At 58.8% G+C, this 551,544-nt stretch overlaps 15 protein-coding genes and 2 long non-coding RNA genes across 37 annotated transcripts; 8 read left to right on the forward strand and 9 right to left on the reverse strand.

The window, feature by feature from the left end:
* The first annotated feature begins 61,750 nt into the window (after positions 1–61,750).
* On the forward strand, positions 61,751–271,065 carry CUX1 (cut like homeobox 1). 11 transcript variants are annotated; one of them, XM_055136481.1, is made up of 24 exons: positions 61,751–62,024; positions 116,067–116,177; positions 163,214–163,261; positions 178,279–178,357; positions 189,380–189,517; positions 191,750–191,873; positions 195,292–195,368; positions 196,845–196,911; positions 210,718–210,766; positions 213,753–213,857; positions 218,924–219,112; positions 223,124–223,182; positions 224,397–224,445; positions 225,115–225,211; positions 226,006–226,677; positions 227,789–227,854; positions 229,149–229,286; positions 230,370–231,199; positions 233,246–233,411; positions 233,701–233,757; positions 243,623–243,925; positions 244,456–244,644; positions 246,118–246,382; positions 250,968–259,254. In XM_055136481.1, the coding sequence occupies exons 1-24, from the start codon at positions 61,962–61,964 to the stop codon at positions 251,668–251,670; spliced, it is 4,644 nt and encodes a 1,547-aa protein (XP_054992456.1). In that variant the 5' UTR covers positions 61,751–61,961; the 3' UTR covers positions 251,671–259,254. The 11 variants fall into 11 exon arrangements, with proteins under 11 accessions (XP_054992456.1, XP_054992457.1, XP_054992460.1 ...); XM_055136482.1 differs by having other exon boundaries at positions 229,149–229,250; XM_055136475.1 differs by lacking the exon at positions 61,751–62,024 and adding an exon at positions 62,762–63,351.
* On the reverse strand, positions 64,083–65,484 carry LOC129404305 (uncharacterized). Its single transcript, XR_008629822.1, has 3 exons — positions 65,383–65,484; positions 64,872–65,211; positions 64,083–64,774 (listed from the first exon to the last, which is right to left on the reverse strand). It is a non-coding gene; the product is annotated as an uncharacterized LOC129404305 (long non-coding RNA).
* Positions 271,066–273,386: 2,321 nt separating the features above from the next.
* SH2B2 (SH2B adaptor protein 2) lies at positions 273,387–288,137 on the forward strand. Of its 3 annotated transcripts, none has more exons than XM_055136308.1 (9): positions 273,387–273,658; positions 281,192–281,883; positions 284,599–284,700; positions 284,950–285,041; positions 285,815–285,906; positions 285,987–286,157; positions 286,538–286,746; positions 287,461–287,632; positions 287,821–288,137. In XM_055136308.1, exons 2-9 carry the CDS (start codon positions 281,221–281,223, stop codon positions 288,078–288,080), a joined length of 1,761 nt encoding a protein of 586 aa, XP_054992283.1. In that variant the 5' UTR covers positions 273,387–273,658; positions 281,192–281,220; the 3' UTR covers positions 288,081–288,137. The 3 variants fall into 3 exon arrangements, with proteins under 3 accessions (XP_054992283.1, XP_054992281.1, XP_054992280.1); XM_055136306.1 differs by lacking the exon at positions 273,387–273,658 and adding an exon at positions 274,183–274,482; XM_055136305.1 differs by lacking the exon at positions 273,387–273,658 and having other exon boundaries at positions 285,990–286,157.
* Positions 288,138–314,376: 26,239 nt separating this feature from the next.
* PRKRIP1 (PRKR interacting protein 1) lies at positions 314,377–326,169 on the forward strand. Its single transcript, XM_004620893.2, has 6 exons — positions 314,377–314,536; positions 316,215–316,293; positions 317,061–317,161; positions 319,157–319,242; positions 319,832–319,899; positions 325,271–326,169. The coding sequence occupies exons 1-6, from the start codon at positions 314,411–314,413 to the stop codon at positions 325,372–325,374; spliced, it is 564 nt and encodes a 187-aa protein (XP_004620950.2). The 5' UTR covers positions 314,377–314,410; the 3' UTR covers positions 325,375–326,169.
* Positions 326,170–329,892: 3,723 nt separating this feature from the next.
* On the forward strand, positions 329,893–338,912 carry ORAI2 (ORAI calcium release-activated calcium modulator 2). Of its 3 annotated transcripts, none has more exons than XM_055134587.1 (3): positions 329,893–330,008; positions 332,909–333,146; positions 337,047–338,912. In XM_055134587.1, the coding sequence occupies exons 1-3, from the start codon at positions 329,929–329,931 to the stop codon at positions 337,584–337,586; spliced, it is 858 nt and encodes a 285-aa protein (XP_054990562.1). In that variant the 5' UTR covers positions 329,893–329,928; the 3' UTR covers positions 337,587–338,912. The 3 variants fall into 3 exon arrangements, with proteins under 3 accessions (XP_054990562.1, XP_054990564.1, XP_054990563.1); XM_055134589.1 differs by lacking the exon at positions 329,893–330,008 and adding an exon at positions 330,049–330,285; XM_055134588.1 differs by lacking the exon at positions 329,893–330,008 and adding an exon at positions 331,264–332,601.
* Positions 338,913–339,052: 140 nt separating this feature from the next.
* ALKBH4 (alkB homolog 4, lysine demethylase) lies at positions 339,053–343,688 on the reverse strand. Its single transcript, XM_004620856.2, has 3 exons — positions 343,529–343,688; positions 341,710–341,901; positions 339,053–339,852 (listed from the first exon to the last, which is right to left on the reverse strand). Exons 1-3 carry the CDS (start codon positions 343,649–343,651, stop codon positions 339,265–339,267), a joined length of 903 nt encoding a protein of 300 aa, XP_004620913.1. The 5' UTR covers positions 343,652–343,688; the 3' UTR covers positions 339,053–339,264.
* Positions 343,689–343,770: 82 nt separating this feature from the next.
* On the forward strand, positions 343,771–349,524 carry LRWD1 (leucine rich repeats and WD repeat domain containing 1). The gene is made up of 15 exons (XM_055134585.1): positions 343,771–343,983; positions 344,296–344,530; positions 345,514–345,630; positions 345,836–345,976; positions 346,100–346,180; positions 346,350–346,466; positions 346,555–346,669; positions 346,796–346,896; positions 347,014–347,221; positions 347,470–347,542; positions 347,617–347,757; positions 348,735–348,823; positions 348,914–349,069; positions 349,149–349,261; positions 349,334–349,524. The coding sequence occupies exons 1-15, from the start codon at positions 343,898–343,900 to the stop codon at positions 349,475–349,477; spliced, it is 1,917 nt and encodes a 638-aa protein (XP_054990560.1). The 5' UTR covers positions 343,771–343,897; the 3' UTR covers positions 349,478–349,524.
* Positions 349,506–353,334, reverse strand: POLR2J (RNA polymerase II subunit J). The gene is made up of 4 exons (XM_004620855.2): positions 353,202–353,334; positions 350,471–350,560; positions 349,722–349,896; positions 349,506–349,646 (listed from the first exon to the last, which is right to left on the reverse strand). Exons 1-4 carry the CDS (start codon positions 353,252–353,254, stop codon positions 349,611–349,613), a joined length of 354 nt encoding a protein of 117 aa, XP_004620912.1. The 5' UTR covers positions 353,255–353,334; the 3' UTR covers positions 349,506–349,610.
* Positions 353,335–357,316: 3,982 nt separating this feature from the next.
* Positions 357,317–379,255, reverse strand: RASA4B (RAS p21 protein activator 4B). 2 transcript variants are annotated; one of them, XM_055137074.1, is made up of 21 exons: positions 379,084–379,255; positions 374,735–374,791; positions 373,663–373,776; positions 373,251–373,312; positions 372,216–372,342; positions 370,128–370,209; positions 369,567–369,698; positions 369,391–369,482; positions 366,868–366,985; positions 366,472–366,622; positions 366,146–366,210; positions 365,647–365,759; positions 365,260–365,452; positions 365,016–365,153; positions 364,306–364,450; positions 363,778–363,947; positions 362,594–362,776; positions 360,411–360,546; positions 358,702–358,822; positions 357,736–357,788; positions 357,317–357,661 (listed from the first exon to the last, which is right to left on the reverse strand). In XM_055137074.1, the coding sequence occupies exons 1-21, from the start codon at positions 379,146–379,148 to the stop codon at positions 357,558–357,560; spliced, it is 2,421 nt and encodes an 806-aa protein (XP_054993049.1). In that variant the 5' UTR covers positions 379,149–379,255; the 3' UTR covers positions 357,317–357,557. The 2 variants fall into 2 exon arrangements, with proteins under 2 accessions (XP_054993049.1, XP_054993050.1); XM_055137075.1 differs by having other exon boundaries at positions 362,594–362,731; positions 379,084–379,253.
* Positions 379,256–389,054: 9,799 nt separating this feature from the next.
* LOC101555599 (uroplakin-3b-like protein 1) lies at positions 389,055–391,718 on the reverse strand. Its single transcript, XM_055136786.1, has 5 exons — positions 391,607–391,718; positions 390,082–390,234; positions 389,751–389,967; positions 389,357–389,433; positions 389,055–389,179 (listed from the first exon to the last, which is right to left on the reverse strand). Exons 1-5 carry the CDS (start codon positions 391,716–391,718, stop codon positions 389,055–389,057), a joined length of 684 nt encoding a protein of 227 aa, XP_054992761.1.
* A 9,081-nt stretch (positions 391,719–400,799) lies between these two features.
* UPK3B (uroplakin 3B) lies at positions 400,800–403,816 on the reverse strand. Its single transcript, XM_004620889.2, has 6 exons — positions 403,535–403,816; positions 403,266–403,415; positions 402,919–403,156; positions 402,339–402,418; positions 401,649–401,778; positions 400,800–401,315 (listed from the first exon to the last, which is right to left on the reverse strand). Exons 1-6 carry the CDS (start codon positions 403,614–403,616, stop codon positions 401,177–401,179), a joined length of 819 nt encoding a protein of 272 aa, XP_004620946.1. The 5' UTR covers positions 403,617–403,816; the 3' UTR covers positions 400,800–401,176.
* A 1,002-nt stretch (positions 403,817–404,818) lies between these two features.
* On the reverse strand, positions 404,819–435,858 carry DTX2 (deltex E3 ubiquitin ligase 2). Of its 5 annotated transcripts, none has more exons than XM_055136547.1 (11): positions 435,719–435,858; positions 434,621–434,759; positions 424,129–424,482; positions 421,483–422,119; positions 415,019–415,125; positions 411,383–411,523; positions 409,508–409,581; positions 408,132–408,290; positions 407,499–407,660; positions 406,132–406,221; positions 404,819–405,354 (listed from the first exon to the last, which is right to left on the reverse strand). In XM_055136547.1, the coding sequence occupies exons 3-11, from the start codon at positions 424,394–424,396 to the stop codon at positions 405,127–405,129; spliced, it is 1,866 nt and encodes a 621-aa protein (XP_054992522.1). In that variant the 5' UTR covers positions 424,397–424,482; positions 434,621–434,759; positions 435,719–435,858; the 3' UTR covers positions 404,819–405,126. The 5 variants fall into 5 exon arrangements, with proteins under 5 accessions (XP_054992522.1, XP_012791006.1, XP_054992525.1 ...); XM_012935552.2 differs by having other exon boundaries at positions 415,019–415,128; XM_055136550.1 differs by lacking the exon at positions 411,383–411,523.
* Positions 435,859–446,444: 10,586 nt separating this feature from the next.
* ZP3 (zona pellucida glycoprotein 3) lies at positions 446,445–451,709 on the reverse strand. The gene is made up of 8 exons (XM_004620887.3): positions 451,425–451,709; positions 450,304–450,422; positions 449,363–449,466; positions 449,103–449,280; positions 448,899–449,016; positions 447,488–447,579; positions 447,247–447,407; positions 446,445–446,681 (listed from the first exon to the last, which is right to left on the reverse strand). Exons 1-8 carry the CDS (start codon positions 451,707–451,709, stop codon positions 446,467–446,469), a joined length of 1,272 nt encoding a protein of 423 aa, XP_004620944.3. The 3' UTR covers positions 446,445–446,466.
* Positions 451,710–466,100: 14,391 nt separating this feature from the next.
* On the forward strand, positions 466,101–483,008 carry SSC4D (scavenger receptor cysteine rich family member with 4 domains). 2 transcript variants are annotated; one of them, XM_055136111.1, is made up of 12 exons: positions 466,101–466,219; positions 466,726–466,787; positions 470,688–470,886; positions 472,265–472,300; positions 472,422–472,841; positions 476,037–476,114; positions 476,859–477,173; positions 479,259–479,336; positions 479,856–479,930; positions 480,046–480,357; positions 481,178–481,255; positions 482,079–483,008. In XM_055136111.1, exons 3-12 carry the CDS (start codon positions 470,688–470,690, stop codon positions 482,393–482,395), a joined length of 1,908 nt encoding a protein of 635 aa, XP_054992086.1. In that variant the 5' UTR covers positions 466,101–466,219; positions 466,726–466,787; the 3' UTR covers positions 482,396–483,008. The 2 variants fall into 2 exon arrangements, with proteins under 2 accessions (XP_054992086.1, XP_054992087.1); XM_055136112.1 differs by lacking the exon at positions 466,726–466,787 and having other exon boundaries at positions 466,200–466,219.
* A 15,932-nt stretch (positions 483,009–498,940) lies between these two features.
* On the forward strand, positions 498,941–505,079 carry LOC129404297 (uncharacterized). The gene is made up of 3 exons (XR_008629818.1): positions 498,941–501,650; positions 502,194–502,332; positions 504,747–505,079. It is a non-coding gene; the product is annotated as an uncharacterized LOC129404297 (long non-coding RNA).
* Positions 505,080–505,688: 609 nt separating this feature from the next.
* On the forward strand, positions 505,689–531,393 carry YWHAG (tyrosine 3-monooxygenase/tryptophan 5-monooxygenase activation protein gamma). Its single transcript, XM_055135281.1, has 2 exons — positions 505,689–506,003; positions 528,356–531,393. The coding sequence occupies exons 1-2, from the start codon at positions 505,917–505,919 to the stop codon at positions 529,010–529,012; spliced, it is 744 nt and encodes a 247-aa protein (XP_054991256.1). The 5' UTR covers positions 505,689–505,916; the 3' UTR covers positions 529,013–531,393.
* A 13,703-nt stretch (positions 531,394–545,096) lies between these two features.
* Positions 545,097–546,694, reverse strand: HSPB1 (heat shock protein family B (small) member 1). Its single transcript, XM_004620853.2, has 3 exons — positions 546,200–546,694; positions 545,788–545,851; positions 545,097–545,428 (listed from the first exon to the last, which is right to left on the reverse strand). Exons 1-3 carry the CDS (start codon positions 546,579–546,581, stop codon positions 545,239–545,241), a joined length of 636 nt encoding a protein of 211 aa, XP_004620910.1. The 5' UTR covers positions 546,582–546,694; the 3' UTR covers positions 545,097–545,238.
* Positions 546,695–551,544: the final 4,850 nt, after the last annotated feature.

Raw genomic sequence — 551,544 nt, forward strand, 5'->3', positions numbered from 1 at the left:
CCCTCCAGCACAGCCTGGCCCCTCAACGCCAGGATCCTTCTCCTCCTCTTTCTTGGGGACCCACGTTGGGACCAGGCGGTGCTGGGGATCGAACCTGGGGCTTCTGTGGACGAAGCAGGCGCTCGGCTGGTTGAGCCTCTCCCGCCCGTGAGACCCTTCTGAGGACTGGGGCTGCTTCCCAGGGTGGGCAAACCACACGCAGAGCAAGGGGAGGGCTGGGGGAGGGGTGGGGGGCAGTGGGGGACAGCGGGGGACAGGAAAGCCCTGCTTCCCCAGACACCCACACGTGGAGGCCCCACTGTTTGCCCCTTGGGGGGGCCTCACAGCTGGAGCAGTGGCCCCCAACCCCGTGTGAATGAGGCTCACCGGGCAGACGTGGAGCTGGGGTGCCTGGGAGTCGGGGGGCATCTGCCCCATTTCTGGGTGCTGCTGTGGCCTGCAGCCCGGCCTCCCGCCTGGGCCCGCCCCCGCAGCCCCGCCGGCTGGTACCGCGTCCCGCTGCATCTGCTGCTTACATTCCCGGCCGCGCAGCTTTGTTTATGGAAAAGAGCTATTTTGGGTCCACGTTTCTCTCCCAACTCCTCCGGCTCGCAGGCGGAGACGCTGCTGCTCTCTTGGGGAGCTCGGCAGATCGATGGGGCTGTCCCTGCCTGCGGGGTGGCGGGGCGCCCCGGGGCTTGTGTGCCGGAGCCCCAGGACAGGGCCAGGGCCAGCCAGCCCGCCCAGCACGGCTTCCTCTGGGCACCGAAGGTCGTGGCCCCGGACCTCAGGGACCTGGACAGCCCCGGGGCCCCCCAGTTCTCCGGGCACGCCCTCTCTAGCCCTGCGCTCAGCCCCTCACACAGGAAGGCCCGGACGCCAAGGCAGGCCGCAGTAGTGCCTCCCGCCTGCTCCCCGGGACTCAGCCGGGGGATGGAGACGCGAACGCAGAAGTGGGGGACCTGGTCCTCTGTTCACCCGAACTCGGGAACCAACAGGAACCACCCAGCTGTGGCACATCTCCAGGGAGCTGCCATTCTGCAGCTGGGAACCCCAAAGCTGGGAAGGGGACCCGCCTTTGTTTCCTCCCAGAGAGGCCAACCCCCCTTCATCCCCACATTGCTGGGCTGGGGTGCCTGAAGGTGTAGGGCTCTCTCTGCCCTGGCCCTTCCTCCAAGGAGCTGGTGAGTTCCAGTATTTGCCAGATATTTCCGGTGAGTTCTGGTATTTTCCGGTGATTTCCAGTGATTTCCGGTGGGCTGGCATTTCCTGGACTGTCAGGACCAGCAACAGCTGTCACCGTGACAAAGGAAGAAAATCCAATCTGCAGCGGAGCAGCCCGAGAGACAGCAGGATCCGGGCGAACCCAAGATCTGCCCCAAAGTGGGGCGCACACATAAGGGCAGGGACAGGCCACCGGAACCCCATGCTAGGGACAGCGACACAGAGAAGCTTGAAAGCTCTCAGACAAGAAACTTCTAGCTCCGGGCCAGGCTCCCCCCATTCCCACAGGCCGAGACCCTGGGCTCTGGGACCCGTGGCTGGAGCAGTGCGGGGACCACAGCCACCGGCTCCAAATGAAGCTGCCATAGGCTAGAAGCCTCAGGGAGACACTTTCCCTCGGGGGTGACTGCTGTGGGTCCAACAGAGGCACCCACCTGTCCCCTCCTCTTCAATCCCGCTCACCCACTCTTGTCTTTGGCCAAGGAGGCCCCACTTTCCTCACTACCCCTCAGTGTTGAGCAGGACTAGTCCCTGCCCACCAGGACCTCATCAGAGTCTCAGTCTCAGGACATTCCTTCTAGTCGCAGGTGCCCCGTGTGTCCACCACACATCCGTCCCTCCCACCATCCATCCATCCACTCATCCACTTAAACACCCACCCAACTACCCATCCAATACCCATCCATCCATCCATCCACCCACCCACCCACCCACCCATCCATCCACCCACCCACCCATCCATCCATCCACCCACTCATCACCCCACCCCACCCTCCATATCCAGGTCTCCCCTGTATCCCAACCCCCAGTTTAGATTCTGCCCCCCACAAAGCCACACACAACCAAAGGGACCGTTCCCTTGTACACCGTGAGTCAGGGTCCCTCTCTGCCTCCTGGTCTTGCACCAGGCGGTGCTCCTGCTAGGGCTAGCCCAGCAAGGGGCGTGCCATAGAGGACAGCAGCGTCCAGAGCCTGCTGTGCAAAGCCCCCATTCCTTGCCTGCCCAGGGCCTCTGACTGCTCCTCCTTATTCTGGTGAAGTCCAAACCCCTCAGCCTGTTTATCTTCCTTCATGAATGAAGGTGAGGCAGCCCGCGCTTTGTCACGTGACTGCGCTCCACCAATCACTTCTTTCCAGCCCCGTTCTGCGGAGCCGAGGTCCTGGGGGGCTCCTGAGTCTTTTTTGAGGTTGTGCTGGGGCGCATGTGGGATCCGATGGGGGCGTGTGTGTTTCAGGGAGGTGGAGTAGCATAATGCACATCTGCACAGCTCCCTGCTGTGGGAGCAGGCGGGGCCAGACCGGGGCTGCCCCCGGCCCGTGCCATCATTGGAGGAGTCAGGCTCTCCTTTCTGAGCCTTTGCCCTGCTCATCTTCCCCCAACCTCACTGCTCATCGTCCTTTTAAAAATAAAATTAGGGACCTGAGAGATCGTACAGCAAGGAGGGTGCTTGCCTGGCACCCGGCTGACCCGGGGCTCCATTCCCTGCATCCCATATAGTTCCCTGACCCATCAGGAGTGATTTCTGAGTGGTTTTTGTGTGTGGGGGGGAGGGTCACACCCGGTGATGTTCAGGGGTTACTCCTGGTTCTGCACTCAGGAATCACTCCTGTCAATGCTCGGGGGACCATATGGGATGCCAGGAATCGAACCCCAGTGGGCCACGTACAAGGCAAGTGCCCTCCCTGCTGTACTATTGCTCTGGCCTCAATGTTCTGAATGTGGAGTCCTGACTCAGTAATCCCTGAGCACTGCTAGGTGTGACCAAACACCAAAAAAATGTATCTATTTATTTATTGGTGTTTGGGACACACCCAGAATCACTCCTGGCAGTGCTCTGAGACCATGTACGGTGCCTCACCACTGTCCTGTCTCTCTGGCCCCTCAACGTCCTTTAAATGCAGCATCTCTAGGGGCTAGAGAGAGAGAGCACAGCAGGTAGGGCGTTTGCCTTGCACACGGCCAACCCAGGTTCGATCCCCAGCATCCCATATGGTCCCAGCCCACCACCACCTTCCACCCCTCTGACTGGTGACCACACACTGTCACATTCCTTGGAGGCCAGCTGGATGATGGGGACAGGGTGACTGGCTCATACTGGTCCCCTGAGCAGGCTGGTAATCGGCTTGGGAGGAGAAGGAGAGGGGCCAGGGAGAGGGGGTGACTGAACATGTGTCCGTGCAAGAAGCAGGGAAGCTTGGGCTGTGCGAGAGGCATTGCCAGTTCCCGCAGAGCTGGGGCGCCTGACCCGTCCCCCAGCCAGCAACAGCCCACCCAGCTAGTGTGTGAGCTAAGTGCGCCCGAGGCTGGAGAAGCGTTTCCCAGGAGCTCCGGTACCCAGCACCTCTGCTCTGCATCTGCAGGACCCATGTCCAGCAGACGCCCAGAACAAGGTGGTGTCGGGACTGCAATGCGGAGGCGTCCAAGGGAAATCCGGGAGTCTTTCTCTCCCCCACCCCGGCCTCCCTCCGGAGTGCCAGGGTCCAAGGGGTTGGGGGCAGGGGCGTCTGCCAGCTCTCCGGGGGAGGATGAGAGCATGAGACCGGGGTCTCAGCTGTCAGCCCTGCTCGCGCTCCAGCCGCCCCGGGGCTCCCCGACGTGGCGTCCCTTCCGCCGCGCGCTCCCCGTGTGGGCGGGCTCTCTGGAGGCTGGAGAGGCAGCGGATCCGCTCAGCAATTACAGGGCCTATTAACGTCCTTCTCCTCCCTCCCTGCCGCAGCCCTCCCCCTTCTCCTTCCTCCTTCCGCCCCCCAAATCCTGGCTCCTGTCAAAGCGGAGCGGCCCCGCCCCCGCGGTCTCTGTTCCCTCCAGAGCGACGCATCGATTTCCCGGAACAAGGCGCCTGGGTGCACGCACTTTTGACTGATTTCGTTTTGCTTTTTTGGTTTTGAGGCCACACTGGCGGTGCTCAGGGCTGACTCCTGGCTCTGTGCTCGGGGGGGGGGTCACTCCTCACTCCTGGAGGGGCTCATGGAGCCCTCTGGGATGCTGGGGACTGAACCCAGGTCAGCTGCGTGCAAGGCAAGCGCCTCCCTGTGCCGCCTCCATCCCCGCCTTGATGCTTCTGGTTGCTGCTGCTGGTCAGTTGGTCAGTTGTTTTCTAGGTGATTCCATCTAACCGTGCTGTTTCCTCACCATTCAATTCAGAGCACATGGTTTTATTTTTTTTATTTAAAAAAATTTTTTTTTGCTTTTTGGGTCACACCTGGCGATGCACAGGGGTTACTCTTGGCTCTGCACTCAGGAATTATCCCTGGCGGTGCTCAGGGGACCATATGGGATGCTGGGAATCGAACCCGGGTCGGCTGCGTGCAAGGCAAACTGCCCTACCTGCTGTGCTATCGCTCCAGCCCCGAGCACATGGTTTTAGAGGGAGGACGTGCTTGTATATTCCTGGGGGATTGCACCAGAGGTGGGGGGGACTGACACTGCTATGGCTGGGGCCAGAGGGTCCCCCCCAAGCATCGGCCAATCGAATCAGCAGCTCAGTGCTAGGGTCCCCGAAGCTGCCCAGCCCTGTGCGTTTAGGAGATGCACCAGACTGACCACACACAGTGGTGCTCAGGGCACTCTGGGGATTGAACCCAGGTTGGCTGCCTGCTAGGCAAATGCCTGGCCCCTGTGCCATCTCTCTGGCCCCACCCTTGGTGATCTCTGCTCAGCTGTTCTGGGAAAAGAGGGGCTCTTTCTCCCCATGAGGGGGTCCTGTTACCTCCTCCTCATGCTCTGTCTGCCCATCCAGGCGAATCTTCCTTCTGGCTTGATGCTGCCTCATACTATGTCTTCCTGAGGCTCTTGACCTCAAGTGACCCCTCATCCTTCCTTCCCTTATGGGGGAACTCTTCATAGCCTGCCCAGGATACAGTGAACCCCATGTTTCTGGAATCTAGAAAGAGCACCTGCAGCTCAGGAATAATAAAAAGGGCACCCCAGATAAAAAGGGTCCGAGCAGATATTTCCCTGTTAGAAACTCTTACTCATGACCCAGCAGCACCTGAGAAGCAGCCGAAACATCGTGAGTCCTTGATGACCTGCTGTGGATTCAGGCCCACATGCACAACCGCTGTCCCCGTCAGTGAGAGTGTGGCATCCTGGGGTCCTCAGTGGCACTGGGGCGGGGCAGGGTGGGGGTGGGTGGGAGCATCGCCACTGTTCTGAGAGTGTGCAGCCTTCTCACAACTGCCCAGATGTCCGGTCACCGTCTGGCCTAACCCAGAGTGCCCCTGGACGCAGGCCCAGGAAACTAAAGGACATGGGTCTGCCCCAGAACACCCGACGCTCACGGCAGTTTTCTTCCTGCCGGTCAGTGGGTCTGGCCCTGGTCCGGCCTGTGACAATTGCACATGTGAGCGGTGATCTGTGCACACCATGGACAGCCACCCAGGGCAGGGACACACTGGCCATCTCGGAGGCTGCAGGTGGCACCTAGCCCTGCGGAAGATGCAGGACTGGCCACGTGCGGGTCTCCAGTCTACGGAACATCCAGGACATGGAGATGCCAGTTTGGAGAGCAGGTGACAGGGACAGGGCGAAGTGGAAGATGACTTCATGCTTAGGGGTGCAGGGGCAGGTTGTGATGAAAATGTCCTGAAGTTGGGATGAGACTCCAGACTCTGTGATTACCCTACATGTGGCTGAATTAGGTACCTTAAAGGGGGAACAGCTGGATATGTGAACTGGATCTTCACAAAGCTGCAATTTAGGGGCTGGAGCGATAGCACAGTGGGTAGGGAGTTTGCCTTGCACGCGGCCGACCCGGGTTCGATTCCCAGCATCCCATATGGTCCCCTGAGCACCGCCAGGGTTAATTCCTGAGTGCAGAGCCAGGAGTAACCCCTGTGCATCGCCGGGTATGACCCAAAAAGGGGAAAAAAAGCTGCAATTTAAAATATATACACATACACATATAAACATATAAACATACGTACGTGTGTGTATGTGTGTGTGTGTGTGTGTGTGTGTGAGAGAGAGAGAGAGAGAGAGAGAGAGAGAGAGAGAGAGAGAGAGAGAGAGAGAGAGAGAGAGAGAGATGATGCTCCCAGGGCCGCTGTGAACGGGTGGCATCCAAGCCGCTGCCCATCCCTGCCTCCTCTGGATCAGAGCTTCTGCACCCCGGGGCCTGGCTCGGAAAGGACACTGCCTCGGGCCGGGTGGACCCAGGCTGCGTGTTCCTCTTCTGAGTCAGGCCGTCCCCGAGCTGCCCTCTCCCCTCCCCAGTGAGAAGGCCTGAACCAACCTGTGCATTTTTTGATTTGTGTTTTGGGGGTCTCACCCAGCCGTGATCCTCGGCACCCCAGGCAGGACCCTTGGCACTCCTGGCTCTGTGCTCAGAGGTCACTCCTGATGGGGCCGAGGGGCCCTTCTGCAGGATCAAACCCAGGTCAGCCGTGTGTAAGGCAAGAGCCCTCAGACTCTGGTTTTGTGGCTTGAAGCCCGGGAGTGAAGGCGACAGCTGTGTAGAGGGAAAGAACACACGCCTTGACACCTTGACACCAAAAGGCCACTGCACCCTGGGGCCCCTTGGGATCACTGCCCACAGGGCCTGGCAGAGTGGACGCACCACCCCAGGCCATGGGTCATGCTGGGAGCCTGTGTTCTGTTCCTGGCTGGTCAGCCTGGGACTCCCGGCGGTTATTCCAGCTGACCCCCTCCCCTGCCCCTGCCCCAGGCTCCCAGGCTCCTCCTTTGCTTTTTCCTGGGGTTTTCTGCTCAAGGTGGCATCATGCTGTGAAGCACAGTTCCAGAGGGAGAGGGGAGTGGGCAAAACGGTAGAAGATTGAAAACTCCAAACTCCTTTGGGGCCAGAGCCATAGTACAGCAGAGAGGGTGTTTGCCTTGCATGCAGCAGACCAGATTCTATCCCCGGCACCCCATAGGGTCCTTCCTAACACCGCCAGGAGTGACCCCTGAGTGCAGAGCCAGGAATAAGCCCTGAGCACTGCCAGGTGTGCCCCAAACAAAAACAAAACAACAGACGACAGTTACAGTGGAGGACCGTGGCCGACCTTGGAGGGGGGTCCCTGTCAAAGGGCTGTGAAAGAAGGTCTGAAAAGCTTCTATCAGAAGACAGCAGGATGGTAAGGGTTATTGCTATGGCCATTTTGGTCACACATACACGCACCTACAACGAACAGGAGAGAGGGTACAGGGTTAAGGCACGTGCCTGCACGCAGCCCATCCCTGTTCAAATCCCCGGCACCGTAGAGGGTCCCGCCCAGCCTGCCAGGAGTGATCCCTGAGCACAAAGCCAGAAGTAGGCCCTAAGCACCACCAGCTGTGGCAGAAATGAACAGCACAAAACTAATCCAATGATAAGTCAATGATTTCTGGGGTGCTCTCCTTTTGGTTAAAGTCCTGGGATGCTTTCCTAGGATGAAGTCAAAACTCCTGAGCTTAGCTTGGGGTTGTTCCCTGAGTAGCCACCCTGGGTGTCATGTCTGTGGCTCATGGACACACGTGGTCCTTTCAGCCCCAAACACACTGGCTTTATTTCAACTCTTCCAAGTCCCCTGGCCCCTCTCACTGCCAGGCCTTTGGACAGCTTCCCTGTTTTCACTTTTCTTTTACTTGACTTTCTTTCATTTATTATTGTTGCTATTATTATTATTACCTGGTGGTGGAAAACGTCCAGAACCCAGCCACAGCCATGCTCAAGGCCACTCTCCACACGCTCGGACGAGCCTCATGCATGAAGGAAGCAGCAGAGGAACCCAGGTGTGCGGGACCCAGTGCCGAGATCTCCAAGACGGCTCAGATCAGGACTGGGCCTCCTCCACCCAGATCCCCCGTTTTCTAGTAGCTTGGCAGTCACACCCACAAACTCCCCCCCCCCCCCCCCCCCCGCTGCCATGTAGTCTCATCAACAGCCAAGATCCAGAAACTATAAAACAAAGCCCTAGAAGAGAGTGACACAGTATTTCCGTATTTCCTCTGTCCCTCTCAGAGAGTCCGGCAAGCTACCGAGAGTATCTCTCCCACACGGCAGAGCCTGGCAAGCTACTAGTGGCATACTCGATATGCCAAAAACAGTAACAACAATGGTCCTCATTCCCCTGGCCCTGAAAGAGTCCCCAATATGCCATCAGGTTACACTAACACAGACAGGGACGAATGGAGACATTACTGGCACCCACTCGAGCAAATCGATGAACAACGAAATGACAGTGATACAGTGATATAGTGATTACCTGGTGGTGCTCAATAGTCACTTCTGGCAGTGCTCAGGGGACGCTGTGGAGACAGGGTCCCAAGCCAGGGCCTGTTTTCCCAGGTAAAGACTCCAGAATGATTCCAGGCAAAGATCCTCCAGCACAGGGCTGGGACCCCCCATCATGATGGGGCCTCGAGGCTTCTGGACAGACAGCTAGAGCCCCCCCACCAAGAATATACCTTCGACTTCACAGGCCCTCTCCTAAGAACTCAGCTCTCCCAAATACCTTCCAGCTGTCTATGCCTCAGTGGCTGCCGCCCACATCACCCCCAGCCCTTCCCAGCCTTTGTGCAGGGGTCCCCACCCACCTGATGGAGGATGCGTCTGGCGCTGACCCTGAGGTATGGCCCTTCCTGAGCCCAGCTCTGCATCTGGGTCTCACGCTGATGCTCAGATTTCCCGCCTGCCTCTGCCCAAACTGCCCAGTGTTGTATGCGAACAGGCAGTTGGGGCAGTTGCAGAATCCCTGCAGGGATGGCGGGACAAGGCAACACACTCCAGCAGGAGAAATCAGAGAGGGAGGCCGGGTTGGCACAGAGGTGCTACAGGGACAAGGCCAGGCACTTCCCAAGGGGGCAGTGATTTGGACTCTGGATGCCTTTGACAGAAACGACTGGGACAAGCTCAGAATGGAGGAGCTGCTGACCTCAGTGACCCCAGTGTCAGCCGGGCAGGGCAGGTGCTGGCCCTGGGGTCCTGTGTGTCTCAGGTTCTGCCTGGCGTGGTCACCTCATTCCCTTGTCCCTCCTACTCCTCTCTCCAACAACTTTCTCCCCACGCTGGACAGATGGCCACTGCAGCTCAGACCCATCTAATAGATGACCACCAAAACGAGTTTGCTTGCCCTGCCCTCCAGATTTAAAACTCCCAGGGAAGGCCATGACTGGCCCGGAGTGAGTCATGTGACCACCCCACGGACCAATCACAAGTGGCTGGCAGAAATGCGCCTGTGAGAAGGAAACCATGGGCACAGGGCAGCCCGCGGCAGGACGCTTCTCCCGGGGATGTGGTTTGGTCTGTGCCTCAAGCATCTCGGCAAAGGACGCGTCTTGGTTCTTTCAGGCTGCTAGAGCGGACGCGAGAGACCCAGGGAGCCAGGACCAAGGGTGCACGTGGCCAGCCCGGCCCGGGGAGGCAGCTGGAAACCCTGGCTGCGTTTTTGGCCGAGAAACGGGGAACTTGAGAATTTTACCCCGCCCCATAGAGCCGTGCCAGCCTGCACCGCAGCCCCAGGCTGCACCTCACCCCAGGAGAGAGGGACAGCGGGTCACTGAGAGGCTCCAGGACACTCGGTGGGGCTGGAAACGGCACCTCCTCGCCTCACCTCTGCACACAGCCACGCGGGCGCAGGTGGCAGCACCCCACCCCCCGCCCCCGCCCACCACGGGGGTACCAGGAGGCTGCGAAGGGCCAGGAGTGTGGTGGACACAGCCAGGCCACGCTGAGCTCATCTGGGCAGCTCTCCCGCAGCTGGAGCTGCAGCCCATGGGATTGGTGGATGTGGGAGAAGGAAGTGACCAGGGCAGCTTGGCCCCTGGCCACGTGTCCTCACGGCTGCCCACCCACCGAGGCCCATTTCTGCAACTCTCTCAGAGGCCTGGCTGTGACCTTGAGAGTGGGGTTTATTGGCCTCTAGAAGCTTCCACAGCACGCACCGTGTAATTATCCTCCCACACTGGGGCGGGAGGTTAGGAATGTCATTGTTCCCAGTTTAGAGACCAGGACACTGAGGCCAGGTGACCTCAGCTGGCCTGGAGAGGCAGGGGCAGAGCAGGGCACAGTGGGGAGGCCGGTTCAGAATGACCTGTTCCTCCAGCGTCTCAGACACAAGGCGGGGGAGGGGGACTTTCTTCTTGGGGTACTTCTCTCTTTCTGGCATCTCCTCTCACAGGGCAGAGCCCAGAGAGGGCATCAGACACCACGACTGCCTTCTAGAAGCTTCTAGAAAGCAGGTTCATGCGCAGAGTTGTCATCCAAAGGAATGGGGTGGTTTGTTGTGTTCAGTCTGGGGTGAAAACCGGGGTTGGGGAGGTGGCTCAGAGCTGAGCGCAGGCTTTGCTTGAGGGAGCCCCGGGTTCAAGCCCCAGGACCTCACGGTCTCCTGAGCACCCCTTTGCTTGGGTGCAGCCCCCGAGCCAAGATTGGCGTAATCCCCCCAATAAACAAGCTGAGGCTGGCCAGACAGCACGTGTGGCAGAGCCGAGGCCCAGCCCCCGAGTCCCTCCCAGGCACGCTGCCCCCCCAACCCCTGCCGTTGGAATTTCTCATCACTCTGCTGCTGGGCGTGGTCACCGGAAGTCAAGTTAGGGAGGGAGGAGGGGGCGTCCAGAACACCCCCTTTCCTGGCTGGAGCACTGCAAGGTTGAGAAGACTTGCTGAGCAGAGAGAGACGGAGCCTGGGGGTGGGGCTGGACTCGGGGCTCAGCACTGGGGCACAGTCAGGGGCAGGGAGGTGCCAAGGAAGGGCCTGGGGCTCCTACTGGGGTCGCTCTTCCTCGGAGTGTGGGAGGGAGCAGCTCTGCTAGGGGCACCAGCCCCCCCCGCCCCCCCCCCCCCGCCAGGAACCCGGATGCTCCCCCACAGCCACTTCAAGCCCTCTTGAATCCTGGGGGTTTCTTATAATGGGGGAGGGGGGAACGAGGGGTGCGGGGATGGCCTGAAACCCCCTCCTCTGTCTGTTTGCACAGCTGCCGGGCCCAGCTGGACCCAGTGAGTCACTGCCTCGTAACTCACCTCCCCACCTCTAAGGGGTCTGGCTGGGGGCTCGGGGGACCTTCTCCAGCCCCCATCTCAGTCTGTGCTCCAGCACCTGTTTGCAGCCGCACCCCCACCTCTGCCGTCCCCTCAAACCCGGGCCCACTCACACTCGGAGCAGTCAGGGTTTGAGCTTCTCAAGCTATGGGTGAGCCTTGCTCCTTTCTCTCCCTCCTCTCTCCTCTCTCCCTCTTCTCTCCTCTCTCCTCTCTCTTCCCTCTCTCTCCTCTCTCCTCTCTCCTTTCTCTTCTCTCTCTCCTCTCTCCACTCTCCTCTCTCCCCTCTCTCCTCTCTCTCTCCTTTCTCTCTCCCCTCTCTCCCTTCTCTCTCCTCTCTCCCTCTCTTTCTTCTCTCTCCCCTCTCTCCTCTCTCTCCTCTCTCTCCCCTCTCCTCTCTCCTCTCTCTCCTCTCTCCTTTCTCCACTCTCTCTTCTCTCTTCTCTTTCTCTTTTACTCTTTCTTTCTGTGTCTTTCTCTTTCTCTCTGTCCATCTGTCTCACTCTCTGCTCAGGCTGGGGCCCAGTTCTAGAGAGTTCTAGGCGTTCCTACTCCCCAGGCCTACATGCTCTGACTTAGTTCCAGTCCCCCTCGCCCCCGTAAAGGACCCACTTTCCGGTCTGGCCCTGGGCAGGGGCCCTGCTGTGCCCTGTCCTGTATTCATGATCTCAGGGACTCCTTCTGTGACCCCCTTCTCGTGGGCACATTTTTTGTGGGGGGAGGCAGGTGGCACTAGGATAGACTCAGGACCGCAAACATGCCAGGCACATGCTCTGCCAGTGAACCCACGTGTGGCCACACGGATCCCTGGGCAGGGACAGGTGCCACTCGTGGAAAAGTTGGGAGGCTCAGGAAGATTGAAGGGGGCTCAGCAACGTCACAGGCGGGGGTGACCCGTCTGACCTCTGCATCTCTGCCCAGGTGCCTCCTGACTGCCCCTTCAAGGGCCCTGGGGTGGGGTGGGGCAGTCCCACCCAGGGGCCTCAGCATGACCCGGAGCCAGGACCATAGGACAGCGGAGAGGACACTCGCCTTGCACTTGAGTGAGCCAGGCTCAATCCCCAGTGCCCCATGTGGTCCCCAAGAGCCTGCCGGAGTGATCCCTGAGCACAGAGCCAGGAGTAACCCCTGAACACCACCGGGTGAGGCCCCCAAACCAAACCCGTACAAAAATAAAACCAAAAAGCCAATGCAGAGCCCAGAGCATCATGGAAGAAAATTACAGAGCTGGGGGACTGAGCCCAAGGAGGGCCCCCTCCCAGGTGCAGAGATGCCCCCCTCTGTGGCCATTCCCCCCGCCCCCAGCCTGGGAGCCAGAGACGGGGTCTGGGCGGCCGGGTGAGATGCATCCTCAGCCCCGAGCTCTGACGGTTTACCCGCCCGACTTCCTGTGGGGCTGTTTTCTTCCTTCCCCGCAGGGCTGCCTCTTATCTCCACCTCCTGTTCACCGTTTGGTGACAGTTGGTGTCAGAGCCAGGGAAGAGCCCGATGGAGGCAAGCAAGGTGGAGGGGCAGAGCATCCCGGGCCCACGAGGGGTGGGGCAAGGGCCAAAGCCGAGTTCAGGAGTCGGCAAGGACGGCCCCTTCCTCCGGCTGTGCCTCGGACCAGGGATGAGGCAGCACCCGCCTGCCTGCCCAGCCACCGGGTCTCGGCCCCCGATTGAGCTGGAACATGGGCAGCTGTAGAGGTCAGCCTGTCCTCCCAACACACACACACATGCACACACACATACACATACGCACACAGACACATGCATGCATGCACATACACTCACATCCACACAGACACACATGCATGCATGCACACACATACACACACTCACATATACACATGCACACAGACACACATGCATGCATGCACGCACACACACATACACACACTCACATACATACACACTCACACATACACACGCATACACACGCACACACATACACATGCGCACATGCACACATACACACACACTCCCAGTTCTCCCCATGCAGAGACCTAATGTCCGCGGGCGAGAGTCGAGGCTCTGTTTAATAAGGGTCCTGCCCCCCGCGGGGTCTCAGAGCCCAACTCTCCAGGGCCCCACTTTGCCCTGACACTTTCCCATGAGCACTGGCCCTGCCAGACCCAGAGCCCGGATCTCATACATGTGCCCCCCCATGTCGTTGGCCTGGTGGATGTCACCTCCTGAGCAAACATGGTCCTGCACGTCACCCTCCTCTCCGAGGGCCTGCCCCAGAAGGACGCCCACGAAGCCCCCTGAGCTCCTGGCTGGTGTCACCCCGGACTTAGGAGGAAAACGCTGCTGGGACCAACAGCTAAGCTGGCTTGAGCGGGCCAGGGAGAAATTCTCCGCTCAGGCACAGCCAGACCCGAGCAGAGTGACCAAGAGCACCGCACTTCCGCTCAGAAACACTGCCACGTGCAGTGGGGTGGGTGTGGGGAGCGGGGAACGGAAACCCCGGAGCCAGGAACCCACTGACCAGAGTGGAGGGCTCCGGAGCTGGAGAATAACAGGGGTCATTAATAATAATAAATAATAATAATAATAATAATAATAATAAGGGGTCAGGGAATAACCTCAGACCTTGGGCAGAGAGAAGGAAGGCTCAGAGAAAGCGCTTCTGACAGGTGGGGACCCCGGGGGCGCCCCCACTTCCGGCAGGCACCTGGGGAGGGCAGGCACCGCTGAAGAGGCAGTGTTGGGGTTCCCCGGCCAGCACCGGGCGGACACACATTAAGGCATCTGGGCCGGGAGGGTGGGAATGGGGGTGCGGAGGGAGAGGAAGGGCAGCCACTTATGAGAGACTCCAAAGTCACCGTGCGCGCCCTCTCCGCCTCCAGGGTGCAGACCCGGACCCCAAGGCCACACCCACCCGCCAGCTCCGAGTCCCCCTCCTTCGCAAATGGCGCGAAGGGACTCAATATCCCCACAGGCAGGTCCCTACCGCCAGGCGACCTCGGTAGTACATACTGGGAAACTGAGGCTCAGAGCGGCGGCCTCTCCTGGGACCCAGGCGGCCAGGAGGGGGCGCCCTACCTGGCGCCGGGACCGGGACCGTGGCCGTTCCGGCCGACAGGTCTGGGAGGCAAGTGCGCCTGCAGTTGGCTTGGGCAGGTACGGGGGTACGCGCACGCGGTGCGTCCCGATCGCCGACGCGGCCCCCGCGCCCGGTGCGCCCCGAAGCCGGATGCACCCCCGCCGCTCGGTGTCCTCCCCCCGCCCGGTGCGCCCCCGAAGCCGATGCCGCCCCCGCCCGGTGCGCCCTCGAAGCCAGATGCACCCCCGCCCGGTGCACCCCTAAAGCCGATGACCCCCGTCCGGTGTGCCCCCCATGCCCGGTGCGTCCCTGAAGCCGATGCCCCCCACCCGGTGCGCCCTCCGCCCAGTGCGTTTCCCCCGCCCGGTGCACGCTCCCCGCCCGGTGCGCCCCTCCGCCCGGTGCGCCCCTGAAGTCAATGTCCCCTGCCCGGTGCGTCTCCCCGCCTGGTGCGCCCCTGAAGCCGATGTCCTCCGCCCGGTGCGACCCCCGCCCGATGCGGTACCCCCGCCCGGTGCGGCACCCCCGCTCGGTGCACCCCCCCAACCCCCCCCGCCCGCGGGCTCCCAGGTGCGCGCAGAGGCGCGTCCTCCCGGGTAGGCAGCCGCGCGGCGCCTGGGAGCCGTCCCGGCGCGATCCAGGCCGCGTTTTCCGGCCCGCCCGCCAACTTTTCCAAGCTGTAGTTATTTGATAATGATTTTTTTTTTAACCTCTCCCAATAATTGTTATCCTCCCCGCCCGGTGCAGCTCAGGTGATGGCACAGCCGGCAGACGCCGCCGCCTCCTCCGGGCGCCCGGGGCTAAGAAGCCGCAGCCCAGGCGCCTACTGCAAAGTCAAGGTTGAGGGCTAGTGTCTGGCCCGGCCCCCTGGGGCAGGACGATCTCCCCCCGCGCCCCCCACACCCACGTCCACCCTCACCCACAGATACACGTCTGACCTCCCCCAGAGACCCCCCCCCTCCCGCGGCTGTCTGGAAGGTGATGGAACAGAGAGGGCAGGCAGCACAGAGTCCACGCTTCCAACATTTATGGCACCTGCTTGCTCCCCAGGTCCAGGAGCTCAGCGCAGATCTCTGGAAACTGGGGGCTCCCAGACCTGCACGAGCCACACTCTCCTTGTCTGCCAGGATGAGGGGTGCTTCCAAGATATACGGGGTGCTGGGCCCACCAGCATATCTAAACCACGCGTTACACTCCCCCTACACACCCAAAACTTTCCTCCCTTCCTCTGGGCCTGCCAAGGTTAGTCTGCTCCCCCCAGGATTCTGCCGGAAGCCCCAAGGCCACAGGTGGGGGTCCACTGAGGCAAGTCCTGCTCCCCACAGAAGGGCCCCTGTCTGTTTCCACTCAGGTTTGAGGAAGGGTCCTCCTGGGGTGACCACTACCCCGGTCACACCTATGTCAGTTTCCAGGGTTTTTGTTTGTTTGTTATTGTTTGGATTTGGGGCCATACCAGGAGGTTCTCAGGGCTGATTCCTGGCTCTGTGCTCAGGGATCACTCCTGGTGAGGTTCCAGGGAGCACATGGGACGCCAGGGATTGAACCTGGCTTGGACTCATGCGAGGTAGATGCCCCCCCCGCCCCCCACCCCCCACTACTATGGCTCTGGTCCCTTGTTTGGAACAGAGGTGGGGAGGGGAGGGAGGGGGCTGATGAGAGACCCAAGGGCCTGGGCGTGGCTTTGCAAGTGGGACCCTCAGGTCCCAGCCCCACAGGGTCCCCTGAGCACAGAGCTGGGAGTAGCCCCTGAATACTGCAGGTGTGGCTCCCAAACAAAAGACAATAAAAGGTGGTGAGGGGGTGTTCTAGGGGGAGGGGCGCAGCGTACTCGGCAAAGCCTGAGTCAGGAATCCTTCATCAGCGGCTGTTCTCTGGGTGCCCAGAATCGGAACAGGAGAGCACCCCCAAACTGTCTTCCAGAGCACCTTGTGGCCTGGTTCACCTCTTGTTCCCAGACTAAGAGAGCGAGCAAGCCAGACACAGACGCTTGATAAGCGATAGTAAAGCAATCTATTGATGACAGCAGAGGACTATTAATAGGACAATAGGTAAACAATTCATTGATTAGTATCGAAACTCCCCCAAACTAAGACACCAAGGGTAAGACAGCCGGACAACAGTAAAGCAAACATTAAAACAGTTAAACAGCTGATTGATTGATGCGGGGCTGAGAAATGAGCACGAGGCTCCCCTCTTCATTGATCCCCGAGTCGCGCGTCCCGTTTCCTGCCAAGCGAGCACACGGCCTGCCCGCTGCCAGCCGCACACACATCCGCTTCTCTGCCAAGTGCACTGGCACACACCTTGCGTCTCCGCCACGGGAGCAGCCTCCATCTTGTCTGTGAAAGGGGCTTCCCTCTGGGCACCGGGGCCCAAGGCAGTCTGCCCCTTTCTCAAGGGAGTGTGGTCGACGGGTCTCCCACGGGCCGGCGTCTGGGCCTGGGAGGGTGCTGGCGGGAGCAAAGCTGAGGCCCCCCACCCCACTGCTCTTCCACACCCCCAGGACAGTGGAGGCACTGCAACGCCCTGGGGCCAAGAAGGAGCTCCAGGGCGCCCCCACTTGCCAGGGGGCCTCATCTTCACCAGACCGCACAATCTCCCCCGTCCCCTGCCCCGTATGACCCCTGGGCCCCAGCTCCGTTGCCCTAGAACAGGGCCTAGCCTGGCAGTGCGTGTGACAAGCTCCCTGCCCACAGCCATTCTGTTCTGAGAAGACCACAGAAGGCCAAGCCAGCTACCACCAAGTGGTACCGGCCTGGCACACGCACACCCCCCCCCCAATTCCATCACCCTCACATGGAGCCGTCCAGCGCGGACAGCCCAGTACCAGCTCTCAACCTGCTGGGGAGCCATGTACACACACTGCACACACGTACACTCACACATGTGCTCACGCACTCTCCCACATCCCCACATACACATACCCACAAATGCTCACATACACACACACATACACTCATATGCACTCACACATGCTTACATACATTCTCCCGCACTCCCACATACACACTCACACATGCTCACATACACATACTCCCACATACACTCACATGCACTCACACGTGCTCACATACACTCTCCCACACTCCCACATACACTCACATGCACTCACACATGCTCACATACACTCTCCCACACTGTCACATACACTCACATGCACTCACACATGCTCACATACACTCTCTCACACTCACACTCACATGCACTCATACATGCAATCTCTCACACTCACTCATATATATTCATATACACACACTCTTACACATCTGTTCACACATACACACATGCTCACACATACACTCACACATATATACACTTTCCTCCACATACACTCACAAATGCACACACATTTATAATATATGACACATGCTTACACACTCCCACACATACACTCCTGCATATACACACACATATATACACACTCACATATTTTCATGCAAACCAGACTCACATGTAGACATGCTCACACAGCACACACACACTTACATTTACACATACACACAATCACAGAAATACATACACACAGACTCTCACACACGGTCACGCATATACACTTACACACAGTCACACATACACAGTTACACAGTCACACATACTTACACACAGTCACACATACACACAGTCACACATACACACAGTCAGTCTCTCTCTCTCTCTCTCACACACACACACACACACACACACACACACACTCACACTCACCTGTGGTATTAGCATGACAAACCCTCCCAGCCCCAGGACGAAGAGAGAGGGTTACTGACGGGAACTTAGTCACCAGAGACTCCGCAGGGCCTGAGCGTGTAGCCGGCGGCAGAGCACCAGCCTCTCGCCAGTGAAGTTGGCTTTCCTCCCTAGCATGAAGGAGGCTTTCTAAATGCAGAAAAATCTCTTTCTCGTCCAACCCTCTCTGGGCGGCCCGGCACACCCTCTACCCCACTGTGAGTCCTCATAACACCCAACTCAGGGCTGCCACCTCCAGGAAGCCTTCTGGGCTCTCCCCCACCCCTGGGAGCAGAAAGTAGGTCTCCCCTCCCTGTGGGACTGGGCCTGATCAATGCCCCCCACAAAGGCCCATCCTGCTCTGTGTGTACAGGGGAGTTTTGCTGGGCCAAGGGGATCCAGGGACTCTTCGAACCCAGCAGCACCAGCGGTGGGAGCCTTTTGGGACTTGGAGAGATTCCTCCAGTCTGTCTCCCCAGAGAGCCCCTTGCCCCCGCTGCCCGGAGGGGGTCAGCGGCGGGGCCGGGCCGAGAAGCCTGTCTGCACAGCGGCAGGATTTATCTCAGTTTGGGGAGGTCTGGGGGCCCCCGGCCCTACATCATCATTAGTCCCATCAAAGAGGCGGCTGGGATCTGAAGGGGCAAGATGCATGGGGTCCAAATTAGAAACAGTCGGAGCCCTGGGAGCCCACAGACCCGGCAGGAGGAGGGGGCCGGGAGGCGGAGGGAGAGAAAACATTCCAGCAGGTTCGGGAAGTGCGTCAGGGGGTGCGGGGGCTGGCCTGGAGTCAGCCCCCACCCTGGGGCTCCCCTGCCAAGGGGTCCCTGTGGCGCTGGCCTCACACACCCCTTTGCATAGCTCTGCCTCTGGCTTTGGTGGGCAACAGGAAGCGTTGCTTTACAGATGGGGAAACTGAGGCCCAGAGGGGAGAACTGATGCCCTTGGGATCACAGAGGCCCCTGGAGAGAGCTGGGGCTGGACCCAACTGCTCCTCCGGTCCCCTTCCGCCACTCCCCGCTAATGTCAAACAGCGCAGTGACCCCAGTTTATTGCACAGACTCTGTCTTGCTTTGTTTAGGGGGGCCGTCCCCAGCAGTGCTGGAGGCCACCAGGCCGTGCCTGTTAGTGCCTGAGAGACCCAGTGCCCTGCTGTACCAGGCAGGGGCTCCAGCCCTCCACGCCGGCCCTGCCCAGCCGCCCCATTTGATTTTATTATTTATTTAGTTATCTGGCATCTGGGTGCTAGGGGCAGGACAAGACCCTGCACCCATCACTGTGTGTACACAGTCGCATGCTGTGGTGGCTCCTTAACATTTTATATCAATTTAATAACACCTGCATGTCAGATTTGTTAGCTATGAAAAATGGACTTCAACCAAGAGTTGGAAAAAATAAACAACTTTCAGATTGGTTTTTCTATTGTGGGATTTTACATTTTCTCACTTCTTGCCAATTCTATGGGAGAAAGTCTAAGACATAGACATGCAGACACAGACATGCACACATAGACATGCACACACAGACATGCACATACAGACATGCAAACACAGACAGGCAGACACAGACATGCACAAAAAGTCACGCAGACACAGACAGGCAGACACAGACACACACACAGAGACATGCAGACACAGACAGGCAGGCAGACACATACATGCACACACAGACAGGCAGACAGACATGCAGACACAGACATGCAGACACAGACATGCACACACAGATGTGCAGACAAAGATAGGCAGACACAGACAAGAAGATACAGACATGCACACACAGATACGCACAAGCAGACATGCACACACAGACAGGCAGACACAGACAAGCAGACATAGACATGCACACACAGACAAGCACACACAGACATGCACAAGCAGACATGCACACACAGACATGCACACACAGACAGGCAGGCAGACACATACATACACACACAGACAGGCACACACAGACATGCACACACAGAAATGCACAAAAAGTCATGCAGACACAGACATGCAGACACAGACAAGCACACACAGACAAGCACACACAGATATGCAGACAGAGACATGCACACACATGCACACATAGAATATGCATACACATAGTTCTGCTGGGGTGGGGTAGGGGTTTTCCTGGGGTAGGGTGCGTGGACGGCGGGCCCGTGGGGGTGCAGGGCACTGGCATATCCTCCATGGTGGGGGGGCTCTGGAGAGGGACTGAGTGTCCCGCAGGCTGTCGGCTGCTTCCTTCCTCTTGGTGCTGTTGATGTGACCCCTGGCCGTGCTTCCTGAGCCTCAGTGTCACGCGACCTGTCTGAGACGGTCCTGGGGTGCGCCTGAGCTGGCTGTGGTGCTGGGTGTGGCTCTGTCCCTCCCTGGGCTGGGGCGGGCAGGTGGGGGGGGCAGAGACTGACTTAGTAAATTCCTCCAGTCCCCGAAGGGCCCCAGAGGCAGCCCGGAAGGCTCGGGTGCAGGTGACGGCAGCTCCTGAGTCATTTGTTTTCTCTGGAGGAGCAGCCATGGAGCTGCAGGAGCCTCTGCCACCCCCCATCCGCCTCCCTTCGTTCCGGGGTCCGACGCTCAGTTCCGGGGCTCACATATGCACATGCTCGGACGCTGTGGAGTCACCCACGCGATGCCAGGGAGCAAAGGGGCAGGTGGTGCCCCTGTCTCTGGCTAGCCCCGGACCCAGGGGTGAATCTGAGATATACCCAGAGTAGGAAGCCGATGGCAGCAGCAGGAGGACGCGCATGAACACAGAACAGAGAATGTTCCAGAAGTTGGACTTCCATGGACTGAAAGTGGGCAGCAACGGCAACTCCAGTCTGAAATGAGTAAACCCAGTGCTGGGGTCTCGTCCCGTCCGGGGTGCAGCCCACAGCGGTTGGGATCAGGGCGGGGGTCCTGACCTCTCACCCTGGGCCCAGGCTGTGCGTGATTACACAGAGATGGAAGGGAAACATAGAAAAAAGATCCCAATTTGATGAAGTATGGCGACGGCAGAGACGCCCTGAAGGGGCAGAACGGAGCCCAACAGCACAGCTTGAGGTGGAGAGGAGACGGAAATTTGTCTCTGTCCCCAGACGCGACACCGTCTCACAGGAGCTTTCAGCATCAGAGAACTCCCCTGCTGCAGGGTCCTGCCGCTATGTTTTATTAGACTGCCTCCATCCTCTGTCCACCCACACACCTCTTCTCTGGTTCCTTCCACACTTTGGGGGAGAGGAAGGAGCCTGGAGGCTCCCAGCATCTAGGCCCGGCTTGGCATGCAGGAAACGGGGCACGCGGGGGATGAGCCTGGATCTCCCACAGGCACAGCAGAAAGCCTCTGAGCCGCCTGCCTCCTCCTGCCCTTCCAGGACACTGCAGCCCCAAGTAGCCCCTCCCCTGACACTGCAACAGGGCAGGGCAGGGATCTGGATTAATTGTTCCTGGAGGCCCGAGGCTGGCCTGGCCTGGGAGAGCAGCCACTGTCCCTCCCTCCTGTCGTTCGCTCGGGGAGAGGGTGGTGCTCCTGAGTTCCATCTAGGTGACAGGGATAATGAGCTGTAAGTACTTCCATCTCCCAGCAGTGCCCGGGATCCGGGCTCGCCTGCTCTCACCTGGCCCAGGATTCAGGGACACGAGGCCACACAGGCTGCGTGGGGACTTCTGAAGACGCATGCTTATTTATTTTATTGTTTTATTGTTTAGGCCATGCCCGGTGATGCTCAGGGCTTACTCCTGACTCTGCACTCAGGGATCCCTCCTGGTGCTAACTTGGGGGAATCGAACCCAAGTTGGCTGCATGCAAGGCCAACGCCCTCCCCGCTGTCTGTCACTCCAGCCATAACCGCATTTTTAGTAAAACTCTGTCCTGGACAATACCTGGGGGGGGGGGGGCGGTGGAATTCAATCTGTGTCCAGCAACTTTATGCAGCATTGCGCTACGGAAGGAGGGAGGAAATGGGGGGCTCGTGGGGTGGCTGATGGAGACGTCCCACCCGCCAGGAGACAGGATGCAGGTTGGGGTGTCCAAGTCTCAGAGAAGCGGGGTGGGGTGGGGGCTTGTCACTTGTCCCACGTTCCTGCAGAGTCTCACCCATTCAGCCCTGCCAGGGCGGGAGCTGAGGCTCAGCAAGGACTGAGCTGGTTCTTGCGGGGGAGTGTGTGGGGGTCTCCCCTTCTTTGAGCTCTCACAGATGTCCAGCCCAGGAGGCCCCAGCAGCCTCCGGCGGGGCCCGGGCCTTGGGCTTTGGGATACGCCAGGGTGCGGGTGTCGGTGCGGCTGCGTCTAGGGGAGAAGCCTGAGGCAGCCACAGGCGGTGCAGAGCACAGGGCTCTCCCCAGGGTGGGGGGCATCGCGGGGGCCCCGAGGGCCCAGGCGGAACAGAGAGGAAGAAGCACCCGGCAGGTGCCCTCCCGCCCTGGCGCCGACAGCTGGCTCACGCGCACTCTTACTCTCGTCTCTCAGTCACCGACTGGGCCGGAGCCGGCTGGTCACTGGAGCGGTTCTTGACATTCCTCTTGCCCTGGATCCTCGCGGCCGGCGCTACTCCCCTGGACATGCCGTCCCTCCTGACCCCCCGTGTCTGTTGCCCCACTGCCCCGGGAGCTGCCCGGGACCCACATAGGGGACATTGTGTGGCTGCCCCCGGCACTGCGGGAGATGGCCCGGGCAGAGGGTGGCAGCCAGCTCAGGCACAGCTGACCCGGCTGAGGCGTGCGGGCCGGCGGGTGCTCCCGAGACTGCACCCGCCAAACCCTCTGGGCTTTAGGTCACCCAGCAGCGCTGCCCCACCCGCTGAGCTCTTCCTCCAGCCCCATCCTGACTCCACACCCCCGGCACACGGTGGGGGGGCACAGCCCGGGGCCGTGTAGCCCATGTAGTCTCCGCTGCCTGCCCCGTCGGCCCCCGTGCTCCCTGCCCTGTCTCCCGTAGTGCTCCCTGCCCCATCTCCCGTAGTGCTCCCTGCCCCGTCTCCTGCGGTGCTCTGGGCCTCGGCCTCCCCTGCCCCGTCTCCCTCAGTGCTCCTTATCTTGTCCCCCACAGTGCTCTGTGCCCCATCTCCCGCAGTGCTCCCTGCCCTGTCTCCTACAGTGCTCTATACCTCCTCTCCCACAGTGCTCCCTGCCCCATCTCCCACAGTGCTCCCTGCCTCTTCTCCCACAGTGTTCCCTCCCTGTCTCCCACAGTGCTCCATGCCCTGTCTCCCACAATGCTCCCTGACCTGTCTCCTGCAGTGCTCCCTGATCCATCTCCTATAGTGCTCCGGGTCCTGGCCTCCCCTGCCCCACCTCCCACAGTGCTCTGGTCTTCAGCTTCCCTATTCTACTCACTCACCTGCTCACCCAGTCACTCACTCACATACTCATTCATTCATTCACCCACTCACTCACTCATCCACTCACTCATTCATTTATTCATTCACTCATCTGCTCATTCATTCATTTATTCACTCCTTCGTTCACTCCCTTGTTCATTCACTCACTCATATACTCACTCCCTCATCCACTCATTGATTTGCTCACTCACTCATTCATTAACTCATTAATTCACTCATTCACTCATTTATTCACTTACTCATTCATTCACTCACTCACCTTTTATTCGTTCACTCACTAATTCATGCATTCACTTACTCATTCACTTACACACTCATTTATTCATTCCTTTACTAACTCATGGTTCATTCTTTCACCAATTGTTCATTTCACCCGTTCATTTATTCACTGTCCTCTTATTCATTTACTCACTTGCCACATCATTCACTCATCCCTTCACACGCTCATTTATTCATTCACTCATTCCCTTGCTTGCTTACTCATGCATGCACCCATTCACTCATCCCTGGTGTCAGTGGCGGGTGAGGGAAGCCCTTTCCTGTCCTCAGGACTGATGGCCTTTCCCCTCCCCCCCACCCCCAGCCTGGCAAGGGGCCGCCACAATGTCCCAGCTCATCCTTGGGCAAAGGCTTATTTACTTTTTAATAACCTGTGAACGTTTTCACAAATAACATGGTTATTTCTATTGTGTCATTCCCACACCACACCTCACTCGGCTGAAACTGGGGCAGCCAGTTTGGGGACCTGTAGTGAAGGCTGCAGGGTTTCTCCCCAGGCCAGCTTCTCAGAGGTGAGATGGAACTCGTAAAGCTCCGCACCTCCCGGACGGACGGACGGCGGCGACTCTCCGAGGCACCACCCAGGCCCGCCTGCTCCCTGTCTGGGACCTAGGGTCTGCTCAGCGCTTCCAGAGCTAGCGCCAGCCCCACCGTACTCCGCGCCCGCTGGGCTCACTGAGCCCCCTCTGGATAGCTCCGCCCCGCTGCAGTGGCTGGGCTCTGAGTCTCGAGACCCCCAACCCCAGGTTTCCTACATCAGACCTGCAAGTGTACCCCACCCACCCACCACTGCTCTCCACCCACCCGCCAACGCTCTTCAAAACACTGTTCTCGGGGGCTGAAGAGGCGGCTCCAAGGGCAAAGTGCCCATTTACAGGCGAGAGCCCCAGGTTCAGTTCCTGGGCACTTGATGGGAGTGACCGCTGAGCACCAAGTTGGGAGCATCCCCCGAGCATCACCAGGTGTGGCCCAAAATAACCCCCCAGATGGAGCAATTAAAATTCCAGGGGCCCGAGAGATAGTACAGCAGACAAAACACCCGCCTTGCACGCAGCTGATCTCAGCACCCACAGGTTTCCCGGAGCCAGCCAGAAGGGATCCCTGAGTGCAGAGCCAGGAGTAAGCCCTGAGCACCGCCCGGTGTGGCCCAACAACTAAAACCAAAAGAAGTACTAAAGGGCCATCTCTTTCGTCGTCAGCATAGCTGTGTCCGCAGAGCCCCTCACACCAACTGAGCGATTACAGACTCACCTTTGTGAATTCACAGGAGCCCGCCCCCTGCGCCGTCACGCCCGGGCACAGCCCACAGCCGGGACCCCCCTCCTCTGAAGGAGGGGGTCTTCCCATTTGGAGCTTTTGCCTTCTTTTTACTTCACCCCCCTGAGATGACTTTTTGGCGCTTCTCCCTCGCTCCCCGTGAGCCGGTCGGAACCCAAACTCCCTTAGCGGAGCCGGTACACTGAGGCACACGTGTGTTCCCCTCAGAGGCTGGAGGCCCACCATGGCCTGGAAGCAGCCTACGCTCCCCTGCGCCCGTGTCCGGAGCCCCGGGCCTGGGCGCCCCCAGTGTGTCTCCTCACCGCGGGTCGAGCGGTGCAGTTTGCAGGGTCTCTCTGTGGGGCTGAGGCCGTGCTCCAGGAACTGGTCCAGGCACTGTTCTAGCAGAGGGTCGGGCAGTATGGGAGGTAGCGCAGTTCCAGAGTCCTGGGCCCCTTTTGCACAAAGGCCACAGCCTCAGGAATTCCACGTGGCAGCACGATCCTCTGACCTCAGGCTCGAGGGTCTCCTCTGCATGCCACACTGTCAAACTCCCCTCCACTTTGTCACTCCCTCTGTTGGGGTCAGGTCCCAAGCTCCACTTTGGTTCACTTGGATTCCCAAGTGGTATTTAGGGGCCCCTGGGGCCACTCGGCAATCCTCAGCCAGCAGGGAGGGTGGCATGGTTCAATGTCCAGGTGCTGCTTTGCTCAGGGGGGTCCCTAGAGCTAAACCTGGTGTCACATGTGTCCTAACCACTGAGCCATCTCCATGGCACCTGTAAAGAGAGCTTTTTTTCTTTTCTTTTTTTCTTTTCGAGTGCGGGAGTGGTTTGGGCCATACCTGGTGGTGCTTAGGGACTATTCCTCTGGCTCTGTCCTCAGGGATCACGCCTGGCCTGTCATGATTGGAGGGCTATACGTGATGCAGGGGACGAACTGCGAGAAAGGCAAGCACCTTAACCTGCAAGGCCTCACCCACCTGTTGTTGAAATCAGTCTTTGTTTATTTTGTTCTGGGCTCACACCTGGCAGTGCTCAGTGCTTACCCCTGGTGGGGCTGGGGGGACCCTACGGGATGCAGGGGAGTGAACCGGGGTCGGCTGCATGCAAGGGAAGACTCTCCCCCCTCTGGATCGTTGGAGAGCTAGGTCTGCGGAGGCACACGGAGTTTCTCTGGACCCTCCTCCGAGACCGGCCGCCCTCCGGGTCCCCGTGAGCGGCCCTGGAAGGGAAGCCATCGTGAAGCTAAAGCGGTTCTCCCCCCGGCCACGCCTGGGCCCCGCGTTGAGCTGGGACCTCGCGCTGGCCTCGAGCTGGCCCTGCCCTCGCGGTTTGATCTGCCTGATGACTCCGGGTCGAGCTCGCAAACATCTGTGGCAGCCGCGGTTCCATACGCTGGAAACCTCCCTTCGTCTCTCCCCGCAACTCCCTTCAAATTGCTTTTATTCGCCGATGAAATGTACTTGTCATGACTTCTTCACGATGAACACTGCTCGCCGAGGCATCCGACTTGTTTAACCCTGAGTTTCAAGTCTGTTCGAGTTTCCTCAAGCTGCCATGAGTGAGCAGAGATGGTTTTGGTGGTGACAGTTTCCCCAGGGAATCTCTACCTGCTGCCCCAACCACAGAGATTTCAGATGCGTTTGAGACCCGTGGCTTTTTGGAGAGCTTCAGGGAATTTGTTTGGTGTTTTCTTTTTTCTTCTTTTTTCTTGTTTTTGCCTTTTGGGTCAGACCCACGACGCTCAGGGGTTACTCGTGGCTCTGCACTCAGGAATTACTCCTGTCGGTGCTCGGGGGACCCTATGGGGTGCTGGGAATCAAACCGGGATCGGCTGTGTGCAAGGCAAATGCCCTCCCCACTGTGCTATCGCTCCAGCCCCTGGTGTTTTCTTTTTGCCCCAGTGGAAATACCTCCTGCTTTGTGAAGGACTTTTCCCTGCATGTCTGTTTCATCGGCAATATCTCCGCCCGGCTGGTGAGGGCGGTGGGGGCTCAACCATGCCACTTCTCACACAAACAGTCCCAGATTTCAGGGCTGGAGTGCAGTGGGAAGGGCGCTTGCCTTGCATGCAGCCGGCCCGGGTTCGATCCCTGGAATCACGGGATTCCCACCAGGCACCAGCAAGAGCAATTGCTGAGGGCAGAGCCAAGAGTCAGCTGTGACCACAACCAGGTGTGACTCAAAAGCAAAATAAACAATTCCAGGTCTGGGCCAGAGGGAGAGAACACAGAGGCTCAGGCGCTTGCCTTGCATGTAGCTTAACATGTCTAAAACACGAGTGCTGGTCCTCCCTCGACCTGCAGGAAACAAGTGGCCTCAGTCCCCTGGGCGGGCGATGGCCCCAACGTGCTATTTGTTTTAGTGCTCGGGGTTCCTCCCAGCAGTGCTCAGGATCAGACTTGGGCCTCCTGTGAGCAACGTCTGTGCTGCCTCCGAGCTGCCTCCAGCCCCCAGGTCCCTGTACAAGTGCCTCAGTCTCCCCATCAAATCCTTAGATGACGTCTGTCTCCCCAGTGATGTCCAAACTCCTCCAGCCAGACACGGGAGCAGTTCCAGACTCCTCCAGGCCCTTCCAAGTCTTCAAGGACCCCAGGCCCCACATCCCTACTCACCCCTGCACACCGCACACTTCGATGGCACCAGAGTCAGCAGGACCGTGCCCGGAACCCACAAAGGCAGGTCACATCATTCAAGGCCAGTGGGTTCAGGGCACACGCAGATCTGAGCAAGGGGCTGAGTGAGCTGTCAGCCAGGGGCAAAGGTCAAGCTCTGGGAGTAGTTGGGAGTGAGGGCTGCAAGGGGGTGGCGTCTCCCCAGGTACCTCTCAATGAATCGCTCCCAGAGATTCCTCGATCACGTTGCCCCTCCCCTCTAAGCCCCTCGTGATTCTCTCTTTGGGAGCCCCCAAAACGAAACACCAAGTCCAATGGTAGAAGCCCCTCCCCCAAGCCCCCCGACTCCACTGGGGTCTCACTCGGTGGGCCACAGTCCTCCCTGCAGGGCCCCGCCGCCTCAGAAGCAGCCTGCTCTCAGGCCCCCAAGTTCACGTGTTCGCCTCCCCGGGACCTCCTCACCCGCCCGCATGGCCCACAGGGCTGGGGAGCTGGACGGAGGAGAAAAATTTCAGAAATGGTGATGGTCAGTGATTGTCTGTATCCTCCTGAGGATCAGTGCCAGGGGCCAGGAAAAACCTGCTTTCTAGTGAGGCAACATGTCTGTGTGTGTGTGTGTGTGTGTGTGTGTGTGTGTGTGTGTGTGTGTGTGTGCGCGCGCGTATGTACATGCGTGCATCTGCACACAAGTGTGTGGCTTGGGGGTCACACCCAGAGGGGCTCCAGGACCCAGTTCCAGGTATGGGGGTCACTCTCAGCTGTCCTCAGGGGACCATGAAGTGCTGGGGATCGAACCCAGGCCCCCTGCATGCAAAGCCTTCCCTGCCTGCTGAGTTATCTCAGATGATTGCCCAAAAATGGGCAATCATTTTTACAGCCCCAAAAGGTGGTGGAGGTTTCCAGAAAGAAGAAAGATTTGAGCAGCTGGATAAAAGGTAGAACTGCCTTTTATTAATATAATGCGTTTTGCTTAATTAGTCATGATGATCAGGTTTCTATGGGAACAGCTGGGTGCGCCCCCACGAGACACCATTGTCTTCCTCTGGCCCTCTCTGCAGCTCCGAGGGGCCGGCACCACCTGGGTGCCCTCCCCTGGGTGCTCTTGCCGTGACTGAGGGGGTGAGCAGCTCAGGTCCCACCTTCAGAGGCACCAATAGGCTGTGTCCACTCTAGCTCTGACGGGAAGATGCTAGGGGTCAAGGCCAGGGCACGCCTCCAGTCTGTTTGTACCCCAGAGTGCCAGACGTAGGAGGAGGGGAGAGGAGAGAAATAGGGAGCAAAGCGTGAAGACTGGCTTGGGGCAGAGGGAAACGGGCGGCAAAAGGGTCAAGGCCAGAGCAATAGTATAGTGGGCAGGGCATTTGCCTTGCACCGGGCCGAACTGGGTTCAATTCCCAGCATTCCATATGGTCCCCTGAGCACCGCCAGGAGTAATTCCTGAGTGCAGAGCCAGGAGTAACCCCTGAGCATTGCCAGGTCTGGCCCCCAAACAAACAAACGAACAAACAAACAAAACAAAATGAAAATGCCATAGGGTTATGGATAGTTCTAGAATTTAGTAAGGGAAAGCTTGTGGGGGTGGCGAGTCCGTGGGAACATACAGAACTGTCGAAATGCACTGACCCTGGGTCTATTTCACTGTAGGCCAATGGTACCCCAATCATACTGTGCTTTTCCCTTGAACCCGGCAGGCAGAGGACGGGGTGCTGCCAGTGCCGTGGGCGGGGCTCGGGGCTGGGCAGGGGTGAGTGTGCGTGGTGGAAGGTGCTGATCTGTCTTCCAGCAGCGGGTGGGGGGGGCGGTCCTGACAGAGGCATCCTGGGAGCGGCCGCTCAAGCTCGGCACGAGGGAGGCCCAGGTTCGAACCCCGGCCCCCCTTGGCCCCTCAGCACCTCCTGGAATGACGCTGGAGCCCCATGGCAACCTCTGAAAACGCCAGCCAGATGTCAGCCAGGAGAGGGTCTTGGACCCCAGGTCAAGGGTACCAGGAGACAAAGATTTTTCTTCTTTGTCTTGGCTCAACCATGAAGGGTTCGTCCACTCGGAGCCGACTTTGGGTTCTCATGTTGGTTTCTGCAGAGGCAGCACTAGCAGGAATCCTGCCGAGTCAGCCGCACCCGTATCCCCCATCCCCGCATCTGCGCAGCCTCCCTATCTGGCGGGACGCGCCCCCCGCCCCCCGCCGATGCTATCTCCCGCCTTCCCTCAGCAGGAATCCTGCTCGGGCAGTTCAGGCCCCAGTCCAGGGCAGCGCGACCAGCGTCTTGCCCCTAACCCCCGCCCCCCTGCCCCCTCCCCGCCAACCCCACTGCCAACTCTTGGCCCACAGACCCCCCCCTTCGCTGCTGTCTAAACTGAGTCCAGTCTCCTCCTGTGGGCCACCTTAGCGATGACAGTGACCCCTAGTCTAAGAGCCCTACAAATGACACCTCCCACCTGTCTTTGGAACAAGAAATTTTTTTTTAGGGGGGGCACACCCCGCAGTGCTCAGGGCTGACTCCTGGGCTCAGGGGATCCTGTAGGACGCTGGGGTGGAAACCGGGTCAGCCACGGTCAAAGCCAGCACCCTCCCCACTGTACTATCTCTTTGGCCCCAGTGAATGTTTTTTTTTTTTTTTTTTGCTTTTTGGATCATACCCGGCAATGCACAGGGGTTACTCCTGGCTCTGCACTCAGGAATTACTCCTGGAGGTGCTCAGGGGACCCTATGGGGTGCTGGGAATCGAACCCAGGTTGGCCGTGTGCAAGGCAAACGCCCTCCCCGCTGTGCTCTCGCTTCAGTCCCCGAATGTTTGTTTTTAAACTGAAGACATCTGACCTCAGAGACAAGGGTGGGATGGGGGTGTGGGGATTGAGGGTAGGGGATGGCCAGCTAGGAGCCTGCAGCCCCCTTCCCAAGACCTCCTGGACACAGCCAAGAGGTGTGGCTCCTGGTCTCCACTGCGTCCTGCAAGCCGGGCTCAGCCTGGTCCAGAGGGTCCCCCCAGAACAAGTCCCCACCTGCCCTGCGGCCTTCCTCTCGGCCAGCTGTTTCTGGGACCCCCAGCTCTGCTCCCCCCGCACCCCCCCCGGGCCCAGGGGGCTTGGCTTGAGGGCGGTCCCTTGCACAGGCCTGCCACTTAACACAGTTTCCAGCCGGCTGGTGAAATCTGCTCTTTTCGTTTATAAATTTGTAAATGTGTAAACTTTAGAGTTAAAGGCAAATCTGTGGGATCTTAGATAATATAACCACGGTTTTGGCCCAGGAGATGCTCCGTGGGCAAAGCTCACAGGCCCAGAGTCCACTCTCGGCCCCACACGGGCCCCAGGACAGGGCCAGGAGCAGCCCCTGAGCACCGCCAGGCGGGGTCCCGAGACCAAACGGAACCAAAACAAACGACGTTTTATTTTGTCTGCCTGAATAGCCCGTGGACTATTTCTCCTCTTGCCAGCGGCCTGCAGGTGCTAGAGGGCCGACAACCTCGGGTCTGTGTCACACTGGCTGGAGCAGGGCGTGTCGTCTGCACGTACAGGAGACAGGGGGACAGCTACGGGGGACGCTGGGGGGCTGGTTCACCCTCCCCCCACCCAATCCCGCCTCCCCGACCGACCCCACTGCTGTTCCCCAGGTCCCTCTCGGAGGCGGCCACCCTGGATCTTTGAGTGACAGACCAGCTCGGTCACTCGCGTGACGGTCTCAGCCCGCCCAGCCAGGGGACTCTGGGGGTGCTGGCCCCACTCGATGCTCAGAGGCCTCTCCGTGCTGTTCCCTCTGAGTGGACTCCTGCCTCCGCAGAGGGTCTCGTGTGCTGATGACGCCTCGGCAAGGCCTCCTCGCCCCGTGCCAGGCAGAGCAGCCGGGGCTTTTCTTTGCGAGTGGCCCTTCCCCATGAGTGGGCAGAGGGTCCAGCCGCAGCCAGGAGGGCGGAGGGCTCGGTCCCCCGCCCCGTCTGGCCCGCACCCTGCCAGCCCAGCCCAGTGCTGCCTCTCGCCCCCCTCCCCTGCACGGCGGGTCTCACTTGCCCGCTCCAGACCCTCCTAGACGCCTCTGCAGCTCCGGGGGGCATGCAGGCGGTTGGCGTTCTGTCTCCTGGCTTACTCGCCAGCACCCCCAGACACCAGTGCCGAGAGCATCCCTCCCAGAGAGGGGCCCGCGTCGGCCCCGGGGCTCCACTCAGAGCAGCGCCCTCCAGGTGAAGACCCCCATTTGGGGGCTGGCATCAGCCCCCCGCCCGTGCCAGCTCTGGCGCTGGCCTCGAGGGCACGGTGCCAACCCTGATTCCCCCCTGATACAGGCGACTGCTAAGCCCGGAGCTGGCACTCGGGAGGGCCAACTGAGAACCCAGACAGCCCTCTGCTCCGGAGTCTGTGCTCTCGGAATGCGGTCCGACAGGTCAGGCAACCCCCCTGGTCCCCGCTTTAGAAAACCCACCTGGAGCTTAGGCTGCCCGGGGAGGCCCTGCTGGCTCCAGCCAGGGCGCCGCACCAGGGGGAAACTGATCCCAGTTCTCAGGGGCAGAGCGGACGTGGTGGGTCTTCTCGGTGGGGAGGGGGGTGCCCCCCGAGACTGCGCCTTCTCTGGAAACGCCAAGTATTCTAGAGGGCTATCACCTCCCTGACATCACGCAGGAGGCCTCTAGGGATGGGGCCTCAGCTCACACTTGCTCCCTAGCAGCCCTGTCTTCACACGTGAGGCGGGTGGTCCACACGCTGGAAAATGGCAGGACTTGAGCCCGTCGGAGTGGTGGGCGGCTGGGCCCTGGGCAACAGGCAGGAAGCAGAGACGTGGGGAGAGGCCATGGCCACGGTGGGGGGAGGATGACCGTGGCGGGTGCTGGGGCGGGGCGAGCCTGGCTGAGTCCCCGGCTTCATGCTGGGGGAGCAGCATGTGGGGGTTGAACTCTGCGGATCCCAGGAACGGAGTGAAGGGTCTTTATTTGCCGGGGGTGGGGGTGACGGTGACATCAGGTGACGCTCAGGTGTTACTCCTGGCTCTGCACTCAGGTACTCAGGGACCATATCGGGTGCCGGGGATCGAACCCGGGTGGGCAAGGCCAATGCCCTCCCTGCTGTGCTATTACTCTGGCCCCCGAAGGTTCTTTGGCAAAGGCATGTGCAGGCCTTTAGTTAGAAAGTTTCTGGGACAGACCCAGGGGTGGGGATGAGAGGAAGGAGTTTGCACAGGGTTGCTCCCTCGGTCCACAGAGGGGCCCTGGGAGGAGTAGGCACCCCGGCTTCCCCCTCCACAGGTGAGAAAGTCAGGATCCTGGGTGGGGGAGAGGAAGGGGGGAGAGAAAGAAAGAGGGAAGGAGAGAGGGAGGAGAGAGAGGGGAAGGGAGAGAGAGAAGGAGAGAGGAAGAGAGAGGGAGAGAGAGATGGAGAGAAGGAGAGAGAGGGAGAAGAGAGAGGGGGAGAGAGAGATGGAGAGAGATGGAGGGAGAGGGGGGAGAGTGAGGGGGGAGAGCGAGGGAGGGAGAGAGGGAGAGAGAGGGAGGGAGGGAGGGGGAGAGGAAGGGAGGGAGAGAGGGAGAGAGAGGGAGGGAGGGAGAGAGGGGTGGGGGAGAGAGGGAGGGAGGGAGGGGGAGAGGGACTTACCCAGGGGGCAGAACAAGAAACAAGCCTTGACTGTATTTTATTTATGCGATTGTTCCATTTGAGCCTTGTGCGGTCCGGGCATCGTGGTCACAGTAGTGTCAAACTGCTCCGAGTGCTACACCCCGAAGTCCCCCAACTCCCGATGCTGTTCCTGCCATGCTGGATTTTTGCTTGTTTGTTTTTAGGTCACACCTGGCGGTGCTCCGGGCTCACTCCTGACCCGGCACTCAGGGATTACTCCTGGCGTTGCTCGGGGGAACATTATGGGGTGCTGGGGATCAAACCCGGGTCAGCCATGTGTAAGTTAGCGCCCTCTCTGCTGTCCTACCCCCGGCCCCTCACCCCGCGTCTCTGGAACTTTCAGCACGGATGTCTTTCCGTTCCATCCCTCCCGGTCCTCCGGTCCCAGCAGGCTCTCGAGGAGTCACTGTGGGCCTGGCCGGGGTCAGGGGCAATTCGAGGCATCAGGGGCGGGCGCGGTCCGGTGTCCAGGGCTGCTGAGAACCCCACTGAACCCAGCACCTCGGAACCACTGGGGCCTGACCAAGGGACATCTGCCTGCCCCTCCCCACAAAGCACACCCCCCTCCCCCTCCCCCTGAGAGGGTCACCCCAGGGCGTCAGCCCCCCTCCCTCTATACTGAGGTGCTCCGGTCCCCCGATCCCCGCCATGGCCCGCCGAGGCAAGGGGCTGGGTGGTTCAGTGGGCTGGTAACATCCCAACTTGGGGTGCTGGCTTTCTCATCCGTAAAATGGGGATGATGATACTTACCTACCTCATCGCCGAGTTATGAGAATTAATTAATGTTTATAAAGGGCCTGGAGATTCACAGATGAAAGCGGCGCAGAGCTCCAAGTATCATTACTGTAATTACATTACACTATTCTATCTCAGGCCAAGGGCTTTCTGCAGCTTGGCTCATTACTGAGGGTGGCCGATGGGGGCCAGATAAAGTCCAATCTCCCCCCACCATCGCTCCAAACCCAACCAAACTCCATCCAGATCTAAACACCCCGAGATTCCATCAGGCTTGGAAACTTGACGGGCGTCTCCAGCAGGGACTCCCCCGGAGGCAGAGAGAAGGGCAGAGAGTGTCTGTTCCAGAAAGTGAGAGTTCTGGGGGGTCCCTGGCGAGCGGGGGGGCCTGTCTGGACTCAGCGGGAGGTGAGCCCCCTCCCAGGCCAGCCGGGCACCTTGACAGCCCTTCTTGTGTGGGGTGAGGCGGCGGGTGGCCTTGGAGGGTCACAGTTTCCCCAGCCCCGTGTTGGACCCTCCTTCCAGACACAGAGAGGGCGGCGCGGCCCCGGCTCTGACTCCCTGCAGTTATTGAACCTCCAACGAGTCCTGCCCGCCCGTCATCGCCCGTTTCACAATACCCCGGCCTGGCCGGGTAGGCGAAAGCTAGATCAGAAAGAAGCATAATTACCTTTTTACGAGCTTATGACACGGTTGCACCCTTCACACCCGCCAGCTTGTCCAGCCACTCACAAATGATGATGTACATACTATAAACTATATCATTATTGACCTGTAATTACAGGCAGCATATGTGAACCCCCCTGAAGGAGACAGAGGCTCCCAGATTACGCGCCCGCGCCCCTCGGCCCTGGGAAAAGGCGCAGGGCTATTTCCAAATCGCTCCGACGCTGGCTTAAAACAACACAGACACCCCCTCCCAGCCCCGCACGCCCACACCCCCAGGCGCCCCCAACCTCCCTCCCCCCCACACACGCCGCACGGGGCCCAAAGTGTTGGCAGGAGCCAACCTGGGCATGTGAGGGCAAACCCCGGGGCTCGGGGGCACCCAGAGAGAGGAGCCCTCGCAGGGGGTGGCCTGGTGTCCAGCCTCAAGAGCGGAGCCCAGACGGACCCTCAAGGTCGCCCTCCCCCAAGGACCCTCAGTTCCAGGGCTGAGCGTGAGGCCCTGGAGCGTGTCTCACCACAGGCACTGCTCTGGCTACAGCACCCCCAGTCCCGGGTGTTCCTGGGGGGATTCAGGGTGACCAGGAGCTGTAACTGGCCGGTGGCAGGAAGTTCCATGTCCCCGATCCCAGATCAGCTGCCCGAGGGACCTGGGCAGCCGGGCACGGGGCGGAAGGGGTGGGCTCCCCGGGCAGTGCCCCCAGCTCCTTCCGGCTCCGGGCCAGACTCACGGACAGACAAGGCTGCAGCCTGTCAGAGGGACCCAGAGAGCCCAGCTCTGACCCAAGGTGACTCCAGGCTCAGGGCCGGGACAGCGGGGGACAGCCAGGAAAGCAATCACCAGGGGACTGCCGTGGGGAACCTTCCGAGTGGACGCTGGGCGGAAGGACAGACAGACAGAGCGCAGGCTCGAGACGAAGGGTGAGCACAGGACAGAGGCTATTCGGGCAGTGGAGGGAGGGGCCTGGGTTAGGGGTCAGGACCCCCGCTTGGCCTCTGGCCTGTCTCAGATAAGCCTCTACTCAGGGGACCCCGAGGTGTCCCCTCCCTCCCCTCACTGCCACCCTTTCTCCTGCCAGCCCAGACTCGCTGTTCCCCCATGCCCCTCCCTCCCCATGGCTCCTCGGGGTCTTCCTGTGCACGGGGGCCCTGCCGGGTCACTCTCGGCGCGTGAGGGCCTGGAGGTTCCCGCGCGGTCAGCGCCTGGATGCAGCCAGGGCCTGGCAGAGCCGGCTCCGCCCTCATCCCCAACTGGCTCCCAGTTCCCCCAGAGCCTCCTCCATCTGGCTGGCAGGCCACCCCAACGGAGGCTCGTCCTGGGCTCACATCTTGTAAGAAATCATTTGCACATTTGAATTCAAAGCCCCTCAAGCCCGTATAAACACCACCATTTCGAGTACCGTAAAAACCACGCTGAGCATTTATGGAAACTCAAACATGTGTATTAACATATGGCAAGAATTTCACTCACTGCGTCTTTTTAGCATTGGCTGGTGCACGAGGCGTCTGTGGCCACAGCCTCTGAATGGAAGCTCCAGAGAAGAGCACGGCGGGCGGGGGCGGGGGTGGCCGCTGGGCTGGTGGGAGCAGGGGTGCAGGGGAGCCCTGGCAAGCTGGGGGCTGTGGCAGAGACGCAGGGTTGGGCCCCCCCAAGGGTCAGAAATGGAGGCGTCACACTGGGTCTGCCACAGCCCCCCGAGACACACCCCACTCCTGCCACCCTCCCCCTTTCTCTTCCCTTGCTTTCTGCCCCTTTCACCTGAAGGAGCAGGAAGAGGTGTGGGGAGAGGGGGCGCAGGGCTGGGGGCTGGGGGTGTCTGTAGTTCCCCAGCCACAGCCTCTGGTCCAAGCCCCACACAGACCTGCACCCGCTCCTGGGGCCTCAGCACTGGACTTCACGTGTCTTCTCAGAAGGGTCTGCCTGGCGGAGCCCCCAAAGGTCAGCCTGCAGCAGTCACACCAGACGCCCCCACCCAGACCCCCGTGCCTGGTGCGGGCTTCGTCCCCCCTCCCCTGGGGCCTCTGGAGTGTTCTGAGGGGCGGAGGGTCCGTTCCACAGGCCTCGGGCAGCAGCGAGGCGTTCTCCGTACCACGGTGACCGGTCACCTGTCACCCCCACACCTCCTCATCGGCCACCAGAGGGGTCCTCAAGGTCGGGGAGGCCACGGCCCGTGGGCAGACTCTCTCTCAGGCGGGTCACCCACGGGAGACCAGGCCCTTCTCCCCGGTGACAGCGTCCTCCCGAGGCTGCTGGGGTCAGGGAGGGGCAGAGGGAGCTGCAGTGGCCTGGAGCCCCGGGCTCGGGGGCCCGATCACAAAGTGCTTTTCTCACTGCGCAGAAGGCCAGGCCGGCTCCTGCTCCAGGGCCTGAAACAAAGACTCTGAGCGGGCGCAAGCCGGCCTGGCGCCTTCTTGGTGGACGATTCTTGGTGGACGATTCTCAGAGCCACCAGCTTGAGTCCGGGTCCTGGCCTGTGTCCCTTCTTTCCCCCGTGACCCCCCCCCCTCACTCTGGCCAGGTGAGTCGGGTGCTTGCCTCGCTGTGGCCGGAAGGTGGCCACTGGGGTGGCCTGTGGCCTTAAACCACCAGAACCAGACACAGAAAATCTCTCCAGCGCTTCTTCCTGGCTCTTCAATGGCCTGCAAAGTCGCCAAGGCCACGTCTGTGGTCTCCAGCCCTTGCAGAGAGAGCAGCGTCCTGTCCTGGGGGTGGGCTGGGTCCTGGGTGAGGGGGGAGAGTGTGTGGGGGCTGCCTCTCCTGATCTCCCTCCCCTGCTCCTGGGTCAGAGAGCAGCGGGGTGGGGGGTGAGGCCCAGCCCCGCTGCAGAGATAAGACGTTCCGCTCCGGTCACCCTCCTGGTATGGTGACGTCTGGACATGGCTGCCCGGTGCTTGCCTTGGCAAAGCAGGGGGTGGTAATGGCGCTCCCTTGCGACACCTCCCAGAATGTGCCCCACCCTGCTTTAATTTCAGCCCGGAGGTGTGCAGAAGCTGGCTGGCTCTGGGGGAAAAAAAAGGAGAAAAACACACACTTCCGTTATCCGGCGTGCAAATGGCCACTGGCCTTTCCCATGGCACTACAGCCTCTGAGAGCGCGTCCTGGCCCCCGGGGGCAGTGCGGGGGCCCGGGCCTGCCAGCGGCTGCCCACCTCAGGGCCCTTCAAGGCCCTTCTGTCCTGAGAACACGTGGGGGCCTGTGGGTCGGGGGGAGGCAGCTGAGAATGGGGTGGGCGGGACTGCCTCCAACTTCCCTCTGTGCCCCCCTGGGCGGGAGGAAGAGGCACCCCCAAATGTCCAAGAGGAACATGGCTGGTCCCATCGGACGGGGTCCTGTGGTGTTGCTAAGAGAAGAGGATGAGGTGGGTGCTGGACGCGGTCAGAGCAGTGGAGAGGCCGGACACTGGGCCCTCGTGGCTCTCTCTCGTGCAGAGAACCTGCTTGAGGCTGGCTCTGTGACAAGAGGCGGTGCCCAGCTGGGGCCGGAGCAACAGAACAGCGAGTAAGGAGCTTCGTGCATGCAGGTGACTTGGGTCACCCCCGTCTCATAGGGTCCCCCTGAGCCACCAGGAGTGATCCCTGAGCACAGAGCCAGGAGTAACCCTTAGCACCGCTGGGTGTGTCCCCCAGAAACGCCCCCCCCCCAAAAAAAAAACAACAGTAACCAGAGCCTGAGAGATAGCACAGGGAGGTAAGGCGCCTGTCTTGTTTGCATGTGGCCCCTGGCTCGGTCCCCAGCTGTGCCAGGAGTGACCTAGCCAGGAGTCATCCCTGAATGGCACCCCAAAAAGAGATGAAAACTGGCTTCCAGAGTGCTCTGCAGGCCCCAGAGCGTGGTGGACAGGCAGGAGCGTCGCAGCCCTGGGAGCCTCTTCCCAGCCAGGGGCTGCAGGAGGCACAGATGCGGGTCTGGACTAGGTGACATTCCGGCAGTGGCCCCCGCAGCCACCGGCCTTGGCTTCCTCGGGGCAGCCGTGGGGAGAGGACAGGAGGGGAAATGAGGCGTTGCTGGCACCGGGCTGGCGCGCGGTCGCACGAGATTTCTGGGTCCTTCCCGAGCAGGCAATGACATCTGGTAACCCCACTGTCTGCTATCTGCAGGAAGAAGGTGTTAGACGCGAGGGCCAGATGGAGTTTGCCTAGCGTGTCTGTTCTCTTCGCGCTGCCTTTTCAACTCTTCTTGGGGAAGCGGCAAAATAGCAGCTGTTCATAATTTCATGAATAAAGAGCTATGTAAATCCCAGCCACGGAAACGTGTCGCCTCTCAGAGACTCCCGCGCCGCCTGGCTTCCACCTCCCGTGCCCCGTGGAGGTTGCTGGGCGCTCCTGCTCGGGGAAGCTGCTCGGTACTAGAATCCGTCTGGGCTGCTTGGCGACCACAGGTGTCTCGGCATCCCTGGCTGGAGCCCTCAGAGGCCTGGAGGCCAGGACTCCGGCTCCAGCCCAAGCCTCGGCCGCCTTGACGGGGCACTTCAGCCTCTGGGTTTCCTTTTATAGGTCTGTAAAATGGGTACACGGTTGTTCGTCCTTTCAGAGAGCGCTTGCCTATAATCGTAATGTCTTTGTGTGAATGAACTTCACAGCCTCGGGACGGGAGGCCAAGTGGGTGTCTGGTTTTCTTCCAAACACTCGCACGAGGCCAAATTTGCCTCTGTTGGCACCCGGCTCTAAGGGCACCTAAACAGACACTCAGGGCTCTGACTGCCTCCCGGGGGCTCCATGCATGGTGCTCCCTCAGTTTCCCGCACAGTGACAGGAGGGTCCCCACTGTTTGTCGAGTGTCCTGTGGGGCGAGGGCCCAGTCCCTGGACTGTCTCTCCAGTTCCACCATGGTCGTACCTTGAGGCCAGGGCCTGCACCCCCTTTGACACCCTCTCGATATCCGTGGGGTGGCTCCCTGTAGAGAGGAGGGTGACCCTGAGCCTGGCAGCCACCAGCCCTGCCCACGGAGAGGGACAGAGGGTACTGGAGGGAGGACTCAGGCTGCTCCTGAAGGCTGGCCTGACACCCCAGGCCCCTCCTGCGCGGCACAGAAGCCTCACCCCCAAGCATGACCCACTTTGACCTGCACACCTAGTGGCCGGGGAGGGCTGCACTAACTTTCAAAGCACGTGCGTTGTCACCGGGACTGTCTCTAAAACACCGGGCGTCAGGTATTAACACGAAGAACTGTTTGCCATGAATGCAGGGGGCCTGGCTCGACCCCAGCCACCTCACCTCCCAGGAAGTGACCTGAGTCCCTGAGCATCAATCACTGGGTGCAGCTAAACACCCCAAATGATGAAAAAAATAAATAAATAGTTGCACGATCGGGCTCCATCGTTCCCAGCCTAGAACGGTCTCCTATTCCTTTTTCTTTTTCGTTTTTTTCTTTTTTTCCAAGTGCAGCTAAAATCGATGTCATCTACAATTCTTTCCTTCTACTCCCTAATGATTTTTCTTCTCTCTTCTTCTCTTTGGGACTCCCCCTGAAGCAGCAGCAGCCTCGTGGGGCTCAGAAACACAGTCCCCGGGCAGACTCCACGGCCGGGCACTGGAGAGTTGGGGGGCGTCACAGTGGATGCAGAGAAGGGGGGCTCCTGGCAAGCCACCATCGCTCAGGAGTCCTGGAGGAGCCTCGAGACAGAAGAGGAGATGGTTCTTCCTTTGAACATCCTCCCAGCGGAAACGGGTGGGGGAGGGGAGGGCAGGGGATCCACTAGGCATGGCTGCAACTTTTTTTTTTTTTAATAATACATGATGTACTGTCCCACGAATGAAAGTAAATTGGATCATCAGATAGTTTGACTCACCTGGGAAGCCACAATTTAATGCCACCTTCCAATCCCCAGGCCCCTTATCTCCAAATCAAGTTTGGTAGGAAAACAAGTTAAAAAAAAAGTTCTTAAATAATTATGGAAGCAGGCAGATATATATATATATATGTATATATATGTATATATATAATTTTTTTTCTTGGTGATCAAAATGGTTGATAACGCTTGTATAAGGAGCGAAAAACATCTCGTATAAAAATTTAATCTGAGTGTTTTTGTTGTTAGAAATCTCCTGTGAATCATGAATTATGAAAAACATGACTGGGGGAAGCTGAGAACAAGTTGATTCAAGTATGTCAGGCATCTGGTGATCTCACGCTTGGGCCGGCTTGGCTTCTGCGACCGGCAGGATTTTATCAGGTTCAGAGCTCGCTGATGGCCTAACGCTGGCTCCAGACGCGCCCGGCTCCACGCACTCAGGCGCCAGATGTTGGGAAAGCGCCTGGCCCGCGCTCCGGGGACGGTGCTCTCGGCTGGTGTCGGTCCTCCTCGCCGCTCTGAAATGCCGAGAGGTCGCCTGAGCGTGAAGGGCGCGGCCAGGAGGATTCTCCAGCTTTGGCTCCTTCGGTTTTTCTTTTACTTATTTATTTTATTTGTTTATGGTTGGGGGCCACACCCAGCTATGCTCAGGAGCTACTCCTGGCTCTGCACAGGGGTTTTCCCCCTGGCAGTGCTCGGGGAGGCTGGGGATTATACCTGGTCTGTGGCGGGCGAGGTGAGCCTACTACAGGTGCTCCAGCTCCAGCTCCTCCTTTATTTTTATTTTTTTAAATTTTTTCTTGTTGGGTCACACCCAGTGATGCACAGGGGTTCCTCCTGGCTCTGCACTCAGGAATTACTCCTGGCAGTGCTCAGGGGACCACATGGGATGCTGGGGATCGAACCCTGGTCGACCACATGCAAGGGAAAATGCCCTACCCCCTGTGCTATCGCCCCAGCCCCCTCCTCCTTTGTTTTTCATAGGGGCCACCCCCAGCAGAAGGAGGCCGGGTGGGTGGAGAATCAAACCCGGGAACTTGCACAGAGCAGTCACGCGAGCCATAATCATCGAGACACTTTCTCCTCGCCTGATCTTTGAGTCATTGCGTTTCGTTTGGGGGAGAGGGGAGACTGAGGGATGCCTGGCTGTGTTTGGCATCTTGGTGGGGGCTTGTTCTTGCTGTCACTCAGTGAACCCTGCCCTTGGGGAGGGGCTTGTGAGCCTGGAGCATGAACGCGGCCCTTTGAGCTGTCTTTTCGGCCCCCTAAACTTTGAGTCATGGAGGAGTTACTGAAATTGGGGGCCAGACCCGGCGGGGCTCAGGGGCTACCCCTGGCTCTGGGCTCAGGGGGTGCTTGGGGGTACATTTGTGATTGATGCCAGGGACTCTGGGGGGGGGGCTGCGGGATGCAAGGCAAGTGCCTTCACCCCCATCCTCGCTCTTCGGCCCTGGACCTTTGAGTTGTACCTGAGAAGCAAACCTGGATCCTCCTTTTCTATTGGCCAACAAATGCTCATTAAACCCGCTCCATGCTGGGCCTGTGGAGGCGGGGAGGCAAAGAGAAATCAGACGAGGCCTTCGTGCGCTGGCCAGAACGGGAAGATCGCTAAGATGAGGTGAGACAGACAGACAGACAGCAGGCAAGAATCCATGGAGGGCAGAATCTGCATGATGTGCACTGGGTAGGGTGGGGGAACAGACAAAAGATGACCTTGATCCCCCACAGATGGTGGTGGGGGGGCACTACTCTGGCTGTCCAGAGTAGTAACCTGGGAACAGAGGGGCCGGCCTGCCCGGCCCCTGCATGGAGTGTGGTAAAAACTGGGCCAAAAACCAGTCAGGGACAAGTGCCGGCGCCCATACTAGGAAACAAGCAAGTGGCCAATCAGGCCGGGCAGGCCTGACCAATGAGAGTGGCTGACCAGGCCAGTTTGGTGTGTCAGGAACCAGGAACCAGGAAGTCTGGTGAGCAGGGGCGCAGCTGCGGGGCACAGAGATGGGGTGGGAATCAGAGAAGTCATCGGACATTCAGGAACAGCCAGGTGTGGCCGAGGGCCAGCCTGAGAGGCCTGATGAGAACATCTGGGGGTTCCCCCAGGTGACCTGTGGAGGGCGGGGTGCGTAATCTCGTCCCTGCCCTGTGTCCTCGGGGCCACCGACATCTGGTCAGCTGGTGTGCGCCTGCGCGGTGTGGTTTGGTCCATGAGCAGGAAGCTGACAGCAGGATTGTGATGGGGCAGACCTTTTTCTAGCACCTTCTTCCAACCCTCTTTTTCCCCCCGGCTCCACCCCCCACTTGGGCAGCCCAGCCCAGCAGCTTGGGCCCGAGGGCACACCCGGGCAAACTCATGCCATCGCGGCCTCATTCCAGGCTGGCGACCTGGCTGGGGAAGGACCAAGTGCAGTGTCCTTAGCGTTTTTCCCCGATCATTGCAGGACCCTGGGCACAGAGTATGTCCCCAGCAGTACAGGCATGGCCCCCGGACGTACAAAACAACAACAACAAAAACCCCAAAACTCTCAATTCAGGTGGGAAGAGAGAGCTGAAGGGCCGGAGGCCAGGATGGAAGTGGGGCCCCTGTGTTCAGTGCCCACCCTGCGGGGTCCCTGAGCATCAACAGGTGAGCCGTCAGCATTCCCTGAAGATGTAAGGCTCCAAGAGTTGGAGCTCTGCCGCTAACCAGAGGCTGTTCCCGCCACCTCTGTGTGTGTGTGTGTGTGTGTGTGTGTGTGTGTGTGTGTGTGTGTGTGTGTGTGTGTGTGTGTGTGTATGAGAGAGAGAGAGAGAGAGAGAGAGAGAGAGAGAGAGAGAGAGAGAGAGAGAGAGAGAGAGGAGGGAGGGAGAGAGTTTGGGTTTGGGGACTACACTGAGAAGTGCTGGGGGTTAGTCCCAGCTCTGCTCAGACGTCACCCTGGCAGTGCTTAGGGGACCATGAGGTGCTGGTGACCGAATCTGGGTCAACAGGCACCCTCCATCCATCTATCAAATTACAAGTCACAACCTATTCTGTAGTAAGGCCCCTCTCCCCTGCAAACAGGGACCAAGTAGTGACTAAAGCGCCCCCCCATGCCCGATCACATCTCAGGACCTCCTGTGCCCATGGGCAGTGCCCATCTGCCCGCTGCCAGCCAGCAGACTGCAGTCGAACCCTGACGGGGCACCTTTGGGTCATGTCCCAATCCTGGAGCCTTCATTCAGCTGGGGCTGAGGGGTCATGGGGTCACCCCACTTTGAGATGAGGAGATGCCAGTGTAGGGGTCAGCAACCGACCCATGGTGTCCCCTAGGCGTGAGCGCTCTCTGCTGCATGTTCTCCTCTGAAAGGGACTGGCCAAATTGGTTCCCAGCTGGGACAAGGCTGGAACCCTGGGCCAGCTGCACCATCTCGCCAGGCTGAGCACCGTCAGGATTGGCCCTCACACCTCCCACCACTGCTGGAGGAACCCCTGCCCCCACTCTAGGAAGAAAGGTGAGGGGGCCTGGAGAGATAGTACAGCGGGTAGGGCACTTGCCTTGCACACGGCCGACCTGGGTTTAATCCCATCTGCTCCCCTGAGCTTCGCCAGGAGTGATCCCTGAGTGCAGGGCCCAGAGTCAGCTGCTGGGTGTGGCCCAAAAGCCAAAAGAAAGAAAAAGAAAAGTCAGATGGGACCAAATGCCTTCCAGGACCCTGCCTTATCTTCAGGACAGCCTCGGACCCCCCCCCCACCCCCACAGGCTGAGCTCCAGCCCCCATACTCCTCCAGGGGCTACAGACCCGTCTCTGCTGCCCGGGAGGGGCTCCACTGCTGACTCTGCACCAGGGTTCTGCCCCCCCCTCCGAAAAAGCACTGAGACATAGAAGTTAAGCATTTCTGCAGGAGCCTCTGTGTCACGGAGAGGAGAGGCCCCCACCCAGCCACCGGCCCCTCCTGTCTTAAGCTGGTCGAGCAATCAAATTAACATCAGACAGATCAGTAGGAGGAAAGAGCACATTTAATTACATAGGTGTGGGCAATCCACACGGATTCACAGGCCGGTGGGCAGAGATGAGGCCGCATCTGGGCTCAGGGATGGGTAGGGGCCTGAGGTTTCAGGAAGCCAGGCCGGAGGCCCGAGGTGAGCCGGGGTGTTTGTCCTGACACACAGACCTCTTTTCTCCTGTAGAAAGGTTGTTTCTGGTAAAAAAAAAAAACAAAAAACAAAAAAAAAACCCTCCATTCTGGAGATTTTCTTTGTTTAGGTGGTTAAGAGAGGGCTCAGATGTGGCCAAACCCTGCACCAAGCTGTTTCACTCGGGGCACCCCAGAGGGGGGTGGGTTAGACCCCTCCCCGTCCCAAGGGACCCAGCCCTGGCAGCCGAAAACCTCCAGAACTCAACTGCCGCCACACTCACGGCCGCTCTCCACACGCTCGGGGCGAGCCTCACCCATGAGTGAACTTTTCCTGGACTGCGCAGCCGCATTCACGGCCGCGCATCACCTCACAGGACACACGCCACCCAGACTCCAAGATACCGCACCACACTTGAGGGGATTCAAAGCAGGAGGCAACCAGCCTTACAGGGAAATATTATATTATTTTGGTACTGCTGCAGGGGTTGGGGTTTGGGATGGGAACACCTGAAATATAGTGGTGGGAAGGTATCGTGGTGGTGGGATTGGGGTTTGAATATTAAATGTACTCAAATATTGTGAACTACTCTATAAAATTTTTTAAAAATTAAAAAAAAAAAGAAAAAAGAGAGCGAGCTCAAGGTTCCCTCACTGGAACCTGCAGGACCTCAGTGGCCTCAGCTGCAAGTGACCCGAGTGCTCTGGGGAGCCCCCATCCTGCTCCTCTCGGGGCCTCTGAGCAGGCTGGAGAGCCCTCAGCAAGAGCGGACAGCCCTTCACTGCCCTTTCCTCACTTGCGAGCCACCCTGTGCATGTGTGTGTGTGTGTGCGCGCGCGCCCATGTGTGTGTGCGTATGTGCGTGTGTGTGTGCATGTGTGTGCGTATGTGCGTGTGTGTGTGTGCGTATGTGTGTGCGTGCATGTGTGTCTGCGTATGTGTGTGCGCGCGTGCATGTGTGTGTGCGTGTGTGTGTGCGCGTGCATGTGTGTGTATGTGTGTATGCATATGTGTGTGTGTGCGTGCATGTGTGTGTGCGTGCATGTGTGTGTGCGTATGTGTGTGTGTGCATGTGTGTGTGTGTGTGTGTGTTGGGGGGGAGTATGGGGGGGTCCAGTTGCCCCAACCTGAGCGTGTGGCTTGAGCCGCTTCTCTTCTCCCTTCCTGTATGGAGCCCAGTGCCCACCACTCAGCACTGCCCAGAACCTGCACCCAGGCAAGAGAATGGACACTAGGCGGAACGGGACAGCCAGCCCTGCCCCCCCACCCCGCATCTTCATGGCCAGAGCGGAGGCCGGTCAGGGAAGCGGCAGGAGGACAGAGTTGGCCTTGGAGGGGAGCAGAGAGGAGACTCGAACCAGGGGCCGTGCCAAAGCTCTGTGTTCTGCCCACTCACAGCGGGGGTGGCTGTGTGGGTAGACGCACCCCCCCTGGAGCCCTCTCTGCTGTCACGGTCACTTGCATTCATGGACACAAACACGACATCTCTGCTTTAAAATCCCTGCTGTTCCCAGCAAGGGCCTGGGGCAGCCCGGATCCAATGGAGAGTTCTAGAGAAGTTCCCACAGGTCTGGAAGGAGGTGCGGGCTGACTGGAGGGGGTGGGTGCGAGGGGAGCCCCCGACATCAGCAACACAGCAACAGCCCCAGGCCCAAGGCCGTAAGAGAGTGTTTGTTGTCAGAGCCCAGCCTGTTGAGGGGTGCCCAGGACAGGGCTGGCCCTTTGCACCCCTAGGGAAGCCAGGGGAGAGTGAGGGGATTTCTTCTAGGGACAGAGCATCAGGGAGTAGGAGCGAACCCAGTCTCCCCCTCCCCCCACGGTCTTAAGCAGAGTGAGGGGGGCGACGAGGGTCACCAGGGGACACAGAGGATGCTAGACTGAAGTGTGTCCTGCTGTTCATGAAGACGGGACCGGAGACAGACTCAGTGCTCAGAGGCCAGATGACGGTTCCAGGGGCAGGGACACTTAAGGAGCCAGATGACACCATCCTCGGAAGAGAACGGTGCCGGAAGGCCAAGATGGGAGCCAAGGAAGAAGAGCCGAGTTAGGCTGGCGGGTGCCTCTGAGCAGCTGAGAGCCAGCCGCATAATTTAGCAGTCAAAAGGCAGGGACGGGAGGGGGGAGTGATGAGGCTGGCTAGTCCCCAACTTGTCTGTATTGATCAGCCGATCTGATAACCACCAGCTGTCCCCTCCCTTCGTGCTGTGAATTTGCCACCAGAATGTCTGTGCATCTGGGCCCGAGGAGGGAGCGAGCCGGGACGCCCAGTGATGTTTGGACAGAGGGGGAAGTAAGGGGAAAAAAAATAAATGATTGCCTTCAGCAGCCTGATCTTTAGCAATCAGCAGCTGGTGATAGAAGAACTTTCAATCTTGTATTTTGTCTCCGGCGGATCAACGAAGTCTGGTGTTTAGCTGCGTTTTGTATTGATTTTCAAAATGACAAGGAAAGTTTCCCAAGCTGTCAGACAAACACGAGGCGTTCGGGCACCGAAGCTGTGCTTCCTCGCGCGCCATGCTCTCCTCCTCATCTATTATGGATATTTCATGAGCGATTGACTCAGAAACTTTGGATACTCGCATTGGAACTTGTCATCGAAAGCTTTCCTATCAATTTCCTTGAACTGCCAGCAACAACATTCCTATAAATAAAGCAAAAGGGTGAGTTTGTGGGCAGGAAATGCAAGGCAGAAGGGAAAATAGTTTCTAAACATGTGCAATTATGAAGACGAGAATCACCAAGCAGGCAATGTTTCAAATTAAGTTCCTAAATGTACATTTCATTTTGGCTTAATAAAATTGCATTTATATTGCCGTCGTGCCATTTAATTATTAAAAATCCTATCCAACCAGATTCATAACTGTGTAAAAGATGCTGGTCTCGATTCTAAATTTCTCCTCCACTCGGCAGCCCCTCATTATGAAGACGATCCCTCATCTTTAGAAAGGATTTTCTTCTGTCCCTCAAAGACCCACTGCAAACTCATTTTTAACACTGTAAATTATTTACATCAGTCGCTGGGGAACGTAGCAAAGCAGGGGGAAAAAAAAGAGCCATGTCACTGAGGCCTGGCTTTCTGTTTATTCTTCACCCTCACTGTCTTTTCGGACTGAGGCTCATTTTCAAGAAGCATCATTCAGAAAGGACCACAGTGGCGTTAGCATCTGGGAATGTGGCCCACATGCCCGCAAATTCCTCTCTGCAAACAGCCTCCGGGGGCCTTTGGCCCCATTTCACAGATGAGAACTGAGGTTCGAGGGCTGGCCCCACTGGGTTCTGTTTCTCCATTTTGTGCCTTTTACACAAAATCACACCATTAAGGCCCCAGATGACGACCACAGTTGCTACCATCTCTGGTTCTCATCGAACTCCGTTGTCCTGCGCGAGTTGGCCTCTGATGGATCCAAACATCTGACCGTGGCTGAGTCCCCACTTCTTTTCCAAGGGGTGTGAAGGGACCAGAATGGATGGACGGGCCAGCCACTCAGCCCCGCAGGGTCACTGTGGGATTTGGCAACCACGTGACAAGTTGGAAATGTGTCTTGGGGGGCTGGAGAGATAGTACAGCGCGTGCCTTGCATGGGTCCAACCCAGGCCCGATCCCCAGCACTCCGTAGGGTCCCCGAGCCCACCAGGAGTGATTTCTGAGTGCAGAGCCGGGGGTAACCCCTGAGTGTCACTGGATATGGCTCAAAAGCCCCAAAAAGTGTTTTGAGGTGTCTGCTAAACTTTAGGGGGTATTTTCTTCTGGGTGGTTGTTGCTGTCTTGACCTGGGGACCCCCCAGAATCAGACCTTCATAGTTGGGTGGGGTTTGCACTGGGGTAGAGGGAAGGAGACTTTAGTTCCAGAGGACCCATAACTTTATTCAATGAGCCTTTGGGCTCAGCAAGAAGCTTCGAGATTCATTCCATACCTCATCCTAGCCAGCAACTGAGGACCGGGAGCCTGGGAGAGCACACGCAGGTGGTCTCTGCCGGTGCGAGGGGCTGGTGGGAACGACAGACCCTCCTGAGATGAGGTGGGGAGAGTGTTCGCAGCCTGCGTTAGCTGCTTCAGAACTAAGGAAGCCATTGAAGCCATCTTGGCCAAAGATCCCTGGCCTGGCCTGCGGTGGGCTCCTATCTCACCACCTCCACTACCAAGACAGCTTCCTGGGAGCCTTGATGGACAGATGGTCATCAGGTGGTCATCGTTCTTCTGAGGGGATGCCGCCACTTCCTGTGCTTTAGGAGGATGAATGGTTTCTCAAGCCCCCCCCTCTCTCTTTCTGTTTTTGGGCCACATCCCAGTGGTGCACAGGGCTGAATCCTGCCTCTGCATTCAGGCATCACTCTTGCTGGACTCAGGGAACCAGATGGGGTTCTGGGGATGGATCCTGGGTTAGCCGCGCACAAGGCAAAGACCCTCTCTGCTGTACTATCACTCTGTCCCCTCCATTTCTCCTTTACCCGGCGATGCACAGGGGTTACTCCTGGCTCTGCACTCGGGAATTACCCCTGGCACTTGGGGGACCATGTAGGATGCTGGGAATCGAAACAGGGTCGGCTGTGTGCAAGGCAAATGCCCTACCCACTGTGCTATTGCTCTAGCTCCTCCATTTCTCTTCTTGTTTTTTTCTTTTTTGGGTCAGACCCGGCATGCACAGGGGTTACTCCTGGCTCATGCACTCAGGAATTACTCCTGGCGGTGCTCGAGGGACCATATGGGATGCTGGGAATTGAACCCAGGTCAGCCGCATGCAAGGCAAACGCCCTACCCGCTGTGCTATGTCTCCAGCCCCTTCATTTCTCTTCTTGAGAAAAGATTATATAGCAGGTGAGTGGGGAGAGAAATAGTACAGTGGGTAGGACACTTACTTGACACCTGGCTGACCTGGATCCGATCCTGGCACCCCATAGGATCCCTTAATCGCCGCCAGGAGTGTTCCCAGGGTGCAGAGCCAGGAGTAAAACCCGGGCACTTCTGCGTGACTGTGGCTTCCAAGCCAAAACCAGACAACATCAATATGACAGTGGAGGGGGAGGGAGCGGAGTGCTCGCAGGGAGCGTCCCAAGCAGGGCAGAGGGCCTGAGTCCCAGGCTCCTCCGCTCCCCTGAGCACCAAACCAGGAGTGGCCAAACCTCCAGCACCACTGAGTGTGGCCCACAAAATCACAAAAAATAAATTTAAGATAAATCTACTTTTCCAGAACAGTGTGAGACAGACAGAAAAATCAACAGAGATGGCTCCTAAACCCCCCTCCCCGCCCTCCTACACCAGCAGCCTGCGCAGGCAGGCCACATTTATTGCGATTAATGACCCATATTGATAACTAATGATCAGCAGAGTTAATACCCTAACAGTTACTACTAATGAAAGACCAGAGCCTACATTAGGCTTCCCTGTGGGGTGCATAGGATGGGTTTGGGGGAGCACCTCCTCATCCCAAACCGGAAGATCCTTTTCCCACCAGCAGTTCCAGAAATTCAGCGAAAGCCACACTCCTGGGCAAGAAAGTCTGCGCAATCAGCACAGCCCTGACGGGCTGGCAGCATCCTGTGACGTGGCTCTGGGCTGGTCCACACACATAGAGAGAACTAAGAAAAGAGATGTCAAAAGCCATCCAGGGGGTGGCGGCCCCCAAAGAGCCCTGGTGGGGGTGGGGGCGGGGAGCCAGAAGGAGGAAGAAGCAGCAAATTCATCAAGACGGGTGGCCACGCCTCCGCTCTGTGTATCAACTCCTGCTAGGCGGCTGCGGCCATGGGGATTCGGTCCAGGTTCCAGAAAGAGAAGCGCAGGCTCAGAGTTGAGACTATCAAAGACAAGGACCCAGGGAAGGAATGGGCTGGCATTGGGAGTCGAACCCTGGCAGCCTGGCTCTGTGGAGTGGGCTCGCATCCCCCTGTCTTTCAGCTCATTCCCACCACTGCCAGCTGGGACCGGTCCTTTCTGGCGCTGATGAGCCTCAGGCAGACATGGGGGCTCAGAGAGGTTTAGGAACCAGCCCCGAGCCGCCCAGCAGAGCCCAGGAGGTTGCACACAAGGCTGTGACCTTCTCTGTAGGGGAGGGTGGGGAGCCATTCCCCCTTTCCTCTGTCTGAGGAAAGGCTGTTGTTCCAGGAGCATGAGCTGGTGGTTTTTAAGAGACTCAAGCGACAGGAAATTTGGTCTATTGTTTGAAACTAGAGGTGCAAACAAGTCCCTACTTTGAAGTGCTGAATAACAGATTCTGTCGGGAAGGGAAAGGCGAGAAGCTACAGATTCTTGAGCTGGTGTCGAATGCACCAGGCTGGCAGAGGCTGGGGGCCCAAGGCGGCCTGGGAGAAACTGGGACAGGATTTGTTTGGGGAGAATGTGTCTTAAATAGATCAGGTGACAGGACAGAGTGGGGACCAGCAGGAGGACTGACTCTCTCTCTCTCTCTCTCTCTCTCTCTCTCTTTCTCCCTCCATCCCTCCCTCTTCTTTCTTTCTTTCTTTCTTTCTTTCTTTCTTTCTTTCTTTCTTTCTTTCTTTCTTTCTTTCTTTCTTTCTTTCTTTCTTTCTTTCTTTCTTTCTTTCTTTCTTTCTTTCTTTCTTTCTTTTTTTCTCTCTCTCTTTCTCTCTCTCTTTCTTTCTTTCTTTTTTTCTTTCTCTCTCTCTTTCTCTCTCTCTTTCTTTCTTTCCTTTCTTCCTTCCTTCCTTCCTTCCTTCCTTTCTTTCTTTCTTTCTTTCTTTCTTTCTTTCTTTCTTTCTTTCTTTCTTTCTTTTTCTTTCTTTCTTTCTTTCTTTCTTTCTTTCTTTCTTTCTTTCTTTCTTTCTTTCTTTCTTTCTTTCTTTCTTTCTTTCTTTCTTTCTTTCCTTCCTTCCTTCCTTCCTTCCTTCCTTCCTTCCTTCCTTCCTTCCTTCCTTCCTTCCTTCCTTCTTTCTTTCTTTCTTTCTTTCTTTCTTTCTTTCTTTCTTTCTTTCTTTCTTTCTTTCTTTCTCTTTTTCTTTCTTTCCTTTCCCCTAAAGGAACCCGTTTGGGGGGAAGGGAAACTGAGCATTGCAAGGTGGGGGTGGGGGACCTGGGCTTGGCAGTTCCAAAAGGAAACCAAATCCAACGCCACCACCTGGGCTGGTAATAAAATGCTATCGGATAAACGGAGCTTGTGTAAACTAATCCTACCTCCCACTCAGTCTTAACTTCAGGAATGAGCGCGGGTAAGATCCCCAACTTGGAATCCCTTGCTTGTGCTTTGCCGAACTGCACGCCTTCCCCTCTGATAGGTATCCGTGACCCCACCCTCTGCTGCCTGGTAGCCAGAATGCGATTGTTAATCAGATACTTCCCCAGACAGTCCATTAGACCAGACGCCCCTCAAGTGAAGGAGGAAGAACCCGGGGCAATTAGCAAGTAGATTCCCAATGATGACACACTCTCCCGCGGCTTAACTCTCCCCAGTCCCGGCTCCGTGTACCGAAGGGGGCCTTCGGGCTCTCCCCACTGGCTCTCCTTGGTAATCGATGTCTCATTCCAGACCAAGGTCAGGTTATCAATCTTTATTATAGATGCCCTGGACCCGGGCGTCTGGAGCCTCCACTGCTGCAGAGAAATGTCTGGAGACAAAAGCTCCCCGGGGAAGGACGGCTGGCCAGGAGGCTGCTGCAAGGTAAGGCTCCCGGGGGCGCAGCACGGGCCTTCCAGAAGGGCTGGGGGAGAGGCTGGCTTTAGGCAGTCCTGGGTCGGGAGGGGCCCCCAGGTTAGAGCCCTGCTGGGACAGAGCAAAAGCAGGTAGTTCTGAGGCGCTGTGGGAAGCCACTTTGGAAAGTGCCCTGCCAGGTCCAGTCTCCCTGGCTTCCTGCCTGAAGCAGGCGCTGGGAATCAGGGCCAGGCTGCATGCGGGGTGGACACGCCATGGGTAATGACGGTTGTATCTGAAGCAACTTGACCAGCAACGTGGGGGGGGGGGTGCTTTCAGTCTGGCCTCTGTGGTTAGGACACCTGTAGATGAGGGGGTGTCCTCTCTGGGTCAGTCTTCCTTCTCCTTGCAAGAGTTTCCATAAATATCTTTGACTTGGGGGAAGCGTGGTCTCAGCAGAAGAGCCCCCTGCCCCCACCCCACCCCAAGAAGAGAAGCTAAGGAGGTGCAGGTTGAGCCAGGGTGGGCCAGAGTGCTCGGGACCCCAAGGTCTGCCAGGCAGAGCAATGGCCCTGTGGGGGGTTGGGGTTTTGTAGCACCTTGACCTCTGCGTCACATGTAATTTTCTTGGGCACATCAAATAACTGAGATGATGGGGCCCAGGATGTGTTCCAGTAACTTCTCTGCCAGATTTTCCCCTTTCTCCAGGGCAGGAGCTGACGCATCTTAGCTGACTTTGATATCTCCACCCCTTCCTTTCCCACTCATCCCCAGGGTATGCTACGCACAGGCACACATATACACAGGCCCACACGTACACACACATGCACACACATATGCACACGCACACCACTCAGGCACATACACATTCTCGATACAGGCTCTGGGAGCACTTGGAGCTTGAGTCCGCCTTGCTTCCTGAAACAAAGACCACCAAGTTTATTTCTTTGTTAGTGGTCTTGACCCTGATTTCTAGACTGAATGTCCAGGGTCTCTGGCCTTAACGTTGAACATGCATCTACCTCTTGCCAAGTTCACTCCCACACGTTCCTGGAATAAGTGCACAGAAAACAGGCTGAGGACTGCCAGACTTAGTGGCATGAGAAAGTATGCTAGGGACATGGCACGCATGTCAAGCCCAGTGACATGGACCAGGAGGAGCAAATCTGTGGGTTGATCTGTCACTTGGGGATTTCTTCCCACATTACTGGCTTCTCTGATGGGGCAGGAACAATCACCCCTAGGCATCGAGCCTGACACTCAGTAGGTCCTCAAGAAATGCTTGCTGGAGGAAAAGCAAATAAAGGCACCAATTGCTTCCGAAAGGCATTCTGGGAGCCAGCCACGGAGAGCGGGTTGTTCAGAAAGCCAAGCAAAAGTGTGGCTGAGTCACTCAATTTCCATCCTGAATTTTCTGGGGCTCAGAACCTTGGTTGGTGGGGCCGGAGTGATAGTTCAGCAGGGAGGGCATTTGCCTTGCATGCGGCCGACCAGGGTTCTATTCCCCCCATCCCATATGGTCCCCTAAGCACCACTAGAGTTTGTTCCTGAACACAGAAACAGGAGTAACCCTTGAGAATCACTGGGTGTAGCCCCAAAACCGAAAAGGAAAAAGAACCTTGGTTGTCTCCTCTGTAAAATGGCGTTGAGAAATCAGCTGGGGTGGCCAGAGGCCACATTAGGGTATGTGGGTGGAAGGCAGGTGACCAAGATGAAATAATAACAGGACTTTTATTGAGGTGCTTCCAGGGTGCAGGGTGAGCACTCCACATTTTCATGTGCATTTTCTCATGTGATCCCAACCGCGCACAAGGGGGTGTGTAGAAAGAGTCACAGACGGGGTCAGGCCCTCTTGCACCAGACTCTGAACCCACATCTGAGCTCGCGGTTTGGGCTTTAGGGCAAAGCCCCTCTCCTTGGCATTCTGGGTTAAGTGTTAATGGGACAGTCACCCGGCCCCTCGAGTGGGAAGGGTCACTTGTGGCAGCTACACAGAGCTCCAGTGACGGAGTCCGCATGTCCCTCTTCCCGGCAGATGCCCATCTGCTCCCCCCGTTTCCCCCCCCCTTCACCCCCGGGCTGCCAGCCAGCAAGCCCACTCACACTTTCCTTTCTTTGTGTGCCCTGCGGCCGGGCCTCACCGCGCATGCTTTCCCCTGACCCCAGATCCCCTCTGCCTTCCGTCCTGGCGGCACCAACGCCGTGAAATCATCCCTTGTGAAATGTCTCGCTCAGAGATGAAATCTCACTTCGTCGTTCAGATCGACGCTGATGCTGTGCGCCGAGCAGCCTTTGATCGCCGCCTTGCCCGGACAGGGGCTGCCCCGCGCTGGAGTCTGACACGGGACCATTTTCTTCTCCCACTGGTCACTGTCCTTTTCCCAGTGAGGTTGTGAGCTGTGAGGGCGGGGACCTTCCTGGTCGGGCCCCGACGTAGCACTCGGGGAGCGGGGAGCTGGTTCTAGCATTGTGGGTGACACCTTGGTCTGCCCCCCGTCCCCCAACCCGAGAAACCTCGTGAGCGCACAGAACCCTCCTCCACCTGGTCTCTGTCCCGCTCTCTCCCACGAGGTGGGCAGGTCTTCTGGTCCTCTCAGATGCTTTTGTATTTTATGTTTGCTTCAATTAGCGTTAATAAAACAACACTTTGTCCCTTTCCAGGAGCTTTCCTTGGAGAGCTCAAAAGTGTTTTACAAGAAAGTATTAATTATTCCCATTTTACAGGCAGGAAACCTGAGGCAAAGTCCAACAGTGAGTCAGTGCCGACCTTAGGACACACTTTCTCCCCCTCTCTTGTCAATGGTCTGTTATAATCACCGGATCTCACCACCCCTTCTCGGTCAGGGCGAACAGACACGGAAAGCAAGGCCATGGGACTTGATCCCCAGCCTTATTTGAAGGCATGTTCGTCTCTTCCTGCACTCGAGAGACAGCGTTGCACAGGCAGACGCGGCAGGCCAAAGCAGAGACGTCAGGGAGGAGGGGGCGTACCCAGGCATCTCCCGAGGAGACCACCCTGGGCTTCTTCCCTTTACACTTGACTTCACACCCGGCCTGTTTTCCTCGAGCAGATCCCACATTCCCCCGGGCCACTGTTCAGTTTCTGAAACGCAATTTTTCATGGTTGCACAATATTTCATCATTTGTATAATGATTCCTGCCTTGCTGCACCTTGAGGTTGCCTGAGTTTGTTCTTTTTGGGTCTGTTTTTCTGTTACCAGAAAGATCTCCATGGGGGGGCAGAGATTCACATTCCATTCTTTCCTCGGACATTTTTTGCTCCGTGGCATTGCACAAGTGCCTGAGTCTTTAGCGAGGAGTGGTTAGACGTGAGGCTCGCTAGGTCTGAACCTTCTGCTCATCGACGTGCTGTGAGGTTCTACTTGCTCCTGAGAACTTGGAAGCGATTTTAATAGAATCTCTCAAAAACAGATGCCAGGGCCAGAGCGATAGTACAGCGGGGAGGGCATTCGCCTTGCATGCGGCTGACGTGGGTTCAATCCCCAGCATCCCATAGGGTTCCCCGAGCACTGCCAGGGGTGATCCCTGAGTGCAGAGTCAGGAGTAACCCCTGAGCATTGCTGAGTCTAGCCCCAAACAAACAAATGAACAGAACACTAGATCCCACACTGAATGTGAATGGAATCAGAGGAATTGACAAAGACTTTCTGCTTCTTGCTGCAAATACCAACTTTCCTATTTTCCACAGGAATAAGCTCTTAAAATCGTACTAACCACACTTACTGCAGGCTGCGGTGGGATGGTGGAATATACCGTCTGCCAGTGCTGATGACAAAAGAAAATCTAACTACATTTTATGACAACAAATCTTCATTCAACTGCAACGGTACCCACTGCCCAGATGTGTCATAAAAGATTTTTGTGGAGGAACAAAAGCACTTCCTGTTGGGAAGACTAACACACACACACACACACACACACACACACACACACACACACCTTTTTTTTTTTTAAAAAAAAACAAAACCTTTAAATAAAACAACCTAGATCTCATTATATCTCCAGATCCCGCCTCTCCTATCCCAGGATGTCTGTTTAAAATAGCAGATGGCAAACTGATAATGCAGGAGTCAGAATGAAAGGTCCATATAAATAGAATGCATGGGACTCAGGACTCTTAGGAGGCAAGCAAAGGAATTAATATCAGACCTTAGCACAGAAGTTGAACTTTACATCCAGTGAGATAATAATAATATTTATATAGTGCTTTACATATTTCGAGCGCTTTCAAGATGCTGCGATGAACAGTATTAATTTCTAGTGATTCAGCATGACATCAGTGAGAGTCATCGAGAACAGCGTTTGTTTCAGGAGTGTCCAGGAAATGTGTAATCTGACAGCTACGTGGGCATCTGATGATGAAGAGAGAGATTCAAAGCGGGGAAGTGAGTTGGGATCAGGGAGAAAGATCCAAACTTTTGAGAGCACTTATAGGAGAAAATAGATTCAGTGAGAAGGAGTGGGGCCTTGGGGGGAGGGGCTGGAGAGGTGGGGTTGGGGTCTGGGGCACGATGAGAAGCTCCAGGTTCCTCTTTTTGAGGTCTGGAAATCCCAGAGCGTGCACTGCTGAGTCCATTAAGCCAGATGTAGCTGCTGCCTGCAAGCCCCTTCCATATGCGCCGGCCAGCTGCGAGCTCCTTCGTGCAAGGCAGACGAAGGAGAACAGAACGAACAGAACGTAATCATTAGAGGTGTAGACAGATACCTAGAGCTAGTGACAGAAACATGTGCAGCCCACAAGTGGAAGCCGAGTGAAATGGGGGCGGGGTGGGGGGGCAGCAATGAAGTCTTTGAAGATTCCAGAAAGGGTCTTGGAGCCTGAATGATGCTGTCACCAGGGAAAGGCTGAGGGTGGGGAATAGGAGTCTACTGTTTAGAAATCATTATAGTTTGTTCTTACAAGTTTGGCAGGTTCTTGGTACAATTATATAACTACACATACATTTGGCTGTATAGAGATGAATTATGTACTATGCATGTAATTACATGTAGCAAAATGTGTACTTTTATTTGGTGGGTATTTACATAGTGCAGTGAATAGTGTACTTAGAAATAATTAACATAAAGTATTATTTTAAAAACAAAACAATTAAAAGTAGTTTGGTTTACTTGAAGTCCAAAAGGAAAAAAAAATCTGGAATCTTCCTTTCATTTATTCCAGGAGACTATGCCAAATCGTTCTGGAAGGCAGTCACCACAGACACAAGGGGGAGAACGTGATTTTCCTCTGTTTCTCTTAATCTTTTGATTTTAGGAAAAGGCCCTTTCAATTTCAAAGTGTCTTAAAACTTCTGTCTGGCCTTGGATTTTCCCAAATTAAAAACATTGACAAATTCAGACAGCTGGAATGAGTACCTCGATATAATTTTCAACTTTGACATCTGTAAAATTGAGATTCCTGTCTGTACAAGGTTTACAAAGTGATTGTGTCTTTATTAGTGAATAAAGCGTGGTGGGATCACTTAGCATAAAGTTAAGTATTGGCACTGGTTAAGGGGCGGTGTTTCTTTTTTTTCCTTTTTTCTCTTTTCTTTGGCTTTTCATTCACACCTGACTGTGCACTCAGGGATCCCTGTCTGGTGGTACTGGGCATTGAACTTCATGTCTGCAGGGAGCAAAGCAAATGCCCTGCCCGCTGTACTATCCACTTTGGCCCCAAGGGGTGATAGTTCTTGTTGCAGGGTATTCAAACCCTGTTCTAATATGGATGCAAAGATATTCAGAAAATGCGTTTAGGTCTTAGACTCTCGAATTCTCCTTTGAAGCAAATTACACAGGACAGGAGAGTCCTGAGATTTTTTTTTTTTTTTATGATTCTTGGAATTGATTTGAAAAACTCTAGATTGCTCTCTAACTTTTTCTGGAGATAAAGTTTCTGGACAAAACTTAATTTTGTGTGTTCATTAGAAATGAGATGGCAGCGCATAAAGATCCTTTTGTAAGAATGAGGACGGCTTTTCTCTTAAATGTAGTACCCTCCATGGTGAGGCATTTTTCAGTTTGGAAGAAATTCGTGATGGTCCTTTAAGGAATAAGCACATCAGAACAATGAAGACTTTCGAATCTTTAAAAAACAACACAAAGTATTTTCATTTCTTGGGGCTACCAGTGGGGGGACGATTCACCGATAATCAGTCCCTCCTGTATTTTAGAGAATTTGCCCATTTCCTCCTTCATGGATGAACTGAGCATATGGGAATATCTTAAGAGAGGATTGTCTGAGGGTAGGCAAGTATGTTTGTGAAAGTGCTTTACTATTTTCTGGAACGTTCATTAGTATCCTCCCATTTCCAATAAGGCCCCTGAGTTTTTCTTAGGCAAAATAAAATGGTCAGAAGAGAAACCGAGGCCTTCCTGGCCCATATTAGTTATTTAATAGCCTTATCTTGTGCTAATCTATATTTCATTTAACCATCCCCATTCTTTGAACTAGTCTTCCCCAAATCTGGTTACTTGTGATTTGTGATTGGATTGTTGGAAGTTTGGTATGGCCAATTGCTCAGATCTGTAGGAACCAAGAACTTTCTTTCCCTAGAGGAGAGTCTGAAGGTCATAAAGTGAAAATAACGCTTTCCTGGTGTTTGTTTTTTTTTTTGAGTGGGTCATACCTTGCAGTGCTCAGGACTTATTCGACTTTGTGCTTAGGGATTGTTCCTGGTAGTGCTGAGGGACCACACAGAGTGCCAGGGATGGAATCTGACTGGGCCATCGACAAGCTGGCATCTTACCTCTGGTACTATCGCTCCGGTCCCTGCCTTGTTTTCCTTCTGCCTCTTTCTCAGTAATACCTATTACCAGTTCTGTGGGTTGAGTTGCTTTCTGGTCCTGAGTCCCATGTGACCTGCATTTTTCTCATATAGGTTCTAGGGGGTCAGAGTCACACTCCTTTGCCTGAGAGGTGCTACTGGCCACGCCATTCTGAAACCTTTCTGTTTCCTGGGAGCCTGAGGTAGAACAGAGGGCAAGGTGCTTGCCTCGCACTTGGCTCGCCACAGCATCTCAGATGGTCGTCTGAGCACCTCCGGGAGTGATTCCTGGGTGAAGAGCTGGGAGTGTCCCAAAACAAAACGAACTGTTTTCTGTTTCCTGAATACTTTCTACTTTTTTTTTCTTTTTTCTCTTTTCTTTGGTGTTTGGTTCACACCTGGCTGTGCACTCAGGGATCACGTTCTGGTGATGCTGGGCACCGAACTCCAGGTCTGCAGTGAGCAAAGCAAATGCTCCCATAAACACAATTTATGAGAGTCACTATATTCAGGGTGTCAAAATTCCTCCTGACCTACAGCACTGCGGCTGAAAGTCACTGGGGATGAGGGGAGAAAGAAATTTAAGAAGTTCTGGGGTCAGAACCATAGTACAGCAGGCAAGGCGTTTGCCATGCAGGATGTTGGCCAGTTTGGAGCCCTGGCACCCCTCCAGCCTGCCAAAGTGATCCCCGAGAGCAGAGCCAGGAGTAACCCCTGAGCATCACCAGAGGTGCTCCCAAAAGAAATGAAAATTTAACTTTGAGAAATCAATATAATTAATTTTTATTCTATGCCGCTCCTTAAGGAAAAGAAAATGTACTTTGAGGAGTCACAAGATGATTCAAAAAAACTCAGCGAGCTTTGCATGCTGGAGGCCCAGTTACAAGCTGGATGCAGGGAGTGATCGCCCACAGAGGTGGGAGAAGACCCCCCTCCCCTGTGGGTGTGACCCAAAGCAAACAGAAAAGAAAAGAAAATGTGCTTTTCAAAGTTTTTTAGGTCGCTGCTGCTGGTTTGCCTCAGCCAGCTTTTGATCTGTGGTTTATCTTGAATGCTTTTCGTTTAAGAAAAAAAAAGAACACATTTTTTTGGTAGCACTGACAAATTTATTCTCAACTTTTTCTTTCCCCTGAGAGAGCAACCTTGTACAATGCAAAACTTTAGTAGAAATCTAAATTTTATGTAACTAGAGCTTAACCTCTGGGTCAGTCTATGTGATGTTTCTCTTCGCAGTCAAGTTAGTATGTGAATATAACCAGGAATGTAACAAGGGGTACTTAATACTCATCAAATTCATTTCTAAAATACTGCCGTGGATTCAGAACCCTGAATTCCAACCAGATGTACTTCCGGAGTATTACACAGGTCATATATATTTCACTTTTCGGGTTCAGACCCAGGGGATAGACACGATAATTAGATTGAGAACATCTGCACCAAATCCAAACCATTTCCCTGATCCTTCCTCGAGGCTTCCCCACGGGAGGGATTTTTGCAAAGCCCCTGCACATTCTATTTGTCTAGCCACCTTGAGGGCAGTTCCGAGGTCTCGCCTGCCGCCGGCCACCGCGCAAACTGGAGGGGCGCGGGCAGAGGTCACCCCAGGGTGGGCTCGGAGAGGACCTAGACGTTGGCTGGGACTTATCCTCGCCACTGGAATGGCCCCCAGGGGCGACGTCGTTTCCCGCCAGCGGTCTGGCCTCGGGACAGGGCGTGGCCAGACGCGGGGGTCGGGGCGCGCGGGGGGCACGTACCCAGGGGCCCAGGACGCGAGTGTCGGGGCGCCGCTGCCCTCTACCGGGCAGCGCGGTCGGAGCTGCTGCGCGGCCGCCGGACAGACGCGCGCGCGGGCCCGGGCACCCCGCACCGAGGCCTGACTGGGCGGCCCGAGGTCGGCGAGCGGCCGGGGCGTCGGGGTGCTGCGCCCTCCGCCGCCCCCAGCCTCGGCGCCCCCGCTTTCCCACGCTTCCTTGGGCGCACCCCGCTGCCTGCGGTTCCTTTTTGCGAGTTAAGACGGCGATGGGGACTCCGGGGGAAATGCTTTCTAGACTCCGGCGCCGTCGTCACGTCCGAGGAGGCTCCTGATGGCCGCAGGGAGCCCCGGGGGGCGGGGGGGGGCACGCGCGTCCGCTCAGCTCCCGGACTTTCCTTTCCAGTCTCCGCTTCCCCCAACGCCCGATTCACCCCCGCGATCCGCGCGCAACCCTCGGAGGCAGTTGCAAAAGCATCACCATCCACTCGCACGTCTTATTTTGTATTCCATACAGATTTTATTTACATCTAATTGTCAAGATTAAGGAATTGGGGGATTTGTTTTCACTAATTACACGTTAAATGAAGTGCGGGAGAGTGCGCGGACAGTATTCCTACTGGAGCGGCAAACGCACACGCGGATCATCCATGAGATGATGGACCCGGGTCGGGCGCGTCTGCCGGGTTTCCGCGAAGACAGAAATCAAAAGAGAATTGACTTCTAGAGTCTTCTTCTTCTTCTTTTTTTTTTTCGGGGGGACGAGGTTGACAGCTGCGCCTGCCAACTAGGGTCTAAGTTTTCCGTTCGAGGAGCCCTCCACCTTCTCCCCTGCTTCCCAAGTTTCTGCACCCCGGGGGAGCGGATACCGAGTTTCTCGGGCCGTTGTGAACCCCCGCGGGCGCACGGGTGTCCCCCTCGTGGCCAGCATCGGGCCTCGTGGGGCTCCCTTTACTGGCGCGGGGACGGCGGGGCCCCGGCGTGGGGCCCTAACGGCGCGGCCCAGCTCCACGGTCCGCGACGCGAAACGGCGGGGCGGGCCAGCCCGGCTGGGTCCGGGGGGGCCCCCGCCGGGGAGGGGGGCGGCGGCGGCCCCGCTCGGGGGCCGGGCAGGTGGTCGAGGCAGCTCGGGGCGACAGCGCGGACTGGGGCCCCGGGTGGGCCGGGGCGGGCGCCCCAGGTGAGCGCGCGCGCGCGCGTGGCGGGCGTTGGGCCGGAGCCCCGCGAGCGCCCGGCGCCCTCCAGCGCCCCCTCGGGGCCGGGCCCCGCGGGCCGCCGCCGCCGCCACCGCCGCCGCCGCCGCCGCCGCCGCCGCCGCGGCGCGCTGGGTCGGGGGCCCGGGGCGGCCGGGGGTCGCGGGCGGCGCGCGGGCGGCGGCGGGGCGGGGCCGGGCGGCGGCGGGGCGGCGGCCGCCGCGCCCTCGGGCTCCCGCCGGGCTCGGGCTCGGCGCGGCGCGGCGGCGGCGCCGTGAGGCGGAGTCCGCGTCCTCGGTGGCGGCGGCGGCGGCCGGCTCCAGGCCGGGTTTTGGCGCCGCCCGCCTGCTGCCTCCTGGCGGCTCCTGAACTCCAGCCCCCTCTCTATCAGCCGCTCACTCCGTCTCAATATGTCTCAAGATGGCGGCCAATGTGGGATCGATGTTTCAATATTGGAAGCGCTTTGATTTACAGCAGCTGCAGGTCAGGCTTCTCCCCGCCCGGCCTCGCGCCGGGGCCGGGGGCTGCGGGCGGTCGCGGCCTCCCCCGGGGGCCCCGGGCTGCCCGGCCGCCGGGGGGCCGCGGCGGCGGGGAGGCGGGGGCGCCGGGGGACGCGGGGCCGAGTCGGGGCCGAGCGCCCCGCGCGCCCCGGCCCCCATCGATAAGTCGCCCGATCGGAAATTGATCCTCTTTGTTCAATTCATCGATCAGCCCAAGATGGCGCCGGGAGCCGCCGCCGCCACCGCTGCCCCCGGTCGCCGGCCCCCCGCGCCCGCGCCCCCCCGGCCCGCGCCCCGCCGCCCGCCGCCACCGCGGCCGCGGGACCCGGGAGGGGGCGGCGGCGGCGGCGCGGGGCCCGCGGGGCGCGCGCGCGGCGGGGCGCGGGCGGCGGGGCGCGGGCGGCGGCGGCGGCGGCGGCGACGGGCGCCGCGCCGCGAGGGGGCTGCGGCCCGGCGGTGGCGGCGGCGGCGGCCGCGCGCCCCGCCGCCTTCCCGGGGAAAGTTTGTGGGGAGTTGCTGCGGGGGGCGAGGCGCTGCCGCTCCCGAGGAGCCGCCGCCGCCACTGCCGCCGGCGCGGCGGAGCCGGGGCTGGTGGCGCTGTGGTGCCGCCGGCCCGGGGGAGGGTCAGAGCGGCCACCGGCGGCGGCGCGGCCCGGCTCCGGCTCCGGCTCCGGCCAGGCGGGCGGCCGCGCGCGCGGCCCGGCCGGCTGGGGGCCCGCGGCTGTCACGGGCCGGGGCCGCGCCCCCGCCCCGCCGCGGCCGGTGGGCGCCCCGCGCGCGGACCCTGGCGTTTGTTTACGTCCGGCCGGGCGCCCGGGGACCCCCCGCCGCCGCCGCCCGCCTCTTTTGTGTGGCGGGCCCCGCGGCGCGGACCGTCCCGTCCCCCCCGCACACTCCCTCGCCGCGGCCCGGCGGCGGCCTCGGAGCCGGCTCGGGACGCTCCGGGGGAAACTTGAGCCGCGCGGCGGGGGCGGCCCGCGCGCGCGGACGCCGAGGGTCGGGGCGGCCCGGAGCGCCCTGCGGCCGCCGCGGCAACTTTGCCCGGGCGCAGGCCCCGCGCGCGCCGGTGCGGGGGACGCGCCCGCGGCCGTCGGCGAGTCTCCCCCGGGGCCCGGCCCGCGGGCGCCATGGAGCCGGCGGCGGGGCCGCTCGGAAGTGCCCGCCCGGCGTGGCTTCTCGAAAGCAGAGCCCCGAGGGCGCCGCCGGGGCGTCGCGCCGGAGCCTTGGGGCCGGGGCCCGAACCCCGCGGCGCCCGCGCGCCCCGGGACCCCGCCAGGTGGATGGTGTGCGTGGCCGGAGCCAAGCTGAAGGTGAGCGGGCGCGGGCGCGGCGGGGGCTGTTCCCCGGGCGCCCCCCGGGCCCGGCGCCTGCCGCCGGCCCGAGAGTGTGCGGGAAGTAAACTCGGCTGAACTTTCCTCGCCGGGGGGACCGCCGGGAGGGACCTGCGGGGCTGGGATTCGGGGCGCCAGTGAGCTCCAGCTGCGGGCTCGCGGGGGCCGCGCGGGTCGGAGGCAGGCCCGGCGAAATGGAGCCCGACAACTCGAATTGCGCGTGTGTTGGTTTTCCGCCCGGGCCCACGGCAGCGCGAGCAAGCCGGCTCGCGGTCCTCAGGACGGTTCCGCGGATTTCGCGCTTAACTAGGAAGGAGACTATGTGAAATATGTCTTTCCGATAAGATTAAAACTTAAAGGAGTTTGAGCACTTATTGACGAAAATAGATTACTCCAAAGTGTCTATTGTGTAAATTAGATTCCTGGCTGTAATGAACGCAGGCGAATGGCATTTTTGATAAATGGGTCTACCCTGTTTTAGTAAAAATAGCTCCCTTTTACCATAATTTAATTCCTGTGCTTACTGTAAAACCCGTTGTGGAGTTTTAAGAGACAAACCCTAATCCCCCCCCCCCTCAGGTCTCCCCAAATGTGACATTGTAGCTTCATGACAAGAGGTTTCTCTTTGGATCTTCCTGGCAGAGGTGCCAGGGCTATGGATTTGATTTGTGACCTCGCTGACACCCCCCCCCCCCCCATAGCTGCTGGTTCCAGCACCAGGAAATGTGGGGCTCCAGGGCTGGCTTGCAATTTTCCCGGTCAGTTCCTGTGAGTGAACTTTCAAGATGTTGGTCTCGAATGAAAAATGGGAAAAATAGTTTTCATCCAGGTGTCCTTTGCCTTCCCCAGCCCCCTTGACTTTGGATGATAGGAAATGGGAGGATCCCCTGTTGCCCCCGCATGCTATTTTTTTGCTAACTTCAGTGGACCGTGGAATGCCAGAGTTCAAGTGTCAGGCCCATCTGGTTCTTTCTTGGGCCCCGGAGAGGCCTTTGGAGTCGATATCTGCTTTAGCGTCATCCATTCCCACAGACAGTTGTGAGCCAATGAGACAGCAGTTTGCAGGGGAACTCATTTGATTCATTCGATTCAGACCCTTCTCATCTTCTCAGAACCTCTCACTTGGGGTGATTGGGTTGCCTGTGGCCCACTAACCCTGGTGAGGCCGTGGGCAGGAAGGGCGCTGCTCACTCTGGCCCGGCACCTCTCCCGGCTGCAGTGAACCTGGGTCGCCCTCCTGCCCCTCTGGGCGTGGGGTCTGCCTGGTGCTGTCTGCGCCGGAGCGTGTCTGAATATCAGGCCATATTTCGTTTTCTTTTCAATTCCGAAGACTTGTGGTGTGGAGGTTTCACTGCTTTGACGTTGCTAGGACTAGTCGGACAAGTTTTTATCTTCTCTCAGTCTTGTAAAAAAAAAAACCATTAAAAAGAAAGGAAGCCCCCAAATTAAAAAAAAGTCACCAAAAAACCAGTAAGAAAAAAACCCTTGTCTAAACTTACCTTTGAAGTACGGGTTGCTATAAGAGGTCCCCTGAGCACAGCTTGGGGACCCTGCCTGCCGTGGCTGGCCACCCTCGAGGGCAGCATCTCCCCGAAGGAGCTTCCGCAGAAGTCCACTTTAAGCACTCTCCTCTTTTTCAGGTTAAGGGAACAGGTTCTGTTGGGCAGAAAATCCATCTTCTGGTTGCTTGCATTTTGTTTTCTCCCAGGACCGGAGCCACAATGTTACTGTGTGCAGGACCATTCCGTGCAAGTGTATCATTTCGATTTCAAATTTGTTTCCATTATGAAGTCCCACGTGGACAAATCTGGGGTGTCTTATTTTCATGCTGCTCTGTATCTATGAGATTGAGAGTTGGAGGAGGCGATTATCGCAGTTGGTTAAAGTGGTTTTTATTTTTCCCTGTGTGAAACTAGGTAGATCCTTTTTATAAGGTACTAGCCTGTGAAGGGACGGCATCCTCGAAAGAGCCCCGATCCCTTCAGATTCAGAGAGAACCCCTTTACCCACCTCCTCAATGTCAGATATCTCCCCCGGTGGTTTTGTGATCTGGAGCTTGCCTTCAACTTGCCGTGAGCTGACTGAGCGCCAGCCCTTCATGGCTGAGGGAAGCGTGGCTGCCTGGCGTGTCGGATTCAAACTCTCCTCCCTTCCTCTATATCCCCCCTTCTCTCTGGGGCCTGTGCGTCCCGCCGCCCCCATCCCCTCCGGCGCTCCCTGGAGCAGTCAGCAGTCGGAACTGTTCCCCCGGCGGTACCCACGTTCTACGTCTTCAGAAAGAAAACAAGGCTGGAAGTAGAAAGGGAAAAAAAAAAAACCTTTTTTTTTTTTTCCAGTTCATTTTAAAGCCAGAGTTAGCATCCACTGTAAAATGAAGGCAGGGCAGATTTGTTAGTAGGAAACGCGATTGTTCTTAAAAAGCGGGATTCCTGGTGTGAAGAAGCCCCCGCCCCGAGTTCGGCCGCATCCCCCTGCCTCCCCTCACATTTGGCCCCGGGTCCAATTCCTCGCCTCCCCAGGTGTACGCGATGGTGCGTCTGCAGTGAGCGCTGCTTGTGGCTTTGAAGGCGATTCGAATGGACAGGTTCAGTTCTTTAAATTTTGTACATCGAGGACCCTATTTAAAGTTATTTAATGTGTCACATAAGATAGATTATTGTTTTGCTAGAAAAGGTCCGATTTTTACAAGTAATTGTCACAGATAGGAATTTGATGGTCTCCGTCCTGTTGTTTTGTCTGAAGCTCTGCCGTTATGGCTGCCGAGAGATAGTTTTGGTTTCAGCTGAAATTCCCCTGCCTCTGATTGTTTAAACCAGACCCTTAATCTTATTTTAACATACTTAAAATGTTCAAAAAACCCGGAAGAATTGTTTTGTATAAGTAGCAAGTGAATGTAGTTTAAACACTCAAAGCAATTCTGGTATCTAATTGGAAACAGGTGGAATTCTTGGAATCCTGTGTTTGAATCTTATTATAGCGAAGCTCAGAGACTTTTTTCCCTTATGGCCATTGATTTTTGTTGAAGCGGTTTGAAGAGGGGGCCCCATGACCTCTTACCCCACTACTGTTTACCTGGACGCCTCCGGAGGGCGTGCCAGGAGGTTTCGGAACCGACTGTCTGCACATCTGGGCCCCAGGGAGGGCTCTCGGCGAGAGGGGCTCGTGAGCAAAAGGGAATTTTAATGGTGTAATTAGAGAAGTGATTTAATATCTGCATTATATAGCTTTCATAGCAAAGAAGTTGTGAATTCATTTGTGATTTCTGATTTAATAAACATTTATTGACAGGAGCATTTGGGTACGTTTTAATACACCCAGATAATGATTTAGAATTAAGAGAGAAATTACTTTCCCCCAAAGTTCTATGTCTAGAAATATAAGCTTAATTAGCAGCCTCCCTCGTCCAGAAATAAACAACACATACACACAACCACATGCAAACCCTACTGGGTTAGGGATCTCTTTGAATGAACTATTAATGGCGTGGCCTCCGAATGGTTTTTCGTTCTTAGTTTGAAACTTAAGAACACTTTGAGCCGGTGTTCCTCAAAGCCGTGGCTTTGCTGTGTGTTCAAAAACCACGTTTGGGTTGGTGTCGAGTTGTAGATTTTATTGAAGAAGACAGCTAAGATTTGTATTGAACTGTTGGTCCTGCCACACTTAGGGGTTTGTAATCAGCCCTGCTTCTCGGCTGGCTTCTGAGTAAGTTAGTGCAGGAGCAGTTATTGACAGGGAATGGGGACCACCTGTGATGACAGGCAGGTGAAATACCTGAAAGGGCTTGGCAGCACCTGGGCTGTGACTTATAAATTTTCCCAAGTGCCTGTGACGCATCCTCTGCCCCCTTCCCCCTATTGCTTAATGTGACACAGACATAACTAAGGGAAGAGTGACTCTTTGGGAAAGAATCTGATTTGTCGAAAAACCCACCGAGAACCTTTCCTTTGAAAAGGAAACAATTCTGTAAGAAAAATGATTCCGGTTCTTACTGTGAGCAGATCCTGATAGGGAATCCTGCAGCAAATAAACATCAGGTTCTTCATGTGTTCTGAAGGCAAGCACCTTACTGGCTGTGCCCAGGGCATTGCAGATTTCTGTGTTTATTACAGCCCTGGGCTCTCAGCAACCCCAGAAGTTCCTTAAAAGGGATTAAGGGTTGCACCCTGAAATGGTTCCTTGGAAACACCAGCAGACAGGTGACTGGAAAGGAATGAGGTTGGGAGGCCTCATTCCTCCGAGGAATTCACCTCGCACTGCAGAGCCTCTGGAAAGCAGCCTGCACGAGGCTTCGGCTCACGGCCTGGATTCTGCTCCCTTCCGGTGTGAGAGGAGTGGTCCTGCCTGCGGCCACCCCGAGGCCACGAGTGGGCAGGCAAGTGTGGAGGGTGGCTGGCCTCTGGCCTCCAGTGCTCGGACCAGCCTGGAGGCTCTCGCCCCCGCTTTTCTCCAGTGCTGCTTTTTGAAGGCAGCTCTCTGACCATACTTGTTCAGTCGGTAAAAGCAGTTGAATTTCTCTCAGCTAATGTGTTTTTTGGGTAAAGTTATATATGGTTGTTAGGTGTTCCAAGTTTGGTAAGGGAAAAACACATCGACAAATTAGCTCTTTCTTCAGCGAGCATTGCGACAGTGGAGGAATAGAATGCTGTTCTTACTGTCATTCAAATTTTATTTGGGTGTTGACAGCTTTCTGCTAAATGTAAGACATTCCGATCTTGTCCACCCAGCTGTTAAAAAAAAAAAAGCCAATTCAAGCATCTCAGTTTCCTCCTTAAAAACAAGACAGTTTTTCTCAGATTAGGTCTCTCTCCCTGAATCTTAAGAGCATTTTACTTTTTAACATTGTTTCCTGTGTTGAAGAGGCAGTGGGTCCACTCACGGCACCTGGCCTGTGACTGGGGGGTGTGGGGGGGCCTGGGAAGGTGAGGCTGAGTCCTGGCCGCGGGGACGCCAAGGGGCCCGTGGAGCCGCCTTCTGCCCTGGCAGGCACCGTCAGCCCCAGGCGCCTGCTGTCGCCACTACATGCCATTTCTGGCCCCTCTTCTGAGCGCCCGCCCCTGCCAAGCTTGTCCCCTCCTTTGTTGCGACAACTGGTCTTTTTTTTCCCCCAAAGTATTTGTGGCACTCCATTATTTTGAGATTCTTGGAAGAAAGATACTATGTAAATGAAAATCAAAAATAAGATTCTTGCTGGAGGGAATTGTATATTTAATTTTTTTTTTTTGGATTAGATTTGGAAAGGACTTTTTTTTTCTCCCCCCCTGAAAATAGGAACATTCTGTTGCCCCTATCACCGCTTTTGCATCGTTCTGAAAGGTGTGGTCGATCATGGTGGTGTCCCTTATTTTCTGTTTGTCACCACAGGAGTTGACCTAGAACTTGAACCCGTACGGTTCTGTGTACAGTGAATGATTTCTGTTTCACATTGTTCTGCTGTGTCCTCACCGTGTAGAGTGCACAGACCTTTCCAAGGGGAGAGGCTTTGAGTCAGCGTCCTGCAGGGATCCCAGCTAGGATGGGCTCGAGGCCGACAGCCTTCCCAGCCGCGCACAGGGATCGTCCTGGGCGTCTGGCTTTGACGCAGAACCAGGCTCTCAGGAGTGTCTCTGCCAGCCCTCGTGGAAACGTTCATTTCCCCGAGTTGCTTCATTTCAGCCGCACCTCAGCGCCCGGCTTACATAAGGCCCGAGCTGCCGCAGCCCGCGGCCAAGTAGGAGACAAGGTCAGGTGCAGACTCTCTGCGGCCGGGAGCGTGAGTGGGACCTGTGGCCCACACAGGAAGCTGGGTTGCCACAAGGCACCTTGTCCCAGTGGCTGTGTCTCCTGCCTTGTCGTGGGGTGTGCACAGATGACCGGTGAGGTGGCCTGGGAGCAGGGAGAGGGCCAGCAGTGGGCACAGAGAGCTGACCGTCCCAGGGGGAGTGCGGGGCTGCGTGCTTCGGCCCTGGACTCCAGCATGCGGGGGGAAGGAGGGCCAGGTGCTGCGGTGCCAGTTCCCCGGGTCTCTTGCTGTGCTGTCACTCCACTGTCGGTGTGTTCGTGGGCTGCCTGCCCATAGCCAAGTCTCTCTCTCTCTCTCTCTCTCTCTCTCTCTCTCTCTCTCTCTTACACACACACACACGCGCGTGCGCGCGCGAGTACGGGGAGCTTTTCTTGACTTACTTCAGACTTGCCCGCTGGAAGGAGGTCACCATCTATTGTGCAGAGGCAGCCAAATGGGCCGTCCCAAACCATCCATCACGTCCTTCCTGCCCTCAGACACCCGTGGAGCTCGCCTTGGCATGGACGGAGACTGTATTCCTGGGGTGGCAGGCGGGGCCGCTCCTGACCGTTGTCCCTGCCCCCTGCCCTGCTCACTCCTGCAGTCCTCCCCTGCACTCGCTCCCTCTGCGCCTGTGCCGTGGCTGGCGGTGTAAGCGCCTCGGAGAGGAGCGTGATGGGCGGCACTGGACGGACGGAGCAGTGGCTGGCATGGATGTCAGGGTGGGGCGAGCCCCCAAGAGGACGTGGTTGGGTGACCCGTGGTCTGGCTGTTCAGCTGTCCCACGCCTGCCTCCTATCACTGTCTTCTGCCCCGCGCTGTGGGGGCCCCAGCAAGCGTGGCTGGCCCCAAATATTGCATGCAGGGCCCCAGGAAGGCACACTTTGGCCCGCATGTCCTGGCCAGTGACTAGAGGGCTGCAGCCGTGCTCTGCACGCTGCCCAGAGTGCGGGGACGACTTCCCTTCCTCCCTTCTCTTGAATCCCCCTTGCAAAATGGCGTAACGCGTTGACCCCAGTGTGCAACACTGCATTTGCCGGACAGAAACATTGGGGAAAGCACACGGTCGAGAAAACAAAACTGGGCCGCCTGGATCTCTGACAGATGTGTGCTTTGCCCCTGCTACCGCCTGACGTTCCCCCCGTGACAGGACAAGTTTGGATTGTGAGGATCTGGACATGGAAGCACAGGACCCCGCGTCATTGTGTAGCCGCCGCCAGAGAAACGTCCCTCCTCAGGTGCGCCCAGGCCCACGGAGCCTCCGGGCTGAGGCAGCGCCTTCCTGGCCCGCTGCTCCGCTTCCTTTGCAGAGAGCCTACCTCGGGTATTTTTGTCCCGTGACATCACTGTCTGGCTGCATGGGCTTTTGCCTGGATTTGGGGAAGTGAGGGCGGCCAGGGCTTCACCCAGAGGGCCGGTGGGGGGTGGGGGGAGCCAGAGCAGCTGTGGGGGGTGGGGCCCGCACCGACAGGGACAGACACTCGAGGAGGAGGGAGAGAGAGTGGACTTTGGCCTGGGATATGCAGGATTTGGGGGACCAGGGGAAGGTGTGGAAGCCTGGACAGTGCACTGAGATTTGAAGCCAGACTGAGTTTGGGGTGGTATTTAAAGGGGGTGTATGTGTCAAAGGACTGAACTGGGGATATTTCCCTTCCCTCATGACCTGCTGTGTCTTTTTTCTGTTTGGGCTTTGGGCCACACCCCGTGGTGCTCAGTGTTGGGGGCCAGCCTGGGGCAGCCACGTCCAAGGCCAGGGTAGTGTACGCTCTGGTATGCACCGTGTCTCGGACCATAAACAGGTCTTAATGTCTCCAGCCATAGTTCCCTGACGCTGGCCGTGGACACCGCTGCCATGGGCTCTTGCCGTCCTTCCTGCCGTCTTCACCGGGGTCCCTCCCAGGGAAGGAGACAAACTCCCCGCTGGGTGTGGCTCCCCCGGCACCTGCCCTTCCTGCTGACCCTTAGGTAGTGGAGCGGTCGTGATGGGCCCAGAATCGGGGGCCCTGTCCTAGGACGTCTGAGATGAGCTTGGCGGGGCAGGGGGTGGGTGGGTGGGTGACTTGGTGCCAGCAGTTTCAGGCTGGAAGTAACCCTGGCAGGTGGGCACGGAGGTGGCTGGATTGGCCAGGTTGGCGCAAGCCTGAGCTGGACCTGAGCCTTCAGAGTCTGCCGACCACCAGGGAGCAGGCTTCGGTGATGCCCCTTTGGACAGTCCCCCTTGCTAGCCCCATGCTCATTTGGGATGCAGGCATGGCACGCGGCTCCGTCTCTCACACAGCACGGGGGCTGGAAGGGTTTGCGGCAGTGGTCTCGGAGGGAAGGGTCTGTTGGAGGTGCCGCTGCAGGCCTCAGCTGAGGCAGGGAGCTGGGCTGTTAGCGCCTTGCGTCCCTCAGTGGTTGGGGCACGTGCCCACGCCTCTGTCCTGAGACGGGCCCTGGCCCCTGGCATGCCCGTGAGCAGAGCGGATCTGTCTTGAGGGATTCTGCAGGCCGCAGCGCTTCTAGGCTCTCCGGCTTTCTGGTGCTGCTTCTGCCACAGTGTGGCTTATGTTGGGATGGAGACGTGAGAAAGACGCCACGAGAAGGTGGAAGGTGGCTGCCCGGCCATGCCGGGAGCGGCTGGCAGCACTACCACGGGCCCAGCGAGTTTGTCACGAACCTCAGAGCCATCACTCATTCCTCTGCGTCTGTGATTCCTGCCAGCGTCTGCGCTCCTGGTCATCCCCCTGCTGCAGGGGTGAGGGGTTGGGCTGGGCTGGGCCTGTGGGGAGGCCTCTGAGGTGTGTCTGCACCCTTGCCCTCGGGGAAGACTGGGAGTCACTCAGGTGCCAGGGCCCACCACCCGTTGCTGTGTCCTGCAGCCTCTTAAACTTTGGGGAGGACTTGGTGCTCAGATGGGTGCTGGGGCCACGGTCACCGTGGGTCAAGCTGGGAAGGTGCCCCGCTCTCAGCTGCTGCCCCTCTTCCTTGGGAGACCCCTGGAAGCAGGCGGGGTGGTGCCGGCCTGGCACCTGGGCTGGGGTGACTCAGCCACGCTGGAGGCAGCCTGGAGTGTCTCCGTCTCCAGTTGCTTCTGGTCCGAAAGCCTTTGTAATCCCCCAGTTTCATGATGTAATTTTAATGGAATTAACGTGAACACTCCGAAATTATGTAATTAGTTATGTTCGGCTTCAATTACAATGACTAATTGTAGTGTGCTACCTGGTGGCAAGTCAGGTACATCGGGGGCGGGGGCGGGGGGCTCCTGCCTGCTGGCAGTGCAGACCGCCACCTCCTGTCGGTGTCGCTCAGGCCCGGGTACAGGCCCGCTGGCTCTCGGGCTGTCCAGGTGCCTTCTCGAGCACCCCCAGCCCCAGCAGCTCCTGGGACACGTGGAGGTGTGAGACAGTGAGTGGGAAGTGCAGGGAGGGTGACAGGGTGTGGGAACGGGTGTTTTTAGGGTGCAAAGGCTTGCAGGCTGGAGAGGGAGTTGTGCTGGGAAAGCACATTTGGGGTGTCAGGCGGGAAGCTGAGGGTGTCGTTGCATGATTATTTTCTCAGGGATGCAGGAGCGGGAAGAGTCCGAGTTTGGCAAAGGGTTCTTGGCACAGGCATGATGGGGTGTGGTGGGGAAGGTGGGGGCCCGGGTCACAGGGCACTGGCCACTTCTCTGCCCCCAGGCCGTGTGTGTGGCCGCCTCCCCAGATCCTCTGCCTCTTCACTGTCTTCACTGCTGTGGGTGTCTTTGGGGCAGAGGGGAGTCAGTCCTACTGAGACGTCTTCACCTGCTGACGGTTGCCCTTGAGCTGGGCACGGCTGTCTCCTTTGGCGAGCCTGGGGCCCCGCCGCAGACACGCCTGTCCCCCTGGCCATCTCCTGGCTCTGCTTGGGGCCCTGGCGTGGCCTCAGTGTCCCCCTAGATGTTGGTGTGTTTGTCCTGGCCCGAGGCGTAGGGGCGCGGTTAGTGCTTGAGTCTGGCCTGGGGCTTTGGGGCCCTGTTTCCTGGCTCACCTGAGGTGGGCAGCAAGGGCCCGAGGGCCAAGGCCAGCGGGGTATCTATTTTCAGAGCCCCTGGAATGGGGCTTGGGACACTTGGGCCTCAGCTGGCTTGATGCATTCAGGCAGGGGGCACCGAGCTGCCAAGTCCTGGGAAAGAATTCTCCTCTGACCGCACCCCCACCAGCCCTGCCCACCTTCCTAAAGCATCCCTCGTCCCCCCTGCCCCAGTGTCAGCGGCACACCTGGTGGCCCGGCCCGGGCAGCAGAACAGCGCTGCTCTCCCTTCCCGGCTCCAGGACGGCACCCTTTCCACACCCTGCTCTGCTCTGCTCCTCCTCCTGGCCCCTGGGGCTCCTCGTGTGGTGGGGTCCCCCCTTGGCATCTCCGTTCCTGCCAGTGGGATCCTGGGGGGCTGCTGAGCCAGGCATCAGAGAGGCGGGCAGGACTCACCCCCATCTGTCCTTCTGTGGCCAGGTGAGGTGTCCCAGGAGGCGGAGCTGCATCTCTGACAAAGGGAGATGAGCAGGGCCAGCTGCTGTCCCTGCCCTGGACAGGCCTGTGCTATGGGCTGTCCCTGCTACCGTGGGCCGGCCGGGAGCCCTCACATGGCACAGAGGGGCGGGGGTGGGAGGACCCTGCTCCCACCCAGTGACTGGGTCTAGGTCCTGGATGGAGGTAGAACCGGGGCGGGAGCAAACTGGGGGCTCCAAGCTCTCCTTCCTGGTAGGGAGCGGGATTCCACTTGCCAGGCCGGCCTGCTCAGTGCTCTAGCTCTAGCCAATAAAGCGTTAAGCAATTAGGATGGTTAATATTCAGTTAAGTGTAATTAGAAGCCGATGTAAATTGTGAATGAAATTGACAGATTCTGTAAGTTTCAGCAAAATACCAAATTTTCCTGTGTGCTGTGCACATGTAGTAGGTCTGTCTCTCCAGGTATGTGTGTGGTGTTCATGTAGTCGGTCTGTCTTTCCAGGCATGTGTATCTGTTGTCTGTGTGTGTACATAGTAGGTCTGTCTCTCCAGGGGGTGTGTATGTACACAGTAAATTTCTCTCTCCAGGTGTGTGTGTCTGTGTGTGTACACAGTAGGTCTCTCTCCAGGTGTGTGTGTACATAGTAGGTCTGTCTCTTTAGGTGTGTGTGCACGTAGTAGGTCTGTCTCTTCAGGTGTGTGTGTGGGTAGTAGGTCTGTCTCCAGGTGTGGGTGTGTGTATGTCTTATTTCTTCTCTTCAGAGAACTCTGCTGCCTTACCTCCTGTTGGAACAGAAATGAGGACTGTCGGGGCCGGGGCCGGGACACAGTAGAGCCCCTGTCCCGTTTCCCCCGTGAAAATGGTGAGCACCTGGAGGAGCCTTGTTTGTGGTCATGTTCCACTGCCTTGCGTCGCCTTCAGTCCTGCCCACTGGATGCGTGTGCTGCCCCCGTGCCACAGGCCATTGGGCTTCGCCAGGCTCGTTTCTCTCCCTCCCGTCTCCCATGTCTCGCCCCCTGTCTTTGTCAGGACCCTTGTGAGGTGCTGGCTGCTTGTGTGTGGCGGCAGGTTCGGTTTCCCAGGCCAGCCCTGCGCGCTCGCCTGTCTTCCCTCCTCTCTCCTCACCGTTCAGCGCTGTGCCTGTCCCTCGCTGGCAGCACCGCGTGTCACTGAGGGGCCCGGGGTGGACCCCCGTGGAACAGCAGGCTGCAGCCTCTGGACGCGGGTGACAGAAGGTTGGAAACCACCGATGTTACCAAAGACCTGACTGGCTAGGGTCATCCCTCGCTTATCCAGGGGACGGCCAGGAAGCGTACCCGCTCGCGCACACCCCGGGTCCAGGGAAAACCAGCTTCCTCGAGGAAGAGGCCACGGGGTTGCCTGGGGCCCCCATCCCCGCCCACTGCTCCCCCAAACTCCTCCTGAAGACCCTCCCTCTCGATGGCACTGTGGGCTTCAGCATAGGAGTTTGGGGAATTCATACTTGGGTCAGCAGCAGCAGCCTCCGAGTATGCGTGTCCGTTTCTCTGGGCACGGGTCTGAGTCCCAGCTTAGTGGTACCAGGCACTGTGTGCAGTTCCCCTGCCCACCCCCCCCCCCCAAGACCCTCAGCTCATGGCAGAGAAGCCCTGCCAAGCTGATGGCTTTAAAGTGGCACTTAAGTGTCCATGCGTTTTCTCTGATCATCAGTGCGGTTCCTCCATTTCAGACCTCGTTTATACTTGTTAGATGGTCACTTTCCCCATTGGGAATGGTCACCATTTGCCCTCTTTGATTTTTTTCTTTTTTTAATAGGGCTTGCGGGAGTCTCACCTGCTGCTCCCTCTGCCCGCTAGGCCCTCGCTTGCTGATCTGTCCGTGGTGTCCTTTGGTCAGCGTCAGAATTTCCTTTTGAGGAAGTCAAGGCTATCAGTTTTATACCTTGTGTTCTGTGTCATTTCAACCTTGTATTTAAAAACGCTCCCCTCTTGGGTTAGCTGAGCCCCTCCCCTCTGGTTCTGGTGGACGCTCTCCAGCACTGCCCCTGCACGTGGTCCCCCCGCTCCCACCTTGTTGCCCAGGGCCTGGCATGTTGCTGGGTTCCCCCCCGGGACTCTCCTCCCTGTTCCTTCCCGTACCACACTCCGCTTTGGAACTGCTGCCCGTGAGTCCACAGCCCCCTCCCCCAAAGAAACAAACCAGCCGAGCTGCTTGGGGCCCTTTGCTCTGCCAGGTTTAACTGGACTCAGACTGGATATGCAGCTTGACCTGCGGGGGGCTGAGGACTCCTGGCTGTCCCCCTAGCAGGGCTGTAGGGGTGTTTCTCCATTTCCTTGGGGCTCCTCTCTCTCCTTACAAGCCTTAGACCTTTGCCGGATTTGGGATGTTTCGTGTTCCTGTGACACTGAGCACTGTGTCTCGCTGCTTCCACGTTCCCCTCTGGCGTGGTGGAGTAGAGAAAACCGCGCCTTTGCCTTGCTGACTGACCCTGGAGCTGTCGGGGCGTCCACCTCTGTGGCCAGAGCCTCAGAGACCCTGTCACTTGCAGTGGTGCTGGCTGGGGCACTTGCCTACTCAGCTGTAGCTGGGGGACAGGGGGAGCTTTGATTAGGTTCAGGAACAGCCTTAAATCCACTAGCTTCCCTCGCAGACGGGGACTGCCGACTTGGGTCTGGGCCCTGCCTTTTCCCCATCGTTCATTCCAGTGTCCCCAGAGTGGGAGGAGCGGCAGTGGTTCCCCGTGCAGTTGGCGGTGCTTTCTGTTGGTTTCCTTAGAGGAGGCAGGTTGAGGCCAGAGAGCTGGTACAGGGGTGTAACGCAGTCCTCATGCACGGCCAACCCTAGTCTGAACCCCGACACTACCTAGGTCCCTGGAGCACCCCTGGGAGTGAGCTCTGAGCACAGATCTGGGAGTAAACCCTTGTGCCCCCCACCCCCCAGAAAAGAAAAAGAAAAGGCGGGTTTCCAGTGGGTGTGTAGGTGGATCCCCCGCCCCAGAAGAGGCTTGATCAGACCATTCTGGACTCTCGGTCCTCTCCAGCCAGGCTGCTCGCCTCCGCCATGGAGCCACGCTGCGCTGTGGCGTTCCTGGGTCGACTCCAGCTCGTCTTGGGATCTTGAAGTATTGTTGGGTTCAGTGCAGTTTTCACAAGAGTGAGAAGACATGAAGTTGGCCTCTGAGTTCCTCTCACCTGGTTGGAGTGGAGGTTGTTCTAGTCTCCCGGCTCCAAGTTCTCTGTCTGCCGTGCGGGAGCAGGGGCGGGGGGCTCTCACCTTCGGCAGGACTCACCCACTGTCTGAGCCTGGGGCCCAATTGTTTTATTGTTTCCTGGAAATGTATCTCCATTCTTTCCTACCTAGGTTTTGAAATCAATTCTTGTGTAAGTGTTCCTACTCTTCCTACTCTTTAATTCTTCTTCTTTTTTTTTTTTAATCTGTTCTTATCTGTAGTTCTTTCTCTTTTTCTCTCTGCAGTCTAAATTTCTGAATTTGTCTAAAAACCTTTCTTTTTCACGGGACTGGAGCAATAGTACAGCGGGTAGGGCATTTGTCTTGCACGTGGCCGACCCGGGTTCAATTCCCAGCATCCCATATGGTCCCCTGAGCACCGCCAGGGGTAATTCCTGAGTGCAGAGCCAGGAGTAACCCCTGTGCATAGCTGGGAGTGACCCAAAAAGCAATAAAAAATAATAAAAAAAGAACACCTTTCTTTTTCAGCCTCAGAATTTCACTCAATCTTTAAAAACCAAAACAACGAAACAGAACAGTCCGAGGGCCAGGGAGATGGCTGAGAAGGCGGGGGTGCGTGGGTGCGTGTGTGCATGTTTTGCTACAGGGGCTTCTGGTTTGATCCCAGGAACCACATGGTCCCCCAAGCACTGAACCAGCAGCCTCAGTGCTCTGTTAGGTGTGGCCTCAAAACCAAAAAACAGAAACTAAAGACAACTCCCCCAATTTGCTTCCTGTTGTCTGCCCGCCCCGCCCCCTCCTTCGCTCTGTCTATTCCAGGTCACTCTTACTAATTTCTCTTTTCATGTGCTTCGTTTCTTAGTTTGATTTTTTCCCCCTCATTCTTTTGGTAGGTGTATTCAAACTCAATATTTCGTCTAAGAATTACCTTATCTGGCTTCCACAAATTTTGACATGCAGTGTTCAATTTTATACAGTTTGTAATTTCCCTTATAATTTCCTCTCTACCCCAAGGGCAAATAAAGTCTGTATTTTAAATCTTTGACATTTTTCTTTAATGACTTAAGTCTTCGACGTCTGCTTTCATGGTGGAGGATGGGAACTGAGTGAGCGCGAAAATGCCGATTCTCCAGCCTTTGAAACCTTCATGGTGTGTGGGGTGGATTTCAAGAATGCTCCATAAGTGCTTCTAAAGACTGTGCTTTGTTGGCCTATCTGTTGCTCTCTGTGTCATTTTGAACTTGTTCATGTTGCTTAATTCTTCTAGGTCTTTACTGTTGATGGGGCAGTTTTGGCAGGCATTCTGTTAGGTCAGGTGTACATAGAGATGGTTTTTATGTCTCCATGAATCGGTGTTGATGTAGACTCAATACTTTTTGAAGGTTTTGGAACACACCTGGTGCTCCTCAGGGCTGACTCCTGGTTCTGCACTTAGGAATCACTTCTGACTGTGCTTCGGGGACCATATGGGGTTCTGGGGATCGAACCCGGGCCAGCCGCTTGCAAGGCCAACACCCTACATGCTGTACCATTGCTCTGGCCCCCAATACTTTTTTGAGGCCGTGGGGAAGTACCCAGTGGTGCTGGGGTGTGGGGGTGCTTGCTCCGGGCTCTGTGCTGGGGGGTCGCGCCTGGTGGTGCGCGGTGCCAGGTGGTACTGGGGATTCGAACCTGGGCCTGTGCTCAGGGCTTGGACCATCCCTCAAGTTCTGGACTCAATTCTTTTTTTTTTTTTTTTTTTTGCTTTTTGGGTCACACCCGGCGATGCACAGGGGTTACTCCTGGCTCTGCACTCAGGAATCACCCCTGGCGGTGCTCAGGGGACCATATGGGATGCTGGGATTCGAACCCAGGTCGGTTGCGTGCAAGGCAAATGCCCTACCCGCTGTACTATCACTCCAGCCCCTGGACTCAGTTCTTTATGAGGTTTCCCACTTTAAATTCTGATTAGTTTGGACATGAAAATTTTGTTTTTTTTTAAATAGATTTTTGGTATTGCCAGTAATTTATTTATTTTGGGTTCATATTTGCTTTTCGAAAATCCTTTTCTTTGGTTTTCAGTATCTCCATATCCTGTGACGTTAATGTGTCAAAGAATTCAAGACAGTGGAGGAGCTTTTCAGCCAGGTGGAGAATCTGGCGAGTGACCGAGCTGCTCTCCGTGGACAGTGCTCGTGGCTGTATTAGGGCGGCAGCACTTGTATACCTATTTTACCATTTTTTTTTTCTTTTGGGGGGGAGGAATGCTTTTTTTTTTTCTTGAAATGTTTTCTTGGGTCAAATTTTTCTCTTCTGGATTTTATTTAAAACTCCATTTGTTTCATTCTGTAACTCGGAATCTGGGTTGTTCCTGAAGTGTGGCTCCATTCCCGTGCCTGCTTTCCTGTCGGCGATCCTGGGCCTGCCCACATCTCCGTCCTGTTCGCGCTCCCGCCGCGCTCCTCGCTCTGGGCTGGTTGGTGGCTCTCTCGGAGTCGGTTCCGTCTGGTTCATTAACTCTGCTTCTCCCTGCAGGTGGTTGGACTGGTTGGTTCCTTCCAGCCTGTGTGCTGCTCTTCCGGCCCCTTCCCCCTGACCTGTGCCCCCCTCACCCCCTCAGTCCCCAGGATCAGCTGATCTCCGGGGTGTGGGTTATCAGCCAGCTTATCAGTCATCTAGGAATTCCGTGGCAAGGGGCATGCTTCAGGCCAGAGAGCTGGGGCGGGGTGTAGAAAGTGTCCCCTCCCCCGTGCTGGTGCCCCTGCCCAGCCCCGTGTTCCTCGAGTGCTCCCTGCCCCCCTCTCTCGGGCTACGGGGGCGGGGGGCTCCCCTCCGCCAAGCACTGGTATGTTGGGGGGTCTGGTGCCAACTGGCCGTGAAATGTGCGTTGTGGCGGCCCTTTCCCCTCCCGACACCCTGAGGCTTCGTGTGGAGTGGGGCAAAGGTGGGAGGAGTGACCAGGCGTGGAAGGACTTAGGTTTGGCTGGTGCTTGCCTTTGGCGGCGTGTCTGCTGCGGCCTGCCGTTCCCCGAGCCTGCATTGTTGGCCTCATCTGAGAACCTGTTAGCAGCCCTGCAGGCCCCACCCCAGACCCACTGAGTCAGAGTCTCTTTGTCAGCGTGGGCCTGCGTTCTGGTCAGCCTCAGCACACCCTGCTGTGACTGTCCCTTGGGGAAGGTTGTGCATTCACCGAGGATGCAGGCAGACAGCAGGGCCAAGTCTGAAAGGAACTTTGGGGAGGTTTAGGGGGGCACCCCTCCCCGTGCCACTGCGGTCACCCGGAAGTGGTAGCTTCTGGTGGGCGAGTAAGTGGGCACTGCCATCTGGGTGTTGGCGCCTCCCTTTTTAGCTGTGTGCCTTGGGGGTTCCTTGGTGGCCGGGAGCCTCTGCAGAGGGGCAGCAGGTGGCTGGTGGATGGACGGCTGCGGTGTCTTCCCCTTGGCAGGGCTGAAATGCTGTCTCTCTGTCCCTCTGTCTCTGTCCCTCTGTCTCTCTGTCCCTCTGTCTCTGTCCCTCTGTCTCTTTGTCCCTCTTTCTGTCCCTCTGTCCCTCTTTCTGTCCCTCTGTCCCTCTGTCCTGGTACCTGGCGGGTGGGGCCCTGGCGCTGTCGGGCTCTTGTATTGTTCGCTGTGTTTCGAGGTCTTTTGTATGTTTTTGGGCCCCTCCCAACGGTATTCAAGCTCACTCCCCTGGGCACCCTGGGGAGTCATTTGTGGTGCCAGGGTCCCTGCCTCACCCTGTCCTGTCTCTCAGGCCCCAGTTTCTTTAACTTAAGCTTTTCCCTATTATATCGTGCACCGCCCGCCCCCCCTTGCTTAACCCCATCTGCTTAAACCCACCATGGTTTGAATAATGTATTTTTACGGTACTTGCCCCTGTTCGATCCCCTGCACCACACATGGTTCCCTAAGCTCCGCCACGAGTGAGCCCGGAGCACCAGTGGGCATGACCTGAAATCCTCCCCCCTGCGCCCAGGTTCTCGCGGGGTGGAGAGAAGTTTCAGTGGGCTGAGCACATGTTTCACATGCAGTGGACCAGGATAGTAGGCCTGCACCACGTGGCCTGTGGCCTCATGAACACGGTTTGGGAGCCTCCAACAAAATTTCTAGTAGCCTTTCAAATGTGTGGCAGAGAAGACGTGGCGGCCGCAGAGCGTTGCTGGGACGTCTCTGTGGTGACCATGTGGGCCACGGGAAGCGGCTCAGGCCTCTGTTGCTCTCCGGCCGCCTCGCACGGGCACTTTTCTTGCCAAGACCTCCAGGGCTCTCTTCCCGCTGGTGCTTCTTCCTTGGCCGCAGGTTCGACTCCTGGGGGGAGGTGGCTCTGACCTTTCTGAAGGTGAGTGGAGAGGGGCCAAGTGGCTGCTGGTGTCCCCTAGGGCCTGCCACTCACCGGTGTTCAGGGCTGACTCCTGACTCTGTGCTCAGGAATCACTCCTGGTGGGGCTCAAAGGATCCTTTGGGGTGCCGGTGACCGAACCCAGGCCGACGCCCTCCCCGCTGTCCTATCTCCTCAGCCCCCTCGAGCGGCTAAAGAGAGCTGAGAGTCTGGGTCAGCGAGGATGCTGAGGACACCGCCAGAGCAGTCTTGGCTTGGCCGTCCAAAGTGTTGGACAGAAAACGCCCTTCAGAGTAGGGGTGACTGGTGCCGGTCAGAACCCAGCTGGGTCTAGGCCCCAGGCCTCGCAGTTAGAAATGGGGTCGTGGGGGCTGGAGCGATAGCACAGTGGGTAGGGCGTTTGCCTTGCATGCGGCCGACCCGGGTTCTAATCCCAGCATCCCATATGGTCCCCTGAGCACCTCCAGGGTAATTCCTGAGTGAAGAACCAGGAGTAACCCCTGTGCATCACCAGGTGTGACCCAAAAACCAAAAAAAAAAAAAAAAGAAATGGGGTCGTGGGCTAGAGGCTGGGTGCCAGCTGCCAGCGCCACAGCCTGTGTCCCTCCCTGGGGGCCACCCTGGGAGCACCCTTCATGGTGGCTTCTCGGCTGGTGGTGTGCACGGAGCCTCGGGCGGGCTGGCCTCGGGGACCTGGGGAGCAGCCTGCAGTCCGGCTCTCTGGGCTTGCTGGGAGTGTGCCTGGCAGAGCTGGGGGTCCTGGGGGCCCCGGGCGCAGCCAGCCTCCTTTCTTCCATGGCTGTGCTTTCTGCCGCTGGAGACTTGAAGGAAGGAAGTGGGGATGAAGTGGCTGGGGGGACACCGTGCTCCCACTGTTGGGGACCCCCAGTGAACTTCACCGCACAGCCGGGCAATCTGCTTCCTGCAGGCTCAAGGGGACGCTTCCTCCTTGTGGTCAGTGACTTCAGAAACTGCCCGGAGGGCCCGTTCAGCTGCTGCTCTCTCCTCCGGCTCCCCGGCCCCTGCTCCCCTCTGGGCCTCCTTCTCCACTCACGCCCAGCTCGTGCCACATCGCCTCCTGTGTGTGTGCCTGTGCCCCCTGGCCCCTGCTGTGGCCTCCTGGACTCGCCCGTGTGTCTGCATCCCAAAGCCCTGGGGTGAGCGCTGGCTGGCCTGCTGCCCTCACCTCACTTCCCTTGGCGCCCCACCTCTGTCCTTCCGCTCCCGGTTCTGTTGGAATGCCCTCCCCGTGCGAACCACCCCCCCCAGCAGGTGGACGCGGCCGGGGGGCTATTTCGTCCCCTCTCCTGGGAGCAGCTTACCAGGCAGGGGCTGGTCTCCCTCAGTCTTGCACACAATAGGCGGAGCATTCAGGAAACGGCATATTTTTGAGGTATCTGTAGAAATTTAAAAAACAAAACAAAACCCTGCTCCCCCCCAGTCAAAATGCATGGCTTTCATCCACTTTCACCACATAAAAGATGTTTTCAGCACACAAGGGCCTTTCACCGCTCTTGCTTAATAGACGGCTTTGGGGCGATGTGGACCAGAATGAGAAATGAGCAGGCGCTTCTGGAGTCAGCTGTTTGGAATTAGAGCAGAGTGAGACTGGAAACAGGTGAAGTGAGAGGCAGGGGTTCAACCGACTGAGGACCAGTACTCTGGGTGCCTTCAGTTTGCAGGAACTGTCTCTCGGGGGGGGGCAGCTATGTCACCCCCAGTCCTGCCTGGCCAGGACTTAGTTCGGAGCCACTCGGCCCTCCTCTGCTTTTGCAATAATTACAAGATCACTAGATCACTGAAATTGTCATCCCGTTGTTCATTGATTTGCTCGAGCGGGTGCCAGTAACATCTCCATTCATCCTAGCCCTGAGATTTTAGCAACTCTGTTTACTCCAGAACCCAGCCACAGCCATGCTCAAGGCCACTCTCCATAATTACAAGATACGGTGTTTTTTTTCTTTTTTTCCCTCAGAGACCCCCCCCCCACCTTTAGGTGTTCTTGTTTGCCTTCCATCTGCTTCACCCATTTGACTTACTATTAGGGTGCCCTGGGGCTGGGGTGAGGGGGCGGAGTCTGTCCCCTGGCTGCTTCCTGACATGCCTTTGCGCCCTTCCTGACTTCACTGATGCCAGAGACTCCTAGAGCCTCCCTCTGGCGCTGTCTGACGGCGAGATGGCAGAGGGGCTGGGCTAGGCCAGCCCTCTCCAGCAAACCCCCAGGCCAGGGCCTTGCCTTGGGCCCGCGGTAGAATGAACCCAGCTGATCTGGGCCGGACGGAGCTGAACTGCCGAACCTGGGCTCCTTAGTGTTTTTCTTTTTTTTTTTTGCTTTTTGGGTCACACCTGGCGATGCACAAGGGTTACTCCTGGCTCTGCACTCAGGAATTACTCCTGGCGGTGCTCAGGGGACCATATGGGATGCTGGGAATCGAACCCGGGTTGGCCGCGTGCAAGGAAAATGCCTTACCCGCTGTGCTATCGCTCCAGCCCCTCCTTGGTGTTTTCTTGGGGCAGACCTGTCCCCTCTGGTGGCTGTTCTGCATGGTGCTGCCCACGGGCTGGAAAATGGGTCCGATGTGCCCCCCCAACCCTTCATGACCTTGAGCTAAAGGCTGAGAGCTGGCCGCCAGGGCTAGTGGGGAGTGGGCCGAGTTCTCCACGTGGGATCTAGTGTCCATAAAAGTTCTGACAAAGCGGGAGCGTCTGGAAAGCAGCGGGTGGACAGTAGCCGCGGGCCTGGCTTTGGCCTCCTTCAGGCTGCAGCCCCCACGGCCCTTCCCTGCGCCCCCGTGAGGGAACAAGCCCCCTCCGGCACCTTCTCTGCGCTGATGGCATCACGTGAGCCACTATTTTTAATAGCTGCCTGCCCTCCCCCTCATGGGCACTGTGGCCACTTAATGAAGGTCCTCTTGTCCCCTTGCCCGGGATGGCTGTTGAATCACAAGAACATCCTCCGATTTGCTCATGGACTCGGAGAACCAGCGTGCTGCTCTCTGGCGTGGAGGGATTCAGTCACGTTGGGCTTTCTGGATATAAAGTAGGTCAGATGGCTGGTGATGGGAGTGGGTGGGCGACACGCAGGGGGACGGACGGTGCGTCCTGTTTCTCTCCTGTCTGGGGTGGGCCGGGAGTGGGGGGCCTCCAGCAGAGCTGCAGAGATGGGGACCCCCGCCCCCCAAACTGGAGTGTGGGAGAGGTGCTTTATGATAAACCTGGACCCGTCTTAGGGCAGTTTCTGGGGGCTGAAAACATTAATTTAAAAAAAAAAAAAGATTTAAAATTACCAATTGACCATATCCGGGGCTGAACCTGCATGATTCAGCTCCTTTTAAAAATATCTTTTCTCAACAAATTGCTTCCTTAACATTTTAATTTGTTGATCATAAAGGAAGCTTGCCAAATATTAGCCGTTCTTTTCCATTTCCTACAGCTTCGAGCTTGCCTTATTTGGCATATTTCAGTGGAACTGGAAGGTCACTCCCTATTTTTCTTCCCAAATAACTCTATTTATTACTGTCAAGTATTGGCGGGTTTGATCCAGCTGTCATCAGAATGTTTGGAAATACTGTTTTTTGCCAGAATGCTGATTTAATGATCTAATACCGACACGGCTTGTTTTCTCTGCTGACTTGATAACTTGTTCAATAAACTCCCCTCACGCCAAGCCGGGCCCCCCTCCCCTCTGCCCTCTCCTGCCCCGCTTTGTGGAAAAGGCTGTGGTAGAACTTTCTTCCTCCTCCTCCCATTCCCTGTCTTCCCCCCCCCCTCCTTCCCGCCCTCCTCCCCTCCTCCTCCTCCTCCTCCTCCTCCTCCTCCTCCTCCTCCTCCTCCTCACTCCCCCGGACCTGGCGGTGCCGTGCAGAGCCGCAGCGGAGCACATTCCCTCCTGGGTGCAGCAGGCTGGGCCCAGGCTGGCCTCTGCCCGGAGCTCCTGAGGTCCCTTAAGGTCTCTGGAAGCATCTGCATCTCTGAAGGCCCCGAGAGGGGCGTGCGGGCGGTGGGACCCTGCTACTGGGCGGGTCCTTGGGTGTCCTCAGCTACAAAACGAGGAGTTGGCCGTGACTTCCTCTGGTCTTTGAATGTGAGAAGTGTGGACGGACTCTGGAAGTGGTCAGCCCTGCGGCCCCGCTGGCCATGTGCCTTCAGAGCTGGTCGGCCTCAGCCCCCTGGCCGCATCAGCCTGCTTCCTGCCAGGGACACCAGTGTGGGAGGTTTTCTCTGGTCCCCCACCCCATGGTGGGGGTACCTGCTCTGGGCCCCTGCTCTGCCCCTGCTCTGAGACACGCTTCTAGTGGGCCTGGGGGGTTGGGGGGAGTCCGTGTCCGTGACAGGTGTCAAGGCAACCCAGTTTCGGCCCAATCTTCGCTGAAATGTTTCTGTTGCTTGGACAGGCTGTCCCAGTGCCGAGAACTGGGAGGGGGAGGGGCAGAGGGAACAGGAGTGAGGAGGCTTGGTGCCAGAGGGGAGCATGAGTGGCCCCCACTTGGCCGGGCTGCCCGCTGCTGGGGCTCCAGTCCCCCCAGCCTGCACTTCACAGGAATTTTTCTCCGGGCTCCCTTTAGGCAGGTAGTGGCCACAGAGACTGGCCACAGCTGACCCTTGTCCTTGGTTCTGGGGACTGGGAAGCTCAGGAGGATTCTTGGCCTCAAGCCAGCCGAGACCCCAAAGGGTATCTCAGAGGAGCTGACCGCTGCCCCCGCTCGCACCAGGCTGTCCTGAGGAGTCCGGCCTGCCCTTGCCCTTGAGCTGACCGCAAGCAGCTGCCTGTGAAATGTGACCCCTGCCCCAGCGGCCCAGGGGCTGCGGAGGACTTTGTGCTGGAGCCTCCGCCAGGACCTGCCCCTGCCTTTGTCTTGCTGGGGGGCAGCGAGGGCTGCTTGGGCGGGTGGTCGCGCAGGTTCCAGGTGCTCAGTGTCTTCGGAGAGGGGAGGCCTGAGCTGAACACGCGGCGAGGATAAAGACGTTCCCTTGTGAAACATGTCTGGAAAATGGGGCTCCGATACAAAGGGCTGTCTCGGGAGCACGTGCTGGGCCCGGCTCTCCACTTTGGCAGCGGCTGGCCCAGTGCCAGCCTGGTTCTGGTTCCACATGCCCACTTGGTCTCTAGTCCAACTTCCTTTAGAAACAGATCCCAGCCGGCACCTTACCTATATTCATAAATAATAGGGGCTTAAAACACACACACACACACACACGTTATTGTACCCCCCCCAAATGACAGAAATTCATTAATATTGCCTTTCCAGTCAGTACTCACATTTCCACTTTCCCACAAATGTCGTAACTCAAAAGCTGTATTGGTTCTGAATCCGGGTGAGAGCCTTCCATTGTGATGGGACCGTTCTCCACTCAAGGGCTCATTTCTCTCTCCCCTTACACTGCAGAAATCAAGTTGCTTTTTCCTCAACCCCTTCCCAGAGATGGTCTGAGGAGGTGTGCTGGCTACGTGTGGCGGCAAGGGTTTTCTGCCTATACTTTTCTGATTGTCAAGTACATCTGAAATGTGCGAGCGTAACCCCTCCCTCCCTCCCTTCCTTGCATGCGGACAGGCAGGGCCTTGAACCTGGGGCCCTGTGCGCAGAGCATCATGCTAGCCCTCGAAGCCACCTCTGTGGCCTGGGCTTTACCACCCTTGAGTGTATTTTTCCTTGGTAGCGAGTGCCTTCGGGTTGCTGTGTGTATTTGCAGTCCTTATTTTGCTATCTCGCGGCTTCACATTCCCCTTGGCTGGGACTCTCACTCTTCGTCTCTGTGCACTCAGGTGCTCACGGGTCTCGTGGAGGTGGGACCGAGTTCGGACAGCTCTGTGCTGGGTTTGTCTTCCCGAGCGGAGCATCCCTCCAGACTCGTCCCTGTTGTGACGTGGGTCACGATCACAGTTGGCCCGGTCACTCATCCACGGAGGGAAACTTGGTGGCTTCTTTGTTCCTCGCGCCTCCAAAGCTTGTGACTTGAGCCTAGCAGTCAGCGACCTCCGCCGTCCGGCTGTCGTGGCATGCGACTGCTGGATTGGACCGCGGCCCTGTGGCGGGTTCGGCGCGGGCCGGTGCTGTTGTCTGCGGCGGCTTCGGCATTTTCCTTCCCGCTTCCGCACCGAGGGTTCTTCTTCTTCACATCCCGGCCAATGCTTGTGATTTTCTGTTTCTCGTTTCTTTTTCTTTTCTTTCGATAGAAAAGAAAATTCTAATGGGCGTGGACTAGTATTTCGTTCTAGTTTACATTTGTGTTTTCCTAATAAGAGCAGCTATTTTTTAATGATTTGTTTGAACTTTATATTTCCCTCAGCGGTGCTTCAAGATGGGAAATATATTTAGCGAGCCCCTTAATTTTTTCTAAAATGAAAGTAGAGGATACTGTTTCCCAGACGGCAGGCGCGATGTGTAGACCCTTTGTTCTGGACATTAAGATGAACCACCCTGATTGAACCAACCCCCTTTTCAGCTAATCACGAAGAACCCGGAACCCAGAGAGGTCTTGGTGACATCCCTGTGAGATGGGGACCGGGGGGCAGGGGGCCATCTACGTCCCCCCGGGCCTGGCTGCCTGACCTTGTCCCCCGCACACTGGCCCTGGGGTTCTTCATGGGGGGCCAGGTACACAAAGCCCCACTGTCTGCCCGCACATGCCCGGCAGTTGTTCTTATTATAGAGTGGTTATTCTTATTTGTCAAGAAACCCAGAACAACTGTTTTCATTCTTCACAGTCGGTGCTTATGCACACGGCCTTTGGAGAGCATATTTCTGGATGCAGCAGAGGCCCTGGTGTTCATGCCGCTAGCCAGATGAAATCTGTGTTTCTCTCAGCTGAAATCACTGCTCTGTCCCTTTAAGGGGGGGTCACTGGACAGTCTCTGTGCTCCTTTTGTTGTTAACTGTTTCCTAGTGATCCTCTCTGAGTTGAGTTGGTGTATTATTGTCAGATAACAGAGAGGGGTGGGGGCGGGGGGTGCTAGTGGCTGCTGTTGGTTAAACCTTACCTAACTCCTTGTCGTGGTCCCCAACACCGGGGGCTGCGGGTGTGGAATGGATGGGACGGAGGGTGGGGGTGGGGGCCCTGGCCGTCCCTGGGTCACAGGCATGTCCTGGCTGTGTGTTGTCTGCTCAGTGTCTGCACGTGTCCCCGAACCCGGAAGTATAGAGACGAGAGCCCCCCTGGTGACGAGAGGGCCGGGGGTCAAGGCTCAGCCAGCCCCACTGCCCCTGTCCTCTGGAGACGGACCTTCTCGTGGTGTCCAGGGAAAACCACACTTGTTTTTCAGAGCCCTTGGCCAAGCAGACGACCTTGAGATCTCCCTGGGGAGAATAGAGAGTTGGAATGCCTGTTTTACAGTCTCCAGACAAAGGAATCATATCAGACCCTTTATTGCAGACATGAACATTTGTTTTAAGGACTCAAATTAAACTAGAGTAGATAAATGAGCAGGCAGAGTTGTTTGCTGATCATTCATGGTTGATATAATGAACAACTCATTAAATTGTTGGTAACAAATGGAATAATGAGAATTTCAACCCTGAGATACTCAAAACAAAGCAACTCATGAAACAGTGAGTTTAAGGTGCTCCTGCTCTGTCCTCTCGGCATTTGGCTGTAGATCTCGCTGGATGGCGGGGCTCCCCTGAGGCTCTTGGCGGGTGAGTGGGGGGTCCCTGTTTGCTCACGGGAAGGTCCAGTGTGATTTGATTTTCCTTGTGCCCCGTGTCATCACACAGATTTTCTTTCTGTTTTCTCGTACAGTGCTTAGTTTTACCATGTGCAGACTCAGCCACCGTGGCTGGTGGAACTTTCTGGAGCCTGTGTAGTAGAGCCAGCTCAGAGGTGTTCTGGTGCTCTGGCCCGGCGGGAGGCCCGAGCACTGACGCTCCGGCCACGGGCTACCGCTAGAGGATCACCGCCCGGGGCCCCGGCCCAGCGTGGGGCAGCGGTCAGCTGTTCTGCACCCTTTGCCCGGGAGCCTGCAGAAGTCCTGCTCTCTCTTCCCTTCTCTCCCCCAGCTGCTTCTGTAGGATTCAGTTGTGACCCTGTCACCAAATGTCGAGGTGTCCCGTGAGCAGTCGTGCCAGTTGCTTGCCTTCAGTGGGACCGGATCACTCTGGAGCAGATTCTGGCCCCCGTGGCCTGCCAAACCCAGCCTTGGTGCTGCCGGCTGGCGGAGTCTTGGATTCTCGGAGTTGCCCTCAGGGTTATCATCATCCCTGCCCCGGGCTTCTCCTGTGCCCACACCAGGAAGGGCTGGAGTGGTGCTCGGTTGCAGGACGTGCTGGGGAGCCCGGTGCGTCAGAGCCTGGACGTAGGGCCTGCGGCCCGTGGTGGGTGTCCGCAGCCTGGACGAGCAGGAACACCAGTGGGCCCTGTTGTTGGAGGCTGTGGAGGGGGAGTCACGGTGCTGTCGGGATGTTGGCAAGGCGGGGAGCTCAGAGTTGGCCGTTTCTAGAGTCCGGCCCTTCTCTGGGCACAAATGGGCCCCGTGGGAGGGCCTTTCGTGGAAGAGGAGCATGCCAAGCTAGTGGGGGCACTGCAGTCAGGATGTGGGGTGTCAGTGGCCCGGATGGGCAGGGTCAAAGGTCAGATGCCACGGAGCTGCTCTGTGAGCCGAGGGGCTCGGGTGTGGCTTGGCAGGTCTCACGCGGGGCAGTGGGCACGGCCGCGCTGCTTCTCTCTCGTGCCCTGGCCGAGCACCTCAGAGCTTCACAGCTGGGGCAGCCCTCCCTTTGGCGTGTGCCCAGGAGCCGGGGCCCCAGCTCTGCTGGGCCGCCCTGCAGTCCCCCGACGCCCTCTCTGTTCTGGGATTTTGTTTCAGGGCCGGGATTGTGCTTGCCTGGTCTCTGGGGCGCCTTGCACTGCCCCTTACTGGCTGTGGGCGTCTCCCTGGGGGCTGGGGCTGGAAGTCCTTAGGTGTGGCTGTGACCCAGACAGGGGTGGCTGTGGTTCGCCCGCATGCCCTGTCCCTCCCCCCCAGCTCTGGTTCCAGAGGGGAGAGGCAGCACCCCCATCACCCACCTTGGGGCAGTGAGGTGAGGGCCGAGGAGGTGCTGGCTGCTCAGCGATGCTGCCCACCTGTCCACCTGTTGGGGTTTCTGGCCCGTGCGTGACTGTGCAGTGTCCCGTCCTGGAAGACACCGCCCTGTTTTCCAGACAGCACAGCGAAGAAGGTGGCAGCCGCCGCGAGCTTCTTTGTCCTGCCTCTGTGGGTTGAGTATCACAGTAGTGACCGTCAGTAACCAGGAAGTGTGGGTTTCGGGGGCGAGATCAGTGCCGGGCTCTGGGATGATTTTGGGGAAGGAGGGAGGAGGGGGAGGCTGGAGAGGCCTTGGGAAGTGGGGGCATGTGGAAGTGGGGGTGTGGGGGCTGGATGTGCTCAGGCCAAGAGCACGCCGGGCATACTGGGGTCGTGACCCCATACACCTCAGCCCTGGGGTCGAGCTCGGGCACCTCTGGGTGTGTCCCCCAGAGCATCCACCTATGAGCAGGGCCGTGGCTGCGAGAGCCTTCTGACTCAGTGGCACCATCACCGCATTCTGCAGCCGTGACCCCTTCAGCCAAGGTGGCATCGGTGCTTCCCAGGCTGGCCTGCCTGTGGGTGTTGACTGAAGACCACCGATCCGCTGTGTGCATAGCGGGCATTTCCCCAGGAGGGGTGTTGTGTGAGGGTCATGCATGCCATCTCTCCTTTTCCTCACTTAGTGCAGAAGTTATGCTGGCTTTTATTCTGCCTGTTGATGATCTCTCACATTTTTGTTTTAAATTTTGGAAGGTGGGTGAAGCATTGTGGGCGTGTGTGTGTGTGTGTGTGTGTGTGTGTGTGCGCGCGCGCGCGCGCGCGCCCTTGTGTGTTTTGTTTTGGGGCTACACCTGGTGGTGCTCAGGGCTTACTCTTTTTTTTTTTTTTTTGCTTTTTGGGTCACACCCAGCGATGCTCAGGGGTTACTCCTGGCTTTGCACTCAGGAATTACTCCTGGCGGTGCTTGGGGGACCATATGGGATGCCGGGGATCGAACCCGGGTCGGCCGCGTGCAAGGCAAACACCCTACCCGCTGTGCTATCACTCCGGCCCCCTCAGGGCTTACTCTTGGATCTGTGCTCAGGCGTCAATCTTGGCAGGGCTTGGGGGTTAGCCAGGCTTGGCCACACACAAGGCAAGTGCCCTACCCACTGCATTGTTGCTCCAGCCCAAGATTTTCTACATTTTTTTTCGGTGGGGGGTGGGAACCACAACTGGTGATGCTCACTCCTGGCAGTGTGCTCAGGAATCACTCCTGATGGTGTTCGGGGAACCATGTGGGGTGCTGAGGATCGAACCCTGGTTGGCTGCATGCAAGGCGAGTGCTCTTCCTTCCGTACCAGTGCTCTGCCTCTGGCTCCTCTGAATACAGTTTTAAGGTGTGCTTTCTCAGTTGGGTGACGGTCGCGCCTGTGTGTGCTAAGTAACTGAACTTTCTACCTGAAGACAGGACAGGAGAGCCGCCAAGGGGTGAAGCTCTAGGCCCGCCTTCCTGGCTTGCTGTCCGGCACATTCAGGAAGTCAAGTGGAAACTGGATTTAGTCTCACCCAAGCCCTGAGTCTGGGGTGGTTTCACATTGTCCCTGAAACAAGAGCCGCTTCTGCAGTGAGCTCTGTGCTTTAATTGAATTCGGATTATTGCAGTGGGCTGGGAGTGGGCCGGTGCATTCCTGTCGTGCCGGTGGGGGGGTGATGGCGAAGCAGGCCGCTGATAGAGTAATATCCTGTACTTACTCGGTGTCTCTCTCCGAGGAAATCAGAGCTTAATATGCCCTATTCAATTAATCCTGACAACATCCTTAAAGGTGACTGGAAGGCAGGTAGTATTAGCTCCATTTTACTTAAAAAGCAGCTGGAACACGGTGACTCCGGGCTCCCCGGGGGCCTCCGCCTTTCCTCTAAGTACCTGTCAGGCCAGCGCCGAGGAGGCAGGAAGGGTTGGCTTGGCACCCGCCATGCCCAACGTCATGGGCACTCTGGGTCTGCACCACGTAGGATCCCCAGGACAGTCCTGCGTGACGGGGGGGTCCCCGCAGAGAGCCTGGCTGGGCCCTGGGCCATCAGACTCGGGGTCCGCTGGGGCGGGAGTCCCGGGCCGAGGGAGCATATGCCCCAGAGCCGCTGTGCTGGTGCCTGGGGGCTAGGTGAACGCATCAAGGGGGCCCTGGCCCACCCCCGGGGGGGGGGTGCTGCATCGGTGATGCCGCCCCCTGGTGCCTGGGGATGGTCATTCCTGACAGTTCCCCAGAGGGCAGGCGTGTGGCCGCTGCGGGGGCCGCGTCCTCACCCCGGGCAGGGTTCCTGGGACCGTGAGGTGTCGTGCAGGTTTTAAAACATGCCGCGCGTCACTCACGAGCGGCGAGGATGCGGGCTAGGTTTCAGCTGCTGTGAGTTAGACAATGATTTCTCTCTTAAGCTGAGCTCTTTATTAACTGAAAACACTTGGCTGTTAGGCCTGGTGTTTAATTGCTGTTAGAATGTATTTTTGTCACACTGCCCTATAATAAGCCAAAGAACTGTTTGTGCCAAACATAGAAGGAATGAGAGGGGAGGACGAGAGCGTTCTGCCGCCGCAGCGCCGGCCGAGCCCGCAGTGCTGTTTGCTCTTTTCGTTCCAGTTTCTGTTGATCATTTCTGCCTCACACTGAACGCCGCAAAGACCCCGGGCTGCCGGGCCCGGGAATGGGGAGGGGGCCCCTGGGCGGGAGGGGCCGTGCAGCCAGACTGCCCTGCTCTCTCTTTCATTTGCTGAGAAAGGAGCCCCCTCCCCAGCCCACCGAGAACTAAAACGACCGATTTTTCGAAGTGCGTGTTAGAAATGAGGAAATTCTAAGACCGGAAACAGTACAGAGGGGAGGTGCTCACTTTGCACACAGATGACCAGGGTTCGATCCCTGGCACCACATAGGATGGATCAGTCCCCGAGCCCCAGCAGGAGTGATCCCAGAGCAGAGACACCCCCTCGCCCCTGCCCTCCGCCCATGATCAAACCCCAGAGGCTGGAGAGAGGGCAGAGGTTCAAGTGCTTGTCTTGCAGGCGACCTTGGTTTGATCCCTGGCACCACGTGGTTCCTTGAGCACAGAGCCAAAGATGGCCAGGTACGTCCCAACCCTCCCACCTTTCCCCAAGGAGGGAGAAACTGCAAAAGGTGTCAAATAAAAATCACCATTAATCCAATTACTCTCCACATCTGGGAATATAGCCTTCCATTCCAACGCCCTCATAGAACTAGGTGAGGGAAGTTACACGGTAGACTCCGGTGAAAGATTTTCCCTACTAGGGCCTGGGGTGCTGGTGGGAATATCTCAGGCTGGGTTGGAGAGATCGGATGGCAAGTCAGGCATTTACCCTGCATGTGACTGGCATGGGTTTAATCCCTGGCACCCCATGGACCCCTGAGCTCCACCAGGAGTGACTCCTAAGCACAGCCAGGTGCCACCCCCCCAACAACCCCAGCGAGCCCCAAGCCCTGGCATGTGCAGTGGGGCCTCACGGTGAATGCCGCTGTCCTTTTTCAGTGTTTGATTCCCTCAAACTCTGGGATGGGCGTCCCTGTGTGTCAGGGCACAGGTTTCATGGCCATTTGGAACGAGTGATTGCCACCGAGGCTGGGCCCTGGCGAGAAGGCACTGTGGTCTGGACGTGCCTGGGTCCAGTGTGCCTTCCCGGGAAGGATGGGCACAGCAGCCCGTTCTGAGCAGGCGACCCCGCAGGCCCACGGGCCGGCAGAGAGGAGTTTCCAGTCTCTGTTCTCTTTTCTCGGCTGTTCTCAGCCCGTCCCTGCCAGCTTCTTGGCGGCTCTCTGGAGGTCCTTTGCGCACGTGTACATGGAGGCAGATGTGTGTCCCTGTGTGTTGTCATGTCCCGTCCCCTGTTCCGCACCCCTCCCCCCTGGAATGTGCTTGTTCTGGAGTGCTCCGCCTCTGCTGCATCGTTCAGTGTCACGTGAGGCTCACTAGAACCCTCCCTGCCAGCCTCTCCTCCTTTCTGGGCCAGTCAGCCAGTGCTCTGTGACTCAGCTGGTCACTTTCTACTCCCCAGGGAGACAGGAAGCTGTCTCCAGTGGTGCCTCACGACCACACATCTGAAAGAGCACTGGGTGCACCTGGTGCCGCCGTCCCTCGTGGATCTGAGGTCCTGTCCCTGGAGGAGCACTGGGGGGCCCCATGTGCCCACCAACCCGGCCCCCGTGCCCCCAGCGCGCCTCCCCCAACACCCAAACCTGCCACCGACTCCACATTCATCTCTGTTCTCTTGTGATCGCGCAGATCATGCCAGCAGCAATGCTGCAGACCAAAGGCCAGGCAGCTACCCTGTGCCGTGGGCCAGTGTCTCAGCGCCCTGTGAAGCAGGAGGCCAGAAGAGAGGGCAGATGGGCAGTGAGACCTCCCCCGGGGCCCCTGAAATCATGCCACTTCCTTTCATGAACTGGGCAGTGGCTCTCGGTGTGTGCGACCAGAAAAGCAATGAGTCCCCGTGGCAGCTGGCCTCAGAGCTAGCTCAAGAACTTTTGACGATGAAAAGCGCCTGGAACCAATGAAATGCGTGTGGGGGGACCAAGGGGAGGAGCAGCGGGTCTCTCGGCCTGAGTCCCGAGTGAGGGCTGCCGAGCCGGCGGTGCGGCTCTCGCTCTGCCCCACCAGCCCACCCTCACGCATTCCATACCCTAGGAGCAAACTGATCCTGTGGGACACAGTTTGAAAAAAAAAAAATGCATGCTCGCTTTGGCATCACGTATACTAAAAAATTGGAAAAATAAAAAAAAGCTGTTGAAAGTCAAAAGATGAGCCTTCTACTTACAGGCTTGGGCTGGAGTGTGGCTGGGGGCGCTCGCGCCTCTGGCCTGTGATGCAGAATCACCAGCTCCTGACAGGAGCGGCTGCGGCTCGGGGGTCTGGGGCTTTTGACTGCGCAGTTGCTGGCTCCAGATGACTTTGGCACTCCTGCCCTCCCTCTGGGCCCCCTTTCAGATGGCGACAGAAAAGACAAGTCCCTGCCCTGAAGTCCACGGCCTTTACAGCACTTTGAAGTCAGAGTGGATTCACCCCCTTTCCTCCCCACTTCTTTCTCATTTCAAGCCCTGGCTTTCTGCTTTTTCATTCAAGATACAAGTATGTTCTTGGTGCTGGAGAGCTATTACAGTGGGCGAGATGCTTCCTTGCACACGGCCGACCCTGCTTCTGTAGAACCCCAGTACCCACATGGTCCCTGAGCACTGCTGGGTGAGGCTGCATTGGTGGGCACACGGAGCCCCCGGTTTCCTCCAGGGACAGGCCCTCAGAGCCGCATGGGCCAGTGGCATCGGATGTTCCCATGGCCTCAGATACGTGGTCATGAGGCCACCACTGGAATAGAAGCTTCTTGTCTCTCTGGGGAATAGAAGGTGACCAGTGACAGTTTCCTGGGGACTGTCACCTTGACCAGTCTGAGGCAGGTCTCGTGAGACTGATGTTGGTGTGACAGTGGCAGTTTTGAGCATTCTCTGACTTGCTGTTCTCAGGACCTCTCTCCTGAGGCACGTGACACCCCACCATGGTGTCCCCTGGTTGGGAGGTAAGTGTCTCCCAGGGTGCTTAGTGGTTGGCTTGTAGGGTCCCTGGTGGCTCCAGAGGGTGCACGGTGGCTCCTCTAGGCTCACCTCCTACCCGGAGTCCGCACTGTGGGCCCAGAAATGTGTTCACTTGGGTGAATCGTGGCCACTCCTGGTCTCTAGCCAGAGGCAGCTTGTTTCTGTGTGGGCGCATGTGTAGGTGATTCAGGGGCCTGCTCTCATCTTCCTGCACTTGGGGGTCCATGATGGCTGGTGGTGAGAAGCCAGAGTGACCAGGAGTCGGAGAGGCCAAGTGCCTCTGCAGGGGTGTCGGGGAGAGAAGGGTGTGTTTCGGGCTGCAGTGCAGTGTCCGAGTTGTATAAAAGCCTGCGGGAACAGGCTTGCTTCAGAGAACGCCACGGCAGGCAGGACTCGGAGCCCAAGAATAGCCAGGATGCGTTATGTAACATGCCGCACCGAGAGGCAGGAACATGTGGAGCGAGTGCAAGAAAAGGCGCTTTAAAAAAGGCTTTTGTAAAAATACCCCAGCACTGGGTCACAGGGTTTGGAGCCTTCCGATATTCCTGAGTGCCGATGGGCCTGGAAGCCCGGGGCATGTGCAGCAGTGTGGGTTCTCGGGAGGCGGCCTCGAGGGAGATGATGCACAGGGGGTCTGGAGGAGGCTGTGCCTGAGCGTGGGGCTGAGGGGGCCTCGCCTCCTTGTCACGCAGCCCCCAGACCCTCGTGGCGGCCTCTCGGAGAACAGATGGTACACCAGGAATAGCTCAGAAGTCATGCTGGCTCCTGGCTGCAGGGAGAGGGAGAGGGAGCACTGGGAACAGAAAGGCTTCAAGTGTCCTGGTCGAGGAGATGCCCCGAGTGTGAAACAGTCCCGCCCTGAGCCCGGGTTCTGGCATCAGGGCCTTTGGCCTTCCCCAGGGTTTAGAAGCCAAGAGAGAAAAATTGACCCTGAAAGCAAATCAGATCATTTGTTGTTTCCTGGGCCTGGAGGGGCGGTCACATGATGGTGGAGTGGGGGAGAGGCCTCGGAGCGGCCTGGGGCTTGAACTCCGGCCAGGCACTGTGGGAATGAGGAGCGCCTGGCAGGTGCCCCTGGACGGGAGCCCTGAGGTCCAATTCCAGAACGGCCTCCTTGGTTCGGAGCGTTTGGTGGAGCAGAGATTGCCTGTCGGGCCAGAGGCACGCTGCCTTCAGAGAGGTCTGTGATTGATCTGCCGGTGGCCCTGGCCCCCAGCAGTTGACGCTGTGTGTGGAGGTAGGGGAAGCCAGGACGGGTTACATGTATCTACCTGTAGGAATAAACAATTCTTTTGAGACATTGTTGGGGGTGGGGGGCGGCGGGGGTGGGGGGGTGCAGTGGAGGGGAAAGGCAGCTTAAGATTTATCTGAAAAGGAAGTGGAAAGTTGGACTTGCTGGAGATCTCATTACTGTCTGTCTCGCTAACCGTAATTAAAAAATGCCTGAATGATCTTAATAACACATGATTCAGCTGACAAGCACTAATTGCCCTGTATCAGGCCAAGAGAAGATGAATGTTGTCAAGAAAACCACAAGTCAGACAAGCTGCTGCTGCCTCGGTCTGACACCGTGTTCCCGTGTCCAGACCAGTTTGTACTGGAGACTTTCCAGCCCCAGGAGAAGCCTTGGCCTCCCGGTGGATCTCCGAGGCTGGCAGGCAGGCCCGGTGTGTGTGACGCGCTCGCCTGGGCTGCAGACAAAACGGGAAGATGTTTCTCGCTCTTATCTTGGTCCTTTTAAAGAAAAGAAATCCCTTCCCATTTACAGCTAATGCCCCGGTGGGCTTGTCAGTGAATTACATGGCATTTGGGAATTGATTTTCTGACGCCACCGATTTGTCAAGAATTTCTTCTGCCTTGGCCAGGATTTGACAGACCCGTTGGGCCATCGGCTCCTGTGATTGGGTCTCTTGACTGCGGGGGGAGCTTGCACGCCTGGAAGGGGGCGCATCTGGGGGTCCGGCTGCTCCCTGCACTGCTGCCAGAGACGGCTCCAGCCCGGTCTGGATCTCTGGCCACTGCCGCCTCCATCCCTACCTGCCTCGTCCGCGGTGCCAGGCCCTGGGCTGGGGCAGAGACAGAGACACCCCCCCCGCCACCCTCTGCAGGGCAGCTCTGGGGCAGCACCTGCTACATCCAGACCAGAGAGTCCTGTCCTGCCCCGGGGAGGACAGAGGCAGAGACAGAGCGGCTGCTCCTCAGGCACTGGTGTCGCCCCGTCTCAGCTTCCGCTGGGCACCTTTGAAAGTCCATTCCAGGGCCTGTGTCTCATCTGGGGGCAGCAGCACTGGCACCTCCCTGGCTGGCAGCGAGTCTGTACTTCCTCCAAGGGGGCTGGGGAAGTGGGTGCGGGGGCATGGCACTCACGAGGAGCACAGAGCCCTGCTGAACTTCTCGAGGAGAGCGGGAAGGGCCAGGGCACCCAGAAGCATGACACCGTGGTGTGAAGGTGACCAGCCATCAGGAACCCCCATGAGCCTGCTGCCGAGCAGGGCACCCCTTTCCAGAATCCCATTCCTCTGAAGTGAAAGGGCCGAGGTGGGCTGCAGAGCTTTCTGCCTTGCCTGTGTGAGACCCTCACTCGGTGCCTGGCACCAGGAAAGCAAACTGGAGTAAGGGCAGACTTGTGCGGGGTGGCCACTTGGTCTCAGATGCAGGAGAGAAATCACTCTGGGAGCCAGTGGGGAAAGAGGACGCGCGCCTCTTCCACTGTCCAGTGTCCCCTTGTGCCACACCCCAAACCTCCAGCGCCTGCCGTAGAGGTGCACAGATGGCCGGTGGGGCTGTGGCCCACCTGTGCGGGCTTCCTGGGCTGAGCAGCCGCTGGGGCATTTCCCACCTAGGTGGGTGGACCAAGTGCGGTGTGTGGACAAGCGACAAGGACACAAAAAAGCCACCTCCTCCACCCTCCATCCTGTGGCCAGCTTCTCTGTCCGTGGGGGCTGCCTCCGCGTCCACCGGGGACCAGAGGCTCCACCTTGAGACTGGCCCGAGTTCGGCTTTGCTGACTCATTTCTAAATTCTAGTCTAGGAGGGAGGGGGGGTGCCTGTTCACTTCATCTTCGTATTTCATCGATACTTCATATGTGGGAGTGGCGCTCATCACCCTGGTGTGTTTTTTTTTTAATCAAGTTATTTATACTTGTGGGGCGAGTCTGTCACTCGGGCTGAATACAGAATGTTGCCATCCTTAATCAGAACCCTGCCAGTAATTTCTGTTTACAATGAGCGATTGAGAATTATACGGGGATGAAATGAACATAATATAGAAATTGTTGGCTTGCGCCAGCTTTCTCTGTGTACATACAGACGAAGCTGGCGTTCGTTCAGAAGGCCACTTCTATTTATTGTTGTGCCTTCATTAGCTAATGTGACTGAGCCCCCACAGCGGGCCAGATGCACTTGGAGAAGGCTGGGTGGGGCGTTCCTAGCCGGGACCCCCGTCAGTTCTCACCTCGTCTGTAGCCAGAGACCTCTTGGCGGGCTCTCCGACACATCTGAGTCCAGAACTTGCTCTTCTCCCTAGGCCGGGAACCTGCTTTTCTCTCCGAGGGGAGGGGGGCGGGGGCGGGGTGGCGCACGCAGGGGGCCTGGCCCCAAGTTCTGGCACCTGTTGGGACAGATAATAGTTGAGGCACTCCTGGCCCCCCAGCCAGTGGAACTTTGAGACAAATGTACCTGCTTGGGCCACCCGTGGGCAGGGGTGAGTCTGTGTAGCGTGCTGGGCTTCGACATGTCCAGCATAAGACTGGACAGGGTGCGCTCGTGGGTGTTCGCGCGGCGCCCGGTGCCTGCTGGCTGCTCTGAGCAGCTCTTGAGCTGGTTGTTGTCCCCCGGCGGCTCCTGCCGCGTCACTGGGCTACGGGCTCTTTGAAGCACCGGCTTCCTCCCAGCCCCTCCCCTTGTCCTCTGCAGCGCCTGTGCCTGTGATTTGCATGGAGCGGAAATATTTGTTGAACTGAATTATTTTTACACATGAGCCTTTCATGTGGCCAGCATTTTGAGGTCTGTTTCCTTTGGCCAGAGGCGGGGAGAAGTCCTCTGGTTCTCTCGAGTGGTGGGAGCTGCAAGTGCAGGGGTGCCCGCCTTGGGACCTCTCCCCACTGCTGTATTCAGTGGCAGGAAGGTGCAGAGGCCTTTGGGCCAGTGCTGCTGGCCAGGTGTGCCCAGCCGCTGGGAGGCCAAGGAAGAGCCAGGAGCAGCCGCAGGGAGCAGCAGGAAACCCCAGCTTGAAGGCCTGCCCAGTGACGCAGCTGTGTGCCCAGGCTGTCGGTCCTGTTCGGGGACTGCCGTTCAGGCAGGACTGCGCCCCCTCCACCCCCCTCCCCCTTGACCCTTCTCATGCACTAATCACTCACTGCCCTCAGCAGGCCTGGCCTCAGGGTCCCCGCCTCTGTGGTGCTCCGAGCTGAGCTCACTGTCCACGCTGTACTGAGCCCATTGTGGATGGGCCCTCTGAGTGCCTGTCCCCACCCTCCGTGGACACTGGGAAGGGGCACACTCCCGAGACGGGGGTGGGGCCGGTGCTTCTGGTGTTCTCGCCTGGAACTCACAGTCCAGAGCCAGCAGGTCCTTTCCAGTTCCCAGTTCTCCACGTGTCCACTCCTGCCCCTCCCTGCTGGGCGTCGGCAGTGCAGAGAGGAGGTGTGCGGGCCTGTTGTGGAAGGGAGTCAGACGCACTGAAACCCCAGGCTGCCGTGGCCCTGTGAGCCCCTGCGTCCTCAAGGGCTCTTGTCCTTTTATACCTGCCAGGGACCCGTGGACACAAGGCGTCTGGTTGCTGGAAGCTGCAGGTCTCAGCGGCCTTTGGTCTGTGTGTAGCTCAGTGGCCACAGGCTCCACCGCTTCAGAACCCAGAGGCTGCCTGGTGGCTAAGCCCCCCCACACCCCCCACCTGGGGCTGCCAGTGCCACTGCTGAGTCCTGTGGTAGCGTCGTTACTGCTGCTCAAGAAATCGAAATGAAAATTCCTATTTGGGGCCAGAGTGGGGAGGGCATTTGCCTTGCACATGGCCGACCTGGCTTTGATCCCTGCCACGACTGATCCCTGAGTGCAGAGCTGGGAGTGAGTTCGGAGAACCGCCTGGTGTGACCTCAAAACCAAACCAAACCGAAACAGGTTCTTTGGGACCCAGCAATAGTACAGCCGGGAGGGAGCTTGCCCTGCGGCCCGCCTGGGTTTGATCCCCAGCATCCCGTATTCCCCTGAGCACCACCAGGAACAATTCCCGCGTGCAGAGCCAGGAGTAACCCTGGGCATTGCAGGGCGTGGCCCAGAAACCCAGCCCCCCAGCCCTCCCCCAGAGTTCCTGGTTGTTTCTAGACGGAGGTAAACAGCTTGTCTTCACACTTACTGATAAGTAACTTGGTATTTTTCACATGGGTTCATCTTTCTGTTTGTGCTGGTCACGTTGCTCCCTAAGCCGTGTGGGTGCATGCATGAATGAATCGAGTAGACGGGTGGGGATGTGCCCGGGCTCCTGGGCCAGGGACCCGGCTTTTCTGGCTATCATCTTGGCTGCAGCTTATTCATGAGACCCAGCGATGTGGCCTAGGAGTTGGTGACCGAGAGGGTGGTTTGGGAGGTGCCAGCCGCTCTTCCCGAAGCTGTGTCTCCAAGTCCACGGTGGCCAGGGCGTCCCCCTCCTTGGTCTAGTGAGTTTTCCGGGATTCATGCGACAGGCCAGAGAAGAGCAAATCCATCCTGTCCTTGTGCCCCGCGGTGGCAGTGCAGAGGGAAGGTGCGGCCAGAGGGACGGCGTGACCAGGGCGCCAGGGAGTCCTCAGATGTCCTGAAGCCCCGGACCGAGATCCACAAGGGGCTGGAGTGCCACAGTATCGGCCAGAGTCCCCTTCCCTCTCCTCTGTGTCTGGAGAGCCTGCCGTCTCTCTGTCCCCAGCATTCCCGGGTTCATGGGGTTGCAGCGAAATGCCCACTGGTTGGTGGGGGGTGGCGATGCTTGGAACCCAGCTCCCCACAACGCCTGAACCTTATTCTCACACTCTCTGCCTGCCGCATTGGGCCATCCAGCTTGGAGTGTTGTCCCGGCTCTACCTGGCCCCCAAGTCCCCGGTTACCCCGCATGAAGGAATGGGATCTTGGGGACTCAGGAGGGGAGTCGGACTTGGCTTACGCCTGTGTAGGGTTTTCCCTTCTGACTTGGTATGTGGTCACTGAGCAGGCTGCTCACAATTGAGACCCTCTGAGGGGACACGTGAGGAGGGAGAAGGTGCTGGCCAGGTGGGAGTGGGCAGGGATTCCAGGGTGTGTGTGTGTGTGTGTGTGTGTGTGTGTGTGTGTGTGTGTGTGTGTGTGTGTGTGTGTGTGTGTGTGTGTGTGTGTGTGTGTGTGTGTGTGTGTGTGTGTGTGTGTGTGTTTATCCTTTATATTTTTCCAACTTCAAAGACATGGGGAGCCACCGGCCTTTTGGGAGCTGTTGGGTGTGTTGAGGCTCCCAGCCCGCCCCCCTCCCGGCCCACCCAACCTCTCCTGCCATAGTGCGGGTTGCTGGGCCCCATTTTCAGTGCTCCTGGCTGCTACGCCTGCTTCCTGGCAGACCCGAAGCACCATGGATGGAGGTCCTGGTTCCCACTCTCCCTTTGTCCCACCAGTCAGCTCGGTGGAGGTGGGGCATGCGAGTACTGTGGGGGGCTCAGTGCCTGGAGCTGCTTCTTCCTGTGCCTGACGCAGGACCCCGACTCAACCCGAGCGCAGGAAAGACCTTCCTGTCTCATGTTTCCCGCCAGCGCTGGCCGGCGGTGCTGGGCCTTTAAGGCCAGCGATACTGTGGGGATTGAACCTGGGCCAGCGCCCTGCCCAGCCCGGCTCTGTTCCCTTAGGCCTACCGCTTGGTGGTGTGGTGCCGGGCTTGAGCACGTTTAAGTCCGATCGTACAAGCTGTTGTCGGCTGGCACCAAGTGTCCTTGTAATCTGGAGAGAAAATGACCCCGTTCTCACTTGTGAAGCAGCACCTCCAGCCGCCTGTCCCAGTGCCCTTGTACCTCCCCGGCCCCTGGTTGATCCCCGGCACCATTTAACGGTCCCCCAAGCACTGCTAGAAGTAAGCCCTAAGCACTGCTGGGTGTGACCCCCGAACCAGCCCAGCAGAAAGATTGGTGCCCCTTTACGGAAATACTTCTTACTTTGGTGCAGTTTTGAAGTGCATGATCTACTGTCTCTTCATTGGATCCTGCAAGACCGTGAAGGCGAGCTGTTGTTCAGTGTTTGAACCTGGCCTGCACGGGAGCCAGCGCCAAAGACTGCACTTGAGTGTTCGCTGTGTGGCTGAAGCGTGTAGGGAGGGAGGCCATTGAAGATGCCCTCCTCACTCTCCGCCTGTGGATGGCTGCTGGGATTGTTAATTGTTGGGCTGAGAACAGGCGTGTTTGCTCCCTCTCCGTGTTCTACAACTAGAAAAATAACTCCCCGCACGGGAAAGAGCAATTTGAGACTCCCTGTATGTGCAAGCTGGGCTGTAACTTTGGTAACTCACTAGTAAAATAAAATGATTATTGATGACACTGTCATATTCTCCCTCTGAGAGTACAACTGTGACTTCTGCTCCTCAAGATTCTTAGTGAATTTCAACCTCGAAGGCAGACACCAGAGAAGTTCAAACACCTGGGGCCTCGTGGGCCTGAGCTGGCCGGTGGGAGTGGTCGGGAGGCAGATGGGGACTGGCCTGGGGGTTCCCTCCACTGGGGGGGCGGTGCAGGGTATGGGTAAGTCTCGGGACCACAGGCAGCAGGTAGAGGAGGAGGAGGGAGGCAGGGGGATGTTAGGGACACCTGCCCTGGGCTGCGTGACTCTTCTGGTGGATCCCTACAGCGGATCAGCTCTTGTGATGGAGAAGATTGTCAGCACTATGCAAATGAGAAGTGAAAGTGCATCTCATGCAGATAATTTCTATGTAGATAATTTGCCATAAAAATTTATATTGCAGTCCTTAAAACCTTCGGAGATTTAGTCTGTCTAGGGAAAGGTGATTTATATGGTATTAAAACACTTTTTATGTTCCAGTCCTTTAGATTTAATGTTTATTGCCTATAAAAATGAAATCTTCTTGTGGATATTTAAAAGTTTTGGTACTGTGTGAAATATATATTCCAGTTAGGCTCCGCGCGGCTCTGGCGATGCTGTAAATAAGTTGGCAAGACTCTGCTCCTAGCCCCTTACTGGCCACCTCAGAGCTGTTGGGGGTGGGCAGGCGATGCTCGTGTGGGGGTGTGGGTTCCGGCGGGCACCCCCAGGCCCAGGAGCGCTGCCTCTGCGCGGGAAGCCGTGAGCCACGGCGCGAATGGCCTCCGGCCGCTGAGCCGCGGTGCTGCTGGGGCTCACGAGCGCTGGGGACGAGCGCTGCAGTCTCGGCTCCGCCGTCAGCCGTGGCTGCTTGGAACCCTTTGGTATGGTTGGCGGGTGTCTCCTGAAGGACCCCCGGGACACGGAGACCCTGCCTGGTGGGATAGTTGGACTGGAGCCGGGCTTCTGAAGCCTGTCCCGCCCTGGCCTGGCCACCCCGAGGGCTGGGCCGGGCTGCTGGGACCAGAAGGAGCCCAGGACGGCCTCCAGGCCCCGTGGTGCTGGGCGTTCCAGGAACGGTGTGGTGGGGTCTTAGTCTGGAGATGGGCCTGCGGGGATCGGGGGCCCTTGAGGACTGAGCCCACCCAGGTGCTGGCCACTCGAAGATGACCCGAGTGGCCAGGAGTCATGGTTTTAGAGGCATGGGGTTGACGACGCCAGGATGGGACACGCTCCCCTGGACAGGGCGCCTAAGCCCATGCAGGAGGTGTCGGGGCTTGCTGGGGGCTGACCCATCACGGGACGGGTGAGGCAGGCAGAACCTCGCGTCCTTGGAGAGTCTGGGGTAGGAGCTGACACGTAGACCCCTGGGGTGTGGGTGCCTCCGGTGGCCTCCTGCTGTGACGCGCGACTTGAAGTCTGGGCTCTCACAGAGGCCAACTTTTAAGGCTCAGTAGAGCAGTGGCCATGGTGGTCTCGATTTTGGTGAGAATGGGGACAGTGGAAGGGGCCGTGACGATGACCTCGGGGCCATCGAGAGAAAGCTAAGCGCAGAGCTGACCGGTGTTTGGCAGCCCCGACTCCCAGTTTGCAGTCGTGAATGCTGGGGAGGGCGCAGAGACCCTGGCACGGGGCCTCTCCCCACGCAGGGGCCGTGGGCAGGTGCTGGGGAGCCCCCCCGCCCCCCCCAGCCGCTCCTCGTGGGGAGCAGGCGGAGGCGCAGACTTCTCAATGACAGTGTGTGAAGGGAGGCCGGTCACACAACCACAGCCACTAATATTTTTGTATAAGGCAGTTGCTAAAATTAATTCCAGTCTGAAGCTTGATGAATTCTCAGTCATGGAATTAACAGGTTTCAAATGGGGGGGAAAAAAAGCTCAATTAAAAATAAATGTTTATGCTGGAAATCTGGAGCCTGTCCCTGCCGTTCCAAGCGCTTGGTTTGTGAGGGGACGGGGGAGAGGGTGCCCGACAGCCCTGCAGGGCTACTAGCCCCTGCACAGGCCATCAGGAGACCAGAGGGACGCGTGGTCACCTGCACAGCACCGCTGGCCAGGAAGGATACCCTCTTTCAGCAGCACCCAGAGTTCACGTCTGCCCCACGCCTGGGACAGCCAGGTGGGCTTCCTTGGTTGTCAGGAGGCTCTGAGGCCCCTCCACGTGCTCTGTCCCCAGCATACTCCAGCTTTGCTCGCCGGACAGCCAGGTCTGATGCCGGGACCGTGTGGCCCCTTGGGCTGTGTGTGGTTCACAGCGAGAGTGCATCGGAATCTCCACTCACGGTCTGGGGGGTCAGGGGCTGGAGAGAGTGTAGGGTTGTCGCCCTTGCCTTATGCAGGGCTGGTCTGGCTCGATCCCTGACACCCCGTATGGTCCCCCTGGCACTGCCAGGATGATCCCTGAGTGCAGAGCCAGGGGAAGCCCTGAGCACTGCCAGATGTGTCCCCTCAAAAAAAAATAATAATTTGTGGGACCAGTTGGGTTTTCTTGGGTTAGCTGATGGTCACACTGGGTCAGAGACCCGCTTCAGAGTGAGTGACACACAGGGTCGCACAGCGGCCCGCCAGAGCCCTGAGTGTGCGGAGGTTCGGCCCTAGTCATCCCCAATGGGGACCCGGATGGCTCGGCGGGGTGTGTGCTTCGGGGGACTCGTCCTACGCTCGCCTCAGTGGCCCGGCCTGTTCGTGGTGGTCTCTGTCGAGGGGAATGAAAGCCCTTCACCAGCTGTCACTGCAGGATTGAAGCTGTGAAAGCTCCGTGCGCCCCCGGCCCCCTCCCGCCCCGGCCCCCGAGCAGCTGGCCGAGTAGGGCCCCGGCGGCCGGGGCGGGGAGGGCGGCCGAGCCGACGGGAGGGAAGCCCGTCCCCGCCACCCCGTGATAACTAGCGGCGCTGGCAAGCGGGCTGATTGGAAACATGTGAGAGGTAACTGGATCTAAGCTGCAAGTAGTACATATTTGAAAAGTTTTCCCCAGTGTCAGAGTTGCTCTTTAAGAGCCTTAAACTAATAAAAACAAGGAAATTCCATGTTCCGGCTGCCACTCGCTCCCATGTTTATTCCCTCAGTCAGGCCTGACGGGCCCCGCTGGCGGGCCTGGGTACCCCGTGCGGGCAGAGCTGCGCCCGTTTCCCAGTCTGCTCCCGGCTCAGGGTTCCGTGGGGCCGTTCCTGCTGCCGCTCTCCTGCAGGCTGCGTGCTGGCCGCCGCCTCCAAGCCCTTCTCCCCACCCGGGGTGACTGCCAGGCCGGCTGTCTAAGGGAGCGCAGCCTAGAGAGCTGACCGCTGCCCAGTCAGGTCCGAACCTTCCCTTCCCATTGGAACCCCCCCCCCACACACACACCTGTTTTCCTGACCACACCATGCGTCCCCGCTAATGGAGCCCGGGGAAGTGTCTCTGCAGGCCGTGCCACGCCCCAGGGGACCTTGTCATGGAAGGGGCAAATCCTACGGCTGAAATCGTGGCCCCCGGGATTCACCCGGTCGGTCCCCCGTGGGATCTGTCCAGCAGGTCATCATCACTGGGGTCCTTTAGGGGCAGGGGTCCCGCTCATGCTTTCATGGACCCGAGGCTGGGTCTGCTCCCTTAGCCAGCGACAGGATTGTGCAGGGCGAGTCAGACCCACAGCCCACCCTCCCGCCACGTCTTGCTTTTCCTGGGGACCGTCTTCCCTGAGGACACAGAGTGTCCTCCGCGCCCGGCGGCTCTGGGCACTGGGAGCCTCTGCAGAGCGTCCTTGGGCGCAGACCCTGGTCCCGGTGTCCCCCAGCTGCCACGTGTGCAGAACCATTTCTCTCCGGACATGTGCCCGTTTCCTGAGTGGGATGCAGGGAGGGGGCAAGGCTGGGGACACCCTGGCTGGCCTTGGGGAGCTTCCGCCGGAGTCGCTGAAGCGAGCGCATGGCGTGCTTCCCACAGCTGGCGAGTGGGGTCGGGGCATGAACACGCTGGTGATGGCGGAGCTTGATGACCCGGCCGGGTCCGTGGCAGTCTCCCTCGGATCTTCTTGGCGTGGTTCTCTCTTCAGTGTTCTAGAAGGCGGCTCCTCTGTTCCACACCGTTGCCGCGGCTTCAGGCCTGGGGCAGATGATGTCGGCAGAGAGAGCCCAGGTGGGTGCCCCGACCTCTGGCCAGAGCTGCTTCCTAGGCTGCGGCCTGGGTTTAATCCCTGGCACCCAGTACAGCCCCCTGTGCACTGCTGGGTGTGGCCCCAGCACCCGCACTGGGGATAGCTTAGAGCAGGGCTGGGGCGTGCTGTCCATGTTGTTAATGTTCGGCCTCAAGAACGCCTCCTCCCACCCTCCCCTCTCCCCCACACTCTAGGAGCCCGGGGGACCATGGAATGGAAACTGGCCGAAGAGGGTGGGGGGCACTGTCATAGGGGTGCCCGTGTGGCATCGCCCTTGGTTGCTGTGTTTGCCAGCCCCGTCTCCTCCTGCTGACTCTCTGCTACTGTGTGGGTCTGGCTCCCTCGAGGGCTGGAATGCAGGGACGTCCCCAGCGCCATCTGGGTGCCCAGGGTGTGCCGGATTCTGGGTGGCTGTGGGGATCTCTCTGTGGGGCCTCCTGGCGAGCGGGGTGCTCAGCTAGTGGCCGGGGTGGGCACCTCGAGCCCCAAGTGAACAGGGACTCACAGCCCAGCTGGCGCAGGGGCCGAGGCCGTGGGCGTGACCTGGGTCGTTCTGAGGCGCCCGCACCACCTGCTTGAGAGGTGCCGGTTACTGGTTTGCTTTTCCCTGGGAACCTCAGGGCAGCTTTGAACTTTCACTTAGAAATTCAGACAAAAAACATGTGGAGAGCTTTTTGGAGTTTTTATGTGCTAATTAAAATGTGCGAAGAGAAGGCCGCTACAGCTCGATGTGGAGTGCGAGCACAGCTGTGACTTAAAAAATCCGAACCTGACAGTTTCCAAATGGAGTTATTAGCACTTCACCTGTGCCTGGGAGGGCTCTCGTTCCCTGACCGCCCCTCGCCCCCTCTCGCTCCCCGTGTGAGAGGGAGGGGGCGGAAGTTGGAGAGAACTTTCTCCTTGCAGAGACAACTTCCATTTCCCCGCGACTTTCCCCTCTGGGAAGACTCTTGTTTCTTCGGTCACGTATTTCCCTTCCCGGCCTGCAAACCTGTGCAGGTGGTAGATGTTACCGATGAGCAAACCCAGCCCCCACAGCCAGGAGGGGTCCACATTCCGGGGTGCCCTCCTGCTCCACGGCTGTCCCCGGTGCCCCCGAACAGAGGTGCTGCCCACTCTGGGGTCGGGTCAGCATCGATGTGGGCACTGAAGTCCAGTTGACTCTTGGTTCTTTGTGTTTTTAGGCCGGTCCTGGCGGTACTCGGGGCTGACTCTTGGCTCTGTGTGCAGGGATCACCCTGGCGGAGCCCTGGGGCCACATGGATGCCAGGGATGAACCCAGGTGGGCTGTGTGCAGAGCAGGCGTCCAGGCGTGTGCTCGGGGCGGCCAGGCTGCTTCCCAGCCCGCCTGTGCCAGCAGCCGTGTGTGGCGGGGGCCGTCCCCGAGCAGGCTCCGGGGATGTAGCGGTTTTGCCGCCAAGCGTTTTCCCAGAGAAGCGGAAGGAAAACTTTGCCAGCGAGGCTGGTGCCCTAGCAAATTGATTCCTGCCAAACAATAGAAATAAATATTTTCAACAGACAGCACGCTTGGCACCTAAAATAGTCAAATTAAAGGCTTATTTCTGAAACAAATACTTTGGGGGGGGGGCGGGAATGTTTGCCAGTGTAGATGAGATCAGAGTTATTTTGGCAGTGGCATGATTAATTTTGAGATTGAGATGCCTGCCCCCCGTCTGTGCGGTCTGTGGAGGCCATGTCTTAGCCCCCGAGTCAGGGCCAGGAGGAGGTGGCAGCAGGGTCGCAGCCAGGAGCGCCCCTTGTGCAGGACGACTTGCCCAGGCCAGGGTCTGAGCCGGCCCAGTCCCGTCCTGGCTGACTGGGGCAGAGAGGGGGCCCCTTCCTGCTCTGTCAAATGTGCACCGCACTGGCCATCAGCGTCTGCCACTCCGGATGGAGCGAGCCGCCACTGTGACCAAGAAATGGAATTTTTAAAAAAAAGGCTTTCTGAGAGCCGGGCCGGCCGTGCCCCTCCCCGCAGGGTGGCTGGTAGGTGTCAGCGCGACAGAGCAGCGCCCCGCCTCCGCGTGCTGGGCTCCCCCGCCTGCTCTCCCTGGCCCTGAGTGGAATTTCTCGTGTTGGTGGTTGGTTGGGTCCTGTGCAACTTCCCGAACCCCTGTGTGTGGGCTGGGGGCTACAGGTCGGTCCTTACAGCTTGGGTGGGTGGAGCCCTGGTTGTCCCCCAACATCGTTTCCCATCCTGAGGCCAGAGCTGCAAGGCCGTTCTTCGCAGCCGGGCAGGGCAATGTGTGTTTCAGCCCAAACGCCCAGGTCAGCCTTCAGGTGTGGGTTGAGATCTTAGAACCAAGGCGGAGAGATGCCCTAAGGGGCTGAGCACGTGCTCCGCACACAGGAGGGCTCCTGGTCAGTGTCCAGCCCTGCGTGGCCTTCAGGGTGCGGCCAGGAGTGACCCCTGAGCATGCTGCCTGGTGACCCCAAAACAAGTCCCCACTTGGTTTTAAAAATTGTGTCCTAGTGGATGTAGATGTAGAGAGAAGGGGAAAGGCCAGCAGTGGGGTATCCTGTCCCTGGGGTCACTCTGGGGCCTGCCCTGTCTCTCCCCGGCGCCCCCAGTCAGAGGTCAGGGGTCAGCCCCTCCTGCCTTGCAGTGCAGGTCCAGCCAGGGAAGGTGCAGGCGGTTTCCTCGGGGAACACGGAGTGGGAGAGAAGGGGCCCACCCAGCCAGGGCCCCTCTGCAGCTCAGGAATGAGGTGGGGGAGCCAGAGCACTCCCGCAAATGCATAAGCAGGTCACATGGCTGGGAGAATGCCTCTTGGGACGTCCAGGGGCCCTGGGGGCTCCGGGAGAAAGGGGCGTGAAGCCCTCCTCCAGGCGGTTGTTGTGCAGTGAGGCAGGAATCCTCGGGAGGAGCTGCCCAAGCCCGCGGCCTCACCGGGAACCACACAGCCAAGTAGCCGCCCGGTGCAGCGGAGCTGGGACCTGCCGCCCCGCCTGATCCCGGGCCGGCCCGGGCACACACCCCACTCTGAGTGCATTTGCTCGGGGCGTCTGATCCGCCTGTGTTTCATTATGCGCCCCAGACGCCGTCTCTCACGTCTTGCTGTTCAAACGAGAGTCTGGCAAGTATTATATGTAGCACGGCGCTTCTGGGGTGCAGCTGGCACTGTCTTTGCATGGTGGGTTTCCAACGGGTGAAAAACAACAAGAAGCAAAATCTCGAGTCTATTGAAATCTCTCAATTCCGAGGAATTCACAAAAGGGCTTGTCTGAAAACTTTGTACTCGGAGCTAAATGAGTCACAAAGGCCTGTGTTGTTTGTTTTCAGTTCCATCTCAGCTTCCAAACAGACCCCAATCTCGGGGAGCCCCGGGACCCCGACCCTTCTCCCCAGCACCTCCTGTCCGTCCCAGCGTCACCCTCTGAGGTGGCCCTAAGCGGGGCAGGTCCCGAGTATGTTCGGTCGAATTTCCGATACTAGGAATTAACATCAAGTCCCCACCCCGCCCTCCAATGAAAAGAAAAATCCCACGTACTGGTCAGCCCCAGGGCAAGGGCAGGAGGACTGGATGGGACCTTTAGGCGGCTGTGCGGGGTGTTTAGGGCCTGCGGTGGCCGAATTTTTGGTTGGCCAGTGGGAGGCCAAACGCAGATCTGACTCATCAGTACTGCCCGCAGTGCGGCACCCACTTCTGGCCCGGATCCAGGGCAAGAGCACCCACTTTCCGGGGCGCCAGGCTTTCAGCAGGTGCCTGAGCTGAGTGAACTGGCCAGGCGGGGGTGGCCCAGCAGCCCCGGGGACAGGGCTTTCTAGATGGCCGCGTTTGCCCCTGGCTTTGGAGAGCAGGAAACGGGAACTGTGCGGGACTCTGGCTTGGTCCCGGGGTTGGATGGTGGCGTGGAGGGAAGAAATGACCCAGAGTGCTCGCTTGTCCCCAGCCTAGCCAGTGCTGATGGACCCCGCCTACCTGCCCCCCGCCAGTGCCCTGCCTGCCCTGGAGTGTCCGTTCCTGGTTCCTGGAGTCGTAGACCCCTGCCGTGTGCACCCCCCCCCCCCGCCCCCCGAGTGCTGTGGGAGCCTGTCACAGATTTGCCTTTCTTTCTCTTTCCACACTTGTTCTCTCATTTCACAACGCGACGCAGATGTGTGTAGCGCTTTCTTCCTGCTCCCAGTTACGGGTCCCCTGGTAAGCAGTGCCCGGCGTGGCCGCACGTGCAGCCAGCATCCCTCCGTAGGGACTGGCTGCGGGTGAGGCACTCACTCGGCCTTTTTGGGCGGGCTGGCAGCATGTGGGGCTTGGGGAGTCGGGAAGAGAGAGAACAGTGCAGGGCCTGAGGGGTGAGGAGGGGACCCTGACTCTGGGCACACTCGGAAGTTGGTGTCCCGATGCTGGGTGATGGGTGGGCATGGGGGGGTCATTGCACCCTCTGGGACACCACTGAAGGCTTTGTCGTTGCTGTTGTTTTTGGGACACCAGGTGGTGCTTGGGGCTACTCCTGGCTCTCCCCTCAGGGATCACTCCTGGCAGGGCTGGGAGGGGCCCTGTGGGATGCCGGGGACCAACCCCAGGTTGGCCATGTGCAAGGCCAGCACCTTATCCACTGCACTACCGCTCTGGCCCACCTCCAGAGGCCTTTGGACAGGGTGCTACGCCGGACCGGGTCTCAGCCAGGGCTGTGTCCCCACCACCGTGGTGACATGCACATGGGGACCAGGCGCCTCCATGGGCGGGAAGCTGCACGCGCCCGCCCATGACCTGCGTGTCTCGCCCCAGCACCCGCCTCTGCTCTCCTAGCCACTGCCCCGGGGGCTCGTGGACTCGGCCAGGGGCAGGCAGGGTGACCTGCCTCCTCCTGGCCGCTGGGCCCCGGGGTCACCTGCTTAGCAGGTTGCTGTGGCAGATTCAGCGTCTCGTTTGACAGCTGTGGAGGTGACAGGGGCCCGGGCTCGGTCCTCTGCTCCAGCCCCACAGGCGTGTGGGAATGTTCTTTACGTGTGGAATTCGGTGGTTTCCTCCGGTGCACGCACCACAAGCAGGATCGTCCGTCCCTCCCGGGGGGCCCCCGGCTAGGGAACCTCCCTGGGGTGAGGCACCCGTGGGTCCTTGTCAGAGGAATGGAGAGGCGGGAAGAGAAATGTTTGCTTTTGGGGTGCAGCCGCTGCCCTGGCACGCTCAGAAGGCACCGAGGAGAAGTGTGCGCCCCACCCCACGCCTGCCCTCCCCTGGCCCCCTCCCTGCTCCCCCAGGACGGACCCACTTGGCTCTGGTGCACTGTGCAGAGTGGCCTCGTGTCCAGGGCACCCCTGGCACCGGGCGCCATGTCTTGGTCACTGCAGGCTGTGTCTGGGGAGTGAAGGAGCCCGCCCTCTGCTCTCCGCACCCCTGCCGTTGTGCCAGTGACAGCCAGCTGGCCTCAGCTCCCTCCCCAGGCCTGTGCTCCACACGCCTGGTTTCTCTGAGCCCGCCTGGGCCCTGGTGGGGCTGTGCTGCAGCCATGGGCCAGTCTGGCTGTAGACAGTGCTGGCCCGGCCCAGTGGGGGGCGCTTGCAGAAAGTCTTCCCTGTCTGGCCTAATGTCTGGGGTCAGTCTCTGTGACCCTGGGCCTCCCGGCCTGGCTGCCGTGCTGGTGGCACCTGTGGTGCCCAGTGTGGCTCTGGCTGATAGAGGCCTTGCCAGAGCCTTGGGCTGGCCCAGAGCCGATGAGTGGAGTCTGGGCCGCAGACCACACAGCCAAGCGCGTGGGTGGGGCCTGGACTCGGCGGGGGGCTGCTGGCGGCCTGGAATTTGGGGTCTGTGGGGATCTGGGGAGTCGGATAGAGACAGGAGCTGCGCTTCAGCCTGTCGCCGCTTCCTGGCCAGAGTGGCTTGGTTTCTGTCCAAGTGATGCTTCTGCTGGAAATGGTGCCGGCCTCCAGGGAGGGCACCGGGCCCTCTGCGCCTGCTCTCAGAGCCAGTCCGGAATCCCAGGCGCCGACCCCGGACTCTGTTAGCAGCGCTGATGCCGGGGGCGGGGGGGGGGGGTGTCGCCCAGCGGTTCCTGACACCCGCCAGCCAGTCCCCAGAGAGCCCAGCTCTCCCACGGGCCACGGACGCTGCCAGGGGACTGGGTGTATTTGGAGAATTCCCCCCACCAAGTTTCTTTCACATAGGCAGCTATGTGGCTGCTTTTTACTTTATATTTGTGTGTGTTTATAAATCTTTAGTACTTGGCTAGAAGACTGGTGTTCAACAGAGAAAAACTTGGTAGGAATCTTTGTCCGTGAGGCTGTCGGAGTGGAGAAAAAGCATCCCTCCTGGTGACAAGCCGGAGGGAGGGTGCAGCGCCCCGCCGTACCCCGTGGACCCCTGTGGTCCCCATTTGTACCCCATGGTCCCCTGCAGCCCCCCTGCTCCCCCAAGGCCCTCTTACTCCCCCACCATCCCCCCTGCTCCCCCACCGTCCCCCCACTCCCCTGCAGCGGCAGTAGCTATGACTGACAGAACAGGTGACCTTCATGCACAGACCCTGCGTTCCCAGGCCAGAGGTCACTGTCCTTGGCCCCCTGCTGACCTGGACCAACCCATGTTTTCTGTGAAAGGGAAACCCCTCTCTGACGCAGGCACCTGCCCCCCGAAGCCCCTTCCCCCAAGCCCCCGACTCTTCTGCCTTGTGGAGTGCCCCTGTCTTCTCCCCTCCAGGTCCCGGGGAGAACGACCCCAACTGTCCCCTGTGTGCCCACACCCCGGCTGGCCCGGCAGCGCCGTGTGCAGGAAACGGCTGTTCTGGCTGACACCTCGCTCACTTGCTTTGGGAGTCCCCAGGACGAGTGATGAGGTCAAGTGTCCTGTGCCAGGCCATTGCCCCAGGCCGGGAGGCGGGCTCCAGACCACTGTGCTCTCGAGCGCCTCGCAGAGCGTGTGTCCGGCCCTGACACGCGCCTCCCCTGCATTAGCGGGACCTGGAGCATGTCGTCTGGGGTGTCCTGTCCCCCGCCCTGGACACAGCTGTCCGGTCTGTGTGTCTGGAGAGACCATGCGGGCTCTGGCCCGTGCCTGCACACGCTGCCCTCCAGGGCCCGCAGCGTGACTGGGTGGGCCCGTGGGTCCCATCACTGCCTTTCCCACAGGGGGGCTCAGATGTGGGGAGTTCCCGACCACCCCCCCCCCGCCCCAAGTCCCCTCGTCGCTGTGTCCTGGTGTCCAGCCTGTGCCCGTTGCTGTTGAGTTCGTTTCTGTGGAGTCGCCTTCTCCCTGTCAGGTCCCGGTGGTCGTTTTGTTCCAGGGACTTGCTCAGAGGTTGTGGGCCTTGAGCCTGACCACCCACTTCCGGGCACTCAGCTCAGAGGCGTCAGGGCACGAGGGGCATGAAGGGAGCCGAGTGGGCAGAGGGCGACCCCCCACATTCTCTCACTGCCCTCAAGCTTCCCACGGGCTGGGGAGGTGGGGGTGTCCATCTGGGCTCTTGGGCAAAGGTCAGCAGAGGCTGCTGGCTGGGCGGCTCCTCCCCACCCCAGGCCCCCTGAAGTCGCACCTGCCCCACGTGATGGGAACGGAACGCCGGCCTCGCTTTTCTGTGTCATCTTTCACTATTGGATTTTTCCCCCTTCTCAAAGTCTCCTTTTATAACTTCTGCTCCTGCTGCTTAAATATAGACGCGCAGCCCTCCTCCCTCGCAGACTGTTTATAGTTTGCAGAGCCTTCTGCTTATCTGCTTGCCTCCTCTCGCCCCACGGCGCCACATGCGTTGCGGCTGCTCTTTTTCCCTCGCCGGCACCGACTGGGCCGCGTTTCAAATGTGGTCTGTCGGATCGAGCCGTGTTTCCCTCTTCATGGCAGCGCTTTGGCATCTGCTCTGGAATGCCAGCCCACGTTCTCCTGGACTGCTCTGCCCGAGATTCACTGCCGTGCCAGGAATACAAGAGGGGGAGCGGGCGGGGCTGTGCCACCTCCATCCCACCGTTCCCTCTTTCCCGTTTGAAACGGTCTCGGCGTCCAGGCTGACAGTGCCCGGCTGCCGGTTCCAGCACGCTGCCACCTCGCCTGACAGGGACACCCCGCAGAGCCCCCAGTGTGGCTCAGAGACACCCCCCACACACTGATACAGGAGAGCGGGTGGGCTCCCTGGGGTCTGCGCGGGGGCTCCAATTGTGGCGAGGCCCTTGTTGCCGAGGTTTTGCGTCCCCTCTGCTGTGGTCAGTGCCCCCAAGAAGCCATCAGCGGCAGGCCCCAGTGTGCGTCCTCGGGGCCGGCCTGGAGGCTCCTCGCGCCCGCAGCCGCAGGCTTATTTGAAACGGGGCTGGGCTGGCTGCGTGGATGCACTGCGCGGTCAGCCCAGGGGCCTCAGAGTGTCCGGAAAGGGAAACCGGTGGAGCAGAAAGCTGCTCCCAGGTTCCAAAGTTTACAAGATCCTGAGCCTGTGATTCTTGGAATTGCCTGTTAAAGCGCCCTCTGGAAGCGAGAGTGGCTGGTTAATGTTTATGGTCCTGATGGGCCGAGGTGAGGCAGGCGTTGCTTATCCTCTCCAAAGCCCACAATAAATATTTGTTGAATGTAAACAAGTCATTCCTTCCTGGAGAGGCCTCCGGGCCCCCCCCCCCAAGGGAGGAGAGCAAACAGCCCCGCCAGAAGGCTCCGGCAGCCGCGTGGGGCTCGGGGCCCCAGGCTGGGCCGACTGCGCGGCACCGGGTGGTCATGGGGAAGTGGGGAGATAGGTGTGAGCCCGGGGTGGTCTCGGGGAGGTGGGTGTGAGCCTGGGAGCTCAGCGTGGGGTGCGCATGGCCCCCGCCCCGTCCTCAGCCACCTGCCCCCGGGCAATTACAATCTCGTCTTTCCTCTCCGTGTCTCCATGCAGAGGGAACTCGATGCCACCGCAACAGTATTGGCAAACCGGCAGGATGAAAGCGAGCAGTCTCGGAAGCGGCTCATCGAGCAGAGCCGGGAGTTCAAGAAGAACACTCCAGAGGTAAGCGGGCTGCGCCCGACTGCCCGGGCAGAGAGAGGGCGGTGTGGCCCGCAGCCCCTGACGGAGCCCCAGGGCACACAGGGCCGGGTAGGCTACTGCCGCCGCCGAGCAGGCAGGCCCCTGGTTCTGCCCCTCGGCGCGTGGGTGCTTGAGCTGGGTCCCCTCACGCCCCCTCCTCATGGCTGTGCGAGGGAGGCCGGTACTGGGCAGCCAGGCCGCTTCCTCCTGGTCCGGCTTCTTGGCTCTCCTCCCTGCCCTCACAGAGTGTGCGTGACAGTCAAGGGAAAGGCAGGTCGGTGGCCAGCTGAGCAGACGGGGAATTCTTTCCAGAAGCTTCCTCCCCCTCAGCCCACGGCTGGTCCCGGGCCTGTCTGTGGGGCCGTGGATGGGGTGAGGGAGTCCTCGGCTGGTGCCCGTCGTTCCTGGGGACGGAGTCAGTGTCGCGGCGTTTAGCACAGTCTGGACCCCCGGCCTCTTGGGCCGAGAGTGGGCTCGGGTCAGTGATGGCCACAGGTGTGGCCACAGTCCCAGGGTCGCCACCAGGACGTCAGGCGCTGGACGGTGGCAGTCATCACGTGTCTCTAGCGCGCCCGTGAGACCCTGCCTCCAGCAGCCAGTCCTCAGGCCGTGCTGTCCTGAATGCCCCGGTCTCAGAGCCCCACACCGGCCTGGGGGTGCTGCCCTCTGTGTGCCCCTGCTCTGAGCCTGCCTTTGTTTCCCCAGCTGACCCCGTCACAGCACTGGGCCACGCCCGGCCCTGCTCCCGCCGCTGCCTGCCCGCCGCTTCACGCTGGTCTCACTCTCCTGCCCAGGGAAATATTTAACCAGAAGGAAGGAGAACGCCTTCTGTGGCTGGAACATTCTAGAAATGGCGTGTGTATAAGAGGAAGATTGCTTAGAACTGTGTTCTTGGGGAGAGGGGTTGTCAAAGGACACTCAGCAGGTGGGTGGGAAAGACATCTGTATAGGTGGAGACCAGGACCCTCAGACCCTGACCCCGTCAGAGCGGGCCCTGTGGTATAGACGCAGACCAGGACCCCGGGGCCCCGACCCCTGCAGGATCAGGCCTCACTCCAGATGGACCCGGGCAGGACACTGCCGCGTCCTGGGCAGTGACTCTTGGTATCACAGAGACAGGCTGGCAGGATCGGGCAGCATGGAGAGGCCGGGGGTGGGCCGTGAGGGGTGGGCCCAGAGACCAGCCCCCTGACAGGTGGCTCTGCCCCCAGGACAAGGCTGATGGCCAGGCCTTGTCACTTTTAACCTCAGTCACAGCTAATTTGAAGGAGATTGTGATTACTTGGGAATAAAATTTCATCCATTGTTTTCATTTAATTACCATCTTCATAGAAAAGCATTTTTAATTGCGTTTTATAACAACACCCATTCCTTGCTGTGCTTCACTGTCCGTGGTTGGGTACCAAAGACAGTGCGACTGTTGGTGGCATTGTTTGCCGTGTTCATTACCTCTGGCGATGTTGTGGCTGGTGCCGGGGTAAATTAACTACCCTCCAGAAGTCCAGATTCTTATCCATTAAAAGTCTAATGACAGGCTCTGATGCACAGAATTGCTTTGTCTTTGTATGGTTTGTAAGAGCTGTATTACAGCAGATACACAGTATATCCCGCCCCCCCCCATACACATATATACACACCTAACACATGTTGCATTCCCCCAGACCTGGCCTCTAGAACCCAGAACTTGTCTTTAATTTGGAACATGCTCTCTAGGACACACTAGATGCAGCTGGTGTGTTTCACTGAGAGGCGCTCCCCCTGCTCTCCCACCTGGCGAGGCTTCTTGTTGGCTTTTCAGATCAGTTTGTCCTAAGGATCTCCAGCTGCTTCTGGCTGAGCCGGAACCTGACCCCCCGCCACTCTGGTTCGATTCCGAACTGGCTTACAGACACAGGCCGAGTGTGCAGACCGCGCCAGACTCCCGGCCAGGGGGTGCGGGCTATTTATTTGCTTTGGTTCTCTCCGGCACTGAGCTGTAGCACAGCAGGTAGGGCGTTTGCCTTGCACACAGCCGACCTGGGTTCGATTCCTCTGTCCCTCTCGGAGAGCCTGGCAAGCTACCGAGAGTATCTCACCCTCACGGTAGAGCCTAGCAAGCTCCCCGTGGCGTATTCGATATGCCAAAAACAGTAACAACAAGTCTCAATGGAGACGTTACTGGTGCCCGCTTGAGCAAATCAATGAGCAACGGGAAGACAGTGCTACAGTGCTTTCTGGCAAGGGCAGACCTGCTTTCTCGGGGAGAGGAGAGGAGAACATGGCCTGTGATCAGCGATTCCCCATCAAGCCCCATGGGGTTCCCCTGACCCCATCCATCTGCCCTGAACACTCGTCCCTCTGTCCCATCTGCCCCAGACGATGCTTCCTAGGAAAAGAGGACCACATCTTCCCGTGCTTCAAACCGGGCGTCCCTTTGAACCTTGCCCCGTGTCATTTATTGGGCAGGGGAGGGCTCCTAAGCAGTGCTCAGCATCCTCCAGTGCTGGGTACACCAGCGCCACAGCGTGGTGGGGGTTAGCTGGCTCCCCGCCCCTCCCTCGTGCATGTCTTGTTCTCACGTCCGCCCTAGTGACCCCTGGTTGTCCTGTACACACTGGAGGCTTGGGTTTCCCACCGACTGCTCCTGTGTCACCGCCCCCTCTGCCCCCAGGGTTGGGCTGGGCTCTGCTGCTCCATCATCTTGCTCTGCCCGAGGGGACGGTGGCCCCCGCTGCCCGGCCCGCCTCCTGGTTCCCCTGGGGAAACTTCTCTGTGTGCGGGCCTGGACATCTCCCGCTGCCCTTGTTTCCTGCTGTGCTGGGGCGAGAGCCTCTTCCTGACCTTTACGTTCTTGGAAACAGCTGTCCAGGACAGGGGTGCCTGGAGGTACAGCTTGGGAGGAAGCGTAGAGCGCTGGGTGGAATGGGCTGGGCGGGGGGGTGTCTCCTGGCCGTGGGGCTGGGCGGGCGAGCGCTAGGCCAGTGCCCGGCCTTTGTCTCCCTACCCCCAGGCAGGACACGGCCAGTCCCCTGCCCCCCCTCCAGCGGACGTGCCCTGGGCCTGCTCCTGGACGGGGCAGGCCACAGGCGGGAGGAGGGGCTGTGTCGGTGTGGCCTGGCCCGCGTGCGTTGAGTCACTGCCTCAGCCTTTATATAGCACTGCAGGGAGTGACTCAGTCTGGAAAAAGAGAGTCACTGAAAATAAAGTTGCCGCTCAAGTGGACACGGTCTGCTCAGGCAGCCCCGACCGCGGGGCCTGGCTGCATGTGGAGCCTGGGCGTGGTGTGGCCCTGGGCGGCCCCGGGTGGCCAGGCCGGGTCCCGGGGGAGCTGGCTGACTGGCCAGCAGGATGGTCACCCGAGGGCTGCTGGGGTCAGGGCACTCATGGAGGCCTGCCGCCTCTCAGCGTGGGCAGTGTCCGTACGTTCTAGCTCTGACCGGCTGTGCTGTGTGTGTGGGGGGCAGCGGTGGCTTCTGGGGACCCCAGGCGCCTCAGGTCAACACGAGGCATTTCTTGTTGCTTCTGTCCGCATTAGACTCGAAGGTACACGCACTGAAGCCAGGGGCTTGGGATCTGCGGGCGCCAGGGGGAGTGTCACTGCGGCCGCAAGGAGGGCACACTTGGCGTCTCCGCAAGCCTGGGCCCCCGGGGAGGGCAGCCAGCATCGGGCTCGGGTGAGTGACGGGTGGGTGCAGGCTGAGCACCGGCGAGACAGAGGCCCCCCACCCCAGCCAAGTACACTGCTGAAGTAGCCCTGGGGTCACTGTCCCCGAGCCTACAGGTAGGAGTGCCGTGGCCTCCTGCAGCCTGTCTTCACCGACTCGGGAAGGGGATTAGTCAGGAGTCTGGACAGCGAATGTCCAGTTGATGCCTGGTGTCCCTCTGCTGGGAGAAGCCTCAAGGACAGTGTCCTTGTCACTTCCTCATGGGGCTGACCACAGTGCCCCCAGCCCCCACCAGCCTGTCTTCCTAGCCACGTGGACACACGTCCACACGGAAGCCTGTGTGGAGCGGCTGTCCGAGGAGGAGTGGACAGGCGCCCTGTGGCCTCTTGGCACAGTGGGGCCGTTTTGATGACGTGCCCAGAGTGGGCAAATCCTTGGAGACACAAAGTAGATTAGCAGTTGCCAGGGGAGAGGGGGGCGGGGTGCCTGGCGATGCTTTCGGGGCTTCTGTGGGGTGCTGGAATGTTCTGGAATTAGGTGGTGGTGGAGGTTGCACAACTCTGTGACTCTGCCAGCACCACGGAATAATGGCCTGTTTAGAGGAACTTCGTGGTGTGGCGCCGAGCACAGGCCTGCCGTTCAGGGAGCCTCCCTCGGGCGCCGAGAGCCCCTGCAGAAGGGACGCTCCAGTGCTCATTTTGGCGGTGGCGACTTGGTTTTAAAAGGGCCACCTCAGAATCTGGCAAGGTTGGAGAGCCCAGGTATGATCAACTTGGGAGTTTGATCATTCCAGAATCACCCGCTGTCCAGCTACGATAAGTCTTTAACTAGAGAAAGTTTAAAAATTAAATGAGAACTTTTAAATGTTACCAATTAAATTTTTCAGCCAGTGGATGAAGCCAGGGGTTACTTTCTTGTTCTTTTGGGTCCCCACAGAGACCCCCATGGGCGTGCTAGAGTGACAGTAGCCGCAGCCCCAGGCGCCTCCTTGTCCCACTCCCTTTCCACGGACACGCGGCAGACTGGCCGGGGCCTGCTCCGGACTGGGAGGGAGCCCGCCCCAGCGCCCACGGCACTGACCCCAGGGCTGTGTGCCGGCGCGAAGTCCTGCGGGATGTTCGGCCGAGACCAGTGAGGTGTGAAGGTGTAGTGGGGCGGCCAGGGGCGGCTGGCGAAGCTTCCAGGCAGGAGGCCGGCTCTGGGCCAGGCAGTCTCTGTGCACCCCCCCACCCGGGTGTAAGTCCCACCTGTGACCTGTCTCTTCCCTGCTGCGCCCTGGAGGGGCACCTTCAGCCTTTCCGCTCACTTTTGCCGGCGGGTCGATGCCTTTGGCGTGTTCACTTCTGTAGTGCTGCAGCTGGTTGGACCCAGGGCCATGTGGATGCTTCCACCTCACGGCACAGGTGGCCGGGCCTCAGGCTGCCTCAGCACTGTCCCGCCACGCCACGTGGTGTTGCCGGCCGCCCTGCCACTGCCCCTCCGGCCCACCGTGAGTGTGCCGCGCGTGCTGTGATGAGACCAGGGGCGTTTTCGTGGTGGGCTCTCATCCGTGCCATTGTCCTCATCCCGGGGGATGACTCTGGGGTGTGTGACTGTGTCCCCCCCCCCTGCCCTGCCAGGTGGGATACCACCCCTGCTCCTGCCCAGCAGTCTGTGTTATGGCCCTCAGATTGTCGCCCCGTTCACTCCCATCTAATGCTCCTCCCTCTGTCCCTTTCCCTGAGGACTGTGCTGGAAATTGGAGGAAATTGGGAGCTTCCAAGTCTGGGTCCTTTTGCCAAGGCCTGACTGCTCAGCAGCCCCTCTGACCCCAGTGCTCAGTGCTCGTGGGACCCTCGGTCCCTCAGGAGCATTTTGTTTTCGTGCAGGTGAATCTGACTCGGCCTTTCAGGTCACTGGCGTTTCCGTAGCTCCTTTCAGAAACTCTCTGCGCCGATGCCATGGAGACGGTCGCCGTGTATGTGTGGGTGTTGGCTTCATGGGGGCCTGTGTTGTGTCTTGTGGGGGAGGCACCCGTGTGTCCCTGTCACTCTAGACCTGATTTCCTGGCCGTCCCTCAGCAGGTCATTCTCATGCCCTTGCACGCCTCTGGGGGATGGTTCCGTGTTATTACCGTGATTGTTACACATGTGGATGCATGGCTGGGGACCCTGTCCTCACTGTGTCTCCACTTCTTTGCACTGTGCATCATGAGAGTCACGTCTAGGCTGCAGCGATAGCACAGGGTGGGATGCTGGCCTTGCGTGGGGCTGGCCTGGGTTCGGTCCCGACACCCCTATGGGCCCAGTGCCTTCCAGGAGTGATCCCTGAGCACCGCTGGTTGTGGCCCCCAGCCCCAAATCAATCATTTGTTCAGGTCCATCTTTAAAATCCTTTGAGTTTCATTGGAGTGTCATTGAGTTCGTACATTAATTTGGAGGGACCTGAGGAAGGGTTTAGTGTTTTTGATGGAATTGTTTTAGATCTACTCTTAGGTGAATTTCATCGTGTCTGACTGAGGACCCAGGAGAACGATACACTCAGCCCTGGTGCTGGTTCTTTCTTAAGGGTTCAGGACTGTACTAATCCTTGCAGTCCGGCGGGAGCGTACCCCCACTGTTATCATAGGTGGCTGTGATTAAGATCAGGCAAAAGGTCGGCCGCGGGCCTCCCCCTCCGCAGTCTCCTTCATAAGATTAAGTGCTTCTTCATTTTTGGCCCAGGTCATCAGTAGCTTAGAGCCATTACTGTCTATCGTCTGTTTGGTTTGTCTGAAATATGGGGCTTGGTCTCAGCCTCGTTCCCTGGGGTCAGGTGTGTTCACATACTCCAAGTGCCAGGAGCCCGTCTTGTGTGTTGGAGTGTGAGTGTGTGAGAGTGTATGTGAGTATGTGTGTGAATGTGTGAGAGTGTGTATGTGTGAGCATGTATGAGAGAATGTGTATGAGAGTGTGTGTGTTAGAGAGAGAGAGGGAGAGAGAGCCTCTGTGTGTGTGTGTGTGTGTGTGTGAGAGAGAGAGACAGAGAGAGAGAGAGAGAGAGAGAGAGAGAGAGCCTCTGTGTGTGTGTGAGACAGAGAGAGAGAGAGAGAGAGAGAGAGAGTGTTGTGTGTGTGCGCGCAAGAGTGTGCATGCGTACGAGCACTCGTGAATCAGCCTCGAACAGTCCAGGCCGGCCCGTGTGTTCTGAGCGAGCCATCCCGACCAGATGTGTTTGCCCGGCTCATTTTTGATGCTGGCTTTGCCGCACTTCCATGGGCTTTTGAAGCTGCCAGCCATTGGCCCCCTGGGAAAAAAATGAAGCTTCCTTTTCTGTTGGCATGTGTTCAGGGGGGTCTGTCCCCAGGGTCATTCCCATGACCTCTCCCAAGAGGGGTGGTAATTACTTGTCCTTTAGAAATTAAGGACAGGGATATTTGTACTTGTTTTTGGTAATAGGCAAACCACTCGTGAAAAGCATTTCTTATATATTCAATTACTATTTTGCCAGAATGAAAGGGGGGGGGGAATCCTACTACTTCCAACAGTGGTAGTGGAAAAAAAGTAAAATTGACTAAAAAAAAAAAGACTAAAGAAAAAGAAAACCAACGGGGGCTGGTTGGGCCAATCAAAACCAGAACTGGGGGCTTAACTCTTGTTGCCACTCTGAGATAAGAGAAATATTTCTATTCCTCCCCCCTCCCTGTTCTAATCCACTTGTACTTGGAATGATGAAATGTTTGGTTATATGAGTTTTCTTGATTGTGAGTGTGGGAAATGAGTCCCATCGTAACCCCTTTTTAAGTAAGTGAACTGATACGTTTGAACCAGAAGAGCTGGGAGTCATTCCTATTTAAAAATTCTTTTTGCATGAACACATCTGCAATGTTGAGGAATATATGGAACATTGACACGGTGCTTCTCTCCTGCCGTGTCTCCAGCACGTCAATAAATCACCTTTTTTTCCTTTTAAAACGTCTGGCCTTGTAATTTATGTTTGCGTAACCCATTACTAAATCCATAGTAGGTGTTTTAGTTGGCAGCCATTATTTCAGGGGTTCTGAGGGGCTTTAAAGAAAAAAACAGCCTTTGTTAGTATTTATGCTTTTGTGGACATTTTCCTTTAGAAAAAAATTGGATTTTAAAAGAGCAGTTGGAATTGTTCTTTTCGGATCATCAGCAAATAATATTAAATCCATATTCCCACATTATCATTGTCATGGGTTTTCGTGATAGTTTTTATTTCCTTAAAAATTTAAAACTGGTAGAATTACCCTGATAGTAAGACATTAATTTTGATACAATTTCTGTTAGTTTATTTTTTTGGTGTGATACAGAAATCATTGCTGTTTTCAGTATTTAAAAAAATTCCTCAATGCAGTCAAGTATTTTAGTTATAAAGTGAGGATGAATATCTTCATTTGTTGCCAATGCTGGTGTCTGAACAAAAATAGAAATGTTGAGGTTTAGTTTACATACTTGCAGCTTAATAACCGGAGTGATAGCACAGCGGGTAGGGCGTTTGCCTTGCACGCAGCCGACCCGGGTTCGATTCCTCTGTCCCTCTCGGAGAGCCCAGCAAGCTATCTGGAGTATCCCACCCGCACAGCAGAGCCCGGCAAGCTCCCCGTGGCATATTCGATATGCCAAAAACAGTAACAACAAGTCTCACAATGGAGATGTTCCTGGTGTCCACTTGAGCAAATCGATGAACAGCAGGACGACAGTGCTATGACAGTGCTACAGTGCTCCTTGCAGCTTACCTTTGAGCCTTTCAAATGTTCATTTATTTTCTTTAATATTTTTGGTTTGGGGGCCACATCCAGCAGTGCTCAGGGCTTCCTCCTGGCTCAGCTGCTCAGGGGTCACTCCTGGCAGGCTCTCAGATGGGTGTCTTGCCCCACTGTAATTCTCTCTCCAACCCTTTCTGATCTTTCACCAGAGATTGTAAAATACTCCTATGTGTCTTTTAGACCAAAGTCAGGAAAACTTTGGACCATTACTTTGAAAAGATTGTGGGGAGGGAGGGAAAGTTACTCCTGTTTCCCTGGTGTTTATTTTAAAGGCATAGCTAATCCTTACAGCGCCTTATTTTTATGATATTGCTATTTCTGGATCCGAGACCAAGAAATCTGCTCGTATTGCTCTGACAGCCCCTGTCAGAGACTCGTTTCGTTCTCTTGAAAGGTGCCTCTCCGGCGCGGCTCCCGCCTCTCCTGCTCCGGGAATGGTGTTCGAGAATCACCTTGGGTGCGTCGGGCGCCGCCTCCTGCTCCGGCCGCGCACGCTCGGTGGGCGTCTGTGCAAGGCCTGCGGTTGTGTCCCGGAAAATGTTTCCACCAGGGGAAGGTGCCAGAAGCTTGAAGAAAGGGAAAAGGAGGTGTTTATCGCCCCAAAGATGCTGTCCAACTTTTATTGTTAACTCCTTTCCAAAATAAACTTTTGGGTTTGTTTCTAGTCACTTCTGGCCAAAGTACAGCTGGGTTTGCCGGGTTTCTAGGAGCAGAGGCGAAACCCTGGTGCAGGGCTGGGGCGCTGTGGCCGGGCAGGCTGGCCCCTGGGAATCGGCCCTCAGCCAGCCCCTCCCCAAGTCACGGCCCTCGGGAGGGGCCCCCTTCCCAGGTCCTGGCCACACAGGAAATACGCTGTGGGCTTGGATGCAGAGCGAGGTCAGGGGCAGCAGCTGAGGCGAGCGGAGTGGGGGTGGGGTGGGCAGTGAGGGAAGGGGAGGGGGAGAGGCTGGGGATAGGGTGGGAAGGAGGGGAGGGGGCAGTGAGGAGGGGCCCGGGGTCTCGGAGGAAGTGACTGCGTAGGAAGGTGGGATTCAGGGAGCAGCGTCAGCTTTCCTGGGCAAATAGGATGAATTTGTCCCGGTGGGTGGGGCTGGAGGGAGGCTGTGGCCTTGCCGCCTGCTGGCCAGGGAGGCTTACTGTTGCCCTCACAGGCGCCCTACCTCCTGTGCCCGCCTTGGCGGGCGAGGCGCTGTGCTGCCTCTCCCCTCCTACCCCCCCTCGGCCCTGGGACTTGCTTTTAGAGGTGTGTCCCAAATGCCTCCTCGGAGGGGTGCATGGGGAGACCCAAGGCGGGTGGGCTGGGGCAGGGCGGACCACGGAGAGGCCGCTGGGCCCCAGGCCCCGAAGAACTATCTGCTCACACCATGTGGGCCGTGGGGGTGGGGGACAGGCGTAGAAAGGCCCCCAGAGAGAGCTGTGCGGGGAGGGCCCCGGGGGTGGCGGGAAGGTGCCCGTGTGGCCCGCCCAGGGCCCTTCCTCACATCGGGGCCAGATTGCCCGCCCAGTGCCGGCCAGACGAGGCTTATCCAGCTGTCTGCGCCCTGGGTGGTGGGGAGGGTGCCAGTGTGTCCTGGGGTGCCCTGGTGGGAGCGTGGGCCGTGGGCCCTGGGCGGCTGCCTGCCTGGAGGGGGAGGCGTTCGGGAGGCTGCTTGGGGCGGGGGTGCATGTGCCCAGCCGCTGCGTGAGCCGAGCTTTGGACACGGAGCACCTGCTGCTGGCCCTCCCAGTCTGACAGCAGAGGCCAGGCAGCTGCCACTCACCCGCGCGTGGAATCTCATGGACCCCGCAGACCCCGTGTCGACAAGGAGACCCTCCCCCCTCCAGCCGGAGCAGCAGGGAGAGAGAGGGGTGGATAATTGAGCCGGGCTCAGGAGCACCCTGTCCTGTGTGTCCCTGTCCTGTGGCTCAGTGAGGCCAGCTCCCTCGGGCCCACGTGGCCTTCTGAGAGCTCCGGGGTTGGTGGCTGTGTCAGTGAGCCCCGTGTCCTTCCTCTCTGCACCAGCCTTTCCCCCACCCACAGCCTCTGGGGGCTGCTGCTCTGTTTCTTGTCCAAAATCTTTGTTTTCCAGCACATTCTGTGAGTGGGTTTGGCCCCACTGCTGCTCCCATCAGCAGCCCCCCCAGCCTGGCCGGACATCAAGGTTCCTACTACTGTCCCCGAGTGTCCACGGGTCTGTACAGCCGGTCCCTGGGCCTTGGGGTGAGCCTGGAGGAGAGCACGAATGTCGGCAGGAGCGTCTCAGGCTCCCCAGCCTGGTGACTGACCCTCGGGCTGGGGTGGGAAATGTCCTGAAGCAGTGTAGCCAAGGCCTCCGCCCCTGCCACCCACAGGCCCACCTCCCCCAGAGCAGGAGGGGCAGCGCCGTCTCCTGCGAGGTGCTAGAGGTGGCCTGTCTGACTTGGGGCCCAGGGCCAGTTGCACCTTGTTTCCATGGCAGCAGCCGCAGGGCAGCGCCTGCCTGTTGTCTTGGCCCCTGACTGGCCCGGGGAGGGGCCCTGGGGCCTCAGACCCACACAGACTGGGCCGGGTGGGGGCGTGGCCGGGCTCAGCCCCGCCCCAGAGCTTTGTCACAACCCTGGGGTGCCTTCTTGGGGACCCTGCTTAGAGTCCAGGCACCTTTGTTAATCTTTCCTCCTATTCCTGGAGAATCTAAAAGACAGAAATAGAAGAATTATCCAGCATTTTGGTTTCTGTCCTGCAAGCAAATTCTTTTAGAAAGAAAAAAACAGAAGAAAAGAAAGTGAGTATCCCACTGGACTCTGAGTGCATTTGCTCAGGCAAATGCTCACCCGCGCGGGCAGTGGTGGGGAGGGCGGATGAGGCCCCTCGGCCTCGGCACTCTGAGCGCCGTCTGCTTCACGTCTCGGGGGGAGCGCAGCGGGCGGTGAAGCCTTCACGATGTCACTAGGCAGCAGATGACGCGGAAAGACCTGGGTTCTTTAATGACCTGGCCCGAGGCTTCGGGCACATTGGTGCTGAGGGCATTTCATGCTGCTGAGTTCCAGGCTTGATGGCAAACCTTGAAAGACCAGACAGTGTCGCGCGGCTTGTTAAACGCTGGGTGGGGAAGGCTTACCTGGGCCTCCCCGCCCACCTCTGAGCCCTGAGACTGCGCGGTGTCCCGACACGCCAGCCCTGCACCTTAGTCTGGGTCTGGACCTCCCCGGCTTTAGTTCCGGCTGGTGGAGCAGATGCAGGACGCCTAGAAGCACCGCTCGCCTACCGTCTTAGGGGATCGCAGGTTTAGCTGGAGGGCTGGAGGGCTTCCAGAAGAGTCTGACTCAGGGAGAGGAGGGCCACTCCCAGCTCAGCAGGGCGCAGCACCCAGCTTGCACCGCCGGAAAATTCCCAGCGGGGCCACGGCCCGTCTGGGAGGCAGACACATTGGGTCATAGATTTGCTTTCACAGAATAAGTGAAACGGAACCAGGGTGGCGTAAGTCCTCGCTGCAGAAGGCCCAGCCTCCTCAGGTGCGCCTCTCGCTCTCGGCCGCCTATTCAGTTCCCTTTGAAATGATTTTCCCTGTAGGCCGCATCTGCTCCCCGCCGGAGCTCGATGGCTGCCAACCCGAGACAGACTGTCGCCTCATCACTTTGCCAACCACTTGTCTCCAGGCAGAAAGTGAGCAGCGCCATTCCCGAAAGATCCCAGCCGCCTGTCTTCCTTCCCCTGCTGGTGCTTCTCCTTCGCCCATTAGCAGCCAACGAACCTGCCTCCCCCTCCCGCCCCCACCCCAGTTCCCCCAGCCCTCCGCCCTCCCGCCCTCGGAGGGCCGGTATGTGTGGCTTGTATGTCTTTGGGTACGAAATTGGGTGCGCTCCGTGCTCAGGGCTCCCTTCTGCTGGCTCAGGGCACCAAATGGAGTGTCAGGGAATCGAACCTGGGTCCACATGAGCAGGGCAGGCGCCCTACCCTCAGTCCTATCCCTCCAGCTCAAATGCATATGTGCCTGCCGGGAGCAGACAACAGACCTGGGTTCGAAGCTCACCGCCACCGACTACATGTGCCTTTCCGGCCTTTCCCACATGGCCCTGAGGCCGCCCCCTGCCTAATGCGCCCACTGTTCAGCCTCCAGCATTTTCCTGCCCCCGGCAGGTTAACTGTCTGCTGCCAAGGGGGCCAGGGATGCCACACACCCCGCACTTCCTGGGGCAAGTGGGGCTCTCAGAGCCGGGGCCAGGAGACAGGATCAGAGATGCGGGGAGCAGGGGGCGGGGTGGGGGCTGCAGCAGGAGAGACCCCCCCCTTAGTTGTACGGGTTTTGCTTGATAAGAGAGAAGCTTGTGGGCACCTTGGGGTGGTTCCGAATGGAGTTTCGGGCACTGCTTCCTCCACCCCAAGGCGTCCAGTGAGTTCCCTGGGCACCGTTGGTCATGTCGGTCGGCGCTGGGCTGGGCCAGGTCTAACCGCACTTTCTGTTGTTGATTTTATCTTGGTTGTTCTTAGATAGTCTCGTGGGTGAAATCTCTTATCCAGGGTAGCGTCATTAGCGCAGAAACCTTCTTCCTTTTCTAAAGTGGGGGAAAAGGTGTCTTCCCCCAGCTGCCTTGCCCGCAGTTACTGGCCGGTACGTGCTACGGGAGAAACGCCCATTGGTGCCGAAGCCCAGGGTTGCCCGCGGCTGCTCATGCTATTGGCTCCACACTGTGTGCCCTAGCCAGTGGGAGAACGCGCCCAGGGCCCAGCGCACACGGGCACACATGGGCTCCCCGCATACGGGGTGCTCTTTGGGGGTGCCCAGCATACACGCACACTCGCCCACCCGCTGCAGCCACCTGGTGCCTGTGCGACAGGCATTCCGGCTGCTCATTATCCCGGGGGCACCATGACGGCCTGAGCCTTGCATGGGGGTTGCCAAAGCTCTGTTAGTGCCTTGATGTGCCACCTGTGATCAGGTGATCGGCCTGTCCTCTGGGAGAGGGACTGTCCATGGCCTCCTCCCCGGGGGCTCCTTTCTGAAAGGGGGCCTGGGGGCTGAGGGCCCACATCTGCACCCCGCAGGTCTGCTGCAGCTTCGAGGATGCACGGGGACAGTGGGGCGTTCGTGGTCCCTGCTTGCTCTTACTTAGACCCCCTGCCAGGACCACGGGGGAGTCAGGGGGCGGGGTGGGGGCGGAGGGGAGTGACTGCCAGTGTCAGGCCGGCTGCTCCTTCCCTCCTTGACTGACCTGTGACCCCGGTGGGGGCTGCACGGCCTCTGCAGACCCCTTGGCTCTCCCTCGGGAAGGGGCCAGCCTGGCCACCACTGCAGACTGTCGAGCCCCCAGGCCGAGTGTCTGGTCACACTTGCCCAAGAGGGAACAGTTTGGAGGGTTGGAGCAAGGGGCCGTGCAAATGGGCCAAGGCCAGCTCTGTGGCTCTGATCCCTGAGTCCAGAGCGTGGGGCAGGCAGCCAGAGTGACCGCTGGCTCTCCGGGTGTGCCTCGGGGCTCCCCCAGACTCCGTGTGAAACTGAGAGTGGGGTGTGCACACCTAGTCTGCACCCAAGGCCTGGCGCGCCCCGGCCCGGCTGCGGCAGGATCTGTTTGCTTTCCGCCACTGTCGTTTCAGTAGAAAGCACGAGCACCGCCGAGGCCCTTGGCGGAATTCGGGACCCACTGCCGGGAAAATAGCATAGATCGCACCAGTCATTAATAATGTTATTCGAGTGTAAGAAAATTCCCTCTGTTGAATTTTTGTAAATTGTATCTAAGAATTAATCTGTTGCTCATTAAAGTTGCACAAGGGCTCAGGCAGGCCCAGTTTGTGTTGAGTTCTGGGCGGGGATGGGGGTCAGGCCGCAGACGCCGCTGTCTGTGGTCAGGCGTCTCGGAGGGCCGTGCTGGCCACTGTCCTCCTGCCCCCTTTGCCCGTGGGAAGCGTGTGGGCCCAGGACGTGGTTGGGCACTTCAGGGTAGAGGAGGGGGCACATCCGTGAGACTCCCGGCTCCACCCCAGCCCTTTTGTGTGTGCCCAGAAACAAAACAGGGGAGAGGGGGGAGACACCAGCGTCCCCAGAGCACGTCCCACTCCTGTCTGGTCTGGACAGACACTGTGGGTTCAGGGGAGGCTGTGGGAGTGCCCCGAGGGGCACCAGGGCCCGAGAGCAGCCCTGAAGTGGCCGGCGGGCAGCTCAGGGAGACGCCGGTGTCCGGAGGGTCCGGAGTTGTGTTGAGAGGCTGAGGGGACACCGAGGAGCAGGCCCCGTGCAGTGAGGAGGGGGCCTGTGAGAGGCAGCCCCCGGACTTTCGTTGTCCCTTCTTGGCGGTTGGCGGGTGGGGGTGCATGTGTGGGGAGCCACCGACGGCACAGTGGGGCGGCTGGTGACAGCCCTGGCCTGCAGAGTGAGGAGCAGGAGGAACGTTCGTTTCACTGGTTTGGTGACAGCCTTGAAACTTGGTGCCAGTGGGGCTGGAGCTGTGGCACAGTGGGGAGGGAGCTGGCTCTGCACGGCACCCCGGATGTCTCCTGAGCACTGCCAGGACTAACCCCTGAGATTGCTGGATGTGGCCCCAAAACAGACCAGAAACACCAAGCCCTGGCACCATGCCCGCAGCCAGCCCTGGTTTCATTCCTGGCACCAGGCACGACCATCTGAGCACTCAACAGGAGTCAGCCCTGAGCACCACTGGGTGTGGCCCAAACTGCGCCCCCCCCCCCTAAAAAAAATAATCCCTTTCCAAACCTCTCGTCCGTAATGGGACTGTCCCAGGGACACCCTGGTGGTGAACAGTGAGGGGCTACCCAGTGGGGTCAGGCTGGCCCAGCAGTAGGCGGAGCCGGGGGCATTTGCTCTCCGTGAGCAGGTTCAGCCTGTCTGCAGCTGGAAGGCGGCTGCGTCTTACAGCCGCACCGTGGAGCGCCCAACTTGGCGGATAGAGCTGGTTTAGGGAGAGAATTATGTATTTTGATTTTTGGCCTTTTTTTTTTTTAAGAAGAATTTCCCAAGCAGTAAATGAAGTATTTGGGCTGTAGGCTGAGGTCACTTGCTTTGCTGCAAATGTTGCTGGCGAGGAAAGTGTGAAGGCCAGTTTGGGATTAGCAAGGACACCTTTGCGAGGAGTGGATTGTTGATCCCCACCAAGAAACCACCCCTTCCTAGGACCACTGTCCTGGGAACAGAGACCAGCGTCTGCTATACAGGAGTCCCGGCCCAAACACGCACGTTGTAGCCTCATGTACAAGAGACCTGGGCTGAGTTTTTTATCCCTGCATCTTTTTTTTTTTTTTTTTTGCTCAGCGTTCCTGCTCTGTTACCAGAGCTATAATTAACTCACAGGACGCCAGGCAGCCCGATTCGGCCAGGCGCCAAGAAATCAGCCCCAATTACTATATTCACATTGTCAGTAATGCCCACTTCACAGCTTCTGCTAATTTGAAATGGCGAGTTCCAACTTTCCATAGTAAAATTACCATTTTTGTGCGCCTTCTATTACATGGTGATATTTGTCCATTATTTTGCCTCTGTAAACCGGGTATTATAATGACAGTCAGTTGTTGGGTTCTCTGAGATGAGTTGCAGGGGCATCTCTGGCGGGGCAGAGCTCGAGTCTGCCCCGCGGGTGAGCAGCGCCCCTCTGCCCCAGACTCGGCGAGACTGAAGCGCCTGCAGTTGTGTAATAATGGGGAGCGTTGCAGTTGCCACTTGTGTGGACTTTTACAGTTGGACTGTGATGACAGGGGTGGGGGGGGGGCGCTGGGGCTGGGCTCCAGGCAGGACCACTCATCTCCCCCGGGGGTCTGCCCCACCCCAGAGGAATGTGCCAGGGACGGATCGACTTGCACATTCCCTGGCCTGATAGACTTGCCACTGTGTGTTACCCTGGGCTCTGAGTGCGACGCTTCCGCCCGTGGTTGCTGGCCCGTGACTGGGGCATCTTGGGGCATGGTCCCGTACAGAGGTGGCAGTCTGCAGCTTCGGGAACACATGGTTGCGTGGTTGGCCCTGGGCATCCTCTTTAGCCCCCGTAGACAGGTCGCAGACCAGCCGGGGGAGATCATTGTCTTTTTCTGCAGGGCAGCCCTGGAATCTGGGGCTCTTGGAAGCAGAAGGAGGGGATCCCCCAAGAGAGGTGGGGGGCCCTTGATTGAGGCATGCAGGTCTAAGCACGTCTGCCAGGACGGGTCAGGGCCACCTCGTGCGGACGGGCCTCAGGCTCCTGTGTGCCCCTCTCCTGGTGCGGGGCGCTCACGTCCCGACTCTGCCCTGTGACGTGTGCCACGCTGAGCGGCTCCAGGTTCCTCGCTGGGTGCCTGACCCCCCACGCCCCCACACCAGCTCCTTCCATCTCTGCCGATCCCACCCCACGTGCAGAGAGGCCTTGCCGGGCCAGCACCCTGCTGGCTCCCCGCTGCTTTGATGCCCGTCCGTGCAGGTGCAGCCCGCGGCGGACCTGGGACGGGTCAGGCCCACAGTATCTGCATTGGCCCTTTCCAGAGGAAGTTGGTGACCCGCCTTCACCCGCTTCCCCACCTGTGGGTTTCCCAGAGTGGTTTGCTAGCATCCCCGAGCCTCCTGCCTTAGCCTGTCCTTTGTCAGAGGCTCTGAGAGGAAGAGAGGAAGAGAGCCGAGCACGGCTCCGCCAGCTTCTGCCCCTGCGAGGGCAGCGAAACTTGAATCCCGGCCTGGTTACCAGCGAACCCGACACCGGTGGCAGCCGGGCCACGACTGGCAGAGTCGGCCACCACACCTCTGTCCTGGGCCACTTCCACCCGCCCACTCACAGCCCCTTTCATCCAAAGACTGTTGCATAACTCGGGTTTATGTGTTGAGAAAATAGGCGTATGGTTTGAATAGTTACTGGTGGTAAGTCATTCACAAACTTCATCCTAAAACACTTTCTAAAACAATTTGTTGTTGTTCTTGGGCCATAGGCGATACTTGGCAGTGCGAACGGGTCACTCCTAATGAGCTCAGGGGACTATATGGGGTACCAGGGATTGAACCCAGATCAGCATGTGAAAGGCAAGCGCCCTACCTGCTGTGTTATCTCCCTGGCCCCTAAAACAAAGCCTTTTAGCTATGTGGGTCCCCTCAGCTACGGGTGGTCAAAATCCACAGCTTAAGAGGTGCAGATCCTGGGCCGGAGTGCGGCAGTACAGCAGGGAAGGCGTTTGCCTCGCACATGGCTGGCCCGAGTTCAACCCCCAGCATCCCATATGGCCCCTGAGCACCACTGGGTGTGACCCCAAACCGAACCGAACCAATAAAGCAGCTCCGCAGCGGAGGAGTCGCGGCCGGTGACAGATATACCCCAGCAGCGTCTCCATCTGGGAAATTTGCTCCAGCGGGACATGCTCTAGGCCCAGAACGTTCCGCCCATCTCCCCCCATCCTCAGGCTCCTCCTCTCCCGCACTGACGCTGCCGTTTCTCACCCCGCACACACGATTCCTGGCCACGGGGTTGGTTTGGAGTCTCTCAGGCCCATCTCTCCCTGCCTTGGGGGCTCCCCCTTGACATGCCTGCCGCGGGGAGCACATCCCCCAAGAGGGGGCCCTGCTTCCTGCTCACTAGCCGGTTCCCTTCCCACTCAGGCCGGCTTCTCGAGGGGGACCATTTCCCTGGCCTTCAAAACGAGCTCGAGAACCTGCCATCGGCGTCTGGGGCGAGGGGCCTGGCCAGGGGCCCCGGCCCCCCGGTGTCTCGAGACAGGGAGTCGAGTCGGCCCCCGGGGCCCCTGGCACGGGCGGAGGAAGGCTCCCCACTCATTTCCTCTTCGCCCCAAGTCTGACTCACTGATTGATTGATGTTTGGAAATTGTGACTCATCTCGTTTAGAGAAGGAAAAGGAAATTTTGTTCTCGGTCTCCCTCCCTCTCAAATAAGTAATAAATAAAGGCGCTGGCGTCCCCCCGCCCCCTACCCTGGGCGCCGCTGGGGAGGCAGGAGGCATCGCTGGGGCTCGGGCTGCTGCTCGCTCGAAGCTTCTCGGGGCACACGGCGCATGGCCTTCGGCGACGTCTCCGTTACTCAGAAGTGGGAGGTGTTGCCTCGCACCTTCCCGATTTCAAAATGAGCTTCCCGGGGCCAAGTGGCAGGGCTGTGTGTGGGCCAGTGCAGGTGGTCAGGGCTGCGGCGTTGGCCCTGGGAGCTGGGTGGGAGCGCCCGTCCACGGGCCCAGAGGCCAAGCGACATCTGCTCTGTGGACGAGACGACACTAGTGGCTCCACACCCCCGGCCTCTGGGAAAGCCACCCAGAAGAAAGCACTGGCCAGCTTATCACCGCGCTCTGCGCCGGCCTCTGATCTCTGCCTTCAGCTGTCCCGGCCCTCTGAGGCCCGGGGTCTGGAAAACTTGGCAGTGACGTCAGCAGCGTTTCAGCTGGTCAATAAGGGCTCAGTGAATTCGGCCCTTGTCAGTCTGTCTTAATCCAGTCCAGGCCAGCTGCCGTCACAGTGCCTGGCGTCTTTGGGGACCTCCTAGCACCACGGTGCCCCACGGGCAGGGCTGGCGCTTCCTCCCGGGAAGCTGGGTGTCACCGTGCGTGTTTCGGCTGGAGGCTCCTCGGTGCCGTGCCAGGAAGGGCTGCCTGCACTCCACACCCGGCTCTCCTGGGTCGGCTCGTGCCACCTGCCCTGGCGAGGGAGGTTGAGCTGCCCCCGTCTCACTGACGCGATTCCCACTGGCCTCATCTTCCCATTGCCACTCCTCCTTGGTGGTGGAGGGCACTGAGGAACTGCCCAGAACACTCAGCTCAGGGCAGCTGGCACCGCCTGCCCCGTCCTGGCTGGCCCTGGGCCGGCCCTTCCTGGGAGGGAGCAGACGTCCCCGCCCCGACCCCTGTGCGTGGCGGGGAGCAGGTGGTCTGGCCCTCTGCGGGGGCAGAGTAGGGACATGGGTCTGGTCTGGGGAGAGCTGCTGCCCTTCGGCCACACCGCCCACAGAACCACAAGCATGCCTGGAGCCCCTCGGGGCAGGGAAGCCGCGCAGGGCCCGGTCACTGCCTTCTCCGTGCGGGGCGGGGCCTCGCACACTCGGTTATATTTATCAGCAGCTAACTTCTGCAGATGACACCAGACATGCAAACTGGGGCTCTGACTCACCCGTGCAGGCAGTTCTGGACTCGCTGGTATAAACGATCCATTTTAAAGTCACGTGGGTCATGGAGCCAACTTCTCCCTCAGAAAACTTTGTGTCACGGCCTTCAGGAGGATCGCCACCAGGCCCGAGTGGTCCCCAAATCCGATTTTGTTGTTTTTGTTTTTGATCTCGGGTGGTGCTCGGGACCCACTGGGCCATGTGCAAGGCAAGTGTCTTACCCGCTGAACTATCTCTCTGGCCTAGCAATCCCATTTTAAAAGAATTCATCCTTAAGGAAAACAGTGAAAGTACGGACAAAACTTTAGTGTCTTAAAAATAAAAATTAAAAAAAAAAGTGGGGAAAAAACTTCGTATCCCTATGGGAAAGTATTTGCATGACAATTGGCTCCCCAGAGCCTCTGGCACGTTACCCGGGAGTAACAGGTAACGTGGGCGCATGGTCGTGCCACCACCTCAGGCGTGGATTGCAGGGGCCGTGGCCTGTGGGTTTGAAAGAGACAAGAAGCGTCACTGCGTGCAGGGAGACATGCATGCCCAGCGCCGTGCCGTCTGCCTCTCTGAGACAGGCACGCAGTGCGGGGAGAAGGGTGCTCGCTGCCTCCCTGTCCTGCGAGCAGAATCCAGGCCCTCACGTGCGCGAGGCAAGAGCCCCGCCACTGAGGCCCAGAGCCACGGGCAGCGGAGACACGTAGGCCTTTCATGCAGCCCACCTGGGCTCCGTGCCCGTTGTCCTGCAGGGTCCCTGAACTCTGCCCCTGAGCCAGGTCCCAGCTGGTTTCTCACTTCTCTGGAGTGAGAGTGGAGAATGGTGAGGACGAAAACGTTGTTCTGCCCTGTGAGGCAAGGAGCCTCTCGGTCTCCGAGCCGCTGACCCGCCCTCGGCCGGGGGGCTCAGGAGCAGCTCTCGGCGTGCCCCCCGAGAGTGCCGGGGAGTGACGTTCCTGCTCCTGTAGGAAGAGGCGGGGGGCGCGTGTACCCCAGAGTGCGCAGCGCTGTGTGAGCCAGGATGCTTGTGCCCAAGCCAGGGGGAGCCCAGGCAGGGGTGTCAGGGTGTCTGACGGACAAGGCAGCAGGACTGGGGAGTGTTTGGGAGACCGAATCGGGAGAGCTTGACTAAGTGGGCGGCTCCCACAGGCATCCCTGGGGACTTAACCAGGACAACACCTAGCTCCTGGTCTTGGACAGGGATGGGTTCCGTCTCCGACTCAGCTGCCCACATTAGCCCACCCCCCTGGCCTTCTTTGACGCACCCAGGACCGTGGGATATCCCCCTTCACCCTGGTAAGAACAGAGTTTTTTTTCCTGGGCGCCTCTCCCGGTGGTGACCTGGCAGAGCAGGGCTCCCTGGGTCTGCAGTGGGCACGGGTGGGCCCGGCCCCGTGGCTTGTGGCTCCTGTGTCCTGGACAGGAGGTCTCCCGTGCCACCGCCGAGAGAGCGCGCCTTCGAGGCCCTGCGGATCTGCCCTCACACGAAGTGACTTCTCCTTCCTGCTTGTTCCTGCCTGGTGGAGGTGGCTGCTGTTTTCCTCCCCCTAATTAATGGGGAGATGTTCTTGGAGGGTTTTACCACGCACACGTTCTCTGTTTGAACATGGTGTGACCTGTGGACCCTTTAAAACTCAGTTACAAGCTTCACTCTTTATAGGCGGTGACTGGATTAATTTTGCAACGCTCCTCTCTCCAGAATGCCATTGTTCTCTGCGGGAAGAATAGGTGCGCTGTTCGCCCAAGACTCGGTGCCAGTTGGCCCAGGTGCCTGCTAATAGTAGGATCCCGGCGAGTGGGTTTCTAGGGACGGTTCTAAGGAGTTGCCGTGGCACGTCCTTCGCCGTGGGTCGCCTCCCTCAGACCCAGTGTCCTGTCCATGTGCCGGCTTCCCTTCTCGCTGGCCCCGCCAGGCCGTCCTGGTGCCGCTTCACTGTCTTGGGGTTCACTAATGAGATGCGCTTTGTAGCGGAGAAGTGAGAATTAACGGGATGATTAATTGCAAGGCTCGTTCTTTGGGGCTGTGGAGGCTGTTTGCAGCAAGCCTCGGACTCGTCGTTCCCTTTGTCGTTTTCAGAAGCCTGGTCATGTCACGAGAGCCTGGGGGGCCGAACGGTTCGTCCCAACGTGTATTCCATGACGAGGCATCTGGGAAAGGGACAGTGAGTCCCCAGTCCTTGCCTTCCCAGGGCCAGTCCGTGTTCCCGGTGGCAGAAGGCGAGCGGGTCAGGTCTTTTCTATGGCGGGGACTGAGCCTGGAGGGCTCAGAGAGAGTGGGGACACGTGAGATGTCCAGTCTGGGCTTCTAGGGCTGGAGCTCTTAGGAGACTCGGGCCAGGGTGCGGTGGAGCAGTCGATGGGTGTTCAGGAAGCTCGAGATCGTCACAGATGTTGGAGGTGGAGATACTGGTGAGATACAGCTCCGAGTGCTGCCAGAGAGTTTTCATTGCCTGGCACATTAGCACAGGGACGTGCCCCCTGGGGAGGGGGGCTTTGGCATGGGAGCCAGTGTGGTCCCACCCCGGCCCCAGAGTCATTGCATGGGGAATCCTGTGACCCTCTCCCCCAGAGCTTGGTTTTCTGTCTGTAGAACAGGTATGTAAGGAACTCAGGTAAAGGAAGCTAGGAGGGTCGGGTGATCTTAATGCCTGTGGAACGCTTTGTAAACTCTGCGCTTGGCAGAAGTGTCAGTCATCGTTATTTTCACTCCTGGGTTCAAAGGTAATGTGCCCAGAGCATTTGGAGGGCACGGCCCACGGTGACTGGGTGGGGCTTTGCAGCATCGAGACCACTGACGGCTCTTTGGAAAAGCAGCCGGAAGCTGCGGCCTTGGACAAGTTCTTTCCGTGTTAAAGTCGTGTTTGCAGAGAGAGGTTGAAGTGGCTTAACAAGAGCATCTTAGGTAGTTTCCTTAGAGCATAGTCACAATTATTGAAAATGCACAGAAAAAATGCTGGAAGAATCTCTGCAAACATGTGCAGCGCCGGGGCGGGGCGTGGGGAGGAGGGCTCGGAGATGGTGTGTTGTACGCGGCGTATGTTACTTTTATAATCCGCAGCGGCCTCCCCCTCCTGAAAATACAGGTGGGACAGAGAGGCCGGAAGAACAGAAGGGACAGTGTGTTTTATTTAGTTCATCCTCTTGATCTTTCTCTGTCCTTGCCCTGGCCGGGACGCGATTTCCCCCGGCAGTGGGAGCGTGGGTGTGAAATCCTGCAGCCGGGTGCAGCCGGGGCCGCCCTGCCCTTCCGGAGCCTCTGCTCCCCTCGCTGGTGGGGAATGGCCTCTTGGTTTTGTCCAGGCCGGTGTGTGTCCACCTCTCTGTCCAGAGAGAGCAGTTCCCGGAGCCCCTTGGTGTCCCCACTCGTGCCAAGGGCTCTGGCCATGGCTCCGGGATCAGCATTTCGCAGGAGCCCTGGGTCAGGGTGTGACATGGGCTTCTGGGGCTGGGCTTGCTCATCTCGGGGTCCGGTGGGCTGAGGCACAGGTCTCTGCCCTGGTCCAGCTGCATCTGAGCTCCCTGCTGGTCACCCTCTCGGCTCCCGCCACCCACTGCCCTGCTCCTCCTTCTCCAGCTCCCTGGCTCGCCTCAGTGTCTGGGTGACAGACCAGAGGGTCGGTGCTTCCTGTGCCCGCACGGGGTCGGTGCCCTCCTGACTGCCCGCTCCCCCCATGTCCAGGGGTCACCATCTCAGTGCCCCGGGGGTGCCCGCAGGCTCCCCAAGCCCAGAGCTCCCCGGCTGTGCCTGGACAGAATGAACTTTAGCCTCTTAATCACGTTGTCAGCTGCTCGGGGCTTTGAAGTCAAGTCTCGAAAGAGCCTCTGAGCACTGCCGGCGGGGAAGGGCCGTGATAAGCCCGCGTCAGCCTCTTCCCAGAGCCGGCACCAGCCTTTCCCATGTGGCCTACTGGGGACTGGCTCCGGGGATGGGTGGGCACTGACCCGCACTCGTGGCCTCTCCCATCACCCCACTGTGTGAGACCAGCTCACCAGCCTGGGGGATGGGGCGGCCAGGACAGTGCTGGGAGCACATTGGGCAGAGCACGGCGGGAGCAGGCCCGGGCGCCCTGACTGCAGGTGGAAGCTGAGACCGTGTGGGCTCATGCCCGGGGGGGGGGGGCGTGGCCATGCCACACCCGGGCTCTGAAGACACGGGGCCTGAGCAGTTCCCCTCCAGGTGCACGTGTGGACTTGGGGTTCATCTCCATGGGCGCTCACAAGGCCTGAGAGTATTCGGGAAGCCCCGCCCATCTCCAGGCCAGCCTGGCAGACCTCCACACCCTGGCTGCCCTCCAGGCTCGCCCTGCCACCCCCCCCTCCCCTCCCACCCCTCCATGGGTGTCTAAGAGAAGTGGCCCCAGGCCAGCCTGGACCTGAAGAGCCTCCGGCATAGGGTGGGAGCTGGGGGCCCGGAGCTGGGTCCCTCCCCACCTCCCCATGCCCACTAGTGTGGCCAGTGCCCAAGAGTGGTCAGCCCTGCTGTACCTGCTGGACCCCCTAACTGGCCCTTGAGTCTGGCCCAGGATGCAGTGCCGGGAGAGGCTGCACAGCCGAGGTCAGGGTGCCTGGAAGTATGGGTGGCCAGAGCGCCTCCCCTTACCTCTTACCGGGCTGGCCTCGCTCAGGGCTGCGCCCACCCTCACCCGCCTCCAGCCGCCCAATGGTCTGGGTCGCAGCTGCTTCCAGGAAGGAGCTGTTTGGAACCTGCTTCCGTTTAGCACTTTTGCGACTTAGCTAAGTGTCTTTTCCAGAGACCAATAAAGCCCTAACAGCTTCTGAAACACCACGCTCGACCCGCCACAAGCCGACAATTTGGATTCAATGGGAAGATTCAAAACTGCAGCTTCGTGAAGTTGTTCAAAAAGCTGCTTGTTTTGTGTAATGATCATTGAACACAAATTCTCTTGCAAATAACGGCCAGCAAGTGCTTTAAAGAAGTAAAAGCACCACCAGCCTCGCTGGGGCCTGTCTCCGACGACAGGGAAACCGCAGACTCACATTCTCTTCGCTTGATTGTTTAATTAAACCACATCCTGGAGCTGATCCAGACCGTAGGAGGGACAATATGTGCGCCAGTGCCTCCTGGAAAGATAGGTAAGGGGTCCCCAGAAACAGATAATCAGAATTTATCCCAGACAAGTCATTTCCTCTCTCTGGACCTGTTTCCTCAGCTGTGAACGAGCAGGGGGGGCCGGGGGGCACCCAGAGCCCCCGCGGCTGAGGCGTCTGCAGGTTCTGTTGTTCGGAGTAACGGCGACGCTGTCTGCCCTCATTGGTCTCCTCACCCTCCATGGTCACATAAAAATGAAACAAATGGGGTGTGTGTCGAGGGCAGGGGGCCCCCGCTCGTGGAGCCCATAGCAGATGTGAGAGCATCGGGGGGTGATAGCCTGAGAAGGGACGCCTGTGGGCTGTTGGGAAGCTGGGTGCCCCCGGCTGGCACACCTTCCTCTGCCACCCAGAACTGTGCAGGGGGCGTTGGCAGAGACTCTCGTACGAATGAAACCACTTGTGATCTGTGGGTGGCACCCCCGCGCCCCTGGGCCCCAAAGAGAGAAACCTGGGGTTTCGGTTAGGAAGAACGAAATGATTCTAAGTGAAAGACACCAGATCAGACTTTTTTTTTTTTTTTTTTTGAGGCGGGAGGGAGGGGAGCTGGGATTTTGAGTTTTGGGGCCACACCTGGTGATGCTTCGGGGCTGCTCCTGGCTCTCTGCTCAGGGGTCAGTCCCAGCAGTGCTTGGGGGCGGACCATAGACAAGGCCGTGGGTGGGACTTGCCTTGAGCATGTGCAAGGCGGGCCCCTTAACCCTTTCCTCTTGCCCCGTCTTATTTTTTTGTGTGTTTCTTAAGCTCAAATTTTTACCAAAGAAATTCAGTCACTTCAGTTGGTTCTGAGTTTTTGCCACCCCCCCCACACCCCACGCTGGTTTTGAGAACCATATGCTCTCGGTGGCTGAAGGACTGGAGATGTATGTACCACTTATTTCAAAGTTGTGAAGTGGAGACTAAAATAGGCTGAGGCTGAATTTTAAGCCTCTTTTGGCCAGATCAAAGAAACCCAAACTTCTAAAAATACCCAATTAGCTGTTGGAGCGCCGTGGCTGTCTCGAGTAGTGCTGGCGTGCCGTGCCCGGCCGGGACCGTGCCCCTGAAGTGGCACCGGGCGTGCTCTTCTGCCACCCCCCCTCCCCTTGCCAGACTCATTGTGGAGACCGTGTCCCTGGGGCAGGCCCTCCTCCCGTCCCCCGCCCTCGGCACTGGGCAGCAAGGCCAGGGAAGCGTCCCGGGAGAGACGCGCAGAAACACCACTCCTTGGGCCCGCCAGCATCCAAGGCGGCGCGTCTGGGCACCGTGTGCTCTGCGATGTTTCTGCAGCCCCGCCGCGAAGGCGCCCTGCTCCCCCCTCCCTCTCCCGGCCCCATGGGTGGGCAGGCGGTGAGCATGGCGTGGAGGCGGGCACCCGGGCATGGGCATTGAGGGACAGCGAGGAGGTGCAGGGGCGTCAGCCGTGCACCGCGCTCCCCATCCACATGCTCCTGGTCGGTCTGGGCCCAGGGCCAGCGGTGCCCCGGCTGTCGGCAACTTTTGACTGCCAGCGAGAGGGGAGAGGGCAGCGTTCGGGCAGGAAAAGCAGGAGGGGCTTTTCCTGGAGCCCCACGTCCACCCAAGAGCCCTGTCACCTCTCTGGCCTCCCTGACCTGGGGCCAAGTGAGGCCTGAGAAGCTGTCCCAGCACTGGACACTGCGCTGGTGGGGCGGAAGGACCACGGGCTATAGGCTGTCCCCAGCTGGTGCCTCAGGCTGAGTGTGGCAGCTGGGGGCCGCGGGTCTTTCCTAGGCTGGTGCGGATTGGTGGTGGGGCTCGCATTGCTCTCAGATTCTGCTCCCTGTGTGGCTTTTGTCCCAGTGAGCTGCGGTGAAACTTGACAGTTTCAGGGGGAGCTGGGAAGAGGGGACCGCAGGGAGGGGACTTGCCTTCACGTGGCCGACCCAGGTTCATTCCCCATCTGGTCCCCTGAGTACTGCCAGGAGCAACTCCTGGGCATCGTCGGGCCCAAACAGAAACCGCCGGTTTCTGAAGTGGGCTGGGCTCCGGGTCCAGGGACCTGGCGGTCGGGCGTAGGCAGTCTCTAAGAATCTACTTGGCGGGGCCAGAGCCATATCACATTTGGGAGGGCATTTGCCATGCACACGCCTGACCTGGGTTTGATCCCTGGCATCCCATATGGTCCCCTGAGCACCGCCAGGAGTGATTCCTGAGTGCAGAGCCAGGAATAACCCCTGAGCATTTCCGGGTGTGACCCAGAAATCAAAAAAAGAGAAAAAAAAAATCTACTTGACTATAGGAACCAGCTGACGCCCGCTGGGTTCAGCAGCTCTATTGGAGGAAGGAGGCGTCTTGGGGTGGCCTGCGGGAGCAGGCAGAGAGTCAATGGATGTCCCTGTGCCGAGGCCCATGGGTGCTTGTCCTCAGTGCAGCCATGAGCGGCAGGAAGTCCCTCCCTCCTCGGTGCCACCAGGGCCATCTTGACCAGCACTCAGCAGCTCCCAGGGATCCCAGAGCCTCCCCTGGGTGTGAGACAGCCTGGGTGGTCTGCAAGGACTGGAGCCCTTCACGTGGTCCCGATTGCCCCACCAGGCCCCGCCGCCTCTTTTTTGCTGGGTCTTGGTAGTTGGAACATTCCGGAATGCTTCAGGAGAGAAGCTGCCACAGAGCCAACTGAGCCTGTGTCCGCTTCCTCCTGCCCCAGCCCTGGGCACAGTCCCTGGAGGCAGGGGTGCCCCTCTCTGCACCCCGGCCCACCACAATTGGGAGGCAGGAGAGGCTTGGTTGGTTGTCGTGTGTTCTGGCCATTTGAACCAAAGCTTGATGAGCTCAGGGTCCAGGTTCCTTTGCTGTCCTTCCACGCGTCCTTGGACAGGGGCTGGGAGCCAGGCCCCGGGCACGGAGACTTCACCGGAGCGGGGGCCCGGCCCCAGGTCGCCCCAAACCAGTTCCCCACTGCGCCGTGGCTGGGCTCCCCCCTCCCATAGACTGTTGGGAAATGAGGGACCCTGTTAATATTTTCAAAACCCCTTAAGAAATCTGAAGGGTTGTCTAATGATTAAGATAGAAACTAGCAAAGGACACTTTAATCTTAGCTCACAGGAAATTCTAACTAGTGGGAAATCTAATTCAGGCCGTCCTGGGGAACATCACACGCTCAGAGCTGAAAGTCAGCTAAACTGGGATCTAATGCTCTCATCTAAATATAGATGTAGATTTATTACAGGTTGGCCTCTTGGGTTCAGCAGAAGATCCTTCCACCTACAGAATGCCTTTGTGCCCGTGAGAGCGGCGGCCACGGCCGAGTCCGCACCGCCTCATCCCCGGGCTTCGCGCTCAGAGGCGGCTTGGCCAGCGGCCGGCAGCCAGCACGCGATAGAACACGTCTCGGCTGAGTCGGGAGGGGACAGGGACCTCGGTCGGTGGGTATTGGCTGCTCTTCTTGGAGCTCACAGGACTCCCTGCAGCCAACCCGGTATGAGAGAGGCCGTGTGACGAAGACCTTTGTTTCGGAGTTAATATGTGCTCGTAAAAATTAAGCCACTGCGGACACGTCAGAGGTCAGCTGCTGCCCCGCGCCCTGTGGCAGAGGCTGCTGCATTGCCCACCCGGTGCTGTGCCCTGTGGCATCTCGTGTGGCGCCCTTCCAGCTTCTGGCCCCGGGCCCCAGGACAGGGCTGCTCCGTGGGGAGGGAGGACGCGCAGGTGGGAGGGTGCTGGCCTCTGTAGGGGATCTTCAGGACCTGGCCCCTCTGCGCCCCGGTCAGCCGCCGGAACTCCTCACCCCCACACTGGCTCTGCCTCGAGGCACATCTGGGAAACCCCATTTCCCCCGCCAGGTACTGACCTCTAGGGATGGATATGGGATCCACCCAGGGAGGATGGTAGCTCCGGCCAGGTGCATTTGGGGGCATTTTCTGTGTGTTCACCGAAGGCGCCTTTCTAGAATCGAGGGCCAGCCGGGCTGAAGGGGGCTGCAGCAAGTAAAGTGGGGTTTGCCGCAGAAGCCACTGCCTGCACCACGGTTTCTGCAGATACCGTCTCCCACCACCGCCAAACCTTTTGTCTCGTAGACAGAAATCATTCTCTGCTGATTTCCAGGTTCCTGTTTGATTTTTTTCCCCATCTGCCGGTAGTTTTGTGTTTCTCCACACACCAGCGAGGCGAGGCGCAGGGCTCCGGCCTCCGGGGGGAGCTGACCTTGTCAGGCAGCACCTACAGACACACGCTGAACGTAGGGCCAGCGTTCTGTCTCTTAGAGATGGGGCTATCGACCACATATGTCTCTATATTTCTTTAAGAGCCCCGGCTGTTTGTCCCTCTGCCGCTCTTCTCCGTCCTCTCCTTCCCCGCAGTGCTCATGTGACTGGCATGTGTGGCATGTGCAGTGTGGCACAGATCTGGCAGCGTTTGGGCTGTCCTGTGTCCATGTGGGCCGCGTCACCAGGGAAGCCCCCGCACGAAGCTCATCCATAGTTAATGGTTGGTTGTTCTTTTTTATTATTCTTGAATCATGATGACATACAGCTATAAAGTTGTTTATAATTGGGTCCCCACACCTGTGCCTCCATCCATGTCCCAGTCCCAGCCCAGCTTCTGAATTAGATGCTGTTCCACCTGGTTGGCACCAAAACCAGAACTGAAATTTCCTTTTCTTTGCCCTGACAAACACAAGCCATATCCTCGTGCCCCCTGGCAGGGTGCCCCCCTCCTGCCCTCCTGGCCTGACACCCCACGCCCGCGCCCTCCTGCCCACCCTGTGCTGTGGTGAGGCCTGCCCCTGGCTCGTCTGGCTCTCACCCGTCTGTGCTTTCTCGACGTGCCCAGGGTCCCAGCAGCCCAGCGTGGGTCACCAGCCTGAGAAGCCCCAGGGAGCCGTTTCCCTTTGGCTCCCCACGGCCACCCTCTGGCCCGGCCCCGTCCTCCCGGCCATACTGGGTGTTCAGTGCAGGCACCGAGTGTGTCATGTGGAAGGGCCCCAACGAGTGCCTACATGCTGGAGAGACGCCCTGGCCCCGCTCTGCGCCCCGGGGAGGACCGCTTCCTCCCGGAGGGCCACAAGATCCAGGCTCCTGGACGACTGTTCAGATGCTCCCCGGGGCAACGCTTTATGACTCAGAAAACGTTCCAGGAGACACCTCGAAAGACACTGACGTGCCCTATCCTGGGAGGCCCTGAAGTAGACTCCAGGGGGCCACTTGGTTCCCTCTCAAGTGCCCAGGCGAGAGGGGGCTTCCTGGGGCGGCTGGGGGGCTTCAGCAAGCACAGAGGCAGATCCAGAGTGGAGTCTGGTAATGCTTGAAAATTTGAGCCTTGGGCCGACGCCAAGTTGGTGAAGTGGAAAAACGATGTTGCTAGTTTGGGGTTACACTGAGATCAGTCACAGGGTGACTGGATGAAAAGTCTGATTCCTCCGTCCCATCCTCAGAAGAACCCCGGTCGTAGATGCTGCCGTCTTGCAGAGGCCCCTGGGGTCTGGACTCCTGGTTCCTGTGTTCATACAGGGTCTGCTCAGGGCCCCATGGGTGCCCGTGGCGGGCCGCCAGGCCAGGGCCTGGTGGGAGCTGAGGTGGGGGTCCTGGGCCGGGGGGTGCTGGCAGCAGACTCCCAGGTGGCCCCTGCAGTGGTGGGGACACCAGTAGCCACACTGTGTCCATGGTTCAGCCAGCCAGTCTGGGTCACCCCGTCATCCCCAGCCCCCCGCACTGGGCAGGGCCTGGGCCTTCTGCCTCCGATCCATCCTCTCATCCCGCTTCCTAACTAGCCTCGATTTTTTTTTTCCTGCCTTGGGGAATTGTGGAAATTAAAGTGCGAGCATCAGACCGGCCCAGGGGTGCCTATCTGCCCCCTGAACTGGCAGGGAAGGTCTGGGACAGGACCCGCCCCGCCCCCTCACCTTGCTGACACCTTATCTGCATGTTCCCTCTCTGTCCCCAGGAGGGCCCTGTCCAGTGAGGGGACGAGCACACAGGCCACGTTCTGTCCCCCGGGTCTCTAAGTGCCAGGAGTGCCCGTCAGAGACAGTGGCCCCGGGAGGGAGGTTTCACCTGAACCGTGACCAGGGGCAGCACTGGCTTTTGTTGCCCGAGTTCTCTAGGACACCCTGAACTGCCTAGTGGCAGGGGGGTGCCAGCAGTCCAGAGCCGGGGGTCTCGGCAGGCGGCTTCTTGCCTGGGATTTTCTCTCCCCACAGGAGGGCGTGACCCAGCCGTGGCCAGCCGCCCTCCACACCCAGCGGGCCCTGTCAGTGCTTTGTCTCTGGGGGGCTGTGCGCTCTGCTTTCCCGGTCTCTTCTCCCCCTCGCCCCGTGGACGCCTGCTTCCGGCAGCTGCCCCCCACTCCCCCAGGCCCTGGGCTCTGCAGAGGGCAGCTGGCCCTGCACCCCGGGTTGAGAGATGGGAGGAAAGGTCAGAGGTCACCGGCATTTCCGACTGATTCACCCTCCCTAGCGGAGACCCCACCGTGTGGAGCGCCGACAGCTCCCCTCAGAAATGCTGGAACCGAGACCTCCCCGCTACCTGGTCCCAACGGCCCCCAGGCTGCCCTGTGTGGACGGGAAGTCAAGGGGCCAGAGGCCAGAGTGTGGACTCGGCGGGGGGGGGGGGGGGCAATAGGTGTGTGACAGATGGCCTCAAGATACCTCGACGTCAAAGGCAGAATTCAACCTTGGAGAGGCCAAGCGAGAGCACCGCGGGGAGAGCACTTGCCTCGAACATGGCCGACCTGGGCTTATCCCCGGCACCCGTACGGCCCTCTGAGGCCCTCCAGGAGCCATCAATCCCTCAGCCCCACTGGGTGGGACCCTCCCCACCCCACCCTGCCACCCCCACTCCCAAAGCCCTAGAAAAGAAACCAGAACCCACCCTAGGCTAGGGCCCTCCCAGGGGCCCATCTTGACCTCCCCCCTACCCATCACTGTTGTCTTTGCCCCCCCACCCACGTGGGGCCACCTGATGCCGGGACTGTGCTCACCCGGGTATGAGCAGGCCGCGGCGGGGGAACCTTTGTCTCGATTACCTCTTTTTGGGGGGGTGTGCTGAGTAGGGCCCCCACAGGAGGCTGAGTCACCTGTGTAAATCTGTCTCCTCCGTCATCTGCTGGCTGAGCCACCCTGCGGGCTGCTTTCCAGACGAAGCAAATAAAAATCTCAGTCCTCCCGGCCCTGGGCCACAGGCAGGCTGGGCTTGCCTCTCTGTTTTCCTTTTCGAAAGCTCAGATTGTTCTCTTTAAAAACGAGAACGATGGCTTTGCGGCCAGAACCTGCCTGCTGTTTGTCAGGTTACTTTGACTCCTCGGTCGGTCGTGCAGTGTCCTGGGGGAGGATCCTGGCTCTTGGCTGCCCAGGCCCTGCCCCCAGGGACGGGTGATGCCTGCTGGGGAAAACTAGATGTCAGTGAAAAATGCCACCTCGGTTGGGCATCCACAGAGCCCGGCCATAAACACACGTACGTTCCCGGTACAGAATGAGCACTGTTAAAAATAAAACGCATGGGGAGAAATAGATCTGAATATGAGGGCGCCGCACACAGCTTTGCAAGGTATTAAGGTCTCATTAATCTTAATTTTATTATATATTAAAGTTTTTAACTTTTCAGATAATGCAGTTTTCGTTGTTTTAAACCATCTGAGAATTATAGAGCTATTTGGTGTGGCTGTCAGACAAGGACTCCTGCCATTTATTGGAGCCCTGGTTTTATTTAATAGCCAGATGAATGGAACAGTTAATAAAAGAAATATTGCTTTATTCCCTGACATTTATGTCCTTGGTTTCCAATAAAGAATTGAAATTATGAATAGTTGATGGTTTAAATTGATGTTTTATGTTGAACGCTAGCTATAATTTGCCCTCTGAGGATTGTGATACCGAGAAACAGATGGTTTTGCGCAGTAACGAATCGCTCTGTGCGTGCAGTCTGGAGTCCTGGCTTTGGGACGCTTGCACCTTTGCTTCTGCCGCCGGCGGGCCGGGGGAGCCAAGTGTCTCCGCGGGGAGGAGGCTTCCTGCAGGGCCGGGGGTGGGGGCACACGGCCAGACTCCCAGGGTCCAGCTGCAGTTCAGATGAAGGGGGGCCAAGGCGGGGGTCTGAGCCCCAGGCACGCAGGTGCCTGCCCGCAGCCGGGGTCAGGAGGAGGCTCGCCCAAGGTCAACAACACATGGCTGTTGGGTGCCACCCGCCCTGCAGAAGTTGCGTCCTTCAGGCGGGGCGCAGCGGGGACGAGCTGTGGGCGCCTGCACGGGAGAGACGGGAAGTTTGGGCTCCGCAGCCAGATGGCCCCGCTCCCTGGGCCGAGTGCCGCTGGCCGGCTGGGCGGGCGGTTCTGATCCCAGTTTCCTCATTTGTGCAGAGGGAATGACAGCAGAAGTGTGCCTGGTTCTCAGGCTGGAGCGAGGGGATGTCCCGAGACGTCCGTGTGCGTGGACCTGGCCCCGGCGCCTGGGAACCATGCAGAGCCAGCTGGAGGCTGGCTGCTCAGTTACGTGACAGACACGGCCGCCGCTGTGTTCTCTCACTGAGGGGATGGATGTTCTAGAATGTTCTGAAGGCACTGACTTCCTGGAGGAGGCATCTGGCCTAGGGACCACTCCAGAATAGCTCTCGTGCTGGCCTAGTGGCCGCGGTGGCCCCGTGCTGTCACCAGCACCCTCGCAGAGCCTTTTGGAGCAGGGCAGGAAATGAGGGGCCTGGTCTGGGGCGTGGTGGACTTGGTGCCATTCTGCACCGGGCAGGACCAGGCGCCTGACTCGTGAGGCCCGTGCCGAGCTCGGCGTTGCTCCTTGTTTTGGCTGCTGCGAAGAGCCTGCTTTCAAGGCACTTATTTATTACTAGGAATGAAAAGCTCTTTTCCACCAGGAATGAAAATAATAGAAAATGTTTGCGTTCCTGGTCGATTGAAACCCCATCCATCTCGCCTCCCCCGAGGCCGCGCTGGCTCTGCCCGGGCCCCTCTGGACCCTTCTCAGCTCCGTGATTAGCTGCTTCTGTGTGGAACTGAGCTGGGACCAGCCCGGCCACTGGAGCCCACTGCTCTCGTCCTGCCTCAGGGCCACCTGCCGGGGTCACCCTCGCCATCTGTCTGCAGGCGCTCGCTCTCCTGAGGCTGGCCCAAGGGGTTGAGGCTGGCGGTCTCAGCCCTGCCCGGCGGCGCGTTGGCCAGGCCTCTTCCTGGGGCAGCCAGAGGCCCTCGGTCCAGCCACTCTTCCCTCTTCCCCGGCCCCGGCCCACCGGCAGCTCCCTGCAGCCCTGCTAGTAGCTGCAGAAGCCCGAATCCGTCCCATGGGGCTCTCCCTGCACCGCAACCCCCTTCACAGCTCCGCTTCCGCATGGCTGCCCCACGCCGCCTCGGCCCTCCCTAGGGGGCAGGCTCGGAGCCCCCTCCGTGTTCGTCCAAGTCCCTCTTTATGAGGACCCGGGACCTTCGTGTCAGGCTGCCCGTGTGGCCTGTGGCTCCGGCGTGTCATTGGCAGTGGTGGGTGTGTAAGTGTTCATCAGGCGCTTGACCTAAGGTGTGTGCCGGGGTCAGCGGGAGGCACGCTGGAGTGTCCCACGCGCCAGCGCAGACCTGGGCCTCTCTCCTGTGACTCGGGGCCCGGGCTGAGTGTTCCCCACGCCCACGGGATGACACGGATGGGAGCCTCCTGACTCTGCGCTCTCCCGTACCCCGGGCACCATCAGGTGGCGCTGATCCCGTGGCATGAACTTGAGTTATGATGGGTGGCGTTGGCTTGGGAGAGCAGCGAGGCCCAGCTTGGCCTGAGAAGCACGGCAGGTGCGGTCGGAAAGGACTCTCCGGGCTGGGCACGGCCAGGGTTCACCTCTCTCCTTGCCTCAGTGGAGGGTCTGGTGTTTAGGACTAGAGTTTATAGCGGTTTTGTACTTGAGAAAATAATGAACTCTGACCCTCAAACCCGTGGGCAGTGGGAACCCCGTGTATAACTGCGTCGGGGTCCACGTCCGAGGGCGCAGCTCATGTTGCGGTGGGAGCACTGGGGGGTGAGTCCTGCAGTGACAGGGTCCTTGTGGGAGCAGCAACCCTCCCCAGACTCGCCAGTTTGCGCCAGGGTCAGTTGCAGTCTTCCCCTCGAGCTGGGCGTCCAGCCTGCTGCCTCTGACACCCCACCTCCCCCCCCGCCCCCGGCCCCCTGGGCCCAGCAGAGCTGCCACATCCTCGCCTCCTGACCAGACTCTCACCCTGTGTTGGGCTCACATCCGAAGGCTACTTAGTATCCGGAGAACACCAGTGCCCCGGGGGCCCCCACAGCCCCCGGTGGGTGCAGGGCCCCCTGGGTGCACCAGCCTCTCCATCTGTCTGAGCAGTGGATGCAAGGCCATGCTGGCCAGCGCCGCAACCGACTCCTCAGCTTCCTGCCTTCATCTCGGCCTCCGTCTCTCACCGGTGCCCGGGCCTCTCTGAGCCCCTCACACACACTTGGTCTTGCTGGCTCAGCCTGTCCCCGCTCAGTGCTTGGCCGAGTCCCTCCCCAGCCCTGCAGGCTTCACCACCCTCTCACCCCAAGGTGCATCTCCCCCCACATCCCTGCGCCCATCCTGCTTGCCACCCCACAGCCCCTGTGCAGAGGCCCATTCACTGTCGCCTCCACTCGCTCCTCCCTGCAGCTGCCTCACTGCCCAAACCCCCTCCTTGGGGAGACCCCTGGCCGCTGAGCTGCCCCCACGGCAGTCTGGGACCCTTAGCCCTCCTCCCTGTCCACCCACTGCCCGGATGGGCCAGTTTCCTTTTGGAGCCTTTGCTCTGGGCTTTCTCCCGATGCCCCCAGGAGCCGGCCTGCAGCCCCCTTCCCAGAGGTGACCAAAGGTGGCGCTCTAGGGGCTGGAGTGATAGCACAGCGGGTAGGGCGTTTGCCTTGCACGTGGCCGACCCGGGTTCAAATCCCAGCATCCCATATGGTCCCCTAAGTACCGCCAGGAGTAATTCCTGAGTACAGAGCCAGGAGTAACTCTTGTGCATCGCCAGGTGTGACCCAAAAAAAAAAAAAAAAAAAGGTGGCGCTCTGATGTCTGGGAGACTGTCAAGAGTAAGGGTTGGTCAGTCCACGCGGGTGCCTGGGAGCCTAGCCGTGGGCCTTTATCAGGATCTGCGGGGGTCTCCAGCCTCTACCTGAGCCCCCATTCTCACCACTCTGTCTAAATGGTCAGGACCCTACATTCTCCCAGGAAGGCCCCTCCGAACCCCCTTCTGGGCCAAAGGTTTGCTTCGGCTCCACTCACTGGCTCCTTCTGTTCTCGCTTGTCTTTCCGTGCGAGATTCATCACTTTGGAGCCTTGTAAGAAATGCCGCTGTCAGACGCTGGGCGCCTTCCGTCACAGTTGGGGGGCCTTACTCCAGCATCTCGGTGCCAGCACTGCAGGTCAGGGCGAGGGTTCACTCAGGAGCCCCCCAACGCCGCTGTCCCTCGGTCCTGCACACTAGGCAGCAGCGTCGGACCTGCCTGCGAGCGGCCGGCTGGGCCCCAGCTCCCGCTTTAGCCGACCAGTTGTGGTCTTCTGTGGGGGTGCGTGCCCCTGTGCTGAGATGGGATGGACTGCACCCGCTTCCCGGCCTCTTGCTGCTGTGTCCCCCATCTTTTGGCTGAGATGACCCTGTTTGTTCAGGTGGGCCGGGGTGTGGCAGACGCGTGGATCAGACTTGTTCTGCCAGGCCCATGGGTGTTGGTGCTCCTGGATGGGGCGGGCTGCAGGCGGGCCTGGGGCCTGCCCACCCCCTGCTCGGTGTGCATCTCGGACACTAGGTCCAGGAGACGCAGGCCTGTGTGCCGCACGGCCACGGTTGCCCGTCCCTGTCCCCGCGGGCTGGCTGGGCACAGCCCCGCCTTCCCGAGACCCGTGTGTGCTCCCTCATTAGCGGCTTTGCTGCATGTGCCGAAGCCCGGGGCCCATTATTCATTCTTCGGTGGTGTCAGTGGGAAATTGTGACTAACTCAACAAAACACGCCTGAGAAGGAGACCAGAGGCCTGCTATACAAAACGAGGCAAAACGGAGTATTTTTGCCTGTGTGGTTGCCACTTTTGCATGTCCCTGTGAAGGGGGGGTGGCACAGTTGGGCCCTTCCTTCCTGTGGGGTGCCCTAGGGTACAGCGCCACCCCATCGCCCAGAGTTTCCTCGAGCCTTAGCCCCCTGGGTCCAGCCTGGCTCTGACAGAAGCAGAATGCCCTGGGGCAACGTTAGGGGTCCCCGAGTGGAAGCAACATTGGGGGACCCCCAGGTGGGGCAGCATTGGGGGTCCCGAGGCAAGCACAGGTAGCCAGAGGGAGGTGTGGGGTTGGTCCCAGGGAAGAACACGGGCAGGGGTAGCTGGTTCTCAGTGCAGGCTGGTGTCTGGGCCCTGTTGAACAGGACCTTCCCGTAATTGGCAACCTGGAGTGCCAGAACCTGCTAGAAGGGTGGGGTGGTCCTCATGGAAACAGGGTCAGGTGGGGCGCAAGACAGAGGCTCAGCGGCCCCCATTGGCTCGGCCTGTCGGGGCTCATCCCCATGTGGGCGCTCCATCCGGCCGTCCTGTCACCTTTCCCCTTGAGAGCCCTCGGCCCACAGAGCAGGAATGACACGCCCCAGTCCTGCGCCCACAGCACCCCAACAGCCTGTGACACTCATCACGGTCCCCTCTGGAGGGTCCCCGAGCTGTGACACGCCAGGAGTTGGGAGACAGCTCAGCTCAGAGCTTTGGTTCCAGCCAGCCCCGTTTGCACCGAAGCCAGATGAGCCCATGAAACACGGCCTCTGCACCTGGTTTCCTGCGGGCACTGTGGGGCCGGCCTGTTCCCCTCGGGGCTATTTTGTGGAGACCATAGCGGCACCGGACAGTGTGGCCCTTGTCCCTGTGCAAGCCACACGAGTGGCCCCCGGCGAAGAGTGTCCAGTGTCCCTGCCGCCTGTGTCTGCCAACACATGGGGGACTGGGTGCATCCAGGCCAGGCCGGAAGGGCCCAATCTAGAAAGAAATGAGCGGGAGCGAGGGCCAGCAGCAGGTCCCTCCCTGTGCACCAGCTTCACCCCTGCCCCCAGCCTCTCTTGCAGGCCTGAGCCGGCTCCTGGAACCTCTTATCCCCCGACTCCTCGACTCCTCGAACCCCTTTATCTCGGTGCATATCTCTTAGGTTCAGCTTTCCCGGCAGGTGGGGGTGGGGGAGGGAAGGGGGCTTTAGAATCCCAAGAGGCTTTTTTTTTTTTCTTTATGGGTCACACCTGGCAATGCAGAGGGTTTACTCCTGGCTCTGCACTTAGGAATCACCCCTGGCGGTGCTCAGAGGACCATATGGGATGCTGGGAATCGAACCCTGGTCAGCCACAAGCAAGGCAAACGCCCTCCCCTCTGTGCTGTTGCTCCAGCCCCCACCAAGAGGCCTTTGTCCCGTGAAGTTCCACCTTCTCAAAGATGAGCACGCAGAGGGTCAGGGAGGCTTTATGGCGGGCATGAGGCCTCATGGGGCCTGAGCTCACCCTGACACATGTCACGGCGCAGGTGAGGCGCCATATTCCAGCTGCCAGGCACAGCAGGCTTCTTGCAGAGATGGCGGCCCAGGTGAGGCGCCATATTCCAGCTGCCAGGCACAGCAGGCTTCTTGCAGAGATGGCGGCCTCCCAGGCGGCCAGTCCTGGGGCCCCTGATACAAGCCCCGGAGACCCGGGCAGTTCACGTCCCCATTGTCGTCCAGAGAGGAGTGGGGTGGGGTCGCCTCCGAGGGAGCGGCTTTCAGCAGGCCCCTCAGGAGAGGACACGGGGCTGGGGCTCCAGGTCGTGCACGGGTCGGGGTCCCTGCAGGGCCAGTGAATACGGCTGAGGGCTCGTCCTGGAAGGGGTGGGGGAGGCAGCCGCACGGTGTCCCAGGGGACCCCTCTGGGCGATGCGCTGGGACTCCATCTGCTTCCAGCATGCCGCTTTTGCTGCCTTTTCATTGAGCTGTTCCCACCGCCCCTCATGGGGGGTGGCAGTCGGGAAGAAGCCCTCTGGGTAGGCAGCGGTCAGCCCTTGCTCACTGCTGTCCATGCTCAGGCCATTGCTGCCCGCAGGTGGTGCTGGGATGTCATGGTCCTTCCCCTTCCTGGCAGAAGGCCCCGCCCCTGTCCTGACCCGCCACCACTGCCCCCAGCCGCCCCCTCAGGCCAGGCGCTGGCCTAACCCCTCGGGGCGGGGCAGCCGCATTACCTGGCCTCTGACTTTCCAGCCTATGTTTTGTTGTAGCTGCTTTGGGGCTCCCGAGGGGATCATCTGAAATGAGGGGGACAGGCGGGGGACATGCTGGTGGCTGTGCCCACGTGTTGGCAGACAGACCCCTGCCCCTGCTCCCGCCAGCTCTGTGCACAGGGGTTGGCAGTCGGCCAGTTGGTGGTGGCGAGTGACACCTCCCGGGGCCTGGGGGCGGGCACCCGTGGGCAGGCACTTTCTCCCTTGGGTTTCCGTGTCCTGAGTGGTCTTTGCTCTCCTGCAGCCCCTGAAGGTCATGTCTGAAACTGGGCGGGCGTGTGCAGTGGCGGACTGAGCAGAAGCTGTACTGTTGGTGTCCTGTACCCCAGGTCCCCTGGAACGGAACCCCAACTCCTGAGTGTGCCCTCAACTCAGCTCTACCCACTCCTCGTCCCCAGTACCCCAGTGCCCAGCCCCCACTGAAACCCAGAGTGTCCTGTGTCTCCCTGTCTCTGTCCCCACGGTGTCGTGGCTGTAGGGCTGCCCTGGGCCCCTCCATCTGGGAGCTCCGTTCTCCATCCAGGGAGGGAGGAAATGCAGGCAGTTTTTCTAGAAACTCAAAAACTATCCATAGCCCGTCCTGAAATTTGCCTTTGATTGGCTTTTAGAAGCTTATATCTGTTTTTGATGTTTATCTCTTTATCTCTGGCCAGTAAAGCATCAGTCCTGACCACAGTTGTCAGCTGATTCCTGAATATGAGCTAAGAAAATAAGATTCCTCGGGTCAGAGAGATAGCACAGTCAGAAAGGCGCTGGCCTTGCATACAGCCAAGCCGGATTTAATCCCCAGTATCCCGTACAGCCCCATGAACCCCACCAGGGCTGATTTCTGAGTGCAGAGCTAGGAGTGTGCCCTGAGCATTCCTGGGTGTGGCCCAAAACTAAAGGGGGAAAAAAGAGGGAGAAATAAAATGATTCCTTGGGAGTGAGAACCCGTTTCGGTGGAACTTCCTGCTCAGCTGAGCCGAAGCTAGACTGTAAGAAGCAGGGTGTAAGCATTCTGTCCTTAGCCCAGGAAAATCAGGCCCCTGCCTCTGTGATGTCAGTACATCCCTCGCTGGGATGCGTGTGTGTGTGTGTGTGTGTGTGAGAGAGAGAGGGAGAGAGGGAGGAGGGGGGAAGGAAGGGAGGGAGAAAGGGGAGTAGGAGATGGGAGGCAGCTTTCAGATCAGCCGGCAGGTAGGGTGTGTGGAGAGGAGAGGATTGGCGAGAGAGATGAGCAGTGGCCATATATGGCCTCGAGAGGCGAGCCTGCGAGAGCCCTCGGCATTTATGGGCTTCTCTCCCGTCGTCCCACAGGGCCGCTTGGCCAGGGGCTAGGGAGCTGTCCACTGTCTGTTCACTGTCTCTCCTGGATGGACTGGGCAGCCAAGCACCATGCTGAGTCTTCACGAGAGCATCCGGCGCGCGTGGAAAAGCCAACAGTCAGTAGCAGGCCAAGGAGGAGGGCTCGAGGGATTTCCGAGAGTATTTCAAAGCCCCTTGGTTGCCCCAGGCCACCCACAAATGCTCCATGCAGCAGCCGTGTGGTCCGCAGTCGTGTCTGGGCCCCAGGCTGGCCCGGGCTGGATGTGGGACTCCTCCCACTGAAAATGGCGCTCTGGACAGAGAGCACAGTGGGGAGGGCGCTGGCCTTCACACGGCCAGCCCAGGCCCCATTCCCAGCACCCCAGACGGTCCCCTGGGCCTCACCGGAGTGAGGAGTGACCCCTGAGCACCACCAGGGTGCTCCCAAGCCCTCAAATCAAGAAATACCTTAATTTCTGCTTCTCTAACATTAAAAAAAGAGTGTGAAGAAGCCTTTCGATCTTGTCCCGGAGCCCGGGTCCCGGCGCCCTTTGGGGCTTTGTAATGGGGGTCACCAGGCCCTTTATACTGCCGGGCTGGACGCTGGTGACCAGGGTGTCACCCCTGTGTGGTGGTGCCTGGGAGGAGCTGAGAAAGCTGATGACGGTGGACACTGGTAGGCAGTAGACGTTGCTGTTGCTCGGCCGTGATTGTCCCCTGAGCTGCTCTGTTAATGAACAGCACGTGCTCGCTGTTCCGTGAGACCAAGGTGCCCCCTTTCCCGTGCTGCCTAACCTTAGGGACGCTCGTACCCACGCGTGACGAAGGGAGGCCTTCCCCGGGGAGCACGGAGAGAGGACGCAGAAGGGACGAGTGTGCCGAGCTGCCGGCCTGGGCCGCAGGGCCCGCTCCCTGCGTCTGAGCGTCGCCTGAGCCCTCCCCGGTGTGTGCCTGGCTCGGGGGCTCCGAGCTTCGCTGCATAAATGTGGGTCTGTGCAGGCAGGAGCAGGTTGCGGTGATTTCCCCTGGCCCCCAGCACCGGGCCGCCCAGCCTGTCTCGTCCTTGCCCGCGCCTGGCATGGGTTTGCAGTAAGCCGTGTGACGGGCTGCGAGGTTTCCCGCCGGCTCCTGCTGCCCCTGGGGGTTTCCGTGGAGAGCAGCCTGCGGGGGCTCGCTGGGGCTGTGCGCGGGTGGGGTGGAGGGCGCTGGGGCTGCTCGTCCCGTCCACTGGCTGGTCCTCGTGCCCACTCCCTGACAGTTCCCGTGTCTGGAGGTCCCATCCGGTAGGGTGCGAGCCCAGTGGGTCGTCCACCCGGAGAAGGTGTCCCCCCAGATCCCGTCCCTTAGCTTGCGGAGACGTCCCCGGTGCCGAAGGATGGAAAATGACGGGAAACACGGACATGCGCCCTGAGCCAGTGGCCGCCCATCTGCCCTTTCCCCGAGTTTTATTTTAGGCACTGTGGTTTACACGCTGTTCTTAGGAGGGTCTCGGACATTCCAGCGCCACACCCTGCCCCGGCGTGTCCCCGTCCCCTCGTCCTCCTAGACACAAGCTCTCTGTTTCTGCTGCCTCTGGGCCTTTGCTCTTCCCTTACTAAAATTCTGTTTTGGAGCTACCCTAGCAGTGCTCAGGGATCACTCCTGGGAGGCTTGGGAGACCTATGGGGTGCCGGGGACCTAACCTGGGTCAGCAGCCTGCAAGGCAAACTACCCCCTCTCCCCACTGCACTGTCGCCCCAGCCCCCTACTCGGACCCTTTGTGGCGTGCACATCCTCTGCCCTTGAGCACTTCAGGTGCTCAGGGCTTCCCAGCGCCCAGTGTGTTTTGCACCCAGCGCTGGGCTTTCCAGAGCTCCCACGGTAGCTTAGATTCTGCTTCCTCCTGAACCCCAGCCCAGCCCCGCTCCCTCTCCGGGTCGGGACCAGGGCCCCCTCCCCCCTCCCTGCCGTCCTGAGCTGTCCATCTCGTTGTGCTCCTGGCGCCGTGTGCTTCCTCCTTGTGCGCTCTCTGTCCAGAATGTCCTCTCGGGGCTGGCACTTTGATCATGGGAACCCTAACTGGTGCCGGACCCTGGTCCCAGGGCTGTCCCCCTCCCCCGCCCCCAGCGTGGTCAAGCCCTGTCTGCCGAGTTCCAGCGTGGCTGGCCCCGTGGCTGTTGTTGCCCCGCTTGCGTCCTGAGCTTCGCTCACCGCCCCCCGCCAGCCTGGCTGTCTGCAGGCTGCTCTGAGTTTGCTCCCTCCCAACACGAGCTGCGCTGGCTCCTGGAGAATCCCGCCCGCCTCTCGGCTCCTCTGTGCGGAGAACAGCTGGGGGTGGGGCCACTGGTTCTGCAGGTCGCCCGTTTGTCCAGATGTTAGCCAGGCCCGGCTTGGGAGTAAGTTATGAGGGAAGAGGGTGAGGGTGTGGCAAAAGTGGGGTGCTACTTGCTGCCCTGCAGAGGGCCTCGGGGCACGGGTCCCAGGTAGCCCTTGGGCTGAAGTTCCCCGATGCATCAGTCGGGACGTGCCTAGGAACAGTAGCTGTCCATTTCGTCCCCGAATCTTCACTGAGTTCCCCAAGCTTCCGGGATGAAGGTGGGGCGTGGGAGCCCCCTCACTCTGCGGCCAGTCTGTACCCAGAAGCCTCGGTCCTCCCATGAGATGCGCTTCTAATCCACACCTCCCCCCTCGGATACATTCTGGGTGTGTTGCTGTGTAGATCCAGCCACAGCCTCTTCCGAGCAAGTAAAAGGCGAGTGCAGAGGCCGGAGTCATAGTATCACAGGGCGGGCACTTGCCTTGCACACAGCCCACCTGGGTTCCATCCCCAGCACCCACACGGTTCCCTGAACCCCGCTGGAATGGATTCCTGAGCACAGAGCCAGGAGTTGCCCCTGAGTATCGCGAGGTCTGGGCCCTCCCCACACACACAGAAGGAGAGAAGAAGGAGAAGGTCAGCTGCAGGGGGTGCGTCTGCTGAGGAAGCAGCTTGGACACACCCACCCAGGCCCTGCCCCCTAGACGAGCCCTGGCACCCAGGGATCTCCATCCCCTGACGTGAGGGCGGCCGGCTGAGTCTCTGCCGCCCAAGTCACAACCTGCCAAGTGTCCGCGCCCTACATTTATATAAGGTCATCGTGCTTCCCAGGGCCCACGGTGCCCTGCCCACCCCAACAAAACCCAAAGGCCACACGTCTGCCAGCATGGCACACTCCGCGTCTAAGGGGCGAGTCGCGCCGGCCTCGTGGGGAACTGGGGGCTCCAGATGCTCTGAGGACCCCCACCACTGCCGGGACCCAAGTCTGCCCTGTTCCTCCGCCTCTCCGCCGCCGTCACCTTTGTTCATAGACGGTCATCGCCACACAGCCAGCCTGCCACTTGGCGTCAGCCCCCAGGTCCCCGCCTCACTCTTCTGGAGGACTTGGGGGGCTCCGCCCCGGCCCCCGGCTCCTGGGATCGCCCTCCTCTGCCTGGGGTGCCCGAGCCAGGCCCCACTGCCCCAGCCATGCACCCGCCTGCCACCCCCCCACCCCCGGCCCCGCGCTCTGGGGGCAGGAGCTGCGGGCGCAGCCATCAGCATCGGGGACTTTCTGCCAAGATACAGAACATGTTGTAAATGGAGCACAGAAATGTAAATGGGAAGAAATTATAGCATGAGTGAGTTTATCCCTTTCAAGATAATCTTATTTAATAACCAAAAAAACTCACAAGGATGTGCGTTTTATCCAGCTACAAAGGCGGCGTGGCGGGTTATGTATTGTGGTAATTACATGTTTGGGGTTTCATTCCTCCTTTAAACTAGATTTCTGTTATTTCAGAAAATCAACCGTGGTAGAAAAGGACTATTCATTTATTCCGTTGCTGGGTGGCCTACCCATGATAAAAATAGGTCAAGAAGAGTAATCTAAATTGACTGCTGATAAATAATTAAAGCTAATGGAATTTTCTCAAATCTGTGAACTAAAGTCTTTGAGAAATTGCAGGACATACTCCTGTCTGCTGTGGTAGAGAAAGGTATTTTTATTTAACACTTTGGTTTTAGAGGCCATTTAAACCCACCCTGCTCTGTCACAAAGACTGGAGGCATGCGTGCCTGCCTGTCAGGGTGCCCATAGGGGCTGGTGCCCCTTCCACGGCGAGTGGCCAGCTGCAGAGGATGAGATGGACGAGAAGGGTCAGGGTCCCGGCACAGAGCAAGCAGGCTTAGGGCCTGAGACGGCTCGGGCTGAGTTCGTACTTTGCACGCAGGGTACATGACCAGTGCAGGTGGTCCCCCGAGAACTGTCCAGGGCAGCCCTTGATCCACGAGTGCAACCAGATGGAACCCAAACACCCAGAACAGGGCCAGAGCGATCGTACAGGATTGTGCAGGGAGCACTTGGCTTGCATGCAGTCAAGTTCGGTGCCCGGCACCACCAGGAGTTGGTCACTGAGCCGAGCTGTTCCTCCTCAGGGGTCAGCTTGAGGACAGCTGGCCACCCCAAAACCAGAACTTAAGGGTGGGGGAAGCTCTTCCCCAGAAACACGAGCGCACAGGGACTGTCTGCCGTGCTCTGAAGCTTCCCACCTGGTCCAGCGCATCTCTGGGAGGCCACCAGGACCTGACCCAAGACAGACAGCCGAGGCAGTGCGTCTGGGAGAGAGAGAGAGAGCAGGTCTCTCGGGCCGGCTAGGAGGCAAGGCCCTGTTTGACGGTTCCTACGGCCCAGGGGATGCTGGAGGAAATCGGCAGGTCCTTGGACCAGTGTGGAAGGGTCATTCCTTTCTCTTGAGCCAGAAAGAAATCATCAGTTTGCCATTACTTTTAGGAAAGCAGCAGTTTTGTTCAATTTTTCACTTTAATTTTTTATTTATGTCTTGATACTTCCGGGCTGGAGTGATAGCACAGCGGGTAGGGCATTTGCCTTGCACACGACCAACCCGGGTTCGATTCCTCTGCCCCTCTCGGAGAGCCTGGCAAGCTACCCGGCGTATTCGATATGCTAAAAACAGTAACAACAAGTCTCACAATGGAGACGTTACTGGTGCCCACTTGAGCAAATCGATGAGCAATGAGATGACAGTGATACAGTCTTGCCTTGAACATCAGGTTTGATTCCCTGCGTCCCATATGGTTCAGCCAGGAGTGATCTCTGAGTGCAGAGCCAGGAATGAGCCCTGAGCATCACCAGGTGTGGCCCAGCCCCCCACTCCCCACCTGCCCAAAAGAAAAAATTCTCTTGCAGTTCGCTTGTGTGAAAGGAAATGCTTCCCCTGTGCCCTGGTCCCAGTGACCATGTCATCGGGGATCGGCGGGTCTGTCTTACCTGGCAGCGGGGACTGCCCTGTCAGTGGGCAGAGGGTGCCGTGGCCAGGCCCGAGGTTGGGATTCCCACCCCTGCTGCCTGCGCCTCGCTTATCGGTCCTGACCCCCTGCTCTGACGCACTTGCCGTCTTCTGAGTCAGCTAATGTCGGTGTCACAGGATCCGCTTGGAGCACTTTCTCCCCATCAGAGCTGTGAGGTCGGCGCTTTGCCCAATAGTGCGCTGGGCTGCGAGTCTGCCCGAAAGCGTTTTCCAAGCTCTGTGTTTGGAGATGAAGGGTGGGTGTTGGCCCGAGGTCCGGCTGGCGGGGGCGGGGCACCTCCTCGTGGAGAGACGTTTCCAGGGCTGTCCCCTGGCTGCCTGGCCGGGTGAGCTCCCCACTCCGGCCTCTCCCAGGCGGGCCCGAGCCCGTGAGCCAGAAAGGCCAGGAGCTGGTGCTGTCATTTGTGCTGATGCCTTGGGCACAGCGGGTGTGGGGTTTCTCTAGTGATCCAGGTCCTGTTCTGCTCTGGTGCTCTCGGCGAGGCTCTGCTCTGCCCCATGAAGGCAGGAGCCCACTCCGGGGCCCGGCGTGGCGCTCAGGGCCGTGGGCCCAGGAGCTCCCGTGACAGCCAGCGCCCGGACAGCCCTGCAGAACCTGGAGTTTGAGATCCGTGGGGCCGAGGCTGGCCCAAGCGGAGCCCTCACTGCCTGTCCTTCAGGCTGGCCGCAGAGAGGGAGCTGCGGTCATGGTCTCGGTGTGGAGGGAGCGCACACACCCAGCCCCAGTTCTAGCAGGACCCCACCTGTCACGGAGCCACCTGGCTAACCCGGCTCCCCTCCCCATCACCCCATCGCTCCGCTAGGAGGGATCGCTGCACGCAGAGCCGGGAGTCAGCCCTGAGCACCACCGGGTGTGGCCCCAAGCACCACCAGCCCTCAAAAAAAGAAAGAAAAACCCTGTGTGAGCCACATCAGTGTTGCTGGCCCCTCCCCACGCCTCTCCCCAGCCTGGGTTCTTGACCTTGAGGGCCAGGAATGGTGGGTGCGCGTCTGTTCCGACCCCGCCTGTCGGCCGTGCAGTGCCCACCAGCGCAGGGCCTGGGCCTCAACTTGCTGGGTCTGGTCTGGTCCGTGGCAGACCCCCCCAGGCCCCAATTCCCCGCAGAGCCGAATCGCCCTGGCCGAGTCCTTTCCAGGGGTTCAGAAGCACTTTCCCAGTCAGCGCGTATGTGGACCGGGTTGCCGGGAGGTGTGTGTGGCACGGTGGCGACGGTGGCGATGGTGACGCAGTTGTCCCAGCAGCACCGTCGGCGCCATCACCTCTCCCAGAGTTCTCAGCTCCTGTTCCGTGTTGGCACAGTTAAGATCTCGTCTCTTAGCACCTCGACGTTTGTGCTCCCGTGTCAGGCATGGCAGTTGCCATTTCCTCATGAAAGATGCCCGCGCAGGGCACACAGGCAGTGTTGGTGCCGGGGCGTTCCCTGTCAGGGGACGGGCCTGGTAGCCGGGCCCGGTGGGCCCGGTGGGCTCTCCAGGTGCGCCTCATGCTGTCTCTGCGCCGGGGGCAGCCGGAGCACAGGCTGGGCAGTGGCCCGACTCTGCCCCAGATGCAGACAGGTGGGACCCGGGGCAGCCATTCCCGAGTGCTCTGGTGCTTGTCAGGGCGGGGGAAGCTTTGGTGCCCGTTACTGGGGGGTAGGGCAACACCCAGGGCCTGCCCAGAGCCCCGAGCCCTCCCTGGAGGCCCTAACGAATGTTTCTCTCTCTTCTCTCTTCCCGGATGGCTGTTTCCTGACCCTCCCCCTCGCTCCAGGATTTACGCAAGCAGGTAGCCCCGCTGCTGAAGAGCTTCCAAGGGGAGGTAAGCGTTTCCCTTCCTTCCGCGTCCCGCAGGCTTGCTTCCGGTCTGAAGTGCAGCCAGCTGCCCCATCCTCCACGGGATCCGAACCATGGAGGGACAGTGCTCACCCGCTTGGAGTCCCCCGAATGCCCCGGTGTGGCTGCAGCTGCCCAGACCACAGCCCCCAGGGGCCCCAGGCCTCGGGCTGCCGGGGCTCCGCCGAGAGCAGCCTTCCTTGTGGGTCTTTCTGGAGAAGCGGCACCAGCAAGCTGGTGGCCCTGGAGCCTGTCCTCTGAGCCCCGTAGCAGGAGTGCGGGTGGGCCTCGAGGCCCACTCAGCCCCTTGCCGAGAGTTGGAACCTTCTAGAATGGGGGACACGCTCCCTTCCAAGGGAGGAGGAAGCTATGCTTACCCACACTGCGGCAGCAGCTGCTCGAGGCTCCCCCAGAAGCTGCAGCACCCCAGGAATGCTCCTGCTGCTGGCAGCTCCCCAGTTACCTGGCGCATGGAAGCAGGGGGCGGCGAGTAGCAGGGCTCTGTCCTCGGGTGCCAGCTCTGAGCCCTCACCCGCGGGCAGCCGTGGCCCCCACCCCCCGGCCCTGCTCTGTTCTCCCCTCCTTCCCGTGGAGCAGCTTTGCGGGTCACTGTATCTGGTGTCTCCAGCTAAAGTAACTTTGATGTCCTGTGGGACCAGAGTGATAGTACAGCGGGAGGGCGCTGGTCTTGCATGTCACTGACCCAGGTTCAGACCCCAACACCTCATATGGTCCCCCCCGATCCCTGCCAGGAGTGATCCCTGAGCCAGGATTAAGCCCTGAGCACAGCCAGGCATGACCCAAAAATCAAAAGAGATTGCGGCTGGGGGGTGCTCCAATAGCAGTGCCCAACCTAATATTTGAGACGCTGAGTTTGATCCCCAGCAACGCCAGATGTGCCCTTTTAAAAACAAAAACTGTGTTGGTCTTTCCAGAATCCTACACGGCTGTATACTGTCGGAATGTACAGATCAGCCTTCCCTCTGGAGGGGGGAGACTAAGAAAAGGCTGCAGGGCCAGGAAGTGTGTGTTTCTTCACATTAAGAAGGGTTTGCATTCAGATGGTCCAAGTGTGTTGAGAACTTGGCCCCGTGAGGTCAGAATTGAGAGTGTAAGAACGTAACACTTGGGGCAGTACCGTGAGAGTCCAGGACCTGAGGGGAGGCAGGGAAAGGCCTTGATTGCTGTGGTGGCTGCCCAGAAGTGCTCTCCCAGATGCTGTCGGGCTGACCCTTGGCCACTCGGGGCCACCCAGAGAGGGTGGAGGCGGGCTGGGCAGCAGCCCCATTGCCCATTTAGGCCCAGGAGCTGTGACCCACCGCTCGGTTCAGGGGCGAAGATCCCGAGGCCACACTTGAGCCTCGGTGGCTGCTGGGAGGTGCAAGGCGGGAAGGGGCCCCAGCAGGTCAGCAGGCGAAGGTTGGGGGCTGAGAGGATGCCTGGGCCAAGGCTAGGAGCAGGCGCGAGTGAGAGTTCCGGAAGGACGAGCGTGTCCCACAGGCCCTGAGAGCCCCGGGAGCCTGCGGGTGCGCTGGGCCTGGGCTCCCCGCAGCCGGGCACACCTTCACAGACCCCAGTGGGCACCCCGGCCCCGTGGGCGACAGTGGGCGCAGACGTCTGACAGGTACAGCTGTATCCCGCAGACGTGAGGGCGTGAGGAGCAGCCTCTGCCCGAGAGTGTGGCTTCTTAGAGCCCAGGAGTGCCCTCCTGCCCACCGCTGCCCGCTCGCCGCGTCCCTGCTGTGAGGGTCGCCCTCCAGAGGGCGCGAGGGGCCTTGTGCGAGCAGGGCAGCTCGACAGAGGCTTGGCAAATACGAACCCTTGGCACTCCGGCAGTATTTCTGTCTCAGCCTTTAAAGCAGGAGAGGCGGGAGCCCTGCACCTCGGAGGCATTTCAGATTTAATATGTCCTGAGCCCAGCCGTGACCCCATGTGGACAATGGGGTGAGCCCTAAGGTAACTGATTCAGAGTCTTCGGGAATACAGCCTGGGGTGCTTGGTGAGTGTGGAGGTCTGAGGGGCAGCAGCGGGGCTGCAGGGGCACCCCATCTTAGACGGCTGCTACTTCCGCCTCCATAGCAGCCAGGGACATTGTCATTCCTTCGTTTTGTCGGGGTCATTGTTTCTCCCCGCCAGAGGACAGAGAAGAATCGCATTTCTTAGGGGCGTTACTTGGGAATTCGTTTTATGTTTCCCAGCCGGCAGTGCCTGGGGGGAGGGGGCGAGCCGCGTGGTGCCGGGGGTCCAACCCAGGCCCTCACGCCTGCCCCCAAGTGCTCTGCTGCTAAGCTCTGGCCCTCCTTGGGTCTTTGTTATTCTGCGATCATCCCTGTGGTGCTCAGGGGACCATGTGGTGGCAGAGATAGATTCTGGGATTCCCCGTGCAAAACCAGTCCCCAACTCTCTGAGCTACCCGCCCCAGATTTGTGCTCCTTCACTTAAGCTTGATTTACAGAGTTCTTCATAATCAAGTTTCAGGTATAAAATTCCCCAGCACCAGTCCCTTCAGTCCCATCATCAGCATCAGGGACCACTCCTGGCTGGGCTCAGGGACCATGTGAGGGGCCAGGGACCAAGGGCAGCCACGTGCAAGGCAAGCTCCCTCCCCGCTGTGCTGGCACTCCAGGTTGAGGTTTACCCCTTTTAAGTGTATGGCTGGAAATTAAGACGGGTGTAGCGGATCTTACCTGGAAAGGGCAACCTGGGAGTCCCTCTCTCCTGCCCGTCCCCTCCGGGGCAGTGCCCTGCCCTTTTGTGAGACCCCGCCCCCCAGGACTTCCGCCACGGGTGCCCCTTGGTCTCAGGCCTGAGAACCACCGTCCTCAGGGAGGCCTTCCGGCCACTGCTTCCCTCCACCTGGCCCGGCCGCCGAGCCGGCTGGCAGCTCATTCCCCGTCTCTCCTTTGCGATGTGATGCTGTTCAAGAGGTGAAGGGGACCCCGGGAGATCTCTCTGGAAAAGTCTTGAGCAGAAACTGGCAAGTAGCTGTTTCCTGAGTTTGCATAGTGGGAAACTGTCACTCTGAGCGTCCCACATAAAGCCTGGCACGGGCCTCGTGGTCCTTGCCCTGAGCCGGGCCTGTCTGCTTACTAAAGTGCCACCTAAATGTGTGTCTCACGAGTCCAACAGCAGGGAGCCCACGTGGTCGGGTCATTTGGCGTGGACAGCTGAGGCTAAGGGGCTGGCCTTGGCCCAACTCCTCGTGGTCTCAGGGAGCTGGATGCTCAGACCAGCTGTCCTCGGGGAAAGCCAAACCCTGGATGTTCCTGAGCTCGGCGTAGAGTTCCAGTTACAAAGCACAAGGGCCGCAGTGGGGAGGGCGCTTGCCTTGCACATGGCCAACCTGGGTTCGACTCCCGCCATCCCATGGGGTCCCCCAAACATCGCTAGGAGTGATTCCTGAGTGCAGAGCCAGGAGTAACCCCTGAGCAATGCCAGGTGTCACCCTAAAACAAAAAGCACAACAGAATAAGGTCAAAGATAATAGGAAAAAGGAAGCAAGAAATAGGGTTAGTCGGTATTATTAAAACATTCAAGAATGAAATTAATGAAAAAGAAAGCCGTCGAGATTCAAGAGAGCCCCCCAGAGTCTGTTCTTTTTAAAAGACTCCTGTACCTGAGAAACCACCTTCCCATTGGGGGGCGGGGCAGGTTAGGGATTAAAGGGGGGGTTACTTTGCATGTGGGAGTAACAGAATCGATCTTAACACCAGAAGACCCTTAAACTTAGACAAAGTTGGCAAATGGGGAAGTGGGAAGCCCGTGTGACTCTCCAGAAACATCTGCGCAAGATCTCGGCATCCCGAGCAGACGTCACTGTCGTGTGCACACTCCTGCAGAAAGCCAGAATAAGAACTCTAACTCACTTTATAAGACTCTCACGTAACCTTGATACCCAAGCCCCAGAAGACCAGTACAGTAAAATGAAATTAAGTCTTTATAACCCATTAGTGAATTGAATCTCTCAAGCTCCGCCTATCCCAGGAATACTCTTCAGCAGAACACTCTTTCTTGGCCAGAAAAGCAAACCAGGAGGCCGGAGGAGGGGCGCTGGCCCCGCTCCTCTCGATGGTCTGCGGAGGCCTCGCTTGCACGACCGGAAGAAAATCTAATATCGTAACGGAGGGAACAAAACTGTCATTTTTCAAATGAGCCTCAATTACTTAACAAGGCTGTTAAGTGCAAAATCGATAAGGCAGAGTCATCGCATCCCCTGCATCACCAGCCCTTGGAGTAACCCGGGAGAAATGATCAGGTCCCCGGAAGTCACCCGCAGCTGCGGGAAGGGGCGTGGGAACCGGGCCCCTGGGTCGCGTTCTCTGTGAAGGTGTTGGGAGAAGATGGGACATTGGTGAATGAGGCAGGGATGGCCGTCCCTGCCAGCCTCCCCCAGAACGTGACCAGCATAAGAGCCAGCACAGCTCGGACAGGCCCCGAGCTGAGGTGAGGTCAAAGGGGGGCGCCCCTCCGTGCCCCACAGCCGATGCACTCACCCCATATGGTCTGGGGCCACCTGCCTTCCCCCACATCCCTGACATCCCCATGGCCGAAGAAGCCCCAAGTGCCTCCGTGGGATTGGTTGTCACCAGCAGAACCAAAGAGGGTGTTTGCCAGCGGCCCCGAGAGTTCATAGATGCTCCTGCCCATCCCAGTGCCCCTTCCAGAAGCCCTTGGTCTCCACGTGCACGTGCTTGCCTGTCCCTGTACCCATTGAACAGATTGGTTCAAAACATGCTTCCCAAAGCTGGTCTCAGGCGGCCCCACTGGCAGTGTGAGAATCACCCATGTCCCCGGAAGTGCTTCCTCCCACCCCAAACCAAGGCTGGCCGCCTGGGGGACAGCACCCAGACTCCGTCACTTTATTTTATTTGGGGGCGGGGGTGGGGACACACCAGCGGTGCTCAGGGCTCACTAGCGGTGTGATCCTGCAGGATGCCGGGGAGCCAGCCCGGGTCTGCTGTGTGCGGGGCGGACGCCTTCCCTGCTGGCCTTTCTCCATGGCCCCAGTCCGTCACTCTAGGAGTGGACCCCTGGAGTAGGTTCACAGTGACCTCGGCCAGGCTGCCGTGACTGCCCGCGTCCTGCCCGCTGTGTCCCCCCTCGGAACGTTTCCTAACGTCCCAGCCTCCGTGACTCTAACCTGGGCTCCTGCTCGGCTGCAGAAAATCCTTTCCCATGCTTCAGGACGAGTCAGCTGTGTGCGCTCTGTTCCCTTCCTCACACTGGGCCTGTTTGAAACCTGCCCCTCGTGGGGGGCTGAACCCTTCGCTCAGGCCCAAGCCCCTCCTGCTTGCCTTCTTCCTGCCCCCCAGAACTTAGCCAGCAAGCCAGGTCCCTTCCCGGGAAAAGCGGAGCCAGTTCAGGAGCACTGGCGATGAAGACCCCCCGCCCCTGCTTCCACTCCTCCTGCCCCCTGCCCCCCAGCCCTGGCCACCCTAGGCTCGGCCTTTCCTGACCGGGGGTGCCGGAGTCCAGGCGTTGGAACCGCCTCCCAGGAAAGCCGCCAGCCCAGGCGCACCGTGTCCCCGGGGTGCGCTCCAGTGATGGCTCAATCGGGGGTGCAGCAGGCCTGTGGTTCCCGTCCCGGCCAGCTCCCTAATTGGAAGCACATTTGCTCCTCCCGAGCTGCAGCTGGTTTGGTCCTGCTCATGCAGAAAAGGATCTAACCTTGCATAACATAGGAAATGAACGGTTGAGGGAGAAGCCAAATTCAATTTCAGTCAGATATGTTGAGGCGCGGCCCCTGATCTATGGAGGCAGGAGCGCGGTGCCGTGGACGGGCCACGCTCAGCAGTCTATCCATCACCGCCCGGCGCTGCCGCCACCGCGTGCCACCGCTCCCGCCCGCCCGCCCGCACGCACGCCTCCCCGGCTGGAGCGCGGCCAAGCACTCCAGAAGTTAACCTCTTAAAGACCCAGAGCTGCTTCCCGTTGAATAAATGTAATTTTGTGGTCAGAAATAAATGCTTGTGATGTAGCCGGAGCTTTGCAAGCAACAGCGAGCCAAAGCGATTACAAATTGCTCCGTGTTGTAGAAGTCAACAGCACACATCAGAATTCCGGGCGCACGGCAAATTGATTTCGGCCCAGAGCTCTGCAGCTATTCAATAAAAGTCCTATTAAGCCATTGTATGTAATGAACAATCCAGAGCAAATCTAATATTTTCAGTAGATAATTATTTTTCACATCCTCTTGGTAACCGTCAGCAGAGTTCTGGGATAGTGGCCATGGGTTCCCCTCCCACCCGGTACTTTCACTTGCCTTGGGTTTCCAGGGGACCCACACAGGCACCGCTGACCATGGGCCCCCCGGGGAGGCTGCTGAACCTCGGGAGGGAAGGGGGGCCCCCGGTTTCCCCACACAGTGGCTGTTGAGTTGAAATGAGCCCAGCGAACTGGAGAAGGAGCCGCAGAGCCCTCTGAGAGCAGGAGTCGGGGGACGGGGCGGGCAGGGCTGGCTCAGAGCCTGCGTGTGTGGAGGGCGCAGGAGCCCTGGTCTCACCTTGGCTCTCTGTCCTGGAACGAGTGCTGGGACGGCCACCAGAGCAGATGGCTCCGCCTGCCGTGCTCCCCAGGGCTCCGCTCCTGTTAGGCCCAGGTGTTGTTCGTGTCGGCCTCCCGTCCCAGACCGTGAGCTTCGGGGACTAGGAGCTCCACGTTCTCCTGCCGGCCAGGATGTGTTCTGCTGAAGCTCTGCTCAGGGCCAGCCTAACCCTGAACTAGACCTGCATGGGGAGTGGCAGCTGGCACAGACACTGTATGCACCCGCCTGGACTGTTGACCACGGTCTGTGGTTCTAGGTAGAACAGTGATTGGCATGGAGTAGGGCCTGGATGGCTGGGTGAGGCGGGTGGGCAGATGGATGGATGGATGGGTGGGTGGGTGGGTGGATGGATGGATGGATGGATGGGTGGGTGGTGGGTGGGTGGATGGATGGATGGATGGATGGATGGATGGATGGATGGATGGATGGATGGATGGATGGATGGATAGATGGGCAAGTGGGCAGATGGATAGATGGATGGATGAATGGGTGGGTGGGTGGATGGATGGGTGGGTGGGTGGATGGATGGATGGATGGGTGGATAGATGGGCAAGTGGGCAGATGGATAGATGAATGGATGAATGGGTGGGTGGATGGATGGATGGATGGATGGATGGATGGATGGATGGATGGATGGATGGATGGATGGATGGATGGGTGGGTGGATTAGGTGGGACTGATGGATGGGTATGTGGGTGGATGAATGAATTAGGTGATTAGGTGGGTGAGTGAACTTGGGTGGGTGGGTAGGTTGGTGGATGGATTAGATGGGCTGAATTAGGTAGAGGACAGATTAGATGGGGGATGGATGGATGGAAGGGTGGGTGGACGGGTGGATAGGAGTGTGGGCAAGAGAATGAATGACGGGCAGATGGGTGGGATGGAGAAATGGATGGAAGGGAGGGGGAGGGGAAAAGGAAAGGGGAGAGGCGGGGGAGCTTGTGGAAAAAGCAGTTCCACAGGAAGAGGCCTCGTTGGGAGGACTGGGCAGTGGAGGAGAGCTGTGGTTCGAGGGGCAGGAGCACTGTCGCACTGGGCTTGGGCTCCTCAGTTTGAGGCCTGACTTTCCCAGTGACCTTAACCTTCATGGTCAGCTGACTTGTGGATATGTCTCCTGTTGCGACAAAAGGGAGGTGCTGGGGCTTTGGATGAGGACTGGTAGCACTGGGAATATAGACTGGCGCTGGTGGTTCTTTAGGATAAATTTTCCAACCTGTGATCCTCGGTGATACCGTGGAGTTTAAGTCATCAGGGTATTTTATTTTCTGCAGATCTCCCTTCCCTTGGAAAAACTCCATCTGGATGTTAATTAGGTTTCACTAAAACTCCATTGGTTTAATGCAGTAATTCCTAAAACGAAACTGACACCAGGGACCAGATGATCAGGGCAGACCAGGAACAGGCTCTGGGGTGGTACCCGGGACAGTGAGTGGCAGACCACGACCCACTTGGCCGTGGGATCCCACGCTTCTCCTTCCCTGCCAATTTTCAGCTGTGGCTGCACTCTGGGCTGGAGGGAGCACTCGGGACCTGCTCTGGGGTGGAGGGAGTACTCAGGCCTTGCTCTGTGGTGGAGGAGCCCTCAGGCTCTGCTATAGGGAGCACCCACGCTCTGCTCTGCTGCTAGAGGGAGAAGCACTCAGGCTTTAGGCTGGAGGGAGCACTCAAGCTTTGGGCTGGAAGGGAGCATTTTGACCCATTTCTAGGCTGGAAGGAGTACTCAGGCTCAGCTCTGGGCTGGAGGGAGCACTCAGGCCCGGCTCTGGGCTGATGGAGCATCTGGCCTCTGCCATTGGGCTCCCACGCACTGCTCCTGTCAGCTCCCAGCTCCGCCTGCCAGACTCCTGGGGCAGGTGGGTGCCGAGTGCTCCCCACAGCCTGAGCCAGACGCTTGGCTCTGCTCCCTGCCTGCCTTGTCCTGCTCCCTCTGTGACTCCTTCCTCTTATCACCGCATCCTCCCCACACCACTGGTGTCCTCAGGCTTCAGTGACCACAGGGACACACTGGCCGCGGGAGCAAGTAGAGGAAGTGGCCATCCCCACAGGCTGGGACTCGGTCAGCTACTTGCTCTGCTGACCCCAGGAGGGGGCCTGGCCACAGGCGGGACCAGACGCACTGCCTCTCGCCTGTCCCCTCTGAGCACGCCCTGGCCAAGCACCCGGAGCCGCAGGGCCCAGCAGGAGAGGGAGGGGGCGTCGGCGTCCTCAGCCCCGCCCAAGAAAGCTGGCCACCTGCCTGCCTACCGCCACACTCTGCAGACCCTGAAAGGCGGATGGGAGTCTGGAAAAGGGGTGAGGGGCCTCCGTGCTGCCAGGGGAGCTCACTTCCCGTGGGGCATGGGGGGATGGCCACCCAGCTCTGGTTCAGCCCCCAGGTTTCACCTCTACAAACCCATTGCTGATTGGGGCATCTGTGTGGGGGGGGTGGAGCTGAGAGATCCCTGACCAGGCACAGACTGGGCACAGGGCCGTACGCAGCCCCCGAGACGGCCCACCTGGCTCCTTCCTGGCCGGGCAGCCCCTGTGGCTAAGAAAACCCCAGGTTTGGAAGCAGCGACTGGGCGTGAACCCGATGTCCATAGCTGCTAAGGCCCCAACCGCCCTGTTGGTTTTTTTTTGTTTGTTTGTGTGTGGGGTCCACATCCCCACGCAGGGCTGGCCCCTAGCTCTACCCTCAGGGTCAGCCCTGGTGGTGCCCAGGAGACCCTATGGGATGACGGGGCTCGAACCCGGATCGACCATGTGCAGAGCAAGTGCCCTCCCCGCCCTGCGACCTCCCTGGGCCTCAGCCCCTTGCGAAGGGTGAGCCCGCGCCCCGCCTCGCCTCCCGCTGCCCCCGCGCTCTCCCACCTCTCCCCGCCTCCTGCCCAGTTGCTATCCAGCAGGGATCGGAGCCCCTCACACTGCCCCCGGCCCTGCCCTGTCTATCCCTACCAGTCCCCTGTGTGGGAGGGAGGGGGCCTCAGGGGGCCTCATGGCCTTCAGATGCCTTCAGATGGAGTGGCCCCCAAGAGCCCCGGGCATGGGACTGTGGCGGGCAGGCGAGCATGGCCGGAGCAGCTTCTCAGTGTCCACCTTCTGTCCTTTGTCTCTAGTTACAATCAAGTGGGTCTTGTTCTGCCATCCCCATGATCTAATTCCAGAACATTCCTGTGACCTCAAAAACTGGGGGCTCTGTGGGGTTCTGGACACGGGAGGCCCCATTTTCTTTTTTTTCCTTTTTGGGCCACACCCGACGGCGCTCAGGGGTTACTTGTGGCTCTGCACTCGGGAATCACTCTTGGCGATGCTGAGGGGACCATGCAGGGTGCCGGGAATGGAACCAGAGTCAGTTGCGTGCAAGGCCAATGCACTCCCTGCTGAACTGTCGCTCTAGCCCCGGGGCCCCATTTTCTTGTCTGCACAGCTGGGCACGGAGGGACCTGTGGCGGCCGGTGGAACTATGCCACAGGCTTTGGCGCCCTAGGTGCCCCGCATGTGCAGCTCGCAGTGTCCACGGCGCTGCTGGCCCCCCAACCCCACACTGTACCGGGCACCACCTGGTCATAATCTTAGGTCACAATGGTGCCCAAGGCCTGTTCTCTTTGTCAACACGTCCCGAGGCACAGCGGGAGAGATTCTTTGGCCAGGCCAGAGCCCCCACGCTCCATGTTGTTGCCACCCTTGGCACCCGGACCTCTTGTGCTCCCTCCCCACTGCCCTGCACCTGTGCATGGCAAGGACGAGGTGATGCATGCCAGTGACGCTGGGACACATGAACCTTTTCCATGGCATGGCAGCCATTTGTCAGCGTCCTCATGGGACGCTGCACTCGGGAACCACTCTTGGCGATGCCCACATGACACCAGGTCAGCACTGCTGCCTGACCAGTGACCCCCCCCCCATGCACAGCAAGCTGGGGTGCAGGCACGGGCACACAGACCAGGCCCTGTGAGGCTCGGTGTCACCTGCAGGTGCCCACTTGCCCTCCCTGCTGGCAGCTGTTCCCCGCCCAGGCTCTGTTCTCTGGGGAATGCTCAGTGGACCACCCCCTCCCCCCGCCCCCGAGAGTCTCCAGCCGCTGATGCCCGTGTCCCGGCGGGTCATGGCTTTCTGTGCTCCAGGACCATGAGGAGCAGGGGAGCAGGGGTAGAACCCGGGGCAGAGCGCACAGTGCTTCCTCCCGGGCCATGCCCGCGCTCCGTGCCCCGGAGCTCTCTGGCACAGGAAGTGCAGCTGCAGGGGTCACCCGGGGTTTGCCTGCCATTTTGCTCGTGGCTGCTTGCTGCTCGGTGACGGCCATGGCAGATGGTCTGGTGGCTCGTTGGCTGCCCACTAGGCCCTGAGACAGGAGCCCGCCCAGCCTCTGCCCAGAGGGAGCCTCTTGCCTCCTGTTGGCAATTGGGGTCTCGTGCTGGGGGTCTTCCCTGCGCCCACTGTCCTTTCTGTAGACCACAGCCGAGCCACGTAACACGTGCATGTGTGTGTTTGTGTGTATGTGTGCATGCGTGTTTATGCACGCATGCATGTGTGTGTGATGGGCCCACATGTGCATGCCTTGTTGGGCCACCCCCAGCCGTGCTCGGGGGCTGCTCCCAGCTCTGTGCTTTGGGGTTCAGGCGGCGCCGGGGATTGAGCAACCTCAGGTCGGCCCAGTCTGCTCAGCCAGCTGACTGCCCCCTGTCGGCCCTCCTGAGGCCGCGTGGATCTTCAGCCTGGACCATTAGTCTCCAGGCCTTGGGCAGCAAGACTGAGCATCTGGTCAGGCAGGTGGCCAGGTGAGGGGTGGGGGTCAGTGACTCCCTGAGCCCTGCCCCTCCCTAGGGATGTCGTGGGGGTCTCCGTGAACTTTGCCACTCCAGACCTGGTGTCAGGGTTTTAGACCGTCTCTCACACGGAGTCCTTCGCTACAGGGCATTCGGGATCGCACAAGTGCTCAGGCCTCCGAGGGGTGCTGTGGGGTCCAGGCGAGTGGGTGGAAGGGCCCTCGGGGAGGGGGGGAGGAGGCTCGGCTCGGCCGGCACCTCCCCCCAGGGTGCTGTCCGTGGACGGTGTTGACAGACGGCTGAGGCGTCCATCCTCGGGTGCTGCCTGCTGTGGGGGTGGGGACGTGCCTCGTGCGGGCTTTCAAGGAACCAGGCGCTGCTGAGCCCGGTGCCCTCCGGGAGGCGGGGACCGTCCCCTGCTTGCAGGGAGGGCGCCAGGCTGAGAGATCAGCTGAGCCCGGGATCAGCATTCCAGAGCGGCGCCTTCCCGGCTGGCAGCGGGCAAATTGCTCTGTGTTCAGGGAGCGGGAGTCGCCGGGTGTGGCTGGAGCGTGGGGCGGGCCCAGGGCTGCGGGGAGCAGAGCAGGTTCTACCCGGGCCGGGCCAGCTCTAACCGCACCACCTCAGCCCTTCCTTCCGGGCTGCTGGCGTCCTGCGGGGCACTACCCCACGCCTCTCCCTCCCTCCCGAGTGACGGGGACGGACTGCATCCTGCACACACACGTGTCCACTGCTCTGCCTGCCCCACCCTGGCGGGGGTGACGCCTAGTGGACCTTCAGTGCACAGAGAGGCCGGTGGAGGTGGTCGCAGTGGGACCCAGCCCCGTGACAGAGCCATGGGGGTGACACTTGAGGCATCTCAGTTCCCAGGACCAGCGGGTCCTTCTGCATTTGGACCTGCTTAGAAGGCCCCTCCGGCCCCTCCGTGGGAATGGGGCCCCATGGGGGCCTCGTCACCGTGGGGAAGGGCCTTGCGGCCTGCGAGAGTCTGCGGTGGCACGGCCAGATCCCACCCAGGTGGCGTGGACGCCTGTCCCGAGACCAGACGCCTGCGTTAAGTGCCTGTGAGGGCCGGTTCCTTGTGAGGGTTGTGGTCACACTGGACCCGGGCCTGCTGCTGCAGCCGGGTGCCCTGTCCCTGCTTGTAAGGACACACGCGGCATGTCAGCGTTCACTCCTGTGTGGGGACCAGGGGGAGGTCCCTGAGCCTCTGCCCTCCTGTCCCTTCGGCACTGGGGGACAAGGACTTCGCTTTCTGGGGACACACTGCAGCCCCGTGGGACCCAGTCTGCTGTGCTGGCGCATGCTGCACCCCCGCGTCCCCGTCACCAACTGGCTGTGGGTCCTTCCTTTACGCCGCACCCTCCGCCCTTTACCCTCAGCCCGGGCTGCTGCGGGCCGGCACTGCCAGATCCCAAGTGCCAGAGAGGCCCCTGTGGGGCAGGGGGCGGGGACAGGGGCCAGCGTGGGTGAAGCCGAGCTAACAGACGCTCAGGGTTTGGTGGTAGATGCCAAGAAGGGTTTGTGACTGACCACGTGGTTGGATCCCAAACACGCGTGACTTTATTGAGGACTTGCACACTGTGATGGACAGCCCCCTGGAAATGAAGCCGGCAGGATCGCACAGGGGGAGGGCACTTGACCTGCACACAGCCAACCCTGGCCCAATCCCGGCATTCGGGTCCCCCTAACACGGCCAGGAGCGACTGCTGAGTGCAGAGCCAGGCGTCAGCCCTGAGCACAGCCGGGTGTGGCCCAAAAACCAAAAGTCTGCAGCTCAGTGACTGTCAGTAAAACCCGTGTGTGCAGCCGTCCCCGTAGTTCACTGGAGACATTCTGTCGCCCACAGAATCCCTGGGCCCCGCCTGCCACACCCCTCCCGTCCCACGCTGGCCTCTGGTCTCTGCAGTTTGCCTACATTTCCTACAAGTTTCAGGATCCTTTGTCACTGGGGAAAAACACTGTGTGGCCGGGGGGCTAGTCAGTCTCGATGTGAAGGCACTTGCCGTGCGGGTGGCCGTTCCCAGCTCCGTCCCCAGCACTGCGTATTTCCCTGAGCACCACCTGGAATGATCTCCCCCCCAACCGCCCCTGCTCTGTTGGGTGTAGCCCAAACCCCCCCGCCCCCGCCGCAGCCCCCTAAAGAAGCATTGAAAGGAACTACAGGCCAGCATCGGCTTCCCTTGGACGGTGGCGAGATCAGGACCTCAGGGTTTCTTTTTCTTTTTGGTATTTTTCTCAACATCCAGTGAACGTAAATGACTGAAGGGGGCGGGGGAGACTTAAAAAGTAGAGAATAGTGCTGCACAGTTCATCGTCCTGCTCTGGCTTCTGAGACGTTCACAAGCACGTAAGTCACAGTCTCAGCCGCTGGGGGAATGCCCGTGTCCTGACAGGCGTTTCCCAGAGTAACTTCCTTGGCGTTGGGAGGGCTCGTGCTTGCTTGCTCAATGCCAGGTTCCCAAAGTCACTCCCCTCCTGCCACCGGCCCCAGGTCCCCTCCTCAGGGCCTTCCCGTGGTGTTCCGAGGACCGGCCTCTCCCGGCCTCTTCCAAATTGTTGGTTGGCTTGGGCCAGGGGCCCTGTAATTAAGCCACATCCTTTTGCCTCTTTAATAACATTGGAGATGAGAGTTAAATCCTTGAGGGACAGAGGACTGTGTAATTTGGTGTCCTCTCCCTGAGCCAGTACGGTCCTCCTGCGTGCTGCATCTTGCGTCTTCAGGTGCAAAAAGGGTTGCTGTCTCTGCCAGCGCGTCCGGCGAGGGGGAGCCGGAAGGCGTCGCGCCCCAGCGGCCCGCGCCTCTGGCCGGGCCGACTTCCTGGAGGCCACGTGGCTTGGCGGGGCGGGCTCGGTGGACAAGGCCTTTCCAGCTGCAAGGACACTGATCTTGCACAGGACTGACCCGAGTTCAATCCCCGGCACCCCATGTGGTCCTCCAAGTGCCACCAGAAGTGATCCCTGAGCACAGAGCCAGGAGTCAGCCCTGAGCATAGCTGGGTCAGCCCCCGCACACACAGAAGTGGTGGGAGCTCCTGGTTGTCCCGGACCTCTCTGTGTCTTCCTGTCACTCCATGCCCAGACCAGGGCGCAAGCCGCCTCCTTCTCCTGTCCGCTCCCCCCACCCCCACCCAACGCTCCAGCAGCTCCGTCCGCGGGTACCAGGGGACCTGCTCTCTTCCCCAGCCTGTGTGTCCACCACACTCCGGGGCTGGGAGCTCAGCGGGAGACTCCGGACTTAATCCAGAGCATCCCCCCGTCGCCCCCAGCCCCAGCAAGAGGGAAATCAGGTTTCCCAGAGAACCGTGTGGGCGATGTAGGGACGAGCTGCGCTTGGTGCGGCTGCCTCCGCCCCGGTGGGCTGCTTGTGGGGTGGCTCAGATCTCACTTGTCCGATCATAGTCTTTCTCGGGGTCCCCAGCAGGCGAGTTGGGCCAGGCCTGCCCCTCAGAGCTGTGTCTCCGGCCGTGTGGGTCGGCTCAGAGTCAGGGAAAGGAGATGGCACCCCATCCCGAGGCCCGAGGTTAGGAGCGGCCTCCCTCCTGCCTCCTCCCCTCGCTGCTCGCCCAGCACAGGGAATTGGGGAGACACTCCCCTCCGCCACCCCCTCTCGGCGTTCACATGGAGATTTAACTGCATTTGCACCAGAGACTTCTGGACATGCAGTGACTATTCGTTTAACCCCTGTTTTTCCTTCCTTCCATTCCCCTTCAGATTGATGCACTGAGTAAAAGAAGCAAAGAAGCCGAGGCCGCCTTCCTGAATGTCTACAAGAGATTGATCGATGTCCCAGGTGAGCGGAGAGATGGTGGTTCAGGGGCTTCCGGCGAACCAGACCATCAACAGCATCACATGCCAGGGGTCTGGGCCGACTACAGCCACATTCAGGAGCAGCTGGGATGCCTCCCCAGTGACCCGGCCACCCGCTCCCTCTGGCCGCAGCTTTGTCTAGAGTATTGTGACCAGGGGACAGATCGCGGCTGCGTTCACTGTGGCTGAGATGTGGGCAGTTTCTGCTTTGGGCGGAACAGCGCTGCGGTAACAAGGCTTGCGGGGCTTCCCTTCCCGCCTGCGAGGTTCAGGGCAGAGTGGAGGTGCCTTGAGCCCTGCCCGCTGGCCTGTTCCTGGGACCCCAACCTGGAGTCCAGGAGGCAGCGAGGGACACAGTGACTGCGTCTCACTCAGTCAGCGCGGAAAGATTTAGAGCCCACAGTTAGGGGGTCACTTAAGTCCAAGGAAGGTGATTTTGCTGCCCTGGCTAGCAGTGCTGTCAGTGTCTGTCAGTCTGTCTGTCTCTCCTTCCCCCGGGTTTCCGAGAATTGCCAGAGTGGAGCAAAATAAAGCCTCAACTTCTCCTTCAGGGGACTTTGTTGGGGTGGTGCTGACGGAAGCCTGCACGTGTGTGAGGCGGACGCTGGGGACAGCCTTGTCCCGAGTTCCTTTCCTCTCCGGACTCAGTTTGCTCATCTGGAAGAGAGAACAGCCAAGGGGCCAGAGCCTCGTATGGGGGAAGGGCGCTTGCTGTGTCCATGGGCTACCCAGGTCCATCTCCCACAGCCCCTCGTGTCCCCTGATCATTGCCAGGTGCAACCCAGAACATGCAAACAAGAGGACCAGCCTCGGGCTGAAGAAGGGTCCCCCTCGGGAGGCTCGGGCCTCTTCCTGTCTTCCTGTGTGGGCACTTCCCAGCTCAGAGTCCCCATTCCCTGCCTTTTGATTTTTGGAGTTGGCATCTGCCCAGGGGTTCCTGGAGGCTCTCCCGAGTGAACGATCTGTGGGATGTCCAGCGGGCACATCTCCCACCTGCCTGGGGCAGCAGCCCCCTCGCCCCGCCCCCAGCGCTGCCTTTCCGGGGTTTTCTTGGACCTTGTGACTTAGTTGCAAGGGCCGGGCTTGCTCTGCCCCGGCCAGAGACCCAGAGAATCTCCAATGCCTGCTGTCTGTAATGTGCCCGTGTCCCCGTCCTGACCACTTGCCTGCAGTATGGGCTTCATTCCAGAAGGTTCTAGGTCTGGCCACTCCATCCCTCCATGCACAACCCAGTTGTTGTTTTTTATTTTTGGAGAGGGGAGAAGGGAAGCAGGGGTGGGCAGCATCTCCAGGGGCACCTGGGAGCTGGCAGGGTGGGCCCCAGTCATCCAGGCCTGCCAACCTCCTCCTGACGTTCCTGCTGCGCCGAGCACCCAGCTGGCACCCGGGCCTGGGCCAGGCATCAGGGTCTTCCCCAAGAAGGAGCTCCGGGGCTGCCCGCTGCTGCCCACAGTGGCCTCTGTATAGTTAGTTGGTCGTGAGTGGGCTCATGGCCGTGTCTGATGCTCACGCAGATGGTTTCTGCGTTTGCCTGATCTCAGGACCCCACCCGCTCCCACACGCAACCTGCCCTGACTCCTGCCTCTGAGCATGACCTGCCTGGAGACACGTTTCAGGGCAGGGGGGACTCTCGGGATCACACGCCACCACTGGTGCTCCACGGCCAGGCTCTGACCCACAGCACAGCGCCACACGCCACGCCCGGCTTCCCTCAACCTTTCTGGGCTCGTCTGTCTCCCGCTCCCCTTCCTCATGCACCTCCCAGCTCCGCACTCCTGCCAGCAGCCTCTGCTGCAGACCCGGAGGCAGCCTTCAGCTGACCGTGCCCACGAGCTCGCTGATGGCTGCACTAGCTCCGCGCCGCTCCTCACCCAGCCCCCAGCGCCCCTGCCTTTCTGGTCCCGGCCACGGCTCTCGAGAGAGAGAAGGCCATAGTCCCAGCGCCACTGTCGGTGGCCACATCTGTCAGTTCCCTCCTTGATGCCTCTTCCGCGGGCCCAATCCACATAAAGGGATCATTGTAAACTTGCAGGTGTTTATTTATTTATTTTTAGCTTTACAACCCGTCTAATTGAGGTTTGTATTTATTAAGTCGCTAATGATTAACCCCACAAGGAACCAACCTGAAGAAGTCGGCTGGCAGCTTGTCACAGGGGACTCCCGGGGGGGCCCCCCGGGTCTGCCTTCCTGAGTGCCGGTGACAGCAGGGGTTCAGGACTGTCAGGGGCCCAACATGTCCAGGAAAAGGTTCCAAGTCTGCGTCACCTCTGCGTCATGATAAGGTTCCCTGTGTGCAAGGGCCTGGCCGTCACCTCAGATGCAGAGGAAGCAGGACAAGGCGAGAATGTGTCATATATAGGCTGGCGGGACCGTCCCTCGCAGCTCACGGACACGTGATGCGGGCGCGTGTCACGTCCCTGCTGTGTGCCTGCACGGGGCCCTGGCTCTGGCCTCAGGGCTCCACGATGGGCTTGTGTTTGTTGCCCTAGATAGGGTGGGCTACACAGTGGACTGTCCGGCTTGCCATCCGCACGGCCCCCGGATGGGCCCGGAGCTGAAGCACAGAGCGTGGTTGAGTGGTTGCGGGACACGCTGATGAGCGTGTCAAGCGGAGTCTCGGCCCAGAAGCAGGAATGATGTTCCAGAAGGCCGCACAGTGGAGAGGGGCAGGGTTTTAGTTGAGCTGCAGATTCTCGGCCAGTGCCCCAAGCTCCTTTTGGGGGGTCCTTCAGGCCAAAGCCTGCAAAGACCAGGCAGCGCGTGGTCAGGGTTTGGCCAGTGGAAGCCCGTGGCCAGCGGGATGGACTGTCACTTTCCCCAGCGATGCCCCAGAGCTCCGTGTGTTGGCACCTGGGGAACTAACTGGCACACAGCTGCGGGGACCCTCAGAGGACCACACGGCAGGCCTCCCTGCCCAGTCCTGCACCCTGGCCCTGCCACACACGCGCACCCCGCTGAGTGTCCCCTCACATCTGAGGCCCCAGGAACAAGCAGGACTTGCTCTGTGTGAGATCTGGCTTCCCTTCCTCCCAGGGGGAGGTGGCTCCTGGGTCCTTTGGGCCATTCGCCTGCCCCAAGTCGGGACATGTGGTCACTGGGATTCTCCAGCCTCCTGGCCGCTGGTCAGGGCTCTTGGGAGAAGATGCTGCTGCGTCCGCGGGAGACTCCTCCTGCTTCCAGCACGGTGCAAAGGGCGCGGGGAGCTCCTGGCGGCCAGGCCGGCAGGGCGTTGGCAGCCATGCCCACTGGTGCCCACACTCTCGGAGGCACCTCTCGGTGCCGAGCCCACACTGCGGGACCCCTACCCCGTCCTCAGGTCACCCTCAGGGAAAAGGCTTATTCATGTGGCGGAGCCCAGCCCAGCCAGGGTCAGGGGTGCCCCCAACCGGGCCGCATGGTGGGCACCCTGCCTGCCTCCCATGCTCCACTGCCAGGTCCAGACGGGCTCAGGACCTGGTCAGCCCCCCTTCGTCCCCCACGTCTGAAGGCCCTGTGCGCTGACCAGCCAGGCCTGTGGCCGCTGCCCCTCCCTGCAGGGTTCCCCTGACTGGGGTGGTCCTGGCACTGGTGCGATCTCGACGGCGCTCACCAGGCGCTCATCAGCATGCTAATCGCGCGGAGACTAATTACCCCTGAATTCCAGTTGATTTTCCTAATGAGACAGCTGGGTTAATTATGTAATCGCACGATCGCATTAGCGAGCGGGTCCTGGCGCAAAGGCGCGTCTGCGCTGTGATGTCATCGCAGGGATGGCCTTGCCGGGGTCCCGGCCCCCTCGGGCGGTGACAGTGGGTTTGGACCAGCTGGGATGGGGGAGCAGGTAGGGGGGTCCCTGTGGTCCCCCATGTCACGGCCTGGGATCCAGGGAAGCCCTATGTGGAACCCCAGGTGACGGCTGGGCCACACTCGTCCCCTCCTGCTTCTTGTCCTGGTCTCCATGCAGCTGGCATGCCCAGAGGGCGAGGTCACTTCGGGGACTCCCGAGAACGGGCATGCCTGCGTGCCCCTTTCCTCCTCCACCCGGGGGGATTCTCAGGCACCATGTAGGAGTGACCTCAGAATGGGGTCTCTCAAAAAAAAAAGAATGGGGTCTCCCCTGAGCCCTGTAGGGCCATCTTTGCCCTGTAGTGACCCCGGCCCCAAACGTGTGGGCCTGGACCCTCTCCTGCCCAAGTACCTCAGAGCCTGTAGCCCAGCCCTGTCTCTAAAGTGCCTCTCCCACTCCCGCCCCCACCCCGCAGGGCTGCCTCCACCAAAGCCATGCAGCAGACCGGGGGTCTCCGGGAGTGTCCCAGCTGCCACTCACGTACCCCACAACCCGGTCCACAGCATACCTCCCTCACGTCCTTACACACACCCACACACCCCATATACCACCCGTCCATAGCACCCCCAAACCCCACACACGCCCTGACCCCCATAACCCCCCCCCCCGCCGCAAGCACACACACACACCCGAGTGATTCGGGCGCGTCTCTCGGCCCGTCTGATCTTCCGTGTAGGTGCTTCAACTTTCTTTTGATCATTGTTCTCGTGTTCTGTCTTTTACTGCTCTTGCCTGATTTGTCACTGCATTTCCTGTAAAAGGCTGTGCCTGGCCTTTTCCTGTCTGACAATCCACCTTCTCAGAGGGCTGTTGGCCTCCAGCGTTCACTGTGGCGATGGGTAAAATGGGGTGGGAGTCTCCCATTGAGTATTTCTGTGCTCCTTTGTTGGATTTGCCCACTTCCTTTTGCCTGAATTGAGTCTTTTTTCACAATGTTATTTAGGCTGCCCGTCCATTGGTTTTTCTAGAGCACTTTGTTTTGTAAGTGGTGACTTTGGGGCTTCCCACCCCGCGCCCTCCGTCTGGGACGCCGTCCTGCAGACAACGTGTTGGGGTTCACAGAGTAAGTCGAGTCCGCTGCATGATGGATAGTATCGCCCTCGCTTCTCTCCTACTCATGTTACGGCGCCAGTGGCCAGTGTTAGGGGTGGCAGTTGACCAGGCAGTGCTGTGAGCGCTGACCCACACACATGACGTGGCGTCACCCGCAGCCTCCTCTTGAAAGAAAAAATGAGACAGTGTGGGTCTCCCAGCACCCCGCTGCCGTTCCAGGGAGGAGGAACCGTGACCTTCAATTCTCCCAGCTTCCGTCCACCTGGAGAAAGGTCTCCACCTCCCTGGCCAGGGCACTGCTCAGCACGACCCCAAGCTCTGAGTCAGGTCTCACCCCCCAAAACGAGAAATCGGGAAGCTCCAGCCCGCCGGGTGCTGGCCACACGGAGCCCACAGCCACTTGTCCCCACCCGTCCTCTGTAGCCCTGCCTTCTCCGGCCCGTCTCGGCGCGGGGTTTTCTTTCCCCATTCTCTCCAGCAGTGTTCGTCCTGTGTGTCTGCCTCCAGTGTGTCGTGTGCCCCTGATTTCCAGATCTGCAGTTTTGGCCGTATTTGGAAATTCTTACCCTGGTTTGCTCAGCGTAGCCCTCTCTGGGTTGTGTGGACTGGATTGTCTGAGATCACTCCGTAGGTTTCCGGGGCGTCTGGTTCCCCCCTCCCCCCAGTTTGGTTTGTTTGCTTCCCGGTGACCAATCTGTGCTACTCGATCTGGGGAAGTTTGATCTGCACTCACGGTGGAGTTGCAGTCCATCTGCCTGTGTGTTTTCACTCCCTTATTTCTGAGCGTTCTCTAAATCCTGTGCGTGCTTATAATAGCTGCTTTCGTTACTGTCCGCTTGCCCCATTTTTCCTGTCATTTCTGATCGTTTCCATTACCGACGGCCACCCTCCCCTGTCCCTCTGCTCCCCGTGCCCTGCCCACGTTTGTACCGTGCAGCCACCAGCTGGGTCGTGCTGCTGTTCCCGAGCGTTGGGGTTGGAGCGGCCGGCAGCTGCGTTCCACGGACCAGCGCAGTCGTCGTCCTGCAGCAGTGTTGGAGCAGGGAGGGCAGCAGGAAGAGGCTTGAAGTCGGGGTCAGTTTAGCTTCCCCCCTGGGTGCTTCTGTCCCGGGACCCCGCTCTTTGGCAGGTCCGTCCTCCCTGGCAGCTCGTCACAGAGAAGTCCCCGGCCTTCCACGGACGGAAACTGCCCGAAAACTTCCGTTCCTTGTTTGGTGTGCTTTGTGGGGCCACACCTCACTGCTCAGGGGGGTTACTCCTGGCTCAGCACTCGGGCCCCACTCCCTGCTCGGGGACGCTCTGGGATGCCGGGGATGGAACCCAGGTTGGCGTGTGCAAGGCCAGCGCACTCCCCGCTGGCCTGGAGCTCCAGAGCTCCAACACACAGACTCCTGGCTGACTTGCCTGCTGCCCCCTTTCAGAAAGCTGTCACCTAGTGTCCTCCTGGGAACCAACAGAGCGCCCCTCAGCATACCCCAGGCTCACAGCTCTAGCTCGGGGCTCCTTAACAAGCCTTGCCCTCTTGTGACCCCGTTTCATCTGAGGGACCTTTACCTGACCCCAGCTATAGGCAATAAATGCACAGTTCAAGCGTTGAGTTGCTGATAATCCATCAGGATTTATTTATTTTTGGGGGCAGGGGAACCACATTTGGCAATGCTCAGGACTTTCTCCTGGCTCTGAGCTCAGGGATCACTCTTGGTGGACCTGGGATGCCGGGGATCGAACCCGGGTCTGCTGCATGCAAGGCAAACGCCCTCCCCGCTGTACTAGCACTCTGGCCCCCAAGAAATGTATTTCTAAACAGTTTTTCACATCCACCTATTTGGCGGCCCCCACTTTAAGGAGCTCGGCCGCCGTCACCTCTCAGCGCTCTCTCCCCTACTCTGCACCTCTCCCTCCTGCCTGGCACGTTGCCCTGCAAGTGCCCGAGGCGGGGACCGTCTCACCGCCGTCCTCCCCACCCAGCAGTGCTGCTCAGAGCCGGCCAGGCCCTCCTGCCCATGCACACCCAGAGATCCTGGGCCAGCTGGGGATTGCGCAACGCCTGTCCGAGCTGTCTCCGATGGTCTCCCTGCTGCCCTTGGCCGCGGTTGTTTATGGCCAAGGGCAAGTCCAGTACCAGTTAATCTGTTGGGCCCGGAGCAGGAGTCTCCACGATTGTGTTGGTTTTGCTCTTGGGCTTAATGACTGCCATAAATGGCCGGAAAGCGGCTCCCAAGGAAGCGCACTCAGCCCGGCCGTCTGTGCGAGCTCGGCGCCCTCCTTTGAAATCCCTGTGTGTGCCGCTGAGAAGCGTGGGGAACTGTGGCCAGCGGGGTTTTCGCGTTCCCTGTTATTTGATCTCTGAAGTGAGTGACTTGGGGCACCACGTTTTGTAAACAGCCTCCTGGGGGGTTGACTCGGTTCCTGTTCGGGTTGTTTCCAAGTGGGAGTTCCCAGCAGCCTCCTCGGAGGCGGGGGCACATCGCAGCTGGAAGCCAGCTGGGGGGCGGGTGCAGAGGGACCCTAGTAGCTCAGCTGTGGCCCCTCAGATGGCAGGGTGGAGACCCGCAGTTGCACAGACACAGCCTTGCCCTGCCCAGGCAGCTCCCCGCTCAGGGGCCGTCAGGAGGCTCACAGGAAGCGCTGTTTCTCCTAAAACGCGCTGTCTGCTTCAAAGGCCACCTGAAGGGTCGCACGGCCCGGCCGGCCAACTTGGAACACTTCATTTCTTAAAGGAAAATGGGGTGCAGAGGGCAGGAGGGGATGTCATGGGGTGAAGGGGGGCAGGAATGGATTCCCTTTGCAGCACCACCTGCTCTGCCGACCACCGGGGCAGCACCCCAACCTGCACCAGCCAGGAGTCGCCCCAGAACCAAGCGAACGGAGATGGGACACGGTGGCGCCCTTCCAGCTCAGAATCTTCAGGGGCTTGGCCGCTACAGTGCCGGGGCCTTTCCTGGGGTCAGGAGCCGGAAGTTTTCTTTCCTTTGGGGGGCTGGGGGGGTTGGGTCACACCCGGCGATGCTCAGGGGTTCCCCTGGCTCTGTGGGATGCCGGGGACGGAACTGGGTGGGCTGCGCGTGAGGCCGCCCTCCTGCTGCCGTGGCTCCAGCCCCACCTGAGGTGGATTGTCTCCTGCCCCCGTCAGGCGCGAGTTCCTTTCCAGAGTGGGATCAAGTCCAGACACAGCTCGCTGCAGACTCGCTTCCAGGGCCTGGCCCTGCTGGCACTTCCTGCACTCCCCAAACCTCAGTCACCCCGCGGCACGCCTCCGCCCCCGGCTCACGCTGGCCCCTGCCGGCTTCCACTTGTCTGTCGTTCGTGAGCGGGGACCCTGGGAGAGGCCCCCTCTGGCACACCCTCTTTCCCCTCTCCCGTGCCGGCGTGTCGGGCGGCCGGGCTGGCTTCGCCTGCCTCCTTCGTTTCCTTTAGCCTGGCGTGTCTCGGAGAGCAAAGCATCGGCTTCACCTTTGTGTCCCGCAGTGCCGGGCGGCACGACGCCCTTAGCGTGCCTGATACAGACTCATCCCACCTGCTCCTGCCCCCGCATGGTGCCAGGCAAATGCTCGGCCACTGAGCCTCGGCCCCAGGCCGGGCTGCCTCCTCTGTGGGGGCGGGGAGGTTTGGGCCACACGGCAGTGCTCAGGGATGACTCCCGAGTTGGCTGTGTGCGAGGCGGGCGCCCTGCCCACAGTGCTCTCTCTCCGGCCCCCTGTCTCCAGTCTAAGACAACGGGCCTTTCCCTCGGGGGGCCATTCTCCTACTCGTCTGCTCCTCTGTGGGCACCTCCGTTGTTTGAGCAGTTTCTCTGTCTGAACCCGGCCCCGGCCCGCCCGACTCGCTGTCCGTCCAGTGCTGTACCCAGCAGATGGGTGCTTGGGAAACACGGCAATGTCCATGTCAAGGAGACAGTACGACGTGGCGGGCTGCTGGGCCAGGAAGCACTCATCTCCCTGAGGATGACCCCTGCCTGCCCGCCTGGCCCACGTCTCCCTCCTCCCTCGGGTGAGGGGCCAGTGGGGACCCCCACAGCGCCCCCCCACACCAGCCTTCTGAAGGCAGGAAAGGCTATGGGCCTCGGAGGGGCTGAGGAAAGGAAGCGGGGAGTCGTCTCATCGTGTTCTCGGAGGCCCGCGTTGCGTCAGGAGCTGCGCAACGCCTCGGAGGCGCGCTGGGAATTAAGTGGGAGACGGTTGTAAAGCGCTTCGCGAGTTTGTCCTGTCGGGTGGGTCGAGCAGCAGCAAAGCATGTTGACGGGGAGGGTGCCGGGCCCAGTGGGCCGGGACCCTGCCAGGTCCATGCTCCCCTCCCCCGCCTCCCCGGGACGGCTCCCTCGGGGAGCTGCCAGGATGGCGAGCCCGTGACGTGGCGAAGGAGCCGCACCGATGGCCTTGGAAACCATTACGGGACAAAACGCTATGATTCCCCCGACATTAACATGCAGGTTGGGGGTTGGCATGCTGAAATTCATTGTTTTGGTCTTTCGCCCGAACATGCTAGAGTCATTATATTGTCATGTGGTAATTAGCCGTTCCTTTAATACAAGTAATAAAAATTAAGCCTAAGAGGTACTTTAGCAATGCCTTTTACATCATCCAAAACAGTATTCAGATGCTGTAGGCGCTTAGTCAGTCAACAGCCGTGTAGCCTGAAGTCTGCCTCGACGCGACGTGGCGCGTGGGGCGGATTCTGTGTTCTGGGCATCAGCCTGTCCCGCGGCCAGTGGCAGGCCGTGATGGGCCCCACGGGGAAGCCCTTCTCTTGGAAGCCTGCGGTGAGGCAGGAGGAGCAGCCGGGAGGGAGCTTGAGGACGGAGGAAGGCCGTGCCCGGTTTGTGCCAGCCGCCACACCCAGGGGTTCACCGCTCGTCTCGCACCCCCCTGCCCACTGCATCAGGTTCCGTTGGCAGCTCTGGGGCAGGGGACAGGGGTGGAGGGACCAAGGTGCAGAGCGGAGGTGCCCGGGAAATACCCTGAAACTAAAGCGGGAAACGTGCCCAGGACTGGCCGGAGGCATTTGGTCTTTAGTTGCTACTAGTAACTCACCAGGACCCGTCTCCCCAAAATAGCTTTGGAAATCTAATTTAATGTAAATATTTTAGTGCAAATTAAAACAACAATGAACAGTCCCAGATGAGAAAGTGGCGTGTCCATGAGCTGTATAAACACCCAGCACATGCCCCTCTTGGGCGCTCGATGCTCCCCGGGGCCCGCTTGTTAGCCTCACGGAGACCCTGGCTCCCTGGGGATGTGCCAGCTGCATGCGAGGGAGCGGGGCCCAGCCCGAGCTTCCTGGAGCCAGGGTGGTTGGGGGGCCCTGGGGGGCCCTGGGCTTCACGCTTGACGTTCATCAGTGGCACCAGCGTCTACAGACGGGGCCGGAGCGAGAGCACCGCGGGGAGAGTGTTTGCTTGCATGTGGCCAGTGTAGGTTCAATCCCAGCACCCCATGTGGTGCCCCTAGCCTGCCAGGAGTGGTCCGTGAGCACTGCCAGGTGTGGTCAAAAATTAGGGTCTTCTCTTGATCCCAAGACTGGGACCCTCCCATGGCCCCACAATGCCTGCAGGTGCTCTGCTGGGTACTGTCGCTGAGTCCAAAGGAAGCTACGGTCCCTGCACTCTGCTCAGTTATGGTGAAGACAGAGACCACCCCACCTGCTGGCCACGGCAGTCAGCAGGGTAGTGGCCTAGACCGGACCGGCCTGGGGGGACCAGCTCGGCACCCTGGCCTCTGGGGAAAGGTAGAAGGGTCCAGGCAGAAAGTGGGGTCTCTGCAGTGTTGGGGTATAGCTGCTGCCCACAAATCAGTATCTCCTCAGGGTCGGAGAGTTCCTTGGCCAGGGCACCGTCTCTGCCCCGGACAATTGGGGAAACCTGCCCTGCCCTCCACTCCCCTGCGCTTGAGTTTATTCTGTGAAAGGCAGGGAGAACGAACGTCCCTGAGGGGTCTGCAGGGGGCGGAGAGCAGAAGGGAAGCTTGTCACGGTGCCTGTGTGCGCGTCCCTGCTGCCAGTCACAGGGGCCTCCTGGGGCACCTCCGCTTGTGCCATCCGCTCCCCGCTTCCTGTCGGCCCCAGGCGTGCACCTGTCACGCAGTGCCGGTGTCCCTGCACCGCAGGTGACCCCCGTCTCCTCTTGCGCAGACCCCGTGCCGGCCCTGGACCTCGGGCAGCAGCTCCAGCTCAAGGTGCAGCGGCTGCACGACATCGAGACGGAGAACCAGAAGCTTCGGGAAACCCTGGAGGAGTACAACAAGGAGTTCGCGGAAGTGAAGAACCAAGGTGGGTGGGAGGCACGGCCCCAGCCCCGCGCCCTCCCGGCTCCTGGAATGGCCTCTGCGGGCCCAGCCGTCCTGCCCTGTCCTGTCGGGACTCGCTCTGGCTGTCACAGGTGTCCTGCGGCCAGGGCAGGGCGCCCCAGTCGCTAAAGTGGGGGGTGGTAATGATAACGCCCAAGTGTAGCACAGCACAGCGCGGCGGCGGCAGGCAGGGTTTACGGCCTCTGAGGGAGGCCGGCCAGAGAGCCTTTTAAAACCCTTCTCCTTCCTGCCCTCGTCATGTGATCGTCTCTGCCTCTTACAAGACAGATGCGCTGCCTGTGGGCGCCACCCGCCGGGCGCCAGCCCGCCATCAAAGGGCACATCAGTAAGTCATTTAGCAATTGCGCCGATACATTAAGGCGCAGGCGTGCCCAGGAGTCTGGGGCTGAGGGGCCGCTGACTCTTGGCCCCCGAGAAGAACACCACGCCCCAGAGCCTGCCCCCGTTTGGCTGCTCGAGGGGAGGAAGGAGTTTTCTGCCCGGCCCTGGGCCCCTTCCTGTGCGCTCCCACCCTCCCGCAGAGCCGGGGGCCTCTGGGGCCCGAGGGACCTTGGGGTCCTGTGCCGGGGTCTGGGAAGGGAGGGCGGGCAGCCCCCAGGCAGCAGGCAGCAAGCAGGTGAGGGTAACCGGGGAGCGCCCGGACGCCGAGCAGCTTCCTACCCGGGGGTTGGTGTCGGGGCTGTTGGATTTGGCGTTGCTGGCGGCTGTGGCCGCTGGGGGCTGCTCCAGGCCCCTCTGCTGACAGCTGCTTGGCTTGGGGGCCCTTGGGTGTTGGTCCCCCCTAGGGCCAGGAGGTGCCCAGCACCCAAGATTGTCTCGGACCCAAAGACACAAAGGCATGCAGTCTGCGGGCCCAGACCTCCCCCTCCTCCCACCTGGGGAGCTGCTGTTTCCAGAAAATTCTTCCCACCCTTCTCTCCTGGGCACTGCAGGATTTTTCGGGACCTCCAGGAAAATGTCACCTTCTCTCCTGTGGGGCCCTGCATGGTCCCCTGAGCCCCGCCTACACCCCCACAGACACAGCAGACAAGATCTGAGGGGGATCATGTGGCCCCAGGGACATCAGTGTTGGCGCGGGCTCCTCGTCCCCAGCGAGGGCACCAGTGACCTGCGTGCCGCCATCCCCCCCAACCCCACTCACCCAGGGCCAAGTTCCCTGGGCTGGTGCTAACAGGAGCCTCCCTCGTGCCCCCGACACTGTTGTACATGCAGGGCCTGGGTTCTTTCCCCGACACCCCTGTCCCCCTGTCCTGGCTAGCTGTAACCCTGCGTCCCTGCCTGCAGGCCACAGTACCCCGCAGTCAGAGCCACTCCTGAACACAGGGGGAAAGGCAGCTTCTTCCTGCAGCCAGGGGGTCTTGGCTTTACCCGCCCAGCCCTGTGGTACCACTCGAATGGGGTGCACCCTGCCTCGCACGTGGGGGCTCCGGGCTCCGTCCCCAGCCCCTGCGTCAGCTGGACAGATGGATGGATGGACAAGAACAGGCTACCAGATGGGGTCATGTGATCCCAGGCCCCAGCATAGCCCTGTCTGGGTCTTGGCCTTGCCTTACAGGAGCCTTCCCCAAGCCCCCTGGGCACGTGGGCGGGCTCGGGGTGTCGGGGAGGCGTCAGCCCGGAGCACCCCCATGCCTGAGTCAGGGTCGGGCCCACTCCTGCATCTGATTCAGCCTCCCTCTCTGGGCCAGAGGCAGACGCGGGCCCTAGGCATGCAGCAGGGCGTTGGCTGAGGGCCAGGGTAGGGGTGGGGGGTCCTGGGGCCGGTGCCACAAGGCTCCAGCATGGCACGCTGGCCCCACATCTGCCAGGTGCTGGCCTGGCAAGGGGCCACCTGGCACCCAGCTCTGCCACCGTCCTCCGCACCACACGGTAGGGGCCGGTGTCCTGGAAAGAAGGGGCTCGGGACCCTCTGTGAACCCCCCTCAGTGTGGGGCTAGGACCCTTATCTCACCCGCCTTGGAGAAGGCCCGGACCCTCTTCCCAGCACAGCCCATTGATCCCGCCACCCGAGCGCTTAAAGTTCAATTTAACATTCAGGGAGTAAAAGGTCTCCGAAGGGACTCATGAGCATTGATTTTGTGTCAGAGCCGGGCGCGGGCGCTGCTGCCCGCCTGCGCGGCCTTGTCTGGCACTCCGAGCACCCTCGCTGCTCTGACGCGGCCGGTTTGGTTTTTTTTTTCTTTTCTCTCCGCAGAGGTTACGATAAAAGCACTTAAAGAGAAAATCCGAGAATATGAGCAGACTCTGAAGAACCAAGCCGAGACCATCGCACTCGAAAAAGAACAAAAGTTACAAAATGATTTTGCAGAGAAGGAGAGGTGAGCTCCGGGGCGCCTGTGTCTCTGCGGGCCTGGGCCGGAATTCTCTGAGGCTGGAGGGGCTCCCGGGTCTGCGAGCTGGACCGAGGGCAGAGGACGGGAGCGGGACACCTCACATGGGTCCTCCTGTCGGCTCCTTCCCCGTCAGGCGAGGACAGGGCGGTGACCCCAGGGCCTGACCTGACGGGTGTGACCCTGTGTGTTTCTTCCCCTCCCCGGGGACCCGGCCGTCTAGCACTGCAGGGGCCCACGTTGGGTGTCCGAGGCCTTCCGAGCAGAGCTTGCCGTGGCCTGGGGGAGCGTGTGGGTCGTGGCTATGGAGATGGGTGATGTGTGGCTGCAGGGGAGGGGCGGGGGTCTGTGTAGAGGCCTGGGCACGGCGCTTGGGGGCGACGGGCTTCTCCGGGGGCCCACAGTGAGGGCTGTTGGCCTGGGAGAAGGGACTCGGCACCCTTGTGACCCTCTGTTAAAGGGCGCAACCCGTCCCGCATCCAGGCCCCTCACATGAAGCCCCTCGGGAGGAACCACTGGCCTCCCCCGGTGCCCACTGCAGACCCCGGCCATGGCATCTCACAAGTGGGCCCTGGGTGGGCCCCTGAGAGAGGGAGTCTCGGAAAGTGGAGCAGACTCAGAGCCGGCCGCATTCCAAACCCACCTCCAGGCCGGCCAAGGTCCTCACCAGGTCACTGATCCTGGGGTGGGGGCCAGGGCGCGCAGCCGGCGAGAGGTGGGGCCTGCTGGACAACAGTCGCCTTGAGCCCCAGCACCTCGCAGCTCCCAGTGGTCCCCTCAGGGACCCAAGGACAGGCCACCAAGGTAGCTGGCATGAGAGGAACTGGAAAATGCTGGGCACAGAGGGCTCGGTAGCCCGGCCACATTGGCTGCCCCACGGATCGCTAGAGTGGACAGGAACACCAGTGTCCACCCCGGACTCCTGCCCTGGGCTTATTTTCAAACGACCTTGAGGAATTGATTATATTTAAAAATACACAAGCGGGGCCGGAGCGATAGCACAGCGGGTAGGGCGTTTGCCTTGCACGCGGCCGACCCGGGTTCGATCCCCGGCATCCCATATGGTCCCCCAAGCACCGCCAGGAGTAGTTCCTGAGTGCAAAGCCAGGAGTAACCCCTGAGCATCGCTGGGTGTGACCCAAAAAGCAAAAAAAAAAATAAATAAAATAAAATAAAAATACACAAGTTACACATTATATATATATGTATTTGTGTGTATATATACATATAGATATAACCTGTCAGATATACCCTCATTTTCTCACACCAGCAAACTACAATGGATCTGAGGTTTGTTGGTTGTTCTGGGTAATTTTTGGGTTCTGGGATATTTAGTTTGGTGGCGGGGGGGGTGGTGAGGGGGTGTTTGTTTTGGTGTTTTTGCTGCTGCTGTTAGGTTTGGCATTATAGGATCCAACCCTGTGCCTCGTGTCCGAGGAGTGTGCTCTGCCTCCGAGCCACACCCCTGGCCCCTGGCATTTCAATGCTAATGAAGAATAATGTCCATACAGAAAACTCCAGTGATTATTTTGTTTTCAGTAATTTTGTAATGGAGAGAACTTTCTAAGCAAAGTTGCATAGATAGGCCTAGTTAATCTTGAACAGTTTTCTAAAGTGTCATCAATTAGGAAGAAATATGTAGGAAAAGGGGCTAATTTTCTTTCTGTGCCAGGAATTCTTACAAATGAATGAGGGGAAAAATGAAGCACGGACAAAGGCTGGAAGCAGACAGCAGTGCCCCTCTGTACCCGCATAAAATTCCGTCTCACGGATGCAGGCTGATGACACGCAGGGAACTTTTCTCTGATGTTGTTGGCAGGACTTCCCAGTGGTGAGGGTTTTTGCGGAAAACTTGCTCGATATCTGTCAGTAAACCAAACCGAAACGCTCCTACCCTAGCCGTCACAGTTCCTGTGCTAGAATTTTTGGTTTGTTACGTTTTGTCGGTGTCCACACCCCGCTGGCCATGCTCAGGGCTGACCTCCGGCTGTGCGCCCCGGAATCACTCCTGGCAGTGCCAGGAGGGACCCCATGTGGTGCCAGAGACGGCCCAGGGCAGCTGCGTGCGGGGTCAGCGCCCTCCCCGCCGTGCGTGGCCCCGGCCCCTGCCCTGTGCTCGGATTCTTTTTTTTTTTTTTTTTTTGGTTTTTTTTTTTAGGTCACACCTGGCGATGCACAGGGGTTACTCCTGGCTCTGCACTCAGGAATTACTCCTGGCGGTGCTCAGGGGATCATATGGGATGCTGGGATTTGAACCCGGGTCGGCCGTGTGCAAGGCAAACGTCCTACCCGCTGTGCTATCACTCCAGCCCCCTGTGCTCGGATTCTATCCAGAAGTTTGACGCTTCGGTGTTGCAGAGCCTGCGCCATCATCACTGCAAAATTGTTCAGTAAGAAACGCCAAGTGAGCTCGGTGTCCACAGTTACGTCAGTGGATCACTGAGTCAGAGTGAGGGCGAGCCTGCTGCTCCTTGCCGCGCAGGGGAGAGGGAGCCGAGTGTGTGGAGACAGACATTCTGGGGTCATGAATTTCCTGCAAACTCATGGTTTGCGACAGCGAATGGCACTCTGCGTTTTGTATCCAGGCGTGCAGGAATAAGCGCTAGAAAGCAGCAGAGGGTCTGTCGGGAGTGTGTTCTCTCCCCGGAAGAGAAGGGGTGCGCCCTGCAGTACTTGTGGTGATGGGTTTTTTCCTTACCTCAGAGCATATATTAGTTTTAGCATTGGAATATGTGGTAAAGCAAGCAGGCCTTTTCCATAGGTGACAAATTTTTTAACAGTGTAATTTCGACTTTTCTGTTTTCCCAGCCTCATTATGATGAGACCGTGTGTTATATTCATACGATGTAAAAATAATCAGCTTATTTTTAGAGGTTTTTTTTTTTTTTCTCCCTGCAGATCGGGGGAAGGCATGTTATTCTTTGACCAGGGACTTCATCTGGAGATCATGGGAGATAAATATGTGGAATGTGCTTTCAAACATTCAGAATTTCCCCCATTAGGTGCTGCAGTGGAATTTGCATTCCATTATAACAGAAATGGAACAGCTGTCATATCTATTTAGTACATCCTTTATTCCAACAAATTCCTTCATTGTGTCAGCAAAATGTAAATGTATCATTCTTCTTGGCTAACTCAGGAAACAATGAGCGCGTGCGGATGGCTTCTCCCCCACCCCCCCAAACCCCTGGCATCTTGGGAACATGCTACATCAGTCCCCACCCGCGGGTGCTCCCCCGTGCGAGACTCACATTGTGTGACACGTGGGGCCGGACGGAGCCTGAGACCCCCCAAGGAGGCAGCCCCGTGAGCTGCACCCCTGGCGAGGGGGCGGTGCCTCTCCCCGGCCCTGTCCAGCCACTAACGGAGGCCCTGCCTGACCTCGCGCTGCTCTTTTCCTTTGCAGAAAGCTGCAGGAGACACAGATGTCTACCACCTCCAAGCTGGAGGAAGCCGAGCATAAAGTTCAAAGTCTGCAGACAGGTGGGGACTCAGATGCCTGCCGGGGCGGGCGGGGGGGGGGGGGGGGGGCGCTTGTCCCACTCAGGTTGATCCCTGGGGCGGGACGGGGAGCTGGAGGGAGCCCACACTCCGGGTACCTCCTTGCACCTCACCCCACCAACCTTGGCTTCATCAGTCACCCACGTGGAGGTAGGAGGCTATGAATTCCATTTTCATCCCTGCCACCACCAGCCTCTCCCCTTGCTCCTGTTCCAACAAACCCGTCTAAATCACCAAACTGTCAGCCAGTGACATCTCGTTTGTAACAATAACAGGGGGTTTAAAAAAAAAAAAACAATTTCCACCCTAGGAGAAATTAAGGGGAACAGTAATAGCAGACCTTTCAAATTGAAGAGACCAAAAATGGTTATTCTGAAGTTTTGGTTTCTTTGAACTTCTTGATTTCTGAACGGGAAACAGCTTTGTGCAGGGGTTAAATGTGGAACCAAGCACCGGAAGCCGCCCTGGTCCACGAGAGGACGCAGATGACAGAGTGGGAGCAAATAATCACAACAGATTTACAGACACATGAGTAATCTCCCCGAATAGAAAGGCCCTCCCACAAATCAATAAAAATAGACGCACCGTCCGGTGGTGCCGAGGTGGAGGGAAGAGACCCGAGAGGCCCAGGCGCCCCCAGGAACATCAGCCGGGGGCCGGGGCCAGAGGGCATCGAGGAGGGCGCTCGCCTTGCAAGCAGCCCACCCGGGTTCTGTCCCTGGTACCCTGTAGGGTCCCCCCCCCCAATGATCCACAAGCGCAGGGCCAGGAGTAAGCCCTGAGCACCACCAGGTGTGGCCCCAAAACAAAAAGTGCCAGCCAGGCAGAGCCGCTGGGGAGAAGCAGCCGAAGCAGGGAGAGGTCGCTCAGTCGTCTGAGCATGGGTGACACGTCATGTCAGCCTCGGGGACAGTCGTTACCCCCACAGCGGGGAGGGGAACTGGTCCCACGGGAGCCCAGCAGGGGTGGGGGGCGCTTTGCTAAAGGTGACTCTGCACCCCCGTCCCACACCCTGTGCCTCTCAAGCCCCATATCCTGAATCGGCACCTCCATGTCCTCCAACTCAGACACAAGGTCAGCTCCGGGAAATGGTTCCTAAAGTCGGAAGCTTAGTGAATGGGCTGGAGAGAGAGCAGAACAAGGAGCACTTTTCCTTGTGCACATCAACCAGGGTTGGGTCCCCGGCACCCCACAGGGCCCGCCGAGCCCCATCAGGAGTGATCCCCGAGTGCAGAGCCAGGAGTCAGCCCTGAGCACCGCCAGGTGTGGCCCCCAAACAACCAAAAACCAAAAACCCTATTGGGAGCAGCAAAGTGTGACACAGTGTCTCTGGGATATTGTGGGGGCGACAGGAAGTCAGAGCAGGCGTTCCTGATCTCTCTGGAAATGGCCAAACATTTCTTGACTCCACTCCTTTTTTGAAGTTAATTTAAACATTGTGTTTATTATGCCTTTCAGCCCTGGAAAAAACTCGAACTGAATTATTTGACCTGAAAACCAAATATGATGAAGAAATCACTGCCAAGTAAGTCGGGGCCCAGCTCCCCCTCTCCTCCCTTTGTCCAGCCACCCCCGTGGGGTGACCTGGCCGGGCTCCCCCTGCCTCGCCTCCCGGCGCCTGGCCGTCCATCCAGGGCTGATGGCGGTCGGTGCTCGGCCCCATGTGACCGATGGTTCCAGCCCTCTCAGCCGCCCTCTGGAACAGGGCATGAGGAGACCTGGGCCCTCCTGAGACAGTCTGGGACAGATGCCAGCTCCCCAAGGCCCTATCTGTGGGTGCCCCCCAAACTATGCCAAGACCCCCCCCCACTCCCTTCCATGCAGGTGTTGGTCACCCCTCGAGTACTGGCATCCACACGCGCCGACATGGGCCACTGTGTCCAGCCCATCCAGTCCCACTTCCCCGTGGGCTTCCGGGGTGCTGGGCCTCGTGGGGGTAAGATCAGGGTCATGCGTGTCCACCTGCCCGTGAGCGTCAGGTCTGGCACGCGGTGGACTTAGTACCAGTTTGTGACTCTGGTATTTGGTATTTGCACGCATGCGTGGATGGTGGCCTGAGCCCTGTAACTTGTAGCTCGTCCTGTCTCCGCACACGGCCTCCTGGAGGTGCTGAGCCCAGCTGCTCCCCTCGGGGCATGGGAGCTGCCTGCGAGCCTGAGGCATCCCCCAAAGGGGAGTCGGGGGGCTCCAAGCTCCTTCCCCCTGTGGCCTGCTCGCTCTGGTCTCCTCACCGGGCGTCTAAAACCTGCACTGCAGAGGCCAGAGCAACAGGACAGCAGGGAGTGCGCTGACCTGAGTTCGATTCCTAGTACCCTATAGGGTCCCCCAGAACCCACCAGGAATGATCCCTGAGCACAGAGCCAGGAGTCAACCCTGAGGACAGCCAGGTGTGGCCCCAAAGCCAATTATAAGTAAAATAAAAGCTACACAGAAGCTTCACCTCATGGGTTTGGGTGATGGTCGAGGAAGCCAGACAGGGAGATCCCCGGGTGCCATCTCCCTGAGGTACCCGGCTCCCAGGGTCCTGGAGGAGAAGAGGACCCAGTGAAGGGAGCGTCCTGGCCCCTGCCCGGCAGACCGGCCAACGCCAGGCACAGCCGGTCTGGGAGCCCGAGAGGACGAGCAGGATTCTCATGAGTGTGTCTCACTCCTGCCTAAGGCACTGAGCACTGGGGAGGGAGAGCCCTGTCCCTCGGGGCAGAGCTGGTCATAGGGAACAGCCCCATGCCCCGGGTCAGAGCAGCTTCAGGCTCCTGCTGCTCAGGGTCTCGGGATCTTCCTGCTCGACAGTTCCAACCCGTAGTTCCGTCCGGTCGGTGTGTTCTGAGCCCAGAAAGATGCTTCCCCTGAGCACGAAGAGGTGACGGTCACTTTCCTCGCCGACTTCTGTCCACCTCCAGACAGAAGCACCGGCCCCTGCAGCTGGGCGTCAGGGTTCTGACTCAAGGGGCTCCTATCAGCAACTGCCGGGGCCAGGGGCACCCTCGCATGGGCCCCCACCTGTGACCTGTGGTCACAGCAGGAAGTCCCCTCGCCCAGTAAGTGGCCCTGACGCTGAATGTGGCAGATGTGCCCGGTGCCACCTCTGCCCCTCGCTCTGGGCTGGCCTCTGCACATCTGAGACCGAGGGGCCCCTGTCAGGCAGAGGGGGCGGGGCGCTGCACAGCCCAGGCCGGCCGGCCTCTCCCAGATGGCCGCCTGCACGCCGCAGAGTCCAAAGGCCTGAACTTGGCCATGTAGGCGAGGGGGCAGCCCTGGGGGCGCTGAGGTCAGAGGGCAGCCCTGGGGGCATGAAGGGCAGAAGTTCATCACGAGAGGCCTGGGGCGGGGGACGGGTGACCACGTGGGGGCAGTCTGCTGGACCACTCGGACCCCCAAGTGCCAGGTGGGCATGAAGGGTAGGCAGGGGCTGGCCTTCCGCTCGGATGGAGCTCGGGCATTTCCTGAGCGCTCGGAGGCAGCCTCAGGCCGCTGCCCGAGAATGGCCCGAGATGGTAATCGCGACTTTGCTTCAGTCGCGCAGAGCCCATGCGAAGCATCGTCCCCCCGCATTCCTCGCCCCTTCATTTTCCAGAGGCCTGACGCCATCTGCCGCGCCCAGCCTCAGCCCCCGCACGCTTCTCCTCTCCTTCCCCTGTCCCTCCCCAGGACCCGCGGATCGGAGAACATTTCACAGGCCCGGGTCCCTCCCTGGGGGAGCAGGGGGCGTCTCCATGCTCAGGGCTTCTGGGGGAGACCCAGGGAGAAGACAGACCTGGCAAGGGAGGAGGCCACTGGGTCTGCTGCGCCCCCCCCCCCAGCCGGGGACCCTCAGTCAGGACCCCGGACATCCCCGCGCCCATTCTGTCCTCTGCACAAACCTTCCCCAGCAGCAAGCCTGCTGCAGGGCTGCGGGGAGCCCGGGTCCCGGCAGCGGCCGCAGGAGTCGCCCGCAGGGGCTCTGCAGGCCAGGGACCCGAGGTGGGGGCAGTACCCCCGCCTGGGAAAGCAGAGGGCGAGCGGCCAGGCGGTGCCCAAGCCTGGCGATCGCGTGCTGTCCCGGCCCCTGCGTCAGCTGGGACAGCCCCGCTGCCTGAGCGGGGACGCAGCGGTAAAGCGTTCCATGTGTAGGCTTGAAGTGGAGCGTAATTAGCCTTTATGCGCAGAACAAGGCCCCATTGATGACTACAGCTGGTCTTTGTTTTGTCCTGTCATGGAGAGTGGGAGGTAAAAGTGTTCTTCTTCATGTTTATTAATGCAGGATTCCTTAGACAAATGGCAAGCACGGTTTAATATTTGTCGGAGCACAAGGCGGGTGAGGCGGGGAGGGTTTGCCAAAACGGTTGTTGTATAAGAGCCTGGCCGGGCACGGGCAGATAACCGCCCCTGGGCCGAGGAAATGCAGGACTTCTCCGCTTCTCGTTGCTTGAGCTAAAGAAGCGCGCCTCGTCTCCCCAGGAGACGTCGCCCCCCCAGAGACTGGCGGGGTGGGGGGTGGGGGTGGCTGTTGGGCAGTGTGCACAGCAGGGCAGGTGCCCACCCAGGGCAGAAAAGCCCGAGCTGCCACATGCCCCACGGCCAGCGTCACCTGCAGGAGCCTGCCCCTGCCCAGGTCGCTCAAGAGACACTGCACGCGGCGACGGCAACCTTGGGTACATTTCAGTCGATTGCTTGCCTGTCACCCAGATTTTTTCTCCCCCAGCTCTGGGGAAGTGCCCCAAGTGTGCTTATTGCGTGTGGCTGGAGTTGTGGAGGGGAGCCCAGCCTCATCCGGCAGACAGGGCACTCCAGGGCTGGACACAGGGTGAGCTGAGGCCCCCCATCATGTCAGGGGCCCCTGTGTGCTGGGACCCCCGGCGGAGCCCAGGAAGGGGCCCGGGAACACGTGCACGCGCCCGTTCTTGCTGTCTGGCCCCTCTGGGAAGCAGCTCGGAGTGGGCAGTGTTTGCCTCTTCATGGGGCCATCAGAAAGATCTGGAAGCCGGGCCAGGTGGGGCCCCGCCGCCAGGGCCCAAGCGCTACCCAGCACAGCCCTTGCACAGTCGTGCTCCTTCCCCGAGTCGGGTCGGCGTGGCCTGGCCCTGGGCTGTGCCTTCTAGACTGGAAAGTCTGGCCGGGGAGATAGTGCAAAGGGCGGAGCTGGCGCTTTGCTCCCAGGAGCCCCGGATTCAATGCCTTGGCACCTCCCGGTCCCCACCCCCACCGCGCCCTCAAAGCCATGTTTTCTGTTTCCTGTCTCTTTGATGAGTCATCAGTTTCCAGTCAGGACGGCCGTCCTCCCGCCTGGGTCGCTTCCCGCAGACGGGCCGCCCCGCGCCGCCGGCTTCCAGGGCTGGCCTTGACCGAGGCAGAAGGCTCAGAGCGGAATCGGACGCGGCGGCCTGTGGCTGGGCTCCGGGTGTCCACCGCTGGCCGCACGCTCCCCCAGACATGCACACGCGCGTCTGCTTCCTGCCGCCGCCCTGCAGGGTCCCACCTGCCCTTTGCACCCAGGCCAGCTGGGTGGCTGTCTCCGAGCTCAGCTCCGGCCAGCCCTGGGGGCAGGGCAGAAAGAAGAGGGGGCAGGGGGGGTCTCACCCTTTCCGGGAGGGGCAGGAGTGCCTGTCTCCAGCCCCAGGGCATCGGGGAGAGTGTGCCCCCTCCTCTCCGCCACCTGATCTCCCCCGCAGCCCGTGTTCAGATGGTGGGCACCATGCCAGGTGCGCGGGCGCCAGGTCCAGGGCATTACAGGTGCAGGGGCGGGCCCACACTCTGCGCAGGATGTCTGCCCGCACCCATGTGCCGCGCATGTAGTAACCCGCTGGAGAACACGGCTGCCGCGTCAGTCTCGGGCGGGCCATGTGCCAGAAGCTGTGCGGGTTTGGGGCATATGCTGCCCTCAGGCTGCTTGCAGACGAAGGAAGCTGTTGGCCGGGGCGAGCCCTGCTGGGTCTCCCGAAAACACCTGCCCCGAGGGGGCTCTGGGCTCAGCGTGACCACCGTGCCCTGTGCCCGGCCGGCAGGGCTGCTTCTAAGCCAGGGCACGGTGGCCGGGAGGCCTTCCCCTGGTGGCTCCCGGGCGGCTGTGTTCAGAGGAGTCCCGCGCCCTCTGGCTGGGAGCACAGCGCAGGCCGCCACACTGTTTGGTTCTCCAGACTCTTAGGAAGCAGGTCCAGAAGCGACCGGGGGCAGAGGGCTGCGAGCGGGTGTGAGCGGTGCCGGAGCTCATTCACTTCCTCTGCCTCCTCTGCCCTTCGTATCTCTTCCTGAAGTGCCATGTGTTGAGGAATGTCTCCTGGTGCCAGAAAGACGGTGGGGCGTCGCCGGTGTCTCCCGCCCCCGCCGGCCTCCTTTCTGCCCGAGCCTGCGCAGCGAGCCTGTCCCATGCATTTTTAATACGGGACTTTCTAGCGGCACCCGTGAAGCCGCTGCATTGCTCTCCTGAGCCTTCAGATTTAATGCTCCAGTGAACAGAGCAACGATTTGGGCCACTCACCATCAGGGAGAATTAACCCCTACCTGCACGGCTTGTGCCCTCCACTCCCCTGAAGGAGACCCTTAGGGGCGGGCGGGTGGGCAGCCGGCCTTGGGGCTAGGAGAGGTTTTGCATCTTGCAGTTGATCTTGACCTTGGCCGAGATCGCTTTGCTACATTGCTGGGTGATCTTTCAACTTTTAAAATGTGTAACTCAGAGGGATTTCAGAACGTAACAATTGCTGGGTCCAGGTTCACAGGAAACCCCAAATCTCATTTAAAATCCACAAAACTGGTACTAGAAAAAGGGCCTGGGCATTGAGTGTTCGACCCGGTTCAGTGGTGCCTTCCTCTGGTCGCAGCCTGTAGTTGAGAAGGTTTCGCACTTCACGGGGAAAGGTCAAGGAGAAGCCACATATATGAACTGCTGGGCCGGAGCAGTAGGACAGCGGGGAGGGCATTCCCCTTGCATGCAGCCAACCCAGGTTTGGTCCCCAGCACCCCCTGAGCACCGCCAGGAGTGATCCCTGAGTGCAGAGCCAGGAGTAAGCCCGGAGCACCACCAGTTGTGGCCCCAAAACCAAAGTTAATTGAAATTGCTGCAACCAGTGTAGCATGCGCAGCCACCGGCAGCCTGGTGGGAGCGGGGTATGATCCCCACACCTCGTATTTTACTGCACCACCTTGGCTGGCCCCCACGGCAGCACCAGCAACCAAAATTGCTTCTGTTTCAAAAAACACACGAGGGGGATGGGTTCTCAGTCAGTAGGGCCAGAATAATTCCGTCCGGGCCAGCAGGCAGGGCTGAGCGCCGTGCAAGCAGTATCGGTGTGTGGAATGCCTAATCCTGAGCACAAATCACCCTACCTCAGGACAGGGGGCAGGTGGGTGTTTAGGGACCCTGTGACGCAGGAGTGGGGATAAGCCCGAGGTCACAGGTAGAGGGGACAGGTGGGCAGAGACTGGGTCAGGAAGATGAGGGGTGCTCTGCACCACCCACAGCATCTCACTCTTCTCGCCAGCGGGGGACTCCGGTCCCCACTCCTGCTTGTTGTTTCCTTCTGTCCCCTGAGCACGGGTGCAGTGGCCATCAGCACCTGATTCTGGGCACCTCCGCATTTAGACTCGCATCCTTCACTGAGCCTTGCAGTGAGTTTCAACAACCTCGTCCTTCGCCCTGGAAGCAGCATTTGTGACATGAGCCCAGCCACCTTCGGTTTGCTTTTTTTCTCCCCTTTGGTTTCAGCAATAGAAAATGTTTCTTGGCTCCCAGTCCATTTTCTTGCTCTTTTCCGGTGACTTAATTCTAACTTCTAGCGTGTCAGTGCTGAGATCCGGGCGTCCATCTCAGGAGCACCCAGTTTGCCCAGTAGCTCTGAAGATTCCTTCCTCTGGCATCAGACATTCAGCAAATCAGATGTCAGGAGTTACTTAGGTGTCCAGGTGTCTGTCTGCAGTTCCATTCCGTTGGTCTGGCTTTCTGTGGTAGTAAGTACCACGCTGTTTGGTCATTTCTCTTTGTTTCCTGTTTTTCTATTTTGTACAGCCAGCTTTCAGAAGATTGGGGGCCGGGAAGGCGGCTTTTGGCTTTGTTTCTGTTTTAATCCTGGGTGTTCTGAGCACCTTGTCTTTTGCGTAGGCATCTTTGTCATTTTACCACGTTTTATAGATCAGCCGGGGAGATAGGTTTATTTATCCTGCATGCAGCTGCAAATCAGACAATGCCATCCGTGGCTTTCTCGCCACAAGCGTTTGTAAGTCGATTCTCTATGTGGGATTTATACCTCATCATTTCAGTTCCCGCGTTGTTAATATTTATGTCCCTATTGTAGACGAGATAGATCTTTGGCTTCATGCTCTGAGTATTGATTACTAGTGAATGGGAGCTTACCGTTCTGGGTGTTGATCGGCGGTGAGTGGGGGCTTGTTCCAGATGATCACTGGTGAGTGGGGGCTTATTCTGGGCGTTGGTCAGTACACGGGAGTTTATTCTGGATATTGATCCTGGTGTGTGAGGGGTTATTGTTCTGGATATTGATCACTGATGAATGAATATTGCTCTTTTGTGGGAGTTGGTAGATTCCACAACTAGATTCTCTGGCTCCTCTCTCCTTTACTCCCACGACACCTTGGCCTGTGTCCTGTCACCGCAGGGAGTGACTCTGCCGCCCTGTGCCCACCAGAGCCAGCTGCTGCCAAAGCACCGTCGCAGCTTCTCCATGTCCAGATCTGCCCTGTCCAGACCTCTCGTGGGCCCGTTCCCCACTTTAGCTCGACTGACCTAGGACTCGAGTCTCCTTGTCACTGGGGCGCCTTTCCCAAGCCCCACGGGCCCCCTGTGTCCCCACGGGCCCCCTGTGTGTCCCTCGGTCCCGAGTTGCTGCTCTGGCCCTGCAGGGCAGCCACAGCCACCGTTCCAGTGACCCCAGATGAGCTCAGGCCTGTGTGTGTTCCTGGTTCTCACGCCTGCTGGTGCGACTTTCTCCTTCTGCTTCCGGGCTCTATGCAAATCGCCTAACGGGACTCACCTTAGCCTCACCTTGGCCTGTGCAGAGCTGGTCAGTGAGGCCGGAGGGATAGGACAGGCTTGAGTCACTGGCTTTACACGCAGCTGGTCCCAGTTTGACCTGTGGCATCACAAACTGTCAGGAATGATCCCTGAGCACAGAGCCAGCAGCATTGCCCGGCCTGGCCCACACATTCCCCACCCCCACCCCCCCACACACACAGAAAGAAAAGATCGAGTTTATCTCTGCGCCTCAGTCAGCGTCTTTGTGCTGTGACAGAGCCTCGACAAGCCTGAGTCGCTCGGGACCCCGTCTGGCCTGACTCGACCGGGGGGCTCTCGCCCCACTTTCTCTTCACAGTTCACCGTCTTTCTCTTCTAGTTAAGGACCAGAAAGCTTGACTGGCTAAAGGTTCCGGACCCCAGCCCAGCCCTGAGCTGTCTCCCCTTTCACTGACACTCGCCGTCAGGGGCCCGGCCCTCCAGCCCTTCTTTTTTGTTTGTTTCGGAGTCAGACCCGGCGGTGCTCAGGGTTGACTCCTGGCTCTGTGCCAGGGATCACTCCTGCCATGCCCAGGAGACCCTATGGTGTGCCAGGACAGGTCCAGCGCCCACCCCGCTGTGCTCTGGCTCGGGCCGTCTCCTGCCCTTTGAGGCCCTTTGCCAGTGTCTGTCCCCCTCACACGCGTGCTCGCTCACGACTCAGCTCAGACAGGGCCCCCTCACCACCCCCCACCTCCCTCCCACACGCCAGTTCTTTCCAGACCTTTCCCTTGTCCCGTGGCTTCATGCCACCTGCCCGGCACGGCCGTCTCCCAGCCCTCTGACACCGGATTGTGTGACTCATGTCAATTCAGAAATGGACCCAGGCCCCTCTGCAAGGGTTAAACCCGGGCAGCGTTGGGGTGACGCAGGTGCCAGGCACATAGCACAGGGTCCCTGGGAGGCGGTCCCTGCCCACCGATGGGGTGCTGCTCAGCCACCTCCCAGTCGAACCTGATGTCTTCATACGAGACCCAGAGTCCTTGAGGCTTTCGGACGGGGCCAGGGCGCTAGGGGGTCCAGCCCCAGCCTGCTCGCTGCAGCCCCCCCCAGGACAGCCCACACGGCCGACGTGAGTCGGGTCGGCTGTGACACCCTGATCGATGGTTTGCTGGGCCCCCAGGGAAAACTTGGGTTGCAACAAACCTTTCTAATTTTTTTTCCCCCAGGTCTAAGTATCGTGGACTTCCTTTGTGGTATTTTAGTGATCCGACAGGATGGAGGGTGTTCTGAGAGATTCACGGCCAAGTCCGATGATGTCAGAGTGGAGGGGAGGGCCGGGCGCGGTGGGGCCAGCAAGTCTGGCCCCGTCGCGGATTGTTTGTCTAACACTTCACAAGAGGAACAGGAACCGCTGAATTATTCATTTTCAAGTTGCCCTAAAAAAGGCACTTAGGCTGCCGAAATGCAGACTCCCGGTGCCAGCAAGAGGAAGGGGAAGGTCGTCTGGGCCTGAACCCGCTGCTTCTCTCCCTTCTCTAGTTCCACTTCCCAGCCCTGCGGGGGCCCGAAACCACTGCTGAGGGGGTGGGGGGAGGGGCGGGTCCTGGAGGGAACCCGGATGGGACCACAGGTGATAGGCTTACACCCCCTTGCGGGACAGAAGGAGGCTCTGGGGGTGTCCTGCTGCCCTGGAGGACAGCCCAGGGAGAGAAAGTTGGGCCCGGGGAATCGCCCTGGCCTTGAGCACGGAGCAGGAGGGAGCTGGGGCTGATAACAGGGTACCGTGCCAGCAGAGAGCCCGTTATTCTTAGTCTCAGCACCCCTGCCTTTAGCCCTTTCCTTAGCAGTTCCGACCAAGTAGTGCTTACGGCTGAAAGGGGTAATTAGAGTCCCTTCCACTTGGGAGTGAAGGCCGGGCTCCTGCCCCAGGCCAGCTGCTTGCCATAACCTTGAGCGTGGGCTGATCGATAGCACAGCGGGGAGCGCTTTTGCCTTGCATGCAGTCGACCGGGTTCAATCCCCAGCATCCCATAGGATCCCCCAAGCACCGCCAGGAGTGGTTCCTGAGTGGTTCCAGGAGCAACCCCTGAGCGTCTCTGGGTGCGACCCAAAAAGTGCAAAAAATAAGTAACCTTGAGCTTCTGTGTGGCTTTGGTCTCAGTTTCCCCAGCTGGGAACTGCAGGCCACTTTGCTCCGGACATGGCTTGCTTCTGCGCCCTCCAAGGGCCAGGTTACAGGTCAGACAGACAGACAGACAGAGTCCAACTGGGCCGGCCTTAGTTCAGCCCCACACAGATGCACCGACAGATTTTGACACTGAACGCGCAGAGGAAGCTCTGAAATATATCTATATTTATAGGTGCCAGAACAGCGGCTCCTCCATAGCATCTTTATAAAACTCTGAGGAAAAACAGACCCCTAGGTGGGGGCCCGGCCAGCCGGGGGCAGTGCACCCGCCTCGAAGGCACACGGCAGCCCCCGGCCGCAGCTCAGCAAAGCCCCACGCTCGGCTCCGGGGTCGCATAGAGGAGCCGGCAGAGGAGCCCGCGGGGCGGGGAGTGGGGCGGTGGGAGCGCAGCCGCCGCGGGGACTCCTGAGAGCCCCTTTTCTGGCTCGAGAATGCCAGGTCTCCTGCCCATCAGGCACCTCCCCGCCCGGGCCCTTGGTGGCCGGTTTCAAGACAGCTGGAATCTGGCCTGTGGTGTGGGAGTCGGTTCTCGTTTTTGTGCACTCGGGGGTCCCTCTTGCCTTGGCCGGGGCAAGGCCCCTCCTGGCTGCCAGCGCAGACAGCAGGCCCGTGCTCCCCTCTCGGCCTCGGCCCCTCTCTCGGCTTCCCGATTACTCGGTTCCTCCCGGCTGAGCACAGGCCTGCGGCCTGACCCAGAGCCCACTTGCCCAGGCACTGCTGCCCATCATCAGGTGTGTCTGCTCGGACTGTCCGTGCCTGGGTTCCGGGCCCCGTTCTCACTGGCTCAGATCAAGCACAAAGCGCCTGTTGGCTCTCGTGCATGAACACGTTCCCCGTAAAGGCAGGGGAGTTCCGGGTTTCAGAGGCGTCCGAGTCGGAGCCAGGTGACTGCTCCCCTGCCCCTGCGTGCCGCTTCTCCGTGCCTCTTGTTTGTCGGGGAGGGGGCGCTCCCCCTGGGTGGGCTGCCCCGCGCCCTCGCCCGCGTGCCCTGGCACAGGGGGAGCCTGAGGGGCTGGCGGGAGGAACGGCCCATCCCCGCCACAGGAGCGTCCGCTTCACGTTGAATTTTCGGGACAGTTCGAGCAAGCCCCATCACCCCTCTAGGTGGCTACAGAGGCCAGCGGTCAGGTCCAGGTCAAAGTGACCGGAAGGCAGTTGGGGGTAGGGGGGCTAGAGCTACCCCTCCCCTTGCTCTATTCACGTCCAGAGCCCCGTCCTGACCCCAGAACATTCAGTGTCCAGGAAGGAAGTCCCCTCACCTGTGCCAGGAGGCCAGCGGCCGCGCTCCAGAAAGTGGCACCCGCAGGCCTCGGCACTGCAGGGTCTCCGAGTCAGCCCTGTGCGCCACCCTCGTGGGCGGGCAGCATTGTCGGTGCCCCTTGATGCTGGCTCGTCAGCCCAAGAGCCCAGCGAGGAGTGGCCTTCCATGGGGGCTGGGAGGGGCAAGTGCCCCCGAAAGCGACTATAAATCATCGCTATTGAGTCACATGAATTGACTCTGAGGGTCCCTGGAGTGAGCCCGCCGTGGCTGCTCTCGGCAGCAGGGCCACGTTCCGAGCCTTTCATGTCTCCGGGCAGTGCCGTTTGCGGCAGCTGGGGACACAGAAGCCAGTAGCTGGCCGTGTCTCCAGCACTGCTCCCCACCCCCGCCCCAGGCGGCCTAGACCAGAGGGATGCGCTGCAGGTGCACTGTTGCCCCTGGTCAGCATGGAGTGGACGTCAGGGGCAGGAGGTGGCCACTGTGCCCCGTTGGTCAGCTGGTGCTGTGTGGGCGAAGGCCGGCCCGCAGAGCTGGGCCCCAGATGCTCGGCAGCCTTGGTGGAGGCCCCAGCAGAGGGGGCGGCTATCGGGGTTTGCCGGGGCGTCCCTGGAGCAGATGGGCTTAGAGAAGCCAGGGCGGGGGCAGCAGCACAGCAGGGACGGCGCTTGCCTTGCACACAGCTGACCCGGGTTCGATCCTGGCACTCTCCAAACACTGCCCTGTTCACAGAACCAGGAGTCAGCCCCGAGCATTGCCGGGGGGGCCCCATAACGGGGAGAAGCGGCAGCAGCCGTGGGCGAGGAGGTTTAGCTGCAGAGGGAACCCTGTGGACTGTGTCACCACAGGCGGGCAGTGACTCACGTCCAGGACGGAGAGCTGCCTCGTCACCACAGCTGCAGCGTCAGCCACCAGCTCATCTGCAGGCAGACTTGGGTGGCGGCACGAGGCCACACGGCCAGGCCCTGCCAGCAGGTCAGAGCAGACAGGGTGTTTCATTAGCTACCCTGAGCTTCGAGGCGCCTAGTGAGGCTCGTACTCAGGGCCACTAAGGAGCAGTCACTGACCAGCCTGTCACGGCAGGCGGCTGTTTCATCACGGAGACAAAGGCAGGGCCAGGGGAGGCCCAGAGTCAGGGGCCGGGGTGACAAGACAGGGAGGGCACTGCCTTGCCCGTGCCACCCGGGAGTCAGCCCTGAGCACTGCCAGGTGTGGCCCAAAAAAAAGTGGGGGTGAAAGAAGCCCCAAGTGGTTGCTGAGCTGAGTGGCTGCACGCTGAAGGTGTGACTTTTGGGGTCCCCTCCGTGCCCCTGCCTGGGAGATGCCTCTGGGAGGGCCAGCGGGGCTGCTGCCCAGGCCCAGGGGGCAGGAGAAACATCAGCCTGTCTCCCACAGAGAAGGACGTGTCCGCCACAGAAACCCACACGGGCCCCCAAAGGCTTCCACCACATTCCTTCTAGAACGTTCTGCTTCCCTCCAGCTGGAACCCACACTGGAGCCAGAGAAGCCATGCAGGCCAGCGCCACCTTCCTTCAGCATGGTCTTGGCCTTCTGTGCCCAGGCAGCCCCACAGATCACCCCGCAGGGCAGGGGAAGCCTTTCCTGAGGACCCCACCCCCAAAATGCAGCCAGACCGGGGCTGGGGGCGGCGAGGCCAGAAGGGCACCTGCCTTGTGGGGGAGGCCCAGTGCTGCCCGGGTGCAGGAACGTGCCGGCTCACAGCCTGCAGCCCACCCACAGCGAGCGCCAAACCAAAGGTGTGGCCCCAGGCCTCGTCCAAGCAGAGGGGAGGGGCAGAGAGAGGTTTTGTGTGGGCATCACCCCCACAACGCGCCTGTTTCCTCCTGCTCTTTCTTTGTATTTTGGAGGGGCTGGGGGCACACCCAGCAATGCTCAGGGCTTCCTCCTGAGGAAGTGACGTCCTGCACTCAGGACTCAGGAATCACTCCTGGAGGTGCGCTGGGGACTCTATGGGGACAGCATGCAAGGCAAATGCCCTCCGGCCCACTGCCGCTGAGTGAGGGGGCTTCTCAGGAATGCAGGAGGGCAGAATGCTTTTCAACACAGGCAGTGCTGCGGGAGTTGGTCTTGAACGAAAGCCCCGGGCTGCAGCGGGAGGGGCCCCAGCAAACAAAGATAGTGTCCTAGAGCCAGAGATAGGACAGTGGGGAGGACACTTGCCTTGCATGTGCCTAAACCTGGGTTTAATTGAACCTGGGTTCAATTCCTGGCATCCAGTAGGGTCCCCCAAGCACTGCCAGGAGTGATCCCTAAGTGCAGAGCCAGGAGTAGACCCCAAGCCAGCAAGTGTGGCTCAAAAGCCAGAAAAAAAAAAAACATGCCCTGAGGGTCACATCCCCAACATGGTACCAGAGTGGGGGGCGGGGCCCGAGCACAGGTGACACTCCCTCCCTAGGCTGGCAGAAAGGCTCTCACTGGATGCCCATCCCTGCCTGGGGGAGGGGCCAGTGAGGGGCGAGGCATCAAGGGTCAGCTCAGACCTGCGGCTGGGCGACAGGGCCAGTGCCATGCCTGGGCAGGGCTGCCGAGGGAAAGTCGGTGCCCCCAGCATGGGCTCCGGGGTGGGTGTAAGCCGGGGGCAGGCCAGGGCCGCCCCGGCTGCCGCTGCACAGCACAGCCCCCTGTGGGCACACTTCTCAGTGGCAGGGCAGGAGGTACCCCTGGGGCAATTTCCCGGACAGCCTGCCCCCTCCTCCTGCCTTCCCACTATTCTCTCCCAGGGCTGGAAAACTCCTGCTCACCCTTCAAAACCCCACTCACAGGGCCGGGAATCCCTACCCCAGGGAGAATTCCTCTTTCCTTCCCCTGCCTCGGTCACGACTCCATCCCGACACCACACCATCCTCCTTCATGGCTTCTGTCCACTAAGCCGACACGCGCCCTTCCTTGCTGGACAGCAGCCCTCCCTGCCCTGACTCACACTGTCCTCTCCCCTCCCAGGGCCGATGAGATGGAGATAACCATGACGGACCTGGAAAGAGCCAACCAGGTAAGACCTCGAAGCAGGTCGGCCCCGCCCCATGCCTGATGCATTTGTGCCTGTGCTTTTGGTGACGCTGGGGTGGGGGAGTCGCTGGGAAATTCCTGGTGGCTTTTCTGAGGCGGTGTCCTCCCAGGCCTCCCGGCGAGCCTCTCCTGGGCCTGCCCATTCCTGGGGCAACTTCGTGCTGCTGAGTGGACAGCGTAACACCCCCCACCTCCAGAGAGGGGCGTCAAGTGTCAGGGCGAAGCCCCTTGGTGCAGCCCTTGGCACCCCATAGAAGTCTAAAGCCTTTGGTGTCGATTCATTGGTACTTTCAGAGACAGGACCTGAACTTGGAAGGTGCTAGAAGGTTGCCGGTTTGCACTAGTCAGACTCCTTGCCAGCACCCTTTCCCGATGACTCTCCCTCTAGGGGACAGTTGCCCTGGGGGGCAGGGGGTGGCTTTAGGCTTTACCCAGCCTCACGTGGGGCTGCCCTGGAGCCCAGGGACATCGCAGAGGGCGCCCTAAGGGATGTGGGGGGCCTGTGGGCCTCACCACATCTTACTGTGAAGCCCCAGGACGCTGCGTGTCCCTCTGGGAGGGCGTCCCTGTGCACCAGCACATCAGCCCGTGCCCTGCCAGGACTCTCGGCAGCCAGTGTCCCCGGGTGTCGGTCAGAGCCTGCCTTCCCCGTGCTCCCGAGCACCAGCCTCCAGCTCTGCCCAAAACACACGAAGACTTGACATTTCCTCCTGCCAGTTTCCAAGTAAGAACTTGACGACCAGGAAGAAGAACGGTCCACTGAGGCCACTCGCGCCAGGGGCCTTGGCCCATCCATGCCTGGCCGTGCTTTGCTCCCGCAGGGGCCCTCCACCTGCCCACGGCTCCTGTGCCTCGGTTCTTAACTGCCCTCCTTCCCCTGCCAGCCTTGGTTTACTGCTCCGTAGCAAAAAACAGAGATAGCAGCCACCCGCACTTGAGCGTGCTCCGAAGAGCTGCTCAGAGGGGGCTTCTGGGGGCCCCCAGACAGCCGTGCCCCCTGGGGCATGTGAAGGGGGGGATCCCAGAGCTTGCCACCTTCCATGCTCGTCTCAGACCTCGGCTCTCGACCATCAGCACGGCCGGGCGGGGTGGCCACAGGGAGCTGGAGCGCCCCGGCCCTGCGTGGCCTTCCTGCTGCATCTCCCCGCACGATGCCAGGATCTGCCAGGAACCAAGTCTCCCTGCCACAGACGCCGCCTGTGCCCAAAGCAGCCGCTGGACCGTTGCTCTCAGCACGTGGCACTGCGTAAACCACCCCAACTCCTCCCGCTTCGGCTTTCACTTTGTTCACGTTCCGGGATATAAACCCATTTCCAGTCGGTCCTCAACCCCACGGGTCTTGAAGAAGTTGCAGTTAAGTCGCCAAGCCGAGCCAGACATATCTGAAGGTGGTGGCTGCGAGGCCTGACTGTGGAGCAACTCTGCGCTGGACGTGGATGTTGAGGGTCACAGGGGGCTCCTAACCTCCCAGCCCCCACCCTCAGCCCTGAGCGCCAGTGCCCACTTGAGACCCTACACACAAAGCTGTTGCCTCGACATGCCGGTCCCAGACCACTGGTTTGTGGCCCTCGGGTCTGACCGCTCCGCCTGACATTCACCCCGCCCGGCTGAGACCTTCAATGCCGGCAGCCAGAGCTGCATCCTGGCAGGCCACGGGGACTTGACACCCAGAATCCAGCTGATGTCGGTCTCTCCCTGCTGTCTGGACACATCTCAGAAACCTTGAGCGCCGGGTCTGAAAATACTTCGTCCCCAAGAGCAGATTTCCTGCCATCAGGATCAATTGGAAACCCCTGTCAGCCCGGCCAAGGCTCCGCTGGCGAAGGTGGTTCTGATTCTGCCCGGAGGTACAGACGGGTGGCCGGTGCATGAGTGAGGTCGAGGCCAGTCCAAGTCCCCAGAAGAAGCAGCTCAAAACCTCAGTGCGCCTGTGTGGGTCAGAGCCACAGGATAGCCAGACAGACCTGCCCACTAGCCCACCGTATCTCCTTCCGTCACCGTCAGCGATGGGCAGATGCTCGTGCCCCCAGAGGAGAAGGTCCGAGACTGCCCTGCAGGGCCAGGCTTTCCCCGTAGCAGGACGGGGCTGCAGGCGGCCGGGGCCAGCTCTGCCCATTCGCTGCCTCAGATGCCACTGTGAGGTCAGCACCAGCCCCGTCAGACCCCGACCCTGGCCGCTGTCACTCCTCAAGAGAACCTGGGACCCGTCGAGGCACGTGAGCGGGGCTCGAGTGCCCAGGGCCATCCATTCCCAGGTGCCCACTCCTGGCCTCTGTGCCCCCAGGCCACGCAGCTGGCCGGCACCTGTCCAGAGGGAAGTCCCGGATTCCCTCGAGCTTCCCCACTCTCTCCCGGCCGCCCCTCCTTCCAGCGACCCCCGCAGCCTTCCCGCATCTGCCCTCGCGCTGGACGCGCCAGCACACCCCGTCGGCTGAAGAGTTAACCGTGTTGAAGTCGGCCAGGCCTCACAAAAGAAGTGGCATTTACACCCCAGCCATTTATGGAAATAGTTGCTGAAGGGAACAGCCGCAACATTGTGCCTGGGTTTAGGGAGAGAATGACCCGAGTGTCTGTAATTCACTGTTTACCCGGGAGAATTACTCCCAGGAGTAATCCTGCAATAAAATCGTCTTGGTCTATGAGAATAGAAAGAAATTGAATCAAAAGACTCTATTTCCACTTGTATTTATTCAGTCTGGGAAATTCAGTGGGCCGGAGTATTAGTATCAGCAGGGGAGTCCTTGCTCCTAGCGTTAAATTACTGTCATAATCGCTCAATTATTTCTTCCTTGTACTGTTTAAAATAAAAATCCATCACATTCTCTGTTTTTTCCCCAGCATTTATTAGGTTGACTGTTTAGGAAAATCAATTATAGTCAGTCAGGCATGAATTGATGAATGTTCCTGTAATAATTGTCAGTTGTTAAACCGAATGTACTTTCTCTCCTCGCCCTTTTCACGCCCTCCAGAGGGCAGAGGTGGCGCAGAGAGAGGCGGAGACCTTGAGGGAGCAGCTCTCGTCGGCCAACCACTCCCTCCAGCTGGCCTCGCAGATCCAGAAGGCACCGGACGTGGTGGGTAACCTGCGGGGGCGGGGGGTGCCCCCACCTCAAGTCCTGACTCCCGCTTTGGGGGGCACTGCTCTCAGGGTGGGGCGCGTTCGCGACATTTTGGGAATGGGATGGATCAGAGGCCGAGCTTGGCCCATGCGGTGGCCCTGAGGTCAGCAGAGGGGACAGGGTTGATTCCAGCACGCGCGCGCATGCGCGCGCGCACACACACACACACACACACACACACACAACAGCCCCCACACACACACAATCCCCACCCCCTCAGGAGGTGCCTGGCTGCTGACGGGACATCTGATCCGGTTTGAGGCTGGAGCGCTTGCCTTTCACATGGCCATGACCGGCCCACTTCGATCCCCAGCATCCCTCATGGTCCCCTGAGCTGCCGGGAGTGTGGCCCAAAAAGAAGAAAGAAAATCAGTAGTTTGGTCTCTCCTAGATGTGACCTTTGAAAGCAAGAAAGAGTTTGGGACACGCCCAGGAGGGAGAAGCAAAGAGGAATAGAGGTGCCCTCCCCTAGGCAGGGGGACACAGGGGTCAGGCGCTGCCCCTCATGCCGCTACTATCCCTGCAGCCCATCTGGGCCTCCTGGAACTCTGGGCAGCTCTGGCGGGTATGAGCCCCCAATAGCACCCGACCGTGCCCTTCCCCACCCCCTGTGTGTGGGAGGAGCTTCCTGCTGTGTCCAGGGGGGCTTCATGCCCATGGCTGGGAGGGGCTTCATGCCCGTGTCCAGAAAGGGCTTCGGTGCCCGTGTCTGGGAAGTGCCCGTGTCCCGGCCCCGAGTTCAGAGCTGGCCCAGCCTGTTGGCGGCTACGGGACTCCCTAAACCTGGTTCTTGCCCATCCCGGGCATCTCCTCTGGTGCTAGAGGCACATGCAGGACAGCCTAACACCCTAGTCCTCAGAAATGCCAGCGACACTACGTCTCCTCAGGGTCTTTCACAGCCACCAGGGCCTCAGAGCTGAGTCGGGCTCAGCAACTCTGAACCTTGCGGGTAGAACCCCTACTTTATTTAGATTGGGGCTTGGTCTCTGTCTTTGTTTTTTTGGGGGGATCACACCCAGCCATGCTAAGGGCTTCCTCCTGCAGCGCTTGGGATAACGTTTGGGGTGCCGGGCCTGACCCAGCTCAACTGTGCCGGGCTGTCCCACCGCCCTGGCCCTGTCATCCTCAGGACTCGGCTCCTTCGAGCATCCTGTTCTCGGCCCCCTGCAGACACTCCTGCTCTGACCCGAGCTGGTCCATCCTCCCAGCCCAGGAGCAGGTCTGGATGGTGCTGGTGCCGACACAGGCCCCCGGGACAGCCCCAAGGTCTCTCCTAGTCACCCGGGGGCCTCTGGAGGCCTCATCCGTCCTCCCGTGGCCGCGTGGGGCTCTGCAGGAAACTGCCTTGATTGAGACACTCTGGCACCATCTCGCACTGCCGCAACCAAAACATTTCAGAAGGAAATGGATGTTTTTGCAGAGAGAGAAGGTTGTGGATCCGAGGGGCGCTTAAGCACTTTGCCGTCGGCTAAGTGCAGTATTTACATGGCAGCGACTCAGCCCGCCTGGCCTTGCCAGCACTCCCCAGGGCTGCGTTCCCACGAGCAGGCGGCCCCTAGCCCGCTCCTGCCGGTCAAGCACAGACACGGGAACCGGGGCCAGCGCCGAGAGCGCCTGTTGGGGTTGGCAGGCAGAGATGCAGCACCATCTCTGGGTGCAGCGAGAAGCAGAGCCGAGCTTGAGGGGGACGGGCGGGGGGCACCCCTCTGCCCTCTGCCTCCATGCCCCACATCTCACGGGTGGGGAGACTGAGGCTAGGCCAGGTTGACACAGAACACACCTGCTGGTGGTGACCTTCGGTCTGGCCTGCAGGGACATCAATGCTGGCATGGCCTTGCCGCCAGCGCAGCAGGGCAAGGCACCCCCCTCTCCCCAGCCCACAGTTCACAGAAGACTGCACACAGTTCAGCACACAGTTCACAGAAGACTGCCCCAGCTGAATGCAGCTGCTCTGGCCACGTGGTGGCGGCAGGCGAATAACCACGGATTGCCTGGGGTGGGCAGGGCACACGAAGTCGGGCTTCTTGTGCCCATCTTGTGTGAGTCAGTGCTTCCCGGGCCAGCCAGTGGACTCTCTTCCTCTGCATCCTCTGCATTTTTTTTTTTTGGTGGGGGTTGGACAGGGGCCACACAACGCTGCTCAGGGCTGACTCCTGGCTCCGTGCTCAGGGATCACTCGTGGCAGGGCTCAGGGCGCCATATGGGGTGCCAGGGATGGAGCCCAGGTCTGCTGTGTGCAGGGCACAGCACCTTCACCCTGTGCCGTCTCAGGCCCTGGCATCTCTCTGGCCTGGCAGAGGGCAGCAGGCGGGACCGTTGGCAGCTCTGCCCCATCTCAGTAGGTGCCAGGCAGGGGGAGGCTAGGGGAGGCAAAGGGGTCGAGCACCAAATTCCACACTCGCGGTCAGCTACCTGCTCTCACACCCATTTCTGGAAATTCCCTGCCACTCGTTTTCCGGAGCCCCTCGACTTGTTCCGTATTTGTACAGCGTGCTCACACGCGCTCACACAGAGGTCTGGAAGCCGGGCTGGGACTGTCCATGCCATACAGAGTCCCAGGCCTCGCCCCGTGTGCTGGTGCCGCCCTTCCTCCCTCTGCCCAGAGGACTCCAGCTGCCGTCTCACGTCTGTTCATTCTCAAGTCCCAAGTGACTTGGGTGCCTGAGCGAGGCCTGATCAGCCCCGGGGGAGCCAGGGGCCTTGGACCTCGGAGTCCACACCTTTCCTCGTGCCCTGCATCCTGCTGGCCTGTCCTCTGGGCCCTGCAGCCACATGCCCCGCTTGGGGGTGCCCCATTGTGTCTTGTGTCTTCTGATTGGGAGCACAGGAGACGGCCTCGGGCGTGATCCCCATTTCGGCCTGGAATGTTGTCTCATTCCCAAGGCCTGTGGGATGTTTTCCTGTCTCGCCTCTGATACCAAACACAAATGCCTCTTGCTCTGCCAGGAATGCAGAGTCTGAGGCCCAGGTTCCTGGGAGCCAGCTGCCATGCCCGGGGCCCCGCCCTGGGGCCCACTGACCCTGTCGCAGCATTTACAGTCATGTTTGAACCCATGACCCCATTTTGCTCACTTGTGCTCACCTGCACGGACCCCCTGAGGCCCTTCCCTGCGGGCTGGGCCGGGGTGACGTTCCCCAGCACCCATATTCCTCCCTCCCTGGATGTCACCTCTGTCCCTTCCCTGCCCCTGGCACAGTTTCCCTTCTTGCTCAGAAACCCGCCCCCCACTGACCTCCCCTTTACTAGTCTCTCCCTGACACCCACCCTCGGCCCAGCCCATGCTGGCCGCCGTGACTTTCCCAAACTTGGCGAAGGATCATTTTGTTTTGCTGATGTAAGTTTCCAATCTATTGCAGCCTGAACGTTTTTATAAAAGGCTATAAAAGTGTCACACCAGTGCCGGGTGGCCATAAAACTTTTAGGCCTCTCAATTTCTGCACTTGCCTCCCCACGTGCCAGTAAGTTTGTGAGTTCACGCCGTCCCGTTCCGAGGGGCTCGGTCTGAACAGAACGTCCTGCGCCTGCCCGGGACACTCGGGCCGCACCGTCAGCCACAAGAGCTTGTTTCCCAACGGAGTGGCTTCTTGACACACAAGAAGCACCTTTTTTTTTTTTTTACTTTTTTTTTATGTGTGTATGTATGTTTGGGTTTTGGGGGAGGGGTTTGGGTTTTGGGGTCACGTCTGGCAATGCACAGGGGTTATCCTGCCTCTGCGCTCAGAAATTACTTTTTTTTTTTTTTTTTTTTTGCTTTTTGGGTCACACCCAGCGATGCTCAGGGGTTACTCCTGGGTTTGCACTCAGGAATTACTCCTGGCGGTGCTTGGGGGACCATATGGGATGCCGGGGATCGAACCCGGGTCGGCTGCGTGCAAGGCAAATGCCCTACCCGCTGTGCTATCGCTCCGGCCCCTCAGGAATTACTCTTAATGATGCTTCGGGGACCCTCTGGGATGGCGGCAACCAGACCCAGGGCAGCCACATGTCAGCAAGCTCCCTCCCCGCTATCCTGTCGCTCCAGCCCCAGAACTTCACCTTCTTAAACGGTTTAAGTCCCGGGGCCTGGGATACAGAGTCGCTTCCCTGAGGAGTCATTGTCACCCCTGCCCCCACTGTGAGCCCTCCAGGACAGTCACCTCTTTCCTTGGCCCCCCTTCCACCCAGAGCAGGCAGGGTCAGGAGGGGCCGAGGCCCACCTCGGGGGAGGCGGCAGCAAGGCTGGGGGACTCCTGCCCCCAAGCCTGTTAGTCCACACTGCCCCGTGCCCTTTGGAGTAGCCACTGCCAAGAAGCTTCCAGAACCATCTGGGAGCCAGAACTGTGGGCCCTGCCCTGGGAGCAGCACTTCCTTAGCCGCAGGAAGTGGAATTTCCAGTTTGACTTTCTTCTATCGTTTTCCCCCAGTTTTGCAAACCAAAGACTTGGCATCCTAAGAATTTCTAAACTGGGCAGCCAGGAAGATCGGACAGGGGGAGGGTGCTCACCGGACATGCAGCCGCCCAGGTTTGATCCCCACCCACAATGCCACTAGGGCCTCCCGAGCCCTGCCCCGAGCACCACCGGGTGTGACCCCAAAACCAGAAAAGAATTTCCAAGCCAAGGAAGCGCGTTATGCCTCATCCTCCTTAGCTCCGCTCCAAATGCCCAGAGTCACCTCGCCAAACCCTGTGAGAGCCTATACTCAGCGCTGACCCGGAAGGGCTCCAGTCCAGACTGGGGGTCGCAAACCTGGTGCCTCGCCACCCAGTCTGTGCCCAGGTGGCGAGGCATCGTCTCGGCGAAGTGCCTCCCGCCCATGAGGACCAGCCCAGGCACTGCCCCGCTGCCTCCCCGTGAGCACGGACGTCTGTCCTCCTGTCCACTGGGTGCCTGATCCACGGGGTCGCTCAGGAAACGCACACGGGAGAGTCAGCAGGGGGCGACCCCCATGTGGACAGGAGGGAGGTATGGGGAGGGCCAGCCGAGCCATGCCACGCCCCTGCCCAGGGAGGTGCCGATGGTCACTCCGTTGTCTTTCCCAGGAGCAGGCCATTGAGGTGCTGACCCGCTCCAGCCTGGAAGTGGAGCTGGCCGCCAAGGAGCGGGAGATCGCCCAGCTGGTGGAGGACGTGCAGAGACTCCAGGCCAGCCTCTCCAAGCTGCGGGAAAACTCGGCCAGCCAGATCTCCCAGCTGGAGCAGCAGCTGAGCGCCAAGAACAGCACCCTGAAAGTAAGGGCACCGGGGGCGGCCAGGGGGAAGGAGGCACACCATCACACACACACAAACACACGTGCACACGCGCGCGCGCGCACACACACACACACACACACACACACACATGCATGGCCACATGCAGGGGGCCTGGTGGTGGGCACCTCCTGCCCATTGCCCGAGGAGTCACCTGTGGTCTCTGCAGGCCATGGCGAACATTCCTCTCAGGGAGGAACGGGGACTCCCAGTCAGTGTCGGGGGCACCGTGACAGCCAGTGGGTGGGACCATCTGGTGCTGAGACCAGGTGGTGGCCAGGCTCAAACCCAGGTACTCACACGGACCCCCTGGGCCCTTCTGTCCAGTGTGTCGGGTAACAGCACCATGTCCCCCAAAATGCCCCTTGGATCCCTGCTCTGAGATGGAGATGCCGATGCCCCCAGCCAGGCCGGCTCTTGCCCCCGTCCTCGGTGCCCTACACAGTGCCGCAGGCCGCCCGGACCCCTGTAAAGCTGTGTGCCCAGGTGGGGGCAGGTCCCTCGGCGTGCGCAGCGCCCTGCGTTCCCCACTAGCATCCCAGGTGGCGGCAGGTAGAAGCTCCCTGTTTTCAGGGCTTCTCCAAGATTCGTGCCCCTGGTTCAGAGCCCAGAGTCGTTTCCCTTATGTCCTCCCCAGCTGCTTTGGGATCAAACTGTCATCCTGCAACCCCGATTCCCACACCCCAGAACCACATGGGATGCCACGGAGGTGTCCTACTGCATGACTGGAGACAGAACCTCTGTCACCTGAGCCCCGGAGGCCCCGCGAGCACGTGGAGCTGAGTTCAGGAGGCTGTCAGGAGAGCTGGGCTCCCAGCTTCAGTCTAGAACACAGCTTGGGCAGTTTCAACTCTGTAAAAAGGGGTTTCCTCCAGGGCCGGAGTGATAGCACAGCAGAGCAGATGCTGGCCCTGCGTGCACTCAGCCTGGGTCCAAGTTCCCGGCATCCCATAGGGTTCCCCGAGCTTCACTAGGTGTCGTTCCTGAGTGCCGAGCCAGGAGTGAGCCGTGAGCACTACCAGGTGTGGCCCAAAAACAAAGGGAGGGAGGAATGTGTTCCCCCAATGTAATCGTGTTTCTAACCCAGAACCAAGAATTCCACCTGGTGTGTCTTTGAAGACCAAGGGCCCGCCCCGTTTTCTCAGTCTCTAGATCAGATCTGATCCCACATGTTGTAGCCGTCTCCGTCACGGCTACCCCACAGCTAATTTGCCTTCCCCTCCCTCATCCCGGGGACAGGCACTGTGTGACCGTGGGCCGAGGAGTGTGCGTGCGTGAGGCAGAGGGCGGCTCCGGGCTTTACATGTCTCATTATGGAGCAGTTTCTGCTAAATCCATCCCAGCTCTAGTGTTTGCCTGCCCCAAAACAAAAAAAAAAAAAAAAGAAAGAAAAGAAAAACGCAGCTTCACAAATTAATGTTCTTTATCCCTATCTTGGGGGAATTCTTTAATGCTCCACAGTTAATGAAACAATTCGGCCATACTTCTTCCAAAATTATTGCTCCCTTATCTTCATCTGATCTAATAATCAAAACATATCCCCTAGTAACAAGACTTCTCAGATTTTAATCATCGTAACCCCCTTGTCGCCAGGAGAGATTTCCTCACCACCCACCCTGCACGCAGAAGGCACAGCCCCCCGCTCACGAGAGCGGCCCCTCCAACCCAACGGAATAAGGTTAATTGAATGATACCTTCCTGGGGCTCTATTTTTTTTTTCCTAATGTGTGTAATTTATAGTCTCAAACCTGAGCCACGCAGCCATAGAGCTGCTAGGGAGCTGGTTTATGAATGAGACCGTGTTTGCCGGCAGGTGACGCCTGTCCCCAGGGCCTCCCCAGCAGCACCCGCCTCTGGAGCCACTTCCAGCTGCCACTCTCCCTGCCCTCTGGGGAGGGAACAGTCCCTGCCAGGGGTTGCAGGTGGGCAGAGGCTGAGCAGTCTGAACTGGCCAGGGGGGCCCTTTGTCCCTGGGCACGTGCTCCTGTTATGGGGAGCGGGTAGATTGGCCTTCTGCAGCCCCAAACTCGCCCCCAGCCCAGCTCTGCGTTTTCAGATGAGCTCACGTGTCGGCAGCCACTGTGTGGGCGCAGCCTTTAAGGCCAAGTCACCATAAGCGAGCCCCCGGCAGTCTGAGTACAGTGGCACAGCCTGGAACCTTCCAGTGGGCCTCAAGACAGACTCGTGACGGAAACTGCGCCTTCCCGCCTGATCAGACCCTGACCGAGACCTTGAGCATCGGTCACTCGTAGTGGACCGTCCCGGGTCTCACCAGTGCAGCTGCCCCACCGCCAGTCTTAGGCCACAGAGCGTCATCATGGAGACGAGCTTCTCTGTGAGCAGCCTGTCCCCAACACGCAGTCCTCGTGCTCCCCAGCGGGTGGGGGTAGGGTGCCTGCTGCCCAGTGCTGGATCCCCAGGGTGCCACCAGTTCCACGCTCCAGTCCAGAGGCCACATGAGGACAGCAGGGGACATCTGACTCCTGGCCCCCCTCTTGGCCTTCAGACAGTGCTACCCACAGCTTGGCCGGTGGACGCATTGCATGGCCCCTCCCTGGCCCCAGGTTGACCGCCTTGATGCTTGGCTGTGCCTGGAAGTTGGTCCCGCCTGGGCCTCTGCTACATTTGTTGGCACACGTGCTCCCAGAAGCCTGGGCTATGATGGGGTGGGTATGGTACCTTCTGTCCGGTTTTCTGTTTTTGTGGGGCCAGGGAGGGGAGCCAGAACTGCGCACCCACAAACACACTTCACCAAGCTCCAGCCCATCCCTAACTTGCATATGTATCTTCGGGCCAGGAGAGATAGTACAGCTGACCCAGGTTCAATCCCCAGCACCCCTGAGCTGCTGGCTGCAGCCCCCCAGAAGACACTTTGCATCTTCCGCTCCCTTTCCTTAGTACTCAGCCCAGCCAGAAATTTACACGCTCAGAGAGAGAATCCCAGCAGTTCACCTGCTGTGTTGGGGCTCGAACCTACAGCCCGCCCTGACAGCCGCTGCAGGCTGTCACCCCAAACCCAGGCCACTGGGCTGTGCCCAGCCAGGCAGGGGACAGCCCCTGCAGCCAGGCCCTTCAGGGTCACTACTCCCGCGCCCCTTTCTTCACTGGCTGAAACTTATGTGTCCAAAGGTGCCAGGCTGAGTGGCAGACGTGGTCTCCAGCGCGTTCTGATGGTTCTCGCCTTCCTCCTGCTCTCTGAACACACGTGGTCTTGGGCTCCCCAGTGTCCCCATGCTGCCCTCAAACACTGGTTCAATCCTAGGTGCTGTATGGCCCCACGTTTGGTGTCAGGAGCAGCCCCCTGGGACCACCTCAGCGTGGTCCAAACCCAAACCACACAAACCAGGAAGTCCCAGAGGCTGCAGGCACCAGCGGCTCCCCGTGCAGGGGTCCCAGGACAGCGGGGTCCCGGGCAGACTGGGAGGCCACTGAGGTCCAGGAGGTGGACGTGTGGTGCCAGGCGCGGCCGGGAGCCCTCAGGCTGCAGACATGCTCAGAGAACTGTGCCCCAGAGAAGCCCCTGGCCAGCAGCTCCGCCAGCTCCCACCAGACCCCCCCACCCCATGTGGGGCACAGGGGCTCTTTCTAGATACAACAGCTTAGCAACAGGGGCAGGCAGCTCAGTGGGCAGAGCCCTCGAAGAGGCTGACCCCTCTTGCTGGCGTTCCCCACACCCAGGTCTCCTTGCTCTCAGGCTGTTGGCTGCTGTGGGGGTGAGTGTGGGTTCAGCTCTGGACCCAGCTCGGAGAAAGGGCCATGACGTCATCTGCCCTGGACTGGTGGCACTCGGGTGCCAACCACCGGCTATTGGGCAGGGAAGTAGGTTGATAGTGTCCGGCCCGAGAGCTGCTCTGTCAGGGCCCCTCGAGGCCATACTCTCACCAAGGCACCCATTCCGCTGTCACCTCCCAAAGCCAGCCACCACGCAGGACTTTCCGGGGGCCTCGGGCCCGTCTCACACGCACTCCCTAACAAACTTCTCTCTGCTTCCAGCAACTGGAAGAAAAACTGAAAGGGCAGGCGGACTACGAGGAAGTGAAGAAGGAACTGAAGTGAGTGAGGCCGCGCTGGGCTAGGCTCGCCTTCCCCCACACCCAGGCCGCTTCTGAGATGGCCAGGCCACACCCCCCTGCCTGCCTGGGGCCGGGGAAGGGCGTGAGCTGGGGCTGCGGGGTGCCACCAGGCAGCGGCCCCCAACCCTCCGCTCACCCTTTTCCCAGTGCCAAGGACCCCTCCTGCCGCCAGCCCCCTCGCCTCCCGGTCCCTCCCCCCGAGCCCTGCCCCTCTGCAGTCGGTAGGACATGGGCGTCTGTCTCACCCGCCGTGGACCCCAGGACCACTCCTGCTGCCACCGGCCCAGCTGCCCGCCTGCTCTCAGGGGCACTGTGTGCCCTCCCAAGCACCCTCACGGGCCCTGCCGCCCACCCCTCTTCCCAGGAGCCAGCCCTCACCTCCACGTTCACAGCCCCAGAAGCACAACTTCTGGACCCCATCCATCCCCCAGAAAGCACACCCCAGGGCCTCTGTGCCCCCCGCATTCCCCCACAGCCCCCCACAGCTGGGGTCTGGCCTGAGGGCAGCTGTTCTGCCCCGTGTGTCTCAGGATTGGGTGGGAAGCACAGCTTCCGTTGGGCCTTGACTCGCCATCCTGAAGGACATGTAGCCACCGGAGGGGGCGCGATGACTGGCACGGGGCAGCCCCGCAGCTCCAGGAAGCCCAGACGAGCGTCAGGTGCTGCCACGGTCCTCTGGCAGATGCTCCCATAGACGAGGCCACCCAGCAATATTACGTTCCTGCTGCGTCTGTTGGGGGGGGGGGTGAGGGGGCTCCCCAGGACCACCAGGGCCATGGGTCACAGCACGCACATCCGAGCTCCAGGGCCAGGGCTGGTGAGAATGGCCGTCACACCCCACGGCTGTCCTGGGAGGGGACCCCGCCCTGCCCCCCACCCTCCGTAGGGTCCTAGAGAGAAGAGGTGAAGCTGGCGGCTGCAGGAGAACCACCGCCTGCCAGCCTGGGCAGGGGGCCGCTTCTGTCTGCCTGGCGCCTAGTGGGTAGGGGCAGGCGAGGTGGCGCCAGCAGCCCCTCCACTCTCGGCCCCCGCACAGACCCTGTGCACACACCGGGTGAGAAACCGTGGCTGGCCTCACTGCTCACGGAACCTTCTAGAGACAGTGGTCCAGCTTCGGGGGAAGTCATCGGAGCAGCAGGCCCCTCTGCCCCCCGGCTGGCCATGGAAGTGACCGCCCGTCCTTCTCTCCGCAGCATCCTCAAGTCCATGGAGTTCTCCCCGGCCGAGGGCGCTGGGTCCCAGGTACGGGGCGCCCGCTCCTCCCCACGCACTCCTAAACCCCATATTCCCGAGACCCCTCCCCGCACCTCTCCCCACAGGCGGCCAGCGGAGTTAGAGCAAGTGACCTTTCATACCTGGCACACTGCCCGCCAGGCTCCATCCCCCAAACCCCATGCAGTTCCCCCAGCCCCGCCAGGAGAGATTCCTGAGCACAGAGCCAGGAGTCAGCCCTGAGTACCACCGGTTGTGGTCCAGACCCCCAAATAATCACATAGACACACAGATCCATCAAGAAGCACACATGTGGGGCTGGCGCGATAGCACAGCGGGGAGGGCGTTTGCCTTGCACGCAGCTGACCCGGGTTCTGAGTCCCAGCATCCCATATGGTCCCTTGAGCATTGCCGGGTGTGACCCAAAACTGAAAAAAAAGAAAGCACACATGTGGCTGTGCTGGGGGTGGAGAGGAGAGTGCTTGGGCCCATTAGCACGCAGGTCATAGGGTGACATGCCACACAGAGTCCCCTGCGGGTGACTCTCCAACCGCCCCGTAAGCCAGAGGAGGCTGGTTTGGGGCGGGGGTACTTGGGGGCCCGGCCTACTCCCCGGGGGTGGAGTGCTTTCAGAAAGTCGGGGTTCAGCCCTTGTGGGGTGAGGCCCTGGCTGAGCCCTGCCCCGCCCACGCCCCGCAGGACTCGTCCAAGCCCCTGGAGGTGCTGCTCCTGGAGAAGAACCGCTCGCTGCAGTCCGAGAACGCCGCGCTCCGCATCTCCAACAGCGACCTGAGCGGTAGGTTGACAGGGGCGCGTGCCGGGCGACAGGAGCCGCGAACCGTGAGTCTGGGCCGGTGCATGCCGGAGCGGTGGGGCCGCGACAGGCCTGCGCCAGCGCGTGCTGGACCCTCCCGCCTACCCCCTGGTGCCCGCCGTCCAGGTCGCGGTCGCGACGAGCAGTGTGCGTAGTGGGCCGAGCGCCTTGTGTGTGCGGAGGTCGGGGCGCGCCGGGGGCTCGTGTGTCTTGGGGTCATGTGGGTCCTGCCCCTCGGGGCTCTGCGGGGGCTGCTGTTGGTCAGGTCGTCCTGGGGTGCGCCACGCCCCGCTTCCGTCCGGCTGGGGTAACCACGTCCTCGCGTCTCCGGCTCCGTTGGTGTCTCCTTACCGTGCGCGCGCTTCCGCCGAGCGGCCGCCGTGCCCACCCGGCCCGCACCGCGAGCGGAACCCGCGGGGCAGAGTGGGCCGCTCCTGGTCAGAGCGCGACCTGTGGACTCGTTACTGTGTGTGCTGCCGGCTCCTGTCACCTTAGGGGTTTGAATCGATGTCAAGGGGACTCTCCAGGCTGCAACGTACAAGAAAGGCGCAAACATGAAATGCATGTTGCTGTTTCGGGGGGCCTCGTTTGGCTGTTTAAAAAAAAAAAAAGATTCGATTGAATGAAAACCAACCAACACACCTCATTGGCCCTTGTAAAACTTGCACTTTTTGTTTTTCTTTTTCCCTTTTGTGGGGCAAACTTGGCATTTTGATCTTGGTTTTTTTTTTCCTTTTGAATCCCCCGTAATGCATTATGTTTGCCCTTCCTTGTAGGGTCAGCCAGGAGAAAAGGGAAAGACCAGCCTGACAGTCGGCGCCCTGGACCCATGCCGGCCTCCCCTCCTTCTCAGTTGCCCCGCAACCCGGGGGAGCAGGCTTCCAATACTAATGGTACACACCAGTTCTCACCAGCGGGGTTAACGCAAGACTTTTTCAGCACATCCCTGGCAAGCCCCAGCCTACCCCTGGCTTCTACGGGAAAATTTGCACTAAACTCTCTCCTCCAACGACAGCTCATGCAGTCCTTCTACTCCAAGGCCATGCAGGAAGCAGGAAGCACAAGCATGATTTTTTCAACAGGTCCATACAGCACAAACTCCATCTCTTCCCAAAGCCCGTTACAACAGAGCCCGGATGTCAATGGCCTGGCCCCGTCTCCCAGCCAGTCAGAGAGTGCTGGGAGCGTGTCCGAGGGCGAGGAGATGGACACAGCCGAAATCGCCCGGCAGGTGAAAGAGCAGTTGATCAAGCACAATATCGGACAGCGCATTTTCGGACACTATGTCCTGGGATTGTCCCAGGGCTCTGTGAGCGAGATTCTGGCCCGCCCCAAGCCCTGGAACAAGCTGACAGTGCGCGGCAAGGAGCCTTTCCACAAGATGAAGCAGTTCCTCTCTGACGAGCAGAACATCCTAGCACTGCGCAGCATCCAAGGCAGACAGAGAGGTGAGAGTCGCCAGTGTGCGTGCGCGTGCTGGAGGGTGCGTGCCCATGTGTGCTGGCAGTCCAGGCGCATGCCAGTGTGCGTGTGCTGAAGGGCGTGGGCGCGTGCCGGTGTGTGCAGTTGCGTGCCCATGTGCGCGTGCTGGAGGGCGCGGGCACATGCTGGCACAGAGCGTCGCATCCACCCGCAAGCGCGCTCTGGGCTTCTGCCATTTCCACAACCCCAGGGCCAGCGTGGTTAGCCTTGGGAGATTTGGCCTCCCAGCCCCCACCCACCTCACCCCTGCCACCTGGCCTTGGGATTTCAGTGGGCGTGTGGACCCGGTTGTTCCGCGCCGCTAGCCCCCCATACTGCTGGTTCCTGGGAGAGAGCCTTTGTGTGTTCTTGCCCTCTGTACAGAACAGGGTGGCCCTGTTCTCCCCACCTCCCCCCACCACCACCGCCCCCTTTACATTCTGTAGCGATTCTTTGAGTATGGGGCACCACCGGCCTGCCTTGGGCCAGGCGCAGGAAAGTTAAATCCAGGCCCCTCCTCCACCCGCACCGACCATGGACAGATGGGCAGGCAGGGCAGTCCCAGCCCTGGACGAGAGGATCCCCTTCCCTCTGTGACACGAGGGGCTCATTCTGATAAATCGACAAGAGAGCAAGCGAGCGGGCGGGCGGGAGGGAGGGAGCCTTATCAGCCACGTTGGAGACATCCTGAAATTCAGCCGCCGAACCAACAGAGAAGGGAATTGTTCCGAGCAGGGTCAGTTTGCACGAGAACACGGAGCCTTTTAGGGCGCTGCTAGCTGCAATGGAAATGGACTGTCTCTGGGTGATTAATGCCAGCTTTGTCCCGGGGGGCTGGTGGGCGATCTCGCTGGGCAGCAGGCCTCCCCTGGCTGACCCTCGGGCTGTGGAGGCCGCTGGCCACTCCTCAGCCCCGGGCAGTCCCCCTGGGCAGCGGAGCGGGGCTCCCCAAGGCTGCAGCAGCCTCTGAATCTCAGGGGGAAGTCCCGCACCCTTTCTGTAGCGCCAGGCGGCTCAGATTTCCTGTCACAAAGCCCATCTCGTCAGCGTCCCTGTCCCCCTGATTGTTTTGTTCTTACCGCACTTGTTTTTCAACAGAGAATCCAGGCCAGAGCCTGAACAGACTATTTCAGGAAGCACCGAAACGAAGAAATGGGGCTGAAGGTATGTCGCAGGCAGGTGCGGTTTCGCAGTTAGGGACCTAGGGAGCAGCATGTCCTTAGCTGTGTATCTGGGGTCAAAACTGTGCAGTGTGATTTCTGGCCTGGACCCTGATGGAAAAACAGCTAGTAAGTATAAAACAAAGCACGGGTTCAAATTCGCACGGCCCCTCCCTCCTGAGCTGCCTCTGCTCTACAGAGCGCCCCCCGCCAGCCCCCGCAGACCCAAGTTCCACTTCCTCTCGACTCTCGCAGAGGCAGGTGGAAGGGTTAATGGCCCCCACTGGCTCTGAGACAAAACCAGTGACCGAGTCCAGTGAGATACTGCTGCAAGTCTGAACGGGGCCAAAGGTGTCCCATGTGGACACTTTGTGCCGTGCGTGTAAGGGTCTCTGGGCCCCTCGGGGCCGGCCAGCACCTCGGCATCCCTTGGGGGCTGCCCCAGCAAAGGGGCTCTGCCTGGTGGTCTTCAGTGGTTTCACATGGCGGTTTATGTTCAGTAAGGCTGAGAGCAATTAACACGTGGGTGGCTTCCCAGAAAGGCCTGGGGCCACCCCCTGGAGTGGCAGGAGCCTCAGTCACAGCTGCTGGGTGTGTGGCTGCTGGCAGAGCACTGCCAAGTGACCATCCTGGCGTGTCGGGATGTCTGTAGCATCTCTGGGTTCGTAGACAAGAGTATGCGATCGTAGCTCTGGCAACCCCACTCCCTGCTGCGGTTCCCGGCCGCAAAGAATCGGACAGGACCTTGATCACAGTCCCCACGCCAAAGCACTTGACGGAGGTGCTTTTAAGTAACCCAGGAGCAGGCCAGAGAGATAGTACAGTGGGTAGGGCGCTTGTCTTGCACATGGCTGACCTGGGTTCGACCCCCGGCATCCCTTACAGTACCCTGAGCCCCGCCAGGAGTGACTCCTTCCTAGGCATCACCAGGTGTGGCCCAAAAACCAAAGCAAAAAACCTGAGGAGAACATTTGCCTTTATGTCTTCATTATTTTTTTTCCCTAATACTGCATGAGATGGCTGCCCTGCCCCACCCCGCCCCAGTGGGTGAAGCCCAGCTTGGGGAAATGTGAGCACTCGTGCTCCAGTGCTCAGGCCAGACCCTTCACTAACGGCCCTCCCTGCTCAGGGCTCCCAGTGCCTGCAGGTTCAGGCAGTCAGAGGCCGCGCCTGCCTGCTCACCATCACCAGCAGCCCCCGCCCCCACCTCAGGAGCAAGTGACCAGAATGATCCCCCGAACCACACTGAGGGCTGGTCCGGGGCAGGTGTGCCTCATGGACGTGGTTTCTCCCTGCAGGGAGCATCACCACCCGGATCCGAGCGGCCGAGACTGGCTCCGACGAAGCTATCAAGTCGATCCTGGAGCAGGCCAAAAGGGAGCTGCAGGTCCAGAAAACCGGTACGGACCCCCCTTTAGGCACTGCCAGGCATCGGGGTGAGTGCAGGGGGAAGCTCTCAGGGTGCAGCAGTCTCTCTTTGGGAAGGATTGGGGGGCCAGGGATCGAGCCTGTGGCTTCACGTGTGTGAGGCCTCGTGCCCCATGTAGGGACATTTCAAGTCTTCTGACACGATCCTCCCCAACTCGGGCTGAGAGTCTCAGATACTGTCACACTTGCTCAAAGCGCAAGCGCGCACGCACATACACACACACACACACACACACACACACACACACACACACACACACGAAATTAATTCTGAGCTCAGTTTCCCGGGTCAGTACTGCCTGACCGGTGGGCGGTCCCTCTGAACCCCCACTATCTCAGCTCTCCCTGGGTCAGCCTCAGGTACAGAGGGGCCTCATAGGCTCAGTTCAGACCTGTGGCAGGAAACTGATGCCCAGGGACCCTCCATCACAGATCCTATCAGTGTCAGGGCCCTGGGGCCAGACCTGGAGGTTCTCAGCCTGATGGCTGCAGAGCTGAGGGTTCCGTGCTCAGGTCCTGTGATGATTGGCCCAGCGGTCCACTTGGGGGCCCAGGGGTGCCAGGGTCAGCTTAGCGCCCTGTCCCCACCAAGTGTGTGCGCCAGCCCCCAGAGCTGAATGCCCCAGCCCAGACCTCATTCTGTTGGCCACATTGAAGCCCCCTTCCCTGCCTCCAGCGCCCAGCTGAGCCCCTCACCAGCACGCACGGAGCCCGCTGACCTTGCACTGCGGCCCGTGACATAAACTGACTTTTCCCGAGTCAGAACTGCTGAGAGTTTGGAATCCAGCACGCAAGACGGAAGATTGACAGCGGTGGGGGAGGAGCCACAGAGGGCTGGGACCTGATGCGACCACCCCGCCCTGCAGGCTTAGAGTAGAGTACCCCCATGAAATAAAGACATTATGGGAGGGGGGGGAGATATTTAAGCCCACAGTGTCACAGGCATGTCTGTGACTGGCCCCGTAATCGGGGGACAGCAGCGAGGATCCTCCGAGGGCAGCTGGGTGGGAGTTGGGCAGAGAGGGAGTGGCGGGGGCTGAGAGCAGGACGTCCGTCCGCAGGCCCCTCTCACCACTGTCCTGTCCGCGCAGCAGAGCCAGCCCCGCCATCGTCCTCGGCAGCCAGCAGCGGCACCTCGGACGACGCCATCCGCTCCATCCTGCAGCAGGCCCGCCGGGAGATGGAGGCCCAGCAGGCCGCCCTGGACCCCGCCTTAAAGCCAACGCCCCTGGCCCAGAGTGACATCACCATCCTGACGCCCAAGTTACTGTCCGCCACGCCCCTGGCGTCCGTACCCAGCTACTCGCCCCTCGCCATCTCCCTGAAGAAGCCGCCCTCTGCCCCCGAGGCCAGCGCTGCCGCTCTGCCCACCCCCCCGGCCCTCAAGAAGGAGGCCCAGGACGCACCCGGGCTGGACCTGCAGGGAGCGGCCGAGGCGGCGCAGGGCGTCCTGCGGCACGTGAAGAACGAGCTGGGCCGCAGCGGCGCGTGGAAGGAGCACTGGTGGAGCAGCGTCCCCGCCGACAGGAAGGCCACCGCGGCGCCCGACGAGCCCAAAGGCGACGAGGCGGGCGGCGGGAAGGAGAAGGGCGGCGGCGCGGCGCGGGCGGAGCGCGGCCCACTGCAGGGACCCTCGTCCTCCGAGTACTGGAAGGAGTGGCCCAGCGCCGAGTCGCCCTACTCCCAGAGCTCGGAGCTGAGCGTCACCGGAGCCAGCCGCAGCGACACGCCCCAGAACAGCCCCCTGCCTTCCTCCCCGATCGTGCCCCTGGCCAAGCCCGCCAAGCCCGCCGTGCCCCCGCTGACCCCGGAGCAGTACGAGGTGTACATGTACCAGGAGGTGGACACCATCGAGCTCACGCGGCAGGTGAAGGAGAAGCTGGCCAAGAACGGCATCTGCCAGCGCATCTTCGGGGAGAAGGTGAGGCCAGGTGCCCCCTCGGAGTGTCCCTCCTGCCCAGGGCTCGGCTTTGTCACTGCCTGGACGCAGCTTCCCTTGCCACGCCCGAAGCCCTGAGGACCTCCCGGTTCCCCTGTAACAGGGTGGGCTTGGGCGGGGGGGGGGGGGGGTGTCAGAGCCCAGAGAAATGAGCTTGTGTCCTGCCCCCTGCCCAGCGGAGCCCTGAGGCGCCTCACCAGGCTATTCTGGCCCCCCAAGATGGTGGTATGTGGGTACAGGGAGACCACCAGCCTGCAGCGGGACAGACCCTTGAGGGGCCAGAGACAGCAGAGCAGGGAGGGTGCTGGCCTTGCACGCGGCTGACTCATGTTTGGTCCCCAGCACCACACGGTATCCCCCGAGCAATGCCAGGAGTGATCCTTGAGCACAGATCCCTGAGTCAGCCCTGAGCATTCCTGGTGTGCCCTCCAAAAAAAATAAAATATTTGACAGCAATCTGACCCCAGGACACCGCAGCACCCCTGAGTGTGCCCCACCCCCCACCTCAGAGGCGGCTTGTCCTGTCTCATCCTCCAGATGCTTGGGCGCTGTCCCCTCAGAGGCCAGGCAGCTTCGGCTTTACCAGGCTGCGAACACGAAGCACAGCCTGGCGCTGGTGTCTGAGTGAAGGACTGAGCTGCCAGGCACGGGACAGCCACTGAGACCCCTCAGCACTGAGAACCCTGAGTCCCCCCTGGGGGCACAATGATATCCCTGAGTATACCCCCAGGGCACAGTGATGCCCCTGAATATCCCCCAGGACATAGTAATACCCCCTGAGTATCCCCCCAGGGCATAGTGACCCCCCCCAGTATCCCCCAAAGCATAGTGACCCCCTGAGTATCCCCCAGGGCATAGTGACCCCCCCACTATCCCCCCAGGGCATAGTGACCCCCTTGACTATCCCCCCAGGGCATAGTGACCCCCTTGACTATCCCCCCAGGGCATAGTGACCCCCTTGACTATCCCCCCAGGGCATAGTGACCCCCCTGACTATCCCCCAGAGAATAGTGATCCCCCTGACTATCCCCCAGAGAATAGTGACCCCCCCTGACTATCCCCCAGGGCATAGTGACCCCCTGACTACCCCCCAGGGCATAGTGACCCCCTGACTATCCCCCAGAGAATAATGGACCCCGTATCCCCCATAGTGATACCCCTGAATCCCCTCAGGGCACAGTGGTACCCCTGCGTATCCCCCAGGGTATAGTGACCCCTTGAGTGTCCCCCAGGGCACAGCAGCACCCCCGAGTTTACCCCGGGGCAGACCCCAAGCCACCGCGCCTCCCAGTGCCCCACACCTGCCCTTTTCACATATGACTCCCATGGCCTGCTTCTGCCCAGAGGGCCAGGGGACGTCGAGACAAGGGTGAACGTTTCAAGTCCCTTGAAATTTCTAGCCCCGTGTTGTAAAAATACCATTTGAGAACATTTAAATAGACATTTGTGCTCATGCCTTAAATTTAGCGGAGACTTAATAGTGTTGAACTTGTTTGGCCCGTGAGTGCAGTTTATTCTGGAACTTGAGAACTTTTCAAAAGAGTGCTGGGCTGCAGCCCCTAAATATCTCGGGGCTGCATCTGCGTCCCGGGTGGGGTGTCTGCCCATACATATGCATGGCCATATGCGAGCAGCAGCGCGGCGTGTGCCGGCACCGTGGCGGCCGTCTGCGGCGCATTTCACTCCCAGCCTGGCTGCCCCGCTCACCTCTGGGCCCCCCGGCACCAGGCAGGATGTGGCGGTGCCCCTGGGCCTGGCCCAGGGTCCGGGACCCCAGCCCCTTCGCCCTTCCCGGCCACATGGCCAAGACAGAGGCATGGGGGTGCTTCATCCTCATGACCTTGGCAGGGGGAAGGCCGGGGGCAAGCACCCTCCCTTTGCCCAGCCCAGCCCCCCGCCTGGTGGCAGCCGCCGCTGCCAGCCTCCCTGGGCAGCACCCCCCACTCACCAGTGTGCGGGCATGTGCGCCCCCAAAGCCCATGGGCCCGCGAGGGCCAGCACTCAGCCGTGTGTCTGTCGCCCCTGCAGGTGCTGGGCCTGTCCCAGGGCAGCGTCAGCGACATGCTGTCCCGGCCAAAGCCGTGGAGCAAGCTGACGCAGAAAGGTCGAGAGCCCTTCATCCGGATGCAGCTCTGGCTCAACGGCGAGCTGGGCCAGGGCGTCCTGCCCGTGCAGGGGCAGCAGCAAGGACCAGGTAAGGGCAGCCCCCCGGGGGCCACCACCCCAGGCAGGGGCGAGAGGCTGCTGGGTTTATAGGCCGCAGAATATGAGCTTCCATTTAAGGGCTGATGGACATAAGTAGAGTCAGGGAGTGAAATCAGGGTATCGGGGGGCCCTCCTGCCCAGCCCCCAGCACCTCACTGGCTCCCCTAAGGGCCTCTCTGGCCCGCCTCAGAAGTGAGGCCCTGCGCTATTTTTTTTTGATCCCCGTTTGCGCCCCCTCCCGTGAGACCGTCCTGTGACCGTCCCCCCTCTCTCCACAGTCCTCCACTCTGTGCCGTCACTCCAGGACCCGCTGCACCAGGGCTGCGTGAGCTCAGGTACGTGCCCCCCGGGCTTCGCGGGCTCTGAAGCCGGGACACTTGAAGGGGCCCCCGGGGCTGTTCTGGACTCACAGAGGTGAACAAGTGACACTGGGGCCGCTGGGGGCCTTGTGGGCCTGGTTCCTGCTGGGGCTGCAGTCCAGCACCCACTGCCCCCCACTGAAGGGGCGGAGGAGGGGGACAGGACCCTCTGGAAGCCAGAGGTGGCCCCAGACGGGGGGCACCCACCTGCTCCCGGCCAGTACCCATCCTTTCCGCTCTGGTCTTTGTTTTGATAACCGCGTTGATGAGAATCCATTTCCCATTGATGCATTGACTAACAGACAAAGCCCTGAGGCGCGTGGGGCCTGCTGCCTGCGGGAGTTGGGGGGGGGAACAGCTGGAGGGGGGTGCAGACCCTCCCCCCACCCACGCCCCGGCACAGACGCCGCCCAGGCAGGCTTCTCGGCAGCTGTGCTTCTGGGGAAATCTCCATGTGACGGGTGTCGTGTCCAGCAGGAAGGGCGGGTGGCCCCCTCGACATTTCGGCATGGCCTGGCCGCGTCCTCAGCCAGCGCCTGGGGGCGCCTGACCCCCCACTCACCACCTGACCACCTCTGGGGAGGGAAATCAGGGGTGCCGTTGTTTGTGCTGTGCAGTATGAGTGAAAAATCCGGGCCCCCCCCCCACCCTGAAAGTTGGCATCCTTTCCTGCACCCCGAGCATTTGCTGCCCTGTCAGAATGAGCTGGACTTGGCAGAATATGACAAACGTTTTTGATCCAAACCCCTTGTTCCTAAATAAAACAGGAAATCACCACGGTTCCAGCTCGCGTGTGATTGATGCCAAGATCCCTCCAGTGTCCGAACAAGCCCAAACAGAAGGAAAGTTTTTTCCTTGTTACTGTAGCAGGTCATTGCCACTGTGCTGGAACGTTCTAGAATAGCCACTTGCCCAACTTAGGAAGCGTAGGGTTCCCATGAGAACACGAAACAATACCAAACCACTTTATAAAATAGACGTAAACCCTCAGGGTGCTGCAATTCGAGACAGGGGGTGGCCTCAGCTTCGTAGAGGAAGTGACATCTTGGCCCTGCAAGGTCCTGGGGGCTGTTCTCACGCTGCCCCTGGGGTCAGGAGGTCAATGCAGGTTTCCCGGAAGCTCACGCACCCGTCCTCCGAGGTCAGCTGCAGGAAGGCCTCTCACTGAATCCAGCTTATGGTGACTGGCAGACATAGTTTATTCTGAGTATCGGGTCGCTAAGCAGAGATGCTTCTGTGCGTCAGGGAACACTAGTAGGTGCTTGTCAGAACAAAAGCCTGATCCCACTGGAGCAAGAGTGTGGGCGTCGCTCCCTCGGCTGGAGTCTCTTGACTGTTGGCATTACCCTTTCAAGGCATGGATCCACGGAGAGGAACTGCATCCCAGTGTGAAACTGAGGTTAGAGCTTAGGCCGAGTGAGCACAGAGGGGGCATCCGAGGGCTCTGGGGAAGTGCTCATAGTGCTCTCTCCTAAGCAGGAAGAAAGACTGTCTAGGACCTTCCTCAGGGCTCTGAGTTTCTCTTTTCACTGTGGCCACCGCAGAATCCTCCCAAGGGGCCCCAGGACCCTCCATCTCCGGGGGGCCTCTGCCAGGTTTCTGCCCAAGGCAGCTCAGCCTGGTAGACCAGATGGTTGCAGGATGGTAGAAGCAGCGACTCCTGAATTGTCTTCAGTGCTCGGCAGCTGAGAGCCCAGGCTGCCCAGCGGGCTGGCGCCTGACTTAGCTGCTTCCCAAGTGTGGAGGGATTAAGGGGCACTCAGCCACTGTCCCCTCAGCCCAGCCTCAGCCCGTCAGTGAAAACGGTCTGTTCCGACCAGTGGTGTGTCCTAGCGCCGGCCTCTGTGCTCCATTACCATGGTGACAAGGTGCCATGGAGAGGCGGGGCTCACGTTGCTGGGGCCGGAGTAGACTGCCTTCTGGGGACCCCTGCCCATCCCCTCTGCCCGGCGCTGTGCCCTTAGCACCTCTCCCCTACGGCAGACGATGTGAGCGCTGGGATCTTCGCTGAGGTCCGTGAGCGGGTGTGGGCATGTACTCGGGCCCCTGGCAGGGATGTGGGCAGGTGGGTACAGTGGGGAGAGGCTAGAGCCCCACGCCACGCGCCTTCTACATTTGCTCTCTTACACCCCATCTCCATGTCGCAGGAAACCCAGTTTCGCTGCAGGGACAGCAGGGGGGGAGGAGCAGGTTCCCAGGCGTGACCAGACGGGTCATCTCCCCGCAGCCACTGCCCCGGAAGTGGTTGTTCGAAGACAGAAGGACATCCTTGGGCTTCTGTCCTGGTTGGGCTGGTGGTAGATGGGGGGGAGGGGGCTGTGCCACCACTTGTCCGCTCTACTCGGGTGTCCAGCCCCAGGGGAGGGGCCCTGTTGGGCCTGCACGGTATGTTGCTCTTGCCCTGCATGTTGGCTGGATCAAAGCCTTTGCGGGGCCAGTCAGCCAAGAATTCGGTCCCTTCTTAGAGCACTCGGATTTCAGTAGCCCAGAGTTCACTCTTGAACCTGGACCTTAAACTTAAAATCACCTTGAAAAGTTGATTTCTAACAGCAAAGGCTAGTAGGACGCTGGCAGGAGCTTCCCGGGCAGAGCCACACCTTGCCAGGGGTAGCTGGGGGGCCCCGGGGACCCCACACCATACATGACCTCAGTTGTCCAGTCGGAAATGCCTGCCTGCCACCCAGGTGACCTGGCCACTGCCACTTCCAGAGGGGGTCTTGGCCACGTGGGGCCAGCCTGTGACCCAACACCAACATGCATGGGGCTCCATGGGTGACTCTGTGTCCCCTCCCCCTGAAACACCTCAAATCAGACGCCCACTTTCCTATGTCCCATCCCTGTAGACCTCCAGTTGACATAGCACATTGGGCCTTTGGCCCAAGAGGCAAGCATGAGTCCCATCAGCCAGTGGGGACCCGAGCTCAGCTTTTGGTGGCTACTTCCAGAGGACAGAGAAGCAGAAACCTCCGAGCACCCTGCAGGGGGACAGGATCCGTGCAGGAGCTCCCAGACGTGTCGTCTCTAGGTGCCTGTCCAGAAAAGGGAGCCAGTGTCCCCATATCACCTCCTGCAAAAACCCAGGAGGTGAAGCGGCGTCTCCCCATCAGCAGAAGAGGAAGAGATGCCCGAGGCCTGCGGGTTCAGCACCAGAGGGGGCTGCACGGGAAATCAAGGCCACAGGGCAGAGCAAGGAATACAGTCGTGTCCAGGCTTTAAGTGGACAGACAGCAAAGGCCACCTCTGAGAGTCAGGTCAGCCTCGGAAACAGCAGTGATCCCTCGCTCCATCCTGGTGTGGTATCAGTACCCCAAACACAGAGCAGAGGCAGACCTCGTGTTACGAGGACAGAAAGCAGGTTGTCTGTCCGGCCCAGAGGCAGCTCCTTCCCTCTGGACCTGAGGAGGGAACGTGGTGGCTGGTGACCTGAACCCCCCTGAGGCCATCCCCCATCCCTCCACTCTCCTGGGAGATGGGGGACCCTGGAGAAAAGGCAGCAGCTCTTACAGCCCAGCTCTGTCTGGGGGCGTGCAGGGTAGTAATGGTTGTTGGGGGTATCTTTTTTATTTTAGGGTTCTACCCAGTAGTACCCAAGTGCTCCCAGCATAACAGGGACCATTCAGTGCTGGGGATCAAACGCGAACTTCCCACTTACAGAGCCTGCCCTGGTGCCCAAGGGGCTTGTGTTCCCTATCTCACTGTCTCTCGCTCCTTTGGGTGGGTCCCATCAGCCTCCTCATGATTTAGGGTCTTCCCCTGCCCTAAATATAGCCTGTGTCTGAATTGGCAGGTGTCGGTTTGTCCTTCTCCAGCAGGGCCAGAATCAGCCTGTCATTTAGCACCTAAATAGAACCACCACAGGCGCCACCCCTGTACCAACTCTGCAATTAGGAGGATCTGACATCTCAGCTTCTCACTAGCGAGGGAACTTTCTCGAAAGCCACAGCAGCTCCCCTGAAGCCAAAGGGGGCTGCCCAGAGATGGGGGCGTGTCCTCCCTACGGCTGGCCGTTTGGGGCCCATTGCTTTGAGACATGGGGTGTAAAGACGGCTGCAAGGGTCCAGAGCAAGAGTACAGTGGGTAGGGCTCTCGCCTGGCATGCAGCCAACCTGGGTTCGATTCCCGGCACCCCACAGAGTCCCCCAAGCACTGTCAGGAGTGATCCCTGAGCATGGAGTCAGGAGTAACCCCTGAGCTCTGCTGGGTGCGGCCCAAAGATAAAAACAGAACTGGCCACCTACATGGGCAGCCCCGCCCATGGGAATCCCAGTGCAGACGGCAGCGGCCCGAGGACGGGGGAGGAAGCGCCTGGCACTGGGGTCTTGGTGGGGCTCCCCAGGGGCGGCAGGAAGATGTTGTAATCAATTACCACATCATAACACTGATGTATGATAATTACGAGTGTTTCTCCTGAGATGCGTGCGCTTGGCGCCGACGCAGCCCTGTCACGGTCCACTGCCTGATTAATATGCAAATAATAGGCTGATTGCATGATGAATGCGGAAAATGAGCTCTTTGATAACGCGGGCACTGAAGCGGGAAGATGATAAATTACTTTTACTGACTGTCCTACATTAAGTACCCTTTCTCAACAATTTCATCACAAATTAAGTAAAGCAGTGTGGAGAGATTAGGGGGATGCGTCCAATAATGGACCTTAATAGCTTTCCCGATACCTTCTGCAGCAACGGAACTGTCACTCGGTTCCGCTCCATGCGGCCCTGGGCCCGGGGGTGGGCAGTCACTGGCTCACCTGTATCTTGCTTGGGAAGGCTGGGAAGACCCCCCTCCCCCACACCCGCATGATCCCCAGCTGCAGTCAGCCGAGGGTTCCTTCAGGAACATTCTGTTGCGGCCCTGCTAGACCTCGCTGCACACCAGGTTGCCTACAGCGGAGGGGGGGCAGCTGCTCTGGGGACAGTGCCAGGGACTCCTCGCGGGGCCTCCATGTGCCTGGCGTGTCTCTGAGCCCCGAACCTCAGAAAAGAAGCAAATCCGCATCCACAGCCTCCCCGGAGCTCTGTGGAGGCCTGAGGATCATGTGAATCGGCTCCAGCCACAGGCCCGGGAGAGTTGTTCTTGGACAGCAAACGGGCCTTGGGACAAGCCACTCTGCCCAGAGCCAGCAGAGAACTCGGTGCAGAAGGATGCAGGCACGGAGGGCGCTCGCTCACTCGGTGATTAATCTGTGATTACAGCAAAGCAATTTAACCAGAGGGTTTGTTTCTCCCTATCTCCGTAATGTATGTTTAGGCTGTGTGTATGACATACATTTTCTGCTAATGCGCAGAGCCGCGCAGGGAAGCACGCACGCATACAGCTGGGTCGGCGAGAAGGTTACTGGAGGGAATTTGGGAGTGTTGTTTCTAAGTCAGCACAGAGCCACAGAACCTGGAGGGAAGCTGTCGACAGGCACACTCCAGACCTTTCAGTGAGGGCCCGCTGTCAACCGCTCACCTCTGCCACCTTGCCAGGCCCCAGCTGTCACCAGAGTTGAATTGAAATTTCAGGGGATTTGTTCACTTTTCAGGCCCCCAAACTCTGCTCTTGACGAGTCCGCTTCCTGGGGCGCTGAGAAACAGTGCCCAAAGAATAAGATGGGGACCAGCCTGGCAAGGAAGGGTCGCTTGCTTCACCTGTGCTGGGACGCGGGTCCAAACCTCACACCAAGCACCTCGGCCTCCATCCAACTGACACTGCCCGGGTGGCATCCCTGGCATGGCTATCTGGGTGGCAGCACACTGGGCCGGGAGCGGGCCCTGGGTTCAATCCTTGGCACCGCCATCAGGAGAGACCAGGAACCCCTCCTGTCTTCTCCACCCCCGCTCCTCCCCCCTGCAGCCCTCCTCATGCAGCTGGAACGGCCTGCAAAGTCGCGCCCCCCACGCTGGCCCTGCACCCGGGTAGGGTCCCACCCTTTCTTCTTCTATTGGGGGGCCCTTCTCTTAATGCTGTGACTGGGGGGACCTCAGGGCCTCAGATAAGCCAGGGTGCACTCGTTCTGGGCCCTGAAGTGTGTGACCGCCGGACCCCACCCTCCAGACCCGCCGAGGGCAGGCGAGCCCCGCTGCATGTCAGATTCGGGCGGGTAGGAGGCTGGTTGCTGGGTAAGCACTTCGATTCCTTTGCTGCTCCCTGCCTGGGCAGAGAGTAAGGGTGCCCAGGGGTGGCAGCTAGGTGGCTCAGTGTGTGCTGGACGCAGCTGTCCCAGCTCACCTCGGGCTCGCCCAGCCTGCCCAGGCCCCTATGCAATGGAGGAGAGATTTTCAGAGATGTGACACCAAGGCAGGCAGGATCCCAGCACCCATCTTCCTCCTGGAGTGGTTAGAAGCCGGGAGATCATAGGGTCAGGGGTCCCCATGGGCCCAAGGGGCTGTGAAGGAAATAGCCAGCAGGCTGGGAGTCCTGTGTCCTGTCTACACAGCCCTTCTCTCCTCCACACCTAGCTCCCTACCCCATGTAGCTTCAAAAGCATCAGCTTCGCCTCCGGCAATGGTGCCCACTGATCTAGAACCTTCTGGGGTGGCTTTGCGGCCTCTTCCCTGCACCTCACATGGGCATGTGCTCCCCGGCTCCGCACACCCCTCGCCCCTCTGGCGGCCCTTCTCACCTTCCCGCCCGTGTCCGTCCTCAGAGTCCCCTGGAATTTCCTGGCTGGCACCGGCCCGAGCCTCAACTCGGCCCATTATGTTCGCCGCGTCGTGGTGCGTGAGTCCCGCCGCCAGTTAAATAATGTTTGGGTTCTTGTCAGAATGTCACAGAGTACCCTGTCATTTTGTTTCAGCAACTTGTCCTTTGAGCACACAGCTCGCCTTATGGCATGCCAGCAGTAAAAATGTCACTTACAATAATTACTTTTTGGTGAAAATGCTCGCTGACTTCCTACCTTCAAGCTGTTTTTTACCCAGTGGGGAGATAATAAGAAATGACTTTATCCCGACTGCTCAAATGAACACTAAATGGAATTTGGGCTGTTATTACTGCAGATCGAGGGCTGGGTATGGAAATGTAAACAGTGGATGAGAGAGGGAAAGAGATAGAGAGATTTGTCCCCGGAAATTTTGTGGCGGGAGTGAGTGCGTTTGCAATTGGCTTCTATTGAAAACTTAGCAGCAGCTGTTGTTTCCCTGCTGTTTTTGGAAGCTAGTATTTTTTCATCGTCCTTTTATGGTTCCTGAACGCCTCGTGTATTTCAGAGGGGCCGGAGCCACCAGCTCTTCTCCCTGCATCTCACTAACAGCCGCTGCCAGGCACCGCCAGGGCCTTGCCACAGAAAAGCGCAAAACCCGTCCCTGCAGCCCGCTCCCCATCACAGCCCCGGGATTTGGATCTGGGTGCCCGGCCCACAGTGCTCCAAGAGCTGCGGGGTGCCTCCCACACTCCAGTGACTGTCTGTTTCCCTTTCTTACTCTGCTGAAACGGCGAGGCAGCTGGGCGGCACGAGCACCCTCCCCTCCCGGGGACCCAGGGGAGCCCACGGGGGCCTCTGCTCTGCTGTGCTCGCCCTGCCACGCGGGCTGTGGCCTTCCCAGAACCAGGCTCTGGGAGAATCACTGTCCCACCCCAGCATGACTCGTGGGTCTATGGGGGCCCCCGTGAGCTTCCTGTCAGCTAGACACCATGACACCGTGCATGCATGTGTCTGCCCGTGAATAAATCATGTCTTAAGGAAAATTTCTCAGATTGCAGTGGCCCCTGACATTTTGGACCCAGACTCAGAGGGGAGAGGCAGGCGGGGCCCCCCACCCGCATGGACAGTCCCAGCAGGGCTCCGATCTGGGGAGGGGCAGATGCTTCTATGTGACATGGTCAGGAGCACAGAGGGACCCGGGTAACATGTGGCAAGAGCCTTGGGTGCATCTCAACTGCTTCTTGCCAAAAATACACTTTCTGAGCTCCCGAGAACGCCAGAGGGACGCTCTGTTCTGGTGCCCAGAGGCCCAGGCCAGCGGCTTCAAGCCTGTCCCCTCCAGGCAGCCATGAGCATGACCTTGCTGTGGGTTAAAGGACACGGACCGGGGAGGAATCAGTTTATCATGCGGGGAATTCGTGCGGTCCCTGACAGTCTGCAGTGAGCAAGATGGATGAGCTGCCGGATCGAGCCCTCGCATGGTTGAATCAGGGCAAATTTACAGTACAATTCTTTCGCCGCGCCCGATGCCAAAAATAACATTTGCTGGGTTTTATTTCCAGTTGTCTGATGACCTCGAGGTGAGCAGGGAGAAGAAATCCGATTTGTAGGTTCCATATTGCCTTCAAGATTTATACGGACCATTTCTGCCGTTTGCATCTGTCTCTTTTACATCTTTCAGCAGCCAATAGGGGATTCTAACTCAATTTTCCAAGGCTAGGACATGTTTCTGTGTTCTAGAAAGTAGGGCGGGTAGGGCCGGGGGCCGGGCTTGTGGGTGGGAGCGCAGCTCATTTAGCTGAGATCCTGCTTGTTGTGGGTCTCTGGACTGTCCTAGTGCTGGGGACTCCATCCTCCTCGACGTGAATCCTGGGCGTGTCCACCCTCTTGTGTGCAATGCGTGTGAGACCCCCCCCCCTCATGGGCCCCAATGCAACTCAGTGATCTCCTGGGCCCCCAGTGCTATTCCTGGATAGTCGGGGAGTGTTCGCGGAGAGCTGTCCTGCGAGAGTTAGCATCTCAAATGCCCCGTGACCACCCCGGCCCGAGCCACCTCGCCACCTGCCCCCGACACTGAGCCAGATGTTTGTTTTCCTTTGTGGGTCAGGCCAGCAACCTCTTTAGTTACCCCAAGAGAGACCGTGGTTCTTGGGGTGCTGCTGACAGGGGGTGGGGGCGGGCAGCAGGGATCACCCACTGCAGAACAGGGCCAGTGACCCCTGGGGGCTTCTGCAAATGGGGGGGGAGCGCCTTGCAGGACACTCCCTGTGTCCAGACCCCAGCAGGCCTCGGGGCACTTCCCTGCGGGCCTCATCACGGGGTCACCCTGGCTTAGAATAGTGAGTGCATCCGGGTCATTTCTAAAGCTGTGGACCCAGCACAGATTGGCCCAGGGACCACTTGGCCCTGAAGAGCCCAACAGGTCACACTTAGCACTGGCTTCCCGGGTTTCCTGCTCCCCCCCTCACCTGCATGGAACCCGTCTTCCCGCTGGTGGATTTTCACTGCCTCACACAGGAAGTTGAGGGCCCCGTTCAGGCTGGAACAATAGCCCAGCGAGTAGGGCATTTGCCTTGCACTCGGCCAACCCGGGTTCGATTCCCAGCATCCCATATGGTCCCCTGAGCACCGACAGGTGTAATTCCTGAGTGCAGAGCCAGGAGTAACCCCTGTGCATTGCCAGGTGTGGCCCAAAAAGCAAAATAAAATGGGGGGGCCTCATTCATGGTAGTTTTGTATCTAGAACTGAGCTCACAGGGGAGGGGCCCTTGGGACACTGGTAGGGAAAGCAGCTCTCTGGGGACAGGCGCCGTGTGGGAACAATGGATGTGCGAAACACACAGCTAACACGCAGCTAGTATCGCAAATCCTGGGACCTTGGTAAAAATGGTTTCAACTTTTTTAAAAAACTGTTTTATCTAGACCGTCTTTTTTCAAAGCGGGTAACGCTGCTCGCAGGGTGGAGGAGTTAAGGAGGTGCTCACTCTTCACGTAAAGGTCGATTTTCTGTGGTGTTGTCTGGGGGCCACGCCCAGCTGTGATCTGGCGGGGCTTCTTCCTCCTGGTCTGTGCACAGGCATCACTCCTGGAGATCGGCGTCGGGCCACAAAAGATTGGGGTGTCTGGTTTAGACACGCCCGCTTCCATGCGGGCAGCGCGACTCGCTCTGTCCAGAAGCATCCCTGACACCCAGCCTTCTGTGGTCTCTTGCAGAAAGCACTCCCAAGACCTCGGCCAGCTGTAGCCCTGCGCCCGAGTCGCCCATGAGCTCCAGCGAGTCGGTGAAGAGCCTGACAGAGCTGGTGCAGCAGCCGTGCCCCGCCATCGACACAAGCAAGGATGGCAAAGCTCCGGAGCCCAGCGAGCCGCCCGCCTCCGACTCGCAGCCCGGCACCCCACTGCCTCTCTCGGGCCACTCGGCACTCAGCATCCAGGAGCTGGTGGCCGTGTCCCCCGAGCTCGACACCTACGGCATAACCAAGAGGGTCAAGGAGGTGCTGACCGACAACAACCTTGGTGAGTGCCCTGCTAGCCACGCACAGGCCAGGCACCCCAAAAAGGGCTGTGATGGGCACACACACCTCTGAGAACACCCAGCGGCCCCCAAAGTCTGCAGGCGTCCCGGGGCCTGCAAGCCAGCGCCCGCCCAGCCCCTCAGGCTCCTGGGACTCCCACACCAAATGCTGCTGCCAGGCCAGGCGTCACCTGGAATTACACTCAGCTCTTGTCCCCAAAAAGAGTTCCTAAAAAGAGTGCTTGCTCCCTCCGGGGCCGTGAGCCCTTCTGGGCATTGACATCCTGCGTCTAGAGGCCAGCGCCGCAGCACTTGCCTGGCACGCGGCCAGCCCGGGTTCCATCCCCGGCACCCCATAGGGTCGCCCGAGCCTGCCAGGAGTGACCCCTGAGCACGCATGGTATAGCCCTACAAACAGACATGAAATAAACCTCAACAAAGCCTGCATCGGCTTCCCCGTCGGGACTCCCCTTCCCTCTCCCAGGTGCCTGGAGCGCCTGCGGTGACCTCACTCTTGGTTCTGCTTCCCCAGGTCAGCGTTTGTTTGGGGAGACCATCCTCGGCCTCACGCAGGGCTCCGTCTCCGACCTCCTTGCCCGCCCGAAGCCCTGGCACAAGCTCAGCCTGAAGGGCCGGGAGCCCTTTGTTCGAATGCAGCTGTGGCTCAACGACCCCAACAACGTGGAGAAGCTGATGGACATGAAGAGGATGGAAAAGAAAGGTAACCTGGCCTACACGCACTCAGCGCCCACTGCACCCCTGGGAACGCGCCGTTTCTCCCCCAAAGTCCTTATGCAGAACTGTCAGGGGAGGGATGACCCCCCCGTGGCGGCATGCCAGGAGCCCCAGGGTGGCAGCCTGAGACTTACTAGCTCTGGGGCTGGATTGTCCCAGACACTGGGCACCAGACCCTCACTCTTCTCACGTGGACCGAGGCTACCAGCTGGCCAGCACAGCTCACTTGGCAGTCGCGACCTGTCTGTCATGATGCACCCGGTGTCAGCTTGGCACAGAGCTGGTCACACCAGTACAGGAGAGGCCGTCCGGACAGCTAGGCCTTCACTGGGGACCCCCGCCCTGGGCAGAGGCAGAGCCGGTGCCTCCCTCCCTGTCTCCCAGCCACAGCAGGACCGGGCACCCCACTAGCCTGAGTGGCAGGACACACGCCCACCCAGCTCTCCCCAGGGATATGGTCCCACGTCACTTCGGCCAACACTGCTGATGCCCCTCCTGCCTATCCCCAAGCATCTTGTAGCCACCTAATCCAGGAACAGATTTCACATCAGGGATGCTTCCTGTCTGCAGGCCCCCTGGGGTCTTGGCAGCTTAGACACCAGGGCCCACTCAGCAGGCTTGGGTGTCCCCGGCCGGCCTGATGGCTGCAGCAGGCACAGAAAGGGCAGGCGTGCAGGCCCGGGGCCTTGGGCCCATGGAGCAGCTCTGCCACCCTCCCTCGGCCCGTCTATGAGCCTAGCCTGCCGGCCTAGCAGAGCCCCCCACGCCACAGCCGCCTGGCCCCCCAGCAGTGCGGCCTGTCCAGAACCCTGCAGCCACAGCCACGTCCCCCGGAGCATAAGTCACTGCACTGTGGCAAATCCCAAACGGAGATGGAGTTCGCTTCTCTCTGCCTGCACCAGCCCAGCCCAGCTCCTGTCGGCTCCCTGCACGCAGCCCTTCATGCATCCCGGGCTGCCGGGCCTCCGGCCCTCTGACTCCTCTGGCTGCTGTCCTGGGTCAGTGCGTACCAGGGCCCTGAGCGTGGCCGAGGCCCCCCCCCTCAGGTCTCCCTGGAGAATGGGGGTCTTGCCCCAGGGTAGAGGGCACTGGCCAGCTGCACCAGGCATTCCTTGCCGCTTCTGTTTCCGGGGCTGCCCCAGTCACCCCCAAGCCAGCTCCCTCCATGCCTGCTCCGTGGTACCCCCGGTGGCGTCTGCTGGGCTCATCACTCAGAACCCCTTGGCACCCCTCACTAAAGTACTAGTTCTCGGAGTGGCGGAGACCTCAGTTGCACACTAGAGCAGGTCCGGCTGGCACATGCATGGGCTTCTAGAACGTTCTTATCCAAGTGCTCTGAGAGGCCCTTGTAAGAGCGAGGCAGCCAATGCCTGCAGCTCTGTTGCCACCGGTGTGAACAGGACCCGTGGGGCTGGGAGACCCCTCACGGCTTCACCTCAGTCCGTGTCTTCTCCCACAGCCTACATGAAGCGGCGGCACAGCTCAGTGAGTGACAGCCAGCCCTGCGAGCCCCCCGCCGTGGGCATCGACTACAGCCAGGGGGCCAGCCCCCAGCCCCAGCACCAGCTGAAGAAGCCGCGCGTGGTGCTGGCTCCGGAGGAGAAGGAAGCCCTGAAGCGGGCCTACCAGCAGAAGCCATACCCGTCCCCCAAAACCATCGAGGAGCTCGCCACGCAGCTGAACCTGAAAACCAGCACCGTCATCAACTGGTTCCACAACTACAGGTGCGCCCTGTGCCCACCGCCTCTGGCCCTGCAGGCATGGTGGCTGCTCGCACTGTCGGCTCTGCCCCGCCCAGGTCCTGGTGACCCCAGAGCTGACGAGGGTAGAGCACCCACACCTGTCCTGGGCCTCGGTCCCCCCGCTCAGCACGGCAGCTTGCAGGCAGCGGGGTTGTGCGCGCGAGGCTCTCTCCTAGCTCCCCAAAGCATTTTGCGATCAAGGAAGTAGGAAAGTCCCCAAGTGAGGATTTCCCGAGCGCCTGCTTGCTCCGCGGGGGGGGGGGGGGGGGTCTGTGCTGTGTCTGTGTGTGTTTTGGGCCACATCTGGCAGTGCTCAGGGCCTACTACTCGTGGCTCTTCACTCAGGGATCGCTCCTGGTGGCGCATGGGGAGCCATCTGGGCTGCCGGGGATCAAACCCATGTCAGCACCGTGCAAGGCAAACACCCAGCCTGTGACCCTGGAGCTCCAGATCTTGACCTGCCCAGGGCTCAATGCTGACACTGACATCAGGGATAGAGGTGGTGCCCTGCTCTTGGCAGAGGGGCTGAACACACACCCCCACCCAACTACAACCCCCACCCACCCCCATCTGAAGGTCACTGACAGCTCAGGGATGTTTGGCCATGGCTGGAAGCAGCGCTCTACTGCTGAGAATTCCCAGGTTCACAGAGATAGTACAGTAGGGAGGGCACTTGCCTTGCACACGGCCAATTCGAGCTCCACCCCCAGGACCCCATATGGCTCTCTGAGCCCTGCCAGGAGTGATCTGAGTAAGCCCTAAGCACCCCTGGGTGTTGCTCAAAAACAAAACAAAAAATATTTGAAAGATAATTTCCAGGGCCAGAGTGACAGTACAGCCGGAAGGGCGCTTGCCTTACACACGGCTGCCTCGGGTTCAAGCCCTGGCATCCCATATGGCTCGCCAAGCCTGCCAGGAGAGATGCCTGAGTGCGGAGCCAGGAGTAAGTCCTGAGCACCGATGGGTGTGACCTAAAAAAATTTTTTTTTTCCTGATGGAAATTTCTACACATTTAAGGTTTTTGAACAGCTATCTGGGTCAGTAGTTCTCTCTAGACCCCCGTTTCGAGGGGTCACTCATGCTGGGGGAAGGGGACTCGTCCCCAGTCAGCAGCCCTCATCTCATGGGGGTGCTCTGCCGTTCCTAAAAGGGCCCCCAGACTTCCCAAATGGTGAACAAATGGGGAAATTGTCAATACCCTGGGAGCCAGAGTACCCCTTCACTGCAGAAAGGGACTGGGGTCATTGTGGGAGACAAGGGGGTGGGCTGCCAGGGCCCCGGGGTACGCAGGCACCTGAGTATGGCCGTGAGCACCGAGGACGGACAGGGGAGCAGCACACCCGGCCCCTCCACCAAGGAAAAGCCTTGAGGGTGGGGAGCAGCGAGACGAGCCTGGGCCTCCCCCCCACCCCACCCCCCGCCTGGGTTCTGTGACCACACGCTCGATTTCTGGATGCAAGACGTACCGGAAGCTTCTAAGTCTTTTGCAAGCTCATTTAATCCAAGTTTGGTGGTAGCCCTGGCAGGGGGTATACAAAGGTCACTGCACATCTGGGCAGAGGTACCCCTCCTTACCAGGCCATCTCAGCAGGCCCCGTCGGGCAGTCTTCTCCCAGTCCCCCAGGGACTCTCTGGCTTCCCCTGCCAGTCTGCTGTCCTTGCAGTGCTGTGCACTCAGCATACGTCAGTGCACCCCTCCACACAGTGCAGAAATGAGGAGAGGAGAGCACCAATAGCATCAGAACACTTGGTCTGGCCTGGGCCCATGGACCCGAGTGACGGGACACCGAGGAGGTATTTGCCTTGCATGTGGCTGACTCAGGTTAAATCCTCCGGATCCCTTCAGGTCCTCCGAGCACTGCCAGGAGTGATTCCTGAGTGCAGAGTCAGGAGTATTAACCCTGAGTATCAACAGGTGTGGCCCCCAGGAAGCAAAAATAAATAAAATGACTACACAGGCCAGGAATGTGCTCGGTGACAATTGAGCATAGGCATGAGCTCTGGGATCCAGCCCCCAGGACCGAAGAGAGAAAACACAGAAGGACCCAACAAAGCAACGAAACCGGCTGGGCTGAGACTAGGGGAGATCCGAGGACAGTTAGAGAAAACCCCCCTGCAGGATGTAATACAGCGGGGAGGGCATTTGCCTTGCACACGGCTGACCCAGGCACCCCATAGAGCCCCTCAAGGCCGCCAGGAGTGATCCCTGAGCACAGAGCCAGGAGCAAGAGCAATGCTGGGTGTGCCCTGCCCCCCCCCCAACCGCCAGCCAAAAAAAAAGGGAAAAAAATGAAAAAAATGTTTAATTATAAAATCAGAGAAATACCTTGCAGGACTAACAGGCAGAATTGTTGGTGGTTTTTTTGTTGTTGTTGGTTTTTTTGTTGTTTGTTTGTTTGTTTTGGTTTTGTGTGTTTTTCTTTTTTTTTTTTTGGTTTTTGGGTCACACCCGGCGATGCTCAGGGGTTACTCCTGGCTCATGCATTCAAGAATTACTCCTGGCGGTGCTCGGGGGTTGGAATGCTGGGATTCGAACATGGGTCGGCCACATGCAAGGCAAACGCCCTACCCGCTGTGCTATTGCTCCAGCCCCTAACAGGCACAGTTTTGAAAGACACAAACTCGAAAGGAGTTTGCCAAGGTCCAGAGTCCCTGGGACAAGGTGATTGAGGACAGGCCTGAAGCCCGCAGAACCTCTGCCAGGTTGGAGGCTCCCCTAGGGCAAAGCAGCAGAGGCCAGCGGCACTTCTGTGGCCCCTCAGACTTGCACTGTCCCGAGAATGCTGAAGACCCCCAGTGCAGCCGCAGGGCAGGCCCTGAGCGGGAAGGCCGTACCTACCATGGTTAGCACCTTTTGGTGTTTAGAAGGTACTTATTCCTCCCCTTCCCCAGTAACTCCTCGTGCCCCCATCCAAAAAGTAAAGCTTCCCCCTCTTAGTCGGGCCTTGAGGGCATCCAGCAGAACACAAGCCCCAGGTGGACCCACAGAAGCTCCGTGAGCCCTAAAAACCATGGCAGTATGTGAGCCTGGGGCCAGAGCTCTGGACAGGAAGAAGGTTCCTCGTGTGCTGGAGACAGATCCCGCCAGGGAGGCCATTGTCTCTGCGTCCTGGGCACATCCGTGTGCCAGCACCCCGCCACAAGCCGCCTGGGTGTGTTTCCTTCAGTCCCGCACCCCCGAGAACGCCCTCCATGGCTGGGCATGGCAGCCTGAGTTCCGGGTGGCGGGGTCGGCTGAGGGTGGGTGGTCCACAGGGGTTCTGCCCCGTGGGCGGCCATCTGGTCCATGTCGGGCTTCACTGGCCCTTTGAGAGCAGGACATCTGTGATGTCAGGGCCTCTGGCCTGGTGCCGTGAGCACGGCAGGGATGGGAGATGCTCTGGAGCGAGTGGGGGTGGACAGGGCTCGCGGGGGGCAGGCCAGGACCCTCCTCAGCACCGGCCCCCACATCCAGACACCCCCACATCCTGGCCGAGCTTGCCACAGCGGCCTCTGCCATACTGCTGTAGCAGATTCAGAATTAGTCCACCTTGATGAAAAGCCCCCTTTGAAGCCAGGGGGGTAGTAGGCGACAGGGGGCACCCGAGTTTAACTCTGCCCCGCTATGACAGTAGCCAGCTCCTCTGTGTGACCCTGGTGGCCGGCACACCGCTGGGTCCAAGTACTGAGCCATTCGACCATCCCAGGTCCCCCCACATGGCATTGCCTGGGAGCCCCACTTTCCCACACACTCGCCCTTCTCTGCTCTTCCTCAGGTAAAGGAATCGGGGGGTTGAATCCCAGCACCACACAGGGGGCAACCCAAATTGTTTTTAAATAGTGTAAGGGGACCAGAGCTATAGAGCACTGCAGGGAGGGTGCTAGCCTTGCCCGTGGCCAACCTGGATTTGATCCTGGAGGTCCCATAGGGTTCTCTGAGCCCTACCAGGAGTGATCCCTGAGCACAGAGCCAGGAGTAACCCAGAGCACCTCCAGGTGTGGCCAGAAAAGCCATAAAATAAAACAAAATAGGGCCAGAGTGATAGTACAGAGGGTAGGGCATTTGCCTTGCATGCAGTGGACCAGGGTTCCATCCCCGGCCTCCCATATGGTCCCCCTGAGCACTGCCAGGAGTACTTCCTGAGAGTAGAGCCAGAAGTAACCTCTGAGCATCACTGGGTGTGACCAAAAAAAAAAAAAAATTTTGTTTTTTGTGGGGTTTTTTTTTTTTTAAGTGAATCACCATGAGGTACAGTTACAGGCTTACAAACTTTCTTGCTTGCATCTCAGTCATACAGTGGTCGAGTACCCATCCCTCCACCAGTGCCCATTCCCCACCGCCAGTGGTCCCAGCATCCCTCCCACCACCCCCACCCGGCCCCCTCCACCCCACCCCTCCTCTGTGACAGGGCATTCCCTTTTGCTCTCTCTCTCCTGAAAAAGCAATATAGTTTTTTAAAAAGAAAGCTGAGGTAGACCCAGTCTCTGCCTTGGTGCCCTGTCGCGTGACTCTCCCGAGGAGCGGGTGGCGCGCGGGCCGGGACCCCAGGGTGCCGCCCTCACCGTCCGCCCCCTCGTGTCCCCGCAGGTCTCGGATCCGCAGAGAACTGTTCATCGAGGAGATTCAGGCCGGGAGCCAGGGCCAGGCCGGGGCCAGCGACTCGCCATCGGCCCGCAGCGGCCGGGCGGCGCCCAGCTCCGAGGGCGACAGCTGCGACGGCGTGGAGGCCGCCGAGGGCCCGGGCGCCGCGGACACCGACGAGGGCCCCGCGGCCGCCGCCAAGTCTCAGGGAGGATCGGCCGAGGCGGCCGCGGGCCCGGAGGAGCAGCGGGACGAGGCTGCTGCGGCGGCGAAGGCCGAGCCGCCGCCCGTCGCGGGGACCCCGGGGCCGGCGGGGCCAGACGCGGCCGAGGAGGAGGCCGCACCCCGCGCCCCGCCACCGCCGCCTCCGCCGCCGCCACCACCCGCCGACGGCCCGGCAGACCGGCCCGTGCCAAGCCCCGCGGGCGCCGCCGCCGCCGCCGCCACCGCCGGGGAGGACGCCGCTACCTCAGCCCCTGCCCCCACCCCCGCCGCCCCCGCCGCCCGCGGCGCCGCGTTGCCAAGCACCAGCGCGCCCGCCCGCCGGCCCAGCTCGCTGCAGAGCCTCTTCGGCCTCCCCGAGGCGGCGGGCGCCCGGGACTCGCGGGACAACCCCCTGCGCAAGAAGAAGGCCGCCAACTTGAACAGCATAATCCACCGCCTGGAGAAGGCCGCCAGCCGCGAGGAGCCCATCGAATGGGAGTTCTGAGGGGCGAGTCGCGCCGCGCGCCGTCGCCGTCGGGCCGCGCCGTCGGGGCAGCCGCGCCGCGCACGCGCACGCGCGTCGGGCCGAGTCTGGCCAAGCCGGGCGGGCCGAGGGCGGGCGCCGCGGGCGCCGGGACGTCGCGCACTTACCGCCCTGCGGGCCACAGGGCAAAATCGCCATAGGCCAAGGTGCATATAGAAAACAAAGGAGCATTAAGCCCAATCTCTGTCGTGTTTTCAAGGAAGAAAACGGAAATGTGTAGTCGAGCTTTTTTGTACCCTGAAGTGTTTTTTTTATTGCCCTAAGTGATTTCCACAGGTTCTGGAATAACTCTTACAGCTTTGCCTTGTGCCCTCCTCTTTCGTGTGGGCTTTAAAAAAAAAAAAAAGAAAAGAAAAAGAAATCAAACCCACATATTAAAAGGGGGCTTTTTATCTGCCATCTAATGGCTTCAGAGCGATAATACACTATTATCTTCTTAAACCAGGAAAAAAAAAAGGGGGGGAGGGGGGATTTTTTCAGAAAAATTAAAAGTTTTTGTAGCTCTTCAGTTGCCACTAAGAGATTGCATAGTCACACCGACTCTAAACACACTAGTTTGGATTCCTAAATATTTTCAAGTAAAGAATCTTCTCGTTTGAAACTTTGAATGAAAATAAAACACATTTACTCCACCTATTTTTTAAACAAAAAGAAAAAAAAAGAAGAAAAGTCGCATCAGGAAACTGGTTTTGTGGTAGCTGACGTAGTGTTTTCTTGTCCTTGAACTAGAACCCTGACATGTATACATTGATCCATAGCTTTAACTGGCTCGGGGTTTTTGCCCAGAGTCTGTTTAATACACTCCATTCTAGGCCAAATCAGGACAAAAAAAAAAAAAAGAAGAAAGAAAGAAAAGAAAAGATCCGAATCTAGGTATTTTTTAATCTGCTTTTTAACCTCTAACCGCAGAGCACGCTAATCAGACCTCATATCTCGGAGGTTTAGGAGACAAGTTCGAACTGTAGCACGTTCCCGTTCCTTCGTTTTCCCCTCCCCGCGTCTTCGTTCGTCCACGCGTCCGCACCCGCGCACGAGCACTCAAAGAGAGGAGGGACAGGGGGAAGCCGGGTGGGGCTCAGGCACTTCCGGGGCGTGGCCGAGGGCGGGACCGCCCCCTGGCACGGAAGGCACCGGCCCTCACTCGGCTCTTCCGGGCGCCCGATGGACTGAGCCCCACCAGGGACGCCCCTCCTGGGCCCCCCCGGCAGGGCTCTGGCGCGCAGTCGACCCCCTCAAGTCCCCCCACAAGCACTGATGTCTGTTGCGCGCCCGCGGCGGGAAGCTTGGCACTCGGGTTCTGCTTCCACCCCTCGAGAGGGCCCCACCTCTCCCCCCACCCCCCAGAATGCTGATGCTCTTCACTTCCAGACCAGACCCCCCCCTCCTCCAGCCCACCTTTCTTTTGCCTCTCGGAACCATCCTTTCATGCACAGTTTAGGGCAGTCTGAGTACAAATCAAGAGTCTAACTTGTCTCTGATTCCTCCTGTTGTCTATGTGTATATGCGTGAGAATAGAGGTGGGTGTGAGTGTGCGTGCGTGCGTGTGTGCAATTTTATACGTCTGTGTATTTTCTTAAGTACCTGGGCACACATGGAGTGCATTACTGCCACCTTTTTTCAATAAGCTGTTGTATCAGTTATGGCTTCTACAAGTTTGCTAATTTAGACTCCTTTATTGCCATATCTTTAAACTAACAATAGATGATTTCGGTATATATATATTTTTTTTTGCTTATTTATAGGTGCTGTATTTTATTATCTGATTGTTAGGAAGGGATGAAAGGGGCAAATATTCTTTAGCGGGATAGACTGCCGGCAGTATTGGGGTATAATTTACAAGATGTAGTTGTCCTACTGTATATTACTGATTGAAAACTTTTTTGACCGAATTGTGTATCATTGAAACCTTTACCTTAGGTCAACATCTTTGGATGACATTTTAATGGTGCATTCATTATTTCTTAAGTTGAATTAATATTACCTTTTTTGGGGGGTGGGGGTGGGGGGGAGTTATCATTTTAAAGGTATGCCCCGCTCTCCGCCCTCGTGTGTTTGTACTAATTAACTTGTAGGACTTTGACTGTAAGAGGCGAAGCCACATTTCTTGCATGATGTTTTAGGAATTACGTTTCCCAGTTACCGGCTTCCAGCCTGCGACTGCAGCACTTAGCTCAAGTCTTCACGAATTTAAGAGTCACGACACTAAAGACAATGCCTTTTCCTGAGCACGAAGTTTCTAGAAGGCTCTCGGAGGCTGGCGGGCGGGCGGTTCGTCTTTCCGTCGGTGGCGCCATCCCTGACTCAGTAGTCGCGTGGTGACAGGGGGACCCCGTCAGAGGCGCTGAGGGGCATGGGGGAGGAAGTGGCGCTCCCCACCCGTGCCGTGCCGCGTGCGTAGTGTCTGTCCTCTCCGTGCGACCCCCGAGGGACGAGGGACTGTCGTCGTCGTGGCGCCTGTGACGCCTCTCCAGAGCGCACACTTTCCCCGGAGTGAAAGGCAGGGCAGGGCAGGGCGTGCCAGCAGGAAGGGGCAGGGTGGCACATTCCATGCAAAGGCCTGACTGTTGCGAAGGAGTTAACATCTGAGGAGAACGCAAAAGGAGAAATCTGTCCATCCCGGTGGGCAAGTAGCGACAGCCTAAGGCAGCCACTGTGACTCTTCGGAGCAGTTTAGCCGTTTTTTTGTTGGGGGGCGGGGCTTGTTGACAAGGTTGTAGTTGATTTCATTTGTCTTTTTTTTTTTTTTTTTTGCCAGACTTACATCTGGCCGCTCGATACAATCAGTTGGTTCCATTTTGCTTGCAGTTCTGTGTTTGTATTTTTTTTCCTCTATTTATTATTGTTTTTCTTCCAGTTGAGATCCCAGCCCTCTGTTCTTATGTGTTCAGCGGTCACTGTAATATTTCCAAGAGCTGCCACTAAATGACAGAACCCCGTGGGGGGACTGGGCCCCTCAGCTGAAGTCTAAGGGTTGATCTTTCATCGTGATAAGCAATATTCAAGTGCCTTGACCAGCGTCCTCTCGCCCCCGTAGCTGGCTGGCGTGCCAAGCCGCCCCCACCGGCAGCCGACCTCCTCCTCTTTCCGCTCCATCGGTTTAAAAAGCTGATTTGTACCTCTCCCCTGGGGAAAACGGTTCTGTATAAAACACTAACACTTAATTACAAGCTCTATTATACCATTTTAAACGGCTTCTTTTGGTTAATTGGAGGCAGTGTTCATAACGGTTTCTGCCATTCCTTAGCTGGCTAAGTGGAGGCTCGGCCTGACCGCGCCCGCTCAGCCCCTGACCCCGGGGTCCTGCCCGTGTTCTCTGGCGCGGTGTGAGGTTGGGCGGTGGCGTGTGGCCCCGGCCACGGCCTCTCTCGAGCGCCTGCATCCGTGGTTCCTGTGCTCACTCAGATGGCCACGCCCTTTCGTTCGCCGCCGTCATTCTCTGGGGCAGCACCAGCTTCCCATCAGGTGCAGTGCTAAGACCGAGCCCAGGGGTGGTGGCTGTCCCTGGCCGCTGGCTGCCAAAGCACAAACCTCCCTGCCCCGCCTCTTCCCGTGGGCCCTGACCCCGGTGCCGACCACCAGCCCTCGGGGGACAGGCAGGTCTGCGGTGAAGTATCCCCTGCTGGCCCTGGCAGCTCCGGTAGCAACTTGGCAAGTGGCGGGGCGGAGGCCCTGCGCCCATGTCCCCACAGTTGTACCCAAGGCTGGGAAACGGGCGTCTGCGGACGGGCCCAGTGGCCCCTGTGCCCCTGGGGCCAGGCTGGTTTCTCTGCTTCTCCGAGGCCTTGTCCTCCTGGGGGATGGCTGGTGGCTGTGGCCAGTGGCAGGGCCGGGGGGTCTGCGGGTGCCGCTGGGGCTGGCGTAGTGAGGACTGTAAGAGACTCGGCGGTGACCTCATTGTGGGCCTGGGATGGTCATCGTGGCGCTCCCCTTCCTCCCCTCGTCCTTGCTGACCCCTTCTACCTCACTGCGGGGAGAAAGGGCGACAGGGCTGGCAGTTTCTGTCACTCCCAGCAGTCCCCCACGGAGCGTTTTCTTCACAGATGGGGGCGAGGCGGGCACGGGGGGCTCCCAGCCTCCTTCCCGCTCCCCGCTCAGTGCTTCCGGCCCTTTGCAGCCGTTTTCTCCCCAACTGGCCAGAGCAGGGCTGAGGGTCGCCCTCCCGCCTCTGGCGCCCAGAGGGTGGAGTTCGGGCTTCTCCAGGAGCATCCCTGGCTCCAGGCAGCGTGGCCCACTCCAGCCCGTACCCGGCCCGCCCCGCCAGCTTCAGCCCAGGAGAACATTCTTGCTTCTGCCCAGTCCCAAACACAGCCACCTTCAGGGCCCACCGGCTGGACACGGATCGAGGCCATTCACTTTGGTGGCCCAAGTGTCCTAATAGAACCTAGGAGATGCCCGAGACAGCCGGTGCGTACCTGGGCACTTAGGAAGAGCCCCACTTAGGGGACCGCCCCTGTGTCTGCTGCAGCGTTAGTTGGGGCATAGAGGTGCGAGGTTCCCTTCGTGACCGGCCCCCGGCCAAGCTGCACCCTAAGTGGCCCGTGTCACACACACTCCGTCCCCCAAGACTGAGGGCACCGTGAGACAGCGTTTCTTTTGCCAGCCGCCTCTGCCTTTCTGGGAGGCGAAGCCCCAGTGAGGACCCGGACTGAGCGCCCAGCCCTGGCCCCGGCCCCCCGCCCCCCCGCCCCGTCACTCCACTCCCCCCAAAGATGCGTCCACCCTGACGAGGCGGCAGCGCCCTTTCATTTCTGGCTGAAGTGACATTTAGCTTTAACGAGACATTTCCAAAGCGCCTCGTCTCCTCCAAAATGCTAACTTGAAAAGTTGGGCATGACGGGCGAAGAATCCGGAAAAGGCCAGTGAGAAGGAGGCCCGCGCCCCCCTCCGCCCCCCCTGCCCCGCCCCCCCCCCAGTGGCTCTTCCCGCGCAGTAACTGTAGGGATTGTCTGTGTTCCCGTCATTTCTGTAGTCTAGGCTTTAATTTCTACCACAAAATCCGCTCTATGCTATGTATCCAGCTTTCTGTGAGCAGAAAGGAAAGGTGCCTTAACCCCGGCGTCAGACACGGCCCCACGGAGCAGACCCAGAAGCACAGTGTACAGACCGCGGACGGGGGTGCCGGCGGGGCGCGCGGCCGGGGCTGCTTCCGCGCTCACGATCCCCTCCCCCTCCTCTTCCTCCTCCTCTTCCTCCTCTTCCTCTCCACCTTCCTCTCTCTTGTTCCTTTGGCTTTTTTTTTTTAATGTTTTTACTTTTTCTTTTTTTTTGGTAGTTTGCTTTAAACAGAAAGCACTTAAATAGAAGCTCTGTGCAATAGAAATGCTTTTTTTCTTCGTTAAGAGATAATGTATTACACCAAATGAACTCAAAGTAAGCTTTAGACCAGGACGATTCAGGTTGGGGGTGGGTACGTTCACTGTAGCTCCGCGTGTTCATGAACCGAAGGGAAACCGGCCTCCCAGCCCCCGCCCCCCCCCCAGCCTCAGCCCGCCTCCTTCTCCCACGCCTGGCGCGCAGGGTCCGGGGTGGGGGGGGCTCCTGCGGGGTGGGGGGTGGGGGGCGGGCAGGGGTGACGCGGCTCAGCTGCCTGAGCCTCCGGAGCGAGCCCCCAGCCCCCAGCCCAGCGCCTCGCCTGTTCTCACACACACGGACTGCTGAGCTGCCCTGCGCGGGGATGACTAGCCGAGGGTGTTTGGGGGGTGGGGGGAGATGTCTGTCCTCTATTTATTATTAGGTGAATCATTTAGGTTCTTATCAGGAGCATGTTGTTTTGTGGTGTTGTGGGTGTTATATATGCTTTTTTTTTTTTTTTTTTTTTGCTATCACTCCACTCGTTCCCCCCAACCTTGCCCACAAAGAACTGAAGGCCCTGGGGATGTCCGGGGGCACTGAGAGGGTTCCTGCACCCGTCAGATTCCGGTTCTGGGCCCCCCTCCCCGCCCCCGGCCACTGCCCAGCCCCGTGCTCTCGCCCTCTCCAACCTGCCCAGTGAGAGTCGAACAAAACCCTCCAGCTGACCCGCCTCCTAGCGCCTCCGGTGACCCGCTGAGACTTCCGGTTTCTGGAAGTTTGGGAGCCTCCGTTCAGGGAGGCCTGGCCACCCCCCTCGGGGCCTGCATGAGTTGCACTTCCCGTTGGCTTTGGGGTTCTGGCCCGGCCACGAAGCTGCTGCCGGCATCCTGCAGAGCAATAGTGCCTCAGTCCAGTGAGAGCTCGAGGGTCCAGTGGGGACCCCCAGGTCCCCGTTTCCACGTGTGCTGAGGGGGACGTGAGGTGTGAAGCTCAGCTGACAAAATAACCAGTGACGGAAGGGGCTGTGGGCCCAGGGAGAGAGGGGGTGGGGGGTGCAGCCAGCTGCCTCCGGGGCCCCGGGCGGAGTTGCCATGTGCCGCGGCGTTGCCCGCTGAAATGGGGTGAGGGGCCCAGTTCTGTTCTGGTCTGAAGCAGGCCCTTGGGTCGCCTGGCTGCCCTAACCCGCACCGGGGGGCTCACTTTTCTCAAGTTGGTCTATGCATCTCTCTCTCCCTCTCTCTCTCTCTCTCCCTCTCCCTCTGTTCCTCTCCTCTCTTCCTCCCTCTCTCTCTTCCTCTCCCCTCTCTCTCTCTCTCCCTCTCTGTCTCTCCGTCTGTCTCTTCCTCTTTCTCTCTCTCTCCCCATTTTCCACCTCTTTCCTTGAGAAATACGGGCATCTCATGCCCCGCCCCTGAAGACCCCTCCAAAAAAAATGCTGTGCATTTTGGACACGTGAGGTCTTATCCCAGTCTCTGAAAGCATGAAACTAGCTTGTAGGCGTGGCCCAGGAGGGGGGGGCTGGGGGTCCCCGACGTCGCCCCGCCGCAGAGCGGGCCCTGCTCTTCGGTTTGTGCAATAACTACTTGCGTGGTGGGGCGCAGGCTCCCAGCAGACTACTAACAGCGCGGGGTGGCTGGGGCTCCGGGGACCCTCGATACGCTCAGCCCGCCCCGTGGAGCGTGGTGTCTTACATTTTAGCAGTATTTTATATTTTCTGTAACGCACTCAGTCTTTTAGACGTTCTTAGAGCTTGTTGGTTAATACAATCACAGCCTTTTGGTTTTGTTGTTTTGTTTTTTTTTCCTTTTTGATCCTCACACAAGACCCGATTGACCAAAAACACACACACAAAAAAAAAAAAACAAAAAACAGAAAAAAACGGGGGGGGAAACCAAAAACCCACCAAAAAAAAAAAAAGGGCGTCTTTTTTTTTTTTTTTTGTACAAATAGCTTTCAAGAAGCCTCTGTAGTGTCGCTGTGACCCCCATCTCCAGACACATTTTCTTTCTTGCTGTTTGTTTCCGACGTTTCAGAGTCAGAAGCTGATGGGGCTGGCGAGGGGGTGGGGAGGCCCCGCCGGCCGCGGTTCTCGCGTCTTCGTTAACCATTTGCTGTTTGTTCCAGCACTGTACCACGGTCCCTATATGATATGGAGAAGCAATATCACTGTATGGAACTCACACCATGTATTATTATTATTCACTAGCACCCTAGGTGTGATCATTGAAGTAAATATCTTTTATACAAACACAAGCACGTGTGGCTCGTCTTCATTTAAAGTGCTGGAGCCTGGGAAAGCAATGCCGACCACCGCGCGCCACGCCGCGCCGGGCAGAGCCCCCCTTCCCCGACTCCCTGCCGAGCAGAGGTGCAGTGCGTCTTGTCTCATGCGTCCCGGAGCCTGCCGTGTGCCTCACGGTCTGGCGACCCCAGGGTGGGGCTCCCCCTGCCGGAGAGAAGCGCCACCGGGGCCCGTGTGACTAGTTGGGGTGCTTTCCATGTGCAGTTCCCGCAGGAATCCCGAGGGTCGCCGGGCCAGGGTGGGCTCCAGCCCCCTCCGCTGGGAGAGCCCAGGTTTGGCGTCTGTCCCCCTCAACCAGTGCTGCCCAAGGTCCTGTCTGCTCGTCCCCTGCTGCTGCTGACACCCGGGGTTACGACCCTCATTGGTTTTTCCTTTTCTCTGCACGGAGGGGGCGGGGCGGGGCAGGGCGGGGGTCCCAGGCAACACTCAGGGACCCAGGGAGCCTCCTGGGGAGATTCTGGGCCAGTCTGGCTGGTGGGTCAGTGTGAGGACCCGCGGACTTGGGGTCCCTGGAGCACGCTGGCAGTCTTGGGGGTCAGGCGGTGTGGGGTGGACTTAGGACCAGCAGCAAGTGTGGCCTTGGCCCCTGCACGCTCGCTCTGGCCCCGCGACCCCTCACAGGTTTTTAAACGTTTTTAAATTTTCTCTGATTCGTTATTAGCGAGTGTTTTGCTTAAACACCTGTTTCGTAGATATTCATATCTGTACAAGTGTTGGGGGGAGATCACGGTGGGACAAATGAACCCCACCCCGCAGGTGTGCCCCACCCCACAGGTGTTCTAAAGGCTATTAGCAAAGTTTGGGGGCCACACCCAGCAGTGCCCGGGGGTCCTATTGCAGGCCTGGAACTGAACTTAGCGTGGCCGAGCCAAGGCAAATGCCCTCCCTGCCCTGTAGTTGCTCCAAAGGTCAAATGCAGAACCAGATGCTGAGGCCCTTGGTTCAAGCCCCGGCACTGCCGGTCCCCTCAGCGCTTGTGGAAGTGGCCCCCCAAACCACAAATACAAAATGTGGAAAGGGAGAGGGCAACAGCAGGGCCAAGGCCGGTGCAGTCTCGGGGTGCTCTGAGGTGGGGCTAGCCGGGGCTTTGCAGCCCCCAGCTCCAGGGCCAGGAAGCAAGACTGCCCCTAGCGCCCTCCCCCCAACACGAACACACGCGCTCACACATGCACGCACACATGCACACACATGCATGCATGCACACATACCCACGCACACACACACACACACACACACACAGGCAGCTCTGCCATGCATGGCCCCCGCCTCCCCACAAGTTCCAGGGCTCAGAGCCAAAACGGGAGCTTTGTTGGGTGCTGGAGGCGCCCCAACCCACTGGCAGACCTTGCAGGGGTGCATGGGGCCGAATCCGGCCCTCACCTGTTTGCGGCCGTTTGTTCTGGTTTTTCCTTGGGGGTTTGTGCTTTAGGCCGCACCCAGCACTGTCGGGGGTTACTCGTGTACGGAGCCTGGATTCAGGGCTCAGACCCCCCGCTGGCCCCTCGTCCCCTGTTTAGCAGGCGTCAGGCTCTTTGGAGAGGTTGGGGGGGACCTGCAGCTCCTCAGCTTCACCCCAGCATTGGAGCCCGTAGGTGGCAGGAGCCCCAAAGGCTGAGAGTTGGGGTCTTGGGGGCCCGGCGGGCTGGCTGGGGTGAGCCCCGTGTTCCAGGCCCCTCCAGGGAGCCTCAGTTTCTAGCTCCATAGTTGGCTGTGGAGCTACTCAGGGTCCCCCGGGGGATCTGAGGACCCCCAGCAGGCCCCGGGTCTCTGCTCAGGCCGCACCCCCAGGCCAGCACTTCTCAGCCTCTGCCTGCGACCTGGGGCGAGTCCCTCTCAGTCTTCCTTTCTCCCTTATTTGGTTTTGGAGCGACACCTAGCAGTGCTGAGGGCTCACTCCTGGCTCTGCCATCACTCCTGGTGGGGTTCGGGGAACCATGTGGGGTGCCAGGGATCAGACCCCTGCACCATCTCTGCAGCCCTCTTGAGTTTGCACGGCCGTGTCAAGGGCAGAGCGCAGGCCCAGAGAGGCGCCCACTCGGGTCAGCACCCCCCACGGCAGAGAGGGTCAACTTTGTCCTCTCAGCTGAGGAGAAGGACCCCCCCCCCCCGCTGCCCAGCTGCCTAGTGGGGACACCGGTGTCCTCCAAGGCTCTGACCCTGAGGCTGTCAGCATCAGAGTCCTGCAGACGGGGAGCGGTCAGGCCAGGCTGGGCCCCCGATTCCTGCCAGGTGGATTCCAGAGGCTCCCGGTGCCCTGGGCGCTCCCGGTGGGGCCCTGGGGAGCCTGTGGTGGGTGTGGATGTGGAAAGGGCCGGAGGGCCTCGGGGAGCAGCCCTGGAGCAGGTGTGTGGGTGGGCGGGGTGCAGCCACACACAGAGGCAGGGAAGATCTGGGGGAGCCCAGGGTCGTGCAGTAGCAGCTGTGCCCCCTTCCAAGGGAGGGTACAGGGACCTCAGGGTGCGGCCTGGCCAGGGGTCCCAGAGTGAGGCAGGGGGCCGGGGTGGACAGCACCCTCGGGCAGTCGGGCAGCCCAGCCTTGTCAGCTCTGCCCCAAGTCGGGGTGCACAGGGCTAGGGGGGAGTGAACTGGCCACTGAGGGTCAGTGGGGTCTCTCGAGGTGACAGGGTCCCCGGGGCGGCGGGGGGGGGGGGCACATTCCAGATGGAGAAGAGGGTGCAGAAGCCTCAGACCAGGACGGCAGAGCTGAGGGGCCCCCGGGACACTGAGGGCAGCTGCTGGCAGGGGTGAGGCGTGGGGAGCTGGCCGTGGCGCGAGAGTCGGGATGGTTCTGGGTGGGAGCCGGGTCAGTGCCGGGGGTGGTGGGGGAGGCCCAGAACAGAGGCCTGAAGTCGCCCCATCTCTTCCCCCCACCCTGGGCCCCACCCAGCTGGGGTTGCCAGGGCAGGGCCGGGTGGGGTGCGATGGCGCTTCCATGTGGTGTGTGTGGGGGGGTGCAGGACATGGACTCTGCCGGGAGGGGTCGCCGGACACAGAGAAAGAAGGCTTGGGGCGGTGGGTTCAAGCACTGGTTCTGGGGGGCCAGGGTGGGGTGCAGGGGTATCAGGCGGGGACGGTGGAGCGGCAGCAGCTGGCGGGGAGGCCCTGGCAGGTGGCCACTTGGGCAGGCCCGTGGCCCACAGTGCCCGGGTGGGGAACGGGGTTTGGCCGTGTTGGATCCCTGAAAGTAGATGGGGTCGGGATGAGCACTGGGATGGAGGGGAGGAGTGTCTCGGGGAGGCAATGACATGTCCATGTGTGCGGGCGTGGGCCCCCACCCCAGGCCCCCTCAGAGGCCCTCACCCAGCCCTGCCAGCCCCTGGCCCCTCAGGGTGCTTTGCCCAGCCCTTCTGCAGCCCCGCCTGTACCCCACTGCCCTGGCTGAGAGGTTCAGCTACCCTGCCCCCCCGCCCCTCTGCTCCCTGTCCAGGCCTGCCCCAACACTTCAGGTCCTTCTCCCCTTGGTGCTCAGGCTTTTGTGGGGCTGGAGAGGGTCTATACGCCCCAAGACCCCCATGCCCCCTCCAGCCTCAGCCCAGCCGCCCAGGGCCCATCCCTCCCCGTTGGGGCCCTTCCCGAGACACCCCTTCCGGGATCCACAGCACTGGGGGCCCAACTCTGTCCTCCCTCCAGATGGTAGTAGGTGACCCCAACCTACTCTGCAGAGGACACGGGGGTTGGGTGGGGTCAAGGCCAATCCCGTCCCCTGCTCAGTGTGGGGTGACCAGCCCAGTCTGTGGCTAGCCCACCCTGGTCAGCCTCACTGTTCCCCAGGGCCCCCTCAGCCTGTCACCCCCGAGTGTCCCCCCCAGCAGGTCAGGGCTCCGGGGTGGGTCCTGCTGGCTAGGACCACAGACAGGAAGGGTCCCCTCCGTGTCCCGTCCCGGCAGACGCGGCGGGAAGGGGTGGCGCCAGGGGCAGGCCCCCCTGACCATCCATGGCACCAGGGGGTGGCCTTGGGGCCCCACCCCGTTTCTGGGGTCAACCCAGCTGCCCCATCTGCCCAGGCTCTCAGCCATCCTGCCCCAGGGCCTGGGGTCTTCCCTACAGGTGGGGGGTCCCCGAGCCAGGCCCCGCAGCCTCCTGGGACAGCATCTGACCTGCCCCCTCTTTGGGACCAGCATTCCCAGAACACCATCACCAGAGTTCTGCTCGCCCCTAAGCCCGGGGGTCCCAGGATGGACTCACCCCACCCCTGACCCCTCCTCAGCCCCTCACGTCCAGCCTTACCTGGCTCTGGGCAGGGCACCCCATGCTGAACCCAGGGGCCTTGAGGCTGCCCAAAGCCCCTGCACTGCACTCAGGAGCCCCACGAGCCAGCCTCTGGGCACCGCGTGGTCCCCCAGCCCCACTGCGAGCGACCCCCAAACAGACCGGAGGGAACAGGGCACCCTGCTGTCTGCTGTCGGACCCCCAGGGCCTGTCTCGGTGTCTCTGGGACCACAGCGCCCCCTAGTGGCCACACATCTCCCACCGGCAGCTCATGGGGCCTCGGCCCGGCTGTCCCTGTTTCACACAGCCTGCTGCCCCCTCCGCTCACACAGCCCTGCCGGGGTCCCCCGTGAGAATCCCAGCGGCTGCTCTGGGTTTGCTTTGTGGGAAGAACAGGGAAGAACCGGAGGGGGAGGGGCAGGGCCGGAGACGCAGTCCTGGGGGCCCCCACCATTGCGGCTGCAGCCCACAGGGGAGGGTCCAAGCAGGCTGGCGGCAGCTCCGTGCCGGGGACCCCCAAGTCCCCGCCTCTCTTCCCTTCCCTGGGCCTCCTGCTCCTGTCCCCGCTGTGAGCCCCGGCGGAACGTGGGGTCCCCTGGGTTCTCCCCCGCGGTGCCGGCGGGGGGCACCCACCAGCCCTCCCCGGGCTCACAGATCGTGAACGGCACTGACCGCTTCCTCTTCCTTGGCCACAGGACGCTGTGCTGACCTGCAGGGGCGCATGGCCGAGGCCGTGGCGGCCGCCACGGAGCAGAGGGAGCTGATCGCGCAGCTGGAGCAAGACCTCAGCACCCTGCAGGCCATCCGCAGGCCCGACGCCGAGGTGAGCCCAGGCCAGAGCCCCCGGGTGGACACTGCGGGGGGGGGGGGTGAGGGATGCCCCCCGGGGTCCCACCCCGCACACACAGAGGCACCAGCGGGTCTGTCTCACCACAGGGTGCAGCCGAGCTCAGCCTGGAGAAGATTCCAGAACCCATCAAGGAGGCCACGGCCCTGTTCTACGGTGAGGAGGCCCGCCCCCGGGGAGGCAGGGCAGAGGGGAACAGGGACCCCTTGCCAGCCCGTGGGACCCTCGCAGCCGTGTGGAAATGGGAACCCGACCTGTGTGAAACAGGGATCAGGACTGGGGCTCCCCACACCCCCCCTGCCACTGCCCACCCTAACCCCCCACTTTTCCGGAGCTGGGCCCTCTGGGACTCAAGTACAGATGTGGAGAGACCTTGAGCCAGACCCTCGAACAGTGTGGTCAGGACCCACCCCTGCCCCATTCTCGAGGCCCTGCCTCCACCCACACCTCCAGTCCCAGCCCGGGGGGCCCGCGTCACCTGCTGCCCTAAGAACCCTCTTCATGGCCCCCTACCTCCCAGGACCCTCGACTTCAGCCAGCAGCCCCCTCCCCGAGGGCCAGGTCGACTCCCTGCTATCCATCATCTCCAGCCAGAGGGAGCGCTTCCGGGCCCGCAACCAGGAGCTGGAGGCCGTGAGTCCTTCTTTCCCAAACTCCTGGGGCCTGGGGACAAGCGGGGGAGGGGGGAGCCTGGGTCCACAACTGCATTGGCATTAGGCTTGATCTGTGCAGTCAGAGAGGACTTCCTGGAGGAGGTAGGGCCACGTGGGGTTCTGAAAGAAGAGTCACATGCTCTGCATGGCGAGACCAAGGGGTGACAAAGGAGAGGCTGGGGCCCAGCAGTCCAGCAGGAGCCTGTGGAATTGGGGCCGCTGGGTTTCAGCAGGGAGCCAGCTGCCGGCCAGGGTGAGACGGTCAGCGCTGGACATAGAAGCGGCTGCGAGAGGCTGGGCCTGGGTCAGCAGCCAGAACGAGCAAGCGAGCCTGGTGGGGGGAGCCAGGAGACACCTCGAGCTGATCCAGAATGAATGTTCTAGAGACACAGCCCCAGCTGCCGGCCAGGGGCCTCCCACGGGGGCCAGGGAGCCAGGCCAGGTGCTGGACAAGGCCTGCGGGCCTGGGGCAGACCCTGCAGCTGCCCCCACCCGCGGAGCCAGCCTTGGGCCCTCCCGAGCCACCCGTTGCCAGGATGGCGAGTTTCGAGATCATTCCTTGCCAGCCCTGCTGCCTGCCCTGACAGTGCTGGCAGAGTCCAGTGCTGCCCTGGCTCGGGCTGGGCATGGCCCGACAGTACTTGGTCTAAAGCGGGCAGGGAAGGTCAGGGCACCCCACCTGCCTGTGGAGGGTTGGGGGACCAGGGCAGCAGCCTTTTAAAACTGTCATGGATTTTTTTACAGGTTGCTTTTTTGGGGCAGAAACATGGGGTTTGGCCATTATGTGGCACTTTCCTTGGAGGGGCGTCTGGGGTAGTGGCAGCTCAGCCTGCCCTGCTGGGGCTCAGAAACCACATGGTGTTGACCCCCGCACTGTGCTCTGGCCCCCAGGATGCTCTGTGTGTGTGTCTGTGTGCAACTGTGTGTGTCTGTGTGTGTGTTCAACTGTGTGTGTGCAACTATGTGTGTGTCTATGTGTGCGTTTGACTGTATGTGTGCGCGACTGTGTCTGTGTGTGTGCAACCATGTGTGTGCAACTGTGTTTATGAGACTGTGTGTGTGCGACTGTGTGTGTCTGTGTGTGTAACTGTGTGTCTGTGTGCAACTGTGTGTCTGTGTGCAAATTTGTGTGTGTTCATGCATCTGTGTGTGCAACTGTGTGTATCTGTGTGTGTGACTGTGTGCCTGTGTGCAAATCTGTGTGTCTGTGCATCTGTGTGTGTGACTGTGTGTCTGTGTGTGCAACTGTGTCTGTATACGACTGTGTCTGTTGTGTGACTGTGTGTGCAACTGTGTCTGTGTGTCTGCAACTGTGTGTCTTTGCAAATCTGCGTGTGTGCATCTGAGTGTGTGCGACTGTGTGTGGCTGTGTGGCTGTGTGCAGCTGTGTGTCTGTGTGTAACCGTGTGTGTGTGCATCTGTGTGTGTGCGACTGTGTGTGTGCGACTGTGTGTATCTGTGTGTTGTTTCTGTGTCTGTCTGTCTGTGTGTGTCTGTGTGTGTTTTCCTGTGTTTGTGTGTCTATGTTTGTCTGTGTTGAGGTGTCTAGGTGTAACTTTGATTTAAAAAATTCCTCGGTTGTTAACCAGAATCGGCAAATGAGGGGCCCAAGAGCGAACACGGCAGACAGGCCCCTGCCTTGCGCCCGGTCATCCTGGTCTCAGCCCCCAGCACCCCATGGGGCTCCCCAAGCCCACCAGGAAGGATCCCTGAGCACAGAGCCAGGAGTCCATCCCTGAGTAGAGCTGGGTGTGCCCACTTCCAAGGAAAAAGACAAAGGATGACGCCTGTCAATGAGGGCAATGAAGGTTGAGTGATATTCGGGGAGCGCCTTGCAGGGGGTCTGCGGGGGGCCCCTGCAGCCCTTGACAGTCTCAGAGCTCAAAGCAGCCCCTCAATCTCTAAAACTTTCCATATCCCAGACTGTGTGCATCAAACGCTGACCCTGCCCTCCTGCTGGTCCTGCACCCATCTGTTTACCTCCTATTTGTACATCTGGCTGTCCCAGCACACCACATTGCAGGGTGGGGTCGGGGGACACTAGCCCATCCCCCACACTGCCACCCTTGCATGCCACCCTTGCATGGGCCCCTCCCTCTGGAGGCCTATCCTCTCCCCCTCTTTATATTTGGGGCACCCCCGTGTGGCCGCTGTAGGGAACTGCAGGGGCAGAGGGTTACACTTCAGTGCTGAAGAACTGCCCCCGTGTTAGCTTCCCCTGCTTGAAATCTTTCGTGTTTTGTTTTGCACCCAGCAGCGCTCGGGCTGACTCCTGCTTCTGTGCTCAGGAATCACTCCTGACAGGCTCGGGGACCATATGGGATGCCAGGGATCGAACGGAGGCTCAAACCTGGGTCAGCCATGTGCAAGGCGGGCGCCCTCCCCACTGTGCTATCTCTCGGGCCCCACTCTGAATTCTCACTCTGTTGCGGGACCATGCCTGGCGGGACTGGGGTATCACGTGGGCACAGGAATCGCACCCAGGGCCTAGCACGTGCCAGGGGTCAGCCCGTCTGCTGAGCCACTGCCCAGCCTCTTTTATCTCGTGACAGGAATCAGGTGAGGCACGAACCAGCCCCTGGTGCCAAGACAGCCCCCTGAGAAGGGCCCACAGACGCAGCATCCCCACGGGCAGAGACAGCGGGGCTGGGAGCTGGGGGGAGCTGTGTGACTGTCGAACAGTGACAGGCAGGCAGCAGCGCAAAGCTCAGGCCTGCTACGCAGGAGGCCTCCCTCCAGTCCTTGGCACTACACGGCCCTGAGCACAGAGCAGGGAGCAGCCCCTGAGTCAGGGGGTGTCCAAAAACAAAACAAAAGAGGAAAGAAGTCTCTCTCCATCATGGTTGTGTGTGCGCGTGTGTGCTATGTGTGTGCACAGTTCCAGATCAAATCCAGGCATCACATGAGCACCCTGTAGGAGCGACAACCCGGCCCCCCTCCATGAGACTGTTCGGAAGGCGGAAAATCCTAATAACAATAATAATAAGGGACCTCAGGGCCCAGGAGATAGTCGAGTGGGCAGAGCACTGGCCTTGCAGGCAGTGACCACATTGATCCTTTACCACAGATGATCCCCTGAGCCCACCAGGAGCAAACCCTGAGCACAGAGCCAAGAGCGTGCCCTTAGCATCTCTGGCAATGACACCCCCCATACACAAAAAGAGGAGAAGATAGTGCAGTAGGGCACATGTGTGGGACCCTGGTTCGATCCCCGGTACCCAGCATTGCTGGGTGCAACCCTGGAATCCTGGAAGCCCCCAAGTACCGTATCCTCCGGCCCCACATGTCCAGGCTTGCTGAGAATGGCTGCAATGGCCCTGGACTCCTGAACCCCACAGGGGAGGCTCCCGCACCCCCCCCCCACACACAATAAAAGCATAAAGAGACTGAAACTAGAACCCTGAGGTGGGGTCTCTGGAGGAGGAGGCGACCCCCAGAGGGGGTGTTGTAGGCAGAGTTTATGCGTCAGGGCTGGCACAGGCAAGCAAAGAGGTGGGCCTGGGTAGACATGGGGGGTGGGGACCCTGTGACGCCGGACCCAGCCCTGCCCCGCTGCCCACAGGAGAACCACCGGGCCCAGCGCACCCTCCAGGCCCTGCAGAGTGAGCTGGACAGTCTCCGCGCCGACAACATCAAACTCTTCGAGAAGATCAAGTTCCTGCAGAGCTACCCGGGCCGGGTGCGTGTCCCCCACCCCCCAGGACCCCTTCCCTGTCCTCACCAGGCTGGGCTCCCCCACGGTCCCTTTATCGAGCCAGCCAGGCAGAACTGGGGCTCGGGAGAAGCTGGGGGCCAAACTTCAGAAATGGGGGCGCTCTGGGAATTTAACCTTGGGGTGTGGAACGTGCAGGACTGACCCGTGTGATTCATGTTTGAGACTTCTGTTGAGGCTGGAGCACTAGCATGGCTAGGAAGGCACTAGCCTTGTGTGCGGCTACCCCATTCCTGGTGGGGTTCCCCGAGCCCACCAGGAGTGATTCCTGAGCGCAAAGCCAGGAGTCAGCCCTGAGCACTGCAGGGCTATTGTGTCCCCCCAACAAATTTTCATTTGAAAAGACACCCCTTGCCCTCTGCATCCTGGACTGGAGAGAACTACCCCTGGCTTCCAGCAGCCTTTCCCCCACAGGGGACCCCGGGGCCAGGAAATGCCTCTGTGACCACAGCAAAGTGGGGAGCAGGACCTCGAGAGTGGTCCAAATCCTCAGTGTGCCCCAACAGCCTGCTGAGGTGCTCTTCCACCACCAGAGGGCGCCCCAACTCTGCAAACTGGCTCCTCGCTGCGCGGTTGGGGGGAGGGTTCCTGGGCACCCCACAGCCACTGACACTCCCTCAAAGCCCCCTGCAGGCCTGGGTTCCACCCTGGCGGCCTCAGTTTCCCACCTGTCTCCTGCTCCTGCCATCCTGTGTCAGGCTGTGACCGGCTGCCCTTTGTCCCGTGCAGGCTGGCGGCAGTGATGACACGGAGCTGCGGTACTCGTCCCAGTACGAGGAGCGCCTGGACCCCTTCTCATCCTTCAGCAAGAGGGTGCGTGCAGGGGGGTAGCCTGGCAGCTCCTCCCCGTCCACCCTGGCTGGCGTCGGGGGCACTGCTAGGGTTGCTAGCATCCGGGTTCAGGTTGAGCAGCAGAGAACACCCAGTGAGCTGCACCCCCCCACACACCCCAGCTCTCCTCCATGAGATATGCTGGGGGTGGGGGGTGCAGGCAGCAGCAGGGAGCGGGGGGAAGCCCCAGGGTCCTCTGACCATCCGTACCCTCAGGAGCGGCAGCGCAAGTACTTGAACCTGAGCCCGTGGGACAAGGCCACGCTGAGCATGGTGAGTGCGAGTCCTGCCAACAGTACGGAAGTTTCTGGACCTGGGCAGTGAGATCCCCGAGGCCCAGTTGGGAGGGAAGGGGACTTGCCTGGGAGGGAAGGCAAGCCGCCTGCCCGCCCGGGCCCTGCCCACCGTGCCCCACGCGCCCCCTTGCTCCCCAGGGCAAGCTGGTTCTCTCCAACAAGCTGGCTCGGACCATCGGCTTCTTCTACATGCTCCTGCTGCACTGCCTGGTCTTCCTGGTGAGCCCCCAGGGCTGGAGGGGAGCCTGGGGGAGCCGGGGGTCCCCGGGCAGCCCCTCTCCTGCCAGGGGAGGCCGTCTGGCCCCAGCGGGTGAGATCGAGTCCGTGGCCTGTCCAGATGCCCCCGGTGCCCCCAGTGGGTTCTGGCTCTGTCACGGGTGTGGGGGGACAATCTCAGGAGCAGTGGGTGGGTCCTCGGGCAGTGGGTGTGGGGGCTGTGGGGGCACCCTGCTCACCCTCACTGCCCCCAGGTCCTGTACAAGCTGGCGTGGAGCGAGAGCATGGAGAGAGACTGCACGGCCTTCTGCGCCAAGAAGTGAGCCCCCTGTCCCACCCCGTCCTCCTGCCCCCCGTGCCCACCCTCGGGGATGCCGTGCCCCTGGGATCCCCAAACCCCACACCCAACACATTCCAGCTGCCACATGTGAACACACACATGCATGGACTCACATGCTCAACACAGACTCAAACAGAGCTCCCACACACCACATTCCCGCGCATGCGCCCCCCCCCGCCCCCTGTCTCAGCCCACCCCTGTGCCCCCCAGGTTTGCCGACCACCTGCACAAGTTCCATGAGAATGACAACGGGGCCGCGGCCGGTGACCTGTGGCAGTGATGAGGGTCCCCTCGCCCCTGCCAGCTCCCCCACCCTGCTGCTTCCGCTGTTTCAAATACTCGGGCTCCCCGGAGAACCCCCTGAGAAACTGCCCCTCCCACCGCGAGGGAGCCCCGAGGCCCAGCCAGGCTACGCCAGAGGGACCCGTCTGGGGCCTGGGGGTCCGTCTCTCAGGTTCCAGATTCGTCATCGCCCTTGGCAGGGGGGACCCTTCCCAGCTGGCCCACCCAGCACCACCCCGCCCCAGCCTGGGCAGTTTCTCTGACCCCCACCCTGAACCCCACCGTGATTTGCGCTTTCTTCTATAGCAAGTTATTTTAGCTTCTAGATGAGGAGTCTCCAGTGAGCCCCCTGCACCCCCTGGGAGGGGTGCCGCACCCCCCGGGAGGGGTGCCGCACCCCCCGCTGGCCCTAACCATCAGACCGGCGCCCCTGGGCCTGGGGTGACCCTCTAGTCAGATGCACGCTCGCCTTCGCCTCGCACATTCCCAATAAACATGCTTGTTGCAGCCACGCTGGTGCCCCGGCCCGTGACTGGAGGGGGGCTGGGAGCCTGAGGGGGCCGCGCTGTCTATGGGGGGGGTGGCCCCCAGCCCTGGACACCCTGGTCTGCAGCCGACATGCAGCTGCCAGAGAAAGCCACCCTCTCCAAGGGACAGGAGTGGGACTGCGGCCTGAGGACCCCGCGCCCCCCTCTCTGGTGGCGTGACCCTCTCGGTCCCATAGCTGGGAGCTCCACAGCTCGTGCCCACACTCTTGAGCAGCCAAGCCTGCCCGGCCTCACAGCGATGGGGCGCTGTCCCCGTGTCGCGCTTAGAACCTGGCCCCCAGCTGCCGCCCACAGGCCAGGCCGGCGTCCCCCATGCTGTATGTTTCAGTCCAGAAGACTCAGGACTGTGTATCCGGGTGCCTCCCTAGGCCCCCTCCCCCCAGCCCCCCAGCCCATCACTGGACCTCTCAGCATCTCCCCCGGGCCCCCCCAAGCCTCCTACCTCGGATGAATCCACATTGTAGACCCCACACCTCCCCTCGGTCCCCACTCTCTGCTCTGGGCCAGTCACGCCCCTCCCCTGTGCCCTCCCCACCCTACACATCCGTCTGCCCCCAGTTCCTCCTTGTGGGGACCAGCTGGCTCAGCAGGGACCAGTGTTCCTCTCACTTCCTCCTCCCGGGTCCTGTCTTGTCACACGCGGTGACCACCCACCACCCCTGACTCCGGACCAGGTCAGTCCCCACAGGGCCAGGTCCCCCAGGATGGCAGGGTGGGCAACCCCTGGGTGTGCGGCCTTCCTCACCTCTCAGCTCACGGGCTGCCTTCCGGCCCAGCTGCCAACCTCTGGCTGGCCCCAACCCTGCCTCCCCAGTTCTTAGAAGGATTTGTGTCTGGGGCCTGAAGGGGCCCAAGCCCTGAGTCCCATCTGGGTCCCCAGAACTCCAAGACCCCAACACAGTAAGCCAGAAATCTCTAGGCACACCCCCTGCCGACCCCAAACAAAATCAGAGAGTTTGTGTGGTCCCAGGGGCAGTGTGTGGGCGCAGAAGGGTCAGGTACCCGCTAGCAGCCTGGACGGGGACTGCATGGACTCAGCGCCCAGCGGGGCAGCCCAGGACTGGCAGGCCAGAAGGGGACACAGGCCAGGCACCCCTTCGTGCACAAGGCTGGGATTTAAGGAAATAATCTTTTCCAGCTTCCTTTCCCGAAGCAAATCAGCTTCAGAAAAGGTCAAAGGCCTCTCTGCAAAGGTCAGGGGTCACCGAGTGGGAAAGGGGAACAGCTGGCGACTCCCCGCCTCCCAAGAACTAAAACTTGGGCCCAACCCAGAACTGCAAGGGGGTGAGGCTGCGGAAATTGGGCGGAGGGCAGACACAGCGCACCGTGGGGACTGAGGCCCCCCCACCCAGCAGCAGGCAGTCTGGTCCCCGCTCGACCCTTCCACTCCCAGGGCCACCCCAGCCCCCCGCCAGGCTCGCTGACGCGCTGGAGCCCCCCCAGCTCCAGGTCTGGGTCCGCCAGTGCCCCCGAAGGCTGCGGGAGTCCGGGCCAGTGCCCTGACCTCGGCCTGGCTGGCGCTCGAGCCCCAGGGCTGTGTGCCCCGATGGAGGACCAGGCACCGCCCCCACCACCGGGTGGCTCCGCGTGCGGGAGGGGCCGGGAGAGCCTGAAGCCCACCCCCCGCCCGGCCCCGTGCCACATCAGGGCCAGCTCGCGCTCCCTTTGTCCCCGCAGCGACGGTCCAGGACAGCGGCCGCCGAGCGCTGTCCCCGAGGGGTATCGGCCCCCTACGCGTCTCCACTCGGGCTCGGAGGGCGCCTCGATGCCGGGCCCCTCCGGGTTCGGGGACCGGCCGCGGCCGCCGCAGCCGCGGGCACCCAGCGGACTCGGCCGGGGGCGGGGGGCGCGACGGGGGCGGGGGCGGGGGCGGGGGCGGGGGGGGCGGGGCGGGGCTAGCGCGGGGTGGGGCCTGAAGGCGCCGGTGGGGCGGGGCTAGTTCGGGGGCGGTGCCTGTAGGCAAGGGGTGGGGCGGGGCTAGTACGGAGGCGGGGCCTGGAGGCAAGGGGTAGGGCGGGGCTAGTACGGAGGCGGGGCCTGGAGGCGCGGGGAGGGCGGGGCTTGGGCGGAGCTAGCGTGGGGCGGGGCTGGAGGCGGGGACGGGGAGGCGCGCGCCGCGCGGGCGGGGGGCGCAAGGGGGAGCGGGCGGGGCGCGCGCGGCGCGGGGCTGGGCTCGGAGCGCGCGGGGCTCGGCGGCCGCTAGAGCCGTGCGGGGGCCGCGCCGGGCCCGCCGGGAGCGCACGAGCCTTCGAGGTTGTGAACGCGGGAGGGAGGAGCCGCCGTCGCCAGCGCCGGCTCCCGCCCGGAGGGAGCCCGACCCCGCCGCGGGCCATGAGCGGCCAGGCCCCCGGAGCCCCGCGGCTCCCGGGGCGGCGCTCGGCCGGCCCCCCGGCCCGCTCGGCCGCAGCTGCGCGCCCGTAGGTATGGCCTGTCCGTCCTCGCCTCGTCCCGGGAGGGCGCGTGTGCGCACGGCTGGCCCGGGGAGCGCGTGTCGTCTTTGTGTGCGCGGGTGGGAGGGAGCGCGAGGGAGAGGAGGCGCCCCCCGCGGGGGTCGGCGCCGGGACCCTCATCCCGGGCCGCGGGGCGTGGAGGGAGGGGTCGAGCCGCCTCCGGAACAGCTGCGCCCCCGCCCGCTCTCTGACCCCGCGGCCGGGTGAGCCTCGGCTTGGGCCCCTGGAGGAGGGGGCTCGGCTCGGGCGGAGGGGGCCGGGCTCTTCCCGGGGCGGCGAGGGCGAGGGGGAGGGTCCGCCTGGAGGTTCCCTCTCCAAACCACGGCTCCCGGGCCAGCGTGCCCTCTGCTCGGCCCTGGCCCCCCCAGCTCCGTCACGGTGCTCGACCCGCCCACCCCGAGAGCTCCCCGCGCCCCGGGAGGGAGGCCCGCCGAGCGGCGCCTTTAAGAAGGGGCGGGCTCGCGCGCTCCATTCAGGCCCGTGGCCTCGGCCATTGATGAACCTGCGGGCAGCGCCGAGCTCCCGAGCGCGCCAGCCCCGGGCCGGGCCGGGCCGCCAGCTACGCACAAAGTCAAGTCTGGGGGGAGCCGCTTGCGGCGGTTGGGGCCCCGCGGGAGCCTTGCGGCGAGGAGCGGCGGCCCGACGCGCGCCGGGGACGCTGGCGTGCCCTGGAATTGGTGGTGCAGGGGAGACCCTCGGGCTGCGGGTCCCGGGGACTCCACCTTTGCCGGGAGCTGGGGTGCCCGCCGAGTGACCCAGGGCTGCTTCCCTCCAGCCCGGATCACTGAGCCAGGGGTGAGTGAGCGGCGTCCTCGGGGGCGGACAGAGAAGGGGGGTCCACAGGAGGTCTCTGTTGGAGAGGGCTGGCCTGAGACCCCTAATTCCGCCTGTCCACGTTGGGTTTTATTGGGGGGGACTGGCCTGGACTCTGGGCCACACCCATGGCGCCCAGACTTGCTCTGGACTCTGTGCCTAGGGTTCACTCCTTCCATTGCTGGGTGGGGGGCACCATGTGCGGCCGGATCTGCCCCCTCCTGGCTCCCATGACAGCAGGAATGTCTTAGAAGCTCCACTCCAGGGCCTAAGAAGAGGACCAGGGAGATCATGGGTCACGGGGAATTGTCCCTCTGCGTCCCCTCCATCCCTCCCTCTCGCACTCCAGCGGACAGGAGAATAGGTGGGCAAGAGATCTTTTTTTCTTCTATTTTAGTTTTTTGTTTGAGGGCCTTCCTGGTGGTGCCAGGAAGGCTGATGGGGCTGAGGATCAGGAGTCAGACCCAAGCCTGAGTGCCAGGTGGGCACCCTATGCCCTGAGCCGTGTCCTCACCTGGAGCCCGTGTGGTTGACAGAGGGGCTGTGGATCTGGGGTGAATGTGTGCCCATTTCTTTTGACCTGACTCAAGAATCCTGAGTCTGAAGTTTCCGAGGCTGCTTCGTGGGTGTCCAGGGGAGAGCCCCCCAGTGCTAGGCCAGGGTGGGCCTCCCTCGGGAGGATCAGAGATAGGACTTGAGCCCCAGGGCTGAACACTGAGTTTCAAGCTGACTCACCCCAGGCTGTCTTTCATGCCATCTGCACCCCAACTTTTGGGGTTGGTACTAATATTATCCCCCTTCTGCAGAGAAAAAAAAAAAAAAACACCAGATTCAGAAAGGTGAAATGACACCTAAAGTCACTGAGCCAGGAAGCGGGCCTCCAGCCCCATCTGCGCAAAGCCTGGTTCTTCCCCGGCTCCGTCCCTCGGGCCTCCTGGCTGCTGCCCCCTGGGGTGCTGGTCCCGTCTCAGATATTCCTCCCTGGGGGACCACCTCTCCAGGCTGCCTCTGCCCTGTGCTGGCTCCCAGGGGTACAGGGCGCAGGTGTGAGCGCGTCCCAGAGGGAGGTGGTGGTGGATGCCATGGGGGGGGGGAATCTATTTCCAGCTGCTTCTGGTCCTCACTGTGAGAGCACACGTGGGGTGGCCATAAGCCCCCCCGTACCCCAGCTGGAGGCTTACACTCTGAGTCAGGAGGCCTGGGGATGGGGTCAAGGGGCAGTCCTGCTGTGGGGAGCAGAGTGGGAGATAGGAGGAGCAGGATGCAAAACACTCAGATGCGGTGGGCGTGAGGGGCCGGGGGGTCGGCAGCTCGGAGACAGGCCCGGGAGTCCGCCTTACCACTGCCCTGAGTTCCGGGGTGCTGAGAACGGGGTGGGGGTGGGGGACACCACGAGTGAGCCCCCGAGGAGACAGGGGTACGTGTGACATGAGGCTGAGTGTTGAGGCTGGTGGGAGCCACTGCAGGCTCCCCGGAGGTCTGGGAGGGCCTGAATGAGGGGGGTGCGTGCCAGGGAGAGAGGTGAACGGGCGGCCACAGTGCAGCTGGAGCCCTCCATGCCTGCTCGCCACCTACGCGCCCGGGAACTGTCCAGCACGGGGCTCCTGAAGGGGAATGGGCTTCCCCCCCCACCGCCCCACACTGGAGGTCACCGCTCCTCTGCATCCGCGCCCCCCCCCGCCACTGTGAGCACCCCCCAGGCAGGCCTGGCCCTCCTGACACGGAGAGCCACGTTCACAGCAACTCCAGAGTTGGTGGGCTCCCCTCATCGGCACCCCACTTTCTCATCAGTAACACAAGCATGTGATCTTCTGACTGGAAGGTTGGAGGGGGGGGCGAAGTCACGGTTGGGACTTGGGGGGGCAGGGAGGGAGGCGGGTGTAGGGCGCTCAGGACACAGAGGCAGAGAGCGCCTGATGCCAGCCCTTTTGGGGTGGGTGCAGTGAGGTCCCCCCTCCAACAGGTGCAAAGGCAGGGCCCAGGGCACCCCTCAACCTGGCTTCTGTGTCTGCTCCAAGGTCCCAGGTCAAAGGAACGGCGGGAGTGGGGGCCAGGTGGGGGATGGAATGGCGGTGGCAGCTGCTGCGCCAGGCAGGTCAGGGTTGGGGGCACCCGGGAAAGCTGGGGCGCCCCTCCGCCAGGGGCTGAGACAGTTGTGTGGGAGGCGGGGTGCCCAGCGACACATGCCGGACCAGCTGGACCCCTTGTCTCTCTGCCTGGTCGGGCCTTCCCGGTCCCAGCGGCAGAGCCCCTCAGAGTCCACCCGTCCAGGCCCCAAGGCCCACCCCTGAGGGAGCAGAGTCTAGGGGAGGGCTGGAGGCGACAGAGCACCCCACAGTGAGCCCCTCAGCTCACCCCTCAGCCAGCTGGGCTCCCCTCAGCACCCCCCAGTCAGCTGGGCTCCCTTCAGCCAGCCAGGCTCCCCTCAGCACCCCTCAGTCAGCTGGGCTCCCCTCAGCACCCCTCAGTCAGCTGGGCTCCCCTCAGCACCCCTCAGTCAGCCGGGCTCCCCTCAGCACCCCTCAGCCAGCCAGGTTCCCCACAGTCAGCTGGGCTCCCCTCAGAGCACCCCTCAATGGGCAGAGCTGCAGAGGCACCCACAGGGGAAAATAGGCAGAAAAGCCTCCAGGAGCATCCACAGGAGGGGCTGTGAAGTTGGGGGCACAGGGAGGAGGGAGGCCTCAGTTTCCCCAGGTGAGCGGGTGGGTAGCCCTGCTGGGACCCCTTTGGGTGCCCCAGAGCTTAGTGAGGGGCAGGAAAAGGCCCAGATTTGGCAGCAGAGGATGCGGGCAGCCCAGCAGCTGCCTGGGGGGCGGGAAGGGTGCTGGGTGGTCCGTAGTGCCCAGCTGAGGGGCTCACTGAGGGATGCGGTGGGGCGCCCCGCCTCCCTGGCGAGCATCGATTGGTTCCGCGCCCATTAGCGGGGGCGGGAGGCTGCTCATCAATCTTTTAAGGACTGACCGGCCGAGGGGTCGGAACTGCGTGCGGGTAGGGCCGACTGACGCCCAGACCCTTTCTCCTGCGCTATTTTTACCTCCGGAAGGCCTGCTGCCCCCACAGACTGGAGTTGGCGGGAGGGGGTCCCCCAGCCGGGTCCCGACTGGCCCCACTCCGCCCCTCCTGGGGCGCGCCCCCCATCCCATTCTGGCTGGTACACAACAAAGCCAGACAGCTTGCAGAAATGTCCCCAAGCCCCAGGGTGATGGGGGCCTCCTGAGACAACACCGGGAAAGTGACAGCAGCCTGAAGCTGTCTGCCTGGCCCTGGGCTCCAGCACCCCCGTTTTGTGGGTGGGTGAGACCTGCACTCTGTCCAGGCGTCTCCTGGTCTCCAAAGCAGGAGGAAGGCTTCCTGGAAGAAGATGACTTAGAGCTCTAAAAACGGCAGGAGGGACTGGAGAGATCCTTGGTGGCTGGGGGCGGGGTGGCTTTGTAAGCTTTGCAAGGTCAGGGTTTGAACCCCGGCATCCCACAGGGTCCCCTGAGCCCAGCAGGAGTGATCCCTGAGCGCAGAGCCGGGAGTCAGCCCTGAGCACAGCCAGGTGTGGCCCGAAAGCCAAAAAAATAAAAAGGAGGCAGGAGAGGGGAGCCCGTGGGGCAGACGGAGGAGGCAGCTGGCAGGTGGCCAGCGGGAATTCCCAGGCGCCTCTGGAGGCGGGTGTGCCCCGGGGCAGCTGGATTAGATCCCTCGCCAAGCCCGACTCTTAGAGAGAGGCTGGTGTGGGCACCCTCCCTGCCCCCCGGCCCTGGGCGCTCCTCCAAGCAGAGCTTCTGGGGACCCTGCCATGACCTCTGCATGAGAGCACTGAACCTGGGAAGCCTGCAGACAGGCTCAGAGGGTGGGGCGCCCAGCAAGCATGGGGCCTCCACAGTGCTGGCACCAGGACTGTGGGGGCCGGGACCCCTCCCTCCTGCCCCCTGGCCCTGGGCACAGCCAGGCCCTCCACCTCCCCTTTCACCTCTGGCAGCGCAGCCTCAGCCGTGGGCTGTGTCATGGGCGCCTGGGACAAGCCTGCAGCGGGGGGCTCGGGGAGGCCAAGGAGGGCTTCCTGGAGGAAGTGGCTAGAAGGGTAATTCCTGAAGCACTGGTAGGCGTTAGATCAGGGTGGGATAGAGGAGCCAAGCTAATGGTGGGGTGGGGGCACTGGGGTCGACTCAGCTGTCCCACAGAGAGGGCCCAGGGGCCTCGCCACCCGAGGCTCAGGGCTGGCGTGGGCAGAGGCCTGCTGGCCTGAAAAGCTGCGTGGGGCCTGAATGTTCCCCTGGCTGCCCGATGCCAAGGCACTCTCCAGCCGGGGGCCTGCCAGGGACCCCTGGCCCGGGGCTGGTGGTGACAGTGCCACAGAAAAGGAGCGGCTAGTTTTGCCGGGTGTGGAATCAGAGCTGGGGGCCAGGGAGGGGACCTGCCGTCCATATCAGTCACCCTAACAGGAACAGTGGCTCCTCGCCCCACTTACTGTCCATTGCTCTGTGCCCCCAGAGCTGATGGCCATCGGGAGGTGAGGGGGAGGCAGCCCAGTCCCCGAATGAACGAACACTGATGGTGACCAGGATTGCGGGGCACTATTTCCCCAAGTGGGTGATGCGCCCTTGCTGGACGCTGGGATGACCCAGGCAGGGCACGAGCAGCCATGAGTGCGTAAGGAGGACCTCTCTGCGACCACGTGGGGGGCAGGGAGCTGGAGGGATGTGGTGCAGTGGAGAGGGTGCCAGCCGCCAATTCTCAGTCCTGACACCACCTGGTGCCCCAAGCGCTGACAGGGGTGAGCCCCGAGCACAGAGCCAGGTGTAGCCCAAAAAATAAAAACAAAAAAGTGGTGAGGGGCCAGAGTGATAGTGCAAGTAGGGCACTTGCCTTGTATGTAGTTGACCCAGCTTTAATTCCCAGCACCCCATAGGGTGCCCCAAGCACCACCAGGAGTGATCCCTGAGCACTGCTGGGTGTGATTCTCCCAAAAAAAGTGGGTGGTATTACTCCACGGGGGTGTGACCCCAAGTCCTAGAGCTAGTGTGAGTCCTGGTCATCAGTATGTGTCCACAGACAGCTGTGACAGGCCTGTTTTAAAGAACACACCCGAGCACCCTTCATTCATGCATTCATTCATTCACCTCTTCAGCCATTCATTCATCCAGAGGCCTGGAGAGAGAGCACAGTGGGAGGGGGCTTGCCTTGCATATTGTCCACCGAAGTTTGATCCCCTATACCCCATATGGTCCCTAAGCCTATCAGAAGAGATTCCTGAGTGCAGAGCCAGGAATAATCCCCAAGTAGAACAGGATGTGACCCAAAAGCCAAAACAAACATTCATTCATTCACCCACCCATTCATATTCCCTATGTTATCCACCCATTCATTCATCTACCCATGCATATGTCCACCCATTCATTCATCCATTCACCAGTTCATTCATTCCTCCATGCATTCATCCACTCATTCATTCATCTACCCATGCATCCATCTACCTGTTCATTCATCCATCCTCCCATTCATTCATTTTCCCATGCATCCATCCACCCATTCATTCATTTACCCATGCATTCATTCCCCCATACATTCATTCATCTACCCATCCATCCATCTACCTGTTCATTCATCCATCCTCCCATTCATTCATTTGCCCATGCATCCATTCACCCATTCATTTACCCATGCATTCATTCCCCCATACATTCATTCATCTACCCATGCATCCATCTACCTGTTCATTCATCCACCCACCCATTTATTTGCTCATGCATCCATCCACCCAGTCGTTCATTTACCCCTGCATCCATCCACCCATTCATTCATCTACTCATGCATCCATCTACCTGTTCATTCATCCATCCACCCATTCATTCATTTGCTCATGCATCCATCTACCCACCTATTCATTCATGCACATGTTCATCCACCCATTCATCCATTTGGGCTTAGAACATGAGCCACATGCCCAGAATCTGAAATTCGGCCACATCAAAATCCCCGGCATTCTCAGGGTAAGAGTGGGATGGGGAAAGGACACCCCTTCCCCAGCAAGTGAGGCCCGCAAATCCCATGGAAGGAAGCGCGGTGTGACTTGGGGTACAGCGGGAGCTGTTCTTACCCATAGAGGAGGAACTTGCAGAAGCTTGAACTGGGGGGGTGGTTGGGGGGCACTCTGACAGGTGGCGCAGGTGTGGCCATAGCTCAGCAGACTGGGGGAAGAGGGGGAGGAGTAGGTGGGGGGGTCTGTAGGACTTTGGCTTTTTCCGGGGACAGAAGGGGCGCCTGCTGCAAATTTTGAGCTGAGGAAGGGGATCTCGGTCTGTGCAGGGGTGATGCTGATGAAACAGCAGCTCCTGGAGGGAGGAGCAAGCTATAGTGGGATGAGGCTAGGGACTGGGTAACTAAAGTGCTGCGGCCTTTCGGAGAAAGGGGTTGGGGCCCCTGCATATTTCAAAGGTAGTGCCAAGAAGCCGGCGCTCGGCCTCTGGTCACGCCCCCACCTTTGGAGCCCTCAGTTGAAGGTTGAGGTCACTGAGGTCAACATCCGAGTCCTCTCCTTGGCGAACCCTAGGCATGACCCTAGGATTCCCCAAGACAGTGGCTGTGATGGGCTCTGTGCGTTGGATGGGGGTCCAGCCTACAGATGAGCCCGGGGGCGGGGCTGGAGGTGGGAGAGGGGCAGGGCTGTGATCCGAAGTTCACTGTCGCCCTCTCTCGCCCGCAGCTGCCGGGGGCTGCCATGGGACGGGAGCCATGAACGGTGGCGCCCCGGGCCCCGCCGTGGCCCCGGGCCCCCCAGACTGGCGGCAGTTCTGCGAGCTGCACGCGCGCGCGGCGGCCGCCGACTTCGCCCGCCACTTCTGCCGCTTCGTGCGCGAGCACCCGGCCTGCGACGCGCCGGACGCCGGCGCCTCCTTCTCGCGCCACTTCGCCGCCACCTTCCTGGACGCATTTGGGGCCGAGGTGCGGCGCGCGCTGGGGGCGCGGGGCCCCGACGGCGGCGCGGAGCTCAAGGCGGCGGCGCGCGGCCACTCGCGCAGCTCCGAGGACGTGTCGGCCGCGCCACGCTCCCGCGTGCGCAAGGGCTTCTCGCTGCGCAACATGAGCCTGTGCGTGGTGGACGGCGTGCGCGACATGTGGCACCGGCGCGCGTCGCCCGAGCCCGACGCCGGCCCGCGCGCCGCCGAGCCCCCGGCCGAGCCGCGCGACAAGTGGACCCGGCGCCTGCGGCTGTCGCGGACGCTGGCGGCCAAGGTGGAGCTGCTGGACATCCAGCGCGAGGGCGCGCTGCGCTTCATGGTGGCCGACGACGCAGCCGCGGGGCCCGGCGCCGCCCAGTGGCAGAAGTGTCGCCTCCTCCTGCGGCGCGCCGTGGCCGGGGAGCGCTTCCGCCTGGAGTTCTTCGTGCCCCCCAAGGTGAGGTCACCCGCCGCTCCCGACCCCTGCGCAAAAAGGAGAGAGACCCTTCTTGGGAGCCCAGAACCCCGGGAGTGGCCTGTGATGAAATGGAGCAGCTCCTGGTGGGGATAGTTTGGTCCTGAGACCCCCACATATCTCAAGGGCTCGGCTTCTGGTTCCGTCCCACACACACACCTTCTGCGTCTAACCCTTGGCAAACCCTAGGAATGACCTTGGGGTTCCCCAAGACATGATGGGTGGCCCCTCCAGACACTGATGGTGTATGTGTGTGTGTGTGTGTGTGTGTGTGTGTAGGAATGACCTTGGGGTTCCCCAAGATAGTGACTTTGATGGGTGGCCCCTACAGACACTGATGTGTGTGTGTGTGTGTGTGTGTGTGTGTAACTATCACCCCTTCAAGCCCTGAAGTGGGAGTTGAGGGGTTTTTTTCCCCTCTCTTTCTGGGTCACACCGGGCGATGCTCAGGGGCACCTCCTGTCTCTACACTCAGGAATCACTCCTGGCGGTTCTCGGGGGACCATAAATGTCCGGAATCGAACCCTGGTTGGCCGCATGCAAGGCAAACGCCCTCCCCGCTGCACTATCACTCAGGCCCCTGTGGGGAGAGCTCTGAGTGCAGCTGAATTAGGGGGCAGTCCTGGGGGTACGGGCCAGCGGACTGCCTGCCCCCTTCTGTAGCCCCAGAAGTTGGTGACACATGGAGGGGCCGCCCAGGCCAGGCAGGAGTCTGCAGTCCCTGCCTAGCGCCAGGTGGCATCCATCCCCTGCCCACAGGCCTGGTCTGGCCCAGGTTTTAGGTGACCCACCCCTGATCTGTCAGCCCCTCCCAATCCCCTTGGATGGCACCAGCAGAGCCCCAGGGTATGGTTTTGGGGCTCATGCATGCTGACCCCCACCTGGTTGGGCACACAGGAGAGCAGTGCCCGTGGCTGGAGCCCTAAGCCAGGGGACCTCGTGGTCCCCAAGGCCATCCGGAGGGGTGTGGCCTGCAGAGGTATTCCCATCCCAAGCCCCCCCCCCCTCCAAGCCCTGGGGCTTCCAGGAAGGGAAGGAGCTGCAGCCAACCCTCCCTCCGGCCGCCCTCTCAGCCCGCCCAGCCTCTCCCAGCCCTCTCCTTCCCGGGGGGGCCCCTTACACCGAGGGGGCCAGGTGCAGGTCTCCCAGGTGTGGCCCCAGCGGGAGTGAGCCCTGTGGCACCCCCGAGACAGCCAGCTCTCCTGGCCTGGGAACAGAGGGGTGCCAGCCCCAAAGCCATCTCCCACCTGCCGACAGGCCCCACCTGACCCTGGGGCCACTTCCGGTCACAGTTAGTCCAGTGCTCAGGCCCAGCAGTGCCAAGCAGACCAGGGGGTGCTGAGGATGGAACCAGGGGTCTCTGTGTGCCAAACGTGCTCCGGCCCTGTGGCCCACATCCCTGCCCCCGAACCGAGTGGGCATCCTGGGGGCCCAGCACTGTCGGCCTCCAGGCCAGCTCCGTGCCAGCCAAGCATCCCTGGACGGCGGCCAGCGTGGCCTGGAATTCCCGTCACACGACCTTCCCCTTCCTGCTGAGAAAGTCCCGTCCTGAGCCCTGCGCTGCCCGGAATCCCTCTCCAGGCACAGCCCACCCTGAAACCCCACCTGGAAGGGAGCCCCCGCTCACCCTGGATCGAGCAGGTGCCCAGAGCTTTGTCCTGCAGTCGCAGCCACTGTCAGAGGCTGGAGCAGGTGTAGGTAGAGCATTTGCCTTGCACACAGCCAGCCCGGGTTCAGTCCTGGGCATCCCATATGCCCCCCCAGCCCCACCAGGAGTAATTCCTGATTCAAGAGTGACCCCTGGAGCTGGAGCAATAGCACAACAAGGAGGGCATTTGCCTTGCACGTGGCTGACCCGGGTTCGATTCCCAGCATCCCATATGGTCCCCTTAGCACCACCAGGAGCAGTTCCAGAGTGCAGAGCCAGGAGTAACCCCTGTGCATTGCCGGGTGCAGCACCAAAAAAGAAAAAAAAAGAGTGACCCCTGAGCATCGCCTGGTGTGGCACCAAAAAAAGTCTAAGCCACTTTGCCAGCACAGCAGCCGCCTGGGCATTAGGGGTGCTCTCCGCTGTTTGCTTAAAGAATTTCAGGGGAGCACTGATTTGTTTCTGAAAGGGGAGGAAGCAGATACCCTCTGCAACAGATTTAAGGGGACTCAGTTTTTTTTCTGGAACCCAAACTGGGCAGAACCACCAGGCACAGTCTGGGCACATCCTTCGGGGGCCTGGGAGATAGCTCAGTGGTCAGGGGGCACCTGAGCTGCAGGTACCGAGGCCTGAGCGTGAGTCCTGGCACCACATGGCCGCCCAAGTGTGCCAGGGGTATCCCGTCTACTGGGCATTGCCGAGCAGTCCCTGAGCCCCTGATGGCGCTTGGGACTCCCCCCAGAGAGGAAGCTTCCTCAGCCCCGTGTGTGTGTGTGTGTGTGTATGCCCTGGGTTCGAGTGGCGTGTGTGTCTCTGCCTGTGGGTTGGGATCAGAACACCAACCCCCTCTGGGCTGGGGGTGCTCGGGTGGGTTTGTCCTACAGCTGTGTCCCACCACCCTAACTTGCTGGGGGACGATGGAAAGACAGGTCGATTTCTCGCCTCCTCGTTCCCCTCTGTGTGGGGGTGGGGGTGCCAGGAGCCCCCATGGGGCCTAGAGGGCCTCAGGAGATGGGGGACCACTTGCCACCCTTCCTGTGGTTCCCCAGGCCTCCAGGCCCAAGGTCAGCATCCCGCTCTCAGCCATCATGGAGGTCCGCACCACCATGCCCCTGGAAATGCCAGAGAAGGACAACACCTTCGTCCTCAAGGTAAGTGCCGACCCTTGACCCCTGACCCCTGACCCCTGACCCCACACAGTGTGCAGTACCAAGTTTGAAGGGGCTATAATTGCAGGACTACCATTCTCCCACCAGCATCCTGGCGTGGGTTTGGGGGTGACACCTGAGGGGGACTCTTCAGGGTGGCTCCCCTTCCCTCCCATGGGGAGGCTTGGGACAAGTCCTTCCTTCCAGGGTGGACGGGCCAGGGTCCTGACCAGCCGTCCCGTGACCCCGCAGGTGGAGAATGGAGCCGAGTACATCCTGGAGACCATCGACTCACTGCAGAAGCACTCGTGGGTGGCTGACATCCAGGGCTGTGTGGACCCCGGGTGAGTGCCCCTGGGGGCTTGGGGTGGGTGGGCGTGTCCGGCCTCCCCCTGAAGAGCTAAGGCATGGCACGGCTGAGCTGAGGAGAGGTGGGGTGGTGGCTGAGAAATGGGCAGGGGCAGGAGCCGGGGACTTCAGCGAGAGCCGTGTAGCTCAGGACAGGGGGGCCGTGGGGAGCCGGGCAGGTCCTCCGCACCTGGGGAGCAGGAAGGCACAGGCTGAGGGCTTGGCAGCAGGTCTGCTAACAGGGTGAGCTGGGCCAGGAGGAGCCCCCCCCTTGCTTTCTAATTAACAGCTCCGCTTCCAGAAGCCCAATTACAGTCCTGCGAGCCTCCCAGGCCCCAGCCCCTGGTGACTGTAACCTCTCCTGGGCCACGCCCGGCCATCTGCCCTGTCCCCTCCTGCCCCGGCCTTCTGTTCCGGAGATGGCTGAGTCCCCGACACCTCATAATAAGCCAGCGGGGGGGGGAGCGATAGCACAGCGGGTAGGGCGTCTGCCTTGCACGCAGCGGACCTGGGTTTGATTCCCAGCATCCCATACGGTCCCCTGAGCACCGCCAGGAGTAATTCCTGAGTGCAGAGCCAGGAGTGACCCCTGAGCATCACCGGGTGTGACCCAAAAAGCAAAAACAACAACAACAAAAAATCAGGGGGACAAAGACCCCAAGCCCCTGAGCCCAGGGCTGGGACTCGGGGCCTCCGGGGCAGCAGCCAGCCTCGTGTGAGCTGAGGGTCATGGAGGGCCCAGGGTCATGCTGTGCTCCCGGCCCCCCAGCGACAGCGAGGATGATGTCGAGCCGTCCTGCACGCGCGGAGGCTGCCTGGCCAGCCGCATGGCCTCCTGCAGCTGCGAGTTTCTGACGGACGGTAGGTGGGGGGCGACCCCCAAGCTGGGGTGGGGGAGAAGGGGCCCGCCTGCCCAGCGCATCTCACCCGCCTCTCTCCAGCAGCGGACCTGCCCCGGCCCCCCGAGAGCACAGCGGCCGTGGTGACCGCCCCGCACGGCCGCTGCCGAGATGCGGTCGGGGAGGGCCTGGCCCACGTCCCGCTGGAGACCTTCCTGGAGACCCTGGAATCTCCGGGTGGCAGCAGTGGTGGCGGTGACAGCAGTAACACAGGTGCGAGGCCGGGAACAGCCTGCCAGCCCAGGTGCCCGTCAGGCCAGGGCCCTCCGATGACGCCTCACCACCCGCTCCGTGGCTGAGTCTGCATCAGGGCCTCGGCCTCGTGTCCTGGCTTGGGACTAGGGCTCAGGGGCAGGCACAGCTGACTTGCCACCAGCTTTTGTGTCTTTGAAATTGACGTATCCATTCTCTGTTCTGTGCCTCAGTTTACTCCCATATGCTTAACGAGGGGGGTGGGGTCCGCGGTCTGTCTGCTTCTAAAAGGCTTTAAACTGCATGTTACTGCAGACACCCCTGCTCCGTGCAGGGCACCCCCTCTGTCTCTACCTCCTGGGCCCCCAACATGACCTTCACAATGCCCCCTCCGGCCCCAGGGGACGAGGGAACGGAGCAGGAGCCCGAGGCCGAGCCCCCGCTGGAGCTGTCTGGCTACCCCTGGTTCCACGGCACCTTGTCCCGGGTCAGGGCAGCCCAGCTGGTCCTGGCAGGCGGGCCCCGGAGCCACGGCCTCTTCGTCATCCGGCAGAGCGAGACACGGCCCGGGGAGTACGTGCTGACCTTCAATTTCCAGGGCAAGGCCAAGGCAAGTGGCAGCTGACTCCTGGGGAGGGCGGGGGGGCTCCCCCGACCTGCACCCCGACCAGGCTCCCGTGCCTCTGGGCCCTGTCACCCCCTGCAGTGGCTCCACCATGCCCCACCCCGAGGAGCCCAGAGCTTCCCTGGGTCCTTTGCCCTGGGGATCGTGCAGCTCTGGGGGGCCCTGGGAGCAAGGCCGGGGTCCTCCCTGGCCCCTGGGGGCAGATCACCCAGCAGCCACTCCTCTCCCTTCCCGTGGAATGTACTTGAGGGTTAGGGGTTAGGGCAACCTCGAGAGCTGGTCAGAGAAGGGGGAGCAGGGGAGCCGAGGCAGGCTGCAACACCCTCCCCCTTCCAAGAAAGCACCTTAGGGTAAAGGAGGTGGAGGGGCGAGGAGGGGGCATGGGTGAGGGTGCCAGGGCCCCACCGCTAAGGACCTAAGGCGTCGAGCAAAGCAGGCTGAAAGCGTCTACGCCCTGGAGGTGGGGACCTGCCCCGCCCTCCCAGACACAGACACCACGGTCAGGGGTTCCCATGCCTTCGCCTTGGCAGCGATGCCACCCTACCCTGCAAGATGCTCCCTGGGAAAAGCGGCTGCCTTTGGCAGGGCCCCTGAAGGCCATGAACCCTGACAGTAGCCAGCGCTGGGCCTGCGAGACTGCCCCACGGTGACCAGAGCACCCGTAGCCACGCCCCCCAACCACGCCCCCTGTGCCCGCAGCACCTGCGCCTGTCGCTGAACGGCCGTGGGCAGTGCCACGTGCAGCACCTGTGGTTCCAGTCGGTCTTGGACATGCTGCGTCACTTCCACACCCACCCCATCCCCCTGGAGTCGGGGGGCGCCGCTGACATCACCCTCCGCAGCTACGTGCCGGCCCAGGACCCCACGCCCGGTAAGACGGTCCCCACCTGGCCAGGGCGAAGCTGGCGCGGGGACAGGGGGGACAGCGGCACCCAGCCCCGGCCTCTCCCAGGGTGCGGAGGAGGCAGCCCCCGAGATTCCCTAGCTCGTGCGGGGCCGGAGGCGGAGGGCCGGGCGGGGCGGGGCCGGGCGGGGCGGCTGACCGGTCCCCTGTTGCAGACCCGGGCCCCGCGCCTGCGCCCCCCGCCTGCTGGAGCGAACCGGCCGGCCAGCACTACTTCTCCAGCCTCGCCGCCTGCCCGCCCGCCTCGCCCTCGGACCCGGGCGGCGCGTCCTCGTCGTCCGCCTCATCATCGGCCGCGTCGGTGCCCAGCGGCCCCGGCGAGCGGCTGCTGGAGGCGGCGGGGGGCGCCGAGGAGCCCCCCGAGGCGGGCCCGGGCCGCGCCCGCGCCGTGGAGAACCAGTACTCGTTCTACTAGCGCCACGCTCTTCAGTGAAGACAGAACCGTATTAAAGAGCCTGTTTTAGGGACTGCAGCCCGCGCTCCTGTGCTCCTTCCCGCGGCCCCCGCTGGCCCCCGCACCTGGCCCCGACCCCCGCGACCCCCAGCTGTTCTCCTCGCTCTTCCCCGGCACCGCCGGGTCCTGAGTGGGGTGTGAGGCGGGTGGGGACCCAGGTGACCCCTCCATGCTCAGAGAGGCATTTTCGGGGTACGGGAAGGGGCCAAGGTGCCTACCCCCCTCCCTGCTATTTCAGGGGACGGGGTCCCCCAGAGGCAGCACTGCAGGGAGAGTGGCCCAGGAGGGCCCCAGAGTCAAGCGAGGGTGAGGGTCCCTCCCCCACACACCTTACCGGGTGGGTTTCCTTTCTCAGCAACCGCTTCAGGCGGGTCAAGAAGTGGGCCGGTGGCCAGGGTCCTTCCCACAGTGAGGGGACACCGCGACATTTGCTGTGGGAACCAGGTATGTGTGTGGGGAAGGGACAGAAGCACCCACCCGTCACAAGAGACCAGCCAGGGGGTCGCCGCCCCCCCACACACACACAGCGCCTATTTTTTGGTGGAGGATCTGGCAATGCTCAAGGGATACTCATGGCCGACTCGGGGACCATATGAGATGCCAGGATCGAACCGGGTCCTCCGCCTTCCCCACTGTTATCACTCCGCCGGGCGCCCGTCTCGTAGAAAGGGGTGGTGTGACCCCCACAACTCCAGAGGCCCCACACAGCCAGTTTCAGGCCCTCGTGGAAAGAACTGGTTTTCTGGGCCCTGGCAGGCTCCTGGGGGCTGCAGGACAGGCCACGTGCTCTTGGGCTCTGCGTCTCCACCTGTCCCAGCCTCCTTCCCGAATCCCCTCCCCTTCCTGTTGTTTATGGTGGTAGCACATACGTGGGTGCGTGTCCCTGAGGTCATACGTTCACATGCAGGATAGGGGAGGTGAGGCAGGCCGCCCGCTGCCACGGCACTGTCCACAAGGGGTCCCACACTTCCTGTGGCCCCCCATAGGTGCTGGGGACCAGACTCAGCGGCTCTTCACCCTCAGACTTTCCAGAACACTCTCCCGCATTTTTTTCTTTTTATGTAATTTAATTATTTATTTTGCTTTGGGGCCACACCCAGTGATGCTCAGGGATCACTCCTGGCAGTGCTCAGGGAACAATATGCAGTTCGGGGACCAAACCTGGGTTAGCTGCGTGCAAGGTACCTACTGTACCCAGAAACAAATTTTTACAGTGAAATATGAGCCAGAAATCCTTTCTTTCTTTCTTTCTTTCTTTCTTTCTTTCTTTCTTTCTTTCTTTCTTTCTTTCTTTCTTTCTTTCTTTCTTTCTCTCTTTCTTTCTCTCTTTCCTTCTTTCTTTCTTTTTTCTTTCTTTTTTTCTTCATTTCTTTTTCTTTCCTTCCTTCTGTTCTTCCTTTCCTTCTTCCTTCCTTCGTTTCTTTTTTCTCTTTTTCTTTCCTTCCTTCTGTTCTTCCTTCCTTTCCTTCTTCCTTCCTTCCTTTCTTCATTTCTTTCTTTCCTTCTTTCTTTCTTTCTTTCTTTTTTCTTTCCTTCCTTCTGTTCTTCCTTCCTTTCCTTTTTCCTTTCTTCCTTTCTTCCTTTCTTTCTTTCCTTCTTTATTTCTTTCCTTCCTTCATTCCTTCTTTCTTTCCTTCCCTCTCCACACCAGCAATGTTCAGAGGTTACTCCTGCTCTGCACTCAAAACTCTCCTGCAGGGCTTAGGGGACCGTATGGGATGCCAGGGACTGAACCCTTTTCGACCATGTGCAAGGCAAGTGCCTTACCTGTTGCACTATCTCTCCAGCCCCCAGAAATTCTCCTAAAAAGGGAAAAAAAGAGTTCTCTGCTCCAAAGTGTCATTCTTCACTTTTCCCTTTTCTTTTAAAATTTTTATTATTTATTTTTGTTTTTGGTTCACACCCAGCAGTGCTCTGGGCCTGCTCCTGACTCTGCAGTCAGGAATCACTCCTCGTGAGGCTCGGGACCATACGGGGTGCTGGGGCTCGAACCCAGGTCGCCTGTGTGCAAGGCAGACATTCTCCCCATGTATTATCACTATCACTCCGAACTCCTCTTCAGTTTTCCTTTGTGGGTCTCGCCCCCACCAAGGCTGGGGTTTGCTTCTCCTGTGGCTCAGGCCCCTTTGGCGTTTGGGGGATTCCCTGCCCTCCACTTGGCATGGTGCTGCGGAATTCATGGGGCACATAAGCTTGTGGAGAAGACCAATTAGACCAAAACTCCGCCAAAATATCCAGTCGAATGGGAATCAAAATATTTTTTAAATTGTGATATGGTAATATGTGTGCTTCTTTATTAATACTTTAAATAGCAGTCTCTGGCACGGCTCCAAGAACTGCGCATTTTAAAGTATGATGAGTTTGTAAGTCATGCAGCGAAGTTCTTGCAAGAACCACGGTCCATGAGGAAAGTTCCCCAGATCCTGCCAGCAGCTGACCCACCCAGGCAGCCGTCCTGCTCGTTCTCCTGAGGGAAAGAAAAATCGTTTCCAGCTCAGGGTTGACTGAAGCTAAAGACTGGAGTGATAGTCCATGGAGGAAGCGCTTGCCCTGCATATAGTCCCTTGAGCACTAGCAGGAGAGTTCCCTGAGCCTGAGCCAGGAGTCATCCCCAAGCACTGCCAAGGGTGGCCCTCAGCCCCACCCCATTTTGGTCCATGAACTTGCTGAATGGCTCCTCCAAGAACCGGCCCAGAATTTCAAGTCGTGATCCAAAAGCAAGGTCCCATGTGTTTGAAATGGAGCATTCAGGAAGCTCAGGAACCCACTGTGTGACGCGTGGCTGGCTGCCCACCGTGGGAGAAGCGTTCAGCCAGCCCCGACTGAGAATTCTGCCATTACGAGGGCCATAGACGGGAGCCGGGCCAGCCAGCAGAGAGGGGCTCGGGGCGATTCTGGAAAAACGTCCTCACGCTGACGCCTCATCATCCCTGCCTGGGACTGGATAGAAAGGGGTGATCCAAGAAGCACGGGCTGGGAATGTGGCCTGATCCTAGATGGAGCACCTGCCTCCCATGAGCAGGGCCCTGGGGCCGGGCTCCAGCACTGCAAAAGTTAAAGAGAAGCATTGAAATGCCCAAGCGGTGCCGCCGTGGCTGAATGCGTGCTGAGGGCGAGTTCGATTCTTGGCACCACACAGAAATCAGCTTTAAAACTTGTATCATTGTGATATTTAAGTCTACAAAAACTTTCGCTCTGGGGAAGACTAGAATTTCTTTGGACATAATAAACCCATCGACTTAATTGCCGTAAATCTTTCCCCAGAATATTTGGTCTGAAAACAAACTCACGGAGATTTTCCCGCTCCTGTGGGGCAGCCCCCGTGAGAGGCGTCGGCGTGGGAGGGAGTGGGCGGTACGCAAGAGACGGAGGTGGTACAGCGGGCAGCACACATGCCTCGCACATGGGGCACACGGCTGACCCAGGTTTGATCCCCAGCACCTCATAGAGTGCCCTGAGCCCCACCAGGAGTGATCGCTGAGCACAGAGCAAGGAGTCAGGCCGGAGCCTGCCCACACAAAGATGGGGAAACAGAGGAAAACACAGGCTTTGCTTCCCAACGCTGGCTTTCAGCACACTGGCCACTGGCAGTGACGACAGAAAATCAAAGAGGGGGGGGTCCCCTGGGTGCCAGTTCACCACCGGGCTGGCCAGAAGCACAGTGTCCTGGTGTCTCCGGGGAAGGGGACAGTGTCATGGCTGGGACGTCAGAGCAGCCGGAGGTCTCCAAAAGGAAAAGCTGCTGAGAAGAGGCCCCTGGAGAGGCCAGAGCACACCCATCCATGGGAAGAGGGAACCCAAGGCAGGGGGCATGCCGGGGGTCCACGCAGGCAGCTGCAGCACAGCCCTAAGCCCCTGCCTTGGCTGTGTGGGGAATGAGCCCGGGACCGAGAGAGCTCAGGCTTGCTGGAGCTGAAGTGGGAAACTGAAAAGGAACACGCTGTCATCAAGCACCTGTGTCCTGGAAAAAGATGGAAGACTGTCTAGAAAGTTCCAGAAGCACCCAGCATCCTGCTTATTCTCAGTGACAGCCTGGCAGCCCCCTGAAACTGACAGGAAGAGCAAATGCTCCCGGCAAGGAGAAAAGTCCCCCAGAACTGACTCTTTTACGACAGAATTAGACACTGAAAGAGGTGTGTTGCGGCCGCCCCCCTCGTGTGGGGGACAGTGAGCCTCCTAAACAGCGCACTCCTGGCGGTCCACGCCGAGCAGAGCCCAGGGGCGTCCAGGGCCAGGCCTGGTGGTTGCTCGGGACAAAGCCGGGGCCTGGAGTGTGCAAAGTGCTCCCGTCCTCACCCCAGCACTCCCGCCCAGGCTGGGCCAGGAGTCCCCACACCCCGTGTCACTCTCTTCAACTTCCCTTTCTTGTGGTCTGAAAATATTGTGTACGATAAGATGTTTTCGACAGATAATGTCCCCATGTTGTTCTGGTTTATTTATTAACCTTTTGCTATGCCAGTGTATACGGGGAACTTCTACCCTTGGTATGTATTTCTAGGGAGACATGACGGCACGGGGCCTTATACTGTCTGTGCCTTCAAGCACCCGCGGGGACGCTAAGAACAGACCCGGAGATTAAGTGGGAGACTCAGATATTTATGTTTGACAGCTGGAGAAAGGGCTGGATGTGTCCCAAGGGCTGGAATGAGTGATTACCTTGCACGCAAGAGCCCCGGGTTCGATCCTCGGCATCACCTGGTCCTCAAGCTCAGCCAAGTGTCACCCCCAAAAAGAGAAAGCGAGAAGCTAAATTAGGAATTGAGTTTGTGGGAGAGACTGCAGAGTATCGAAGTGAAGCTTCTAGCCCTGACACAAGGACTGATGAAAGGAAAAATCCAATCGGTGGCTTGCGGAGTTTTGCAATAAAGGGTTCCTGGACCTGGAGTCCCGCGTAGCTGCAAGCGACACGCAGGGGAGACACTGAATCCAGACCTCAGAGCAGACCCTGCCGTGCAACTCGCGCGTGTTTTGAGTTGGTGCCAAGAGGCAGACACAGCAGGAAGTGGGCCAGAGGTCAGTGGGGTGGGGGAAGGGCCTCAAGGGCAAGTCTCTGCTCGGAGGGTGGAAAGTTTGCTGAGAGTTGCACAACAGCACAACTAATTGATGCCACTGAACCGTGCACTTAGAAATGTCTCCGGAGGCAGATTTCATGGGACAATAAATAAAGTTGAGCAATGCTCTTTTGTGTATGTATGGGGTAGAGGGGGCTCCTGAGCAGTTCTCAGGGGACTGGGGGGTCCACGTGAGCGACCCGGTCTGACAGGACAGTGGTTCTGATGGTTCGGTGCGTGGGTGTCTAGGGATCCCAGAACCACACCCCTGGGGCTCGGTGAGCCAGGCCATGCCAGGATGAAGCTCACAGCGGGAACAGGCCAGGCAAGCGCCCCGGCCCCCCAGCCTCTAAGCAGTCTGATTAACTGGGTGGGGACCCCCAAGCCATGCTAGGAGGCTGCGATGTTGCCAGAACCTGCACTGCTGAGGGTCTCCAGGACTCCAGACAGCGGTGTGTGGGGAGCCACATGGTGCTGAGACCAGCTCTGGCTTGGCCACGGGACCGCCATGCTCCTTAGCCACTGGGCTGTCTCCCGGCCCAGCAAAGCTGATTTAGAAATGAGCAGTGGGGGGCAAGAGTTAATACCGTGGGTAGGGCACTTGTCTTGCATGCAACCAACCCAGGTTTGATCCCTAGCACCACATACAGTCTCCTGAGCCTGTCAGTGTTGATCTCTGAGCACTAGAGCCAGAAGGCATCCCTGCTAGGTGTGGCCTAAAGAACAAAATTTGTTAAAAAATACAGTAAAAATGAACCGTGTCAGTGAACTTTAGAACCACTCTGAGCAGTGCGATACACATCTCAGTGTTCCCCAAAGGAGAGTAGAAGAGAGAAAAGGGAACCCCAAAACGGAAGGAATGATAGCTAATATTTTTTCAAATTTGATGCGAAGAATAAACCTATTATCGTTTCAAGGAAACAAACCCTCTGTGCCGGACACCGGGGGGAAATGCTTTGAAGACATTATGACGGATTGCATAGTGGGGAAACAATGGGATACTGAAAGCAGCCGAGGAGGGGTTGGAGAGACTCGGGGGTCGGCTCTCGCCTTTTATACAGCCAACCTGGGTTCCATCCCCACACCCCATCTGGTTCCCCAAGCCCTCGAGGGGTGCTCCCTGAGCAGATCAGGAGTGAGCCCTGGGCAAGAACCACCCGCACAATCCGAACAACAGCCAGAGGAGAGACCTCAGACGGGAACAGATGCGGGGATGGCCCAGGCGTCCCTCCACGGACGGATGCATAGACAGCATGTGGTTACGATGACAGAGGATGCCGTCAGCCTTCGAACATGCGGACACAGGCCCAACAAGCGCCACCTGCAAACACGTGAAACGAAGCAGCTCAAAAAGGACACAGGTGAGATTGCGTTTGGATGAGGTGCCCAGAGCGGGACAGTTTGAAAATGGACAGAACGTGCCAGCGCCTGGGGGACTTGGGAGACACGATGGGGTGCTCTAGAGTCTGTGTTGGGGGGGCTAGAAAAGTCTGGGGGTCTGGGTAGGGCTGACAGCCAGGAGAGCCCATCGTGCTCCATGACACGGAGTTGTCAGCTGACAAGCAGTTAGTGAAGGCTCTTAGGTACGGTGTGACACAGTTTATTTATTTATTTATTTATTTATTTGCTTTTTGGGTCGCACCTGGCGATGCACAGGGATTACTCCTGGCTGTGCACTCAGGAACCACGCCTGGCAGTGCTCAGGGGACCATATGGGATGCTGGGATTCAAACCCGGGTCGGCTGCGTGCAAGGCAAACGCCCTACCTGCTGTGCTATCACTCCAGCCCCAGTGTGTGCCACAGTTTTTAATAAGGCAAACTGAAAACTTTTCCTGACATAGGAAAAGCCTGAAACAATCCAACAGCCACAGCTCCACACTGTGCACGGCTCAGAGAATGTTCTGCCACAAGGAAACCTTGCCACAAGGAACCCTTGCACACCTGGCCCCACGCATAGCGCATAAATGCTGACAGTGGTAGTTCTATAAGTACCATTTTACTTGTTATTTAAAGTTATTTATTTTTTGGTTTTTGGGTCTCATCCGGTGATGCTCAGAGGTTACTCTGAGCTCACTCCTAGCGGCGCTTGGGGGCCCTAGGGGATGCCAGGGATGGAGCCCTGATCGGCCATGTGCAAGGCAAACCCCCTCCCCACTGTGCTTCAGGCCACTATTTAAAATTCTTGAAAAGAGAAGTAACCCTTGCTTTCATTAAAGCAAATGGGACTCGGGGATGGAGCGATAACACAGCGGGTAGGGCGTTTGCCTTGCACGCGGCCGACCCAGGTTCGAATCCCAGCATCCCATATGGTCCCCTGAGCACCGCCAGGAGTAATTCCTGAGTGTAGAACCAGGAGTAACCCCTGTGCATCGCCGGGTGTGACCCAAAAAGCAAAAAAAAAAAAAAAAGCAAATGGGGCTCGGGAGAGGATGAAGATACCATATCCAAAACGTGGAATTCATGTCCAGTGAAAAGGATGAAGTGACACACCATGAATATCAGTGTCACTCTAACGGGCTGGAGCCATTGTCCAGTGGGGTGGACACTTGCCACACACACACAGCTGACCTGGATTCCCATATGGTCCCCCTGAGCCCTGCCAGGTATGATCCCTGAGCACAGAAGCAGGAGTAAGCCCTGAGCACTGCCGGGTGTGGCCCAGAAAACAAAACCCCATAATCCTTCCAAGTGGAAGTAGCCAGGCAAGATGAGAATACATACTGTATTATTCTTGGTCTAGAAAATTCTAAGAAATGCAACCCGTAGTGACAGAAAGCAGTTGAGGATTGTCTAGGGTTGGGGAGATATTCCAGAAGGGTCCACACAAACTCCAGGAGGCAGTGTGCATGTTTTTCTCTGGATTGTGTTAATGATTTCACAGTATATACCCATGTTAAAACAGATCAAACTGGGGCTGGAGCGATAGCACAGCGGGTAGGGGGTTTGCCTTGCACACAGCCAACCCGGGTTCGATTCCCAGCATCCCATATGGTCCCCCAAGCACCGCCAGGAGTAATTCCTGAGTGCAGAGCCAGGAGTAACCCCTGTGCATCGCCAGGTGTGACCTAGAAAACAAGAACAAAAATAAACATATCAAGTTATATACTGTAAGGATGCAGCAGTGTATTAGTTTTACCTCAAAAAAAAAAAATTAGTTGTTTTTGTAGAGCAAAAACAACTAACAAAGGGATTGTGGTTATTTTTTATTTATTTGTCTTTGTTTTTGCACCACATCTGACTATGTTCAGGGAAAACCCCTGGCTCTTCACTCAGGAGTCACTCCTGGCAGGCTTGTGGGACCACATGTGGTGCCAGGGATCAAACCCGAGTCAACCGCATGCCAGGCAAGAGCCCTCCCCGCCGTGCTGTCACTCCAGCCCCCTTGTAATTAAATTCTAAATAGCGCCAAAAATACATGATCTGTTGGTTTGTTGGGTTTGGTTGTTTGTTTGCTTTTTAACAGGGTAGGGATCAAGCCCAGGGCTGCATATGCAAGACAGCGCCGTAACTGCTGGCCTTTTCATTTTCAAGCCAAAGCTCTTTCTTTTTCTATAACATCCTCTGTAAGACCTCCCGTGCTTCATATGAAAGCACAAAAAAAAATCTGCAGTCCTGGGGCTGGAGAAAACTCAGCAAGCTGGAGCACCAGAGATTCGGGTTTGAGCCCCAGCACTGCATGGTCCCCTGAGCATTGCTGCGTGTGGCCCACCAACAAAAATAAGAAGTCTGCATTCCTACTGCCCAAACTGTGGTCTCGGATAGCGTTTGAATATTCTGCATCATTGGGTGTGATGTTCTATAAGAGTCAATTAGGTCAAGTTAATTGAGAGTATTGTCCAATTCCTTTGCACCCTCATTAATGCCTTTGTCTGCTTAGTCAGGTGCCAAGGAAGCAGTCTTCAACGTGTTTTTTTTTTCTCCCACTTTATTAAACACTGTGGTTTGCAAAGTTGCTCATGGCGATTTGTTACAGGCATTTGGTGTTCCAACCCCCCCAGTCCCACCACCACTGTCACCTTCCCTCCACCAGGGTCTTCGTTTTCCCAGACACCACTCAAGGCTGCCCCCATAGCAAGCCCACAGTTTATATTGCTTGTTACCATTAAATGGCTATGGAATGATCAAAATAATTCTTCTGTAGAAGAAAATCTGTGAAAATTGTTGTATGTCACCAGGGGGAAATGAAGTCCTTGTCGGAGGGTTTCCTATGTTGTTGTTGCAAGTTAAGCCTCCTGTGCAGATGCTTTTGTTAGTCGAGATTGGTGGGATGCTGTGTTACACCCATTCCATCCCCAGGATGCCAGTGGTGTACGGTTTGGAGATGTCTCCAGAAAATCCAGAATAGTTAACCGGGCAAGTTAAATACTTAACTGAGCGTGAGTGCCAGGTCTTCTGCAAGTGCAGGGAGGTGGGGTGAGGTTGCCCACCCCGACTCAGAGAAGGCCTGGAGTTTTCAGCCACAAAGACCCAGGTACCTGGAATTTTCAGCAGATCAGATTCTCTGAGGTGGTGGGGCCTGGCCGGAGCCATGAAGATGGCTTTGGGGTGTGGGTCAGGAGCTGACCCTCCCCCTTATGAGATCACCCCAGAGGTCTCCACTGGAAATAGGAGGTGTCCAAGAAATTTTTGTGGTTAGTCGGTCTTTTTTTTTTCTTTTTGGGTCACACCTGGTGATACACAGGGATAACTCCTGGCTCCACACTCAGGAATTACCCCCTGGCAGTGCTCAGGGGACCATATGGGATGCTGGGAATCGAACCTGGGTTGACTGAGTGCAAGGCAAACATCCTACCCACTGTGCTATCGCTCCAGCCCCAGAAATTGTCAGATTTCTAGTAGAATTTTGTGCCCACCTCCTTCCCCGCCCCTTTGGAGGGCCTGTCAGTTTCTTGTGTTAGGAAAGTGCACACTGGCGTCATTGTTTTCTCAAACAGTTAATAGTCTCCTTTTTTTGGTTGGTTTGGGCCACACCTAGCAAGGCTCAAAGGCCACTCCTGGCTCTGTGTTCAGGACCCTATGGGATGGCGGGAATCGAACCCTGGTCGGCCACATGCAAGACAAATGCCCTCTCTCTGCTCTAACACAAAACATGAAATTTGCCTTCAACCCATTTTTATGGACTTTGGGAGTTTTAGGACCGCACCTGGCAGTGCTCAGGGGTCACTCCTAGCAGGGCTCAAAGGACCGTATGCGATTCTAGGGCTTGAACCAGGTCGGCCAAGTGCAAGGCCAGCACCTCAGATCCGGAACCATCTGAAATCTGTGGAGCCGGTCAGCAGCGGCCCCGCCTCCTGCCTCTGGGCCCCTGGCAAACCCCATTCGATTTTCCATTGTCAGGGATCTGTCTGCTCCAGGGCCCTCACAGAGAAGGGGTCACACAATCGTCCCTTTGGGGGTCGGGCTTCCCCCCTGAGCTGCACTGTTCATTCGTGTTAGAGCCCATGAGAATTCCCTTGTTTCTCTGTAGAATCCTGTGCTACCGAAGGCCTTAGCGCAACGCTCAGCTGAGCCCTCACCGCCTTGGCCACCACGAAGTCGTTTCCATTGTGCAGTTCTTAGTTGTTTAGTTTTTTGGTTTTTTTTTTTTTTAGGTTTTGAGCCATACCCAGCTGTGCTCAGGGCTCACTCCTGGCTTTGTGCCAAAAATTCACTCCCGTCAGTGCTCAGGTAACGCTGTGGGGTGCCAGGGACTGAGCCAGGACCAGCTGTACGCAAGGCAAGTTCCTTATCGTTCCCTGGCCCCCACGATTATACAACAGTTCTTGATGTTTGTTTTCCCCTCTGGGGGCCTGAGGGAGAGGTTTGGGTGCAGGAGGTCCCAGGCCCCCTCCCTGGCGCTGCGGGGTCCCCGAGTCACACTGGGCGTCACCCACAAGCACCTCCTGGATGTAGCCCTAAAACAGAAAACAAGATCATTTTCTTTTTCTTTGCTTCGGTCCGGAGAGAGAGAGCACAGTGGGCCGAGCATAAGCTTCACATGTAGAAGGCCCAGAGCCAGTCCCTGACTCCACAGCCAGGAGGGAGCCCTGAGCACTGAGCCAGGAGTCGAACCTGAACTTCTAGGTGTGACTCAAAGCCCCACTGCCAATTTTTTTGTTTCTTTCTGGCTGGGCTCAGGGCTTTCTCCTGGAGAGGCTCAGGGGACCATATGGGATGCCGGAGATCGAACCGCGATCCACCCCCTGAGAACCCAACTTCCTCTCCTCTCCACTGTCACTCTGGCCTCTGACACACATTTTCACTCGATGTGGATTGGGAGTTATTTAACAGGGGCCACACCCAGGGCTCGGAGACTCTGGGGCCACTCATGGCAGTGCTCACTCTGCATTCTTGCCACTGAAGGGAACGTGAAGTGCCAGGGGTCGAACTTGGGGCCTTCCATATGTCAGAAATGGGGCCAGAGCAATAGTACAGCGGGTAGGGCATTTGCCATATGTCACAAATGTGCTCTGCCACACTTGAGTGCCGTTTCCCTGGCCCCGTTATTAGCTCCCCCCATCCTGGCCCCCTAAAGATGTCATTCCGTGTTTTCTGAATTCTACCCTCTGACCGTTCTCCTAAATTTAATGCACATCCTTCTGCATGCCCCCCTCACAGCTAGTTTTAGAGGTTTTGTCTTTTTTTTCCTCTTTCTGCTTTTTGGGTCACACCCGGCGATACATATCAGTTACTCCTGGCTCTGCACTCATGAATTACTCCTGGTGGTTCTCAGGGGACCATATGGGATGCTGGGAATCAAACCTGGGTCGGCCAAGTACACGGCAAATGCCCTACCTACTGTACCATTGCTCCAGCCCAGAGACATTTTGTCTTTTTTTTTTCTTTTTGGGTCACACCCAGTGATGCTCAGGGGTCACTCCTGGCTCTGCACTCAGGAATCACTCCTGGCGGTGCTCCGGGGACCCTATGGGATGCTGGAAATCAAACCAAGATTGGCTGCATGCAAGGCAAACGCCCTCCCCGCTGTGCTATTGCTCCAGCCTCAGTTTTGTCTTTTTATCTTTGGTTTTTGGAAGTTCCATCCTGGATGTCCAGTTGTGGTGTGGTTTGTATTGGTCATGAGTAAGGTCTGACCCGAGTTTCTTGCATACCAGTTCACGTCTCTGGTTAATTCTCTGCATTTCTCAGCAGTTGCTCTCAATCGGTGACAGAGGGGCCCACTCTCTGGCCTCTCCTGCCGGGTCTGATGTGTGGCCCAGAGGGCCCCCCCCCCAGCTGCTAACACACGCGCCTCTCCCGCTGCTACTGGGAATGAATCACCCTCATGATCTGCGTCCCCGAATCTGCTGTTTTCTTTTCTCCAAGTTTTCCGGGACAGTAAAGGAAATCCGAGTCCACTCTGCAATTCTCACGGACCATTGACCCGCACAGCCTTCAAGGCCTAGAGTGTCGGGGCCGGAGACATCATCCAGCGGGGAGCTCCGGCATTCGCCTTGTTTGCAGCCGACCGGGTTTGGTCCCCGCACCCATATGGTCCCCTGAGTATGGCCAGGAGTGACCCCTGAGTGCAGGGCAAGGGGTAACCCCTGAGCGTCACTGAGTGTGGCCCAGAACCAAAACCAAACCCACGACCTAGGGCATTAACCTCAGTCAGTAACTGCCGATCCTGACAGGTGGACCCCGAGGGCCGGGGCTGGGCAGGGTACCATATCCAGAGTGGCAGAGACGCAGGCCCGCCTGTGGGGGAAACATTTGGTGTTTTTTTGTTTGGTTTTTTTTTGTTTTTGTTTTTGTTTTTGCTTTTTGCTTTTTAGGTCACACCTGGCTCTGCACAGGGGTTACTCCTGGCTCTGCACTCAGGAATCACTCCTGGCAGTACTCAGGGGACCATATGGGATGCTGGAATCAAACCCGGGTTGGCCGCGTGCAAGGCAAACGCCCTACCCGCTGTGCTATTGCCCCAGCCCCAACATTTGGTGTTTTTGATGACTCACAGGCGGTTCGGAGAGATGAGGGCTGTGCCATCAGGAGCATCTCCTCGACAGGACAAGCTCTGGGCCAGGGGAAACAGGAAATTACGGGGAAATTCCCATCAGCCAACACGTGAGGATGGTAAACGGGGGAGCCTATGGCCTGTGGCACTTACAGAGCTCAGAGAGGGGGCAGTGGGTGTGGGGCGCTGATGCCATGAGCGCTGGGAGCTTCTTGGGGGACAGATGATGGGGCTCTCTTTGCAGTCCTTCCCAACCCTGATGTGATTGAAAACAAGATCACCATTCACCCTGGCACCCCCGAAATAGACGACACTTCTGCTGAACCCCAGACCCGGCTCTCGGCCCACCGGGGGAGCCAGGAGCATGTGGGGGTGCTGAGAGAACACATTTGGGGCCAGGGAGCCAGGACAGCGGGCAGGCTGCCGGCCTTGCCCATGGTCGACCCAGATGTGGTTCCCAGTACTCCATATGGTCCCCTGAGCACTGCCGGATGTTGGGTGTGGCCCCCAAACTAAAAAAATATAAGTAAAAAGTGCATTGAGCCACACCAGAAGGGTTTCCAGAAGAAAATGTGACTGTTTCTTCCCCCAAGCAATTGTCCTGTAAAAAAGAAAGAGGAACTGGTCTAAGCAGAACCTAGGAATTAAGTGTGCTCATCCAGCAACTGGCAAACTCTTAGGGGCCAGAGAGAGCCTGGTGGGCTACATGCTTGGGCTACAGGGACCCCCAGTTTCATCCCAGCATTGCAGGGTCCCCCGAGCACCGAGCCAAATGTGGCCCAAAGCCAAAAACTAAATAACTGGAAAAAATTGTTTTAGAGACTATTGAAAAAGTGAAAACATGGGCTGGGTATTACACAAGACTGAAGAGTTGCTAATTTCATTGTTGTTGGGGATTTTTGCCTTGATTTTTGGGCCACACCCAGCAGTGCTCAGGGTTCTCTCCTGGCAGGACTCAGGGGGACCATATGTGGTGCCGGGATCCAACCCTGGTTGGCCGCATGCAAGGCAAGCACCCTGCCCACCACGCTCCCTCTGGCCCTGATTTTGACTGTAGTGGGATAGGTTTTTTCCCTGACATAATTTGTGGATTGAATCATCGGTCTGGGATTTGCTTTCCAATACTGCAGACGAGGGGGAAGAGGAGAAACTGTTGCTCGTGGGTGAGCTGGGGGATACACAGAACGCAGGGCTGGCATTCTCTTCTCAACTGCTTTTCATGCTCACACTGAGCATTTTTAATCTCTTGGTGGGGGCAATGAGGTCACACCCAGAGGTGCTCAAGGGCTACTCCTGGCTCTGTGCTCAGGAGTAACCCCGGTGGTGCTCAGGTGAGCAGATGCAGGGTACTGGGGATTCGAACTCGGGTCAGCTGCATGCAAGGCCAGGGCCTTCCCCACCTGTCCATCTCTCTGGCCTGCCCTAGGCTTCTGAGAAGCAGGAGTGTGATGGTCACGGACAGAGAGTGTCCGGGCGGGGCTGCAAAGCTGGGACTGACTTCCAGCAGAGGAATCTGCTGGGAACAGGGACACGCCAGCCTCCGGCGGCCGAAACCTCGGCTCCTGTCCCCCTGCATACCTGCAGTGCTCAGGGGTCTGGGCTCAGCCCTGAGCAGCCCCCCGTGCCCCTAAGCTCACACAGCTGCTCTTGGTGGCGCTTCCACCCATTCCAGGAACAACTGTCCTGACTCCCGTGGGAGAGAGAAGATTCTAGAAGACGGATGACTCACTCAGGGACACGGCACCTGCAAATGGCAGAAGTCGCAGACCAGCTTCCACCCCGAATTCCTGCCCTCCCCAGGCTTCACCCTGCAGAGCCGGGAGCCAGAATTTGGGGGTGCGGGTGGGGGGGTGCGTGGTGGCCTTGTGGGAGGGGACAGTGGTCGCAGCTGCGGCTTCACCCCAGGCCGCTTTCCCTAGTGAGGCTCCGTGACATGCCCGGTCCTCGGTGAGCTGGGACAGCCGCTGAGGTGGAGGGGGGCTGCTCCCCCGCCCCCCAGAGGAATTCAGCAAAATTCTCGGCCCTCCCAGGCCCCTCCTGCCCTGCAGCTGCCGGGACACGGAGGTGCAAATCTCCAGTGCGAGTTGACTCAAGGGCGAGTGAGTCAGCAGCGGGTGGAAGCTTCCAAATAAAGCAGCAGACACGCTGCCTCCGGCGACCCGGGAGGTCATGTCCAAGCCTGCCCAGCTCCACCCCTGCACGGGTGCAGGGGGGGAAGACAGGAAGGGTGCAGGGGGGCGGGGGTTGGGAGAGGGCAGGAAGGATACAGGGTGGGAGCAGGGCAGGAGGCATGAGGGAGCTCAAGAGTGCCTGGGTGTCTGGGCATAAGCGCTGATACAGACGCAGTGGGCGAGGCTGGGCTCCTGGTCCCGTCCCTGACTGCTCTGTGGCTTTGGGTGGGCCGCTTAACCTCTCCCAGCCGGGTTCCATTAGCTGAAAAACAGAGCTTGAAAAAGAATCTCTGGGGGGCAGAGCAATAAAACTATGAGGAGGGCACTTGCCTTGCATGGGACTGACCCAGGTTCGATCCCCGACACCCATTATGGTCTCTCGAGTCCTTCCAGGATTGATCCTTGAGTGCAGAGCTAGGAGTAACCCCCTGAGCATAGCTGGGTGTGGCCCCCAAACCAAACCAAACCAAACCAAAAAATATCACATCACAAAGTCCCAAAACCTCATAATTCCAACAGTATAAGCAAAAATACAAGTTGTCCTCAGATCTGAGCAATATAAAATTGGTGCATGCGCATGCTTGTGTGTGTGTGTGTGTGTGTGTGTGTGTGTGGTCAAACCCAGGGCCCTGAGTATGTAAGGTAAAGCCCTAAACCTACCATTTAATTAACTTTAGGCTTTGATAGAGTATAGTCTCTTGGGAAATCCTAAAAGAGTGATCACCTTTGTGTGAATTTGTCTTTTTTTTTGGTTTTGGGTTCTTTTTTTTTGGGGGGGGAGGCAAGGGATCACACCTGGTGGTGCTCAGGGCTTACTCCTGTCTCTGCACTCAGGGATCACTCCCTTTAGTACTGAGGGGACTATCTGTCCGAATGAATTCCAAACAGAGGAGGGGAAAAAGGAGTGAAAACTCATGCAAAAAAAAAAAAAAAAAGGCCAGGGGCCGGAGTGATAGTACAGCGGGTAGGGCGTTTGCCTTGCATGCGGCTGACCCAAATTCGATCCCAGGCATCCCATATGGTCCCCCCAGCACTGCCAGGAGTAATTCCTGAGTGCAGAGCCAGTAGTAACCCCAGAGCATTGCTGGGTGTGACCCAAAAAGGAAAAAAAAAAAGGGCCAGAAAAGAGGTTAAATAAAAAGAAACAGAACCCTAAAGACAACTTAAGATACATAGTAATAATGAAGACTTAAAATCTCTACATTTATATTAGCAATTTAATTTTTTATCAAAAGGCCAATATTGTTATTCTAGATATAGTATCAATATTTTTGAATCCTCCTACATGATATTTATGAGGTACAAGTAAATCACAATGATACAAAAAGGCTAAAATACAAAGAGCAAACCACTCTCCAAAAAAAAGAGTAACTTTCCACAATAATAAAACATTCGCCAAGTGGATATAAAGTGTCCAAATCTCTATGCACTTAACAACATCCTCTTAAAAATAAATAAAGCAAAACATGGACACATCTGTAAATAAGTAACTAGACCCAGGACTGGAGAGATAGACTGTCTGGTACAGCGTTTGTTTTGCACACCCTGGACCCTGGTTTGATCCCCGGCACCCCATCCTGGCACCCCATCCCGGCACCCCATCAGATTCCCTGGACGACCGCTGTCAGGTGTGGCCTGAAGCCTCCCAAATTTTTTAAGATAGTAAACTTTTATACGCTTTTTTTGGGGGGTCACACCTGGCGATGCACAGGGGTTACTCCTGGTTCTGCACTGAGGAATCAACCCTGGCGGTGCTCGGGGGACCATATGGGATGCTGGGATCGAACTCGGGTCGGCCATGTGCAAGGCAAATGCCCTACCCGATGTGCTATCGCTCCAGCCCCTTAATACACTTTTTTACAGAAACAGAACTTCCCAGTAGTTGGAGAGGAGAGAGAAGACGGGGAGGGGGGGCCGAAACAGATTTCCGATGACTGCAGGAGCTGTGTGGCATCCACCAATTAGGAGGGCTGATTCTTTCATTCTCAAGAATTGTGGGGCTGGAGCGATAGCACAGCGGGTAGGGCATTTGCCTTGCACGAACCAACCCAGGTTTGATTTCCAGCATCCCGTATGGTCCCCCGAGCACTACCAGGAGTAACCTGAGTGCATAAGCCAGGAGTAACCCCTGTATAACGCTGGGTGTGACCCAAAAAGAAAAAGAAAAAAACCAATTTACAAGCCAGTGGATACCACATCACTTATCAACGTGGGAGAAAGTCTGCAATCTTGGGCAAATGCCCCCAGTTGGGATCGTTGTTCCTCCCTCTCTCCCAGGAAGCCATTTGTTAAACATTGATAAGCTACCACTGTGCATTTAAAACAAACACACACGAATCACTAGACCCTGGAGAGCTGGTCCAGTGGGTCAAGCATCCGCCTTGCATGAGGCCCCAGCTTGACCCCTGCCACGACCCCAGTTCATCCCCCTGCGTTGCTGGGAACAGCACAGCCAGAAGTAGCCCTGAGCGCTGCCCGGTGTGGCCCAGCCTCACCCCCAGAATCCCAAAACTCCAGAAAACTATCCAGGCATGGGACTGGAGTGACAGCACAGCAGGGAGGGTGCTTGCCTTGCACATAGCCGACCCAAGTTCAGTCCCCAGTATCCCGTATGTCCCCTGAACACAGCCAGGAGTAACTGAACATCGCCAGGTGTGGCCCAAAAGGTAAAAAAAACAAAGAAAACCCTCTCCAGGCAGAAATAGCTCAATGGTAGGGGCTGGAGTGATAGCACAGCGGGTAGGGCGTTTGCCTTGCACGCTGCCGACCGGGTTCAATTTCCAGCATCCCATATGGTCGCCTGAGCACCACCAGGGGGAATTCCTGAGTGCAGAGCCAGGAGTAACCCCTGTGCATCGCCGGGTGTAACCCCAAAAAAGCAAAAAAAAATGTAGCTCAATGGGCTAGGAACATACTTCATGTGAAAAGAAAGAAAGAAAGAAAGAAAGAAAGAAAGAAAGAAAGAAAGAAAGAAAGAAAGAAAGAAAGAAAGAAAGAAAGAAAGAAAGAAAGAAAGAAAGAAAGAAAGAAAGAAAGAAAGACCTCTCCAAGCAGAAGTAGCTCAGTGGGCTAGGGACATGCTCCGTGTGTAGAGGCCCAGGTTTGATCCCCAGTCTCCAAACACTACCAGATGTGGCCCAAAAAACAAAGGAAAGCCAGCAAGCTATCTCATTACATACTGCAAGTTATTTTCCAGTACACAAGAAACATTTACACAAACTCCACAGTGGGCCATAAAGCAGTTTTAATGCCTTTCAGAGCACTGAAGCCATCCTCACGTGTTCTCTGCTCGTGATGCAAATAAGCTGGAAATCAGCGCAGGGGTTAAAAAAAACTTCAGAAAGCCCCGTGTGTTGGAGGTTTAAAAAACGCACCCACCTCCAATACCGCCCCCACCTGAGCCGAGATCCCCCAAGGCAGAACTGAGACAAACTGCGCCTGTGAGGGGTTGGCCGGGGGCGGCCCTGAGCAGGCGGAAGCTGGCAGGTGTGTGCAGCTGGGCCTGACACCCTGTCCCCAGCCCCTCTCCGGAGCTGCCCCCCACCCCCAAGAAACGGGCTCAGGGCCAGAGCTCGCTTGTGGAGGCCAAGCTCCGAATACGCACGGAAGCTCCCTCAGCACCCAGGGGCCACCCCAAGCTCTGAGCTGGAAGGAGCTGCCAAGCATCGCCAGATGTGGCCTAATTTTCTTTTTTTTTTTTTTTTAAGAAAAGAAAAAAATTAAAAGGGATGGGAGAGAGAGCACAGCAGGTAAGGTGTTTGCCTTGCACACAGCTGGCCCTAGTTTGATTTCTATCAGCACCCTATATGGTCGATAGCACAGCGGGTAGGGCATTTGCCTTGCGCGCGGCCGACCCGGATTTGATTCCTTTGTCACTCTCAGAGGGCCCGGCGAGCTACCGAGAGTATCTCACCCGCACGGCAGAGTCTGCAAGCTCCCCGTGGCGTATTCGATATGCCAAAAACAGTAACAACAAGACTCACAATGGGGGGGCTGGAGCGATAGCACAGCGGGTAGGGCGTTTGCCTTGCACACGGCCGACCCGGGTTCGATCCCCGGCATCCCATATGGTCCCCCAAGCACTGCCAGGAGTAATTCCTGAGTGCAAAGCCAGGAGTAACCCCTGAGGATTGCTGGGTGTGACCCAAAAAGCAAAAAAAAAAAAAAAAAAAGACTCACAATGGAGACGTTACTGGTGCCCTCTCGAGCAAATCAATGAGCAACGGGATGACAGTGCGACAGTGATATGGTGCCCCAAGCACCTGCAGGATTAATTTCAGAGCCCAGAGCCAGGCTAGGAAATCTGAGCCCTGGAGAACACACATGTGGGCTCCCCAGTGACCCCCTCAACGGGCAACACGACCCGGGTGGCCCCAGCGAGAGTTATGTCCAAGCCCCACCGCTAACTAACGGGGGAACAGCGCCCGAGACAGCAGAGCGGAAGGGAGGGGCCAGAGAGGAGCTGTGATTGACAGGGTGCCGCCCCGATCCTTCTTAAACGTCCTGCTCGTCCAGCAGGAACTTGGTCTACACGGGAAGTCGAATCTCTGAGCTCGCCCCTTCCTGGGGCCCCCCTGGTTGCCGGCAACATTTGCAGGTGCCCTCAGTCCCCAGAGCTCCTGCGTGTTGCTCACCCAGGAAGGATCCTGCCATCCCCCCATCCTGTGGGGTCTTCTGAGCCCCGTCAGGAGTGATCCCAGTGCAGGAGTCACCCTTGAGCACCCCTGGGTGTGGCCTCCAAACAAACAACCCCCCCAAAACCCCAAACAGGATAACTGGGGCCCACTCCCCCATCTTCCTTTTTTTCCTGTGTGAGGGGTGAGCTTTGGGTCACACCTGGCTGTACTCAGGGCTGACTCCTGACTCTGTGCTCAGGGATCACTTCTTTTTTTTTTTTTTTTTGGCTTTTTGGGTCACACCCGGCAATGCTCAGGGGTTACTCCTGGCTCATGCACTCAGAAATTACTCCTGGCGGTGCTCAGGGGACCATATGGGATGCTGGGAATTGAACCCGGGTCGGCCACATGCAAGACAAACGCCCTACCCGCTGTGCTATTGATCCAGCCCCTCAGGGATCACTTCTGCATGACTCGAGGGGCACTACGGGATGCCAGGGATGGAACCTGGGCTGGCTGGGTGCAAAGCCAATGCCCTCCCCGCTGTACTGTCTCCGTGCTCCTGCTCCCTTTCTCGCCCCTCCACAGCCTCAGGAGTCCCCAGGGTCAGGGGCCACTGAGCTTCCCACGCCCCTGAGCAATCAGCACATCTCTGTGGTGGGAGCTGGAGCGAATCTGCATCCAGGGGCCCTGTCTGCTTCCCCTCTCACTTCCTCCATCCCGCCCTGTGCTTGGGGCGCCCCGCCAGGTAGGGTGGGGCCCTTGCTCAGCCGGGGGTGGGGAGACTCACCGCCTGGACTAACCTTGCCTTATTTTTTTTTTCCTTTTTGGGTCACACCCAGCGATGCACAGGGGTTACTCCTGGCTCTGCACTCAGAAATTACCCCTGGTGGTGCTCAGGGGACCATGAGGGATGCTGGGAATTGAACCCGGGTCATCCGCGTGCAAGGCAAACGTCCTACCCTCTGTGCTATTGCTCCAGCCTTAACCGTGCCTTATTTTTGAGCCTTAATTGTCTTTTTAATAATTTGGCTTGGGGCTGGAGCAATAGCACAGGAGATAAGGCATTTGCCTTGAACGCGGCCGACCTGGGTTCGATTCTCAGCATCCCATATGGTCCTCCAAGCACTGCCAGGAGTAGTTTCTGAGTTCATGAACCAGGAGTAACCCCTGTGCAACGCCGGTGTGACCCCAAAAAGCAAAAAACAAAACAAAACAAAACAAATCTGGCTTTTGAGCCATACCCAGTCTTGCTCAGGGGTCACTCTTGGTGGACTCAGGGACCATACCAGGTGCTGGGGGTGAGGCCTAGGTCTGCTGCATGTAAGGCACGTGCCCTTCCCTCTGTCCTGTCACTCTGGCCCCCTGGAGGTTTGGTTTGCCCAGGTACAGGGACCACAGTGAGTGGGTCTGACACCCTTGTGTTCACGTGACCCTCTCCCCCATGCAGACCCATCACCCCAGCTGACCCACCCCTCCTCCTCCTGGGCCCCTGCTGACCATCTGTCCCTCACCTTGAGCTCTCCCAAAGTGCCCAGTGACAGCATCCGTCATGGGGCAGCCCTCGAATCTGGCTCCTGTGGATGGACTTTCAGGCCACTTCCATGCTAGGACAGTGATGAATGGAACCGCGAGGTGCACGGGACTGTGGGCGGCATTCCCGGGGCAGGGAGACCCCCGCAGGGAGGCGCTGGGACCGGCCACGGTCTCCTGGAGAGGTGACCGACATTTTCAAGTTTTGCTCTTGTGGCCAGTGATTTGGGGGCTCGGCAAGATACTCGGATCCTGGAAGCGGCGTTCCCCTCGGGCTGTTTGAGGTGGGACAGTCGCCCCTCCCAAGGGTGAGGGCCTGGAGTCCAACTCGGGAGCCGGATCACTCTCTGACCCAAGTACCAGGCACCTCACATCCGGGCTGTTATTATCCACAGGCCAGTGTCAAAGGGACGTTGGCTTGGGGCCGGAGCGATCGTACCGCGGGGAGGGCGCTTTCCTTGCACGTGGCCCACCCAGGTTCTATCCTCGGCACCCCACAGGGTACCCTGAGCAGCACCAGGAGTCATTTAAAAAAGTGTGTTGGGGGGCTGGAGCGATAGCACAGCGGGGAGGGCGCTTGCCTTGCACGCGGCCAACCCAGCTTCAAATCCCAGCATCCCATATGGTCCCCTGAGCACTGTCAGGAGTAATTCCTGAGTGCAAAGCCAGGAGTAATCCCTGTGCATCGCTGGGTGTGACCCAAAAAGAAAAAAAAAAAAGTGTGTTGGGTGGAACGTTGGCTTGTCCCATCTGAATACCCTCGAGAGGCTGGTGGTTGTCTCCAGCCAAGCCACCCCAGTAGGCCTGCCTGCTCCTGAACCCGAGGCCACCAGCCTGCGGGCCTCGCGCTCAGGGCTCTGCGTGGCGCTTTGCTGCCCTCTGGTGGCTGCCTGGGCCACACTGTCCGCTCCTGTGGTGAGGCGCCTTCTCTTCCCAGGTGCAGGACCTCAAACCCCGCCTTTGCCCCAGGAGGGTGCCATGACGACCCCAGCACCAGAGGCTGTGGGCGAGGGGCCCTTGATCCTGCCCAGAGAATGCTGGGTAACCCCGGGCTGCTCCTGGTGACGGGTCCCTCAGGGCCTATCCTGGGGGAGGGGCCCCTCCTAGAGTTGCTGGGGGGGACCAGAGGGTGCAGGGAATTGAACCTGGGGGGCCCCCGACAGAGGAAGCTGCACTCCAGCCCCCCACCCGTGCAGTGAGATGAGGAGAGGGGACAGTTGGGAGGTGCTCACCCTGCACGGGGCTGACCTGGGTTCGATCCCTGCTACCTCATAGGAACCCCCGAGGCCTGCCAGGAGCGAGAGGAGCTTGGTCCAGGACTAAGTTCAGGAGTGAGTCCTGAGTCAGCCCTGAGCACTGCCGGGGGGAGCCCCAAAATAAAACAAAAAAAGAACTGTCCTTGCCCCCAAGTCTAAAGCATAGTGTGTCATCCTGAGTGCAGCAGGCGAGGTGCGGGCGCGGAGGCTGTTTTGACGCCCTGCACACCTCACACCCACCCTTCACTCCACCCAGGGCCCCGCCAGCCCCGGGTCCCCAAGCTCTCGGCCCTAGACTGACGCTCTGCCTTCCCCCTGGCACTCTGCAGGGGCCCCTCCGCCCGCCTTTCGGCCGCCTCACCATATTCTTCTTTTTCTTTTTTCTTTTTGGGTCATACCTGGCTCTGCACAGGGGTTACTCCTGGCTCTGCACTCAGGAATTACCCCTGGCGGTGCTCAGGGGACCATATGGGATGCTGGGAATTGAACCCGGGTCGGTCGCATGCAAGGCAAATGCCCTACCTGCTGTGCTATTGCTCCAGCCCCACCATATTCTTCTAATGCCTGCGTCTGACCTGTGAGCTCCTAGTCTAGCCCCACTGCCTCTCGGGCGAGTGTGGGGAGACAGGTGGTGAGGATACGGTGCGGTAGCTGCCGCAAAACAACCACAGGGGACTCGAGCAGGGGCAGTACCGGGGAGGGAGCGCCCGGCCACCTGAAAGTGGGGGCTGGGAGGCAGTCAAAGTTGGCTTCCTGGAGGAGAGGGCATCTCACACACACCCAGATCTGTGGGAGTTGTCAGGGAGGAAAGGACACGTCTGGTAAGGCTTTGTGGGGGTGGCTGGGCAGGGGTGAGGTGCCTGATTAGTGGGGTGTGTGGTGTAGCGTTGCGTGACACTTTGGGACTTCCCCTACTTCGTTGCCCTGGGCCTCCCAAAGCCCAACCACTATCGGGTGCCCCGGAGTGGCCACAGGGCTGATCTGTCGTGGGGGTCTCCTGTCCAGCTGCAAGCTGGCCTTCTGGCCCCTTCCTCAGGAAACGTCTCTCCTTCCCCCTCTCCTACGCCCCAGGCTTTTGAAGAGGTGCTGGTACACGGCAGGTTTGGAGCAAGGGGGTGCAGTTGGGGGCAGAGGGGGGAGAGCGAAGGACAGGCCTGGCCGCAGAGAACTCTCTGGAAGTGTGTCACGACCCCTCCTCCTGCAGACCTGACTCCCATCACCTCCTGCTCGCTCACTCACTCAGGCAGCCCTGACAGAAGCCACCGACGTCATTCAGCCTGAGAGCAAGATGGTTTGTGGGGGCAAATCAGCTTGCGTGCCCCCAATCAACCTGTTTTCCTCACACCAACACCAATTTGGGGGGAGGGCTGCCCTGGCGGTGCTCAGGGCTTATTTCTGGCTCTGCACTCAGGGGTCACTCCTGGAGGTGCTCTGGGGACCCTACGGGGTGCTGGGGGTCGAACTCTGGTCAGCTACACGCATGGTAAGGCCTCATCCACTGTCCTCTCTCTGGCCCCTTACTTGTCATGCTTGGGCCACATCTGGTGGTGCTGCGGTGGGGAGATGGCTGGAGGGGGTGCCACACAGGGCGCTGGGGTGAAACGCAGACCCCCTCATGCCGCTCCAGCCCGCACCCCGACCCGAGTGTAAGCGAGATCCTCCGAAAGGGGCTCCCCACCCCGCCCCAGGGGAAAGCAGGGCCATCCCGGGTCCCCACAGGTCCAGCAGATGTGTTTCTTCTTGGTACTTTGCAGGGCCCCAACACTGGGTTAGAGCAGAGAAGGCCACAGGGCTCCTCTCTCCAGGGCTCTGAAAATGACAAAGCCAGCCATCGTGCAGAGGTCCGGAACACAGTGTGCAGCTGCTTGCCTCTTTTTTTTTTTATTTATTTTTTTAAGTTTTTTTGCTTTTTTTGGATCATACCCGGCGATGAACAGGGATTACTCCTGGTTCATGCACTCAGGAATTGCTCCTGGCAGTGCTCAGGGGACCATATGGGATGCCAGGGATCAAACCCAGGTCCACCACATGCAAGGCAAATGCCCTATCTGCTGTACTATTGCTCCAGCCACCTGCTTGCCTCTTTTTTAAATTTAGTTTTTAGATTTTTTTGGGGGGGTCACACCCAGCAGTGCACAGGGGTTACTCCTGGCTCTGCACTCAGGAATTACTCCTGGCTCTGCACTCACCACCCCCTGGAGGTGCTGAGGGACCATATGGGATGCTGGGAATCGAACCTGGGTTGGCCGCGTGCAAGGCAAACGCCTGAAGCGCTGTGCTATCGCTCCAGCCCCTTTAGTTTTATTTTGGCTCCATACCCAGTGTTGCTACTCCTGGCTCTGCACTCAGGAATCACTTCCGGTGGTGCTCGGGGGACCCTAAGGGATGCTGGGGATCGAACTCTGGTTGGCCACGTGCAAGGCAAGAGCCTTCCCCACTGGACTATGGCTCCAGACCCTCTTCCTCTTTGTGGGGAAACCTTTACACTCACTTCAGTAACGAAACAGTTACAAGGGACTTAGTCTGCCTGAGAGGGCACTTGCCTGGCATACAGCTGATCCCAGTTTGATTCCTGCCACCTGTTAGTGTCCCTGGAGCGCCGCCAGGAGTGATCCCAACGCAGAATCAGGAGTAGGCCCTGAGGTGTGGGCAGGTTTGGGCAGGTGTGGCCCAAACAAAACAAAACAGTCTGGGATTTGGCTTCAGTGACACGAGACAAGATCACGGCCTTCACAGGCTAGATGCTGCCAGAAAGCCAGGACAGCTCGGGCTTCCCAGCTGAGTAAATACTCAGAGCCCAGTGGTGAGGGAGGCTAATGCTGTTCGAAGTAGAAGTTATTCCCAGGAGCCAAGAACGGGGAAATATTTGGTCTTTTTATTTTTTTTCTTCTGATTCCAAGAGTCCTGTTTTTGCCTCCAAACCGATTATACAGCACTTTAGTTTATTTGGTGCTCAGGGCTGACTCCCGGCTCTAAGCTCAGGAATTACTCCTGGCGGGCTCCAGGGAGGCTAGAGGATGCCCGGATAGAAGTCAGGTCGGCGGCGGGTCGTACAAACACCCTCCCCACTGTCCTACCACTGTGGCCCCAACAGCGTCCCGTTTTCACGTCTTGCCCCGTCAGAACGGCCTTGAGCGAGGTTGTTCTGGGGAGTTCTGTGCAGCCGGACTCCCAGCCGCGCGTGCGGGCGGTTCTGCCCTTCCTTGCACGAGGCTTGTTCGCCGGGCCCGGGTGCATTCGCCAGGTGCCGGCCGCACAGGAATTGACCCTCGCGGGGTCTCGATCCACCGAAGGGACGCCGCGACGGTGCGCAGGGCTGCGGAGGGGCAGGGTGGGTAGCGGGGCGGGGGCGCCTGTGCCCGGGTTCGGGCTTGCAGGGCACTTCTCCCCTCCACACGCAAACTCCGCGGCCGACCCGGGCTCGATCCCCCCGCACCGCCTGGAGTGATCCCTGAGCACCGATGGGTGTGCCCCTTAAACAAACAAACAAACAAACAACCCCCCTGCTGCCCTCCAGCAGCCCTGATTTGTCCCAAAACAGGAAATGAAACCCGCTGCTTTCAGCAAAATACCCGCCCCAACTCGAGGCTAATGAATATTCAGCAGCTGCTTCCGGCGGGCGACTCCGCCCCGGCCCCGCCCAGCTCGGGGACCGTGTGTGCGTCATCGGCGCGCGCGGCTCTGTCGTCATCCGTGCGCGCCGCCGCTTCTACGCGCCACTGTAGCCGTCATGGCGAGCTCTGCGGCCTCCGCTGCGCGGCCACCGAGGCCCAAGAAAGAGCCGCAGGCGCTCGTCATCCCAAAGAATGCGGCGGAGGAGCAGAAACTCAAGCTGGAGCGGCTCATGAAGAACCCGGTAGGACGAGTCGCGCCCCCCGCGCTGCCGGCGCCGCGGTGGCCCCGGAGCAACCTCTTCTCGGTCCCTGCGCGCGCTCCCGGCGCCCCCTTTAGTGGTCACGGGGTCGTTCCCGGTGATGCTCGGGGAGCCTGCTGCGTCCGGAGCCCGTCGAGCCCCTCCAGTGCTCAGGGAAGCCTTTCCAAGTTTAACTTTCTCTGAGCACTGGAAAGGGAGAACCCGGGACGATGATGCCCGAGACACCCCAGCCCCTGGGCCTCGGTCCGCTCGTCCTGAAACCGTTGGAGCGAGAGACGGTTTCACACTTGGGGCTGGCGAAGGGCGGACTCAGCCGTGATCGGGGCATCCTGAAAGGGCCGCCCTGGCACAGCGGTGGGCTGGGTGCAGGTGGAAGTTGGCAGGACGGAGGAGCGCCAGGAGGAGAGGACAGTGGCGACCCTGAGCGGCTCCTCCCAAGTGCATGTCTTGGTCACCTCAGGGAACCCCCTCGTCTGACAGGCGCTCCGTCAGCAGAGCCCCCGGCCCTGCCCACCTGCCTCCCATCCTCGGCCCCGGAAGCAAAGAGGGAAAGAAGGGGCCATGGAGGCTGGGTGCACTTTTATTTATTCTTATTAATTTTTTTTGCTTTTTGGGTCACACCCGGCGATGCTCAGGGCTTACTCCTGGCTCTGCACTCAGGAATTACCCCTGGCCGTGCTCAGGGGACCATATGGGATGTTGGGAATCGAACCCTGGTCGGCCGCGTGCAAGGCAAACGCCCTACCCGCTGTGCTATCACTCCAGCCCCTATTTTTATTAATTTTTAAATTTTTTTTCCCCCTCCGAGTCTGGCCATCTCTGCCATGGAAACAATAGACAGCTGACAGGGTCCCGTCTAATCAACAAAAATAGGCGAGATTCTGGATGTGTGTCAATCAATGCACTGGGTAGGCAGAGAATCTGGACAAGGCTCGTCAAGAAGTCTTCAAGGACCCCTTCTGGTGGGGACAGAACATTCTGCCCGCTCAGAGGGAACCACAACATGTTGTGACACACATCCAGAATCTCGTCTATTTTTGTTGTATGTCTCCTGAAGAGAAGCAATGTGAAACATTAAAAGTATTATTGAAAAGAAAGAAAGAAAGAAAGAAAGAAAGAAAGAAAGAAAGAAAGAAAAAGAAAGAGAGAAAGAAAGAGAGAGGAGGAAGCAAAACAGCCCTGCTTCTGAGCTCTTTTGGTTTGGGTTTTGTTTTGGGGTCACACCCGGCGATGCCCAGGGGAGTTACTCCTGGCTCTGCACTCAGGAATTGCTTCTGGCGGTGCTCGGGGGACCATATGGGATGCTGGGGGTTGAACTTGGGTTGGCTGTGTATAAGACAAACGCCCTACCCACAGTACTAGCCTACCCATAGTACTATCGATCAGGCCCCTTATTTGTGTTTGTTTTGTGGCCACACCTGGCGGTGCCCAGAGTTTATTCCTGGCTCCGGGACTACTCCCGACTATGCTGGGGTGGGGGTGGTGGGGCACACCATACGGGGTGCCCAGGATCAAACCCGGGACTGCCGTGTGCAAGGCAAACTCCTACTAGCTGTACTGTCTCTCCAGCCCCTCAAAAACTAAACTTCTTTGGTGCTTTTGAGATGTGCCGTGCTGGCGGGTTTGTGCTCAGTACTGCTTCCCTGCTTACGTGTTGCAGGACAAAGCCGTTCCAATTCCAGAAAAAATGAGTGAATGGGCACCTCGACCTCCCCCGGAGTTTGTCCGAGATGTAATGGGTAATGTCTTTGGGGTGGGGGAGAGAGTTTGTGGGGGGAGTTTTGGGGCCCACACCCTGCAGTGCTGGGGGCTGCTCCCCCATTGCTGGGATGGGAGGGTCCCTCCTGGGGGTGGTCTGGGGACCTCGTAGGTCTAACCCTGGGGATTCTGCTTGCCAAGCAGAGCTCAGCGCCCCGGAGTGTCTCCCCAGTCCCGTACAGCTTGGAAAGGACAGGCATTAGATCGTTTCTCCTGGGCTGCTAATAATCAGGGTATGGTTTTTTTCCTCAACAAAAGTGCTTTTATTGTCTGATTGCACATTAAGACACATTAGAGAAATGGATAATAGAGGTATAGAAACTTTGGATCCACCTGTAATACGGTCGCTCTGTTTGCAACATTCTGATGAGGGTCTTCTATCCCTTTGTAGTTAAGAGTGATGGTGCCTAGGGGAAAGAAACAATTTCCCCAAAATACAGAGGCCACATACATATGATTTAGTAGCCTTTCTTACTTACTCTGTCCCAGACACCGTTCCAGCCCAGTAGAAAGGTAGCAACTGTGCCGTCATCATGGCAGGGTTCTGGGCCCAGAAGAACTGCTGCCCTCCTCCCGGGTCTGCATTAGTGGAAACTTCTAGAGCCCTTCCTGCTCAGCGCCATGCCAGGCTGAGGGGAAGCTGGGCAGTCAGAGGCCCTCCCATTGCCTCGGTCTCTCCCTTCAGCCCCTTCGTGACCTCGGTTGGTGCCCGAGTCTCACCGGGCATTCTGCTGTGTCCCGGCTGCAGGCTCCAGCGCGGGGGCTGGCAGCGGGGAGTTCCACGTGTACCGGCATCTGCGGCGGCGAGAGTACCAGCGCCAGGACTACATGGATGCCATGGCCGAGAAGGTGGGCTGGGACGGGAGGGGCCCGGCCAGTAGGGAGGGGGCGGAGGGGGTGTAGCTTCACGTCGGCTCCAGGTGCAGATATCCCGGTCGGGCCCTGTCCAACCGGGGACCACCAGGACACGGGGAGTATGGGGAGGAACAGGGGCGACCCTGTGCCCCTCAGGCCGTCGGCCGGGGGGAGGAGTGGGGAAGCACGCTCTCCCGCACCGAGTGCTGGAATTAGCTTCTCCACACTCAAAATCTTGTTGGATTTTTTTGGTGGTGGTTCTTGCTGAGTGTTTTGGTTTGTTTTGGGGCCTCATCCAGCTGCATCAGGGCTTGGGGCTCTTCTCAGAGGTCACATCTGGGGGGGCTCAGGAGAGCAGAGCAGCCCCCGGTCAGCTGACCCTTGCAAGGCAGGCACCCCGCCCCTGTGCTATCTCCCCAGCCACCCCTGCACTGTTGTTTTTGTTTTTGCTTTTTTTGGGGGGGGTCACATCCAGTGATGCTCAGGAGTTGCTCCTGGTTTTGCACTTAAGAACTACCCCTGGTGGGTGCTTGGGTGACCATATGGGATGCTGGGAATCGAACCCGGGTTAGCTGCGTGCAAGGCAAATGCCCTACCCGCTGTGCTATCACTCCAGCCCTGTTTTGTTTTGTTTTGTTTTTTACATACCACTGTCATAGTCCAACAGTCAGGAAGTGAGTGGCTGTTGGCTTTCCAGTGTGGCCTGAACCCCACTGTGCGTGCGTGTCCTGGCCTAGCTCCTCAGCGGGGTGGCGGGGGGAAGCCCCTTTCCTCTGTCCCATTACAGTGCTGCAGCCTGCTGTGTATGTTGACGAGATTCAGGCTTCTGCTTGGCAGTGCTTGGGACCACTGGGGGCCAGGGGCCAAGTGCAGAGGGGCTCCTGCGTGCAAGGCCTCTGCTCTAGCCCTTGAGCCCATCACCTGGCCTAAGAGTTGGGCTTTTTTCTTTTTCTTTTGTTTCGGGGCTGAACCCAGTGGTGCTCAGGGATTACGCCTGGCTCTGTGTTCAGGACTCGCTCCTGGCGGTGTTCAGAGGACTCTTTGTGATGCCGGGGATGGAACCCAGGTCAGCCATGTGCAAGACAGGTGCCCTGCCTGCTGCGCGCGCCTCCTGCCCGCAGAGTCAGACATCTGACATCGATACTTTCCCTTTCCCTCCACGAGAGAGGAAGCCACTTCATGCTGCTGGACTTGATTTCCCAGAAATGTGGTCTTTAGAAAGATGCGAGAATTTTTTAATCTCTCCCACTACAAAGGAAATGACATACTTTCCAAAATGAAAGCAAACCCCACTCATGCCACTGCATCCATCACTGCGGCCTCTCAGTCAGGCCCCCACCCCAGTGTCTGCCTGCCCCGGTGCTCCAGCCAGAACGCCTCGGCACCCCCGGCCGCCCTCCCTTTATGCCGGGGGCTGAACCGGACTATTCCTCTGGGCCCAGCCCTCTCCTCGAGGGGCTGTCTGTGGAAAAGCAGTTTTGAGGGCTCGCCAGGAATCCCAGCGGCCCTTCCTCTTCATCTCTCCTTAGCGCCGGGGTAACTGCGGGCGGGAGTGGGGAGGAAAGGAGCCGGTGTCCAGCTCTCGTCTGGGCGCTGCAGGCTGCAGCGGGCGGGGCTGGCCAAGGGTTGTGTGCGCTGGCCCCATGTCCCCTCACACGTTCCCCCAGGAGCCCCAGCTTGCTTTCTTGGCCGGGGGGTGTGGGGGTTGCCTCTTACCCGAGCCCAGGCCAGTCCAAGCAGGGGCCTCCATCCTCGCCCCCACGAAGGGTCGCTCTGTGACGCATTGCTCTTTTTTCTCTTTGGGTTTTTGGGCCACACCTGGCAGTCAATGCTCAGGGGTTACTCCTGGCTTTGTGCTCAGGGATCACTCCTGGCAGAGCTCGGAGGACCATGTGGGGTGCCCAAGATCAAACCTGGGTCAACCACGTGCAAGGCAAACGCCCTCCCTTCTGTGCTATTGCTCCAGCCCCTGATGGGTTACTCTTGCAGCAAAAACTAGATGCCGAGTTTCAGAAAAGGCTGGAGAAGAACAAGTTGGCTGCAGAGGAGCAGACGGCCAAGCGGCGGAAGAAGCGGTAAGCAGCGAGCGCGGCTTTCGGCTCTGGAGGGGAGGAGGGCGGGGGGCACCCTGCCTGAGGTCTGGAGGTGCAGCCCACCGACTTCCCCTGCTGCAGCCTGAGGCTCACCGCGGCTTCTCCTCCACTCGGGCTGGCGCTGTGGTAACTCCCGCGCTTGTCCCTTCACTTCTGTTCTGTGGTGGTGGTTTGGGTGCGCCACACCCGGGTGGCAGCATCGACTGCCGGGTGTGGCCCAAAAGCTGGCTCTGTGCGCAGGGGTCACTCCCTGGTGTGTTCAGGGGACCCTGTGGCACAGTGAGATTGGGTACAGGCCCCCCGCCTGCAGTGCCTGTGCCCTGCTCGCAGAGCACTCTCCAGCCGGTGGAGCACTGGGGGTGGTCGGTTGGTTGGTTTGGAGCCACAGCCAGCAGTGCTCAGGCCGTCCTCCCAGCTCCTTGCTCTAGTCAGTCATGACGGGCTCGGGGGTGCCGGGGATTGAGCCTGCGTCAACTGCATGCAAGACAAGTACCTTCCCCGCTGTGCTCTCTGGCCTCTGTGTTTTCAGAAGTGTTCTTAAGGAATGGACTTACTTTTGTTGCACTTGTAGCCAGAAGTTAAAGGAGAAGAAATTACTGGCCAAGAAAAAGAAGCTGGAGCAGAAGAAACAAGACGAGGGTGAGTGCCTGTCCTGCCCTCCTGACTCACCAGGGCTTGAAGGAGGTGACAGCTGCTGGGACACCCTCCCCACCACACGCGCGCACACACACACACACACACACACAAACACACACACACACACACACTCTTGTGGGGGCCTGAGTTGGGCCTTGGAGCTAGGGGTGTCAACTGATGAGGCCCTGGTTGATTTGCCCCATTTCCTGTGAGGCTCAGAGGTCAGCTCCGGCCCGAATGGAAGCCGGACTCTCAGCCACCCCTAGGGTAGGAAGGACCCAGCCTCACTCCCCACCCACAGGCATCTGCTGTGCAACCTGGGTGCGCCCAGCCCATTTGCTGGAGGAGAGGTGTAGGGTGTCGTCGCGTACATGTGTGTATCGCCCCGGGGGTTTGTGCATGTGTGTAAGTGGGTTATGGAGACCCAGCCATGAGCAGCTGTGTCCAGCTTGCAGCAGCTGAGCCAAGAGGGGCTCCTCTGCCCCCAAACCAGGAATATGGGGAAGGGCCAGCCCTGGAGGGTCTCTCAGTCCTGGCAGGAAGGGAGGGCTTGGGAGCAAACAACCCCACACTGCGAGAGTCCCGCCACCTCCCTGGCCTGTGGCCCATCTGCCGTTCCTGGGTAGGGCAAGTAGCAAAGGGACCCGAGCCCACTGTGACCCGTCATGGGGGCCTAGTGCTCTGTCACCCTAGACAGAACCGAGGCTCTGTTAACAGGGAGTTTCAGGGAGCGAACTGGGTCAGCACCCCAGAGGGCTGCCTGCCTCTTGCCTGTCACGCGGCCATCCTGCGCTGGAGACAGGGTTGCCGGCAGTTTCTTCCTTCAGCGTCTTGGAATGTTTTTCTACTTCTCTGGCCTCCGCGGCTACCGGTGGGAAGTGGGCGGTCACTCGGGACTGTGCTGCCATCCTCTCGACCGGTACTCTCAAGATTGCCCCTTTCTTGGGCTGAGGGGCGGGAGGTGGGTTTGGGAGCTGATCAGCCCGTGTCCCCTTGGCTCACAGACCCCGGAGCTCTGTGTCCAGGGGGAGCAGCTTGAAAAGGATCCGCCTCGTGTGCGAGCTTTCTCCTCCGCTCACGCACGCTGCAGGCTCGTCTGTCTCGCCTGGGGCTGTGGGGGCTGGAGAGAGATGACTGGCCACGCCATGAGCTTCGGGAGAGCAGCCCGGGCGCAGTCCCCAGCACGACATGCTTCAGGAGGCCGAGACCCCGAGCTGTGTTCCCAAGACCATAGCAGGGAGCTGGGCATTTTGTGCTGTGTCTCTGGTTCTTTTTTCCCCGTCCTTTTCTGGTTTGGGGCCACCCTGGGCAGTGCTCAGGGATCACTCCCGGTGGTGCTCAGGATGAGATAGGGATGGAGTCCGCTTTCCCAGCTTGGCTGCAACTCCTGCACTGCTTATCTCCGCCCTGTGTCTGCTTCTAATTGGGTGATTTGTCTCGATCTGAATTCCTGCTTTTCTGTTTTGGAATTGGCAGGTGTGTATTGTCTTGCCCTGTACAAGCTAAGATTTTTCCAGATTTTCCCTGTGCTGAGTCATTTTCTAATGCGCCCGGGGTGTTGTGCGCGTGCCGTCCTGAGGGTTTGTGCTGCTGCTCTGAGCGATGGCCGGGCCCCCTGTGGCTGCTGCCTCCCTGCTCTGCTCTCAGGTTTTGGGGTTCTGGGCTCCCCGGTGGGTCCCACGGGCGCCACCCTGTGGCCAGTCTGGGCTTAATTCTTGCCTGTCCCCAGGGTTCAGGAACTGCCTCCCGGTGACATCTCTGCTTTGGCAGAGAGGGGCGGGACCGGCCTGGAACCAGGTGTTCACGGGAGCATGGCCGTGGGTGTGTGTGTGCCCCGCTCAGAAAATGGGGTGTGTGGGATCGGGGAGCTTCCCGTCCAGTAGGCCCTGCATAGTGGCCGCTGGCTCGCTCGAAGGTCAGCAGTCGCTCCCTGCCGAGTCTCCCCTGGAGTGTCCGGCTCCCTGGGGCTCCCCTGCCACACTTCAGCCACGAGGGGTCGGGGCTGTGGCTGCACGCTCCTCTGGCCACCTGGTTCAGAGAGTCTTGGGCCCTACGAGTGTCTGCGGGAGCCGGGGTGGGCCTAGGAGGCGCGAGGGAGCGGAATCGCCACAGCCTGGTGGGGGCCCAGTCCACGCTGGAGCTCGGCGGGCGGTAGGAAGCCCTGCAGTGTCCCTGTGCTCAGCCGTGTTTCAGACTGTGCCTGCCTGTCCCTGGCCTGGGCCCCAGCTCTCCTCATGCCGCCTCCATCTCTCCTGGTCTCTGGTGTTTCGGATCCTAGTCTCCTCTCTTAGTCTTCACAGGTTGGTGTTCTTGGTCCTGTTGGTTCGGATTCCTGTTGGGGAGGGTTGGGGCCAGACCCATGGGCCTCAGGGGCTGCTCCTGGTTCTGTGCTCGGGGGAATAGATGCAGCCCTGGCACTGGGGTCTGTTGGGGGTGTTACAGTGATGTGACTCAGGGTGATGCGGTGGGCAGAGCCAGACCCACATGACCTTGCATGTAGAAACCTGGGTTTAGCCCCCAGCACCACTGGATGGGTCCCCAGAACAGCCCAAAAGGATGGAGGGGCAGTGCAGCTGGCCCTGGGTCCAGCCATCCCTGGCACCACACAGGGTCCCTGAACACTGCCAGGAGTGAGTCTTGAGCACCAGCATGTGTGGCCCAGACCTCCCTCCCCACCCGCCCCCAAAAGAGGGCTGGGTATGTGGTTGAAAGGCGGAGGGCATCCCTGGTGTGTGAGAGCACCCCCTACCCCCATCTGACCCCCAGCACCCCATACTGCCCCAGTGGCCTCTGCACCCTCTGAGTATCGTGTGGGACGTCTGAATGACCTCATCAGAGTTAAACGTGGAAACAGTTATTGGGCCAGTACATGCTTGTGTGTACTTTGTACTGAAGGAGCAGGGTAGTGTTTCCGTCTCCAGGCGGAAGGAAAGGTTTGGGGTTTGTGGGCCCGGGAAGATAGCTCGGTGGGCTGGAGCACCCTCGGCACCTGCGTGCAGAGCAGGTTCCTTCCCTGGCATCCCCACGGCTCCTGAGCATCACCAGGAGGAACCCGCAGCACCAGGGCACTGCCCCCAAGCCAGACGAACACGATTCATGTGTCTCTTACCTGGCCCTTCAGTTCCCTTATTTTCCTTGGTTTTTTTGGAGGGGGTCCTTCCCGCGGTTGCTCAGGGCTTACTCCTGGCTCTGTGTTCAGGGATCACTCTGGTGGGCTTAGCGGGACTCTGGAATGCTGGGGATCTGCCGTTCCGTGGCCCAGGCCCTCCGTAACCCCAGTAACAGGATGCCATACTCAGTTGTGCCACAAGGTGCTCCCAGAGCACTTCTGGGCTCTGGTCGGCCTGGAGGTCAGTTGAAGCCTTGAGGCAGGCAGCTGGCTGGAGGCTGTTGGCTTGTTGGAGAGGACACAGCCCTGCTGGCCAGCACCCCTACCCCATGGATTCATGCTACATGGATGATCACAAAACCCCAAACTCTTGAACACGTCCCAGTGCTGCTGACAGAAGCAGACCTGCAGCCCCGACGGCTTGGCCCTCCTGACACTGGAGCACGTTGTTCTGTGACGGTTTTCTCCTGGTCACTGGCGCGTGTTCCCCGGATGCAGCAGGACCTGCCCTCCCTCCGTGGTGGGCCTTGGACCAGCTCCGGACATCTAGACACGTGGCCTGGCAGGGGCGGGGGCAGAGTGGCCCTACTAGAGCGTCCCTGCTGGCCCCTGCTTGCTTGAGGCCCTCAAGGCCGTGAGTTTCTGGTACCCGGTTCTCAGTCTAGGGGTCCAGGGTCTCTGCATCTTCTCACAGTGACCCATGGCTGCTTCGGACCGTAGGGAGAAAGGAACATCAGAAACTCTTGTCTGGAAGTAATCAGTGATGAGTAAGGAAGTAAGAGCCTTGCACATGGCCGATCCCTTCACTGGCAGCAGATACGGTTCCTGAGCACTGTTGTGTGGCCCAGTACCACCCCCCTCCACCAATAATGATCATTCTGACCTTCGAAAGTCATCCTGGACTGCAGCATCCGCATGAATGTGACGCAAACCTGCCTCATTGCATCCCCTGGTTTGTCGCTGTCAGAGACTCATCAGAGAACTTTGGGGCACAAATATTTTCTAAGATCTTTGTATCCAGGAACATGGAAGAGTTCTCTCTGGTTTGGTCATCTGGGTGGTTTTTTTTTTTTTTTTTTTTTTTGGCTTTTTGGGTCACACCTGGTGATGCACTGGGGTCATTCCTGGATCTGCACTCAGGAATTACTCCTGGCGGTGCTCAGGGGACCCTATGGGATGCTGGGAATTGAACCCAGGTCGGCCGCGTGCAAGGCAAACGCCCTACCCGCTGTGCTATTGTGTGCTATTGCTCCAGCCCCTGGGTTTTTTTTTTCTTTAAGGCCAATATAACAGGTGCATTTCACTGAATATTCCCAGAATCTATGAATATTATCAGGTTCCCGAATTTTTAAATTTTATTTAATTTTATTTTTTGAGCGATAGCGCAGCGGGTAGGGCATTTGTTCACCTTGCACACGGCCGACCCGGGCTCGGTTCCTCTGTCCCTCTCGGAGAGCCTGGCAAGCTACCGAGAGTATCTCGCCCACACGGTAGAGCCTGGCAAGCTACCGTGGTGTATTCAATATGCCAAAAACAGTAACAAGTCTCACGGTGGAGACTTACTGGTGCCCGCTCGAGCAAATCGATGAGCAATGGGATGACAGTGACAGTGACAGTTTATTTTTTGTGCTCAGGGCTGGCTTCTGGCTCTGCCCTCGGTTATCACTCCCGGCAATGCTCAGGAACCCGTATGGGGTGCTGGGGATCGAATCAGGGTTGGCCGTGTGCAAGGCAAGCGCCCTCCCTGCTGTGCGGTTGCTCTGGCCCCAGGTTCTTAGATGTTTTGTGTTTTTTTGGGGGGCCATTCCAGGCAGTATTCGGGGTTTGCTCCGGGTTCTGTGTTCAGGGGTTACTCCTGACAGTGCTCAGGGGACTGTGCAGTGCTGGGGACTGAGCCCAGGTCAGCCAGGCTCCTGGACTTCCAGATGTGGTGGAGGCAGTGGCCTGGCCGGGGAGCAGAAGCCTGTCCCCTCTCGCTCAGTGCATCTTCCCACGTGCACCTGGCATCGGTGGCACATGAGCGCCCCTCCCCCTTTCGCTTGTCTCGGGGTGGGAAGCATTTCTGGCCTCAGGAAGAGCCCTCTGGGGTTCCTTGTCAGGGGGGCCCTTGAGACCAGCAGGAGCACTGTCGGCTGAGGGGGCACCCTGGCGGGGAACCCCCCGGGACCGCCCCCCGAGTGGCGTTCACAGGCAGCCCCTCCCTTGCTGGCTCTAATCCTGGTTCCCATGGCCGCACATGTCTGACCCCGTGCCCTGTGGTTGCAGGCTCTGGCCCGTCCCAGGCGCAGCCGCACAGCAGCTCCGAGGAGGCATCAGGATCGGAGGAGGAGGAGGAGGAGGAGGCACCCAGCTTCATCATGAGCCGATGACCTCGTGTGGCTGAAATTCCCCGTGTCTGGCCCCACTGCCCTCCCAGGAGGCCTGGTCCCACCCACTTCCTTCCCTGGCCTCCGGACACGTCCACGGGCCATCCTGACAGCTGACAGCTCCCAGCCCTGCCCAACAGCAGTGGACAAGGCAGGCCAGCCCCAGACACTCGGCTCTGCCCCGCCAGCTCCCCGCTGCTCCTCGCTACCCGTGGGAGCCTCGGCTCTGACTGGCCTGAGTCAGGAGCAGAAGCTCGTGCTGACGTTAGTCCGGCCAAGGGGGCTGCAGGTACCCACTAGAGGAGCCCCGTGAGGAGGAGCCAAGGTGGGCGCTGGGATGTGGCCCCAGCTGCCCCCATCAGGAGCCCCAGTGTCCAGTCTGTGCCTTTGCTGCCTTGGGCTCTGTCCCCAGTCAGTGTGGTGACTTCCACGGAGCAGGAGGGATGCCCAGGTTGGTGGTTTTCTGTGACGGGGATCCAGGGCCTCGGGACCCTCCGGCACACTCCCACGCTCCAGTGACCCCGGCCCCGGGCGCCGGCCGCTGGTCTGTGCCCACTGTGCCCCGCCTCTCCCTGGAGGTGCATGACTGGCCTGGCACGGCCAGAGGGACAGCGCAGGGGTTAAGGCATTTTCCTTGCACATGGCCAACCCCTGGTTCGCTCCCTGGCACCCCTTGTGGTTCCCTCAAGCCCTGCTGAGAGTGATGTCTGTGCACAGAACTAGGCGCGGCCCAGAGCCCCAAATAAAGTAAAACCTAGGTGTGGCCCAAAGCCCCAAATAAAAGGTAAAATGTTCCAAGGCTGGCCTCAGCCCCTGCAAATCCGGGGCCCCTCAGCCCCCGGGCCTGGAGGGGCCTCTGTCTCGCACTGGCGCTTCGCTCCCCGGGCTGTAGGTGGGTTGCGGGGGCTTCTCTGCTGCTCAGAAGGCCCCTGCTGTGCTCCGGGGGGCGGCTTGGCTCCGTCCTCTGAGCTCTTCTCCCCACGGCCCCCTGCCCGCATCACGTGTCTCCTTGTTCCGTCTGAGCCACTGTTTCCTGCCAGGGTGTCGCCCTAGACCTGCGGCCTGGCTCTGGTGAGCAAGTCAGAGGTGGGAACTGGGGGCGGGAACTTGGGGGAGAGCCGAGGGCAGACCAGACGTGTACCCCAGCACATGCTGCTAGGCACCCTGGGCCCTGCTAAAGGGTCACAGACACCCGGGTTGAAGGGTCGAGGCCCTTGGCTTGGGACACTAGGAATAGTCAGTGTCATCAGCAAAGCCCTGATTCAGGAGGTCTCTTGGAAACACTCATCAGTGCTGGCGGGGACCTAGGATTGGACACGAGGTGCCTGCGATCACTCCATTGACACTCGGGCCAGAGCCCACCCGCCCAGGGAGGCCCTTAGCCCACATGTTCCCCCGAGCTCTGTGCCAGGAGTCTCCCGCTCCCAGAACACTGTGCCCGTGGACTCCAGGCCCATACGGACCCCACATGGGCTGGGCAGCAGCAGGCACTCCTGAGCACTGAGCTGGGGTGAGCCCAGAACCAAAACGGGGCGGGGCTGAGCCACACTCAGGTTCCCAGGGCTGTTTGGGGCTCCTGGCAGCGCTGTGGGGGCCACACTGCTGCCAGGTTGGAGCCAGATAGTTTTCTTTGTTTTATTTTTTTTTTTGGCTCAGTGATGTCGAGTTTACTCCTGCCCCTTCTCAGGGGTCACTGCTGGCGGGGCTTGAGGGACCATCAGGGCTGCTGGGATCAGCCGGGCTGGTCAGTGCAGGGTGCACGTTAGCACTTGCCTGTGGCCCTGGAAGCTTCTCAGAAGCAGGAACCGGGAGTAAGAAGGTGGCACAGAGGCTTCTCCCCCTTCCCTGGCGAGACTGCAGCCCCCCCACCCTGGCCCTGGAGAAACATGCACCCTCCAACCCTTCACTGAGTCACCAACAAGGGCTCTGGGCACGATGTGGAAGCCCCCAGGGTCCCCCCACAAAGACCCAGGGGTGCTTCCTCGGTGAGGTGTCTGCTAAGCCGCAGGGGCCCTGCCTCCCCCACCGCCAGCCCTGCAGCCTTTGCCTGTGTCCTGAACCCCCCACCGTGCTCTTCCCTGCTGGCTGTGCCAGCACCCCCACGCCCCCAGACAGCTGCGAGCTGCTCGCCCAAGGCAGATCTGCGGCATAGCGCTGGGGGCGGCACGGAAGCTCGCTGTGGCGCCAAGGAAGGGGAAGAGAAAGGGGTGCAGTGTGAGGACTCGGCCTGGGGATAGGAGAAGCTCAGTCCAGGCCCCAGCCGCACCCCTGCGCCCTGAGGTCTGGGTTACTCCATTCAGGCCCTCAAATTGCATTTCTCACACCCCTGGAGCTCTGGCCGCGGACACCGCTGCCTGCCCCTGCCCGCGGCCTTGCCAGACGCCGGTGGGCAGCAGCGAATGCCTTCATTGTTGAAATTCAGTTTCCAACAACTCTGGGGAGAGGACACTGAGTTAGAGGGTAGCTTGTGTTTTGGGGCCACAGGTGGGGGTGGCCATGTCGTGCCAGGGAACATCGAGCCAGGGCTGGCCACATGCAGGGAAGCACAGTAACCCCTGTGCCTTCCCTGGCCCTCGGGGGTGGCAGCCTGGCTCCCAGGCCTGCAGGAGGTGGCACTGCCCTCAGAACCCCGGTGCCACGGGAGGCCACTGAGGCCGGGTTCGGTTCCCAGCACCTCGGCTGTGCACCTCTGTCTCCACCCCACGTGGGTGTCCTTAGGTGGTAGCCCGGGGTGTCCTCACAGGCCAGTCCCGACAACCCAGGGGAGGGTGGCTGGCAAGACAGCTGTGGCCTTCAAGGAGTCCAGACGCGGGCAGGGCCCCAAGGACGAGGCCACACAGTCAGCCCAGGGCTGAGTCCTGGGGTGTGGAGGCTGGGGAAGCAGACAGGGGTGTAGCTGAGGCCCTGCTGCGGCCCCTCCGTCCTGGGAAGGAGCCTGGAGGGGCCTGAGGCCACGAGGGCACAGAATCCCGCAGGAGGGGTCCACAGGTGTGGCAGGAGCCGCTGCCGCCTGGAGTGTGGGCACCAGCTCAGCTCAGGGGGTACCGGCCTGTCATCAGCATGTGCTTGGGTCACTCCTCAGATGCGGGTGCTGGTGAGCCTGACCCCAAGGGCTAAAGGTCAGGGGTCAAAGATTATGGGGGGCCTCAGGTCAGAGAGGGTCCAGTGGGGAACGTCAGGGTTCAGAGAGATGGTCATGGGGGAGGCCGGGGTTGTAGGTCGCGTCAGAGATGGTATGGGGGGAGGCCGACACAGGGTCCCCCAAGCACGGGTAGGAGTGGCCCCTGAACACTGCCAGGTGTGGTCCCCCCCAAAGGAAAACAGGTTCAGGGCCCCCAGACAGACTCCGGGGTGTCTGTGCTGGGGAAGTCCGGGTCGGGGTGCCACAGTGAGGCAGGGGTTCCCAGAGGGAAGTGGGGACCAGATAGCAGCTTCTGGGCCGAGCGCCTCCGGCCAAGCTAGGAGGAAGTGAGGGCTGCTGTGGAGGGATGGGGGTGCCACAGCGAGGCCTGAGGGACCGAGAGAGCTGACCCGCTGGGGCCCCGGCTCCGTGGCCATCTCTGAGCAGCCCCGCATCTCCCAATGCAGACGTGAGCAGCTGCGTCCACCCCGGCCTGGGTCTCTCTCCTTGTGGCCACAGGAGTTGGCGTCACTCACTGCAATATGGCAAGGCCCCACATCCTCTTCCTCACCTCCTGCTGCCTGGGGGCTGGGCTGTGGGCACCAGGGTGGAGAACTTCGTCCTTGTCCCAGGGCCTGGCACCCCGGTCCCTGGGGTGCTTGCTTAGAAACTAGCTCCAGGGGTAATAGGCCACGTCGCCTTGCATGAACCCCACCCCATTTCCATCCCCCCCACCCTGTAGGAGGCCCAGAGCACCACGGGGCACAAACAGCTCCTCATTCTGGGCCCTGCCATGCAACCAGCCTGGCCCAGAGAATCTCAGGAGTGGCCTTAGGAGGCCCCTGACTCACACAGTCTCTTCTCCCCATTCTCTCCCTCCCTCTCCCCCCCCAACCTAGCTCAGCTGTGCTTGGCTGTAGTCCTGGGGTGCTGCAGGACTGGGGGAGGGGCGGGGTACAGGCGGTTCTCGGGGCTTAGCCACTGACTCTTGCAGCAAACAGCATCTATGATGCAACTTCTGCCCCTCGCCTCGTCCTGTTTTCCGTGTTACAAACAGTTTGAGGTTTCAAACCCGGAACCCTAAGAACTTTGGCCCCTGAAGTTCAAAGAAGGCCCTTCCTGTCGCCCTGACCGCGCTCAAGACCTGGAGCTCGACACCCCACCCCACCCCACCTCCCCGCCCCCGGCCCCAGCCCGGCCGGTCCCCAGACCCCGGGATTGTCCTCTGCCCCTTCGTTAGGGCCCAGGAGGGAGCAGAGAAGTCGGGAAGTAACCGGGGCCAGGCGGGGCCTTGGCCACGTGCTGCCCGGCCGTCAGGGGCCCGTCCGGGGCTCTCGAGTGGAATTTTTTCTTGCGTTCGGATAAATGTGTCACGGTGCGGCGCTGCGGGGACGGCCGGGCGCGGCGATGTGGGGCGCGCGGCGAGGACGGCGGCGATGAGGCCCGCGCAGCTCCGGGGGGGCCCGGGCCGCGCGCCCCCCGCCTCGGCCGCGCCCGGGGGGCTCCCGCGCCCAGGGTGAGCTCCGGCCGGGCGGCTGGGGGCGCGGGCTCGGGGAACCCCGCCGGCCCCGCCGCTCACGTGGCGCGCGCCCCCGCAGGGCGTCACGTGACGGCGCCCCGGTTGCCGTGGCAGCGGCTGCGGCGCGGGCGGAGGCGGGGCCGGGGGGACCCCGCGGGACCGGCGGCAGGAGGGAGGGTCCCGCACTCGGCGCCCCGGCCGGGCCACTGGGCCGCCGGGCCACGCCAGCGCCGCCTGCCGCGACCGGAGCCGAGCGGGCGGGCCGGGCCGCGGGGTGAGTGCCGGGCGGGGGGTCGCGGAGGGGGCCCGCGGGGCGGGGGTCTGCGCCGCCCGGGGGGAGGGGGCGGAGGCGCACGTGGAGGGGGCGCCGGGCAGGAAGCGTCGTTCCCGCGGAAGTTCGGACGCCGAAGCCCCCGGCCTGGCGCTCCAAGGGCCCGGCAGCGGGGCGCGCGGGCAGCGCGGTGCGGGCAGCGGCTTCGGCCGCGCCTTACGTAAGGGCCAGTCGCCCCGCGCGCGGCCGAGCATCCTCGGCCCGGGGACCACGGCGGCCGGCCGCGCCCTGCGGGAGGTGGCTTCCGCCGCTCCGGGACCCCGCTGCCCGTCGGAGCCCGGCCCCCCGGAGCCCCGAGCACCGCCAGGGGTGCTCCCCCGCACCCCGCGCGCTGCAGGGTGCGGCCCCACGCCGGGGGGAGGGGGGAGGAATTATCAAAACTTGGACTCTGCAGACACTGCGCCCAGAGCTTGCCAGATCCCTGCCAGATCTCCGTTTGCTGTACCTTAAGTTTGTCACCCAGCTTTGCCTTCGACCCAAGGCTGGGGCAGCATTTAGTTCCTTGGACAGGAAAGGACCAGAGGTGGGGGGACCAGGCCCTCGTGTTTGATGGAGACCCCAGTGTCTTTCGCCCCAGGGGCCAGGAAGGACTGCTGCCAGGGAGGAGGGTGGAGAGCCTGGGGGGTGGGGTGGATGCTGGGCAGCTCCATAGCCCACCTGCAGCCCAGTCCTCTCTGGGGGACAGGAGAAAGCAGGCTCCGAGTGACAACCGCGCTGTCATTGGTTCAGGATTTCTCGGTGAGGTTAGGGAGTCCTCCCTCGAAGCTCCCCAGAGCAGGGGCTGTCCCCAATTCCCAGTCGCCCTCCTGCAGGCGAGCCGTCCTTTGGGTAGTAACCGCAGAGCCAGTACTGTCTCCTACAACCGGCGGCAGAGGTCAGAAGAGGGTACCCCTTTTCAAAAAGCTCTCGCCCACCTCCAGGATCTTCCTGTTGGACATTTTCGGTTGGCCTGGATGGATTCAGTCTTGGGGTCACTTCCCCAGCACTGAACCTGGTCAGAACCCCTGACCTGTACACAAGATCACACACACGACACATATTCATGTACGCATGTGCACACACATATAACACACATGCCTTTTTACATATACTACATAAACACATCCATGCATGCTCACATAATGTACGTAACATGCACACATATAACACATGTATACATACACATAACACACATACCTGCACACACATGCACACACCCACACAAAAACTCCCTGGGACCCAGCAGTGCTGACCCCGTGGAATAGCCGTAAGAGGCTTTCCTGGGGCCTGCGTGAGGCGTGTGTGAGTCGGCTGTGAGCTGCCTTCCGTGCCCTTGACGGCTGCCCTGTAGATTAATTAGCTCTGATCCGGCCATGCTGCCCGCCGCCCCGGGCCACCGGAGACCGCCAATCCCCTATTTGGATTAGTGGAGATTTGGGTTTAAATTCACAAATCTCGACAGATCGCCTTTGCGGGATCTTCGCTCCGCTCGGCTCCGGCCAGCCCTGTCCCCGCCTTCCCCTCAGACGCCTCCTCACTCGACCCGCTGTCCGCCAGAGGTTTCCGTTGCAGCCTGGCTTCAGTTACACAAACCAAGTGGGGTTTTTGTTTGGGGGAACCTCCTGCCCGTGCTTTGCTCTGGGGTCGCTCCTGCTGCTCAGGCGACCGACTGTGTGGTGCGGGGGATCGAACCCATGCCTCCCGCATGCCAGGCCTGTGCTCAGCCTATCAGGCTGTTTCCCCGGCCCAGTATACCAGGGTGAATTCTTTCATTGAAAATCAAATCAAGGAGCCAGAGTGACTGTTCAGCGGGTAGGGCATTTGCCTTGCATGTGGCCAACCCGGGTTCGATTCCCAGCACCTGAGCCAGTCCAGGAGTGATTCCTGAGTGTAGGAGCCTGGAGTAAATCCTGAGCACCGCTAGGTCTTCCCTCCCCACCAAAAACTCCTTTCCAAAACAAAAGCAAAATAAAACTCAGAAAATCAAGTGCAGATCTGGCCTAGGGAGATGGCTCAAAGGATTGGGGTGCATGCGTTCCTGTGGGAGCCCCAGATTCAACCCCTGGCACCTTGCAGGCCTCCAGCACTATCAGGACCAGCCCCTAAGCACTGCTGGGTGTGGCCAAAAAAAAAAAATTGGATCTGAGTCACTTGGTTCCCTGGAAGTGCCTGCACTTGGCTCCTGGGTGCCAGCACGAAACTGATCCCTCAGGGGCCACTGGCTTCAGGCTCCTGCTGCCGGCTGGCCGAGTCCCCCTGGCCCGAGGAGCGGCTGGAAAGGTCAGAGGTTGTGCTCAGGCGCGCTCGGTGGGGCAGGCCCGGGATGTTCTTACCAGGATCTTCCTAAGTGCCCCAGCCCCCGGCTCTTGAGTTTTGGGGTGTTTCCCACGCGTGGGCGCCTAGGGATTCCTGCTAAGCCACAGGAGCAGGGGGGGAGTGGGGAGGGGAGGGGAGGGGGCTGGGGGGACGGCCCACACCAGCCTTTCCTTGCAGGGTCCCCTGTGTGCCGGGGCTTTGGTGAAGGGGGACACAATGGGTGGGCGGGTGGGAGCCGGGAGGATACCTGAGGGTCTCTCCCCACCCCCAGCCTGGGTCCCACCATGAGCGCCGAGCTCAGCGTCCCCGCGGACCCGGCCACTCCCGCCTGCTCGGAGCCGGGTCACAAAGGCATGGATTACCGGGAGTGGGTGCGCCGTAGCTACCTGGAGCTGGTCACGTCCAACCACCACTCGGTGCAGGCCCTGTCCTGGCGGAAGCTCTATCTCAGCCGCGCCAAGCTCAAGGCCTCCAGCCGCACCTCTGCACTACTCTCGGGCTTCGCCATGGTGAGTGCCGGGCGCGCCGGGGTGGGGAAGCACCGTGCCCCCCGCACCCCCCCTCCCTCTGCGCCCTGCTGCCTTTCCTTCCTCCTACCCTGGGCCCCTCAGCGCCTCTCAGGGCCGGGAAAACAGGGCGTCCTAAGGTGGCCGCAGGGGGCACAAGGCACTTGCCCTGCACACTGCAGAGTTCCCCGGGCACCACTGAGGGGTCCTGGGCACAGCCAGGTGAAGCCCTGAGCAGCCCCAGGTGTGGCCCAGAAACCAGACAAGCAGAGATGCTTCAGGGTCCAGCCCACCGCTGAGCGGGACCCGTGGGGCTGGGGCCGGGTGAGCTAACCCAGCTGGAACCCCACCTGGCCCCCAAAGGCGTCAGGGCGAGGGTCAGGGAGCACCGCGCCCGGCCTGACTCCCGGCCACCAGCCGCACTTTCCTGAGTCATCCCCACCCGTGTCAGGCCCTGTCTGGGCAGAAGCACCTGCCCAAGGATGTGTGTGGGTGACCGCGGGCCGCTGACGACTCCAGGGAGAGGTCCCAAAGGCGATGGCAGCGGCCACAGGCGCCCACGGAGATGAGACGTGGTGAAGCCAGGGCCGCCGTCAGCCCTGAGCTCATCCAGGGCGGCCCGGCCCGCGGGGACCGCACCTTTGGGCCAGGCCTGCAGTTTGAAGCAAAAGCAGAGGTAGGTCTCACATTTCATTCTGTGCGGCCACAGTGAGGGGAGCATCAAATCACACGGTTGGTCGAGGCCGGCCTCCCCCTCCCCCGCCCCCCACCCTTTCTCCCCGACCCGCCCTCCCACCCCCGACTGGTTTCTTCAAACTTAATTTTCAGGTGTAGGTGGGTGTGGCTGAGACTGTCACAGGTACAGCAGTCCTCCGCAGGGCACTGCCTTGTTTGTCTTTCTGTCCTGCCCTTTTATTTTCTAGCTTGGGCTGCAGTTTCATTTCAGTGTTTTGTTTTGTCTCCCTTTGGCCCCCGAGCGGTGATTCTGTACTAGCAGTAAGGTCCTTGCTGGCTGGACCGAGTCTTGAAGTCCTGTCTGCGGCTGTCTTTCTCGGGCCTGGCCTTGGGAATGTTTGCATTTCCTAAGTTTCAGAAGCTGTGTCAACAAAGTGCTACAAAGGTGGAGGCTTAAAAAATCCCTCATAAAAATTTTAAAATAAATGGGGGAGAGTGCAGACTGCCAGGGGTGGCCCCAAAATAAAATTTAAAAATAACAAAATTTTTTAAAACGGGGAGGGGGCAGAGCGATAATATAGCAGGGAAGGCACTTGCTTCACACACAACTCAGGTTCGACCTCTGGCATCCCTTAGGGTCTCCTGTCCCCAGCCAAGAGTGATCACTGAGCAAAAAGCCAGGAGTCCGCCCCGAACAGTGTCAGGGGGCACTGTTCAGGTGGCCCACGCCCCCCCTCCAAACAAATAATTTGAGATGCAGTTCCTAGAGGTGCTTCTAAGTCTGGTTTCTTTTTCTTGTGTGTGTGTGTGTGTTTAGGGGGGGCCACACCTGGAAATGCTCAGGGCTGACCCCTGGCTCTGCACTCAGGGATCACTCCTGGTGGGGCTCGGGGGACCATATGGGGTGCCGGGGATCAAACCCGGGTCAGCCACGTGCAAGGCAAACGTCCTACCTGCTCCGACCCCCCTGCACCAGCAACCACCCACCTCACGCCCCCATGTCTGGTTTCTTACTGGGGAAAAAACGGGGCGAGATGGCGAGCCACAGAATCGGGAGGGGCCGGGTGGGAGACGGCCTGGGGGAGCCGGGTGGCAGGGCCTTGCTGGGCCTGGACTGAAGAGGCGCTGCCTCTGCAGAGTCGCCGCCCCCGGGCGGGCCTCACGGCCGCGGCCTCCTAGGCCTCCTAGTCAGCTCCTGTCCGTACCTGCTCTGGGCGTTCAGTTCTCTTTCCTTAAGAAATCACCCCGGGAGTGGGGGTGGGGTGGGGGTAGCTGGAGGAATGGCACAGCGGGGAGGGTGTTTGCCCTGCATGACCGACCCGGGTTCCATTCCTAGAATCCCATATGGTCCCCTGAGCACCACCAGGAGTAATTCTTGAGTGCAGAGCCAGGAGTCACCCCTGTGCATCGCCGGGTGTGACCCAAAAAGCAAAAAAAAAAAAAAAGAAAAATCACCCGGAGGCCAGAGCGATAGTCCGGTGGGGAGGGCGTTTGCCTTGCATGTGGCCGACCAGTGTTCAATCCCGGACATCCCATAGGGGCCCCCAAGCATCACCAGGCGTAATTCCTGAGCGCAGAGCCAGGAGTCACCCCTGAGCATCGCTGGGTGTGACCCAAAAAGCAAACAAAAAAAAAAGAAGAAAAGAAATCACCCTGGATATTCCCTGCGAATTCCCAGAATTCCTTGCTTGCGAACAAAAATGGCTAAAGGAGAAAGTCATTTTTCCTGGGACCAGGGAGTGAGCTTAAAGGGCCAGAGGGCAGACCTTGGACGAGACCCCGGGTTTGATCCCTGGCACCCGAGCCCTGGGGCCCAGATAGCCGGGTGTCACCATGAGTGGCCTCCAGAGCCCCCAGCAATAGCTTGAGACGCCCCTCCCCCAGCCTCCTCCCTCCCCCCCCCCCCGCCCACTCTCCTTTAACCCAAGCTGGTGCTTGCACAAGTTCCAGCCCTGCCGACAGTGCCCACCCTCCCGCTGTCCCCCTGGCACACCCTCCTGGCTTGAGCACTGTGTTCCTGGCTGCGAGGCCCCGTGGCATCTGTGAAGCTGGCAGAGCCGGGACCAGATATTATATTTATTTTTCTTTAACTCTTTTTTTTTTTTGGTAATTGAACCACATTCTTTAACTTTTTCAAGGTCAGTCTATTTATCTGTTTTTGCTTTGGGGGCCACATCCGGTGGTGTTCAGGGCTTACTCCTGGCTCTGCACTTAGGGGTCATTCCCAGTGTGGCTTGGGGGACCCTGTGGGGTGCTGGGGGTCAAAATCCAGGTCGCCCACCAGCACAGCAAGTGCCCTGCCTGCTGAGCGACAGCGCCCGCCCCTAGCCTGCTTATTTAAAGGGGAGTTGTCTGGCTCTGTGCTCAGGACCGCCCCTGCCAGCACTCAGGGGACGCACGTGGTGCTGGGGATTCGAACCCGGGTCTCAGCTCGGGCTGCGTACAACACCAAGTGCCTTCCCTCCTGTACCATCTCACCCGCCCCTAACGGTCAGTTTTGTTTAGAATTCTTGGGGGCCCACACTCAGTGTTATTCAGGAGCTGCCCTGGCCCGTGCTTGGGGGTCACTCCCAGCAGTGCTGGGCATCAGAGCCCGGAGTCCAGCCTGCAAAGCCTACTGACCAATACCCTCCCCCTGCATTTTTAATTATTATTTATTGACTTTGTCACGTGCTCCAGTGTCGGGGCTGGAGGGATCGTTAATCTGCCTCAGCCACACGCCAGCCCCACTTTTAGGGACTTCGGGGGCTTTTTTTGCAGGATATAGAGGTTGCACTTAGCAGACCTCATCAACTCTGGGCATGGGGGCCCCTCCCCCACACTCCGGGGTGGCCAGGAGTCAGACCAGGGTCAGCGCATGCCGGGCGAGCTTCTTGGCCCCGGACTACCTCTCCGGCTTTACTTTGAGCTCTTGGTTTTGTTTTTGGGGCCACAGCCATCAGCGCTCAGGACTGACTCCTGGCAGTGCTTAGGGGACCCTTCAAGGTGCCAGGAATCGAACCTAGATCATCCGTGTCCAAGGGAAGCACCCTCCCCCCGTCCTTCCCGCCATCCCAGTTTGGCTTCTTGGCAGGCGGCCGCTGTCATGGGCTGTCGAGGGTCCTGACCTTCATGCTGTGGAGACGGTAGCCCTCCCCCACCCCCCCACCCCCCAGCCCCCGCCACCTTCCCGAGACTTAGGGGACCTGGTGGGCAGAGCAGCGCCAGCTCAGGGCGGTCCTGCCACAGGTGGCCATGGTGGAGGTGCAGCTGGAGACGCAATACCAGTACCCGCGGCCGCTGCTCATCGCCTTCAGCGCCTGCACCACGGTGCTGGTGGCCGTGCACCTCTTCGCCCTGCTCATCAGCACCTGCATCCTGCCCAACGTGGAGGCCGTGAGCAACATCCACAACCTCAACTCCATCAGCGAGTCGCCCCACGAGCGCATGCACCCCTACATCGAGCTGGCCTGGGGCTTCTCCACCGTGCTGGGCATCCTGCTCTTCCTGGCCGAGGTGGTGCTGCTCTGCTGGATCAAGTTCCTGCCCGTGGACTCGCGCCACCAGCCTGGCACCGCGCCCGGGCCCAGCGGCCACACGGGCTGGCAGGCCGCCCTGGTGTCCACCATCATCATGGTGCCCGTGGGCCTCATCTTCGTGGTCTTCACCATCCACTTCTACCGCTCGCTCGTGCGCCACAAGACCGAGCGGCACAACCGCGAGATCGAGGAGCTGCACAAGCTCAAGGTGCAGCTGGACGGCCACGAGCGCAGCCTGCAGGTGGTGTGACGCGGATGCGGCGCCCGGGCCCCCCGCAGGGTCCACACGCGCCGGCCGCGCCCTGCGGCCCGTGTCCCTGCGGTGAGCAGAAACTCGACGTTGTCACTCTGAGCTGTGGGCCCGGCCCTGGGGCGTCCCCGGGCTGAGGCAGGGCCCCAGCACTGTCCAGGACCCCTGAACTGGGCTGCACGCGGGGGGCGTCTGAGGAGGTGCCACCCCGCGGTGACACGCTGACACTTCTGTCCGGTGCTGCCGTCACTGCCCTGGGTTTGTGGGGAAGGGGCCTGGGGCTGAGTGTGGGGGGGGGACCCCTGCCCGGGGCGAGGGTTGGGGACAGGCCTTCAGCTTCTGGGGTGATGCCCTGTCCCCACAGGAGTCTGTTCCCTAAGGGGTGCTCTGGGCCCAAATCCAAATCCACCCCCCCGCTGCCCACCTGCAGCTCCAGCCTCTGGCCCTTCTGCACAGTGGCTACTCCTGGCCATCACCCCGGGGGGACCCTGGGGGTCCTGACTTCCTGTATGGGGAGACCCAAGGGCTGCTCTGCTTTTCTTGACCTTGGGTCACTGGACTCGCCCCAGGGCAGGTCTGCTCACAGCTTCCGGATGGGGGGAGGTGCCCGTGGGGCTTTAGGAACGGGGAGGGGGTCTCTGGCAGCTGGCTCAGCTTTGGGTTGTGTTTGAGCCAGCCAGGCGGGAGGGCACTGCCCCGTTCTGTGCCTGTGAGGTTGGGGCAGGGCTGTGGGGGCCCCTCCGGCTGGTGGGTGAGGGCAGAGACAGCCCGCGGGCCTGCTCAGGTGGGACAGGCAGGTCTGTGCCAGCAACTGACCACAGGCCTGGGGGCAGTGGCGGGGAAACGGGTGGGGTCAGGAGCCGCAGAGCCAAGCTGGGCAGATTGCAGGGGCCAAGGCAGCTTCCGCCCTGGGCCACCCCCCAGCTCCCAGAGACTCCCAGGGGCAGGGCAGGGGTGCCCTACTTTCCTCCAGGCAGACACATGGCCTGGAAGTGGGGCGCACTCATGTGGAGGGACGCTGCTGGGAAGGGCTGGGGTGGGAGGAGCACTGCATTGGGAGCCTCTGGGCATTCCCGGGGTGGACCGAATAAACAGTTGAACAAGGAACGCTTGCCTGGGCCTTTCGGCTGTCCCCGTGCCCCAGGGACAGTCCCTTCCATGCCTTGTGCCACCGCCTCAGGCACCCAGGGCGGGGGTCCCGGTCATGCAGGCAGGGTGCTGGGAGCCCCGTGGGCAGATGCTCAGGCTGGCCTCCATGTAGTGTGGCCACCCCCTCAGCCCGTGTGGGCTGCAGACTAAGGTGTGGCATCTGCAGAGGAACCGCCCATAGCTCCCTGGCACCGGGCCTGAGTGGCTGTGGGGACCAGCGCTGCAGCGATGGGGCCCCAGCCCCCGACTCTACTGGGTGACCAGGCGGCCTACCCCCACCCGCCAGCCCCAGTGGCGGCGCCAGAAAGCAAAGCACCTCACACTTCGCTGAGCGTTGTTTCCCACCAGGCTCTCGGGGGCCCCGGCCAGGCCCTGTCCCGGGCGGCAGTGGGGACCCAGAGTCTGAAGCCAGACACCGTCGTCTCTGCAGGGGTGCGAGTGGATGCAAGCGGTGCCAACGCGCTCAAGGTCCGTGCCCCGCAGGTGTGGCTGTGGGCAGGTCCACAGGTGTCCCGCGAGCGCCGGGGCGTCACAGGGGCCTCCCCTGGAAGGACAGGGCGATGCGCAGCAGCTCCTGCCCCAGCTCCTGCTGCTGCCCGCCGGGCAGGAAGTCAGCCGCCAGCTCGCGGAAGGTGATGCACACGCGGCGGGCCTGGACGTCGCGGCGGCGGATGGCGTGGTGCCACTGGTGGCGGGCGGCGCCGCCCAGCACGAGCAGCGAGCGGCGGGGCAGGGCCACGGCCACCTCCACCTCTTCACACGGCACGGACCTGCCGGCGGCCATTGGGCCACCGGGCCACGGCTCGGGGAGGTCCGACGGGGCCAGGGAGAGCAGCAGGGAGCCGGACGCCTCCCGCGTGAGGGTCAGCACGGTGGGGGACAGCAGGTTGAGGCTCACCAGCCGCTCGCCCCACAGCCACGTGTCGTCCAGGTGGGGGTCGATGGCCGAGCCACGCTCGGGGCAGTAGTCCAGGTTGCACTGCTCCACGGGCTGGAAGCCAGCCAGCGCCGGGTAGAGGCCCATGCGCCGCACCAGGTCTCGGCTGAAGGCGGGGAGCCCGCTGAACCCCTCTGTCTTCAGCTTCTGCTTCCGGAAGTTGACCCGGGGGCCGTAGTCCTGGAGCAGGGGCACAGACGAGGAGACGCGCAGCTCAGGGCCAGGGGACTCGGGTGGGGGCAGCCCAAAGGTGTGTCTGGGGCCGGGTGGGGGGGGGGGACGGGGACAGTCCCAGGCTGTGTCAGGAGCAGGGGAGCCGGGGAACAGCTGAGGCCCAGTGTCCCCAAGGCCACGACCACCCCTGTAGCGCAGGGCAGTGCTGGCATCTTTGCTCTAAAGAACGGCCCACAGCTGTGTGGAAGGGCGGGACCCCAGGAACGGGCGCGTTCCTGGCACCCACAGGGTAGAATGTTGGGGAGGGAGGGGGACAGCAGCTCAGTGGCCAGGTCAGGGCACACGCGCCGCTGTGCTGGGACCCCTTTGTGCTGACCCGCCTGGCCTGGCTGGGGAGTCTCGAGAGGCCCCTGCTCAGGACCCCCACACAGGGAGGGGCGGGAAGGCGTCTGGGGTTGAGGTGCTTGCCTTGCATGTGGTTTGGTTCCCAGGGCCACATGGTTCCTCAGGCACCACCAAGCCCATCCCCACCCCTGAGGAAAGAGGAAGGAGAGACTGCTCCCAGGCGGGGGTGTTCTCGGGGCCGTAGAATGTTCTGGAACTAAAGAGTGGAGATGGGGCTGGAGCAATAGCACAGTGGGTAGGGCATTTGCCTTGCATGGCATCCCATATGGTCCCCCGAGCACCACCAGGAGTAATTCCTGGGCATTGCTGTGTGTGACCACCCCCCCAAAGAAAAAAAAGAGTGGCAACTGAACCAGTCAGTTGGATGGCATGTGGATCCAATATAGAAAGTGAAGAAGTGAAGCAAGCCCAGGAATGTCAGAACAAGGGGCTGGAGCAATAGTACAGCGGGTAGGGCGTTTGCCTTGCACGCGACCGACCCGGGTTCAATTCCCAGCATTCCATATGGTACTCTGAGCACTTCCAGGGGTGATTCCTGAGTGCATGAGCCAGGAGTAACCCCTGTGCATTCCCAGGTGTGACCCAAAAAGAAAAAAAAATGTCAGAACGGCCCCCAGCACCCTGTTGGCGGGATGGGGGCCTTGGGGCAAAGGGCATGGCCTGCTGGTAGTCTCCTCTGGGGGTCCCCCATGTGGAACTGGGATCAGGTGGCAGGTCAGAGATGGGGTGCAGGCAGCAGTGGAGAGAGGGAGTCAGCTGGTTCCTCCACTGGGGGGACGTGCAGGGAGCAGCCTTGGACGGCAGCTGGTGGCCAGCAGGACATCCTGAACTGTAAGGAGGTAGCATGGACCAAGGGGCCCAGTGGGCATGGGGATGAGGCACACGCAGAGGTCACCCCTGCACTCAGCCCACGGTGACGAGGTGTCACGGGTCACTTCCTTCATACAGACAGCGGACGGGTGACAAGGGTAAGGCGGCCTTATCGGCCTGCGGAGAGCCGGGAGAGAGCGTGGCAGGGAGACCCAGGGCGCGTTCTGAAGGAAGCCGCCAGGAGCGGACCCTGCGGGCGGCAGGTGTGGCTGGAGTCCAGGCTCATTTGGGGCCTCAGGCTTGGACAGTGAGGGTCGGTCACCAGAGTAGGAAGGGGCTGGGCCAAAGGCAGTGCCTGTTGGGTGGGGGCGGTGGGTTAGAGGAAAGGCTGGCCCACGGGGAACAGGAAAGGACAGGAGGGGCTGTGACCCCAGCCAGGCAGGGCACAGGCAGGAACAGGCGCACAGATACAGGAAACAGACCAGGAGAAAACCCGCCAGCCTTCCAGAAAATTCACCACTATCACCAGTGCTGGGCCAGCCAGTGGGAGGGGCAGGGAAAGCTGAGGTCCCGCCCGCCTGGCCACCCACTGCTCCATCTTGCCCCTCCCCCCATCCGTGGGCCACGCAGAGGTCCGTAAGGGCGCACCTGCTTCCTCCGGCCGGACTGTGAGAGCCTCCAGGGGTCCCGGTCCATCAGCTGCACCAGCTCGGTCTCCTCATCGGGGGTCACGAAGTCCTCGATCAGCGTCACCCCAGAGAAGGGGAAGGCCCAGCCTTCAAAGTCAGACTGCTCAGACCCCACGGCCCAGCCTATGTCCGAGTATATGAAACGGTTTCTCTGCGTGGGAAAAGGGGTGCAGGCACTTGAGCTTTCCTCACAGGGGCTCCTCCGAGAGCATCTGGGAAGAGCCCGAAGGTGCTCAGGCCCATCCTCTTGGGGACGGTCGGCCGAGGGTTGGAGCAGCTGAGGGGATGCCCCTCGCCAGGAACAGAAAGAAACAGTCGCCTAAAACAGACCCGGGGCTGTCCGAGACCACGTTCCAGAGCCCTCCAGTCAAGGTGGGGGGTCTCTGGACCACGTCTGCTGACCCGCAAGGCAGAGCTTGCCAGATGCAGGCATGCGGGAACCCTCGCTGTGTGGCCCTGGCCCCATCTGCCCAACAGTCCTGTAGTGTTACACGCACATGTGTGTGTGTGTGTGTGTGTGTGTGTGTGTGTGTAGCATGCACATGTGCATTGGCCTGACTGGCCTGGCCATGTCTGCCCATCAGCTGTGTTGTACAGTGTGTCCCAGCCCAGTCTTGGCCTCGGAGCACCCGCTGGCGCTCCCCCACTGTCAGGTCTACACAGCAGTGAGCACCCCCGTTCAGGTTTAGAGGTGTAACTGCACCGCAGGCCAGAGTCAGGTCCTCTGTGTCCTCACACCGGGCATGTTCCAAGAGGGAAGTTTCCTGATCCTTCCACTTGACCCCCAGACATCATGTGGGGAAGGTGCTGTCCCATGGGGCCCGGTCCCACCCCATGGCTACTCGAAACACAGCTCAGACCTTTGTGTTTGGGGTCTGGCTGGTTTGGGGCACTGGTTATTTGAGGGGCGGTGCCTGGAACCCAGAGCTTCAGACCTGCAGTGCATGTGCTCTACAGGTCAGCCTCCTCCCAGCACCTTTACCTCTGCATTTGTTTGGGGCCCTGACAGGTGGTATTCCCAGGGATGCGGGGATCGAACCTGGGTCAGCTGCTCTGTACTATCGCTCCAGGCACATTTTTCAGGAGGAGATTTTCACCTGTGCTCAGGGACCACTCCCGGTGGTGACGGCAGACCCTTTGTGGTTCCAGGAATCCAACCCCGGGTGGGCTGCATGCACAACAACTGCCTGACCCGCTGTCCTCTCTTTGAGACTTAGCACAGACACGGGCGGTTTCCGCCCTGACCTCCCACCTTCCTATCTGCTCTGCCAATTTGAATTGGCAAATTGAATTTCATCCGATTATCAAATCACATAAGCTTCCTTTAAAACCAAGTGCTCCTCGGTACTCAGCACAAGTCCAGCCCGCTCAGTGGCCACGGGCCCACCCACACCTGGGGGGCGGTGCCTTCACCTCCCCCACACCTTCCCCAAACTGGAAGGCCTTACAGTCACCCAAAATCCCGTGTCCTTTTCCCTAAATTAGAATCAATTTCCTCCTTGCCCACTACGGGCCACAGACTTTCGGGCACCCTGCTTGTGGCTTCTAGCACCCTTCTTGCCCTCCCGGTGTCCTCTGTCCAGGGGCCCCGGGGGCTGCTGTCTGATTTTCCCCAAGTGCTACACCCCAGGCCCCTGCTCGCCCGAGCCCGCACCCCAGCGCTCCATCTCACCCCGCACGGTGCAGACCGTGACAGCTCCTGGCACGCCGGACCCAGCCACACGAAGGATGGAGGCGTCGGGGTAGGGGGGTGGGATGGCCTCTCTCCCGGTCCTTACCTGTGGGGCGTGCTGCCAGGAAGGGTCGTCCCCGCTCTGCTCCTCGCAGATCAAGCAGGTCCGGATGCCCTTGCAGCCGCATTCCCGGGGGATCCCCGGGGTCGCCACAGCTGTCGCCGCCATCGCTGCTGCTGGCGGCCAGTGCGCAGGCGCGGCGCGCGCGGGCCGCCGGGAGTTGTAGTCCGAGCGCGGCGGAGACCGCTGGGGGTTGTAGTCCGTGTGCGCGGGGCCCTCTGGGGGTTGTAGTCCGAGAGCGGTGGAGGGGACGCTTCCTTCCGGTCCTCTCTGCAAACCACAAACGCTTTGAGCACGGTACCGCCTCCTGCTTTCGACTCGGGAGGCGGCCACACGACTCGCAGCCGCACATCCATGGCCACGGGACCCCTCACGTCTCGGCTGCTGATGCAGCGGGGCCGCCCCAAGACCGACCGGCTGGGCAAGATCCGGAACCTGGAGTAGGCGGCGGCCCTGGGGTTCTGTGGACCGTTCGCGCGCGCGGGGACGTTAGGAGGGCGCGGGGCGGCAGGGAGCTCAACTGCCCCGGGGACCGGGCGTTGGACGGCGGCGCAACGGCCAGGCGGGGGGAGGACACTGACTGGCGGAGAGTGGGCGGGGGCCCGGGGAGCAGGGGAACCTCGGGCGCCCCGGGTTAGGTGGGTGTGGGTGGAGAGGCCGGGTGGACCCGGCAGGTGAAAGTTGTTCTGGGCATCCTGGACTGCGGCAGGAGACCCGCCACCCCCTAAACGAGGCCTCCCCTCGCTCCCCAGCCTCTCTGGGCTGGAGCTACTCTCGGAGCACTTGGACCCCAAGTTGCTGAGCCGCCTGAAGCAGCTGCAGGAGCTGGACGTCTCCAACAACCAGCTGGACTCGCTACCCCCCAACCTGGGCCTGGGGCACCTGCGGGTCCTGCACTGCTCCCACAACCAGCTGACCGACGTCACCTCCCTGGGCCAGTTCCCACATCTGGAGGAGCTCAGCCTAGAGGGAAACCCCTTCCTGACTGTAAGTGGGGAGCCCCTGCCCCCAGGGCTTCGGGGGAGGGGGGGCCCCATTTCGCTTATAGATCTTTGCCTCCAGCACTTTTATTTCTAATTCTCCTAAGTGGGTTGTTTTATGTGGTGGTGACTTTGCCTTTGTTTTTTGGTTTGTGGGTCATACCCGAACGAACTTGGGATCACACCTAGGTCCCCTGCGTGCAGAGTACCCGCTGAGACACTCTCCAGTTCCATAGTGTTTGAGTGGCACCTGGAGGTCTCAGCTAGGCAGTGCCCAGCCCTCTGAGCTGTCTTGGAGCAAAAAGTAAGATTCTCAGATACAGCGAACATTTGGGCCAGAGCGTTAGTACAGCGGGGAGGGCATTTGCCTTGCATGCAACTGACTCAGGTTCAATCCCTGGCACCACATAGGATTCCCCCAAGTTTCTCGAGTCGTGAACCCTGACCATAGAGTCAGGAGTAAGCCCTAAACACTACCAGGGGTGGCCCAAAAAATCAATTGAAACAAAAAAAGGACCTCTGGGCCAAGAGATAGGACAGCTGGCAGGGCGTTTGCCTTGCACACGCCCGACAACTGCATATGGTCCCCTGAGCGTTGTCCTGGAGGGAGCCCTCCGCATGTGGCCCAGAACCAAAAGAGAAAGAAATGCCCCTCTATCCGTTTTCCTCCCTTTATCTTTTTCCAGGGCAGAATTGTCTGGATTGGGGAGTGAGTAAAACTGATGGAAGGCTGGCGGCAGGGCTGGGGCCAGGGTACAGCGGGTGGAGCGCTCGCCTCGAACGTGGCTGGCTTGGGTTCAGTCCCGGCACCCTGTACCCAATATGGTCCCCAGAGCACCACCAGGAGCGATCCCTGAGCATTGCTGCTGGGTGTGGCCACCCCCAACCAAAAAAAAAAAAAAAAAAAAGTGGGCTGGTGGCATAGACTGGAGAGGTTTTCTGAGTCCCCAGCCAGGCCCCTTGACTCACCCTCCCTCCCTCCCTGTCCAGATCAGCGACAGCCTAAAAGCTGCCTTCCTCCTGCCCAATCTCCGCAAGGTCAATGGCAAGGACGCCACCTCCACTGCCGCACAGGGAAAGAGCCTGAACCGGGAGCTCACCAGCAGGGTAAGGGGGCCCGGGCAGAGTGCTGGGGGCGGCCCCGTGGCCCCCTGCCACGCAGGGTCCAGGTGTTCTGTCCACACAGGTACCCACCGTGCCCTGCGGCTCTGCAGCTTCTAGGAGGTGGTGATGGGAGATGGAGTAAGGGGGTGCGAGAGGGTCCGGGGTTGTTGGCCGGCGCTGGGCCTCCATCTGCGTCCTCTCCCGCCAGGTCACTGCGTACTGGGAGAACTTCATGGCCTCGCTGAGCCCCGAGGAGGCCCTGGAGAAGGCCCAGGCTGAGTTCGTGAGCTCAGCCGTCCAGGATGTCCGCTATGGGCCTGAGTCCCTCCGCGACTTCACGCAGTGGCGGGTAGGTCCTGCCCGCTGTCCTGGCTTAGTTCTCCCAGCTCCAGACCCAGAGGGCTGTGGGGCTTCAGGAGGGCTGCAGGGCCCCTGGCTGTGCCGAGCAGCCTAACAGCCCAGCCCTGCCCAGGTGCGGAAGATCTCTGAGGCACTGGTAGCCTCCGGTGGAAGCTACAAGCAGGCCACGGAGAGGCGCGCCCAGGAGTCCAGGGTGAGTGCGGCCTTCCGGGGGGGTGCCCGAGAGGGCAGCGGGGCCCACACACGTTCCTTCTGACCCAGGCCAGCCTGTCTCTGCCCCTGGGAGGGTGGAGGCCACCAAGAGAGGGAGGAAAGAAACTGGACAGAGGGGCCTGGTCCTCAGCCCGTCCCTGTGTCCCCAGGCCAGGCCGACAGCCCCCAAACGGCTGAAAGACGCCCCCGCCAGCCACACGCCCAGCAAGCGCGTGTGTACTTCCCAGTTGGGCAAGATGGAAACGTGCCCCAGGGAGCTTCGGGAGGTGAGTTCACGGGGGTGGCGGGGAGCGTGGCGGGGGCGGGGCGGGGAGCTGACGTCTGGGCGGTCCTGAGACTCCCCCCGCCCTGCAGTCGGACCTGGAGCTGGAGCCCGTGCACTTCCTGCAGTGCCACAGCAAGAACAACAGCCCTCGGGACCTGGACACCCAGCTGTGGGCCTGTGCCTTTGAGCCGGCCTGGGACGAGGGTACCCGCTGCGGGGCGGGCGCGGGCGTGGGCGTGGGCATGCCCCTGGGGTGGGGGCTGCGGGCAGATGGCCCAGGGAACACTTGGCCAGGCAGGCTGATCCCTCTGATCCCTCCAAACGGTGCAGGCGCCACATCCCAGACGGTGGCCACGTGTGGCGGGGAGGCCGTGTGCGTCATTGACTGCCAGACGGGCATCGTCCTGCATAAGTACAAGGCCCTTGGTGAGGTGTGCGCGACCGCGTCCCCAGGCCACCCGACCCGGCCACCTCTCCCTGCCCCTCGATCCCCGGGCCCCGTCCCGCACGCGGACCACTCAGTCGCTTGCCACCCTTTCCCGTCCTAGGAGTTCTTCTCCGTGGCCTGGACTGCTGTGACCGTGGTCACGCAGACCGGCCACAAGAAGCGCTGGAGCGTGCTGGCGGCTGCCGGCCTGCGGGGCCTGGTCCGCCTGCTGCACGTCCGCGCTGGCTTCTGCTGCGGCGTCATCCGCGCCCACAAGAAGGCCATCGCCACCCTCTGCTTCAGCCCCACGCACGAGACCCACCTCTTCAGTAAGACCCGGCCTGCAGCCCCGACCCCGGGCTGGGCCTCACCCCCCAGCTGCCCGGGCCTTAGCGTTTCCAGCAATCCTGGCCACTGCCTGGGTTTTGGGGAGGGTGGGGGTGGGCGGTGCTGGGGAGCAGACCCAGGGCCCCGTCCCAGAATCCCTGCAGCCCTGTGGGGTGCCCGGGAAGCTGGAGTGGGTGAGCAGGCGGAGCAGGGCCCCTCATGGCCGCCTGTCTCCCTCGTGTCCCCTCAGCCGCCTCCTATGACAAGCGTGTCATCCTCTGGGACATTGGAACACCCAACCATGACTACGAGTTCCAGGCCAAGTGAGCTGGGGGCCAGGGCAGGCCGGGCTGGGGTGCTCCGGCCTTAGCTCACATGCACCCCCTGGGCCCTGCAGGCCCCTGCTCACGCTGGACGCGGCCTCCATCCCCCTGCGCCTCTGCCCGGTCGCCTCCTGCCCCGACACCTACCTGCTGGCTGGCTGCGAGGGCGGCTGCTGCTGCTGGGATGTGCGGCTGGACCAGCCCCAGAAGAGGAGGTGAGGGCGCCCCGGCCGCACCCAGGCACCCGTCACCGCGCCTTCCTCCCGTCCCTCGAACCCCTGCATCCGTGTTCATGGCGGTCAGGTTTCTTGTGATTTTTGAGGGGTGGGGTACTCAGGGGTCACTCCTGGCGGGGTGTTGGGGATCAAACCCTGGTCAGCCCTGTGCGATGCAAGCGCCCGACCCAGGATTTTTTTTTTTTTGCTTTTTGGGTCACACCTGGCGATGCACAGGGGTTACTCCTGGCTCTGCACTCAGGAATTACCCCCGGCCGTTCTCAGGGGACCCTATGGGATGCTGGGATTTGAACCCGGGTCGGCCGCGTGCAAGGCAAACGCCCTACCCACTGTGCTATCTCTCCAGCCCCCCGACCCAGGATTTTTATTGTTCCAGGTCTTTATTATTTTGGGCCACAGCCAACATGGGTGCTACACGGCTGTTCCCAGGGTTACCTGGGGCAGGGGCTGGTGATGCTGGGGTCACACCCCGGCTGTCTGCATACAAACTGTGCCTCAGTCCTCTGAGCCCCCCTCCCTGGGCCCCGTCTGGAGTTTGTGTCACTGGCAGTGACCCTGGTCATGGCAGCATGGGTGTCCTGGCTCGGCCCTCATGCATATTTGTGTACATGCATGTGCATGTGTGGTTCTGTGTATGTCCATGCATGCATGCATTTGTGTGGGCGCTGCTTTCCCAGCGCTGCTTGTTCTCATTCATCGGTCGGTCTTGGGAGCGTTTTGGCAGTTGTGGTTCCACTGGCCTGGTTGATTGCTCGGGATTCTCCAGGTGGGGGGCAGCAGGGACCATGGCAGTTTGCCAAGTGGTGGGGACAACCCTGTGCCACACCGGGACGGTCAGCTCTGGGCCTCCCTGCTATGTGGGTCCAGTGTGGGGCCCTTTCCAAGGGGACCCACACGAACTCCCGGCCTGGAGCCAGCACCCTCCGGCTGACCTGCGCCCCTGCTGCCCCCTGCAGGCCGTGTGAGGTGGAGTTCATCTTCGAGGGCGCCAAGCCCGGGGCCCGGAGAGTGGACGGGCTGGCGTTCGTGAACAAAGACGTCGTGGGTGAGTTGGGAACCCCTGGGGTCCCAGGGAAGCTTGGGTCACTCTGTGCCTGGGCAGGAGTCTGGAGCTGCCCCTCTCCTCCTCCCGCAGCCTCCAAGGGAAGCGGCCTGGGGGCCATCTGCCTGTGGAGCTGGAGCCAGACCTGGGCGGCCCGGGATGGCCAGGCCACCGTGGGCGTGGTGGTCCTGGCAAGGCTGCAGTGGTCCCCCACCGAGCTGGCCTACTTCTCACTCAGCGCGTGTCCAGGTGAGCTGCCCACTGGCCCCGGCCCCCTCCCCTGGGTGCCCTGCCCGCCTCTCCCCGCTGAGGCCCCATGTCCCTGCAGATGAGGGCATCGTGCTGTGTGGGGACGAGGAGGGCAGCGTGTGGGTCTATGACATCCGCCACATCCTGGCTCAGCCGCTGCCTCAGCTGGCAGCCCCGCAGGCGCCCATGCAGGTAAGCACCGCCTGCTCCCTGCTCCGGTGGGGGGGGGCGGGCAGGGGCCCAACACCTCTCTTCTCCCACCAGATCCTCAGGTGGCCCCAGCCCTGGGCTCTGGGCCAGGCCGTGACCAAGACCATGGTGAACACAGTGGTGGCCAACTCCACCTTCACCTACCTCACGGCGCTCACCGACTCCAACATTGTGGCCATCTGGCGGCGCTGTAGCTGATGGTGGGAAATGACTATTTTTATTAAACTCTTCTCTGAGTACCATTTTATTGGGGAGAAAATCTATATACAAACATGGCTGGGGGGAGGGAGTGCGGGGCGTCTACACCGCAGGGCATCTGCACAGGGAAGAGCTACTCGATCCCTTCCTGCTTGTCTTTGATGGCCACCTGCAGAGAAGGAAGGGTCCAGTGAGCTCTGGGCTCAGCCGTGCACCCCCACCCCAGGGCCGCCCGCGGGCTCACCCGGAAGCGCTCCTCCAGCAGGGAGAGCTCGCTGATGAGGTCGGTGATGGCGTTGGTGAAGGCCTCCTGGGGGCTGTAGTCTGGCGTGGTCTGCACGCGGATGATGATCTTGTGCTCCAGGGGGTGTGGGACCTTGTAGCCGGCGAACAGCACCTGCGGGTCCTTCAGCAGCTGGCTGAGATACAGAAAGGGGGTGAGGCGGCCCCTCACGACTTACGGGGAGGCCCATAAGCGAATGCAGCTGGGCGCTGATCCCAGCGCTCCCCACTCGGCTCCTGCAGGGCATCTGGGTTCAGAGCCAGGACTCCAGGAGGTGTGTGCCAGCAGAGCACCCCGGCCCCACCAGCATCCCGAGGATCCAGGACCCCAGCTGGGAAAGGGGGGCGGGGGCAGCAAGTGCTTCCTTGCAGCCCCGGTTTCAGCCCAGGAGCACCCGCACTGCAGATGGGTGATGGAGAGAGGGGTGGGGGAGGGGCCCTGCCCAGGCGGCGATCCACACGTGGACCATGCGGCCTGCTGGCCAAGGGTCCCAGCACTGCTTGGGAGCCCCCAAACACTCTCCTCTGAACGTCAGGTTGGACACTGACAAGTGGGACAGTGTGTGAGGACATGACCCCCACTGGACCCTGGCTCTGCTGGGAACACAGAGCAACAGCTCAGCACACACAGGCCGCTCAGGGCCGGGAAACTGCAGGAACCCCAGGCCCTGGGCCCGGCCTTAAGACCCCCAGTCTCTGCCCCAGGCTCACGACTTAATGATGTTCCCCAGCGTGTGGTCTTCTTTGTTGATGGTGAACAGGCAGGCATTGGGGACCTTCGTGTCCTTGTTAATGGTGATCCTGGGGAGAGACGGGACGGATGGGGCAGGGCCCATCTCCACCGAGTAGGCCGACCCCCCTCCAGTCTACGGGCCCCACCCAGCTCCCAACTCTCCTCTCCGAAAGCAGCAGCTCCACTTGGGCACCATCTAATTTTCAGGGTGCTGAACACGCTGACATCGGGCTAACGGCCCGGCACATGTCACCAGTCACTCTCACCTGGCTGTCACCTCGGATAGACAGTACACCACCCATGTGCAGTACCGCCCGCTGGTTTAGTGAATAGAAAAATTCCCACAGCTGGAAGTCAGTTCGCTTATTGATAATTTCAAAAATTCCTTATTTATTGAAAGCAAATGAGATTTTGCTTTGGTCACACCCAGTGACGCTCAGGGGTTCACCTGGCTCTGCACTCAAGGAATTACTCCCGGCAGTGGACAGGGGACCATATGGAATGCTGGGGATCTAACACAGGTCAGCACATGCAAGGCAAGCGTCCTCCTTGCTGGACTATCACTCCAACAGTCCTACACAAGTAGGACTTAATTCGCAGGGCCGCCCCTTGCAGAAAAACAGTGTAGGCCTCATTGTGCTCCTTCCCTCGGAGGGGACCTCAGGGGGCTCGGGTCAGCAGCTTCCCGGACCCTACAACTGGATGCCAACTGAGAATGTTTCCAGGCACTGCCAAACGGCCCTGGGGGTGCGCACAGACCCCCAGTTGGGCTCCTAGACAGAGCCCTACTCTGCCCCGCCCCCCCCCCCCCCGTGATCAGCCTGAGCTCCGTTTGGAGAACTGGGAGCGCGGCACATGCAGTGGGGCAGCGAATCTCCCGCCCCTTGGCAACCTGATGAAATAAACCTTCAACGAAAATAAATGTCTGCTGGCTTCCACAGCACATAACGGTAAAACTGGAACAATACAGCCAAGAGCAGCATGGCTGCAGGCGCGCTCCCTGATCTCCCAGCAATTCCACTCGGAGCATCTACCCGCAGGACACAAGCATTCGTTCAAACGGATGGGGGACAGAACTGCCAGCGTCCAGTAAATCGCAAAAATGACTGACACAAAGGGAAAGCGGAGGGGCACCTGCTATACATTCTCTAGACCTTTCAGAAGACGTGGAGTTGTTCTTTTGGCCACGTACACGCGTATATACAAGAAAGGTGGTATCATAGACATAAAGGGAATGGGCACTGTGTGAAAATGAACGCCCCACGATGTTCTCATGGCAAAACTGGGAGTGTCTACAATGCTACCCAGATGCTGCTGGCATTGTCCTTAACAAACAAGGGCAAGATTCTTGCTGAGAGAATTAATGTCCGCACTGAGCATATTAAGCACTCTAGAAGTCGAGACAGCTTCCTGAAATGGGTGAAGGAAAATGTCCAAAAAAAGAAGGAAGCCAAAGAGAAAGGGACTTGGGTTGAACTGAAGCGCCAGCCTGCTCCACCCAGAGAAGCCCACTTTGTAAGGACCAATGGGAAGGAGCCAGAGCTGCTGGAGCCCATTCCCCAGGAGTTCATGGCATGAGAAGTGTTTGTTTAAAAATAAAGAGACTCCTGGACTATTTAAAAAAAAAATGTGGAAAAGAATGTGTGCACAGCATTATTCACTGAAGAACTCAGTACTATAGCTAAGACACCAATCGACCCGGGGTCCAAGACAGGATTATGCCCTGGTGTGGACCCACAATGCAGCACGGCCCGGCAGCACGGAAAGATGAAATTAGGCAATTTGCTGAAACGGGATGGCAGCGGAACATGCTCAGTGAAGTCGGCGGGGAGGAGACAAACAGGCCCATCTCACTCCCCTGTGCTGTATAGAGGACCTGGGCAAGGAGATGTAACGCAGTAAAGGGGAGATGCCTAGGTCCACCTTGACGCCAGAGTAGAGAGGAGACGGGCAGAAAGGAAAGAAGCCGGAGCCCTAGCACAGGGGGCGGGCGCCTGCCTTACAGGCAGCGACAGTACAGTGGGTAGCGCGCTTGTGCTTGCCTCGCACACAGCTGACCCGGGTTCGGTTCCCGACAGCCCATAGGGTCCCCAAAGCACCGACACAAGTGATCCCTAAGCGCAGTGCAGGAGGAAACCCTGAGCATCACTGGGTGTGGCACAAAAAGCAGGGGGAAAAAAAGGTTTAAGAAAGAAAGAAATGGAGGTGGGAAAGGAAGGGGGAGGAGGGAAGTAAGTGGGGAGTAGGGGTGCAGGTCCCTCAGTAAAGTGGGGGTGTGGCGCAGCTCTGCATCCAAACCCGGGTCAGCAAAGCTCACAGCCCGAACCCCAGCCCAGTGCGGCAGGGAGGGGCTCACCTGGCACGGGGCGGCACGCACGGCCCCCGAGCGCCACCCGCGCCCCCGAGCATCCCGGGCGTGACCCGAAGCCCCGCCCCCCCGACGCTCCCGTCCCGGAGACTGAGGCTGGCGGCGGGACGGCGGCGGGACGGCGCCGGGACGGACACGCCTGGCCCTCACACTCCAGGGACGGGGCGAAAGTGAGAAATGACCGTCTCTGAATGACGCTGACGAGCTTCCCCGCTAGGCACTGTTTCTCCGTTTCCCGAACCAACGGAACCAGCTGCTACCCGTGTGCGACCGCGCGGCCGGCCCGACGCGGTGACCGCCTGGGAGCGGGGCTGCGGGTCCCGCCCGCCGGCCCCACTTACTTCTTCTCGCCCTCGAAGAGCAGGAACGACTCGAAGGCGGGAGGAGCGTTCATCCTCGCGCCCCGAGCAGCCGGAGCCGCCGCCGCCGCCGCCTCCGCGCCCGAGCGAGCGACTGCTTCCGGGTCACGGGGCGGTGGACCCACCCCCGTCCTGCGCGGCCCGGACAGGCCCGGCGCCCCCTGGCGGACTGGAGGACCATGCGCAGGCGCGAGGTGGCTCCGTGGGAGCGGGAGGCTGCAGGTTCCGCGCAGGCGTGTCCCGAGGGGTTCTGGGCGAGCGTGGCAGGCTTAGACGCGTGCTGTGAGTGCAGGACGACAACGCCGCTGGGCCGAGCCTCGTGCAGGCGAAGTGGGAACCCCGAGATTTGCCTTTGTTTTTTTTTCTGTTTTTTTGGGGGGTGCGTTGTGTTTTTTGTTTTTTGTTTTTTGCTTTTGGGGGGGCACACCCAGCTATACACAGGGGTAACTTCTGGCTCTGCACTCAGGAATTACTCCTGGTTCGGGGAACCATATGGGATGCTGGGAATTGAACCCGGGTCGGCCAGCTGCGAGGCAAACTCCCTACCTACTGTGCTATCAATCCAACTTCAGGATGTGTTTTTTTGTTTGTTTGTTTGTTTTGCTTTTTGGGTCACACCCAGCAATGCACAGGGGTCACTCCTGGCTCATGCACTCAGGAATCACCCCTGGTGGTGCTCAGGGGACCATATGGGATGCTGGGATTTGAAGCCGGGTCGGCCGCGTGCAAGGCAAACGCCCTACCCGCTGTGCTATCACTCCAGCCCCATCAGGATGTGTGTTTTTAAGCTACACCTGGATATGCTCAGGGCTTACTCCTGGCTCTGAGCTCAGGGAACATTCCTAGGCTCAGGGGACGATATGGGATGCCAGGGCTTGAATGTGGGTCAGCCGCCTGCAAGGCATGAACCTTGACCCCTTCACTATTTCTCCGGCCCCCAGGCTTGGCGTTTCTGTGCTACCCCAGTGAGGCTGCCTGCTGCAAGCACTGCGACTCACTGGGTGTCCATGGACTTGTTCGCTGAGGAGGAAAGGAAAGGGAAGCGAGCCGGTGTGTGACTCGGGAATAAGCATCATCCTTGCCTTCATCCCATGGGATTTTGCTTTTTGACTTTTAGGCCATACCCAACAGTGATGCTCAGGGCTGACTCCTGGCTCTGCACTCAGGAATTGCTCCTGGCGGTGCTCGGGGACCATATGGGATGCCGGGGATCCAACCTCGTTCTGAGTGCAAGGCAAAAGCCCTGCCCACTGTGCATCTCCCTGGCCCCTCCCTTGGGAATTTGCAGAGCTCAGCTTTGTGCAAAGCCCCTGCCAGCTGGGATCTGAGTTCCTGGTGCCCCATGAGCTTCCTGTCTGTTTCTCAGGCTGGGTAACATCCCAGGAACTTCCACGGAAAGACAGTGCTTATACCCCAGGGTCCAGGTCAGGCCCTCTTAGACTTGTGGATGAGGAACCAGCAATCTGCTTTCAGGTGTGGGGGGTAACATGAGGGGCACTGTGGCTGTTGCCTGAGCTTGGAACCCCACCATTCTGGGTCTTTCTGGGGAAGTCTGAGCTGAGCCTGGGGGCTGCTGCTGGCCAGCTGTAGGGATGTGGTTTAGGGGCTGCCAGGTGCAGGGGACGAGGCTGGACCAGGGCCAGGAGACCGTCTTAACTGGGCCAGGGCAAGGAGATGGTCTCTGCCCCCAACCCTAGAAACCAGATGGAGATAGAGTGGGCAAGTGCTGAGCCCCCACGCCGCCTTCCAGTCATGGTACAGGGTCCCTGCACAGATCATCAGGCAGAAAACGTACAGGCCAAACAGAACTGGCCAAACAGAACCACTGCAGCGGTGAAGGCTATGTTGAGCCACACCATGTCCCTTGGGTGCGTTTTGCCTGAATGTTTTTGTGTCTTTTGCGTGTGACTGGTAGGGGGTGGGACGTGGGCTTCCGCCCTGTACTGAGAAATGGGGCTGATCTCTGCTGGGGAGTCGGGGGGCAGCCAGATGGGGTTGGCCGGGCCTGGCTCGGCTGGCATGGACCAGGCCTGGCCGGGCCCGGTGAGGCCGGAAGGGCAGGCGGGGGTGGCCGGGTCTGGGCCAGCCCGGTCTGGGCCGGGCCAGGCTGGCAGGGCCAGGCGAGGGTGGCCTGACCTGTCCTGTCCAGCAGGGGCAAGGTCGGGCCAGGCCAGGCTAGCCATGCCAGCTGGGGGTGGCCAGGTGTGACTCAACCTGCAGGGGCCAGGACTGGCCCTACCCAGCCAGGCTGGACGGGCTGGCCAGGAGTGTCCGGGCCTGTTCCGGCTGGCAGGGGCAAGGTTGGTCCAGGCCCGGATAGGCTGGTGGGGCCGGTGGACAGGCCTGGGCAGGCCGAGGATGGCAAGTCCTGGCCCAGACGGCAGGGGCAAGGCCAGTTCGGGTCTGGGCAGGCCAGCTGGGCCTGGCCCATCCAGATGGGGTCTGGCCCAGCCAGCAAAGGCAAGGCCAGTTTAGGCCCGGGCAGGCCGGCGGGGCTGGCCAGGGGTGGCTGGGCCTTTGCCTTTGCTCTTATCGATTTGGGGTTTTGTTTTTATTTTTATTTGTTTGGGGGCCATACTCCTGGTGGTGCTCGGGGGAACCTATGGGGTGTCGGGGATCGAACCTCAGACGGCCACGGAATAAGGCAAGCGCTTCCCGCAGTCCTCTCTCTCGAGGGCCCTGCTTCGCTCTGTATTGCCCAACTAGCTTCTTTATTGTTTCTTGCCCCCTCCCCCCCACCAGCTCTCTTGAACCTTAGCTGGGCCAGCTCAAAGGACGTTAGAAACAGCTCCATCAAACCCGTTCCCTGTGGCTGTGTGAGAAATGGAAGGTTACTGCTCCACATCCCATGCTTGTACGGCCCCGCTGGGTTCTCTACGGGCACATGTTCTATCTCACTCTGCGTGCACTGGTAGGTTGTCCGAATCTGTCTTTTAACCTATTTGAAAATCCACCTTTGGAGTGTGAGGCTGAAGTGGAGCCATGACAGGCTCCACTCTAAGACCAAAACTCAGCAAGCCTAAGTTTCAGTTTCCCCTATCACAAAGTCCCGACTTTTCAGAAAACAGATATACCGACCCGTGGGAACAGCCTATCAGACAGGATAGGGGGCCTGGACAGTGGCGCCCAGCCAAGCAGAGAGGGCCGAGAGAGTGGAGTCACGGGACAGGACTGGGACCAAGAATTGGAAACACTGTTGGTGCCTGGAGTCAAGGACAGGACTGGGAGCAGAATTGGAAACATACGGTCAGTTCCTGGAAAGATGCTGTTATGTAACCAAACCCTATACAAGCTGCTCAGAATTCGGAGTCGGGGTCCTTGTTAAGACTCCGCTGCGTTGGATGAGACTCGGGCCCTAGCTCGAGCTAGCAATAAAGGGGCTTTGCACTTGCATCCTCGAGTCTGGTCTGGTCAGTGTGGGAGCGAAACTCCCTTCCCAGGACATAACAGGAGGGCCGAGAATGCAGGGGTAGAGCGCTTGCCTGCCACGTGGCTGGCCCAGGCTTGAACCCCAGCACTGGCCCATGAGCACCCCCAAGGCCTGCCAGGAGTGACCCCTGAGCACCATCGGGGTCTTTGGTTCAAACATGCTCCAAATAAAATCACCTGAGATCCAAGAGTTGGGGGAGCAGCTCAGTCACCCTGGGCCAGCGGGGTGGGTGGCCCTGCGCTATGAGAAGGCCACAGGCTGAGGGCCACAACCAACAGGCCACCAACCTCGAAACAGGCTGATGGGCCCCGAGGGCACCGGGACAGGGAAGGGGCATCTACGGTCTCCCCCACTCAGGCTGTGACCTCCCTGGACTCGCCCGAGAGGGCCTGGGCTATGGCCTGTCCAGGGCCCAAGCATGGCTGCATGTGGAGCTTGAGGTCACAATCCAGTTCATGGACACACAGGCCCGCGGGCCGGCAGGGAGACCCCGCCCCCCTTGTGTGGGGAAGGGGCCGGGGGGCTGCAGAGGCAGCAGCTCTGGCCCAGGATGTGGCGTGACAGTGACATGGGGGAGCTGGGGAAGACATCGAGGTGTCCCCATGGGTGGTGGTCAAGGCCCCCTGCCCACCCAGCCCCAATCAGGAGAGCCCAGGATGTGGGAAGTCACAGGTTTATTGTCCCTGAAAGCACTTCCAGGAGCAGAGACGGGTGTGCGGGAGGGCTGGGCCTGGTGGGGGCCCGCCCCCTTGGCCTGTGTCCGCCCTCGGTGTCGCTGTGTCCCTGAGGGACTGTGTGGGGCAGTGAGCAGGTCATGGAGAGGCGCCCGAAGCACTCTCACCGCCGGGAACCCTGGTCTCTTGCCTCGGCCTGCAGTGAGAATCAGCAGCGTCCCAGAATCGGGGGGCTCACGTCTGCGGCTCCGAGGCGGGGCGCCCCTCGGCGACAGTGCTGTGGGCCTGGCGGAGTTCCTGCAGCACCTGCAGCAGCTGGGCCAGCGGGGCTCTGCGGGCTGGGGGCGGACACAGGCCCATGAGCTGAGGTCAGGGGAGGGGTGCCCCACGGGGGCCCGCAGGAAGGACCTACCTGCACCAGCGGCTGTGAGCTCTGCGCCCTCACTCAGCCTCCGATGCCTCTCCCTGCAGGCGAGGACCCGGTGAAACTTCTGGGGGCACCAGAGGGGCCCCTGGGGTGCAGCCCCCTCCATGTCCCCCACGTCCCCCAGCTGGAGGCCCAGCTCTAACGAGGCAGCTGCCGTCTGAGGGGGCGCTGGAGAAAGCAGACAGTGGGGACTGGCAATCTGCCCACACCCTGCTTAGTGGGGTCCCGGGGGCTGGGACGTGGCCTGGTGAGGAGGCCAAGGGCCCAGTGCTGGGGTGGATGGCCAGTGCCAGGATGGCCAGTCCCAGACCTGTGCTGGACACTGGTCACCCCATCAGAACAGCAAATGGGCCAGGCTAGCTCCTCTCTGCTGAGGGCCACCGGAGGCCCCGGAGTGCCACCCACTGGGAGGGTGCAGGCTGCCAAGTGGCGCCACACTGGGAGGGGGATTCTGCTAGTCCCAGGCCCTGACTCCTCGGGGAGAGGCACATCCCCATGCTGGGATGCAAGACGGTGCCCTCAGATGCCCCATGCACCCCGCACCCCGCTTTCCGGCTGCTCTCAGTCACCTCTGACCTTTTTACCGGGGCCCCATCAGCCAGGACGACCATCTCACCCACCCTCAGCCACCCTGCCACACTGCAGGAGCAAGAAGGTGGCACAGTGGCACCTGGGCCCGTGCCTTCGGGTCAGATGGGGCATGTGCAGGGCCCTGGGGTGCGGGGAGGCAAGAGCAACTGCAGGAGCTCATCACGGTGCAGGTGGGCGAGGCTGATCCCTGAGCCACAGCACTGACCACAGGAAACGGGACCATGAGGAACGCCCCTCCCCCCAACCAGCCCCCTACCAGTCCACGAGCAGAGGGAGGATCTGGAGGGTGCTGGGGGAAGGTGCCCCTCCCACACCCTAGGGTGCAGACACGGGTGTCCCCCTCGCCCCCCAGCTCCTCACAGCACATGGGGCTCCAGGCCCAGCAGGTGGCGGTAGACGAGCTGGGCCTCCAGGTCGGGGTCCAGGGGGTCACTCCACTCCCGCAGTGTGACCCGAGAGCGGGTCCGATCGCAGCCCAGGTCTGGGGGAGACAGAGGAGGGGCTGAGGCAGGGCCCCCACCCCAAAGGTTCTCCTCCAGCTCCCTGGGGGTCAGGGGGCAGCAATGCTGGGGGCGGGGCCTGCGCACCCCCACACTTCTGGCTGCCTGCCTGGAACCCTAACTTGGACAGGGGGGGCCTCAGGCTCCCAGGTCTATGGGCGGTGACTGGCCCAGCCTCAGTTTCCTGCCACATCGAAGGATGCAGCCAGCAGAGGGCACCCTTAGCCTCAGTGGCCCGGTCACTGCTGCCCTGGTCAGATCCAGAACGGTCCCATCAGGCCCCACTCAGGCCAAAATGCACAACTGACCAGGGCGGTGGTCGGGGTCTCACAGCTGTGGCCACACAGGACCCTGGAACCAAAGCTTGACCTGTCTGCAGGGGGCTGGGGAGCAGCAGGGCGTTTGGCTTGGTTGGTTTAAGGACCACCCCAGCAGGGGTCATTCCTGGCATGTCATTCCAGGGGCGTCTGTGTGATGGGCGTCTGGGGATCACCCAGGGCCGAGGGTGGGGTGCAAGGCCCGCAGACACGCAAGACCAGTGTGTGAGCACCCTGACCATTGCCCGACCCCTGGTGAGCAGAGGCTTATGTGTGAAGCAGGCGGGGGTGGGGAGGAAGACCTGGAACATTCTAGATCTGCGCTGGCCCAACTAGCCACAAAAGGTGGCTTAAGTTAAAGTTCAAGGGGCTGGGGTGTTTGCCCAGTGGATAAGGGGCTTGCCTTGCCTGTGGCCAACCTGGGTTTGATCCCCGGCAGCTCATAGGGTCTTCTGAGCACTGTCAGGAGTCATCCCTGGGCACAGAGCCAGGAGTAACCCCTGAGCATCACTGGGTGTGACCCAAGAAAACAACAAAAGCGATTCCAAATGTTTTCATTCCCTTCCTCAGCTCACCAGGCCGACGGAGCACATGACACATGACACATGAGCACATGTGTGGTTGTGGACAGGACCAGTATGCCCTGTCTGTTCCCAGGTTCCAGGGTGGTGCTTCCCATTCAGGGGCAAGGGCAGCCTCGTACAACCAGGGGACACTTTGTTCCCTGATAAACGGCAGATGTTCCAGAGAGTGCTGAGAAGCTTTTCTGGAAAGCGGAGAGTCCACAAATCCGTTTGGGACCCTCTGTGTTCAGGGTCAGCCCTGTGCCAGGGCTCGGGGGACCTTCTGGGGTGCTGGGTTCGAATCTGGGTCGGCCACGTGCAAGGCAAGCACCGTACCCGCTGTCCTATCTCTCCGGCCCAAGGACCCTGTTCTAGAAGCTCCTCTCTGCGGGTCCCCCAGAGACGCCCCAGGCAGGGCTGTGCGATGCAGGGGGGTGCTGCAGTTCTCCTAGCAGGCGACCCTCCCACTGCGATCACTGCACCACGAGCTCGTGCACGGGGCAAGACCAGCGGCCACAGTCTGGTCAGAGCATTTAGTGGACCCCAGGCCTGCCTCTGCAGCACTACCCCAGCACCCCAGCGCCCTGGCGGCACCCCCAGCAGCAGGAGATAGACTGAAGAGGAAACAGACAAAGCTCAGTGGGACTCGAACCCCCCCTTAACCTCCCTCCCCGCCTCCCCCGCCGCACCTGTCCTGTCGCGCTGCTGGCAGCAGCTCCACTTGTCCCCGCGGAAGACGCCGGGATGGTAGCAGCCCAGCAGCCCCGGGTTGTTGATGCTCCCCTTGCGAAGCGCCGACAGCCACTGGTTCAGCTCGTTCATGCACTGAGGGGCCGGGGGAGCCGTCAGAGGCCGCCTCCTCCTGGAAGCCCTCGCTCACCGGCTCTCCTGGACCCCCACTGGCTCTGCTGCTCTGGGCAGATTCAGGAAGGCCCAGGCTGGATTTCAGTAACACCGGCCCCCCTGGACCCAGGGACCCACTCCCTCAAGGGAACCCAAGAGGGCAGGACCCCCAGGGAGGGGCCGGCAACCTCTGACCCCCAGTCTGGAAGTCACTCCAGGAAGCAGCCCCTCCCTCCCACCTTACTTTCCCCAGTGTCCCCAAATGGCAACCGAGCAAGGGTCCTCCCTGGGCCTTTAGGAAGCAGTGCCCTGGCTGCCAGGCCCAACTCCCCGCCCCGCCCCTGCCCGACTCCTTCAATTTCCATCAAGGCATCACCACCATGTCTCTCTCCTTTAAAAATATTTTCCATAAAAGGGACCAGAGCAATAGCACAGCGGGAAGGACATTTGCCTTGGTCGTGGTCAACCTGGGTTCGATCCCCAGCAACACATATGGTCCCTGAGCACCGCCAGGAGTAGTTCCTGAGTGCAGAGCCAGGAATAGGCCCAAAAATAAACAAAAAAATTTGGTGGTTAAAGAATAAAATCAGCTTAGGGGCTGGAGCGATAGCACAGTGGGTACGGCGTTTGCCTTGCACGCGGCCGACCGGGGTTCAATTCCCAGCATCCCATATGGTCCTCTGAGCACCTCCAGGAGTAATTCCTGAGTGCAGAGCCAGGAGTAGCCCCTGTGCATTGCCAGGTATGACCCAAAAAGCAAAAAAAAAAAAAAAAAAAAAAAAAAAAAAAAAAAAGAACAAGAAGAATAGGATCAGTTTATTTAGTTAGTTTGGGGGCCTCACTCGGCAGTGCCCAGGGGTTACTCCTGGCACTGCATTCAGGGATCACTCCTGACAGTGCTCGAGGAACCGTATGTGTTGCTGGGGATTAAACCTGGGGTGGCTGCATGCAAGGCAAGTGCCCTCCCCACTGCTCTATCTCCCCAGCCCCTATGTGACATTCTGAAGAGGATTTGGGGTCTGTCACCTTCCTGGGGACGTGAGTGCCAGGAGGGCAGGGATTGTGTGCTCTGCCACTGTGTCCCCAGTGCTCACCCCCAGGACCCTGGAGGGTCCAAGTTTTCTTGGGTAATGTCACTTCTCCATCAAAGCTTTTCCCTTACAAAATCAGCACAGAAAAAAAAAAGAAAAAAACTCCGGCGACAGCAGGAACTACGTTCATCACTTACAGAACAGACCTCTCACTGTGAACTTAAATGCAGTTCCCGGGGCCTTATGGTGGTTGATGCTCGGAGAGCACAGACTGTCCTCAGACCCCGGTGACCGGATGGCTAGTCAGACCGGGAGGGGACCGAGCACACGTGGACAGGGCAGTGGGAGGCCACACAGGAGCGTGGGCTCAGCCAGACCCTAGGGTGTGCCACATCTGTGACCACACTCCACAGGTGCGCACACACATACACACACACAGATCTGATCTAACACAGACCCACAAACACACACACACACACAGATCAGGTCTCTCTCTCTCTCACACACACATACACACAGATCTGACCTCACACAGACACACAGACACACACACACACACACACACACACACGCACGCACGCAGAGGTCAGATCTCTCTCGCTCTGTTTCTCTCTGTCTTTCTCACACATACACAGATGTCAGATTTCACAGACATATAGAGGTCATATCTCACACTCACATTCACACTCACACACACACACAGGTTTAGCTCACACACGCACATAGAGGTCAGATCTTACACACATACACATGCCAGCTCAGCTCTCACACACATACACACACAAGCTCAGCTCACACACACAGAGGTCAGATTCACACACACACACACACACACACACACACACACTCACACACAGAGGCTCAGATCACACACACAGAGGTCAGATTCACACACACACACACATCCTAGCTCAGCTCATACATACATACAGACACACACACACACACACACACACACACACACACACACACAGGTCAGACCTCACACACGCACACACCTTGCACTGCAGGTATGCCGTCTGGGGCTGGCCGGCGTCATCGGTGTAGATGACCTGCATGACCAGGGCGCTGCCGAAGCTCTTCTCCTCCACCTTCTCTGCGGCCCGGATGTTGGCCAGCTTGATGAGGGCGATCTTCTGGGGTGGCCAGGGGAGGCGGGCTGGGGTCCTAGTGGAGGCCACCTGCTCCCCGTCTCAGACCCCAGCCTCCCCCTGGCGTGGGGCGGGAAGGGTCCCTTTGTCCCACGTCCCCCAGCCCCAGAGGGACCCCCGCTTTCGCAGGGCCTCACTCCCCCACACTTACTTCCCCAGGCTCCCCGTGACACCCCACGTCCTGGTGCTCCCCCTCTGGCCCTGTTCCCCGGGACTCTCACAACCAGCCCAGCCCGACGTCTCCGCTCTAATCTGCCTGTCAGGGAACCCCCGTCACGGGAACTCGGGGCCTGGGGCTCCTCCACCTGATTCCTGCTCCCCCCCTCCACCGGCCTCAGGGACTGGCTTGGTGGGACGCTGCCAGCCCGGCAGGACCTGGGGACGCATGGGCTGTGGGCAGAGTCACGAGCACCCCAGGGGAGTGGAAGGTGCCACATGGGGGGTGCAGAGAGGTTCCCCAGAAGGGCAGGGCCCAATGCCAAAACACAGGAGAGGGCCCGCAGGAGGGCAGGCCAGGCCACAGACCCTGGAGAGGGGTCAGGGCCAGGCACTGCCCAGGGCTGAAGGAAGTGGTGAGCGGCCTGCGAGCTGAGGCCCCCAGCCCCACTGCAGCTGCTTCATTCTCCCAGGGCTGGGGTGGGCACCTCAGCAGAATGGGGTCCACACAGTAGGGGTCACCAGCCCGTCAGGTAGAGAAAGATCCTGGGTATTTGTGAAACAACCCATGAGCCCCGCATCTTGGCTAATCGTCATCAACCTGGTGAGTGGCAACTGGACCCACAATGTCCAGGCTCAGAGAGGCTGAGACACCTGCCCTGGGCACACAGCACTGGAAGCTGGCCCCTCCCTCTGTCTGCTCTTCTTCCCAGATCTCCCCAGTCAGCTCCCCCCACCCCCAGGTCAGGGCTGGATGCTCCTGGCCCTGGGCCCTAGGTGCCCTGGAGATGACACCCCATGTCCTGCCCGGCTTTCTACTCTGGCCGGCGGAGAGGGGGCCCCGGCGTCCTGGGGTGTCGGTCCCCCTCGCTTACCTTGGAGTTGGGCGTCTTGGCAAAACTGAGGGCTTCCGGGGTGAGGGAGAAGTAGAGCTTCTTAAAGGAGGAGGACATGAGGGGGCCCTTGCCCTTGGTCCTGTGGATGAAGAGGGGCCCCTCCTTCACTGGAAGCGCCTGCAAGCTCAGTGACCGCTGCAGGTCCAGCTCTGTCGGGCCAGAGAAGGGAGAAGCGTGAGCGTGGGAACCGCAGCGTGGGAAACTAGTGGTCACGGGCTGTGGGCGGAGCCACGAGCCGGCTTAGGGCCATGGGCGGGGCCTGAGGTAGGCGGAGCCAACAGGCTATGGGTGTGGTCACAAAACTGGGTGGGCGGGGTCAGGTCTAGGGCGGGGCCTTAGTGGGTGGAATTAACACGAGCCTGGGTGGGGATGGGGCCACAAAAATCCAATGGGCGGGGTCATGGTCTGCAGGGGGCCTCGGCAGGCGGAGCCTACATGAGGCTGTGGGCCATGGAACTGGGTGGGTGGCGCCACGATCTGGGGCAATACCTGGGGGGAAGCACTCACCCTCCTTCTCCTGGATGTCCACCAGCTTGGTGATGAAGTCCTTCAACTGGGCCACCCCCTGGCGCACGATGGGCTGCAGTGGCTCCATCCAAGCCTCTTTGGTCCTGGAAGCTAGTGTGTCCATGTTGCCTACGTTCTGCACTGCCTGGGGGTGACAGCGGCCAGACCAGCCTCTGCTGGTGAGGAGCCCAGCCACGGCAGAGACAAGAGCCCCCCCGCCCCGCCAGACCTACGCCTGCAGTAGAAAGGGAGGAGACAGGTGTGGCACAGGCTCTGCTCAGGGGCCCCCTGCAGCCCCACTGGGGGTTGGGGTGATGGGATCAGAGTTTGGGGCCTCTGGGAACCTGAAAGCTGAGACAACTTGGCCCGAGCCTGTGGCCTCTCTCTATAGGCTGAATCAATCTCTGCTTCACTGGGCCCCCCAGGGCCCCAATTCGGGGCTGTAAATAAGCCCGGGCGAAGGTGCACCCGGAGTTGGCAGGCTGTGCCGCGGCCATGGGCAGCTCCGCCCCCCAGACCTGGTCCTTCTTCATGAGCCTGGGGGACGATGGCAAAGCTTTGTAAATTGTGCAGTAAGGTGCCACGCGAGCGTCGCATCAGTGGCCTTGCTGGCAGGCCGTCCGCGAGCTAGATGGAGGGCCACCACGCTGCAGTCCGTGCGAAGCCCCCTGCGGGCGTCCGCCTTCACCACGTCCCGCACAGCCCCGCACCTTGGCCAGCAGGAGCAGGGTGCGGCTGGTGCGGGAGTCCGCGTGCCGCTCCCGCAGGTGGAAGAGCTTGGGCGCCAGGATGGCGGGAGAGAAGAAGCGCAGGCACAGAAAGCTGGTGACGGCGATGAAGGGCACGTTCTAGAAGGGTGCGGGAGAGGCTGCTGCACGCGCGAAGTCGGCCTCCGCACGCCCCGCGCGCCCCGCCTCCGCGCCCCTCCCCCCGCCTGCGCGCCCCCCAGCCTACCTTGTGCTGCTCGCCCGGGAAGCGCTCGCGCACGCGCACGAAGAGCTGGCGGAAAGTGGCGCGGAGCACGGCCGGGCAGGCGCGCACCGAGCGGCTGATGGCGCTCAGCAGCGCCCCCAGGTGGCCGCGCAGCGTGTGCGCGCTCTGCTCCAGCACTTCGGCCTCGGTGGGTGGACGGTGCAGCCCCGAGCACCTGCACCGGCGAACGATCAGCATCTACGCACCAGCCACGAACGGGGGCTCCGGGGACACGGGGCGGAAAGGCGGACAGAGGGATACCCAGACCACAAACAGGTGGGCGGGGCGCGGGGAGACCCAGGAGAGACGAACCATCCGGAGGGACCTGACCCCCCCCACCGCTGGGGACCGCCCAGCCCCCAGTCTCACCCGACGTCCTTGACCTCCACTTTGCTCGGGTCCAGCTCCACGTACTTCTTCTCCTCAAACACCTTGTCGATGATGGGGCCCAGGACTCCGTGCAGGTACCGCAGCCCGGCCACCTGGGGGCCACCGCACCCATTGCTCCCTGCCTCCAGCTGCAGCCCATCCCCCACAGCGGTCCCCCTGGGCCTAGCCAGGCACAGAGGGAGGGAGGGAGCCAAGGAGGGAGGGGTGAGAGATAACCAGGGTGGGCTCTGAATGTGGAGATACTGCCTGAGTTTCAATTCTACTCTTTATATTTTGGGGGGGTGCACATCCAGCAGTGCTCAGGGGTTACTCTTGGCTCTGTGCTCAGGAATTACTCCTGGCGTTGCTCGGTGGACCGTATGGGAGGCCGAGAATTGAACTCAGGTCAGCTGCGTGCAAGGCAAGCTCCCTCCCTGCTGTACTATCGCCCCCAGTTCTGGGGCCTCAGCCTCGAGAGAGCAGACATGCACGGCCTCACCTTCAGGAGAGACTCTGTGGATTTCGAGGCCAGAGAGTTGCTCCGGAACAGGGTGTTGGTCTCACCTACAAGCAGATTCCCATGAGGAGAGAGGGTGGGGGGGAGGGGCACGGGAGCTTTGGAAAGACCATACGGTCTTGGGATTGGAGGGGCCTCACTGGCCCCTCAGTGACATGCTCTTGCCTCCTCCTCACCCCCATCCTAACTCTGCTTTTTGGTCTTTCCCTGGCCTCCTAATCCGGCCCACCAGCCTCCTTCAAGAAGACCTCCTGGCTTTCTTGCCGCCTAGCGTCCCTGGGGTGCGGGAGCCCACATCTCAGGCTCACTGGTGCGGCTGAGCTCTAGCTGGAAGAGAAGGTCCAGAAAGTCTGTGGCCAGTCCCTGGCCCAGGAAAAGCTTGAGCAGGTTGGTGGCCACTTCCTGGCGGCACTCAGCACTGGTCAGCTCCTCCAGAAGGGGGATCAGCTGTCCCGGGTCCTGCAGGGGGCAGTGATGAGGCAGAGCTGAAGGACAGCCCGCTCCCCCCAGCCCCCGCCCCGGGGATCCCCAAGCCCCCAGGGAACCCCCAAGCCCTGCCTCTGAGGCCCTGAGGCCCTGGGGTTGGTGGGCACTTTCCCAAGAAACAGGGAGGGCCAGGCTTGTCCCGGGCCACCCTGGGAGGGGGACGTGTGCTCCGCAGGGCGAGCGAAGGGCAGGGAACAGACCCTGGAGGGGCCCCTCACCTCTGTGCCCAGCTTCACCTCCTGGCACAGCAGCTGCACCAGGGGCTGGTAGCAGGCAGAGGGCAGCACCGTCTCGTCCCGCAGACGCACCTCCAGCTGCAAGGAGCCCAGGTTGTCCCTGGAACAGGCAGCCGGTGATCCACACTGCCAGGCTCCCCGACCCACCCCTGGGGCGCCCTCGACCTCCCCAGCCAGTCCGCTGCGCCCAGGCCTGCCGCCAGGGGCAGCTCTGAGCCTCCCGTGTCGTCGTGACTCTGCACAGCTCCAACACCCTTCTTTGTGGGGTTCTTATTTAGGGGTGACACTGTGCAGTGCTCAGGGGCTACTCCTGCTCTGAGCTCAGAAATTTCTTCTAGAGGGGCTGGAGTGATAGTACAGCAGGCAGGTTTGCTTTGCACGCGGCCGACCTGGGTTCGATCCCCAGCATCCTATAGGGTCCCCCGAGCACCACCAGGAGTAATTCCTGAGTGCAGAGCCAGGAGTAACCCCTGATCATTGCCGGGTGTGACCCCCCCAAAAAAAGACATTTCTTCTAGAGGTGCTCTAGGGGGACCCAATGGGATACCGGAGATCAAAGCCAGGTCGGCCATGTGCAAGGCAAACTCCCTCCACACTGTACTGTCATTGTGACTTTTAGGGGGGCTTCCCAGCAGTGCTCCGGGTCTGGGAGGTCACTTCCGGCAATCTCGCTTAGGTGTCGGGCCTGCAGTTCGGCTCTGGCCCGGCCGTGTCTGGAGCGACCACAGACACAGGTGGTCATCAGAGGCCACCAGGGCCATCCCCACTAAGCCACGCCCCACAATGTTACACGCCTGAGACAGCTCTGGAATCTCCATCCCCGTGGGGTTCTCCATGGGGACAGACCGATCGGCCTCCACTGTCTCAGAAACACCCACAGCCTCCTCCTCTAGACTTCCCTGGACACAGAGCTCGACCCCGACACGGGCTGGCTGCCCAGACTGGACACTGGACACTCCCAGAGACGTTCCTGCATGTACCCACTCTGTCCAGAAGTCAACCCGCACCCTGGCCCGCATGGCCGGAGAAACCGGCCACCAGAGCAGGCCAGCCTCCACACAGCCCTCCCGGGTGCCCGTCCCCGCCTCCCTGCTCCCCAGCCCCCCATACCCATCTCCGGGGACACAGGGTGCACAGCTTCAGCTGTTTCTCTGTCCGAGAAAAATGAGGAAAACTGGGGCTGGAGCAATAGCACAGCGAGTAGGGCGTTTGCCTTGCACGCAGCTGACCCGAGTTCGATTCCCAGCATCCCATATGGCCACCCGAGCACTGCCAGGAGTAATTCCTGAGTGCAGAACCAGGAGGATGCCCTGTGCATCACCGGGTGTGACCCAGAAAAGAAATGAAGAAAACTTTGGGACGCTGCAAGTTTGCAGGATGTTTCAATCCCCACAGAGACTTAATAAGCCACGTGTGGAGTACAGACCGCGTCTTGCGAAGCTGGGCTCGGGGCTAGAGAGATGCACGCTGCAGACCCAGCTCAATCCCTATGCCATCCCCCCAGCCCGGCCAGAAATGACCCCTAGGCACAGAGCGCTGCACAGCCAGGTGTGGCCCCCCGAACCAAAGAAAACGTTTGTGGGCCAAGAGCTCCTGAGCTGAGCGCCTGCTCTGCGAGCCGAACCAGGCTCGGTCCCTGCACTAGCTCCAGCGTGCCACCAGGTGGCGCCCAAAAGGAAAAGAAAGAGGGGTGCCAGGAGACAGCAGGGCTTGCCTTGTGAGACACCATCTAGGGGGGCAGCTCCGGAGGACCCAGCCTCACCAGGAATGCCTCCCAGGCCCCTAAGCACTGTTTGGGGGGGGCAAAATAAATAAATAAACCCCATGGGAGCAGATCAGCAGGAAAGAGGAATGCTAATTAGGTTTCCATTATTAAAATAAGAAGTGATTAATAAGCGGCTGGAGCAGCAGGGAGGGCATTTGCCTTGCACACAGCTGACCCAGGTTCGGCCCCTGGCATCCCATTTGGTCCCCCAAGCACTGCCAGGAGTGATTCATGAGTGCAGAGCCAGGAGTAACCCCTGAGCACTGCCAGGTGTGACCACCCCGCAAAAAATACAAAGTAATAATAAGAAACTTATAATATTAATTTTTTAATGTACAAAAAAATAAATGTACGTAATTTTGGTTGGGACCACACCCAGTCATTCTCTGGCATTACTCCGGGCTCTGTATTCAGGGATCCTCCTGGAGGTGCTCAGGGGACCATATGGGGTTCCAGTGACTAAACCCGGGTCAGCCCTGTGCAAGGGAAGGACAGAGCCCACTATACTATTTATTATACATATTATAGTTTCAAAATTATAATATGTGTAGCAAATAATAAATGACATGAATTATTGTTAAACTAATAATGACTCAAAATCTAGGCTTGAGGATAAATCCCTGACTCCTCCTGCAGGAACGGCCTGGCCCTGGGTGCAGCCCCCCACCGCCTACCCCCTGCCCACCCACCGGTGTCCCCAGAGCCCGGGACTGCCCGCCGGCCCCAGGCTGCTCACTCACTCCTGCCGCTGGCTCTTGGACCGGTCTGGCTGCAGCAGAAACCAGCCCTCCTGGTGCTGGGCCAGCCTCAGGTTCTGCACACTGACCTCCACCTGCAGGGGTGCAGAGGGGCGCGCTGGGCTGGGACCCACAGGCTTCCCAGGGAGGCCAAGCCTCGGGGCGGGGCGGGCGCTCACCCTGCCCAGGAAGTCATTCCGGCTGACCAGGTCCCAGTCCCAGGCCTCCACGCACAGTGCATCTGTGGCCCCTTCCTCCAGCTCAAACTCGAACGTCTCGTTCCAGCGCGGGTAGCGAGATTTCTTGACAACCTGCCCAGAGAGGGAGAGATGGGGCGGAGGGGGGCATGTGTGACTCCAGGGGGACCCCAGATCCCACCAAGGACAGGGCTGCCCCTGGGTTCTCTGCAATAACAGAGTCCAAAATTATTTTTTTTTGGGGGAGGGGGCATATTCAGCGATGCTCAGAGGTTCCTCCTGGCTCTGCACTTGGGACTCGCTCCTGCTGGGGCTGGGGGACTGTATGGGATGCTGGGGTCTGCACCCAGATGGACCGAGTGCAAGGCCAGCCCCCTAATTGCTGGACAGTTGCTCCGGCCCAAAAATTTCTGGCCAAGCCTAATCCCTTTCTCAAACAGGGACCCTAAGCCCCAGTGGGTAGGGTCCTGGGCTAAAGGGACACAGCAGCAAGGGGGCAGATGGTGGTGGGGAAATGCCTGCTGAGTCTCCCTGGCCCCTCACCGAGGTCTCCTGCGTCCGGCCGTTGTAGCGCACGCGGACAAAGGGGTCGGACGCACCGTTGCGGTCCCTGGATGCCAGGTCCCTGGCGGGAGGGAGAAAATGCACCATCACCCAGGTCCCCAACCCAGCTGTCCCCACCCCTGAGGTCAGCAGGGGCTGTGCCTCTCCTGTCATGGACCCCCATGCCAGGGCAATCACAGCCTGGACCCCACGGGCACCCACGCCAGGCCAAGGGTCCCGCAAGGTGGAACCCTGGGACCATTATTGGGGCAGGGGGTTGCTCAGGGCTCACTCTTGGCTCTGCACGCAGGTATCACTGCCGGTAGGACTCGGGGGACCCTATGGACTCAGGGACTAAGCCGGGCCACCTGCGTGCAAGGTAAAGGCCCTCCCCGCTGTACCAGCACGCCGGGCCCCAGGCCCTTCTCACTAGGCATTTACATCTGCTCTGTCAGGGGGGCAGCAAATAGTGGGGGGCACAGGGAACGGAACCCCCAAACCTGTTTCCTCACCAGCCCAATGCTGATGGTGACCCAAACTGCTGCTTCTCAAAGTGGGTGACAGCACCCCTGGGGGCGCGGGCATGAGGGGACTGAAGCCACATTGCTGCTTTTCCCTTGGGGGGGCACCAGCAAGGCTCAGGGCTGACTCCTGGCTCTGTGCTCAGGGGTCGCTCCTGGCGGGGCGCAAGGGACCATGTGGGAATTGAACCCGGGTCCACCTCATGTAAGGACATCGCTCCAGCCCCCTGTTGCTGCTTTTTTTCTGAAAAGGGGGCAGTGGTAGGACAAATAATTGTGGGACCTTCTGGCTCAGATGATGAGCTTCTGGGAGGCCTGCCCCCAGCACCCCCTTTCTTGTGGGGGGTCTCGAGACTGACTCTAACTGCCCACCTTCCCTCTCTACCTGACCCTCACCCACACCTGTCTGGGCGCCCCAAGCCAATGCAGAAGAAACGCCAGGGACATTCCTCCCCGCCCTCAGTGCCAACTCTGCTCTTTCACACGTTTTCCTCTGGCTTTCCCTCCCCTCAGAATCACGCCCCAAGGTCTCTGGGCTTGGCCTTGAGAACTTTTCCAGAAAGATGAGGAGAAACGTTCTTGTCCCCCCTCTTGGTTTTGGGCCACACCTGGCGGCGCCGAGGGCTTAATCCTGGCTCTGTGCTCGGGAGTCGCTCCTGGCAGGCTTGGGGGACCATATGGGGACCCAGGATCAGGCCCGCGTCGATCAGGAGCTGTGCAGGCACTCACAAGCCATACTCACGCTCTGGTCTTCCCCACACACACACTGCTTTGGGTTTTGGGTGATGCTCGGGGCTCACTGCCGGCTCTGTGCTTGGGGACCATTGCTGGCGGGGTTGGGGGCGATATTCTGGGCAGTCCCCGGGGCTGAGCCCTGGGCAGCCATGTGCAAGGTTGGTGGCCTAATCCAGTCCCAAAAGAAAAAAATGTTTTTCTCCTGGAACAAAGCCGCGTGGTGCACTAGCTCGGGCCTCCAGCCGGGGTCTGTGCTGAGGACCCCGAGGGACAGTCCTGCCATGCTCAGAGGGAGGCCGGCACCCCACTGCTCCCTGCAGGGCAGGGCTGGGCAGCCACCGTGTTCCCTGGAGTGTGCACAGCCATTGCCAGGAAACGAGGATAGTAAGAGGGCAGCTGGCAGGGGGCAGAGTCTGGCACCTGCTGGCAGGGAATGGGAGGAGGGCAGCCAGGCAGAGTTCCGCATTTTCCCGGGACCCTACCGAGGGCCCCCCCTTCCAGCACTGGGGAGCCCAGGATGTGGGCCGGAGCCTGGGCAGAAGGTGCTTCCCAGGGCAAGGGGTGACTCACCTCAAGGCCAGGTGGCAGTTGAGCCTGCAGCTAAAAATCTCTGGGGGTCTGGCACCCACCTCTCTAAGTCATCTGCCGTCCGTCCACCCCTACCCGTCTTGGGGCTGGATGACAAGTTTAGGGCCCCGGTGGTCCCATCCATCCGCTCATCTCTGATGCCCAAAGCACCGCCCTGAGAATCTCAGCCCTGGGGGCCCCCGGGGAGCCAGCGCCAGGCGGGGGCAGCTCCGCAGTGGCCGGTGGGTGCCCATCCCCAGCTCACCTGGCCTCCAGCACGCAGCAGCGCAGCCGGCCGCGGGGTGCGGGCAGCACCTCCAGCCTCAGGTGGATCTCGCCCTTCACCTCCTCGTCGGGGTCCACCTCCGTCAGGTGAGCCCACCCGCAGAAACCTGGGGGGCTGCGGTTCAGCCAGGGCCTGGCCCGCCCAGTCCCCCGCCCTCCACCCTGACAGGTGCCCGGCGTGAAGGTGGGGCGGGGGCTTCAGAGCTGGTCAGGGGGTGGGGGCCAAGGGGGGATGACCCCGGCCCCATGTCCTCGCTATTGGGCCGCATTCTGCTTCCCCCGGAGGGTGAGGCTCTCGAGGGCCTGCCCAGGAGACCACCCAGGCCAGCTGGGGGAGGCGGCAGGGGCCCTGGGGAGTAGGCGCTGGGCCTGCCGGTGAGTCAGCAGGCCTGCCGGGCTCACGGACAGGAGCAGGTGCGACCGCCCCCGCCAGACCAGCCCCCGCGCTGCCTGAGCCCCAGGGCGTGACCGAGGAGACTGAAAGGCTGCCGTTAAAATCCATTTCTCCGTGATTTATTATTACCGGTGTTTGGAGCCGAGCTTTCCACCCCCCTATCCTGGCGCGGGCACATACACAGTTGGTGGGGGACGTGTGGAAGCAGCAGATATTTGGGGCTCAGTTCCAAGAGGGGGGCACACACCAGGGGGACCCAGGCTGCCCCCTAAAGTCAGTGCCAGCACCCCAGGAATTTTCCCGAGGCTCCCCAGCCCAGACCCTCGCCAGGCTGGGCGAAGGGCTGGAGACTTCAGCGTTGGAGCAGAAGGGGCCCCTCCACGCTCCCACCCCCACCCCCACCCACAACCCTCTTACGTTGGGGGGGGGGGTGCAGTGCCAGCAAGAAGTCAGGGGGAATGGGTTTGGGGGTGCACAGGAGGGCAGTATGGCTTTGGACGTGGCGCCTCAGGTCACGTGAGAACAAGGCAGCCTTCCTTCCGCTGGACCCCAGGGCTCGGCCGGGGCTGGGCGGACCCGTGTGGGCAGAACGGAAGGACGCGGGTGGAGGGGGGGTCTTACCCTTGGGGTGAGCAGCCAGGGTCTCCCTGGTAAGGCAGACCTTCCCGATGACGTCATCCCGGCTGCATGGGGAGACGGAGTCAGAGCCTGGTGGGCACCGACAAGACCCCCCACTGCACCCCTAACTCGGCATGTTTCCCAGTCCCGACCCTTCTGAGGCCCTAAAACTCTGTCTGGACATTACCCGGGCGTGCAGAGTCCCGCGGGTGCGCACTGCGGTGCGGGGTGGGGGATGGGGGGGTGGGGGAGGCACGGCTCAGGCACGCGCACGCGCAGGTGCACGCGGGCGTGCGCGCGCACGCAGGCACATGCACAGGCACACGCACGCACGCGCCCTGGCGCAGACCCGCCCGCGCGACCCTCCCTGCAGGCAGCCAGGAGGATGCCGAGGGTCCCGCGGTGGAGCGCCCACCTGAGGGCATCCTCGTCCAGGACGTAGAAGGCCACCTCGTGGAAGGAGGGCGGCAGGTTCACCTCGTACTCCTCCCCCCAGAAGGGGCACAGGGTCTTCCAGACCGTGGCCGTCCTGCGGGAGAGGTCCTCAGCAGCGCCCGGCCGCCCACACCCCCTCCTCGGGGGTGCTCCAGACCCCCCAGGACCCCGGTCGGCCCTCCTGCCCTGTGCTCGGGGACAGGACAGAACAGGCAGCGGCTGGCCTCGGGCCGCACAGCTGGACTGGCAGAACCGGGACCAGAAGCGTCAGCCCAGCTCCCAGCGGGATGGGCCGGGGTGGCCGCGCTGACTCCTGCTGGGGTTCCGAGAACCGTATGGGGTGCCGGGGGTCGCCCAGCATTTCCTCTGCTGGGGGTGGCAGCGCGGAGCCGGGTGTACAGATGCCCCAGTGCCCCCCGACTCCGGCAGGGCCGCACCCAGCTTTTGCCAAGCTTCCCCCCGGGTCACGTGACTCAACCCGGAATGTGGATGGGGGTGACGCTCCCCGCGAGGACGGAGCCAAAGGCGGAGATGTCACCTCATGCCGCAGCCTCAGTTTCCCCACTTGTTTTGAGATCGGATTGGCCACGCCCGTTCCCCTGCCCCTTTGAAAGAACTAGGGGGCGGGGCAGAGCAGGGAGACTCTGAACCCCAAGACAGAGCCCTAGGGATGGACGGCAGAATGGGGCGTCCATGGGAAAAGTGGCCCTTCTGGACGCAGGGGGACACGCGGGCGAGTAATGAGGCTTTGCCGGGGAGAGGGGGTCCCCGAGTGAGAGACGGGACTGGGGGGCGAGGAGGGAGTTCGCGGACTCTGCTGCCTCGGACCTGGTCTGGGCTTGTCACTTACCAGCCCTGGGACCTTGGGTCAGTGGGGGCCAGCGCGGGATCACAGTATGACAGGGTAGGGGCCCTTAACCCAGTGCCCCGCTGCGCTGCAGTCTGGTAACTGGGAGCGTGAGTGATGGGCAGGTGAGGACCCGGGGGTACCCGGGGGTTCGATGCCCCACGCCCTCCTGGCACCCTGGGCGTATGGGCATGTCCGGCCTTACCTGATGATGGGCTCAAGGTCCACCTTCACCACGCAGTAGGGGTCACTGCTGCCATTGCTGCAAGACACACGCGGGGCGGGGCTGCCGGTGGGGGGCGGGGCCAGGGGCCTCCCGCGCTGCGTCCCGCCCACCGTGGGGGCCCCAGGGACCCTCGGGAAACGGCTGGTCGATCCCAGGCGCCTGGACCTGCCTGGGACCAAAGGCTGCTAGGCCAGTGCATGTCCCCCCCTCGCCTGGCACCCTCACTCTGCCGCAGGGAGTGCCAGGACCACGGTCACTCCAGGCAACTCTGGACCCAGGGGGTCCCCTGCCTGGCCTCAGAGCCCACTCCAACAAGGCAGGGAGTCCAGTCCGCTGGGGATGGAGTGTCATCAGGGGCCACCCCACTGATGAGTACCTGGGGGCTACTGTGTCCCCAGAACCTCCGGCCGGGATTGGCAGCCAGGGGTCCCGGGAGTGCCGGTGGGAGGAAGGATGGGAATGAACAAACATGGACGCCCCTGACGGCCTGATCTGGCCTTGCTGGGGGTGAGGGGGTTGGAGCGACTCCCACAGCTCGAGCTAGGCAAGGAGGCGTGGGACCCGGACCAGAGGTGCCCTGGGCCAGGCGGGGGCCCCCCTAGTCCCTTCCCCACACCCCTCTCCCCCCACCCTCCAGAGGAAGTGGATCTGCGTGTCACAGGGCGGGGAATTCCAGCTGGGCTTCCCTTCTCGAAAGGAAAGGCCCTTCCCGAGCAGGAAACCACTCAGACCCACAGCTCCCGGGGCCTGGTGTGACGGAGATGCAGCAACCTTGCGCCTCTGCTTGACGCCCTCCTCTGGGGAGTCCCCCAGCTGGCACCCCAGTGCTCCGAAACAGGGACCTCCAGCCCACCTAGGGATCGGATCCCCCAGGCACCTCACGTGCTAGGCTGGGCCAGGAGCTGCCAGTGTGTTTGGGCGGGAGGGAGCAGGGTGAGGCCAGAGGAGGGGGCTGCCTCCACCCTCCAGGGCCCCCTGCCCTGCTCAGCCTCCTCGCCTGGGGGCCCCTGGTTGACCTGTGACCTCAGCATGGCACCTGCTCGGCTCTTGTTCAATGCACGAACCCTTGAGTGGACACTGGGGGCTGCAGGCTGCAGGCAGTGGGTGAAGGGGTGTAGGAACAGCCCCGGGGGCACCGTGGGGGGCGGGAGGGGGCGCAGAGTGAGGCCGAGGGCTGAGGCCAGACTCAAGGCCCTGGGCCAGTCAACCGGCCCTGAGCAGTTTTTGTTTTGTTTTGCTTTGTTTTGGATCCTGCGCCACGCCCGGCAGTGCTCATGGCTTACTCCTGGCTCTGTGCCCAGGGTTCACCCCTGGCAGTGCTCTGGGGGCGCTCTGGGCTTCTGGGGATCGAACCCAGGCCAGGTGTGTGCAAGGCAAACACTCTCCCCGCTGTACTGCCTCTCAGGCCCGAGAGCTCCGGGCGCCGAGCCCTGAGCCCAGGAGCCCCGGGGCTGGCCCGCTCCTTCCCACGCCGCTGGCCGGGCTGGCCCCTTGCAGCGCTCTATATTTAGGGCCTTGGCCATCCGGGCGAACCTTGAAATAGACCCGGGCCCTCCCCAGGGCCACTGGGTGTGGGAGCTAGTGGGTCACCGGTCACCATGACAGTTCTGACCCGGCTGGCCCAGGCGGCAAGGATGGGGTTAGGGGAGGCGGCAGGGCAGGGAGCTCTGGTAGCCACTGGTGACCCACTGCAGGGACCTCTGTCATTCATGTCTTTTTTTTTTTTTTTTTGCAGTGTCAGAAATCGAACCCAGGACCCCAGGCCTCCGAAGCAGGTTCTCTGCTCCGGGCCACATCTCCAAGCTGGTTCTGTGTCCTCTGAAGAGTGCCGGCCCGTGGGAAGGGTGGCTTCATGAGACAGGCCTGCGGCTCCCCATCACTGGGCCTCAGCACTCAGTGGGGCCCCCGTGTCCCCCCTGCCCTGCCCGAGACCAATACCTCCCACGCCTTTGTCAGGCCAGCCCCACCCCCGTGCCCTGCCTCTCTCCCCAAAGGAAGGATGCAACCTCCATCCCCAGAGACCCTTTGCTTCCCCGAAGCTAGGGGTGTTCCTATTTTTTTTTGGTGGGGGCACACCCGGCGATGCTCAGAGGCTCCTCCTGGCTCTACTTGGAAATGGCGCCTGGTGGGGCTCAGGGGACTGAACCCTGAGCAGCAAAGACGGTGCTGCACTGCTGGCCCAAACAACCTGGTGGGCCTGTATGGTCACTTCCCTACACACCACATGGCCTGGCCGAGTGTTTCTGTCCTGACGCAGACAGGGTGGGTGAGCGCAGGGAGAGACGGGCAGCCCCGCCCATTTCATGAATGGCTGCTGGGGGGGCTTCCTGGCAGGCTTGGGGACCATCTGGAGTGTTGGGGATTGAACCCGGCTTGGCCGGGTGCAGGGCAGGTGCTCTCCCGGCTGTACGCCTCTCCGGTCTTTTGTTTTTCCCCTTTGGTTTTGGGCGATGCTCAGGGCTCATTCCTGGCTCTGCATTCGGAGATCACTTCTCTTGGAGCTGGGGAGAGACCCCGTGTGGTACCAGGGTCCTCGAGGGTGAATGGGTCTTAGTCACTACCCTCAAAGCCAGCCCTGGAAGAAGCAGTTGGCATTAGGGGTGTCGTTCTAATGCCAGGTACCCAGCGTGCTAGGGGCACGAGAGGCTCAGAGGCGCCCTTGCCCTCGGGGCCTGAGCTATAGTGCAATGGGTAGGCCATTTGCCTTCCATGAGGCTGACCCAGGTTCGAACCCCAGCATCCCACATGGTTCCCGGAGACCATCAGGAGTAATTCCTGAGTGCAGAGCCAGGAGTAACCCCTGAGCATCACCGGATGTGACCCAAAAAGAAAAGAAAAAGGAGCCTTGTCCCAGGACACCTGCGACAGGGGGGAGCCCCCCAAAGAGGCAGGATCCGGAGGGGTTCTGAAGGCCGGAGAGGAGCTTTTGAAGCCCTGGGCTGTGAGATGGAGCGCACACGGGTGAAGGCTGGCGGAAGTGGGGACAGGGAGAGGGGCAAGAGAAGTGTGGCACCAGAACGGGGTTCAGCAGGGTTGGAGGTCGCTCCTTGGGGAGGAAGGCGCTGTGCTGGGGGTCCCTGCGCTAGGCAGGCACCTGGGCCCCCCGGTGAGTGCAAGCCACAGCCTCAGCGTCCAGGGCCCGGGCATCCGGGCCAAAGCGCAGCAGGGACTGGGCTGGGAGGGAGGTGACAGACAAGGGGCCCGCTCTCCCTGCAGCCGCCGCCCGCTGAGGAGGCCACGCTGACCTAGTTCTCGTGCCAGCCTGAGGGGTGCCCAGAGACCGCGGGCCTGGGCGTGGGACCCCCCGGGGAGTTCTGCAGCCTTCTCATCCATCCCCAGCGCCGCGTCCCCCCTAGGCCCCCTTCTACACCCCGCCAGCCCAGAACCCCCCCACCCCAAGATAGAGGACCCGCCTCGCTCACGCCCGTTGCCATGGCAACCGCTGAGCCCGGCCTCCCCGGGCGGGGTGATGATGGTGGGGGGGGGGGGGTCCTAGAACTGGAACCGCTGGCGGCGCTGTGCGTGCCGGGAAACTCTCCGGGGAGCCTCCCCGTCCCCCGCCCCCCCCTCCCAGCGCTTCTCGGCGTCTGGGAGCCCCGGCGGGAGCCCGCGGTGGGAGGCTCCGGCTCTGCAGACTCAGAGCCCCGGGCCGCGCTCCCCACCCCCACCCCTCTGCACGCTCTCCACCCTAGGAAGCCAGGGGTCCTAAAGCCACCGGCACCCTGGGCCCTTGGTTTAGAGTCACGCCCAGCCCCCTTCCCCGACTCGGACCCCGCCCCACCCTCGGAGCCCGGGTTCGCGCCTCCGGGAGCCGGGACTGTGGGCCGGGGGTGCGCGGCGCTATCTGACGACCCCCCTCCAGCAGCTGCTTCCCTGCTACCGCACGCGCCCACTCGCATTCTCTCTCCCCCTTGACCCGGCGCCCAGCAGGCAACCCCGAGGCAGCCCCTGCCCCTCACCCTTGGCAGCCTCCCGGTCATTTAGGGTTCCGGGACGACAGCGGAAGACCCTCATGTCGGGGGCCGAGTGGGCAACGCACCCCTGCAAGCCACACCCCTCGCAGGTGGCCCGCCCCACGTCTGCCCGACCCTCCGCTGGGTCGGCGAGGACCCCTGCAGACTCCGGCCCTCCCCAGGCTCCCCGCAGCCCACTGTCCGGCAAAGCTCTCGGTTCCCCTTTCCGGGGCGCTGCGCCCGACTCGGCTGCCCCGGCCACACCCACGAGGCCGCGATCTCTGGGGGCGGGTCGTGGGGGCCCCCGGGAGGTCAGGCGGACGGGGCAGCGCCCCTCTCCGGAAAGTTGCGGTTCCCTCCCGCAGCCAGGCTCACATGTCCTTGGCCGGCAGGTTCTTCCCCTCCACGATGCGGATGGACAGCGAGCTGCGCTTGGCCATCGCGGGTCGGCGCCGCGAGCGTCGGGGCTCGGGTCCTGACGGCCAGCGGCTGGCGGGCGGCGCCGCGCGGGGGAGGCAGAGGCGGGGGCGGGGGGGCCGCGTCCACTTCATTCACCCCCACCCCGGGCCCACGTGCGGGGGGGGGGGAGACACTGCGCCCCCGCCGGCCAATCGGCGCCCGGGAATCCTGCGGTGGGCGGGGCAGGCCCAGGCCTCGGCGCGCATTGGCCGCCTGAGGGCGGAGGGGCGGGTCCTGCTCCCGGGAGGCGCCGTCGCCAGCGAGCTCCCGGCTACGGCGACGCTGGTCCCCTGGCGCCCCTCGAAGCCCACCTCCGGCTCTGTAGGGGGTGGTGTGCCCGAGGGTCACTCGGAGACTCGGGCGAGATGGAGGACCGCGCTGTTCCCCAGGCTTTCTGCGGGACGTCCCGGCGGGATCTCCGTGGGTGGAGGAACGGGCAGTTCGCACCCCACGGAATGGCCCTGGACCCGCAGCGGGAGAAAGGAGCCCGAGGTCTGGGGAGCGGGCCTTGGACCCGGATCTGCTTGGAAGGAAGGAGTTTTTTTTTGTGTTATTTAGTTTTTGTTTTAGTTTTTGGGCCACACCTGGCAATGCCGAGCATCTAACTGGGGTTGGCCATATGCAAGACAAGCACCCCACTGGCTGTGCTATCTCTGCAGCCCCAAGAAGAAGCTTTGCTCTTTGTCAACTCATTTACTTCTCTTTTTCCCCTGTCCCCCATTCCCCAAGTGTGAAAAAGATGAAAAAGATAAGAAAGGCTCTGGTTCAGAGGACATGACCTGCCAGAGGTCAGACGGCTAGCCCCAGGCGTTCCTCCCTGCTCAATGGCCACCATCCTTTCCCCACCATGTCTGCCACAAGCCACTTGCAGAGTTCCCGTCCACGCTGAGAGGTCACACTGCTGGGGCTGCTGGCTACTGCCTGGGTCCCAGCTTCCACCAGCCCTTGCTGGCTGCACAGACTCCAAGTTTCTCTGAGCTGTTGCTGCCTCCCCCACACCTACCCGGGCACAGATTCGGGTAGCCACCTGCAGGAAGCACCCAGGAGACATGGGGGATGCACTAGCCCAGATTCTCTTACCCATGCAACACACATGCCGTGAAGCTCAGGCTCACCAACAACCTGCCTCAGTGCACAATGGGGCCTCTGTGACTACCCACCTCTGTCCTGCCTCAGCACATGTGGGGCCTGTGTGGCCACCCCCCAACTCCTGCTCTTTGGTGGCCAAATGTTCCCCACACCATTGTCAGGCCCAGTTCTTCTGTTCCCCAGTATGGATGCAACACATGAACAATAGCACAGCGGGTGAGGCACTTGCTTTGTACACAGCCGGCCCAGGTTCGATCCCCAGCATCCCTTATGGTTCCCTGAGCACCGCCAGGAGTGATTCCTGAGTGCAGAGCCAGGGGTAACCCCTGAGCATAGCCAGGTGTGGCTCAAAAAAAAAAAAAAAGAGTCTGACTTCATCAATAGCATCAACAGGGAGAGAATTGCTCAGAGACCAAATGGTCAGTGGCAGGAAGTTTTGATTTTGCAAGTTCTGGGGGAATCGGTTGCATCGGGCCTGAGCCCCAACACCCACTCGGCGGCAGGGGCTTGTCACGCTGGAAAAATAGATTCCTCAGCTCAGATGTCTTCCTCTGTGACTGTTGGGACCCGAAGGGTTCCATGGCTCAGTGACAGGAGCTGCCTCGTTCCTCCTGCGGGCCCTGCCTCCCAGGAACCCCGGGGCCCCTCCCGAGTGAGACGCTGCCGTGTGGGGCTGTTTGCACACAGACGTGTTCTCCACACTAAATTTAACCCAGAGGAGGCTGGCGGCTGTTGCGTTTAGGAGACGTGTTAGTAAACATTTACCATCTTTAGACAGTTTTGCCCTTTTCATATTCTGAAGCAGATTGCACCCCCACCTCTTCCCGTGCCTCCAGACTAAAGACCTCTCCTGAGCTGGTGCCCAGAGGAGGGGCTTTCCCAGACCACCCCGACCCGACCCCCTTCTCCTCGGTGCTTCCTGGGATCTGTGCTTTTTTTTTTTTTTTTTTTTTTTGCTTTTTGGGTCACACCTGGCGATGCACAGGGGTTACTCCTGGCTCTGCACTCAGGAATTACTCCTGGCAGTGCTCAGGGGACCACATGGGATGCTGGGAATCGAACCCAGGTCGGCCGCATGCAAGGCAGACGCCCTACCCGCTGTGCTATTGCTCCAGCCCCAGGATCTGTGCTTTTGGGATCCCCAAAAGACAAGGTTTGGGGAAGGAGGTGGAGCCGGGCGGGCGGGGAGGTGAGTGCACAGCTGCAAGGGGCACTCTGGACCCTGGGTGGGAAGGGGCAGGGAGAAGGGCTTGGGAGCAGCTCCCCATGAATGGAGGTTGGGGGGCCAGCAGTAAGCCCCAGGTGCTAGGCCCGGAGCTCTGGACAGAACCCAGGGCCAACAGGGTCCCAGCCTGTGGACTGGCCGCTTGCAGGGAGCCCAGCTGTGGCACTGGTGCGGAGCCATGTCTGGGAGACAGGGGACTCAGTCCCCACTTAGCCCTGCCCCCCTGGGCTTGGCACCCAGCTGCTCCGTTTGGGCAAAGAACATTCAAGACAGTGTTTGAAGACCACAGGGAAAGGGTGGGACTTGAGTCACTTCTCCCACGGGACCTGCTGTGTGACTCTGGCCAAGTTACTCAAGCCCTCTGGGCTTTGTCATCTGTCACGCTGGGCGCCACCGTGCCACACTGAAGGGAGTGGCTGAAGTGTGAGCTGGTGTCACTGGGATGTCCCAGCACCGAGGACTTGGGGACAGTGTCCTCGCTAGCCCTCCTTAGCCAGGGCTGGTCCTCCATGTCCTTTTAAGGATGGGGACTAGGGAATGAGCCTCGACTTGGTCCTGGAGCCGCACCGTGGCCAGGACTCCGGAGAAAGACCCTGCCGCAGGGAATGCCAGAGCCTGGGCAGCGGAGAGAAAAGCCGGACTGCGGGGAGGGCGCCGGCCTCACATGCAGCCGACCCAGGTTTGATCTCTGGTTGTCCCATAGGGTCCCCCGAGCACCACCAGGCGTGATTCCTGAGCCCAGAGTGATCCCTGAGCATTGCTGGGTGCGGCTCAAAAGCAAACAAAAAAGAGGGAAAAAAGCCAGGAAAACAGGAGGCGGGACCCGCTCAGAGCTCCAGGACTGAGGTGGGGATGGGGGGTTTGTATCCTCAGTTTCCCACCCCCATCCTTGTGGGGGCATGATCACTGCGCCCAGAGGCGGTAGAGGGAAGTCCTCTTGTGGACGGGGTGAGCAGGGGAGCCCCAAAGTGACATCAAGTGTCTGCGTGCCACGGGGATGGGCAGTGCCCAGGTCCCGGGTATGGACAGGGGTTCCCAGTGTTCCCGCCCACGTAGAGGAAAGTCACTCTGGGTGGGCTTCCTGGAGAGGGCGGGGTGAGTCCCCACGTCTAGGGGAGATGACAAGACCTTGGCCTGATTCCCTGGACCTGCCCAGGCCCCTCAGGGCTCCCTGCACGGGAACTTGGGACACGGCCAGTGCCCTGGGCAGGAAATAAACTCACGGCCTCCCTCGGTGCCTCACTGCTCCAGGCCGACGGGGAATGGGGTCCTGGTCTCAGTCTGACCCCTGTTCCAGCCAACACCTTCCAGTGCCCAACAGTGCCCCAGCTCATCTCTGAGGGACCCCCACCTCCCTCCACTGTTCCCCCACTCCTGGGGCCCCTGGGACCCCCTACTTAGCTCACAAGGGTCTCTGGGCCCCAGCAGGGTTCCCTGTCACCCCCCGAGACAGCCCCTCCCTGACGAGACCATGGGGCGGTGTCAGGCATGAAGTTGGAAAGGGGTTTGGGGGGGTCCCTGTTCTACCAGGCTCCATGGACCCAGCGCAGTGGGCAGGACCCGGCTGCCTGTAGCCCCAGCTCTCGCCCTAGCCTCCGCTGCCACCAAGGAAGGTTCCCCCCGCCCATGGGGACAATGGCCAAAGCTCCCATTTCCAGAAACTTCTAGAAATCCCAAGTGGGCTGCATGAGCTTCCCATGTCCACTCTAAGGTCCCTCCCGAGCCTGGCCCTGCACACCCGGTCAGGCACCATGCACATAGCTCTGCCCCTGAGCCTGCGAGGGGCCAGACCCATCGGGCCCCAGGGGTGATGCCCGCGTACACATGGACCCGGAGTGCCCTCAGGTGTGGCCCGGTCCCACACGTCTGATGGGAAGGCTCCCAAGTAATGCAAAGACAAAAGAAAAAGAGTAAGTAGAGGTCCACCATGGGCATTACACTGTCCCCACATCCGCCCAGTGGACGCCCCCTTACACTGTGTCTACCATCCACTCAGTGGACACCCCCCCTTAAACCGTCCCCCCCATCCACCCAACAGACAGCCCCATCCTTCCTCCACCTCTCTCCAATGGCCCACAGTGAACTCCGATTCTCCCGTTTGTCCGGCAGACGGGGCCCATCCTACCCCCCTCAGCGGCCCAGGGACTGCTCAGGACTGGTGTCCAGGGCAAGTCTGTCACGGAGTGACCTCAGAACTCATTATATAGCAGGTAAGGCATTTACCATGCACACAGCCACTCTGGGTTTAATCCCCGGACCCCATACGGTCCCCCCGAGCACGACCAGGAGTAACCCCTGAGTGAAGAGCCAGGAGTAAGTCCTGAGCACTGCTGGATATGACCAAATATCAAAACACAAATGCAAAAAGAACTCAACTCTTCTGCTCCCCCTCCCCTCTTTTCTTTTTTCTTTTACTTGGGGGTGGGGGCAGGGTTTGGGCAACATTCTGTGGTTACTCAGGGTTGACTCCTGGCTCTGTGCTCAGGAATTACTCCTGGAGGTGCTCAGGGGTGCCAGAATCCAACCCAGGTTAGCCACGTGCAAGGCCAGCGCCCTCCCCGCTGTGCTATTGCCTGGACCATTTGCTTTCTCTCCTTCCTTCTTCAGCCCAGTCCCTTGGCAGCCCACTCAAGGCCATCCAAAGCCACGCCAGGCCACACAGTGCCCAAGCCCGGGTCCCCTCTTAGACCCAGCCCCAGTCCCGCACCCCGCCCTGTGGAAGTGGGGGTATCCCGCTCCTATCCTGGAGGTCGGGGAGGGTCCTCTCCTATGTCTCTGGCCTTTTTTGTTTCCTTTTTGGGTCACACCCGGCGATGCCTAGGGGTTACTCCTGGTCTGCCCTCAGGAATTACCCCTGGTGGTGCTCACGAGAACCATATGGGATGCTGGGAATCGAACCCGGGTTGGCCATGTGCAAGGCAAACGTCCTACCTGCTGTGCTATCACTCTAGCCCCTGTCTCTGGCCTTCTTGAAGTCCCGGGGGCCTGGGGCCACTTCGAGGGCCCCGCCATGCCGTGACCCCGCCCTTGGCCGGCAGCCCAAGCCCGGGTCTCTCTCTTCCCAGAAGTTCAGCCCCCTGAATGTTTACTCCTGAATGTGGTGCGTGCTTTGCCCTCATTAACCTCCGGAACTTTCCAGAACAGAGTGGGAACGCCCTGTCGCATCCTCCTGCTTTGGAAAGGGGGGTGTAGGAGGGGGAATAAGGGGACCCCCGGCAGGCGGAGGACGAGGGCCTGGATCAGAGAGAGAGGCGGGGTGGAGGGCAGGCACCCCACACCCCAGCAGACCCCCACGTCAGCCCCCGAGTCCACCTGCAGGGCTGCCCCCCCCCCACTCCTCCCCAACAAGCTGCTCTCGCAGTCTCGGAGGGGGCGTGGGAGGGCTCAGGGGTCCTGGACACACAGGCCTCAGGGGGGTTGTTTATTGATTGATTTAGTTTTCAGTTTTGGGGCCGGGCTCAGCGATGCTCATGATTACTCTTGGCTCCGGACTCCGGGATCACTCCTGGAGGGGCACGGAGACCGTGCGGGGTGCCAGGGCCCCAGTGTCACGGGGCTGTGCGAGCACCACAGGTGAGTGGCATGAGCCCCAAAGGAGCCACAGCAGCCAGCTGTGCGTGCGCCCCTCAGCGAGCACTGCAACCAGGAAGTGGGTGAGCACCACCACCCAGGGGACAACCTGGTGGCCCCTCAGCCAGTGTCTGAGCGTCACAGTGGAGCGACGGTGACCGCCAGCATCACAGTGTCCCCCATCCCTTCCCGTCCCTGTGGTCAAGGCATGGCTGAGATCACACATCTTAGTGTGGGCAGACACACATGTGTGCACACACATATATGCACGCACGCACACATGTAAGTGCACAGAGCACATACACATGCGTGCGTACACACAGCCCTGGCACTGGACTCACAGCTTTGTGCTCACAAGCCAGGTCCCTTACCCCCGAGCCCGCTCCTCGGGAGGGCAGATGCACCATTTTCCTGGTCGGATGCCCCGAGAGCTCCCGTGCAGCCCTGGACCCCAGGCGCTTCCATGGCCCGGCTTATCAGGCCCAGCTGCACGCAGCTGTGTTCCTCCGCGGCGTGGACATGTCTGGCGACCCCTGTTCATTCCCCCTCCTCTCGCCGGGCCCCTCCCTGCCCTCCCCCCAGCTCCTTCCCTGGTCCTGTCTGCTGCCTTGGACGGGACAGAGGCTGCTCAGGGCCGCTGTGTGAAGGGGCGGGGTCACACGGCAGCGCTCAGGACTTTCTCTGGCTCTGCACTCAGCCATCACTCCTGGTGGCACTCAGCGAACCGCATGGGGTGCCCGGAATGGAACCCGGTCAGCCACGTCCGAGGGAGACGCCCTCCCCGCTGTCCTGTTGCCGTAGCCCCGACACACAGGACCTTTGGGCCCAGGTGGAAGAACCCCTGTTCCTTATTCTGATGCCCGGCGGGCAGCTGGACCCACCCTTGCCCTCTGCACTAGCTGGGACCCAACCAAGAGGGGGTGGCACAGACCGAAGGGGCCGGGAACCCCAGGACCCCTGCCCAGGGTGACCCGGGGGCTGCTGAGGGGCAAGACAGTGCTGGCAGGGCCTGGGGGCGCCCCTGCAAGTGTGGGGCTAGAGTGACCGGCAGTGACACCCACCCTCGTGTCTCCCTCTTCCTGCCCCGTTTCAGCCTCTTCCCAGGGCTCGGGAGGGCCCTCTGGGCTTGGGTTTCTGGGACACGAGGTGCCTTCTCTGGACCAGCTCAGACTGTCGCCCCCCAAAGAGAACCCCGCCCAGGGGAGTCGGGTTAAAATCAGACAGCGAGAGGCTAGAGATGGTGTGTGGGGCGGCGCTGACCCTGCACATGGCTGACCGGGGCTCCATCCCCGGCCCCCCACAGGGTCCCCCAGCCCTGTCAGGAGTGATTCCCTGAGTGCAGAGCCAGGAGGAACCCTGAGTGCTGCCACGTGGGGTCCCCTAAAAATACCACAAAAATATGAGGGTCCCCCCGGACAGAGCCCAGCAGCTTGAAGGACTGACTCCAGCTCGGGGTGGGCAAACACCTCGCCAGCTGGCGCGCCCTTTGCCCATCCAGTGCCGAGGTGACCCTCTCCTGGGGCTGCTGACCCCGCCCCCCACACCTCTGTAAACGTGCTCGATTGCCCTGCCAAGCTGCCAGCCATCTGTTCACTGCCACCCGCCCCGACAGGCCGTACCTAGGGCCCCCCTCAACCCGGCTCATGCCAGCGAACACTGAGCTGGAGAGAGAGCAAGGGGTCCACCCGCCACGCGAAAGACACGCTGAGAGGTCCAGGCTCATCTTGGCCGAGGCTGGGGGTCTGCTCGCTGCCCCCCGAGCACCCCCCGCCCCGGCCAGACTGGTTCCACTAAGGGAAGGAACAGGAACCGGATGTAGCCGCACCAGCCGTGGGCGCCTCCAGGACACGGGGATTGGGAACCCAGCCAACCTCCGCTCCAAGTGGCCTCCCAGCCTCCCCCACCCCCCCCTCCAGCTGCCCCCAACCTGCCCACTGCCGGCGCCCCTCCCCCGCAGCCACCTGCCAAGGTTTGCCCTGCACACCTCACCTCCCTGGAGGTCCCCCAGCCTGCCTCACCCCCAGCCCTGGGCCCAGGGTCTCTGACCAAACACTCCTCCCCATTTTTTTTTCTTTTTGGGTCACACCCAGCGATGCCCAAGGGTTACTCTTGACTCTGCACTCAGGAATTACTCTTGGTGGTGCTCGGGGGGGACCCTATGGGATGCCGGGGATTGAACTCGGGTCGGCCACATGAAAGGCAAACGGCCTCCCCGCTGTACTATGGCTCCGGCCCGTGCTCCCCTATTTACAGGTGCTGTAACACCTGGTTTTCATCCCTGCCACCATGTATGTTCCCCTGAGCCCTGCCAGGTGTGGCCCCAAAACCAAAATATAAAACAAGAAATCATACCCACTTACAGATGGGGACACTGAGGCCCCCGGTGGCTTGGTCCTGGATCCCCTGAGCCCCCTTCCCTGCATCCAGTGAAACCATCACACACAAGTTTGCGTCTACGGGGCGTTTATTTCTACGGAATGACACCCCCACTCTCATTTTCCCCGGGCCTGTCCCCAACCTGGGCGCTGCAGCCTGGGCCCCCCCGGGGGAGGGCTGAGGCCATCTGGGGCCCCTTCAGGAGCTCCCCGGAGCTGACAGGCTGACCACTTGATGGATTTCGTATCTTCTTGCCGATTCCCCTGGGTCCGAGATAGGGGCGCTCCTGTGGCTGTCAAAGCTTGCAGAGGCAGAAGAGGAAGACAGTGCAGGAGGGGACCCCAACTACTGCCTGCAGTGTGGCTGACCCAGAGCAAACCAGACTGCCCCCCTCGGCCTGACAACCCAGCACCCACACTCTCTCCCACCCCGGGGAAGCCCATCTGCCGGCTCTAAGCCTAGGGGCACACCCAGGATCAAACCCCAGCCTCACTGCTGCATACAACCCTCTTTTTAAATATGATTTGATTTTGGTTTTGTTTGGGGGCCACACCCCACGATGCTCAGGGGTTACTCCTGGCTCTGCTCTCAGGGCTCACTCCTGGCAGTGCTCAGGGGACCTTATAGATGGCTGGAAATTGAACCCAGGTCGGCGGTATGCAAGGCAAGCAAGCTTCCTGCTGTACTCTGGTCCCCCGCTACCCCATTTTTTTTTATAAGAGGGCAATTTATTTTATTTATTTATTTTGTTTGTTTGTTTGTTTTGTTTTGCCTTGGACTGGAGTGATAGCCACAGCGGGTAGGGCGTTTGCCTTGCATGTGGCTGACCCAGGTTCGATTCCTCCATCCCTCTTGGAGAGCCTGGCAAGCTACCCGTGGCATATTCAATATGCCAAAAACAGTAACAAGTCTCACAATGGAGACGTTACTGATGCCCGCTCGAGCAAATCGATAAACAACAGGACCACAGTGCTACAGTGCTTGTTTTGCCTTAGGCCACACCCGGCTGTGCTCAGGGCTGGCTCCTGACTCTGTGCTCAGGGATTGCTCCTGGCAGGCTTTGGGGATCATATGGGGTGCCAGGGACCAAACCCAAGTCGACCAAGTGCAAGGCAAACGCCCTCCTCACTGTGCTCTCTCTCTGGCCCTGCCCTCTGACCCCACCACTTGCCTTTCCCTTCCCCGAATCCTTTCCCTCTCCTTCTTCCCCTTTCTTAGGCAGCTCTCCCGCTCCTCCAGGTCCCATTATAGGCCTCTGAATAAAATCTCGAAGCTAAAGGCCTAAAAGCTCTGCAGGTGGGGCTGGACGCTCCCACCTGGGGTGCGGCAGGGTGAGGGTTGGGGGTGGCGCCACACCACTCGCAATTCCAGAGACTGCCACCAGGGGGCAGGAGGGGCCTGTCCGGTAGCCAGAGGCTAGGAGCCGGTACAGAGGGGCGGAGGGGAGAGGGTTATGCACACAGACTCGCACCCCTCAGGCCAGGCCAGGCCCCTAACTCAGCACCTAGCGGTTCCCAACCTTAGGGAGCCCTTGCTCTGTCACTGTCGCCCCATTCTGGGCTCTAGGGGGGCTGGAGAGGGGGGACTGGAGGGTTCAGCCAGGGGCGCCTCCCAGGGCGTAGCCCGCTTACCAGGTGTGCACCAGCAGGGCGAGGAGGGTGGTGAGGAAGACGGCCAGGAGCACGGCAAGGAGGGTGATGATGACCACAGTTCTGGGGCTCTGGGAGCCCGGGATGATCTCGAGGGTCTCGGCTAGGGGTGAGCGGGACCCCAGGCAGGGGGAGAGATTCAGCTGAGAAGGGGTGTCTGGGTGGAACCGCTTCCACAGCTGCCCACCGGCCGGGGCCCCAGGATGGACGTGGGAGTCCTGCGGGTACTGGGTCCAGGCAGTGCTGGGGTGGGGGGTCACCGCCTGCGCCCCAGCCTCACCTCGCTGCAGGCGCAGCTCCTCAGACCAGTCCGTCTCGGCCACAGGGACGTCGTTCCGCATCACCAGGAACTTCACCCTGAGCAGGAGGCGGGACTCGGTGGGGTCCCCCAACCTCCGCTCACGTGGGTCCGTGGCCCCAGCAGACCCACAGGGAAGGGGGCTCCCACCCACTGTGTGGGACCGGGGTCCTGGCAGGGGAAGGTGGAGGAGCTCCCCGCCCCCTCCCTTCAGGCATCCGAGCTCTGAGTCCTGAAGGAGAGGGTCGGGCCGGCAGCTCAGGGTAACGCCTGACGGGAGCGGGATGACGCCGGGCGCCAGCAGGCACAGGCCGTGGGGGCTGCTCTGGAGAGCCGGACACTGTGCCGGCAGGGACAGCCCGTGGGAGCAGCTCACCGGTAGGGCCCGGGGTCCCGCAGCGGGCTATTACAGCCCAGGTCCTCCGGGGAGCAGCGGGAGTCGTTGCCCACGCGCAGGACCTGGAGCCGGTGCGGCTGGCGGGGCGGGTAGAGCGCCCGGCTGGCCCTCAGGGTGACGTAGTAGCCCCTCTGAGACAACTGGGCCGGGACCGGCAGGTCCTTGGTCCTCTTCGGGGTGGTGAAGTCCTGGGTGGCTGCGGGTGGCACGGCAGGTTAGAAGGGGCGGGGCCGCCCGGCTGGGGTCCCCCCACCCGCAGGCCAGACCCTGCGCCCACCCAGTTCCCAGAGGGAAGCCCGGCTGTGCCTACCACAGCTGTTGGCCACCACCAGCCAGATGGGGTCCCAGTCAGAGATGCTGAGGTGGCTGAACTGGCCGCGAGGCTGCTCTAGCGTGAAGGTGGTCTGGGTGAGCCTCCCCGCCAGGGTGGCGTTGGCGAGCTGGGGCACGTAGCTGATGTGTTCTGAGGGGATGGGCAGAAAGTAGGCGCTCAGCAGGACCACCGGGCCCCCAGCATAGTCTGCCCTGCGGAGTTCAGTCTCGACTAAACTCGGGTCAGTCTGAGAGAGGAGGCACAGCTTTGCCTGAGACACCAGTCTGAGGGAGGAGGCATGACCCTGCCTTGGGAGACCAGCCTGAGGGGGGAGGCATGACCCTGCCTTGGGAGACCAGCCTGAGGGGGGAGGCATGACCCTGCCTTGGGAGACCAGCCTGAGGGGGGAGGCATGACCCTGCCTTGGGAGACCAGCCTGAGCGGGGAGCGTGGGTGCCCAGTCTGAGGCAGAGACCGAGACCTGTGCCAGCTGTCCCAGTATGAAGGGGGCTGGGGCTCTTGCTGCGAACTCTGCTCGGGCATTAACCAGAAGCTTCTTCAGCCCCGCAGCCTGGTGCGCATGTGTCTGAGTCACCGTCTCCTCCCGTGGGCGACTGCACTGTGGGAGGCTGGGGGGATAGTCCTGCCCCACTCTCACTGGGGATGCGTGTGACGGGCTGCGGAAGGGGCGCCGCGGTGGGCAGCGCTGTGGGCAGCGCTGTGGGCCGCCCCAGAGGCAGGCTCAGCCCCCTTTCCTGGGGGGGGCATTTACTGGAGATTCAGAAGTGGGGAAGCCCGCGCCCTCACCAAGTCCTGCAGGCTCCACCCCCGTGGTCCATGTTCGTGGTTGGAGAGGAGAGAGGGAGGGTGCATGGGGACAGAAAGTCCCTACGAAGACGGGGCGGGGGACCCCGAGACAGCCCACGCATCCCAGGCATCGCAGGGCCCTTGCACTGAACCACAGCCTGGTTGGCTGAGAACTGCCAGCGGGTCCCAGGATCGCCTGAGCATCCCCACCCCCACCCCAAAGAAAGAAAGCAGAGAGACGTTTGAGGCCACTGTATACAGCAGGCACTTAATGTTTGCTGAACATGGGTCCAGGAAGAGAGAGCAAGTCTCCGAGCCTCTCTGTTGAGAGCCCCTGGCCAAGTAGCCTGAACCAAGAGCCGCCCCATGGACAGGAAGCAGGGGACTCCTAAGGTGAGAAGTGGGGTGGCACTCAGGGTGCATAAAGATGGGAACCCCAGAGGTAAGGGTTTTCCCTCTGGCTGGGGACTGGGGTGAAGCTTTGTTTTGGGGCCACACCCTGCTATTCTCAGGGATCACTTCTGGGGGGGCTCAAGGAACCATATGGGGTGCAGGGATCGAGCCCAGGTCAGCCGTGTGTGAGGCAAGTGCCCTGCCTGTTGTCCTATCACCCCAGCCCCTGGGGTCTGTCTTGTGACCTCCTCTGGGCTGAGTGTCTTCCCCGGGTCTGGGGTCTGTCCTGTAGCCTGAGGCTGGGGGTGGGGGCCTCACTCACCCAGGCCTGCCCCAGGCCGCAGACAGGCCAGCAGCAGCCACAGCGGCACGAGCCGCCGAGAGTGTCCCCCGCCGAGCCTGGCGGCCAGGCCGAGCCTCTGCCATGCGTCCATCTGTCCCAGCCTCTCTCTGAGCGTCTGGAGCCCCCGCGGTCTGGCCTGTGCTAGAAGGGGTGGGGTGGGGGGAGGCTGCTTCTGGGGCCTCCTGCAGCCCCTCCCAGGGGCCCCCTCCCCCCAAACAACTGGTCAGACAGGTTTGGGGTTAGAATCTTCTGGGGCTTGGGCACCAGCTGGGAGGGTCTAGAGAACAATCAGCTGCTGCCCTAGGCAAGCCTGGGCACCCCCCCACCCAGGCTCCAGGGGGCCGGGAGGAGCCTGGGGAGGAGGCACAGCCCCGCCCACGCAAGCTCCAGGTCTCAACAGCCCCCAGGAAGGGCCTTCATCCCCTACTCCAAAAGGGCCGCACCCAGAGGTGCTCAGGACTTGCCCTTGTTCTGCGCTCAGGAATCACTCCTGGGGGGGGTTCGGGGGCCATCTGGGGTGCCGGGGATCGAACCCGGATCAGCCGGGTGCAAGGCAAGTGCCCTCCCTGCTGTACCACTGCTCCAGCCCCTCCCCCTTCTTTTAGGGGTGCAGGGGTGGGTGGTGACCTGAGCAAAACGGCTCAGACGGCTGGTCAAGCAGCACTTGGAATTAGAAGATCACCCCAAAATGTAAACTTGGGACCCCCTCCCTGAGGGCCCTGCAGTCTGGACTCAGGAAGGCCCCTCCCCTCCCTGCTGGCTGGAGCTACCCTACCCCTAGCCCTGCTCCAGCTCCCTTCTAGCCAGCCACCCCCTAAAACCTAAGTCAGCCCCAAATCCTTTCTCCCCACAGCCTTCGCTCCTGCCCCAGCCGGCACGGGGGCTCAACGGAGCCGTGCAAAGGCTCAGCGGCTGCCGATTTTGTCCCGGAAATGGAGCCGCAGGCCCAGAACCCAGTGAGGGGTGGGAACAGCCCTCAGCGGCCTCAGCAACGGTGGAGTGGACACAGGGCGTGTGTTTGTGCTTCCTCTGCTCTCGCCCTGCCCTCGGTCACTCTCCGAGTGCCCTAAAACTGCAGCTCCAACCGCCTTCCCAGCAAACCTAACGGCGGTTCCCACGGGTGTCTCCAGGGCTGTCGACCTAACTGGAGTTTTTCTGGCGGAGAGAGATGAAGGACCTTTTCCCATCCCAGGGGAAGAGGAGACCCCGGGCCCGCAGGCCTTGCCCTCCCCGTGGGCGGTGGGCAGTGCTGGGCCGGTGCCTCGTTAACTTCTGGCCCCTGCCTCGCCGGCCAGCCTCTCTCCAGAGCAGTGGGCCGCTGCCAGTGAGCCTGAAGTTTGGAGGGCTGGGGGTTGGGGGCACCCAGAGGTGCTTGGGAGACCATGTGGCACTGGGACCGAGCCCGGCCTCCGTTTCCCTGCTGAGCATCTCCCCAGGCCCGGATCTTTGGTGTCCTGAGACTCTCCCCATGACTACGTATGACTTTCAACACTGACGCATTTCCATGTGTGTGCTGCACTACACACATGAATGGGGAAGGTTCCTTTGTCACAGTGGAAAGCAAACGTCACCCAGGGCAGAGCTGGCTTCGTGCTTTTGAAAGCCTCCATTGGGGGGGCGGGGAGAGCCAGAGCACAGCAGGGAGGGCCCTTGCCTCGCATGCCATCAGCCCAGGTTCGATCCCCGGCCCCCCATGTGGTCTCCTGGGCCCTGCAAGACTCATTCCTGAGCACAGAGCCAGGAGTCAGCCCTGAGCACTGCTGGTGTGGCACAAAACCAAACCAAAAATAAAGTGTACGTTAGGCTGGAGCGATAGCACAGCGGGTAGGGTGTTTGCCTTGCACCCGGCCGACCCGGGTTCAAATCCCAGCATCCCATAGGGTCCCCTAAGCACCGCCAGGAGTAATTCCTGAGTGCAGAGCCAGGAGTAACCCCTGTGCATTGCCAGGTGTGACCCAAAAAGCAAAAATAATAATAATAATAATAAAGTGTACGTTGTGTGTATTATGTTTATGAATCTGTGTGTATCTGCATGAATTTGTATGAATTTGTTCATGTACATATTCATGAATGTGTGTGTGTGAATCTGTACACATATGAACTAGGCATGCACGTGCATGTGCGGATCTACGTGCAAGCTGTGTGATTCCGTGTGCGCATCTTTCCAAGTCATCCCTCAGCTAGTGTGTCCCTCAGACACCAGGGTCAGACCAGTCTCCCCCGAGACCTGACCAGTTGGTACTCACCCCCAACGGTGTGTCATATTTGGCTGACACCTCCTCTGTCACTTCTGTACCTACCCCCCAGGGGACAGGGACCCACCTGTTTGTATTCAGTGTTCTGAGCCCCAAGGTCAAACCCCACCAAGGTGTCATGAAACTTACCCCCTCCCCCAAAAAGAGGGGCTGGAGAGATAGTACAGCGGGAAGGGTGCTTGCTTTGCACATTACTGACTCGGGTTCAATTCCTGGCATCCCATATGGTCCCCTGAGCACTGTCAGGAGTGACTCCTGAGTGGAGAGTCAGGATTGAACCCTGAGCATCACGAGGTATGGCTCACAAACAAAAACGGAAACTTTGACAACTGACAAGCCCCGCCCTGCCCCCCACCGCCCGGTGGGTCAAGGTGGGCGTCTCCGTCTTCCTGGTGCAGTGAGCAGTCTGGCCCAGTGTGCTCTGGGGTGCTGGGGGGCGGGGTGCCAGGCCTGGGAGGACCGACCCAGGCCTATTCCCAAGGACCATTGGCTTTTGGGGTGACTAATGTATGGGGCTCCTCACCCGCACCCAGAGAAGCAGCTCTCAAAGGCCCACCCATGTCTCCAAACAGTCCCAGGCCCTGACACACCCACCTTTCTCCGAGGCAGACAGGGGGAAACTGGGCGCCCCAAGTGCAGCGAGGTCCCCCATGGGAACAGGCCCCAAATCTGCCGTCTGCTCTGTGCTGGCGGGTCCGGGGGGATGCATGTGGCTGCCTTGTCCCCTACCCTCCAGAGACCTGCCCGCCCCACCCTCCCTTCAGAACCCCATGACTGGCGAATCCCTGCCCACATGTGAAGGGGGGTGCGGGGCCCGGGGCCAAGGGCAGAAAGCTCACTCGGAGGAAAGACTGCAGCCACGAACGGACAACGGCTTAGCATCAGGCAGCGGCCAGGGGATTGAGCGGCCCTGGGCAGCTCCGGGTTCAGTTCTATCCGGTGGCACTGCTGGGTGTGGCCCAGCCACTGGGTTCCCGCACCATCACCTGGGCCCGGGCAGCTGCACAGCAGGACCCCAAGGCCTGGGTTCTTCCACTTGGGGCAGCTGTGGTGAGTGAAGGGCCAGCTTTGAGTCACAGAACCTTCCAGAGCAGTGGGGGCACCCTTCATCCCTTTACCAAGTGGCCTCAGAGCCCCTCTTGAGGCCACGTGCCCAGCCGGGCTCTGGTCATCCTCAGGGAATAGAATTCGGGTCTGCCAGTCTGGACAGGGATAACTAAAATAATACAAGTGAACAGGAATGTTGGGGTTCAGGCTCCCCAGAAGCAAATGCGGCACTCAGAGGGGAATCATGAACCCAGGCTGAAAGGAGGCAATGCGCGAAGTCTCCAGAATGAGGCGGGAGAGGGAGGAGCCTGGGGACACCCCCTCAGGTGTAAAGGTGCAAAGACCCTGGGGCCACTGAGTGAGTGTAAAAGACCCGGAGCTCTGAGGATTGAAGCCTAGAGCCAGGGTCCAGACAAGGACAAGGGTCCAGGCTGGGCAGTAGGCAAAGCTGACCCAGAGTTTCCATGAGACACTCGAAGGGCCCTGGGGCCACCTCCTCTGGGGAGCAGAGGGAGAGGCCGGGTGATTAATGGGGCATTCCTGAGGAGTCGGTTGGCAAGGAAAACACATTCTTTGCTATGGATAATGTTCGCTGATGTCACACACAGGGAGTGGGGTTTCAGGGAAACGAAGGCAGCTTAGAGATCTCTCAGGTTGAATCTTCACAGCAGAGAGGGGAAACTGAGGCTGGGAAGGAGGGCCGGACTCACCCAGCAAATGATGGTGTGAAGTCATAGGCTCCTGTTGGACATTCGGCTGCATGCAGTGTGGGGGCCCCAGGAGGGCTGGGCCAGGCTTCCTGGGTCTCTAATCACGGTGGGGGGTCGGGAGCAGAGCCCTGGAAAGCTCAGGCATAGTCTGCTCCCCCCAGCCCCCCAGGGCCATGTGGGGAGTCCAGGGCTGAGGCCTAGACCTGCCCAGCACGCCCGACCCCGCTTCCTCCCTCAGCCAGGGAACCCCTTTCCCAGGGACCCCTGCCTGATGCCACAAGCCTGCCCACCACACAGTGACCCAGGGCCATGGGGCGGTGAGGGCCACTGCCACCAAGTGACACTGAGGGCCCAAGAGATTCCCATCACCCACAGTGCAAGGTCGGGTGAAGGGTTGTCCCCAGCCTCCCGCCTGACTGGTGGGGGGACCCCCAAGCCCCACATGCCCTGAGCTCCTCCACATCACTCCCCAGGGCCACCTGACCTCATCTTTGCCCCCACCCACAGCCTCCCACTGAGCTTGGGGACTGGACCTCCACTGAGGGCACAGCTCTGTAAGAACAGGTGCCCCCACGTGGGGGTGTCCCCAAGGACAAGGTCTGGATCTGGACCCTGTGGGGTCTGTTCTGCCCCCTAGTGGGTGTTCATAGGTGTGCGGACATGGTAAACAAGTGGGTACAGGTGGTGCCTTTGGAGTCTATCCTGTCTGTGGGTCTATACTGGGTGTTTGTGGGGGTGCCTATGGGTGTATATATCTGGTCTATGTGTGTGTGTGCCTACGGGTGCGTAGATCTGGTGCGTATGTGTGTATACAAGTCTGTAGGGTGGATACACAGAAATATTTTCACATACGAACCTTTCCCCCTTTCTTTATTTTTTTGCTTTTTGGGTCACACCCAGCAATGCACAGGGGTTACTCCTGGCTCTGCACTCAGTAATTACCCCTGGTGGTGCTCAGAGGACCATATGGGATGCTGGGAATCGAACCCGGGTGGCCGCGTGCAAGGCAAAAGCCCTACCCGCTGTGCTATAGCTCCAGCCCTCCCTTCTCTTTTGTTAGTTCCCAGTTGGGATCACACTTGTTGAGGTGCTGTGGGTTGTTGTGTCACACCCAGTAGTGTGGGGTGGTGCCAGGATTGAGCTTGGGGCTCATGGTGCCACGGACCCCCGTGTCCTAGGCCAGAGGCCTCAGGGCCACTCCGGCCAAGTGTGTCCCCCGGTGACTAAGCATTGCCGCACCCGGGCAGCTTCACTCTGCAGCGCCCAGGGGCCCCCCATCACGGGCCAAAGGACATTCCTCCTGTCTGGGGTGTCACTTCCCTGCCAGGTGCAGGGAACACTCTAGCCATTCTCTTAGGGGGATCCCCCTACAGGTCCCTTCTTGGAACGACTTGGCCCCTCGCCTGCCCCCACATCCACCTGCGGGGGTCCCCTGAATGTACCTTGAGACTTTTCACTGCTGTGTGCAAGGAGCCCCACCCCCAAGCCCCATATCCAAAATGCAGGAATTCCTGGCCAGCCACTTAACCCAAGACGAGAGGGCCAGCCTGCCTTCCTTCCAGAAGCCTCCGTGCTGGTGGGGTCCACAGAATGCAGCTTCATTTCAAGCTGGAACCAGTTTCCAGACTGACTCTCAGCTTCCAGGAGTTCCCAGGCTCAGTGATAGGACAGCGGGGAGGGCATTTGCCTTGCACTCAGCTGACCTGGGTTCAATCCCTGGCATCCCATATGGTCCCCCAAGCACTGCCAGGAGTAATTCGGGTGCAGAGTCAGGAGTAACCCCTGAGCACTGCCAGGCGTGGCCCCCAAACAAACAAAACCAGGAGTCCACAGGTTCTAGAACATTCCTTCTCCACCTCACTAGTATGACTGGAAGGAAATACATGAATGGGAGCGCTGTGGCGGGGGGTGGGAGGGTGGGGAGGGGGAGTCAGAAGGCAGTTCTGCCCAGGCAGAAAGGATGAACAAGCAGGACAGGTGGAGTCCCCGTGTGGCCTCCTTCTCCGGCCGCAGTGGCTGCCAAGTGGGGTTGGGTCAGGGTGGAACGGGTGGGACTGCCAAAGGGGATAGGGTTTCTTTGGGGTGATTAAGAGGTTCTGCAGCTGATCGTGGGCAGGGTTGCACAAGTCGGTAAATAAGGCTGAATCACAGCCCTAAACGGGCACCGCACCACTCCATGAAGCACCTGCAGACCCTTGTCACTTAACAGAGGGCCGCGCCCAGCGGTGATGGCGCAGCTGAACCCAGGACTGGGCACCTGCACTGCCTAACCCTGCAGCTGTCTGTCTGTCTGCCTATCTGTGTATTTTACTGTTGTTGTTGGGCTACAGTGGGTGCTGCTCAGGCCCTGCTCCTGCCTGGAGGGGCTCAGGGGAGCACCTGGGGTGCCGGTGTGCAAGGCACCCCGTCCTCCTGCTGTGGTCTCTCCGGCCCCTGTCTATCTGTATTTGTACAGGGGTCTTCCTGGTGCTGCTCGGGGGCCTTGGGGAGATCCCCAGGGGCCCTCCTGGAGACAGAGCCCCACAATCTGATGATGGTGCTGCTCTAGTGATGCTGGCTGGGGGGCACCAGGGCTGCACCCAGGCTGCTCCAAAGGCCGTGCAGTGGGGCTGGAGCGATAGCACAGCGGGGAGGGCGCTTGCCTTACACGCGCCAATGCGGGTTAGATTCCCAGCATCCCATATGGTCCCGAGCGCCATCATGAGTGATTCCTGAGTACAGAGCCAGGAGTAACCCCAAAAGCAAAAACAAAACAAAACAAAGGTCGTGCAGTGCTGGGGACGGAACCTGAGCCTCGTGCACATGCACCCAATCCTGCAGCTCCCTAATCACCCTAAATATATCCCGTGTTTGCTTGGGGTTTGGGGGCTGCTCCTAGCAGCTGCTCACCAGGCACACAGGCTCTCTGAGCTGTCCCCCCTGGGTCCCCAAGGTGCCTCTTTTGTTTTTTGTTTGGGGGCCACACCCAGCAGTGCTCAGGCTAATTCCTGGCTCTGCACTCAGGGATCACTCCTGATGGGACTCAGGGGACCATGTGTGGTGCCCAGGATTGAACCCAGGTTGGCTTCGTGCAAGGCAAGCGCCCACCTCACTGTATGCTCCCTCCGGCCCTAGATGCCTCTTGAGTGTCAAAACATAGTTGTCCTTTTTGTTGTCAACACTCTGGTGCCACTGATTGCATTCTTGGCTGAGGTGTGCCCTTTTGGGGAATCTGGGATCACACCAGCAGTGCCAGGGATCATTTGAGGTGGGAAACGTTGGTGGGATTAAACCTTCAGCCTCATATGCATGCAGGCCCTCCCACTGAGCCCCCGGTCTCTACTGCCAGCTAGCTAATCAAGGCTCTGTGCTTGGCCATGCCCCCGGCAGTGCTCAGGGGACCACACGCAGTGCTGGGGATTCAAACAGGTCCCACACATGTGCCAGTCAGATGTCAAATCCCTTAAGCTCTGCATGATTTCTCTGGCCCTTCTGTGGCCATTTACAAGGGGTTTCATTAAAAATGTACTTTGAGGCGGGGCTGGAGCGATAGCACAGCGGGTAGGGCGTTTGCCTTGCACGCGGCCGACCCGGGTTCGAATCCCAGCATCCCATATGGTCCCCTGAGCACGGCCAGGGGTGATTCCTGAGTGCAGAGCCAGGAGTAACCCCTGTGCATCGCCAGGTGTGACCCAAAAAGCAAAAAAAAAAAAAAAGTACTTTGAGGCACTTACTGGGCACTCTGGGGGTCCCAGGCACTTACTGGGCACCCCTGGGGAGTGTCCCGGCCCCAGGCCTGTCACATTGCAGGGAAGGGAAAGACGACCAGGCTTGCTCTTCAGCGTCTTCAGCATGGAACACGCACCACCACATGAAGCAAAGACCCCAAGCGGGAGAGGTAATAGAGCAGGGAGGTCGCTTGCCTGGCACATGGCCAATCCAAAGTCAACCGAAGGTCAAGCACCCCAGATGGTCCCCCAGCCCTGCGAGGAGTGATACCTGAGTGCAGAGCCGTGAGTAAGCCCTGAGCAGTGCTGGGTGTGGCTCCAAAACAAACAAACAAGGGAAAGATCCAAAGACCAGAACAGCACCAGCAGATGGAGGAACCCGGGGCAGGCCTTTCCAGAATGACCTGGAGGGTGAGGGGCTGAAGGAGTGTCCTGCCTCGTGGGACAAGCAAGGGACAGAGCCCTGGTCAGGAGGGGCTCAGGGAGGCCTTGGGACCCAGAGAGCTGGGAACTGGGCTGGCGTCTCTGTGGCCTGTGAGCAGGGTGGGGCACGGGGGGGGGCCCATGCTGGCAGGAGCAGAGTGAGAATACCGGGGAGGGGAGAAGGCCAGCCAGGACTGAGACCTACTGCCCCCCCCCCCGCCCTCGTGGGGGGCCAGCTGCTGCCTGTGGGCTTCTGGGCCGGCTTCTCGTCTTCCCTCATGGTATGGCAGTGGCCCCACGGGCCTGACTCAACGGTCACACTCGGGAGGGTGGAGGAAAGCTTGCTTTTGGAATTGGGGGTGTTTGCCAGGACGTTATAAGGGCTGTGCCAGCAGACTTGGCACTGAGGCCAGAACGCACAGACCTCTGGGCTGTTCTGCCTCCGATGCTGGGGCGATCCTGGGGCACCTAGGAGGATCCAGGTCCTGTTTTCACTCACAAGCACCATCAAAACTCAGTTCCTCCCGTTGGGGGTAGGGGTTGGTCAGGGGACAGAGTGGCTAGTGGGGGGCTTTAATCCACTGTCCTTCCCGGAGGAAGCAGATTCTGAAAGAGCAGGAGCCCAGATCCAGGTGTGGCCCGGGACAGTGGGGGAGGCCTGAGTCCCTTCAGCTGTGGCGGCGTCTCTGCTGCTCTCTGCACAGGGCGGGCCCTTGTACAGCCGGGGTACTGGCAGGGGCCAGGGGCCATCTGGCTCAAGCAAGGGCTCCCGAAGGGTTTGTGGGACTTCGCTGCTGCAAAGTGCACAGAAGGGGTGCAGGTCTGGAGGGCCTGCAATGCTCCTGGGCTGGTCTGAAGCCTCTCAGGGAACAGAGCACCCCGAAAAGACAACGAGAAGCAAGGAAGGCAACCGGCTAGAGGTAGCCCCCAAGACGGTAGGCGCTAGGGCCCAAGGAGCCGAGGTGGAGGGCGGAATCAGGTCGTTTTTATTCACCTCCAAAGAGGGGGGCTTTCACTCGGGGCCAAGTGAAAGTGTTGGGGAGACAACAGGCAGGATGGCAGGTCACAAGCCTCAGTTTCCCCATTCAGAAAAGGCAGCAGCTGGGCAGAGGGGATGGCGATGTGGTGGGTTCTCAGACCTGACAGAGACAACAAGGGGCGGCCCAACCTCCAGGACCCACAAAGTGGTGGGCACCTCACTGCGCCCCGAGCTGGGCAGAGCAGGTGCATACGCCAGAGCCCTGCGGCTGCAGTGCACGGGTGCCCCCGTGTGGTCAGGTCGGGAACCACTCGTGGGCAGCCCGGGGCTGTCTTGAAGTTGCTCCTCCCGGGTGGTGAGGTGGTGATGCAGTCCAGAGCAGAGCCTGCCCAGTACCCTCGAGCCCCGAGCAGCGGGGGGCGCCTGGGTCAGGGGCTGAGGCTGGGGAGGGAGTCGGGCAGCATGGGGCTCTCACTGGGCGGGATGTGGTGGGTGATGTAGCGCTTCCCCATGAAGGAGCCAATTCGCAGCTGCTCCGGGGCCTCCTCAGGCCACCACAGGCTGGAGCTGGGGGGACAGAGGGGACCCTGAGACCCTGCCGGGTGGGTGGGGAGCTGCCAAGTCAGGGCGTTCCCACCCTTTTGGTCCCTCCCTCTCCCCTGATGCCCCTTTTCTTCCTTCTGGAAGCTGCAGGAGGCCCACACACCTCTGCCAGGAGGCTGCCCTGACTACCCTAGTGGCCAGCACTCGCAGGAAAGGACCAGACACTCCAAGGGACAGTGGCAGATCCTGGGGAGCTCCTGTCCACCAAAGCTCAGGGGGAGGGCAAGGGCATGTGGTTGCTGGGCAGGCGAGATGGGGAGGCACGGCTCTGGGGGCGGCTGCAGGGGCCCCACTCACAAGCGCACGGTGGAGGCAGCCAGGAAGGCGAGGAGCAGGAGGCCGGCCAGGCAGGGGAGGATGGAGCTGATGACGATCATGTCTGCACTGCGCCGCCCTGGCCAGGTGTCAATGGAGTCTGGGGCCCGGCCTGCAGCACAGGAGCCAGGCCTCAGTCGGGGCCAGCTGCTCCACGTCCCTGCACAGCCAGGACCAATGCGGTGCCCACCTTCTAGGCTGTTCCCACCAATGACCCTGCGGCCACCCACCCGGGCAAGACTGAATCCTGGGAAGCCCGCATCCAGCAGGCCCCCAACTCCTGACAGGTGGGGAGACTGAGGCACAGAGGTTGAGTGGAGCCAGGGAGGGATCAAGGGTGCAAGAGGGTGAGGCCCTGGCGGAGACCAGGCAGTGGGCGAGATGACTCCCCTGCCCCCTCACCCACCTGGCGTGGCCCTCCCGGGGCCTCCCTGCTCCTCCCTGCCCCTTGTTGGCCCCTTGGGAAGACCCCAAGGCCCGAAGCTTCGCCCTTACTGTCCCACCTGGCAGCAAAGGCTGCTTCTGCCCAAGGCTGGTCGGAGCCTGGGTAACCAAGGCTGGGCAAGCACTTGGGGCAGACAGGGATGGTAACTGCCAAGGGGACCACAGGCTGCTGGGAGAAGGGGACAGCAGCTGTGTGAACCCTACCCCAGGTAGACCCCATCACACTACCTTGGTTGAGGGTGATGGGGTCAGACCACCTTGTCTCGGCCCTAGGGGTGCCCCTGGCATCCATTAGGAGGAACTTGACCCTGGGGAAGGAAGAAAGGGGGGTCCTCAGAGGGGTCCTGAGACCTCTGCCAGCCCCATTTCTGGTGGCCTGTTTGATTCTGGGGTCTAGGTCTCCCAGGAGACCCAGGAGCCAAGTGTCGAGGCGCAGCAGGGGGGGTCCCAGCAAGGAACAGGGAGGGGCACGGAGGGGAGGGAGGGGGCAGGAAAGTATCTCACCCAATGCCTGCTCTTCCCCAGGGCCTCACCCTGTTGCACCCGAGCCCTCCCTGGCTCCACCCAACCTTTATGCCTTGATTTTCCCACCTGCAAAAGCCGTGTCTTTGCCCCTCCTTTCCCACCTCCAACCCTCCTGACTCAGCTCCCCTCAGCTGCCCTTCCAGCCAGAAGCCCCCCGCTAGGAGACCCCCGACTCTGGAACCTGCAGATGCCTCTAGCATCCAGGCTGGGAGAAGTCCAGACCCCGAACCCCCTCTTTCCTCCCACAGCACAGTGCGTCCCAGGGTCCCAGTGGGATACCCACCTGTAAGGCCCAGGGCTGGGGAGGGGGGTGTTGCAGTAGGGGGGCTGCTGGGGGTGTACAGGACAGTGGGGGTCATTGCCCACCCGCAGCACCCGGATGTGGCGGCCGCTGCTCTGGGGAGCCTCACAGCGCAGCAGCTCCGGGGACATGGGCAGCGTCAGGTAGTGGCCATCGGTCTGCAGCCGGGGGGCGGCCGGGATGCCTGCTATGGTCTGTGGGTTCCGGAAGCCCGTGGAGGCTGTGGCAGGAGAGGCAGGGTGGGGCCAGGCTCAGCCCATGCGACCCCACCAGGACCCCTCAGCCCCCCATTGTCATAATAGGTCCCCCAGACCTACAACCCCACACACCGTTGCTGAAGGCCACCACCAGCCAGATGGTGTCCGTGGCCCGGGCATAGCCATCGAAGACACAGCGCGGCTGCTCCAGGGAGAAGGTGCTGGCAGTGACCTTCCCGCCCAGGTCCCAGGCCGTTATCTGCGGCGTGTAGGAGACCAGCTCTGCGGCCGGCCGAGGAGAGAGCGGGAGGGTCCTGGGGCTGCCTCTCCCAACAGGAGGGCCCCCCCAGCCCCAGCCCCTCCAGCCAGGCCAGCACCTCCCTGCAGGGACCCCCACTCACCCAGGCCTGTGCAGGAAGGCCACAGCAGCACCACCACGGGAAGAAGTAGCCAGGGGCCAGGCTGCCTTCGGGGGAGCCCCATCGTCCCGGGCCGCCGCAGCCTGGGCCGTCTGCTGCCTTGGTGCGCCCCAGCCCCCAGCCCGGGCGGCCGGAGGAGCTGGTTAGTCAGGCTGGCCCGGGGTGGCAGGACCTGAAATGGGAATGACCCTCCCCCCGTCCACTAGGGCAGGCCTAGTGGGGCTGCAGGAGAGGACGCTGCCCAGTTCCCCCAGAGTTCCTTGCTTTGGGGAGTCTGGGCCGCACCCAGCTTCCCCAGCCCCAGTGTGGGGGGACCAGGCTCTGGAAATGGGCTCAGGCCTTCGTGCCTCAGATTCCTGCACCCTGAGTGCCAGGAGCCTCCTTGCAGCCTCCCAGCTCCACCCAGGGGGCCCGCTGGGGCGGCGTGGGGAGGGAAATGGAGCGAAGGACACAGGGCCCTCCCTGCCGCCTTCCGGGCAGGGAGCCAAGGCCAGCCAAGAGGGAGTGACGGGCCAGCAGGCTCCACGCTGCCCGCCCATCCCTTGAGCCAGGGTGGGGCGCGGGGAGGACTGACCGACATCTGTCCTTAAAGGAGCTTCTTTCCCCACACCTGGCAGTGCTCAGGGACCACTCCTGGCCGGGACCATATGAGGTGCTTAAGAAAGAAGTCAGGTTGATCATGTGCCTGAACCCTGGGGAGCCTTGTCACACTGTCCCCAGAAGCGGTTCTCATGGAGCAAGTGTGAGGAGCATGTTTCTGGGGAGTGAGGACTACAGGCTCCCTGGTGGTCAGCAGCCCCTCACACTGACACACTCCTTCCACCTCACATACACTCTCCCCCGACATAAATCCCCCACCTCACACACACCCTCTCCCCTGACACACCCTCCACCTCAGACTTTCCGACACACAGCCTCTCCCGATACATACCCTGTGCCTCATACACACTCCCCCCACCTCACACAGATCCTCTCCTGACACACAAACACCTCACACAGACTCTCCCTTCACACATACATATCCACTCTCCTGACACACACACCCCCTCCTGACACTTTCCTCACACACACACACACACACACACACCCTCTTCCAATACACACGCCCCGACACACACCCCCTCCTGACACACATACATACCCTCCCCAACACACATACACCCTCCCTTAGCACATATGCACCCTCTCCTGACACATACAACCCCACCTCTCACCCGACACTCTCTAACAACCCCCCTCTCTGACAGACACCCAAGATGTGCTGACTTTGGCTACAGGCATTTATTGCAAACAGAACTTTTCCCGAGGCAAGATGAACCCGAACCGCCTGTCTCTACGGCGCAGCGCTGCCGACAGACAGGGCTCACCGCGCCAGGCCCGCGCTCTGCGGCTGTGGGTGACTGAGATCACCCGAGCCCCCGGCACAACTCCCCAAGCTGCCCGTTCCTCTGCAGACCCGGTATGAAGGGGAGAAACCCCAACTTCCAGGAGTGGATACTCTGCCCCCCACACATTGCAGTCCCCCAGGAAAGGCCCTCCTGGGGCCGCTCTGCTGGCAGGGGGGCAGGCAAGGGTCACTGCGGCTCCAGGCAGTCCTCGGTCACGCCCTGCGCAGCCAGCTCAGCCAGCACGTTCTGCAGGTAGTTGGGGTCGGGGTAGCCGTGGCCCGTGACATTGCGGTCCATCTCTGTCTTGTGGTGGATCTCGTTCCACACTACCGTGTCACTCTCGCCCGTGGTGCTGGATGTGCCCACCGTGAAGATGAGGCGTCTCTTCCAGGCCACCTTCAGCAGCTGCAGCACCTGTGGGCAGGGGCGACTGCGTGTGGGGCCTTGGCGGAGGGGTGGGAGCTCCATGCCCAGGTGGCTGCTTTGTCCTACCAGGACAGCGATGCCCAGATTCCCAGTGGCAAGTGTGTATGCAAGGCAGCCAGGACGGGCTCTCTCGGCCCTCCTAAGATTCTGCCCACCGCTCTGGCCGGGACCCCCATCTTGACATCCTGTACTGAACCCCTGAACTTTAGCTGTGGGCAACAGGGCCCCACCAAGTCCTGCCCCTCAGCGTACCCTACCTAGAAGCCCTGTCCTCCCAGAATCTTAGCGGCCGGTACCCATGTCTCTGTCTGCATCCACCCTCTTGCTGCATGCTCTCCCTGCTGGACTCCCTGCTGCTACCCCTGTAGCCAGGCCCCATGTCCAAGCCCCACCCTGGACGTGTCTGCAGTGCGCCTCCCTTCACCTCTTAGCAGGGAAACCCCAAGTCTCAGCACAGGGTACAGTACTGGGTCCCCTCAGACTCCCACCATTCTGACCGCAAGCAGCAACTCAGTACAGTCAGGCCGGGCCACTCTCCCTGCCCCACAGCCCACAGATGTCCCCAGAAGGACCCCAACTCCCCAGGCAGCCCCTGGCTTCTCCCCAGCCTTTCCTGACACAGAAAGGAGGTGAGCAGGGCAGGGGTGAGTGTGGTGGACAGGCTAGGCCTCCTGCTGTCCTCCTATATTCCTCCACACAGCAGCTGGCCCAGCCCAGGGCCCTCTCTCCCCTCCAGCCTGCCAGCCCGGGGTCCTCCCCTGTTACCTTGCGGCCCTGGGCGTTGTCGGGCAGGTAGCATTGGCGGGGGAACCCTCTGGCAGTGAAGGGCTTGCCGGGGTTGGGGTGTTCAGGGCCCTGCAGAAAGAAGACACACAGGGGTGGGGGTGCTAGAGGGGGACTTGTGACCACAGAGGTGCCAGCACATGGAGCCTGACCACCCACTTCTCCACTCCTGGCCAGGCTCGCCCAGTAACAAAGCAAGAAAAGCGATCCCAGGGCCAGAGAGATAGCATAGCAGAGAGGGCATTTGCCCTGCATTTGGCGGACACGAGTTCCATCCCTGGCATCCCATATGGCCCCCCGAGTATCACCGGGAGTAATTCCTGAGTGTAGAGCCAGGTGCATCCCAAAAGGACAAAAAAAAAAAGAGAGAGAAAAGAAAAATGATTCCCCATCTTTACTCTAGGTCCCCCACCTACAACCCCATATCCCCATGTGACTGTGGGCTCTAGCTGGGCCACCCACTGGGATGAGTCATTCCCTGAGGGGCCCAGGACCGACAGAGTCTGGGACAGATTTTCTAGGAAGGCCCCTGCGCTGCAGCATGGGGTCCACAAGATGGGATGCAGTCTCTCCATGCCTGTACAAAGAAGCTGTGTCCCCCAAGGACACACGGCCTCCTGCCCTCTGCCCGGCCACTGAGATGGCCTTTCTGGTCGGGGATCTCCCAAACAGTGCCTGGGGGCCCAGAGGCCATAACTGGTGATACTTGGCCTGCTGTTATCAAGCCTGTCAGCACGGGGGCCACCAGGGGGACCATGCAGTGCTGAGATGGGAACCCGCATCCACTCCCCAGTCAGAGCATTCAGCCCTGTAGGCAGAAATGGGCAAGGAGAAGAGATTTTTGTTGCTGCTTTTATTTTTGAGCCACACCCAACGATGCTCAGGGCTTACTCCTGGCTCTCCACTCAGAGATCACTCCTAGCAGTACTTGGGGGCCCATATATGGTGCCATGTCCAAGGCAAGCACCCTTACACCATCTACTATTGCTCCACCCCCTCAGGGAAGAGTTTGGTTCAACAACAAACACTGGCCAGTCCCCCAGATGGCTCCTGGGATTCCCCGCCTCTGAGGTTAAGCCTGGCTGAAGTCTTAGGGGCCAGGGCTCCCAAAGGTATCCCTGAGCCCTGCTGGGTGTCCCACTCCTTCCTGACACCCATCCTGCCCACCTAGGCTCTGGCCCAGGGGGGCCCCTGCTGTAGCCAGATTGAGTCCCACTGCAGTGCCGCTACCGCCAGGAAGCCCAGCCTGCCCAATCTCTCGGCTGCCCTGTCCCTGAGCTGGCGCTGAATCCCTGGGCTAGTGCCTCCTGGTTCCTAGGGCCTGTGCCGTGGGCCTGCTGCGGCCTCACCTGGATGCCATGCGGGATGTTGTAAACGATGAGGATGGTCCCGCAGTCCTCATGGCCTGGGAGGGGCATCTGGAACTGGAACACCTCCATCTTGCCACGGGGCTGGGTCCCCGTCTTCTCGCCGTAGATGGTTTTGCAGGAAGGACACTGCAGGCTGCCATCCTGAGAGTGGGTAGAAGTGCAGGCTGAGTGGGGGCCCAGATCCCAGGGGTACCTGGTAGCCTCCCCCGGCACCGAGCTCCTGATCACCTCTCTGCAAAGACAGGCGTTGCGCCCATAGCTCCAAGAGGCAGTCACTCGGGCCAGGCGTCAGGAGCCAGTGGCAGGAAGGCACTAGGGTTTAGGAACATAAGACTCCGTAGTGCCTGAGGGCTCCAAACCCACAGAGTGGCTGGACAAGAGGCCAGCAAACACTGCATGCAGGAGGCCAAGTTCACTCCCCAACACTTGCGTGGGCCTCTAAACACTGCGCCAGGAGCAGCCCCTGTACAACTGCACCCAGGACGGCCCCCAATTCAAACCCAAGGAAACTGCAGAAAGACAGGGCTGTGGGTGCTGGGCCCTGCCTGTGCCCCCAATCCTCCAGCTGCTGCTGGCTCCCACTAAGCCCACAGATGGCCAGAGGGCCCGCACCTTGTTCCCATTGCTGTACATGGCGAGCAGGCAGAGCAGGTGGAAGGTGTGGCTACAGCGGGCCAGGCGGCCCACAGCTTGTGGCCCGATGCTCTTGCTGTCCGTCACATCGCTGTACCCAGACACTGTGGACAGTTTCTCCATGCAGATGATGCAGTCCTGGAGGGGGATTGACACAGGCAGCAAGTCACCAGCTGGGGACGCATGACGCGAAGCATGAGGCCTTTCTGGGCTAACAGGCTGGAGCTATGGTCGCAGTGAAGTCAGTAGTGGGGTCTGGAGAGTGGAGTGGGTCCTGTCTAGGCACTGTGTCCGCAGAAGGCTCTCCACAGCAGAGGGAGGACAGGCAATGCGACAGTGTGTGACCAGATGCAGTGGGAACAGCTGGAGGGGAGAGAGCCCCAACGCAGGGTTTCCCACCAGGAAATGGGTCAGGCACCGAGCAGAGGGCAGAGAATGCTCTGAAACACAAACTGGCTTATGGTTTGGGGTGGGGTGTTGGCAGCTACAGAGAGTGAAGGGTAAACTGGGAGGAGAGGAGAGGATCTTATGGGGATACCAGATTCTAGAAGGTTCTTCTCACCATGCTTAGGACTTGGGGCTTTTTTGCCCTCTTTTGGGGTGGAGGGGAGGGGAAAGCACTCCAGAGGTGCTGGGGGACCATGCAATGCCAGAGGTGCGACTCGGGGCCTCTGTGGGCCAAATCTGTGCTCCAGTGCTCCAGTAAGGCTGTTTTTGACATCAGAGAGCCTCCCCACCCCGTAACATCATCCTGTGCTGGTGGTGAGGTGGAGCTAGAGGCGGGCAATGGCCAAGCAGTCGCTTCTCCTAGAGGAGCAGAGAACCACGTACGAGAATCCAACAGTGGCTGGAAGCAGGAGAGCAGAGAGGGCCTGGAGCAGGCTGGGAGACCTGAGGACACGAGCCAGGGGATTCACACAGGCCCCCACCGGCAACTCCTGCAGGTGGCCTCAGCCCGCCCATTCCAGAATGTAATAGGAATGTAGTAGGACAGTGCCCCAAAATGTGGCTCAGCAGAGAATTTGAGGATGTTTAAGACCAGAGGGCAGGATGTGACCTGGACAAGCGGCTTCCCTCTCCTGCACTGTCAGGACACTGTATCTCTGGGGGTGTCTCTCCCAGCCCAAGGCTCCAGGAGCCCCAGAAGGCACAGGAGGGGGCTACAAGGAGGCCGGAACTATGCTCAGGACTGTGGCTCCAGGATCCCAGAACTGCAGTGGTGGGCTGTATCAGGGGACAGCAGCTTGGGACAGTGGCTGGCACCAAGGACCTGGCTGGGGAAGATCACAGAACCTTCTAGCAGAAAGCAGCCACTGTTCCCTGCATCCAGCCTGGCTGGCTCCCAGGGCAAGTACCTCGTCGGGGGCTGCCTTCAGCTCTTCAGTGTAGTTTCTGACCACCTGCTCTGGTTCTGGCTTTGCAGTTCCTCCTGGAAGAGAGAAGAGCCTCAGCTGGGTCTCGGGGTTAAGACTGGGAGGTGCTGAGACCAGAGAGGAAGGAGCTGGGCGAGTCCAGGCTGCAGGCGGATGTTAGAGGGCGGAGAGGGAAGGTTAGTGTGAAGAGGCACCAGGGCAGATCCCTCCACTGTGACCCCCTGACCTGACCTGGGCTGGGGAGGGCAGAGGGTGGAGAGATAGGCGACAGTACCACCCCGTCTCTGTGTATATCCGGCAGGAAGCTGCCCTGGCGGGCAGCAATGGTGTCAGCTGCTGCTGCTGCAAGAAATGGCAGTGTCCTCTGCTCCTCTCTAGGAGCCTTGGAGAGTGCTGAACTGCAGGGGCAAGTTTTGTGGGTGCCACCCTGACAACATCAGGCACGCCCTGGATTGTGGGGTCCCCTCAGCAGAGCAAGACTAGGAAGAAAAGCAGCTGCAAGGCAGCAGGATGGGCCCTGCCTGCCCTGTGCCTCTGTGCACGTGAGTGCAAGGCCAGGAGGGAGACCTCAGCCTGGTGGCTACTCCACGCAGGGGTGTCACCGGGGCAGTGGGAGACAGCAGTGAGGGGTCAAAGCACAATACTGCTCAAGTGTGCAGCTAGGAGGGGCTACTCGTGGTCCTCAAGGAGGGCCTTGGGTAGCTGCTAGCCCAGACCTTGCCCACGCCCATCAGGGCTCGAAAGCGGAGCACCTTCTAGACCACAGATGCCAGATGGTCGTGTGCAGAACTGAGAGGCCCACACTAGGTGCCTTGAGGTTCCAAACTATGTCCCCGGAGTCTCAGCTCCCACATAAGTAAGTGCAGGGCAAATAAAAATCACAGCCCCCGATCTCCACACACCACACATCTCCTCAAGCCTACATGTGTGCGGCAGGCGCAGGCTCTGGTCACTGGCGAGTCAGGCCAAAGTGGGCTGAGCCAGCTGAGCACTGGCCCAGGTGAATCTCACCTCCTTAGAGGCGCCTGTGGCCACAGGCTGTTCCTGAGATGAAGTCAGACACCACCTGTAGGGACTGGACCCCTCAAGTGAGCCCAGCTCAGCACCCCAGCCCCCACCTGCCACGCCCCACCTGCCTGGCTGCAGCTGAGGGCTCACCAGCCCTGTGAAAGGGAGACCTGAGACCGGGAAGGTTGAGGGTGCGCTTGGTGGAACCCAGCAGCCGCCCTGCCCACAGCGCCATCTCCACCTCTAGGAGCTCTAGGACCTGCCTACTGTCACAGACAGGGATGTGTGAGGGGGCTGAAGCCCCTCGAACCTTTGGGGGTGGGCCTCCACCTGGTAGATCCTGGCGCCAGGCCCATAGCTATTTCATACGCCCCAGCTTGACAGCTGTGTGATCTGTGAGGCGGCAGCCCTGACAGGGGCATGTGGGCCTGGCTATGATGCACGTACCCGGCGCAGGAGGACCCCCAAAGGTCCTGCCAAGATGTAGCAGACAAATGGGCTTTAGGAATGCGTTTCCACACACTTCCCAAGGATCCCGCCAGCCCTGGAAAACTCAGCACCTGGCATGGTTCTTCTCCCCCAGCATGTGGCTGGGAGAACAGCAGTTACCGGGGCCCCTCTGAAAAGCCCCCTAGGCCCTGTCCCCAGTCAGAACCGCTCCACCGAGAGCGGGGGAACACACAGAACCCAGAACCAGGCCAGGAAGGTTAGGGGGCCCTGAGCCCTGCCCCCAAGGAAAGGAAGTGGACTGGGCTGGGGCAGAGAAGAGGCCCGAGGAGAGAGTCGGAGGCAGCAGACCCGGAGGGAGGTGGCTTAGCGGAGCCCGAGAGCACTGGGAGCAGGAGCTACCTTTCATGGACACTTTCCTCAATCTCTTAACTGAGCTGTGGCTTTTAGAGGCCGGCCGGGAGGCAGGCGGGTTGGCGGGCTGGGGTGCGCGGCTAAGACACACAGGGAATCCGATGGCTGACATCAGAGTGCTCGTCACGCCTACACGGAGCGAGAGCAGACATGCGGAGGGGAGAGAGGTTAGGAGGCGGCCCCTGGGAGTACGTGGCACCCCAAACCCGGCCAGTCATGAATTGGCACCGACACGGCCACTAGGACCCTCTCTCTGGTCTTGAGGCCACATGGACCCACCAGGACACCAGGTCTTGTCCAGGCCAGGACCAGCAGGATACCTGCTCGCCGGAGCCTGGGCCTCTAGGTGCCCGGCCAATACCCTAGCAGCCAGCTCTGAACACCACTCCTGGGTGGTTCTGGGGGTGTCCCCCAGGCCAGAGGGCAGACAAGGAAAGCAGAAGGGCTGCCATAAGAGCAGTATCAAGAGCTGGAGACAATGAGGAGCCTAATGCATACCTTGGCAGGGCCCCGGCTCCCCTCACCTGCTCCACTGGGAGCCTCTTGGCAAGTAAGCAGGAGTGTAGCCACATGCTACTCCTCCAGGGTCCCCTATGAGCCCTGGTCCAGATCAGCCTAGGTCCTGGCCCCTCAAACAGTGCAGCAGGCTCATCCGAGGGGAGCAGGGGGCAGCTGCAGCGGGTAGCTCTGCCAGGATGGACCACCCACTGTCACTCCTCAGTGTCCAGAGGGACCCTCACCACCCACTCTAGCACAGCCCAGGTTGCCCTCCCCCAGGGACCAGGGAAGGTTCCCTGGGCTTTAACTGGGGCAGTTCCCCTAGGGGTGCTTCCCGGACAGTGCCAGGGCCTGAGTGGGAAGTAGATGTGCTGGTCTATGGGGACTTTCTTGGCACCCCCGGCTGGGCAGAAGCTGCCTATCCAGAGGCCACTTAGGGAAAGAACCTGAACATGAGGACCACAAGGGCCTCCCATGGCAAAGCGCCAGACAGAATGGTGACCAAGATGGTACGCTGAGCCAGGCACAGGCCCAGGGACAGCAGGAGGCGAGAGGGCCTGGCTTGTGCTGAACTCCTCACATGAGACCAGAGGTGGGTGTTGTCCCATGCCCGCCCCTCCCAGCCCCCACTGTCCTGGGCTCAGGAGTCGGTTCCCCAGGAACTTGGGTGTGCCAGGCAGACTGGGGGTAGGACAGGAGTGGGGTGGCTTTCCTTTGAGAGCTGGCCTGGATGCTCCATGCCAGACCTCTCCTGGAGTCCCCCTTCCTGGGACCCTACCTAGAGGGCCGATGCCCTCTCAGGGCCTCCCCTGCAAGGGACTGGCATCTGTACCTGTGAATGTCCTCTCCACCCCTGGCGGCCATCCACACCCCTCAATCTGGAGCTGGCAGGGTGGCACCTGCCTCAAAGTTACTTCCTGGATTGAAATCTGGGGATGATCTGTACCCCACAGGCAGGGCCAGAGAAATCAGAGGACTGGAACACAGCCTCTACATGCAGGAGGCCCATGTTTGACTCCAGGTACGACATGGTCCCCCCCAGCACCACCAGAAGGAATGCCCAACCCAGAGCTGGGAGTACCTCCCCAACGCACAGCCAGCTGTGGCCCCGGAACAAAACAAAGAAGCAGCAGCGTCTGCCAACTGGTCAGGAGGGGCCCTCAAGAGTGGGTCATCATGTTTTCTGACAGCTCCCAGACTCCTAACATCCCCAGAAAGCCACAACAGCTGAGACAGTCACTGCCTTCCTCCACTCACAGAGAGGACCCTGCCTAGTAAGATGTACCCAAGCCCCCTTCCTGGCACAGGGGTTTAGTGATGACTATGTTGGGTTGCTTTAAGCCAACAGCTCCCCTGTCCTCCCCACTGGGGGACCTTCTCCTGGGCAGGCCAGAGTCCGGTCCCTGCAGTCACTGACACTGGTCCCTAAGACAGCCCTCACCTGGCAGAGGCGCCCCCAGAGGCTGGTCAGCACAGAGGCTCAGCCCCTCCCCAGCATGACCCTGTTTGCAGACTTGCCTGTCAATCAACCCCTCCACCCCAGGGCTGACCTTGGGTAACCATGCCCATGCTGGCACCCGACAATGTTCCCCGACAGATGCTCTGAGCCCAGTCTAGCTCTGTTCTCCATGCCTTCTTGACTGGGACTGAATCCTGCACTTGGGGTTCAGTTTTCCCAATAAGTGAAATGGAGCAATTGCCACCTGCCCCCAGGACACAGGAAATGGAGCAATTGCCACCAGCAAGTCCAGGGCACGGGAAAGGAGGACAATCTGGGTGCAGCCGACATAGGGCTGTGGGCTGCTGAGCAGAGGGAAGGGGGCGAGAGGCAGACCGTGATGCACAAAGAGAGCCATGGAACATTAGGGCTGGAGCGTCAGCAGTGAGAGCTCAGCAGAGCGGGGCAGGCTGGGTCCCCTCAGTTACCACACCGTCTCCAACAAGACATTGCTGCCCACAGACTGTACACACCCCCCCTACACATACCCACAGCCCCCAACCGCATACTTCATACATCCACCCTCATCCCCACACCCCTCCCACATCTCTGCACACAGTCTGACTTCCTGGATCATTTGAAGCCACAAGCAGCAACCAATGAGCCCAGCAGAGGCTGAGTAGGTACACCAGGTTCCAGGGGGCTTCCTGGCGGGGACTCCCCACTAGGCACCCCAGTCTGGTCTCCTGGCTCCTACTCACTTCTGACTGGAACCCCACTTCCTCCCAGGGCGCCTCTTCCCAGCACTCACCTAGTGTCTCTGTGATGCCTCACATTCCCCAAGGGAAGAGGCCCGACACCACTGCCCACAGATTGCTCCCAATCCCCACCTGTCCACACCTGTCCATCACCCCTCGAGATGCTAGGCCAAACCCCAGCTTGCCACAGCCCCTGTTTCCTCAAAGGCAAGAGGGCTGAGGTGGAGAAATCCACATAGTGCCCCAGGGGCCCTCCTCCAGGGGACCCCTCCCAAGTTACTCTTCACAGCTGCTGGAAGCACCTTCAGGCTTGGGGGCTCTCATCTGCAGACCTGTACCCCCAGCCCCCTCACCACCACACTGACTTACCTCACACACACGAACACGGGTCTCCTGCTGCGCCTTGAAAGGTTCCGGACTCCCCACTCTCCTACCTGTTTTTTCCCAGCCTTCACAAAGGCCATTAAGTTCAAAAGCACCTCTGGAGGCTCCCTAATGGCTGGGGGGGATTGGGTGGGGTGGGGTTGTGGGGGCAGGGGGGCGTGGTTTAATAGCCTCAGCTGTGTGGTTGACAGCTGAGAGCTAGCTGGACACAAAAGGCCCTTAGTCAAGATGTCACTGTAGCCAAAATAGTTCCGGACTCTGCAGAGGGGCACAGGGGAATGTCTGGGGCATCTCAGAAAGTAAAGTCACTCCCAGTGAGGTGACTACAGGAAAAGGGATCCACCCCAACAAGCACCTGAACTTGTGTGTCTAAGAGGGGAAGGGAGGAGATGAAATAAAAATAGAATAAAAGATGGGCCCGAATGGGCGCGTACGGTGTGAGTCTGGAGGAGCTCCACGCTCTGCTGTACAGCTTCGCCCAGGAAAGGCACCGGCCCCGGGGACCCATCTGAGTCCTGAACTGTCCCGGACACGAGCGGCACCCACCTGCCAGGGCCTGCTGCACTCTGCTGAGCTTCGAAACCTGCACCGGCATGGTAGGCATGGCAGGCACGACGGGCACAGCGGGCGCCACAGCAGGGACACTCCGGGGGCTGCTGAGGAGAAAGAGAGCAAAGCTGAGCACAGGCAGGCGCCTTAGAGGAGCAGGAGCCTGCAGAGACAGACAGACGGATACACACACACAGTGGCACCCCCCCCACCCTCAACCCAGGCCCCTCTGGGTTTTGCTTCTGGGGGTTTGTTTTAAAATTTCAGATCAGGGGGCCAAGAGATAGCACATTAGGTAGGGCACTTGCCTTGCATGAGCTTGACCCAGGTTCAATCCTTGGCCCCTCAGAGGGACCTCGAGCCCCACCAGAAGTGATCCCTGAGCACTGCTAGGTATGGCTCAAAAACCAAATTTCAGATCTGGGTGAAGCTGGCACAGGAAACTTCACTCCATCAGGCCCAAGGTATCCCTCAGGCTGAAGTCACTAACTCAGAAACTAACTCTCTGCAGGGAGAAGCTCCTGGCCAGATGCCCAGAGGGAAGGACCAGTGGGCAGGGACAGCAACAAGAAAGAACCTTGCCGTGCTGAGTCATGTTTTTTAACAAGGCATCAAGCATGAAGGGGCAGGGAATGGCTCAGTGGCTCAGGATTGAGCCCTGCAAGCACAAGGCCTCAAACCCGATTCTCAGTGCCAACCACACACCTCTGCAGTCTGTGAGTCCTGCACACAAGCACTTTCGGCACAGGTGTGTGGTCCTTCATTAGCAAGCAAAGGGGCAAGCGCCGCCACTGAAGCAGCGATTCCCTGTGAGCGCCGCAGCCAGGCAAGGCAAGGGCAACCCACAGTCATGACACGCCACCAGCAGAGTCAAGGGAAGGAAGAAGATGGAGGAGGCACGAAGCTTCCAGCTGTCTAACACTGGCTCCCTGGGCCACTCCGAGCCCCAGAGCGCTGTGAAAGAGCCCTGGGCTCCAGCCTCCTCTCCATGCAGGCTGTGCAGGGCCAGGTCCGAGGGGACCCTGCTACCATCAGACCCAGCAGCACAAACTGATTCAGGAACCCCCAGAAACTGTGCTTTAAAGACATAAGCTTTTTTCTTATGGGGACGAATTGAACCACCGCTACCAGTGCTCTGGGGCTACTTCCGACTCTGTGGGCTCCTCCTGGCAGTGCTGGAGGGTTGTGGGGGCAATGTAGTGACAGGAACAACCCCCCCTTCCCAAACTCCCTTCCCAAATCAGCAAACCACTGAGCTGCCCCCCTGACCCCAAGACATCTTGTCCATGGTTTTGGCCCAAACTGCATAAGTTCAGTCTGATCATAAGACACCAGACAAAACCAATTGAGGGGGCTTCGCATGGTGACTCAGACATGGTCATGAGAGATTAAAGAAGACTGACAACTAATGCCGCAGGGGCAGGGCAAAGGAGTGACAACAGATGTCCCGAGAGAGGACAGGGAGTGGGGAAAAGCCACAAATGGGAACAAGCCTTTAGGGGCATAGCCTGGGGTCACTGACCATGTTCTTAGTTTTGATGCCCAAACTGCATTTATAAGAGATGTGAAATCAGTTGAGTGAAGGACACAAAAATTCTGTACTAGTTTTGTCAACTCTTTAGCCAATCTAAAACTAGGTTGAGGGGGGCGGAGCGACTGTACAGTGGGTAGGGTGTTTGCCTTGCACATGTTTGAGCCAGGTTCAATCCCTAGCACTCCATAAGGTCTCCTGAGCCCCACCGGAGTGATCCCAGAGCGCAGAGCCAGGAGTAAGTCCTGAGCATTGTCAGGTGTGGCCAGGAGTAAGTCCTGAGCATTGTCAGGTGTGGCCTTCCCAAAAATAATAAAATAGGTCAAAACACAGGCCTTGTCTTTTTTGTCTTTGGGTCACTCTGGCTGTGCTCAGGGCTTACTCCTGGCTCTGTGCTCAGGAAATCACTCCTAATGGGTCTGGAGTACTCTATGAGGTGTCGGGTTTGCTGCACACAAGCAAGTGCCCTTTGCCCCTTGTCCTCAACTCCCTGGGTACTATTGCTTCTGCCCGCAGAGGCCTTCTTATTTGACTAATCTTGGGACTGGGATGTGTGTGGCTTTGTTGAGCATTTGACTTGCACACAAGACCCTGAGTTTGATCCCCAGCACCAAAAAACAGGGTATGTCTTCCCCTAGCAATTAAGTTTTGTTTGGGGGCCACATGTGATGGTACTCAGAAGCTCTCTTGGTGCTCAGAGGGCCATGCAGAGCTGGGACTCAACACTGGACCTCTTGTGTACAAAGCCTGTGCACAGCCCACTGAGCTGTCTAGCTCCTATAGAAACCTAATTTAAGCCATGGTGCCCCAATGTAACAACAAATTCACACCACTATAGCTCGGGCAGCCCCACCGAGGACTGCTGGGTCCTCCCCTTCGGGTGGCTGAGGCTTCCCATCTCTCCCTGCATATGTGCCAGCTGACCAAACAGGAAAGGTGAGGACACTGCCACCCTGTACACTGGGGTGCCCCTGGCAGAGCAATTCTTATTTGTTCCACGGGACCCAGTTCAGAATCAGAGATCGAGAAGGGGTTCAGGAAATGAGGGCCACCCTAATTGCTGCCAGAAACCTCAGGACACCCCAGGCCTCTGGAAACAGCCTCTTATCCTCCCTCCGACCACCAGGGTGCAGACCCCAGGGCCTGGCTGGCACACCTGTTCCTCTGGCACACCTGTCCCTCAGCGGGAGCTGCAGATAGTCTCATGGACAGCACCTCCTCTGCTATTCCTCTTCCTTCCACTTCTGGGTGATCCCCCTGTACAGAAGCACCCAGGCCCTGCTCTCCATGGTGCTCTTGCCTCCTCCACACTCTCAGCCCAAGAGGCTGGAACAGCAAGTGCTAATAAAGCCATTCGGATGTGCAGGACACCTGGGCAAATGTTCTGGAATCCACTAAACTCATTCGGAGACGCCCCACCCCCACTTCCTGAACGAGTTTCTCCATTTTGTTCTCTTTTCCTTGTTTCTTGGGTCATAACTGGAGGTGCTCAGGGCTTACTCCTTTTTCAGGGGTCACTCTTGGCTGGGCTCAAGGGACCATATGTGGTGCCAGGGATGGAACCCAGGTCAGCTGTGCACAAGGTGAATGCCTTCCCCCTGTACTACTGCTCTGCCCCCTCCGTTCTATTTTCTAAGGGAGGTGTGTGATCTTGGCTGGTCTCGGCAATTCTCAGCTTCTATGAAAGTCGTCATGGCTCCTTCAACTGCTGTCATCAGCAAGAACTAGTGAGCTCGAGCCGCCTTCAGGAAGACCCAAATTTTGGCATAAATGCCACAAAATGTGAGGTTTGCTCCATGGGCTGAGTATCACCGACCTAGAATGGGATCTGAGCAGTAGAGTCTTTAGAGGGTGCACCTGAGGGAGAAGGCCTTGTTTCCAAGCTACTTCCACACAAGAACTTGAGCAGAATGCACTGGCAGTTTCCTGGGACTGAGATCTGGGCATCCCAGCTTCTCAAAATTTTATCACCACCCCCAAATATCTCCCTGTTGTGACAAGAAAGCACAGAACAATGACGGGGCCTGTGGGGAGACACTCAGAGGTGACCAATCCCTTGTAAAAGCCTCAAAGGGCTTTGCTGACTGAATGGTCCAGGATGCAGGCACCATTTGCACCAGAAAGTGTCCCCTGCAGAACTTCCTCTAGTCTAGCAGTTTTCAACTGGGTATTCCAAGGGGACCACAGGCAAAAATGGCATCAATGATTGGGGGTGGGGGACCATGAGACTAAAGGACCAACAGGTAGGACAGGGTGGGGTCAGAAGGGGCGAGAGGAACCTGGCTGCAGTCACTCTCTGGGCACCTCTGCTCCTGGCCCTCCCCTCACGGACCATCTCCAGAGTGAGGCTGAGAACAGACTACCTGTAGATGTATCCTCTGTGCAGGACTGGATGCTGGAGAATGAGGAAGGGTTACGCTGTCCCTGTCTCCCCACAAGCTCGGATCCAGGACTGACCACAGCAGCTGGGATGGGAACTAGGGTGTCCGGAGACTGCCTGAGGTCAGCATCAGGCAGGCCAGCTCCCTTCCTCAGTCCCATCTCACCATCAGTAAGATGAGAATAGCTCCCAGGGGGGCCCTGAGGTGGTGGTGAGGCTCTGTGGGAAGTCTGACACCAACACTCAAGCTTTCTGGGCCTCAGGGGAGTAGTGTGGGGTATAGGAAAGCAGAGAGGCCCTCAACGAATCCTGAAAACCACATCAACATCAGAGCAATGGGCAGTGTTGGAAACTAACTGTCCACCTGACAAGTCTTCAGAGAAGAGAGATGGAAAGGGCACAGCCGACAAAGAGCCTATGGGTACAGCCAGGCCTTGGGGCCCCAGGACTCCAGCAGGAGGGAGCCAGGGGCCTCGAGAGGGCTAGAGGGCTGGGAAGAACCAGGCAGCAGAGCACAAACCAGAAGACTGCCTTCACCCTCTACACCTTGAAGCACCAGCAAGCTCAGCCCTGCTGAAGTCATAATCACCACTCTCCCCCCTACCCCGTCATCAAAATGCTGCCCAGACTGGGGTATCCCTCATTCAAGATGAGAGTGAGTGTGCAGGACACATCAGAAAGCTCCCAGCCAGGTCACACACACCCAAGTGCGAGTGCTTACGGTGAGGACGTACCAGCCCAGTCTCCAGGAACTGCCTGATCAGAGGCCTTCTCAGGGCACAGGAACTCAGACACAGTTTTACCCAGATTGGGCAACAAGCAATAGGAAACCATTTGGGTTCCTCAAATTCTGCCCTCACATGCTCAAATACCACTTCCGGTGTTTACCAGGAAATAGAACACCAAGCTCTCAGGCTGCCACAATCCAGGCTCGCCTGCCCCACATCTTCCAGAGGCAACTTTTATCTTTGCTGCAGACATTCCTTCAGCCCCCCAGGTATTCTCCTGGCCCTCAGAGAGGATTCCAGGGTCAGAGAGTTCCAAAGTCCCTCCTGGCTCTTCTCTCTGATCCCCATCAGAGCGGCTCAAGGTGAGGAGCCCTGCTCCAAATGAGCGAAGGCAAGCGGGTTTGAAGCAGGGATAGGTCCATGCAAGTCCCCATGGCCCTCCCACCTTCTGAAAAGCTGGAGACTGAGACGAACACCCACCAGGAGGGCAAGCCCCTTTGAGGCGGGTCAACCCACACAGCCAGCTGGCCCAGTCCCGGGCTGCCTTATGACACAGGGCAAGCAGCAACATGCAGGCCCGGCAGCAGAGGTAAGCCTCTGTCCTGTAACCTGCCCGGCCTGTGCCAGTGTGGCCTCTCGGGCCTGCAGGTTAGGAACAGAGACTCAGAGAAAGAGCTGGATCACCCCAGGCAGCTCCATTCCAGGACTGTCTCAAGCCCTGAAGCCTAGCTCTCGAGCACTGGAGAAATGTGCCTCAAGGTAGTCAGTGGCCAGCCTATAGGTAGGGGGACACACCGAACACTGTGCAGGACTGAGTTGCAGAGTCCAGCTCGCTGCTCCCCATGCAGAAGTCCAGGGCAAGGACCCCTAGGCCCTGATGCCCGGTCCTACCAGGGCGGCCCACTGCTGAACTCTGCCCTCAAGATGCTCATCTGCCTCACCCTCTGCCTCTGGGAGTTTCTGAACTCCCATACCCACGCATGCGCACCGTAGCCATTCTCAACATCCTGGGAGCACTCCCCTGTCCCCAGAGGACGCCCCCACACTACACCTGCTGGGCAGAGGCACCTCCCCAGGGGGCTCAGTAGGGGAAGTTCTGCTGAGGCCCTTCCAGGAGCTGCAGAGCCTCCAACAGTGAGAGGCCCAGGGTCTGCCTGGGGGGGGTGTAGTGAGCCCTCAAGGTGGCTGAGCAGGCATGGTGGGTGAGATGTCACCAGGGGGCTGACCTGCTGCTGACTGTTCAAACCAGTGAGATACGGGTCCTCAAAGAACAGGACAGACACAGCCACCCCCTCGGCCTGAACTGGGCCCCCTTGCCCAGAAAGAAGACCCTGCCCTGGAGATGGGGCTGATCCCCCAGGTCGTGCAGACCCTGAGATGAGACCAGCATGGTTGTCCCTGGCACCTGCTGCTATCCTCCCTGGTCCCACTCTCTTGGCCACCTTCAAGTGCCCAAACTAAGCTCCTGGCCTTTCTGGGGTCTTAGGGGGACAAGCAAAGTCGTGTGTGAGGAGGTGCTGGCACCTCAGAGGAACGGGGAGCACTATGACGCTACACACTGGCACTGCCAGATGTTGAAACTGCTCCTGAGGCAGCAGGAGGTGCTGATCCATGAGGCAATGACCAGCACCAAGCACAGGGACAGGCGAGCTTCAAGGATATGAGTGGGGACTGTGGGGCTGGTGCCACGTGGCCCAGGAAACCAAGATGACTCAGCAAACACCGAGGGCTGGCACCTAGGATCGGGTGGGGTGGTGAGGCTCTGGGTGACTTGAAAGCAGAGGCCCAGGTGCTGACCCAATAGGCCCCAAGAGCAAGGTACCTGGCTGTACTGGCCGTGGATGGTCCTGGAGGCAGGTGCTGAGATGCCAGGTGGTAGAGGCTGGAGCGGTAGAGGGGCTGGGTCCCCACGGATGGCAGCGCCCCAGTCCAGGGGTTGGTGGTGTTCAGCCTGGGGGCAGACCTCGCCCCCGAGAGGGAGGGTTTGTTGTATGGAGCAAAGGCCTGATGAGCCCCAAAGACGGTAGCGGTCCTGTTGGAGTGCTGAGGGATAGGGTAGGCGGGGAGATTGGTCATGGAGTGGCGGTAGCGGCCTGACACGGGTCCAGTTCCGCTGCCACCGAGGCACTGGTGGCAAGAGCAGGCTATGCCTGTGTGGCCCGGCGGGGCAATGACAGATGTCACGGGGTAAGGGGGGCCGGTGTGGCGCCGCACACTGCGGCAGTAGCTGGATGTCTTGTTGGTCTGGGTGCAGGTTGCGGAGTTGACCGTGTAGTTGTACCCCAGGGGTGCCAAATCCACAAGCTGGTTGCCCTGGAACATCTGCTGCTCCAGGTAGTCGCAGACACTGGCCTCATAGGGTGTCCAGGAGCTGTCATCACTCAGCCACTCCCAGACGATGCCTCGGCCCGGAGCTGAGAGCTGGGGGAAAAGGTGTCTCCGCACAGCCCGCATGGTGCCTATGTGCCCGGGAGGGGTTCACAGACAGGGTTAGTCGTCAGCCTCCCACAGACAAAGGCCGTTTCAAAACTCCTCTCCATGGAGCCAGAGAGACAGTACAGCGGGTAAGCTGCTGCCTTGCACATGGCAAACACCCAAGTTTGATCCCCGGCATCCTATATGCTACCCGAGCACTGCCAGGAGTAATTCCTGAATGCAGAGTCACGAGTAACCCCTGAGCATTGCCATGTGTGGCTCCCAAACTAAAAACAAAAACAAAACAAAAAACCCTCATCTCCTACAACTGAAATAAACCAACAAGGTCACTATGGGAGGTGGTGCTGTCCTAAGATCTTGCTTCTTTCCAAATGAGGGATGAGGCAGTGGGTGGAGAACTCTCTCTAGGGAAAGAAACTGAAGTCCAAAGGGCTCAAGTGACAGAGCTGTGGGGAGCTAAGGTCAAAGGACTGCTGGGTCTCAACTCAAGGAGGCATCTCAAATCAGCATTTCTCCCCAGTACCACTCCACATGGCCGTGAAGTTCTGCATGAGGCCCTTGATGCTCTACAATCAAGTGTGAGATCCACAAAAACTGCAGCCAGAGGGGCAGGCGCAAACCTGACATTCCCGGTGAGAATGTCTTTGGCCCGACTCACGGCACTGAAAGAAGGCCATGGAAGTGACTAGAAGGCTGTGCCTGCGGAGCCGTGCATTTGATCCCCGCAACACAGGGCCACCCCACACCACCAGGAGCAACCTCCAAGCATGGAAATACAAATGACCCCTGAGCGCCACTGGGTGTGGACCAAAAACAAAGGGGGAAGGGGGGAACACCTAAAACCCCGAAGAGTCTAAAGCAGATGAAATCATCCCTAAGTCCCCGCGGAGAGGGAGAGGAAGCCAGGATTGACCCCGGGAGGTGGCTGTCGGGCCTTCAGGCACGTCCACACCACACAGGGAGCCACAGCCCAGCGACAAAAAGGCTACAAGTGCTTCCTGCATCCTGCAGGTATTCAGCACGAGCGTTTCTCCTGTCTCTACATCTGTAAAACCCATTACCAACTGTTACCTAATTCCCCTACACAAACCTGCCATTCCCCTTGACTTCTTGAGTAAGGGAAACACTCTGATTAGTGCAGGTTTTAATAAACTAGACCCAAAGAAGAGCACGAGGGTTTGTGACCACCAACCTCTACTCACTGCCGAGGTCCTCCTGCAAAACCAAAGCTAAAGAGGCTGCAAAGGGAGGCACAGCTATGCCCCTCCTGCCTTTCTGCCGTTCCTGGTAACCAGGTCCCCTGCACTCAAATTCCCACACTGACCCCTTCTGTTCCCTGGGCAGCCCTGCCTGCCACCAACAAGACACATGAGTCACCCATCTTTGCTGCCTCTTAGTGGGGCCTCCTATCTCCATACCCCCAGGAGGAGGCCCGAGAGACACTTTCTTGTTGCGGGGCTGGTTCTGTGCTGTAGCACCCCTGAACTCACTATGAGAGTTCTCCCCGAGTCCCCACCCAAGCCACAAAAACCAATCTAAACTGTCCAAATGCTGTCAAATGATCTAAGGGACAAAAAAAAAAAACAAACAAAAAACCCCACAGTGGGGAACCCCTTGGCCAGAGGAACAGGTCGGGAGGAAGTTGGTGGTCTCGTTCTTGGGGAGACTTGTCTAACCCCCAAGTAGACGAGCCAACACATGCACAGGAGCATGAAGAAAGCTGCCTCATCCCATGGCCACTGGGCGGTGGGGCAGGACCATGATGCCTACCCCCAGTGAGACCCTCAAGCTGTAGGCAAGCATCTGGAGTCTGGGAGACTGGGAAGAGCAGCTGGCTGGCATGAGCACTGCCCCCAGAGGAGCTCCATGCTCTGAACTGCATCTCACACTGTGTGATGTGTGCTATCAACCATATGCCCACCTCCTGGCGTGCCTCTTAAGGCCCAGACACAGCCCAGGGAGTCAGTTCTGTAACACCAACCCCCAGCATTGGGGCCCAGACTCATATGGACTAGACCAGGAAGTGGCTTACCAGTGTCCTGGCGGAACTGGGTCCAGCTGGGGAGGTCAATGATGTATGGGGCCAGCGAGGGGTCTGCCTGGCCCAAGGGGATGCTCTGGGCCAGGTTGCCCATCCCGAAGTGCAGGCCCTTCTGCTGGATAAACTGCTGTTCGATGTACCTGCAGACGTTGGCACTGTAGGGGTGCCAGATGCCCAGTCCATCTTGCCATTCCCACACTGCCACGGCCACGGGGCCGGTGTACACCTGAGCCGGGGAAGAAACTGGGGCCATGGCCATCTTCTTCAGGACGCCTCTGCTATCCCCAGTGCTCAGACCACGCTGGGTTGGAGTCTTGGGTGCATGGCCCAGTACTTCCTGCACACCTGGAAACAGGATAGACAGACAGTCACCTTGTGCTGGAGCCAGTTGGAGACTCCCCACACAGGGAGAAGCTGCTTTCAAAGTCCAGATGCTGGGGGGCCCTGTGAACCCCACTCTGACTCAGCAGCCAGAGGAACCCGGAGTCCATCAAGCAGCCACAGCCTGGGCTAAGGCTCAGGAAGATAACAGAGACAGGGAGTGAAAGACGGGTGCAATCTGGTCTCCTTTTCACCAGTTTCCCTCTGATCCTACTATTGAGGGTAGCCTTTCCCAATGTGCATAGCTCCACAATCACCCCAAATCCATTCTGGGCAAGACCATGGAGAACCCTTTTCCTGCACGCTGATGCTGAGGTTTCCAACCACCTTTGGGTGGAGGTGACCTCAGGATATCCCTTTGGCTATGCTGCAGAAGGACAAAGGAGCAGAGACTCAGGGGCCTCCAAGACCCCTATGGCCCTAATCTGTTCATGTCACGTCATTATGTGGTTAACAGGAACATGGACACTCAAACCTCAGGCTGAAGCCTCCCTCGTGACCATCACCTCCCACACACTCTGGCCCTTTCCACGGTCAAACTCTCACTCGGGGAGGCTTTCTCCAGGCCCCTGCCACACGCCCCTCCTTCACAACCCCACCCAGGGCTCTAATTATGGCAGACACCAATGGAGTGAGAGGCCTTCCAGGTCTTTCTGCCCCCTCAAAGGGGAGTAAATGGGTCTTATACAACAAACCAGCCCAGAGGTGACTTCCACAAGCACTGGTTTAAACCAGGCTGCAGGCAAGTGAAGGCAAACTGCCACACCAGAGGAAAAAATGAAAGGACAGAGGAGAGAGTCTGATTGCTACAGTGCTCTGGGCACCAGCTCCCAGAGCGCAATGAGAAAATCAAGCCCAACAATTAGTAACAAATCCAAATGTCCTTGGCTCACTGACCTACCGATGCACAAAGAAACAGCCCCCAATTCAGGGACATGAAACCAGAGCCACAGAGGTCAAGGTCTTCCCCAGAGGCCATGTTGAGACGGCCAAGTGGCTCCAAAGTCCCTTTTCTGAGAGAGGAAGGAGCAGCCTGAACTCTATAGTGGGAGAAGAGGGAAGGCGGGGGAGAGTAAAGGCCTCTCCAGCCCTCCACTCCGTACCATGTGGAATGGGCACTAACACTTCCTGCCAGGCTTCCTGCTCTGATCCTCACTGTATCTCCAAGAAATGCACACATGGAGGTGATACTGAGGCCCAGGGAGTGGACAATTTGTATCCATGGCTCATGATGTGGCTGTGCCCTGAGCTGCTGCTGCTGTCCCCTTATTGCACCATACCATCAGCAACTCGGTACAAAGGCTCAGGTCACCTGTGCCACAATGCAACCTGGACAGGAAGAGGCAAGGACTGCGGTGTCAGCATGACACTACTCACTGACCTGCAGCATGTCTGTGCCGAGCTTGCCTGTGTCCTTGGGAAACGGAGGTAATAAGAGAGCCCCCAGGTACTCCCCAGGGGACTAGCACAGGGCTGCCTGAAGCCCTCAGCATGAACACCCGCACCCTACCCGCACCCTAGCCTGGGTGAGGAGTGGCAGCCCAGGGCGGCATTGGGAACTTGGGCAATGAGTCAGGGCTGCAGTGAATGCACACGCCAGGGCACCTGGCCTGCCGCTAAAGCACACACAGAGCCCGGGTGCCCTGGGGACGCAGGCTGGCTCGGCACGGAGCCTGCAATTAAAGTCTCTGTAACCACATCCAGGTACAAATCACAGGATCAGTTCTGGAGCCAACTCCTCTGAGCCTCAACTTCCCTCTGAGCCCCTCCCAGAGGCCTCACTCAGCTCAGGCAGTCGCCCAGACAGCAGCGGCGCCTGGGGTTGCTACAGCAAGTCCGCACAGCCCCAGACAAACCGACTGAAAAAGCCTGCCAAAGAGCCTGCGCAGCGGGCACAGGAGCGTCCCTGGAGCTGCTCTAGAGGGCGCCCACAGACCCACCATGGACCATGCCTGCATGGGATTCCAGAGTTGCCAAGGTGGGGAAGTCACAGACCACCAGCCCTCCACACCTCCGTCTGATCACATCCATTCTAGCAAGTGCAGGGTCTGTGCCCTCTCCTACCTCCCAGCTAGTGAGCCCATTAAAGCACGTGTCCAGACTCCTGCCCTTGCGACACAAGGGCATACACCCATCGCTCCAGAGTCAGCTCTGGTCTCTCCTGTCCTGAGTCCTCTGGAGCCCCACTTTGTGGGCAGTTTGCCGGGTCTGTGGAAATATAAAGCTGGGGCTCTCCCTACCTCTGGAAATGAGGTTTTCAAAGGCTGGAGTAATGGAACTACAGGATATTTAGTCTCTCCTTCCTGTAGTGGCAAATGGTCAGCAGTGATCTTATGACTTGCCATGACAAGACCAGAGTCCTCTATCTATACAGAGCAAAAACTGACCCGGGAATGCCCTCCTGCCTTCGCCCACATCCTCTTGCCACTTAGCTAAAAGCTGAGTCCCACCCGCATGCTGCCTTTCCACTGAGAGACCTTGTCCCACACAAGGACAGCGTGGCCTGTATCCATGAATCTTTCCAGTTCCAGAGGACTTAGGAAAGTGGGATAGCAAAATGTGAGCTGGCAGAGGCATCAGTGACAGTCACTCTGCCTGACTGTCGTTACCCAGGAGATGCTGTGGCAGTCATGGGACCCAGCACTGCTGTGGCCCCACTTCCTCCCCAGAGGAAGTCCAGGGTGGTTTGAATGGGGGTGCAGTTTTGTGACCATTCACTGGCCAAGATGCAAGAACCCCCTTTCCTCCCAAGTCCTGGGTTTCAGTCTGACTTAGCCAGCAGCACTGCACCACCCTGCTAAACCCCCCATCTCCATAACCAGTCTCCTGTCCGTCCTTTCCACAAACTCAAAGGAGCCCCCTCTATCTCTGACCTCCCCTCAGGCGAATAGGTGGGTTTCCCAGCCCTTTATCAGTAGCTGAACCCTTTCCCAAATATGTTCCTATGCTGCCTGCTGCTTCATAAAAGGCAGAAACTTGAGGCGCCCTTTGAACATGGCTGTGATGCCAACTCCTGCTTCTCAAGAGAGCCACCAACTCTAGAAAATTAAAGAAAATCAGCGGCCAGAAACATAGTACAGCAAGGAGGGCATTTGCCATGCATGCAGCCCATCTGTGTTCAACCTTCAGCATATGGTCCCTTGAGCCTCATAGCACTGATCCCTGAGCATAGAGCCAGGAGTTAGCCCTGAAACAAGTGTGGCCCCCAAAATAAAAATAAATATTTTTTAAAAAGACAAAATTAAAAAGCAACAGGGAGTATGAATCACAGAACCAGTGAGATGAAGTGACCTCAGATCCTATTTCCCAAGTTGTCTCTCTTCAGGGTGCTTTCCATGAAGCCTGGGACAAAACTCCAACCCACCCCCAGCCTACCTCCACCCTATCCCCAACCCCCACTAACATGTGAGTCTGACCTGTAACTACAGCGTGACTTCTGAGACTCCTTACAGGGCAGCTAGCCTCCCTGGGCACCACTGGAAAGTCCCAAAAGCCTGGGAAAGTCTAGTTCTGCGGACAAACCCACTGAAGAAATCTGCGGCTTTAAGAGGAAACCTTTTTCAGGGGGAGAGAATGGAGTTTGGGCCACGCTAGGCAGAGCTGGGGTGGGAGGGTGCCCAGCTCATTGCTCAGAAGTTGCTTCCAGGGGCTGGAGCAATAGCACAGCGGGTAGGGCGTTTGCCTTGCACGTGGCCAACCCGAGTTCGATTCCCAGCATCCTCTATGGTCCCCTGAACACCGCCAGGAGTAATTCCTGAGTGCATGAGCCAGGAGTAACCTCTGAATTGCCGGGTGTGACCCCCAAAAAGCAAACAAAACAAAACAAACAACAAAAAACAGAAGTTGCTTCTAGCTGTGTTCCGGGGGCCATTCCAGGCAGGAATGGAACATGGGCCTCCTGCACGTAATACACGCAGGGCAGCCCTTCCAGCTCTCTCGGGCCCCAAGAAAATCAGTTCTAAATCAAAATAAAAATGGGAGCATTATCAGTGAAAATAACTTAATCTCAACACTCAGAGCTGGCAGACTGCCAGGAAGAAACCCTTACTAAAAAAACCACAGAGTTGGGGCTGGAGCGATAGCACAGTGGGTAGAGCATTTGCCTTGCATGCGGCCGACCCAGGTTCGATTCCCAGCATCCCATATGGTCCTCTGAGCACCACCAGGAGTAATTCCTGAGTGCAGAGCCAGGAGTAACCCCTGTGCATCACCAGGTGTGACCCAAAAAACAAACAAACAACAACAAAAAAAAACACAGAGTCATACTACACACAGAGGTTTAAAAGCACTCAGTTCTGGTCCTGGAGAGAGCACTTAGTGGGGAAGACGCTTGCTGTGCACATGGCTGCCCTCAGTTCAATCCCCAGCATCATATAAGGTCTCTTGAGCCCTGCCACGAACTACCTCTGAGCACAGAGCCAAGAGTAAGCCATGAGCACACCTGGATGTGGCCCCAAAACAAACAAAGATAAAATAAAATTACTCAATTCCTTTGCACCAATAACAAGACTCTAATTTAATGACATCAAAGAAAAACTTCCACAAAGAAAGTCACTGCAGTATTATTCTGAGGAGAAGAGAGGCAGAGAAAAGCCAACAGAAATCTATCAAAATGTTAACAGCTGCCTTCACACCAGACTTTAAGGGAGTTTTCATCCAGCTTGTTGACATACTTGAATTCTCCAGAATTTTTAAAAGGAGAAATTAGGGTGCTTGCCTTGCAGAACCCGGGTTTGATCCCCAGCACCATGTATGATCCCTGGAGTGCCATCAGGAGTGATCCCTGAGCATAGAGCCAGGTATAAGCACTAAGCACCATGTGTGACTCCACACCCCCCAAAAAAGAGAGAAAAATAAATTATTTTCTATTGTCAGGAAAAATGAAAACCTTTACAACAGCTCACATTTGGATCACGAGAAGGTTCCACGGGCAGAGTGCATTCTTTACATGCAGGAGGCTGGGAACTGCAGGGTTCCCAAGCACCACCAGGAGTTACCCCTGAGCACAGAGCCAGCAGGTGCCCCTAAGCCCATAAATAATAACTGAAGGATGATTCCTTTCATTGGCTGCTACTATTCCTGTGGGGTTTTGCTACTAACAGGCCTGGTCAAAGTATCACAGCACCTACCATGCCTAAAGACATAACCCGTCCCTGGGTTCCAAGCAAATGCTTAAGAGGCATTATCCAGATGCCCAAAATGATGCCAACAGTACCATGCAAGGTAGAGCTTCTGTCTAAAAAAAGAGATAGCTAGAGCCAGGTCACCCACTCTCCGGTGCCCAGGAGGCGAAAGGAACAAAGGAGGTGTTCCTGCACCCCTCCTCTTTGGGCTAGCGCCAGCCTTGGCCCTTCAGAGGCAAGTCAGAGCAGAAACAAGCAGGGCTCAGAGAGCCACAAGTTGGCCAGAGAGCAAAACCCCAGCAGGCCAGATGTGCAGGCAGGCAGGCAAGCAGGCAGCACCTGCCGCTCCTGCCTCATAGAACTGGACACCCCAGGGAATCCTGCAGGTGAGGTACCAGCAGCACCCAGCCAAGGCTCTCAGAACTTGAAGGGGGAGTAGAGTTAAGTTTTGGCTCAATCCTCGCACTCAGCCAGGGCTAATGATGCTTTTCGATGTGAGAGAAGTGAGTCAGAACAAGACAACCTGCTTCCAGACAGAAGGGCCAAAGTGTTGCCGGACAAATCCTCCTGCCAGATGTGCTGTGCTTGGCCAAGAGTTTTCAGCTCTTTAAAAACCCAGCTCATGGCCTGACCTAGATGCATTATCTACCCAGCAACCACAATGAAACCACCATGGGGGCGGGGGCACATTCTCCAGGCTCCCGGCCACCACAGCTCCTGCAGCAGGGATCAGCAAACGCTCCCAGGGAGCCACAGAAGACAAAGTCTAGGCTGTGCGGAACACAGGGCTCCTTCTGCATCTGTGCAACTCTGACAACGGCACAATAAAAACCACAAGAGTCCAAGGCATAACAAACCAGAGTGGCTGAATTCCAATAAAACTGTATTAAAACTGGCAGTGAGCAGGTTGGCTTTGTTCTGGGGCCCTACTCTGCAGAGCGCTGCCTTGTCGCTGACCAAGAACAGAGAACCTGCCTCTTATCCAACACCAGGAGAGCACTTTTGCCTGCGACTCTCCACCCCAGCATGCCCTGCCCTTGTTAGACATGTCAGTCTTTGCCCAGAACACATTGTGCCGTGAGGGCCACCCACAGGAACGCCACCACTCCCGGGGCCACACCAGATATCAACACCTGCCCCTACACCAGGAAGTCAAATCCTGGACCTTCTCCATGGCACACCGAGGGACCTGGTTATCTGTCCCAGCCTCCAATAACCCCATACACACCGACTGCCTCCCTCTTCAGCTGCCCTGTCTGAGCCCCACTGGCCCTCTGCTCCAGTCTGAGAAACCTAACTGGCTAGACTGTCTCCTAGAGAGTGTCCATCCCCCAGATCCCGGCTTAGAACTCTGATTCTTTCCAGATGCCACTTCGAACAGTGTCCATGTGACATCCAAATGTCATCATCCACCTGCCCCTTCCATGAGGCATATGCTCCTTAGAGGCAAGAAATTGAGGCTTTTTAAACAAAAAATGGAACTCTGACTGACTATAAGGGAAAAACATGCAAAGAATAAGATGTTCGATAAAATAGGCCTTGCAGAATGTAGAAAGACAAGTGACCAACTGGGTAAAGACATCCACAGAAGCACACACAAAATATTAAGATCCAGAATAGACAGGAACTCCTAGAAATCAATTACAAAGAAGGGCCCTCAAAGCCAAGGAAACTCGCAGAGGACAGGAGCAGGGACTTCAGAGACTCTCCGATTAACAGATGTAAAAAATAGAGGCCAGGAGGACCAGGGACACAAAAGCAAGAGACCCCAGATCCCATTTTATTTTCTATGTGGGGAATGGGAATCAATACCGGCAGTGGTAAGTCGGGCAACGCAGGCCTGATGGTTCAAAGCTCAGCCCCAGCAAAGATCCCATTCACTCAGCAAAAATCAAGTGGGCCTGAGCAAGCGCTGGCGAGCATGAGGGACACCGGGCAGCCCCGGTCACGGCCGCTGCTGGGGGAAGCTGGAGCAGTCACGCTAAGAAACAGTCTGGCAACAGCTCTGCTAGCTGAAAAACATTTGCCCTAAGAAACAGTCAAAATACAATCCTTAAATTCAAGCCCCAGGAGCCTTCCCAATCCTGCGCCACAGGAAATGGGTCTGGAAACGTCCAGCTCCCACACTTAGAACAGCAAACACCTGACAATGACTTGTTATCCTTTACCAGGGTCAGATGTGCAAACTGGTTTCTTCACGCCATGAAATACGATTCAGTCACCAAAACAATCGAACTGGCTGGTAACATTATGGACAAATCTTAGCAATATAGCTCATGCCTTACTTTCCTTAGAAATGCACAGGCAGACTGGAGGGATAGTAGTAGCGAGAAGGCTGTTTGCCTCGCATGCAGCCAACCCAGATTTAATCCCATATGGCCCTCCAAGCCCGCCGGGGTGATCCCTGAGCTCAGAGCCAGGTGTAACCCATGAATATTGTTGGGCGACCCAAAAAAATGGAAGGAAGGAGGGGAGAGGGAGAGGGAGAGGGAGAGAGAGAGAGAGAGAGAGAGAGAGAGAGAGAGAGAGAGAGAGGGAGAGAGAGAGAGAGGGGGAGAGAGAGAGAGAGAGAGAGAGAGAGAGGGAGAGAGAGAGAGAGAGAGAGAGAGAGAGAGAGAGAGAGAGAGAGAAAGAAAGAAAGAAAGAAAAAGAAAGATGCACAGGCACAGTGAAACTGTGAAAATGAAAGCATGGGGACGAAGGTTACCTCAGGGTGAGGACAGGAAGAGAAGTTAGTGATTAGCTGTATTTTGTTTTGGGTGGCTGGGAAGTGGGAGGTCACCACAATCATTAGAAAGAACTTAGAAGGACCGGGAAGACAGCCAAAGGGCTAAGCACATACTTTGCACATGGTCCCCTGAGCACTGCCAGGAGCAAATCCCAAGCACAGAACCAACAATGACAGTTGTGACCCAAAATCAAAAATAACTTAGTAAAAAACCTGAAGTAGGGGCTGAATGATAGCATAGCGGGTAGGGAGTTTGCCTTGTATGAGGCTGACCCGGGTTTGATTCCCAGCATCCCATATGGTCCCCCAATGGGATAATTCCTGAGTGCATGAGCCAGAAGGAACCCCTGTGCATCGCTGGGTGTGATAAAAAAAAAATAATAATAATAATCCAAAGTAGGCTATGCCTAACCACTGCGAAGAGCCTGCATACAGTCTCTGCTCACCTGAGATAAATTTTAAAACCAACATACCCAGGAACTGCTTCCAGCCTCTTTATGATCCAAGAGCCCAGCACGAGAGCATCCCCTTACGGACACAGAGAATGATGCAGAGAGGTCTTGCCCGGCCCAGGCCCTGCTCTGGTGGGCCAGAGGGTGCCTTTTATACATCAGAAGCCAAACTCCCCTTCCCTCCCAAGTATCCTTCTTTCCAGACTCCCTGGCTCCATGAACCCCTGGCACGTAGGGAAAAGGCCATGCTCTTGGTCTTCTTCAACCTTCTCCCCACAGCCCGGCAGCTGCCAGCTGCCCTCCCCCTTCATCCCCATTGCCAGCATCTGGCCAGGAACTTTCTGCCTCCCAGCTCGACAGTCCTTGCTCCAGACTTCTCGTGCTCGGCTGTCCTCCCTCGGCCTCTTTATGCTCCCGCTCGCCCTCAGCACTGGCAGGTGCAAGATTTCTGAGCAGAGCTCTTATTTGGTTTTTATCCTTTTGGTTTTGTTTGGGAGCCACACCCAGCGATACTCAGGGCCTACTCCTGGCTCTGTACTCAGGGGTCACTCCTGGCAGGCTTAGGGGGCCCTATGGGGTACCGGGGATAAAACTGGTTGGTCATGTGCAAGGCAAGCACCTTGCCCACTGTCCTATCTCTCCGGCCTCTGAATGCAGTTCTGATCCCGCTCTCCCACATCCCAGGTTTCTGGGGCTGACTCTGAGGATCCCTCCAGTGACAGGTTATGCTGCTTTCCCCCTTCAGTCTGTCAAGTCACACCTCTCTGCCTCGCAAGAGTTCCCTGGTGACCTACCACCCCCCATCTCATCTCTGTGCCTCAGCTCTGCAGGAGCCACTCTCACTCCCTGCTTCTGCCCAGCCCCGGGCGCACCCCAGGACACCCAGCTATGGCCAGCCCAGAGTAAACTCCTCTTCTCAGGGCACAGCCTACCTGGCCTTCCTGTGCCCAGATTCCCAAAAGTCTGAACACCCACAGGGCAGACGCGCAAGTCTTAGGCACCCCACCCAGGCCCCAGGGTTCACAGTCACTCCGACTAATCCAGACTAAACCGGTCCACGCTCTTTAGCCCCACTGCGCACTGCAAAGGAGGCTCGGCAGGCTGGAGACGGCTTAACGGGCAGAACACAGGCTTTGCACGCAGGGGGCTAGACTCAATCCCTGGCACAAGGTCCCCTGACAATCGCTGGGAGTGACCCAAACCTACCCCAAAAATAGTCCTCTTGGGGAATTCTGCTCAAGCCCCTCTGCTCCCTAACAGCTTTGGCATGGCCCCCCAAGCCCTCCACCCCCTGCTGTCTGCCTACCTGGCCCGGCTCCTCCAGCCCTCCCAGCTCTCTCGTACTTTCATCACACCGAGCTCCTTACAGGGGCCCACACCAAACCCTGCCAAGGCTCTTCCCCTAACTTCCTGGGGTGGAGAGGGGTGTCCCCCCACTCCTCAACACATATCGCACTGACCAACACACTGTGTCACTCTCTGGTTGGCCTGTCTTTCCCTCCCAACAAGGGCCAGGGCTCTGTTGTACCAACCCCCAGCACCCAGCCCTTTGTAAAAGGCTCCAGCAGCAGCAACAAAAAGAAAGTCAAATGTCCCAGTTCAAGAGGGAGCTGAAGTCGTGACAGTTGTCCTTGAGGCCCCCAAGAACATGTTACCACGGGAAACGCACGCGAAGCCGATTTCACAGGAGAAGCCACGGGTGCATCTTTGAGAGTGTTGGCCATCGCCCACCAGCTCCTGGAACCCACCAGCTCCTGGAACCCCCCAGCCCCACCCTCACCACCCCCCTTGGCGCTCACCTGTGGGCTGGGGAGCTGGGGCCACAGTTCTTCAGGGGGACTGCCTCCCTCGGGTTCCCATCTCGATAAGGCACACAAACACCCCACGCCGGGCTAATCTGAAAGGCTTGCTGACTTGGCGACAAATTCCACGGCGCCTCTGCCAACCGGGAAGAAGCCCGTCAGGTTTCACATGGCAGCGGGAGAGAGTTCAGGGCTGGAAACCACCCGGCCCTCCTTTCCACGTTCGCACCTGCCCCGGCAGCACCCCAGCCACCGCCCTCGGCCCACTCCACCATCCACCGAACCCTTGACAGAAACGCCTAGAAGGACTTCGGAAGCCCGTGAGCCGCCCGGGCGTCCAGGGCAAACAAAGTAAGGCACTTGGGCAGGCGGAGGAGCCGGGGGACCCAGGAGAGGGTGAAGGGAAGGCAAAGGCGGGGCTCCGCATCGCCCCCAGAAGCCGGGAGGGGCTGGCGCCGCGCGCGGAAATATCTCGCGCTGCCCACTGCCCCCAGGGGTGTGTCCACTCCGGCGGGCTCTGGGGGAAGTGCAACCCCCGGGGTGGCGGCGGACAGGGACGGGCGAGCCCGGGAGCCACAGCGAAGGCAGGGTCGTTCCCAGCCTCGCCTGCGAAAGGGGGCCCCGCCATCAGGGACCCCCGAAAGAAGACGACGCCCCCTCCCCCGCCACGGCTGCCCCGCGGCGCGGAGAGAAGCGGGGTCCCGGGACAAACTCCGAAGGGCTGTGCCCCGGTTCCGGAAAGTGGCGCTCCGGGCCGCGGACCCCCGCGGGGGCGGCACTGTCACCCCACTCCTGGGAGTCCCCGGGACCGGGGGGGTGGGGGGACCCTCGTCCCGACAGACCCGGCCCCGACGCTCGGCGTCCTCCACCGCCCCACTCCCCCGCGTCCCCCACTGTCCCCCCAACTCCGCCTCCGGGACGTCTCCCCGGCCCTCAGCCCCTCAGCCCCTCAGCCCCTCAGCCCCCCAGCCCGGCGCCGCTCGCTCCGGCCCGGCCCTCCCCTCAGCCCATGTCCGCCCCTTTCCGGTCCCCGCTCGGCAGGGTCTCTCCCGCGCCCCGGGACCCCGGGTCCGGCGACGAGCAGACGGGCCTCACCGAGGCGGCGGAGGAAGAGGGCGCCGGCGGGGGTACGGCCGAGCTCGGCCTGCGTACGGCTCCGGCTCGGGCTCGGGCTCGCACTGAGGAGACAGCGGCAGCCAGAGTGAAACTCGGCGTCGCAGCTTCCGAGCGCCCGGGCGCGCATGCCCGGGGCGCTGGGCCTGCTGGGAAATGTAGTACTGGCGGGACTCGGGGGCGGGGCAGGGGCGGGGCAGGGGCGGGGCGGGGCGGCCGCCGCGCACCTGATTCGAGCAGTTCCTCCGCTTGGGCGTCCCCCCCCCCCCCCTTACGGATAGAATCCTTCCTTAAATTAACTGACTTTCAAACTAGTCGTCGCCGGTTCGTTCGTGGAGCACAGACGCTTGGCGGGGGACTAGGCGTCGAAAGGTGGATCAGACAGGTTTTCTCTCCTATCCAGGTGGGGCAGGCAGTCACTTAAACACATAATTACTATAAAGTGAGATAAACGTGATAAAGGTGTGGGAGCATAAAAGGCTGTACCAAAACTTGGTGGGAGCCAGGAAGACATCACAAAGGCAGAGGTGGCTGAGTTGAAACTGTGTGTGTATGTGTGTTGCCTGCCTTCAACGGGGCCAGAGCAAATAGTACAGCCCAAAAATGGGTCGGATGTTTACTTTGCACGTGGCCAATCGGAGTTGGATCCTTGGGACCCCATATGTCCCCCAGAATCTCTCCAGGAATGATCCCTGAGTGCAGAGCCAGAAGTAAGCCCTGAGCATCACTGGGTGTGACCCAGAAACAAACAAAAAAATGGGGGAGCAGAATCACCAATCTATTGTTAGATTTTGTTTTTAACTTCCCATAAAACCCAGGGCCTCACTCATACATCATCATGCCTCTGAGCCCCATCATCATGCCCCTGGAAGTTTTGTCTACTTACTTTTGGGTCTGGAGTGATAGCACAGCGAGTAGGGCGTTTGCCTTGCACGTGCCGACCTGGGTTTGATTCCTCTGTTCCTCTTGGAGAGTCTGGCAAGCTACCAAGAGTATCCCGCTCACTCAGCGGAGCCTGGCAAGCTACCATGGCATAGTCAATATGCCAAAAACAGTAACAAGAAGTCTCACAATGGAGATGTTACTGGTGCTCGCTCAAGCAAATCGATGAACAATGGGACAACAGTGCTTTTGGGTCACCCCCAGCAGTGCTTAGGGTTTACTTCTGGCTCTGTGCTTAGGGCTCATTCCTAGCCGTGCTGAAACCACAGTACTATGTCTTTTGGTACCCCCTTTCTTGGGTACCAATTCTGTAGTTTAAGGTGCATAGAGGGTTGAACATTGGAGTGCAAGGGCACCCTCAGAAAGTGCCTGGCACACTTCAAAATAATAAGATGCTCCCTGTGATCCAGGCAGGAGGTCCATGGAGGCGTGAGCACAGAAAATGGATTAGTGTGTGTTGAGATGGCCAGTAAGATCAAAAGAGATTTCAAATGCCAGAAAAATCTAGGCCAGTGCCTAGATGGGAGGAGAGGCAGGAGGGATGGATTAGGGCTCCTTGTGGGCCCTCTGGATATTGCAGTGGGGCCACAGCAGGAGATCTAGAGGCCAAACAGTAGATTAGGGGCCACAGGAAGGAAACAAAGACGGAAGGGAGCCACAGTCAGAAATGGGTTGAGAAACAGAGAGGTGGAGCCAATGGGAGGCTTGAAAAACAGGGTCTGCACTGCAGGTTGGAGATAATCTGGGGATGGGTGGGGCAGAGACCCGGAGGATGGAGGGAGTGGAGGAACTAGTCTAGAGGCTGAAGCTTTAATTCATGTAGAAAGTACCACGTCCTTGGCCAGGAGGGAGATCTTTGGGGATAACAGACTTCCTTTACTCAACTAAGGAAAGTTATTCTCCAAAAAATTTTTTTTCGCGTGTGCACACACACACACACACACACACACACACACACTCGAGCTTGTAGCTTCAGAGCTTTAAATCCTCTAATTTTAAGAATTCTTGGGGCTGGAGCGATAGCACAGTAGTAGGGTGTTTGCCTTGCACGCGGCCGACCCAGGTTCGATTCCCAGCATCCTATATGGTCTCCTAAGCACCGCCAGGAGTAATTCCTGACTGCAAAGCCAGGTGTGACAAAAAAAAAAAAAAAATTCTTACATATTTAGGGACTGGAAAGATAGGACAGAGAATAGGGCATTTGCCTTGCATATAGCTGGCCCAGATTCGATCCCCAGCATCCCATATGGTCCCCCAAGAACCTCCAAGAACCTTCCTGAATGTGCAGAGCCAGGAGTAAACCCTGAGTATTTCCCGGTTGACCAAAAAAAAAAAAAAGAAAAGAAAAGAAAGAATCCTTACATGTTTGGGGCTGGAGAGATTGTACAGCAGGTAAGGTAAGTCTTGCATGTGGCTGACCCAGGTTTTATCCCCAGCACCTATATGGTCCCGGAGCACTGCCAGAAGAGATTCCTGAGTGTAAGGCCTAAGCATTGCCAGGTGTGGCCCCCACCAAAAGAAAAAGAAAAAAGAAAGGAGAGAGAAAAAAACAAAAAAAGTTTTGTGAAGAGTCTATGAGTAGGGTATTGTCAGGAAGAAGAACTATGGACTGTGCCAGTTCAGCTTCACATTCTTCTCACAGCCTCTGTCCCACTGGGGCGGTCCTGCCTTCTCTGGGCCAGTTAGAATTATCAGAGCTCAATTCCTGTGTCCTCATACCGGGTCAACCTTCATGCTTTATTTGTTTTTTTTTTCCCCCTTGGTTTTGGTTTTTGGATCACAACAGCAGTGCTCAGGGCTCATTTCTGGCTCTGCATTCAGGAACAACTCTTGATGGGGCTTCAGTGAATCACAGGGGATGTTGGGGATTGAACCCAGCTGGCTGTGAGCAAGGCAAGCACCCTCCCCACTCTACTGTGGATCCAGCCCTATGTCTCTGGCCCTAAAGTAGCCAAAAAAGCATAAAAGCAGGCCAGAGTGATAGTACAGTGGGGAAGGCGCTGCCTGTCTTGTCCATAGCTGAGCGGGGTTCAACCTCTGCCATCCCACATGGTCCCCTCTGCCCCATCAGGAAGCATTCTTTTTTTTTTTCTTTTTTGGGTCACACCTGGCAATGCACAGGGCTTACTCCTGGCTCTGCACTCAGGAATTACTCCTGGCGGTACTCAGGGGACCAAATGGGATGCTGGGAATCGAACCTGGGTCAACTGCGTGCAAGGCAAACACCCTCCCCGCTGTATCACTCCAGCGCCCCAATTTTTATTTTTATTTTTGCAGGAGGCATTCTTGAGTGGAGAGCCAAGAGTAAGCCCTGAGCACCGCTGGGTGTGACCCAAAAACCAAAAATAAAAAGATCACATCTTGGTTTCATTACTTCCCAAGAACTCATTGCCAGCTCACCCTGCGCCCCACATCTGCTGCACGTGGCTGCACAGGTTCCAAGTCTGCCCAGGAGCTTGGACGACCGTTGCAGAGACAACTGGGGAGCTGGGGGCCGGGTAGAGGGGTTTATACCCCATGAGTGCAGAATGATGCCACTTATATAAGGTGGCCCTGGGCGTGTGTGCAGACACTGCAGGGGGCTGCCCTGTCTTTGTACTCATCTCTGTCATCCAAGTGTGGCAGCAGAAACAAGTTCTATTTTTATAACCTGAGAGATGGGCTCTTCTTATTTGGGGAAATAAACAAAGGATCCTGGTCATGAGCAAATTAGGGCAGAGGGTGAGCAGGGGTCTGGGCTTGGCCTGTTCAGGCTGGGGGAAGAAAGGAGGGAATGTGTGTGCAACCATGCCCCCTGGGATGCTGGGAAGGAGAGAAACAGGACTGGCCACTTGGGACTGAACTTGAAACGGCAGGACACAGGCAAGGACCTGGAACCACCCCAGCCCCTCTTGGTGAGGGCGGGGTAGGGTGGGGGTGGAGGGCTGCCTGGAGGAGTCTCAGGACCAGCTGGCCTCTAGCCGGCAGAAAGAATGAGGAAGTTTCAGGGGCTCCCTGGGAGGGTGGCCCTGACCGACCGACTGTTGTTTAGCATAAAAGTGACGGGTAGAGAGGACGGAAGTCAAAGGGGCACCTGCTTGTTTCGGAAAACTGTGGCCAGGCCTCTGGACACAGAAGGAGCCTCAGGGAAGCAGCCTGGACAAGACTGACATGGGGTGGGGTTGGGGGTAAGAGATTTGTAGATTTGTAACTCACTGTGAACCCACCTGTGCTTTACATTTAGAAAAATAGAAACAACACACACACACACACACACACACACACACACACACACACACGTCAGCCTGGCACCAAGGCACAGTGCCCAAGGGAGTAGGAGCTGAGAGACCCCAATTCTCTGCTTAATGGTATCTCCAAGATTGGGGTCACAAGCTTTCCGGTGCTCTCCCCAGCCACTGGGAGTCACTTCAGAGCCCCCCAGCCCCCCCAAATCTGGCTAGTAGCAAAATCACTTAAACTGTTTTGAAGTTTGTGTTTTTATTTTTTCCTTTTTGGGCCACACCTGGAAATGCTCAGGGGTTGCTCCGGGCTCTGCACTCACAAATCACTCCTGGCAGGGCTCCGGGGACCCTATTGGATGCTGGGGATCGAACCTGGGTGAGCCACAGGCAAGGCCAGCCCCCACTGTACCATCACTTCAGCCCTTTGTCTCTGGCCAGAGCGCCAGAGCGACAACCAGCAGGGAGAGTGCTGGCCTTGCACGCAGCTGACCTGGGTTCGGTCCTGCCAGGACTGATCCCTAATTACTCTAGCCACACTTTTTGGAAACTCTATAGCAGGGGGTTTGGGGCTGCTCCAGAAGCTTCTCGTCCCAGAAAAGGGTCACCTAGGAGCAGGAAACCAGTCATGGCAAAGTCGAGAACAGACTCACTGATGGGGCCCCGGAATGCCTGCCAGAGAGTCGCCACCTTTCTGAGGTCCTGCTTGGAGAGGCAGGGCTGGTATCCTGGCTAAAAGGCTTCTATCAGACATGTGAAAGGAACTGGCCACTTAGAAGCCACAGCTGCCTGGTTCATTATTTCTGGTGAGTAGCACCTGGCATCTCTCCAGGTGGCCTCCAGGACCCAGGTGTGACCGCCACAACCAGCAACAGTGTTCAGTGTCGCAGTCCTGTGGGGAGAGGGTGTCCCCGCCCAACATGCACCACCCTAGGCGGATCCCCGGCTCTTGGAATGTGCTTGGATCTGGCGTGTCCTTCTTCCTTCCTCTGTGGACAATCATGTAAGCGTTGGCCGCTCATCCGGGCCCTGACCTACAGGCCTTCTCCGCAGCCTGTCCCCACCCCACTCCCAGATGGCTTCTTGGGATCGGACCCCTGGCATCCTCGCTCAGGTCTGCGTTAGCAGCAGGCTTGAGGTGTGTAGGTGGACAAGGGTCTTCCTCACCTGAAGCCTGGGGGCCAGGGGCCTGAGAGATAATAGAGAGGGTGAGGTGCCTGCAAGACACTCAGCCATCCCAGATTCACTCCCTCGCACCACACAGAGCCCGCTAGGCATCACCGGGAGAGATCCCTGAGCACAGCTGGGAGTGACTCAAAAAAAGGGGGGGGGGGCTGGGGCTGGAGTGATAGCTCAGCGGGTAGGGCGTTTGCCTTGCACGCGGCCAACCCGGGTTCCATTCCCAGCATCCCATATGGTCCCCTGAGCTCAGCCAGGGGTAATTCCTGAGTGCAGAGCCAGGAGTGACCCCTGTGCATCGCCGGGTGTGACCCAAAAAGCAAAAAAAAAAAAAAAAAAAAAGGCGGGGGGGGGGGGGAAATAGGGCCAATCCCCCAGGGGAGACAGCCCTATCTTTCTGGTGCCTCTAACTTTCCCTAGCAGCTTTCACTAGCCCTCAGGGCTGCTTAGAAAGCCGTTGCTAGGGGGCAGGAGAGAGGGGCAGTGGGGAGGGCAGTTGCCTTGCATGCGGCCAGTGTGGGTTCGATCCCCAGCATCCCATATGGTCCCCTAAGCCTGCCAGGAGTAGTTCCTGAGTGCAGAACCAGGAATGAGCCCTGAGCATCACTGAGTGATGAAAAAGTTAAAGATAAACCTTCGGGGCCGGAGAGAGAGTGCAGGAGATAGTGCAGTGGGTAAGGGGCTTTCCTTGCCCTCAGCCAACCCAGACTTGGCTTCCGGTATCCCATAAGGTGTCAGGGTCCTGGCCAGTAGACCCCGGCAAACTGGAGTATGATCCCCCAGCCACCGGACTTACTCCCTATGGGAGAGGGAGTGGGAAGGGGAGAAGCCTCTGGCTATCAACTCTTGAGTAAACATTTTGCTGGGCCCTTTACAGATGTTAGCTAATGATTTATGTTCCCTGCCTCTCAAGGTCATCGGGTATGCTAGCTCAGACAAGTGGTGACTTTCAAGTTTCATCCCATTATCTCTTCAACCAGGGCGGCTTTCTGGGTGGAGTGCTGGCATAGGGCCTTAGGGCCCTGTTTGAAGAGAGCCTGCTCCTGTTTCTAAGGGAAGGGGATTTGGCCAGGGTCTCAGGCTGGTTGCTGAGACCCCAACAATAAGGCCCTCTGAGCACTGCTAGGCATAATTTCAAACCCCCCCCCCCCGCAAAAAAAAAAAAAAAACTAAGTAATGCTAAAAATAGCTGCTGAGTCTGAAAAAGACTGAAAAGACTGAAAGGAGCAAATGTTAACGGGTAATGGGTGTTCTCTCCATCTTCAAGTCTGATCCCCAGGGCTAGAGACTCTGATGCCGAAAGTCTGTGCCTTTTCTAGACTGAGACATGTCACATCTCAGTGCTGTAGGCCTGTGAAGGGAGAGCGCAGAGGTCAGAGAAAGTACCCAGGATCGCAGGTGGGCGGAGTTGTGCTTGGCCCTGCTGGGAAGGAAGGCTTCTTCCGTTTTTTTTTTTCTTTTGGCTTTTTTTTTTTTTTTTGCTTTTTTTTGGGTCACACCCGGCGAGGCACAGGGGTTAATCCTGGGTCTGCACTCAGGAATTACTCCTGGCGGTGCTCAGGGGACCATATGGGATGCTGGGATTCAAACCTGGGTCGGCTGCATGCAAGTCAAACACCCTACACCACTGTGCTATCACTCCAGCCCCCTCTTTTGGCTTTTTGGGTCATACCCCACAATGCTCAGGAATTACTCCTGGCAGTGCTCAGGGGACCATATAGGATGCTGGGAATCGAACCCAGTGGGCTGATGCAAGGCAAACATCCTACCAGCTGTGCTATTGCTCCAGCCCCAGGAATTACTCCTTGAGGTGCTCAGGGAACCATATGTGGGATGCCAGGGATCAAACCCAGGTCAGTTGCGCGCAAGGCAAACACCCTACCCACTGTACTATTGCTCTGGCCCAAAGGAAGGCACTTTTGCATCAGCACAGCTCTGATACCACCTTCATGAAACAGATTCGGGGGAGGGGGAAGAACATCAGCAGCACAACGCCGGCCTTGCATGAGCGAGGCCTCGGGTTTGATTCCTGGCAGACACATCATGGTCCCTCCAGCCTCATCACCGAGCAGGACCCAGCAAAGGTATGGGTTTGATCCCAAATAAAGGGCTGGAACAATAGTCCAGCGGGTAAGGTGTTGCCTTGCAGGCAGCCGAAATGAGTTCAATCCCTGGCATCCCACAGGGTCCTGTGAGCATCAGCAGCAGAGTGATTCCTGAGTGCAGAGCCAGGCATGACCCCTGAGCATCACCAAGTGTCACCCAAAACCAAAAATTTTAAGTAAAAAAGTAAAGGGGTGGGGAGATAGTACTGTAACTTGCACGCAGCCTACCTGACTCCCTCAACCCCGCTAGGAACACAGAGCCCAGAATAACCCCTGACCACTGCCAGGTGTGGTACCCCTCCCCTCTCTCTCTCTCTATATATATATATATATATAACATTCTCTAAATTGGTTTTCTTCATCTTACCAAACAAGGCCTGCTTAGACTTATTTGTGTAGTCATGGTTTTATTTTTTTCAGTGGTTTTTTATTTTTTTTGCCATTGAAATAAGAGAATTTTTAGTACTTATTTGAATGAGACTCTCCTGGGAATCGGAGGAAGGCGTACCTGCTGGTGCCCTGGTTTGCTACGCACGCCTTCACCTGTGGTTTAATTTGCCTCTCTCCTCCCCGGCTGCCGGGACAGAAACACAAAGGCAGTTTACTTTTGTCTCTGGCCCTCACTGGACACTGTGTAAAGATCACTCCTGGCAGTGCTCAGGGTCCATGTGCCGTGCTAGGACCTAACCGTTTTGGCAGCACAAAAGGCAAGTGCCTCGGCCCTTGTCCTGCCTGTCTCTGTCCTCACCAAGGCTAAGTGTTTGTGTTGCGGCCACACCCCAACTGTTGGCAGGGCTCAGGGGACCCAGTGGGCATCCATCTGAGGCCGGCTCCAAGATTCCTAGTAACTGTTCCCTCTCTCAGGCCCACTAAAGCAATATTTTTTATTTTATTTTTGGGTTACATCCTGGGCCTGAGCGATAGCACAGCGGTAGGGCATTCGCCTTTCACACAGCTGACCTGTGTTCGATTCCTCCACCCCTCTCAGAGAGCCCGGCAAGCTACCGAGATATCACGCCTGCACGGCAGAGCCTGGCAAGCTACCCGTGGTGTATTGGATATGCCAAAAACAGTAGCAATGAGTCTCACAATGAGAGACGTTACTGGAGCCCGCTCGAACAAATCGATGAGCAATAGGATGACAGTGACAGTGGTCACATCCGGCGGTGTGACCTACACTCAGGAATCACTGGAATCACTAAGGGGTGCCGGGGATCAAACCCGGGTGGGCCATGTGTAAGACAAGTGCCCTCCTCGCTGTACTAGTTGGCCCTAAGGCAACATTTTAAACCCACGCCCTGAGCAGTCACCCGGAGTCTCTGGATGCAGGAGTTGCCAACACCAGAACAGCAACTTTAACAGCTTCTCCACTGGGGCCCCCTGTGTGCTCCAAGATGAAAATTGCATCAATGAGGGGGCATGGTCTAGGACTAGGGGGTCACTCAGCTGGACGGGGGTGGGAGGCATAGGAAGGAAATATGGTCAGCAGAGAACACGATCCGTCCAAAATAGGTTGGGGACACTAGGCTGGAGGCCCCCCGGGCTGCCTGTCCTCTTGGCTCCCTCGTGGGAAAGGAAGGCATGGACCCTCCCGGAGGGCTTCCTGGAGGAGGCTGCCTTTCCTGCCCCAGCTGCACCAGCACCCAGATGCACTGCCTGCAGTGGCTGCTGGGGCTGCCCCCGGCTTCCACTTCCTCCCCACACAGGCATGGCCACTTCCTCTGTGCTGAGCGAGCAGAAGCTAGGGGAACAGTGAGTTCCCAGGATGTCGCAAGAGCCCAGGACTCTGGTGAGAGGGCAGCATTAGGGGCCGCAAAGGCCCCCAGCACCCGCCCCCCTCTGGGGGCCTGGAAACAGCCTGGGCTGAACCCCAAGGTGACCCGGAAACAGGGGTTGGGAGTCCAGGAGTGAGGCCCCCCACTGAGACGGGGTGCTGGGGCCCGGGTGGGCACCCTGCCCCCTCGCCACCTCACAACATCCCAGCGGTTACTCCAGGCGAGGGGCCCGGCCTGCTCCTGGGCAGGCCTGTGGTGGCACCCAGTTTAGCACTCCACTGAGCACCCCCTTTCTGGACAGAGACCCCCTTTCCTCCAGGGCATGGGCTCTCCCCATTCTCTTCTCCACATCCACCTCCATATTTTGGACTTGCTAGTTTTGTGAGCTAGCTTTGAGATCACCACCACCAGGAAGCCCATCCCTCCTGCTCTAGGCTACCACCACCAGGAAGCCCACCCCTCCTACCTATAGACTTCACTCCAGTCACCCATGTGGGTACTTGGAGACTGAGGTCTGAAACCCTCCCAACTCCCAGTGGCCTCTCCCAGGGGTCTCCAGTGATGCTGATGCTCAAGTCACCCTTGGCAGGGCCAAGAGCTGGGTCCGGGATTCCCAGTCTTCACACCCAGAACTGAACCCGGCTCTGCAGGCATTTGGATGTCCAGCCTTGCCCTGCTCACTCTGGGCCAGGGCTGTCCAGGCCCCAGAGGAGCCCTTCCACACTTGGTCGAGCCACACTGCCCGGTCAGTTACGGGCTAGCAGGGGCTCCAGTGATGGCAGGGGGGAAGGGCAGAGGGATGAGGAAGAAAGGGCAGGAGCCATAGAAGAGTGGGGAGGGGGCTTTGCCTTGCATTTGGCCCACCCAGTTCAATCCCAGACACCACAGATGGTTCCCTGAGCCCACCAGGAGGGAGCTCTGAGCACCCCTAGTTATGGCCCCCCCAAAGAAACGGGGTAAGGAGAGGGAGGAAAAAAAAGGAGAGAAGGGAGGGAGAGGAGAGGGAAGAGGGGATGGAGGGAGATAGAGAAAAGGGGAGAGGGGGCGGGAGCAGCTCAGGCCCAGTTCACCCCCCCACTTAGGGGCGAAGCAGGACACCTTCTTGGGTACCCCCGGGCCCAGTTCCTTTGGGGACACTCACGGCTTCCATGGGCAGAGGGGACTGAGGGTGAGGGGGCCCAGGGACACAGCCTGCAGGGCACCTCCAGGGGAGCCCTCGGCACAGCCCACCCCCTGCCCCCCCGCGCTCCACCGGCTTCTTCCCAAGACCAAATCCTGGGCCGCCCGCCCCCGAAACACGCCTCCAGGACAAGGCCGGAAATTCTTTCCCAAGCTGCAGCCCCTGCACCATCTGGAAGTGCGGCAGTGGCCTGGGAAGGGGCTGGCCGTCCCCCCGGGAGCCTGGGCCACACTGACACTCGGGCGCCTCCTGCCTTTCTACCCGACTCCCGAGGACACCCCTCGCCCCTGCCCAGTCACCGCAGCCTACTCAGAGGTCACATTCTCTTTTATTAGGCAGCAGAGACAGGACGCGTCACAGCGGGCAGCTCGGGCCGGGCCCTTCTAGCGAGGCTCAGTACAACAACAGCCAGACTGACAGAGGCCACGGCGGCCAGGCCCAGGGCCAGCGCCAGGGGGCCCTGCAGGGTCAGGTCCTCCACAGCACGGTCCCCAGCCTTGCCTAGGAAGATGAGCGGTCCCACGGTGACATCAGCCTCTTCGGTCACTGGAAGACATGTGGGTCCCTGGGTCCCGAGCTAGAGTGCATCCACTTCCCCTGCCTGACCCCCACCGGGCAGTACAACCCCAGGATTGGGAGAAATAATTCCTCCTTAGCCTCAAGATTTGTTTAGGGGCCACACCCAGCGGTACACAAGGCTTACTCCTGGCTCTGTGCTCAGGATCACTCCTGATGGGGGTCAGGGGACCCTACGGGGTGTTGGGGATCAAACCTGAGTTGGCCATATGCAAGGCCAGTGCCTTCCCCTCAGTGCTGCCCGGCCCAGCCTCAGATTTCTAAGGGGGGCCAGCACGTGGCTCAGCAGTAGGGCGTTCGCCCTGCATGTCGGGGGGCCTGAGTCTCACCCCTTGCCCCACACCCCAACAACCTGGGTGAACAGAGGACACAAAGAACTGGACACAAGCTCTGCCCATAGGAACCCCAATCTGATCCCGAGTGTGGCCCCCTGACCCCCATCCAGCAGCATCCCCCAAAGGCCTTTCCCCTAGGGGCAGGAGGGGGGACAGGCAGCCCCCATGGGGTGCAGGGACCGCAGCTTGCTCAGACTCACCGTGCCTTCGGGCGCGAGGATTATGCATCTCTTGCTGCCACATCGAGTGGGACACATTCACGGGGGGCCACTGGGATACATTCTTGGGGGTCTCCGGGGTCCCACAGTCCCCCTCAGAGCAGCAGTCACAGATGTCCTCGGGGCCTTCTACTGGGGACCATCTGCAGGGAAGGGCCAGGGTTGGAGCTGTGGAAGCACCTTTCGCCCTCCCCGGGTCCCTCTGTCCATCTGTCCATCTCACCTGCCAGAGGCCTTATGGAAGGAACAGGCCTTGTGCTGTCCATCGGGACCCTGGTCCACGGGGGCGACCTTCAGGTGGCAGGTGATGTATACCTGGAGGTCGAGGGGGCAGTGAAGGTGGGGTCTGGGCTGGGGGCACGGCTGTTCCAGCACCTTCCACCGAGACTGGAGAGGGGACAAGGAGCCCCATTTTGGAGGGCTGTTTGGTTTTGGGGCCGCACTTGGTGACGCTCCAGGATCACTCCAGGAACCAGAGGCAAGCCTGGTGTGGCCAAGAACAACCCTGCCACCCCCCCAAAAAAACCCCAAAAGCAAAACCCTGTGCTCACACCTGACTCAGTGCCAACATGGGACCTGTCCTCCGAGCACGAGTCCCTGTCAGAGACCAGGACCCCCTCCAGGTCTTGGCAAGGTGCTGGATGGAGCCAGGTGATGCTCCCGCTGCTCCCCTGCCTCTCGGACCCGCTGGCAGCACCTGGTCCTGTAGGACCCACCACCCGCATCCAGAACTGCCGGGGAGCCCTGGGTCACCCTATCCCCCCAGTCTGCTCACTGCCACAGGCCGATGATCCTGGTTGCTAAGAGTCACCCGGGTGTGTTAAGTGGCTTTGGAAGCCTTTTCCCGCATATTAGCAGATGGGTGAGCAGATAGTAAGACGGTGACATGTGCACCGTGAGACCCAGATGGCAGGACCAGGGGTGTTTTGCTGTCAAAGGCTGTTCACTCAGATTCTCCGAGATGCTGGAAACGGTTTCCCCAGGAGAGCAGCCCCGCCCCCCAGGTTGGAGACTGAGGAGGAGCAGGACCAGGACTGTGACCTTTCCCCGGAGGGGGCCCTGCTCCCCAGCCTCCCTCCTAATCTCACCCCCACTCCAGTCTCTAGGGGCTTGCTTCAAAGCCACCTGACAATTGTTTGCCTTTTGGGTCACACCCAGCAATGCTCCTGGGTTACTCCCGGCTCTGCACTCAGGAAGGACTCCTGGCGGTGATCGTGGACCCTATGAGATGCCGGGGATTGAACCCAGCACCACCCGGTCCCCCGTGCCCTGCAGGGACAGGTCCAAGAGAGCCTGCAGGACAGAACTATGCCTAATGGCGGTAAACCGTGCCTCAGCTGTTCTGGGCCTGATAATTCTGGCAAGGTCAAGGCCATCGGTGCCACCAACCCCTGGATCCCAAACTCCCCATGTGCCCTGATGCCTGCACCCCTCTGCACCCCTCCTCTGGGCTTTCTACTCGTCTTAGGATTTTTCTCCTTGATTCCTCCAGACCCTCGGTTTTCTTGGACTGGATTGGAGATCCCTGGGATGACGGGGCGGGGGGGGGGGGGCAAAGAGTCAATGAAGGCTCAGAGCAGACGGTCTGGCTGACCTCAGACCACTCCTCCCGGGATACGAAGCCAAGCTCTTACCGTGTTCCTGGAGTCATTAGCAAAGTAGAACACGTCCACAGAGAAACGGAGCACCTCCGGTGCGGGTCTGGGGGCGTGGAAGGCCGAAGAAGCGTCTGAGAGACCGTCCACGAGACAGCTGGGAAGGGAGAGAACAGTTCCAGGCCTGGGGCTTGGCGAAGGGCAGGGGGCTCCCCCGGGAAGGCGGCCCAGCTCTGCTCTCACCCGTGTAAGTCCACGATGGTGTGGGACGGGGAGGCATGCTGGTCAGCCGTGGGCGTGGCCACGCAGGAGTCCACAAATAGCCGCAGTGGCACGTGGCTGCCAGCATGGACGCGGGCCTCGAGGTGGGCTCTGTCCCCCAGCTGGAAGGTGGGCGTCTGCTTCTCACCGCTCCAGTCGTCTGCAAGGCGTGGGCTGGAGTGAGATGCTGGCGCCCGCCTGCCCCTGGGCCCCTCCTGGCCTCCCAGAGCCACGTTGCCCACCTTCCATCAGATGCAGTGAGAAGACCAGCTTCTCCGAGGAGGACACTGTGGTCTGGAAGGGCACCCACGTGGGCAGGATGGCCCGGCTGCTCACGTTGCCATGCCTGGGGGCGGAGAACCAGTTTCCACACCCGGCCATGGCTGCCCCGCTGGCCGCTCGGATAGCCCCTGGCCTGTCCTTTGCCCCGCAACAAGACTTAGTGATGGGGTCCCCGCCCCCCGCCGTCACAAAAACTTCACCTGAGGTGCAAACCCTGATCTGCTCCTTAGCCAGGGATCCTGGAGGCTCAGGTGTGAGCTGAAGGCTCGGCCCTCGTGAGGGGCATGCACTAGAGGCCCCCCAGGTATCAGGGTAGCCCATGCCCGGCGTCTAAGGCCGCAGCTGGTACTGGGATTAACATTTCTGGGGGGCCTCTATGCGTTCCGGACCCCCCCACTGAGAACAGGCCACTGGGGCTCAGTCAGCCAGTCATTAGGTCTCCGGAGTCTGGAGCAGGTTCCCGGGCTCACGGAACCACAGGCAGGAGGGATGTGGCACAGGCGGGGCACCCTGCTGGGACCATCCCTTCACCACCCCCGAACTAGGCCAACTCCCTGCGCTTCTCTTAGAGGCCTCCAGAGGGCGCCCTGTACCGCTCAGGCCTGGCTCCCTGCCTCCTGCGTTCTCCCATCTCTGCTGGTGGGTACCAGCCAGGGCACCTTGTCCATTTACCTGCGCCTTAGGGGGTTCCTGCTGGAGAGGGCACCTCTGCCCCCCCCCACGTGCAGAGTAAGCGCTCATGAGATGTGGGTGTGGCCTGTCATTCTTAGCACCACTCTTGCAGCTGCTGGCAGGAGGCCCTGAGCTCACACCGTAGCACACCCCGGCCCCCAGCTCACCTGGCAGCGACCTCCCAGCCCCCCAGCACACCCGGCCCATGCTGAGGGTGGGAAGCACGGACCTGGGGTAGCGGCACTCCAGTGGGATCCGTGCAGGGCTGGTCCTGAGGATGGACAGGTTGCCCGAAGGCCGAGGGATGTGGAGCAGGAAGGTTCTGTACACCAGGGCGTCGGGAGTCACCTGCCAGAAGGGACCGTCAGAGCCCCAGCCTCACCTGCCCTGCCAGCCCGACCCCCGGCAGGGTGCAGGGATGAGGAGAGCAGAGTACAGGGGCTGGCAGCTCACTGTACCCCAACCCTCAGTTCCTGGTGGCAGCCCCCCAGGGCCCGCACACAGCTGCCCACCCTGCCTTCACCCCTCCCGGGGGAGCCTTGGGGCTGGAAAGCTCTGGAAACTCATGGCCACTCAGGGCAGTTAGTTCTTTACTGGAGCCGGATGTGCTCCAGGTGGGGCCGTGGTGGGGGCTATGTCCATCCCTACCCAACCTCTCAGCCGAGCGGGAACATCAGCCAAGTGGCTCCTGCCGTGCTCCCTGGGAAAATAAGAGCCCAGCCCCAGGGGACCAGGATCTCCTGCCGGCACCCAGCCCAGCTGCTAGGATACCAAGTTTGGGGTCAGGAGGCAGCTAGGTGCAAGGTCGTGGGGGGGGGCACCCTGGGGGAGACAGGCTCTGCGGAAGTAGCCTAGGGGGTCAAGGGCCAACTAGGGATTCCTGCTGGGCCCAGCTCGGCTGGAAGGTGCCTCCCCCACTGTCCCCTGCAGGAGGGGCTGAGGACCCAAGCCCAGCACTACGTAAACCCCCTCCCACTTGGGCCCCAGTTTGGTCTTCTGGCTCGTCACCTGGAGGTGAGCTCACGCCCGTACCCCCACTTTCAGCTCAAGGCTTCCCATCACTAAATGAGGGGTCCCCAAATCCAAGGTGTTTTTCTCTGGCGATTCCTTGGAGCCTCCTGACAGAGATGCCAGAGCTCACGCCAGAGCTGTTCTCCACGCACAGTGGCCCCCCAAACTCCCTGGGGCTTGTGGGCCCTCCAAGCAGGGGCATGGCCCCCAGAGTGCTGTACCCGGCCCCCCAACCCACCCACCTCATGGAAACAAAGGTCACGACCTCAAGGTTGGAGCTCCTTCACCCCCAGGTCCCCAAGGCCCCCCGAAGCCTGGCTTGGGGGGCCCCAGCCTCACCTGCAGCTTGTTCCCGCACTCATGGAGCCCGACCTCAAACCTGATCTCCTCCTCCAGGGCCAGCGCCGGCCGGCAGAGCCCCGGGCCCAGAGTGAGGTCCTGGGGTCTGATGAGTTTCCCGGTGCCGAAGAGGTCCCGGCTGACGGTGATGGCCAGCTGGGCCTCCTGGCAGCTCACCTCCACGGGGTGAGCCCCCAGCAAGGCACGGCCTGCTGGGCCCCCCCAGACCATCCCCGAACCTCCCCAGAGCAGAAAGGGTACGAAGAATCCAAAGCTCAGTCCCATGGTGGCACCCGAGGAGTCCCTCCCAGCAGCTCCCGGGCTGCCCCGACCCGGGCTTCTTATAGCCCCAGCCAGCCCCCGGCTCCCACCTGTCTCCCTGCCTCGGCCAATCCCAGCGGCAGCGGGGGGAGGGGAGAGGAGGGGGGGCTGGGGCAGCGAAGGTGGTCTGCAAACCAGCGGAGGCTGCAGCCTCAGCCTCAGCTGGAGGTTATTGGGGCCACAGCCTCTCCCCAAGTGATCTGCATTGGAACGAAGGCGGCAGAAGTGGTCGCGCCTGGGCCGAGGGAGGAGCACCCGCCCCCATGTGGTCCCACTTTGCTGGCCTGACCTGCAGAGGTCAGTGCAGGAGCAGAGAGCTACCCTGGTGGCACAAGGAAGCGGGGACCCAGTGGGAAGGACTGAGGGGGCCCGATTTGATGGGGAGCAGAAATGGCTCCAGCTCTGTGGAGGCAGCTTGGAGCCAAGGGCCTTGGGTGGGTTTGGGGGGACGCTTTGCTGCTGGAGCGTCCGGCGGGGCGCTGGCGGTTTAGAGGACGGAGAGGGAGATCACAGCGGGGAGAAGACGCGCTGGGGCTGTGGCATGGCTATGTGGCGGGGACCTGGGAGGTGCCAAGACTGGCACAATGCAGGCAGCTCTGGCTGCAGGTGGCGGCCCCAGAGACAGCAGGACGTGATGGACGCGCGGCCGGCTCTGCCAGGCCTGGGAAAAGCAGCCGCCGCGGTGTCAACGCATCTCCTTGCTGGGGCAGGAGTCAGCGCCTGTTCACCTGAACGGGGCTGGAGCGATAGCACAGTAGGGCATTTGCTTTGCACGTGGCCAACCGGGGTTCGATTCCCGGCACCCCATATGGTCCCCAAGCACAGCCAGGAGTAACCCTTGTGCATCCCTGGGTGTGACCCAAAAAGCGGAAAAAAAAGAAAAAAGGGGCGGGGGGGGGGAGCCTGAGCAATAGGACAGCAGGCTGGGCACTTGCCTCACATGAGGCCAAGCTGGGTTTAATTCCCTAGCACCCCCATATGGTCCCCTGAACGCAGCCAGGGGTAAGCCCTGAGCATCATCCAGTGTGTGGTCTCCCACCCACCCCCAAAAGAGTCTACTTTTAATTGGACCATAGGTACAGGGCAGTTAGAATAGAGAAGGGGCCCATATGACAATATTAGTTGGAACCAATCACTCTGGACAAGAACTGAGTGTTGAAAGCAGGTAAAGGGATATACATGATAGCCTAGTATCTGTATTGCAAAGCATAATGGCCAAAAGGAGAGAGAGAGAGAGAGAGAGAGAGAGAGAGAGAGAGAGAGAGAGAGAGAGAGAGAGAGAGAGAGAGAGAGAGAGAAAGTACCTGCCATAGTGCCTTTGAGGTGGAGGCAGGGAGGGAAACTGAGGATTTGGTGGTGGGAAATGTACAGTGGTGAAGGGACAGGTGTTGGAACATGAAATGACTGAAATCCAATCACAAACAGCTTTGTCAACAGTACCTCACTGTGATTCAGTTTTAAAAAATAATACATTTTAGGGCCGGAGCGATAGCACAGCGGGTAGGGCGTTTTCCTTGCATGCGGCCGACCCGGGTTCAAATCCCAGCATCCCATATGGTCCCCTGAGCACCGCCAAGAGTAATTCCTGAGTGCAGAGCTAGGAGTAACCCCTGTGCATCACCAGGTGGGACCCAAAAACCAAAAGAAATAAAAATAAAAAAATAAAAGAAATTCGTCCATCCGTGGTGAGGAGGGTGCGGCTCGGTGGTCAAGTTTATGTCCCCCATGTGTGAGGTCCTGGGTTTGAACCCTGATACTGCTACCCACCCCCCCAAAAAAAAAACTGGGTCACACATTCAAGAGGCTTCAATACTTTCTTGGTGCTCTCTTGGTCTTGTTTTGACTATTGTGGAAAATAAAGGCCCCGGAGGATGACCCCATGACTTCCGCGGAGCGTGAATGATGGATGGGGTGGGTGGAGGAAGACAGCAGAAAAACAGGTCAAAATTCAGAGGTCAGGGGTGCCTCCCCTACAGATTCCTTGCCCACCAGGCCAGAGGCAGGCAGGCAGCTGTGGCCCCTCTATTCTGGGGGCCTGCCTGATGCCAAATGCAACCCGCCTGGCGAGATTCTCTCTGAGCCCATGGGCCACAGCTGTGTTCGTGGGGGTTGCCAGGAGGGAGGGGAGGTGGGCTAAAGGCCCCCTGAAGGCTGCCCCTGATCTCTAGTATCCCTCCTCTGTCCTGTAGCCCTTGGGGGGGGTGGGAAATGGGGTGACCATGTGCTAGTGAGAGAGACAGGTGAGGACGAAGGTGTCTGTGCACTTGGGGACATGGGAAGCCTGTGTCCCTCTTTTTGGCAAAGAGGCCTCCAGACACCCACTTGGGCCTGGGGTCTGTCAGACCAGCCGCCCAGCCCAGAGATGCCAGGTTATTTACATGTCCTGGGCACCCTGCCCCTGGTGGCTGCAGTGCACCCAGGCGTGGCACCAGCTGCGAGCTCCCGCTCCTTACCCCCCATTACAATTCTTTTTTGTAGCACAGCACAAAAAGCACAGATACTGCTTTTTTGTTCATTTGTTTTTATTTTGAGGGCAACGTCCGGCGGTCCTCAGGGCTTACTCCTGGCTCCGTGCTCAGGGGATCAGTCCTGGAGAGCTTGAGGGACTACATGGGGTACAGGGATGGAACCTGGGTGGGCCACGTGCGTGGCAAACAGCTTCCCAGGGCTCAGCAGAGGATTAACTGATCCCAGAACTAGGGTCAGTCAAGTCCAGGGTGAATGTGCAAAATCTTGCCCAAAGAAGCCAGAGTATAGGGCTTATGGCATCTGTCTTGCATGTGGTGGACCCTCATTCTAGCTCCACACTATGTGATGGCCCAAGCCTTGCGGGGTGCTGCCCTTTGGGAACCCCGCAAGCACAGCAGGGCCATCCCGACTGATGCTAACCCCAGCATCATGCCTGAGCAGTACTGCATCCGCCGGCCCTTGCATGAACCCGCCGGGGTGCAGCACCTGTGGGGGCCTCAGGGGTCCTGAGCACTGTTCAAAGACCCTCTCCGCTCCCCTGCCCCCCAAAAAGCCCTCAAACAAGACCAAGAACATGTGGGAAAAATTGAGGAGCTGATTTGAACAGGTGTCTGATGATCAAATCGGGGACTCCCTGGCAGGGCTTAGGGGACCTATAGGATGGCAAAGATTGAACTGAGGTCAGCCTTGTGCAAGGAAAACGCGCTCTTTCACACCGGCCCCAGAACGGAATGCTTTAACAAGCTTCAAATGAGGCCGGAGCGACAGTACAGCAAGCAGGGTGCTTGCCTTGCCAGCAGTCAACTCAGGTTTGTTCCCAAACACTGAATATGGGCCCTGCCAGGTGTGATCCCTAAGCACAGAGCCAGGAGTAAGCCCTGAGCACTACCAGGTGTGGCCAAATACCAAAATTATTTAATTTATTAGTATCACTGTCACTGTCATCCTGTTGTTCATCGATTTGCTTGAGCGGGCACCAGTGATGTCTCCATTGTGAGATTTGTTGTTACTGTTTTTGGCATATCAAATAGGCCACAGGTAGCTTGCCAGGCTCTGCTGTGCGGGAAAGATATTCTCGGTAGCTTGCCGGGCTCTCTGAGAGGGACGGAGGACTTGAACCCATGTCGGCTGCGCGTAAGGCAAACGCCCTACCCGCTGTGCTATCGTTCCAGCCCAGTTAATTAATTAAAAGCTTCAAATCATAAGCTTTGCTATGTATATTTTACCACTAGAAAAATAAATGGGAACTAATGATGGGGAGAAAAGCAGGTTGATGAGCATTTAAGCAGGTAGGAGGCATTTGCATTCACAGGGCTCAACTTTCCCTAAGTCAGCTTCCCTTATAAATTCCAAGGGAGTAAGTGGATATCTTAGAGTCCGTGAAGCTGGAAACACTTTAACTACATTGTCAATGCCAACCATCACTGGAATAAACATAAATGACATCGTGTGCCCCTGGGTTGAGGGATGGGGACCAGGGTTCAGAACTGTCAGGGGCCAGAGAGATAGACCAGTGGTTAGGGTACATGCAAGGATTGCAGCTGAGTCCAGTTCAGTCCTCAGCACCTCATGGTTCCCTGAGCATCGCCAAGTGCAGCCCTGGACCATCCCAGCAGTGCAGAGGTGACTTGAATCATCCCAGTAGGGCCTGAAAAACTCACAGCATTATACATTAGGCCCTAGCATTGAACCACTGGTCTGGTTGGCTGAGAAGCACAGGGGGCAAGTGGAGAGGGGGTGGGGGACTTGGGTGCTTAGGAGAACGTGAGAGAGAGAGAGAGAGAGAGAGAGAGAGAGAGAGAGCATCAATGCACAGAATTATCCATATTTGTAAAGCAGGGTGAAGGGTAAACATTTCAAAGTGAAAACTAAAACATAAAACTTGGGGCCAGAAATATAGTACAGTGGGTAGGGCTCTCGCCTTGCACGTGATGTGGGTTCAAACCCCAGCACCCCATATGGTCTTCCGAGCCTACCAGGAGTGATTTTTTTATCCCCCCGAGCATAGAGTCAGGAGCAAGCCATGAGCACTGCCAGGTGTGGCAAATAAATAAATAAATAAAACTAAATAAAGCCTGTCTAGGTCAGTCACAGTGGAAGGCAAGACAATGGGATCTATTTTCAGTGGACGGCATTCACCAGTTTCCAAAAGCAGTCACCAGGCGCCAGAGCAATACTCCAGCAGGTGAAGCGCTGGCCCTGCATGTGGTATGTGGCTGACTCAGGTTTGATCCCTGGCATCAAACCCCAGAGTACCGCCAGGAATGATCCCTGAGTGCAGAGCCAGGAGGGACCCCTGAGCATCGCCAGGTGTGGCCTAAAAAAACAAACAAACAAACAAACAAAAGAAGTCACTGAAATAAAATATGAGATTACTAGACTCTTTTTTTCTCTGGTGGGAGATTGCTTAGGGTTCAGCGATGTGGGGCCCTGTATGGGCTGGGACCCGAGTTCAAACCCACCAGCGCCACCTGCTGTCCACAGTCAGCACTGCAGCTGGAACCTTAGAGGTCAGCCCCTGCCGATACCCTGGTAGTGAGTTTCCTGACTGCTTGACCAAGGGTCTCAGAAGGGTCCCCAGGTCACTGAACACTGCCTGGAACCCCCAAACCCACATAGTGATGGATCTTTGAGAAAAAAATGTGGAAAACCAAATCAAAGGACATCAGAGAATACCTTGAGAGGTCCCCCATATTCATGGAGGGACAATGGCACATTCTGAAGATATCAGTGCTTCCAAAATCAATCTATATTTTTATCCAAAGTTTGGGGTGGGGTCGGAGTGGTCAGGGGGCCAGGCTGGAACTCGACAAACTGATTCTAAAATTTAGATAGAACTGTCCAGGGTGGAGTAAGCCCAGAATTTGGAAGAAAAGGATCAGGGCAAGAGACACAGCAGCCGAGATGAAGACATCATCTAAGAGCAGGTCATTCAAACGGGGTGCTGACAGGAGTGGGGAGAAGCAGAGGGAGAGTGGGGGAGCCTAGCCCTCGTCTGCACAGGAACTCAACATGAGGCAGAGGAAGCAGATGGTTTCTCAGGAGAGGGCTGAGATGCTTCTTCTCCAGATGGAAAAATTGGATTTCTCCCCGGGCAGCACAGTGACTTCCAGACACTCAGCCCGGGCTGCGGGAGAACTTGGCAGTCTTTGCAAGAAAGTGGAACCTTCCAGTTCTGCGTGAGGTACAGGGTCTTTGCTAAGGTGGACCCTCCCCTCAATGAGGACATAAATCCTAAGAGGGCAATGGCTAATTCGTATTTTTATTATTATTTGTTTTAGGGACCACACCTGGTGATACTCAGGGCTTTCTTCTGGTTCTGCACTCAAGAATCACTCCTGGTGGGCTCAGGGAATCATCTGGAATGCCAGGCTCGGCCACGTGCAAGGCAAATGCTCTATTCGCTGTGCTCTTGCTCCGGCCATGGCTAACAATTATTACATCCTTTATGGCACTCATCTAAGCACCCCGATATTTTGGGGTGTTATACTTGGTGATAGGACTGGAGTGATAGCACAGCAGGCAAGGCATTTGCCTTGCACGCAGCTGACCTGGGTGCGATTCCTCCGTCCCTCTTAGAGACCCCGGCAAGCTACTGAGAATATCCTGCCTGCATGGCAGAACCTGGCAAACTACCAGTGGTGTATTTGAAACAGTAACAACAAGTCTCATAATGGAGACGTTACTGGTGCCCACTGGAGCAAATTGATGAACAATGGGACGACAGTGCTACAGTGTTACTTGGTGATGCTCAGTGGTTACTCCTGGCTCTGCACTCAGGAATCACTCCTGGCGGTGATCAAAGGACCATATGGGATTCTGGGGATCAAACTCAGGTCTGCCACATGCAGGGCTTTACCCGTTGTACTATAGCTCTGAGCACCCCAATCTTCCCCCACCTGCGAAATCATGCACAGGCCACCTACTCGGGGTGGGGTGCAGGTGAGGGGACACAAACCAAGACTCACACAGGAGTTTTCCAACCTCAGTTCTTGTTCTGTTTTCTTCCTTCTGGTTTGGGGGCCATACTCAATGGTGTTCTGAGAAACTCCTGGCTTGGTGCTCGGAGGTCCCTCTTGGCTGCACTGGGGCAGGAAGACTGTGGGGTGCTGAGGATGGAAGCTAGAGCCTCCTGCACATGAAGTCGGTGCTCCCACCAGCTGAGCATCACCCCAGGTCCCCATCTCTTCCCTCTTCCACCTCTCAGACACTGTGGCACAGAAGTCACTCACTGTACATGTGTGGAGGGCGGGACCCCGGCATGTACCTCCAACACACACAGGGAGTAGACAGGGAGTCACACCTGTCTGCCCAACTAGCTCCTTTTATTTCCTGAGTGATGATGATTTTGGTCTGTTGCTCACGGGTTATTCTCAGTGATGCTCAGAGGCCCATCAGGGACCAGGGATCAGCCTCTAGACTCCCTCACGCTAAATATACATTCCAGCCCATTGTGTCATCTTCCTGGACCCCCAGCTAGTTCCTTTTTTATCTCTGTTTTTTGGAGAGGTCCTAAAACTGAGATCTTACTCCTGGCTCTGTGCCCAGGGATCATTCCTGGTGGGACTGAGGGAACCATATGGATGCTGAGGATTTAACCCGGGTCAGCCATATGCACACTCTACAAGTTATACTATCACTCTGGCTGATTCCTTTTAAAAAACAAAATGGGCCTTTCCTGGGGATTGGAGAGAGCTCAGTGGGCCAGAGCATTTGCTTTGCACACAGGAAACCTGCACTGGGTCATCAGCACTTCATGGTCCCCCAATACCAACAGGGTGTGGTCCCCTGTCTGTCCACCCCCCAGAAAAAAAAAAAAAAGGATTTCCCAGATGGAGATTTGGCTCCCTGTAGAGCACTTGCCTTTCATGTGTGAGGTCCTGGGTTTAATCCCAGGCATCATAAAAAAAATGTTTTTAATTAAAAAAAAAGGGCTGGGGGCTGGAGTGATAGCACAGCAGGTAAGGTGTTTGCCTTGCATGGGCCAACCCGGGTTCGAATCCCAGCATCCCATATGGTCCCCTGAGCACTGCCAGAAGTAATTCCTGAGTGCAGAGCCAGGAGTAACCCCTGTGCATCGCTGGGTGTGACCCAAAAACAAAAAAACAAAAAAAAAAGGCTACAGTGGGCTTCAGTGGTAGTACAGCAGGGAAGACATGTACCTTGTACAAGGCCAATCTAGCTTGGATCCCTGGCACCCCATCTGGTCCCCTGAACCCTCCAGGAGTGATCCCGGAGTGCAGAGCTAGGAGTCAGCCCTGAGCACCGCCAAGTGTGTACCTAAAACAAAAAAAAATCTAAAAAGACTGTAAAACCTTCCTTTCTTCCTGTCAGCAGGGAAGACCCAAGTAGCTGGTGTGCTGGGGCCAGAGAGACACAACAGGAGTCAGGGGCTTGCTTTGCACTTGCAGACTTGGCTCCATTCTGACACCGCATATTTTCCACTGAGCACCACCAGGGGTCACCACTGAGCCAAGAGCCAGGTATAGCCCCTGCCCAGTGTGGCCCAAATCAGACCTGCGCCCCAACCCCCGCCAAAAGAAAAAACTTTTTTTTTTTGCTTTTTGGGTCACACCAGCGTTGCACAGGGGTTACTCCTGGCTCATGCACTCAGGAATTACTTCTGGCGATGCTCGGAGGACCATATGGGATGCTTGGGAATCAAACCTGGGTCAGCCTCATGCAAAGCAAACGCCCTACCCGCTGTGCTATCGCTCCAGGCCCCCCAAAATAAACCATTTAAGGGGTTGGGGAGACAGCTCAGAGAACTGAAGTACATGGTCTGTTCCACATACTCCCCCAAAATTGACGGATGCTAACCTCCAAGAGCCAAACAAAAACCTTAAAGAAAAATGAAGGATTTTTAAAATATTGCATTATTGAATGTAAAATATTGTTGTGAACAACCTTATAAAAGTAGAATAAAATTTTAAAAAATTAAACTATTGTACTAAAGGCACAAAGCGGTCTGGGGAGACAGATCTCAGGGCGGTGAGTGCTCTGCGTCCAGGAGCAGGTTGGATTCCGTATCACACGGTCCGGAGTACAGAGCCTGAGGCAGCCCCTGAGCAATGATGGGTGTGGCCCCCCAAACTCAAATGAAAAACCAAAGAAGCAGTCATGCACGGTGCAGGTCACTGCTGACCCATATGGGTCCCCTTGATTCTCAGAACAGGACAGCAGCTCCCAGAAGTTCCTGGGAGGCATAGTTACTCAATGTCCTGGAGCTGTTTCTGCCACCGCCCCCAGGCTGGCGGGTACCTGTGAAAGCAAGTGCTAGACAGACAGAATAGCCTTGATTCTGGTCAAGCAACTCTCCTGAGAGTGAGGCTGCTCCCACCGCACCCCACATGCTCCCTACATTTTATTGTTTAGTTTGGGGCTACACTCAGAGGCACTCAGGACTTACTCCCAACTCTGCACTCAGAGATTATCCCTGTCAGGGCTTAGGGGACCAGAGGGAATGCTGGGGATCGAATCCAGGTCGGTCACATGCAAGGCAAGTGCTAGAGCCATAGTACCCAGCTGTACTATCGCTTCAGCCCCCGTGTTCCCTTCTGTTGTCTGTGGAAGGTTCTAGAATGAAGCTTCAAGGACTCCTTGGTATTTCTCATCCAAGCTCTGACTCCACTGTGGAATTTGCGTTTTGTGGCTGTGGCTGTATCTTGCAGCAAGGACGCCCTCCCAGTGGTTGTGGAGGCTCTTCTGGGTGTTGGCCCCAGCACCTGCAGCTTCCCTGGCCAGGACGCCTCCAGTGTAATCCCTCCCACACTATCAGGGGGTGATTGGAAGAATACTACATATCTTTGCTTTGGGTTCTTTCTTATTTTATTTTTTTTTGGTTTGAGGGCCACACCCAGCAATGCTCAAGGATTATTCCTGGCTCTGCGCTCAGGAATCGCTCCTGGCAATTTTTTTTTCTTTTTGGATCACACCCGGCATTGCACAGGGGTTACTCCTGGCTCTGCACTCAGGAATTACTCCTGGCGTGCTCGGGGGACCATATGGGATGCTGGGAATCAAACCCGGGTTGGCTGTGTGCAAGGCAAACGCCCTACCCACTGTGCTATTGCTCAAGCTCCATTCCTGGCAATTTTTGAGGGATGATATGAGAAGCCAGGAATTGAACCCAGATCAACCGCGTGAAAGGTCAGTGCACTATGGTTCCAGTTCATTCCTTTGCATTTCGAGAAGTATTCTATGGACCCAAAGCCATATTTAATCTACCTATCAGAATGTATTTGGGTTGTTTCCAGCGTGGGGCTGGAGAAATAGTATAACAGGGAGGGTGCTTGCCTGGCATACAGCCGGCCCAGGGTTCAATCCCCAGTACCACCTATAGTCTCTAGAGCCCTGCCACGAGTGATCCCTTAGCACAGAGCCAGAAGTGAGTTCTGAGCACCTCCAGGTCTAGTCCCAAAACCAAACAAAGAGAGCATTTAGGGTTGGAGAGATATAGTAGAGCGGATAGGGTGTTTGCCTTGCACGTGGATAACCTGGGTTTGATCCCCGGCATTCCAAATGGTCCCCTGAGCACCTCAGGTGCAGAGCCAGAAGTAGTCCCTGAGCATCACCAGGTGTGGCCCCCCAAGCCAACCAACAAACAGCATTCTCAAGTGCACAGATGGTATCCTTTTTTTTTTCTCTTTGGGTCACACCTGGCGATGCACAGGGGTTACTCCTGGCTCTGCACTCAGGAATTACCCCTGGCGGTGCTCAGGGGACCATATGGGATGCTGGGAATCGAACTCAGGTCTGCCGCGTGCAAGGCAAACACCCTCCCCGCTGTGCTATCGCTCCAGCCCCGTGCATAGATGGTATTTAATCAGCCGCCTGCAAGGCCTGACCCCCCTGGACTCCCTCCCTAGCCCTGCTTGGGACACGCCCCTTCTGAGCCCAGGACCTGCCCTCTGCAGCCCGGGTTGGGACAGGGAGGGGGCCTGGATTCTCGCCATCTAGGATCAATCCATGCCAGGTGAAAGGGTTTCTGTTTGCTTCTGTCCCCAAGAATGCAGCCTGGAAGGAGAAATTGAACAGGGGAAGAGGGAAGGCGGGTAGATGGCAGGAGGGGGGTCCCGGGAAGGCAGAAGACAAGAGTGGATCGAGCTGTGCATGGCGGGGGAGGGGGTCAGGGGCTCCAGGGCCTGGGAAATGGAAAAGAGGCAGGAAGAAGGAGGGAGTTCTGGGTTGGCAGCAGGGCATCCCCTCCCCTCCAGGGAAGCAAGTCTCTCCAGGGTGTGTGGGGGGGGGTTCCCTTCTCTCTCCACACTGCAGGAACATAAACCTCTGGGTCTATCCATCACACACCTGCTTGCTCCTCTGGAACTTTTCAGAAATATCCTTTGGGGGCCAGAGATGAGGCTCAAATGGGAATGCTCTCACCTTGCTTTGGACCAGTCTTGGATTTGAGCCCTGAGCACCTCCACCACCGCCCCAGCCAATGAAAAGGAAAATCCCTTGGAGGCAGGTCCTGGAGCGATAGCACAGCAGGTAGGGCACCTGCCTGGCAAATGGTCGACCTGGGTTCGATCCCTAGCACCCCATATGATGCCCTGAGCACCACCAGGAGTGATTCCTGAGCACAGAGCCAGGAGTGGCCCAAATGGAAAAAAAACAAACCCTTTTGGGCGCCTGGGAGGTAGCTCAGTGCTCCTGAGTCCCATCCCAGCACTGCCTGGTCCCCTGAACACAGAATCAGGAGTCAACCCTGAGCAGCACCACAGGTGTGACCCCCCAAACTTAAAAAAAAAAGTTTTTTTTGACAGGGCCGAAGCAATAGTACAGTGGGGAGAGCGCTTGCCTTGAACACAGCCAATCCAGTTTCGACCCCCTGAGCACCACCAGAAATGAATCCTGAGTGCAAAGCCAGAAGTGACCCCCCCAAAACAAGCATTGCAGCGTGTGGCTCCCCAAACAAAAATAAATTTTAAAAATAAATAAAATAAAGATGAGTTCTATTTAAAATTTAAAAAAATATTGGGGAGCGGGGGCTGGAGCGATAGCACAGCAGGGAGGTCATTTGCCTTGCATGTGGCCGACCCGGGTTCGATTCCCAACATCCCATATGGTCCCCTGAGCACCGCCAGGGGTGATTCCTGAGTGCAAAGCCAGGAGGTAACCCCTGTGCATCGTCGGGTGTGACCCAAAAAGCAATATATATATATATATATATATATATATATATATATATATATACATATATATATATATGGGAGCCTGGTAGATGGTGCTTGGGGCTGAGCACATGTTTGGTTTCATTTGGCTGGGGGGGCACACCTGGCAGTGCTCAGGGGCTTCTCTCTGTGTGCTCAGGGGTCACTCCTCGTGGTGGCTCAGAGGACGCTACAGGGCGCCAGGGTCTGAACCGGGTTGGCTGTGTGCCAAGCAAGCGCCTTCCCGGCTGTGCTGTCTCTCTGGCCCTTTAGCTCATGCTTTGCTCAAGGTTTTTTCCCCAGCACCTCATGGTCCCCACATACCACCTAGTACCCCAGAGCACCAAGGTGAGGCTGACTCCTGAGCACTGCAGGGTCATATCCACCCCTACCAGCACCAAACACTGTGTTTGGGATCTGACAGTGAGAGCTGGGCTTCTGCCAAGAGTAGTCCAGCCAAAAAGCACAATTTGGGTCCAGAGGCTTCAAGAACATGAAGAATGTAAAGGATGAGTCTGAGATGGCCCTGGGGTGGCCTGAACGCTGTGGGTGCACCCGGCCACAGTGGCCCCTTTGTCCCCGGGACAGCCCCTGGGGAGCAGGAGCATGAGCGGCACTGCACCCTCCCATGAGCACTGCCTCCAGAATATGCACCAGCACCGCAGGGGCCCCAGAGCGAGAGCACAGCAGGGAGGGCACTTGCCTTGCACGCAGCTGACCCGGGTTCCATGCCCGGCACCCCGTAAGGTCCCCGAGTCAGTGGGAGTGATCCCTGAGCATAGAGCCAGGAGTTAGCCTGAGCACCAACGGGTGTGCCCCCAAAATCAAGCCGCCTCCTTGCAAGCTCCACAGCCCACATGTGGGACCCCCTCCTCCAGCAACGAAGGGAAAGAAGAAAGAGTTGGTTTTGGGGGAAGGGCGCCATCCCTAGGGGAGACCAGAGGCTACTCCCTGTGAGGGGTGAGAAACCCGGCCCGGGGTTCATGCCTCCAGGCCTCCTCAGGCTGCGGGAGGAGTGATTTTGCTTTATTTTTGTTTTGGGGCGTCATGCCCATTTTGCTTGTGGTTACTCCCAACTCCATGCTCAGGGTTCACTCTCAGGGGTGCTCAGGGAACCGTTTACTTTTATTATTTGTTGGGTTCTGTTTTGTTTTGTTTGCTTGCTTTTTGGGTCACACCCAGCAATGCTCAGGGGTTACTCCTGACTCTGTGCTCAGGAATTACTCCTAGCGGTGCTTGGGGGACCATATGGGGTGCTGGGGATAGAACCTGGGTCGGCCGTGTGCAAGGCAAAGGCCCTACACGCTGTATTATCACTCCAGTCCATTTGTTGTTGTTGTTTGGGAGCCACACCCGGTGATGCTCAGGAGTTACTCCTGGCTCTGCATTCAGGAATCACTCCTGGTGGTGCTTGGGGGACCCTATGGGATGTCGGGTATCAAAGCCGGATTTGATCCCTGGCATGTGCAAGGCAAGCTTCCTAACACACTCCCACCCGCACTATTTACCTTATTTGATTTTTTTGCATCATTTACGTTAAATATGCTTTGGGGGACCAGGGAGATAGCTCAGTGGTCAGGGAAGTGTGTGTTGTGTGTGCCAGAACTGCCTGGCCCCCCAGCACTGAGGTGTGTCCCTGGAGGCCCCCAAGCACTGCTCAAGTGGCCTTGGTGGTCCCCAGCACCTCAAGGCCTGGGAAGCCCCTCATTTTTGGACTTTAGCATTGAACAGACCAGCCCAGGACGGCTGGAACTGGCCCCTGGGTCCCTTGAGCACGTCTTAGGAGGTACCAGAAAAGATACACTTTGAGGGGGCTGGAGCAATAGCACAGCGGGTAGGGCGTTTGCCTTGCACGCTGCTGACCCGGGTTCAATTCCCAGCATCCCATATGGTTCCCTGAGCACCGCCAGGAGTAATTCCTGAGTGCATGAGCCAGGAGTAACCTCTGTGCATTGCCAGGTGTGACCCAAAAAGCAAAATAATAATAATAATAAATACACTTTGGGACCGGAGATGTCAGGAGTCAAGCACACGTGCATTGCATGTATAAGACCTCAAATTTGGTTGCTGGCACCACATGGCTTTTCTGAGGCCCCCAGGTCTGGCCCAGGAGGCCTCTCTGTCGCACCGGGCATTGAACCATCCAGCCTGGTTGACTGTCACGGCGAGTGGCCCCAGGTTCCTGAGCACTGTTTGAAATAATATTTTGGGAAGACTGTCACCCCAGACCTGAACTGCTGAATCAAAAATGGTGGGGGGCATGGGGGAGGGTTGAAAGGTTTGCCACGTGCTCTTTGTGGGGGAGCCCCAGGATTGATCCCAGGGACCAGGTAACTCCCCCTACAAAACCAGCAGAAGAGGGGCTGGAGGGTAGTACAGTGGGGAGGGCATTTGCCTTGCATGCGGCTGAGTGCAGAGCCAGGAGTGACCCCTGAGCAATGCTGGATGTGCTCCCCCCCAAACAAAACAAAAATAATACCACAACAGATACTCTGGACCGCATAGCAAGCCCCCCTCCCCCCCGCCCCCCCCCTTTGCCAAATGGCTCTGTGAAGGTAGCCTGGTGATGAAAGTCAAGACAAAGCCAATTATTTGCGTCTGAAGTGTCGCAGGCCAGACCATCAGGGGTGCTTGGCTGCCCCACGGAGGGGTGGGGACTAACTGAGCCTTTCTGAAACCTGAGTCTGGGGTGGAAGCTCCTCCTCTGCATGGAAGCCCCTTCTCCGGGCTGCCCCAGAGCCCGGCCACCTGCTCGGGGAGGCGGCCGCTCTCTGCACCGGAGGCCCGTGAGGACAGCTGGGCTCATGGACGGGACCTGCACTCAGCTCGGCTTCCTGCTTCGGAAAGAGGAAGGTTTGTGTTGATCTCCACTCTGTGTGTGTGCGCGCGTGTGCGCGTGCGTGTGTGTGCACAGGTTGGGGTTGGGGGGTTCTTTCCTTCTAAACTGCAGGGGTGTGTGTGAGAAAAAAGTTACTTGACCTTGAATTGACTAGAACAATGGCCAGACAGAACCCAGCACTCTCCTCCAGGCTCTATAGTCTTACCTTTGCCGGGAGCGTGCTCGCGCGCCCAGGCGGTGTGTGCGTGCGTGTGTAAGGCCCCATATGCCCTCCTCCTCGGTCATCTCTCAGGCCCTTCTTTCTGCCTGCTTCCCTCTGGATCCCAGTCACCCTCGTACAGTCATGCAACCAACACTTCCTGCATCGATCCACAGCCTGTGCCAGGCCCTACCAATAAACAAGACCCGCTCTCCTCCCGGAGGGCCCGTGGTCAAGAGGGGGAGACGGTGACAACACCCAAAGCTGCCCCTGGGCAGGTGCTGGCTGAGGCGTCTCTAAACTTCAGCTCTTTGAACCTAGCACCAAGTGTTAGCAGAGTCGAACAGCCCGCGGACAGATGAGGTCGGTCCTGGCTTAGCAAGGTGAGTTCCCCGGCTGGGGTACGTGGGGGCTTCCTGCAGGCAGGGGGACAAAGGCAGCTCAGCTCACACTTGTGGCAGAGAGGGAGCCTGAGGGCTCAGGGAGGGCTGGGAAGGAAGCGGGTTTGCAGGAGTCTCTTGGCAGTTGCAGCTGGAGTGGGTAGGAGGAGGCAGAGGAAGGCTGGGGGAGGCTAGGGGAGGGCTGGGGGAGGCTGGGGGAGGCTGGGGGAGGCAGGGAGAGGCTGGAGGAGACTGGGGGAGGCTGGATGAGGAAGGGGGAAGCAGGGGGAGGCTGGGGGAGTTGGGGAGGCCTGGGAGGCTTTGGGAGGCCCATTAAGAGTGTTGGGTCCAAAAAAAAAAAAAAGAGTGTTGGGTCCAGGGCCTGGAGCAATAGCACAGCAGGGAGGGCGTTTGCCTTGCACGCGGCTGACCTGGGTTCAATTCCCAGCATCCCATATGGTCCCCCGAGCACCTCCAGGGGTAATTCCTGAGTGCAGAGCCAGGAGTAACCCCTGTGCATCGCCAGGTGTGACCCAAAAAGCAAAATAATAATAATAATAAGAGTGTTGGGTCCAGGGATTGGAGCGATAGTACAGTGGGTAAAGCACTTGATTGCACGCAGCCAACCCAGGTTCAATCCCCGGCACCCCATATGGTCCCCTGAGCCCTGCCAGGAGTACAGAGCCAAGAGTTGAGCCCTGAGCACTGCCAGGTGTGACCCCAAAACAAAATATAAAATAGAGTGCTGGGTCCAGATCAGGGTCCTTCCCCCACCTTCTGGTGGGAACAAAGTTGAGGTGCACTTGTGGGGGCAGGACCTGTGGGCCTCGGAAGCCGTGTCTCCACACTCACACAGCAGGGGCTGGCCCGGGGGTCCCCTCCTCAGCTCCCATCTCCCAGCTGTCCCCAGGCCAGCCAGAGCGAGGACAAAAGCTGATTATTCCACTGGGGGCCGTCCAGGAACCCATGAATGAGGCATTGAGAAGCCGGTGCCCACGGCTAGATAGGTTTTCACCCTCTCCCTGGCCGGACTGTCCACCTGCCAGGGCGGAGGCAGAGCCAGGGAGATGGGGGCAGGGTCCCTGATGGGAGGGTACCTCATTCATCCGCAACCAACCACCCTCTCTCCAGCTACCCAATCTCTCGTCCACGCCCTCAGTGGTAGATTCCTTTGGTGGGCCAAGGCCAGGGAGGTGGCTGGGAGGGCTGAGCGCAGATTCTGCAGGCAGGGACCCTGGGTTTTATCCCCAGGACCTCATGATCCCTCGAACACCGCCAGAAGTGATCCCAGGAATGAGCTAGAAATAACACCAGTGATCACCAGCTGTGTTCCCCCAAACCAAAAACTAAGCAAAAAAAAATTGCAAACTGGAGCAGGGAGGACTTGCCTTGCACACAGCTGACCCTGGTTCGATCCTTGGCAGCCCAAATGATTCCCTGAGCCCGCCAGGAGTGATCCATGAGCGCACAGCCAGGAGTAGGTTCTGAACACCGCTGGGTGTGACCCCAAAACAAAATAAAACTAAACTAAAACATCCAAAATCTGGGGCCTGAGCTATAGTACAGCAGATGGGGCACTTGCTTTGCACATGGCTGTTCCAGTTCCATCCCTGGTATCCCACATAGTCCGCTAAGCAGCACCAAAAGTAATTCCTGAGCACAGAGCCAGTAGTCAGCCCTGACCACCACCAGGTGTGGCCAAAACCAAATAAACAAAACTCCAAAATCAATCCAAGAGTGGTTCAAGAGTCAAGGGGAGCTTCTCTGGTGCTGATCATGTGTTGTGAATGTTTATGGGGCTCTACATTCAGGATTCAAATGTTGTCTTGGTTTTTCCTTTAACTCCTCTGTTGTGAATTATTTTTTGTATTATTTGGGAGCCACACCTGGCTGTGCTCAGGGCTTACTCCTGGCTCAGTGCTTAGCGGGGCTCAAGGGACCATATGGGGTATCCAGAATGGAACCTGGGTCAGCTCTGTACAAGGCAAGTGTCTTACCCACAGTATTATCTCTTCTGTCAAAGAATTTAATTGTTTTGGGGCTGGAGCGATAGCACAGTGGGTAGGGCATTTGCCTTGCACGCAGCCAACCCAGGTTCGATTCCCAGCATCTCATATGGTCCCCTGAGCACCGCCAGGAGTAATTCCTGAGTGCAGAGCCAGGAGTAAGCCCTATGCATCGCCAGGTGTAACCCAAAAAGCAAAAAAAAAAAAATTATTTTTTTTGTTTGGGAGCCACACCCAGAGGTGCTCAGGCATTACACCTGTCTCTGCATCTAAGGACTCTCCCGGAACTGCTCAGGAGTCCATACGTGGGAGGTCAAACAGAAGCCGGACAGGTTCAAGTCGAGCACCTTAACCTCTGCCTTAGCTCTTCAGCCCCCTACATTGATATTTTGGCTTTCTTTTGGTTTGGGGGCCACACCTGGTCATGCTCGGGGCATACTTCTGGCTCTGTGTTCACGGATCATTACTGGAGGACTTGGGGGACTATTCGAAGTGCCAGGGATTGAACCCAAGTCAGCTGCCAACAAGGCAAGCACCCTCTGTTCTGTGATAGTACCCCAGCCTCTAAATTAATATATTTTTGGTTCTGGGGCTCGAACCCACATCCTTATGCATAGGGTCATGTGTTATAATTGAGTTAAATCCCCAGCTCTTGAATTAATTCCATGTATTTATTTCAGGGCCAGGGATATAGTTCAAAAGGCCAGTGTGCATGCTTTGTACATGGGAGGTCTAGGTAAGAACCTGAGCACCCGAGGTCAGGAATGACCCAAAACAAACCCAAAAATCCCCACAGAGAAGCCGGGGGGATAGCACAGTGGGAAGGAGCTGGCTTCGCACGAGGCCAACTCAGGTTCGATCCCTGGCTCCCTATATGGTCTCCCTAGTTTCGCCAGGAGTGATGCCTGAGTGCAGAGCCAGGAGTAACCCCTGAGCATTGCCAGATGTGGCCCCCAAAATCAAATGAAAGAAAAACATGATGATATTTGCATATCAATGCGAATGAAAATAACACTGGTGTTGAGGAGATAGCTCGGAGGCTTCAAGCTCGTACCTTGCACACACCAGGCCGCAAGTTCAATTCCCCCCACCATAAGCCTCCTGCACGGCCAGGCCCAACCAGGGAACCGTCACACTCAGCGTCGCTGCGCTGAGTATCCCCGGGATTGGGCTCTGGGCTCCAAAGCATTGTTGGGGAGAAGCCCACTTCCCCTGAAAGAACAGCTGTTCTGTCTCCCCACAAAATCATGTGGGTTCTTGGGGTCAGGGGGATAGCTCAGAAGGCTAGAGTGAGTAACTTGCCTGTAGGAACCCCAGGTTCAGTCCCCAGCATAAGGTCCCCACAGGGAGTAACCCCTGGGCACCACACTAGGAGTAGTCCTTGAGCACTGCCAGGTGTAACCCCAAACCAAATAATAATAGTAATAATAATAACAATAATAGCAACGATCAAATCAGGAGGCCAGAGCAATATCACAGTGGGGAAGGCATTTGCCTTGCACGCGGCCAACCCAGATTCAATCCCCGCATCCCATATGGTCCCCAAAGCACCACCAGGAGTGATTCCTGAGTGCAGGGCCAGGAGTAACCCCTGAGCATCACCAGGTGTGACCCAAAAGGCAAAATAAATAAATAAAATCAGGTGTGTTCAGGCATCCAGTGGAGGGAACAGCTCAACACTCTTGGCCTGGCCTGGTTTGGGGCCAAACAATCATTTAGTCTCCATCCCCCACCATCCCCCCCAATCCCCCCAACACATACACACACACACACACACACACACACACACACACACACACACACACACACACACAGCTGCTCCAGGCTGCCTCCACCCAGAGCAACAGCCTCTGGGGGCAGTGTCTCCAGAGGAAGTAACTCAGCTCTTCCATTCCAGATGTTCCAGCTGTCGCTGCTCCACAGCCCTGTGACGGGGCCATCTGCAAGGTCACCCGCCAGCGGGGCGCCCTCGGGAACAGAGATGCCAGTGGGTCTGCGGGCAGAGGAGAAGAGCAGAGGGTGGAGGCCAGGAGACGGGGGTGCAGCCCCGCCTGCCCGGCCCCCAGCCCTGTCCTTCCTCCTCCTCTTGCCTCTGGGTGAGCTCTACACCCCCTTCCTGCCACCCCAGTCCCTTCCTCCCCTTCGTTTTTCTCACCTATGATATGAAGGCTTGGACATGGTTCGGCTTCCCACCTCTTCTCCAAGCCCGGACATCTGCCCAGGGGCCGAGTATGGGTGGGTGGAGAGCACAGAGCCCAGTGCAGTGAGCTAGGGAAGGAGAGCTGGGGGCCAGCTCATCCCCAGTGCTTGGGACAGCAGCTGGTAGAGCTGGCAGAATCCCATGGCCTGAGTTACAGAAGAGGCTGCAGAGACAGCTTGATGGGCTGAATACCTCCCGGAACCCTGGGCTTGGCGCCTACACAGTCCTCAAGCACCCCTGCGGTGACCCCAGTCCTCAGCCAGGAGCAGCCAGGTGTGACCCAGAAACAAATGCAAGAGCCTCAGTGTTTTCACCTGTAAATTGGGTGCATTCATCCATGAGGACTAAGCGAGGGAAAGAATGTCTGAGAACTCGGGGCCCAAGTGAGGGACTCTCTTGGCACCTTGTGTCCTGCCCAGACTCCAGCATGAAGAGGGTGGCTCTCTAGGTGACAGATCAGCTCTGCTTTTTGCCTGCTGACCATCTCATGGCCTGAACTGCACCTCGTGGGTCCCCCAAATCCTCTCATCCGGCGTCCCAGTGAGCAAGGGAGCCGAAGCACGAGCCGAACTGAGGCTCATCTCCACCTGTCCTGGGGGGAGACCAGGATGTACCCCCCAAACCAATGTAGCATGGGAGGTGGAGCAAGTGAGCACGCGCAGAGAGTAACAGACTTGGGCCACACCCGGCAGGGCTCAGGAATCACTCCTGGCGGTGCTCAGTGGGGACCCTCTGGGGTGCCGGGACTGAACCAGGGTCAGCTGCGTGCTAGGCAAGCGCCCGCCCCACTGCACTATCGCCCTGGTCCCTGGGGACATAGAGCTCAGCCTGGCAAAACCCCCCTCTAGGTGAGGGGGCTCCCAGCTGGGCCTGGAATGGTCTGAAGGGTCGTGGCCTCTGGGACAGGGGTTCCCCACGGACCAGGACGGCCAGATGGGCGAGCATGAAGTGCATGTGGTGGGACTGGCCGGAAAACACAAGGGTTTTGCAGAGAAATCTGGGGCTGGGCCTCCTACAGGAAAGGGGGTGCCCCTGAGGAACCGGGCAGTGGGGGTCGAGGGAGCAGGCCTGGAGTTCTGGAAGGTCGCGTGGGGCGCTGTACGGAAGGGCACAAAGAGGGCAGTGGGGCCAGTGAAAAGCAGAGAGGGGGTTCTGGGGAAGCAGAGAGCGACAGGCGGGTGGGGGCGAATTGGGGGGGCCTGGAGGATCTGCATTCTGGATGGGGGGGACAGGCACCAGGGAGGGCGCCAAGGGGCCACTGTTCTCTATTCCAGCCAGTGCCCTCCAGCCCACCCCGCTGCCCTTCCCAGGTGAGTGCCACCCCTCCTCCTTCCCCCCGGCTGCCTGGCCAGCTGGCCTCAGGCAGCAACCATGCCCCCCGCCCCAGCTGGACACCCCCCAGGCAATGAAGCCCATCTCCCTGTTTTACAGAAAGGGAGACCGAAGGTGCAGAGGGGGTCAACCCCAAGGCTCATGGCTTCCTGGCAGGGTGGACATCCGGTAGGCCCAGAGAGGCCCTTCGTGCCAGCTCGGCCCTCGCCCCGGAGCTGAGGCTGGTGGGGGGGCCCAGCCGCTGCCGGGGGCGGCTAGAGGTCCTGCACGGCGGCTCCTGGGGCAGCGTCTGCGACGATGACTGGGACGTGGTAGATGCCAACGTGGTGTGCCGGCAGCTAGGCTGCGGCCTGGCCCTGCCTGTGCCCAGGCCCCTCACCTTTGGCCAGGGCCGAGGCCCCATCCTGCTGGACAACGTGGAGTGCCGGGGGCAGGAGGCGGCGCTGAGTGAGTGCGGCAGCCGGGGCTGGGGCGTCCACAACTGCTTCCACTACGAGGACGTGGCTGTCCTGTGCGACGGTGAGCGGCAGACACGCCGGGGCTGTCCGGCGGGGAGGCGGTGGTGGCCCACAGAGCTAGCCGGAGCTGCCCTGTGTGGAACGGGGAGTGACGGGCCACACCCCGGCTGTCACGGGTCCCTGGGGTGCTCTGACTCAGGGCATGAGCTCATTCCCCCCAGAATGCAGCATGACTGCTTCCGCTGGGGGCCAGACTGGATAAGCCAGGTGATTTTTCGTTTGGGAGGAGGTGGTCGGCTCACGCTCAGTGGTGCTCAGGGGTCACTCCTGGCAGTGCTCGGGGGACCATATGCAGTGGCTGGGATTGAACCTGGGTTGGCTGGGTCCTAAGGACAGATGATCTGAATGAATGAATGGAGCGAAATCAACAATCAGAGTGGGGAGTGGTATGATAGTACAGTGGGGAGGGCGTTTGCCTTGCATTCGGCTGACCCAGGTTCAATTCCCAGCATCCCATATGGTCCCGGGAGCACTGCTGAGGTCAGAGGCAGGAGTAAGCCCTGAACATTGCCAGGTGTGACCCAAAAACACAATAAAAATATCAGGGTGTATATAGCCCACAACAGTTGGAGTGGAAAAAGAGAGATTGTGCCCCCTTATCTTAAAATTTGACTGTTTGGGGTTGCCGGAGCCGTAGTACAGAAGATAAGGCATTTGCTTTGCACAGAGCTGACCCAGGTTGGACCCCCAGAATCCCATGTGGTCCCCTGGTCCCCTGAGCACCACCAGGAGTGATCCCTGAGTGCAGAGCAAGGAGTAAACCCTGAGTATTTCCAGGTGTGGTCCAAAAACAAAACAAAACAAAAAAAGATGTTTGAGCCGGGCTGGAGAGATAGCACAGCAGGTAGGGTGTTCCCCTTGCACACGGCCGACCAAAGTTCGATTCCTCCACCCCTCTCGGACAGCCCAGCAAGCTACCAAGATATCTCGCCCACACAGCAGAGCCTGGGAAGCTACCCATGACGTATTCGATATGCCAAAAACAGTAACAAGAAGTCTCACGATGGAGACGTTACTGGTGCCCGCTCGAGCAAATCGATGAGCAATGGGATGACAGTGACAGTGTTTGAGCCATACCTGAAGGTGCTCAGGGTTTACTCGTCATTCTGCACTCAGGGATCACTCTTTTATTTATTTACTTATTTATTTATTGCTTTCTGGGTCACACCCAGCGATGCTCAAGGGGTTGCTCCTGACTCTGCACTCAGGAATTACTCCTGGCAGTGTTTGGGGGACAATATGGGATGCCGGGGATTGAGCCTGGGTTGGCCACATGCTAGGCACTGGACTATCACTCTGGCCCCCTCAGGGATCACTTTTGACAGGCCCAGGGGACGATAGAGAGTGCTGGTGACTGAACCTGGGTGCAAGACAAGCACCTTCCCCAAGGTCCTACTGCTCCACTCCTCCCCCTGAGAATTTGAGTTGGGAGGGCTGGGCAGGTCTGACACTTTGCATTCTCAACACCCTCTTTAAGTGATGTAATATTGCTTTAAGAACTAAAAGTGTGGGGCTGTTGGGGCTGGAGTGATAGCATAGCGGGTAGGGCATTTGCCTTGCACGCAGCCGACCCGGGTTCAAATCCCAGCATCCCATATGGTCCCCTGAGCACCGCCAGGAGTAATTCCTGAGTGCAGAGCCAGGAGTAACCCCTGTGCATCGCCAGGTGTGACCCAAAAACCAAAAAAAAAAAAAAATAAAAAAAAAATAAAAGTGTGGGGCTGGAGCAATAGCACAGCAGGTAGAGAGTTAGCTTTGTACGCAGCCAACCCGGGTTTGATTCCCAGCATCCCATATGGTCCCCGGAGTAACCCCTGAGCATCGCTAGGTGTGACCCAAAAAGCAAAAAAAAAAAAACAAAAAAAAAAAACCTAAAAGTGGGCGCCGAAGCAATAGTACAGTCAGTGAGAAGGGCACTTGCCTTGCATAAGACCTACCTGGGTTCAGTTCCCAGCACTTCATATGGTCCCCCGAGCCTGCAAGCATAGGAGTGACCCCTGAACACAGAGCCAGGACTAAGTCCTGAGCACCACCGGGTGTGGACCAAGAAACACACCAAAAAAGATCTGGAAGAGGGCTGGAGTGACAAGCCAGTGGGTTGGAGCTCATGCCTTGCACACAGGGGGCCCCAGGCTGGATCCCTGGCACTGTATGTCTCCTCCAGCACCAACACGAGAAACCCCAAGAGAAGAGCCTCAAGAAGCCCTGACCACCCCTGGTGTTCCCAAATGAAAAAAGAACTAGATGTACCAAGAGCTAGGGGCCAGAGAGATAATACAGCAGGTCAGGCATTTGCCTTGCATGTGACTGACCCGGGTTTGATCCCCAGCATCCCATATGGTGCCCTGAGCACCGTCAGAAGTGATTCCTGAGTGCAGAGCTAGGAGTAACCCTGAGCATCATGGGGTGTGACCCCCAAAATGAGAGAGAGAGAGAGAGAGAGAGAGGAAAAGAACTAAGAGCTAAAATAAATTCCAAGGGACTGGAGCGATAGCACAGCAGGTAGGGTGTTTGTCTTGCACACAGCCAACACAGGTTCGATTCCCAGTATCCCATATGGTTCCCCAAGCACTGCCAGGAGTAATTCCTGAGTGCATGAACCAGGAGTAACCCCTGTGCATCGCTGGGTGTGACCCAAAAAGAAAAAAAGATAAAAAATAATAAAATAACTCCTGACCCAGGTTTAACTCCCAACACCCCACAGTCCCCCAAGCATCACTGGGTGCAGTCCTGGAGGTCCCCAGCACCGCCGGGGTGGCCAGACACCCCCAACACTGCAGGAACTGAGCAGTAGCACACCTCAAGTCCTGTGCTGAACCACTAGTCAACTGGCCGAGAATCACGATGGTAACCCCAAACTTCCAGCGCACCGCCTGGGTGCCCCCACCACCAACAAAGGAGAAAACTTTTGGTGGTGCTTCAAGACTCAGGGATCCTCTGGGTGATGTTACAGGCCCATGTCCCATGTCCCATCGGCATGTGTCTCAACAGGCAGAAAGTTTCCTGGGACTGGAGTGATAATACAGCAGGGAGGGCATTTACCTTGCATGTAGCTGATCCAGATTTGATCCCCAGCACCCCACAGGGAGTAATTCCTGAGTGCAGGGTGAAGAGTAATCCCTGAACATTGCCAGGTATGGCTCCAAAATAACAAGAACGAAAGAAAAATTCCTAAAGCTCCCCCCTCTCTTCCCAGAGTTCCTACCCACGCAGCCCCCTACAAGGAAAGTGCTAACCAGCAGAGGACCCCCTACGACGCCCCAGAATGGGAAAGGTAAGGAGGGGCAAAGTCGGGGACTGAGTTTCAGGAGAGGGACCCAGTGAGTCTTGAGTATCTGATGAGAGAGTCAGTGAATCTGCCCACTGCCCTCACCCCACACATACACACACCCTCCCCTCACCTGGGAAATGGGATTCATTCATTCACTCCTGTGGGATGAATGCAAACTGTGCAGTGGGTCTGCGGGAGAAAGGGAGAGAAGAAAGGGCTGGGTTTCATCTCATGGGTGAGTCACAAAGGTCCAGAAATCCTGCTAATAATGCAGTACAAGAAAATGAAAAGTCCCATATAAGAGGGGCAGATAGGGGCTGGAGTGAGGGTGTTTGCCTTGCACACGCCCGACCCGGGTTCGATTCCCAGCATCCCATATGGTCCCCTGAGCACCGCCAGGAGTAATTCCGGAGTGCAGAGCCAGAAGTAAACCCTGTGTATTGCTGGGTGTGACCCAAAAAGAAAAAAAAAAAAAAAACAGGGGCAGATAAAAAGGGGAGAAAATCCAGCAACAGAAGAGGGGCATCCATGAGAGATCAGGGAGGGCTTCCTGGAGGAAGAACTGCTGCTGCAACTGGCAAGGTGAGACGGTTTCCCAGCAGTCCTTGAGAAAGTGGCACAGCCGCGCCTGTGAAGAGCACTAACAGCCTCCTGGAAGGCTGGCAAAGGGCAGAAAGAGGCCCAGACCTCCCAGCGCGGAGGCAGAGCCGTGTGGGAGATGCCCCTGCCCGCCTCTCCGGCCCACAGGTGAGGGCAGCGTGCGCCTGGTGGGCGGCGCAGGCCCGTGCCAGGGCCGCGTGGAGATCCTGCACGGCGGCGTGTGGGGCACGGTGTGCGATGACGACTGGGGGCTGCCGGACGCCGCTGTCGTCTGCCGCCAGCTGGGCTGTGGGGCGGCACTGGCAGCCACCACCAACGCCTTCTTCGGCTACGGCACCGGGCACATCTTGCTGGACAACGTGCACTGTGAAGGCGGCGAGCCGCGCCTGGCAGCCTGCATGAGCCTGGGCTGGGGCGTGCACAACTGCGGCCACCACGAGGACGCAGGGGCGTTGTGCGCAGGTGCGGCCCGGGGGCGTGGTGGGGCGGGCCTTGGAGGGGCTTTGGAGGGCGTGACTAGCAAGGCGGTGGGGCGGAGCCTTGGAGGGCGGGGCCTTGGGTGGGGCGGATCACCTAGAGGGCGTGGTTGGAGGGCGTGGCTGACGAGGTGGTGAGACTAGACCTTGAAGGGCGGGGCCTGGGGAGCGGCTAACGAGGCGTCAGGTGGGGCTGGGGACGGTGAGGCCTGAGGGAGAAGGGGCCTTTAGAGGGCGGGGTCTGCAGTAGGGGTTGGCGGGGTGTGGGAGGGCAGGGGCTTGAGGCGGGGCCCATGGGTGGGAGAGTCTGGAATTCAAGGCGGAGCCTGTTCGAAGTCGAAGGGACCGCGGGTCTGGGGAGGTGTGGGAGGGGATGGGCGTGGCCTGAGGGAGGGTGTGGCCTGGTTGGGCGGGGCAGAGTGAGGGTGGGGCTTGCCTGAAGGGGGGTGTGGAGGGGAGAGGGGGGAAGGAGGTGGCAAAAGGGTTTATAGGGTACTTTCGTGCTTCCCAGGCTATTGTACAGCGAACACCCCCCCCCAGTTACTTTTAGGGAACAGGAATGTGGTTCAGTGATAGAGTGGACTTGCATGTCTGAAGTCCTGGGTTCCATCACCGTCACTGCATTAACTATAAACGACAAATTACTGGGCCCAGAAAGGGCTTCCATTCTCTGCATTCCATATGGTCCTCTGAGAAAACCAGGAGTGGTCCCTGAATGCAGAGCCAGGAATAACCCCTAAGCACTGCCGTATGTGGCCTCCCAAACTCCCAAAAAACAAAATTTATTTTTATTGATGTATTTAATTTGGTTTGGGAGGGCCATGCCTGAGGGTGCTGCTGGGAAGAAAGGAAGTGCCCCAGACTCAGTGCTCAGTGCATCCAATGGTGCATGGTGAATCAAGGGACCAAGGATCAGACCTAAAGCCCCAACATGCAAAGCATATATTCTACTCCTTTGAACCATCACCCCAGCCCAAGAGTTTTACTTTTTTCAGTACTGCTCTAGAGGAGCCTCAGGAAACCCGGACCTCTTTGTGTAGCCCACATACAGCTATGAATACTGCAGTGTGTTGCATCAATCACTCTGAAATTATCTGGTCACATCCCAAGAATGCCTCTAAATTTCCCAATAATTTCCAAGTATTCTTCATGAAGATTTCACAGTAGTTATAGTTCTCTAGATTGCTTGAGAGACTCCAGAAATTCTTTTATTGTAGCCCAGGTTACCAAGTTCCCAGAATTACCCCACACAACTTTTTTTGCAGTCTAGATGCTATAATCATTGGCGTCTCTCACACACACACACAGACACACACACAGACACACACACACACACACACACACACACACACACACACACACACGGCTGTTTCCGATTCTGAGAGGTCTCCTGAGCACATAGCAGTGGCAGGGCCAAGAAAGCACTGTATAGAGAGACTCCATTCTGCAAGATACAAAGTGCAGGTCTGGACCTGCAGCCTTACAGCAAACCACGAATATCAATCTCAGCTGACAGACGGGAAAACTGAGACTCAGTGAGGCAGTCTTCCCCATGGTCACAGGGCGAGTCCTGGCTAAGCTTGGCTAATCTTGCTGCACGGCCTCAGGCATGTTTGGTTATGGTTATTGGTTTGGGGGCCATACCTGTCAGTGCTCAGGGGACCATACGTGGTGTTGGGGATCAAGACAGGTTGGCCTCATGCAAGGCAAGTGCCCTCCTCACTGTCCTATCTCTCCAGTCCCAGGCATGTTTCACCTGTAAGACGTGGATAACATATCTAGCTCTGCAAACCCCTTGGGCCTATGCATAGATTCCTCTAGGAGGCACAAGACCTTCCATATCTCCAAAATTGCAATTTGTGTTGCAGTTGTGTGAACACCAGAGAGAAATGAATGTGCATGTGAACCACAGCCACTTTCAAACTGGAGCAGGCTTCCTGGGACCCCAGTTAGCTCTGGGCCCTCCAGCTCTGAAAGTTAAATTTCTTATCTTGTCTAGGGAGACCTTTCCTTGCACCCCACTGCTCTAACAACTCAAGGCTTCTGATCCCTCTCTTCTCTTCTGCTCTAGTCCTGGGTCCCCCAACCATCACAGCACTGCCACCCTCTGCAACCAGAGAGAACTGGGCTTGGCACACAGAACCACAGGGTAAGGAGCAACGGTGCAGAGAGGGTGGGTAGGCAGGGCTGGATTGGAAAGTTGTTTTGCATCCATAGGAAGGAGGAGGCCCTGCCTAGCAGGCCAGGGATTTCGGCCAGATGGTAAAGTGGGTGAGAGAAGGGATGAGCAGATGGAGCAGGAATGAAATCCAAAGCCCTGAAAAGTTCAGCAGGGGAGGATAGAAGAGTTTTCTGCAGGGCTCCCAAGTATTTTGGGCTGGAGCTGAGGTTAGGAATTAGGAGGCCTGGGGAAAAGGTGAGAAAGAGGTGGAATTAGAACTAGAATTCGCTTGGAAATAAGGCTGAACTATCATGGATCTTGGAATTAACAGTAAGTAACACCTGGGATTAGGATTCAGTTCATGCCAGCCAAATTTCCTGAGGACTAGTACACACCTCTGGGACTAAGACTGGGTGTGAGAAGCCCGGGTGGGGATCATTGAGGAGTGAGGGTGTCCATGTGTCCTGCTGTAGGCCTCATCGTATCCCGGAAATGCTTTTTCTGCAGCTACAGGAATTGCTGTCCTGCCTTCCAGGGAAACTGCTTTGTCCACCACAGCCCCGTGGGCCTCGAGGAAGAAAAGTAGGTGGTGAAGCTGGGGTTTCCTGGGGGGTGGGAGAGGGTGGGGTCGGGGCTCTACCTGGGAGCCAGCGGCCCCACCCCAGCCCCTCTGGCCGGGGGCCTGTGCGCCCCGCAGGCGGGCGGTTGCGGCTGGTGGGCGGCCCGGGCCCGTGCCGCGGCCGCGTGGAGGTGCTGTACGCCGGGGGCTGGGGCACCGTGTGCGACGATGACTGGGACTTCGCGGACGCGCGCGTGGCCTGCCGCGAGGCGGGCTGCGGGCCCGCCCTGGGCGCCACGGGCCTAGGCCACTTCGGTTACGGCCGCGGCCCGGTGCTACTGGACAACGTGGGCTGCTCCGGTACGGAAGCCCGCCTGAGCGACTGCTTCCACCTGGGCTGGGGCCAGCACAACTGCGGCCACCACGAGGACGCGGGCGCATTATGCTCAGGTGAGGAGGCGGCCGGAGACCACGTGGGAACAGCAAGGCGGAAGTGCTGGAGCAAGGAGCGGAGCGGAGCTTTGCGCAGGCGCACACGGCGACCTGGGCGGGCGAGGTCTCTCTAGCACGGAGCGGGGCTCACGCATGCGTACTCTGATATATGGGCGTGGCCAGGTCTGAGTGTTGGGCAGGGCCTCAGGAGGACACGCATTGCGGCTTGGGCGGGGCGGAAGGGCGGGAGAGCAGTGGGCGGGACCCCGCTCCTGAAGGTTCTGCAGCACTGCGGCGGGAACGAGCGGAGAGGACGCGCGTTCCGCAGGGAGGGGCGGGGCCTGGCCTGCCGCACTGTTCTGCGGCTGCGCGCCCCGGCCGCTCATCTGCAGGGAGAGTGGGCGGGGCCCGCGGAGTCCGAGCGCTCTGCGGCAGAAACCGCGCGGGGCAGGGCGTGGCCCGGCGCTTCTGATGCTGAATCCCCGCAAAGCCTTAGCAAACTGATAAGCTTTCGGGGAACGTGCACCAGACCATTTGGGAAGAATCGATGAAAAGGGGTATTTGCAAAGACGGATGCGTTTTTAAAGGACTCTGCTTATTGATTAGTGTGGGAATTGATAATATTGATCCACATTTGGTGTCCCCAAGGGCTAGGTTCCAACAGGTTCTGATTTGGGCGACTCTCTGAAAAAAGGACTCTCATCCCCTTCGTTTCTTATGGAGCAGGATCCCTGGGAAGCCCTTTCCTAGATCAGACTAACCTCTGGCAGGTAGCTGGCAGCTGGCCTCAAGAGTGTGTTCCTGAGGTAATAACCACCTCCTTCTTTGTTCTTGCCAGGCCCGGAGGAGCTAGGACTGCAATTTCAGCAGGAGGGTTCTGAGACCACCCGCGTTCCCACTCCTCGGCCCAGGGATGGTAGGTGCCCAGAGCCTTAAAGAATGAAGTGGCAGGGGGCTGGAGAGAGATAGGCAGGTAGGGCTCTCTTGCCTTGCTTGCAGCAGACCCAGGTTCCGCCCCCAGACAGGAGTAATCCCTGATCACTGCTGGGTATAGCCCAAAAAACAAAATGAAAGAATGGAGTGTCCAGCTGGAGAGCTAGTACAGAGGTTAAAGCACTTACCTTGCACGTGGTATGATGCTGGTCACCACAAATGGTACCCCGGGCCCAGTAATGCCTGAGTTCAGAGCCAGGAGCAAGTCCTGAGCACCTCCGGGTAAGACCCAAAAGAGCAACCTTTTTTTAAAAAAACGGAAGGAAAAATTATTCACAAGGTCAAACATTTGCCTTGCACAGTCCCAGGTAAATCCAGGAGCCAGGAGATTCCCAGGAATCTAGGAGTAAGCCCTGAGCATCACCAGGTGTGCACCCCTCCCACCAAAAAAAATGAATTTACTCTTTAACCCCATGAGTCCAGTGGGCAGGGAGACACCAGCACATAAAATGGGTGGTCCTGAGTCCTGGGATGCCCATTGGAAGCTGAGGATTAAGGTGCGAGCAGACCAGGGCTCCCAGCCCAGAGCGTTTCCAGAGGCTGGTGGACACCCATCCTCAAAACTGCGTTTGGACAGCTGTCCCTCCTGTTTTCATCTTGCTGCTCTGCCTGTGTCCACTGGCTTCCAGGCCACCTCTGTATCCCAAACCACTGCCCTTTGCCTGCTTCCCTTCTCCTCTCCTGGCCCAGCTTTGAAGGGGCCTGGCCTGAGCCACCCTGGGTCAGTCCTCACCTGTCCCCCACAGGACACCTGCGTCTGGCCAATGGAGCACACCGGTGTGAGGGGCGTGTGGAGCTCTTCCTCGGGCAGCGATGGGGCACTGTGTGTGACGATGCGTGGGACCTGCGGGCCGCAGGGGTCCTGTGCCGCCAGCTGGGGTGCGGCCAGGCCCTGGCTGCCCCTGGAGAGGCCCACTTTGGTCCCGGTCGGGGCCCCATCCTCCTGGACAATGTCAAATGCCAAGGGGATGAGAGTGCCCTCCTGCTCTGCTCTCACATCCGCTGGGATGCTCACAACTGTGACCACAGCGAGGATGCAGGAGTCCTGTGCCAGCGGTCGTGACCCCCTCCACCTGTCCTGCAGACCGTCACTTATGAGAGCAGACTGTGGCCTGCCCTTCTTCCTCCAGGAAGCCCTCCAGGAAGACCCCTGAAGTTCACCCCTCACACCCTGGCCTGGGGAGAGCCTACCCAGACAGCATGGGAACCTGGCTGCATCCCATCTATGTGTGACCTCCACCTGTCATACACCTTTATGGCCCAGTTCAGTGAAAACACCATGTTCTGCTCAGCCAAAACAGAAAATGGGGACAGGGAATGACTCCCCAGTCTCCTCTTTGGTGGGGCTCCTGTGGTAGTACCTCGGGCCTGGAGTTTCGGGGCTTCCTGTCTCCTTCCCCTGCTCCCCTATCTTGGGATCCCCAAGAAGAGGGAAGGCAGAGGGGTCCACAGCTTTTCCCTGAATCGTTGCCCTGGCCCTACTCCACAAAGCCTGGACTCAGATGGTGCTGGGTTGGACAAGGCGACCAGCGGGACCAGAGCAGGGACAGTGGCCCTTCCAGGCAGCTGGAACCAGCATCTCGGACCTAAGCTGCCTCCACCACACAACCACCAATTTGCAAAAGCAAAGAACCGTGGGGGCCCATACCTGCCCATTCATAGGTGCCAAGTCAATAAAGCAATATCCCCCATCCGGTGTCCCCCGTCTTTGAACTGAGGCCACTGTGTGGGTGTCTGTATTATGGGTGGCAGTGGGCAGCCCCTGGCCAGTTCCCTCGGAGGGAAACAGTGTGGAGGGTGGTTCAAGAGCATACTGGAGGGGCTGGAGCAATAGCACAGAGGGTAGGGTGTTTGCCTTGCACACGCCCGACCTGGGTTCGATTCCCAGCATCCCATATGGTCCCCTGAGGACTGCCAGGAGTAATTCTTGAGTGCATGAGCCAGGAGTAACCCCTGGGCATCGCTGGGTGTGACCAAAAAAAAAGAGCCAAAAAAGAAAAAAGCACACTGGAGCAGGGGGGCTGAAGCGATAGCACAGCAGGTAGGGCGTTCACCTTGCACACGGCCGACCCGGCTTTGATTCCTCCGCCCAACTCGGAGAGCCCGGCAAGTTACTGAGAGTATCTCACCCGCACAGCAGAGCCTGGCAAGCTACCCATGGTGTATTCGATATGCCAAAAACAGTAACAACAAGTCTCAAATGGAGATGTTACTGGTGCCCGCTTAAGCAAATCAATGAGCAACGGGATGACAGTGACAGTGACTAAAGCAGGGGCCAAAGATGCTCCAGGGGGAGAGTGCTTGCCTTGCATACAGACATCTTGGGTGCAATCCTCAAAAACCACACAGGATCGGGACTGGAGCAATAGCACAGTGGGTAGGGCGTTTGCCTTGCATACAACTGACCTGGGTTCAATTCCCAGCAACCCATATCGTCCCCAGAGCACCGCCAGGAGTAATTTCTGAGTGCAGAGCCAGGAGTAAGCCCTGTGCATTGCCAGGTGTGACCCAAAAAGAAAAAAAAACACACAGGATCCCCCAAACCCTGCTAGAAGCACAGAGCCTGAGTACAGTCAGTAGTACTGACTGACTGAGTACAGCCTGAGGTCAGTTCTGAGTACAGCTCAGAAGGTGCTTATGTTTTGGGACCCAAAACATAAGCACCTATCAGAGGACTGATAGTCACATCCCAGAAATGCTGAGTCAGGGGCCCCGCCCCTACTCACTTTCTTTTATTCTAGAAGTTAAAAAACAGTAGCAGTTAATCTCTTCTTGGGGACTCAAGGTCACAAAGCAAGGCAGTAGGTTCACTGGAACAGAAAAGTTGGTTATGGTTCATTTGGGGGCCTCCCAAGTGGGGAAAGGGAGTATGTGATGCCAAAATCAATCCCAAGGCCTCACAGTGATTGTTTTTGTTTTGTTTTTTTTGAGGTCACACCTGGTGATGCTCAGGGGTTACTCCTGGTTCTGCACTCAGGAATCACTCCTGGCGGTGCTCGGGGGATCATATGGGATGCTGGGGATCGAACCCAGGTCAGCCACGTACAAGGTAAATGCCCTCCCCACTGTACTATCTCTCCAGCAAAAGTAAAAACTCTTAGGAAGCAGAAAAAGAGATGAGGGAAAGCAAAGCATCTCTGTTGCTCCCCTGAGAGGTCTGTGGGGAGCCCACCCCCGCCATGCTGGGAGTTGGGGGAGTCTGACAGAGCTGCACCCACCCCACAGAAGGTGACTCCTGGGCAGCGGCTCTCTAGGTCCATATTCTGCCTTCCCAGCCCAGCCTGCAGGTTCCAATCAGAGCTAAACTGATTTCCACAGAACTAGGGAGACTAAAAATTACAAACTACAGGGGCTGGAGCGATAGCACAGCAGGTAGGGCATTTGCCTTGCATGTGGCCAACCCAGGTTTGATTCCCAGCATCCCATATGGCCCCCTGAGCACCGCCAGGGGTAATTCCTGAGTGCAGAACCAGGAGTAACCCCTGTGCATCGCTGGGTGTGACCCCAAAAGCAGAAAATAAATAGCAGTGTAGCACTGTCGTTCCATTGTTCGATTTGCTCAAGCGGGCACCGGTAACGTCCCCATTGTGAGACTTGTTACTGTTTTTGGCATATCGAATATGCCACGGGTAGCTTGCCAGGCTCTGCCGTGCGGGCGGGATACTCTCGGAAGCTTGCCGGGCTCTCCTAGAGGGATGGAGGAATCGAACCTGGGTCAGCCGCGTGCAAGGCAAACACCCTACCAAATAAATAAATAAATAAAAATATTTTTAAAATTACAACTACAAACCAGAGTGATAGAACAGCAGCTAAGGCACTTACTTTGCACATGGTCAAACTGGGCTCAATTCCCAGCACCACATATGGTTCCCTGAGCCCCACCAGGAGTGAGCACTGAGTGCAGAGCCAGGAGTAAGCCCTGAGCACTGCAGGGTGTGCCCCCTCTAGCAGAGAATAAAGAGAACCGTTTAGGGGAATCCAGTGCCTACTGTCACCTATAAACTCAGCCTCTCCCACTCAGAACACTGTCACTCCAGCCTCCAGCTCTAGCTAGAAACCTGGGTTCGTCCTGAATGAGCCCCACAACTCCCCACACCAAGTGCCCTCACTGTCTGTTGACCCAGTTCAAGCCCTCCTACCCATCTGCTCTTCTCATTTCTTTTTGCTTTGTTTGGGGACCACACCCAGTGGTGCTCAGGGATTACTCCTGGCTCTGTGCTCAGGGATCACTCCTGACTGGGTTAAGGGACCCGTGGGATGCTGGGATTGAACCTAGGTCAGCTGCATGCAAAGCAATGCCCTCCCCGCTGTACTATTTCTCCAGTCCCTCCTATTTTTTTCTTACAGGGGTGGCCACACCTGGAGATACTCGTGGCACTGCTTGGGGGATCAAACAGAATGCTGGGGACCAAAGCCAACTGGCTATGTGCAAGGCAAAGGCCTCTGTACCATCACTCCAGCCCATTCTCTCCATTTCTCTTACCTACATTGCTTTCTTGTCTCCAATCCATTCCCCAGACCCCAAGAACAAAGAGCTTTCTGGAGTTCACCAACTTAAAGCTCCCCCTCCCCTGCTTAAACCCTGGCACCTCCCATGACTCCTCCCCAGTGCTCATCCCCACCGCCAGCACCCCGCTGACCAGGTCCTGGACTGCCGGGCACCGCCCGTGTTTTCAGTCCCATCCTTCGCCACTGGCTGCCAAGATCTAGCCAGCCTGGATGACTTTCAATTCCCCTAATGTCTGGGCTCCCTTCCCACAGGCCTCCTCTGCACGCACTGTTCTCTCTGCCTGGAATCCGCGTCACCCTCTCCCCTGCTCCCCCTTCCCCAACTCTCAGCTAGCCTTGGTCTCAGCTGTTTCTCCCCAGAAAGTCTTCCCTGCCGCCCCTCGCCCCCCGAAGCTCACCTGCACCAGGTTTGGATGCATCTACATCATCCACCCACCTGAAGGTGGGGTACTTTGAGGGCTGGGGTGTGGCCAGTGTGTGCTGACCAGTGTCTGTGCTGGATGGGGGACCTCAGCAAATACTCCTGGGGCTGGGTTGGGGGCAGCAGTGCAGAAGGGGATCTAGTCGTCCATGTGACACATGGATGACTTCCAAGAGGACAGGCCGCTGAGGAGAGGAAGCCCAATGGGTTGGCATGCAGACTTTGCATGCAGGGGGCCCGGGTTTGCTCCCTGGCACCACCTGGTACCCTGAGCACCATCAGGAATAACCCCCCAGCACTGAAGCAGGAACATGTGCCTAAGCATGGCTGAGTAGTCCCAAAATAAACAAGAGCCCAAGAGATAAGACAGGGGTTAAGTTGTTTGCCTTGCAAGTGGTTAACCTCAGTCTGACTCTCCGGTTCCCCATGCAAGGTCCGCTGAGCACTGCCAGGACTGAACCCTGAGCACAGTGCCAGGAGTAAGCCCTGAACATCGCTAAGTGTGGCCCCCAAAAAACAACAAAACAAAACAAACCTACTGCGAATCTCAGGAGAAATCACCATAGCCAAGAGAATTTGAATGAGTGATTAGGACTATAAAGAACATGCAGCTGGGAGGGCTGGAGCGATAGCACAGCGGGTAGGGTGTTTGCCTTACACGAGACTGACCCAGGTTCGATTCCCATATGACCCCCTGAGCACCACCAGGAGTAATTCCTGAGTGCAGAGTCAGGAGTAACCCCTGTGCATCGCCAGGTGTGACCCAAAAAGGAAAAAAATAAAAGAACATGCAGCTGGGGCGAGTGACCGCACAGCAAGCAGGGCACTGGCCTTGCATGAGGCCAACCTGGGATCAAGCCTCAGTACCACACATGGTCCCCTGAGTCCCTGAGCACTGAGCTAGGAGTAATCCCTGAACATCCCTGAGTGTGACCAGGCAACAACACAAACAGGGTGGGGTAACTGAGGGTGGGCATAGGAAGCTCAGGGGCAAAAAGCAACTGCCCTGAAAGCATGAGGCCATGAGTGTGATCCTGGTGCTACCACCAGAATGAACTAAATGGCGTCCCCTGGCCAGGCTGAGATTGTGGATCCCACATCAGGCACTATCTCCAGAGAACAGTGGCCAGGGGTGTGCAGACAAGGTAGATAAAGTGTGCAAAGCACGGGCGGAGCATGAGCACTGCACTCAGGTGTGTGTGTGACGCCCCGGCTCAGACCACAGCAAAGGGAAGCGTTCAATGGAGCATTAGGACAAGACTGATCGGACAGTGGGGAGGGCACTTGCCTTTGCACACAGCTGACCCAGGCTCAATCCCCTCATCCCACGTGGTCCCACCATGAGTGATTCCTGTGCAGGGAGCCAGGAGTAAGCCCTGAGCAGTGCCGGGTGTGGGGGCGGGGAGAAGAATAAGGAGGAGACTGAGGAGGGAAGGAGGGGAGGGGGGAGGAAGAAGAGGAGGAGAAGCCCAGATATCTCCTATTAAAGCGGTAAGTGCAGGAGCTAGAGCAATATCACAGTCCTTGCCTTGCACACACTGACCCAGGTCCCATCCCTGGCACCCCATATAGTCCCCCAAGACCCACCAGGAGAAATCCCTGAGCGCAGAGCCAGGGGTAAGCTCTGAGCACTGCCAGGTGTGGGACACACGTACACACAAAAATGCAGGGTGTCCAGTGTCTCTGCCCAAAAATCTCAGGAATCCTCAGGGAGCTTCAGTTTGGCTAAGTGCCTCTGACTTACCCACTGTGGAATCTCCCAGCTGCTGTTTAGTTTTATTTTGGGGGGGCACACCTGGCGGTGCTCAGGGTTTGCTCCTGGCTCTGCACTCAGGAATCACTCCTGACAGTACTTGGGGGACCCTATGGAATGGGGATCGAACCCAGGTCGGCCACATGCAAAGCAAGAGCCCTCCCCACTGTACTGTCACTCTGGCCCATCTCTCTGCTGTGTTTGCCTCTTTTTTTTCCTATTTCCTGATTAAACCAGAAATTTAAAAAATTATTTGGCTTACTGCCCTGCCCCCTTTGTAAAAAAAAAAAAACACTCAGTGCCCTGCTGGAAATCTATATTTTTTGTTTTGAAGACCACACTCACCAGCCCCAAGCGGCTGTTCCCACACTGGACCCTGGATGCCTTGTTGTTTTGTCTTGTTTTATTTTTGTTTTGGGTCACACCCAGCGAAGCGCAGGGGTCACTCTTGGCTCTGCATTGGGAATTACTCCTAGTGCTGCTGAGGGGACCATATGAGATGCCAGAGATCGAACCCAGCTCAGGTGTGTGCAAGGCTAGTGCCTTGCCCACTGTACTATAGCTCAGCCCATCAATGCCCAGTTATTTATTTATTTACGCTTTTTGAGTCACACCGAGCGACGCACAGGGGTTACTCCTGGCTCTGCACTCAGGAATTACCCCTGGCGGTACTCAGGAGACCACATGGGATGCTGGTAATCGAACCTGGGTCAGCCACATGCAAGACAAATGCCCTATCCACTGTGCTATTGCTCCAACCCCAATGCCCAGTTTTTTTAAAAACCTTGCATAGTTGCCAGAGAGACAACACAAGGGATCAGGCACTTGCCTTGCATGCAACTGTCCCTGGTTTGATTTCTGCATCCCGTGTGGTCTACCAAGTACTCCCTGCCTGCAGTGATCCCTGAGCTCCAAGCCAGCAGTGACACTGAGCAATGCTGGGTGTGGCATGAACACCCCCCCCCCACACACACACACAGCCTCATATCCCCATGCACACACTCCCCCATCATAAAGACTCACCCAAATTCTCAGATCATTTTGATTGATTTTCTCTACTCTATTTATTTTTTGTTTTTTGTGCCACACCCGTTGCTCAGGGCTTACTCCTGGCTCTGTGCTCAGAAATCACAACTGGCAGGCTCAGGGGACCATATGGGATGCCAGGGATCGAGCCTGGTTCAGCTGCATGCCAGGCAAGCACCCTACCCACTGCATTATCTCTCCAGGCCCTGTTTTTTTCTACTCGGCACCGCAGTCTCCCTCCGTGCTGGGCCCTCCTGTCAGCCTCCTTCCTTCTCCCTAGCCAGCAAGCCATCGGACACCCCCAATTGTTTCAGGTTTTTCTTTCTGTCCCATCATCTCTTCCCATTTCCCTTTATTTATTTCTTTTTCTTTTTTCTTTTTTTTTTTTTGGTTTTTTTGGGTCATACCAGGCAATGCACAGGGGTCACTCCTGGCTCTGCACTCAGGAATTACCCCTGGCGGTGCTCAGGGGACCATTTGGGATGCTGGGAACCGAACCTGGGTAGGCCATGTGCAAAGCAAACGCCCTCCCCACTGTGCTATCACTCCAGCCCCTCCCATTTCCCTTTAAAAAAAAATAGCAATAGCTTTATTGAACTCCAACTCACAACAGCTAAACTTTCCCTTTTTAAAAAAGTGTACAAGGACGTGTACACTTTGAGGATATTTGCAGGATGCTGTATCATCATCGCTCCGTAATTCCAGAATACTTTATCATCCCTCCCCCCAAAAAAGAAACTCCTCATCCCCATCAGCAGTCATCCCCTACTCCCCCCCTCCCTTCTTGCTTTTTCATCCCTGGAAACCACACATCTCATTCTGTCTCTATGGAGTTACTGTTTCTATCCAGACATTTCAGAGACAAAGAATCTTGCAACATATGGTCCTTTGTGTCTGCCTGGAGCCTCACGTGTTTTCACACTTCATCTGTGTTGGAGCATGTAGCCATACTTCACTCCTTTCTGGGGTAAAATGATACTCCACTCTATGGATCCACCAAACTCTTTATCTGCAGAGGGACTTTCGCCTTTGGCCTACATTGCTGGGCAAGGATTTGTGGAATTGTTTTCCATTCTCTCAGGGACATACCTCTGAGGAGTACTGCCAGATCTCATAGGAATTTTTATGTTTTCCTCATTTTTTTTTTCCTTTTTGGGTCACTCCCAGCGAGGCTCAGGGGTTACTCCTGGCTCTGCACTCAGGAATTACTCTTGGCGGTGCTGGGGAGACCATATGGGATACTGGGGATCGAACCCGGGTCGGCCGCATGCAAGGCAAACGCCCTACCCCCTGTACTATCACTCCAGCCCCCTCAATTTTTTCTTATATTCAAAATAATTTTGTTTTGAGATCATACCTGGCAATGCTCAGGGGTGACTCCTGACTCTGCACTCAGGAAAGACTCTTGGCAGGCTACGAGACACCATATGGAGTGCCAGGGATCGAACCCGGGTTGGCCACATGCAAAGCCAGCACCTTAGCTCCAGCCCAGACTTACAGGAATTCTATATTTAACATCTTCAGGAACTGCCAAAACTGCTTTCCACCTGCAATTTGCCATCACCTCTTATTTCTTTTCTTTGTAAAGTTCTAGTCATCTTGGGACTGGAGAGAGAGCACAGATGACACCCAGCCGATCCTGGATGGATCCCTGACACAACAGGAGGGCTGGTCCCTGAGTGCAGAGAAGATCCTGATGACAGTCAGATGTGGCCCCCAAGTAGCAACCACAAAACTAGTTCTAGCCATTCTAGCAGGTATAAAGTGTTATCAACTGGTTTTAATTTGCCTTTCCCTAAGAAGTAGTTATAGTGAGTATCTTTTGAGCTTGGTGTTTAGTTATTTTTAAGTCTTTTTGGGAAAAAAATCTATTGAAGTTCTTTTTTTCCCCCCATTTTGTTTTGGGTCACACCCAGCAGTGCTCAGGGCTTATTCCTGGCTCTGTGCTCAGGGATCACTCCTGGTGGGCTCGGGGGACCATAGAGGGTACCAGAAACCATACAGGGTACCCAGTCAGCCTGTGCAAGACAGATGCCCTATCACTACTATCACTCCAGTCCTTTGCCCACTTCCCTCCCTTTTTTTTTTCTTTGGTTTTGGGGACACACTCTGTGATGCCCAGGGACTACTCTGGTTTGATGCTGTGCATATGTGTGGTGGGGGACACTCCCCAAACTTCCAGGACTATAAAGGGTCCCCCAGGTACTCCAGCCCCTTGAGCCATCTCCTCAACCCCTTTGCCCCTTGAATTCTTGTTCATTTCTTCTGTGGTGTGTGTGTGTATTTTGTTCGTTATTTCTGCAAAATCATCTAGCCCTCTTGTTTACTGCCTAGCCTCCAGAACCAGATTTCCAAGCTTGCCCAAAGTCTGGGGTCAGGGAGACAGCTCAGGGGGGTTAGTGAGCAGGCCAGGGTCTGATCCAGGCACCTCCAGAAGTGCCCTCTGTGACCCCAGCCCCACCTCCTCAGCACTGAGCCTGGAGTAGCTCTTGAGCACAGTGAGGTGTGTTCCCCAAAACAAAAATGACTCAGTAGAAACAAAAATTTCCTTTGTTTTCCTAATCAAAGCTGGCTTGGAAACAATGGCTTCCTCCCCTCCCCCCCCATTTTATGTCTGTTTTCACCTTACATGTCTTGTTTGTTTGTTTGGGGACTCAGGGCTTACTCCTGGCTCTGGAGATCAGGGATCACTCCTGGTGGGCTCCGGGGACCATATGGGGTGCCAGGCAAGTGCCTTACCAGCTCCACGACTCCATCCGGTCCCTTCACTTCACTTAATCTGAGTGATGGAAGTAAAATGATTTTACCAGGAGGACTGAGGGATCGACCCAGATCACACACAGCAACTAGCGAGGGGGTGGGGCCCCGCGACCGAAGAGCCTGCAAGGGATTCATCATCCTAGTCGTCACAGTACTGAAATGAAACCCCCGGGTAGAGTAGGGACAGGGTTTTCCTGGGTCGCACAAAAGGATCAGGGGCTTATCCTGCCCAGCAGCCACCCACTGCGCCGAGTGACGTGCGGCAGGAGGGGGTGGCGCGGCTCGGCCCTTCCGGCCCTCCAGGTGGTGCTTCCTGCTGACTCACCGCGGTGCAGCGGGCGGCGGGGTGAGCCCGGGAGAGTGGGAGCCCGCCCCGCGTGGGAACCGAGGCCACGCCCCCATCCCGCGGCAGCTTCCTGATTGGACATCCCAGGATCGATACATCCAATCACAGCAAGCTGCGGGGTGCGGGTGGGGCGGGGCTAGGGGCAAGAGCGACGCCCCCTGCTCCCCTCCGGTGAGCCCCTCCCGGGCGCGCCCTTCGGGGCTCTGGGGAGCATCCGGGCTTAGGCCGCTGGAGGGCGGGGCCGGCCGGACGCGAGGCGCCGGGCCCTAGGGTGGCCTGCGCCCGGACGGGAAGGAAGGGTCTGGAAGAGCCCGCCGAGAGCCTGGGGCGACGGCGAGCTCTGCACCAGGCACTTTTTACTACTGACCGAGTAAACACACCCCAGCGAAGGCAAAGGGGTGCGGCTCATGAGGATGTGGCCCCTGTGGTCTCCCGCGTGGGCCTTGGGAGGGATGGGGCGGGAGGGGCCCTGATCTCCGCAGACCCAGTCACGGAGGACATTTTCCGGTTATTGCTTCTCCAGCCCGGAGTCCAGAGGCGCGGCCCCGTCTCCTGCAGGGCCTCAGGCTGTTCTCTGCTCCTGATGGGGCCTGTCGGGTGCAGCTTATTTTACCCTCCGGGGCTCCATGCAGTCTTGCTTTCCAGCCCCGTCAGTCACTCAACACAAACATAACCTTCCGCGTCTCTGGGCTGGGGGTGGGTTGGAGTGGCCGGGCCGTGCACAGCAGCCTCCTGAGTTCAGCTATCTCGGGACCCCTTGAGCCCCTTTCTTGGGGCCCACTATAGTGCAAAGCAGCTCTTCCCTCTGCGCTCTCTCCCTTAGTTTGATTTTGTTTGGGGGTCACACCTGCAGTGCCCAGAGGACTCATTGCTGGGCATTGCTCAGGGGCCTGAACCCAGGTCTCCTGCATAGTTGCCAACCCTTTGAGGATTTCTCTTTGGAGCTACCTCCACACCGACCTCCACCTTCACTCCCACCCCACCCCCATCTCCCTGACTTAGTTTACAGGGGGCGGACCCTGGGGATGGTTTTGCAAGAAAATATCATTCGGGGGCTAGAGAGAGAGTACAGCAAGGTAGGGTGCTTGCCTTGCCGGCAGCCCACCCAGGTTCCACCCCCAGTACCCCATATGGTCCCCTGAGCCTTGCTGGAAGTGATGCCTAGCACAGAGGGAGCTGTTCTTGTTAACAGAACTGAATCAAGAATCACAGAGACTCACATGAACCATGGGTTACCGAGGGACAGGAACCTTGAAGACTTGTAAAAGATCCGGGAGGTCACCCTGAGGTTCCGGGACACAAATTACCCAAAAGGGGTGACATAATAAAGAGTGAGTTTTTATTTGCTTTTGCTTTTTTTGTCTCGGAGCTGTATCTGGTGATGTGCAGGGCTTACTCCTGATGGGGCTTAGGGTACCATATTTGGTGCCAGGAATTAAATTGGGGTCAGCTGTGTGCAAGGCAAGTGCCTTACCTGCGTTATCTCTCCAGCCCCCTGGTCTGAGTTTTGAAATGATCCCTCTGGGCATTTTTTGGCAATAAGGTAGGTGGAGGAGAGTAACAAACAGGAAAACCAGTGTGGAAGGTTCTGGACACAGGAGTAGGGCGTTGGGACTCTGGTGAGGCTCTTCCACAGGGGCTCCGGTGCCTCAGAAGCCTTTACCCAGCTGGTGCTCCTCCTCGGGACTCCACTCAACTATTCTTTGTTTACTCTCACTGAAATGTTTGATGCCATCCTGGGTCAGAGATTAAGCCCAGGTTCCCAGGTGGAGGGCCCTCTGCCAACACAGGGTGATACTCCAGGAGGGTTGGTGCTGACCTCTCTGTCTTTAGAGGTATTGGGGGGGAGGGGAAGGGTGTTGGGCCACTCAATAGTGCTCAGGGATCATTCCTGGCAGTGCTCAGGGGAGCCATATCTGGTCAGGATCAAATCTGGTCATAAAGCACTTTACCCGCTATATTATCTTTCTGATGGCGCTGACCTCCCATGGTGGTAAACAGGACCCTCTATTCAATATGCAAATCCTGTGCAGTTGTGGGGGTAAAGAGGTCGGCACCATCTAGTCAGAGGTGACAATTCCGATTTGGCAGTTACAGAAGCTGGCACTCAAAGTCAGGCATTCAGGGGCCAGAGAAAAAGAGAGAGTAGGGCATTTGCCTTGCATGCGGCCGAACCCGGTTTGATCGACAGCATCCTATAGGGTCCCTTGAGCACCACCAGGAATAAATCCTGAGTGGAGAGCTAGGAGTAACCCCTGAGCATCACTGGGTGTGACCCAAAGAAATAAAACAAAATCAGGCAACCTGAATCGGAGGCAAATCGGGAAGCTGCGTATTGGGGCCCCCACTCTCAGCTGGGTGCCCACATTTGGGTTCCTTTAGGCCCCTAAAGACGTTCCATCTTTAGGGGGGAGAAGCTGCAGATGAAGGGGCTCCTGCTCATTGCCTCTCCTGAGTCCAGCTCCCAGCCTGGCGACTGCCGTATTATTAGCAACAGCCCACGGCTCCACAGCCTCCAGCTTGCAGGGACTCTGCACGCAGTTTTGCATTTGATCCATCTGGCCACGGGGGTAAGTGGAAATGACGAGCCCCATTGGGTGAGTGAGAAAAACGAGGCTTAACTTCACGGCCCCAGACTGTCTGCTCTGGTGCATCCACCGAGGTTCTGAGCACCAGGAATCACTGAACTCTGACTTGGGGCTGAAATCTGTAGGTGGTGGAGATAAACGGTCTGTGATCCCCAAGAGATGATGTCTAGGGACCAAGAGCAAATATATGACATGCACCTACAAGACCTTATCATGGTGTCGTGGGGAGACTGGAACAATAGTACAGTGGGGAGCTGTACTATTGCACACAGCCAACCCAGGTTTGATCCCCGGCATCCCATATGGTCGGCCGAGCCCCCCCCAGGAGTGATTCCTGAATGCAGAGCTTGGAGTAATCACTGAAAATTTCCAGGTGTGCACCCCCTCCCCAACACACACAAAAAGAGTGCAATGGTGGGGGGAAGGGGAGGTGAGGTGAGAGAACAGCAGTTAGGGCACCTCCCTCATATGCTCCCCGCCCCGGGCCTGGCCCCATGCAGTCCCCTGGACCATCCCTGGGTGTGAGCACTGCAGAACTGGCCTCACATTCCATCCTTGGGCCCTCTGCCCAGTTGGCTGAGAATTGCTGGTGGGAATTGCTTGGAAGATGCCCACACCACCACCTCACCTCACCCCCCAAAAAGAGAAATATTTCAGTGGGGTAAGGGCGGGGGTTGCTTTAAGAAAAAACGTGTTGTAGGCTTCGAGGCAAGAAGCTTGACTCTAGTAGAAGTTTCGGGAATCTTTCTTTTTTTTTTTTTGCTTTCTGGGTCACACCTGGCAATGCACAGGGGTTACTCCTGGCTCATGCACTCAGGAATTACTCCTGGCGGTGCTCGGGGGACCATACGGGATGCTGGGAATTGAACCAGGGTCGGCCGCGTGCAAGGCAAACGCCCTACCCGGTGTGCTATTGCTCCAGCCCCAGTTTCAGGAATCTTTCTGGAGCAGGAAACACGGCAGTGAGTGGAAGACTGAAGATGGCGGGGCAGGTGGGACAGGGTTATAGGCCCCCTGTCTGTCCTCTCCCAGTCTTCTCTTCCAGGAGGCACTCAGCAGCTGAGTAAATGAATGAGAGAATGAATGATTGAGGAAATGAGTGTTGGAGGTTGGGTACCCCGGATCATTAGGAGGTAGGGTTGGGCTCTCTGCCATGACAACTGGGGCAAACCCATGGAACTAGGCCTTACTCCCTGGTTGCAGGGGTGGGGGTGGGCGAGGCCCCTCTAGGAGGAACCTCTATCACTCAGACACCTGGGGGGCCGGCGTCCACTGTCCTGAATCACCACCCTCTGCCCACGCTGCTGGCCAGGAGGGAGCAGATGTTCACTCCTCTGTTTCGCAGCTTGTGGAACAGCCTCTGGGAATGATGGCGCCCCATTCTTCTGACTCTGGTTCCCCACTTCACTGCTCTCTTCCCCTGCCCTACATCCCCTCTACCTCACGCAGCCCTTGGCTAGCCCTGACTCCATTGATCTGTTCGCTACCTGTCCCCCACTCCGCTTCTTGGCCACTGATGACCACGGCCTTTCCTGGTGTGAACGTGGCCGGCTCAGCAGCCCCCAGTCCCGGCAAACTGTGGCATCCAGGGCAGGTAGCTGCCGCCTTGCCTAGCTCACCCCTCTGCCAGCGGCTCCTGGGTCTGATCTGCTCTCTGGCCTCCCTCCCGCCTGGTCTGTGACTCAGCACAAGATTCTGGCTTCTTCTCCTCCTCCCAGGTTCCAGGCACTGCCCCGCTCTTCACTCTGAAGTTGATCCCATCTGCCAATCTCCCAGTTGGAAAACTCCTTCAGGACTCAGGCCTCCACCGTGCCCCCCCCTGCGGGGACTTCCTCCAGCTCCGCTCTCCAGACTCTTTCCGGAGCTGCCCCCTCTTTCAAACCTTGAACCTACTTTTTTTTGGGTCCTTGGGCCACACCTGGAGCTGCTCAGGGCTTACTCCTAGCTCTGCACTCAGAGATCACTCCTGGCGGGCTCAAGGAACCCTACAGGGTGCTGGGGATCAAACCCAGGTCAGCTGTGTTCAAGGCAAGCGGCCTTCCTGCTAACTATCACTCCAGCCCATCTACCTCCTCTTCCAGACAAGTGATCCACTCCTTCGCCCAGAGCCCCTGGCAGCCTCAGCCTCTTCCTCCTCCAAGGGCCTGTTGACTTTGATGAGAAACAGTCGCCCCCATGCCCAGATCCTGGCCTTTCTGCCCTCCTTCCCCCCATCCCGCTGTAACTGAGTTGTGCCAACATGGCACCTGCTAAGGCGATTGTGTGTGTGTGTGTGTGTGTGTGTGTGTGTTTTGCACTTGCCTTTGTCATTGTGAGATTGTAAGTTTAACTTTTTTTTGGGGGGGAGTCACACCCTGCGATGCACAGGTTACTCCTGGCTCATGCATTCCTGGCGGTGCTCAGGGAACCACATGGGATGCTGGGAATTGAACCCTGGTTGACCGAGTGCAAGGCAAATGCCCTACTCACTATACTATCACTGCAGCCCCATGTAAGTTTAATTCTTGGTGGTGACCCACATCTTGAGTCACAGAGCTCCGTGTCTTCCCTCTACTGGCCCCTGGCCCCCTACCCCAGCCACAACGGAATAGAGAATCTCTGACACCCAGACAGGTAGGGGGGTGGGAGCACAGCGACTGAAGTGTGTGACCCGTGGCAAGCACCTCAACTAACAGGTACACCAGCATGTGGTCAGAAGCGCGTCCCTGGGCGAGTGTGTGGGCACCAGAGTGACCCTTGAGTGTGGCCAGCACCATTACTATATGAGTCAGTGGACCCCTGCCAGCCACATGTCTAAGCTTTGCAACTGAAGAGTGTGTGTGAGAACACCAGAGTGATAGTACAGTGGGGAGGGTGCTTGCCTTGCAAGCCCTCAATCTGGGTTTGATTCCCGGAATTCTGCAATGATCCCCTGAGCACCACCAGAAGTGATTGCTGAGTGCAGAGCCAGGAGTAACCCCTTAGCATCACTGGGTATGGCAAAAAAAAAAAAAAAAGAGTGTGGAGCCGTGAAACTGGAGGTGTAGGATCCACTCCCCAGCATGTGACCCCTGATACATCACTGAGAAGGGAAAAGGAAAGATTTTGAGTGACACCCAGCTTGTGCGTTTGGCCCAGACAGCACCCTGGCGGCCTGGCCTTCCCTGATTCACACTTTCTAGCTACAGGGCACCCCTGGGCCTCCTTGGGGGGCCCATCTTTCCTGGACTTTTCTCCCCTTTGGGTTTTTTTTCTTCCAGGGCTCACTGTCTCAGTGCCCACAAGAATTCACCCAGCTGGGCATCTCCATGGGCGTCTGGAGAGGCTTTGTTCCACCACATCACTTTAGCCTGCTCCAGCAAGAACATGGGATGGTCCCAACCACCCTCTTCCCAAGCAGCCATCCTGCGGCCCTCCCTCTCCCGCTGCCATCACGGTTGCTCAGTCCCACCCCTTCACCCTGCTGCAGGAGCCCATCCAACCCCTAAGTGGGGCTCCTTTCCTCAGGTCACAATCCCAGCTGCCATGTAGCCCTTACACAGGAGATGGGGCTCTCACCCATTTCTCCCTGCTTCAGGAATCGGAAAGGCCGCCTCAGGTCCTTCCCAAAGGTTCCAAACAGAAAACCTAGGATCCTTTTCATTTCTTTTTTCTTCTTTTTCTTTTTGGGTCACACCCGGCAATGCTCAGGGGCTACTCCTGGCTCTGCACTCAGGAATTACTCCTGGCGGTGCTCAGAGGACTATATGGGATGCTGGGAATTGAACCCGGGTCAGTAGAGTGCAAGGCAAACACCCTCCCCACTATGGCTCCAGCCCTCTTTTTCACTTCTCCTCCCAGCCCCACCCTAGAAGTGGGAAGTCCCTGTGATGTCAGCCTCAGGAACCCCTGCTGGCAGCACCGAGTACTGAGGCATAACTGGCGCTCAGCAACTCTTGGTAAAGGCAAGAAGTTGTAGATGTTGAAAATTAATGACAAGTTTGGACATTCTTTTTTTAAAAATTTATTTATTTATTTATTTGTTTATTTATTAACAGACTTACAACTTTTTGTGCCTATGTTTCAGTCATACAATGCTCGGGTACCCATCCCTCCACCAGTGCCCATTCTCCACCACCGATGATCCCAGTATAAGTATGGACATTCCTATCTAGATTCAGGTCTTAAGGAAAAAGTTTCCAGATTTTTACCATTGAAATCCACTATTAGCTGCTGTATTTGTCTTATATGACTTTTATTAATGTTGAGATGGGTGACTTCTGTTCCCAAAATATTGGATTTTTTTTTTGTAAATAAATGATGACTTTTTTAAAAGCTTTTCTTGAATACATCGATATAATTTTTATTATATCTTTTTGTAATTTTTATGTATTAAATTAATTGATTTGCAAAAAAATACCCAAAAGAACCAAACCAAGCAAAAAGAAATTGTAAATGTCGGGGCTGGAGTGATAGCACAGCGGGTAGGGCGTTTGCCTTGCACTCGGCCGACCCGGGTTCAATTCCCAGCATCCCATATGGTCCCCCAGCACCGCCAGGAGTGATTCCTGAGTGTAGGCTGTGCTCTCCCCATCAAAACAAAACAGAAACAAGAAATTGTCCATCTTCTGGGAACTAGCCAACAGGCTTGTTTTGAGCAGTGGGGTCACCAGCTTCTCATTCTCAAAGGCTGGGGAGGTGACTCACAGGGCTGGAGCACTTTGCATGCAGGAGGTCCAGGTTCCATCCCTGCCACAAAGCTGGAAGTAGCCCCTGAGCACTCGTGGCTCTGTACTCAGGGATCACTCCTTGTGGTGCTCGGGGGACCTTATGGGATGCCGGAGGTTGAACCTGGGGTGGCTGTGTGCAAGGTGACTGCCTTCCCCACTGTACGATCTCTCTGACCCAAGGCAAACTACACCCTGTTCTACCTCTCGACCCTGGGGACCTTGACTAGACGCTAGGCCTTCCCTCTCCCCTGTACCAGCAGGTCACCCACTCTCTATCCCCTCCCGGTGAGAGGAAACCCAGCCGTGTGGGGAGGGTCAGGCCTGCAAGGGGTAACCCCCTCCTCCCCGGGAGGGGGTGCCTCTGAGATGTAGAATAGCAACCCCATGACCCTCGCTCATGACCCACTCATCTGCATCCAAGTTATGTGAATCAGCAGGTCCCTGAGCCCCTCAGTATAGTTTCTCTACAGCCCACAGGGGCAGGGATGTCTGTCCTTGCCATACGAGTGGCCAGAAGTGAGGCCAACCCCAGGAAAAGGCAGTGTTGGGGCTGAAGCCATAGCACAGCGGGTAGAACATTTGCCTTGCACGTGGCCGACCCAGGTTTGATTCCCAGCTTCCCATATGGTACCCCGAGCACTGCCAGGAGTAATTCCTGAGTGCATGAACCAGGAGTAACCCCTGTGCATCACTGAGTGTGACCCAAAAAGCCAAAAAAAAAAAAAAAAAAACCAGTGTTGACAGAATGCCCAGGCCAGGTCGGAGGTCCAACCTCCGTTTGATGCCATGCGTTCTACGATTTTGTGTTCCTCACAGGCTGGGGGACATAGGGCTCAGGGCCCCATGTCCTGGCAGTTCCACCCTCCATTCCCTCCAAGCACCAGCGTTGTGCCAAAAAGCAGGGGGTGATTGAGGGCGTGGCTCACCCACAAATCAGTGTCCTGGTCCTGCCAAGACCCTGCTGCTTCACCAACCCCAAGCTCCGGGCAGAGGAAATCTGGCTGATCAGCTCCATGAAGGGAGCCCAGCCTCCCCTTCTGGAGTCAGCTGACTCCCCGGGGACCCCAAGCGAGGGAGAGCGTCTCCTCCCGTCTCTGGGCTCCCACCCACCAGCCATGGCAGCCCGGTTCCTTTTTTGTGGGGGATGCTCACTCCTGGCAACGCTCAGGACTTACTCCTGGCTCTGCGCTCAGGGATCACTCCTGGCAGGGCTCAGGGAATCTCAGGGATGCCGGGGATCGAACTGGGGTCAGCCATGTCTAAGGCCAGCGCCCTTCCACTATTGCTCAGTCCCTTATTTTGGTTTTGGTTTTTGTGCCACACCTGGTGCTGCCCAGGGGTTCCTTCTGGCTCTGTGTTCAGGAATCACTCCTTATGGAGGTCTTTGGCCCCCAAGCAGTGAGAGTTGAATCAGGGCTACTCAAGGGCGGGAGGCCATGGACTATATACATCTGGAAAGATCTTCCAGGTCTTCTCCAGGGGAGGCTGGGTCATTAAAGGTCGACAGCTGAAAGATCTGAGATATCTGCATCCAATTCTTCTTTGTTTTGTTTTATTTTATTTATTTATTTGGTTTCGGTTTGAGGTCACACCCTATGCTGGGGGGGGGCTTAGGGCAGGTCCTGTACTCACTCCAGGAGCAGCAGCTGGGGGGGCCACGCAGGGTGGGGGTGGGGTGGAAGTGGGAGTGGCAAATGCCTTCACTCCTGCACTTGCTCCCCAGTACCCCAATTCTCTGATACAGAAGCAGAGGTCCAGGGAGAGGAAGAAACTTGTTCAAGGTCACCCAGCAAGACCAATAGGAAAAGTGTGCCCGTGAATACCAACCTCCCACACGGCTCCAGAATCCTGGGAGAGGCAGCTCCTGCGATTTCCCGGATGTCCTGCGCCCCAGCTCTCCGCGCCCTCCCCTGCAGAGCTGCAGCCCCGTGCTGGGGCAGGGAGGGGGGCTGGGGGCTGCAGAGGGAGAGGGGTGGGGAGGGTGGTTGGTGAGGGGAGGAAGCATTCCCAGAGGGCAGGGTGGGGAGCGTTGCTGGCCGGCTCTGCAAGACGCTGCAGCCTCTGCGGCTAATGCACCAATCAAAGCGCTGAAAAGCCACAGGAGGAAGCTGGGAGCCGGGGGCTGGAGCCTCGGTGATTGATGATGACGGCACTGAAACAGCAGGAGCGAGTGTCTCTGGCTGGCCTGCTTCTCCGCTGGCTCAGCCTCAGAAGCCTGCCCGAGAAGGTCATGTCCTGCTGCCCTAGGGGTGGGGCAGAGGGCAAGCCACACCGGTGGCTGTCCAGTGCCCTGGTCTCACCCTCCTTCTCTCACCAAGGGGGAGAACCTTGGAGGTGGGGCACGGAGGAGGGCCTCTGCTCCCGGGGACCCGGGTTTGAATCCATGCTCTGTCAATTCTGGCTGCAGGCTGCCCTGAGCGAGCGTGCTCACCCAGCCTATCTGTGCATCGAGATTTCTTGGTCTAGAAAAGGAGGTTGACTGGGAATCTTTGGGGACTCAAGTGGCCCGATCGTGGCGGGAGAGAGTAGAGAGCCTGAGGCCTGTGTCTGGTGTGCTGGTTGGGGGATCTATTTCCGTCTCCAGCATTGCACAAGATGACCACGCTGTGGGAAGTCTCCTGAGCACTGTTGGGTGTGGCGAAAAACCCCCAAGCAGGTCGAGAAATGCCCATGGCCTTTCATTTTCTCGAGACCGCTGAAGGCTGGGCTGGTGCAGGGTCGGCCTGACTGGGCAGAGCCCTGAGCGCTCATTTTCATTCTCCCCTCCAAGGTGAGGAAAAGGAGCTCCCAAAGGAAGCAGCGGCTGTGCCCCAGAAGCCAAGGGCCAAGTAGGAGCCCTAGTGCTCGTTCCACCTCCCGGCTCTCAAGTTCTCCTGACCCAGCCCGTGGAGGAGGACAGTTGTGTCCAGGTAAGGCAGCCAGGTTCAGGGGCAGCCCTCTGAACATCAGGGGGCTTCTGGGCAACTGCAGCTTTAAACCAAGTTTTTTTTTTTTTTCTTTTCAATTTTATTTTATTGACTCACCATGAGATACAGTTCCAAGTTTTCATGTTTGAGTTACAGTCGTACAATGTTCACACACCCATCCCTCTACCAGTGCACATTCCCCACCACCAATCTCCCCTGTATACCCTCCCCTTTCCCACCCTTAAAACAAGTCTTAAAAAAAAAATCAGAAGCAAAGGAGAGCAGGGCTAGGTCTCCCTGGCAGAGTCAGAGCACGACTCAATGTGGAGACTGCAGATGTCACTCCAGCCTGACCCTGGAACATCCTTTGCTTGCATCTGTTTGACTTTTCTGAAACAGATTTGGTCTGGTGGTTGTTGGTTTTTTGTATTTTTTTTTTAAAATGCTCGTTGGACGGTGGGGGAAGGAAGTGAGGTGGAGAGGTCAGGGAGGCAGTCTGAAATGTGCCAGGAAGTGGAGCAGCTGGGCCCCGAGTCACTGACACATTTCATGCACGTGTGGACAGCAAGGGGGGCTGTGAGGGCACGTTCCCACGGGCCCGGGATGTCGGGCTAGAAGGGTGCGGGGCTGGCCGGCAAGGAGGAAGCAAAAGGCAGAGAATCAACTTGGCAAACACTCATGGATGAGACAGAAGGAAGTGGGAGGGCTTGTTCACTGCGGGCTGCTGGGTGACGAGTAAGAGGAGGGCGGCTTGGGGCCCGAGAGATAGTACAGTTGGGGGTGGGGGGGCGCCTGTCTTGAACTTGGCCGTTCTGGGTTCGATCCCCAGCACCCCATATGCTCCTGCAAGCACCTCCAGGAGTAATTCCTGAGTGCAGAACAAGGAGTAAGTCCAGGGTGTGACCCTCCCACGAGAGAGAGAGAGAGAGAGACAGAGACAGACACAGACACAGAGAGACAGACAGAGAGAGAGAGAGAGACAAAGGGAAGAGGGAATGGGTCCCATGTCGGAGAAAAGGAAGACAGCACATTCTCTAGGTGTTTTTTTTTCCTCCTCTGACTCTGCACTCAGGAATCATTCCTGGCAGGCTCGGGGATGCCAGGGATTGAACCCAGGTTGGCTGCATGCAAGGTAAGCACTTTACCTGCTGTACTATTGTTCCGGCCCTTTAATTAAAAATTTTCTTTTTCTTGCTTTTTGGGTCACACCCGGCGATGCACAGGGGTTACTCCTGGTTCTACACTCAGGAATTACTCCTGGTGGTGCTCAGGGGACCATATGGGATGCTGGGATTCGAACCTGGGTCGGCCGCGTGCAAGGCAAATGCCCTATCCGCTGTGCTATCGCTCCAGCCCTCTAAAATTTCTAATTTAAAAAAACCAACCTTTTTTTGGTTCACCTGATGGTGCTCAGAACTTACTCCTGGCTCTATGCTCAGGGAACACTCCTGACATGCTGGGAGTTGGGGGATGGACCCTATGCAGTGCAGGGGATTTGAATTGGGGTCAGCTATAGGCAAGGCAAGATAGTACCTTACCCCTGCACTATCTCTCTGATGTCAGCATCCCTTCTTGGATTGCCTCCCTCACACTCTGCCTGCTTCCCTTCTCTGCCTGAACAATGCCTTGCAGGGCACTGGCGCACTCGCCATGGTGCTCACTGAGGTTTTCACCCCTCCAGCCTACAGGGTGCTGGCTGGGTCTTTGCTACAAGGCTCCTGCTTGCCTCCATCCTGGAGGGGCCGAGCTGGAAAGGCTTAGAACCTTCTTAGGAAAGCAAGCACTTCAGAACCTCTTTCTTTCCCACTGCCCTAAAGACTGAAAAATCAAAGGAGAAAAAGAAAACCCCAAAGACAATTTAGAGCACTTAACACATTTTAAATTCCCTGAGGGCAGGGTTCTGGCCTTCTGCCAGCATCTAGCATAGAGACTGGAATATTCCTTCAGAGACTTCTTCCAGATTCTTCTCCACCCCTCTTCCTAGCCTCTGCTTGTTTGTTGTCTCATCATTTTTTTTGGGGGGGGCACACCTGGCTGTGTTCAGGGATCACCCCTGGCTCTGCACTCAGGAATCCCTCCTGGCAGGCTCAAGGGACCATATGGGATGGGATGGAGCCTGGGTTATGGCTCAGGCCCTGTTTTGTCCCTTTCTAATCTACTTATTTATCCGTTTTTATTTTCTTGGAGAGTCCCCCCTTCTCCATTATGCTCACTGCTATATCCCATTAGTACAGTGTTGAAAATTTGACAGGTGCTCAATAAACAGGTAATAGAGGAACCAATGAAGTCAACAAAATGAGCACTGGAAATGATGCACATGAGCCACATGTCAAAAAGGAAAGCATAAAAGCTTTTCATAGACTCTTGGTAAGAGAATTCTATCCTTTTTGTTCTGTTTTGGGCCACACCCTGCAAAGCTCAGAGGATACTCCTGGTGGTGCTGGGGACCATATGAGATGGTGGGGATCAAATCCAGGTCAATGCGTGCAAAGTAAGTGCCTTACCGTCTACTATCTCTCCAGCCTCCAGAATTCACTCTTTAACGCTCTACCCAGAGAGGAAGTAAGGGCTCTCCTGGGGTCAGTGTGCAGGCGGCCGCATCCTTCCTGCAATCAGCCACTTGGCGGTATTTGTCCTTCTACGTTTTCACCTGGTCAGGTCCAAGAACTCAGGGTGCTGATGGGGCGCAGGAACGTAGTGGAGCGGGAGGAGGGGAGCGATAAACCCCCACAGTTGGGCTCCTTAATGTAACCATACCGCGGGCGGGCCTGAGAGTCCGGATCTACAGTGGACACGGCTTTCCTCCGCCTGTCCTTTAAGACCTTTCACTGTCACTCGGGATGGGGTCCCGGGCTGAGGCCCTGACCCTCTTCCCCTCGTAATTTCCCGTGGAATATTGGGCGGGGCCGTGAATCAGCACTCGCTAGGGCTGATGCAGCCTCGGTCCCCGCCAGGGGTCCCCAGCGGCCGCGGAATTAGAACTGGCCCCGCCTTACCTGCGCGCTATGGCCGCTGGGAGATGTAGTCTCGGCCGCCCTTTTGTCCTTGGTCTCTCCAACGTTGCTCCCCGCAGGCGAATGAACTACAATTCCCAGAAGCCCACGCGCTCGGGGCGTGGCAGGGCTGGGGCGGGTTCCAAAGGGAAAAGCGGGGCAACCTCTGGTCAAACTGGGGCTCAGGAAAGCGAGAGAGTGAAGAAGTGGGAGCGTGCGGGGAGCCGTAGGGAAGGACAAGGCTCCCGGCCGGCGGCGAAGGCGGCGGCGGCGGCGGCGGTGGCGGGCGGCGAGGCCGCAGCGGCGGGGCCGGGGCGGGGCGCGGCGGGCGGGGCCTGACGTCACGCGGCGGGGCGGGGCCTCGGGGGGTTGTCGGCCCGCGGCACGCACAGCCGCCGCAGCCGCCTCGCGCCTGTGTCGGGGTCGCAGCTCGCGCCGCAGCCTCCGCGCGCCCGCCGCCGCCTCAGCAGCCTCAGCGCCGCGCTCCGTGGCTCGAACCCTCGGGCTCCCCGGCTCCCGCCGCGCCGCCGACACCTCTCCGCGCCCCCCCAGGCCGCCCCGGTCTCCTCCCCCGGCCCGACCTCGCCCGCGAAGATGGTGGACCGCGAGCAACTGGTGCAGAAAGCCCGGCTGGCCGAGCAGGCGGAGCGCTACGACGACATGGCCGCGGCCATGAAGAACGTGAGTCGCCCGTCCCCTCCCCCCGCCGGGCCCCGCGTGGCCCGCGGCTGACGCGGCCCGGGCCGGGCGGGCGCGGGGCTCTGCGGGTCCCGCGGGGCCGCGCGCATCCTTTGTGCCCGCTCCCTCCTCCCCGCCGGCGTGGGGGCGGGGGGCCGCATGGATGCGGTTCCTCTTTCTCTCCCTGCGGTCTGGGCGGCGCCGCCCGTTTGCGCGGCGGGTCCGGGCCGCGGCTCGGCCCCCGCCTCTCCGACATCCTGGGGCGTCTCGGGGTGGGGGCAGAGAGGCGCAGGCTCCTCGGGGACCCGCGCTCGTGGGTGCGAAAGCGAAACCACCTCGCTCACGTTTTTCTTAACAAAAGGCTCCTCTTTCCTCCCGCACGCTCCCCCACCCTCCCCTCTTTTTTTTTTTCGGGGGGGGGGCTGGGGGACGTTTCTCTGGCTGGCGTTTCCATTGATCGCCTCCCGATATGTCATCTCCGTTTTTCTTTCCCCCCCACCTACCGTTTTTGTATGGGGAAAGGAGGGTAGGCATTGTCTTTGAAAATAAAGGTGGTGAATTTCGCCGACTGGCTCAATGTGTGACATACGCCGTTTCTTTTTTAGATACAGGCTCACATCTGTTGAAATTCCTATAAGTTGGGGGCAGAAAAATCGCCGGGATCTGATATTGCAAACAAAGCGGTGGTGGGAGGCAGTATCAAGTCATTCCAGAAGATTCTGCATTTGTCATATTGCAGAGAGCCTAGACTGGGTGGAGGCTGGGAGGAGTTATTTTAAAGGGGAAAAAGTCTTTTAAACAATAATTTGGTGGGGGAACAGTTAGATACATATGAGGCTTTTTTTTTTTTTTTTAAAGAAGCTCTCACATCCTCATGCTGATGAGAAGGGAATCCTGATCTCCAGTTGTCGCATTTTGTCTGGGATTCAGATTCCTGCCTGTATTGCATCATTTTGTCAGTAACACTTATATTTATCTAGGGGTCTGTCAACCCATTTGCAATTACAGGAGGGGAAATATTGAGCATTGCTAAATTGAAACGGGGGTGAGGGGGATGAGTTTCTTGATGATTTACGTCCCCCCCCCCCTTAATATTGAACAAGTTGCCTTATGTAACAAAGATTTTAAAATGCATCTCCAGTGGGCAGTGGACGCAGGCGTGGACCGGGCGTGTTATCAGCCTTGTGATGAAGCCACACGCGGAGTACAGATTATTTCTTGGATGACTGCACTGGTTCACCAAAGGTGATGGTGTCCCAATGCCTTTATGTATGAACAGGCTGTATTACCGAAGGTTTTTAACTCCCATCAGGAAGTGAAATTGGGAGACTGCGTGATGGTGCCCTGCCACCCCCTTGACACGGCCTCAGAGAACTCAAATGGGAGAAGTGGGTCTTGGACTAGAGACTGATAATGGAAATGCCCTTCCTTCCTGTTATTTTAAAAGTCTCCTAATTCTTCTGTATTTCTAGTTTCACAGGCGAGCGAGTGACCTCGTACCTAGAGCCATAGCTCCCAGTGATGTCACACAATGACACAGAGGCTGCAATGCACCTAAGGGCTGGTGGGGAGTATGCAGATGGCATTTGTCCAAGGTGATGCAGAGTAGCTGAGAGGCCAGGTGGAGTGGAGTGCTTTGTCTTGCACTAAATAAGAATGTCTGGACTTTTGGGCTTAGAGATCTCAACCTCTTGCTATGTCTGCTCACCTTCCTATTCAGATTTCCCCACCCATGGTCCTAAGGTACACTCATTTTTCAACATTGCCCTAACTTTAAAAAAATTAAGCAGCAGAAGAATAAAGATTGATGTTTTTAACAAGAATTTTTAATGCTAGAGCCAGGGCAACTTTATACATATATGTACACACACAGATTTGTTTATTGCAGATAACTAACTCGGGAGGTTTTTTAAATAAAAACCTTAACGTTCTTTTAGTTTTGTGGATCATTTTCGTTACTATTCGGGGACAAGAATATTACAAAGATTACAAGATCTTTGATTGGGGTTTGGAAAGGTCCCCCTTGCAGTAGTTTATGCTTTTGCCTCTGGACACTAGGGAGGAAGGAATGGTTTGTAAAATAAAGCAGACCTTTTTTCAAACTTGTTTACCATGAAAAGCAGGCTTCCTTCTGACCTCATTTTCTTCATCTTGAAATTGGGGTAATACCTACTTGAAAGGGCTGTGAGGATTAAGTAAGAAATGTAGGGCCAGAGAGATAAGTACAGCGTTGAGGGCGCTGGTTTGCCTAGCACATGGCTGACCTGGGTGCAATCCCTGGCATCCTGTATGGTCCCCTGACCCTGCAAGGAGTCATCCCAGAGTGCAGATCTAGGACTGACCGGTGAGCACATCTGGGTGTGGCCCGGAAAGGAAAAAGCAAAAAGAAATATGGTGGTGTTCAGAAATGACAACTAAAAAAAAAAAAACAGAAATGACAGCTATTTCTGAACATTGCTGCTTTCTCTGTAAATCGTCTCTGGTAGGAGAAAATTCAAGTTCCCTTGAAAGGCTTTTGAAATAAAATGTAAGGTTGGAGAGATAGTACGTGGATAAGGTGCTTGCACATGGTTAACCCAGGTTTGATCCCTGGGACCCTATAGGGTCCCCAGAGCCCTGCCAGGTGGGGCCCAAAACACAAGTCATTTTATAATGGAGAATTTGAAAAACAGAAAGAAAATACTGAATCCTACCACTTAATGATTACATTAAGCCTTTCCTGATTCGAGAGAGTACACTAATTTTGTTTGCAGTTAATAAAATTATTCTAGGAGTAGAGGTTGGGGTGGGGGTGCAGAGTGATAGTTGTGTGTGCCAGCAAAGTAGAAGAAAAGCATTTTGAAGGGAAGTTAAGTCTTTGAAAACAAATGAATGTTCTGCTTGTTAGACATCACTGTCTTACCCTTTGGATTTTAATGACCTCTTGAAGTTTTTTTTTTTTTTTTTGGCTGTAAGACATCTAAGTAGGCAATTGATAATTGCCTCTGGGAGAGAAAATTCTAGGCTACCAAGTTTGTTACTGGGTTAAGCAATTTAACTTGGAGGGGTGAAGTTTTGGTGCAAAAGGCAATTTAAGTTATGTGTTTCTCTCTTTGTTTTTCTGGGAGTGTGTGTTTTGTGTCATATCCAGCAGTCTTTAGGGCTTCCTCCTGGCTCTGCTCAGGACGGGGGGGGGGGGGGGGGGGGGCACTGGAGGACCGTCTGTGGTCTCAGGCATTGAACCTGGGCCAGCTGGATACAAACATGCGCCTTACCCTTACCCATTGTCCTATCTCTCTGACCTTAAATTTTATTTTAAAAGCCCTTCAAGGGATCTGATAGACTTTTAAATTCTCACTATCTTAAAATGCTGTTATTCCTCCGCCCTCTTGCAGGAGGCTGGATCAATAGGCACTGCCACTTAATGGGCTGATGTGATGCCCCAGAGTGGGGGTGGGCCAGCCATTCCCAGTCACGGGGTTTCAATTGTCCTCTTCTTTGGGGAGGAAAGAATAGGGTTTGTTATTTTTACGTGTTTACCCTTTGCAATGACTGTTGAGCAATTTTGTAATTGCTTGGGGGAAAAAATATCCTTTGGATTATATTGAGATAGAAGATTTTGCTAAATGTCCATCCTCATTACAGTGTAGGCTCTGGGGAGGATTTCCTCCCCTGGGATTGGGGGAAACCTTAGTAACTGAGCCAACCTCTGAATTGCTGAAGAACATGGAGGGATGGTTTTGGTTTTGTTGAGGTCCAGTTCCGCACTCAGCACATTGGGGGTGGGGGAGGGAGAGTTAGGAATTGAACCCAGGGCTTCACACATGGAAGGCAAGTGCTATACCACTGAGTCACATCCTTGTCCCCCGGACAATTGTAAAGGTGATTAAGGTGGTTGGATTCGAAAACCTGCTTTCTGACCCAGGAACATGTCGGTAACGAAGGGTCCGCAACGACTCCCGGCTTTGTTCCAGTCAGGTAATCGGGGTTCCTCTCCTAACATCTGAACCAGATCAGACACTGCAAAGGACTAGGTTTCATTCTCGCTTCCAGTCAATTTAAAAGCCATATGGTACACTCTCAAATAAGAGTTTTCCGGAAATCAGAGCAAACTGCTCTTCAGAGACTGGACATTTTGCCCATGTTCTGACTGATTAGTTTTCTGCCTCAAGGCCTGTTTGGTTATAGACAGGATAATCCCCCCGTTGTGTGGCGGTTGTTGACTGTCTGAACACCATCATTATTACGTCCGGGGAATGGGGAGCCCTTCCTCTCAAGAAGATGCTAGGGATGGGGCCCACGCGATAGCATACAGGGAGGGTATCTGCCTTGTACGAAGCTGACGCAGGCTTGATCCCTCGCACCCTGTGCGGTCCCTCAAGCCCACCAGGAGTGATCCCTGAATGCAGAGCCAGGAGTAACTCCTGAGTACAGCTGAGAGCCCCTGCCCTCTCCCCGCCCGCCTCCCCCCAAAAAAAAATACAACAAGATGCTGCATGCCTTGTCTCAGTTGCCTAGTAGGGCGAACACGCTTCTCATTTGTATCACCAGCCCTAGACTTTTTATCTGCTAGGGCATCGGATTATTTCTATATTCCTGCCACAAATGTGGGGTTATCGCCGAAAGCAACAGAGAGCGTATATACATATTAAGTGGGCAAAGGGGAAATCGAGTTATCAGCCTCTGTCTTTCCTAAGCTCTGTTTCTAGGTACGTACTATAATAGACCTTAGTTTCAGGGGACCATGTTTGTTGTCTTTGTCAGTTATAAATGTACCAATTTGAGCCTTTCTCTTAATCATTTTCCTCTTACATACTCCAACTTCCATGTTGCGATCAGCCAGCTTTTGGATAACCACTGAGCCATATGTTACTCCAACCACAGTCGAGTCATACCATTTTGATTTTACTACTTGATAGATTTGAGCGGTAGAAAAATGCTTTTTAGAAGTGACCAACCAAAATTCCTAAAAGAGTTTAATTTATAAGATGAGTGGTTAAATTATTGTCTTGGTTCCTGTGATTCTTGTTGAAATGGTAAAAATTGTAAGTCTTTCAACTGTGCGTGAGTCTTTCCTTTTTAAGGAACTGACAGTGAAGCAAAGTATCAGCCCTTCACTGCTCTGAAGTGCCACAGGGTCTGACTCCCAGCCTGGTCCATAGCGATCCTGCTAATGTGCCAGAGAACACAGGTTTGGTTGTGACTAGGTAACTAGAAGAGAATGTTCTTTTATAGATAGATTATTTATTTGTTTATTTATTTATTTATTGCTTTTTGGGTCACACCCAGCACTGCACAGGGGATACTCCAGGCTATGCATTTGAATTACTCCTGATGGTGCTAGGAGGCTGGGAATACAACCTGGGTCGGCTGCATGCAAGGCAAACGCCCTACCCACTGTGCTGTCACTCCAGCCCTTTCATAGATTTTTGAACAGGACATTTAAAAGCTTGTTTCCCAAGTAAACTCTGATGTGTTTCTCTTTATATTTATATATATATATATATATATATATATATATATATATATATATTTGCTTTTTGGGGGGGTTACATCCAGCGATGCACAGGTGTCACTCCTGGCTCTGCACTCAGGAATTACCCCTTGCAGTGCTCAGGGGACCATATGGGATGCTGGGAACTGAACCCGGGTCGACTGCGTGCAAGACAAATGCCCTACCTGCTGCTGTGCTATCGCTCTAACCCCATGTTTCTCTTAATTTTTAAAAAAATTATTTATTTTTAAATTTTTGTTTCACTTAATTTTTAAAGTGGCCTAAAGCCAGACTCTGAGTAGAGAGCCAGTAATTCTGATGCTAGAGCAGGGATGTCAGAGCTGGGGGCCAAGAGTAACAGCAGTGGGCAGCAAGAAGCGACACGGCGCCCAGAAGTGTGGAGTGGTCGGAGAAGAGCAGTGGGTGAGTGTGGGTCGGGCTTTACTTTATTTGCTATTATGGGTTGCATGTCACCCCCTTTGGGTCTGCTCAGGAAAGGTAGAGAACATGCATGGGATGGGATAAGGACACAGAAAGGAACCGGGACAATGACTCGGGGCCTGGAGTGTGTGTGTGGGAGCCCCAGGATTGCACAGGCCCCCAACACCATTGGGTGCGCCTCCCTGCAGAGATACAGTTTGGAAGAAAGGAAGGGACAGGTCGCTGTCCACCTAACCTCCATTGAGTTGACACCAATGTAAAAAATACCACCAAGATGCTTTTTGCAGCCAGGAAAGCTATTTGGGAATGAGTGGTTAGAGAAGAAATAGTCGCGAATATTTTGTATTAAGAGATAAAATGCTTTTTCTTTCTTTTTTGGGGGGATTTTGTGTGTGTGTGTGGGGGGGGTGGTTGGCGGATTCACCTGGCCGTGCTTATTAATATGCCACGTGCAAGGCAGACCCTGTTCCCAGTGTACTGTCACTCCAATAGGCCCTGGAATGATTTTCTTTTTTATTTTATTTTTTTGCTTTTGCTTTTTTTTAGGTTGCACCCAGCGATGCTCAGGGCTTACTCCTGGCTCTGCACTCAGGAATTAATCCTGGCAGTGCTCGGGGGGACTATTTGAGATGCTGGGAATCGAACTAGGGTTGGCCATGTGCAATGCAAACGCCCTAATCGCTGTATTATCGCTCCAGCCCCCGGAATGATTTTCTGAGGCAGACTATGTTTTAGAAAATTCGATAACTGCCTTGCCTTTTGGATGCTAGGAAATTGGGGGTGTCCGTGTATATGACCATATTGTTGTCCATGCAGGGTCTTTCTCTACAGAGTTTAGCCTTGCTTTGCATCTTGTCCTTTTGTTATTGCTCAAGGATAGATACTTCCTTTTTTGGTCCCACCATCAGTGCTCAGGACTAACTTCTTGCTCTGTGCTCAGGGATCATTCCTGGCAGGGCTCGGGAACCATATGGGATGCCAAGGATCCAACCCAGGTTGACCACATGCAAGGCAAGCGCCCTACCTTCTGTGCTATTGCTCCTTCCCCCTGTGAATGTCTTTATGGCTAAAGCTGTAATTATAAGTGCATTTTAAATATTAAGACCTAAGGGAGGAATGGCTAAAAAAACCTAAGAAATTATATTTGGGGTCGGGAGGACTTATCTCAGGGATCAAAACCAGTGCTTCACACTTGCAAAGCAATCTACTGCTGAACTACAGGCCCACCCAAGAGTCATTTTTGTTTCTTTTGGAGCTACCCCTGGCATTGCTTAAGGGCCATGAGGTTCCAGGGGCCAAATCCAGACTGTTCAAATAGAGCATGTGCTTGAGACCCTTGGGTGTCTAACTCTCAAGTGTAATTCTCAAGGGTCTTTGAACCTTCACTAGTACCAGGTATTTGGGCTGTGCATTGCATGTGGCCAGTCTGGGTTTGATCCCCAACAACCACTTCTGATCCCACAAGCACCACTAACTAGGAGTGATTCCTGAGTGTAGAGCCAGGGGTAACTGCACTGCTGAGTGTGACCCCAACCCCCCTCCAAAAAATACTATTAAATGTTTCCTCCAAAGGTTTTCAAAATACCATTGTTGGGGGCCAGAGATAATACGGGGTTAAGAAGCTTGCCTTGCATGAGGCTGACCCCGCTTCAATCCAGATACCTCATGTGGCCCCTGAGCACTGCCAGATAAGGGGCCCCACTAAACCCCCCCCAAAAAAAAAAAGTATAATTGCTTCAGTATGTATAATCACATGGTTTAAAATCCCCTTTCTAATTCAAGAAGGAAAATACAGTGAAGCTAAAATGAGGGAAAGCATTATTTCTAGTTGGTTTGCAGCAAAACACCCTAACTGCTCTTTTGGTGGTAAAAATAATGCCTTTAAAAAATGAATAATGGGGACCAATAGCGATAGTGCACACAGCCAACCCAGGCTAAATCCCTGGTGTCCCGTATGATTCCCCGAGCACCACCAGGAGTCATTCCTGAGTGCAAAGCTAAGGAGTAACCCCTGAGCATCACCAAGTGTGACCCAAAAGGCAAAACCAAAAAAAAAAACACTCAACCAGAAAAAGAATGATGGAAAGTTTTGAATACGTGCGACACTTGCCTGGTTGCCAGAGTATTGCCTACTTTCCTACCCTCTCGCCTCTGTGGACTTGCCATCTAGTAAGATGAGTTTATCAGCCTCAAATTACCCCTTATCGCGCTCAGATGCTCAAATCATCAGCAAGATCGCTTTAATTTAAATTTGGCAACCTCAGAATGCAGTTTCTTAAAGCGTTTAATCCAGATGGCAGATAATTGGATTTTTCTCCCTTGGTCTGTACAGGGTGCGGCTTCTCATCAGCTGTTCCCCAGGTCACGTGGGTAGAGGAGAGATGCTCTGCTGGGGCACTGGCCTTGCACGTGGCAGACCTGGGTTTGACCCCAGCACCCCATATGATTCCCAGACTCTGCTAGGAGTGATCCCTGAGCACCTCTAGGTGTGTGCTGCTTGCGCCCCTCCCTCAAGTTCTGCTGAAGATTTCGAGTTCTGGCCTTAGAGATGGGCCAGTGATTCTCAATTCTGTCATCAATGAGTTGGCCTAAGAGCTGAAAATCCTAGTTGATACGTTGAGGATGTGAGTAAATAAGATCTGGGGCCAGAGCAGAGCGATAGGACAGTGGGGAGGGCACTTTGCTATGCCTGCAATCCACCCTCGTTTGATTCCTGGCATTCCATGTCATCTGGCCAGGAGGGATTCCTGAGTGCTGAGCCAAGAGTAAATCCTGAGTGCTGCTAGGTTCGGTCCAAACCCCTACCCACCTCGAGAAAAAAAAAAGAATGGGGCTGGAGCGATAGTACGGCAGGTAGGGTATTTGCCTTGCATGCCACTGACCCAGGTTCGGTTCCCAGCATCCCATATGGTACCCTGTGCACCGCCAGGAGTAATCCCTGTGCATCGCCAGATGTGGCCCAAAACAACAACTACAACAAAAAAGATTTAGAACTAGATCCATTTATTGTGTTAGGGAGGGAAAACAGTTAATTTCCACTAAAGAAATGGATTGAATTTTATATAGACAAATTGCATAAACATACTGATATTTCTTATTTACAACTATTGTATATAGATTCTCAACTGAATCATAACTAGTTTTATTTTGAATTTCTCTTCTTAATCTTACTGTGACTTTATTTATTATAGATTGGTGTGGTGAGCCCGGTATTGCTCAGGAGAGCATGTAGTCCCAGGGATGGAACAGGAGCCCTGTCGAGCCATCGCCTGGCCTAGACATATATAGTTCTTCAAAGTAAATGCTGGTGTAAGACTAATTCTCGGGGTTGAGATACTGTACAGTGGGTAAAGCACATGCCTTGCGTACAGCTAAATTCAGGTTTGGTTGCCTCGCACCTCATCTGCGGTCCTGAACACAGCCAGGAGTCAGCCCTGAGTACCACTGGAGTGTGGCCCCGAAACAAAACTCAGAAGTCTGAGGATTGGGGTGACAGCTCAAAAAATTGAAGCCCAAGCTTTGCATGTGGAGGCTCAGGTTTAATCCCTGCACCTCCTGGTGTTCCTTACGGACTGTAGGGCACCTCCCTGCTCTGCTGTGCTGCCCCCAGCCATAGCACAGCAGGGAGGGCATTTGCCTTGCGTGCGCTGACCTGGGTTAGATTCCCAGCACCCCATATGGTCCCTCAAGCACCACCAGGAGTGGTCCTCGAATGCAGAGGCAGGAGTAAACCCTGAGCATCACCAGATTTAGCCCAGTCCCAGCCCCCCACCATATAAAATGTGTATATGATGCTGGGGATCTTTTGTCTCACTAATCTATTTTTGTTACCTTCAGTAGATGTTTTGTTGTTTGCAAAAAGCATCAGAAATCTCTCAATTCAGTATTTTTCCATTTAGTTGTCTTTGAGTGATTCAACCTGTAAGCTAGGTTTAAATAGAGAACAAATGTCCTTTAGGATAATTTGAAGATATATTATGAATTACAAGTATCTGCTTTCTTTTCTTTTCTTTCACCACACCCAGGGGTGCCTCCCATCCCAGGCCCTGTAATATGTCATTTAGACACACTATGTTTTTGGTCCCGGGCGGAGCTTTGCGTGCAGGAGCCCCCGGAAGGCCCAGTTCCTCCCTGCACTGACTGCATGGCTCCCCGCTCAGCTGGGTGTGGCAACAAAACATTTGGTCCCATGACTGTGGTTTGTCTGAAATTATTATTTAACAGAGGAGAGCTTGAGAATTTTTTTATTTTAAATTTTTTTTCTGTTTTGCCTTGGGCCACTTCTGTCTGTTCTGAATGACCAGGCTGTGCAGGGGATCCGACCAGGGATTCTGTCCTGCAGAGCTCTTGCCCTTTGAGCTGCTTTTCTAGCCCCACTGGCGTCTCTTCAGGTCTTGCCAGGAGGGGATGCGTAGCACACAAGAACCATGGGGAAAGTACCTCTGTAGCACTGTCATCCCATTGTTCATCGATTTGCTCGAGTGGGCACCAGTAACGTCTCCATTGTGAGACTTGTTACTGGCTTTGGCATATTGAATACGTACAGGTAGCTTGCTAGGTTCTGCCGTGTGGGCAGGATACTCTCAGTAGCTTGCTGGGCTCTCTGAGAGGGAAGGAAGAATCGAACCCGGGTCAGCTGCGTGCAAGGCAAAGGCCCTACCTGCTGTGCTATCACTCCAGTCCAATAGTACCCCAGTGAGGTACTGAGGGAAAGTACCTCAGTTGGGAAGAAATGGGAAGAAGCTCTCATTTGTGCGGTAACAATTCTGGGGCCACGAGGCTGGAGAGATAGTAGTTGGTAAGGCACTTGCACACCCCCCGCCCTGGGGTTTGATCCTTGGCACCCCATATTGTAGGCTGAGCACTGCCAGGAATGAGGCGTGAGCACCTGTGAGAGTGGCACAAAAGCCAAATGGGCTGGAGAGATAACTGTATCTGGTCATGCTAGGCCTGGGTCCTAGCTGGCTCCTTTAAAATTGTTACCGGGCTGGAGAGAGAGCACAGTGGAGAAGGAGCTTGCCTTCTCTGCAGCAAACCCAGGTTCAGTCCCCAGTACCCCATTATGGTCCCCCGAGCACCACCAGAAGTGATTCCTGAGTTCAGAGCCAGGAGTTACTCCTGAGCCAGGTGTGGTCCTGAAAGACAAAAATAAAAATATCTATCTTGATTGGGTTCGGAGAGAGTACAGGGAGTGGGGTATTTTTGTCTGGCACATGGCCGACCCAGGTTTTGTCCCCAGCCCCATGTGTGGTCCCCTGAGCACTGCCAGGTTGTAAGTCCCCCTTCAATTATTTTTTTGATCTTTGTGACTGGAGATAGTACAGCAGGTCAGGCCTTGCCTGTGCAAGTTCTGTCCCTGGCACCTCACATATGGAGTATCCACCAGCCCCACCCAGTGGCCCCCCAAAACAAAAAATTAAAAATTATATATACATATATATATATATAGAGAGAGAGAGAGAGAGTCTCTTTGGGCTGGAGTGATAGCACAGCGGGTAGGGCGTTTGCCTTGCACGAAACCGACCTGGGTTCGATTCCTCCCCCCTCTAGAAGAGCCTGGCAAGCTACCAGTGGCATATACGATATGCTAAGAACAAGAACAAGTCTCACAATGGAGACATTACTGGTGCCCGCTCGAGCAAATTGATGAGCAACGGGATGACAGTGATAACAGTGATTGTCTCTTTATTTTATTTTTGCTTTTGAGCCATACCTGGTGGTGCTCAGGGCTCATTCCTGGTTCTGCTCAGGGATTACCCTGGTGGACTTAGGAAACCACATGGGGTGCCAGGGCTGAAGCCCAGGTCAGCTGCAGGTAAGGCAGGCGCCCTGCCCCTGTACTGTATTACTGTAGTCCCCCAAATTTGCATTTTTTTTTCTTTTTGGGTTACACCTGGCAATGCACAGGGGTTACTCCTGGCTCATGCACTCAGGAATCACTCCTAGTAGTGCTCAGGGAACCATATGAGATACTAGGAATCGAACCCGGGTCGGCGGCATGCAAGGCAAATGCCCTACCCGCTGTGCTATCACTCCAGCCCCCAAATTTGCATTTTTTGTGCATCTCACAAACTGAAGTGTAGGAAGCTTCCCCCCCTTCCCACATTTTTTGGGGGGCCACAACCCCAAAAGTTTGGTGGTTCTTTGAGTTTAATCCTGTCTCTGCCCAGGGCTTACTCCTGGTGGTGCTGGGGTATGGACTGGTGTCAGCCATATGCAAGGCGTTAGCCTTGTAGGAAGCCTGTTTGAGTGGAGAGCAAAGGAAGGAAAGGGGTGCGGATTTGATGATCTTTTTCTTCCTTTTTTTTTAATTTGTAGGCTTTGAGGGAGGTGGATGAGGTGAATGATACATTTTGGACTCACATTGGGAAAGCAGAGTTGAATTATGGGGGACAGTTGAGCGTTTGTGGGAGCATGTTGAAGTCACAGTATGCTCTCCTAGGGCTGCTGATGACAGGAGTGTAGTGTTACAGGACTCATGGAGCAGTGCTCAGTTAGGGGCCCACTGGTGACCTGGCTCCCATCTGAGGATCCAGGAACATGATCCCCCTATCAGCTGACATGCTAGTAGACTTGTCTTCTGTTCGTGAGCATTGAAATGGGCAGAACGATCAACCTGTGAACCCCTGGGGAAATAAGCAGGAAGCAAAGACCTAGGAGTATGGACAACCCAGTATGGAAAGTTCTGTGGAAGGGAAGTGTTGAAAGGGGCCTTGATTCCCTTGTGAGTTAAGATGCTTAGTGATTGCTGTGAAGGCGGAAGTCAGTGGGTGGTTTCAGGAGGTTTTCCGAGTGGTAGGTGCAGAGCGAAAGGACAGCAGGTAGGTTTTGAACCCTGGACCCTAGTGGGATAAGCAGGAGACTGAAGAAGGGATAGTAGCAGCAAGAAGGGCCCGTGGGGATGCAGTGCAGGGTGAGCCTTGTCTGTGTGCTGGGAGCACTTTGAGCTTCACACCCCTGAGTCATGGAACAGCAGCCTGGGTACCACCCTGCTCCCTCGCTCCCAGCACCATGGTTTGGTGTAAGATGTGAGAAGTCTGGGGGCATGGGTGGCTTGCTTGGTTTTCTCGATCTGTTTGAGAGCACAGCCTCGCAAGAACTCTGTCAGAGGATCCTTGCTGCTGCGGGCGTGCATCTTGGAAGGCGCACCAGGGCCAGGGGTCCATGCCTGATATCATGCCAGCACCGAGCCTGCGCCCAGGTTCATCTGCTAATCACAGGCCGGAGCCGGAGCACACTGGGTAGGAGCTGGCCTTGCTTGCAGCCTGGGTTTGATCCCCAGCATCCCGTAGGGTCTTGCTAGTGAACTTGTCTTCTGGAGTGGCCCCTGAGCAGTGAGCCAGGAGTGAGCCCTGAGCACTACGGGGTGTGGCTCCAGACCAAACAGAATCAACTGCTCATTACTCTGGTGTAGGTTGCTCTTACCCAATAGCATTTGGAGGAGAACGACATAGACTTGAACTGATTTTCTCACTAGGAATTACTCCTTTGATCTCTAGAAGTAAATTAGTTCAAAATTTAACACTGAAGGGCCACAGTGATAGTATAGTGGGCAGAGCATTTATCTTGCCTGTGGCCGAATCGGGTTCAATCCCTAGCACCCCTTTATGTTCTGAGTCCTGCCAGGAGTGATCCCTGAGCCCAGAGCCAAGAGTAAGGCCGCGACACAACCCCAAAACAACAACAAAAATCAACACTGCAAAATAACAATGATAAGACAACTATAGTACTTGTTAGCTTCTGTTCCAAGCTACCAGACCAAATATTTGTATTTATTTTGGGACCATACCCAGCAGTGGTGACCCAGGGACTGCAGTGCAGGGCATTGAACCCCGGCCTCCTGCATGTGGGAGGAGGCTGAGCGTGAGCATGTGCTCACCCCCTGGCACTGTCTCCAGCCCTCAAGCAGATGCTTATTACGATTCTGTAGACTGCCCAAGTGTCTGGTCTAGGCCAGCCAGTCCGCAGGCCAGAGGAACGCCAGTGCACTTGTCCACATGCGGAGCAAAGCGTCCACGGTCCCCCCCTTCTGGGTGCATGCAGCCGCGGTCTCATCACGAGCACTGCAAGCCTCTGCTCGTCTCATCCCAGGGCACATTCGTGTACCAAGGTGGAGGCGCATCGCGTGTCTTGGCGGGAGCTGCAGTCAGACCAACAGGTTGGAGGGATGATTCAGGCCCGGTTGTGCAGATGCCAGGCTGGCTGCACTATGTGCAGGTTCAGGTTAGCTCGCCCCTAAGGACTCGGGAAGTGAAGATCTGCAGTGAACAGTACAAGATGAGTATCTCTTCAAAGTTTTGTTCCATGCAACATCAAGCGAAGCTCAGGGATGACAGGCACGGGGTTCTCAGTGGTGCTCGGGACCAGGTGGTGCCAGGGACTGAGCCGGGCCTTGATTGAGTCCCTGCCTGTTAAGGGCTCCGCAGGCCCAGTGGCCAGCAGAGACTCCCACACAGGCTGGTGAAGGGCAGGAGGCAGTGCAGGGGCAGGCTCTGCGTGCTCTCCAGGGAAGCGTCCTGTGGCTCCGGAGGTGCTGTCTGGTCGGGGCACCCGAAGGGCAGTGTGAGGGAGCGGGCGCTGGCTGGGGTCAGATGGGCTGTGGCTTGTGTCTGGGCCCTGCTTGCTGGGCTGTGTCAGGGAACAGCCTGGGCTGGTGCTGGGCTGGTGCGCTGCGCCTGTCCTGCTTCCTGCACGCTGAGCTTGGGTCGGTTCCTGTGCGTGAGCTCACCTTCCCTTCAGCAGGAGTCAAGTGCCTCCTGGGGGAAATGCTCTACAGGGAACACCGGCTCTTCTTCCCGTGTGGTACTGGATCCAGAGGCTCTCGCGTGCAGGCAAGCCTTCCACAGCTGCTCATTCTTTCTCCCTGCCCACCCCCACCCCCCCATCCAGGAGCAAGGACATACATTTTTTGTGGGAAGGGGTGTTGGGTCACATTCTGCAATGCTCAGGGACTATTCCTGGCTCTCCTGAGGGAGTGACCCCTAGTTATGCCTGGGACCTGGTGCCAGTTGGGGATTGAATTGAGGTTGGTCATCTGCAAGGGAACGCCTTAACCTATCAATATACTCTTTCTGGCCAAGGAACACAAATTATTTAAAATTGTTTTTTGAGAGGAGGGTTGGGGCCTCACCCAACAGTGCTCAGGGTCTGCTCCTGGCTCTGTGCTCAAGGACCTCTCCTGGCAGTGAGAAGGGACCATATGTGGTACCAGGGGTCAAACCCTGGTAGGCTGCATACAAGGGAAGCACCATAACCCCTTGTACTATCTCTCTGGTCCAACTTAGCCATTTTAACCATTTTTAACTTTACTTAATTATAATTGTAGGGTAAATATAAAAACAAACTATTTTAGAGAATATTGAGAAATCCTAGCGACATTGTACTACAGTTTTATTTGAAGTCAGATGAAATTTAAATACAAGAATTTGGTGTTTTGTAAGTTTTGTGTCAGCAGGCAATGAATTATGAGGTATTTGGAATTCTGAACTCATCAAATAAGCTAATACTTAATTACTGGTGTGAGCTGAATATTTTCAGTAGAGCACTTTAAAAAGAATGGCCTAGGGGCTGGAGCATTGGTATAGCTGGTACCCTTGTCTTCCATGGGGATGACACGGGGTCAGTCCCTGAGCACAGACCCTGGAGTAAGTCCTGAGCACTGCTGAGTGTAAGGAAGGAAGGGAGGATGGGCATAGCAGTTTCACTTTGACATCTTCAAGATGTCATCCATTTTCAGTGCACAACTCAGTGCTGTTTAGTAAGCCTAGGATTGTGTGGCCCTGACAGTTATTCGTTCAGAATATTTTCCTTATTCCAAGAAGAAACTATGAAGCGTTGCAATCATCCCCTGAAAAAAAAAAAAAAGCACAAAACTGCTGTAGCTCAACGTAGCTAGAGGTAGCTCGGTGGGTTGGCCCCATACTGTGCGTGTGAGGAGGCCAGGGGACTGAGCCTGGGTTGTCTGCTTGCAAGGCAAATGCCCTACCCACTGTACTGTTGTTTCTACCCCTTGGGAGATACTTTTAAAAATTTCTCTGCTTGGGGTCAGCAATAATACAGTGGGTAGGGCGCTTGCCTTGCATGCGGCTGCCTGGGGTTCGATTGTCAGCATCCTGTGTGATCCCCTGAGCACCACCAGGTGTAGCCCCCCAACAATTTCAGAGGCTGAAAAGATAGCACAGCTGGTAGGGTTTGTGCCGGGCACTTACTCATGCTACCTGGGTCCAAGCCCAGGCACGCCATGTGGTCCCCTAGCACTGCCGGTGTGGGCCCTGCCTCCGAAAATAAAGTGTCACTGTGAGGAAAGACCATGATAATTTGGAAACCATAGGCTTTGTGTTTGTAGAGAATAAACAGAGGAAAACGCCAGAATTAATCATTAGAGAAGCTGGGCTGAAACCTGTAGTGTATGTTCTATAAACCAGACTTGGTATTCATGAAACTTTTTTTTTTGCTCTTTTTGGGTCACACCTGATGATGCACAGGGGTTACTCCTGGCTTTGCACTTAGGAATTACTCCTGACGGTGCTCAGGGAACCATACGGGATGCTGGGAATCGAACCCGGGTCTGCTTCATGCAAGGCAAATGCCCTACCCGCTGTGCTATCGCTCCCGCCCCTCATGAAACATTTTTACAGAACTAAAAGATTGTTTCAAACTTCGTTTTCAGAATTGGCTTCCAGCTTGAAATGTCTCCAGGATGAATAGGGTGAACTCTGGGGAAGATTTGTGGAATTAAGTATTAGTGCAAACACGGGCCAGGTGAGACACTCCCCCCCCCAACCTTTGCGTGGGGGAGCGATTCGGAAAGGGCACAGGACGTGGAGACTGTCTGTCCCCAAGCACTGGTGCCATTTGCCCTTCAATTTGTTGCTCCTGGACTGTCATCATTGTTTTGGCCTTTTTATGTCCTTCTAGCCATTCTAGCCATAGTATTTCAAAGGTAGGAAAAGCAAAAATGCCATGGAGGGCCTGGGAGATGGATGACACTTAGCTCATGGTCCCCTTGGGTACCACCCGGTAGCCCAGCCTCCTCCCCCCCACACACACAAACACTAAAGTGCCGTCAGTGGGCCTCCATTGATAGATCATTATCACCTCAAAGTCCAGAATTTTGGGGTCATTCTTGTGTTGCACAGCCCATAGACTCTGATACGGTATAGAGACCTGTGCCGCGAGTTTTACCACTCACTGCCCCCCAAATCCTGGTGTTTTTTTTTTTTCTGCCTTTTTTTCCCCCTTTTGGGTCACACCCAGCAGTGCGCAGGGGTTATTCCTGGCTTTTGCACTCAGGAATTACTCCTAGCGGTGCTTGGGGGACCATATGGGATGCTGGGAATTGAACCCGGGTCAGCTGCATCCAAGGCAAATGCCCTACCCGCTGTGCTATCACTCCAGCCCCTCTGCCTGTTTTTTTTTTTTTTCTGCCTCTCATCCCTCTGTTCTTGTTCTATTTTCCTATGTGAACTTAATTCTTTTTTTTGTAGAGATTTCCAGCTATATTAATTCATCGTGCCCCCCCCTTTTTTTGTTTTTGGGCCACACCCACTAGAGGCCCCTCAGCTCAAGGCTCAGGATCGCTCCTAGCCGTGCTGGGGAACCACGTGGTCCCTGGCAGCTTTTACCCTACTTGAGAAAGCAAAAACTTTTTTTGCGGGGGTAGGGGGTTGGTGTTTTGTTGGTTTGTTTTTGGGCCACATCCAGCAGTGCTCAGGGCTTACTCCTGGCTCTGCACTCAGGAATTATTCCTGGCAGGCTCAGGGACCATATGGAAGGCCCGGGATAGAACCTGGATCAGCCTCGTGCAAGGCAAACGCCTACCTGCTGTACTGTTGCTCTGGCCCCAAGAAAAAGTGAAAACATTTGAAACTGTATTCATTACAGTTGAAAACTCTCAGTCAGTGGGGAAGTTGTTAGTGATGCGGCTGGTTAACACTTCCTACATTGGCTGGTCATTTCACTTTTTTCTGGACACTTTGAGAACAATTTCATTTCCCTGTTAAAAATTATTGGGGGTGGGGGGGCGTTGGGACCTCTGTTATAAAAATGACAGACTCTTATGCATGACATTTTGATCCTAAGGTTGGTATTTTTTCCCCCTGAAGTTAATGTTCTTAAAAAAAAAAAATACTGGGACCAAGCGATAGTCCGTCCAGTGGGGAGGGCGTTTGCCTTGCACGCAGCTGAGCCGGGTTAGATTCCTGACATCCCATATGGTCCCCCAAGCACCGCCAGGGGTAATTCCTGAGTGCAGAACCAGGAGTAGCCCCTGAGCATTGCCCAGTATGATCCAAAAAACAACAGAAAAATGAAAATAAAATTTAAAAAAAACCCTGGGGTTGGGGGAGTGCATGCAGGGACAAGATTCAGCGGTGCTCAGGGCTCCTTCTGGCTCTGCACACGGGGCTCGCTTGTGGCGGGCTTAGGGCCTCATCTGTGTGCTGGGGATTGAACCTGGCTCAGCCACATGCAAGGTAGGCGCTCTCCCCGCAGTGCCCTGGCTCCAGCCCCAGGTTACTGTTTTTCATTTGTTTGCTGTAGGTGTTTGGGTCGCACTGGGACAGTGCTCACACCTTCCCCTGTCCTCGCCGGCCCTTGCCAACAGGCGTGCTTGCTTTTTTTTTGTTCTGTTTTATTTTAATTCTGCTGTGAGAAGTTCAGACAAAATGGAACCTGGACTGGACCTTACAGTTACATGCTCTTCCCTCTACCTTAGTTTTCCCCTGGCAGTGAACCTCTGGGGCTGTTCCAAATGTGGTTGAGTTACTGTATCTAAAGGTGATCTTGGCGTTTCCTAATCTCTATGTTCCAGTTTGTCTGAGGCAACTGGGCACACTTTACATAAGCCCACGTTTGTGCTGGGCTGCACTTGACGCGGGAGGGGCCCTAACGGTCTAGTGTAGGCCTGAGGTCACTCGAGCTTTAAATAGCTGCTGGCACTAGAAATCAGGACAGACTGATTTAGGGGAAAGGCCAGAACTACTCTCGGTAACCTGCGGTGCTCCGGCTTCTCCGTGCTTTGGAGACCGGTGTCCGCATCTGCAGTGGGTGAGTCGAGCCCCTGCCCGTGGCCATGCCTTCCCAGCCCCAGGTGGGGCGTGGGAGGACCGGACAGATTGGATCCATACGATTCCACGTGACTCACAGTAGAGTTGTTGCTCCAAAAGCCACTCGGACCCACTTTCTCTCCTCCTGTCCCTGCGGAAGCCTGACAGGGCCATCTGTGTCGATTAGTGCCTAAGGCCTGCAGTGTGGACACCCATCTGGGGGCGTTTCTCAGGCACCGTGAGCGGAAGTGACATGGGCTGCCCAAGGCTTTGCGTCTGAGCACACAGAGGACACACTTGTTCCAGGAAGAGACGGCTGAGCGCGCTGGGGAAGAAATGCACAGACCGCCTCAGGAGGGGGGGCACGCTACACGAAGGGAAATGATCACCCGAGGGTCTCTCTCGGGCCACTTGATGGTGTCAAGCGCTTCCTCGTCTGATCCACCGCTCCCTCAGACTAGCTGCCCCAGAGTCACTAGTAAATGGGGGTCCCCCCTCACTTGAGCCAGCAGCAGAAGTCAGCAGGGCAGCAGTGGGCCGGACACTGCAAAACGGTGTCTCCAAGGCCTGGAACATGGAGAAGGGGGCCCTTCTGCCCTCGGTTTCCCTGACTTATCAAGTTCACCAGTGAACTTGAACAGAAGAGTGAGGTCAGCCAAGAAACACTCTTCTAGGAAGTGTTGAAGTGGATTATGTGAGGGTTGGTAAACAAGGATCAATTCAATCAAAAAAGCAGATTGCACCGCCCTCGGTGACTGCATTCTGACGAGCCTCTGGCCCTGTTTCCTCGACTCCACTCTTGCACCAGGCTCGCTGGCTCCCCAGGTGGGAGCGATGTGCACTGAGTGTAGGTGATTTACAGGAGGACAAAAGGCTTCTGGCTTCACCAGCTCCTCCCCTTTAGCTGCATCTTACATATTGGGGGGAGGGCATCCGTGCTGGGGGCTACTCAGGGTTCCCTGAGGACTCAGCCTAGGTCGATGTGGTCCAGCCCTTGGGGACACCTTTCTGACTGACCTGATCAGTTGTCAGTAATGCAGTTAGATTCGGGGGTGGGTCACACAGGAACAGGGAATGCTGGGAAAGGTGGGGGAGAGTTTGCCGTGGGGTTCTCCAGAGCCATCGTGTCCACATTCTCCCTGAGGAACACTGGAAAGGGTTCTGGGCACGCTCAAAGTCTGAGGGGTTTTGCGATTGATGTGGGGAGTCTGGAGCCGGGTTACTGAGAGGATGAGGTAAGGGCCATATCTAGTTTTGTGTGACTGGGAGTTCCTGGGAGCAAGGAGTGAGCCGCTGGGTAACTGAAGAATGTGTCCCTCAACAGGAACACGGAGCAAGTGGTACATGGGTCCAGTCCCCTGCTTGGAAGAGTGTCAGCCCAGTAGAGTGTTTCTGGCTTCGGTGACTTTTTTTTTTTTTTGTCTTTTGAGTCACACCCGGAGATGCACAGGGGTTACTCCTGGCTCGTGCACTCAGGAATTACTCCTAATGGTGCTCAGGGAGACCATATGGGATGTTGGGAATCGAACCTGGGTCAGCCGCGTGCAAGACAAACGCCCTATCTGCAGGACTGTCACTTTAGCTCCTTAGTTGAGTTTAGTAGTCGTAAAAATACAGACTGATGGATGTTGCTTTGGTTTCTCTGAGGTGATGAAAGTAGAGACCTGTGGATACTGGACCCCAATCATTTTATCACTGGCATCCCGTTGCTCACAGATTTGCTCGAGCGGGCACCAGTAACATCTCCATTGTGAGATTTGTTACTGTTTTTGGCATATCGGATACACCACGGGTAGCTTGCCAGGCTCCGAGAGGGGCGAGGAATTGAACCCGGGTCAGCGGCGTGCAGGGCAAACGCCCTACCCGCTGTGCTATCACTCCAACCCAATCATTTTATTTATTTATTTTTTGGGGGGGGGGGAAGTAACAGATTTTATTTAGAGGCTTTTTGAGGGAAGGAGGAAGGGATAAGTGGGAGAGAGAATAGTAAGAGTAACCCACTCAAGAGAGAACGCGGGCTTCTCCAAGGGTGGAGAAAGTTCCTACACATACCCTAGCACTGGACACGAAAGCATGAAAGTCCACATCTCAGGGGAGATGCGAGCGACACATGTGCTTGGGCGGCGCATGGGCTCGGGCAGCATATGCACCCACAATCATTTTATAGTTTTAGAATTTCAGAAGCGTGCAGCCACTTTTGCGGTCATGTGACCTTTCATGATATTCATAATAAGCAATAGAAAATAAATTATCTAGCATCTGTCCTTGGCAGGCAGGCTTGGATGGTGGTGGGAAAATTCAAAATAATGGTGGTGGAAAGGTGTAATGGTGGTGGAATTGGTGCTGAAATATTGAATGTAATCAGTGCGAACAACCTTATGAAAATAAAATTTAAACAAAAAAACAACACCCTGTGGATAGGGCCAGACTGAAAGAATCAATTCCTACTGGCCACTTTCATGCAGTAACACTTCACCTCTTGATACTTTTGTATTTGCTGACTTAACCAGTGACACCTCCCCCAGCTCCGGTCAGATTCGGTCCCCTGAGCCCAGTTTGTCCTTCCTTGCCATTGAGTCGGGAAGTCTTGGGCTCCTGGAAGCTCACTCGACCCCTAACTGGATTCAGGAATGGAACTGAACTCTGATTTTGTTTGTGTGGATTTAGGGCTACATCCAGGTGGTACTTGGGGGACCCTCTGGGGTGCCAGGGACTGAACCTGGTCAGGGCCCTACGGGCTGTCAGTTACTCTGGTCCCAGAGCTGCTGTTTAGCAGCCAGAGCAAGGCCAGGAAGAAGCTGTCTTTGTGCTCTTTGAAAATCCTAATGGTCAACTTCTGGGGTGTGAGACATCCAGGGTGGCATGTGGCATGCAGAGGGGCGGGAGGGCCTGGGCCACACCCAGTGATGTCAGGGATCAAAGCAGGTGGCTGTGTGGAGCTCAGGTAACTCCCGATGCTGGCTCCGTGCCCAGGGTTCGCAGTTTGACCTGGGAGAGAGCTGCTGACTTTCCATGACCGAGATAGGAACAGGGTTATGGTGTGAGAACTGAATCGGGTCATTTCCTCACGGAAGAGCTATGGGTGGGTGCGTCTCGCTCATGACTGAGGTGGTGTTTCCCATAGCCTCCCCCTTCCCGTGGCGCCAACCGTGTAGCTTCTGTCAGTCGAGCGTTTTTTTTTTGTTGTGGGAGGTTAGACCACACACCAGTGATGCTCAGGGCTGACAGGGATCGAACTGGGCAGCTGCGTGTCAGGCAGGCGCCCCGCGTGCTGCAGTCTCTCAAGCCCGCCTCTTTCACTTGCCGAGACGGGCTTGGGTCTTAGAACACCTAGTCCCCAGTCGCTCAAGGGTGGCGCCTGCCTTAACAGCGCTCTCTCTCCTTGCCTCCCGCAGGTGACAGAGCTGAATGAGCCCCTGTCGAACGAAGAGAGAAACCTGCTCTCCGTGGCCTACAAGAACGTGGTGGGGGCGCGCCGCTCCTCCTGGCGGGTCATCAGCAGCATCGAGCAGAAGACGTCGGCCGACGGCAACGAGAAGAAGATCGAGATGGTGCGCGCCTACCGCGAGAAGATCGAGAAGGAGCTGGAGGCCGTGTGTCAGGACGTGCTGGGCCTGCTGGATAACTACCTGATCAAGAACTGCAGCGAGACCCAGTACGAGAGCAAAGTGTTCTACCTGAAGATGAAAGGGGACTATTACCGCTACCTGGCCGAGGTGGCCACCGGAGAGAAGAGGGCGACCGTCGTGGAGTCCTCCGAGAAGGCCTACAGCGAGGCGCACGAGATCAGCAAGGAGCACATGCAGCCCACCCACCCCATCCGCCTGGGCCTGGCGCTGAACTACTCCGTTTTCTACTACGAGATCCAGAACGCCCCCGAGCAAGCCTGCCACTTAGCCAAGACGGCCTTCGACGACGCCATCGCCGAGCTCGACACGCTGAACGAGGACTCCTACAAGGACTCCACTCTGATCATGCAGCTGCTCCGCGACAACCTGACGCTCTGGACAAGCGACCAGCAGGACGACGACGGCGGCGAGGGCAACAACTAAGGGCCCCGCGGACTGGCGGCGCACGTTGATGCTACCACTGCAGTCTTTCTTTTCTTTCCCATGCGTGGGGGGCCGGGCGGGGGAGGGGGAGGGAGGGCTGACCTTCCCGGGGGGACCCACGACCTGTCCTGTCTTTGATCGCCTCTTTGACATTTTTGCCAAAATGCCACTAGTGGAGAGTCAGGCTGGCTGTGCTGGTGTCGGGTTAGCAGCCGCCCGCTGGCACACGGACTGTTCTGTAGACGAGTGCGAGTCGAGCTGTCTGTCTTTAATTTAACTTATTGCTAGCGAGTAGGGTTGGAAGGCGGAAGGCGCATCGGAAGCGGAATGGCCCTCGTTCAGTAAGTTCTGTGGTTCCAGTAAGGATTGTTCTGTGCATATGCTCTTGTCTTAAGTTGTGGGTATTTTTTCTATCTCATCTGTTTGAGCTGTGCATTTCCCCTCTCCCCAGGCCCCCCCGCCCCCCCGGGTGTTCTCGCACCGGACATGGAGTAGGTTAAGATTCCCAGCCGGTTAGACTTGGCCCCGAAGGCCTAGTGCTCCTTAGGGTTGAGGCCTCGCCAGTTCCTTCACATCTCTGATTAGGTGACAGTATTAACACTAAATTGCAGTTTACAGTATTTCTACATGACAGCCATATGTAACATCAAGCCATGGGCGGTGTCTTGCTTTCTCTCTGCTAGTTGTTTTGGCTTTTCCATCCTGTGCTCCGGCTCCTTGGCCAGAAGGCGTGCCTGGGGCGAGTCCCAGCGCCTCCGTGCGGCTCCCACGGTGCTTGGCAGGTGGCTGTGGGGCGTCTGTCCTTTTGTCCATCACCAAAACTGCTCATCACTTGGCTAAAAACGTTAAACGACACAAACATGGAGAAAATTCAGGTCTGTATGTCCTTCCTCGTGTTGATGCTTCTCAGAGCGCGCCCTGACTCCGCGGGTCTGTGGGATTCAGGTGCTAGACTCCTGCCGGGGTACGGGCCGAGGCACGGTCCGGACCGGCTGGGGCCTTGGGCGTGAGGCAGCCTGAAACCCTTCTCGGAGAAGCGAGACTGAGTCTGGTTTGACCCTAACTCTCCAGGTCCTCCTTCCCTTTAAACAGAAGCTCTGAGGCTGGCGGTTGGCTTCTCTCCTGTGCTCCCAGCGCACGTTCTGGCAGCGAGGAAACGGCGTTGCTGCTGGCACCGTCCGTCCGTTTCCAGCGTGCCCACGGCCTCTTCCCGGCCTCCGGTTTCTGAGGGGGCAGGAGGCGAGGCCTGTTGCTTGCTGTGGGATCAGCATTTTCTTGGAGATCGAGAGTGCCAGCTGCCGCCCCCTGGGAGGTGGACTCTGTCTGTCGCTTTAGGCAAGGGGGCAGGAACAAGGGGGAGCAACCGACCGACCGTTACTCTGGCTGAAACCGAGTAGTGCGAACAGGTCTGGCAGGGTCCGATGGGGGGAGGAGGGGTGCTCGGGGGCAGGGAGCCCCCCTACAGGTCTGCGTGGTTCAGGGGTCCCGGAGCCGGGGTGTGGGTGGTATGGCAGAGCTTCCCTTCCTTTATCTTCATGTCCGGTGAGCGGCATCCGTCCATTCTTGTGGCATTTGAAAATGATTTACTGGAATTACAAAACCTATTTTTTTCCCTTCCCTTCAAATTTCAGCTTTGGCTCTGGCTGCTTTTTAGAACAAACGTAAGATAAAGTCATACCCGAGGGCTAAAACCGATGAGGGAAGGAGGGAGATGTGACGTTTAAGCAGCTTGAATGGTTTCGTTTCTTTTCTTTAATTTTAAAGAAATGCACTTGCCTCTGATAGTCTCCAGTGAAGCGATTACTCCTCCATTACTCTATGATACAATATTGTGCATGCTAGTGTTGTATTTCTATACAGTAGCTTGAAATTTATTAACTTATACTGTAGGTGTTATGTATTCCAATGACAAAAAAAAATTTAAGTCTTCAAATTTTTTAAAAGTTTTTTTAATTTAATTTTTCCTTTCGGGGGTAAAGTTTGCTCTACCAAATAGTGATTGTAACAAATTGATCTGTTTTGGATGTTGCTATAGTGACATGCAGTTATATATTTTGTTTTTAAAGGGGTGGGGGGGAGCAAAAGAAACACCAGTGTTAGCTTAATCTTAATGTCTGGTGTTTGTCATGGTGAATTATAACTATCACAGTGTAGGAGAACAATGGCTATGTTCTCTGAATGAGCCTTTGTGCTTTTTTGTCATGTTATGCAGTGAACTATTTTTAAGGTCTAATCAGTGATTATTTTTTCAACTCCGTGTTTCTCTAAGGAATTATTTCACACACGGACCATTCTTAGCAGTTTTCCTCAGTGATGGAATATCATGAATGTGAGTCATTATGTAGCTGTCGTACATTGAGCAAATAAACTTACAGATCTGATGTCAGTGCTCTTCATTTCTAGGGAACTGCGTTAAGCCACCCCAGCCCTGGCTTCTGAAGGTCGGCTGGACAATGGGGTTCTTGTTCCACCCCCCCCTACTCGAGAACGGAGGTCAGACTGGAGGGAGCAGGTTATGCAGAGCAGAAATGTCCATACCTGGCACGCGAGCCCGGGGTGACGGGTGCAAAATCATGCCCCGTGGGGCTGCTATAGTTTGCACCCCCACAAAAAGGAGCATGCTGAGCTGGAGCCGAGGCAAACTGAGTCGGTTCATGGAGCGTGTCTGTGGAGGCGTGCCTCCCTCTCCCCGGCCTCCCGCACCTGCCCACTGTGGCTCCCTTCGACAGTGCTCCCAGGGAGACCATGCCAGTGTTTCAGCCCTGAGGTGGCCTGCAGCCGGGCTCAAGCCACCCGCTGTTGCTGGTGACGCCCGTGTCCAGACGCACCCCATGAATCACATCCCTGGGAGTCAGGGTTGTGCCCTGAGCAGCTGGGAAAGAGGGCTTGGCCCCGGGAAGAAGTGTCCGGGTGGAGAGTTTCCTCTGCCCTGGCAGGGGGCGTTTCACTGAGCCCCGTGCTGATGGGTTTGCCTCCATCCCTTCCCTTCCCTCACGACCCGCCCTCCAGCACCCTGCAGGTGGGTGTGGGAATAGAAGGGACCCACGTGCCCAGCAGCCCATAATGCAGGATGCCTGGTGTGGCTCAGCCACTGCCCACAGGAGACGGGAAAGCAGACGGTTCGGGGTGGGGGTTTCTGAGGGCAGACACCATATGGCGGTCATCCCACTCAGGGACAAACAGGAGCAGGATGGAGGACTGGCCTGGTGGGTCCTTGGGGCTCCCAGCAACACATGGACACAGCCACACGGCCACGCTCAGACCCCGCCCGCCTGGGAGCGTCCAGAGGATTTCACACACATCTTAGGTTTCTCTGGAGATTAAGCTGTCTCGGCTGGGGCTGGCGAGTACAGGGGTTAAGGTTCTTGTCTTACCCATGACTGACCCAGGTTTGATTCCCCAGCACCACGTGGTCATTTGAGCACTGCCAGCTGTGGCCCAAACACCCCACCACTACTACTAAACCACTTCTATCCCGTTTAAAGAGTTCATTAATGTGGGGCCGGAGCGATAGCACAGCGGGTAGGGCGTTTGCCTTGCACGCGGCCGACCCGGGTTCGATCCCCGGCATCCCATATGGTCCCCCAAGCACCGCCAGGAGTAATTCCTGAGTGCAAAGCCAGGAGTAACCCCTGAGCATCGCTGGGTGTGACCCAAAAAGCAAAAAAAAAAAAAAAGTTCATTAATGCAACTGTTCCCAGACTTTTCCATGGACTGTCTTAAAGCTTTTGTTTCTGTGGATTGTATCCAAAACTAGACATTCAAAACACCCCGGGAAAGGACGAATCCTTACTGCGAGGTAAGGCAGAGATACTGAGTTGGTGAAAAGAGCATTTTACAATCCTGGGCACTTGAGGACTCCGCTGGACCCAGGCAAACCACTGTGGTATCGGGGCTTTTAGTTGGCACATCTGGGGAAAGGGGACACCCCCTAAAGTGAGGGTGTAATTCAAGACCCCAAGGATGGCAAGATCAGAGGGGAGGGGCCTCATCCTTGCCGTTTACCAGCTGTCAAACCTCCACGGGACCAATAATGTCCAGGCAGTGTGTGGTGACAGAGGAATGAGAAAGAAGCCATTGGCTGTGACCTGAGGCCTTCCCAAGGAGCTGGTCCCCACGCCTGCACAGAGGGCGGCTTCCTCCACGCTATTTATGTGCCATGACCACATGTGTTGGCCTCTGTGCCCGTCAGCTGAGACCGCATGTGGACTCCCTGACCCATCCAAGTCCCCGAGATTGGCAGCTCCCTCCTGGGGCAGAGTTTCAGGCAAGCCCGAGAGACCGCCTCCCAAAGATGCCGTAGTAACACTTCTCCGTCGGAGTGGGCATGACACTCACCCGCCTGGCAGCTCAGGAGAACGTGGCATGCCAGTTTGCAATTAGCTCTCTGGTTTGAATTTTCCGTTTGTGGTCTGAGTCGATGTGGCCGCCAGCCCTACCTGATGAACTGATTACCTGTGTCACCGCATGGGGGTGGGGGCGGAAATGTCTGGGTCACTGTGACCAGGGCATGCTCATTAGACTTAATCCATACTTGGCCAGCCTAAATCAGGATTTCCCAGTCTCAGAAATACACTGAAATGACAACTGAAAAACAATGCAAAAGGATTGAAATGAAAGATTATAGAGGTGAGGGGCCGGAGCGTTAGCACAGCGGGTAGGGCGTTTGTCTTGCACGCGGCCGACCCGGGTTTGATCCCCGGCATCCCATATTATGGTCCCCCGAGCACCGCCAGGAGTAATTCTTGAGTGCAAAGCCAGGAGTAACCCCTGAGTATCGCCGGGTGTGACCCAAAAAGCAAAAAAAAAAAAAAAAAGATTATAGAGGTGAATGGATGTGATGGATGGAGCCAGAGATGGTTCAGTGATTAAGGCCTTGCGCTTGGCCAACCTGGGTTTGATTCCTGACCTCACAAAGTCCCCTGAGCACCATCTGACGTGGTCCAATTTTTTTTTTTTTTTTATAAACCAACAGCCTTGCACATGGCTGACCTAGGTTCAATCCCTGTCACCCCATATGGTCCCCCAGCACTGTCAGGAATAATTCCTGAGTGTAGAGCCAGGAGTAACCCCTGAGCATCGAAAGGTGTGACCAAAAAACAAAACAAAACCCAAAAGAACAATAGGGGGGCCAGGGAGATGGTATAAGGGTAAAGCCTTGCACGTGACTGACCCAGGTTCAATCTCTCCAGCACCCCAAATGTTCCCCTGATCACTAGCAGGAATCATCCCTGAGCTCAAGCCAGGAGTAAGCCTGAGCACCACTGGGTGAGGCCCCCAAAACAAAAACCACAGGCCATGTGCCAGGAGGTAGCCCACACTGCTTAGAGTAGGGCCAGGCTGACAGCTCTGAGCTGAGCGCATGCTTTAATACAGGAAGCCCGGGTACAGTTCCCTGCATGCGTGCTTCCCCTAGTGCCACCCGGAGTGACCCCTGAACACTACAGGTGTGCCACACCCTGAAAATATACCTACCTGGGCCACTAGTTTGGTGAGCCCTCAGGTTATGGCCCTTCCCAGCTAGGAGTAATTTCTGTTCTCTGGCAGAGAGAAGGGTTGTTTTTGGTTGCAAGATGATTCCAGTAAGAACCTCCTGACTTAGACTGAAAACTCTGGTTAGAGGGTTGGTGCTCCTGCTTTTAGCAGGGTTGGAAGACCTTTACCTCCACCGCTTTGTTTGGGAAAATAACCCAGCACGCCACCTGTTCGCTTCATTCCATTTCTCTTCGTTGTGGAACCTTGAACTAAGTGCCATCACACATTTTGCTCCTCACCTTCTCATTCCTCCTAAAAATCATGATGGCTTGCTACATCCCATTGTGATTCTATCCCAAGAAATAACTCCCCAATATCCACCTATATTTGAGTGTCCCTGAATATCTCTAATCTGCCACCACAGTGAATCAAATTCAAACTCATTGGGCTTAATTATTAGGTTTTATTAGCCTATGGCCCCCACTGGCCTTTTCAGGAAGCCAGGCCACGCAGGAGTCTCCGCAGACCCCCATTCTGGGCTGTGTACTTCCACCTGTGTCGTTCCCTTGTTCGAGGCCCTTCTATTTGGCTGCACATGCACCATTTTCCTGGCTCGTGCACGGTCGAATATGAGCTGGAGGGAGGCTGACCAGAGCTCTCCCCCAGGGCGGACGGAAGCAACAGACCAGCAGGAACCACGCCGGGACGAGATTGCATGGGTGGACCTGCTTCTCCTGAAGATAATCCTGCAGCCTGGCTGGGCTTCAGTGGCCCTTAGCGGTCACCGGCGTGGCCCAGTGAGTCTGCAGATCAGGCTATCCTGCCCATTGCTGGTGAGTGGATCACCAGGCCTTCCCTCTCCCCATGTTTCTGTCTGTTGATGAGGCTGCTATGCCCAGGGCATCTCCCTTAGGAGAATGAATGGAGACTTGTACAAGCCAGGTGGCCGATTCTTCCCAGCCCTATGGCCAGCTTTGGCGCTACTCATTAGCCTTCACACAGGGACCAAGTGCCTTCACACCCTCTTGTCTTTTATTTATTTTTTTTTTTGAATTTTTAAGTTAAATCATCTTTATTTTTTTTTTTGTTTTCCGTACTTCTTTTTTTTTTTTTTTTACAAAGCTTTCAGGTTTAAGTCACAGTCAAATACTGATTAAACCACCATCCCTTCACCAGTGCACCCGTTCCACCACCAAGAACCCCAATACACCCCCCTCCCACCCCACCCCTCATCTAAGTAGCTGATGATATTCCCATTATTCTCTCTATATATTGAGTACATTTCATATTTCCATACAGAACTCACTATTGTAGATTGGAAATTTTCCCCAACAATCAGGCCTGCTGAATAAGCATCATCTAATAATTTCTCTTCCTTGGTAAAAGTGAAGACTTTGAGTCCGCGCGGCCGCTATTGCGGCCGCGCGGTTTTGGGTTTCTAATATTTTAGCTCAGTTCACAGTCAAAATGGATGGCTGCAAGAATCTGCTCTGGTGCCAAAATGGGTTAGGAGACCTCAGGATCACAGTCAGTAGGCGGGAGGCTCTGCTTCTCGTGCTGCGGCTCTTGGTTCATCTCTGGGCGGAAGGCGCGCCGGGAACACCTCCCCTCCCAGGATCACCTACAGGCTACGTCACTAAAGAAAGTCCTACCTCCTGGTGGAGACACCCTCTTGTCTTTTAACCTGGAGCCAGATTTGAGGAATTGTAGGGGGTTTTGTTTGTTTGTTTGGGGGCCACATCCGGCGATGCTCAGGAGTTACTCGTAGCTCTGCGCTCAGGAATTACTCCTTGGCAGTGCTTGGGGGATCATATGGGATATCAGAGATGGGACTCCAGTGGGGCCCTGTGTAAGGCAAACGCTCCACCCACTGTACTATCTCTCTGGCCCCTAGGTAGATAAATTTAGAGAGCATTGCAGGATAAGCAGCCCCGGCTGACTGCAGATATTCTGGGTGGGTCTTTTTCCACGTTCTTTCCCTATGATGTCCAAAATACTCAAGACAGTACAGCCACTGAGGGATGAAAGCAAAAGGGGCAGGAATAATCACTCCGGCCACCACTGCTTTTTTAGGGCCTAGGGGTGCCAGGGCTAAATTAAGCCTCAATGGGGAAAAAGCAAAAAACAACCTCTCTCACACCTCAGCATCCAAGACGACTGATCGGGCTGCCCCGGTCTCATTAGGTGACAGAAGGTTGCAAAGATGCGGGTTCTCAGGGTCCCGGACTTGGGGCGGCCCCGCAGTGTCGTCCTCTGCTGCCCCCTGGCGGGCGTTGTCGAGCAGTGCCGCGGGTCTGCACTGCCGGAGCCCCGCCCCGGGCATTCAATCGGGTGGATTCCCGCGAGCGACCGCGCCACCCAGTTGGCCCAGACGTCTAGACGGCAGCGGCACCCCCTGGCGCCTTCATTTGGGGGCCCTGACTACAGGTGACGTGCGTCCTGCCCCTCGGCCCCCCCCGGACAGCGCGCGACTGCTCCGGGATGCGAAGGGGCCAGGACGGTCCGGACGCCCCGGGGCGGGCGGGCGGGTGGGCGAGGGATGCACGGGCGCCGCCTAGCAACAGGCCGGCCATTGGAGGAGCCGGACAAGCCGGCCCCTGATTGGCTCCGGGCGGCGCCAGCGCCCGCCCACTCCCCCGTTTCCACGTTCTCCTCTTGCCTCTGGCCCGCGTGACTCAGTCTCCCCGAGTCTCGGGCTCAGCTTCCCTTGCCGTTAGTGAAAGAAAATGGTGGGGGCGGGCTGCGCTCGGACCCCTGCGAGACCCTTGACTCGGGCCTGCCTCAGCTTCCCCGTCTGAGCTAGGACGCGCTCTCTAGTGCCCGGCGCTGGTGTGCTGTGTGTCCTTAGCTCCTTACCTCGCCTTCTGGACCCCGCCCCTCGTGACCGTACCTCTCCAGTCTCGGCTGCCTGTACCCTGAGTCACAGCCCATCCCCCTCGTGTGCCCATGTGGCCCTCTGCACCCCATTCCTGGTAGAGTGCATCACTTTGATGGTTTTTTATTCCGGGAGGGGGGGGTTTGGGGTCACACCTGGTGGTGCTCAGGGTTCACTCCTGGCTCTGCACTCAGGGATCGCTCCTGGTGGTGCTCGGGGGACCATCTGGGATGCCGAGGATGGAGCCGGGCTTGGCGGTGTACAAGACTAACACCTTATCCATTGTCCTGTCACTCTGGCTCTTGGTTTCCAGGCTCTGCCATGGCAGAATGAGGGGCTGCTGCCAGGAGAGGGAGGTGGGTGCCCCCAAGGCCTTCAGACAGGGCCTCAAGCAGAGAACGTGGCCCAAGGCCTAAGGGTGGGGGCTGAGGAGCGTTGGTGTTCCCCAAGACCGGCCCGCCTGCTCCATTTTTGGTTTGGACCTAGCAGAATCCAGGCCCTGGACGACTGTTCTCTGCCTTATGTCCCGCCCGTGGGTCCGAGGCTTCCTGTCCACAGTGGGGCTGAGGCCTGAGCGGGCAGGGCTGGTGCTCCGCTTCCTCCCAACCACACACCACGGTCTTGGGGTACGGGGACCCCTGCTGAGGGGTGACCTCCCCCCAGATGGGTCAGTTTTGAGGAGGGGGATCTTCGGGGCTTCAGAGAGTGAGGTGGGGGCTCAGAGAAGGGAGAGGGCTGGGGGATGATAGGGGTGGGTCTGCGGGAAAGATGGGGCTCTGAGAGGCAGAGAGAGGCTCTGGCAGGAAGGATGGGGGCTCAGCAGGGTGGGTGGAGATGGGGTACAAGGGGGAGAGTTCCCCCATGTCCCCCATTCTCCTGACCACATTCCCATCTCCCTGCCCGTTTCCTTCCTTCATTCTTCTCTTTTTCATGTCTTTGGAGCACACCAGCAGTGCTCAGGGGTTACTCCTAGCTTTGCACTCAGAAGTCACCCCTGACCGGGGAACCAAGTGGGATGCCTGATCCTCGTACCGTGGCTGGGGGATACTGCCTGCCTCCGTTCCCATCCCTGGGGAGAGGAGCCTCAGAGTCACCCAGCTCCCTCTGAATGAGAACAGACTGATACCCAGGCCACGTCACCAGGTTCTCTCTGCACGCAGAGCTGGTCCTTGTGCACGGGCTCCAGTTCTAGCATCTTCTGCCCTGTATCTGGGTGAGGGCGCACCCCTGGCTGCATCAGGTCAGTGAGGCATACTGATCCAACACCGCCCCCTGTCGGCTGGATCTGGGTATGGCAGGCTGAAAGGAAGGGTGGGCGGGCCTTGCTGCTGGACCACTCCTGGCAGTGCTTAGGGGGACCATCCGGGGTGCTGGGGATCAAACCTGGGTTGACCCCCAGACTTCAGCTCTGGGAGCCCTGTCCAGGCACTTGGCTTTCCCTGACTTCCCTCCTGCCTCTCCGGGAGTTGGGGGTTCCCCCCATTATGGATGGAGAGCTGCGTTTCCCAGCATCCCTGAAGCTCTCTCCAGCACAGACCCTGGCTGGCTTCTAACTCCTCAGAAGCTTGTGAGATTGGCAAGTGCTGGGGCTGGAGTCCCTGGTCCCCTGACCAGGTGTGTCAGTCCTGACCTCAGGAGACACGGGCGAGTCTCTGGGTGCCTCTCTCTGCACCCCGACAGCCCACGCTAGGGAAAGGCTGATCACTGACACTTGGGAGGGGTCAGGGGCTGTCAGTGAGCGAGGAAGAGGATGCTTACTGTGCCCATCTCACACCTGAAGTCTCCTCAGAGGCCGGGGGTGGGATTAGTCATGTCCACCATCAGGCCTGCCAACCACACACACCCGTCCTCTCGCATCAGCTCCAGGCTGGTGTCCTCCTGCTGGGTCAGCTCCTGGAACAAGGAGGTTAACAGAGAACAGGCATCCCAACCACTGGGAGCTGGGAGCAAGGAACCCCAAGTTCACAATTGAGCCGCTGTCCCCAACCATCACCTCTTCTCTTCTTCTTTTTCTTCTTTTTCTTGGGGGGCGGGGACTGGAGCAATAGCACAGCGGGTAGGGTGTTTGCCTTGCATATGGCCGACCCAGGTTCGATTCCTCTGCCCCTCTTGGAGAGCCTGACAAGCTACCGAGAGTATCCCACCCACTCGGCAGAGCCTGGCAAGCTACCTGTGGCATATTCGATATGCCAGACACAGTAACAAGTCTCACAATGGAGACATTACTGGTGCCCGCTCGAGCAAATCAATGAACAATGGGACGGCAGTGCTACAGTACATGGGTCAGGGGGATCTCCTGGCTCTGCACTCAAGAACTACTCCTGAGGACATTATGGGATGCCAGGAATCAAACCTGGGTCAGCCGAGTGCAAGGCAAGCACGTTACCTGCTGTACTATCTCTCCAGCTCCTCACCTCTTTTTTTCTTTGCAGGTTTTGGGCCATAGGGCGATTCCTATCTCTGGCCTCCAGGGTCACTCCTGGCAGTACTCAGGGGTCCAGGGCATTGCCGCAGAGTAGACCTGTGCAAGGCAAGCGCCCTCCCTGCTCTTCCACCGCTCCAGCCCCGAAGCCGAACTTTTACCGTCTTTTCTTCAAACAGGATATTCTAGGGCTGGGATGTGGCCGGATGTCAGAACACAAACCTTGTATGTGTGAAACCCTGGCTTGGATCCCAACTCGGCTGGGTCCCTGAGCACAGAGTCATGGAGTAGCTCCAAATGCCACTGAGTGTGGCCTGAAAAACAAAACCAACCAAGAATATTCTTCGGCTGGTTTCTTGATCAAGTTCAGTTTGAGACGTTTCTCAGCAGCTGTTGCTTTGGTTTTGGTTTTGGTTTTTGGCTTTTTGGGTCACACCCAGCAATGCACAGGGGTTACTCCTGGCTCTGCACTCAGGAATCACTCCTGGCAGTGCTCAGGGGACCATATGGGATGCTGGGAATCGAACCCAGGTAGGCCGAGTGCAAGGCAAATGCCCTACCCGCTGTGCTATCACTCCAGCCCCCAGCAGCTGTTGCTTTGGGCTTCCTTTAAAATTGGCACCGGGGCTGGAGTGATAGTACAACGAGGAGAGCATTTGCCTTGCACACGGCTGACCTGGGTTCGATCCCCAGCATCCCATATGGACCCTCAGTACTGCCAGGTGTGATTCCTGAGTGCAGCCGGAAGTAAGCCCTGAGCATCACCAGGCGTGGCCCCAAAATGAAAACAATGGCATCATGAACCTGAGCGATTACAGGGGAATTAGGGTGCTGTCTTGCACATGGCTGACCTGGGTTTGATCCCTAGCACCCTATATAGTCCCCTGAGTGATATTCGAGTGCAGAGCCAGGAGTAAGCCCTGAGCACCTCTAATTGTGGCCTCCAAACCAAAATAAATAATAAAACTTAAAATGGTGTTGGTCATGTACTCTCCAGCTCTAACTACGTATGGCTGGGGCCAAGTGTTCAGTGCCCTGGTGCCCTAAAAGCTGCGCACACACCTTCTCTTTACCCGGTTCCAGAACTCCCAGCCTCCTACCCTCCGTGACAGCCCATTTCCTCAGACATCCTAACCACTGCTGCAAACCCTCTTCCCCCAGAATCCACAGGCAACCCCAGACCTTTTCTTTTTTTTTTTTCTTTTTGGGTCACATCCAGAGATGCACAAGGGTTACTCCTGCACTCAGGACTTATTCCTGGTGGTGCTCAGGGATGCTGGGAATCGAACCCAGGTTTGGCCGCGTGCAAGGCAAACGCCCTACCCGCTGTGCTAGCACTCCAGCCCCCCTGGACCTTTTCTAATGGCCTCGTGTGGCTTGTCCCTTCCTCCCTGCATCCCCTGGAGATTGGCTGGGCGCTGGGCTCTGAGGAGACTGTCAGAAGCACAAAGCTGTGCCCCCCACACTAGCAGAGTTGGCCCACACTAGCAGTCCTGGAGGGCAGCTGAGAAGCAGGGCAGGGGGTGGGAGATGGTGCCATGGGCAGAGTATAGACTTAACATGTGGGAGACTCAGGTTTGACCCTCTGCACTGCATGGTCCTCTGATCCCCACCGGAAGTGACTCCCTAAATATAATGGGGGAGTAACCCCTGACTCAGGTGTGGTCCACAAACTAAACAAGGGGCCAGAGCAAGAAGACTGGGGGAGGGCACTTGCCTTACACGTGGCCAACCAGGGTTTGATCCCCAGTATCCCATATGGTTCCCTGTGCACCCTCAGGAGTGATTCTTGAATGCAGGGACAGGAGTAACCCCTGAGCATTGCCAGGTATGGCCCCAAAACAAAAACAAAAACTAAAAACTGAAAAAAAGCAATGAGGCCAGAGAGATAGTTCAGTGGATAGGGTGCTTGCCTTGCATGTGGCTGACCTGGGTTCCATCCCCAGTACCCTGAGTCCTGCCAGGTGTGATCCCTTAGAGCAGAGCCTGGAGTAAGCCCCCCGCCAAAAAAAAATCAAATACACGGAGAGTCCTGGTGAGGCTGGGAACTGCTGCAGGATTTTCCAGAACTGTCCGGTATCAGCTCCACAGCCCCCACTAGTGGATCCCTGCGCATCTCAGCCCCACCCCGCCCAGTCCAGCCCCGCCCCGCCCAGTCCAGCCCCGCCCCACCCAATTCAGTCACGTCCCGCCCCGCCCCACCCAATTCAGTCACGCCCCGCCCAGTCCAGCACCGCCCCGCCCAGTCCAGCCCAGCCCGCTCTGGCAGTGGTGCCTCTGGATTCCGTTTCTTCTTTGCTGAGCTCATGACACCCAGCCATCTCTCTCAGGCTGGGTCTTGTCTCGCTCCTCTTTACACCCTCACTTTTTCCCAAATCTTTTGTTTAAGCTCAAACCAGGAGGTAGTCACAGGTGACTGGTCTCTACTGTGTTTGGGTGGTTGTTTTTTTGGGGGGATGGATATGTCCAGTTGTGCTCAGGGCTTACTCCTGACTGTGCTCAGTGATCATTCCTGGTGGTCTTGGGAGACCCTAGCGAATTCCAGGACTGACTCAGGATCAAGCCCGGGTCAGCCACATGCAAGGCAAACAAACGCCTATCTCTCCTAGCGTCTCTAACTGTCCTATCGCTCTGGTCCTTATTGTGTTTTTCTTCCTTTCTTTTGTATTTTGTGTTTAGATCACACCCAGCAGTGCTCAGCGCTTACTCGTGGTGCTGTGCTCAAGGATCACTCCTGGCAATGATCAGGGGACCGTATGGGATGCTGGGAATCGAACCAAGGTCAGCCGCGTGCAAGGCAAACATCCTCTCTGCTGACCTATCACTCTAGCCTGTGTGTGTAGTTTTGAAGCCACACCTGGCAGTGTTCAGGGGCTACTCTTGGCTCTGTGCTCAGGGGTCCCTCTCAGTGGCGATTAGTGACACGCGGTGCTGAGGATGTGACCCAGGTCTCCCGCAAGCAGAGCCGGGCTCAGCCCGCTGAATCCTCTCTCTGGTGAGGGATGCTCTGAAGGCGGCCACGGTCTCCAGGTGATACAGACTGTATTTCTTGTCTGAGCAGAAGCAGAGCTCCAGCAGACCACTGATGCCCACCTTCTCCCTGGCCCCCATCCAGCTCCCCTCTGCCCCTGCTATAAACCCAATCTGCACTGGAGAGTCCTATGGTTTGGGTGGGGGCCAGCAGGTTGATGGCTGACCCCGGAGCTGACTTGTTCTTGTATAATAACTCTAACCCCTGGAATAACCGGCTCAGACCAAAGGCCTCTGCCTCCTGCTCTGGGGGTGGCCTCCAAGCACCTTCTGGTCTCCTGCTTCAGTTCCCAAGAAGATGGGCCTGATCCCATCAAGAACCAGTTTCCCCTCCTTCTTGTGGAACTCCAGTAGGGTCCCAGAGGATGCCCGAGGCCCCCAGTCACAATGGTACCAGGGGTACCAGAGAGGGCCCCTCTCTGCTCATGCTGCTGCCTGGTCCCCTCGGGAGCTGGTGACACCCCACATCCAGCCGCGCCCTCCTCCACTTTCAGCTGTGAAGTCCCCTCTTCTGCCTCCATCCCAGCTGGGTCCCCCTTGTCTGGTTTTGCTGCTGCTGACCGTGTGGGTGTTCCCGGCCTGCACCCCTCACATCTCTCCTGTTTTACAGGGCTCGGGGTTGGTCAGTGGCTCTTCCTGGATCCATTGACATGGCCTGGATTCCCATCCCCTCTCCCTAGGCACCCACGGGGTCACTGGCAGTTGGGCTTTGCGTTCGATGTGCCAAGGGTGTAGCGGTGCCCTGGAGAAACCCCTGGTTCTGGCCATCAAGTTGCCGGGTGAGGGCGGTGGACTCCGTGGAGGAACCCGGAACCAGCTAAGACAGGGTGTGGTGTGGGTGCCAGGGACAGGGCAGATCAGATCCGGGAGATTGGATGAGTAAGTGAGGGGTGGCCAGGCGGGTCTTGCCCCCGAGATGGGCCCAGACCCGTTCTGCCAGGCAGGTCAGCGCAGTGTTTGATCACAGTGTGGATTTCCTCCCTGGCCTCCTGCCAAGTCCTGGCAGGCTCTGGGGCCCCACCTGGCAGGGCTGCAGCAGGGCGATGGTGCTAGCCGCAGGGGTGGAGAAGCAGCTGAGCTGAGAGGGGGGGTGAGGGGGAGTTTAGGGGCTGCCCCTGATTTCCCCTGCAGCAGCTGCTTCTCTCATCAGAGACCCACAGAAAGGCATTTGTGCCCCTTAGGAACACAGAGTGGGTGTACGGGTGTGTGCAGTGGCTAAAGGCACCTGCCTACAACCTTGAAAGCGTCTGGTCTTGAGTTCAAATCCCTGGTATCCCGTATATGTCAGGCACCATCCCCATAACCCTGAGGGTTGGTTTTTTTGGTTTGGGGGCCACACCCAGAGGTGCTTATGGCTTACTCTTAACACTGTGCTCAGGGATCACTCCTTGAGGTGAGGTGCTTGGGAAGCCATGTGGGGGTGCCAGGGGTCTAACTCAGATGTCCCATGTCAAGGCAAGTGCCTCAAGCCCTGTGCTATCTCCCTGGCCCTGGCCCTGCTGTCTGCGAACCTGGCACCACACACCAACAAAACTAGAAACCCACAGAGGATCTCCCCAAAGCGTCAGGCTCTGGGACCTTCCTCCTGGAGGCAGTGTAGGGTCCTTTCAATTCTTGGGGACTTTGGGTTCCCCAAACCATACCCATTTCCCTCTCCTCCAGACCCCTGGGGTGAGATGAGGGGGGAGGTGGTTGGGGGTAAGGTGTCACTCAAATGCAGGCCCGGGTAGGTGCTCCAAGACAGTGCTCTTTTGCTGCCACATAGGCCCCTGTTCTCAGTGTCCTGGGGACAATGGTGCCCCCCCCCCACGCAGGACAGCTGTTAGAGAACTCGGGGCTGCTCCCCTTCGCTTGCTCTGTCTGTCTTTCCCAGCAGAATCCTCTGTTCTGGCTCTAGGCTGGTGATGCTGGATCACATCATTTTCTCTTATTTTGGGGGGCAGTGGGTAGGGAACCCCAGGGCCTCACACTTGCAGTAAGTTCTTTTTTTTTTTTCTTTTTGGGTCACACCTGGCGATGCACAGGGGTTACTCCTGGCTCTGCACTCAGGAATTACCCCTGGCCATGCTCAGGGGATCATATGGGGTGCTAGGATTTGAACCCGGGTCAGCCGCGTGCAAGGCAAACGCCCTACCCGCTGTGCTGTCTCTCCAGCCCACTTGCAGTAAGTTCTTTCCTGCTGCACCAGCACTTCGAAGCAATGTGGGCTGGGACAGAATGACAACGGACACAGCAAGCTTGACCAGTAAGTGACCAGGAGGCCACCAGCCCGAGGTCTCACCAGAGTTGGAGGCAGAGGCACATGGGGTGCATCCAAGTTTATTTGAGAAAAACAGAAGAGGGACGTATCAAAAGAGCAATAAGGCTGGGGCGGGGAGGGACAGATTCCTGGGGTGGGGATGCGCAGCGGCCCCCGGGAGCTCTTTACTTGGCAGCAGCCTGCTCAGATTTCCCAGCTTCCGGGCCTGAGAGCTGGGCTCGCGACTCGAAGGTGACTGGGATGGTGATCTCAGACGACTGGGTGGCGGGCTTGGGCATGGGGGCCTCGACGGTGAGCATGCCCTCGGGAGACAAGGAGGAGGAGACCTGGGTGGCATCCACACCGGGAGGCAGCCTGGATGGCGGAAAACAAAAGTGTTGAGGACCCTGAGCCCCTCCTGTGGCTCAGCGCCCCCACAAGCTCCACCTTCCTGCGGCAGCTCCAGAAGCTCCACCCTCCAATGGACCCGCCCCATAGGCTCCATCCTCCATTGGACCCCAGACGCTGCATCCTCTAGAGGCCACGCCCACCAAGGCGTCAGCCTCCCGGGGCCCCGCCCCCAACACCTCCACCCTTCAGAGGCCACGCCCTCAGGGTTCACGCTTCCGGGCCCGTCCCCAGAAGCTCCACCCTCTCGCGCCCCACCCTCTTGCGGCCCCACCCAATCGCGCCCCACCCTCTCGCGGCCCCGCCCCCGGCGGCCCGGGACTCACGTGTATTTGCGAGTGAAGCAGCGGGAGATGTAGCCGTGTTCGTCCTGTCTCTCTTCGTGCTTGCCTGTGGGGCGGAGAGATGGAGAGATTAGGGACTGTAAGCGGGGGTCCACCCTCATCCAAACTGCCTCCTGAAGGGCCACACTCCAGACCCACTCAGATGGGCTGAGAGCTTTGGCGGGGGGCGGGGGGCAAGCACTTAGAACTATTGGAAAGTTTGGTTCGGGGCTCCGAGAGTCGGAGGCGCAGGACGGGGCCACGCCACGCCCCCTCCGCGGGGACTCAGCCCCGCGGGCCCGGCTAGAGGGGCGTTTCCCGGCTCCCTAGAGCGTTTTCCGAGCAGAGAGGGTCGGTGGGAGCCGCCTGGGCCCGGGTTCGGGAGCGGGCGGCGCAGCGGGGGCCGGGCGCTCACCTGTGATCTCCACCACGCCGTCCTTGGTCTTGACCGTCAGTTCCTCGGGGGCGAAGTGGTTGACGTCCAGGGCCACGCGCCAGCGGTCGGCCGTGTGTCGGAGCTCCGAGACGCCGCTGCTGAGCTGCCGGCTGAGCGCGCGGCTGTAGGCGGGCGTGGCCGCGGCCACGGCCACGGTGGGGGCGCAGTCCACGGGCGCCGCGGGCAGCGGGCGCACGTAGCCGGGCCAGCCGCTGGGCCCCAGCCACTGCGACCACTCCTCGGGCAGCCGCGGCAGCCCGAAGGCCGTGTCGAAGAGGCGGCTGTGCGCCGAGGGCCAGTTGCCGAAGGGCTCCCAGCTGGGGCTCCGCAGGAGCGAGAAGGGCACGCGGCGCTCGGTCATGCTGTCTGGCGGCGCTGGGGCGTCTGGAGGCGGCCGGAGAAGTGCGGGGCGCTGCACCCCGCCGCGCTCTTATGGGCCTCCCAGCCGGGTATTTTTAGCAGGCGTGTCTCAGGTCTCTATTAATGGCAATGACCGGCTGCGGGGCAGCCCCTCCCCTGCATACCGGAGCGGGGGCGGGCTAAGGAAGGCCCTGCCCAATCTGGAATCTTCTCTCCTGTTGGAGAAAACAAACGACGGGAGCGTGGACGCTGGGCCAGCGCCCACCACCTGACTGAATCCCCGCGGGCCTGGACACTAAAGTGCGAGCGTCTTTTGGTGGTGGTGATGGGGGAGGGGGGTATTGGTGGAGAGCGCCGGCGCTCTGGGGGCGAGTGTCCCAGGCCAGGTGGCCGGAAGGGGCCAGCTGGGATTGGAACCCAGGAGTTTGTGATATACAATGGTTAGTGGTGAGGACTGCGGGTCACTCCCTGCCTCCATCCCTCTCCAAATAAGCTGGGGCCCTTGAGACACTGCATGCCGCAGTGTCCTCCCTCTGGAAGTTGGTGATAATCAGGCTGACATCATGGTCCAGGGCACCGTTCAGAAATGCGACATGGCTGGCTTTAGCCCAGGGCCCTGTCCGTGCTTAGTTATTGTTTTAATTGCTACTTGTGCTAATTGTCTCTGCTGGGAGAACCAAGAGAGGTGGGACGGAAGGCCAGTCCTGTGGGGTGCCCTGGCTGGTGGATTTGGAGGGGCTCTAGGGGGATACCTCTCCAGGGCTGCTCTTTTCTTGACCCTGCATGTGACCTCGGGACTCAGCATCTGTCTTTGCTGTGGACTTGGGGCAAGTCCCCTCCTTTCCGTATTTGAAGATCATGATTTCAAAGTCCCTTTGCTTCTGATCCCCTCAGTACAAAGGGAGGGGCGGACCCTCAAGCTTACTTGTTGGGCCCTTGGCCTCTTGCCTGGCCCTGACCTCAGAGTGGCTCCACACTCCGCCACCCCCGCCCCCCGGAGAGGCTGGTGCCCAGCTCCCAACTGCTCCGAGCACCTCCTCATGTCCCCCAGTCCCCTCCTGCTCCCTCTCACCCCCTCCTGCTCTCCCTGACTCCCAGGCCCCCTGTGCTCCCCAGACACCCCCTGCCGCTCCCCCACCCTCTCCTGCTTGCCTTCTCTCAGTTTAAGTCCAGTACCCTCTTCTTCTTTTAAAATTTATTGGGGGAATTATTTGGGTCCTGGGTCAACTCCCAGTAGATATGACACCATGTGGCACTGGGGGCCCCAGGCATGTGCTCTGCCCCTCGAGCCATCTTTCTGGCCTGTGGATGAGGGTTGGGGCGCATGCAGGGCCTAGGTTGGGTCCCCAACACCTCATGGCCCCCTCACATTCCTTGGGAGGGCCGCGGGAGCTGAGGCTCCTAGAGATGCAGTGACCAGCCCGGTTGCCAGTAAGACAGGGACATGAGTCTCTCTTCCAGGGCTCTGCTCCCCGGGCTCTGCCTTGGCACCCTCCAGTGCCCCCTGCAGAAGACCCTCAGGCCACCGCAGCCTTCTTCACCCTGTCACGGTAGCTGGCCTGGGACGGCTGGTGTATGGGGGACAGCCTGGGAGGCAACCAGTGTAGGGGGCAACTGACATGTGATCGGCCGGTATGAGGGGAAGCCAGAATGGGGTCAGCTAACTCCAGGTCACTCCCCCCTTGATGCTCTGGCTCCCGCTGAGACTCAGTTTCCCTTTCCAGAGAGAGGGTTCCTGGGTGCCCCCCCTTCCCCATCAGAAAGCCAGACTGGACCGGGAATCTGCGAATGGCTTTGGCAGAGCTCCGGGGGCACTGGTGGGCCACGATGGGGGCAGCAGGCCTCGTCCTGCCCCTCCCAGCCTTGTTGAACTGGAGTGGGGGGGGTGTCCTGGTTGGAAGCTGCTGACCACCCTCCTCTGGGCACTCCCTGGCACTCCCAGCCCCTCTATAAATCTCTTGTAAACTCGGGGTGAGGTCAGCCCTATAAAACCAGAGTGAGATCAGGACCTTCCTCCGCCCCTGCTTGCCCACCGTGGCCCAGACTCGAGCTGGGGGCCCGCCCCGCACTGGCAGGTGGGTGTGGTCGTGGTGCTTTCAAGTGCGGCCCCGCCACACTCTGGGTGGGGTTGGCGCTTTGTAGACAGAAGCTCCCTTCATCTCGCCTGAAACCAGGGCGGGGTGCGCTGGGCACCGCTGCCACCTGCCCACCGCCCGCGCAGGCGCCTTGTGCAATGCCGGGCGGGCCCCCCACATCCCACAGGGCGCTCTGGGGCAGGGGCGGCCGAGCTGACCATATCCCTGGAGCCCCAGTTATGGAGGGGCCACTTGACCCCCCCCTCCATGCTTCCAATACACCCTGCAAAATCCATCTCAAGGCAGCGAGGAAGCAGGGCTGATGACCAAAGGGGGGCCTGGGGTCACATAAGGCTGGGCTGAATCTGGGCACCCTGGCCTGGAGCCTCTCAGAGGCTGCATGTCTCAAAATGGGGTTGATGAGGCCGGAGCGATAGTACAACGGGGAGGGTGTTTGCCTTGCACACGGCTAACTCCGGTTCGATCCCCGGTGTCCCATATGGTCCCCCAGCACCATCAGGAGTGATTCCTGAGTGCAGAGCCAGGAGCAACCCCTGAGCACTGCCAGTTGTGACCCAAAAAAGCCAAAGAAAAAACCTTCAAAATCTAAAAGCCAAAATAGAGTTGATGGCACGCCCACCCCGATGCCTCATGGGGGGTCCCCCAGATGGCCACAGTGAGCGAGCCTCCTTCCCTCCTTTCCTTTTTGGGGGGAAGCTCCCTGGTGGTGCTGGGACTAATCCGGCCGTCCCTGGGATGGAATCCGCGTCCTGCCCTCTGGGCCTCTCCCCGGCTCAGCTCTCTGGACACGAGCCCAAGGCTGCTTGTGGAGCGCCGTGGGGTACACTTCCCCCGTGACCACCAGCACCCCACTCTTCAGACGGGAGAGCCATGCTGAAGACACAGGCAGAGGGAACCGGGCCTCCCACTGGGGAGCCGGGGACGGGTTGGGGGTGTCTGGGGTGTAGGCTGTGGTCTGGGGCCACTCCAGCCCTGCCCCTCTTTCCTTGGGAGGTGGCACGGCATCTCCTGGGCAGGAGTGGTGAGAGTGGACGGGTAGTGCAGGGGTTAGAGCACTACCTACCCCCCAGCGTGCCTGGCCCAGCTTCCTGCACTGCATGCCGCCGCCCCCCAACACCACCTCAGCATCCTCTGTACCACCACGGGGCCCCCAGCTCACCTCACACCCACTTACTTGGGTCCTGACATTAACCCTCTTTTCTTGGGAGGCTGAGAATGGCTGGGAGTGGCCCCGGGTTGCCTCAGCTCTGCTTGGGGACCCCCCCTCAAGTAACCTGAGTAGGGAGGACAGAGTTTCTGCCCTCCCCCCACAACCTTCCAGCCTTCGGCCCAGCTGCCCTCAGCAGCTTTTCTGGGATTAAGAGGATAGATCCGCCCCCCCAGGATTTCCCAGAAGCCACCGGGGGGGGGGGTGGCGGGGAGTGGGCACTGCAGGGTCCCTTCTGGCCTGTCTAGTCCTGAGACTGCCGCAGTCTCCTCTCCTGGCGCTGTGCCCCACCGTGGCCCCAGCAGCCCCACCCGGGGAGCGGCTGAGTCAGCCCCGCCTGCTGGCCCAGCCTCCTGGAGAAAGAGCCAGAATGCCCTGGCAGCCTCCCGCCTCCCTCCCTGGGGCTGACAGCTGATGGATGGACCCCGCGGGGCCCGCTGGGAAGGGACAGAGAATGCCTGGGGGTGGGGGCCGGGCCTCTCAAGTGCCCAGACACTGCCCTCCAGAGAGCCTGTTCCCAAGAGCCGCTTGCCCCGCCCCTCCCCCCTCGACGCCACTCCTGAAGGGGGCTCCGTCCTCCAGCCCCCCGCCCCTGCTGTCCAGGAGCAAGAATCTCCAGCCCGACTCCAGGCTGCTGTGACCTTGGCCGGGCGCCGGCTCTGGTGACTCATTTTCTTCATCTGTGCCCTGAGACCATTGCACTGGATGTTCTGGAAGATTCCTTCCAGAGCAGTGAATCAAGTTTCTCCTCCTCCGTGCACACCGCCCCCCCGCCCCCCCACGCACCTGCCAGCTAATGTTGCTGGGCGGGCAGAGGGGGATAGAGCAGGGGCAGGGACAGGGCACCCTGGGCCTGGAAGCTGGGCTAGGCGGCGCTGTGGCAGGGAGCGCCCCCTCTCTCTTTGGTTGGTTTTGTTGTGTTTTTTTTTTGATGTTTCTGTTTTGGGGTCACACCTGGAGATGCCCTGGGCTTACTCCTGGCTCTGAATTCAGGCATCACTCCCGGCGGGCTTTGGGATCGGGCCCCTTTGGGCCGCAGGCCAGGCCAGCACCCTGCCGGTACGTCCAGCCCTGCTCCTTCCTGTTCTGGCAGCTCCAGGAAACGTCTCAGGGAACGGAGCTCGGGAGTGGCAGTGGGAACGGTGAGGGGTTCTGAGCTCTCTGGGAGGCTGGGGATGGGAGACGCCGGTCCTCACCCACCCTGGGCATGTGCACCCCTGAGTCGTCAGCCTGGGTCTGGGTGCAGGACAAGAAGGGGAGACGCACAGCGTTCTGCACGACCCCCTCGCCCCACCCCTGCCATTCCTGGCAGGCCTCCCTGTTGCTGTTTTAGGGGTAGGAGGAGGGTGGGGGTCCCTTTCTGCAGAGAAGGACCAGGAGTGACCTGCTGCACCCCAAACCCACCCTGGGGTGGCTGCTGAGCCCGCCCCACTCGCCCCCCCACCTGACACGGAATTGGGGTTTCCTGTTTTCCCACATGCCTTCTTGGCAGTGCTCTTCCCTTTTCTCAAGGCACCGAGCACAGGCTGCGGTATGGGAAGCACCTGCCCCCTCCCCGGTGGCAGGATCCCCAGTAGCTGGGGTGAAACTGGAGCAGTGGGGTGCTAAAAGGGGTCAGGTCCCCTGCGGGAGGGGGCTCCCACCTCTGCGCACGCCCCTCC

Source organism: Sorex araneus, chromosome 4 (assembly GCF_027595985.1).
Source record: "Sorex araneus isolate mSorAra2 chromosome 4, mSorAra2.pri, whole genome shotgun sequence".
Taxonomy (NCBI): Eukaryota; Metazoa; Chordata; class Mammalia; order Eulipotyphla; family Soricidae; genus Sorex; species Sorex araneus.

What these genes read in the sequence shown, in the direction of transcription:
- LOC101555599 (XM_055136786.1), bottom strand. Translation starts at nt 391,718, where the DNA reads ATGGACGCATGGCAGAGGCTCGGCCTGGCCGCCAGGCTCGGCGGGGGA. An exon ending in GGTGGTGGCCAACAGCTGTG is followed by an intron (nt 389,968 to 390,081) that starts GTAGGCACAGCC and finishes TGCCACCCGCAG; the next exon opens with CCACCCAGGACTTCACCACC. An exon ending in CGGGACCCCGGGCCCTACCG is followed by an intron (nt 389,434 to 389,750) that starts GTGAGCTGCTCC and finishes CCTCCTGCTCAG; the next exon opens with GGTGAAGTTCCTGGTGATGC.
- UPK3B (XM_004620889.2), bottom strand. Translation starts at nt 403,616, where the DNA reads ATGGGGCTCCCCCGAAGGCAGCCTGGCCCCTGGCTACTTCTTCCCGTG. An exon ending in CCCAGCCCTGGGCCTTACAG is followed by an intron (nt 402,419 to 402,918) that starts GTGGGTATCCCA and finishes TTCCTTCCCCAG; the next exon opens with GGTCAAGTTCCTCCTAATGG. An exon ending in CCCCATCACCCTCAACCAAG is followed by an intron (nt 401,779 to 402,338) that starts GTAGTGTGATGG and finishes CCTGTGCTGCAG; the next exon opens with GCCGGGCCCCAGACTCCATT.
- SH2B2 (XM_055136308.1), top strand. Translation starts at nt 281,221, where the DNA reads ATGAACGGTGGCGCCCCGGGCCCCGCCGTGGCCCCGGGCCCCCCAGAC. An exon ending in CGGTGACAGCAGTAACACAG is followed by an intron (nt 286,158 to 286,537) that starts GTGCGAGGCCGG and finishes CTCCGGCCCCAG; the next exon opens with GGGACGAGGGAACGGAGCAG. An exon ending in ATTTCCAGGGCAAGGCCAAG is followed by an intron (nt 286,747 to 287,460) that starts GCAAGTGGCAGC and finishes CTGTGCCCGCAG; the next exon opens with CACCTGCGCCTGTCGCTGAA.
- HSPB1 (XM_004620853.2), bottom strand. Translation starts at nt 546,581, where the DNA reads ATGACCGAGCGCCGCGTGCCCTTCTCGCTCCTGCGGAGCCCCAGCTGG. An exon ending in CGGCGTGGTGGAGATCACAG is followed by an intron (nt 545,852 to 546,199) that starts GTGAGCGCCCGG and finishes TCCGCCCCACAG; the next exon opens with GCAAGCACGAAGAGAGACAG. An exon ending in TGCTTCACTCGCAAATACAC is followed by an intron (nt 545,429 to 545,787) that starts GTGAGTCCCGGG and finishes TCCGCCATCCAG; the next exon opens with GCTGCCTCCCGGTGTGGATG.
- ORAI2 (XM_055134587.1), top strand. Translation starts at nt 329,929, where the DNA reads ATGAGGCCCGCGCAGCTCCGGGGGGGCCCGGGCCGCGCGCCCCCCGCC. An exon ending in GGGGGGCTCCCGCGCCCAGG is followed by an intron (nt 330,009 to 332,908) that starts GTGAGCTCCGGC and finishes CCCCACCCCCAG; the next exon opens with CCTGGGTCCCACCATGAGCG. An exon ending in TACTCTCGGGCTTCGCCATG is followed by an intron (nt 333,147 to 337,046) that starts GTGAGTGCCGGG and finishes GTCCTGCCACAG; the next exon opens with GTGGCCATGGTGGAGGTGCA.
- SSC4D (XM_055136111.1), top strand. Translation starts at nt 470,688, where the DNA reads ATGTTCCAGCTGTCGCTGCTCCACAGCCCTGTGACGGGGCCATCTGCA. An exon ending in GACGCCCCAGAATGGGAAAG is followed by an intron (nt 476,115 to 476,858) that starts GTAAGGAGGGGC and finishes TCCGGCCCACAG; the next exon opens with GTGAGGGCAGCGTGCGCCTG. An exon ending in CACTCCTCGGCCCAGGGATG is followed by an intron (nt 481,256 to 482,078) that starts GTAGGTGCCCAG and finishes TGTCCCCCACAG; the next exon opens with GACACCTGCGTCTGGCCAAT.
- CUX1 (XM_055136475.1), top strand. Translation starts at nt 63,169, where the DNA reads ATGGAGCCGGCGGCGGGGCCGCTCGGAAGTGCCCGCCCGGCGTGGCTT. An exon ending in GAGATTGATCGATGTCCCAG is followed by an intron (nt 178,358 to 189,379) that starts GTGAGCGGAGAG and finishes CCTCTTGCGCAG; the next exon opens with ACCCCGTGCCGGCCCTGGAC. An exon ending in CCAAGAACAGCACCCTGAAA is followed by an intron (nt 219,113 to 223,123) that starts GTAAGGGCACCG and finishes CTCTGCTTCCAG; the next exon opens with CAACTGGAAGAAAAACTGAA.
- ZP3 (XM_004620887.3), bottom strand. Translation starts at nt 451,709, where the DNA reads ATGGGACTGAGCTTTGGATTCTTCGTACCCTTTCTGCTCTGGGGAGGT. An exon ending in AGTGCGGGAACAAGCTGCAG is followed by an intron (nt 450,423 to 451,424) that starts GTGAGGCTGGGG and finishes CCCTTCTGGCAG; the next exon opens with GTGACTCCCGACGCCCTGGT. An exon ending in ACCATCGTGGACTTACACGG is followed by an intron (nt 449,017 to 449,102) that starts GTGAGAGCAGAG and finishes CTCCCTTCCCAG; the next exon opens with CTGTCTCGTGGACGGTCTCT.
- ALKBH4 (XM_004620856.2), bottom strand. Translation starts at nt 343,651, where the DNA reads ATGGCGGCGACAGCTGTGGCGACCCCGGGGATCCCCCGGGAATGCGGC. An exon ending in CCTGGCAGCACGCCCCACAG is followed by an intron (nt 341,902 to 343,528) that starts GTAAGGACCGGG and finishes TTTCCCACGCAG; the next exon opens with AGAAACCGTTTCATATACTC. An exon ending in AGTCCGGCCGGAGGAAGCAG is followed by an intron (nt 339,853 to 341,709) that starts GTGCGCCCTTAC and finishes CCCCTGCTCCAG; the next exon opens with GACTACGGCCCCCGGGTCAA.
- POLR2J (XM_004620855.2), bottom strand. Translation starts at nt 353,254, where the DNA reads ATGAACGCTCCTCCCGCCTTCGAGTCGTTCCTGCTCTTCGAGGGCGAG. An exon ending in CTCTTCGAGGGCGAGAAGAA is followed by an intron (nt 350,561 to 353,201) that starts GTAAGTGGGGCC and finishes GTCTCTCCCCAG; the next exon opens with GATCACCATTAACAAGGACA. An exon ending in TGCTGGAGGAGCGCTTCCGG is followed by an intron (nt 349,647 to 349,721) that starts GTGAGCCCGCGG and finishes CCTTCTCTGCAG; the next exon opens with GTGGCCATCAAAGACAAGCA.
- LRWD1 (XM_055134585.1), top strand. Translation starts at nt 343,898, where the DNA reads ATGGCCACGGGACCCCTCACGTCTCGGCTGCTGATGCAGCGGGGCCGC. An exon ending in GCGACTTCACGCAGTGGCGG is followed by an intron (nt 345,977 to 346,099) that starts GTAGGTCCTGCC and finishes AGCCCTGCCCAG; the next exon opens with GTGCGGAAGATCTCTGAGGC. An exon ending in GCCCCAGGGAGCTTCGGGAG is followed by an intron (nt 346,467 to 346,554) that starts GTGAGTTCACGG and finishes CCCGCCCTGCAG; the next exon opens with TCGGACCTGGAGCTGGAGCC.
- RASA4B (XM_055137074.1), bottom strand. Translation starts at nt 379,148, where the DNA reads ATGGCCAAGCGCAGCTCGCTGTCCATCCGCATCGTGGAGGGGAAGAAC. An exon ending in GACCTTGAGCCCATCATCAG is followed by an intron (nt 373,777 to 374,734) that starts GTAAGGCCGGAC and finishes CCTCTCCCGCAG; the next exon opens with GACGGCCACGGTCTGGAAGA. An exon ending in AGGTGAAGCTGGGCACAGAG is followed by an intron (nt 366,623 to 366,867) that starts GTGAGGGGCCCC and finishes TGCCCCCTGCAG; the next exon opens with GACCCGGGACAGCTGATCCC.
- YWHAG (XM_055135281.1), top strand. Translation starts at nt 505,917, where the DNA reads ATGGTGGACCGCGAGCAACTGGTGCAGAAAGCCCGGCTGGCCGAGCAG. An exon ending in TGGCCGCGGCCATGAAGAAC is followed by an intron (nt 506,004 to 528,355) that starts GTGAGTCGCCCG and finishes TGCCTCCCGCAG; the next exon opens with GTGACAGAGCTGAATGAGCC.
- DTX2 (XM_012935552.2), bottom strand. Translation starts at nt 424,396, where the DNA reads ATGGCCATGGCCCCAGTTTCTTCCCCGGCTCAGGTGTACACCGGCCCC. An exon ending in AGTGCAGCAGGCCCTGGCAG is followed by an intron (nt 411,524 to 415,018) that starts GTGGGTGCCGCT and finishes CGCTCCGTGTAG; the next exon opens with GCGTGACGAGCACTCTGATG. An exon ending in ACAACGCCCAGGGCCGCAAG is followed by an intron (nt 405,355 to 406,131) that starts GTAACAGGGGAG and finishes CCCTGCCCACAG; the next exon opens with GTGCTGCAGCTGCTGAAGGT.
- PRKRIP1 (XM_004620893.2), top strand. Translation starts at nt 314,411, where the DNA reads ATGGCGAGCTCTGCGGCCTCCGCTGCGCGGCCACCGAGGCCCAAGAAA. An exon ending in TGGATGCCATGGCCGAGAAG is followed by an intron (nt 317,162 to 319,156) that starts GTGGGCTGGGAC and finishes TTACTCTTGCAG; the next exon opens with CAAAAACTAGATGCCGAGTT. An exon ending in GCCAAGCGGCGGAAGAAGCG is followed by an intron (nt 319,243 to 319,831) that starts GTAAGCAGCGAG and finishes TTGCACTTGTAG; the next exon opens with CCAGAAGTTAAAGGAGAAGA.